Source organism: Bos indicus x Bos taurus, chromosome 6 (assembly GCF_003369695.1).
Source record: "Bos indicus x Bos taurus breed Angus x Brahman F1 hybrid chromosome 6, Bos_hybrid_MaternalHap_v2.0, whole genome shotgun sequence".
NCBI classification, from domain to species: Eukaryota; Metazoa; Chordata; class Mammalia; order Artiodactyla; family Bovidae; genus Bos; species Bos indicus x Bos taurus.
Window position 1 is genome coordinate 90,268,674 of NC_040081.1, and position 454,244 is coordinate 90,722,917.

A 454,244-nucleotide genomic window follows, 5' to 3' on the forward strand; every position below is an offset into this window, starting at 1 on the left:
GTAGCCTACCAGGCTCCTCCATCCATGGGATTTTCCAGGCAAGAGTACTGGAGTGGGTTGTCATTTCCTTCTCTTTCACAAGATAAAGAAAGTGAAGTTGGTCAGTTGTGTCTGACTCTTTGTGACCCCATGGACTGTAGCCTACCAGGCTCCTCCATCCATGGGATTTTCCAGGCAAGAGTACTGGAGTGGGTTGTCATTTCCTTCTCTTTCACAAGATAAAGAAAGTGAAGTTGGTCAGTTGTGTCTGACTCTTTGTGACCCCATGGACTGCAGCCTACCAGGCTCCTCCATCCATGGGATTCTCCAGGCAAGACTACTAGAGTGGGTTGCCATTTCCTTCTCCAGGGGATCTTCCCAACCCAGGGATCGAACCCAGGTCTCCCACATTGCAGGCAGATGCTTTAACCTCTGAACCACCAGGGGGTCAGATATAAATGTGAATTCATTAGTATGCTTGGTCTCTCAGTTAGTGAAACAGGCAAGGCAAACACATGGGTCATAGGTATTCACTTAAAATATTTGAACTCTTCTCCAGATTGTACTCACTGATGGAAATCCAAACTCTTCTGGAGTGATGGAATAAGAAAATAAAAAGTTTCCCAGGAAGCACACTGTGTTGCTTCCCTATGCTCAGAAACTAACCACAAACAGTCGATTAAAACCACACACGTTTATTATCTCAAAGTTTCTTTGGGTCAAGAATTCAGGCACAGCTTTACTGGGTCCTCAGCTCAGGGTCTTACAAGTCTGCAGTCAAGGTGTTAACCAGGCTGACTTCTCACCAGGAGGTTCAACTACCTCTGGAAGAATCTGCTTCCAAGTTAAGTCAGGTTGTTCGCAAAATTTATTTCCTTGTATGAGGGAAGGTCCTGGCTTTTTGTACCCATCAGCTGAAAACCATGTTTTGGAACCAACGTGGAACCACACCATCAACTCTGAAGTCTCCAGCTTGCTGACTGAAGATTTTGGGACTTCTTGGCTTCCATAATCATGTGAGCCCTACAGTAAACCTTCTTATAGACTAATCCAACACCTGACAAAATAATCTCTTGCCTGGGAATCTAGCCTAAGAGGATGTATAATTTGAACGATTTTTATGAAACAAGCCATTGCATAAAGTTTTGAACCAGTGTTATTTATAATAATGAAAACCTGGAAATACATGTTTAACAATTGGAGAATGGCTAAATAGATTAATTACATCTATGTGAAATTATGCAGCCATTAATAAATAATCATGAAGACTATGTAGCAACACAGATGTGAATTTATAAAACAAGCAGAACATTAAGTTACATAAACATTATAGTTATAACAAGAAAAAGTAAATAAGGAAAAGGATACATATGTTTTGGTCATGGATTATACAATTTCTTATACCTTTACCAATAAGACATTATAAAAACAATAAATAAAAGGTATACAATGAAAACAATGAAGGGGTTGAATTATAAGTAGTTCTTAACTAGGATAGACCTCAGAATTTCAGAATACTTAACACCTGGGTGCTACCTTATAAAAATTCTGAGATGGGGCTGGGGACCTATTAAAAATAATCTCATCCTCCATACCCAATACACAGGTGATACTTTTTTCAATTGAAGCAGAGTTGAGTTACAATGTTGTGTTCATTTCTGCTCGGTTGTATACATACATTCTTTTCACTATTCTTTTCCCTTATGGTTTATTACAGGATATTGAATATAATTCCCTGTGCTATACAGTAGGACCTTGTTGTGTATCCATTCTCTATGTCATAGTTTGCATCTACTAACTCCAAATTCCCAGTCCATCACTCCCCCGTCTACCCACCTTCACAACAAGTCTGTTCTCTATATCTGTGAGTCTACTTCGGTCTTTAGGTTCATTTAGATTCTACATATAAGTGATAGCACATGGTATTTGTCTTTCTCTTTCTGACTTATTTACTTAGTGTGATCATCTCTAGGTCCACCATGTTGCTGCAAATGGCATTCTTTTGTTCTTTTTTATGACTGTAGCATTCCACTGGGAGTGGACTTGATGGGTGTCGTATTCCACTGTGCATACACCCTGCATCTTCTCTCTCGATTCGTCTGTTGGTGGGCATTTACCTTGTTTCCATGTGTTGGCTATTGTAAATAGGGCTCCTGTGAACATAGGGGTGCATGTATCTTTCTGAATTATAGTTTTGTCTGGATATATGCCCAGGAGTAGGATTGCTGGATCATACGGTAATTCTATTTTTAGCTTACTGAGGAACTTCCATACTGTTTTCCAAAGTGGCTGCACCAACTTACATTCCCACCAACAGTGGAGGAGGGTTCCTTTTCTCTACACACTCTCTAGCATTTATTTGTAGACTTTTTAATGATGGTCATTCTGATAGGTGTGAGGGGGGTACCTTTTATAGTTTTGATTTGCATTTCTCCAACAGTTAGCCATGTTGAGCATTTTTTCAGGTGCCTATTGGCCTTCTGTATGTCTTCGTTGGAAAAGTGTCTGTTTAGGTCTTCTGCCCATTTTTGATTGGGTTTGTTTTTTTGTTGTTGAGTTTTATGAGTTCGTATATTTTGGAAAGTAAACCTTTGTGGGTCATATCATTTGCAGATTTTCCTCCCATTTTATACGGTGTCTTTTCATTTTGTTTATGGTTTCCTTTGCTGTACAAAAGCTTGTAAGTTTGATTAGGTCCCATTTGTTTATTTTCATTTTTATTTCTGTTGCCTTGAGAGACTGATCTAAGAAAACACTGGTACAATTTATGTTGGAGAATGCCTATGATTGCTTCTAGGAGTTTTATGGTGTCATTTCTTAGGTTTAAGTCTTTAAGGTATTTTGAGTTTATTTTTGTGCATAGTGTGAGGGTGTGTTCAAACTTCATTGATTTACATGCAATTCTCCAACTTTCCCATCACCACTTATTGAAGAGATTGTCTTTTTCCCATTTTATATTCTTGCTCCTCTATTGATGGTGCGGGTTTGTTTCTGGTCTCTATTCTGTTCCATTGATCTGTGTGTCTGTTTTTGTGCCAACTCCACACTGTTTTGATTATGGTAGCTCTGTAGTATTGTCTGCAGTCTGGGAGAATTACATCTCTTGCTTTGTTCTTTTCCTTTAGGATTGCTTTAGCAATTCTGGGTCTTTTATGGTTCCATATAAATTTTTAGGATTATTTGTTCTAGTCCTATGAAAAATGTCATGGGTAATTTGATAGGGATCACATTAAATCTGTAGATTGCTTTGGGCAGTATTGCCATTTTAACACTATTAATTCTTACAGTCCAAGAGCATGAGATATCTTTCCATTTCTTTGAATCAGCTTTAATTTTCTTTATTAATGTTTTATAGTTCTCAGCATATAAATCTTTCACTGCCTTGGTTAGGTTTATTCCTAAGAATTTTGGGGTTTTTGGTGCAAATTTTAAAGGTATTATTTTTTCTTACATTCCCTTTCTGATATTTCACTGTTAGTATAAAATGCAACTGATTTCTGTACGTTAATCTTGTATCCTGCTACCTCGCCAGATTCATTTATCAGTTCTAGTATTTGTGTGGAATCTTTAGGGTTTTCTCTATATAGTATCATGTTGTCTGCATATAATGACAATTTTACCTCTCCCCTTCCAATAAATAAATAAATTTATAAATAAATAAATTTGAATACCATTTATTTCTTTTTATTGTCTGATTGCTGTTGCTCGGACTTCCAATATGATGTTCAATAGAAGTGGTGAGTGGGTACCCTTGTCTTATTCCAGGTTTTAGCGGGAAGGTGTTCAGCTTTTCACTGTTGAGTATTATATTGGCTGTGGGTTTGTCATAAATGGCTTTTATTATGTTGAAATATGTTCCCCAACCCAATTTTTATCATGAGTGGATACTGAATTGTGAAATGCTTTTCCTGCATCTTTTGAGATGATCATGTGGGTTTTGTCTTTTCTTTTGTTGATGTGGTGTTTCCCATTGATTTTGCTTATGTTGAACCATCCTTGTGAACTTGGGATGAATCCTACTTGGTCATGGTGTATGATCATTTTTGTGTGTTGTTGCATTCAGTTTGATAATATTTTGTTGAAAATTTTTGCATTATAAATACAAATATCTATATTTATCAAAGATATTGGCCTGTAATTTTCTTTTTTGGTGATATCTGTCTGATTTTGGTATCAGGGTGATGGTGGTTTCATAGAATGATCTTTAGGAGGGTTCCCTCTTCAGTCTTTTGGAAAAGTTTGAGAAAGATTGGTAAAAGTTCTTTGGTAGAATTCGCTTGAATACACAGGTGATTCTGTTGCATATTGGTAGGCAAATTCTCAGCATAAAGTTCCATGAATTTATGGAGAATAAGAAAGACATTCCAGCAACGAGCTCGGCATTGCTTCTGAGGCACCTTGGATGATGGGGACAAAGCTGGCCTTAGTGTGCACCTGGGCTGCTGCAGTCCCTGTTACTACTGTTTGTGACTTGTGGGCAATCTGAGACATCACCCCCTGAGCAGGATTGCTCCACAAGGCGGAAGGCCTCCAGGAATTCATTGATGTCAATGTGGCCATCCTTGTTGAAGTCAATGCTCCGGGCAAGGTCACAGATGCAGTCGTCTGTGATGTCAATGTTCATATGAGAGCTGAATAGCTTCCAAGTATGCCTGAACTCGTCCAGTGAGATGGACCCTTACCAGAGAGAGCAAGTCACTTTAGTGAGTCAGTCTGGTTTTCAGTGTTCATTTCCTCTGATATTCTTTCAAGGACGCCTATTCTCTACTATTACAACAAAGACACCCAAGGCCTGCCATCCACTTTAAACTCCCAAGAGGATCACACTAAATCACTTGATTAGTGGTTCTTAGCTGGAAGCAATTTTGCTGCTCTCCTTATAGGGACGATTGGAAATGCTTTGAGACACTTTTGATGGTCATGACTGGAGTGGGGGTAGGGTGTTACTGGTATCTAATAGGTAAAGGCCAGGGATGTTATTAAACATCCTAATATGTACAGGGTGGGCCCCAAAACAAAGGATTACTCAAGCCCAAATGTAAGTAGTGGCATGCTGAGAAACCCTGCATTAAATCATCTCAAACATATGCTAATTTATTCTGCTTATAAAAAGCCTATGGATCTATACATCTATGGTGAGTTAATTTTTTATTAGAGTTTCAAGACCATTCAACAGGGGAAAAATAATTTTTTCAACAGATGGTAGAGGACAATTGGATATCCACATGCAAACAATGAAGTGAGACCCCACCTTGCACTACAAACAAAAACTAACTCAAGTAGATCAAAGACCCCACTGTAAAAGCTAAGACTGTAAGACTCTTGGAGGAATAGATACAAATCTTTGTGACCTTCAGTTACATAACATTTTCTTAGATACAATACCAAAAAAATACAAACAGCAAAAGAAAAAGGATAAATTGGACTTTTAAAAAATTAAAACCTTTGTACACCAAAAGACACTACCAAAAAAGTGAAGAGATAACCCATAAAATCAGAGAACATATTTGCAAATCTTACATCTGATAATGGGCTAATATCCAGAATATATAAAGAACTCTTACAACTCAACAATAAAAAGATAACCCAATTAAAAAATGGGCAAAGGATTTGAATAGACATTTCTCCACAGAAGATATACAAATTTCCAATAAGCACATGAAAAAATGTTCAACATTGTTAGTTATGAAGGAAATGCAAATCAAAATCATAATGAGATATTTCATACCCAGTAGGATGGCTATGAAAAAAATTTTTTTAATGAAAAAAACAAGTGTTGGTGAGGATATAGAGAAATTAGAACCCTCATACATTGTCAGCAGGAATGTAAAATGGAATAGGCACTGTGGAAAAACAGTTTGGCAATTCCCCAAAAAGTTAAACACAGTTTTACCATATGGTCCAACAGTTGCAGTCCTGGGAATACATCCAAGAGAAATGAAAACTATGTTCACACACAAAGTTGTATATGACTGTTCCTAACAACATTATTCATAACAGCCCCAAAGTGGAAACAATCCAAATGTCTATCAACAGATGAATGGATAAACAAAATGTGCTATGTTCATACAATGGAATATTATCCAGGTATAAAAAAAAGAAACTGATACATGCTGCAACATGGGTGATCCTTGAAAACATGCTAAGTGAAAGAAGCTGGACACCAAAGGCCATGTGTCATGAGTCTGTCTATATGGAATGTCTAGAATAGGCAAATGCATACAGAAAGAGAACTAATAATTGCCAGGGAGAAGGAACAGGGAATGGGGAGTGATAATGAGTATGGGTTTCTGTTAATGGGTATGGGTTTCTCTTTAGAATGATGATAGTTACACAAGCTTGTGTATATACTAAAGAAGCACATTGTAAATGAGTAAATTATATGGTATATGAATTATATCTCAAAAAAATAATATTTGAAAAGGCCTTTGAAACAATGAGGAAATAGGGTGAGGGTATATAAGACTTCCTTGTACAGTTTTTTGTAAACTCCTTGTTAACCTGTAATTACTTAAAAATTTAAATGATACTTTAGGAGTGAGTGCCAAAGCTTTGCTGTTCTAGACACTCTTCATTCCTTTGTGGCAATCTCTGATAGACCTATAAAGGATATTACAACTAATATAATTCTTCCTGTAAGATGTTCTCATTCAGTTTGTCTTCATTCTCTTTTTGCCCAACCCTTCATCTATAGGGACAGCTGATGTGGGTCAAATACTATTCTAGTTTCTGTTTTTAGCACTGCCACTAATTTTACTCCAACAGATGCAAGGGTGGGGGTAAAATACTTGCCACGTGTCAGAAGTGACAGGACGGTGAGTGCCTTTACCTGAGTGATCACTGTCTATGATCCTAAAAATGGTCTCCAGGTTGGATCGGTTGCGATACAGTGTTTCCAGCAAACTTGACTGTATGTTCTGCAAGAAAAGAAATCTCAATGTCCTTCTGTCTCTTATGTTTACATTTTTCTTAATACATAGTTACCACACCATCAACCCTGACAACAAGACTCCTGAAAGTTTTATGATCCCTCCACTCTAACCCCCTCCAGCCTACTAAATAATCTGATGGTTTAAGAAGCACCTACCCATGAGAAAAAACATAAAATTCATCATGATGGTGATGTTTGCACATAGTGCAAATATACTAAAAACCACTGAACTCTACACTTTAAATGGATGAGCTGCATGATACATGAATTATATCGCAATAAAGCTTTTTTTTTTTTTAAGTACATAGCCCAAGGCCTCACATACATTACATGTACGTATTTACTGAACAAATAACTTTTTAAATGGGGGATAGACCTGGGTTTAAGTTCCAGTCCTATAGCTTAGAAATTCTGTTCAAAGTTATCCTAGGCAGATTATCTAACCCCAGTGTTCTCTTGGGTATGTTGGTGCTGATTATATCTACCTCTTGGAGATGGTTGTGAGAATAAACTGTGAGGCAACATATATAGGTTGCTTAATACAAAGTCTGACACACAGGAACTCAACAGACAGTTGTTTCCATTCATCTTCCCTTTGGGCTTCTCAATAGTTGGCTGTTACTGATTCAAAGTTCTCCACAAGGGGCTTCATGGTCCACGATATGCTTTCATCAACCATTTTTACACCCTTACCTGTTGGCTCAGTTTTTCTTTGGCCAAGTTCTCCAGCCAGGACTTGTACGCCAGCTTGTTGTCCGTCAAGCTGCTCACCAGCTGTGGCCTCAGCATCCGCCAGGGCAGCCCCAGGTGCAGCACGGACTCCACGGCTGCAGCCCAGTCGCTCAGGGCGATTAGACCTGTAGGAAAGAGCTGACTGGTTGACTCATCACCTATAAATCTTCTATCCCGACATTCTTCTTACTATCTGTAGGTAACAGCAATGGTGAGTACTGTCACTATTCTTGTTGGTTATGGAAGAGCTGGTTGGAAAGTAGGGTTGCCAGATAAAATACAGGGTGCCCAGTAGATCCGATTCTCAGACTACAGACTACAAGTATGTCCCATATATTGCATGGGATATACCTACATTTAAAAACTATTTGTTGTCTATAATTCAAATGTAATTAGGTATTTTGTTTTAATTTGCCAAATCTATTTGGCAATACTGCTGGAAGTCACACAAGACTGTTGTAAATAATATTATATATATACATAAATGTATATATATAATGTCATATATATGCATATACACTCACATACACACATATGTGTGTATACATAGCATTAGTTATTTCTGTGTATATGAAAAGATAGTGCTATGATTTTAGGACTGTTACTACTATTTTTCGAACTGGGCTACATGTAGTCAGAGTCCATGAGACATTCCACTGAGTTGGGAAAAGACAAAATTTCCAGCTTGGGTAATAGAACACAGAACAGGTGATCACACACTTACTGATGAGAAACCAAATTATTGGTCTTTTTGGTCTTGGATCCACTCTTGTAACCTGTCCCCTGTTGCTTTTTGCCTAGTTCTGGCTTTATCACCCTTCCCTTGACTCCATTTCTTTTCACCATCTTTGTTTATATTTAGCCAAGTTTACATTCTGTTAAAAGCTTAGAATCAAAAAATTTAGAAAAGATAGCTAGGACATCAAGTTGAATAAAATGCAGGAAGTAGTCAAAGAGGTCTTCTGGTCATTTAATCCTTAAGCCAAAATTTATTTGCTAATTACTGTGAGACAGGTTTTTTGACCAATTTTCTTCCTCTGAATATTTTATTTGATTAGTCTTACCAGTTTCATCTTTATCATGCTTCTTAAATTCAACAAGAATATCTGAGGAATGGGCAAATAACTTCTCCCGTAGGGCTCTCAGAGCTGACTCCTCCACTCTGCTAATCCTGGTACAGGAGATGACAGGGAACATTAAAAAAAATAATAATAATCAGTATAGAAGAAATCAGTTCAGTCCCTCAGTCGTGTCTGATTCTTTGTGACCCCATGGACTGCAGCACGCCAGGCTTTCCTGCCCTTCACTATCTCCTGGAATTTGCTCAGACTCATGGCCATTGAGTCGGTGATGCCATCCAACCATCTCATCCTCTGTCATCCCTTTCTCCTCCAGCCCCCAATCTTTCCTAGCATCAGGGTATTTTCCAAGAGTTGGCTCTTTGCATCAGGTGGCCAAAGTATTGGAACTTAATTCAGCATCAGTCCTTTCAGTGAATATTCAGGGTTGATTTCCTTTAGGATTGTTAGTCATGGGTTTTTACTACACTGTCCTCTCTTTTTCTTAACATCTCAACCTCCCAAGAGCTCCATGTCTTACTTCTTTCCACTGCTCTCCTGCTTTTCCCTATTGTGCACAAACAGGACTGGTCTGGGGAATGCTGCCGTCCTTCCCAGTGTAGGACAGTGGTTAGGGCAGAAGTCCCATAATGTGTTACGGAAAAATCCAAACAAACTTTTGGGCCCACCCAATACACTGTACCTCATTTTCTCCATCTGCAAAATAGCGACAAAAATGGTACCTAACTCATACGATTATTGTGAAGATTAAATAAGTAAATTCATGTAAAGCACCTAGAAGAAAGCCTGGCATGTAGAAAGCACTCAGCAAATGGTATCTATTATCAAAATCATGTATGTTTTCCTTATATTTATTATTTATATTACACATGGCAGGATTTATGAATAACAAAATATCACTAATTTAGTTTTCTTATACTTATGGAGTCAACACAGTTCTGCTGGGCATGGCACTTGGCCTAAAATAAGTGTTCAAGAAATATCTGTAGTTGAATGAACAAGAATATTACAAGAGATAAAAGGTAAATATAAACTCTGTCCTGTCTCATTGAAGAAGCAGCCATTCTATAAATGGTGACCAGATAATCTATCTTTAGAAGTGCTAAAAAAAAAAAAAAACACCCAAAACATTTTAATTATCTTTGATGAAAGTCTTCCTTGAAGTTTAAGGTACTTCACATAATAATCTCCATAGACCCTCAGAAAAGTGTGAGCTGCCTAAAAAATTCATCTCAGATTTCATGGGTATGTGATTGTATGTACTTTTTCTGGAGAACTTTTTGTTTTATCAGAGGCTAAAAAAAGTATGAGAGCCCCTAAAAGTTTAAGACCATTTAAACTATTTTAAATGCAAAGCATTTAAACTATTTCTGGTAAATCATACTCATTGATGGTTATCATTCAGGGATGGCGTATAGCAATGACCTTGAAGGCTGTCTCGATGCACAAGGCTCTCTGTTCCCTACATCAAGCAGCATATATTGAGCTCTACATGGACCATCTGATTAATCCTCCAACACCCACTGAGGTAGGTACGACTCTTCTGCCCACTACAGTGTAAGTAACTAGCCCAAAGTCACATAGCTAACAAGGTGGGGGGTGGGCAGGAATCAGTCTTGATAGGTGGACTCCATGCTGGCTAAGCTATGAGACATGGATTTAAACCAAAAGTAAATGGATGCTGGTGATTCTCTGGTAGTTCAGCAGCTAAGACGCTGAGCTTCCACTGCAGAGGGTGTGGTTTTGATTCCTGGTCCAGGAACTAAGATCCTGCATGCTGCACAGCACAGCCAAAAAGTTAAAAATTTAATAATAATAATAATAAAGGATTCTGAATGAGGGTTCCCCTAGGAAAAAAATGTTATCTTGAGTTGATGACCACGGAAACATATGGTTGGTCAAAGGCATTTCCTGCCTTACTTCTCAGTTCTCCATTTGTGGTCCAGAGTGTTGAAATTGTTAGGTGACTTCCGTGTAAATTAGGGGACGTTGTACTTGCTTTAATACAATCAATGAATATTTTAAAAAGCTGAGTGTTCTTTAGCTATGGTATTCAGATCAGATCAGATCAGTCGCTCAGTCGTGTCCGACTCTTTGCAACCCCATGAATCGCAGCACGCCAGGCCTCCCTGTCCATCACCAACTCCCGGAGTTCACTCAGACTCACATCCATCGAGTCAGTGATGCCATCCAGCCATCTTATCCTCTGTCGTCCCCTTCTCCTCCTGCCCCCAATCCCTCCCAGCATCAGAGTCTTTTCCAATGAGTCAACTCTTCGCATGAGGTGGCCAAAGTACTGGAGTTTCAGCTTTAGCATCATTCCTTCCAAAGAAATCCCAGGGTTGATCTCCTTCAGAATGGACTAGTTGGATCTCCTTGCAGTCCAAGGGACTCTCAAGAGTCTTCTACAACACCACAGTTCAAAAGCATCAATTCTTCGGCTCTCAGCCTTCTTCACAGTCCAACTCTCACATCCATACATGACCACATGAAAAACCATAGCCTTGACTAGACGAACCTTTGTTAGCAAAGTAATGTCTCTGCTTTTGAATATGCTATCTAGGTTGGTCATAACTTTCCTTCCAAGGAGTAAGAGTCTTTTAATTTCATGGCTGCAGTCACCATCTGTAGTGATTTTGGAGCCCAGAAAAATAAAGTCTGACACTGTTTCCACTGTTTCCCCATCTATTTCCCATGAAGTGGTGGGACCAGATGCCATGATCTTGGTTTTCTGAATGTTGAGCTTTAAGCCAACTTTTTCACTCTCCACTTTCACTTTCATCAAGAGGCTTTTGAGTTCCTCTTCACTTTCTGCCATAAGGGTGGTGTCATCTGCATATCTGAGGTTATTGATATTTCTCCTGGCAATCTTGATTCCAGCTTGTGTTTCTTCCAGTCCAGCGTTTCTCATGATGTACTCTGCATATAAGTTAAATAAACAGGGTGACAATATACAGCCTTGACGAACTCCTTTTCCTATTTGGAACCAGTCTGTTGTTCCATGTCCAGTTCTAACTGTTGCTTCCTGACCTGCATACAAATTTCTCAAGAGGCAGATCAGGTAGTCTGGTATTCCCATCTCTTTCAGAATTTTCCACAGTTTATTGTGATCCACACAGTCAAAGGCTTTGGCATAGTCAAGAAAGCAGAAATAGATGTAGGATTCCTCACAGTGACTCCTTTTGTAGTGGCAACATCTAAATCACTTGGAATTATGGTATTCCAGGTGCTGGGGTCACACCCCCTGGAGATTCTAATTATAGAAGGCTGGGATGAGGCTCCAATAACGACTTTTTAATAAAGCTCCAGAGACCATTCTGCTGCATAGTGGGTTTGACTATCATTTAGTGAGCTAAATTTTCACATCATACTTCTTTTTGAGTGATGCTGGCTCTGATTGTGTAAAACCTGAGTGTTTAATAACTCTTGAGTATTTAATAACTCAAGAGTGACTTATGCCCTTTTATAGCACTCACACAAAGGGCAGATGCTAAATATTCTTGTGTTCTTTTCCCACTAGATTTATGCTGACTTTGATTTCTAACTTAGTTTGTCTGATAATTAAATAAGCTGGTTCAGCAGCATTACAACTGTATCTTTCAGCAGCTTATACACTCCAGGGCCAGCTTCTCAGTGGGCAGCAGCACTGTAGAGCTGTTATGTATGTGGGTTCTGAAATAAGATTGTCTGGGTCAGGGCTTACTTTCACCGCTTACTGGCTGTGTGACCCAAGACCACTGATTTAACCTCTGTTCCTTAATGATCTCATCTATAAAACTGAAATTAGTAACACTGTATTTTATAAGCTCACTGAGAAACAATATGTAAATTCTTTGTAATAACACTTAGTGTATATTCAACAGTAAGCTCTCAACTAATATTAGAACTCAGGATTATCGCAACAGAAGCCATTTAAATAATATTATATGCTCCCTTCCCAGGAAGAAAGAAGCATTGGTAACAAATGTGTGCAGATGGAAGTCCATCTGCCAAACCCCCAGACAGTGAAGGAAGGTTTGTCTGTGGTTGACTGGGTATTGCAAACACTTTAAGAATGAAGGAAAAAGGAAGAGTGATCTTGGAATGATTTAGTGGCCTATCATATAGATTTCACCTAAGACATACCCACGGAGAATAATTTCTACAGGAAATAAACATGTCACTTCCATTAATGATGGGTAGGCAGAGTATACTGGAGGAAAAGAAGAGCCCCCGTTTTAAAGTCTATTCTAGGTCCTAGTGCTGACATAGCTAAATTTTGACTTAGCATCTGGATAAATTTAACAACATTTGCACTTTACATTTTCCACAAACACTGTAATTCTCTTTATGAAAATCATTCATTGAAAAGTCTTGCCTTTGCCTCATGGTAAGCGTGTGGGTTGCCTTGTTAGCTTGAAACTGCATGATGTGTGGGGTCAGGTCTGGCCCCAGTTTGACATAGGCTCCTCTGTTGCTGCCAACTTCGTAGTAGTTGGAGGCAGAAAAGATGGTTAACACCTAAATCAAAACAGAAGAGAGACGGGCATTCAGGTTCACTGAAGAACTGTTCACCCTCAATCCCATAGGGCCCAACCCAATTTTGGAGGTGGTTATTCCTTCTGTTCCTTCTTGATTTCATCTGTGTTGTTGTTGTTCGGGGAAGGTAATGGCACCCTACTCCGATACTCTTGCCTGGAAAATCCCATGGGGTCGCTAAGAATCAGACATGACTGAGCAGCTTCACTTTCACTTTTCACTTTCATGCCTTGGAGAAGGAAATGGCAACCCACTCCAGTGTTCTTGCCTGGAGAATCCCAGAGACGGGGGAGCCTGGTGGGCTGCCATCTATGGGGTCGCACAGAGTCGGACACGACTGAATCGACTTAGCAGCAGCAGTAGCAGTTGTTGTTGAGTTGCTAAGTCATGTCTGACTGTTTTGCAACCCCATGGACTGCAGCCCACCAGGCTCCTCCATCCATGGGATTTCCCAGGCAAGAATACTAGAGTGGGTTGCCGTTTCCTTCTCCAGGGGATCTTCAAAACCCAGGAATCAAACCCGGGCATCTTGTATTGGCAGGCAGATTCTTTACCACTGAGCCACCAGGGAAGCCCCATCTATATATATACATACATATATATATATATATATATATTTTTTTTTTTAATCCTCCATTGCAGGCAAATTCTTTACTGTCTGAGCCACCAGGGAAGCCCAGTTTACTTATGTTAAATCACTAATGCTAGCAGGGCAGGAGTTGTGAGTCATAAACTTGAATTCTGACAGGACATCCACAACATGTTTTCTTCACATTTTTATCCCAATAAAAAACAGCAGTGGTCATAGATAACACTTTATTTGGTCCAACTCAGAGGCAAGCTAGGCCTGATAAACTGGGATGGCCATTACAGCTAGTAGGCACATTGGCTGTTAACACTGGCGTTAAGCCTCAGAGGAGAGTTTTACTGCGGATCGTTGAGCCTCCTGAGATGCCCCGTGAAAAAAAGTTTCTGTTGTTGATACATTGGGAAATGCTGGACCCTGGGGATTCACAGTGAATATAGGAAATTAAAGGCTCTGAGAAGTTCTACAATATAGAAATGTATACAACTATTTAGTTTAGATCAGATAATGAATCCTCTTGGAAGAATTATACTTTGTGTACTCTCTTGCTTTATGTCTCACTTGTAATTGAACATTAAGGGAATGTAGTATTTTAATCATAGGTCTGCCAGTATGTTTATCTAGAGGCCTGTTGCCATTTTTGTCTTTGAAATTTTTTTCACCAAGAAAGGCAAGATGACATTTTTTTTCCTTCCAGATTGAGTTGGTGTAGTGTATTCTTGGTTATCAAAACACTCATAGCTTTGGGACTTTGAAATGGTAAATATTCATTATGTGTGAAACAGGATGATATATAACTGTATGATCTTAATTACGTTAAAATGGATGCCTAGTTGTGAAAACACACAAATGAGACCTAGAAGGACATGTCAAACGGTAAACTGCTTGTGATTATGAATGACTTTGTTTTTTGCTTCTTGTGTTTTCTGGTTTTCTATTATGCACATGTTAACTTTTAAGAAAAATATGTTATTTTAAAACCTTTAAAAAAAAAAAGAAATGTATACAACTGTTTAACATTCCTGTTAAACACTGTTTACATTAGTTGACCTCAAGCTTTGTTTTCTGCATGGAAACATGTAATTCTCCTACAGGATTAGTATTCTCGGGGATAGTCTCATCCTAGTAGCATTAGACCAGCAAATATTGAAGGATTTGGAGATGCTCAGAGATTTAGACAGGATGTTAATTATGCTCCTAAGAAGACAAACAATCCTGAATTCCTGCCTGGGGTGCCGTGCAGAGATCCTGTGACCCTGTCGTGTAGTTGGAGACTTGTGACAGTGGGCAGTGTGACAAAGAATAGCAAGGTGGCTGGGAAAATACCCAGCCATATTTTCATCCATGAAATGGGGCTATATCTGCTCTTTACTTTCCTTTCAGGGTATGTATTGGTCGGTGGTGGCCTCAATCAAACTTTGAGTTTTAAAGAGGCTAAAAATGCCAAGGATAAATGACAGTAAAGGGCCTTGTTGCTTTGAGCAAGTGGGTAACAAATATCAGGCTCAGCTGTTTGTGAGGAGCCAGGGCCTTGGCCCATCCATGCCCTAGAGGGGCAACAGGACTACTCCTGTGCTGTAGGAAACACCCACCCACCTTGCGACTGTGGCAGAATTCATAGCCTTCAGGTTTGCACTCGTGTGAGCGGATCAGGAACTGCAGGTGGTACTTCTGTAGCAACCGCTCTGTCACATTAGGCCCAAAATAACAGCCGCCTCCTCGAACGGTGTTGGCCCTGCAGCCCTCCTGAGCCATGGGGTCACTCCACAGTATATCCACCACCTGGAGAGAAAAAAAGGTATGTTTCGCGAAAGGAGAGACTTGTATTTTAAAGTTTCAATTCTAAGTGGATGTTGAGGTCCCGATCCATAACTCAGTGTAACCCAAACTGACCACCTTTCTTGGAGGTTTCTAGCCTCAGAATCACCTGTGATTCCTCCTCTTTCTCACCACCCTCCATCCAGTCAGCCAACAAGTTCTGCTAATTTTAACTCTTAAGTAATTCTGGATTCTCTCCTTTTCTTTTCTTTATTCAATGAACTATAAGAAGCTGCCATTTTTGTAGATCAAAAATGGTTGGAAAAAACGAGTTCAAGTAATCCTATGAACTACATGAGATCACCAGCAGCAGCATCTCCCACCTAGATTGCAGTCTCCCTGCCACAGTCTTGCCCTGGTGAAATAGTCCATTTGACTGCCAAAGTCATCTGTTTTGGCAAGCACTGTGCGTTCCTCCTCAGTATCTATTCTCCTCCCTCTTCCTTGCTAACAGAACTCTTAGACTGGGGTATTTGGCCTGGCACTGTGCTGGCTAAATACGAGCTTTTCCATTCCCCCTTGCAGCTTGGGGTGGCCATGGGATGCAGTTCTGAAGATTCCGGAACAGGTTTTAGTTGCCTGCAAACACGGAGGACGGAAGCTTCTGATATGATACTTTTGGCCTTGAGCTGCAGCAGTCATCTGATACATATGTCAGCTATGCATAAAACAGCAGCTGATAAATTGTGGCTTACCTTCTCCCCACAGTGATGCTGAGTCACTAAACCAAGCTTACTCAGACAATACAGCCCACCTGGCACAACTTCCATCTTTATAAAACTCCAGACTATAGGCGTCACTAGGCAAATACTGGGCTTCCCAGGTGGCACTAGTGGTAAAGAAACCCGCCTGCCAATACAGGAGACCTAAGAGATACCGGTATGATTCCTGGGTTGGCAAGATCCCCTGGAGGATCCCTGGGTCGGGAAGATCCCCTGGAGGAGGGCATGGCATGGAGGGCCACTCCAGTATTCTTGCCTGGAGAATCCCATAGACAGAGGAGCCTGGCGAACTACATATAGTCCAGTCCGCAGGGTTGCGAAGAGTCAGACACGACTGAAGCGACTTAGCACACCAGCAAATACCAATTTGGGTGCTCTAACCTCAGGGAGAGAGAAATAAGGACGAAAAGAGCCAGGAGGAGATTGGTTGGGTTTTGTGAAATCCTGGCTTTTTTCAGAGAGCGGCGCCGGCCACACCCACCTGCCTCCACTCCTCCGGTGTGGGCTGCGGCTGCTCCTCGGCATCTGAGTCCACTTCTGACTCCGAGGACGAGGGCTCCTCCTTCTCCTTGATCGCCGGGAAGCCCGCTTGCTGCCGGCACCTCTCCAGCTCCAGGTCAACAGAGCGCCGCACCCGGCGGGAGAGCTCCTTGGGGTCCAGGGGGACGCCGCAGGGGACGCTGGAGGAGCGCCCGGCTCTGTGGGCCTTGTGGGTGCTGGGGCGGAGGGGCGATGAGGGCAGAGAGCGGCTTTGGGGGAGAAACCACGGGGAGGGTCTCCCGGCAGAACCCGTCTGGTTGGCGTTTCCCTTCTCCTCCGCCTGTTTCTTATTCTCCTTTCTTGTTTTGTACCTCATGGTGGAAACAATCTAAAAGCAGTCAGAAAAGATACAGATGCTTCAATGCAACTTTCTCCCTTTGACAGCAGCACTTTGGCATCAAGTCAGCTGGGCCCCATGGATTGTCCCGATGGTGACAAGGTCAGCACAGAACTGAGACTAAGCCTTTCCAAGCTTTTATAGCAATTTGATATCGCTGTCATTCAAACACATGATCAGTGGGCTTATACTTTTGGTTTGCATTTCATTTCTCTAGCAATTCACATTTATCATATTTTACAACAGTACTGGTCTGTGACAAATTAAAAATTTATGAAACCTGGTCCTCCACCACAAATAATTGGAGAAATGCTGACCTGTTTCTAGGAACCTAGCGATTTTTAGACAGACCACCTCTCAGAAGGCGAGCCCTTATTGACTCTCTTGTGCCACAGGTGCAAACACAAAGGGGAGGAAACGCAGCCTTGACTGAGGATGGCTGGAATGGGAAAAACCTGACACCTGCTATGACTGGCCATTCACAGGAAGTGCCTGCTGAGGAAGGGCCCGGGAGGGCGCAGGAGCGCCGCATTTCAACCTGGACCTAATCGGGAAGATGCTCTTCTTGCCAAAGGGACCAGGTGTGGTTCCTCTCCCTGCCTCAGAGTCATCATGGTCCTGGGACCAAGCTGACAATGTAGAGAACACACGCAGGAGGAATTCTGATCCTGAGAAAGAGTTGGTTCAGGCCACAGCGCAGACCTGGGGCATCCAGCAAAAGGCAAGAGCAGCCATTCCCAGCATGCCCGAGTGCCACAGCATCCACAGGGATATCAAGAGAAACGTCTGGTTCACAAAGAAAACGCTTCAGGTGTGTGTGTAATCAAGGAGCGAGAACTTCCTGCAAATAGATCTAAGGACTGCAGTACAAGAAAGCCACATCCCGGTGTGGACTGACTGCGGGCGGGAGCAAAGACCGGCACGTGACGTGGCTCGGCAGTACCTGACTGACATTTGAAGAGGGATCCTGATGGAAGAGAAGAGAACAGAGGTTATTCTGTAACACTGGACAAGTGCTAATTACTTCCTAGGCAGTTCTGGCCCTGGGCGAAGACAGTGTGAGTCCACAGAATGTGACCGGACTCCTAACCACCTCCTCCCCTCCCTGTTGCCACCTCACAGTCAGGGCCTGTCCACCAGTCCCGCCCCTTCCGGTCCTCAGGTAACTTTATAAGGATGTGTTATCTGCTTCAAGAGGTGTCCCTGACTTTTATTCTTAAGGATAATAGTGTTAATATGTATCAAGCCTCTTCCAAATAGGTGCTATCCAGGGCCCTTTTATGAATACATTGATTAGCCTGAACACCCCTATGCAATAGCATTCTCACTTAATAGTATGTGGGCTCACTCAGTCATGTCCGACTCTGTGATCCCACAGAGTCTGCAGCCCACCAGGCTCCTTTGTGGGATTCTCCAGGCAAGAATACTCTAGGGGGTTGCCATTTCTTTCTCTAGGGAATCTTCCTGACCCAGGGATCCCACCTGAGCCTCACGTGTCCTGCATTGGCAGGCGGGTTCTTTACCACTGTGCCACCTGGGAAGCCCCACTTACAGTACAAGTAAGAACCCCAAGGCACAGAGATACTAAGACTGCACTGGGATGGAATCTAGACAGCTGACTCTGCTGCTGCTACTGCTGCTAAGTCACTTCATTTGCGTCTGACTCTGTGCGACCCCACAGACAGCAGCCCACCAGGCTCCCCCGTCCCTGGGATCCTCCAGGCAAGAACACTGGAGTGGGTTGCCATTTCCTTCTCCAATGCATGAAAGTGAAAGTGAAGTGGCTCAGTCATGTCCGACCCTCAGTGACCCCATGGACTGCAGCCTATCAGGCTCCTCCGTCCATGGGATTTTCCAGGCAAGAGTATCGGAGTGGGGTGCCATTGCCTTCTCCGAGCTGACTCTAGACCCCCTGCTTCTCTAAGTTTCTGAAACAGTGGGTAAGCGTTAGTGAAATCCATTTCACCTGTAACCTACCTTCACTAATCAAGGCTGTTTTAATTGTCAGTACGGAAGACATGCATGTCCTCCAAGCAGCATGTGGCCTAAATAAGATGTGTGCCCAAGTTGTTTTCTGGGAACTTGGAATCAGCTGTATCTAGTTCCAGCTGAGCTGACTAAGACTGGATGGGACCACTGACCCTTCAACCAGGCATGCTCGAGAGTTCCATTAGTGCCCTTTTGAAGGTGCAGAGCCTGTAGCCTAGTTACGCCTGCTCAGAACCACGATTACTGCAGCTTTTCCTTATCCTTTCCCCACCACTCCTCTCACAGCTCAGATGCCCTGCTTCTTTCTCCCATAAATACCCCAAACCCCCTGCCTTCAGGGAAGAGGATTCGAGATTTGTTCTTCAGCCTCTTCACTTGGCTGCCTTGTGAATAAACCCTCTCTTTGCTGTAAACTTTGGCATCTCAGCATTTTGGCTGCAAAGCTAGGGCAGAGGGAACCTGGTTCGGTAACAAATACGGCACACCAGCCAGGAGATAAATCCAGATGGACCTGCTGCCCATGGTTGGTCAGCCTGTTGCTGGTATTAAAAGCCTGTGGGTGAGTCCAAACAGTCCCCTTGTCCGTCTGTTCCAGGGAGGATCCCCTGGGTTTCCTGGCGAGGTGCAGCCAACATTCAGTGCTTAGTTTTGTAGCTAGGAGGTGATTTGGAGGATTTGGGGTTGGAAGACATCTTGGGGTGAGAAGATGTCTTTTGGATGAGTAACCCTGTTTAAGATATTCACCTGTACCTAGACTGATGGGAAGCTCTGACTCCATACCCAAGTGAAAAGCCCGGGGCCCATCTGGGTTTGGTTTCATTTTTGTCTTGTCCTTGTCCATCTGTATCTGATTAAGTTGTTAATGACTGGCAATTGGGGATTCAACTTTTTGGTGACTGTAACAGGGACCCTTGGAAAAATTTCTTTGCTGCAACCACCTGGAAGTTGAGTCCATTCAAAAGGGGGAAAAATGGATTCAATTCCCCCTGGAAACCCTGGAACATGATTTAATACATCCCTGCTGTCACCTTATAATACTTCAGTTTTACTGTCTGGACACCAGGCCCAGATGAATATAGGTTTGTGCACAACTTAAGGGATGTTAATCAAACTGTAGAAGATATTCATCCAGGAGTCCCTAACTCATACACTCTGCTCAGAACTTTTTCTGGAGATTTGTGTTGGCTTACTGCATTAGACTTGGATTCCCTTTTTTTGTATACTCATGAGTTTTGAATCCTAAGAATCTTTAGATTTGAATAGCAAGATCTAGATACAGAAGTTCGGCAAGAATACCGCTGGATAGTAGTCCCACAGGGATTTTAAAATACTCCCATGATATTTGGAGAAATCCTGGCAAAAGATTTGAGGGACCCTCAGCTAAGCGAGGAGAAGGCAATGGCACCCCACTCCAGTACTCTTGCCTAGAAAATCCCATGGACGGAGGGGCCTGGTAGGCTGCGGTCCGTGGGGTCGCTAAGAGTCGGACACGACTGAGCGACTTCACTTTCACTTTTTACTTTCATGCGTTAGAGAAGGAAATGGCAACCCACTCCAGTGTTCTTGCCTGGAGAATCCCAGGGACGGGGGAGCCTGGTATGAGGCCGTCTATGGGGTCGCACAGAGTCGGACGCAACTGAAACGACTTAGCAGCAGCAGCAGCAGCTAAGCGAGGCAGCCTTGATCCAGCTTGTGGATGATATTCTGATTGCTAGTAAGACAAAGGGCACCTCAGACCAGAACACAGTTTTGACTCTGAACTTTCTGGTTGAACAAGGCTATAAGGTGTTCAAGAAACAGTCACACTTTTCTGCCCTCTGCTAAATATTTGGGTTTTGAACTCACAAGTACAGACTTGCACCCTGACAGGAAGCTCTAGCCAGGATTCCCATCCCTACTACCAAAAGACAAATGCAGGGGGACTTTCCTGGCTGTCCAGTGGTTGAAACTCCACACTTCCACTATAGGGGGCACGAGTTCGATTCCTGGTCAGGGAATTAAGATCCCACATGCCATTCAGCATAGTCAATACATAAATAATAAATAAACTGCAGGGATTCCTAGGAATGGCCAGGTTCTGCCTCATCTGGATCCCCAGTTTTGCACTCACTGCAAAACCCTTTTAGGAAGCTCTTTTAAAGGAGGCTTCCCTGCTGGCTCAGACGGTAAAGAATCTGCCTGCAACGCAGGAGACCCAGGTTCAACCCCTTGGTTGGGAAGATCCCCTGGAGAAGGGAATGGCAACCCACTCCAGTATTCTTGCCTGGAGAATCCCATGGACAGAGGAGCCTGGTGGGCTACAGTCCATGGGGTCACAAAGAGTTGGACACGACTGAGTGACTAACACTTTCACTTTAAAGGAGGAGACATGAATCTCTAGACTCAACTAGGGAAATGCCGTAGGGCATTCCAGGTTATCAAAGGAAAAAAACTAACTGCCGTGGCTTTAGGTTGTCCAGATATCAGAAAGCCTGTTGACTGATTTGTTCATGAGAGACAAGGAATCAGCCTTGGAGTCCTGACGTGGAACCTGGGCAGCATAAGGAGCCTGCTGAGTATTTCTTAAAGCAGTTAGATACAGTTACTAAGGGATGGCCAGTTTGTCTTTGGGCTGTAGCAGTGACCTGTGATCTTTTACCAGAAGTGGAGAAATTTATATTAGGACAACCTGCCACAGTACATACCCCTCACTGTTTATTTTTCCTCCTAGAACAGAGGGGGAGGATATTGGTTAACTTCAGGAAGATGTGGAGAGTATCAGGCTATATTATTGGATAATCCTAATGTCACTCTGAAAACAGCCTCCACCTTGCATCCTGCCAGTGTGCTCCCAAATAGTACTGAAGAGCTTATGCATGATTGTATTCCGATAATTGAACCAGTCTATTCCAGCCATCCCAACCTGATGGACCAGCCACTGGAGAACCCAGACCTTGAGATGTTCACAGATGGAGGCAGCTTTATGGACTAGGAAGAATGCAAAGCTGGGTATGTGGTAGTAACTCACCAAAATACCCTGGAAGCAGAAGCTTTTCCCCCAGGAATCTCTGCACAAAAGGGAGAACTAAGATGAGAGCCCTCCATCTATGTAAGGATAGGAGAGTAACTGTTTTCACTGATTCTAAAGTATGCTTTCTTGGTGGTTCACGTTCATAGGGCCATTTGGAGAGAGGACTGTTAACTGCAGAGAATAAGGAACTTAATCCTGCTGAAGAAATTTTAACCTTATTAGAAACTGTCATGGAGCCAAAAGAATGAATGTCCACTGTTCAGGACATCAGAAAGCAGATTGTGTGACTGCTGGAAGGAATAATCTAGCAGATCAAGCAGCAAAGCCAGCAGCCAGGAGCACCTAGGTCCCAGAGTTGGCTCTGGTCGCCAATGTAGATCTGGTAAGATACTATGTATTTTCTTGAAGATTTAAGCCCAATGAATGGGATCTGATTGGATGGGATCTCCTGGTCATTCTCAGGATGCTGACTCTGGGAAGGCTGGGATTATAATGCATATAGTAAGGTCCTTGTACCTGAACACTTACAGAAGGTGTAACATTATGTACACCCGAGTACCCACTGTGGGAGAGATGGCACCCTCTAGTGGATTCGCAAGCTTATTACAGGACCAAACATGCAAAGGACAATTCAAAAGCTGATACAGAAATGCATGTGTGTGCTAAAAATAATCCTAAGACTGGGACACTGCCTTTAATCAAAGGAGTTCAGACTCCAGGTGCTGGACTGGGAGAAGATCAGTGACTTCACTGTGATGCCAGTAGTCACTGGAAACCTTATGCCCTTATTAGTTATTAGTGAACACTTGTACTGGTTGGATAGAAGCATTTCCTTGCTGGCCTGAAAATGCATGAGGTTGTTAAAGCTCTCCTAAAAAAAAAAAAAATTCCTAGGTTTGGGTTGCTTATGTCCATTTTGAGTGACAATAAAGGGGCCTTTATAGCAAGACTATCTCAAGAAGTATCTGGAGCTTTAAGCCTTCTGTGGAAATTACATGCTTCTTGACGACCCCAATCTACTGGCAAAACGGAAGAGGAATCACACTCTTAAAAAGACTATAGCTAAAAGTTGTCAGGAGATTACTTTAACCTGTGATAAACCCTCACTGGTTGCCCTACTTCCAGTTGAAGGTAGCCCTTAGAAGTGAAAGTTGCTCAATCATGCCTGACTCTTTGTGACCCCCATAGGCTATACAGTCCATGGAATTCTCCAGGCCAGAATACTACAGTGGGTAGCCTGTTCCCTTCTCCCGGGGATCTTCCCAACCTAGGGATTGAACCCAGGTTTCCCACGTTGCGGGCGGATTCTTTACCAGCTGAACCACGAGGGAAGCCCAGGCCTTAGAAGCAGATGCCAGTTGAGCAACTATGAAATGTTGTTCTAGAGACCCTGCCATTGTTTCAGAACTAGTTTGAGATCCAGAAGGAATTCAGTTAAGGAACATAGACACTGTCGGGTATGTAGAATCATCAGAAGCTACTTTCACAGCTCTATGTAAGTTTACTTCTAGCGGTTAACGTTTCCCACAGATGTTTGCCCGTGCCACTGCTGTCCTGGAGGCTGGATCCTGTAGAAATCTTGGGAGAATAAACATCCAGAAAACCAGCCCGTGTTGGCCCTGATCACTGATGTGGATCTCATAAGATGCTATCCAAAGTATTTTCCTGAAGACTTAAGGCCAGTGAATGGGGATCAGATTGGAGTCCTAACCATTCTCAGAATGCCGACCCTAGGAAGTGTGAGTCTGTAATGGACATAGCAAGGTCCTTGTATCTGAACAACTTATGGAAGGTGTTATTTTTCTTTTTTTAGAATTTTATTTTTAATTAAAGAGTAATTAGTGGAAGGTGTTATTATTTTTAGCACATACCATGCATTTCTGTATCATCTTGCTGGACTGGATCTTGTGATACTCATGACCCATTTCCCTGGTGAAATTGAAGGGAATTAAGCCATGGATCCATCACACTGGAGTTAAGATGGTCCCACAGAGATCAAAGGAGCCACCACATCCTGCCTACAGGAATGCACTAAGTTCTGACCAATGGGATGAGAGCAGAAGAGATGTTTGCAACTTCTTCACTATGTCTTTAAAGGGTAGGATATTCTTCTTCCTTTCATTCCTCTACTGTATTGCTTGGAACACAGGTGTGGTGGCAAGCTATCTTGAGCTATGCACATGAGGGCATGGGGATGTCACTCTCAGGGTGGCAGAGTAACAAGACATAAGAAGCCCTGGCGCCTGGACAACCGAGTACACAAAGCTGCCACACCAGCCAAGAAGTGCCTGTTTCCAGATTCTGACTCAGGTCTGTCTGATTTTAAGGCCACACTCTTTCATTTATGTCTCATAGGGGTCACAAAGAGTCGGACACAACTGAGCGACTGAACTGAACAGAAGGAGAAGAGGGTGACAGAGGATGAGATGGTTGGATGGCATCACAGATTCAATGGATGTGAATTTGGGCAAACTCTGGGAGATGGGGAGGGACAGAGAGGCCTGGTGTGGTGCAGTTCATGGGGTTGCAAAGAGTCAGACACCACTTGGCAACTGAACCGCAACAGTATAGACTTTTACAGTAAGTCTTTGCATATATGAACCTATATGAACAGGTTGCAAACTTTCAAAGACATGCCTGCCAGCCCCTGTGTGCCAGCTGTTAAACTGTACTACTGTACTTTTCAAGGTACCGTCCTGTAAGATTTAAAGTGTTTTTTGCATCTGTTTTTTAATGTATGTATTATTTGTGTGAAAAGTGCTATAAACCTAATACAGTACAGTACTGTATAGCTGATTATGTTGGGAACCTAGGGTAATTTGGGACAAACTGGACTTATGAATGTGTTCTTAGAACCAAATTCGTTCATATATACAGAACTTACTCTACATCAATTAGAGTTGCCCAGAGTAGACTGGCTTATGTAAATGAGTTCTCTGTTTTTGGAACTGCTCAAGGATGTCATAGCAGGGATTCATTCCTGTGTGGATGGGCAGTTGGAGGAGAGAGGCTATAATATACGATTCAAGGGTAAGAGTCTATGATTAAAAGAAAACAGAATCATTGCTGCTTTTTTTGGCTGCACTGCACAGCTTGCAGGGTCTCAATCCCTGCAGTTAAACTCAACAACCATGTTTTAAGCACTTACTATATGCAAGGAAAGTGCTAGCAGAAATACAAAATAACCAGAGATGGTATCAATACTTGTCCTAAAGGAACTTAACAAAAACAAGCAGGAGGAGGGGGAATTTAAAAAACAGAATACCTTATACCCCAGTAGTTTCTATTTTTTCTGTTTCATTTTGGAAGTGGAAAATTAGAAAGCAAAGTTCTAGGGAGTTCCCTGGCAGGTCCAGTGGTTAGGACTCGAGGCTTTCGACAGATGGCAGTAGCTCCCATTCCCCACTGTCATCCATGGCAAATGTGAATGGATCACAGCACACCTGCTCCAGCAGTGGATTCCCAATCCTCTGTTCAAAGATTTAATGGATTCTCTTAGCCCTTATCAGTCAGCTGGAGTCAGCATGGAGTCAAGATGACATCTGTTTTACATTCGTTGGCAGCAACGCCTGGCATTATACAGAAATCCACATTAGTTTAGTGCTCAGTCAGTACCTTGTGCCTGTCTAGTTTAGCCAAGAGCTCCAAGTCAGTCCTGTCTGACACTCCACCGTGAAGAATCAGGACTTTCTCATCAACCAGAGTGGCCAGTGGAAGCCAGCAGAACACATCTTGCAGTAGTTTTAGTATTTTCTTGCCGTGTATCTGAAAACATGATACTAAGTTTTAAATAATGCACTTGATTTATCTGCACTGAGAGAAACTTTTGCTTTTAAGAGCTACGTACCTTATATTTATGCATCACTTCCTTGGTAAAACCATATCTAGAGTTAGAAGCAGAAACAGATATTAAATTTAGCGATATTATGTATGGCACAGTTACATTCTTATAAAAATGCAAATTCTATATGTATACCTATGGCTGATTCATGTTGATGTATAGGAGGAACCAACAAAATATAATAAAGCAATTATCCTCCAATCAAAAATAAATTTAAAAAATATATAGAGAAAAAATATTGCAAAATAATTGCCAACTCTTTAAAATTATAATATTATCTGTGGGTAGAAATATGGGATACTTTAATTTTCTTTTGCTTATCTATATTTTGTACTTTTTCTATAGTGAACCCTTACTGTTTGTATGATTAAAGTGTTTGGCCATGTGAAAACAAATGTAATAGTTTTATTAGAACAGTAGGATAATATGTAAACTTTTAAGAAAATCTTTTAAAATGGTATATATTGTGTATTCCACTTTATAAACTTGAAGACTGCTTTAAAAATGCATCTAACAAAGAAGAAGCTCTGGAAAAATAACTTCACAGTCGCAACCAGTAAAGACCAAATCTCCAGGCGTGTTTTGGTTTGTACCGTAAGTTCACAATATGGTCCTCATGGTTTCCTCGGTTAAGATGGAACTCTTTTGGGTAAACCAACATGAAGGCAAACAGAACCATTAGGATCTCGACTGAATCCTTCCCTCGGTCCACAAAGTCGCCATTGAACACATAGGCCCGCTCTGGTGATGGGAGGCCGTTCTTCCAAACGAGAGTCAAGTCCAAGAAGAAACATAGGAAATCGGGTCAAGCCATTGTGCATCTGACAGTCACATCAGGCCTGAAAGCCAGTGCTGTACCTGAACAGGTCTAAATGCCTAGCAAATGATTCCTTCCATCTACATTTCCTCTTAGTGGAATAGTTATCACTATACAGAGCATTTGGTAACTAAAAATAGGTATGTAAATAGCTTTCAGTTGCTTTGATAATAAATAATTTTCTCTATTTAGTACTTGATTTTCTTTTTCCAAATAATGATTTTATTAACCATAGATTTTCTGTTTTTTAAACAGTCTACAAAAATACACTATAATACAATAATCATTTTTACATTCTGCATTTGCTACAAAGTAGCAAATATTACTCTAAAATATTTTAAAATACAAGTAATACTTAAGCATTTTTTAATAGATACTGTATGTGAACTTCTAAATTAAACCTCAGAACAAGACAGGAACATAATTTGAGGGTTCATACCTTATAAAATATAAATATTAAGTCATCCAACTGGCCATGTAAATCTCCTAACAAAGAAAAAATATCAGTTTTGAATGATCTACACCATTGTTTCTAATTTTTACTATAAAAAAAATACTCATTGTATACCTAACACTAATGCAATATTATGTCAGTTGTAACTCAATTTAAATAAAAATACCCAGGAAAACATGATAAACTTATGGTCACTCATTTTTCCATATACAAGACAGGGACAAATAATTAGCTGCTTCCTAGGTGGTTAAGTGGTAAAGAATCCACCTGGCAGTGCAGAAGACGTGGGTTTGATCCATGGGTTGGGAAGATCCCCTGGAGAAGCGAATGGCTACTCACTCAAGTATTCTTGCCCGGAAATTTCATGTACAGAGGATCCTGGTGGGCTATATAGTCCCATGGGTCAGAAAAAGTCAGACATGACTTAATGACTAAACAACAAAATATTAGCTTCCCTGTTGCAAGGTTAGTTAATATTGAAAGCAGAAAGCATGATATTTCTTCTGTATGATTATCACAAACAGTAAATGATATATTTTTACTAAAGCAGAAATGGGACAGAATGGTGTAGGGCTGAAAGCCTGGATGAGAACTGGAGAGATTTCTGCCCCATCTTAAAGTAAGAAGCTGGTACTCACTTATGTGGGTCAGTGTTACAAGATTTTTCAAGAAGTTGGAAATCTAGATTTTAACATGAAATCCTCCCAACTTTCAAACGCTGGAAACTAGAAATTTCAGAACGTTTTGAAGCAGACATCACAGGCTGCATGTGGCCCTGGAAGTGCTGGTTTACAGCCCCTGTGTGATCTAGTCTCCCCTATAATGGGTATTAAAACATCACTGATCATATAAGGAGATGGAGAAAGTTGTCATTAACAGGATTTCTCTCTAAGAGGAAATGTAGACAGAAGGAATCATTTGCTAGGCATTCAGACCTGTTCAGGTACAATAAATAAACTGTCTTCTAACAAGCGAAGGTCTAGTTACTTGCTGGAATTGTGTTCTGAATGGACAGCATGAGTTTGGGGCCAAATCTGAATCTCTTGGAAAAATCAAGAAGAGGCTGGGCCCTCTGGCCTACAGTTCTCCTTCATGGCACCTGCCCTCCCCACCCCCAGTTTAAGTAATTGTGGAATAAATATGTAAATATATTCAGTGTGAAGGCATGAAGCTGGCCTGCCCACGTGGCCATCAGGACCCCTCTAGCCCTCCCTTCTCTCCCCCACAACAGGCAGAATTTTCTGGTTCATGTCCAGCACATAAAGCCACTTCTGACTGGCTCTTACCACACACTGTGATTTCCTCGCTGTAACAAGTGGAGACCTGGTTGATGTTTGGCAGTTGTACCAGGTGTTTCCTGGCTTCATGCAAAAGATTCAAGACATAGCGAGCATGGAGCCTCTACTAGGAAGAAGGGCATGGAGGGGACAAAGCAACACATATTCATGAAGGAAGACGAATTTACCACTGAATGACCCCAAGACCACGTTAAGTGACCCTAGTAAACTGCTCCTGGGACCTATGCACAGATCGTTTCTTTTTCACTCATCCTCTGTCCTTGTTCACGTTTTCATCATCCTTCAAATACTAAACCAATGTCCTCTTCTTTCCTACCCTGTGTAACCCTTCCTTGCCTTTAGCTAGGGAGAAACATATGATTGTTTTATGAAGAAGTGCATATACACTGATGGTATCAGTGATCCTGACATTACTGGGAAAATCATCCCATCTTCTGCAGTGAATTATCTTAATGTGAAATAAGGGGAAGGATTGGAATCTGGCCTAAGAGCTGGAATCTGGCCACTTCTCACTACCTTACCGCCCGGGTTTCAAGCTCGGACTATATTACAGTAGTCTCTTGACCCACCTCCCTGTTTCAGCCCTTGCTCCCTACACTCTGTTCATCAAACAGTATGACTATTTTAAAAAGAAAGCTGGATTATATCATTTCTGTGCTCATGGTTTCCCCATCTCCTTCAGAAGACTGAGTCTACCCTACTTACCCCTCTATCTCCATCTCCTGACACTTGTTTCCTGGTTCCCTCCTCTCCAGCCCCAGTGGCCTTGCTGATGTCCTGGAGCAGTCCAGGCGAGGTCTTGCCCAGGGTCTTTCCATCTATTCCCTCCACCTAGAACTCTTTCCCCAGATGTACACGTGGCACACTCCCTCACCATGTTCGACCCTTGCTCAGAAATCACCTTTTCAGTGATGCCTTCCCAGATCACTCTGTAAAAGTGCCATCTCTCCCACCGGGAACTTAGCTTTTGCTCTGACATAGCTCTATCACCTAATATATTACATATTATATATATATATATATATAATGTATATATGATATATTATACATATATTACTAATTTGTTATTTATTATGTCTCCCCACTAAAATGTTACCCCTCTGCAGGCAGAGATTTGTGTCTGTTTTGTTCACTGTTCAGTGCAGTATCTGCAACAGTGCCTGCCCATGGCAGTGCTCAATATCTGTGAGATGAATGAACAAAGAGATTACATGATTAGGAGGAGGGGTTTTCAATATATAAAACCCGGCTGATCAACCACAAGGTCCTGGCTAAGAAAAGGGCGAGTGGCTCTCTCTGGTGGATCCCTGACATGAACACCCTAAATCCAGGGCCATTCCTTTTGCATTGCGTCTACTCTGCTGCTACACTTTACATGGGATTGCTGGTGACCCAGGACCCTGGCGTGAGCTTACTTGTTTTCGTCTGAAAGCTTCCACCAGGGCAGTTGCATGGTCAGGAAGGAGTGGGAAGGAGAGGCGTGGCCCTGTGTAACTGTCCGGTACCTCGATGGAGTCGTAGTCACGGCAGTTCTGCGTTTCGGAGGCCTGGGGGGATCGCTCCTCAGTGAATATGCGGTTCAGGAAGTCCCCTAGGCACAGAAAGGGTGGACAGGCTTAGAGCAGGCCTTCAGACTCAGGCCGTTCCCTGGACCGTACTGGAGGGGACGTGGCCGGTTGGGCAAGGGCGCCAACGCAGGGGAGGAGAACGTAGAAGGCGAGGTCATGAGAATCTAGGATGGGCAGGAAAAAGGTTATGTTATCATGTCAAAGCCATTTGACTTTTATTTTAAGAGACTGACTTAGAAAGTACAGAGATTTAGGGGCTTAGGTTGGTAAGCAGGAGGAAAGGGGTACTGGGGAAATGAACATATTTTCAATACGTTTCCCATATTTTTCTACATTTGCTTCTTTTTGTCCCCCTTCTCTACAAGGATGGTGTTTAAAAAAAATTAATGCACATTTAATTTTCTTAAAAGAAAATTTTAAGTGGAAGTTCACAGGCATTTCTGGGGTACTTAGTACGGCAGATGCCTCAGACTCTCGGGCAATTGATTTCCAAAGGCCGCCCCAGCACAGCTACCAGAGGGCTTCCCCGGGATCTGCAGACAGGCCGGATGCTCGTGAATGACCCCTCCCATCCGCCCCTCCCAGCAGCTCCCACCAGTGACTCTCAGGAGTTGACACAGACTCCAGTTCCTGCTGCCTTCAGGCTGGAGGCTTCCTGGGCTGTGTTTTGCGTTATTTCCGGGACAAACTGCCGGTTTAGCTCCCTACTCCTTCACTGTGTGCCTCCCCTTTCCTGAGCCCCTCCTCCACCTCCCAGTGCTTCCTGTATTTACCAAATAAACTCCTTGTGCTCAAACTCTTGTCTCCAGGTCTGCTTCCAGGAGAACCTTCTCGCTCATTCCCTGGCCGTCACTAGATTCACATTCTCACTCCCCGTGCACCCCTGGCCTCACCCTGATATCTCTGACCCTCAGACCTGAGGACCCGCCGGGCGGCATTTCATACTCACTCTCATTGTAACTGCTGGGGGTGAAGTGATCCACAAGGTAGCTGAAGAAATTGTGGAGCTGCAGAGAAACCCAAGCAATTATGGCTTTAGAGACAGAAGGGGAACCCAGGAGTGATCCTTCCAGGCCCCTGGGGCTTGCTGCCCGGGGGCTGAGGGGCAGAGCTGGAGGTGGTCCCGTCCCACATTCTGGCACACCTTGACCTGGTCTTGCTGCCCGGCATACTCGATGGACTGGAAGATGCTCCAGGTGCAGCGCCGCCTCATCTCCAGGCGGGCCACGTAGCGTCGGTACCACCTCTGGATCAGGGCTGCTGCCCTGAAGGCTGTGACACAGATGGAAAAGCCAGTTTGTGAGATGGGACTCCTGGGGCCTAGCGGGAAGCTGAGGGTGGCAGGAGGCAAGATGGGGGGAAAGCACTACATTTTGCCATCAAATAGGAAGGATTTACCCCACTGATGGCCAGGGAGCCCGAGTCCCCCTTCCGGCCCCCATCCCTCCTCCAGTCTTACCTGTTATACTCATGTCATGGAGGGTTATTGGAATTCCCACTGTTTAATGAAAACATTTATACATGTAGACGTGGAAAGCTTGGATTCTGAGAAGGACATGTAAACTGGAGAGGCTGCAAGGTTGCGGTATACTTGAAGAGTGGGAAGATGCAGATATTACTCAGCCATTAACAGAGAATGAAGTTTTGCCACATGTATCTGTGTGTGTATGTGTGTGTGTAACTTGGATGGACGTGGGGGGCATTATGCTAAGTGCAATAAGTCAGAGATAGGCAGATACTGTGTGATATCACATATGTGGAATCTAAAGACTACAACAAACTAGGAAGCAAACTAGTATAACAAAAAGGAAGCAAACTCACAGATCTAGAGAACAACTCGCAGATCTAGTGGTTGCCAGTGGGAGACGTAAGTGGGGAGGGGCAATATAGAGGTGGAGATATGAGGTACAAACTATTAGGTATATAATAAGCTACAAGGATATATTGTACAACACAGGGAATATAGCCAATATTCTATAGCAACTGTAAATGGAAATTCACCTTTGAAAACTGTATAAAAAAATAAATACATTCAAATGCAAAAAAAGAAAAAGAAAATGGAGTGGGATGATGCGGGGGTCACAGGGTGGGAAGGATATTTTGATACCAGGTGGCTCAGATGGTAAAGAATCTGCCTGCAATGCCGGAGACCTGGGTTTGATCCTTGGGTTGGGAAGATCCCCTGGAGAAGGGCATGGCCACCCACTCCAGTATTCTTGCCTGGGGAATTCCATGAACAGAGGAGCCTGGTGTGCTACAGTCCATGGGATTGCAAAGAGTCAGACACGACTGAGCGACTAACACAATAGATAGGATGTCAGGAGTCTGGTTCTGAGCCTGGAAATGCCCTGACCAGCTATGTAGCCTCAATCCAGTCAACTTTCTGGGCCTCAGAGTCCTCATCTAGAAAAGGAGATGAACTAGATGATGAGTGGGGAGAATAAACGTGCATCACTACATACTATCATGTCAGGTGGGGGTCAGTGCTTGCTGTCCCCATATTCACTCTATCCCTGTGGCTTGTATCCCCATCACCTCACATCCAGGGTGGTGCTGACTGTCCAATCTGAAGGGCAGTCTGTGGACTTAAGACCTGTGCTGGGTGCTCATGTACTGCAGGATGGCTTGAGGAGGTTTCATTCTTCCTTTGAGCTTTAGGACCTGCAGTCAACTACTGCTGCCAGAGAAGAGGACAGCTGTCCACATGAGTGACTAGACTCTCCTTAAACTCCTGGGCCTGAAAGTGCCCTCGGGGATGAATGGAGCCTTTGTGGATAAAGCTGGATTACAAAGGAAACCCGGCAGGTTCACTCAGGTCAACCTCGTGAAAAGCAGACCGATTGATTTAATATATTTAGCTGGCATTAGAGAGCTCATGGAATTCTTGCTGATATCCCTAAGAGGAGATCCAACAGTGAGTGGGAAAAGAGAACCTTGAGAGGAATTTAAGCAAAGCTGAATTTGATTTTCTGGGAGGAAAAAAAATGTCATACACTAAGTATGTTCCAAAGGCACTCACAAAATAGTAAGTGACAAAGACTAAATTATGTAAATCCCCATTCAGAATAGTGAATGCAACATCCAGAATAAGTGGTCCTTACCTAAAGTAACGCTTTAGGAATTCAGGGCAAACACACAGACATCTGCTCCTCACTATGACTCTGACATGGAACCCAGGAATCTGCAGGTTTAACAAGCTCCATGCATCATCCTCACTTGTGCCGAAGTGTGAGCAACACTGAGGAACATCATGGCCACCAAGTTTCCGTGAAAATGTCGTTTGCTAACTCCTTGCCTCAGGCATTTTAAGGCAAATGCTGCCGACTAGACATAGACTCAGCTCCGCTTCGGCTACTCAGAGCGGGGAAAGCGGGTAGTACCTCTGTGTCCACTCTCCCAAGCCTCCATCTAGAACCTGGGTTAGCTTTCATTGAGATGGCCGCTGTGAGGTACAGCGTAGTCTAAGGACCTCCACTCCATCCTCCGTTCCCTACAGTGCAGTATAAGATGCTTGGGTTTCCCCTCCTCAGCCTTGTGCAGAGCACGTCCTATGGGAAAAGTTACAGACACCTGGCTGTGAAAACTCCACACTGAGGACCAGGCAACCACCTGGGGAGACAGAAGTCCAGGTGAAGAACCATCCCGGAAGCTGAACCTCCAGCTGCAGCTGTCCTGAGGGTCATAGGCAAACCATCAAGCTGGGCCCTTGGCAAATTCCTGATCCACAAAATCACGAGCAGAATAAAATGGTTGTCTTAAGCCACTAAGTTTTGAGGCCGTTTATTATGCAGCACCAGATAATTGGAATGTGAATTGTATACATGTTTTATAAAATTATAAAACAAATTTAAATCAAAACAAAAAAATCAATGTTTAAAAAGCAAATGTTAAATGAGCAAATCTAACCTTGTATGCACTGCTGGCATAACCATGTAGAAAAGAGTTCTTTCAAATGACTTGAAAATTCAGGAATTGTATATGCCTAAGTGGATATACTCAAAGGGCAAAAAGAACTACAAAGAAGTCTTAAGGAGTTTTCAGTAATCATATTGTTGTAATAGTACTGTTATTGTATTTCTGATTTATATACTGTAGGACAAAGTAAATAATACCATACTGGTATCATTATTAATAAAGAGAAAGGAGATAGAATGTCAAAGTTGTTAGGTAAAATTATTGTGATCCTAAGTATAAATTGTCCATTAAAATAATGCATATTTTCCATATCTGTTCATTGAAAAAATATAGGAAGTAATGACCAGCCTGGTCACGAACACCCCAAACCCTGGAGAAATAGTGATTTCTAATCTGGAGACAAAAATATGCAAGATGAGCCTGGGATGTGTTGCCAAACTAGAAAGGAGGCCATGAGTTTATAAAGATACTTAAGTTCATAGTAACAAGTGAAAGTGAAAGTCGCTCAGTCATGTCTGACTCTTTGTGACCCCATGGACTATACAGTCCATGGAATTCCTCAGGCCAGAATACTGGAGTGGGTAGCCATTCCCTTCTCCAGGAGATCTTCCTAACCAAGGGATCGAACCCAGGTCTCCCACATTGCAGGCGGATTTATTACCAGCTGAGCCACCTGGGAAGCCCCATAGAAACAAGGTGCTAGCATCATTTCCCTTGCCTCCTTCTACATCTCTGGTTGCCTCGTCCTCTTCGACCTGATGCTTAAGTACTAGACTCCTTCATTGCTCTGTCTTTACTCTCACTCTAGGCTACTTCAGTGACCCCCATGGCTTCTACAATCACCCATACTCTGATGCCTTCCAAAGGCATGGATCTCCACTGACGTCTCCAAAACCCAGATCTGAGTATGCAACTGTCTACTCAGCACTTCCACCTGCATGTTACGTGGGCACCTCAAACCCAATGTGTATAAATCATCACTTTCATTCTACTTGAACTTGGTTCTTCTCCATTAATTTTACGTCAGAAATTGGCATTATCACCTACCCAGGTATGCTGGATTTCCCAGATAGCTCAATGGTAAAGGATCTGCCTGCCAATGCAGGAGACCCAAGAGAAAGAGATGTGGGTTTGATCCCTGGAGTAGGAAATGGCAACTTACTCCAGTATTCTTGCCTGGGAAATTCCATGGATATGGGAGCCTGGTATGCCACAGTCCATGGTCTGCAAAGAGTTGGACATGACTAAGCACAGAACAGGTATCTAGAAACCTGGACATCAATCTTTTCTTTGTTAATACTTTATTTTGTTGCTCAAATAGATTTTTTTTTTTGCTTGTTTGTTTTTTTGACTGCTGTGCTGGATCTTCATTGCAGTGCACAGGCTTAGTTGCCTTGTAGCATGTGGGATCCTAGTTCCTCAACCAGGGATCAAAGCTGCATCCCCTGCATTGGCAGAAAGAAGAAAAAAGTGTAGTTGCTCAGTCGTGTCCAACTCTTTGTGACCCCACAGACTGTAGCCCTCCAGGCTCCTCTGTCCATGGGATTCTTCAGGCAAGACTACTGGAGTGGGTTGCCATTCCCTTCTCCAGGCTGCATTGGCAGGGGGATTCTTAATCACTGGACCACCAGGAAGTACCCCAGACGTAAATCTTGATTCATCCTTCTCCCCAACCCCATATATGTAATCAGGTGGATCCTGTCCATTCCACCTCCTGAGTATTGTGGGAATTCATCCTCTTCTCTCCCATCTCTATAGCCACCAACTCTGGACCATGGCATTATCATCTCTTGCTTAGATGACTTTTGTTCTTGTTCAGTCACTCAGTTGTGTCCAACTCTTTGTGACCCCTGCAGCATGCCAGGCTTCCCTTTCCTTCACCATATCCTGGAGCTTGCTCAAACTCATGTCCGTTGAGTTGGTGATGCTATCCAACATCTGTCCTTTGTTCTCCCCTTCGCCTCCTGCCTTCTATCTTTCCCAGCATCAGGGTCTTTTCCACTGAGTCAGCTCTTCGCATCAGGTGGCCAATGTATTGGAGCTTCAGTTTCAGCATCAGTCCTTCCAATGAATATTCAGGGTTGATTTCCTTTAGGATTGATTGGCTTGATCTCCTTACTGTCCAAGGGACTCTCAAGAGTCTTCTCTAGCACCACAGTTTGAAAGCATCAATTCTTTGGTGCTCAGCTTTCTTTATGGTTCAACTCTCACATCCATATATGACTATTGGAAAACCCACAGCTTTGACTATATGGACCTTTAGCTTCTAAATTGTTCTTCCTTCTACTCTTACACCACCCACTCCAATCCCTGCCACAATCCCTTCTTCATGGAAGCCAGAAGAGTCTTTTATGTATGTTTTGAATTCTACAATGGTTCTTCAAGCCTTTAGAATGAAGTTTAAATCCTACCTGCTCCTGAGTGATCTGGGCTCTGCACAGCTCTGCAGCCTCATGCCATGCCATTCTCTATCTGATTCACGTCAACCATTCAGTTCCTTGAAAATGCCTCTCTTTTTGCCTGCTTCATGACTTTGTTACCCTCTACTGGAATACCTGGAATGCTATTTCATCCCCTTTTTGCCCAATCTTATTTCTCTCACTTGTAAAGGTGGAGTTTGTGGTAAACTCAATGGACAACACTGACTCCTTGAGTAAATTTTAATTCTATTAAATATAGTTAATCAAGTCCTAAGATATTCAGCTGAGTATCCTGTGGTCATGTCACAAGGAGGAGAAGCTGATTTTCAGGAGTCAGCATGAGGAGCAATATAACGATTTCCTGTCCACCCTGAGAAGCCCCTCCCTGTGCAATGCAGGCTTCCACTGGGGTCCCCACAGTTAGGCTGAAGGTAGGAAGCACATACCTTTCTCTGCATTCTGGAAAGCAAAGTGGTGTTGGGTTGAAGTGCCGCTTCCCATAACTTAAGTGCGATGTTTCTGCAGGACGCAGATAGCAGGTCCAAGGGAGAGTGAATTGTTTGCTGACAAAAGGAAGAGGGAACCTACAACAGGGAGATTTGGGTAGAATATTAGTTCAGGTAGAGCAAACTACCTATGAGCCTTGTCTCCCACATCATGAAAATATATATAAAGTTATCATGTGATAGCACCCTACTCCACACCTCCCCAGCACATGAGATGTCCTTCCCCTGAAAACTCCCTCCATGCGTCATCTCATCTCTCTCCCGTCTTCATCCTTCCTACTAGCTTCTCCTTTTCAGTCTAAAACATGCTGAAGTCTCATCTCAGAGCAGTTCATCATCCCATCCTTTGACCTCCTCTATCCCTCCCACTATAACCTGACCTCTATTTTTTTTTCATCCAGACTTCTCCCGAGCAGACCACTTATCTTCTCCTTAATTCCTCTTAACACCATATTTTTCATCCTCACTATTGATCAAAACATTTTATGCTGATGTCCCCAATGCTTCATCTTGTCAGCCTTGACCTTCATCATCTCATAAGTCGTGCCTTGATTTAAATTTTACTCCATGGGTCTCCATGAGTCTACTCTTTTGTATGTTGACAAAAAATTAATCAGTCACTCTAAGAAAGAATTGGAAAATTTTATTTGAGCCAAATTTGAGGATTATAACTGGGGAAGAGCACCTCAGAAAGCTCTGAGAACTGCTCCACTGGTGAGAAATCAAGGCCCTGTTCTATATGTTTTTTTGAGACAGAGGGCTGTACATCAAATGATGTATTATCGACAGTTTATGCAATCTAGATCATGGTTGGTCATGTGGTCCCTTTCAGATTCAAGAAGGAATATTATCTTTAAGGAGTCGTCTTGTTGGTGCTAGTAGAATGTTGTTCTTTTGGTCAAGCAGGCATTCCTGTTAATGGGGGAGGTCTGGCTGATGCATATTGCAGATATACAATGCATAGTGTTGGGAGAAAGGAGGTCAAGGGCAGAGAAAATTTTTTATGTTGAAATTTTTCTTGTCTTGCCATAAAATATGAATTTTATTTCATTTTATTTATTTTCTCTCCTTCTTGAGCTCATTTTCTTCTATCCATCTCTTGAATGTCACTTTTATTTGTATTCTACTCTCAACTGTCTGCTTTCTCACTCTGTATATGCTTCCTACATAACTGAATCAACTCACATTTTAAACTATTACTCTCTCCCTCTTAAATCTCCATCTCAGCTGCTAAACTTTGGGGTGCCTCAGACTCCATGCAACGCAAATACAACTCATCTTCCCAAAAGCCTTCTCCTTTTCTCCTTTCTTCAAAACAGCTCTTACCTAGAATATTTTTTTTCTTTCTTTCAGGGAGAAGCTTTTTTTTAAGTTGCAGTAAGTGGGTTCTTTAATTCTGACACATGGCATCTAGTTCCCTGAACAGGATCGAATCCAGTCTCCCTGCTTTGAGAGCGCAAAGTCTTAGCCACTGGACCACCAGAGAAGTCCTCCTAGGATGCTGTTGCCTTTACTGAGTATGTTCTTCCTAGCTGACCCTTGACTAACTTTACTCGTTTCTTAAGTAATGAGTAAAGATGCACTTCAGGCATCATCTTCCTTAAGCAAGTTTGACATGCCCCTCCTCTGAACTCCTGCATGTCCTAGTCACATCTCTGATGAAATATAATTTGCATTTTAAGACAGGACAAGAAAAATTGAATACAAACTTCTCTCTGTGTTGGTTTGGGTCTCCTCCTCTCCTCCCTGCTATGGAGTGTGCCTCCACAAGAACCAGACCTCTTTTGGGAGGTGGGAGTGCCCGCTGAACTGTCAAGAGTGATATTTTTTCTGTGCTTGCTTTGCACCACGTGCTTCCCTGGACTATGTATCCTTGTGTTTACCCAGACTATGTATCCTTGCGTTTACCTGGACTATGTATCCTTGTGTTTACCTGGACTATGTATCCTTGCTGAACTGTATGTAAAATACCAATATGTCATTTCGATGTATGATTCTTTGTTTCTAAAATGGATATGACCATGCCTTTGACTTCTAACAAGTGGAGCAAGTCCTTAGAGCTTTTGGAAAAGCTACTTCCTGGTTTATAATCCTCAGTTTGGCTCAAATAAAATGATTTTTTTTCTTTCCTAACTTGATAGCTGAATTTTCCTTGACGTTTTCTTGGGGTAGCCAGCAAGCTTCAGACACCCAGCAGCTGACATCTGGAGTCTACCCTGAACCAGCGCATGGTACCAGCATGGGCCCATTAAGACTGTCCACTTCTTAGTATTCCTCAGGTGTTTTTGATGAGTTCTCCTGATAGCCAGACATCATTGCTTTAAATGATGTCCTGAATTTTATTCAAGCTGTTTCTCTTGGGACTTGGAATCCTAAGGGGATGCCGGTCTATTTCCTAGGCAGGGGCCTAAGTGGAAATTCCTAGGCAGGCATGCACCTAGGAGGAACTTTGGAGTAAACTGGGTTGGCTGCCCTCTTTAAAAATTTGGCTTAAATTGGGAAGAGTGTGTTCACATGGTCTGAACAAATTGTTTGCTGGTGAAGTGAGAGACTGAACCTGCTCAGCTCTTAAGAAAAGGGACTTTGCTCTTTCCTGGCTGGAACCATGGAGGGTGCAGAAGAGAAGAAAAAGAAGGTTCCTGCTGTGCCAGAAACCCTTAAGAAAAAGCGGAAGAATTTTGCAGAGCTTAAGATCAAGCGACTGAGAAAGAAGTTTGACCAAAAGATGCTTCGAAAGGCAAGGAGGAAGCTTATCTATGAAAAAGCTAAGCGTTACCACAAGGAATACAGGCAGATGTACAGAACTGAAATTCAAATGGCTAGGATGGCACGAAAAGCCGGTAACTTCTATGTACCCGCGGAAGCCAAATTGGCGTTTGTCATCAGGATCAGAGGTATCAACAGTGTGAGCCCAAAGGTTCGAAAGGTGCTGGGCTCCTTCGCCTCCGGCAGATATTCAGCGGCACCTTTGTGAAGCTCAACAAGGCATCAGTTAACATGCTGAGAATTGTGGAGCCATACATTGCATGGGGTACCCAAATCTGAAGTCTGTAAATGAACTGATTTACAAGCGTGGTTATGGCAAAATCAACAAAAAGCGAATTGCCCTGACAGACAACGCATTGATTGCTTGATCTCTTGGGAATATGGAATCATCTGCATGGAGGATCTGATTCATGAGATCTATACCGTTGGAAAACGTTTCAAAGAAGCAAACAACTTCCTGTGGCCCTTTAAATTGTCTTCTCCACGAGGTGGAATGAAGAAAAAGACCACCCATTTTGTAGAAGGTGGAGATGCTGGCAACAGGGAAGACCAGATCAACAGGCTTATTAGAAGGATGAACTAAGGTATCTACCAGGATTATTATTGTAATCTGGTTAATAAACAATCGAAACAAATTGAAAAAAAAAAAGAAAGAAAGAAAAGGGACTTGGCTTCTTCTAGCCATAATGTGTCTTCAGGTGACTGAGAAGCTGGCAGAAGTGTCTGAGAATCAATTCTCATGACTCATACTGGTCCTATAGGGCATCCCACTACAATCATCAAGGAAATTCTGCTCACCAAGGGCACAATAAGGCTGATCACCCAGTGCTCTGAGCACCCACGGCAGTTTCAGACTGCAGGAGGGAGAAACCCAGACTTGTAAGAGAGTCGAACGGACCCAAGGGTAACTCCTTAGGGAGTCAGAAGCAGCTCACATTCGATCCATCACATTGCCCTCAGTTCGGATTATATCTGAAATAGGCTACCAAATGAATAATGAGAAACCACGCTTCAGAGGCTGAACAGCTTCAGACGGGCAGTCACTCCTAGAACCCTAGCTGGCTTCCTGCACAATTAGAACAAAGTCACTGCTTACATTTAACTCTTAAATGGCCAGGATGGGACTCTTGACATTCCAAAACTATAGAGAAAGCCTCCTTGATAAAACATCTTTTCAAAATTCTGACTCTAAGAGAACAAAATTATTCCTAGGAGAAAGCTTAAAGTTATAACTCTTATCATGTCCTTGAAATGTAAACACAGCCCATATTGCCTAAAACTACAGCCTTGGCTCAAAAAGTAGAATTTAAAACTAAAAGCGGAAAAAAAGAGGGTGGGAAGCTTTTTAAAAATCAAGCAAAAAAGCTTTCAGACTCTGTCTGTGTCTATCTGGATATACATATGATTGTGTATCAATACATCCCTACCTCTGGATGGTGCTATGAAAATTAATTTGTAAAAGAGCTTTATTTAATTGATTTAGAAGTAAGTGCTTACAAATCAAATATTTCTAAATGTAACTTAGACTCACTCAAAATTTTAAAGGATCGTGTGATCTAGGATTAATCTTTGCTGAAAAAAAAGCAAGTTTAAATTGATAGTTTAATTAATATAGACATGTCTTTAGAGTTGAGTGGGCTTCCCTTGTGGCTAAGCTAATAAAGAATCTGCCTACAATGTGGGAGAATTAGGTTTGATCCCTGGGTTGGGAAGATCCCCTGGAGAAGGAAAAGGCTATCCACTCCAGTATTCTGGCCTGGAGAATTCCATGGACTGTTTAGTCCACCGGGTCGCAAAGAGTCGGACACGACTGAGCGGCTTTCACTGTAAAGTTAGGTATAACAACATTAAATACAATACTTTCATTGTACATAGGTTTACTGAAAGTCAATAAGCTTATTTATCTATGTTATAAAATCTATCAACAAGAAAATTAATGGCCTGATGATATTTTCACAAGTAATGAAAGAGATAAATGAGATGAAAAACTTTTGAGTAAACTATTTAAGAACAATTATGTTTTATGCTATGTCTACCTAAAAACAGTTTCTCCATATTTTTGGCAACTTGAAACTTTAGAGGTCTGATAGGTTAAATGATGAAAATTCAGTGAATGTCTAGATCATTTTTTCTCTAGATTATTTTTAATAGGATAAAACTAGAATTTGTTTCTTCTCTAGGTTTTCTTGAATGTTAATCTGCTTTTAATAACAGATTGTGAAATGTCTTTACCAGTAACTTTCTGCACGTGCCTTTGAAATCTTTTACCGTCATTTTGATTAAGTGAATAAACATTGTTCATAGTAACTTATGATCCTACTTGTCAAACATTTAAAACCTTTTGATATCTTTGACAAACTTTCTCAAATTCCAAAGGAAGTTTTTTTGACCTCTTACTGACTGTGGGATCCTTCAAAGGACCCCCTGAATATCTCAAGGAGAGACATTAAACTAATCAAGTTTATTTGGTCTGCTAAATTACATGGAAAACATTGTCAGATGAGTAACAATAAACCTTCTTAAGTTATATTCTATGGATAAACATTATTAATATAAATGTTCTAGAAATTATAGGAAGTTCCTAAAATTTGAAGTGTCCTGGTATGTTGTCATTCATAATTCTAGTTATTATCTTAAAATGTCAAATGTCACAGAAATAGCCAAATTTCCTTGATGACTGCATTATAATCAGGTCTTTAACGATGCTTTTTAAGCCTTTTGTCACTTACAGATAGCTACTGTCCCACTCTGATACTTTTACAAAAATGCTTGTAGATGACTTGCTTTTACGCTCCAAAACTAACTTGGACTCGGTAGTAAAAGGACATCCGCCTTGTATGTGGGCTATTTCAGCAAGGGCTCTCTTATATAAGGATACTGAAGAAACAGCAATGGGGTCTGCTTTAACGAGTGATGTGCCACACTCAGTTGAGTCTCTTCTAAACTCTCGCCACATTTAGCACCATTCTGTATGCCACCTAACTTCTTATGAAGTATTGTTGTTTTCTGCACCTAATACTATCTTGAGTCTATACAATAACCCTAACCTTACAGTTTGTTTCCAGAACTACAGGAAGAAAACAACCAAACTGCGTTTTGTTAACAGATTATCTTTTTGCTCCCAGAAATGACTTAGAAGATTCTATTGATAGGCTGATCTTGTTGATTTACAAATGGATCCTACTTAAGGGGTGAACAGGACATGACTGAGCTGGTTATGCAATAACGCCCACGATGGACATACCTAAGAGCTCTTATTGACCAGAAAGAAAGTGAGCACAACAAGCTGAACTAATTGCCTTAACCCCAAGCTTAACCCACAATTCCCCCGCAAAAACGGAAAACAGGTCGCAGTGTTGTTCATTCTTATACAGCTGCCAAAACAGTGAGCCATTATGAAAACACCAGGGCATTCTGAATCCGACACTGTGGAAGCTAAAGCAAATCAGTTCGCTGATACTACAGTCAAAGAAGCAACTTTAAACACTGGTTCTGCCCAGCCTCGAGAATGTTCACTGCTCTCCATGAACCCTGCAAAGGAAATAAGATTTTTTTCTACAGGCTCAGGAATCTACCATGAAAGAAAAGAAACAGATACCATATAGCAACAAAAAGGGAAAATTAACTCCATCACACAAATATTGTTTAGACCTGATAAAACGCCCCTCCCCCCACAAACCTTATAGTGTCTATTGAAGCACATTGGCCATTACTCCAATATGTACATTCTTTAACCCACTGGGCATCTGAGAAAATGGTTTTATGGAAAAAACAGTATTTTTGGAAACCTTCACCCACAGCAGTTGAAAAGAAATATTATTACATTATTTACAGAGCCTTATTGAGACACTTAAAAAATGGTAACCAACTCTTTTTTCAGCAAGCTTCTAGGATATGAAAACCTTAAGGATCATGGATTACAACATAAAGGTTTTGTTTATTGGAAAGGACACCAAATTAAAGATTCTTTGTAGCCATGATGGCAAGAACCTTTTCACGTATTATTAACTAATCTATATGCAGCTAGACATTAATGGATTCACAGCTCTCATTTTATTTATTTATTTATTTTTGGTTGTACCGTGTGGCTTGCAGGATCTTAGTCCTCCAACCAGGGATCAAACCCATGCCTCAGCAGTGAAAGCACTGAATCTTAACCACTGGAAGGTCAGGGAATTCCTTCACATCTCTCATTTTAAAAAGGCCCCTCTACCCAAATGGACTTCGAGCCTGTTTCTAGCACCTGACTTCAACTAATTCAAGAATCACCAAGCCTAGATGAGAAGAAGATGATAACAGTAGCAGACAGCTAACCCAAGCATCTGGACCAGGCTTATAAGACCCATCTTACTAGTTCAGTTGCTGCTGCTGCTGCTGCTGCTGCTAAGTCGCTTCAGTCATGTCCGACTCTGTGCGACCCCATAGATGGCAGCCCACCAGGCTCCTCCATCCCTGGGATTCTCCAGGTAAGAACACTGGAGTGGGTTGCCATTTCCTTCTCCAATGCATGAAAGTGAAAAGTGAAAGTGAAGTCGCTCAGTCGTGTCTGACTCTTGGCGACCCCATGGACTGCAGCCCACCAGGCTCCTCCGTCCATAGGATATTCCAGGCAAGAGTACTGGAGTGGGGTGCCATTGCCTTCTAACTCTCTACTAAAAGTTAAAGTTACTTTTATTTCTAGGTATCCTTTTGGAAGGAAAAGATGAGATGGAAGGAAATCCTATCCTTCTTATCCAGATGGAAGGAAAATTCTTTAAAGTTGTTACGAAGTATAGTCACTGGAGACAATTTAACCAATGGTTGGATCTATCATCAAATAAAAGGCTGATATAAATTTTTTTTTTAATTTTTGGCATGCTGCAGTCCATGGGGTTGCAAAGAGTCTGACACAACTTAGTGACCAAACAACAATAACAACAGGCCCCTCATAATTCTTGTCACTGACTTCAGATGTTCCTCTAATCTATAAAATGTTTCCTTGTAGCATATACCACATTTGTTTACTACATTTGATTAATTTACTCAATTCTGAAGTTTCTATAATGGGAAAGTGACGTTGCAAAATCAAATGGCTCTTGATTTTTAAAACTGTTTTGTAATGGGAAACTTGTTCTATAATTCGGACTGAAATTGTGCTTTCATACCAGATTAGTCTGTCAATTTAACTATCTACTGACTCACATATAAAATCAGATTTCTTCACTGAACAATCTCCTTTCTAGTCTAAATGAAATTCTGGGTAAATGAGTAAGCCCTGAGGAGTCACAGCTTAAATCTTTGCTTCTGACTTCGCTATTGTTGTTGGCTATCTATATTGACTGGGCTCTGTGTCATTCATAGAGTAATAACCTCTTGTGCCTCTCAATGTATATTCAAAACTCCAACTAAATCAATGATGTCTAAATGACTTGAAACTATTGATTATAGTTCAGCATTAAACAATGGGCATGCACAATGTACATACAGGGTAAAATTGTCAAAGTCCTATTAGACAACCTAGAATTGACTATCAGTCCTTGCCAAGAATCCAATTAGCCATTTTGATGTATGTATGATCCTTCGGCTCCAAAATATATATGACTGTGCCTTCAAGAGGCAGAACAGTACTCTGAGCTTTCTGAGAATTTGCTTCCTGGGTTGTAATCCTCACTTTGGCTCAAATAAAAAAAAGAATTTTTTTCTTGATAATTAATTGAATTTTTGTCAACATTTGCATCACTGTAACACCATATTATAGTTTTCTATTTTGTGTCTTTATCATTAGACTGTGAGTTCCTTGAGAGCAAAGACTGTATGTTAACAAATTCATCATTTTTATCTCCAGGACTTGGCACAGTACCTGACACAGAGTGGAGGGTCATTAAAAAGTCATTGAATAAATTTTATGCCAGGTTTATTTTTACACCACATAGATGAATCTTTCTCTAGCTCTTCTACAGGAAGCATTGTGAGATGTACTGACTAAATATCAAGAGTGGATTCCACTTCTATATTTTTCCCGTCCCTTACTTTTATCCCATTCAACTTTATTTTTGAAGGTTATTATATCAAGGATGGTCAAAGAGTTTTTATCTTTACCCCTTGCATATCAAAATGAAAGGTTCCCCTAGCTTATGTTGGTTAACAATAAAGAAATAAAGAAAAAAAGCAGTATATCTTTTTAATCTTCAAAATGGTTCCCAGATATAAGGGATGTCATGAAAGCAGATTCTGAGTATGAGGTAAAGTGAGAAGCCATTATGACCAAACCAACCAAAATACACCTAGATACCTGTAGTTCTGGAGCTGGAAGGGACTTCAGTAATGATTGACTCCACCAGTGAGTCACAACTTGCTTTGATCATTGGTAACTTGCCTATAGAGCCATGCTGTATACTAAAATGTTTGGGTTTTGGAAGTGCACAGAATAGAAAGAAGTAAAATAATTCTCAGGGCAAAATCTGAAACAGTGAAAACTGTAAGATCAAAGATGAAAAATGAGCTTGATATGGCCTCAGACTGTTAAAGCAGCATCATTCAGTAAATGACTAAAAGATGCCTCTCTGGTGATTTTCTAGTTGAGCCACCGTCTCAGGTAACTGGCATATTTACACTGCATGGGTGAGAGTCCTTGCCTTCTAGGATCTAACTTAGTATCATCTATAGCTGACATTATCTCTTTTTTTTTGCCACACCATTTGGGATCTTTGTTCCCTGACCAGGGATTGAACCTGTGCCCTCTGCAATGGGAGCGCAAAGTCTTAACCACTGGACCACCAGGGAAGTCCAACATTATCTTTTTTTTTTTTTCCTGAAATGTCGGTGATTGTTTATCTGCCCACTAAGTAAACCCAAGAAATGGAAGATTCATCATCCAGGACTTGAAGACCTCAAAACACACACAGCAAACAAAGGGGCCTGCTCTGACTCTCTCCCCAGGCCAAACCTGCATCTATTTCCCACGTGAAGTGGAAGTTTGTTGCCCTCGTGGTCTCAACCATTTCTGTATATCAGGCTAGAAAGAAAGTTCTTACCTTCTTTGGTATTTTTTACTATGAGTCACAACGAGGCAGAAACCTCTTTAATACAAAGATATGGTCCCCATCTTATCTTCAAAGTTGACTCAGGGATCCCAGGCTGATCAGACTTCTTCCAGATCTAGAGTCCGATAAATCAGGTGCAGGCCTAGTCCGGCACACCTGTCCCCAGAAAGCAAGTGAAAACATTCACAGCCCTGGCCAAGCATCCAGGGCTCCCTGCCTCCTGGCAATATGCAGCCCTTGATCTCAGTCAGATCAGGCCTGGGGGAGGATTTGAAGGAGGAGGCTGCTCAGTTGGGGTGTCTCGCTCACACTCAGGGCCAACCCCTGGAGACTGTTCTCTGCTGCTCACTCCTGCCTCCTCCTCACTTCTAAGTCTTCTTAAATCCTGGATTAGGAGGCTATGTTTCTCAAGCCACATCTGAGAAGGCTGAGCTCCTTAACCTAGAAATAGAAGAGTGCTGACAAGACAGATGGGGCTGGGGGCTCCAGAGCTCAAGGCGTCCCAGCTGGAGCCACGCAGAAGGCCCCGGCTTTCTTCCTTGTAGCTGGCTTTTCTCTGTTTGCAAAACCTGATTGAAATATCCTGTCTTTTTTTGCTTATTCCTACTACAGGCACTTTCCCCAAAGGTTATAACCTAAACTATTCATATGTTAAAATATCAATTGTTATTCCCAGAAAACTTACTTTTTCAATAAATCTAAGATGCTTCTGTGTGTGCTAATAGGCACTAAATATTCCATGGGAATTTGTAAAAGAAAGAAAAATTATACTCTGTTTACTTACCTGTATTTAGTAGGTCAAACTCGTTAATTATGTTGTTCAAATCCTCTTTATCCTTATTTATTCTTCCAGATCTGTGCATCTTTGAAAGAAATATTTTAAAGATTTCTATGATAAGTACAGGTTAAGAAATTTATCTTTGCATTTCTGAATCTTTGCATTATATGTTTTGAAACTCTACAATTAAATATTAGTTTGAACCATATGACATTGACATTGGAAATTATATAATACTAAAGGTTTATGGCTATTTTCTTGGTAGAAGGTAACATCAAAATAAAATATCACTCTACCCTTTCAAATCCTTTCTGCCTTGAATTCTCTTTTCACGTAGGTTCACTTTTCGTTAGTGGTTGACAGTTAAAATATTTTCCCTAAATTGACTAAAAGTTAAAAGATGGGTAAAATCCTATATTATTGAGAGTATGAGAAAAAGAGCCCTGTCCATTACAATACTGGTGGAAATATGAATTGTTTTACTTTTTTGAAATTAAACTAGATTAAATTTTAATTGAGATTTATTAAATTATGTATTTAACTTATTAAATTACAAATTTGTAAACTGTAAACCCTTTGGTCCAGAAATCCCACTTTGAAGTATCTTATAAAGCTGCTGCTAAGTTACTTCAGTCGTGTCCGACTCTGTGTGACCCCACAGACGGCAGCCCACCAGGCTCCCCCATCCCTGGGATTCTCCAGGCAAGAACACTGGAGTGGGTTGCCATTTCCTTCTCCAATGCATGAAAGTGAAAAGTGAAAGTGAAGTAGCTCAGTCGTGTCTGACCCTCAGTGACCCCATGGACTGCAGCCTACCAGGCTCCTCCGTCCATGGGATTTTCCAGGCAGGAGTACTGGAGTGGGGTGCCATTGCCTTCTCCGATAAAGCTGCTGCTGCTGCTGCTAAGTCACTTCAGTCGTGTCCAACTCTGTGTGACCCCATAGACGGCAGTTCATCAGGCTCCCCCGTCCCTGGGATTCTCCAGGCAAGAACACTGGAGTGTTCCTTCTCCAATGCATGAAAGTGAAAAGTGAAAGCCCATATAAAAAGTGATAAGGATTTTTGCTACCATATTGTTCTTGATCATGAAAAACTGGAAACAGTTTACAAGTTCATAAATTGTAGAATGGTTAAAGTTATTGTATATACAGGAGAATACTATGTAGTCATTTAAAAAATGTAGATCAATATCCCCTGTCATGAAAAGATGTTCATATTTCATGTTATATGGAAAACACAACATGCTATACATATATAATCTAACCTCAATTTGGAAGAAGAAAAAATATTGTATATTGAAACATGTTCTAGTTTCTGTAATTGATACTTTGACATCTTGGGGCTTTGCTGACCAGATAGGGATTGTCCCTCCCAGGGTTAGCTGATGCCTAGAGATAGCAATGAACCTGTATATGAATATTATTGTTGATTCCAGATTATGTTTAAGAAAATTTCTGGTCTCCCCATGGATGTTGAGTCCACACATGTGGCCTTTAACTCCAGGTTTATTAATGAACTAAACTGAGACCTCTGTCTTTTGGCAAAGAGAACTAGAATAAAATGAGAAACTATGTTCATACTGGAGTTGGTTAATTTAGTAAATCAGCTAACCTCCCCACACCCTGTATAAAATGAATTACAAAGAAATATTATATAGGGGTTTCCCAGGTGGCGCAGTGGTAAAGAATCCACCTGCCAATGCAGGAGACACCAGAGACACTGGTTTGATTCCTGAGTCCAAAAGATCCTCTGGAGAAGGAAATGACAACCCATTCCAGTATTCTTGCCTAGAAAATTTCATGGACAGAGGAGCCTGGTGGGCTACAGTCCATGGGGTCACAAAGAGTCAGACACGACTGAGCGACGGAGCAGAAACACAAATGTTGTATTAATACAACATGGATAATGTAGCCAATATTTTATAATAACTACAAATAACATATAAATTTTAAAAATTGTGAATCACTACGTTGTACACCTAAAACTCATATAATGTTGTAAATCAACTATACTTAAAAAATAAAATAAAGGGATGACTAAAAAAATCCAAATGGATTCCTCAAAGCCTCACCCCAGAATTAATCGATACCCTACAAATAAAGAGGGCTTCCCTAGTGGCTTAGACGGTAAAGCATCTGCCTGCAATGTGGGAGACCCAGGTTTGATTCCTGGGTCGGTGAGATCCCCTGGAGAAGGAAATGGCAATCCACTCCAGCACTCTTGCCTGGAAATCCCATGGACGGAGGAGCCTGATAGGCCACAGTCCATGGGGTCACAAAGAGTCGGACACAACTGAGTAACTTCACTTACAGGGAATCAGACCAACCACAGTGGATTATAAAGCCCAGGGGGTTATAATCCCTTGTATTATTAGTCCTGCAATCAGTTACCCATTGGGAAACCCAGTGGCCATGGACAGAGATATGTGCAAGACCTCCACACTGTAAACAATATTGATATCCCTCTTCACCTTGTTGTTCCCAGCCCTTACACCTTATCAGCTCCCATTCCTACTGAAAGCAAGCTTTTCACTGTGAGTGATTTTTGTTATCGTTTGTTGTTCAGTTGCTGCTGTGTCTGACTCTTTGCAACCCCATGGACTACAGCACACCAGGCTTGCCTGTCCTTTATTATCTCTCAGAGTTTGCTCAAACTCATGTTCATTGAGTTGATGATGCCATCCAGCCATCTCATCCTCTGTCACCCCCTTCTCCTCCTGCCCTCAATCTTTCCCCGCATCAGGGTCTTTTCCAATGAGTCAACTTCTCAAATCAGGCGGCTAAAGCATTGGATCTTCAGCTTCAGCATCAGTCTTTCTGATCTTTTTTAGCATCCCTAGGGATAAGGCCCATCAATATCTCTTTGCCTTTAACTGGAAATGACAACAATACATCTGAACAGTAATTTAAGGCTTAACTAAAAGTCCTGATTTCTCACAAATCCTAAAGGCTTATTTTTATTTAGATGATGTGATGTTCTCTAGAGGCTCTAACCTACTGTAACATGTACATGACTTGCTTCGCTGCTCCCCTCACAGGACTCCTCACAGAAAGACAGCATTCACCTGTCAAAGCCTCTAGCCTCAAAGAGACACAGGGTCTCCAAGGAGAAGTTGAAGTTTGTTCTAACTCAAGCTTGCTTTTTTAGGGGACTTCCCTGGTGGCCCAGTGGTTAAGAACTCACCTTGCAATGCTGGGGATGTAGGTTTGATCCCTGGTGGGAGAACTAAGATGCCGCAGAGCAACTAAGCCCACACATCTCAACTACTGAGACTGCACACTCTGGAGCCCTTGTGGCACAATTAGTGAGCCCACATGATGCAACTACTGAAGCCTGTGAGCACAACTAGAGAGTCTATGCACTGCAACAAAAGATCCCATGTGCTGCAGCTAAGACCTGATGCAGCCAAATAAATAAATAATTTTTCTTAAACATTTGCTTTTCAGACATCTGATTTCAGAACAAGGACTACACAAAGATCCAGAAAAACTCCATGGCATCCTGAATCTCCCAAATCCCCAAACTAAATCTCAGTTGTGAAGCTTTCTTGGGTTAGCTGGCTACTGTCATAACAGGGTTCCAAATTTTTCTCTCATGGTTCAGCCTATCTATCTATCTATATAAATCTTGTTGAAAAACACTACAGTTCAATTGCTCAGTTGTGTCCGACTCTTTGTGACCCCATGGACTGCAGCACGCCAGGCTTCCCTGTCCATCACCATTTCCCAGCTGCTGCTGCTGCTGCTGCTAAGTCACTTAAGTCGTATCCGACTCCGTGGGACCCCATAGACAGCAGCCCACCAGGCTCCCCCGTCCCTGGGATTCTCCAGGCAAGAACACTGGAGTGGGTTGCCATTTCCTTCTCCAATGCATGAAAGAGAAAAGTGAAAGTGAAGTTGCTCAGTCGTGTCCGACTTTTAGCGACCCCATGGACTGCAGCCTACCAGGCTCCTCTGTCCATGGGATTTTCCAGGCAAGAGTACTGGAGTGGGTTGTCATTGCCTTCTCCACACCATCTACCGGAGCTTGCTCAAACTCATGTTCATTGAGTTGGAGATGCCATCCAACCATTTCATCCTCTTTTGTCCCCATCTCCTCCTGCCTTCAATCTTTCCCAGCATCAGGGTCTTTTCCAATAAGTCAGTTCTTTGCATTAGGTGGCCAAAGTATTGGGGCTTCAGCATCAGTCCTTGCAATGAATATTCAGGGCTGATTTCCTTTAGGATTGACTGGTTTGATCTCCTTGCTGTCCAAGGGACTCTCAAGAGTCTTCTCCAGCACCACACTTTAAAGGCATCAGTTCTTTGGTGCTCAGCCTTTTTTTATTGTCTAACTCTCACATCCATAAATGACTACTGGATAAACCATAGCTTTAACTATATGGGCCTTTGTAGGCAAAGTAATGTCTCAGCTTTTTAATATACTGTCTAGGTTTGTCATTGCTTTTCTTCCCAGAAGCAAGCGTCTTTTAATTTCATGGCTGCAATCGCATTTTGGAGAATGAAGAAAATAAAGTCTGCCAGTCCTTTCATCCTGATCCTATTATTTGGGAAGATCAGGACAAGCTAGGTTTTAAAACATTGATAGAAACCTCAATGAATCTCTCTGACCTTGGACACTTTAATTATCAACTCTCCTTCTTCCTCAGAGTCTATGAAAAGGAAGGAAATGCCCTTAGGGTACTTATTTAGAAACATGGAGATGGCCATCACCAATAAGGTATCACAGTCAACAGCTAGACCCTGTGGTCCTCCTTGCCTCTGAGCCATTCCTTCCACTGCCCTTTGAGTAAAGGCCACCGAGAAAGAGTCCTGAGTTCCTCTCGGACTATCTTTGTTCCTCACACTGTTGAAAGCCCTTCTGAATTCCAACCATACCCAACATCTGTCAGCAAGACATCTTACTCCCTATGAAATTCTCCTGTTGACCTCACCCCATATTACTCTTGCTCACTGTAATAAGCCTAACCTTGCCACCCCTTCTTCATCCTCTATGTACAAAACTCCTCACGACTATTTAACTTCGACAGACCACCTCTCTCTCTCTCTCACTTTTTGGCCATGCCACATGGCGTGTGGGATCTCAGTTGCCTGACCAGGGATCGAACCCACGTCCCCTTCACTGAAGCATGAAGTCTCAACTACTGGAGCACCAGGGGAGTCCTCAAAAGACCATTTCCTGAATCCCCATATGACTTGCAAGAAACCCCCTTAACAAATGTTGATTTGTCATGGCTTACTGATGGTTCTTATTTAAAAGATGAAATGGTAAATATTGTGCTGGGTATGCAATTGTAACCTCTTTTGAAGTTAACAAGACAGTGTCTTTGCCTTTGGTTACCTCAGTACTACAGACTGAATGACATGCTTACTCAATCCTATATTTCAGCCATGGGCAAAACCATATATAATAATATTTATATAGACAGTAGATACTCCTTTGGAGTAGCCCATGACTTTGGAATGTTATGGAAGTAGTGAGATTTCCTTACATCTAATGGGGATAAAAATTTAAATGTCCGATATATTTAAGATTTATTAGATGTTATGCTCCTACCAGCCACTCTGGCTACTACTAAACTTCTGAGCATTTTAAACTTGACTCTCTGGAAGCTAAAGGGAACCACCTCACTGATATCTGCACTAAAAATTCTCTACTCTCACAGAAACCAACAACCAAACCTCTGTCATGGTCCAAAAAGATGTTCCCCCAAATGATAATCTAGACAGATTAGCTAGAGATACCCAACAACTGGCTCCAGAACAGGAAAAACAATATTGGAATTCTAGTTACTGTTGGTTCGGTAAAAAGAAAAAGCTCTGGTTTGGACCAAATGATGATCCAGTCCAGCCAGAGACTATAAAATTCCCATTACTGACTACAGTTGACCCTTGAAAAACACAATCCTTGAACTGCAAGGGTCCACTTATACTGGGATTTTTTTTTCAATAAATACATACTACTGTACTACATGATATGTATTTGGCTGATGTAGAATCTTGAATACAGAGGGCTGACTGTAAGTTATACAGCTGCAGGGGCATCTGTTGCCCTAACCCCTGCATTGCTCAAGGGTCAACCACACTGTATATGCATTGCATCATTCATCTACTGATAAAATTACAAACTTTATGAGCCAATATTGGGAAAATATTCATAAACCCACTAAAAGTATCTACTTTATTGGCCATGCCCACCCAAAACACAAACCTGGAAAACCTATCCGTGCCATCTAGAACATTTTAAATTACCCAGTAGACTGTTTGAGGTTCGGCAAACGGATTTCCTCCAGCTTCCTCAACTCAAGGATATAAATAGGTTTTGGCAACAGTTGTTATGTTTTCTCACTGAACTGAAGCTTTCCCTTGTAGATAGGCCACTATCTCTTCTGGGGCTAAGATTCTATTAGAAAGGGCTTCCCTGGTGGCTCAGGCAGTAAAGAATCTGCCAGCAATGTGGGAGACCTGGGTTTGGTCCTTGGGTCAGGAAGATCCCCTGAAGAAAGGAATGGCTACCCACTCCAGTATTCTTGCCTGGAGCATTCCATGAACAGAGGAGCCTGGTGAGCTACAGTCCATGGGGTCTCATAGAGTTGGACACAACTGAACTACTAACACTTTCACTTTCACCGAGCAAACCCCACCTCAAACATCATAGTGACCAGGGAATTCACTTCAGCCAGGTGCTTGGACAAGTCTGTGCTGGCTGGCCAGTTCTATAATACTTTCACCGTGCTTACCAGCCAAAATCCCCAGGGCCAGTTAAATGCATGAATGGCACCATTAACTCTAAAGGCAAAAATCTGTAGAGACTCTTCAAATATCCCGCCCAAAGTCATTGTCATTGGTCCTTCTAAATCTTAGGTCTATGTATCCCTTTTGCAACCCATAAACTCTCACCCTTTGAGATAATCACAGATGCCCAATGCTCCTAGCTCCTGCTTCTTTTGATCTATAGCTAATAAGAGGATACATACTCAATTATTTTAGGGACTTCCAGATGGTCAGTGGTAAAGAATCTGCCTGCTGGTACAGGAGACACAACAAACTTGGGTTTGATCCTTGTGTTGGGAAGATACTCTGGAATAGGAAATGGCAACCCATTCCAGTATTCTCACTTGGAAAATTCCAAGGACAGAGGAACTTGGCAGGCTACAGTCCATGGGGTTGCAAAGAGTTGGACACAATTGAGCACATAGGAATATACTTTATTATTTTAAAGACCTAATTTTTCCTGTTGAAAATAACTATGATTTAGTAGAACAATCTTTTTCACAGCATGCTCTCTGGAGACAAAGGTCTTCAGTATCATCTCTTACAACCTAGAGATTTCATCTCTTACAACCTAGAGATTTCATCTCTTACAACCTAGAGATTTCATCTCTTACAACCTAGAGATTTCATCTCTTACAACCTAGAGATTTCATCTCTTACAAGAGACATCTTCAAAGACATCCCTTGGGGACTTCCCTGGTGATCCAGTGGTTAAGACAGTGCTTTCAATGCAATGGGTGCAGGTTTGATCCCTGGTTGGGCTTCTCTGATAGCTCAGTTGGTAAAGAATCTGCCTGCAATGTAGGAGACCCCGTTTTGATTCCTGGGTTGGGAAGATCCACTGGAGAAGGTATAGGCTACGCACTCCAGTATCCTTGAGCTTCCCTTGTGGCTCAGCTGGTAAAGAATCCACCTGCAATGCAGGAGACCTGGGTTCAATCACTGGGTTGGAAAGATCCCCTGGTTAAGGGAAAGGCTACCCACTGTAGTTATTTTGGCCTGGAGAATTCCATGTACTGTATAGTTCATGGGGTCGCAAAGAGTCAGATACGACTGAGTGACTTTCACTCTCCCTTCACTTTGATCCCTGGTCAGGGAACTAAGATCCCACATGCTATGTGGCACAGCCAAAAAATAAAATAATTTAAAAAAATTTTAATTTAATTCCAATCTTGCTGGAAGGGCTCTTACCAACTGTTGTTAACCAATCCTCATACTGCTGAGATCCAGGGAACAGACCCTTGGATCCATATATCACATATAAAGAAAGCACCAAACCCTGATTGGACCTGCACAGCAACTGATGACCGGAAGTCAAGATTTCCAGGAATTGAAACAGATGACAGCTGAAGGAGACAGCTTCCCCAAGGTGGCCAGATCAGGCCAGGATACCTTTCCCCACTGTTTCTTGCCTTTTCTCCTTTTCTTGGAAAGACAATGCTCTTATGTGCCCTTCTCAACCTGCTGCTTATGAGAGAAACCTCTGATGGTTGGCTTTGCCATCAGAAACTCCAGTCTGTACATGACAGCAGTGACTCTTTAGTCTGTTCTGTGACCAGTTTTTCATTTATCCTTAACGGCACTAATTTTACTCAACTTCCCCTCAACGTTAGCTACAGAGTGAAACTGCCATCAACATTCCCTCCCCTGCTGTTTCCTCCTGAAGACCACACTGATGACAGTGATGATAGTACCATCCTAGATCAACTTAAAATTATGACACTACAGCAACCGCCCCCCTCAAGCCCCTACTTTTATAATGTTTGTCCAAAAAAACAACTTAAAGTCAAGTACCCTGTGCTGTCATGTTAGAGAATGGTCTTTTTGGCTTGGAGGAATCCTTCCAGAATGCTCTCAAAACATCACTGACCCCTGGTTGACTAATGCCAAGAGCTCCATTTCCACAAATTCACTAATAAACAACGACACTTCAGCTGGAGTCCTTTGTGCTCATCTGGTTTCATCTTTGTTTGTGAAGGATGTTATCATCCCTGGGTTAATAAATGTCAGGACAGTTGGTGAATGGGAGGACAATGCTCACTACGACATCTAGTTGTTCCACTGTCCATTTATAAGTGATCTGAAACTGGACCAACCCCTTAAGCCTACACCAGAGAACCCAAAGTTAACTGGCTGGCAGGGTCCAAGACTCTGGGCTTGCCTCATCCGGAGATCTTTCCTCCTTTCTTGGTTTGGAGTATACATTAGTGAGCACATGATTGGAAATCTATCCATCACCCTAGGTAACATAGCTGACTCTTCACCACCAGAGTAATAGCTGCTCAACAACAGCATTAGATTTCTGTCCACTTTAGTAACAGGAGAGCCAGTTTTTTTGTCAGCAAGAGCAAGTTTATTTGGGAACAGTCACAGGAGTACAATTTGGGATGTGCAAACTATGGCAGACCACAGGCAAATCCAGAGAACAAGAAAGAGGAGTTTGTTTTTAAAGGGAAAAGAAGGGGCTTGGGAGGCAGTGTAATCAGGAAAGAGTTCACTGGAGGAAGCCAGCAGTCTAAAGTATGGAGACTTCTCATTGGTTGGGCAGCTACAGTTTGATTGGCTGGGCTGTCGCCAGAGTTTTCTTCTTCCTGTTGGGTAGTAGAGTAGGCAACACCTTCCTGTCTGAGATGTAGACATAAATCTCTTCCTGTGTGGAGTACAGTCCCCACATACAAACGAGTTCCATTCCAAGAGTGTATTTGTAAGTCCAATTTGTTCGTATGCCCAACAAAGTTAGCCTAGGTACCCAACTAATACAATCAGCTATATTACTGTACTGTAATAGGTTTATAATTCTTTACACGCAAATAATACATAAAAACAAACACACAAAAGAAGTAAAACATTTTAAATCTTACAGCACCTTGAAAAGTACATTAGTACAACAGCTGGCATATAGGGGCTGGCATCAAGTGAACAGACAAGGAAAGTCATTGACTGGAGGAGGGAGAGGAGTTGGGAGATGTTAGGGATGAAGGATGGTCAGCAATAGGAGATGGAGGGCAAGGGGCAATTTCACTAATGTCTGACACTGATGGCACAGGCTCTGGTTCCTTGCTGGAACAAGATGCATGTTTGCTTCTTTGAGGATTGAAGGTTCGTATATAGGGGGCTTACTGTGATCAATGATGCATTGGTTGGGAGCGGTTCCCCTACAGGTCTGTCTCTGCTCCAGTTTTAGCTGAGGTTTCCTTAATTCTGCAATACCTTGGCTAAGGTGCTGTTAGGTAACCAAACTTCCCTTGACTACCTTGCAGAACAAGCACTGCTTGTTGCTCATGGATACATTTCTCTGGGAAAGTAGAAACTCAATTACAAAAAATCAGGGAACAAGAACACTGGTTACAACGTTTCACCTGATTCCCCATGGTCCTTCAATCTTTAGGACAATTATACAAACTGGATTCATCATTCTGCTTTTAATTTTGACTTGCATCACCATTTTAAGACTTTGTACCTGTTGGCTGGCAAATATCTGCAGGAATGATGCACCAAACCGTATGATGTCAGCTCAACACTTTGCTTTCAGATTCCAAGGCTTACAACCTTGACAAGACATAACTTAAGAACGGGAGATGCCTGAGAGCTCCTCTTTACCTTCCTTGTTGCTCAAATGTGGCAAATAGCAAATGCTGTTTGCTCTTTCCGCCAACACAACTCTTAGGAAAGGTCCTTCCTGGCACTGAGGGACGCAGACAAAAATATTTCAGCCAAAACAAACAACATGATGCTGCATCAGTGATGCTTTCAGAGAAAGGTCTTGATCAAAAGGGAGAAATGTGAAAACAGATAAAGCATACTGCTGCTGCTACTGCTGCTAAGTCGCTTCAGTCGTGTCCAACTCTGTATGACCCCATAGACAGCAGCCCACCAGGATCCCCCGTCCCTGGGATTCTCCAGGCAAGAACACTGGAGTGTGTTGCCATTTCCTTCTCCAATGCAGGAAAGTGAAAAGTGAAAGTGAAGTGGCTCAGTCCTGTTCGACTCTTAGCGACCCCATGGACTGCAGCCTACCAGGCTCCTCCGTCCATAGGATTTTCCAGGCAAGAAAATCCTATGGAGTGGGGTGCCATTACCTTCTCCGATAAAGCATGTGAGCATGCTAAGGTCACTTCAGTCATGTCTGACTCTTCACAACCCCATGGACTGTAGCCTGCAAGGCTCCTCTGTCCTTAGGATTCTCCAGGCAAAGATCCTGGAATGGGTTGCCACTTCCTCCTCCATGGGACCTTCCCAACCCAGGATCAAATCCGCATCTCTTATGTCTCTTGCATTGGCAGGCAGGTTCTTTACCACCAGTGTCACTTGGGAAGCCCAGATAAAGACTCTACACATGGACATCACCAGATGGTCAACACCTGAAATCAGATGGATTATGTTCTTTGCAGGCCAAAGATGGAGAAGCTCTATACAGTCAACAAAAACAAGACCGGGAGCTGACTGTGGCTCAGATCATGAACTCCTTATTACCAAATTCAGACTTAAATTGAAGAAAGTAGGGAAAACCACTAGATCATTCAGGTATGACCTAAATCAAATCCCTTATGATTATACAGTGGAAGTGAGAAATAGATTTAAGGGCCTAGATCTGATAGATAGAGTGCCTGATGAACTATGGAATGAGGTTCGTGACATTGTACAGGAGACAGGGATTAAGACCATCGCCATGGAAAAGAAATGCAAAAAAGCAAAATGACTGTCTGGGGAGGCTTTACAAATAGCTGTGAAAAGAAGAGAAGCGAAAAGCAAAGGAGAAAAGGAAAGATATAAGCATCTGAATGCAGAGTTCCAAAGAATAGCAAGAAGAGATAAGAAAGCCTTCCTCAGTGATCAGTGCAAAGAAATAGAGGAAAACAACAGAATGAGAAAGACTAGAGATCTCTTCAAGAAAATTAAAGATACCAAAGGAACATTCCATGCAAAGATAGACTCAATAAAGGACAGAAATGGTATGGACCTAACAGAAGCAGAAGATATTAAGAAGAGGTGGCAAGAATATACAGAAGAACTGTACAAAAAAGATCTTCATGACCCAGATAATTACGATGATGTGATCACTCACCTAGAGTCAGACATCCTGGAATGTGAAGTCAAGTGGGCCTTAGAAAGCATCACTACGAACAAAGCTAGTGGAGGTGATGGAATTCCAGTTGAGCTATTTCAAATCCTGAAAGATGATGCTGTGAAAGTGCTGCACTCAATATGCCAGCAAATTTGGAAAACTCAGCAGTGGCCACAAGACTGGAAAAGGTCAGTTTTCATTCCAATCCCAAAGAAAGGCAATGCCAAAGACTGCTCAAACTACTGCACAATTGCACTCATCTCACACGCTAGTAAGGTAATGCTCAAAATTCTCCAAGCCAGGCTTCAGCAATACATGAACCGTAAACTTCCTGATGTTCAAGCTGGTTTTAGAATAGGCAGAGGAACCAGAGATAAAGCATACTTGATTTTAAATGGAGTGGGGAAGCCATGAAAAGAAAGTTGTTATCTATGGTTATACAGCCAGGAGGAAGAAAGATTTTTTGCGTTTCTCAGCAACAGCAAACTAACCATCGCTTGCAACCAATGTGAAACTGCAACAACCTTGAACTCTCATTTTCTTCTAATGAACTTTTGTTCAAAACAGTGCTCCCCAATTTCCTCCCACATTCCAATAAAAGCTAACATCCCCTTTGTTTTTTAGACTTGCCTATGGTTTGCCATTGTTTGCTTGTCTTGAATTGTTAAATCCTCTGCTATTCCCTAATAAACTTCTCTCTGCTTAAAAATAATTGCTGTTAATTTTATTTAAGGCTGGCAGATACTTCCAGAAGCACTTCCTAATGAATAAGGAGGTCTTACCTGCTCATTTCTTTATAAGCTGAGATATGACCACATAGGTATAAATAATGGTGAGAAGCTGGGAATAAAGCCTGAGGATATAGCTTGCCCTCTGAGATCAAAAAAATTATCTTTGAGTTGTTCAAGCTGGCATAGAAGAAGCTCAGAGAAGGTCAAGGCAAACCTTGAAGAAAGGACGCCCACTACCCACTTTACCATGACAAGCTCCAGACGGATCCTCCTGCTCCCACTGCACAAGGTTGAAAAGTTTAATGAGGAAGAAGCCTGTATTGGTCATAAAATATAATCTTTTCACTTTATTTTTTAAAGTGCAGCTCTTCAAAAATTTCATTTAAAAAATCATCTGTAAGGGAAAAAAAATAGGCTTAATTTAAACTGATTTTAATATCCTCATAAGTGAATGACCAAACATCAGGCTAGGTTTATAAACTTCACAAGATCCTTGCAATCAGAAAAGGTGTTCTGTCCATCAGTGGCTGCCAAGATGGTTCGATTTTAGGGGCAGCAGAAAGGACTCCTGCTTCTTCCTTACATCTTTCCTCTCACCTACAGACTCACTGATGCCTACAACAAATTCTGAGTGTCCTTGGTCCTTCAGGGTCTGTCTGCAAAGGAACTGGGCTTGCCTCCCTGTTACTTGGGACACACAGAAGTCTTACAGATATTTGCCCCTCTGCCGTAAGTGAAGAGGTAACACTTTGCCCTGAAAGCAGGTTTTAATAAAGGGCAAAGGTCACTGGGCATCAGATGATTAGCTTTCAATCAAACAATTAAAAATAAATACCTAATTGTGACAATGAGTACATGCTGTCACCTCAGTCATGTCCAACTCTTTGCAACCCCACAGACCGTAGCCCACCAGGCTCCTCTGTCCATGGGATTTTCCAGGCAAGAATACTGGAGTGGCTTGCCATTCCCTTCTCCAGGGGATCTTCCCGACCCAGCGATCGAACCCAAGTCTCCTGCATTACAGGCAGATTCTTTACCAGCTGAGTCACCAGGAAAGCCCAATTGTAACAATAACCTGACACAAATGACAACCATACACCAGATACCTGTCAGAAAATATTATGTATGTATTAATGTTGAGGATGCCACTGTCTTCCAGGAGAAATACCAACACACATCTACCTGCCCCTAGCCCCACCCCTTGGGGAAAACACACAAAACAACAACTTTAGCAAACCTTCATAGAATAGGTGAACTCTCTCTTCTGCTTTTAACTCAGATTCCTGATCCTAGTCATGTACTTGTCTGGGTTGGCAGCACTCATTACGGTAGTATAGATTGTATAGCTGAAAATAAAGAGAGGAATTTTAATATACACATCATTTTCTCTAATATCCAAAGAGGAAAAAACAATCCCAAGCCTTCCCCCTAACACTTGGGATCATGGACAAGAATACAAATAGAGATCTACGTATGTCAGAATAATTAAAAGTTATAATTCAAGCAACCACACAAAGTCTTCTTTCCTATTCTGAAAACACTGTGGGAGGCTGAGTTTAAATTTAAAATTCTCAGATCCCTCTGAGTTCCTCCGTGGCAGGAGGGAGAGCTGGCTTTGGCCTTCAGCCTCGTTCTGCCTTGCCCACAGGTGGCACATGTGTGGACGCTCCACTGTTACATCCAGGCTTCAGCTGCGACACCCAGCCATCCCCCACCAGACACAGGACATCCACAATGGCCGCACACTGCCCCCAAGAGACCACCAGCAGGAAGCAGACCGCACAGGCCCTGGAAATGGCTTTGGTGCTGTTCAGGCTAAGAATTCCAGGGTCCTAGGTACTTAGGTCAGACTCTGAGTGGATTCCTTATATCATGGGAGAGTCAGAGGAAGGCCAGAGTGGGGCCCCTAGAGCTCAAGAATCAAGACCAGGGGCCCACTTGCCTAGATCTAAGGATGAAAAGTACAATGTCACTCATTCAACATTCTGCAGAGTAAGAGATCCCAATAACTTGCATGTGTGCGCGCACACACACTCAGGTACTTCACTTCATTTCTTTCATCTACCTCTTGCCCCAGACACTATCTGGGATTCATGCTCAAAGCATCTGGAGCCAGGCTATTTAGGGATAGGTGCTGGCACCCTGCAGCTGAATCGTACACCGGACTGAAGACAGCACTATGAGCACATGCAGAGCTCATCCAAGGGTAATGAAGGTTCCCAGAACAGGATCTCAGTTACTTATTTGGTCACAATTCTATTCTCCATCACTGCTGCAATATTTCCTCTGCTGATAGCCACAGCAGAGGATGGTGTTCTACTGCAGGGGCATGTAATTTTGTAGCACAGCACAAGGGGGAAGCATAGAGATAACTGCTTCTGTTCAGACATTTCTATTAACCTCACACATAAAATAGACTTTAGTTCAGTTCAGTTCAGTCACTCAGTCGTGTCCGACTCTGCGACCCCATGAATCGCAGCACGCCAGGCCTCCCTGTCCATCACCTACTCCCGGAGTTCACTCAAACTCATGTCCATTGAGTTGGTGATGCCATCCAGTCATCTCATCCTCTGTCATCCCCTTCTCCTCCTACCCCCAATCCCTGCCAGCATCAGGGTCTTTTCCAATGAGTCAACTCTTTGCATGAGGTGGTCAAAGTATTGGAGTTTCAGCTTTAGCATCAGTCTTTCCAATGAACACCCAGGACTGATCTTTAGGATGGACTGGTTGGACCGTCCTTGCAGTCCAAGGGATTCTGAAGAGTCTTCTCCAACACCACAGTTCAAAAGCATCAATTCTTTGGCGCTCAGCTTTCTTCACAGTCCAACTCTCACATCCATACATGACTACTGGAAAAACCATAGCCTTGACTAGATGGACCTTTGTTGGCAAAGTAATGTCTCTGCTTTCGAATATGCTATCTAGGTTGGTCATAACTTTCCTTCCAAGGAGTAAGCGTCTTTTAATTTCATGGCTGCAATCATCATCTGCAGTGATTTTGGAGCCCCCCAAAAATAAAGTCTGACACTGTTTCCACTGTTTCGCCATCTATTTTCCATGAAGTGATGGGACCAGATGCCATGATCTTAGTTTTTTGAATGTTGAGCTTTAAACCAACTTTTTCACTCTCTTCTTTCACTTTCATCAAGACGCTTTTTAGTTCCTCTTCACTTTCTGCCATAAAGGTGGTGTCATCTGCATATCTGAGGTTATTGATATTTCTCCCAGCAATCTTGAATCCTTAGTTGATAGTAATCATTACATGTAAAGGGCCTGAGAGTCAGGGATCTGTGTTATTTCTGGTTCAGGGATCATTATCATTTAAAGGTCGTTCCTTTTGGGTTTTCAATTAGACAGTAGAGAAAAATGCTTCTTGGTAAACTTTAGAATTTCTGACAAATCTCTTTTGACAAAGCATTTCAGATGCCATTTAAACATTTGTAGTCTTTTAACTCAGTAATCCTACTTCTGGGAATTAGGCCAAAGAAAATAATAAAAAGCAGGGATGGGAGGGGAATAATGTACTAATAATATTAATTTCAGAGTTTTAATGAGAGAAAACTAACAACTGAATAATTTTTAACTCAATTATACTACATTTGATTATCTATGATGAAACCATTTAAAGTTATATGGGCTGTTTACAGTATGGAAACTGCTTTATTACGATAAATATTGATTATACTACTAATCTTTAAAAAACGTCATTTATATAACTTTTAAAAACTATAAGAACACAAAAATAGGTTTTCATATATATTTTTTAAATGAATATTGAAAGGGCAATATTGTGCCCTAGTGGAAGTGGGTTGGAGCTGACTCCGGGAGGCTAGTGAGAACCAATGGTTAAATATTCAGGAAGGTTATGAGCCAACTGTAATCCTGAAGTAGGTCAGGGTAGGTGTTTACACCATGGAAGTCAATACATGCTACAAATCAGGAGAATCTTTTGTTTTTGCTCTCCCTGCCCTCAACGAGCTAGTTCACTAATACAGTACTGGGTCATTTGTGACCCAAATAACTCATTTGTTAGAGTGGGAAAATACTAATTTGTTTTTTCTGTTTCTGGCTGTTAGAATATGTTTACAGGGAATTTTTAACAATTATCTTTTTATCTGCTGCTGCTGCTGCTGCTAAATTGCTTCAGTCATGTCCGACTCTGTGCGACCCCATAGACGGCAACCCACCAGGCTCCCCCGTCCCTGGGATTCTCCAGGTCTGGACGTACTTAAAAACAATTCCAAAGACATGTATTCCTGTTGTGGTGCAAAGTGAGAAGAGTAACACCAGTTTTTAAAATGTCATTGTAAACATATAGCTGATTCACTTTGCTGTACAGTAGAGACTAACACAACACTGTTAAGCAATTATACTCTAACAATTTTTTTTTTTTTTAAAGAAAGTGTCATTGTACCTAAGGAATCTTAGAACACCCAAATACTACAAAAGTTCTTCCAGAGGCTGTCAGGAAAACTGCTGTTTTACAGTTGTGTAAAAGAGGATCCTTTAAAGAAAAAAATCAATTGGGTATTTGAAACTAAAACTCACTTTACAAATTTTATCTGTACTAGACTCTTTCATGCATTGGAGAAGGAAATGGCAACCCACTCCAGTGTTCTTGCCTGGAGAATCCCAGGGATGGGGGAACCTGGTGGGCTGCCGTCTATGGGGTCGCAGAGTCGGACACGACTGAAGCGACTTACTAGACTATTTCTTGAAGAATACCATTTTAATATTCTTGCCTTGGAGAAAGAAGCAAGGATAATGAGAAAGTAGGAAATGCTGGGCTTGGGAATTTATGGAAGTATAAGAAGGAGACAGGACTCTTTATTGACTTGCTTCCTCTTTTATATTAGTAAATTAAGCCCTGCCTCACTGATTGTTGATAAGGCAATCAGGCATCACTGGGAGGGGGAGGGGGCCCTGAGGAGTGGGCTACTGGCCCATTTAGCCTTGCTAAGATGGTGACAGTGGACCTTCAGAGAGTCCTGTGCAAGTTTGGCGGGGGCTACACTTCAAGTTTAACTAAGAGCCTCCTGTGGCAGCGGCAAGACAGCCCAGCGATTCACCTCAGAAAAGGAGGTGGGTGAAATCCCAGCCTGTAGATCCGAGAAGCCATAGCTCACAGAATGCTATTGTCAAGGGCACAGGCTAAAAGAGAATCATTCACTTAGGCACTGAATCATCTGTGAAATGAGGATAAGGGTAGCAGAAACTCCCCGGGGAGATAAAGGAAAGCCAAAGGTGGCTACAGTTTAGTCCTCAGAGTGATGAACACGTCATGCCCTCTTCTTCCAGATCACCCTACCTCCTTAGCTCTGGTTTTCTCCATGGACTTGCCACTTGACATGGTACATGAGTTTATCTTCCCCTCCCTGCCTCCTCCTGCTCCTGCCAGTAGAATGCTGGTCCCAGGAGAACAGAGACTTTGTCACTGTTGTGTTCACAGCACCTAGACAACCTGCTCTGTGGGAGCCCTCAGGTCCCTGCTGAGCCAAAAAGTACATGAGAGAGTCTACCGTGCTGGGGTGATGCATGACGCATGCTTAACACGTCACTTACTTGTTACAAACTGGAAACACTGATAAGACCTGCATGGGAAAAATCATATTAAAAGACATTTACAAATACATAAATTTAATTTTAAAAAAGACTACTAAAAATTTAAAAAGATACATGCACTCCAATGTTCAAGGCAGCATTATTTACAATTACCATGATATAGAAGCAACATAAGTGTCCATCAACAAATGAATAAAGAAGATGTGATAAATATATGTGTACTCAGTCATGTCCAATTCTTTGCAACCCCCTGGACCTCTCCTCTGTCCATGGGATTTTCCGGGAAAAAATACTGGAGTGGGTTGCCGTGTGAATATATATATACACACAAACACACACTATATATATATATATATATATATATATATACACATACATACACACACACACACACACACAGTGGAATACTGCTGCTGCTGCTGCTAAGTCACTTCAGTCGTGTCCGACTCTGTGCGACCCCATAGACGGCAGCCCACTCTGTGCGACCCCATAGACGGCAGCCCGCCAGGCTCCCGTCCCTGGGATTCTCCAGGCAAGAACACTGGAGTGGGTTGCCATTTCCTTCTCCAATGCATGAAAGTGAAAAAGGAAAGTGAAGTCGCTCAGTCGTGTCCGACTCTTTTCGACCCCATGGACTGTAGCCTGCCAGGCTCCTCTGTCCATGGGATTTTCCTGGCAAGAACACTGGAGTCAGTTGCCATGCCCTCCTTCAAGAGATTGTTCAGACCGTGGGATCAAACCAGTGTCTCCTGTGGCTCTTGCATTTGCAGGCAGATTCTTTACCACTGAGTCACCTGATGCTGCTGCTGCTAAGTTGCTTCAGTCGTGTCCGACCCTGTGCGACCCCATAGACGGCAGCCCACCAGGCTCCCATCCCTGGGATTCTCCAGGCAAGAACACTGGAGTGGGTTGCCATTTCCTTCTCCAATGCATGAAAGTGAAAAGGGAAAGTGAAGTCGCTCAGTAGTGTCCGACTCTTAGCGACCATACTAGTTAACCATAAAAAAGAATGAAATATTGCCATTTGCAATAACATGGGTGGACTTGGAGGGGACTATGCTAAGTGAAATAAGGCAGAGAAAGAAACATATTCTATGATATCACTAATATATTGAATGTAAAAATTAAAAATGAATGTATATAGCAAAACAGAAACAGACTTATAGACAAGAGAACAGACTAGTGGGGAGAAGGAAGGAATGCAAGCAAATTAAGGGTATGGAATTCAGACATACAAACTAGTATATAAAATAAGATTCAAGGATATATTACAAAACAGGAAATAGAGCCAATATGTTATAATGACTAGAAACAGACTATAACCTTTAAACACTGTGTTGTGTGCTGCGCTGTGCTGTGCTTAGTTGCTCAGCCGTGTCCAGTTCTTTGCAGCCCCAGGGAGTGTAGCCCACCAGGCACCTCTCTCCATGGGGATTCTCCAGGCGAGAATACTATGTTGTACACCTGAAGCTTATATAGTATTTTATAGCAAGTATACTTCAATAAAATAATACTACCAATAAATCAAAGACTATTAAAAAGTAGGAGAAATACATGCAGACTATCTACAGGAAAAAAATAACTTTGGTTTATCTTGGGGTGATAGTTTTGAAACCTTTCTCTTATTTTTTCTTTTAAACAAATGAACATATGTTATGACTATACCTTTTTTTTATTTTAACATGCAGAAAGGTTAAGATGGACACGTTAATCTACATGTTTACAAGCTCAGAAAATGTCATCTGGCTTTTCTTCTATATGTTTTCAACCAGGTAAAACTTTAACAATGTTCAATTTCAGAGAATTTTTTTTAATCACTATTGAGAAAGACACCAAACATCCTGGGTGAAAACTGGACACTGTGACACAAGTTACCTGGAAGAGCGTCTCCAGGCTGAGGTTGGCCTGGCCGGTGGCATTCAGGGCTTTGATGGCGGGTGTCCTGTAAGGACAATGATCAAAGGTCATCTGGCACTTCAGGAAACCCTGAGTCCCTCCAGCTTTCATCTGGGGAGGCTCAATACAAAGCCTAGCCTCAGTATCGCCCTTTCCTCTGAACAGACGCTGGCCCCCACGTATGTGTGTTGCCTTGCCTCAGACCACCATGGTAAAGGCATTCAAGAGCCAGGCCCAGTGGCCCCATCTGCTCAAGGAAGCAAGATGGGGAAAACGTTTGCTGTGACCTGAACCGTTGCCATCCGACATGTGGGCCAGTAAAATCAAGGAAAAGTATATGACTACTTGCTCTTTGGAGACACACTGAATTATAATTAAAGAGTTTTTCAAAATTAGAAGGAACATTAAGGCACCCAGTTTTATTTATTTATTGTCGTTGTTTGTATGTTTGTGTTTTTGGCCATGTGCAGAATCTTAGTTTCCCAAACAGGGATCAAATCCAGGCTCCCACACAGGATTTCAGAATAGGCTTTCAGCACAAAGTTCTAAACACTGGACCCCCAGGGAATTCCTCAGTTTATTTAAGTTAGAAAATATTTTCCTTCCCAAAATAGTCTTACATAGGAAACCATGAATCTTGTTCCATCATTTCCTTTTAAAGATGAATCAACAACAGAGAGACTCACAGACTTAGAGAACAAACTTATGGTTGCCAGGGAGGAAGGGATAGTTAGGGAGTTTGGGACGGACATGTACACACTGCTATATTTAAATGAGTAGCCAGCAAAGACCTACTGTATAGCATAAGGAACTCTGCTTAATGTTATGTGGCAGCCTGGATAGGAGTGAGCTTGGGAGAGAATGGATACATGTGTACATTCAGCTGAGTCCCTTTGCTGTTCACCTGAAGCTATCACAACATTGTTAATCAGCTATACCCCAATACAAAATAAAAAGTTTTAAAATAAAAAATAAAAAAGGGGGGGTGGGGAAGATAGGTCAACAGAGGCTCAAGAGGCCACCCAGTGAGTCATCAGCAGAGCTAGTGGTGAAATCTAGGGTTCCTGCCCCCGAGGCCAGAATCAACCTTGTCCTCCCAACTCCCAACCAGCTTCCTGTCATGCTGTCTACCACATACTACACTCTCCCATCCTGGCTGAGGCACTGGCCGGGGGCCCAGGTACATCTTCTGGGAGGGGACAGCATCTGTAGTCCTTTCCATTTCCTGGAGTAGGAGGGGCACGTTCTCCTGACCACAAGAAAACACTGCAAACCAGGCAGTGTGCAGAGCCTACCTTCGGTCATCTGCTTTAGGCACTGGCTTCCAGTGGTCATAATTTGTCTCAACTCGGAACCACCTGCAACAAAGCACATCATCTTGTCTTACCTGAGGTCAACTGGGACACAGCTAAAGAAAAAAAAGCACATATAAAAATAAACAGTATCTCTAGGCTCATCAATTTAAAAAAAAGATTATTGATACAAAATGACCAGAGCCTTTAATTCTACTCACGCTCCATTTAAAGGATCTAGAGGCCATATGTCTGCAGGGCCACCTCTGTTCCTTGTGATGACCACTCCCTCCTTGGGGGATGTGCCGCCAACAATGTAATAAACATCAGCAATAAGCGGTGTCTTGGCCAGTTTGTAAACAGCTGCTTCAAAGTTTTCCGATTCACTCAGAGTCTGAAGAGAAAGACAAACCTGCATTAGCATCATCATAGTTGTCACTTACCCACACCAGGTGATGGACAATTGGTCCAAAACACATACTCCTGCTCTATGAACCCATGGCTATAATCTTGAACTGTTCTGACCTCATTCCCTTGTCATCAGGGCTCCTGAGACGGAGGAAGCTCCAGTGGAAAGGCAACAGCAGGAGGGTTCTTCTCACAAAAGAAGAGAACTTTGACTTGTTATTTTGGGTGAGAGGGCTTCCCTTGTGGCTCAGCTGGTAAAGAATCCGCCCGCAATGCAGGAGACCTGGGTTTGATCCCTGGGTTGGGAAGATCCCCTGGAGAAGGGAAAGGCTACCCACACCAGTATTCTGATGACCTGGAGAATTCCATCAACTGTACAGTCCATGGGGTTGCAAACAGTTGGACACGACTGAGTGACTTTCACTTCACTTCACTTGGGTGAGAGACCCTGCTCACCAAAACAAAGGCTGTATGATTTCAAGGCAGATCACCCTTGCAAAGGTCTCCCCATGTTCTTCACTGATTTGTTCTCTCTGCAGGCACTTCTTGAATACCTATACTATGTGTCAGGCACTGTGCTGCTGTGGCAACAGAGCTGTCAATATGATGGGCCCAGTCCTTATTCTCCCCAGACTTCCATAGATGAAAGTAAAGTCAACAGACAATAGCGACACAACGTAATGAGTGTCACCACCAGAGAAGGAGATGCTGCGGAAGTCACAGCAGGGGACTGGTCCTTACCCAGGCCATTGAGTAGACCTCCAAGGGAGGTGTCACATGAGCTGAGGTCAGAGAGACAAACAGAAGTCGGACCAGAGAAAGCAGTGATTGTGAGGGGTTGGGAGTGGGGGTGGGGAAGAGCTTCAGCTCAATGAACAGATTGGCAAAGGGCTGGAGAGGAAAGACAGCGTGCTGGGTTAGAGTGGCAAGCTGAACTGGACTTCCTGATCACTTCCACAGGTCCACAGCACGGATAGTTAAGGGGATCACTTTCCAAATCTTCTGCTTCCACGTGTACTCTTTTCTCAAGCTGATCTTGCTGGAGAATGTCCTGGCTAGAGGGCCAGTCCCTCCCACCTACACCTTCACCAACACTATTTCATCACTTTTAGAGGGTACAGCCATCTTACCCTCCTGAATAGTGTCAAAGTCCAGTGTCAAGGGTAGGGAGAGGGGCAAACAAAAGAACGATTCAAAACACTGGGGTCTGCAAAGGTGCCATCATTCAGCATCATAAACCATTAACCACGGCAAGCTTTGTGGACTTTTCCCAGCCTTATGTATATCGCTTGCTGTCAGGGTAGGGTAGTGAGACTTGAGCTGGTTTGTTCTGAACTCAGCAAAATTATATGTGAGGCAATAGATGATATTGTGATGGAATACGTGATGGAATATTTTTTGGATTATATTACCTATAGCATCCTCTAAGTGCTAGCGAAGAATTCCTTGCCTCTAACAGAATTCTGTAAGAACAAAGCAAAAGAACATCAGTAAGAAATACTGAAAGTAGCTGGACTTTCCTGGTGGTCCAGTGGTTATGACTCCGTGCTTCCAATTCAGAGGCCATGGGCTTGATCCCTGGTTAGGGAACTAAGATCCCACATGCCACATGGTGCAGTCAAAACAAAAAAAAAGAAAGAAATACTGAAGGCAGTGGTGACTGCTATTATTCACCCTAGTGGCACACTGAGGGGGAGATAGGAAGCTCATCTATCTCAGGGAACAGAGGAAATGGAGTGACTGCTAATGGGTGCAGGTTTCTCTTCAGGGGAATGAAGATGTTCTAAAACTGACCATAGTGATGGTTGCATAACTGTGACTTATACTAAAAACTAGTGAGTTGTATACTTTAAAATGGATGAATAGTATGGCATATGAATTGTATGGCATTACTTCAATTAAATACACATCAACCTTATGACCCAATAATCCCACTCTTAAGTACTTATGTAACCAACTAAACTGGATATAAGTTTACAAAAAGACTGGTACAAGAATTAATACAGCAGCCTGATTCATAGGCACTGGCCACCAGGAAAGTCCAGCTACTTTCGGTATTTCTTACTGATGTTCTTTCACTTTGTTCTTACAGAATTCTGTTAGAGGCAATGAATTCTTCGCTAGCACTTGGGGGATGCTATAGGTAACATAATCTAAAACATATTCCATCATGTATTCCATCGCAATATCACCTCTTATTGCCTCACATATAATTTTGCTGAGTTCAGAACAAACCAACTCAACAGCCCCAAACTGGAAATGACCCAATGTCCATTTATTAACAATAAAATGGATAAGTTGTGGCATACTCATACAATCTTCTTCGATAATAAAAAGGAATGAACTCGTGATACCAATAAGGATGAGTCTGAAAAACATGCTGAGTGAAAGAAAAAGAGTCTATGTACTACAATTTGGGGTACATGAATTCTACAACAGGCAAAACTTTTTATACTGATAGAAGTCAGAGTGGTGCCTGGCAAGGAGGTGGGGAGTCAGAGAAGGTTGGAAGTTGACCAGAAAGGAGCACTAGGGAAAATTTCCAGGGACATTTGGAATCATCTGCCAACTAAAACCTGTCACCCACTGTGTGCCTCTACAAAGATCAGGTCACTAGCCACTGCAGTCGCTGACCTTCAACATACCCTGAAAGGAGTTCAAGGTGGAGAGATGAGGAATGAGGCATTTTGTGCTTTGGAAAAAGCCGGCAGAACAGGGCCTTCAAATAGTTACTTTCAGGAGAAGATTTTATGAGCCCAATTCTTTGATTTCCTCATACCTAGAAAAGCATTAAAATAATCAATGATGACATCTGGTCCTTATGACTAGCGGCAAGCCTCTGCCAAAAGAAGTGCTTGACAGCCCGTTCCCCCTTCACTGAAATCATATATTATACTGATCTTCCCCCCATCTCTTGGAGCAGTTTCTCAGAGATATCTGAAATGATGACTCCCTGGCTATACTCCTCATTTTGCTGCAAATAAAACTTAACTGACAACTCTTACGTTGTACATTTTATTTTAGTTGTTAGGGTCTATATTTTGTGTATGTTTGGTGGTTACATGGATGGATAAATGAGTGTGTAAAATTGCCAAAACACACTGAATAAAACCCTTAATATTTCTGCATTTTATTATATGTAAATTATAAAATGAAAAAAAAAAAACTCTTGGTATTTAGATTCCCCTGAAAAGATTTAAATTATAGTTTTATTTTTAAACATCAATGCATCCAATACACTGGATTTTTGCAGCTTTTTAATCTTAAGATGAAATACTTTAGAAGTCATCTTAAAATATAACCCGGTGTACGAGACAGCAAAAGAGACACTGATGTATAGAACAGTCTTATGGATTCTGTGGGAGAGGGAGAGGGTGGGAAGATTTGGGAGAATGACATTGAAACATGTAAAATATCATGTAAGAAACGAGTTGCCAGTCCAGGTTTGATGCACGATACTGGATGCTTGGGGCTGGTGCACTGGGATGACCCAGAGGGATGGTATGGGGAGGGAGGAGGAAGGAGGGTTCAGGATGGGGAACACATGTATACCTGTGGTGGATTCATTTTGATATTTGGCAAAACTAATACAATTATGTAAAGTTTAAAAATAAAATAAAATTTAAAAAAATATGTGAGGGGTGCAGTGTTTATTAACGTATTTAGGGAATATTCAAGTAAAAAGTTTAGGAAAATTTCAAGCCTAGAGAGTCTTGATTATTTACAGCAGGACAAGGAAAGGCCCAAAAGGCTAAAAGGGAGGCAGGGCCAGCTCCTTTCACCAGAAGTGTGCTTCAAAAAAATGTGCTTTCTGTGGTCAGACCACAATTTATACGTGGCTTGGAACTCTGCTGACTAATAGGTAATGTAAAGCCAGATGTTCCTTTTGTTGTACATAGAGTTATCTTCTAACACATTTGTTTTGCTCATTAAGATACTTGCTGATGAAGATGAACGCATTTGCAGTTGGAGATTCTAAAAGAAGGGTACATCTACATCCTTAGAAAAGCTTGATCTCTTATCGCAATCAGCTATTGTGGAAAACCGGAGCCTATGACAAAGATGCTCCTTCTTGACCAAACTCTCGCCAGGCACCTTGGAGTGCAGCCTCTTCATGCTCTGTGCATGCTATGTGCTCAGTTGCTCAGTCATGTCCAACTCTTGCAACCTCATGGACTGTAGCCCTCCAGGCTCCTCGGTCCATGGGATTCTCCAGGCAAGAACACTGGAGTGTGTTGCCATTTCCTTCTCTAGGGGATCTTCCCAACCCAGGAATGGAACTCGCATCTCCTCCATTGGCAGGTGGGATTCTTTACCACTGAACCACCAGGGAAGCTTTGAGGGTGAGATGAGCTTGACAGTAAAAATACTCACAGTGCGGATAAGCCAGCTGACCGGTGAGTGTCTCTGAAAAAGGGCCGCGATCATATTCTCCCACCACCAGCCTTTATCTGCCAAGGAAGGAATCATAATGTTGACACACACTAGAATTGCTGCCCCAGAGGCAATTGTTCAGGCATTTTAACTCAATCTTAGCAGGCTAATGATAGAACTAGTTTTCATTAAATAAAAGAGGTTTGTTTTTTACTTTTTAATCTGCTCATACCATAACTATCAGTTAAACAATCTGAGCCACAAAATGATGGAAGCAAAGCCCCTTTTGTTCATTCTCTGTAAAACTTCAGTAACCGTCATGCGGTGGTTTGGGTACCACTGGTTGAGAATTAGTCTCATTCACAGCTGACACTTAAGGAAATGAAGAAATATAAGAGGATAAAGAACTATTATGGACATAGATACATCCTCAACCAGCATCTTCCGGTCAGGCTTATATAAAAAGGTAAGAATACATCAATGGAAATGAGACTCCTGGTACATGTCTTTCTCCTTTATTCAGCTGCAAATTCCTGAGGACAGAGACCAAGGACAGAGCCGAGTTTTCTCAGGGTTTCCCACATGTTGGGTAACTGAGTGATGTCCCCTGAGCCTTGGGGCATGGGAGTGGGCTGTATAATAGAGCAACGAGGCAAGGACCCAGGAGATCAATTTGAGAACCATCTCTCCCATCTACTAGCTGTCTTCACCTTGTAGCTTCAGTTTCCTCTTTTGCATAATAGATCCAGTTAATAAAATCAGCCCAGCCTAACTAACAGGACTGCTGGGAGGGTCTAAGGAGAGAACTTAGAGAAAATGCACAGAAAATGGTAAAGTGCTTTACAGATGTTGTTTGTGTAATGCCATCGCTATATCCTCTAATGACTGCAATCGTTTCCAGTCTTCTGTATCCATCTTAACCCAGCATGATCTAGCCTCTATAGAGCAACCAAATGAAAGTTAAGAATGTAAAAGCAAAACAGATCTGTTCACCCTGGCCTAAAATCTTCCTGTGAAAGTCGCTCAGTTGTGTCTGACTCTTTGCGACCCCATGGACTACTGGAGCGGGTAGCCGTTCCCTTCTCCAGGGGATCTTCCCAACTCAGGGATCGAACCAGGGTCTCCTGCATTGCAGGTGGATTCTTTACCAACTGAGCTACCAGGGAAGCCCCAGAATCTTCCTAGGGCTTCCATTTTGCTTAGAACCCAAACTCCTCCTCACAACCCTGCACCTGGCCTCAGCCTCCTTCTCCATCTCTAATATACTCCCCCTTACTCCATCCTGTAGCCACATTACAGTCCTGTTTCTGGAATTCCTCACCCAGGTTCTGTAGACCTGGGTCATGTAAGTCAAGCCTTCCCTGACCCTATCCCTGTAGTACTTGCTCATGCCCGACTTCATTCTCTACCACATCTTCCTGTTTTACTTTCTTGGGAGCACTTATCAGTAGCTGAAATCACGTTCATTGCTCACACGCACACTGCCCACCTTCCCCCACTGAACGGAAGCACGGGACACGGAAGGTGTTCCGTGTGCTCTGTTGGCTGAGTGAATGACGTGCTTGGATAAAACTGAACAGGGATAGGGCTAAAAATGCTTGGGAGTTTGAGTACCTCGTTCGTCACCAGAAACTGTAAACTTGTGTGGACTCTGACCCGTCCATAATCCTACATAGCCAACAAAGGTGGTTCCTGTGTAGGCAATCTGAAATCAAGAGATAAGACATCATCTTATTACGCCAATCAAAAGTACTTTGAAATACCTGTTTTGCCCCCAAATTTCATGGATTTCTTTTTTTAAGTTCCATCCTAATACACTGAAATAGCCTTCTAGATTTAACTTTGAGGGCCCAGGGACAGAAGTCAGTGGATCTGTGACCTTTGATGAGGAAAAAAAAAGATACATCTTTATTTTCACTAACTTCTAACTGAAATTTTACTCCCTCTGTAATGAATAAATGCAAGAACTTGTGTAGTTATAGAGTGCCTATGGTTTCATCACCAGGAGAAATTGCAGGTATTTTCACTTACATAATGGCATCATACATACATATCTTGAAATATCATTCATACTTATCACTATTCTGCATTTATGGTGGAGTTATTAGACCCATTGTTAAATTTTACTAGCTAATGTGTTAAGAAAAGTATAATATAGAAATAGCTGTATTTCAACATAACTGGTTTCTTCACAATGTTTTACATTTCATGTATTTATAAAACATTATTTTAAGACGGGATCAATAAGCTTCATCAAACTGCTCCATACAGAAAAAAAGAAGCTCATCCTAGAAGTAGCAAATGGGCTTCCATTTAGAAACTTGGCTTGACTCAATTATAAGAAATTAATATCATGCTCTTATAAACTCTACAAAGTAAAGGGAAACAAGTAAAACCGTTTAGTAATAATCAAATTTAAATTTTAATTATGAAGAAAATTTTTACATACATCTTTCACTTAATCCCCTGATTATTCCATGAGTTGTAGGGATTACTCCCACTTTATTTATTGTTTCTTTTTTTTTTTTTTTTGCTTTGCTCCCACTTTAAATTAAAGAAATGAACTTCAATGACTGCAAGACATTACTATATCCCTGAGAAAAAAACAGACACTCTACTAGCTATTTCAGACACCAGATTTCATTTTTCTTTTTTGGGGGGGCCACATCACACAGCATATGGGATCTTAGTTCCCAGACCAGGGACTGAACTCACACTCCTTAAACTGAAGGCAGAGAGTCTTAACCACTGGAACCACTAGGGAAGTCCCCAGATTTCAATTTTCAAAGAGGTACTTAGAAGAGTGCCCAGCTCATATGGTTCAATAAAAGTGAACTAATATTTTTATATTTTGAGAAATGAATGGACATAGCTTCATTTTTTCCTAAAAAGCTGAATTTTATGCCAGTAACTTTTCATTTAGCTGTATATTTCCACCTTGTTCGATTATAAGACAATTTAAAGTGGCTAAATTACAAGAGAAAAGCAGTGGCCTCAATTTTCTAAATGACCTCTTACCCAAGACACACTGAGGGCCTTCCATGAATTCTCCCCATTTCCACTCATGGAGGTAAAATGGTAACAAGTCTACTCATTATTAAAGCCTTTGCAAAATGTTAACTATAGGAAGAAAAAAGTAATCATATGGTCACTTCATTTTCATGATATACTCACATTCATGTCACTTTTGAAGAGTTCAGAAAATTAAAGTTATAAAAATCAAAATCAGTTGCAGTTTCCCAGATATTTTAGAATATGTAATTATAAGATAGAATTTGTAAGATATTGTATCTTGTAGCTCTGAAAAATTGCTTTTATTTCTAAATTTCTACACTTTCAATTGGGCTTCCCAGGTGGCCCAGTGGTAAAGAATCTACCTATCAATGCAGGAGATGCAGGTTCAATCCCTGGGTCAGGAAGATCCCTTGGAGGAAGAAATGGCAACTCACTCCAATATTCTTGACTGGGAAATCCCATAGACAGGGTAGCCTGGCAGGCTGCAGTCCATGGGGCTGCAAAGAGTCAGGGATGACTTAGTGACTGAGCATGCATGAATGCTTTCAATTGTCTGTGACAGGTCATTTTGCATAGACTCTTAGCTGGGGCAGGAGACTAATTTACAGTCTGAGTTTTGTGGAGAAAACAGCTTGAAGGTTGAAGGCCTGGGTTTGGTCCCACCTCTGCCTCATCTCCTCCTGTTGCCTGGAGCAAGTCACTGTCTAAGGCCCAGCCCTTTCATCTGGCGGATAAAAATGGAAGTACTGATTTGAGTCTGCTTCACAGGGCTGCTATGCAAATCAAAAGAAGCCCTGTATCTGAAAATACTTTCAAAACTATGACTACTAGATAAGAATAAGAGCTTAATTCAGTTCAGTTCAGTCGCTCAGTTGTGTCCGACTCTTTGCGACCCCATGAACCGCAGCACACCAGGCCTCCCTGTCCATCACCAACTCCCAGAGTCCACCCAAACCATGTCCATTGAGTTGGTGATGCCATCCAACCATCTCATCCTCTGTCGTCCCCTTCTCCTCCTGCCCTCAATCTTTCCCAGCATCAGGGTCTTTTCAAATGGGTCAGCTCTTTGCATGAGGTGGCCAAAGTATTGGAGTTTTAGCTTCAACATCAGTCCTTCCAATGAATAGCCAGGACTGATCTCCTTTAGGATGGAGTGGTTGGATCTCCTTGCAGTCCAAGGGACTCTCAAGAGTCTTCTCCAACACCACAGCTCAAAAGCATCAATTCTAATTTCATGGCTGCAATCACCATCTGCAGTGATTTTGGAGCCCCCAAAAATAAAGTCAGCCACTGTTTCCACTGTTTCCCCATCTATTTGCCATGAAGTGATGGGATTGGATGCCATGAAGTGATGGGACTAGATGCCATGATCTTAGTTTTCTGAATGTTGAGCTTGAAGCCAACTTTTTTACTCTCCTCTTTCACTTTCATCAAGAGGCTTTTTAGTTCTCTGCCATAAGGGTGGTGTCATCTGCGTATCTGAGGTTATTGATATTTCTCCCAGCAATCTTGATTCCAGCTTGTGCTTCTTCTAGCCCAGTGTTTCTCATGATGTACTCTGCATAGAAGTTAAATAAGCAGGGTGACAATTTACAGCCTTGACGTACTCCTTTCCTGATTTGGAACCAGTCTGTTGTTCCATGTCCAGTTCTAACTGTTGCTTCCTGACCTGCATATAGGTTTCTCAAGAGGCAGGTCAGGTGGTCTGGTATTCCCATCTCTTTCAGAATTTTCCACAGCTTATTGTGGTCCACACAGTCAAAGGCTTTGGCATAGTCAATAAAGTGGAAATAGATGTTTTTCTGGAACTCTCTTGCTTTTTCGATGATCCAGTGGATGCTGGCAATTTGATCTCTGGTTCCTCTGCCTTTTCTAAAACCAGCTTGAACATCTGGAAGTTCACGTATTGCTGAAGCCTGGCTTGGAGAATTTTGAGCATTACTAGCGTGTGCAATTGTGCAGTAATTTGAGCACTCTTTGGCATTGCCTTTTTTTGGGATTGGAATGAAAACAGACCTTTCCCAGTCCTGTGGCCACTGCTGAGTTTTCCAAATTTGCTGGCATGTTGACTGCAGCACTTTCACAGCATCATCTTTTCAGGATTTGAAATAGCTCAACTGGAATTCCATCACCTCCACTAGCTTTGTTCATAGTGATGCTTTCTAAGGCCCACTTGACTTCACATTCCAGGATGTCTGGCTCTAGGTCAATGATCACACCATCGTGATTATCTGGGTTGTGAGGATCTTTTTTGTATAGTTCTTCTGTGTATTCTTGCCACCTCTTCTTAATATCTTCTGCTTCTGTTAGGTCCATACCATTTCTGTCCTTTATCGAGCCCATCTTTGCATGAAATGTTCCCTTGGTATCTCTAATTTTCTTGAAGAGATCTCTAGTCTTTTCCATTCTATTGTTTTCCTCTATTTCTTTGCATTGATAGCTGAGGAAGGCTTTCTTATCTCTCCTTGCTATTCTTCAGAACTCTGCATTCAAATAGGTGTATCTTTCCTTTTCTCCTTTGCTTTTCACAGCTATTTGTAAGGCCTCCTCAGGCAGCCATTTTGCTTTTTTGCATTTCTTTTTCTTGGGGATGGTCTTGATTCCTGCCTCCTGTACAATGTCACGAACCTCCGTCCATAGTTTATTAGGCACCCTGTCTATCAGATCTAGTCCCTTAAATCTATTTCTTACTTCCACTGTATAGTCATAAAGGATTTAAAAGCTTAATTATTCAATGGATAACTTGTTATTGGGCAGATAACCTGTTCTTTTAGTTTTTAATATTTATTTATTTGGCTGTGCCAGGTCTTTGTTCCAGTATGCAGGATCTTTGGTTGTGTCATTTTTTTTTTTTTTTTTTCAGTTGCAGCATCTGACCAGAGATGGAACCTGGACCCCTGCATTGGGAGCATTGAGTCTTAGCCACTGGACTCCCAGGCAAGTCCCAGGAAAACCAGATAACCTATTCTTAATTTAGCAAAACAATTTATTGGTCATGAGCCCTCATCAGAAAGACAACACGCAAGTGTAAACAGTTAAATTTGATAATAATAGCCTGAGCACTGAGAAAGTGAAGTGAAGTCACTCAGTCGTGTCAGACTCTTTGCAACCCTGTGGACTGTAGCCTACCAGGCTCCTCCGTCCATGGGTTGTACTTTTAAAGAAAATAAAAAGATTTAAGTATAATTTCTTAAATATTAAAGAGAGTAGTTTGGGTCAATTATAGTTGTAAAGAACTATTTATTATTTGGCCACTATTTATCAAGCATCTGCCTTATGCTTTGCATAGATCACTTCATTGAACCTTTATAACTATCTCCATAAAGTAGTTATTAACCTCTCTGAGCTGTAATCTGCAAAATGGGTATAAGTAATTTCTCAGGTTCACAAAGGGAGTAACAGAAGTATGATTCAAACCCAGCCCTGTTAGATCCCCAAAGTAGGTGTTCCTAGCCACTGTGCTATCCAGCCCCTCCCTATTCTAGCAGCAGCCTGAACATGGAAAAGCAGAGAGCTGACTTAGTATTGTAAGTAGACGATTGGGACTTCCCTAGCCATCCAGTAGTTAAAATTCTGCCTTCCAGTGCTGGGGGTGCGGGTTCCATCCCTGCTAGGGAACTAAGATTCTGCATGCTGAATGGTCCAACAAAAAAAAAAAAAAAGAAAGAAACCAAGTAGATGATTGATCATATTTCCATAGAGATTTCCCTAGGGAAAAGTGATTGAGCTCTGTAAGTAGGTGCTCAGTAATAATAAATGACTCTCATTTCTACAGGCATACTTGATGTAAATCTCTCCATAGTTTTGTTTTTCCAGGAGGTTGATGTTTTTTGTATCTTAAATTGATAACACACTTAAGCTGCAGACCATCTAAGTGATGGCCAACTGGTTAGCAAGTCTCTGATTTCTGAATCTCACACTGTACGGACTATACCTGCCCATTCTTTATGAACTGTACATCCAAAGTCAAGTTGCGTAAGAAACTTCCAAAAACATAATCCAGATTCCGGCCGTGGTAAATGTGGCCTTTGGAGTCCTGAGCCACAATACTGGTGCAGAATCTGGGAAAAGGGAAAAGTTTAACATGAGTGAACAACAAAAACAAGAAAAAGGAAACGAACTTTTTATTTAAAAAATAAGTCCTCAAAGTGTTTTTTTTTTTTCCCTTTTATAAAGAACACATATGCTATGTAATCCTATGGATTCATAATTCAAGATGAGAAAGACAACTGGACACAGCTCTAGTGCTTCTTCAGTGTTACTAGACCTTTGCTCTCAGCACACATGACATTGAAAACATACTGAGAGAGAATTTCATCCTAAATCTAAATCTGAAATGGACCTATTCTGGGCTCAGTGAGATCACTTAAATTTGCCTGCTCCTCTGCTTGGAAGCATATATCTATTTAACATGCTATTCAAAGCTGGTTGAAGCTCATCTCTCTTCCAAATTTCTCAGAACAAGTACAGTGGCATCAAACTATTCTGCCTCATAAATTGCTGCACTTTCTCTTCTTGAGAAAGGGGTGAACAATTTACGGGTTTAGCACTTTTCCAGTCCTCCTTAGGGCTCCCTGCACAGAGCTAACAAAAGAATCTTTTAAGAACTACCAGCCGGAGAGATGTATTTTGAGGAAAAGAGGAAGAGGTTTGTTAAGATGTCTAAATGTCCATATTCCCTAAAATATGTAATATTACATAAAAATATTTAAATATATCATGTTCAATTCTAGGGCAGGGGAAAGATACACACACACATACACACACACACAAACTGAGAGTAAATATATTGAAGGATGGATGGTCATTTCTGAGTAACAAGATTGTGGTTAATTTTCTTTATTCTTTTCTTTATTAATTTTCCATAAAGGTTATATAGTACTTTTATAATTAAGAGGAAACAAATTTTACTTTTTTGTCGTTTTAAAAAAGGAAGCTTGGTCAGGTTTTAATTTTTTCCAAGGTTTCTGGTGGCACCTTCTTGGCAGTGGTGCCAAGAAGGAGACAAAAGAGACGGAGGTTTGATCCCTGGGTTGGGAAGATCCCCTGGAGAAGGGGATGGCTACTGACTCCAGTATTCTTGCCGAAAGAATCTCGTGGACAGAGGAGCCTGGCAGGCTACAGTCTGTGGGGTCATAAAGAGTCGGACAAGACCGAACGACTAAACCACCACCACCACCATCAAGGTTTCTGATCTTCAAAGAGTTCATGTCAAGAAAGGAACTGACAGAACACCAGAAGTAGATAAAGTTTGTAGACTTTCTGTCCAAGGTGATTTTTCAACATTGGGGGGGCAACAGTTCTTCTGTGTCATGCCAAATGTTTTTTCATGAGAGGCCCCCAAGCACAGGTGACAAGCAGAGAGCTGGGCTCTGCTCTGGGAGACGCGCCGCAGCGCACGGGGTCATGTGCTTTTAGCAGCAGCTCTGATGACTCAACATGCACCTGACTTTCAGCAAATTGTCCCCTTTGAGGCTTGGTTTCCACATTACAAAATGTAATACCATCTCCAGGGCCTCGTACCTAGGAGGCTCAATAAAGGGTAGCTAGTCTTACTTAAGTCTGAGCAAACTCCAGGATAGTGGAGGACAAAGGAGTCTGGCATGCTACAGTTCATGGGGTCACAAAGAGTCAGACATGACTTAGCAACTGAACAACAGCAACCACAGTCTTGCTTAATCTTATTCAAAAAGTCTTATACCAGAAATGAGGACAAAACATTTCCTTTGTTAATGCTAGTGGAATCTGGTGGTGCTTTTCCTTGTCAGGCAATTCAGTATATACCTTAAAATCAAATCCAAAAGTTAGAATTTCTTTACTAGAACTTTTGCTTTAGTTGGTTTGAATACAGTGACTCCAACAAAAGAAGAGGAAAATGAAAATAACTGATTTTTTCACTGAGAAAGTCACGTCAGAATAGGAAAAAGACAGGGGTAGGAGACGAAGAATGACAAAATTAACTTAGGTCAATTGAAAAGCACTTTAACATATTTGTGTCTATTTGTGTCTTAAAACATTTCCCCGAAGAGAATGGCAGTCACAGTGCTTCTTAACCTATCCTGCCTAGGTATTCTAGGAGATGCCAAGAAGCAGTAAAGTTTCATTATCCAAAGGGGAAAAAAAAAATGTTTTTTTAAATATCTTTTGCGGGCAGAAGTTATAAGTATCTAAAAGATGTTACTAGATGAAGCTGGTCTGGTGGCAAAACAGTAAGTCCTGAAGACAGAAATCAAGTCAAATCTCTCTTACTTCCAAGACCTGTTACTGAGCCCACAGACTTGAGGCTCCCCCCTCACTCTGCCTGGGATCCACCACACACTCCGATTGCTTTCCCCGGTGTGCACCACAGCCGATCATACCCACTGCAGGTATCAAACACTGGCTAGCCCTACAAGCCAGAACAGTGTACTGTGCTCCCACCCGCGGAGGAAATGGGCTGAGAAAGAGGAGTCCTGATTACTAGCCATGATGAACATGGAGGGATAAAGTCAGAGAAACAAATGAATGCTGGGACAACCCCCTGACTATAAAGTTGGACCGTCACTGGGTTAACTTAAGTGGGAGATTATTTCAAAACTTTCCTGGGAGACTACGTGTTAACAGAGTTTTGAAAGTGGGAGGCTACCCGGATTGGAGAAGGGAAAAAAGGAGGCTTCAGATCCAAGAACAGTTCAGTGTTGAGGTCAGAGAAGGTGCTTTTCTTCTTGAAGCTCATAATCTGCTGCTCAGACTCACCCAGAGAAGAAAAGAGGAAGCACTGTAGGTTTCTGGAGAGCCCGGTCAGCACCCTCTTTTTATCACACTGAAAGCACATCTCCTCCCACTCAAATGTCGCTGGCTGCTGCTGCTGCTGCTAAGTCCCTTCAGTCGTGTCCGACTCTATGGGACCCCAGAGACGGCAGCCCACCAGGCTCCCCCGTCCCTGGGATTCTCCAGGCAAGAACACTGGAGTGGGTTGCCATTTCCTTCTCCAATCCCCGCTAAATCGCAAATTAATCCGTGCTAGCGCTGCGCACTCACGCGCTGAACTCGTAGGCCAGGTTGAGAAGAATGCAGTCAACCAGGTTGAAGTCCAGGGCGTCGCACATGCCGCGTATCTCGTCGGCGAAGGGCTGCGGCAGGAGGAGTTCCAGCTCCGGGACGACTTTTCTGATCAATGCAAGGACCCACTGCGGGACATAATCTCTAGAAAGGAAAAACCACGAGGGTGTCTGATCTGCTCGGAGGTCGGTACTATGCGTGTGTAGTGGGGGTGCTGGGGGGGCTACCTAAAGCTTTCGTTCTCGGGGTGAGTTCTAGATGCCTCCCTTACCCAAAGAGCTGACAATCCAGGTCCAGCCAGCACCACCCGAACGCGGAGTCCATGAGAGAAAAGAACATCCAAGAGCGGGAAAGAGGGCGACGGAGAGTGGATCCCAAAGGGGTGAGCCTGGGGTCCCTCGAGGCCTGCTAGGAGTGCGTGGGGGTGCGTTCCCTACTCTGTAGCTGAGCAGCCGGGGCGACAGCCCAGTTGACAATACGCGCGCCACCTTGATCCAGAATGGCTGGTCGACGAGGATGCCATTGGTGACACCTGACTTGAAAGTTAAACCAGCTGCGCCGGGTCACCCCCAACCCCGACGCTGCCGGCCTGGAGCAGTGGCCAATGCCAGTTCTGGGCGCCCCTACCCGCTGCCACTCCAGACGCCCGGGGACTGGAGAGTGTTTGGGCAGCACGTGTCTGGGCTTTCCCACACTCCCACCGGCGCCCGCGCCCCCTCGCCCGCGCTCACCCGATGATGTGGGCCATGGCGGAGTGCAAGAAGTCCCGGTCGTAGTGCTGCAGCACTGGCAGCCAGCGCAGCTGGGGAGCCGCGTCCAGGCTCACGTTGAAGAGCGGCGGGGCAAGGGGCGCGGCGGCAGCGGCCAACATCCCGGCTCCGGCCAGCAGCAGCAGCAGCGCCAGCGCCGGGCGCGCACTTGGGCCGGCGGCTCTCATTGCTCGGGCGGCCACTATTGGGACCCTGCGGCCACCCGCTGCGCCCCGGAGGAGATCTGAAGGAGGAGAAGGCGGAGCCTGGGGGCTGGAGGGGGAGCCTGCGCGCCGATCGGCCCGCTTGATCTACAGGACCCGGAACTGGGAGTAGAGCTGCCTCTCTAGCCTAGCCTGTGGGCTCCCGCCCGGTTGCCTCCTTACCACGCCCCCGTCCCCGCCCCCGGCCAAGTGTGCGGCAGAGTTCCAGGTCCCGGGATGCTAAATGCGGCCGCGGGTTTCTCACTCCCGCTCCCCGCCCCATCCCACCCAGGTGGGCCGAGAGCGTGTAATCGGCGGCGTAGAGGGTATTTGAGAAAATTATTTCAGCGGTGAAGCGGGACAGTCCCATTGGGGTAGGAAGAGTCCTCCTACCCCCACCTCATTCGCTTTTATTTAAATTCTTCAAAGGTTTATATGGATTTTATAAGGGGAAGGAGAGCTTTTTGAGTTCAACAATCTCACGTCTCAGGTTCTTTTAAAAAGCTAAAAACTTAGCTAACATCTATGTGCCAAGTGCTTTTGCCCTTTTTGTCTCATCTAACCATCAAAACAAGCCAGAACACTGTATCACAATCTACAAGGGGTGGAATGGGGTGGGGGTGGGGATGACGGAGGCAGAGGGACGTTCACGAGGGAGGAGGTACATATAGTTATGACTGACGTTGATGTACGGCAGAGACCACAACAGCATTGTAAAGCAATTCAGCTCAGTTCAGTAGCTCAGCCGTGTCCGACTTTTTGCGACCTCGTGACTGCAGCACGCCAGGCTTCCCTGTCCATCACGAACTCCCGGAGTATGCTCAAACTCATGTCCATCGAGTAGGTGATGCCATCCAACCATCTCATCCTCTGTCATCCCCTTCTCCTCCTGCCTTGAATCTTTACCAGCATCAGGGTCTTTCCCAATGAGTCAGTTATTCGAATCAGGTGCCAAAGTATTGGAGTTTCTCTTCATCATCAGTCCTTCCAATGAATACTCAGGACTGATTTCCTTTAGGGTGGGCTGGTTGGATCTCCTTGCAGTCCAAAGAACTCTCAGGCGTCTTCTCCAACGCCACAGTTCAAAAGCATCAATTCTTCAATGCTCAGCTTTCTTTATAGTCCAACTCTCACATTCATACATGACTACTGGAAAAACCACAGCTCTGACTAGATGGACTTCTGTTGGCAAAGTAATGTCTCTGCTTTTTAATATGCTGTCTAGGTTGGGCATAGCTTTTCTTCCAAGGAGCAAGCATCTTTTAATTTCATGGCTGCAGTCACCATCTGCAGTGATTCTGGAGCCCAAGAAAATAAAGTCAGCCACTGTTTCCATTGTCTATTTGCCACGAAATGACAGGACCAGATGCCATGATCTTAGTTTTCTGAATGTTGAGTTTTAAGCTAGATTTTTCACTCTCCTCTCTTTCATCAAGAGGCTCTTTAGTTCCTCTTCACTTTCTGCCATAAGGGTGGTGTCATTGCATATCTGAGGTTATTGATATTTCTCCCAGCAATCTTGATTCCAGCTTGTGCTTCATCCAGCCTGGCATTTTTCATGATGTACTCTGCATAGAAGTTAAATAAGTAGGGTGACAATATACAGCCTTGATGTACTCCTTTCTTGACTTGGAACCAGTCTGTTGTTCCATGTCTAGTTCTAACTATTGCTTCTTGATCTGCATACAGATTTCTCAGGAGGCAGGTCAGGTAATCTGGCATTCCCATCTCTTTAAGAATTTTCCAGTTTGTTGTGATCCACACAATCAAAGGCTTTGGCATAGTCAATAAAACAGAAGTAGATGTTTTTCTGGAACTCTCTTGCTTTTTTGATGATCCAGCGGATGTTGACAATTTGATTTCTGGTTCCCCTGCCTTTTCTAAATCCAGCTTGAACATCTGGAATTTCTTGGTTCACGTACTGTTGAAACCTGAGTTGGATAATTTTGAGCATTACTTTGCTATCATGTGAGATGAGTGCAATTGTGCTGTAGTTTGAGCATTGTTTGGCATTGCCTTTCTTTGGGATTGGAATGAAAACTGACCTTTTCCAGTCCTGTGGCCACTGGTGAGTTTTCCAAATTTGCTGGCATATTGAGTGCAGCACTTTAATAGAATCATCTTTTAGGGAAGCAATTACCCTTCAGTAAAAAATAAATGGGGGTGGGGGGTAGCCAGAAGATGGGTTCTACTGACTTAACCCCTTTTTCTTGATAAAAAAATGTTACGTAATTTGCCCGAGGTCTCATCACTGGTGAACTAGCCTCAAAGCCAGACTGTCAGAATCCAAATTCCACCTCATAATCAGTAACTTGAAGCATCTTTACCTTTTTGTGTTCCCAGTAAAGGAGACAAAACGTGTTAGTCTTAGGAAAAATCACCAGACTTAAGAAGACAGAAACATTCCTTAATGGTTAGCACTGTTTGTGAAGTGTGTAGAGAGAATTTGGAAAGTTTGCTTTTTTTCCGTAAGGTTTACTTTTTTTCAGCCACCCCTCTCCCAACTAGAGTACACCATCACTACTCCTGATTTTTATAGTGCTGTGTTAATTTCTGCTATACAGCAAAGTGACTCCACTATACATATTTTTTTCCATTATGGTTTATCACAGGATATTGAATATAGCTCCCTGTGCTAAACAGTAGGACCTTGCTGTTTATCCATTCTATATAAAATAGCAGTTTGCATCTGCTAACCCCAAACTCCTGATCCACTCCTCCCCCTGCCCCCTTTGGTGACCACATATCTGTTCTCTATTTCTGTTTGGTAGGTAGGTTCGTTTTATGTCATATGTTCATGGATTTCCTCCATTTTTATGGCTTCCGTATCACTGGGCTGAAGTTTCAAGCCTCTGTTCCTGTTTCTTCCTAGTCTTTCTATAAAATTTAAGCGAGGACCCAGATGTTAATTTGCTCATTTACAAAGCCTGAGTAACAGCAGTTGCCCTTTTTAGCCAAAGGTGCATTGAGAAAAAAGTCAAGGAGCCAACAGGTTAGCTGGATTCAAAGAAATGCACTTGCATTTTAAAAAAAAAAGTGATTTCCTGTCACTTCAGGAGTGATATTAAAAAAAATGAAAATTAAAAACAAATACAAATTTTAAAACAACCATAAATGTATTGAATGAATAGATCTATAGTGTGGTAAAATAGGTATTGTTTACAATTAAACAATTTCATATAATCTATTCCTCTTCTATTAAACAGCTTTACATAGGTTTATGGGACAGTTAAAAACAAAGATTAAAAGGGATATCTGGAGTTAAAAAACTATCAGCTCTCTGTTTTCTGTTGCTTCTCTGCTCTGCCGATTTCAGAGATGTTATATGCTAATTTCATGGCTTATCTATGCCAGAATCTACAGTTTAAAAATTACTTCTGTGGAGAATTCAAAAAAGTAGATGATACATAGGAAACACGGAATATAATGCTTTTATAGCTGTCATCTCATTTTGTTCAGCTGACAAATAGTGTGGCAGTCTTAAACTGGATCTACGTGTTCTTCAATACTCCTCTCTTCCAATGGTGGAGCTTAATTCCCTTCCTCTTGACTGTGGGTTATATTTAGTGACTTGCTTCTCATATATAGAATAGAGCCAAAGAAATCATGGTGTCTGACTTCCTAAACTGGATCACAAGACATTTTGAATTCCTTGCACTCTCTCTTGGATTGCTCACTCTGAAAGAAGCCAGTTGTCATGATCTGAGGATACTAAAGAAATCTCATGAAAAAGTCCCTAACCTAAGGAACTGAGACCTTCTACCAAGAGCCAGGGAGGAACTGAGACTTCTTGCTAACAGCTATATGAAGAAGCCATTTGGGAAGTAGATCCTCTAGCCCGATGGAGAGAAACAGAGAGACCACAGGTTATAACCTGCTCCATGTGCTCAGTCATGACTGACTCTTTGCAACCCCATGGACTGTAGCCGCCAGGCTCCTCTGTCCATGTAATTTTCCAGGCAAGAATATGGAGTGGGTTGCCATTTCCTACTCCAAGGGTCTTCCCAATCCAGGGATTGAACCTGAGTCTTTCATGTCTCCTGCATTGGCAGGCAGGTTCTTTACCACTAGAGCCACCTGGGAAGACCCAGCTAAGCCACCCAAAATTCCTGACCCACAGAAAATGTGAAATGATGTTCATTGCTTTAAGCCACTAAATTTTGTGGTAATTTGTTATACACCAATAGATAACTGATACAGATCTGGTTAATGCAAGTGGAGTAATATTGAATACCTAAAACCGTGGGTGTGGCTTTGGAACTGAGTAAGTGGAAGCTAGAAGGAAGATAGTTTGATGATTTCTTACAAAACTAAACATATTCTTACCATATAATCCAGCAATCACTCTCTGATATTTACCCAAGGAGTGGAAAACTTAGGTCCATAAAAAAAAAAAGCACATGGCTATTAATCTCAGCTTTAATCATAACTGCCAGAACTTGTAAGTAATCAGGATGTTCTTCAATAGATGATTGGGTAAACTATAGCACATCCAAGCAATGAAATATTGCTTACACTAAAAAGTGATGAACTAGAAAACTATAAAAAGACGTGGAGGAAACATAATATATAGTACCAGGTGAAAGAAGCTAATCTGAAAAAGCTAAATGCCATTATAATTCCAATTCTAGGATATTCTGGAAAAGGCAAAGCTAGTGAAAAGACCAGGGATTATCAAGGGTTAGGGGGAAGAGAGAGTTAAATAGAACAGAGATGATTTTTAGGGTGGTGAAACTACCCTGTATGATATTATTAATAGTGGATACATGTCATACATTTGTCCAAACCCAGGGAGTGTACAACATCAAGAGTGAACCCTTATATAAGCAAGATACTTGTGACAATGCGTCAATGTGGGAACATGAGTTGTAACAAATGCATCACTCTGGTGGAGGGTATTGATAATGGCGGAAGCTATGGGTGGGGCGGGGGTGGGGAAAGCAGAAGTATTGGGAGCTCTGTATATTCTGCTCATTTTTGCTGTGAACCTAAAACTGCTCTTAAAAAGTAGTGTATTAAAAAAAAAAGAATCCAGGACTTTTTTTTTTTAATTCCCATATCCAAAGTATATAGGGAACTTAGTTTATTACTGAGATGCCATTTCCTATCTGTAGAGTTACTTGCAACATAAGCAATTGACAAAGAATTTGTATCCAGAATATATAAAGATCAATAAGAAAAAACAAAAATAAAAGGCTGTAGAAAGAGGAAAATCAAATGGCAAAATCCACATGAAGCAATCTCAGCTTTATAGGTAATCACTGAAATGCAAATTAAAAGAATATGATTTTATCAGCAACAGATTATCTAAAATTTTAGAGTCTAATAACACCAAGTGTTGATGTGGATGTACTAAAATAGAAATGCATATGAGCTCTTGCTAGGAATGTGCAACTCAGCATTGCCTAGTAAAGTTGAAAGCTCATGGGAAAAAAAAATCGGAAGACTCATGAGCTCCATAACACAGGAGGAATTCCCTTTCTAGGCTTCTATGTAAGCTTTGGATAAAAACAAAACTAAGTCATATGCCAGGGAGACGTACAAAAACACTAATTGGGGCAGGATTTTTAAATAGTGGAAAAGTGAGAAAAAACTAACTGCTCTTCAGTTCAGTTCAGTTGCTCAATCATGTCCGACTCTTTTCGACCCCATGAACTGCAGCACGCCAGGCCTCCCTGTCCATCACCATCTCCTGGTGTTCACTCAAACTCACGTCCATTGAGTCAGTGATGCCATCCAGCCATCTCATCCTCTATCGTCCCCTTCTCCTCCTGCCCCCAATCCCTCCCAGCATCAGAGTCTTTTCCAATGAGTCAACTCTTCACATGAGGTGGCCAAAGTACTGGAGTTTCAGCTTTAGCATCATTCCTTCCAAAGAACACCCAGGACTTATCTCCTTTAGGATGGACTGGTTGGATCTCCTTGCAGTCCTAGGGACTCTCAAGAGTCTTCTCCAACACCACAGTTCAAAAGCATCAATTCTTTGGTGCTCTTCAGTAGGGTAATGATAAAATTTTGGATTTATGGGCAAATAATGGAAAACTATTGCATCTGTTAAAATGATAGAATCTTTATTTATCCAGAATTTAATGTTGAGTTACATAGTCAGCAAAAGTATATATACAATGATAGTATTTATGTAAAATTTTAAGAGACTAAATAATACTTTTATTACATACACATATATATAGTAATGGCTCCCCACTCCAGTACTCTTGCCTGGAAAATCCCATGGACGGAAGAGCCTGGTGGGCTGCAGTCCTTGGGGTCGCTAGAGTCGGACACGACTGAGCGACTTCACTTTCACTTTTCACTTTCATGCACTGGAGAAGGAAATGGCAACCCACTCCAGTGTTCTTGCCTGGAGAATCCCAGGGACCAGGGAGCCTGGTGGGCTGCCGTCTCTGGGGTCGCACAGAGTCGGACACAACTGAAGCGACTTAGCAGCAGTAGCAGCAGCATATATATCAATACATGTGTGTGTGTTAGTCACTCAGTCGTGTCTGACTCTCTGTGACCCCATGAACTTTCCAGGTTCCACTGTCCATGGAATTCTCCAGGTAAGAATACTGGAGTGGGTTGCCATTCCCTTCTCCAGGAGATCTTTCTGACTCACGGATCGAACCTGAGTCTCCCATGTTGCAGGCAGATTCTTTACCATCTGAGCCACCATGGAAGCCCTATCAATACACACACATGCACAAATGTAGTAAAAGATAAAATACTTGAAAGAATAATAGGCATCAGCTACAAAATAGTGGTTATCCCTGAGGAAGGGAGAAAATTGAATAGGGCTTTAGCTATACTCTTAACAATTCTATTTCTTTAAAACAAAAATATATGGTAAAAATTAATATTGAATAATTTAGAAGATGGAAATGTTTCATTATTTTATATATGTTTAAAAATATTATAGTTAAAATGGTAAAATGTTTCTAAAATTTTTAAAAAGAGGAAGATTCAAGTATTCTTAAAATAAGAAGTTGTGAAATATCACATTTTTAGTTTCCATTTAATTCTTTTATGCTTCCCCTTTTTAACACTTTCTAGAGTTAGGTTCCCATGTTGTCTCAATTTTTCTTTACCCCTTGGCCAAATGCCCTCTTAAAGCACTCCTGGATCTGATCTTAGTATCTAAATAACAGGAATACTAGGTACACCAAAACTGGATCTTGGTATAAGAATGGAACTAGAGGGGTTTTATACTAAAAAGGGGCCGGGGGTAGAGGGGAAAGAGGCCATTGGCACTCCTGATTCTCAGGACTTCAGACTTGAACTGAATTACACCACCAGCTTCCCCAGTTCTCCCCTTGCAGACAGCAGATTGCAGGATTTTTCGGTCTCCATAATTGCCTAAGACAATTCTGATAATAAGTCTCCTCATTTACATAGTATGTATAAAATATATATAAAGATAAATCCTATGTGAAAGTTCAGTGGTAAATAATCTGCCTACAATGTAGGAGACCCAGGAGATGCGGGATCAATCCCTGGGTCAGGAAGATCCCCTGGAAAAGGAAATGGCAACCCACTCTAGTATTCCTGCCTGGGAAATCTCATGGACAGAGGAACCTAGCAGGCTACAGTCCATCAGGTCACCAAGAGTCTGATGTGACTGAGGGACTGAGTATCCACACATGCATACATACATACTTAATATGTAGAGAAAAAGAAAATCCAACCAGCTATATTTGAACCACACTGTTTACTTTTTTTTTTTTTTTTAAATTTTGGTCACATTCCATGGCAAGTGGAACCTCAGTTCCCTGACCAAGGATCGAACCCACGCCCTGCACCCACACATTGGAAAGCATAGTCTCTTTCTCGGACAGACAATAGTATTGAAGCAGGATCTTACTTCCCTTTCCAGGGATTAAGCCTAGCCACCAGTCCACCAGGGGCTAGAGGCTAGAAGTGAAGTTCCCTGATTCTTACCCGGTCTGACACCAAGAATGTTTCAAGGAGGCAAAAACTGCAAAACAGGTACAAAGTTTATTACTAGAGAGACACAGTACGGTGTATAGGAGAGCACATAGAGAAACAGTTTATTTATTTATGGCAGAGGAAAGGCAGAGATACACACCCGGAGAGGAGTGTGGGGGTCCTAAGTGAGGAGTACAGTAAAGAGGTGGTTTACATCACTTTATAGGATCTGGGTCTTTGTTTCAGTCAGTTCAGTTCAGTCGCTCAGTCGTGTCCGACTCTTTGTGACCCCATGAATCGCAGCATGCCAGGCCTCCCTGTCCATCACCAACTCCCAGAGTTCACTCAGACTCACGTCCATCGAGTCAGTGATGCCATCCAGCCATCTCATCCTCTGTCGTCCCCTTCTCCTCTTGCCCCTAATCCCTCCCAGCATCAGGGTCTTTTCCAATGAGTCAACTATTCGCATCAGGTGGCCAAAGTATTGGAGTTTCAGCTTCAACATCATTCCTTCCAATGAACACCCAGCACTGATCTCCTTTAGGATAGACTGGCTGGATCTGCTTGCAGTCCAAGGGACTCTCAAGAGTCTTCTCCAACACCACAGTTCAAAAGCATCAATTCTGCGCTCAGCTTTCTTTATAGTCCAACTCTTACTTTGTTTACATATGGCCAATTAACTTCTTTCTTTCTCCACACCTGACTGGTCCTAGGATCCTCCCCAAGATGCATGTGCAACTTTTTTCTAAGATGGATCCCACCCTAGAGCCTGGTGGGTGCATGTCCAGACTTATTATGGGGTGGGGCCCCCTCCTTTTTTGACCCCTAGAGGCCTTCCTGTGAAAGTGCAGAAGGGGAAGTCTTCCTTGACCTCAGGAGTGGGCCGGCCCTTTATCTCTCTACTCCAGCAGATCTCAGCTTTTGCCACTAGCTTTGTCCCTGGAGTGTCTGGGTGAGAACAAAGCTTGAATTTTACTCCACTTGACAAACACCAGGTGTCCGGCCCAGGTGCCCGCCTATCTCTGACCTCAGTTTCAATAAGCCCCCAGACAACAGTATTTTATTTTTTAAAAAATCTGTATATTTATTTATTTGGCTGTGCCAAGTCTTGATTATGGCATGTAGGATCTTTAGGTTATGGCATATGGGGTCGAGTTCCCTGACCAGGGATGGAACTGGAGCCCTCTGCATTCAGAGTGTGGAGGCTCAGCCACTGGACTTCCAGGAAGTCCCCACACTATTTTCATGTGTATATTACACTTATAAAATTGTAAGTTGTAAGAAGCAGCATTATTTTATATATCTTAAAGAGGAACTTGCTAACATTTAAACTACAACACGATGCTTTCTCATTAGATAAAAATGTGTATGTGTTGTAAGAGTTGTGTCTTGTCACAGACATTTAAACATCAAATACCTACATGTTTGAAAAAGTGAAGCAAATTGATTAACGTATTGCATAAGCTTCTTTGCATTCAAATCAGACTCTGGAGAATCTCCCTTTGAGTCGGCATCCTAGATGCCCATATTTTTCCACATGACACTTGTGCCAGTAAGGACTTTGGTGGTGCAGCATTTCTTGAGCTCTCCACTCAAAAAGCGGGCTTCCTAGGTGTTGGTAATATTGTTTCTTGATTTCGGTGCTGATATCCAGGAACGTATTCCATTTGTGTAAATTCATTGAGCTTGTTGTTGTTCAGTTTCTTAGTTGTGTCCGACTCTTTGTGACCCCAGGGACTGCAGCATGCCAGGCCTCCCTATCCTTCATCATCTCCTGGAGTTTGTCAAACTCATGTCGGTTGAGCCTGTGATCCATTCAACCATCATCGTCTGTCATCCCTTCTCCTCCTGCCTTCAATCTTTCCCAGCATCAGGGTCTTTCCCAATCAGTTGGTTCTTCACATCAGGTGGGCGAAGTATTGGAGCTTCAGCTTCAGCTTAATTCCTTCAAATGAATATTCAGGACTGAATTCCTTTAGGATGGACTGGTTGGATCTCCTTGCAGTCCAAGGAACTCTCAAGAGTCTTCTCCAACACATAGTTCAAGAGCATCAATTCTTCGGTGCTCAGCTTTCTTCACAGTCCAACTCTCACATCCATACATGACCAATGGAAAAACCATAGCTTTGACTAGACGGACCTTTGTTGGCAAAGTAATGTCTCTGCTTTGTAATATGCTGTCTAGGTTGGGCATAACTTTCCTTCCAAGGAGTAAGCGTCTTTTAATTTCATGGCTGCAGTCACCATCTGCAGTGATTTTGGAGCCCAAGAAAATAGTCAGCCACTGTTTCCACTGTTTCCCCATCTATTTGCCATGAAATGATGGGAGCAGATGCCATGATCTTAGTTTTCTGAATGTTGAGTTTTAAGCCAGCTTTTTCACTCTCCTCTCTTTCATCAAGAGTCTTTTTAGTTCCTCTTCGCTTTCTGCCATAAGGGTGGTTGCCGAGGACCAGCCCCGGCTGATCCAGGGTATTCGAAGGGGAGACGGCATCGGCGACCTATTCAAATGGTAATTAGAGATATAAAGAGTAATAGAATGAGGATAGCTCAGTAGGAAAATTCAGTGGAGAAAAGAGGCTGAGTAGCTTGGTTTACGCGGAAAATCAATATAACCCGTGACACCAGGTTAGCTCTGACCATGGAGGCCGCAGGCGCCCTCTCAAATAGCGGAAGGGGCCCCACCTTAGACACCTTCTCGAGTGGGTCTTAGAAGCCCAGGCAAATAAGTGGTCGCAGAGGATATCCACGTTCCAGATGGAGACTTCAGCCGGAAGTTAAAGGAAAGAATGACATGGGGAGACCAAGCATTGGTGAGCAAGGCCCATAGCTTTATTTTTAACAGGGGCTTTTATACCCTAAGTTACACATAGAGGATAATAGGGGATGCAAAGTCAGCAGTTTTTGATCCTTATCAAAAACCAGGGTTTCTTTCCTGCAAACTTATCGTATACAAATGGTTTAGGTGATTTACATCATCTTCTGGCCAGAAGGCCTACTAACATTTTATGACTCTTGACAAGGACTTATCAACAAAGACTTATTTTCTCTAAGAGTAATTATTTTAAGGTTTGGCGCCATCTTCCAAAGATAAAATTGCATTCCTATAGGGTGGATGTGTAATGGGTTTACAACAAAGGAAAGAATTTATTACCTTAAGGGTCTAAAGTTACTAACACCAAGGCCACTACTTATTTTTTCTACATACCAACTATTAATTAATACATATTCAAGGATACAATTCAGGGGATGTGAAAACTTGGCAACAAACATTGACTCATCAATGAAATCCTTTACTAGTCTTATTCTGACAGTTTCTAACTCTCTGAGAGGCTCTAAGCTATTTGAATATCTTAAGCTTCCCGTGCCTCTGGAGGCTGGGAGACTGTAAACAATCGTATGCATAGCTGTAGGGGTCAGGGTAAACTTGTCAGGCGAGTTAGAGAGCCATCTGAGGGGTTTGGATTTAAACACTCCTAATTGCCCAGGAACTTTATTAATTGGAGCTGTAAGTTAACTCTTTGACAGAGAGAGCGAGATGGTGGTAGGGGACAGCCCCCAGTAAAGTCAGAGGTGAGAGCACAAAGCAATAAAGTAGACAGACTCTGGTTTTTTGGGGGGCAGATGCTCGAGAATATCCGGGCGGACTCCTGAGGCTCGATCCCGCCTTTGCGTATGCTGAGCCTCCTTCCTCATGACCTTTGTCACGAGTGGAATGCCTCACCGGCTCCCGGCAGGTGGTATCATCTGCATATCTGAGGTTATTGATATTTCTCCCGGCAATCTTGATTCCAGCTTGTGCTTCATCCAGCCTGGCATTTTTCATGATGTACTCTGCATAGAAGTTAAATTAGCAGGGTGACAATATACAGCCTTGATGTAGTCCTTTCTTGACATGGAACCAGTCTGTTGTTCCATGTCCAGTTCTAACTGTTGCTTCTTGACCTGCATACAGATTTCTCAGGAGGCAGGTCAGGTGATCTGGCATTCCCATATCTTTAAGAATTTTCCACAGTTTATTGTGATCCACACAGTCAAAGGCTTTGGCATAGTCAATAAAGCAGAAATAGATGCTTTTCTGGAACTCTCTTGCTTTTTCCATGAGCCAGCGGATGTTGGCAATTTGATCTCTGGTTCCTCTGCCTTTTCTAAAACCAGCTTGAACATCAGGAAGTTCACGGTTCACATATTGCTGAAGCCTGGCTTGGAGAAGTTTGAGCATTACTTTACTAGCGTGTGAGATGAGTGCAATCGTGCGGTAGTTTGAGCATTCTTTGGCATTGCCTTTCTTTGGGATTGGAATGAAAACTGACCTTTTCCAGTCCTGTGGCCACTGCTGAGTTTTCCAAATTTGCTGGCATATTGAGTGCAGCACTTTCACAGCATCATCCTTCAGGATTTGAAATAGCTCAACTGGAATTCCATCACCTCCACTAGCTTTGTTCGTAGTGATGCTTTCTAAGGCCCACTTGACTTCACATTCCAGGATGTCTGGTTCTAGGTGAGTGATCAGACCATTGTGATTATCTGGGTCATGAAGATCTTTTTTGTATAGTTCTGTGTATTCTTGCCACCTCTTTTTAATATCTTGTTTCTGTTAGGTCCATACCATTTCTGTCCTTTATTGTGCCCATCTTTGCATGAAATGTTCCCTTGGTATCTCTAATTTTCTTGAATCAATCTCTAGTCTTCCCCATTCCATTGTTTTCCTGTCTTATCTCTCCTTGCCATTATTTGGAACTCTGCATTCAAATGGGTATCTCTTTCCTTTTCTCCTTTGCCTTTTGCTTCTCTTCTTTTCACAGCTACTTGGAAGGCGTCCTCAGGCAACCATTTTGCTCTTTTGCATTTCTTTTTCTTGGGGATGGTCTTGCTCCCTGTCTCCTGTACAATGTCATGAACCTCTGTCCATAATTCTTCAGGCACTCTATCAGATCTAATCCCTTGAATCTATATTTGTCACTTCCACTGTATAATCATAAAGGATTTGATTTAGGTCATACCTGAATGGTCTAGTGGTTTTCCCTACTTTCTTCAATTTAAGTCTGAATTTGGCAATAAGGAGTTCATGTTCTGAGCCATAGTCAGCTCCCAGTCTTGTTTTTGCTGACTGTATAGACCTTCTCCATCTTTGGCTGCAAAGAATATAATCAGTCTGATTTCAGTATTGACCATCTGGTGATGTAGAGTCTTGTGTTGTTGGAAGAGGGTGAAGAACAGAACATTCTGACTGATTGAACACTGTGCTCAGCACTGAGTTGCCATGTAACACGATATAGATTACACATTTTCAAAGAATTAGGATGTGTGATAACAAAACCAAAATTTATATTAATCAAAATCTTCAAAAAATTATACCAACTTCTAAACCCTAAACTTTTATGATTTGTGAGTTCGTCTCCTACTGCTGTTCTGTTCCTAAGTATCAGTGTATTAGCGATCAGGCATTCTACCTTTCTGCCAGTTTAACTGTTCCTCTCTAGGCTGTCCCTAGCCCTGTGATGTGCCTTTTTTATATAGTCACTTTGTAAGTCTATTTCCTTCAAAGGATTAAAAGTTTCTACATGGCAGGAACATTGTGTTTGTACAGCTTCTAGCTTCTAGCACCCCACACAGCTTCTAGCACATGCTTGGCCCACAGAGAGCATTCAATATACATTCAAAAATATTGTTTTGGCCACACCATGTGGCTTGTAGGATCTTAGCTCCCTGAACAGGGACTGAACCTGGGCTGCTAGCAGTGAGAGCATCGAGCCTCAACCACTGGACTGCGAGGTAACCCCCAAGATAAATTTTTATGTTTCAAACTAGTTCCCCCTAAATAGATAAGGGGTAAAACAAATATTTATAGCAACATCAATGATGCTAAAGCTGAAACTCCAGTACTTTGGCCACCTCATGCGAAGAGTTGACTCATTGATGCTGGGAGGGATTGGGGGCAGGAGGAGAAGGGGACGACAAGAGGATGAGATGGCTGGATGGCATCACTGACTCGATGGACCTGAGTCTGAGTGAACTCCGGGAGCTGGTGATGGACAGGGAGGCCTGGCGTGCCGTGATTCATGGGGTCACAAAGAGTCGGACACAACTGAGCGACTGAACTGAACTGAACAACTATTGTTTCAAGTAAATTAAGCAAAAAACCCAAAACTAAAACAAAAAAACTTAATAGGTATATAATCTTTGATGAGAAATTTACTGAATGCTTTCTTGGTGGTAAATACCATGCTAAGTGCTTAGTTCTCAAAACAATCAATGAAGTAGGTGGTATTTTATTTACAGAGAGAAGACTGACAGATAGGGGTTTTTATCAAGTATTCAAGTATTTGTTGAGCATCTACTTACTGGGCACTGAACTAGCACAGAACAGACTCACTGCCTTCTGTGGAGCCTATTTTCTAGTAGAAGTTGCTAAGATCACATATATGTATCAGTATTCTAGATTTATACTTTATATATAGAGTTTGGACAGTTGAATGTTCATCTCTGAAATGGCCCTATTCTCACTGTTGACAAAAATTTGAGACTCAAGAGCTGAAGTTCAAGCCCTGGTGACTTCTTCAAGGTAAAAGTCACCTTGAAGGTCACTCTACCCTTGTTGACAGCATCCAACCTTGTGAGGATCTGACCTCCTGACTTAAACAGAAAATATTCTCAATAATAATAAAAGGAATTATATGCTGTGAGAGTCCGTTGAACAGCAAGAAGATCAAGCCAATTCTAAAGGAAATCAGTCCTGAATATTCACTGGAACGACTGATGCTGAAGCTCCAACTTTGGCCACCTGATGCAAAGAACTAACTAATTGGAAAAGACACTCACGATGGGAAAGATTGAAGGCAGGAGAAGGGGACGACAGAGGGTAAGATGGTTGGATGGCATCACCAACTTGATGGACAGGAGTTTGAGCAAGCTCCAGGAGTTGGTGATGGACAGGGAAGCCTGGCGTGCTGCAGTCCAGCGGGTTGCAAAGAGTTGGACACAAATGAACTGATACTATGGGATTAAAGAAATAAAAGTTAAAGATATAGCTTTTAAAGCCAGAAATTTAGCTGCCATACAGATTTCAGTTAAGAGTAGTAGAACAGAGAGAAGACTACAGAATGGACTCTGGCCTCTTGGCAGCTCAGAGGGTGGAAAAATCCAGGGGAAGGATAAAAGTACCCAGCATCATCACAATTTCAAAAAGCAAAGCTACAGACCCTGGGCGATTTTGAGTTTTATTTACTTTTTTCTGGAGCTAGACACATACACAGGGAGACAGCTGAAAAATGCAAAGAGGAAAGAGCAGTTTCAGGTCTGAAACATTCAAACATGCACTTCCTGTGAAACATGGAAGCTGCTGGGGGTTGATGGAGGGCTCCTTCTGCCAGGCCACTGCAAAATAATCATTAATCATTGAGGTCTTCGTAACCAATCCCTAGTGGTATGGGGTGTCTTAGGAAAAGTCGCAAAGTTTCACTTTAGTAACACTGAAGTTGAACTTGGAAAGCAGACAGAAGATGCTAGAAAATGAATAAAAGAAGTGGTTTTACAAGCTGCTGAGCGGGCAGAAAACTGCCTTTTTCTCTAGTTTGAAGCAATTTTTCCGACTATCACAATATTATCTAGGAAATTTGAGACAGAGGGCACCAAACTATTTCCAAATGCAGAGAAACTTGCCAACAGCTGACCATGGCTCTCATGGCCCTTGGGATCTACTCAAGTATGCCTAGGGGAGGGAGAAAACACACACGACGCAGCACACAGAGGACCTATTTGACATTAGAAACCTTTTATTGAGACAAGGCCAACAGAGGGCTGGACTATTACAGGGTCAAGGAAGACTGAAGAAACTAATCTGATTTCTTTTTCTTCTGTGGAAGAGTGGGCAGCCCAAATAATGAACAGAAGCCACTCTGAGATTACTATTTATACTTAAGGCAATTTAAAAAATGAGATCTCAGCCAAAAAGCCTATACCTGGCATAAAAAAAAAAAAATAAATTACATCTTTTGGATGGATGGACTAAAAAGGCTAAATTGTCTACTCAAAATCTGTACAGCAGGAACCTGTTTTCAGCAGGTAAGCCTATTTACAAGTAAGATCCTCTTACTCTTGTAACATTGTCCTGTTTTAAGAAAATATATAATACCCATCCTCTGCAGAGTTGGTCTGTAAGGCCTCTGTGACTCCACAGAAGTATAAAACTGTCTCTACTACAGAACTATTTATACAGCAGTGTAAATACATATAAACACACTTGCCCCTCGCCCCATCCTACAAACAGGTTATCTTGAATGAGAAGTTATGGCTCATTCATTTTTATATCTTCAGTGACAATTAATAGGCACTCTCTCTCACTCTTTCTTTATACATGTGTATATAATTATTTTCTTGCATGAATACTAAATGAAAATGATTTTATACCATGACTGTTTACATTTCAAACATTCCCACCATTAGCCATCTCTAAAATAAGAACACCAAAAGCTACCAAGTTTACTGTGGTTTCCACAACATAGTGCTTCTGGACTTTTTAATGTAAACAAATATTCTTAATTTGCAAGTTTTCAGAGAAATGTACAAATTTAGCATTCTCCTTGGAACGGAAGACTTGCTTGGAAGTTACTTCATTCTTTTTCTCTTTTTCAAGAGTGCATCTCGTAGCGCCAGCTGGAAGATAAAGAAAAAATGATGTAAACATCATCTAGAGAAGAAGACCACTGGACCAGTGTATAAAGTGAACCTGTAAATATCCTCAGAAAGTTTCACAGTCCCCAAAAGAAAATAAATGGAATATTAAGTAAAAGATTGTGAAGAATAAACCTAAATATAAAAAGAAGATAACCAAGGCCAATGTGTACCTTTTAAGTTTGTGATGAATATTATTCCATTAATTCCCTAAGCACCCATCACCTTTTGAGTCCTAGAAACTTTAAAGCATTTTGGGGGGGTGGAAGTTGCCTGGCTCTACATCTACATATTCAAACTTTTTGAATTTTATGATTTTAAGTTATTGATTTCTTGCCTTTAACTCAGGTCTGGGTCTTAGTATGTCTGTGTAGACAGGCAGAATAACTGGGACACTTATGGTAGAAAAAAATTAACAAGTTTCTTTCAACCTAAGTTGCATAGCTAAGAAGGTATTTCTGAGTTAGCCATATATGTATTATTTTCATATCTGTAAAGTCAGTTTAATTATAGTATCCGTTCATATTGTTTTATATTGATTCAGTTCAGTTCAGTCAGTCATGTCCAACTCTTTGCGACCCCATGAATTGCACACCAGCACAACAGGCCTCCCTGTCCATCACCAACTCCTGGAGTTCACTCAAACTCATGTCCATCGAGTCGGTGATGCCATCCAACCATCTCATCCTCTGTCATCCCCTTCTCTTCCTGCCCCCAATCCCTCCCAGAATCAGTCTTTTCCAATGAGTCAACTCTTCGCATGAAGTGGCCAAAGTTTTTGAGTTTCAGCCTCAGCATGAGTCCTTCCAATGAACTCCCAGGACTGGTCTCCCTTAGGATGGACTGGTTGGATCTCCTTGCAGTCCAAGGGACTCTGAAGAGTCTTCTCTAATACCACAGTTCAAAAGCATCAATTCTTCGGCACTCAGCTTTCTTCACAGTCCAACTCTCACGTCCATACATGACCAGTGGAAAAACCGCAGCCTTGACTAGATGGACCTTTGTTGGCAAAGTAATGTCTCTGCTTTTGAATATGCTATCTAGGTTGGTCATAACTTTCCTTCCAAGGAGTAAGCGTCTTTTAATTTCATGGCTGCAATCACCATCTGCAGTAAATAAGTTAAAAACTGGAAAGCTGTGGAATAGTCATATATATGGTTAAGAATGATATATTAGCTAATAATATGTCACCAATGCAATGGACATGAACTTGGGCAAACTTCAGGAGATGGTGAGGGACAGAGAAGCCTGGAGTACTGCAGTCCATGGAGTCGTAAAGAGTTGGACACGACTGGGCAACCGAACGACAATCAGCTAATAATGTTGTAACTCAGGTTACATGGATTTAATTCCACTCATTAAACTTTGTGACAAAGCACAGGCCACTCTCACACATATATCAGGCCCCTTCCTCGTTCACACCATCTGAACACACTGCTAGGTCCTCTTCTTTTTCTCTTCTCATGTGCTTTACCTTCCTTCTCTAGTCTCACCTCTTTTTGGAGATGCTCTATAACTGCACCATCCAATACAGTAGCCACTAGCTAAACATGGCTGTTGGGCAACGAAACATGGCTAGTCCAAATATTCCCAACTGAGGCTGTAGCTCAGTTGGTAAAGAATCCACCTTCAGTGCAGGAGACCCTGGTTCGATTCCTGGGTCAGGAAGATCCCCTGAAGAAGTGATAGGCTACCCACTCCAGTATTCATGGGCTTCCCTGATGGCTCAGACAGTAAAGAATCCACCTGCAATGCAGGAGACCTGAGTTTGATCCCTGGGTTGGGAAGATCCCCTGGAGGAGGGCATGCAACCCACTCTAGAATTCTTGCCTGGAGAATCCCCATGGACAGAGAAGCCTGGCAGGCTACAGTCCATGGGGTCACAAAGAGGCAGACACGACTGAGCAACTGAGCACAGCACAGAGCACAAGTGTAAAACACACTGGGTTTCAATTAGCTCAAAAACAAGAATGTAAAATATCTCATTTAATAATTTTCATATTGATTACTCTGCTGGCCTAGAGGGAAGGACAGAATAGAGAAAATTAGGAACCCAGAGTCAAGCTTCATAATGAAGAGACCCTGAAGAAAATATAGGACAAGGAAACAAACACAGAAGTTCTGATCATGGCAAGAAAACCGGAGGAGGAAAAAGCATTCTTGAACCAACGTGTGAGCGTGTCCAGTGAACTCTTAACTTCGTCTTAAAAAATTCTTTAAGACAAATATTTGATACTTCCAGAGGTGCTGATGGGAACAAAGCGGGGCTTCTCTATCATGTGAAAAAAAAGCTGCTAAAAACAGAGAAGTAGGGAAGGGAACACTCCTAGCTAAGTGTAGCAAGATTACAAATATCTCAAAATAAGGCAAGGCTTGCTAACTGCCAACTATTTCCTCAACTGTAAAATCGTACAAAAGGCAGGGAAAGATAAACTAATAGATTTAATCAATTCAACCATGAATTTAAATTGAACTGGGAAAATTCAATTTAAAGTCTTTTAAAATAAGTTAATTTCTGGCTGCACCGGGCCTTCGTCGCTGGTCTTCTCTCGTTGCTGTGAGCAGGACCACTGCCTAGTTGTGGTGCACGGGCTTCTCACCGCGGTGGCTTCTCTTGTTGTGGAGCGCATCGCATAGCACATGGGCTCAGTAGTTGTGGCACACGGGCTTAGCTGCCCCTCAGCAAGTGTGATCTTCCTGGACCAGGGATTGAACCCCCGTCCCCAGCACTGGCAGGTGGATTCTTAACCACTGGACCACCAGGGAAGTCTGAGACTATTTAAAATCTTTAATGGCATCTTTCACTTCAGCTTTCAACAACTTCTATTCAGAATATTGTCATTTTATTACTTATACAATGCTGCTAAACAGTTGCGGAGAAGGCAAGGGCACCCCACTCCAGTACTCTTGCCTGGAAAATCCCGATGGACGGAGGTGCTTGGTAGGCTACAGTCCATGGGGTTGCGAAGAGTCAGACACGACTGAGTGACTTCACTTTCACTTTCATGCATTGGAGAAGGAATGCATGAAGGAAGGCACCCCACTCCAGTATTCTTGCCCGGAGAATCCCAGGGACAGAGGAGCCTGGGGGGCTGCCGTCTATGGGGTCGCACAGAGTCGGACACGACTGATGTGACTTAGCAGCAGCAGCAGCAGCTAAACAGTTGAGAACTAGCAAGTTTAAATAGATAGCGAGGCCTTAAGGGGTACCTTAATTTAGTTCATTCTGACTTGGTTCCCACACAGACGGAGCCCTGCCCTGGAGAGCTGGCTCTCACATTTGGAACCGGGAGGTTCATAACTGGCTTGCAATTTAGGAACGCTGGTTCAGGATGTGGCACTAATTTACTTTACCTGATTTACTTGATTTACTTACCTGATTTCCTAGAGATTCTCCTGGGTACAATTAGATATATACTCTGGTACATGCCCAGTAGACAAGGATATACAAACAAAAATCTGTTTTACTACAATAACAGGACTACTCGCCCAAGACAGAAAATGGATAAAATAAAATGCCAAAGTCCTGTAAGGGCACACAGAGGAAGGACCATGCCAGGGACAGACTGTTTAGTCTGTACTGCTCTCCTGAAGCTGTTTCTAAGACACTGTTGTTGCTTAGTCACTCAGTCTTGTTCCACTCTTTGTGACCCTGTGGACTGTAGTCTGCCAGGCTTCTCTGTTCACGGAATTTCCCAGGCAAGGATACTGGAGTGCGTTGTCATTTCCTTCTGCCGGGGATCTTCTTGACCCAGAGATTGAACATGCGTCTCCTGTGTTGGCAGGCAGGTTCTTTACCACTGAGCCATCTAGGAAGCCCTTTCTGAGATACTACCACACATGATAATGTTTTTTGGAGAAAAGCACCAGGCATATAACAAACACTCAAAAATTATTCTTCAGTTGAGTTTTATATTGTACTTCACGGATGCAACACCAAGAGACTCTTAGCATAGGAATGGACCTTAGCAATCATTTAGCCTAAACTCATTTACACAGGAGAAAAAAAACCAAAAGTCACACAGCTGAATCTCAACCAAGTTAGGTATAGGATTTACATTTCTGACTGCTCTCCATGCTAAGAATACAGCCCATTAATCCTGAGACACACATTACACCAGGTCTTAGAGGGCACAATTCCACTCACACATAGAGAAGTCTCAGAACACCACCACCACTCTGCCTAGTCAAGCTTCAGGTTGAACTCACCTGCTTTTCTCGGAAGGAACGCTTATTTTTTGACCGGACATTATGACTATACCGCATCATCATGAAGTTCTTCTGCTTTTTCTTCTCTTTATTGGTGGAACTGGAAAATGGATTCATTTTCGTTTTCTTCCTCACAAATTCTTTTCGGTCTGTTTTTCCAGCCTATTAGCACACATGCACAAAAAATACCATGGCAGGAGTTAACACATCAACACACACATCTCCTCTGTGGTGGCTCTACTGGAAGTCAAGGATACGAAGGTGGATGGAACCCAGTCCTTGCTCCTTGGTGACAGTTCAGTCCAGGGGAGACATGACTGTGATGCGCTGTAATGCGGCTGGGGAGCACAGTGGAACAAAGGGCGTTCAAGAGGTCAGAGGAGCCTCTGAGAAAGGGAGACCTCATGAGCTGCTCATTGCAGGGTGAAGGCCTTTCTGGTGAGGAAAGGTGGGAAGGGTAGAGCATTTCAGGAAGTAGGAATAGTTTATCCACAGGTGTGGGGAAGAAACAAGGGTTTTCAAACTTGTCTAAAGAGATGTCAGTACCAATGCAACAGAGGGTGACGTAGGGAGTGTTTGGAATGGTGTCTGGAATAAAGGCAGAGAAAATGAAGCTGGGAAGGCAGGCAGGCTCCAACTGTCTCTGCTTTTCTTTAATGACTATAAACATTCCACTGCTTTTCTCATAGCTTTGATAAATGGACTGTGAACTGTGCACCTCCTTTAAACTGGGAAAATGTTATGGTGCCTTTCTGCGCTCCAGTTTGTCTTGGACAGTGGTTACATGGCTGTCAAGTTGCTAAAACTCATCTAACTTCCCATCTATGCCTTCTATTCTATGTTAATTATAGCTTTTCTGTGCCTATACAAGTTTTGAGTCGTATTTCACTTCACTGTATCTGCTGTCTTTAAAGAACCAGGCAATGACATGCCTCACTCACCATTGCAGTTGCTAGTCTTGTCTCCTTGTCAGACTTTGGCTTTTTATGAAGGCGTTCAATGTCCCGAAGAGAAAGTAACTCACCCCTGGGGTAAAGAAAAAAACCATAATATCAGACAAGGAGAGAATTCCTTTTCCTACGACGTTCATAGTCACGTGAGCTGACTGAGGGCCTGGTGCGTGTGCCGTCTTACCTGCACTCCTCATCACTGTCTATTTCAATGTATTTCCTCTTTTGGGCTTTCCCAGGGGCAGCGTCGAGCTCTTTCCTCATTTGGGCCATTCGGATTTTCTGGAAGTCTTCCTGACTTAACACTCGGCTAGTGCTGACGGCTGCCGCTTTGGCCTTCCGCTCCTCCAGGGGCATGCTGTTCAGTTTCTCAGACTTGAGAGAACACAACACAGGCTTAAACGGCCATTAGCCCTACTGAGAGCGTAGCCCCTCAACACTTGGGACAGGAACTTTTAGGACTTACGATCTCTTTCTGTTCTTCATCGGAAGAATGGTGCACGTCAACCCATTCACCATCGGAATCTGCCTCGTCACTGAGACTGGCACTCTCCCAGCCATCTGCATGAAAAAGAGCGTGTCAGCACCCCTGCCTTCTGCTCAGCGCTCATGGTACACTGAGGCAAATCAAGCAAAAGAAAGCTTATATAATGAACCTCAAGTAGGGGCTCACCAAAAGTTGAGCAGTAGTATTGTTAAATAAGTCACATCAATTTAACTAAGACAAAGAATGGAGAATAAGCACTGATTAAGTATCCACCATGAGCCAAAATTTGACAATCTTTCTCTGATCGTCGTGACTCAACAAAAGAGGAGTAGATTCTCAAGTTCATAACCTGCCCCAGGCCAAAAAACAGCTAGAAATGCAGGCTATGCTGAAATTAGGAAAATCACGTATGATTCCAGAGCCTGTGTTCTTTCCACCAAACCAATCATGTCCATTAAAACTGTACCTGTATATTTACAGTGACTGCATATGAGTTATTTAACTTTTCTAAGCACACTTAAATGTTTGAGAAATTAGCTAGAAATAAATCATTCAGGGAACCAAGGCAGAGAATTCTGGTTGTGCAAGAACCTTGTAGACATCTCATTAAAAAGGCATCAGAGTTCCTAATGGAGCTACCACAGAGAGTTTTCAGAGTCAAGGACACCTGCAGCTCTCTCAGTGGACACCCACATTCTGTGACAGTGTCCCAGCTCCTAGGCATGGCACACCACCACTCATGAGAAGGCCCCAACTCCATCTCCAGTCTCACAGCTTTCTGTGCATCGCCTTGTATCCTACATTCTAAAAGTTTCCTAAATCCTTTGCCTGGAAAAGTCTCCACTATTCTACAATTGCTCATTCAGCATTCAAAGTATGACTCATGGCTCACCATTTCCTTGAAGATTTTATTGAAACTCTGAGGCGTACCTGACCTCTCTCCTGCCCTTATACCTGACTGTAATCATAAATCCTGTTAATGCTTTATTAGCTGTGTATGAAAAATTCTCAAAGATAGGAACCAAGTCATTCATCTTTGCTTTGACAGTGGCTGGCTCATAGCTAATGTTTACGAAAGTTTTGTTGAAATAATGAACAAACAGGAAGAAGATAGGACTCTAGTAACCAATGCAATAAATGCTAGCCTTGGAAATCAGAACGGGGTTCCTTGAGCATTCCTCGACAAGTTCAACAAGTATTCTCCTTCAATGGGAGGACTGCTAGAGACTGTAATCCTCGCCTTCAATGGGAGGACTACTAGAGACTGTAATCCTCTCTATTTTTTCTAGGCAATAACAACAACAAAAACCCGTTATCTTTCCCAAGTATCAAACAGCATGCCCTTGATAAGGGGCAGCCAATCTGAAGGACACAAAAAGGCATTTCCTACAGTAGAATGTCAGTTCCCTCAGAGCAGGAACCACGCCCATCAACGCCCATCAATACCTACAATGCCCGCATCAGCAGTCATTACTCAGTTAACTTCAGCTGAATGAATGTCCAAACAGTATAAAGATTTCAAGGTCAATACAGATATAGCAGGAGTGATTCTGTCCTGAATAATGGTGCAAGAAAAACAAACCTTCATCGCCTTCAGCATTTTCTTCTTCGTTTTCAACTTCCAGAATTTCTGCTCCTGGAATGTAATCTTTAGCATCTAGTTCTCCATATTCTTGCACTCTTGCTTCTATGGAGGCTTCTGTAGGTTTACCCTAAAGGAAAGGAATTAGTTTTTTGCTTAGACAGCAAAACATTATTCATGAAAAGGATTCTTTAGGATTATGAATTCAAAAGAATCACAAAAAATGGAAGCAAATGAATGACAAAAACAGTTCACCAATGTCTTGGGTCAAAGTAAATTCCCTCTCAAAACTTTGCCCACTCTTTTCTTGCTTTCTTCTGAACTACCCCAGGAAACTTTGATTCTTAGGTCTTGAGATCTCTGCTTCCGTGACATACATACATCTCATTTCCTCCCACCTCAGTAGAGGTACTATCTGGTTAAGGAATAGCCTGTTCAATGCTGTCATCAGCTACAGATCTGAAAAGGTCTATAAGACTCATTCAGTATCAAAGAGCATATACCAACTATAAAATAGTTAAGGAATAGTATTCAACTTTATTCTGAGTTTAAAGAATAAAACTACATTTATCACTAACACTCTAAATGGAAGCATCAGAAATGTGCTTAGTTGTGCCCGACTCTTTGCAACCCCATCTAGTCCAGCCCTGACGGCCTGACTGTAACCCCCCCAGGCTCTCTCTGTCCGTGGGATTTCCCAGGCAAGAATACTGAAGTAGGCTGCCATTTCCTACTCCAAGCACCAGAAATACTCAAACTCAAATTGGAGGAAATGACTCTCACTTTCTGAGACCAAATCCTTGATCAATACATGTATGCTTCACCTACCCGGAATTTTTTTTGTAACATCTGAGGATTCAGTGTTCGGAAAAGCTGAATCAAAGTTCTAGCAGACATCATCACATCTGGAAAATAACAGCTTTAACTAGAAACTTCAGAGCAAAGAGTCTACTGAGACAAAAATGAGATACTCTATACTCCTTCATCTACTGAGAATAACACAGCACTTACTCTTATCTTTGTGTGTTTTATACTGAGCCAGGTCTTGCAGAAGTTCCTCAGTCATGGCTAAAGGACATCGAGCTGTTATCTCTTTTATAGCATTGATTCTAAAAAAGGAAAAAATGAAATAAAAAAAAACAGCAGTTTCATGTGGTTCGACCTCAGAAGATTTTCTAAAAAGACTAAATCACAAGGAATATAAGGTTGGTTTTATAGCACTGAGGTCTCTGGTGGGATGTGGGAGTGGGCAGCCTCAGAAGGGTTTGTTTCCACGAAGTTTACTGCTATTTCCTCTATTAGAAGAATAAGCAACATTGTCACCTCTAAAATACAGGCATGCTTTGGACATAGTGCCGATCTGGTTCCAGAACAATGCAATAAAGCAAGTCACACGTGTTTTCTGGTTTCCCAGTGTATATAAAAGTTATGTTTCAACTATATTGTAGTTCATAAAACGTGCAACAGCATTATGTCTAAGAAAAAAATGTACATACCCTTAATTAAGGCTTCCCTGGTGGTTCAGATGGTAAAGTATCTGCCTACAATGCGGGAGACCTGGGTTTGATCCCTGGGTCGGGAAGATCCTCTGGAGAAGGAAATGGCAACCCACTCCAGTATTCTTGCCTGGAAAATCCCATGGACAGAGGAACGTGGTAGGCTATAGTCCATGGGGTCACAAAGAGTCGGACACGACTGAGCTACTTCACTTTCACCCTTAATTCAAACATACTTTACTGCTAAAAGTGCTAACCTTCATCTGAGCCTTCAGTGAGGCATAATCTTTACGCTGGTGGATTACCAAAACGTTACACAGAGACATGGAGTGAGCAAATGCTATTGGAAAGATGTCTCCATTAGGCTTGCCCCACACAAAGTTAACACAGACCTTCAGTGTGTAAAGCAAAGGGCAATAAAGGGAGGTGGGCTCGTATATGTTGGCAGCATTTATTTGCCAACTCTAGGGGAAACTGTATTAGGTCAAGTCAAAGTCTTTTTTTTTTTTTTTTAAATTGGAGGATAACTGCTTTACAATGTTTTGTTGGTTTCTACCGTACATCAACACGAATCAGTCATAATTACATATACATCCCCTCCCCTCCCCCATTCCACCCAAAAAGTTAGTTTTTAGGGCTGTTATCTCCCAGCAATGTTTTCCAAGTGAGATAAAAAGCAGCTGTTCAGCATACTGCTTAGTTATCAGGACGGACCGGACTTCCTAAACCAGTGCTCACACTCACTAAGTGTTTTTGTATTAATCAAAAAGGTCACTGAACTGCTTTGGGATTAAAGAATCATTTAATAATGAATCATTTGTTCCAGGGAAGACAGGAATTCAGGGTAGCAGGGAGGGGAAAAATATTTAGATTGCACACAAGCATTCATTTAAAAGAGTAAAAAGCTAGTTAAAAAACAAAATGTTGACTAGAAGGACAGAAATCTTTTCTCTGGCTCAAAATTCTAACCAATAAATTAAAAAATTACCAAGAGAAGAAGAAAAATACTGAGAAGGCGGAAGTCTATTTTAAGTTTTTCTCAGAGGGCACCATTTTAGCTGAAATTTCACATCTTGGTAACGGAAAGCAAAGCCAGCAGGTGAAAACCACAGCCACCGCCTCCAGCCACATTCTACATACCCTACTGTCATGACTTCTCCAGAGTTCTTGTCAGTAACGAAATTGTTGGCCACAGTCATGAGCAATGATTGGATGATCTGAATGGGATGGGAAGAAAGGATATGAGTATTGGTAACATGTCTCCACCTACTTAAACGCTTGACGATGAAGGGATGATACACTATCACAGTGGAAAAACAGCCCTCCACCTTCAGTCTGGGAGGTGGAAGGAGCAAGACTGAGGAAGACAGAGAAGTACTCTACTTTGGGTGTCGCTGTCTTCTTGCCTATTCTGAAACTAAATCTGGCTCTCCTTTAATCACTATATAAATTCACTGATATTCTTGCCTTTTCCAGGATAAAATTTGGCCACTCAACAAAACAAGAATTCTCAACCACTGGTTCAAAACAAACTTTATTTTCTATAGTAAAATGTTTTTATTTCTAAAAGTAAACTTCTCTATATAAGTGTCCTTAAGAGCTAGTGTCTCTTCTACTCAGTTTAAGAAGGTGGGGAGGACAGTAATCTCTGTGGGAAAAGCCACCATGTATACTCAGTGGCACTGCTATGTACTCACTAGATCCTGACAGAAGTAAAGTTTAAGAGTTCTCACCTCTGGGGGTACTAAGTGATGAGACGCTTGTGCGGCAAACAGAAGGATCTTCGTTACTTCTAACAGTGTAAGAGATCAGAAAGGCACGGTCAGTCAGTTTACAGCCCCGTCTCAGGACCACAGCAAACATGGGGAGCACACACACCGGCCTTAGCGCTCCTGCTGAGTACTCTGCCTGGAACACCCAACTCTCGGACGTCTGCATGGCTCACTGCCTTGCTTCCTGCTCAGCTGCTGCCTCATCAAAATGTCTTTCCTGACCACATAATCCAAACAGAACCCACCCTGGCACTTTCTATTCCCCTTACCTGCTTCCTTTTTTCTCAGAATACTTATCTTCACCTGGACATATTATATACAACACTCTGTGGATCTCCTTCTAGGATGTAAGCTCCATGAAGGTAAGAGCAATACTTTATGTTCACTGATGTCTAATGCAGTGCTCACTAGGAATCACTAAATAAATAAAAAAATATAAACATACACATATACATACTCTCTCCCTTTAAAGAAGCAGTATATATAAAGAATCTGCCTGCAATGCAGGGGACCTGGGTTTGATTCCTGGGTCAGGAAGATCCCCTGAAGAAGGAAATGGCAATCTACTCCAGTATTCTTGCCTGGAGAACCCCATGGACAGATGGCTACAGTCCATGGGGTCGCAAGAGTCGGACATGACTTAGCAACTAAACCATACATATATAAAGAACGAGGCCTTTGGCAAACGAAGGGAGGGATCTTGGTCTTTCTTCTTTCTATACCTCATAGGACTGAAGTGAGGATGAAACAAGATGACTACATGTGAATCACTTAGCACAGCATTTGGCTCATGCTAAATGTTCAATAAATGTTTACTTCTTTCCTACTTTGGTTCAAGTTCAAAGGCAAAGACAACCATTACTTTCTTCTTGCTTTTATTTATTTATTTTTCCCCCCAAACTTTAAACTTTTTATTTTGTATTGAGGTATAGCCTATTAACAATGTTGATGTTTTTAATTAAGAATACAAATAAGGGCAATGAAAGGAGTAAGGCAAACCCTCGTATCTATTACCAAGTTACAGTAAATAGTCAAAAGTCTTTTTAAGACTTTTCCATATGAGTATGGTATTACAAACAGCCTTGCTTTGAGAAACCAAATATTTTACAGTCCCCCCCGCCCCCTGCCCCCAGTAACTGTAATTCCAGAACAAAAGACTCTGAATGGTTATTCTAATCCCAAGGCCACGAAAGGAACACAGCAAGCGGAAGTCTTACCTCTTTGGTGAGGCTGTAGAAACCTTTGCACAAAGGGGTAGAAGTTGAAGAGAAAAAGCTGTGGAGAAAAGAATGCACGAACTTAATATATAAACTCTGCTGAGCTGCAGAGTTTCAGTGCTCCACGATGTAATTATATCACCACGCTTAGCTAACTGGGAGTCATTTTTCCCCTCTCAACAGGTATGAGTGATCCAGGATGATTCAATGCACTGTATTAATCAAGGAAAGGAAGGCTATATTCCTATCCTCATTATGTCAAGGCAGAACGTGTACACAGAATAAACCAAGGGAGGAAAGGCAGTCAAAATGCAACCTTCTACTTTTAAATTGGTGTGGCTACAGAAGCAATTTTTTAGTCTTCAAAGGTAACAGTAATTCAAACCTGAATAGCACCTAGTGTAATCTGATCACCAAAAAACCCACAGTCTAGTTTTCTTATTGTGTACCAATCAAACCACACTGGAGAAATTACTCTGAGCTCCACCTAGATGTGGGCTCCAAAATCACTGCAGATGGTAACTGCAGCCATGAAATTAAAAGACGCTTACTCCTTGGAAGCAAAGTTATGATCAACCTAGACAGCATATTGAAAAGCAGAGACATTACTTTGCCAACAAAGGTCCATCTAGCCAAGACTATGATTTTTCCAGTAGTTATGTATGCACGTGAGAGCTGGACTATAAAGAAAGCTGAGTGCTGAAGAATTGATGGTTTTGAACTGTGGTGTTGGAGAAGACTCTTGAGAGTCCCTTGGACAGCAAGGAGATCCAACCAGTCCATCCTAAAGGAGATCAGTCCTGAATATTCACTGGAAGGACTGATGTTGAAGTTGAAACTCATTTGAAAAGACCCTGATGCTGGGAAAGATTGAAGGCAGGAGAAGGGGACGACAGAGGATGAGATGGTTGGATGGCATCACCGACTCAATGGACATGAGCTTGAGTAGACTCTGGGAGTTGGTGATGGACAGGGAGGCCTGGCGTGCTGCAGTCCATGGGGTCATAGAGTTGGACACAACTGAGTGACTGAATTGAACTGAACTACCTAGATGAAAGTGATGAGGATCCAGTTATTAAAGCAACTGTAATCTTTAACTTCAAGAAGAAAAACTTTGGAGATGGCCTAGGCTTTTTCAAAGCTCTCATCATGTGAGAATAAATTTTTTTTCTATTTTAGTCACAGAGCAAAAGTAGGACCAGAAAACGAAATGGCAAGACTTGTGTTTGATATAGAGATGGATGTTTAACTGCAGTCAGTTGTGAAGCTCCAGTTTTCATTTCTATCAAATCAGACTTCAATTACAAATCACATTTGCTTTTCTATTGAGCTCAAATTCAGCTGTGACTTGAAATTACTGCACAAAGGTAACAAGAATTGACTGGATGATCCTGCTTTAGAACTGCATCCCATGGAGGAAAAGCAATTTATTCTTAACATGTTAAATTTTTCTTTTAGAAATGGAATAAGTATATTCGCTCATGTCTACTTTCATTTTTATCTTGGTATTTATCTATACCACATGATATTCAATAAAGAAGCCTGTTTTACTTTTTGTTTTTTGAAGAAAGCAACATATTCAATGACAATCAGATCAGAACTAGTCACAAGAGCAAAATGACAGGAACAACCTCACGGTCATTTCTTCATGGCCTGAATTTTTGGGAATTCCTCCTTTTCTATAAAGGCAGATAGTCTGAGTATGTTTGAAGTTTCCATATGTATATACAATTACATACATTATACCACCAAAGAGTTCTTGCAATCTAATTTAATATTAAATGAATAATCAGAGAATTCAGCTTTGTTAAGTGAGTAAGCCAGAAGTCAGGAAAGCTATGAAGGGGTAAATGGTGAAACATAGTAACAGTTGATAAAAATATGTGGGCTGTGTTGGCTCAGAAAAAAGTATAAGTGAAACAAAGGTAAATAAAAGGAAGTAAAAAAAAAAAAAGAACAAAACAGTCTGTCTATAAACTGAATACATGTACAATTCAACGTTCATACTTACTGATAAGGAAAAGTGACAAAAACAGCTGTTTTCTAGTGAAAGATTTTATCCTTTTGTAAACTATATGGGTTGAAATGGTATGCGAGGATAAAATTAAGCCACTGCTCTACCTTAGTCAAAGGTGTCCTCTTACCAAGAATAATTCTACTTCCAATATTCATCAAGAGAAACACAATGCAATTCAAACCTCGTGAATTCCCACCAATCTGGAGATGAGGTTCATGAGCATCATCTTCACTTCAAATCTCTCCTTGGAGCTCTCCAGCTGCTTCAGTAGCTTTTCTGCAAAATCTGGAAAGAAGAAAATAATCAGAGATGTATACTGTGGGCCCATGGTCTGCACACTATTATTCAACAAGTGTAGAGAAAAGCGGTGGTTTGATTGTTGACTCTAGTGTGACTGTGCCTGAAGTCACTGCAGAACCAGGATGGCGAAAACTGACAGGACAGGTGGACAGACTTACACAGAAGCAAATACACCTTTGATGGTGCCCAAAGTTAAGTCTTAAGGATTCCCAAGATTTTCAGCATCAACATCGAGTGACTGTTTGACAAACACTCTAAGACCGTGCTTCTTAAAGTGTGGTCTGCAGACCACCCGCAGCTGTCCACCGTGTAGCTTATTACAAATACTGAAACGCAGGACCTACCCCCAGACCTACTGAAAATCAGAATCTGTACTTTAATAGGATCCCACAGTGGTCTGTATATGCTTTAAAGTTTGAGGAACACTGACCGAGAGGAAGGGTCAGTAAACTGGAGTACAGAAAGCATTTAAAAGCCCCATTGCCAGGGGAGGGATAGATTCAGAGTTTGGGATTGACATGTAAAACACACCGCTATGTTTAAAATAGATAACCAACAGGGATCTACCCTAAAACAAACAAACAAAACAACAACCCCATTGCCCAATCATACCCCATATTAACTAATCAGTCTCTGGGAATAACAGGACCTAAGTACCACTATAGTTTCATAAAATTCCCCAACTGATTCCACATGCAATCTAGTTTGAGAACTAGTGTTCTAAAACAGGTTTCCCAAATTTTAGGTTTCCACCCGCCAGTTTTAAAACAAAACAAAAAAAAACGGGAATAACAAGAGATTGTTAATTTTTCATTTGGTCAAGTAGAATGTCCTACTATTACTGCATTATGAAAGACATGAACTGCAAAGAGAGCCGTTCCCCACATTTTTCTTATTTTGCTGTGGGCTGGGAATCACTGCTTTAGAACATAATTCTCTAGGCCACAACCAACAGGCAACAATTCAGCATTTATTGTCTATTAAGTGCCAGGGATTTTATATTCTCTGATAACCTGGAAGTTGGGAAGCTAAACAGGCAGATAAAGCCAACAAGGAACTTGGGAGGTCATAATTATAGTACCTTGGGGATCATGAATCAAGTGAATAGCTGAAAAGTTAAACACCTCTGGTTTTTTCTTCTTTTTATGTTTCTGAAAGAAAGGGAGAGGAAAATATTTACATTCTGAATTATAGTGAAGAGGCCCTAGGCTGTTATCAAGTCTATCCCACTATTTAAAAAGAAAAAAAAAAAATCTTTGTTCCAAAAACCTTTCTTTCAACTGGAAGAACTAAAGGTGCTTTAAGTCTTCTAAGAGTCAGCTTGGGAATGTTCCATCTATTAGCACCTGTGAGATTTATAGGGATTTGGAAATATAAACATTAAAAAACAAACTAGGGGCAAATTAATGACTTCAAATAATCACTACAAAATATAAGATTTACTTCATTTGTGTTCTCTTCTGAGAAGACATGATCAAAACAAATAAAAATGAATTTAATCAAATTAATTTATTCAAGTCACAGACTTTGCTAGAGCTGAGAACAATTATTCATCTAAAAAATCAGGGCTTAAAAATTCATCACACATTTCTAAGTCTTTAACAAAAATGCTACTTTATTTCAAATGCCTAAAAGCTTTTCCTAAAGACCACATATTCTGCGTTTTAATGAATCCCATCTCCTTTCCTAGGTATGAGTCTCACCGTGAGGACTTTCATAGCCTTTTCCAACTTTTTCTTGTTTTTAGAGCTTTTCTTCCCGGTGGCATACTGCACAAGCAGGTCTCTTGCTGTTGGTCCTTCATCCTGAAGAAAAAACTACTTTGTAAAACCATCAACAAGGAAAATCTGCATAAGAGCAGAGAATAACCCTTTCAGTCACTTCTTTGTATTTGTACTCTTTGCATGAAGCTATTAAAAATAAACACAACTTTAAAAATTCAATAAAATATTTGCCCATCTATAGAAACAGGCACATATGAAGATTTCCACTACAGCACTAACCTGTTTTTCTGCTTTGAGTTTTCATTGAAGTATAATATATAGACAGAAGGCAAGTATGTTTTTATTTGAAGGAAAAAAACAAACCTGGAAACAAGTCTTTATCAATAGGGAAATGTTTAATCTACACTACGTTCATTTCATATTCTGAAACGTTATGTGGAGGTTAAAATACTGAGATAGATCTCTATGTACAAGTAGAAGACTATCCAAAGGCACTGATACATCTATCAATCTATATATATGTCATCACAAAGAAAACACAGTGCAAAATAAAATATATTGTTTATATGTATTTTAAAAACAGACTACACACATAAGACAATATGTATATGTGTCCACATACATATGCATGAGAAACGAAATGGTTATCTATGAAAACGGAGGTGAGAAAGAAGTAAGAAAGGATTGAGAAAACTTTTATTTTATTATATCTATAATATCTGAAATTTTTTACAGTAGGAACGTATTGTTCATACATTATTTAATAAAATAATAACAAAACAAATTAGAAGATGTTATTTCATATTCCAGTATTATTACCAAAATGCAAAAATGAGAAGGGACATTTTTTTAGAATTTCTTTTTCATCTTAATAAAAGTATTTTTAACGAAGAAAATTTCATGACATCATAAATCCTGATTCTTCCTTTTAAAGATGCTATACCACAGAATTCTCCCACTCCAGTACTCTTGCCTGGAGACTTCCGTGGACAGAGGACCCTGGTGGGCTGCTGTCCATGGGGTTGCACAGAGTCGAACACGACTGAAGCGATTTAGCATGCATGCATGCGTTGGAGAAGGAAATGGCAACCCACTCCAGTATTCTTGCCTGGAGAATCCCAGGGACAGAGGAGCCTGTGGGCTGCCTCTTATGGAGTCGGACATGACTGAAGCGACTTAGCAGCATACCGCCCAGGGCTTCCCAGGTAGCACTAATGGTAAAGAACCTGCTTGCCAATGCAGGAGATATAAGAGATGCGAGCTGGATCCCTGCATTGGGAAGATCCACTGATGGAGGGCATGGCAACCCACTCCAGTATTCTTGCCTGGAGAATCCCATGGACAGAGGAGCCTGGCAGGCTATAGTCTTTAGGGTCACAGAGTCGGACATGACTGAAGAGACTTAGAACACACACACACATACAACTTCCTTTCTCCACTCTATAAACTTCCATGATATTTAACCTCAAAAATATATTGGCAGTAATTTTTAGATTTAATTATTAGTAAAATAATAAAATAAAATAATAAAATAAAATAGTAAAATTAGTAATTTTCTAGATTTAAACAGTGAGATATAGGTATAGCTCTAGAAAGAACAAGACTGAATGAATCTAAGTTTTATTAGTTATTTAACTAATCTTACTGAATGGGACAAAATCTAAATAGAACAAAATCTCAGCATGGCAGAACTCAATAAAGGATAAAGGTAGCATAGAAATTTCTAACTTTAACAATCTACTCTGAGAACAATAATAAAATCTGATTAACTGTGAAGTTCAAAAGTATCTGTGGGTTTTAAACTAACCTCGGACTCTGAGTCACTGTCTTGTTTCTCCTCTTCATCTTTCCCAAGGAAGAATGTCAAAGCAGCAACTAATATCTAAAGACGAGTTCAGACAAAGTCAATTACTCATCCCAGCTTACAACAAAGAATAAATACTTCTGTCTATATTTTATACATGCATATGAACTAGGATCTGAAGGGGAAAAAAAAAGAAAAGAGTGGTAGGATTTGGGCTCATCTTTCTTAGCCAGGTTCTACAGAGTTGTTATCCTTCAAGCAGCAAGTTAAGAATTTCTACATCCCCCATAAGAAAAGTGACATTATAGCCCTTCTAACAGAAAGTCAAACATGGCCTTAAATTTCTCTCAGCTTTGTCCAAGCCCAGTCAAGAATTATAGGGGAAAACATAAAATAAATGCTAAGGCTATTGTTTAATAGACAGCATTTTAAAAACTTTAATTTTGGTTGACTGTTCTAGAGCACAGATAAACCAGGGCAGCAGCCCAAGCACAGTCTGGACAGTGTGTCTGCACACCAGCGCTTCCTTGCACACCCACTCCTCTCCTTCACCTTTCAGCCAGAAAAGCGACTACCCGCCTATGGCGCCTTCACACAGCCCTGCAGGAGCTCACCTTGGTGACCTTAGAGAAACAGGCCGTTGTGATCACATTGACAGTTTTGGCATCGTTCCTGGGGGAAGACAGTTGAGTGTTTTAAAGTAAATTTTCATTCTACTGTACTTGACAGCATAGACAATGGTACAAAATAAATAATAAATACTTCTGACACATTAAAATTTATAGTTTGTACTATTTCAAAAAGTCATGGGTTGCTAAATAGCCAACTGCAGGTGAACATTTCTAGCTCAGTTCAATTCTAGCCCAGTTGTGTGTCAGAAAGCTATGCAGACATTAAAAAGTGGCTTTTTTGAAGGATTTTAAATGACATATAAACCCTATTCAAGATAAACTGGGGGGATAAATAAGAAAAACTACAATACAACAAATTCCAACCATATTTCAACATTCATATTAAAGACAAGAGGAAATATCATATTAACTGTGATCATCTCCTTGTGACACTATGGACCTTAGCCCACCAAGCTCTTCTGTCCATTGAATTTCCCAAGCAAGAATACTGGAATGGGTTGCCATTTCCTTTTCCAGGGGATCTTCCCAACCGAAGGATCGAACCCGTGTCTCTTTGTCTCCGGCACTGGCAGGTGGGGGTTCTTTATACTAGCGCCACATGGAAAGCATATAGGTGGTAGGACTACCGATGAATTAAAAAAACAAAAACCCCCCAAACCCCAGCTTTCCAGCTTTTCCGCTGCAACAAATATTACTTTTATACTTTTAAAAAAATTAGTAAATAAGAAAAGCAAAAGACATGAATTGGGGGCACTGTACCAACAAGCTGAAGTTTATAAGACATGATAATTGAAGTATAGAGGATAAATCGACTTGAAAATCTTCACAGAGTCAGACTAGGAAGAGCCTAGACTTCAGAGTTAGACAGATAAGGGTTTGAATTTCAACTCTACCTTTTATTAGCTACTACACTTAAGCTTGTGAACCTACAGGTCTCATTACTTGTAAGATGGGAATAATCCCAGATAAGCTACATTACACTGTTCTGCAGGTTAAACAGGGTAAAGCATAGTGCAGGTGCTCAAGAAATGGTAGCCAGTGTTATTATTAGTCATCTGGATTGCCTCTGTATTTTTACTTCCAACTTAATCTGTATCAGTGATATATTAAAGAGCTCAAAATCAAGAAATATATTTGTGTATATGTTCTGTGGTAATTACAGATGTATACAAGCCTATTTGTCAAGAGATAAATACATATATATTACCAGATGTTTCTTCTGTAGAGTTCAATCATGACATCCAAAGATATTTTGGCTGCAGTTGCATTGCTATCTCTTAACATGGTATACATGAAATTCTGCAATACCTGAAGGAAAAGTGGAGAAAGAAGGCTTAATATATTGCACAATACTGCTGCTGCTGCTAAGTCGCTTCAGTCGTGTCCGACTCTGTGCGACCCCATGGACTGCAGCCTACCAGGCTTTTCCATCCATGGGATTCTACAGGCAAGAACACTGGAGTGGGTTGCCATTTCCTTCTCCACAATACTGCAGTACAACGCTGCAAACATGGAAAACAAAAGGGTACTTACTATATTCACTTTATTGTTCTTATGTTTTGCATTTATATTCTTGATATCAGTCACAATATGAGTGTATAAAGTCTGTGGAAAAGAAACAAAAACATGCACATTAACTGACATTTCTAATCTCACTTTATTTGGAGAGAAATACAAATGTACAAGAGGGTTTAGCTTACCCGTTTTTCATTCTATCACAAAAGAGACCAAAACCAAACAAAACAAAAAAAGCAGCTAAAGGAAAGTTACCCTCAAAAGGTTAAATATAGAGTTACATGACCAACAAATCCATTCCTGGTTAAATTCCCAAGAGATATGAAAATATATTTCCAATGTTCACACAAATATTCACAGTAGCATTATTCCTAATAGCCAGAAAGTGAAAACTAAATGTTCATTAACTGATAAGTAAATAAACAGAAAGTGGTATAACCAGACAATGAAACACTGTTTGGCAACAAAAAGGAATGAGGTGCTGACTCAAGCTACTTGAGTACAAAGTACTCAAAGTGCATGCAGGTACTTTGAAACATGCTAAGTGAAAGAAGCCAGTCACAAAAGCGCACATTATATGATTCCATTTATAAGAAACATGCAGGGTAGGCAAATCTATAGAGACCAAAAGTACACTGCTGGTTGCCTAGGGCTGGGATAGATGGGAGGATAGATGGGAGGATGGGAATGGTTGCTAATGGGAATGAGGTTTCTTTTAAGGAGGCTATGATGTTCCAAAATTGACTGTGGTGATGGTTGCAAAACTCTGTGAATGGACTAAACACCAATGAATTGTACACTTTAAATGGATGAACTGTATGTGAATTATATAATTATCTCAATAAAATCGTTATTTTTTTTTTAACGGGCAAGTTACTCCCCTCAGTTCAGTCGCTCAGTCGTGTCAGACTCTTTGCGACCCCATGAATCACAGCACGCCAGGCCTCTCTGTCCATCACCAACTCCCAGAGTTCACCCAAACTCATGTACATCGAGTCAGTGATGCCATCCAGCCATCTCATCCTCTGTCGTCCCCTTCTCCTCCTGCCCCCAATCCCTCCCAGCATCAGAGTCTTTTCCAATGAGTCAACTCTTCGCATGAGGTAGCCAAAGTATTGGAGTTTCAGCTTCAGCATCGTCCTTCCAATGAACACCCAGGACTGGCCTCCTTTAGGATGGACTGGTTGGATCTCCTTGCAGTCCAAGGGACTCTCAAGAGTCTTCTCTAACACCACAGTTCAAAAGCATCAATTCTTTGGCGCTCAGCTTTCTTCACAGTCCAACTCTCACATCCGTACATGACCACTGGAAAAACCATAGACTTGACTAGAAGGGCCTTTGTTGGCAAAGTAATGTCTCTGCTTTTGAATGTGCTATTTAGGTTGGTCATAACTTTCCTTCCAAGGAGTAAGTGTCTTTAATTTCATGACTGCAATCACCATCTGCAGTGATTTTGGAGTCCCCCAAAATAAAGTTACTCCCCTAAACGCATGCAAATATTGGTACCTAAAATATGTTCTACTTTTATTCCACAAGTTAGATCAAGAAGTATAACTGCTAAAATCAAATGAATACAGTCTCTTAACACTCTGAAAAACAATTTAAGTTAATGAATGTAAACTTTAGTTTCTCTTTCTGAAAATTCTTTCACAAACCTTCAGCTTCTGGTCTTACTTATATAAAAAGTCATATAGAGTGACTTTATATAAAGCAAACATAAAGTCACAGTGAAATATAAATAACAAAAAAGGTCAGTTTTAGCTGGTCAGTACCGTGCAGTGGAAAAGGGACTGGGTTCTAGAGCTAGGCTGCCTGGCTTTATGCTCCTGCAGGAGCTGTATGACACTGGGCACGTTATTCTCTCTCTCTGTGCCTCAAATTTTTCATCTGTGAAATAATAATAATAAGCCCTATCTCATAGCACTTTGTGAGTAAAAAAACATGTAAAATGCTCTGAAAATGGTAATTCAGCAAAAAGTAAACAATGAACATTAGCTATTACCTCTATATTGCCCTGTACACAATGCTCAATTGTTTCCTATTAAAATTATTTCTTAGCTGTTTCCAGTGATACAAAGCCTCAAGAATTCAAGAGACTCCAAACTCTGTAAGTTTTATGTCACTGCAAGGAAAACTGACATATGGGGGTAGGGAGTGGTTTTGTTCTTTACCTTTCGGAGAAGCTTATCATGGCAACGTAGAAGTTCAAAGAAGAGTTCCAGCAAACTTGATGGATTGATGAGATTCTTATTTCTCAGCAAGATCAAAGCTTTGCAAAATGTCTTAGGAAGGGAAAAAAAACATACTATAAGACAATGATAAAGATGACAAAATGGAGGAGGAACATCCCCAAACTGCTTAATATCTTCTACTAACTAGGTGTTATTCCAGGCATTGAGACAAGAATCTCTGCCCTTGTGGATCTTATACTGGGGGTGGAGCAGAAGAGGGGACAGACAAGCAAGTAAGCATATAAACAGGTGAATCTCAGGAAGGAAATAAAACAGGGAGGTATAATTACTACATAGTGACTGAGGGAGGGCTCCTTTACACAGGAGGTCAAGGAAGTATCAACATAAAATGCTAGTGATCAGTGAATCCACAGACATAAGAAAGGTGGGTAAAAACGACGTAACACTAAACTGGAATAATCAATCTGAAATTGTGACTTTACAAGGCATTTTTTTTTTTTGAAGTACCGTTAGCAGTAAGAACAGCCCAATGGCAGTTGCAGCACTCTCACCACCAACTTCCATGAGTACCCTTAACCCCCCGAATTCTGGCCTCTAATACAATTCTCCATTAGATGGAATAAGCGATCCTTGGCGAATGGTTGATTTCAAGTCTTGGGGCAGACAAAACAGTAAGAAAGGATTTGGAACTATTTCTGCCAGAATGCAAGGATGCTTTCAAACACATCATGGGGATTGTTAAAAGAACTGGCCAGGTTGTGACAATTTGAACTTAAATAATAGGTACCTATGATGTCAAAGATAGAGAAATATAAATTTTATTAAATATGTAAATGTTATTTAAAAATGACATAATAAATAATAAACCATGATTTTTTAAAGTAAGTAAATGTTAATATACATGAGTATTTTGTTTTTTCCACTAAAAAACACAGTTGTTTATACCTATATAAGCAGGAAAGAGTGAACAAAAATTTGGGAATGATTCAAAAAGTCCCGGAAAAATAGCAAATAGGCTAGGAAGAAAAAGTCCAAGAGTTGAAAAGGATTGGTGGTTATCACTACAGCTACTTAAAAACAGGATTCACCACTGTGTTCTAATGATTCAGAGGAATGCTAATTATACTGATTCAATCCCTTGTTTCCTAACAATCTCCTAATTATTTTAAAAAACCTACTAATCATCGTAAACACTACAAAGAAATAACACACACATTTATTTAATAATGCCTGCACATCAATTTGGTTGGATACTGTTAGCACACAAAACAAAGAAAACCTAATTACTTGGAAAGACAGTAAGTCTCTACACTCAAAATCTGTATGGCCCACAGGGACTTGAAAAATCCATGACATGAGTAAAAGTCTTCCATAATGGTTCAAGTCTGAAGCCTCTCAGGCTTTGCTGGGATGGTATTCTTTTTCTTTGGGGCCTAACCAAATTAAGATAATCCTGGAAAAGTATAAAAATAGAATTGCAGAAAGCACAGGAAAATGAAAGAATAAGAAACAAAGTTGAATCTACAGACTTAGCATTTTTATAAGGTTTGGTAAAGGATATGTTTTGTGACCATAATTCTTGTGTAAGTTCTACCAGCTGTTAAGATGTTTGAAAAGTTGATGTATGATTATTTAAATAATGCTTCTGACTGGGTTCCCTAGATAAGAGTGCAATTCATTACAGAGGCTTGTCCAGTGTGTGCTCTTTTCTAGAAGGGAAGGAAAGAAGCAGGAGAAGGCAGAGAAAAGCTGGGCAAGGATGTATCCGTGGCTGGAGACAAGCTGTAGTTTGATCACAGAAAAGCCCTGGAGTTGGATCCACCCTGTGGGAAGGGTTGGGCTTTTGAACCTCCGGGTTAGTCAGATATCACCTATGGGCTGGAAGGGCCACCCCTCAGGGGCTGCTGCTGCTGCTGCTAAGTCACTTCAGTCGTGTCTGACACTGTGCGACCCCATAGACGGCAGCCCACCAGGCTCCCCCGTCCTTGGGATTCTCCAGGCAAGAACACTGGAGTGGGTCGCCATTTCCTTCTCCAATGCATGAAAGTGAAAAGTGAAAGTGAAGTCGCTCAGTCGTGTCCGACTCCTAGCGACCCCATGGACTGCAGCCTACCAGGCTTCTCTGTCCATGGGATTTTCCAGGCAAGAGTACTGGAGTGGGGTGCCATTGCCTTCTCCACCTCAGGGGCTAAGGCTCCTATTTAGCTGAAGACAGTGCTCTAAAGGGCAGCTGGGTGCCTTTACACCTGACATTCTCCGCAGGTGGGAGCACTGGCCAGGTAAAAGGGACCCAATGCCAGTCACCCAGGTAAGAGTGTTTAAAAATGCACAGACTTAATGGATAAATGTCTCAATTCAGCTTTATAAAAACTATAAGTTGTAATTAGGGTTCTTCATGCATAGAAGATTTGAATGACTAAGAGGAACCACTTACTCAAAACGGGGAAAAGAACATCCTGGCAGGGTTAGCAGGCTGGCAGAACAGAGAGATCAGAGGGGAATGTAGCAGAAAAGGAGATGAGGTCAGAAACACAGGCAGAAAGCAGATCATGAAAGGATTTACAGGCTAAGTTAGTAAGTTTGAGTTGTTTTCTGTGTAGATGAGAAGCACAGAAGAATTTTAATGAACGGGTGACACACTGATCAACGGTTTAGAAAGATGTTTCGATGACAGACGGTTCTCATTTAAATATCCATACATATTACACACACGACCACAGCACAATTTATCAACCCAAGTACTGGTCCTACCATTCGGAGATCTGGATCCAAGACAGTGTGGTTGTAGGAGAGAAGATCTTTCAGCTCTTGAGGAAAGTTACTTAAATGTTCCGGATAACAGTGACTAATCTGTAACAAAGCAAAAGCTCTTCTGAAGTTTTCCTTTCTCTCCTATAATTCATATGCACAGATTAAGGATGTTCTGCAACAGGAGAGTAAAAGGCTATGTTTCATAGAAGTAGATGCTCCAAGTCATCTCTTTCTCTTCTACACACTAGTCTCTCTCTCATATTTCTTCTAGTCTTAGTAAATTATATGACATGATTCAGAATCTGCTTTCATGATGAATGTGAAGAAAACAAATAGTTTGAAAGCTTTTTTTGCTCTGGTTGGTTCTGTGAAAAGTTCTAGTGAAATCCTCCAACTTAACGTAGGAGAAAAATAAAATTTGAAAAAAGGGAAAGTAAAAAAAAAATTTTTTTTAATTAGGCTTCCACTTACAAATGGAATGAGATTGGGTATAAGTGGGAAAATATTCTGCAAACTGTGTGTAACAGCTGGTCTGTGATTTACTCCCCACCCCTGAAAAAAAATCTTCTTACCTGAGCCATAAACATCACCAGCTCTGCCAGTTCTTTGCTGGGTTTATTTGGTTGTAATTTGAAAATCTCCACATTGGATTTGTAGTGATTATATTGCTGTAGAAACTGTAAAAAAAATAAAATTTAAACTGGTCACCTTCTATTACAAGACTTTCTCAGTACAGAATAAGTTACTTAGAAATCGTTGATAGTGGCATTGAGAAAAAGATGTAGTAGAGGTATGTAAAAACACTGTTTTCCTTTATCACTATTCTTCAAAACAAGTTTTGAAAAATCTGTGCACATCAAAGGTAATTTAAAGGCCCTTTCCCTTACCATTAGAAATCTAGGTGTAAAGGTATGAAGAACAGTGAAACAAGAGTCAAAGACTCGGATCTGGCTCTATACTGCCATTTACTATCTAAACGATCCTCTACTCTATTGTCTATGATATGGAGCCCCGAAACTTGCAAAAATATATGAATCAGAAAATGGGCAAAAAATGTACAATTATACCTCAAGTACACAAAGCTCTCCAGTCAAAATTTCCTTCTTCCTTTAAAAAATAATTATGATTTTACCCTGGAGTTCACGCAGAAATAATACTGATAATAGTTCTCCTTTATTCAGTGCTTGCTATGTGCCAAACTCATGTACATTACTTCATTTAATTATGTTTAATCCTAATAACAAACCAATAATCTAATGCTGGAACTCCCGAACTGTCAGTTCTATGCCCTACACCCGCTTTTCATGCCTAGGTCAAGGCTTCAAACCATGTGTGTTTCTGTGAGATAGAGAAGGGGAGAGAATGGAGAAGAGGGGGAAGGGAAGTGGAGGGGAGAGAGAGGGACACCTAGAAACAGAATGAATATTTCTTTATATTACCACTCCTGACTGGTTCAGTGAACTCCAAATTCACGTATCCAATTGCCAGCTGAGCTGTCTAACAGACATCTTAAACTTAGCTTGGCCAAAAAACATGACCCCTGATTTCCCTCCAAAACTGCTAGGCCTCCAGTTTTCTCCAAGAGTAGGAATCAAAGAGGGAGGCCTGCAGTCCCTACGTGCTTCAGTTAAGACCCTACTTCTCTTGACTCCACAATACCACTGACAAGTGAAGAGAGGGCCCCATTACTCAGAGTGCTCCTGGCAAGATCCTTATCCCACTTCTTCCCCTAGATGACTAGAAAATAATTTAATTAAAAAGGTATTTTTATCTGTATAGCTCACTACCATAGTCCCAGTACCTAGTACACAATAGGTACTAAATAGTATTTGTCAAATACCCAGACACAGAAATAAAAACACCTGAATCACTCTTCCTTCCTTTTTCCTTATCCCCCATGTACACTCCACCTGGAAGTTCTACTAGCTCCATTTCTCCATTTCCATGAGACCTAGTCTCAATCTGTTCACTTCTCTCCACTTCTGTTGATAATTCCAGTGGTACCACCAACCCTCACCTAGGCCATTCTGACAGCTATTACATTAGTTACCCTGCTTGCAATCTTTCTGCTCCACAACCTATAACCTCCAGAGTAAATTTTTAATAATATAAATCAGATCATGTCACACCTCTGCTTAACACTCTTCAATGGCTCCCTAACACACCAAGAGTAAACTCTTAACTCTTTACCCCCAAATGACCCAATCTCTGTCTGCCTGCATTTTCCAGGTCATATTACACTACCCTTATCTGTGTTCACTACATGTTAGCCACACTGGCCGCCTCTCTACCTTTTCTCCACTGAGAGCTTCTACACTTCCTATTCTCCCTATCTAGAATGCTCTTGATCTGCCTCAATATCATAGGAGAAAAGCCTTCCCTGTTTACGGCAGCCAAATCAACAGCCTCCAATCCTAACATATTCATATCCAGTTTTACTTTCTTCATAACTCTTACCACTCTATGTCTTCCATCATCAGAATATAAATCCAAGAGAAGAAGGCTCTCATATCTTTATCATTGCATCCTGAGTGCTTGGTGGTGACTGAGTTGGTAAGTCGTGTCTGACTTTTTGCAACCCCATGGCTTGCAGTGTGCCAGGCTCCTGGAAATTAGAATTTTCCAGGCAAGAATACTGAAGTGGGTTGCCATTTCCTTTTCCAGGGGATATTCCCAACCCAGGGATCAAACCTGTGTCTCCTGCATCTCCTGCTTGGCAGGTGGATTCTTTACCACTGAGCCACCTGGGAAGCCCAGTACCCTGAGTGCTTAGAACTATAAATACTAACACACAGGAGACACAGTACGTGTGAATTTGTATAAGAATTTCTTAAGGGAATGGATGGATAATCCTCTGAGGTAGGGATTATCTCTTTGCACATTAAAATACACATAGGCTCAGGTGGTTAAATCTCTGATTATACAATTGGTCAATAGTAGGCCCAGAGTCGGAGAAGGCAATGGCAACCCACTCCAGTACTCTTGCCTGGAAAATCCCATGGATGGAGGAGCATGGTAGGCTTCAGTCCATAGGGTTGCTAAGAGTCGGACACGACTGAGCGACTTCACTTTCACTTTTCTCATTCATGCATTGGAGAAGGAAATGGCAACCCACTCCAGTGTTCTTGCCTGGAGAATCCCAAGGACGGGGGAGCCTGGTGGGCTGCTGTCTCTGGGGTCCACAGAGTCAGACACGACTGAAGCAACTTAGCAGCAGCAGGCCCAGAGTACAAAGTTAGTGCTGAAACCAGTGCTTTTAAATACAGCATTGTATAGACTCTCAACTATGCTTTGTCTGATGGTTTATGCTGGGCTGTGCTTAGTCGCTCAGTCATGTCCGATTCTTTGCAACCCTATGTACTGTAACCCGCCAGGCTCTTCCCACATGGGGATTTTCCAGGCAAGAATACTGAGTGGGTTGCCACGCCCTCTTCCAGGGGATCTTCCCAACACAGGGATCCAACCCAGGTCTACCGCATTATAGGTGGATTCTTTACAGTCTGAACCAGCAGGGAAGCCCCAAAATACTGGAGTGGGTAGCCTATCCCTTCTCCAGGGAAACTTCCCCACCCAGAAATCAAGTAAGGATCTCTTGCATTGCAGGCAGATTCTTTACCAGCTGAGCTACTGTGGAAGCCCCTAAGGTTTACACTGCTTTACACACCTCAAATCCTCACCTACATTACTTAACTTGTTGTATTTGTTCCTAACTCTTTTATTTCCACTTCCTTGAATCTTTCAAAAGGCTCTCTCTGCTGGTGATCTAAACCACTGAGACCGCTATATGTGCTGCAGTCCACGGCATCACAAAGTTGGATTCGACTTAACTACTGAACAACAACAGTTCACATAAATACTTCCATGTGAAAACCTGGAGGAGGAGGGGAAATGAGAAGGGCAATCAAAAGATGAATAATTATGTTAGCCATTTGCACAAATAATTGTAGCAGATACCTGTTTAATGCCTGTCCGATAAATGGGTGTCTGAAGAAAGCACTTTCCAAATTAATACCAAAACCATCACTTTCATTTTGTCATTTCTCAGCGCGTAATGTTCACAGTTTGTATGAGGTCAGTATACAAAGCCCCTCACAGTCTGGATCTAATTCCTAATTTTCAACTTTGTCTTTTCCTGACTTCAATTCTGACATCCAGGTCATGCCAGCTTCTGATGAGACTGAATCTGGTTTTAAATATATATACCAAGCTAGAAAAGACCCTGATGCTGGGAAAGACTGAAAGCAGGAGGAGAAGGGGACAACAGTATGAGATGGTTGGATGGCATCACCGACTCAATGGACATGAGTTTGAGCAAGCTCCGGGAGATGGTGAAGGAAAGGGAAGCCTGGCATGTTGGAGTACATGGGTTCGCAAAGACTGGACACGGCTGAACGACTGAACACCACCACCACCACTAAGCAAGCTACTTGAGAATCCGCCCCCTTCCCAACACAGTCCCTGGCATAGAACGCCGGCTCCCGTAAACAGACTTAGATAGAAAGTATTCTAACAAAAGTTTCATCAAGTGTTAATGACTAATTCAATTTAGGGGTTTCAGAAAACAAAAGGCTTGAGAAAGTTGTCTGGAAGTCGGAGGTTAAGGGGCGGAACATTTGTCTCTCCACCTCAATAAGGTCCGGAGATAAAGCAAAATGAGGTCTTTTAAAAGGTGTTTCTGTGGCAGCGGGGTCTGCGAAGCAAGCAGAAAATGCAAACAGGCAGCAGATTTCAAGAGGTGGGAAAAGAACCCTGAGTCATGTCTCTCCCTTAACCTCTTTTCTCCTCGCGGGGAACCCCTGAACTTAAAGAGACGAACACGCGGCGAGCCAGAATCCCAGCTACATACTACGCCTCGCTATAGCCAGGATATCAACCCGGGTTTCCAGCGTCAACGCGCCGCATTCCTACCTCCTCCACATAAGCCGGCGGGTCCCGCTTGATCAGATTCTGTAACTGCGGAAGGTTGCTGGGCAGCTTGTTATTGTTTCTGCTAGACATGTTGGCTGCTGACTGGCTCCGCGACGAGCAGTTTCAAGAAAACCCACAACGCTGGCAACTTCCAACCGTCTCGGGCGGTTCGGAGTCGTGCTTCCGTGTATGACCGGAAACAGCACATGGGTAGCTCTGCGAGCAGCGCCATCTTGGTTCTTACAGCGAGCTTAACTACGGGAACCTCAAAGTGTCAAACTTACTCTCGCGGTTTACTGATTTCCCCGCCCCTCATTCCCCCCCACCCCCACCCCCCGCCTCGGCCAACCCTGCTACTACCTAGCGTTGCTGAAATAATCTGAAATGCAAAAACTCCCCCCACCACACACACAATAGTTTATTTCACTATCCCGACACTCTCATGAAACAGACAAATGAAAATTGTTACCAAAACAAACAAACAAACCCTCACAGCCTAAAGTTTTAAAGAAGGCTAAGCGCCGAAGAATTGATGTTCTTCAACAAAGCTGTTGGAGAAGACTGTTGAGAGTCCCTTGGACTGAAAGGAGATCAAACCAGTCCATCCTAAAGGAAATCAGCCCTGAATATTCATTGGAAGGACTGATGCTGAAGCTGAAACTCCAAAACTTTGGCCACCTGATGCGAAGTGAGTCATTGGAAAAGACCCTGATGCTGGGAAAGATTGAAGGCAGGAGAAGAAGGGGATGACAGAGGATGGAGATGGTTGGATGGCATCACCCACTCGATGGACATGAGTTTGAGTAAACTCTGGGAATTGGTGATGGATAGGGAAGCCTGCGGAGAAGGCAATGGCACCCCACTCCAGTACTCTTGCCTGGAAAATCCCATGGATGGAGGAACCTGGTAGGCTGCAGTCCATGGGGTCGCTGAGGGTCGGACACGACTGAGCGACTTCACTTTCACTTTTCACTTTCATGCATTGGAGAAGGAAATGGCAACCCACTCCAGTGTTCTTGCCTGGAGAATCCCAGGGACGGAGGAGCCTGGTGGGCTGCCGTCTATGGGGTTGCACGGAGTCGGACACGACTGAAGCGACTTAGCAGCAGCAGGGAAGCCTGGCGTGCAGAAGTCCATGGGGTCGCAAAGAGTCGGGCAAGACTGAACGACTGAACTGAACTGAACTGAAAGTTAGAAGCGAAGTGTCGATGGGGCGTAGATGGGTGGATGCGAGCTAAGTCGCTTCAGTCGTGTTCGACTCTGCGACCCTATGGACCGTAGCCCGTCAGGCTCCTCTGTCCATGGGATTTTCCAGGCAAGAATACTGGAATGGGTTGCCATTTCCTTCTCCAGGGCTCTTTTCTACCCAGGGCTTTTCTCTACCCAGGGATCTAACCCGCATTAATTGCATCTCTTGCATTGGCAGGCAGATTCTTTACCACTGGAGCCCCCTGGGAAGCCCCTGGGCAGTAGATAGCACTATCCTATTTTAGAGAGGGTGAAAAAGATCAATGAGGGGCATCAATTAGTTTTTCTGTATAATTTAAAATACCCGTTCTTGTGTTGTTTTTAATTGTTTCAACCCAAGTGGCACAGTGGTAAAGAATTTGCCTGCCAATGCAGGAGACACAGGAGATGCAGGTTGGATCCCTGGGTTGAGAAGATCCCCTGGAGAAGGAAATGGCAACCCTCCAGTATTCTTGCCTGGAGAATCCCATGGACAGAGGCCTGGAGGGCCACAGTACACAGGGCCGCAGAGTCTGACAGGGCTGAAGGGACTTAACAAGCACTCAACATGACTCAGGAAAAGAGTGGATAAAATATAGTCATGTTGATGGATTTAAAATGAATTTGTATTTAAAACACCACTCTTGTTATAACCTTTGTAAGTACTGTTCTCCAAGAGTTTTAAATTCAGATTCTGTTCATTCAAAGAGAGTACATTTCCACAATTTCAAAGTGTACAGAAATAAATATGTGGAGAATAAATTAATCCCGCACCCTGTTCCAAGCACTTCACTTGTATTGAATCCCGAGAAGAACCCTCTAAAATAGGTGCTAAAATTACCCGTACTTTGCAGATGAAGAAACAGGCTTGGACAAGTTGACTGCCTAAGTTCATAGCAGGTGAGGAAGCTGGGATTTCAGTCCAGGCAGTCGTGATCATAACTAGATGAGAAAGAAAAATGTAGCCTGATACTTGTCAGCTGATTAGCTAGTCTGGCATCAAAATTTGGACAGTAGTATTCCCCTGCTTAATATAAGCAGTTTCACAGAACACCAGCTTCAGTCCAGGTCATCTGTGGCCATGTCTGAATGAGCCAAAAAACAAGACAACTCTGTAATCACATCTAGGCACAAGCAAGTTCAAGAACTCTGTGCAAACCACTTGCAGTTTTTCAGCTACACTTGGAGGACTATCCTACCTATCATTGAACCAGGTACTTGTGAAATTATTAAGAAGTAAATGTAAACAATAATTTTTTTTAAAGCCCTTTCACAGATTTAAATTAAAAACATTGTTTTTGGTTGGTTGGATTAGCGAGGGGAAAAAAGCATTCTCAAAACAAAATATATTGAAATAATTTAATTCCTATCAAAATTAAAAGCTTATGTACTATGAATATTTAAGTCACAAAAATGTGACTTATGAGTTAAACACTTAGGCCATGTCATCAGCTTCTATTCATATTCTACATCAGGCACTAGGGTGAGTGTTTGTCTGTTTTTGTTTTGTTTTTGGACATGCCTCTTGGCTTTCAGAATTTTAGTTTCCCAAACAGGGATCAAACCCAGGCCAGTGGTGAAAGAGTCCTAACCACTGGGCCACAGGGAATTCCCTAGGGTAAGTGTTTTGAATACAAAAATAAGTGTTTTGAATACAAAAATAAATAAATTTCACCCTCAGGATATTCAGAGACTAATGAGAGAAAAATGGAAAATACATTCTTATAATGAATGACAGAGCAATGGAAGCAATAGAGAAGACAATCTAGCCCAGAAGAATTAGCATGTTTCACTGGATCATGGAAAAAGGAAGAGAGTTCCAGAAAAACATCTATTTCTGCTTTCTTGACTATGCCAAAGCCTTTGACTGTGTGGATCACAATAAACTGTGGAAAATTCTGAAAGAGATGGGAATACCAGACCACCTGACCTGCCTCTTGAGAAACCTATATGCAGTTCAGGAAGCAACAGTTAGAACTGGACATGGAACAACAGACTGGTTCCAAATAGGAAATGGAGTATGTCAAGGCTGTCTATTGTCACCCTGCTTAATTAACTTACATGCAGAGTACATCATGAGAAACGCTGGGCTGGAAAAAGCACAAGCTGGAATCAAGATTGCCGGGAAAAATATCACTAACCTCAGATATGCAGATGACACCACCCTTATGGCAGAAAGTGAAGAGGAACTAAAAAGCTCTTGATGAAAGTGAAAGTGGAGAGTGAAAAAGTTGGTTTAAAGCTCAACATTCAGAAAACGAAGATCATGGCATCTGGTCCCATCACTTCATGGGAAATAGATGGGGAAACAGTGGAAACAGTGTCAGACTTTATTTTTTTGGGCTCCAAAATCACTGCAGATGGTGACTGCAGCCATGAAATTAAAAGACACTTACTCCTTGGAAGGAAAGTTATGACCAACCTAGATAGCATATTCAAAAGCAGAGACATTACTTTGCCAACAAAGGTCCGTCTAGTCAAGGCTATCGTTTTTCCTGTGGTCATGTATGGATGTGAGAGTTGGATGTGAAGAAAGCTGAGCACCGAAGAATTGATGCTTTTGAACTGTGGTGTTGGAGAAGACTCTTGAGAGTCCCTTGGACTGCAAGGAGATTCAACCAGTGCATTCTGAAGGAGATCAGCCCTGGGATTTCTTCGGAAGGAATGATGCTAAAGCTGAAGCTCCAGTACTTTGGCCACCTCATGCGAAGAGTTAACTCATTGGAAAAGACTCTGATGCTGGGAGGGATTGGGGGTGGGAGGAGAAGGGGACGACAGAGGATAAGATGGCTGGATGGCATCACTGACTCAATGGACTTGAGTTTGGGTGAACTCCGGGAGTTAGTGATGGACAGGGAGGCCTGGCGTGTTGTGATTCATGGGGTCGCAAAGAGTTGGACATGACTGAGCAACTGAACTGGCTGACAGCTGTGAAATTAGTTTCACACTATTTGATTGAAATTTTTGATGATGAGGAGTTGTTTTTTTTTTTTTTTTTCGGAGAAGGGAAAGAATGATTTTCTACATAAAGAAAATGACCAGTATAAAGGTGTGACGGCTTGGAAAACTCTGGTGGAATTAAAGGATGACCAGAAGTCTGGATGTGACTCATGGTTGGGAGGAGGTGTGCAGCAGGGAAGGAGCTGAGGAAAATGAGTCAGGTGAGGTTATGCAGTCCTGATGATGAAAGGCTTTACATGCCCATCAGGAGGGCACATGAGTCTGCTCATTTTACCCCAAACACCCTGAAGCTGGACTTTTTGTTGTTATTGTTGTTAGATGAGAAGACTAAGACTGAGAGTGTTTAATTGAATATGTATTTTCTTCTTCTTTTTTTGTCTACACCTTGAGGCATGTGGAATCTCATTACCCAACCAGGGATCTGAACCCACATCCTTTGCCTTGCAAATTGGACTCTTTACCACTGGACTACCAGGTAAGTCTGAATATGTATTTTGAATGGCTAACTAAATATGTATTTTTTAAATGTTAAATACTGGCTGCTTGCAAAGTTGCTTCAGTTGTATCTGACTCTTTTCAACCCTATGGACTGTAGCCTGCCAGACTCCACTGTCCATGGGATCCTTTAGGCAAGAATCTTGAAGTGGGTTGCTATGCCCTTCTCCAGGGGATCTTCCTGGTCCAGGGATCAAACCCAGGTCTCCTGTGTCTCCTGCATTGCAGGCAGATTCTTTACTGCTGAGCCACCAGGAAAGCCCCAGATAATAGCTTAAACACAAGTAATTTAAGAGTAATACAGTGTACATATGTTTAGTATATATTAGCCAGATCAACACTGAAAAAACTCCATATTCACTTCTGAACTTAATCTTGAATTGGCAAAGGAATGTTCCATTTTTTATGATCCCCAAATGATTTTTAACCTAAAGTGAATTATTCTAGAAGAGAAAATCTTTATATCTTTGTAAAAAGAGACTATTATAAAACGGATCATAATATGTGGATTCAACCGGCTTTAAAAATGTCTTATTTGAAGGAGACTAGACTCAGTTCAGTTCAGTTGCTCAGTCGTGTCCAACTCTTTGTGACTGCATGGACTGCAACACACCAGGCTTCCCTGTCCATCACCAACTCCCAGAGTTTACTCAAACCCATGTCCACTGAGTCGGTGATGCCACCCAACCATCTCATCCTCTGTCGTCCCCTTCTCCTCTTGCCTTCAATCTTTACCAGCATCAGGGTCTCTTCAAATAAGTCAGTTCTTCACATTAGGTGGCCAAAGTATTGGAATTTCAGCTTCGACATCAGTCCTTCCAGTGAATATTCAGGACTGATTTCCTTTAGGATGGACTGGTTGGATCTCCTTGCAGTCCAAGGGACTCTCAAGAGTCTTCTCCAACACCACAGTTCAAAAGCATCAGTTCTTTGGTGCTCAGCTTTCTTTATGGTCCAACTCTCACACCCATACATGACTACTGGAAAAACCATAGCTTTGACTAGATGGACCTTTGTTGGCCAAGTAATGTCTCTGCTTTGTAATATGCTGTCTAGGTTGGTCATAACTTTCCTTCCAAGGAGCAAGCGTCTTTTAATTTCATGGCTGCAATCACCATCTTCAGTGATTTTGGAGCCCCCTAAAACAAAGTCTCTCACTGTTTCCACTGTTTCCCCATCTATTTGCCATGAAGTGATGGGACCAGATGCCATGATCTTAGTTTTCTGAATGTTGAGTTTTAAGCCAACTTTTCACTCTCCTTTCACTTTCATCAAGAGGCTCTTCAATTCCTCTTTACTTTCTGCCATAAGGGTGGTATTATCTGCATATCTGAGGTTATTGATATTTCTCCTGGCATTCTTGATTCCAGCTTGTGCTTCTTCCAGCCCAGCATTTCTCATGATGTACTCTGCATCTAAGTTAAATAAGCAGGGTGACAATATATAGCCTTGATGTACTCGTTTCCTGATTTGGGACTAGAGGGACTAGACTAGAGGGCTATTTTAAATTTTTTTCCAAAAGAAACACACTTTTGACTTATATCTCTTTTTGGGGTGCCTTTTTGGCGATAGTCCAGACAGCAGTTTGAGCACCATTCTTGAGCCATTAAATCTCTATTACAAGGACATTAATAGGAAGGAGGGAGGTGGGAGAGGGCAAAATGGTCACCTCCCAGCTGAATTAGTCCTACTTAGGAAAGTTCCAAACAGTATAATGCTTTTTTAAAAAATCTGTCACACAGTTTGTCTTGATTGCTTTGCTCAGGTTTTCTCTAGTTGCCGAGAGCAGGGGCTGCTCATTGTTGCAGTGCATGGGCTTCTCAATGAGGTGGCTTCTCTTGTTGAGGATCACAGACTCTAGGACGTGCGGACTTCAGTTGTTGCAGCTACTGGGCTCGAGAGCACAGACTCAATAGATGTGGCACGCACGCTTAGTTCCTCCACGGCATGTGGAATCTTCCCAGACCAGGGATTGAACCTGTGCCCCTTGCATTGGCAGGCGGATTCTTTACCACTACTGCCACCTGGGAAGTCCTGTATCCTTTCAAATCAAAACCCTATGCATCCTTCAAGACTTCTCTCAAATACGTCGTCCATCCTCATGAAGCCTTTCTTCAGTCATCAAAATAAACATGACCTTCCTTTAGTTACAGCCTCATTGTATAAGAAACAGGCTACAAAGTATACAATGTGGTAAGTTTTGATATATGTTTACACCCATGAACCCATCATTACAATCAGGATAATGAGGATATTCATTATCCAAGTTTTCTTTTGCTGCACCATCCCAGACAAGCACGCATCCGCTTTCTGTCACCATAAATAAGTTTGCACTTGCAGAAATTGTATACAAATGGAATCATACAGTATCTGTTCTTTTGTGTCAGACTTCCTTTCACTTTTAAGTATTTAAAAATGTGTCCATGTTGTGTATATGAATAGTTCACCCCTTTTATTTTTAGGTAGCCTTCCATGGTATGGATATACTGTAATTTGTTTATCTGTAATTTGTTTATTGAATATTTGGGTTGTGTCCAGTTTGGCGTTATCAATATTTGTGTTCAGCTCTTTATATAGATATGTGTTTTCTTTTCTCTTGGTGAGTGCCTGAGAATGGAATGCTAGACCATGACAGGTTTGTATTTAACTTAAATACCAGTTAGTCTTTTGTTTCCACCATTCCACCAAAACTGTTTTTATTAAGGTCACTGATCACTTTCATGTTGCAAGTCCAAAGGTCAGTTTTCGTCCAATGTCTTACCCGCAGCACTGGGTGTACAGTTGGTCTCGCCCTCCTTCTGGAAACATATTTGGTAATTAATTGTCCTTTACACGGTCTCTCTGCTTCTTCCCTTGCCTCACTATCATGTATTGGTATTGGTATCATGTATCTTGTGTTGGTGACCAGAGGGATCCTTAAATAGATTCAGTTACTCTTCTAGCTCCCCTTCTCTCTCAGATTTAAAGTTAAAGCAAGTCCTTCAAGAACACAGAAGATGGTGTATAACCTGACCCCACCTTACCTTTCTGGGCTCCCCTCCCCATCATGCTCCTCTTTGTCTACTCTGCCCTGGCCTTGTAGCTGCCTTCATGGTGTCCAGCCTCAGGGCTTCACGTTTCTTGTTTGCCCTCTCGTAAGCACCACACGTCTGGCTCCCTTATTTTCCTCAGTTCTCTGCTCAAGTGACATCTTTTTAGGGAGGCTTTCCCTGACCTCCCATCCTGCCTCCCCTCCCCACACTCCTTTCTCCTGCTTTATTTTCCTCTTTTACCCTTAAAAGCCTCTGGCATAATATGTATTCGCTAGCTTAATTGTTTGTTTTTTTTTTTTGGCTTTCTGCATAGATGAGTTTAATAAGGACCCTGTCTTGTTCACTGCTCTGTCCTCCACACTCGGAGCCATGCATGGGCCATAGTAGGTAATCAGCTAATATTTGTTGAAGGAATGAATAAATCATTTCTAGTCTTCCAGTGCAATGGTACCCCACTCCAGTACTCTTGCCTGGAAAATCCCATGGACGGAGGAGCCTGGTAGGCTACAGTCCATGGGGTTGCCAGAGTCGGACATGACTGAGCGACGTCACTTTCACTTTTCACTTTCATGCGTTGGAGAAGGAAATGGCAACCCACTCCAGTGTTCTTGCCTGGAGAATCCCAGGGACGGAGAAGCCTGGTGGGCTGCTGTCTATGGGGTCACATAGAGTCGGACACGATTGAAGTGACTTAGCAGCAGTCTTCCAGTTCTTTGTTTGTGTGATTTATTAACGTAAGAACTGAGCAAAGTTTTCCTCAAAATCAGTGAGTGACTAACATGCAAATTCTACTTATTGTTTCTCTCATTAAAAACCAGTGATGGTGACTATGTTCAGAAAAGCCAGGTAGGTGCCTGTCAGTCCTTTTCTAATTAAAATATTTTTAATTGTTAGATTGGCCACTGGAGGGAGCTCTTGCATTTCTTTTTAACAATAAAAGTATACTATTTGACTAAATACATAACTGGCAACCCACTCCAGTACTCTTGCCTGGAGAATCCTATGGATGGAGGAACCTGGTAGCTTACAGTCCATGGGGTCGCAAAGAGTCGGACACAACTGGGCAATTTCACTTTCACTTTATACACAATAGGAAACTGGTATTGGAAGAAATTTTATTTTTCCTATTTTCATCAGTTCTTTTAATTTTTTATTGATTTTCCTTTTCCCTCCTCTCTTTCCAGATTTGTTGTTGCTGTTGTTCAGTCGCTAGGTCGTGTTTGACTTTTTGTGACCCCATGGACTGCAGCATGCCAGGCGCTTCTGTTTCCCACTGTCTCCCAGAGTTTGCTCAAATTCTTTCCAGCTTTATTGTGAGTTTTATCCACAATCCCATCTATCCTCTCCTCTTTGTTGGGTTGGCCTTCAGGCGTATCTATCAATCCCAGGCTCAACATGGACTAGTTCCACCATCTTTCTTGAATTTTTTTGTCTTAAACCACAGTAGCCAAGTTCAGAAAGTCAAAGTATTTCTCAGAAACCAGCTAATGGTTTTTATGTTCTATGTGGTTAAACCTAAAACCTCAAAGCAAGGTAACATTTCAGCTTTCTTGGAGTGAATGATTTTGCATATAGAGAAGAGAGTAACCAGTTCCTTTGCAGATAGACCACTGCATATTGTATCATCTTTTAATGTGGTCCAGTGGTTAAGATTCTGCACTTCCACTGAAGGGGACCCAAGTTCCATTATTGGTCAGTGAGCTAAGATCTTACATGCCACACGGTCAAAAATAAATGTATAAAAATGTAATACTAAAAATAGCAAATAAATAACAAATAAACTAATCTCATTATGGGTAACTGAAACAAAGATTTGTTTTTATGCTTTTGCCAGATTTCTTGAGTGTGCCAGCTAAACCTGATGTTATTCACTGCCTAATTCTGTAAAAATCTACTGTTACTGCTGGATTAATTTAGTCTGTGTAAGACTGTTTATCTGACTGAATTTGGATGATCCAGATTTTCACAGTTATTGGACTCCATTAGGAAATTTTTCCTTTTGGGTCTCCAAATCTCCTATTACCACTACATAATTTTTTCATTTTATGGGAAATAGGGTAGGCTGTGGATAGTATTTTTAAAGTGCTTAAGCAAGGTATAAGATTTTGGGGTCCTTTTTCAGAAGATGAGTTATAGTAAGGAGAGAAAACATGTGATATATATAAATTCCCTATTTCTTTCTTTGCTTATAAATTACGCTTGCTTGCTTTTTAAAAACTTTCCATAAATTTTTAGGGAGAAAAATGTTCCTCTATGACCCAAATGATATAACCGTTGTGGAGAGATGTCCTTGAGCATCCACAACATCAAGGATTCTATTTTTTTGGGTGGAAATAAATGAAATTGATGAGAACACTTTTCACTACTCCCCTGAAATGTTCTCCTGATTATATCCTCATAGACTCAGTCCCTCTTTTGTCTGTCCCCAACCTGGGGGACCCACAGGGATAACCATACAATTGGAAAATTCCACTTTAAAGTTGAAAGATGGAGTAATGTGAGAACTACCTGGACATTACTTGGCATCAGACTTGCTGGAGAAGAAAGAATGAAACTTTTTGAAGTCTTCCAATTTCCAGCTCATGTTATCAAAATTATCTAAGATTAGAGAAATGGGCTTCTCATATTTCAGCAGTCCTAAACTATTTCCGCAGTTTATCTTAAAATACAACTAAATTTTTTAAAGCAGTACAGGGGGCATCAATGTAAAAGGTGACCAGTTTAAGGTGTCCATTAAGCAAAAACTGTGGTGTACCAGGCAGAAAGCTAAAAAGGGATAGTGTTTGGTGTGTGTTAGTCACTCAGTCATGTCTGACTCTTTGGGACCCCATGGACCGTATGGACTGTAGCTTTCCAGGTTCCTTTGTCCATGGAATTCTCCAGGCAAGACTACTGGAGTGGGTTGCCATTTCCTTCTTCAGGGGATCTTCCTGACCCAGAACTCGAACCTGGCTCTCCTGCATTGTAAGCAGATTCTTTACTGTCTGAGCCACCAGGGAAGTCCTGGTGTTTGGGGAGCCCTTAGAGAAATCTTAGAGATTATAATCTCTTGTGCTTTGGCAGTTAAAGAAGCAGCCATGAGACTTAGCTCCACGGTCCATGAGTGGCAGGACCAGAAATTTCTTCTAGTCTCTTGATTTTGAGGCTCTTGGTTGTTCTTCCATCTGAAAGTTTTCTCTCAGTGTCAAAAGTCTGTGTTGGGGGATATAGGAGATACTCATAAAGATAATAGCAGCTAATACTTATTGATTCAAATTTTAAAAAGTGTATGTAACTTGCATCATTTGGGTTCTCTGGCAGGCACTGAGACAGAATCAGATATGCAAGAGGTGTATTGTTGGTGACCTTTGTAAGAATAAAAGTGGGAGGAAGCAGAATTGGGCAGAGACTGTCTCAGACTAGGATGCAGACCTGCCAAAGTTTTAGTCAATCCAGTGGGGAGCTCCTGATGAAAGCTGCCCATCTGGTGGAAATGATAGGGTTCTAGTATTTCTTCTATACTCAGTCATCGGCTGGAGGGTACCCAGTGAGAGCATGGTCTCAGCTCAAAATCTGGGGTAAGTCCATGGTTCTGCAGCTGGAGGTGGTCAGTTAACCACCCTTACTGGGGCTAAATAGCAAGTTCTTCATTGTTGTTGGTTCTTTTCCTTGGCTGTACTGCTTAGCATGTGGGATTGTAGTTCCCCAATCAGGGATCAAACCTGTGCCCCCTGCATTGGAAGCATGGAGTCTTAACCCTTGGGCCACCAGGGAAGTCCTACAAGTTCTCTGTTGAAGGGTAACCCAAGCAGCACATCTCCAAGGCTGCCATATAACCCAAGTGGCCCCAAAGATCTGTTTTTCTGGAGTTACCTTCAATATCCAAATAAAGTGACCTAAGCCCTGGTTCCCTCAATTATGAAAAGTTTAAAATCTTTCTTAATATTTTTAGAGTCCCAGGCAGGCTGGCATTTAAAACTAAATGTTACACACCAGTGGTTTAAAGCTGACTATCCCACTATAGGAGATTTCTCACTGATACTCCATACCTTTATTATTGCAACCTGCTGTCTTTTTTTTTTTTTTTTTAAGATTTTCTTTTTTGAAGTGGACCGTGGTGACTGCAGCCATGAAATTAAAAGACGCTTACTCCTTGGAAGGAAAGTTATGACCAACCTAGATAGCATATTCAAAAGCAGAGACATTACTTTGCCAACAAAGGTTCGTCTAGTCAAGGCTATGGTTTTTCCTGTGGTCATGTATGGATGTGAGAGTTGGACTGTGAACAAGGCTGAGTGCCGAAGAACTGATGCTTTTGAACTGTGGTGTTGGAGAAGACTCTTGAGAGTCCCTTGGACTGCAAGGAGATCCAACCAGTCCATTCTGAAGGAGATCAGCCCTGGGATTTCTTTGGAAGGAATGATGCTAAAGCTGAAACTCCAATACTTTGGCCACCTCATGCGAAGAGTTGACTCATTGGAAAAGACTCTGATGCTGGGAGGGATTGGGGGCAGGAGGAGAAGGGGACAACAGAGGATGAGATGGCTGGATGGCATCACTGACTCCATGGATGTGAGTCTCAGTGAACTCCGGGATTTGGTGATGGACAGGGAGGCCTGGTGTGCTGCGATTCATGGGGTCGCATAGAGTCGGACACGACTGAGCGACTGATCTGATCTGATCTGATTTCCTAAAAGTCTTTATTGAATTTGTTACAATATTGCTTCTGCTTTATGTTTGTTTGTTTGTTTTGGCTGCAAGGTATGTGGGATCGTGGCTCCCTAACCAAGGATTGAATCCGCACCCCCTGCATTGGAAAGCAAAATCTTAACCACTGGACTGCCAAGGAATTCCCCCTGCTGTTATTTTTACAGTAGGCTTTGACTCCCATCTCCTTTGGCCTCTCTTTTTGCTGTTCTAGGATTCCCAGCACCCTCCCTGCCTGTCAGAGGTTAATTTCTGTTTCCTTATTATTTGGGGGAAATTTAGCTGACTTTCACTTTAACTTCCATTCCATAAAAACCCCTAGCTAGTCTTGCCCTAATCAAAAGCCCCATACCAGAGACATCTGCTTTGAGATATGTTCTGACGGTTTTAATATGGTAGAAGTGATTGCTGGCATCTCTCTTTTTAAGTAACATGTTTTTTCCTGTTAATGATTTCCCTTGACATTTCTCCTCTCACATGAATAGATTGTGATACTAGTTCCCTTTTCTGGAGGAAGTTCAGGTTGTCTACTCAGACAGTGAAGGGAAGCTGATGGTAGGTGGTTGGGCCTACTTGGTCCCACACGCTACACAGAAGGCCTCATTCCCTGGAGATAGAAGTACCAGCAAATTTTCCTTTTTGTTGTTGCTTTTTTTTTTTGTAAAACAAATTCCTTATGAAAACAGTCTGCTTGAAGCAGTAAAGTGAAATAGCATATTTAAAGGATGAGATTTTTTAAATTATATAGCAAATTTTATAGTATTACAAATTTTGTATAGTATTATCTGACACCTTTCCCTCTAATCCTTTACCAGTTTGTCTCAGTTCACAATCTCATTCACAGATCTTGACTTGATTACTCATTTGTGATTCACTTACCTCCCTAAAATACAGGGTCAAACCCCAGCCTGGAAACTTGGTGCAAAATGCCTCAGGTGATCTTTTAGCCGGGTAACTGCCTAGGAGCTCATTAACTCCTTGTAAGGAAGCTTGCCAGAAAAGGCAATGGCAACCCACTCCAGTACTCGCCTGGAAAATCCCATGGACAGGGATGGAGGAGCCTGGTGGGCTGCAGTCCATGGGGTCACGAAGAGTCAGACACGACTGAGTGACTTCACTTTCACTTTTCACTTTCATGCATTGGAGAAGGAAATGGCAACCCACTCCAGTGTTCTTGCCTGGGATTCCCCAGGGACAGTGGAGCCTGGTGGCCTGCCATCTATGGGGTCGCACAGAGTTGGACATGACTGAAGTGACTTAGCAGCAGCAGCAGCAAGGAAGCTTGCTTGTTTTCCCTCTCACCTAATTTCATCCTCTCTATACCAGCAAAAAAAGCCCAAAAAACAAATTGACCATATTATCCCCTGGAGGAGAAAATGGAAACCAACTCCAGTATTCATGTCCCGGAAATCCCAAGGATAGAGGAGCCTGTTAGGCTACAGTACATGGGGTCACCAGTCAGATATGACTGAGCAACCAAACAATAACAACGTAGAGGACTGTCCCCACATAAGTGGTGACCAACTGTTGCAGAAAGTGACTGACTGAAAGAGGGCACATGTCCATCCCTCCCCGGTGAGGAAGTCTCATTTTTTCCACAGGAAATCGGGATGTGACACAGGGTGACCTGACAAACGCATTGAGTGAAGCTGACTGTATCAATCGCTGACTTCGGGTTTATAGTACACCTTCAGTTCTTTCTTATTTTTCAGATGAAATATGTTATAAACACTCTCATTACATCTACCCCATAGGATGCACACATCCCACTTTAGAAAGCATTGCAACAGAGAGCCTGGGGAGAGGATGTCATTTCACTAAGGGTAGGTAGTAAGGGAAATGACAGGGTATTAAGTAAGGTGGTGGTCTTCTGTGACTTATGCTTTGAAAGGATCATTCTGGCTGTCATGAATGGTAAAGAATCAAGAGAAAAGTTGAGAAAAAGAAGCAGAAGAGAAAAGAGGACGCTACTGAGGTGGCCTATGAAGGAGACAATGATGGCCCAGACTATGGAATTAAAGTACAGATAAAGAAAACTGGTTAGTTGGACTTTTGGTTTCATTTCTCCAACCTGTTTCTTCAGTCCTGGAAACATCTCTCTGCATGCATGAGATGTGAAACACATTCTGTTGTGAAGAAAGTGAGCAGAGGTAAATGGTGGGGGGAGGTTGGGGCTGGCAGTGGGGACTTTCTATGCATCAAGATCTATGCTGGGTCTGTTTCTCAAACACTCAAACACCAGGAGGAGGAACCTGGTGTACAGGGAGGTCAAAAGTGCACTTGAACCATGGTCATACATTTAATAAATGGTGGGCTTCTGATCTTAACCCAGATAGCTCAGAAGCCACAATCTTATCTCTTTTCACAGTAGCCTTTGAGGGCTTTGTCATATCACCATCAGCAGCTGTTAGCTGCCCAAATATCATACCTGTTTGGTCTATCAAGTGGACCTCAAATATACAAAGCTGATAGTCTCTATCCACTCCCAACTTCTAAAGACTCCACACTGCCCAAGTTTCCTGAACTCTAGAATAACTTATCCTATATCTGGGTCTCTGTAACTTCTTGAGGCTTTATAAAATTTAAACATATATAGTTTTAGGGTATGGAAAAGAGTTGGGACATTTATGGTCCCTTGGATATATGTCTTATTGGAATGGTATTGCCCTTGAGGATTAGGAAATAAATTGCATTGCATATAACTCTTGTAAGTCAGTGTTGTTATAAGGTATGTTGTCAAATTTTCTGTGAAGTTATTTTTAGTCTCCAAAGAGCCCTTTAAAGAGCTTCCATGTATTTATCTCAATTACACCTTGTTTGAGATGAAAGCAAATGAATAAGGATACATGAGAATTACTGTTAAACATGTAATAGTTGAGGCACATATTCATGACATTAAAAAAAAATCAAGACTTTTTTCTGATCAATGGTCCATTTATTGATAGCATTGTCTTTTTAAAAATTTTTTAAAATTAATTCTTATGGAGTATAGCTGCTGATAGCATTGTCTTAACAAAGAAAATATTTCAAAGTACAGAGTATAGATGTCAATACTGCTTTGAATTAATATTTGCTTAGAGCATATATGTATATATATAAATGATAATATATATGTCATAGCTAACTTAGTCAAAACATGTAGTCTTTGGGTATTAGTGATACACTGACCACTTTAGCAGTAAGATGCAAGGGAACTGGGTCAAACACTTAGATTATGGAACATTTAGATTTTTCGGGGGAGTTACATGAAAGGAGCTAAGAGTCTTACGACTAGTTAAGACGCTGTTTGGGATCGCCACTGGGCAGCACTTAAAATCATCTGCAATGTAAGGAGTGACAACATTTGAGAAACTAGACAGGGGTTAAATTCTGGCCTGACATCCTCTCTTATACAGTGCTTGAAACGTCCTCTTTAAGAGGGTTTCCAAGCCCTGCAGAGGCTCACTGGGCACTATCCATGCCTCCACTAACAGGATTCACTGCTCCCTCTAGCACTTGGTGACTTAATACACTCTTCATGAGAGCTGGTGTGGTGATTGATAATCACAATATTCACAAACTTGGAAACAAGTTAAACTGACAGTGAAATTCACATTTATCTAAAATGGGTTTTCAGAAGGATCTTGGTGACTTTCTTGTCAGATCTTGGAAAACTGAGGCTTGTTAAGAACGGTACTGAAGGAATTTTTATATTCTGTGGGAAAAGTTTAGACACTGGTTGGTCTCCAAAGTGCCTTTCCATTGTTAAGATTCTATGATTCCAGGTATCCTGTATATTTAATTAAAAACAGTTTAGAATATCCACAAATGATTTAAATGTTTCCTTCTTATCCGTTGGAGAGGCCAAGTTAACATCCTGTCACAATAAAACAAGGATACATCCCCAGAACAAAACATGTTGATCATGTGCAATATTTCTTACTGTGCTGAGAAGCTGCAGTGACCAAGATTAAAGCTGTATAACACACACTCAAAAAAGAAAAAAGAAAAAAAACAAGGATGTTGCATCACCCTCAGTCCTTGAAGTGATAACGGCCTGAAGATAATGAATAAAAGATGTTACCAGGGTTAGACTACATGGAGTAGCCAATTAACTCCTCCTGCTTTGAGGAGGTCTATTGTCCTCCTACCTGTAACAACTGCAATTAGGAAATGATTCAAAACCTAGTTCCACAGTATATTAGGCATGGTGGCAGATTCAGGGAAATAAACTGTGCCCCCTGCCCTCAAGGAGCTGACAATCTTGTTGGAGAATTAAAATGAACAAGTGAAAAAATAGTTAGAAAGCAATGAAGTGCTCACCTGTATGGTGTTGAACACCAGTGAAATAGGAGTCTTAAAAAAATCCAAGTGGAAAGATTCTGTTGCCGAGGCAGGATGAAAATGACCCTTGAAGACTGGATCAACTGAGTATGTGTGAGGGGAAGGAGATATTTCCATGGGCTGTTGGGGGAAGAGTGAGAAAGCTGTAGACCCAGGTGAGGCAGGATGTGACCTGTGTGGTAGAGGGGGTGGACACTGAACCGTGGGAGGATGGTGAGGAGCTGGCTTGACTGAAGCAAAGGGAACAGGAAGGAATGAAGCGGTCAGCGTGGGCAGGCGAGATGGAGTCACACGGCCTCAACACCAGATGGAAGGTTCTGAAAGCCAAGTGCTAGGGGTCTTCAGTGGTGACGCATCCCCACCCCCAAGAGAAATAACTGGCATGAATCTCTCAGATACACTGTATATGAGGCCCACAGGCTGATGCAAATACAGCAGCTTGGCAAGGCCCAGCTCGACTCCAAACTGCTTTGCTTGCCAGCACGCTGCCAGGCTGGGGACCTGCTGACCTGGGCCTCAGGATATTCTCTGGAGGCCTGGGAAGCCTGCAGCTGCTCTCCCGGGCAGCTGCTGTGTGTGGGCCGTAGCTGTGAGGACATTTGTCCAGATGTGGGTGTTGCTAAGACTGTGGGCTTAAGTATGAGGAAATTCAGAGGTCGGAGGTGGAAGAACAAAGACAAACTATAGCCTCTAACAACTGTTCACATTTGGATTTTGAAAAGCGATTTTCTAGATTTAATTACAATTACACAATAATGTTTTAAATTTTCTAGTCAGATCAACAAGCTTTTGTATTAAGATGCCATCCCTTTCAGGAATTATTTCAGTTAGTTAAAAAGAACCTGTTTTAACACAAGATAGTGGTTGGTGAAGTGGGAGCTCATGTAGTCTTCTTTTGAGAAGGACGTTGAGATCTTTTAACTTTTGGAACTTTCTTGGTTTTTTTATATTTTTTCCCTTTCCTTTGCTTTTTCTTTTGGTTGACCTGTGAGGAGACAGCAAAAACAAACAAACAAACAAACAAACCGGGGGGTTAGTGTTTCTCTATCTTACCATTTTTCCTTCCTTATATTATATTTGGACTCTCCAGGCTGTGGTCTTTATTCATCCTCATAACCAGTTTAAAGTTGCATCACTCTCAGAGAGGCTCCTTTTGATTCTATTTCAGTTATTTCGATGAAGAAGCAATAGCCTTCTAACTGGTTTTCTTTTGCCCATTTTCTTGGCTACCCCCACTCCAACCTTGCTTATGACCAACCTCTACCAACTGTGGGGCTTCCCAGGTGGCACAGTGGTAAAGAATCTGCCTGCCAATGCAGGAGATGCAAGAGACCTGGGTTCAGTCTCTGGGTTGGGAAGATCCCCTGGAGTAGGAAGTGGCAACCCACTCCAGTATTCTTGCCTGAAAAATTCCATGGACAGAGGCGCCTGGTGGGCTACAGTCCATGGGGTTGCAAAGAGTCAGACACGACTGAATGACTATTGTTTTCTGAGAGGTTGGATTATCATCCAATTTTTACAGACAAGGAGATGGAGGCTTGGAGTGGGTGACTTGGCCAAAGTTGCACAGCTGGTATGTGCCAGAACTGCTCCTCTGTCAGAGTCCAGAAACAAGTTCCTATCTACATATGCTGTGGCCCTCTTCGAACTTAAGCCCTCAACATTTCAAACAGGATTCCTCTGGCTTTGTCCTGGTCTACTTTTCTACCTCAGTCCCTTCACTCCCTCCACACAAACTCAAGCCATATTAATTAAGGTTCCCTGAGCACAGTGAGCTCTCTCATGATTCTAGTCTTTTTTTTACATGCTGTCCTTACCCTCCCAGTGAACTACTTATCCTTCAAGATCCAAATCAAATCACCTGATATGAAAAGTCTTCCTTAACACCTTCTTGTCCCCACTCCTTTGGCAAAGTTAATTACTCTTTTCTCTATTATCTTCAAGATTCTTGTACATACCTTTATTTTATATTTTCCATGTTGTACTATAATTAATTGTCAGAGAATCTGCTACAGCAGGAAGGGACTTTATCTCATTACCTTTTTTTTGTTGTTGTTTTTTGGCTATGCTATGAGATAGTTCCCTGACCAGGGATTGAACCTGGGCCCTGGCAGTGAAAGTGTTGAGTCCTAACCACTGGACCACCAGGGAATTCCCTATCCTCGCGATCTACCATTCAATATGTATGTACTATATTGGATAAGAAAGACAAGCTCCCTACCCACATGGAACACACATTCTAGTGGAAGAGACAGACAAGTGATACCATAAGCAGGAATACAATTCCACATTGTAGGGGAAAAAAATGGTAGCACAATAACATGAATGAAAAATGTAACCTTAAAGGCACTCCATAATTCTTTGACTTCCAAAGTTAATTTCTAAAAGAAAGAAAATTTTGTTTCTTTTTCACCCACCTGTTTCTCCCACTCTTTAATCAGTTCTTTTACTTCTGGTAAATCTGGGTTTAGGCAGGCTTCATTCCCATTCTTCATTGTAGCACTACCAAAGAAACAGCAACAAGTTTTTTTTTTTTTTTACTTTTAATGATTCAAATGCTTTCTCTTATCCACAGAATTCAATTCCCCAATTAAAATATATTTGTAGCATCTGGGACTTCGGTCTTTTTCCTGCCTTTTCATTTTTTTAAGTGACTGGGGGGACTTAGATACATTTCTAGGATAGCACATAACCCTAAATTTAAAAAATCCAACAGATGTATGCAATGGGAGAACTTATATCTAAAGATAATGTTGGTTCTGTTATGCTGGAAAAAGCTATTTATGTTTAAATGAAAACATAAAATAGAAAAGTTGTGAATATATCTACTTTCCTCCCAAACAAGGAAAATTAGCATGAATTTTACTAAATTTTCTAGTAAAACAACTTAAAACATAATAAAATGTTTTCCTAAGACAAGATTAATGGACGGGTTGAATTTTTAAAATTCCATCAGACTCCCCAGGAATAATTTAACGACTTTTTTCTTTAATTTCTGACTAATCTAAGAATAAAAGGAGTCATTCTATACATCATCCTTGATTTAGGCTTCAAAAAAATTTAAAATATGCATATCTTTAACCTAGCCTGGAATTCTAGGCTCCCTGTATCTCAGATGGTAAAGAATTCTCCTGCAATGCGGCAGCCCAAGTCAGGAAGATCCCTAGTTCTCCAGTATTCTTGCCTGGAGAATTTCATGGGCAGAGGAGCCTAGTGGGGTACTGTCCATGGGGTCACAAAGACTCAGACACGACTGAGTGAATAACACACACATCTTTAACCTACCAATTCTAATCTCTAGAAAAATATTAATATAGGAGAGAATTAAATAATATTGATACAGTAACTATTTTTAATAGCAAAAAAATTGACCTACATTTAGGTTTGGTCATATACATTATGGTACGTGCATATAACAGAATAAAATTTGGTTATTAAAAATGACATTATTAGCAAAAATGATGTTATTACACAAGACTTAATGACATGAAGAAAAGTTCATGATATAGAGCCAATGAAAAAAGCAGCTTACAAAAATGTATATGGTATATGATTTTGTTTTTGTGTACATATATTGTGTATATAAATATATGTATATGTACATATATGTTTTGTATCTATATATGTACACACAAAGCAAAAGTGTGTATATATACCAAGAGAATAACTGGATGGTAGAATTTAGAGAATTTTTAATTTCTTCTTTTGGGTAATTTACATTAAACATTTTCTTCAATGAACACATAATACTTTGGTTATATATCATCCTTGGTTCCTTATCTCTACCAGAAATTGCTTTTTTTTTTTTTTTTTGCTTATTTTTTTAAGAAGAAAAGAAAGAAGTATACCAGATTTACGGAGGGGCAACCATCTGCATTTTAAGTGTCTGAATGGGCAAGTATTCCCAGGGTAGTACTCACATTAAATTTAATGCTGGATATGTGTTGAATGAGTTTTTACTTACATGATTTCAGTTTTCTCACAAGAAGGGCTTGGAGCAAATTGTTTAAGGTCCTTTAAGGATTTTGGATGGATCATCCCTTGGCTGGTGTTGATGCAGGAACAGCGTCCATTCCTTATTGCTGGGACTCCTAAGGGAGAAACAGAGGGTAGAAAACATCAATTGAAATATATGTCTTCATTTTGGTGATCCACCAAAATGATACATTTGACTTAGTAATGATTATTACTATCATCTACTGAGTGTCTTTCAATCATTACCACAAGATTTTGAAGTAGGTGTTATCTCCTTGGTGTTATATCCATGGGATTCTCCAGGCAAGAATACTGAAGTGGGTAGCCATTCCCTTCTCCAAGGGTTCTTCTTACTGGGAGAATCCCATGGACAGAAGAGCCTGGTGGGCTACAGTCCATCGGGTCTCAAAGAGTTGGACATGACTGAGGGACTAACACTTCCACTTGATATCATATTTTACAACCTTAGGAAAAGTGATTTTAAAAATATTCAATAAATGCCTATCATAGGTCAGATACATGTATACCTAATTCATGTGTGCTATGCAGATCATAGCTTCTCAAACACCTCCCAAAGCCATTTTTAATCTGACCTTAGTGTAATGAAGTTGGTGTTAGTTTCAATAAAAAGGTCTATTTATAGTAACTAATTACCACTAATCCTAATCTTCCCTACTGCCTTGGTTTTCAGTAGTGCTTTAAACTTTCAAAAACTCTTTACACTATTTTCATTCCTTAATTTTTTCATTTAGTAGTAGGTAGAAAAAGCATAGTTATACAATCTCCATTTTACAGCTGAGGGAACTGAGGTCTAGAAAAGCTCATTAGAAAGAAAGGAAGGAAGGAAGGAAGGAAGAAAGAAAGAGTGAAGTTGCAAAAGAGTTGTAAAGTCCGACTCTTTGCAACCCCATGGACTGTAGCCTACCAGGCTCCTCCGTCCATGGGATTTTCCAGGCAAGAATACTGGAGTGGGTTGCCGTTTCCTTCTCCAGGGGATCTTCCCCACCCAATGATCGAACCCAGGTCTCCTGCATTTCAGGCAGACGCTTTACCCTCTGAGCCACATTAGAAGCAGAAAAGCTCATTAATTTGCCACAAATAACAAAGGTAGTAAAGGTTGTTCCTGAGGAACAACCTCTCTGATTATCAGATACTTAATTGGTTAATCACAGATATATTTATCAACAAACTGTCAGGGTGGCAAAAATTATTGAGGAGACAAAGTCTCCCATCTCATTACCAAACAGTTCAACAAACATTTACTGAACACCTACTGCATGCCAGGAATTCACACATGTAGACTGAGAAGATTTGTATTTGACCTGGCAGGTCTATGCAAGATATGAACTTTGGATAACTGCCCACAAGTGACTCACATCACTTTCTGATGCATGCAAAGCAATGCAAGTCAAAAGGCTTTTATAGCAATTTACATCTCTGACTTTACCAACTTAATATAATTTATAATCCCTTACCTTGAACTCCAGTCAGAGTCAGGAAGATGATACCCAAAAAGAGAGGAGCACTTTTCTTCATATTGGTAGGGTGAAATCACTCCTGTGTTTGTTCTAGTGAGTCACTCTTTTATTAGATTTTAAGCCCGAGCAAGTCTTTAGAGAACATGCTCTTTGAAATCATATTTATTTAGGAATCCATTTCCCTCCTAAAATCTGATTGGCTGGTGGTCTTAGCTGATCCAGCTAAACTGGCCACAAACTTAATTGTGCTAGGGGAAACCCTACTCTCCTATCCAAGGGAATTTCTGCATATTTTATTTCTTTCCATTTCACATAAATGGGTAGTTTATAGTAAGAGATGTGAAACCATCAGCATTAGCAGCCTTCAGCACACACAGCGGCTCACCTGGATGAGGGACAAGTTATATAATGAATACAATAAAATTATACAAGAAGGGTTGGAAATGTTTCCAGATGGAAAACATGAAAGTCCAGATAAGTAAAACACTCTTCAAATTTTCTTGCTATTTGTAGAATATCTTTATGTATAATATATGGCCATATTTTTTTTTTCTAATAATGCCTACCCAACAATCTTAAACTATCAAAATACATTAAAGGCATCTTAACTCAGGGACTAGGTAATTGTCTACTTTGGTAAGTTCATTTTGTTTTTATGTGATTTCTGCTAGGTATTATTATTATTTTTTAATGGTTAGATTAATTAGAATAATGGATTATTTGAAAACAGACAATTGGTACTACATTGAACTTAAAAACCTCTGTGTATCAAAGAAAATAATCAACAGGGTGAAAAAACAACCTATGGAATGGGAGCAAATAACTGCAAATCATACACCTGATAAGGAGTTTATATATATAACAACTTCTACAACAAAATCCAAATAGCCTGACTGAAAAATGTGCAGACTTGAATAAACATTTCTCTAAAGAAGATAAAAAATGGCCAATAAACACATGTATAAAGCTCGACATTACTAATTGAAAGTGAAAGTGCTAGTTGCTCAGTCCTGTCCGGCTCATTGTGACTCCACGGACTGTAGCCCGCCAGACTCCTCTGTCCATGGAATTCTCCAGGTGAGAATACTGGAGTGGGTAGCTATTCCCTTCTCGGGGGGGTTCTTCCTTATCCAGGAATCGAAACCTGGGTCTCCTGCATTTCAGGCAGATTCTTTATCAGGCCACGAGTTATTGTAATATCTAGGAATTTTTAGCACCCCAAGAACCGATTATTGTCCCCTTGAGGGCAACCCTTCCTCCCCCACATTGAGAATGCATGCTGCAGAGTGTGAGGGGAACAGATACCAGCATTTTCTGTTACATGATGCACATGTTGGAACTGGTTTCTAGACGGATTATTATGCTTAAATACAATGTTAAGAATTCTTTTTGAAGAAAACTTGTCGTGAACTTTGACACAGCTTATTCATTTGGTTTTGCTTAATTTTGGTAACAACTGTGACATGGGTAGGGTGGAGCTGGGTTCTGGTCCCAGCTTTGCTACTTGAGTATATGTGACAAAGTCTGTGAGCTTCACTTCCCTCAGCTGAGAAAACTGTTACTGATCTCACAGGCTGGTGAAATGAATGGCAACAAGGAATTTCAACTGCAAAATATCACAGAGACAGTGACCATTTTTTTTCTAGCAAAGAAAGTTATGTGGAAACTTCTTAGAATAAAGATCAAGGCCCAGAATGGTCTGCCCATGCCCACCTTCAAGTCTCTGCTTGCATCACTCTCTACTCCATCAGCTCTCCTTTTCTTCCTTCATTTCCTCAGAGGGGCGATGCTCCTTTCCTATCACACGGCTTTTACTCATGCTGTTCCCTGCCTGGCATGTGTACCTAACCTACCTCCCTACCCTACTGCTTACCTACCTTAGATTCTCAGGTTGGCATTTCCCCCGGGGAGACTTCCCTGATCTCCAGACTTGGTCGGGTCCCCCACCATGCCATTTCATGGCACTACGTGCCTCTTCTCATTCAAATGCCATGCAAGGCAATGTTATTAATACGTTATCAGCCATCTTATGCTTAACATCTCTCTTCCCACATGGCATTAGTGGTAAAGAACCGGCTTGCCAATGCAGGAGACTAAAAGAGGCGGGTTCAAATCCTGGGTCAGGAAGATCCCCTGGAGGAAGGCATAGCAACCCACTCCAGTATTCTTGACAGGAGAATCTCACGGACAGATGAGCCTGGACTCCAGTCCATAGCGTCTCAAAGAGTCAGACACCACTGAAGCGATTTAACATGCACCACCACTAGAACAAGGAAGGCTTGCGAGGGCCCACACCTGAGTGCGGTGTCGAGCACAGTGCCCGTAGGCATTCAGTTAACCAGCGCGCAGCTGCGAAGGAACCTGAGAGCAAACTGAGGCTCTGGCCCCGGCTGCGTCCTGCGCCTGCCTGCGAGGTGCAGCCGGGCTCTACAAGCGTGAGCGCACTGCGCATGCCCAGCCATTCAGCTTCCAGAACCTTCTGTGGGGAAGCATCTTGCGCCGCTCGTGGCCGTGTTGGGTGTTTCTGCTACCTCCGCTGCTCCCTGCCGAGAGGCCCGTCGAGAGGAAAGGTAGTGGTCGTGCGCCTCGGATCTCTGCCCTGTCCCCGATTGTGTCCCCCTCTTCCAACCCGAGGGGGCCGCGCTTCCCCGGCGGACGCCGGGAGTGGGGTCGGGTTTGCAGCTTCAGCGCGTGGCTTCGGCTGAGGCCGCAGGGAACGTTGGCCTCGGAGGGGCCTGGTCATGGGGCGAAAGCCTAGGAGGGTCGTTCGGCCTTGGGCCTTGGTGACTGGGACAGAAGACTTCTGAACAAGAGGAGGGGGCGTTGGGGTCAGTGAGGAGTCACTCGATGCCATGTCGTATTTTTTTATCCGGAGGTGATAAACTTTCTCCGGGGCTTTAACGTGTTTGGCCTGAGGGCTGGACTCCCCGCCCTCAGAGTAGGCCCGTACCTCCCTTGTTTCCCAGGCCTCCTGTGGGAAATTGTCCCGAAAATTTTGTAAGAAAACATGTTTCTGACCGAAAAACCCCAGCGAAGCGGCATTTATGGCTCGATGGGGTATTTAGGAGAAACAGAAACCCAGAAGAGGACCTTTCTGGCAGTTCTCACAGCCTTGGGAAGGGAGCCAAGGATTTTCAAAGCCTTCGAAACCAATAGATAATTCCCAGTTTCCCTTTGGATAGAGTTTTAACCTCTTTTGAGTCGGAAAAAACCTCCAGTTCCTGTCCCCGGGGGGAGGAGGGTGCAGGGGGAACCAAGTGCTGTGTCAGCCTCCCGAGCAGAGCAGCGTTTTGTCTTCACATGTGCTTGCCCGCCTCCCACTTCCGCCTGTTTGGTTATGGGGTCAGTGTGGTCTGTTTAATTATATGCCCAGTGTGACCGTGCCGGAGTGAAAATCTGAGTCTTCCCTTTTACTTTGAAAGCAGAAGCAGGTTTCTCTCATAGTGAAACTCCCCAGGCCTTTTTGAATTTCTCTCAGTGTGGACTTCCCCTCCTCTCAGCAGCTATTAAAGGATGCTTACTTGAAAAGAGTTTATTTCTTGAAAGTCTCTGCAGCCCCTACTTAGCGTTCTGATTTTTCCTTTCCTCCCTATGCAGGGAGTCATTCCTTTTAAAATATTATAGTATGCCTGCAAGCACATCATAGTCGGTGGGGGCTGTGGTGGGATTCAAGTCCTGTCTGCATTCTCAGGTTAACAGAAAGGAACACGTTCTTCCTTTAATGATCTTAACATCTGGCCTCCTGTTTATATGTTTTATCTAAAGTTTACGGACTGGATTAAATATGTGAATAAATTGTCTTGAGATGGAATGTAAGTGCATCATTTAAAGGACAGCTGCAGATGAATGCTGGCAATAACATAACATTTTTGCTCTATGACTTTTGGCAAGTCAGCTTATAGTCTGCTGAAACATAACCACAGTGGTTGAAGCTGCTGTGTGACTTGAAAAAAAGTTATCCTGAAAAGGAAGAAAATATCTTTGTTTAAAATAACCATATTTCTTTGAAGTGATTGACATTAAGATTGCTTATCTAAGTAACTTTAGAAGAGGAAAACAGTCCGTGTTCTTGGAAACCCTTCGTTTGCTGTTCATCGTTTATTTCATCAAGCTTTTATGATTATTCTAGGACATAAATATGAACAATAATCTCTGCCCTTAAAGAACTCAGTTTAGTGAAAGAAAGCAGCATATAAACTAGCAATTACTGCAGAAGTGGTACGATAAAGCGTTGTACACAAGTTATTGGAAGTGCAGAGAAGGTCACAACTTTGGCTCATGGCTTCAAATCACAGTTGTTTAAATTAGGTCTGGAAGAGAGCTTTGGTTGGAATTAGTTACTCAGAGAAGGTGGGAGGCATGAAAAAGTATGCTAAGTTTTAGAAACTGGAAAAACTTCAAGAACTTTGATAAGGGTGAAGGGTAGAGTGATAACAGGGGAGTGGCGAGCAATGAGGCTAGAAATGTAGCAGGATCTAGAGGATGAAGGCCCTTGTAAATCCTTGTGGTGAGGACAAGTTGAAGGATTTTACCAAGGAAGTGACATGAGAACATTCACAAACACATGCACACACACATACACCTATGTCTACATCTGACTCTTGTCACTAAACAATATCATTTTACGTAAACATTTCCCAGTATCTATGTAGTTTATACGATTTAAAATGCTTCCTTTTATTTGTAGTCTGTTTATTCTCCGTGCTGGACTGAGCAGTTTCTGTTGTTTCTGTAATCAGTTCAGTCACGTCCAACTCTTTGCGACCTCATGGACTGCAGCACGCCAGGGTCCCCTGTCGATCACCAACTCCTGGAGCTTGCTCAAACTCATGTCCATTAAGTCGGTGATGCCATCCAACCATCTCATCCTCTGTCATCCCCTTCTCCTGCCTTCAATCTTTCCCACCATCAGGGTCTTTTCCAATGAGTTAATTCTTTGCATCAGGTGGCCAAAGTATTGGAGTTTCAGCGTCAGTCCTTCCAATGAATATTCAGGACTGATTTCCTTTAGGGTTGACTGGCTTGATCTCCTTGTTGTCCAAGGGACTCTCAAGAATCTTCTCCAGCACCACAGTTCAAAGGCATCAATTCTTCAGCATTCAGCTTTCTTTATGGTCCAACTCTCACATCCATACATGGCTAGTGGAAAAACCTTTTGACTGTACAGACTTTTGTCAGCAAAGTAATGTCTCTGCTTTTTAATATGCTGTCTAGGTTGGTCATAGCTTTTCTTCCAAGGAGCAAGCGTCTTTTAATTTCATGGCTGCAGTCACCATCTGCAGTGGTTTTGGAGTCCAAGAAAATAAAGTCGGTCACTGTTTGCATTGTTTCCCCATCTATTTGCCATAAAGTGATGGGACCAGATGCCATGATCTTAGTTTTCTGAATGTTGAGTTTTAAACCAGCTTTTTTACTCTCTTCTTTCACCTTCAGCAAGAGGCTGTTCAATTCCTCTTTGCTTTCTGCCATAAGGGTGGTATCATCTGCATATCTGAGGTAATTGCTATTTCTCCCTCTAGTCTTGATTCCAGCTTGTGCTTCTTCCAGCTCAGCATTTTGCATGATATACTCTGCATGTAAGTTAAATAAGCAGGGTGACAATATACAGCCTTGACATACTTCTTTCCCAATTTGGAACCAGTCTGTTATGCCATGTCTGGTTCTAACTGTTGCTTCTTGACCTGCATACAGATTTCTCAGGAGGCAGGTAAAGTGGTCTGGTATTCCCATCTCTTGAAGAATTTTCAAGAGATGTTTGTTGTGATCCACACAGTCAAAGGCTTTAGCGTAGTCAGTAAAGTGGAAGAAGATATAATAGGGGTACTCTTATTTTTTTCAGAGATTTTACTTTCTTGGGATATTTTCTTTCTTTAGAAGCTTAGACACAAAGATTAAAAACATTTTTATATCTTTTGAAACAATCTGACAGTAAGACTGGACTGATTTTGTAATATCTTCATCAGTGTGTAGATATACCAGTTTCCCAATTCCCTTGTCATTTCATTTGCTTTTGTTAGTTTAATGTATGAAACTCAAGATCAGAGCTTATTTCAGTTTTTTTTTTTTTTTTTTTTTTTTTTTACTTATTGACATTTTAGTTTGTATTGGCTTAATTTCTGCATCATCTATATTGTGAGGAACAGTTGTCAAGTGGAGTCAGGATATTAACATTATAAATGTATGTCATTTCTTTACAGACTTTGAATAGGAAGATCTAATCCATTTGTAGTTAAAATACTTGCTTTTTATATTTTGTTGCCTTCATTTCTTGCATAATTTTTTCAAAGTGTGACATGTTATATGAGCTGAATTGTGTCCCTGAAAATTCATATGTTGAAGTTCTAACTGCCAGTACCTCAGAATGTGACTTTATTTAGAGATAGGATCTTTAAAGAGATAATTAATTTAAAATGGGATCATTAGGATGGTTCCTAAACCATTATGACTAGTGTCCTTATTAGAAGAGATGAGGATGCAGAGAGGTACAGGAAAGACCACGTGAAGAAGACACGAGGAGGAGATGGCCATCAGCAAGCTAAGGAGAGAAATTTCAGAAGAAGCCAACCCTACGACTCCTTGGTCTTGGACTTCCAGTATCCAGATTTGTGAGAAAATAAATTTCTATTGCTTAAGCTGCTCAGTGTGTGATCTTTTGTTATGACAGCTTTGGCTGAATAATACAACATACATACTGGAGGAAAAAAAAAAAAAATATATATATATATAGAAGAGTGTACCGGTATGGCTCAGTGACTTTTAACAGAGTGTCAGTAGTATGACAGTACCCTTCCCAGCTTCCCCAAAGGTAACTTGTATCTTAGGTGAGTTTTGTCTATTTTTGAACTATATAAATGGCATTATATGATATGTTTTTAGTGCCTTATTTCTTTCTCTAAATATTATATTTTTGAGATTCATTCATGTTATGTGTGGAGGAGTTTGTTCATTTTATTTTTTATAATATTCTGTTGTATGACTTACAATGGGGTATACATCCAGTTGACGGACATTTTGATTGTTTCCCATTTGGTGTTATGAGCATTCTTGTGTGCATCTTTTGGTCCACACGTATATGCATTTCTCTTGAGTGCATCATTGGGAGTGGAATTGCTAGTTCATAGTGTGTATATATATTCAGTTTAAGAAGTCATACCAATTTATGCTTCCACTGTTAGTGAGTGAATGAGAGTTTCATTGACCCTCCATCCTCATATATATTTCATCAGGCTCAATGTTTTTTTCTTAGTTTTTATGCTTTTAATGATTTAGAAGTGTTTCATTATTATAAAATACTGATTTTTATTTCTATAAAATAGAGATTGTCCATAATTGATTGTTTCAAACTATGAATTATTGCCTGATATAGTGTGAATTTAAGTTACTTGATCTCTAAATTAATACCTAACTTTCCCACTGAAGTTTGTTAGTGATTTTTCTCTGTTGCAATCAGCGACTGGGGCTAGAGTCATCTGAAGGCTTTACTGGACTGGATGTCCAAAATGACATCACAGGTCTTATCCGTGTAACTTCTTTCTTCAGCGGTATAGTCCTGGCTGTTAAATGGCTCCTGAAGACTCCTCCATGTGGCTTGCCTCTCCAGCACTATAGTTTAGGTGGTGGTGACTCCACTGCTCCTCTTCTCTCTTCTTCGCTATGTAATCACTTTTGCCAGTGTTCTCTGTTTTGTCATAGTTTCAGTTCATTGTCTAGTGTCCTTTCTCTTTGGTCTGAAGGACTCCCTTTAGCATTTCTTGTCAGGCGAGTCTAATAGCAGTGAACTCCCGTAGTTTCTGTTATCTGGAAATGCTTTTATTTCTCCTTCATTCTTAAAAGATAGTTTTGCCAGATTTAGAATTTTTGATTGACAGAATTTTTTTTCTTTCAGAATTTAAAATACGTCACCTCTCAGCATTCTGGTCTCCATGGCTTTTGATGAGAAGTTGACTATTAATCTTATTAATGATACTTTGTATATGATGAATCACTTCTCAGTGCTTTCAAGATTCTCTCTCATTGGTGAGAATTTGATTATTATCTATCTCTTTCAGTTTATCCTGCTTGAAGTGCACTGAACTTCTTGGATGTGTAGACTCATGTGTTCTGCTAGATTTGGGAAATTTTTGGTCATTATTTCTACAAATACTCTTTCTATCCCTTTCTCTTTTCTCCTTCTGGGACTTGCGTTGTATTACTTTATTTTATGGTATTCCATAGGTCCTTTAGGCTCTGTTCACTTTTTTCCATTCTTTTTTTTTTCTTGCTCCTCAGATGCAGTAATTTCAATTGACTTACTTTCAAATTTGCTAAGTCTTTCTTCTGCTGGCTCAAAAATGCTGATAAACCCCTCTAGTGAATTTTTCATTTCAGTTTTTTACTTTTCAGCTCCAGAATTTGTATTTGGCTCCTTTTTGTAATTTCTGTCTCTATTGATACACTCATTTTCTTCACACAGCATTTTTCCCAGTTTCCTTTTATTCTTTGTACATGATTTCCTTTAGCTCTTTGAGCATATTTTAAGGTGGTTGATTTAAAATCTTTGTCTAGTAAGTCCCATGAATGTCTGGGTTTCTTCAGGAATGGTTTTTCGTCAGTTCTTCCTTTTTGAAAGGGCTGTATTTTGTGTTTTGTGTTTCTTTGTATGCCTTTCTTGTTGAAAACTAGACATTCTGAGTATAGTAGGAACTCTGAAAATCTAATTCTCTCACTTGATGACTGAAACCATCCATTTGTTTCTTTACCAAGTATTTTTGCAAAGTGGGTATTCTTTGTTACATGTAGTCACTGAAATTTGTTTACTTGTGTTGTGGTCAACTAGTGACCTGACATGACTTTATAAATGTAGGTCAAGACAAGTAGAATGACATACAAAGTGTGCTCATGTATGTTAGGATAAATTTTATCCAAAATGAATTTCAGGAAGTTATCTTAGAGATCTGAATTAAAGTTGAATTCCAGATATTACTTTTGAATTTCTTTTCTCAAAATGAGATTAGATTGCATCCTTTGCAATATATACTAAATTTATATGGGAAATAAGTGAATATTTTCTTTTGCATGTCAGTGCCCATAACCACGGAGAAGGCAATGGCACCCCACTCCAGTACTCTTGCCTGAAAAATCCCATGGACGGAGGAGCCTGGTAGGCTGTGGTCCATGGGGTCGCTAAGAGTCGGACACGACTGAGCAGCTTCACTTTCACTTTTCACTTTCATGCATTGGAGAAGGAAATGGCGACCCACTCCAGTGTTCTTGCCTGGAGAATCCCAGGGGTGGGGGATCCTGGTGGGCTGACATCTCTGGGGTCGCACAGAGTTGGATACTACTGAAGTGACTTAGCAGCAGCCCATAACCTAAAACCATTCCCTTTTAATTCCATCACTTGTTGGTACCTCAAGTCAGAATCTAAGTGGTATAATTTTGAAAATGTTCTTGGTTTACACCTTGCAGGCTCAAGAGGATCTGGAAGTCTTGAAATAGAGGAAGTAGCAGATGTGACAGAAGTTAGCTTTGGGGAACTAAGAGCACCTTTTGTATTGTACTATAGTACCCAAAATTTCAAACTTGATTTTAAAATAAAACATATACTCTCTTGAAACAAACAATGCCTGTTATGTTAGTAGGAAGCAAATATTAATATATAGCATTTATGCTAAGGCTTACTCTGAAAACTTCCTTATCCTATCTTTGAGAATTTCTACAGCAAGCCAAGATGATTGTATAAACTTTGTTTTTTTTTTTGTAGTTTTTATTAAAAAAGTAATGTTGCTGATTTCCAGATTACAAAATTGGGTGTTTCAAACTGTATTTGCTACTCATTCCAAGATTCAAATATATTTCTCCTGGTATGTGCTCCCAGTTGAAAATTATGATCTAACATTTCAACTAATGTTATAGTGTCTGTCACTGTGAATATATCTTGTCTGTCTTTTCTCCTCTGGTATTTGTGGTATTTGTTAGTCAGGCTTTGTGGTTGCTGATGTGTAATTTGTGAAAATTCATTTATTACTTTAATTGTGAATTTTTTAAATTGGAGTATAGTTACTTTACAATTTTGTTAGGTGAATTTTTATTTTGAGTCATTTAGTTAGATGTAATGCATTGTGTTATTACTCATAATTCTGTTTCTACCAAAATGTATAATTCCAATTTAATTAGGTTCTGTTTTTATGTTCTAAAACACAGATGAGATACTTCAGTAAATGATGGTCTTTGACTTGGAATTTTATTTTCTATCTCAATCCATTCTTTCCCTGCAAGCTAAATAATTGTTTTACTTAGTCCTAAAGTATGGTGAGCTATTTACAGAGGTCTTTGTGTGTATATGAATGGTGGCTGTCTACAGTGCTAATGCTGTGATTCTTGCTTCTTGACCAGGCTGAACTTCAGCAAGCTCCTCAATAAGAATTTCACTTAGAATTCTGTTTTCTTTGTCAAATCTTCCCTGAACACACCACAGCCCTAGGTCGTCTTTCCTTTTCCTCAGTAGCTCTTAAACTTAGTTTAGAATTTATTATGTTGACTGTCTTATCCTGCTCCCTTTAGAATTCCTTCTGAGTGATGATGAGCATCAGTTAGAGTGAGACAATGTAGATCCACATGCATTTCATTTTTTTGTACCTATTAGTCATCAGGAGGTATAATTGATCTGCATGATCTAAATTCAATAGCATAAATACTTACTCTTATGACTGTAATCAAAATTTTTAAAATGAATTGTTAAGGTAATTAAACAAGGAGGCCGTTAGATTGAGGTGGCTTTAGTGCCTTGGTAGCCTAAACCAGCAAACTAAAACCAGAGTCAGTACACTTGAATCTGAAAAAATGAAAACCAGTCAACTAGGTTTTCCCAAGTAAGGCAGCTGTTTAAGCTGTGGTCAATCGAATACTTTCCTTGCTTTGCTTCTGCATCTTCTCTGTAAAAACCTCAGCCCTAGCTCCTGTCAATGGAGTGTTTCTAACCAGCTTTGGTTTGGTGCTGCTTGATTTGAATTAATGTTTGCTCAAATAGACTTTTGAAAAATATGAATGTGTGTGCCTCAGTTTCCCTTTTAACAAGACTCTCTTTGTTTGTTGTATAGAAGCTTCCCAAACGCCTTCCAGGTACCACTATAAGGTGGATCTGGCTAGGTTAGGCTTCCCAGGTGGCTGAGTGGTAAAGAATCCACTTGTCATTGCAGGAGATGTGGGTTTGATCCCTTGGTCAGGAAGATCCCCTGAAGAAGGAAATGGCAACCCACTCCAGTGTTCTTGCCTGGCAACCCACTCCAGAATTCCATAGACAGAGGAGCCTGACAGGCTACTGTCCATAGAGTCACAAATGAGTCTGACATGACTTAGCAAATAAACAACAACCAAGCTAGACTACATATTGTTCTGCCTCTGTTTATGGTTGACTTCGTTACTATGTGGGCTTTTCTTAATAAAACAAAATTAACAAGATGAGAAGTCCAGTTACCTACACAATTTAGAATGGCACATTCATGATTTAGTCTCAATTTTACCCTTATTCATATAGGCCGAATATGACTTTGATCTCTTTATATCTCCTGTGATTGTAATAATATAAGCATTCTTTTATCCTGAGGAAAGTTAATATGTATCCCTGTAGTGTTTTAGTGATAACTTACATGTTCCTTTGAATTTAACACAAGATATTTCTACTAACTGTATGTAAGATGTTTATCACTTCCAACATAATAGATTTCTTTTTTCATCAGCATTATTTATAATACCAGTTATCTAAACATTAGTGTTTCCTACCTTTGATTGCTGGTGATATTTGGTTTATATATGTGCTTTTTTCCCACTGGAGTATAAAAATTTTAAGGTCAGATATCATGTTGTCTTTGTTGCCTCATTGGATCTTGAAGATAGTAGGTGCACAGTTCGTTAAGTTGAATTTGATTGAGTTGAGAATATGCCAGGAATCCATTTAGTCTCATATAGTAATCTGAAGGATGTCTTTAATTTCTAACAGCAAGTTTGTGCCCTCAGTGGTTCTAGAAGTTTTTTAAAAAGGTGGTATTATGGTTAATAGTTCAGATAGTCTTGAAATTCTAGGAATACCTTGGAAATAATGACTATTTATATCTCCTTTAGGGCCAGATCTTGAAGTCAGCTCAGGTTTCTAAATCCCTAGACTGCCAAATATGTCCAGAGTCATTTGCATGTAAGATTACCCAGATTGAAGTGTGTATATTGATGTCCCTGTGGCCTGAAGTGAATGTTCTGCAAACTGAAATGGTCTGTTCAAGGTCTTGAATGAATTAGTACACTCATGGATTTTAGCCATTTGGAGGTTGTTGAGCTCTCTGACAGTCTGGTAAAGGCTCCCTATATGTGTGCATTTGTATGTTTTGCTTATAATTTTAGGAAACTGTTGAGCCTTGAAAACCACACATACCAAGGTAAAAGTCTTCTGGGAATGATGGAGTTGGACAGACTCTTTAACTCTCCTTAAGATGAGATTGATGTTAAACTTTCTTCAATTTCTCCTTTTGTCCTCTTTTCCTATTCTGTAGTAACTGAAGTCGCCAGTACTCTTGCCTGGTGGGCTGCAGTCCACGGGGTCGCTAAGAGTTGGACATGACTGAGCGACTTCACTTTCACTTTTCACTTGCATGCATTGGAGAAGGAAATGGCAACCCACTCCAGTGTTCTTGCCTGGAGAATCCCAGGGACGGGGGAGCCTGGTGGGCTGCCGTCTCTGGGGTTGCACAGAGTCGGACACGACTGAAGCAACTAGCAGCAGCAGCAGCAGTAACTAAAGTAAAAGTAAGGGAATTTTTCTCTTGCATCTGAGCCTAGGAAATGAGATGGCCATGTTGTTCTGGCTCTAATTAAATTTGAACAAACTGGGAAAATGTTGCATTATATGTAAACAACATGCTTGTCTCTATCACAAGTGAAAATAAGACAAGTTATTTTTGGTTTTGAAATAAGTGTCTTTCAGAATGAAACCCTGTGAGGAGCATGGATTTCCCCTACTCTTAACAGCTTTTGGTGCTGTTAGAGCATTAAATTTAGTTTTAAAGCACACTTATTTTTGAAAGTCATGTAAGCCACTGCTTAAAACCTAACCCTAATTCTGTTTCCAGTTGGGGCCTCTCATAGTTTAGTAAACAGTTTGCCAGTACACATAGTGGATATTGTAATGGGAGAAGGTTGTCATGCCTTCTGTGCCTGTGATGATTCAACAAAACTAGTAAGCTTCTCTTTATTTCTAAGTTGACTTTCTCCTAAGGTTTAAGAGTGTCCCACCCAGGGATGCTCCTGTATTTGGGGCTTCCCAGGTTGAAATTAAAAGATGCTTACTCCTTGGAAAGAAAGTTATGACCAACCTAGATAGCATATTCAAAAGCAGAGACATTACTTTGCCAACAAAGGTCCATCTAGTCAAGGCTATAGTTTTTCCTGTGGTCATGTATGGATGTGAGGGTTGGACTGTGAAGAAGGCTGAGTGCCAAAGAAGTGATGCTTTTGAACTGTGGTGTTGGAGAAGACTCTTGAGAGTCCCTTGGACTGCAAGGAGATCCAACCAGTCCATTCTGAAGGAGATCAGCCCTGGGATTTCTTTGGAAGGAATGATGCTGAAGCTGAAACTCCAATACTTTGGCCACCTCGTGCGAAGAGTTGACTCATTGGAAAAGACTCTGATGCTGGGAGGGATTGAGGGCAGGAGGAGAAGGGGATGACAGAGGATGAGATGGCTGGATGGCATCACTGACTGGATGGACGTGAGTCTGAGTGAACTCCAGGAGTTGGTGATGGACAGGGAGGCCTGGCGTGCTGCGATTCGTGGGGTCGCAAAGAGTCGGACACGACTGAGCAACTGAACTGAACTGAACTGAACTGAGGTGGCACTAGTGATAAAGAATCTGCCTGCAGTGCAGGAGACCTGGGTTTAATCCCTGGGTTGGGAAGATCCCCAGCAGGAGGGCATGGCAACCCACTCCAGTGTTCTTGTGGAATGCTTGTGGAATGCTGTGGAAGTGATGGGAATATGCTTGCTGTATTTGAGAAGTATAGGAGGCTGGTATGGCTGAAGTAGAAAGGTAGAGGTGGAAAGTGGCAGGAATGAGGCAGGAGAGTTATGCAGAGCCTTACAGACCATGATGAATTTTGGATTTCATGTCAAGTGTGGTGGAATGGTATTGGAAGGATGAAACCAGGGGAGAAATATAATTATATTAATTTTTTATAAATATGGCAATGATTTGTATAGTGAATAACCTGTAGCAGGCAAGAGGTTAAGCAAGGAGACTGATAACAAATACATTTGGATCACCATACATTATTATATGATGATCCAAAATACATTCACTAATAGGTTGGTGATTTTTAACACGAGCTGTTAAGTTTTAGTCTAGCATGGAGAAAGAAATTCTGGTATCTATATGACTCTGTTTTCAGTTCAGATCTTTTTTCAGAGATGATTAGTTTCATAAAGGTCTCTGACAGCATAAATCTTAGTCCTTTAAGACTGATGCTTAAAATTCAGTGTCTTTGAAAATTGCTTAACTTTTCCCCTCCTATTATAATTAAATAAAAACAGTAAACATGTTCTTATAGGAAACTTGGAAAATAAAATTTAAAAAAATCATATATAATCCTATCATGTCATTCAGTCATTCAGTTGTGCCTGATTCTTTGTGACCCCATAGACTGCAGCATGCCAGGCTTCCCTGTCCTTCACCATCTCCCGGAGCTTGCTCAAACTCATGTCCCTCGAGTCAGTGATGCCATCCAACCATCTCATCCTCTGTTGTCCCTTCTCCTCCTGCCTTCAATCTTTCCCAGCATCAGGGTCTTTTCGAAGGAGTCAGTTCTTTGCATCAGGTGACTATGGTATTGGAGCTTCAACATCAGTTGTTCCAATGAATATTCAGGACTGATTTCTTTTAGGATTAACTGGTTTGATCTCCTTTCAGTCCAAGAGTTTTCTCCAACACCACAGTTCAAAAGCATCAGTTCTTCAGTGTTCAGCTTTCTTTATGGTCCAACTCTCACATCCATACCTGACTACTGGAAAAACCGTAGCTTTGACTAGACAGACTTTTGTCAGCAAAGTAATGTAGAAATAGTATTTTAATTAGCTCTTGATAGTTTGTTGTCTTAGCAACATTTATGGAGGATTTCTACTGCTCTTTTATTTGAGAAAACAGAGGTCCATACAAGCTGTAATGACTTACTAAATATTATATTCTTACTGCTTTATTGAGGTTTCAGCCAGGCTCTGAATGGAGGGAGAACAGTGTTAATCAGTTATCAAGGTCTAGATATGGGACATGAATTAACCAAATATGGTTTGACAAAGAAAATTAAGAGGCAAAATTACAATTACTTTTCCCTTTCCCATTTTCCCTTCTTTATAGGAAGCCAGTGTTCTTAAATCAGGTTGCAATATATTGGTCATTGTAGGCCATATATTCCCTCCCCCTGCCAAAAAAAGAGATTCTCTCCCTGAGATTTACAACGTGACTGTAATACGGTAGATACGTCCATTTTGTTCACTGTGTACATCAAATTTTACTTACATCAGCTTTCTGCTTAGAAAAGACGTTCTTTTTTCACCTCTTAACTTCCCTAAGAATAGAGACTTATTTTTTAAAATATCTTCATAGATTTCTCTTCCTGAACTAGAGTTCTGCATGAGCCTTGTTTTCTGGCTTATAATTTTTAAAAATCTCATTAAATTTTTTTCTATTTGTGTAAGAGACAAGTACACATTCCCTTCCAAATTTATATCCCTCATGGCAATTAAGTAAGGGAGTCCCTTGTTCTGGACAAGGCGGTGTAGACTGTATAGCATTTAAGAGCCAAGATGTCACTTCCATCCTTCTCTTCCTGTCATCGCGACTCTCAACTGAGATTGAGGGAGACTGTTCTTGAGTTGGTGTAGAGGCCCTGCCCAACTGCATGGAACTTGGTTTGAACAAGAAATAAATTTTTATTGCGGTGCGTATTTAATATTTTGAGAGCTTTGTTACTACAACATAGTCTAGCAGTCTTGAACATTTTTTCATGTATGTTTTATAATATGTATATAGTTTATAAATATGTACTGATAATGATGGCATACTTAGAAAGAATTTTTCATGATCTAATTCCTGTCTGTCTCCTCAAAATCATTTCTCACAATATCCATTTAAACTTCCATTCTTCCAGACTGAATACACTATGCTGTTTCACACCTGTGTCTTTGTACATGCTGTTTCCTTTACTAGAATTCACTTTTATTTTTCTACCTATCAGATACATACATGTCTTTCAAATTTCAGATTGCCATCACTTTCCCAGGAAAGGCTTCCCTGATTTCCTCTATTTTCTTTGTACATTTGGGGTTTTTTCAGTTCAGATTTATTTACCTTTGTTTCTGTCATTAATAGTAAATTATAAACTTCACAGAGTAGTAATTTCTTTTAACCTGGGTATATAATGGGGATAAATGTTTGTTAAACGAATGCCCTGCCTTTGAACAGAGAACAATTTAAAGCTCTGTTGGTTAATACCTTCCTGAAAAGTAGTTGGCAGTTGGTTGAGAATAAAATAGGTGATCTTTTGTGTAAATTCATGGGGTCAGGAAGAAAAAGAAAATGAGAGGGCAGGAAGGAGAAATTCTGCCACTTCGATTTTGCTGTGATCCCCTAAGGTTTTCATACTAAGGGCCATGTAATATGGTGTTAGTGTTTGTGCTTTCTCTGCATTAGATTTTTATCTATCTTTTAAGTTTCCTTCATTGGGTACAGTTGACATACTGAACTGGTACTATCATATTAGTTTCAGGTTTAGAACCAAATGGTTCAGTATTTGTATATATTGTGGAATGATCGATCGTCATGTCACCTCAATAAGTCTAGTTAGTAACTGTCACATGGTTACAGTTTTTTTCCTTGTGATGAGAACCTTTACCATTTACTCTCTTGCATAACTTTCACATATGCAGTACAGCATTATTAACTACAGTCGTTCTGCTGTACATTACATCCCCAGCGATAGCTCTCTTATTCTGTCATTTTTGCTATGTGAAGTTGCTTGATGTTCGTGAAGACATCTCAGAGTTGGTAATATTCTGAAGTTCTTTGTTTCTTTGCTAGTTTGTTTTGGTTTATTAAGTGTAAAATAGAGCATGTATTTAAAAATTAAATGTGTAGGTACAGATTAAAGAACAAATTCTCATGTACCCATTATTTAGGTGAAAAATAAAACTTTACTATAGTCCAGAAGCCCCTTATGTGCTATTCCCTGGTTTCATTTCCTTCTCACCTCCTGAAATAATCACCATCCTGAACTTTATGGAAATCATTCCTTTGTATTTGTCTTCATCGTATATGTCTCTACAGTTGACCCTTGCACAACATAGGGATTGGGGTGCTGACCCTTGCACAGCATAAGGATGGGGGCGCTGACCCTCTTCCCCACCCAAGTCAAAAATCCATATGTAACTTTATAGTTGACTCTTCATATCTGTTGGAGAAGGAAATGGCAACTCACTCCAGTATTCTTTCCTGGAGAATCCCATGGACAGAGGAGCCTGGCATGGGGTTGCAAGAGTCAGACACGACTTAGCGACTAAACCACCACCACCACCACCTCCATATCTGTGGTTCCACATCTGGGGATTTACCCAACTGCAAATCATGTAGTACTGTAGTACGTATTGAAAGAAATTTCGATGTAAGTGGAACCACGTAGTTGGAACTTGTGTGTTCAGGAGTCTTTGTCAGTGTTTACTTTCCCTGTTTTAAAACTTTATATAGTAAATGGAACCATGCTGCATGTACTTTTCTGTGGCAAGCTTCTTTTGTGCAAGATTGTTTTTGAAATTCATCCATGTTTATGTGTATAGTTGTACTTCATTTATTTTCACACTGTATAATATTCCATTGAATTAAAATACTCTAGTTTACTTATCCATTCTATTTATGAACATGTGGCTTTATATACAGAGTTTTACTATTGTAAACAGTGTTGCTAGAACATTCTCTCTGTATATCCTATATAAGAATTTATCGGCGGTGTCTACATAGTAGTTGAATTGGTAGAGCATAGAGTGTGCACATGTTAAATTGTATGAAATAATAACAAACTGGTTTTCAGGGTAGTCATAGCTGTTTTCTCTTTCATCAAAAGTGGAGTTATCTCTTTACTCTAGATACCTTCCTGATACTTGATATTACCCAACATAAAGTTTTTTTCTAATTTGGTGGCATGAAATGGTATACCATAATAATTTGAATGTATGTGTCCCTGATTACTAATGAAATTGAGCATCTTTTCATATGTTAAGGGATTGTGTTTTTTTCTTTTCTGGAATCCTGTTCATTTGTTTCCTGTTTTTCAGCTAGTTGTCTGTCCTTTCCTTTTCAGATACTAATAATGTGCCAACTAAATGCTTTGCAAATACCTTCTCAGTGACTGATTGGATATGGGAGGTGAGGGAGAAGCAGTGTAGAAGTACTCAGAAAAGTCTGGTTTTGGGAGCTGAATGGATGCTGCTGCTGTTCATCTAGGGTGTAAAATAGAGGAGGAGAAATAGATCTGGGCGCAGGGGAAAGAGGCATTAATTTAAGATATTTTGGAGTTTGATGTTATCAGGTTGCAAATGTCTCATAGAAAGTTCACTCTTAAGGATCTGAAGCTTAGGCCAAGCTCTGCTTTGCCACATAAGCCCTGGAAGAATCCTGTATGATGGGCCTTCCAATCCTGTATGATGAGACTATAGTTGGAAGGAATGTGGTAATCCTCAAACTAATTTGTCCTCCACCCACCCCTGCTTCTTTGGCTGTGGATTCTCCGATGTATGCTTTTTATGAAATAAATGTCCCAGTCAAATGATCCACCAGACACTTCATCTTAGTTATAATTATTTATTATGTTTTTGGTTTCTAAACAATTGCATAATCTTTCTTAGTTTTTCTAGGAGAGAGCATTACTTTTATTTTGGAAATCATTTAGCATATTTGTCTTACATAGCATGCAGAACATGTATCTAAATTTAAAAATTTATTCCATTGCAATAATTACACAAGTTAATAGTTGTATACAAGTTATTCCATGAACACTGAAAATCGTATAAAAAACATATATCCTTAAGAATTCTACTTTGTATAGTTTTTGACTAAGTACTACAGTTTTCACCTACATTTCCAAATATTTCTGGCTGCTTCTATATATTTGGAACTATGTACATAACACCTGAAAGAATATGGGCCCCTTGGAGGGGTGGCAGTGGAAGCCCCTGCAGTAAAGATCTTTCTTTAAAAAGCAGATTGTGTTATTGGTTTGAATATCTCTTAGTTATTTGAGATCCTAAGGTCTCTAATAAGCCCAGAGCTGGAAAGATCCCTTAATTACCTAGAAAGATTGGAAAGGGGAGGAAACTGTCAGTAGCAAGGCTGGGACTTAGCACATTGACTGAGAACGTAGTGCCTCGGTGTAGCTTACAGTTATAGTGCCAGGGCAGAGTTACTACTGAACAGCTCAGGGTGATGAGCCACCCTCTCCCTTGCAGGAGTAGTAGCAGCTGATATGGTGACTGGCTTGGTCACCTTTTAGGAAAACCGAAGTCCACGGACAATTAGGGCTTGACATATACTGTACACAGGGAAACAGTTGTAGAGGTAGCTTCTCTCTGGTCCATCCTTATCAGTAGTGCAGTGATTATGCCTCTTTCCGTGTTCGAGGAGATCTTTTAGTCCTGTAAGAAGAGAAAGAGGGTGTAAGAGACTCTAATGAGTCCAGTCTAAATTCTGCTAGGAACATACTGAGTTCATAGGTAATCCTAGGTCCTTAGATGAAATGTGGTGAGACAATCATTGTGGGTTACACAGGATGCTTTTTTAAGGCCAGGAAAAGCTTATGGGAAATTTATCTTTGCTTGCATTGTTATAGCTCCGCTTCAAGGTTGAAGTGGCCTAATGACACTTCCAGACAGGTAATTAGAGTAACTTTTGATACCAAACAAGATGACACCTGAAGTATAGAAGCAGATGGAGGTAGTGGAAGCATGGTGGTAACACCGTTTTAAGCCAAGAATTCCACCAGAAAGCCCAATGCAAATATTTCTAACTTCCCAAAATTGAAATTTCTTAAAAAGCAGTTCTTCTGAAAGCAATAGTAAACCTACCTTTGCTTGTTAATTGCTTTCAGTAAATTCTTGATGGTCTTAGATTCTGGATTCAGACATCTTTTCTCCCCATTCTTTTTCATTGTGGCACTGTAGGAGTAAAAAAGAGTGAAAATATTTAAAACAATGTTGGGCCAATAAAACAGATGGAATATATAGTTTTAAAGTCAGGCATTTAGGTTTCACTTTAGATGTTTCTCTTTGCTCTATGGAAGTCTTAGGATCAACATAAACCCTTTACTGATGTTTGGAATAATCATCACATATTTATTGTTTGATTACAGCCAGGGAGATGATCATTAGGTTTTACTCACATAATCTCGACACGTGGGCAGGATTGACTTGCAGGAATGACTTCAAGTTTTTCTAAGGACCTTGGATTAACAGATCCATTACTGATCTCGATGCAGGAACAGCGTGTATTCCTAGAGAGAGGTACACCTGCAGGAAAAGAGACAGATGTATAGCAGAGGACATTAGCACAGTTTTCATTTTAGGCATTTAATGTGGATTTGGTAGTACTTAGCAGAACCTCTGCCTCCATGTGTAATCACATAGTCAATCTGTGATCATACAGCTCTGTTTGATTTAATTAGTTGATTCCCTGAAAGAATGGAATTGTAACTTGTTGATTGTAAGATACATTGAGCCCCAGTCATATAGTTAATTACACTTAAGTTAACTAAGGAGATACCTGTCTCTTTCTCTTTCTCTTCCTTCCCTCATATTTTCTCTGAATATCCCTCTTTCTTTTCCACTCCCACCTTCCTCCTCCTCTCTTCTTTTATTCCACTTGCTTCTCTGATAATAAGCTCTGATCAGAAGCAATCTCTGTTCATTTACCCTTCATTTTTAGGCAGGCTGTAAAACTTTTGCAAATACATTATTTCTGTACTTCAAAAATCTATACCCTAGTCCTATTTCTGTTCTTATAAATTAAGTATCCCTTGATGTTCCTTACCTTGACTCAGAGTCAGAAGGATAAGGAAGAAAATAAGAAAACCGCTTTTGTTCATGGTGCTGCAACTGAAGGTACTTCTGCAGTAGGCTCAGACTGCCTGAACAGTTGAGGAGTGTCTCAGAAAACATCGATCTCAGATGCAGTATATATTTGCAAAGGCACTTTCCCTCTCTAACTCTGATTGGATGACAGTACAGTTGACTTGGCAAAACCTGCAATCTGTTCTTTGGGGAAGTCCCACACTGCAGAATCGAAGATATTGTTTATATTTATTGTGGCTTCTGAGGTACGGAATTTCCCTCTCCCTCCTTTGTTTCAATAAGAGTGAGTTAGGTTTCACTTTCTAAAAGATGAACAGTTTCTCGAAAAAGATAACTTTATTGCAAGTAGAATTACTTTAAAAAAAGGAACTTATATTCTTGCACTTCCTGCAAAATGTCAACTTAAACTCAAATCAGAGTCCTAAATACATTTTTGTTTTTTTTTTAAACTATGTGTTGCACAGATCCATCTCTCCTTTATTTTATTGTTCTTACAAATATATCTATACATTTGTGTCCATTAAAATTAATTTATATTAATGTTTTATGCCTAAATACAGTTTTAAAATGAGTAAGCCTTAATATTTGTTTCAAATCCATTTAAATTTGCATCAGTAAGGCATAAATAGGAAATCTTACTTTTATTCACTTTTTACACTTTTTATGGGTTTCAGCGATGTCATATATGTTCTCATTTTATTTCTATAATCTGTAAGAAGATAGGAAATTATTTTATATGTGGAAGAGTAATTTTAAAGATTAAATAATAGTGTTAGGTTTTCATCCATTTATTTTAACTATGTTGCTTTTCTCTTAACATTTTAAATTTTGGTAATACTTTCAGAGGCTCAGCAATTTAAAAAATGTCCTTAGTAATAGCAATTTCTCCTCCTTTGGAGGTAAATTTAATTTTTGGAAACAATAATTTCGCCAAGCACTGCAGTATTTGATCAAATAGCGGAGTGTTTGATCAAATAGTACCAAGTAATAGGTTTGGTCTTCTGGAGAAGGTCAAAGACATGGAACTGGCAAGTTTCAAGGAATTCTAGAAGTGCTCCAATTATTCATTAACATCACTAAAATAAGTGAATAACCTCCAACATAATTATTTCTAGGTTAAACACTATGTATTTGAATATCTGATTTCTTGTATGTTAGTAAACAAGTTTCATGTACTACAGTCCATCCCTGAATGAAAACATCATAGGATCGAGAATGGAGTAAGAAAAGGATTTGTAGCTATAGTAGGGTTAAAAGCTTTTTGAGGAAATAAATTTAAAATAGGGGCATAAGTAAAGACAGACCTTAGGAGAACAGAATGGAAACAGAGATTGGTTTAAGATGGGTACAGCTCTAAGAGAATGTCACATGCAAAGCAGAGGCAAAAATGTGATAGCCTTAGAGCTGGTAACATTGATAACTAAAATAAGCACACTTTCAGCTGGGCAAATAGGGTCAAAACTTGGTTTCTTATTTTAGCATTCAGTAATGCTTGGCTGATTATTCACAGCAGACATTATTAGTAAGAAATAGGTAATACCCTTTTATATAACATGTGTTAGAAATTCACCAGTATTCAAAAGACAAATAGTCTGGTTGTATTCTTGGCAAGTGATTGACAACAGGAGATACAAAATTAAATACTATTCTAAATGCAGGCATCCAGATGCAGGTGGTACTTGGGACCTAGGAAAATATCTGGGGGGGTCTTTTCATAGTCAGCCTGGCTGCAGCAATGTAGGAATGGTCCAGGGAAAGGTAGGGCTTCCACACTAGGGTTAGACTAGTGTACCTGGCAGGAACTGGCCTAAAAGTTGGCATAGAGGCCAAGATAAAAGCCCATATTTGTAAACTGAACACATGTAAAACTTGGAACCTCGTATGCAGGGGCTCCGTCATCAGAACAGTGTATGAGTTTTGCTTCGGGATGCAGAAATTTCTGGATTGTTGAATCTCAGGTTGGTCTGTTCTAAGGACTGGGGTAGAGCTAAGCTTGCAAGTGGGTAAGTCAGTAGACTTAGCTGTGGGGAAACTGGAAAGTCAAAAGGAGAGTGAAGTGAGGCAGAGACTGATAGAACTGGGAAGACTTTCATCCAGCAAAAAGGCCTTCTTCTGATGAAGGAAAGGGGTGTGAGAGACAATGACATGGAGGAGCCCTTCCATAGCTGTTTGTGTAGAATAAAAATTGGACTGTGAGTAAAAATGCCAAACATTTTTGGGGAAATGTCTTGACATCATGGATGGAAGAGGCACTGGACAGTTCAACATTAAACAATAAACAGATACATGGTGATAATTTTATTTTTGTTAGTATCTAATTTCACAAATAAGATGCTATCTATATAGCACAGTAGGAGAGTTGAGGTAGAGATGCCCATTAATGGACTGTTAGTAAGAAAATATTTATTACTCATTTAATTGATTTTTAGTTAAATATTCAGTTCAGTTCAGTCACTCAGTCGTGTCTGACTCTTTGCGACCCCATGAATTGCAGCACGCCAGACCTCCCTGTCCATCACCAACTCCCGGAGTTCACTCAGACTCACGTCCATCGAGTCAGTGATGCCATCCAGCCATCTCATCCTCTGTCGTCCCCTTCTCTTCCTGCCCCCAATCCCTCCCAGCATCACAGTCCTTTCCAATGAGTCAACTCTTCGCACGAAGTGGCCAAAGTACTGGGGTTTCAGCTTGAGCATCATTCCTTCCAAAGAACACCCAGGGCTGATCTTCAGAATGTACTGGTTGGATCTCCTTACAGTCCAAGGGACTCTCAAGAGTCTTCTCCAACACCACAGTTCAAAAGCATCAATTCTTCGGTGCTCAGCCCTCTCACAGTTAAATATTACATAGCATTAACTATATGCCAGGCATTGTTTGAAGTGCTTTATGAATACTGACTTAATCCTTAGTTCTGGGGTCCATTTTCTTGACAACTTTGTTGTGTTGTCTTTCCGGAGAGAACATTTTCCTTGATTTGGATTTCTGATTTTTGTTCTCTCTGTCTTAATTAGCTGAAGACATCATTGAGGTTATTTTGGTGCCTCAATAATTAAACACCTAGGGTTTAAGATGGGTCTGTTTTACACTGAATCCCATACTGAAATGAAAAATACGGTATTGTATAGGTATGTTACACACATATATTCAGATAAACACGTGTTAGCCAGTAAACAATCACACAGATACACATTTATTTACTTATACTATTTTATATGGTAGTTTCCTTTCCTGAAACAGATCATGTTCTATTGGATTTGTGTTAGAATATATTGAACATTGTATATCCTGGGATTTTTGTGATGGGGAAAAAGACATTTATTTCTTCCTAGTTCTGATACTTGCATTTTAATTCTGTTAAAATATGTAAATTTTATATGAGTTGAGTTTTATTGTGGTTTTAAAAATACTGCAGATAGATTTTATCATTCAGCATCTTGTCATTTATTCAGCTAGATAATTCCTCAGCTATATTCATGAGCCTGCTCAACGTCTCTTTCATCAGAAATATAGACACCTCCCAAAGTTTTTTGTATTCTTGTGTTTAACTGTTACGACTTAATGAATCATTATAAATTATCTTTCTTTGCCTGTACTAACAGTGTTTTGTTTGGTCTGTTAAGTGTAGCTACAACTATTCAGCTCTCTTTTGGTTACTGTTAACATGAAATATCTTTTTCTGTTACTTAACTTTTAACATGTTTATGTCATTGAATATAAATTACATCGTTTGTAAAAACTGTACAGTTAGATCATGTTTTAAAAAAATCCATTCTGGAGGATAGTGGCCAAGATGGTGGAGTAGACAGATCCTGAGCTCACCTCCGTTTATGAGCACACTAAAATCACAACTATCTGCGGAACAACCATCAGTGAAAAAGACTGGAACTGCCAGAAAATATCTTCTACAGCAAGGACGTAAAGATGGAAACATAACAAGATAAGTAGGAAGGGCAGACTTGTGATAAAAATCAAATCCCATTGCCCTGGGAATGCAACCCACAAACCAGAGAATAATTATATTGTAGAGATTCTCCCTTAAATGTGAGAGTTCTGAGCTCCAACACAAAAGATTTCAAATAGCCAAAGCAATCTTGAAAAGGAAAAACAGAGCTGTAGGAATCAGGTTCCCTGACTTCAGACTATACTACAATGGTACAGTAATCAAAACAGTATGTTAACCATCACAAAAACAGAAATACAAATCTATGGAACAGGACAGAAAGCCCAGAAATAAACTTACTCACTTGTGGTCAATTAATCTACAGTAAAGGAGGCAAGATTATACAGTAGAGGAAAGACAGTCTCTTCAAACAAATGATGTTGGGAAAACTGGACAGCTACATGTAAAAATATAAATTAGAGCATTCTTTAACACCACACACAAAAATAAACTCAAAATGGCTTAAAGACCTAAATTTAAGACTGGATACTATAAAACTCTTAGAGAAAAACATAAGCCAAAACACTCTGACATAAATTACAGCAATATCTTTTTCACACCATCTCCTAGAGTGATTGAAATAAAAACAAAAAATAAATGGGACATAATTAAACTTAAAAACTTCAGCACATCAAAGGAAGCCATATATGAAACAAAAAGACAACCCATAGAATGAGAGAAAATATTAGCAAACAAAGAAACTGACAAGGAATTAACTCCAAAATATGCAAACATCTCATGTAGCTCAATAGCCAACAAAAAAAAGAAAAACCCAATCCACAGATGGGCAGAAGTCCTAAATTTCTCCAAAGAAGACATGCAAATGGGCAAGAGGCACATGAATAGATGTTTAACTTTGCTAATTATTAGAGAAATGCAAATGAAAACTGCAGTGAGATATCAGCTTACACCAGTCCGAAGGGCCATTATCAAAAAATCTACAAACAATAAATGGTGGAGAGAGTGGAGAGAAGGGAACCCTCCTACATTGTTGGTGGGAATGTAAACTGGGATAGCCACTATGGAGAACAATATGGAGGTTCCTTAGAAAACTAAAAGAGAACTACCATATGACCCAACAGTCCCATTCCTGGGCATGTATCTGGAGAAAACTCTAATTTGGAAAGATACATGTACCCACAATGTTCACTGTAGCGCTGTTTACAATAGCCAAAACAAGGAAGCAACTTAAATGTCCATTGACAGATGAATGGATAAAGATGTGGTATATACATAACAATGGAGTATTGCTCAGCCACAAAAAAGAATGAAATAATGCTGTTTGCTGTAACATGGATAGACCTGGAGATAATCATACTAAGTGAAGTACATCAGACAAAGACAAATATATGATATTGCTTATATGCAGAATCTTAAAAAAAAAAGATGCAAGTGAACTTACTTACCAGACAGAAACAGACTCAGAGACTTAGAGAAGAGAACAAACTTATGGTAACTTATGGTTACCAGGGGAAAGGGATAGATTCAAAGTTCAGGATTGACATGTACACACTGCTGTCTATGTCAAACCTGTGTCCCCTGCAGTAGGACTGCAGTTTTAACCACTGAACCACCAGGGAAGTCTCCAGCCACTATATGTAAAACAGATAATCAACAAGGACCTACAGTATAGCACGGGGAACAGGGCTCAATATTCTGTAATAATCTAACTAGGAAAATAATTTGAATCACATCACTGTACACTTGAAACTAACACAATATTGTTAATCAACTATGCTCCAATATAAAATTTAAAAAAAATCCATAAGTTGTCATGTCATTCTTCTGCATAGGACCTTTCAATAACTTAGTTATATTTAGAATTAAATCCAATTCTGTATCTTGTTTTACTAAGTTCTCTGTAATCTGGTTGCTACTGATTTCTCCACCCTTATCTCACATTTTCCCTCTCAGCCACTATACTCCAGTCATGGAGGCTTTTATACTAGCAATTTTCTTTATTTGGAATGTTTTTCCCCTTGTTCTTTGCATTGGTGCTTCCTTCTGGACGTTTGGGTTTTATCTAAATAGTCCCTTCTCTTACCAAACAATCTAGAACATCCATGACCTTATTTTAATTCTCTGGCATTTCTCACGCTCTGATACTTTCTTAGCTTACTTTTTAATGTCTGTTTTGTCTCATTCAATTATAAGCCCTCAAAGAACAGGGACCTTATCAGTCTTTTTCAGAGCTCATACCTTTCACCTAGCATGTCACCTGGCATATGGAAGGTACTCAATAAATACTGGATGGATGGATAGATGTATACATCTTTCCAGACTTTAAGCAATGATGCAAATAAGAATTATACATCATCAAAAAGAATTTCCATTGACTCATCACATGTCTACATTAAGACATGAATAAATACTACTGTTTCCTAGTTTTAGAAATCATGTTTAACCTAAGAAAGCTATAATTTCCCCAGAAGTTAGCATAGATTCAGATAAGTGGAATAAATACAGGTATTCTCAGCTAGCTATAGGTCAGAATCTTTATTTCTAGACAGTGGAGTAAATAAGTAAAAGGTGGTACACTAAAACTTTTAAATTATTCGTTGGAGGTTCTCTGCAATTATGTACTGAATGAATGAAAGAATGCAGGTCTTTTCAGTGCATATTGCTTATGTGTTCATTGATGGTTTTGGAAGCAGAAGAACAAGGAGGATTGTACTTCTTCTCATTATTGTCTCTCTACTTTATGAAGGGAACCAAGCTAGTCTCATGGGATACTAGGATAAGATCCAGTGTCTGTCCTTGATGGATTTGCATTCTAACTAGAAAAGCCACAAATATGAAACAGTAAATATCAATTTAAAAAACTGTGTGATCGATGACAAATGAGTGGTATAGGTAATATATGATATGGGGGGTTATAGGTGATTATATTTACTAAGACCAGTAATAGATGAACCTTAAAGTGTGGATTGTATTTAGACAAGTGGCCAGGAAGGGAAGCATACGCAGTTAGACAAGTGTCACCAAAAATGCACTAGAGAGATGCCAGCCAGCCAATCAGGCAGATTGCTTCAGTCTCATAGGGTTGGTAATATCTTGTTAGGATTCTGTAGGATCTGGTCCTGAGGTTTACAGGTCTGTAAACTCATTTTTTTCTAATAATTCAGGGTAAACATGTTCTTAGAGTTAATTCTGCAAACCAGATACACAAGAACGTGAGATGAAAATTAAAGACAGTTTATTCATTTATATGAAGACCTTCCAGTGACTGGAATGATTGAGTCTGATAACCAATTCACTCTTTTCTAGTATCAGAGTACCTGAGAAGTTGAATTAGTTATCGGGTTGTTTTCTTGTGAAAACAGAATGAAAACAAAGGATTGTTTTCTCCTTGTTTTTAGTGGGGCTCTGCTCAGGAGAGAAACCTTTATAAGTGTGATCAATGTGGAGGAGAATTCTGAAAAACAAACCTTTAGAGACAATAGTAAGCCAGCTATTGTTATATCCACTGGCAGCCTTACATGAATCATGTGAATAAAAATCTAAATAACTTTTAAATTTTAAATTTTGCATGACTTTTTATATATTCACTTTCTTAGTATTCACTGATCTGAGTCTAGTTTTTAAAAGAAAGAATTAAGGGGAAAAGTACATCTGTAGTTTCAGTTTCATTTGCTTTTGATTTAAGACTATGGCATCAGGCCAAAAGAAAGTGTCTGCCCTAACAGACTTGTTACAGACCCAGAAAAAAAATGCTTTCCGAGAAACTAATGTGCTTAGAAGAAATTTCCTAAAAAGTGAGCAGGAGCAATTCAGTGATTTCCATAGGCTGAGAATGCCCTCAGCTGATTTATAGTACATTTTGGAAAGTCTGGGAGAGGAGGGTAAAGCTTTGCCTTTCAAAGTTTTGACTGAGTTGTCAAAAGATCCTCCTAGCTAACGGTGGCTGGTAATACTGGTTATATACTTTTGAGTTACCAGGGCGTCTCATCATTCACAGCTAGGGCAAAGTTGGTGATGTATACTTAAAATGAGCATGCTTGGGAAGGCCTGCAAATAAATAACTTCTGTTTGTATGCATACTGAAACCATGCCGTGCTTTGCTTTTCTCACACTTAATGGGATGATGAGATGGTCTGGGTCTCTACAGATAGCAGTGTATAGTTTGGTCTCTTACCTGCTCTGTGAACCTGGACAAACTGTTAGGTAGGTCTGTGCTTCAGTTTTCTTATTTTCAAATATGCATTATAATACATATCTTTCACATTGTTCTAAAGATGACAGATTATTAAAAATGTATTTTAAGAAGTCTAAATGAAGTTTTAACTGGCCAGCATTTTAAAAATATAGCCAAGTCTTTCTCCAAGTTTCAGCTTATCTCCTAAGTGCAACAGGTAGTATTTTCTTTCTAGATGATGTAGTAATTCGTATGATCAGATGTGTCTATTAGTCTACAGCATTGACCAGCCATAGCATGCCTCTTCTGGTGGAATTTAGTCTTAGGAAAGGGCTTATTTAGGTAACTTGTTTTACCTTCAGTGCATAAGAGTATACCATGAATTTACTAAACAAGACACAGATGCTCATTTTTTACTTTTCTTCTTTGTGCTATAGGTCATAGCCTGAAAAATTTAAAAAAAAGAAATTCAAGCCAGAAGTATTGATAAGGAAGAAATAAAATTTTGCATAGAAGATATTTTTGCATAGGAACCACCCCTTCAAATTTAGAAATGATCGAATTTATCAAAGTAGGTGGCTACAAGATCAGTGTACTACGCTTTCTCCATCAGAAACAAAATAATTTTAATGTTATTTTATAAAAATTTACAGAAGAAACAAATTCTTAAAAACATGAATATTAGGAGTGAAACTAACAAAAGGCAAGCAAGACTTGTTTGCAGAAAATGTAGGTGAATTTTTCTAAAATAATGTTGAGATTAAATACAGAAAGATTACCCTTTTGATAAAGTTAAGCAAAACTAAAATTTAATAATATTTTAACTGTGTGTTTATAAATAAAAACTAATTTTAAAAAGGCTTCCCAGGTGGTTCAGTGGTAAAGACTCTTCCTGCTAATGCCGGAGATGCAAGAGACATCGGTTCGATCTTTGGGTTGGGAAGATCCCCTGGAGGAGCAAATGACAAATTGCTCCAGTATTCTTGCCTGGAGAATGCCATGGCCAGAGAAGCCTAGTAGGCTACAGTCATAAAGAGTTAGACATGACTGAGCGCAGAACACACACAATTTTAAAAAGCAAGGGAGTGATGGTTGCACAATAACATGAATGTACTTAATATTGCTGAACTGAACACTTAAAAATGTTTCAGTTCAGTTCTGTTCAGTCGCTCAGTTGTGTCCAACTCTTTGCGACCCCATGAACTGCAGCACACCAGGCTTCCCTGTCCATCACCAACTCCTGGAGTTCACCCAAACTCACGTCCATCGAGTCGGTGATGCCATCCAGCCATCTCATCCTCTGTCGTCCCCTTCTCTTCCTGCCCCCAGTCCCTCCCAGCATCAGAGTCTTTTCCAATGAGTCAGCTCTTCGCAGCAGGTGGCCACAGTACTGGAGTTTCAGCTTTAGCATCATTCCTTCCAAAGAACACCCAGGACTGATCTCCTTTAGAATGGACTGGTTGGATCTCCTTGCACTCCAAGGGACTCTCAAGAGTCTTCTCCAACACCACAGTTCAAAAGCATCGATTCTTCAGCGCTCAGCTTTCTTCACAGTCCACCTCTCACATCCATACATGACCACTGGAAAAACCATAGCCTTGACTAGATGGACCTTTGTTGGCAAAGTAATGTCTCTGCTTTTGAATATGCTATCTAGGTTGGTCATAACTTTCCTTCCAAGGAGTAAGCGTCTTTTAATTTCATGGCTGAAATCACCATCTGCAGTGATTTTGGAGCCCCCCAAAATAAAGTCTGACACTGTTTCCACTGTTTCCCCATCTATTTCCCATGAAGTGATGGGACCAAATGCCATGATCTTAGTTTTCTGAATGTTGAGCTTTAAGCCAACTTTTTCACTCTCCTCTTTCACTTTCATCAAGAGGCTTTTTAGTTCCTCTTCACTTTCTGCCATAAGGGTGGTGTCATCTGCATATCTGAGGTTATTGATATTTCTCCCGGCAATCTTGATTCCAGCTTGTGCTTCTTCTAGCCCAGCGTTTCTCATGATGTACTCTGCATAGAAGTTAAATAAGCAGGGTGCCAATATACAGGCTTGATGTACTCCTTTTCCTATTTGGAACCAGTCTGTTTTTCCATGTCCAGTTCTAACTGTTGCTTCCTGACCTGCATACAGGTTTCTCAAGAGGCAGGTCAGGTGGTCTGGTATTCCCATCTCTTTCAGAATTTTCCACAGTTTATTGTGATCCACACAGTCAAAGGCTTTGGCATAGTCAATAAAGTGGAAATAGATGTTTTTCTGGAACTCTTTTGCTTTTTCCATGATCCAGAGGATGTTGGCAATTTGATCTCTGGTTCCTCTGCCTTTTCTAAAACCAGCTTGAACACCTGGAAGTTCACGGTTCACATATTGCTGAAGCCTGGCTTGGAGAATTTTGAGCATTACTTTACTAGTGTGTGATATGTTAGGTTATGTGTATTTTACCACAGTTTTTAAAAAAGCAAGGGAAGAAACAGTTCAGAATAGTGATTGTCTTGGGGTTGGCAAAGGCAAGGGAATAGGATAGGGAAGAAACACATAGTTACATTAAGTTATTAATGTTCTAGTTCTTGATTTGGGTGGTGTGTTCATGGGTCTTCATTTTATTATATATATATATATATATATATGCCTCAGAGGTGACAATGTATGTATCATCAACTACAGTGATTAATCCAAGTCTGTATACCAGTGGTCCACTGAAAAATTAATTGACTATAAAGTTCTCATTTCAGAGAAAGTGTGAGAGTAAGTTTTTATTCCTGGTTCCTCCTTTTGAGAGGACCAGAAGAAATGTGGCATAATTATGCCGCTGCTTTTCTGAGTCATTTCATATATTAAAAATTGGAAGTTTCCAAGATCTCAATTAAATTGTAGCCATGTTTTGACTTAACAGAGTGACTGATGGATTTAAATCATTGTGCTATTCAGAAAGGGACTTGTTCAGTCACTAAGTAGTATCTGACTCTGTGAATCTTATCCAGTGAACTGGCTCTTCACTTTGGGTGGCCAAAGTATTAGAGCTTCCACTTCAGCATCAGTCCTTCCAATGAATATTCAGGGTTGATTTCCTTTAGGATTGACTGGTTTGATCTCCTTGCTGTCCAAGGGATTCTCAAGAGTCTTCTCCAGCATCACAGTTTGAAAGCATCAATTCTTCCAGGGAAGCCCCAAATCACATCTTTATCCATTCATCTGTTGATGGTCATTTAGGTTGCTTCCATGTCTTGGCTATTGAAAATAGTACTGCTGTGAACACTGGGGAGTGTGTATCTTTTTGAATTAGAGTTTTCTCTGGATATATGCCCAGGGGTGGGATTGCTGGACCATGTGGCAGTTCTGTTTTTAGTTTCTTAAGGAACCTCCATATGTTTCTCTGGAGTGATTGTACCAGTTTACTTTCCCAGCAAGAGTGTAAGAGGATTCCCTTTTCTCCATTCTCTCCAGCATTTAGTCTTTGTAGATTTTTTTGATGATGACCATTCTGACTGGTGTGAGGTGATACCTCTTTGTAGTTTTCACCTGCATTCTAATAATTAGCAGTCTTGAACGTCTTTTCATGTGCTTTTTGGCTGTTTGTTTGTTTTCTTTGGAGAAATATCTTTTCTCCAAAGGTTTTTCTTTGGAGGAAGGTTTTCTGTCTTTGGATTGAATTGTTTTTCTTTCTTTTTTTTAATATGTTGAGCTGCATGAACTGTGTATTTTGGAGACTAATCCCTTGTCAGTTGCTTTGTTTACAAATATTTTCTCTGATTATGTGGGGTGACTTTTTGTTTTGTTTGTTTCCTTTGCTATGCAAAAAGCTTTTATGTTTAATTAGGTCTCATTTGTTTACTATTGCCTTTATTTTTTATTACTCTAGGAGGTAGATCCAAAAAGATACTGCTGTAACTTATGTCAAAGTGTGTTCTATGTTTTCTTCTATGAGTTTTATAGTCTGGTCTTACATGTAGGTCTTTAATCCATTTTGAATTTATTTTTGTATATAGTATTAGAGAATATTCTAATTTCATTTTTTAATGTGTAGCTGTCCAGTTTTCTCAGAACCACTTATTGAAGAGACTATCTTTTCTCCATTGTATAGTCTTGCTTCCTTTGCATAAATTGTCCATAGGTATGTGACTGTATTCTGGACTTTCTATCCTACCCTGTTGATCTGCATTTCGTTTTTTTTTTTTTTTTTTGACTGAAATGTCTTTGTTTCACCATCATTCTTTTAAAATTTTTTTAATTATTATATATATATTTTTACTTTACAGTATTGTATTGGTTTTACCATACATCAACATGCATTCACCATGGGTGTACAGTGTTCCCCATCCTGAACCCTCCTCCCCCCTCCCTCCCCATACCATCCCTCTGGGTCATCCCAGTGCACCAGCCCCAAGCTTCCTGTATCCTGCATCGAACTTGGACTGGCGTTTCATTTCTTATATGATATTTTACATGTTTTAATGCTATTCTCCCAAATCATCCACCCCCCTGCCTCTCCCACAGAGTCAAAAAGACTGTTCTATACACCTGTGTCTCTTTTGCTGTCTCGTATACAGGGTTGTTGTTACCATCTTTCTAAATTCCATATATATGCGTTAGTATACTGTATTGGTGTTTTTCTTTCTGGCTTACTTCACTCTGTATAATAGGCTCCAGTTTCATCCACCTCATTAGAACTGATTCAAGTGTATTCTTTTTAATGGCTGAGTAATACTCCATTGTGTATATGTACCACTGCTTTCTTATCCATTCATCTGCTGATGGACATCTAGGTTGCTTCCATGTCCTGGCTATTATAAACAGTGCTGTGATGAACATTGGGGTACACATGTCTCTTTCAATTCTGGTTTCCTCGGTGTGTATGCCCAGCAGTGGGATTGCTGAGTCATATGGCAGTTCTATTTCCAGTTTTTGAAGGAATCTCCACACTGTTCTCCATCATGGCTGTACTAGTTTGCATTCCCACCAACAGTGTAAGAGGGTTCCCTTTTCTCCACATCCTCTCCTGCATTTATTGCTTGTAGACTTTTGGATCGCAGCCATTCTGACTGGCGTGAAATGGTACCTCATTGTGGTTTTGATTTGCATTTCTCTGATAAAGAGTGATGTTGAGCATCTTTTCATGTGTTTGTTAGCCATTTGTATATCTTCTTCGGAGAAATGTCTATTTAGTTCTTTGGCCCATTTTTTGATTGGGTCGTTTATTTTTCTTGAATTGAGCTGCAGGAGTTGCTTGTATATTTTTGAGATTAGTTGTTTGTCAGTTGCTTCATTTGCTATTATTTTCTCCCATTCTGAAGGCTGTCTTTTCACCATGTTTATAGTTTCTTTTGTTGTGCAGAAGCTTTTAATTTTAATTAGATCCCATTTGTTTGTTTGTTTGTTTTTTTTGCTTTTATTTCCAGTATTCTTGGAGGTGGGTCATAGAGGATCCTGCTGTGATGTGTGTGGGAGAGTGTTTTGCCTATGTTCTCCTCTAAGAGTTTTATAGTTTCTGGTCTTATGTTTAGATCTTTAATCCATTTTGAGTTTATTTTGGTGTATGGTGTTAGAAAGTGTTCTAGTTTCATTCTTTTACAAGTGGTTGACCAGTTTTATATTTCTTTTATATTTCTTTTATGGTTTATGGTACCATAGTGTTTTGATTACTATAGCTTTATAGTATAGTCTGAAGTCAGACTATATTTATATTTCTTTTATATTTCTTTTATGGTTTATGGTACCATAGTGTTTTGATTACTATAGCTTTATAGTATAGTCTGAAGTCAGGGAGCCTGATTCCTCCAGCTCCATTTTCTTTCTCAAGATTGCTTTGTCTATTCAGAGTCTTTAGTGTTTCCATATAGATTTAAAAATTCTTTGAAAAATGTCACTGGTGTTTTGTTAGGGATTGCATTGAATCTGTAAATTGCCTTGGGTAGTGTAGTCATTTTGATAATACTGATTCTTCAGTCCAGAAACATGGTATGTCTTTCCATCTGTTTGTGTCATTTTCAGTTTCTATAGTTTTTGGAGTAAAGGTCTTTTGCCCTCTTTGGTAGGTTTATTCATAGATATTTTATCCTTTTTGATATGATGGTAAATAGGACTGTTTCCTTAATTTCTCTTTGTGATCTTTTGTTGTTAGTGTATAGATATGCAACAGACTTACGTATATTAATTTTGTATCCTGCAACTTTATTGAATTCATTGATGAGCTCTAGTAGTTTTCTAGTAGCATCTTTAAGGTTATTTTTGTATAGTATCATGTCATCTGCAAATAGTGACAGTTTACTTCTTCTTTCCAATTTGATTCCTTTTATTTCTTTTTCTTCTCTGATTTCTGTGGCTAGGACTTCTAAAACTATGTTGAACAGAAGTGGTGAGAGAGGACATCCTCTTCTTCCTGATCTTGAGGAAAGGCTTTCCGCTTTTTACCATTGAGTGTGATTTTAGCTGTGGATTTGTCATATATGGCCTTTATTATGATGAGGTAGTTTCCACTCTGTGCCCACTTTCTGGAGAATTTTTATCATAAATGGGTGTTGAATTTTGTCACAATGATTTTTCTACATCTATTGAGATGATCGTATAGTTTTTATTCACCAGTTTTTTCCAGTGTTGTGTGTCATACTGATTTGTGGATATTGAAAAATCCTTGCATCCCTGGCATAAATTCCACTTGATTGTGGTGTCTGATCCTTTTATTGTCTTGTTGGATTCTGTTTGCTATTACTGTGTTGAGGAGTTTTGTGTCTGTGTTCATCAGTGATACTGGCCTGAGCTGCTGCTGCTGCTAAGTCACTTCAGTCATGTGCGACTCTGTGCGACCCCAGAGATGGCAGCCCACCACGCTCCCTCGTCCCTGGGATTCTCCAGGCAAGAACACTGGAGTGGGTTGCCATTTCCTTCTCCAATGCATGAAAGTGAAAAGTGAAAGTAAAGTCACTCAGTCGTGTCCGACTCTTAGCGACCCCATGGACTGCAGCCCACCAGGCTCCTCTGTCCATGGGATTTTCTGGACAAGAGTACTGGAGTGGGGTGCCATTGCCTTCTCTGCATACTGGCCTGTAGTTTTCTTTTTTGTGGTATCTCTGTCTGGTTTTGATATTAAGATAATGGCAGCCTCATAGCATGAGTTTGGAAATGTTCCTTTGCAGGTTTTTGGAATAGTTTCAGATGGATAGGTGTTACCTCTTCTCTAAATGTTTGATAGAAATTGCTGTGAAGTCATCAGGTCCTAGACTTTTGTTTGTTGGGAGTTTTTAAATCACAGTTTAAACTTCAGTTCTTGTTATTGGTCTGTTCATATTTTCTATTTTCTCCTGGTTCAGTCTTGGGAGGTAGTACCTTTCTAAAAATTTGTCTTGTTTCCTTTTATTGTTACATTTTATTTCTATAGGAAGTGATGTTGATTTCATATGTACAGTAGTGAAAATTTGCTTTTTATGAACATGAAAGCAAAATAAAAGTGTTAAGAAGTTGCTGAGAATAATGAAGATTGATCAGAAATATGATAAAAGAAAATTTGTGATGATGGTATGAGAATAACTTGAAGTTTGGGAAATACAGACCTGAGCTGTGGCAACATACTCCTTTTCCCAAGCTTTCCTAGTTCCAGTCAATCTTCTAAGCCATCCCCAGAATTATTTAGAATAACTAGGAAATAACTTAATTAGGGTCCTTATCTTATTCATGAACATTTAATGAATCCCCATTTTATAGATAGTAAAATTCAAGGTTGTTCAGTTAGACATTTGATATCCTTCATCCTCACTTCAACCAAACTAATTTAATTATTATTTTTAAAACTCAACTTATACTTTTCTACCATTATGCATTCCTTCATAATATTCCTTGATGTAAGTTCCTTTCCTTTAGTTTCTATTGCCATTTAGTTATTCCATTCTTAAATATTTATCAAGAATCTGATATCTGCTGGACAGTATACTATGGGCTAGGATTATAGTAACTTTCTTACTGAGGTTGCACTTGTGGAAGAGCATATATTAAGCACAGAAATACTTCTTTATTTGCAACAAATAGTGTCATGAAAAAGTGCAGTGTTCTGAAGACAAATAGGGAAGAAAATGTCATTTAAGCTGAGATGTAAGTGACAAGTAGGAATTAGTTTAATGAAGAAACGGGCTAAGGGACTGGTATGTGTAAAAGTACTAGGACTTCCCTGGTGGCTCAGATGGTAAAGCGTCTGTCTACAAAGCGGGAGACCCGGAGATCCGGGTTTGATCCCTGGGTCTGGAAGATCCCCTGGAGAAGGAAATGGCAATCCAGTACTATAGCCTGGAAAATCCCATGGATGGAGGAGCCTGGTAGGCTACAGTCCATGGGGTCGCTAGGAGTCAGACACGACTGAGTGACTTCACTTTCACTTTTCACTTTCATGCATTGGAGAAGGAAATGGCAACCCACTCCAGTGTTCTTGCCTGGAGAATCCCAGGGATGGGGGAGCCTGGTGGGCTGCTGTCAATGGGGTGGCACAGAGTCGGACACAACTGAAGTGACTTAGCAGCAGCAGCAGCAGCAGCAGCAGCAGCATTTTAATTATGATGATGAGAAAGATTGAGGGCAGGAGGAGATGGAGGTGACAGAGGATGAAATGGTTGGGATGACATCACAGACTCAGTGAGCATGAGTTTGAGCAAACTCTGGTAGGTAGTTAAGGATAGGGAGGTGTGGTGTGCTGTAGTCCATGGGGTCACAAAGAGTCGGACACAACTTAGCGACAGAACAATAACAGCATTAATTCTTTTATGTCTTATTTTGCTGTGAACAAATTTAAGTATTATATTGTTTCCCAATGATAACGTACTGATCCATGCTGCTACTGCTAAGTCGCGTCAGTCGTGTCCGACTCTGTGCGACCCCATAGACGGCAGCCCACCAGGCTCCCCTGTCCCTGGGATTCTTCAGGCAAGAACATTGGAGTGGGTTGCCATTTCCTTCTCCAATGCATGAAAGTAAAAAGTGAAAGTGAATTCACTCAGTTGTGTCTGACTCTTCGCAATCCCACGGACTGAAGCCCACCAGGGTCCTCTGTCCATGTCCATGGGATTTTCCAGGCAAGAGTACTGGAGTGGGGTGCCATTGCCTTCCCCAACTGATCTATGCTACTTTACTTTAAAAAAAATCAAATTTATAATGTAGCTCTTACTCAGTTTTTTTATTTTCAAAGATATTCTTTAAAAAAAAATCACTGTAAATAGTCAAATGTTAGATCCAAGTTTTAAAACTATCCAGGGAATTCTTATAGAAGTCCTCTATCTGTATAGAAATCTATGTAGATTTATGATATATACACACATAATATTTATGCTGTATATCTATACAGTATACCATAGAATAAATATATGATTCAGCTATTTATTTATTTATATACAGATATTCTGGATAACATTTTTGCTTCTCATTATTGCTTGTAGGCACAGTCAAAAGTTAGTCAGTAGGACTATTGGGTTCTAGGCACCCTACTGTGCTCTTTACTTTTCTGTTCATTCTCTGATCTGTTTTATGGTTGGCTCTTTGATATTGATAAGAAGGATACACAAAAGATGCATTTAAATTGTTCTTTTGTTTTCAAATAAACAAACATAACATGATTTTTGGTAATTCTATAAATATTTTAGTTTTCCCAGTGTATGGATGTCTATCTAAAGAGTGCTGTAACAGCTAAGGTTTTTGGATCCACACAGAGAAACCAACTCTGGCTCACTTCAGCGGAAAGAAATTTAATTGGTCGTTGAAAAATTCACAAAAAGACTGAAGAATTGGATTTGGAAAATGTACAAAACCTAAGGGTGCTAGGTGGCAGGAAGGATTATAGCCACAGTCATGCTACAGGGACACGTTAAGGAGTCACCACTCTGACTTATGCTGTTACTACTGCTGCTTTAAATATATCTTACTGATAGCATCTTTGTGGTGCCTGCTGGAGTTCAAAGTCTAGGGTAGGAATGGTCTTGCTGAGACCTTGTTCTGGCCTCCAGGGAACGCCTTCCTTTGGCTTTTTCCTTTTGGCCTCCCGCCAAAGCTCAAATAAGAAGAAATTTGCCCTGAGTAAGAAAGCAGTTTGAGTGCAGGAAGATCCTTTAAAAAAAAGAAAAGAGATAGCTGTCCTTCACAACTACTCATTAAAATATATTTCAAAACAATTCTTTGTGATGACAGGTAGCGATGTACCTCTTGAATTACAAGATAAACTTGTTTATGGTATCTTATGTTTCTGGAAAACATGTATTTGTTTCTGTTTTAAGGAGGGTTGTGGTAGCTTATTAGAGAAAAATTATTTGATTACTTTCAAAGTGAAACTACCTTAGATATCTCTAAATTTTATAGTACAGGCATGACTAAAAAATAGATATTTTTCTAAGAAAAAGAATCACAGAAAGTAAATGTGGTTGCGAGATATGCACATATTATTTATTTTTCAGTATTTTTCTTTGGTAGACAAAAATATGTCATTTAAAATGTGTCCAACGTATTAAAGAATGGATAAAACCAAAATTCATGGTTAACACATACATCCTAATTGCTTCAAATATCTCAATGAAAAAACGGTTATTTAAAAAATTCAAAACACCAAAGCTACTCATTTTCTTATGAAATATTTGCACTCTTAACCAGTTACCATTAGTTTATAATTGTTTTCATAGTACATTTCATGAATTACAGCCTTCTTTATAAAATAAGATGATGTTTAAGGACTTTCTCCATAAATATATATATATATATATATATAAAAACTTCTGGGAAAAGGAATATGAATTGACATAAAAATTATCTAAGGAATGATTATTATACACATGGATGCTTTGACTTATGTGTCATGGTGTTAATTCTAGTAATAATAATATATTGTAATATGAAATACAGGTCAGGTATAGACAGATAATTTCTAGAGACAGAAGTGCATTCATAGCCATAGCAAAATAGTTAAAAGTATCAAATCTCCTGGAGAGTTTCCTAACCTAGAAATGTGTGAATGTTCATTGCAGCCGGCAGGAGAAAGTCAGTTTCCTTACTGCAGAGTTCTTATCTTTTCAGTAGTCACAGTTACACTTGTTCTAGGTTTTCAGATCCTCTTTTCCAGGATTTCATATATTTTTATATTTTTCAGAATTCTTTCTTTGAACTTTCTGTAATGAGAAAATGAGAATTTTACAGACTTGGACGTTCTTGTTTCCTAGTGATTTAAGAGTTGATATGCAAAAATGTGTAGCAGGAAAGGAAAGTCAATCATAACCAGAGATCTCTTATCAGAACACTTCACACAGGATCATAACAAAACCATTCTGCAGTTGTCAATTTTTTTTCCCAAAAGATTTGTCTTGGATAAAGCAGATTATAAAATAGAAGTAATCTGGTAACCTACCTTGATAATAGCTTTCGCTTGCTTTGCCTTGGGATTTAAGCATCTTTGTCCTTTATGTGTTTTCAGGGTGATACTGTTAAGGGAAGGTCCAAAACAGTCTTAAATTTTCAATGGAAAAACATAACAAAAACAACACAAAAAAGCTCCCCCCGCCACTATTATCTTCACCACATCCATTACTTACATCACTTCTGTTTTGTCACAGTTATTAGTTGGGTAAATTATAGAGACTTTCTCAATATCTGCCACTTTGACTGCTTTTACTCCAGGGCCTATGCAAAGACACCGTCCGCCTTTGAACATAGGGAAACCTAGAACAGATCACAGCATCAGTTACTAATACATTTGATTGCAGCAGTGGGCTCTGTTTTATAATCTTGATGAAGAATGTGAGCCAGGTTTTTAGTGAGACTAGAATAGTAATTTGACAAATAGCACTCAACACTGCTGTTACTAGGGAAGAACTTAAGAAGTGACAGTTTTCTCTTTGAATTTGTAAGCAAACTATTAAAAAATAAAGAGAAAAATAAAAGAAGTTTATTAGAGATCAAGCTTATTTGCCTATTGCTTTTATGCTCAAGAACTTTTCCAGAAAGCAAATAACATTATCTCTTAAAATCTTCTTGGCAGACGTTTAAAACTGTTCCTAAAGGCTCTTGCCAGATTTTGTAGCTAAATAAATTCTGTTAAACGTATCATTTCTAGTTTCAGTTAAACATTTCCAATATTCTCTGCCAAAGCTGTAGCAACTGCTAATGTTTGAGGGTAAATAAAAATTCACTGTATACTTTGAGATAAAAGTGAACGAAAAGACATTTGAACCATTAGAAAAGACATTTGAAGCATTAGAAAAGACATTTATAGGTTGAGAAATAAAAGGTACCATATACCTTGAACAATTGCAGCACATAATATCACAGTCAGGACTATAGCCATGCCCTTCACACTCATGCTTGTTGCTGCTGCTTTGGCTTTGATATTCTTCTTGGAGGGAGGAGAAAAGCAGATCGTGTAAGAGAATTCTTTCTGGCATATATAAGGCACTTTATACACCAGCAGTCCTCTCTTTTGGCAAGAGGAATTTCCCTCCTTGAGTCATGTTCCTTTCTTCCAAGAGATTCTATTTTGTTCATCTGCCGTTCCTTCCTTTTGTTACAGTATTGAAAGTAATATGAATGTGAAAGCACTTTGTAGACAGTAAAGAGCTATATAGAGTATTCCCAGATGGGAACCAGCCTTCCAGTAGCATTTCCTAGAAATGTATTTGTTTATTGGACTACCCTGGGCAGTGAATTCTGATTGCCATTCATTCTTCCATTTAGGAAGATTGTCTTCTGATTTTCAGTCCTTTCACCTCCATCCTTCTCAGAACTATATAAAAGAACATTCTTTAAAACAAATTATACTTTTGCTTTTAAGTCCAAACTTTTGAATGGGAGGCCTATTTTTGTTTGACATCAAATGACATTTTATTTCAACTTATTTTTTTTTTACTATAATTTATAATTTATTTATTTATAATTTTTGACTATATGTCTGAAGAAGTCTTCTAAAGACTTGTACTTCTGAATTTATATCCATTTATTTTTGCATGTTTAACAGTTTTTGCATATATGTATTTCTCAAGCATTATTGTTTAGTACATCAAGTTGTGTGAATTGTGGATTTTTAAAAAACGGTTCTTTATTTATTTTTTTCAAAAAAAAAGTCACCTATTTTATTTTAAATTATAGTTATGAACATACAGAGAAATTTTGTAATCTATGGATGACTTTTTAAAAAACCTAAAGCACTGAGAAGAATATAAAGCTTCCCCATACACTCCTCTAATATTCATCAGTGAAATAACTACCTATTTTTAAGGTAACATAACAACCAATTACTCTTGACAAATCATTTATACAGAACACCTGAACACCTGTGCTAAGACATTCACTAGCAAATCATTATTCAAAGGTTATGATTTTTAAAAATCTAAATAAATACACCTTGCTGTTGTAAAAGTACTCTTTAATTGCAGGGCTTTTTTTCCCTTCAAGTTCTGAAACAGTTTTATGGCACACCACTCCCTTCTCCACACCCCCCAACTCCCCTGAATAATTGCTATGTTCACTGCCAACATTATAACCATTTTTTTGAGTCTAAAGTACCCATATTTAAGTGGCAGTAAAGAACAAATACTCAGCCTTTCTAAACTTGCTTTTGCAATCAAGGCTGAAAGAAAAATATTAAGTTTTCCACATTTTTCCTCTGTAATCTTCCTGGAATAAAATTAAAAGCTTCTGCACAACAAAAGAAACTATAGGCAAGGTGAAAAGACAGCCTTCAGAATGGGAGAAAAATAATAGCAAATGAAGCAACTGACAAACAACTAATCTCAAAAATATACAAACAACTCCTGCAGCTCAATTCCAGAAAAATAAATGACCCAATCAAATATGGGCCAAAGAACTAAATAGGCATTTCTCCGAAGAAGACATACAAATGGCTAACAAACATGAAAAAAATCTCAACATCACTCATTATCAGAGAAATGCAAATCAAAACCACAATGAGGTACCATTTCACGCCAGTCAGAATGGCTGCGATCCAAAAGTCTACAAGCAATAAATGCAGGAGAGGATGTGGAGAAAAGGGAACCCTCTTACACTGTTGGTGGGAATGCAAACTAGTACAGCCATGATGGAGAACAGTGTGGAGATTCCTTCAAAAACTGGAAATAGAACTGCCATATGACTCAGCAATCCGACTGCTGGGCATACACACCAAGGAAACCAGAATTGAAAGAGACATGTGTACCCCAATGTTCATCACAGCACTGTTTATAATAGCCAGGACATGGAAGCAACCTAGATGTCCATCAGCAGATGAATGGATAAGAAAGCAGTGGTACATATACACAATGGAGTATTACTCAGCCATTAAAAAGAATACATTTGAATCAGTTCTAATGAGGTGGATGAAACTGGAGCCTATTATACAGAGTGAAGTAAGCCAGAAAGAAAAACACCAATACAGTATACTAACGCATATATATGGAATTTAGAAAGATGGTAACGACAACCCTGTATGCGAGGCAGCAAAAGAGACACAGATGTATAGAACAGTCTTTTGGACTCTGTGGGGGGCGGGGGGAATGATTTGGGAGAATGGCATTAAAACATGTATAATATTATAAAAAAGTAAAGATATAGTATCAACATTATTTTATAAATCAAGGCAGATTAAAGAACAGCTAGAGAAGTCAACTTCTCTAAATTATTTGGTTAGAAATATGCTTTCATTTTCTTGTGTGCACAGTTTTATAGAATACTAGTGATACTACTATTTTTAAATGAGTTGGGAAAAAAAAAACTACAAGCAACTGAAATGGGGATATGGTATTTTTTTCAGCTCTTCTGTGGAGTAAATTAGTTTTGATTATACTCCTAACTTGTTTGCCATGATTGATACCCATGTGGTCTATTATTTCCTTCAAAATTATCTATTTATAAACAGTTGTTTTTAAAAAACGGTTCTTTCTCATGCTGTGTTTGTATTTCTTAGATTCTACTTTGATATAACCCTGTTTTCTTTTTATCTTTACTGTTTCCTCCTAAGGGGCTTCCCTGGTAGCTCAGCAGGTAAAGAATCCACCTGCAATTCAGGAGTCCCTGGTTCAATTCCTGGGTTGGGAAGATCCCCTGGAGAAGGGGTAGGCTACCCACTCCAGTATTCTTGGGCTTCTCTGGTGGCTTAGCTGGTAAATAATCCACCTCCAAAGTGGGAGACCGGGGTTCCATCCCTGGGTTGGGAAGATCCCCCGGAGAAGGGAACAGCTACCTACTCTAGTATTCTGGCCTGGAGAATTGCATGGACTGTGTAGTCCATGTGGTAGTAAAGAATCGACCAGACTGAGTGACCGTCACTTTCACTTCACTTTCCTCTTAAGCTTTCTAAATCTATTTGTTTTAAATGTCTTTTGCAAAAACTTAAAATATCATATCAAAGGGATTTTTAATAGGTGAATGTAATTATTTACTATGTAATTGGTAGAAGGCAATGGCAACCCACTCCAGTACTCTTGCCTGGAAAATCCCATGGACGGAGGAGCTTGGTAGGCTGCAGTCCATGGGGTCGTGAAGAGTTGGACACAACTGAGTGACTTCACTTTTCAGTTTCATGCATTGGAGAAGGAAATGGCAACCCACTCCAGTGTTCTTGCCTGGAGAATCCCAGGGATGGGGGAGCCTGGTGGGCTGCCGTCTCTGGGGTCGCACAGAGTTGGACACGACTGAAGTGACTTAGCAACAGTAGCAGCAGCAAGCTTTATAAAATGCTTCCTTGATGTTTCTTTTCTTTCTTTATGTTTCCTGTGATTTCTTTCTAACTTTAAATATATATTTTTTTAACATTTTCTTATGTGATTTGGACAGAGTGTTTTGTGTTCTGCTAGTAATCCTAATTTTTTTTTAACCTGACTTTTTCTGGTAATTTACATCAACCGTAAATAGAATCTTCTGGTTCCTATGTTTGTAAGATGAGAAAAATCACTGTAATTTTCAAACCTTTCTTCCTATTTCCTAGTTTTGTATTTTCAGATGGTTATTTCACATTATTCAACTTCTTTTTTGGGAATTATCGTTACATTTTATTCTGAAATCACATACTTATTTAGATGTGTGTGTCTTAGTCACTCAGTCATGTCCGACTCTTTGTGACCCCATGGACTGGAGCCTACGAGGCTCCTGTGTCCATGGACTTCTCCAAGCAAGAATACTGGAGTGGGTTGTCATTCCCTTCTCCAAGGGATCTTCCCAACCCAGGGGTCGAACCCAGTTAGTTCTCCTGCATTGCAGGCAGATTCTTTACCATCTCAGCCAACAGGTCCTACATTTATCAATCATTCAAGTCTTTAAAACCTCTTAGTCTTTATTTTAATTAATCTCAGAATGGTTGGAATATTATTTCTCTTTCTCATTCATTCATTTAACATTTTTCTCACAGGAAAACAAAGTAAAAGGAATATGTTCTTGGATTTCATAAATCCTTATCGATTATTTTTTCTTCAAGTTCTTAGGTAATACGTAGAACCAAAATTATGCAGAGTTGGTTTCGTGCTCTAACCTTTTCACTTCTTTTTTTGAGCTATACAAAAAAAGTAAACTTAATTAGACTCTGGCAGGTACTAATATGGATGCTTTCTCCTTCCTTCACACTCTTTCCCTTTTTACTGCCTTTTCCTCCCAGGGTCCCTGCCTTAAAGATTACTGGAAAGCACCACCCCATTCTATAGTATCAATAGTTCATTGTTCATTCATTCATTGGACAAATATTTATTTTATTACATGCCTAGCACTCTTGAGTATTGAAGATGGAGCAGTGGACAAAACCAAGTTCCTTCTTGTGTCTTTAAAGTTTTGCAGTGTTCTAATTTATTGTAGAAGGCAGTCTGCCTAATTTCAAATGTGTTCTTTAAATGTGTCTTTAACCCTATGACTTTTTATGACCTAAACACTTTCTATTATCACATGAGGAGGATTAATTCTTTGAGAACATCCCCTTCTCTAGTGAGTTTGAGAGATCCCTCTTATTTCTGTCATATAATATAGTTCCTTTAAGATGGAATGTACTTTCCTCAGCTTTCCTGAATCCTTTCCTTAAGTTTTGATATCTTCATAAAGTTTTCTTTAATACCTTGATTTCTTCTGGCTTTATAGCATTTACTGTCTTGTCTAGCTTTATCTAGAAGTATAATGATTAACCACATACTTAATTTTAAATATTCTAGTAGCCACATTTTTTTCTCTTTATTTTTTTGGCCTTGTTGTGCAGCTTATGTGGTCCTAGTACTCTGACCAGGGATTGAACTCAGGTCTCTTCCAGTGGAAGTACAGAGTCCTAACCACTGGTGCCGTGCTCAGTTGCTTCTGTCGTGTCCGACTCGTTGTGAGCCATGGACTGTAGCCCGCCAGGCTCCCCTGTCCATGGGATTCTCCAGGCAAGAATACCGAAGTGGGTTGCCGTGCCCTCCTCCAGGGGAAGTTCCCGACTCAGGATTGAACCCATATCTCTGGTGTCTCCTGCATTGCAGTCAGGTTCTTTACTCACTGAACCACAGGACTGCCAGATTATTATCTTTAGTAGCTACATTTAAGGAGTAAAAGGAAATAGGTGACATTAATTTTAATAATATTTTTATTTTAAAACATGAAAGATTATCATTTCAAGGTGTAACCATTATAAAATCATTAAGATTTTAATTTTTTTAGTACTATTATTTATTTTTAAATATAAATTTATTTATTTTAACTGGAGGCTAATTACTTTACAATATTGTATTGGTTTTGCCATACATCAATATGCATCTGCCATGGGTGTACACGTGTTCCCCATCCTGAACCCCACTCCCACCTCCCTCCGCATACCATCCCTCTGGGTCATCCCAGTGCACCAGCCCCAAGCATCCAGTATCATGCATCGAACCTGGACTGGTGATTTGTTTCATATATGATATTCTACATGTTTCAATGCTGTTCTCCCAAATCATCCCACCCTCTCCCTCTCCCACAGAGTCCAAAAGACTGTTCTATACATGTGTCTCTTTTTCTGTCTCTCATACAGGGTTATCGTTATCATCTTTCTAAATTCCATATATAGGTGTTAGTATACTGTATTGGTGTTTTTCTTTCTGGCTTCACTCTGTATAATAGGCTCCAGTTTCATCCACCTCATTAGAACTGATTCAAATGTATTCTTTTTAATGGCTGAGTAATACTCTATTGTGTACTACACTTTTAAATTGGACTAACCACATTTCAGATGCTTAGTAGCCACATGTGTTTCAGTTCAGTTCAGTTGCTCAGTCGTGTCCGAGTCTTTGTGACCCCATGAATCGCAGCACGCCAGGCCTCCCTGTCCATCACCAACTCCTGGAGTTCACTCAAACTCATGTCCATCGAGTCGGTGATGCCATCCAGTCCTCTCATCCTCTGTCGTCCCCTTCTCCTCCTGCCCCCAATCCCTTCCAGCATCAGAATCTTTTCCAATGAGTCAACTCTTCGCATGAGGTGGCCAAAGTACTGGAGTTTCAGCTTCAGCATCAATTCCTTTCAAAGAACACCTAGGATTGATCTCCTTTAGAATGGACAGGTTGGATCTCCTTGCAGTCCAAGGAACTCTCAAGAATCTTCTCCAACGCCACAGTTCAAAAGCATCAATTCTTCGGCACTCAGCTTTCTTCACAGAAACTCTCACATCCATACATGACCACTGGTAAAACCCTAGCCTTGACTAGACGAACCTTTGTTGACAAAGCAATTTCTCTGCTTTTGAATGTGCTAGCTAGGTTGGTCATAACTTTCCTTCCAAGGAGTAGCGTCTTTTAATTTCATGGCTGCAATCACCATCTCCAGTGATCTGGGAGCCCCCAAAAATAAAGTCTGACACTGTTTCCACTGTTCCCCATCTATTTCCCATGAAGTGATGGGACCAGAAGCCATGATCTTAGTTTTCTGAATGTTGAGCTTTAAGCCAACTTTTTCACTCTCCTCTTTCACTTTCATCAAGAGGCTTTTTAGTTCCTCTTCACTTTCTGCCATAAGGGTGGTGTCATCTGCATATCTGAGGTTATTGATATTTCTCCCGGCAATCTTGATTCCAGCTTGTGCTTCTTCCAGCCCAGCGTTTCTCATGATGTACTCTCATATAAGTTAAATAAGCAGGGTGACAATATACAGCCTTTACATACTCGTTTTCCTATTTGGAACCAGTCTGTTTTTTCATGTCCGGTTCTAACTGTTGCTTCCTGACCTGCATACAGGTTTCTCAAGAGGCAGGTCAGGTGGTCTGGTATTCCCATCTCTTTCAGAATTTTCCACAATTTATTGTGATCCACATAGTCAAAGGCTTTGGCATAGTCAATAAAGCAGAAATAGATGTTTTTCTGGAACTCTCTTGCTTTTTCCTTGATCCAGCAGATGTTGGCAATTTGATCTCTGGTTCCTCTGCCTTTTCTAAAACCAGCTTGAACATCTGGAAGTTCACGATTCACATATTGCTGAAGCCTGGCTTGGAGAATTTTGAGCATTACTTTACTAGCGTGTGAGATGAGTGCAATTGTGTGGTAGTTTGAGCATTCTTTGGCATTGCCTTTCTTTGGGATTGGAATGAAAACTGACCTTTTCCAGTCCTGTGGCCACTGGTGAGTTTTCCAAATTTGCTGGCATATTGAGTGCAGCACCTTCACAGCATCATCTTTCAGGATTTGAAATAGCTCAACTGGAATTCCATCACCTCCACTAGCTTTGTTCGTAGTGATGCTTTCTAAGGCCCACTTGACTTCACATTCCAGGATGTCTGGCTCTAGGTAAGTGATCACACCATCGTGATTATCTAGATCATGAAGATCTTTTTTGTACAGTTCTTCTGTGTATTCTTGCCACCTCCTCTTAATATCTTCTGCTTCTGTGGGTCCATTCCATTTCTGTCCTTTATTGAGTCTATCTTTGCATGAAATGTTCCCTTGGTATCTCTAATTTTCTTGAAGAGATCTCCAGTCTTTTCCATTCTATTGTTTTCCTCTATTTCTTTGCATTGATCACTGAGAAAGGCTTTCTTATCTCTCCTTGCTATTCTTCAGAACTCTGCATTTAAATGGGAATATCTTTCCTTTTCTCCTTTGCTTTATGCTTCTCTTCATTTCATAGCTATTTGTAAGGCCTCCTCAGACAGCCATTTTGCTTTTTCACATTTCTTTTCCATGGGGATGGTCTTGATCCCTGTCTCCTGTACAGTGTCACGAACCTCCGTCCATAGTTCATCAGGCACTCTATCTATCAGATCTAGTCCCTTAAATCTATTTCTCACTTCCACTGTATAATCATAAGGGATTTGATTTAGGTCATACCTGAATGGTCTAGTGGTTTTCCCTACTTTCTTCAATTTAAGTCTGAATTTGGCAACAAGGAGTTCATGATCTGAGCCACAGTCAGCTCCCAGTCTTGTTTTTGCTGACTGTATAGAGCTTCTCCATCTTTGGCTGCAAAGAATATAATCAGTCTGATTTCGGTGTTGACCATCTGGTGATGTCTATGTGTAGAGTCTTCTCTTGTGTTGTTGGAAGAGGGTGTTTGCTATGACCAGTGGGTTCTCTTGGCAAAACTCTATTAGTCTTTGCCCTGCTTCATTCCGTATTCCAAGGCCAAATTTGCCTGTTACTCCAGGTGTTTCTTGACTTCCTACTTTTGCATTCCAGTCCCCTATAATGAAAAGGACACCTTTTTTGGGTGTTAGTTCTAAAAGGTCTTGTAGGTCTTCATGGAACCATTCAACTTCAGCTTCTTCAGTGTTACTGGTTGGGGCATAGACTTGGATTACTGTGATATTGAATGGTTTGCCTTAGAAAAGAACAGAGATCATTCTGTCGTTTTTGAGATTGCATCCAAGTACTGCATTTTGGACTCTCTTGTTGACCATGATGGCTACTCCATTATTTCTAACAGATTCCTGCCTGCAGTAGTAGATACAATGGTCATCTTGAGTTAAATTCACCCATTGCAGTCCATTTTAGTTTGCTGATTCCTAGAATGTCAACGTTCACTCTTGCCATCTCTTGTTTGACCACTTCCAATTTGTCTTGATTCATGGACCTAACATTCCAGGTTCCTATGCAATATTGCTCTTTACAGCATCGGACCTTGCTTCTATCACCAGTCACATCCACAACTGGGTGTTGTTTTTGCTTTGGCTCCATCCATTCATTCTTTCTGGAGTTATTTCTCCATTGATCTCCAGTAACATATTGGACACCTACCGACCAGGGGAGTTCCTCTTTCAGTATCCTATCATTTTGCCTTTCATACTGTTCATGGGGTTCTCATGGCAAGAATACTGAAGTGGTTTGCCATTCCCTTCTCCAGTGGACCACATTCTGACAGACCTCTCTACCATGACCCATCTGTCTTGGGTGGCTCCACATGGCATGGCTTAGTTTCATTGAGTTAGACCAGGCTGTGGTCCATGTGATCATATTGGCTAGTTTTCTGTGATTATGGTTTCCATGTGTCTGCCCTCTGATGTCCTCTTGCAACACCTACTGTCTTACTTGGGTTTCTCTTACCTTGGACGTGGGATATCTCTTCATGGCTGCTCTAGCAAAGCGCAGCCGCTGCTCCTTACCTTGGACGAGGGATATCTCCTCACAGCCGCCCCTCCTGACCTTGAATGTGGACAGTACTTGTCTAGTTATTCATTTAGCATATTATACTACCTTGATATTATATTTTAAATAAAGATGGGGATAGAGCTAAGAAGAGATACTATGCTTTTTAAAATTTTTTTAGTTTGTTTTAGAAACTTCTCTAAATCTTCCTGGTCCTTTTGTTCTTTCTCTCTTCACTAAGTGGTTATATCTCATTGTGTCTTCTCTTTGATTAAGCAAGACAAAGATTAAACTTCATTCTCTCTGTTTGTAGTAGTGTTTGCCATTTTGTTGTTGTTGTTGTTTCTGGAATTGAACTATTTTAAGTTCATCCATTCAAACAAGTTTCCATTTGAATTTGAAGGAGAATCCCTGAATGTAGTTCTTACGATTAATTTCCAAAAAACTTTGCAGCATAACAGTTCTATAATCTGTGATTCATATGAAGTTTTAATTATGATTATCAATTATGCAATTAATATAGAGTTTTAAAGTGTTTTCAAATGGGGAGAGATTAGTGCAAGGCAGTTAAAAATAATTCCCAACTCAGCATTCATTAAGTCTTTGAATAACATATTGTTTGCAGAAAAAATTAAGACTGTTTTGCTAGTTAAATTAATGAAAAGTGGGTTAGAAATAGAACAGTTCTCATTTATTATAAAGCAGTATAATGTAACAGAGGGCTTCCCAGGTGGTGCTAGTGGTAAAGGACCCACCTGCCAATGCAGGTTAGGCTCAGGTTCCATCCCTGGATCAAAAAGATCCCTGGAGAATGCCACAGCAACCCACTCCAGTATTCTTGCCTGAGAATCCCACTCACAGTGGAGCCTGTGCAGTCCATAGGGTCGCACAGAGTCAGACATGACTGAAATGACTTACCATGCATGCATTATGTAACAGAATCCTGTTGTTTTGAGTTTATAGAAAGATGACTCACTCCTAGGGTAGAGGTTGCCACACATGTGATAGGCACCTAAAATAATGTGAATAGGTTGAACAGATTGATGTAGAGTCCTTAACTCTTAAAAGTACAGTAGTACAAAACCTGATGCTCTTTCATAGAGGGATTAAGGGGAATGGATGATGGACAGGGAGGCCTGGCGTGCTGTGATTCATGGGGTTGCAAAGAGTCGGACACGACTGAGCGACTGAACTGAACTGAACTGAAGGCATTTAGGGAGCTGCCAGTGGATTTTTTCAGAAACCCTTAATGGAATTCTACTTCTGTGACTTTCCTTTAACATTAATAAATACCTTTTCCAGAAATCAGAAGATCCTGCTGCTATTAGGCACTGGGCAAGACTGTATTTTTTCCAAATTAAATTTTGGGAAAAATGGTATAGACAATAAAAAAATCATTATGGCATTAAGGAGTAGTGTATATTTTATTGCTATTTGAAAGCATTCCACAGAAATAATGAATTTTGAAAAGGATTTTTCTGAGCTTATACTTAGTCTCCTTCTGGGACTTTGACATAAGACATTTTCAAAATGTAGTGTAATGTAATCTGGTATTTGTGAGTGAGATGTACAAGAACTCACATTTCATAAGGATGATTTCATCTGTGATATGCACTGCCCCAAACATTGCAGTCTCAAATACACGCACAAAAGAAGGGCCAGTTTTCAGTGGCCTCCATCTCCATACTGACCCAGCTGACCCACCGCTAGCCATCTACTTTTCCTCTCCTTTTCAGAATGATAGAAGGAATCAGAACCTGATGCACCTTGTGTGAAAGATGACTGAATTCTACCAAATTTCTGATGTTAAAGGAGAGACAGTTATTGGTACTCTAAAAGATGAGCACAAAAAGAAAAAAAAAAAAAGAGCTTTTAGCTTTCAGAGATTGAAGATTTCAAAGTTACTGTCAGTTCAGTTTATTTTGCTTTTTATCTGTGTCTATTTGTGCTGGTCAGACACAGGCTACCTGTATCTTGTTCCTGGAGTTGGATGGCTTCCCATTATCTTAATTAGATTTATTGCAAAGGAAAGGGTTTCCTGGAACAGCTAAGCTGCAGGTGATTTATTAAACTGTAACTCTTTCATTTTCTTGGAAATAAGTTAAGATTTCAATCTACCATTCTTCTGAAAAGGAAATTTAATGTTTTACCTTTGAGGAAGGAAGAGTTATGAAATAACAACCATTATTCACTTTTTTCAACCTGTTTGTTTTATGTAGAACCAAATTTACTTGCCTTGAAATGTTACTTTTTGCCAAGTTGATTTTATTAAAGTATAGTTACTGCTACTGCTACTGCTAAGTCACTTCAGTCGTGTCCGACTCTGTGTGACCCCATAGATGGCAGCCCACCAGGCTCCCCCGTCCCTGGGATTCTCCAGGCAAGAACACTGGAGTGGGTTGCCATTTCCTTCTCCAATGCATGAAAGTGAAAAGTGAAAGTGAAGTTGCTCAGTCATGTCCGACCCTCAGCGACCCCATGGATTGCAGCCTACCAGGCTCCTCCATCCATGGGATTTTCCAGGCAGGAGTACTGGAGTGGGGTGCCATTGCCTTCTCCAAAGTTTAGTTAAGTGTCAGATAATTCAGAAGGAAACAAAGAACATGGGTTTGAAAGTGAATTGCTTTCCTTTAGTATTTTAGGTATGATTTTAAGACCTCATATGTTGAAATTTAGAAGACAGAGAAATTCTGTTATCTCACTGAACAGATTATCAACCCTCTTTTCCATGTCCTCTGTACTCCTCACAGAATGTTTGCTGCTATTTGAGCCAGGACCAGTGGGTTGTATAAAGCAGCTTCAGCATCGCCATAAACTTCAAAGAAATCATTTTTCTCACAACAAAGGCATCTCTATTCATGGCCTTAAATTGGCCGCCTGGAAAATGACTGCAATCTACAACTGCCAGGTCAATGTGGACGTTCATGTTAATTTTCCAAGTTGGAAAACAACATGCTTATTGTTAGGGGATAGAAACATGTGAGAGATTAGCGATGAGCAACTTTACAAACAACTAACTGAAAGAAGCTTGATTCAATAAGAGGAAGAAAAATTGTGCAGTAGTCTCCCTTATTATCATTAGTTCAGGTTTTCTGCTACTCAGAAAAGCTGAAGGAGAGGAAAGAACAGATCTGGCAGATATTATTTCAGAGCTAGTTGGAAAGAGTGTGCACGAAAAGATCTTGCCTGGAGAAATGAGTCCTGCATGTGAATGTTAGAGGAGCTATGTATGTAAGGTATGAAGTTGCACTGCATTTGTTTGTGTTGTTTAGAAATAGGATATCTAAAATGGTGATTTGTAGGAAGTATTTCAGTACACATGGCTTGCCAATTTAAACTTTAAATGTAATGTTTTAAATAGGAGATAAAATGAGGAATGTGAAAAAAGAATTGGAAGGACCTTTTTTAGTGCAGATATTTTATTTCTTATATTATCTTGATACTTAGAATAAATGAATGTCTTGGAGTCAAAACAAGAACAACACTTAAAAATATTTAGATAGGCTGTGTATTGTCTGTATTTTATAGATTATGCTGAATGCTATTTCCCTTTTTAATAAAAACCCAACAAAAGTAATCTAGCTTACTTTCCATGCTTCTTGCTTCTGTAGTCTTTTAATATGTGGGTAGGTGAGCAGTAAGAGGTGTGGTGAGGGAAACAGCTCGCTCCTCAGCTCTGGCCTCCTCCCTCTCAACCTCGCACCCGTGCCAGCTGGAGGTAGCGGGGCGGTGATGGAGACCGTGTAATTGTCGTCACTTGTCGGGTGCCTGCCACGTGCCAGGTGTCGCACCTAGTGTCTCACTAGTCCTTGCAGTAATTCTGTAAGAGCACCAGTGTCTTCTTTTTAAAGGTAGTTTAGAAGAGTTACATCCCACAAATTATGTAACTCTTCCTAGTCATTTAACACATTTAATAAGTACTAGAGTCAAGGGACAGCAGCAGTGCAAAAGCCTACTCGAATTCTTTCTTCTGTGATGAAACAGGGAAGTGAAAGGCAACCTCTGAGGTTTGACTGTGTAACTCCAGATCCAGACCTCCCTAGACAATAGAAAGTTCAAGAGTATTGGAGTAGAGGACTAAGTATGGAACAATTCAGGATATAAATAGAATCTGAGGTTTCTGGTGAGAGAAATCAGGAAACCTTGAGAAAGTCTAGAACCCCATTTAATTTATATTTCATTGAATACCAGGAGAATGATTATTGTGACTTCTTAAAACTTAACCTTTGTTAGTAATGTTTTTACTCTTATTTTCCCATCATGACTAGTAGTAGTAACCATTAGAAAACTTGGCTTATTCCAAGAAAAGAGAAAAAGGGAAGAAGCCTGTATTCTTTTTTTAATTAATTAATTATTTTTAATTGGAGACTAATTGCTTTACAGTATTGTGGTGGCTTTTGCCATACATTGACATGAATCAACCACGGGTGTACATGTGTCCCCTATCCCAAACCCCACTCCCCCCCTCCCTCCCCATCCCGTCCCTCTGGGCTGTCCCAGTGCATCAGCTTTGAGTGCCCTGTTTCATGCATCAAACTTGGACTGGTGATCTGTTTCACATATGGTAATATACATGTTTCAGTGCTGTTCTCTCAAATCATGCCACCCTCACCTTCTCCCACGGAGTCCAAAAGTCTGTTCTTTATATCTGTGTCTCTTTTGCTGTCTCACATATAGGGCTGTTGTTACAATCTTTCTAAATTCCATATATATATGAGTTAATATACTGTATTGGTGTTTTTCTTTCTGGCTTACTTCACTCTCTATAATAGGCTCCAGTTTCATCCACCTCAATAGAACTGATTCAAATGTGTTCTTATTAATAGCTGGGTAATATTCCATTATGTATAAATACCACAACTTTCTTATCCATTCGTCTGCCAATAGGCATCTAGGTTGCTTCCATTTCATAGCTATTGTTAACAGTGCTGTGATGAACACTGGGGTACACGTGTCTCTTTCAGTTCTGATTTCCTCAGTGTGTATGCCCAGCAGTGGGATTGCTGGGTCGTGTGGCCGTTCTATTTTCAGTTTTTTAAGGAATCTCCACACTGTTCTCCATAGTGGCTGTACTAGTTTGCATTCCTACCAACAGGGTAAGAGGATTCCCTTTTCTCCACACCCTCTCCAGCATTTATTGTTTATAGACTTTTTGATAGCAGCCATTCTGACAGTTGTGAGATGTTACCTCATTGTGGTTTTGCTTTGCATTTGTCTGATAATGAGTGATGTTGAGATTTTTTTCATGTTTGTTATCCATCTGTATGTCTTCTTTGGAGAAATGTCTGTTTAGTTCTTTGGCCCATATTTGATTGGGTCATTTATTTTTCTGGTATTGAGCTGCATGAACTGTTTGTATATTTTTGAGACTAATTCTTTGTCGGTTGCTTCATTTGCTATTATTTTCTCCCACCCTGAAGGCTGTCTTTTCACCTTGCTTATAGTTTCCTTTGTTATGCAAAAGCTTTTAAGTTTAATTATGTCCCATTTGTTTATTTTTGCTTTTATTTCCATTACTCTGGGAGGTGGATCATAGAGGATCATGCTGTGATTTATGTCAGAGAGTATTTTGCCTATGTTTTCCTCTAGGAGTTTTATAGTTTCTGGTCTTACATTTAGGGCTTTAATCCATTTTATTTATATATATGGTGTTAGAAAGTATTCTAGTTTCATTCTTTAATAGGTGGTTGATGAGTTTTCCCAGCACCACTTGTTAAAGAGATTGTCTTTTCTCCATTATATATTTTGTCAACGATAAGGTGTCCATGGAGAAGGCAATGGCAACCCACCCCAGTACTCTTGCCTGGAAAATCCCATGGATGGAGGAGCCTGGTGCACTGCAGTCCATGGGGTCGCGAAGAGTCAGACACAACTGAGCGACTTCAGTTTCACTTTTCACTTTCATTCATTGGAGAAGGAAATGGCAACCCACTCCAGTGTTCTTGCCTGGAGAATCCCAGGGACGGGAGCCTGGTGGGCTGCCGTCTATGGGGTCGCACAGAGTCGGACCTCTGGGCTTTCTGTTTTGTTCCATTGATCTATATTTCTGTCTTTGTGCCAGTACCATACTGTGTTGATGACTATAGCTTTGTAGTAGAGCCTGAAGTCAGGCAGGTTGATTCCTCCAGTTCCATTCTTCTTTCTCAAGATTGCTTTGGCTATTCAAAGTTTTTTGTATTTCCATAAAAATTGTGAAATTATTTGTTCTAGTTCTGTGAAAAATACCATTGGTAGCTTGATAGGGATTGCACTGAATCTATAGATTGCTTTGGGTAGTATACTCATTTTCACTAAGTTGATTCTTCTGATCCATGAACATGGTATATTTCTCCATCTATTTGTATCATTTTTATTTCTTTCACCAGTGTTTTATAGTTTTCTATATATAGGTCTTTTGTTTCTTTAGGTAGATTTATTCCTAATTATTTTATTCTTTTCGTTGCAATGGTGAATGGGATTGTTTCCTTCATTTCTCTTTATATTTTCTCATTGTTGGTGTACAGGAAGGCAAGGGATTCCTCTGTATTAATTTTATATCCTGAAAGTTTACTATAAGTATTCACTGATTAGCTCTAGTAATTTTCTGGTGGTGTCTTTAGGGTTTTCTATATAGAGGATCATATCATCTGCAAACAGTGATAGTTTTATTTCTTTTCAAATCTGGATTCCTTTTATTTCTTTTTCTTCTCTGATTGCTCTGGCTAAAACTTCCAAAACTTTGTTGAATAGTAGTGGTGAGAGTGGGCATCCTTGTCTTGTTCCTGACTTTAGGGGAAATGCTTTCAGTTTTTCACCATTGAGGATAATGTTTGCTGTGGGTTTATCATTTATAGCTTTTATTATGTTGAGGTATGTTCCTTCTATGCCTGCTTTCTGGAGAGTTTTTATCATAAATGGATGTTGAATTTTGTCAAAGGCTTTCTCTGCATCTATTGAGGTAATCGTATGGTTTTATCCTTCAATTTGTTGATGTGGTATATCCCATTGATTGATTTGCAAATACGAATCCTTGCATCCCTGGGATAAAGCCCACTTGGTCATGATGTATGATCTTTTTAATATGTTGTTGGATTCTGTTTACTAGAATTTTGTTGAGGATTTTTGCATCTGTGTTCATCAGTGATATTGGCCTGTAATTTTCTTTTTTTGTGGCATCTTTGTCTGGTTTTGGTATTAGGGTGATCGTGGGCTCATAGAATGAGTTTGGCAGTTTACTTTCCTTTGCAATTTTCTGGAAGAGTTTGAATAGAATAGGTGTTAGCTTCTCTAAATTTTTGGTAGAATTCAGCCGTGAAGCCATCTGGTCCTGGGCTTTTGTTTGTTGGAAGATTTTTGATTATAGTTTCAATTTCTGTACTTGTGATGGGTCTGTTAAGATTTTCTGTTGCTTCCTGGTTCAGTTTTGTAAGGTTATGCTCTTCTAAGAATTCATTCATTTCTTCCAACTTGTCCATTTTATTGGCATATAGTTGCTGATAGTGGAGAAGGCAATGGCACCCCACTCCAGTTCTCTTGCCTGGAAAATCCCATGGACGGAGGAGCCTGGAAGGCTGCAGTCCATGGCGTCACTAAGAGTCAGACATGACTGAACGACTTCACTTTCACTTTTCAGTTTCATGCATTGGAGAAGGAAATGGCAACCCACTCCAGTGTTCTTGCCTGAAGAATCCCAGGGACAGAGGAACCTGGTGGGCTGCCGTCTATGGGGTCACACAAAGTCGGACACGACTGAAGTGACTTAGCAGCAGTTGCTGATAGTAGTCTCTTATGATCCTTTGTATTTCTGTATTGTCTGTTTTGATTTCTCCATTTTCATTTCTAATTTTGTTGGATTTTTTTCCCCATTTTTTCTTGATGAGTCTGGCTAATGGTTTGTTTCTTTTATTTATCTTCTCAAAGAACCAGCTTTTAGTTTTGTTGATATATGCTATGGTCTCCTTTGTTTCTTTTTCATTTATTTCTGCCTAATTTTTATGATTTTTTTCCTTCTACTAACCCTGGGGTTCTTCATTTCTTCTTTTTCTAGTTGCTTTAGGTGTAAAGTTAGGTTATTTATTTGATTTTTCTCTTGTTTCTTGAGGTAAGCTTGTAATGCTGTAAACCTTCCTCTTAGCATTGCTTTTTAGTGAATCCCATAGGTTTTGGGTTGTCATGTTTTCATTTTCATTTGTTTCTAGGCATATTTTGATTTCCTTTTTGATTTCTTTCATGCTTTGTTGGTTATTCAGAAGCGTGTTATTTAGCCTCCATATATTTGTATTTTTAATAGTTTTTTTCCTGTAGTTGACATCTAATCTTACCGCATTGTGATCAGAAAAGATGCTTGAAATGATTTCAGTTTTTTTTAATTTACTAAGGCTAGATTTATGGCCCAGGATGTGATCTATCCTGGAAAATGTTCTGTGTGCACTTGTGAAATTCATTGTTTTGGGGTGAAATGTCCTATGGATATCAGTTAGGTCTAACTGGGCCATTGTATCATTTAAAGTTTGTGTTTCCTTGCTAATTTTCTATTTGGTTGATCTATCCATAGGTATGAGTGGGGTATTAAAGTCTCCCACTATTATTGTGTTACTGTTAATTTCCCCTTTCATACTGTTTGCATTTGCCTTACATAGTGAGGTGCTCCTATGTTGGGTGCATATTTATTTATAATTGTTATGTATTCTTCTTGGATTGATCCTTTGATCATTAAGTAGTGTCCTTCTTTGTCTCTTTTCTTGGCCTTTATTTCAAAGTATTTTATCTGAAAAGAGTATTGCTATTCCTGCTTTATTTTGGTCTCCATTTGCATGAAATATCTTTTTCCATCCCTTCATTTTCAGTCTATATGTGTCCCTTGGTTTGAGGTAGGTCTCTTGTAGACAGCATATATAGGGGTCTTGTTTTTGTATCCATTCAGTCTGTCTTTGTCTTTTGGTTGGGACATTCAACCCATTTACATTTAAGGTAATTATTGATAAGTATGATCCCGTTGCCATTTACTTTGTTGTTTTGGGTTCAAGTTTATAAACCTTTTATGTGTTCCCTGTCTAGAGATGATCCTTTAGCATTTGTTAAAGAGCTGGTTTGGTGGTGCTGAATTCTCTCAGGTTTTGCTTGTCTGTAAAGCTTTTGATTTCTCCTTCATATTTGAATGAGATCCTTGCTGGGTATAGTAATCTGGGTTGTAGCTTTTTCTGTTTCATCACTTTAAGTATGTCCTGCCATTCCCTTCTGGCCTGAAGAGTTTCTTGAAAGATCAGCTATTATCCTTATGGGGATCCCCTTGTGTGTTACTTGTTGCTTTTCCCTTTCTGCTTTTCATATTTGCTCTTTGTGTTTGATCTTTGTTAGTTTTATTAATATGTGTCTTGGGGTGTTTCACCTTGGGTTTATCCTGTTTGGGACTCTCTGGGTTTCTTGGACTGGGATGGCTATTTCCTTCCCCCATTTTAAAGAAGTTTTCATCTGTTATCTCCTCAAGTATTTTTTCATGCCCTTTCTTTTTGTCTTCTTCTTCTGGGACCCCTATGATTTGAATGTTGGGGCATTTAACATTGTCCCAGAGGTCTTTGAGGTTGTCCTCATTTCTTTTAATTCTTTTTTCTTTCTTCCTCTCTGCTTCATTTATTTCCAGCATTCTATCTTCCACCTCACTTATCTTCCTCCCTCGGTTATTCTATTGTTGGCTCCCTCCAGAGTGCTTTTGATCTCAGTTATTGTATTATTTGTTATTGATTGACTTCTTTATTTCTTCTAGGTCCTTGTTAAACATTTCTTGCATCTTCTCAATCCTTGTCTCTAATCTATTTATCTGTAACTCCATTTTGTTTTCAAGATTTTGCATCATCTTTACTATCATTATTCTGAATTCTTTTTCAGGTAGACTCCCTATCTCCTCCTCTTTTGTTTGGTTTGGTGGGCATTTATCATGTTCCTTTACCTGCTGAAAATTTCTCTGCCTTTTCATTTTGTTTAGATTGCTCTGTTTGGGGTGCCCTTTCTGTAAGCTGGAAGTTTGTGGTTCCTCCTTATCGTGGAGCCTGCTCTCTGTGGGTGGGGTTGGACGAGTGGCTTGTCAAGGTTTCCTGGTTAGGGGAGCTTGCGTTGGTGTTCTGGTGGGTGGAGCTGGATCTCTTCTCTCTGGAGTGCAATGAAGTGTCCAGTAGTGAGTTTTGGGTGTCTGTGGGTTTGGTATGGCTTTGGGCAGCCTGTCTTTTAATGCTCAGGGCTGTGTTCCTGCTTTACTAGAGAATTAGTGTGGTATGTCTTGCTCTGGAACTTGTTGGCTCTTGGGTGGAGGTTGGTTTCAGGTTGGGTGGAGGATTTTGGATGAGCTCTTGTCTATTAATGTTCCCTGGAGTTCCCAGGAGTTCTCTGATGTTTTCAAGTTTTGGAGTTACGCTTCCTGCTTCTGAGAAGTCTGTATTCTTTTTTACAATTAGCTGATATGGACAGAAACTCTGGTTGGAGACAATAGTCGATGTCAGTGCACTAGGCAGCCAGCAGTCCCTGTCCCTGGGAATTTGTACCATATGAAGACCTTACAGCCTTCTGGGAAAAACAGGGAAGGATGGAATAGGGCAAGGAAACTATTTTATGACACTGGTACTATTACATCCCTGCTCTCTTGTTCCCATCCCTCCATTCCACTAACAGTTTTTTTCTAGCCTACATTCTTAACCCTTTCTAGAGTACTAGTTAGTACCTCCCCTCATCCCACGTCCCTTCTGGAATCTCTAAGTCTGAATTTACATATTTGGGAGAATACCAAGGATCAGCCCAGCTAGTAGATGGAGCTCTGTAAGAGTTAAACTAGTGGAGGCACTAGTAAGTTTAACTTATACCTGTGGCATCTTCTCAAAATCTGAGGAATGTGTAGAGTCCAGGCCTGAGTCTGGATAGCCTCAGAAGAGAAGCATGTGAACATATTGCCAAACCTGAGGGCTCCAGAAATGTCTTAAATTGCCAGAAGTCCAAGAATTAGGGAAAGGGAAAAGAGAAGCAGTTTTAGAGTAAAAGGGGAGTGGTCCTGGGAATTGCCAAGAGCCAGCATTGTTGTTTAGTAGTGGTAGAGTAAAGAGAAATCCCATGGACAGAGGAGCCTGGTGGGCTACAGTCCTTGGGGTCGCAAGAGTCAGTCCTGACTGAGCAACTAAATCAGCACCACCAAGGGTGTGCTGGATGTATTCAGATAGACCAGGAAAGAGGCAGAGTTCCTGTTGCCCATCATGTTGGGGACAGAGTGAATAAGGGAAAGAGATGTATTCCTGACATTTCTAATTGAGACCTATAATACATTTCTCCCTAGAAAAATGATATATATTAGGTTAGTTAGGTTTATAAGGTAGCCTGCTAAAGTAGAGTTACCTCTTAATGAACTTGAAATACAGGCTCTGTCATGAAGAAAATCATCTTGGTGGAAAATAATGGGTCTTCAGATGAATTAGGTTCCGTAGATAAGTGGGGAACTACCTGCAAATTAGAATTAAAGAAAAGTTACCCAGACTTTGGGATGTTATCATGACTTATAGATATTGATTTAAAAAGATAATTTACTTTTAATTTTTAAAAAGTTAAATAATAGTGATACTTGTGAAGCATGCTTATCAGTTATTTTATAGAATGTTTCTCAGTTTTGGCTTGTCTTCTATTTTCTCATAACTGGAATGAAGTTATGCATTTTTGGCAAGAAAACAAACAAATGCTATTATGTCCTGTTTAGTGTATCATATCAAGGAGCTTATATTGTTGATATGTTTTATGACTAGTAAAGAGTCATAAACATAAGACTTTTACTACTAGTAAAGTAGTGATATTTACTTTGATCATGGGTTAAGTTTGTGTCTGCAAGGAGAAGCTGTCCCATTTGGAAACTAAGTAGAAATAACTGACTTAGTATGGGTCCTGGACAGGATCTTAGAAAAAGAATATTAGTGGAAGAATTGGTGGAATTTAAAATCTGTCATTTTGTTAACAAAATTGTACCAATGTCTGTTTCCTGTTCTTGAAAATTCTGGTATGGTAATATAAGATGTTAGCATTAGGGGAAGGGAAGTGATGAGATAAGGATACCTTTCCTTATCCTTATCCTAAGAATATTTTTGCAACTTTCTATAAGTCTAAAATTAACTCCAAAAGTTAAAAATAGTGATATCTAATATTTACATGGTGCCTACTGTGCACCAGACTCTATCTTTTAGCTCATTAATTCTTCTCAACCCAGTGAGGGGAACTATTATTATCACCATTTGACAAGTGATGAAATTGGATACAGAGAAGTAAGAAACACATCCAGTGTCACATGGTTAGTAAGTGATCACATAGCTAGGTGGTGGATGAGATGGGATTTGAACTGAGGTATTCTGGATCCAGAAATCCATTGTGTAATATACTAGCTTTCATTGTGGTATATATGCATGTGTATATATACACACGTGGTTTAAAAATAATTCAAACATGCAAAAAAAAGGCCACAGTATCTTCCCCTGAGGCAGTCTCTGCTGCTAAGGGTTTTTTTGTTAGTTTTAAACCTTCAGAAAAGAGTTTCTTCTTAAACAGTGATAACAGCCCATTTTGGTTTTTATCCATAATATTCAAAGCTGTTCTGTGGCAGTGTTCTTTTCTCTCTTCAGAAGCTTCTTGTGGTATGCTGACAATTATGGATAACAGCTGTGTTGGAAACTTAGGGAATCCCTTCTGAGATAGTTGGACAGGACACCTTTATGAACAGGATGCTAATTGCTCATAAGAACAAGGTACATTCTGTACCATAAGATTAAGTAGAACCAAATTTCATTTAGAATTTAGCCAAGAGCTTCTGCTGTGGCTCTCATGAATGCTTTAATTAGTATAAATGCCTTTTCGTCTTAGAGTTGAGATTATTTATATTTTAAAAACCCCAACTTGTAATAACAATGGCGTTGTTTGTATTCTGTTTTTTTAGTTGAAGGATTAAAATTACAGAATGTTGTGGTTTTCTGTCATACATCAACAAGAATCAGCCATAGGTACACCCATGTCCCCTCCCTCCCGAACCTCCCTCCCATCCCACCCTTCTAGATTGTCACAGAGCCCCTGTTTGAGTTTCCTGCTGCTGCTAAGTCGCTTCAGTCGTGTCCGACTCTGTGCGACCCCATAAACGGCAGCCCACCAGGCTCCCCCGTCCCTGGGATTCTCCAGGCAAGAACACTGGAGTGGGTTGCCATTTCCTTCCTGAGTCATACAACAAATTCCCATTCGCTATCTATTTTACATATGGTATTGTAAATTTCTGTTTGTTTTCTTAAAAAAGAAAGATTATGACATGTGGAGTACTGTAGATAGGACCTTTAATGAATTAATTACTTGAGTCTGGTTACCAGATAAGGTAGAGACTGAACTAGAGCTTCCTGTAACTGCTAGAGGTGGAGGTTTCCACAGGAACATACTGCTTTGAAGAAAAGATTTTATCTTTGAGTGAAATTGAAAGTTGGTAAAATATATATGTTAATACTTACAGTTTCACTGAGTTTCATTATTCTAAGAATTAATCATTGCTGATGTGTATGTTTAAAGAAATTCATTTCTGTCTTTCACCCTGGGCCAAGAGAAACTATTTAAAAGGTGAAAAAAGAGAGTAGGAATTTTCTGCCTATTAATATACACACACAAATGCAGCAGGCACATAGTCTTTGCTGCAGAAGTAACTTTCCCCCTATGTTTTGAATTAAAATTTGTAAACAGCACAATAGTGACTTTTTCCTGTTAGCTTTGTGCTCATGGTGCAAGGAAAGAACCTCATAGCAGATATTTGCTTTGGAAAGTCCAAAGTTCTTTTAATTTTTGAACTATCTTCCCTTCTCTTTCTCTTGCTTTTATTTCAGAATTTGTTCATCTCTCCATCTTTCTCATCCTTTTTAATTGATTGTAATATGGAATTGAATTTTTTAAAATATTTGTAAAATTTGTTTTGAAAAAGTTACTTCTTGAAAAAAGACATTTCTTGATTTTAAATTTAAAGATTGTGAGTTGCACCTTTCTTGTTTCTCTAAAAACTTAGTATTAAGTGGCTTTTTGCTTATATTCTCAATTGTTCTCAATTGACTTTTTTCCCCTTTTAGGGAAAAAGAAATGTCTTTTATTTGCCACTCAGTATGCTCCTTACATATTCAGGGCATTCCAGATTGTGTGGATAACTTAACTACTCAGTGACTGTGGCAATTTAGAGAAATAGATTAGTGTGAAGTTCAGTAGCATTAAGGGCAGAGGGATATACTTAAGAAAATAAACAAGTAAACTATATAAATACGAAGTGGAGAACTACTGTGTTTGTGCATGTCTGACAGAGAGGGATGAGGGACGCAGAATAAACTGATAGCTAAATATGAGTTAAGTGTGTATCACTAACATTTATAAAATTAGCAAAAGGATTGTTGATGGCACATTGGTTAGGAAATCAGAACCTACTTTCCTATAGATGTTAAAATGATGGTGGTGATTGTTAAATTTGAGAGGTTTTATCTGGGAAAAGAACCTTGTCTGACTTATCTTTTATATCCTATTTATTTCCCTTGCATAAAGTGTATGTATGAGAATAAGTCGAGATTTGAAGTATAAGACATAATGATTTGGTATTTGTATACATTGCAAAATGATCACCAAAATAAGTCTAGTAAATATCGCCATAATATATCGTTTTTTTTCCTTGCAATGAAAACTTTTAAGATATACTCTTGTTCATTCCCTAAGTTGTGTCCAACTCTTTGCGACCCCATGGACTGCAGGCATGCCAGGCTTCCCCATCCTTCACTATCTCCCAGAGTTTGCTCAAATTCATGTCCTTTGAGTCAGTGATGCCATCCAACCATCTCACCCTCTGTCGTCCCCTTCTCCACGTGCCCTCAATCTTTTCCAGCATCAGGGTCTTTACCAATGAATCAGTTCTTCGTATCAGGTGGCCAAAGTATTGGAGCTTCCACTTCAGTCCTTCCAATAAATATTCAGGGTTGATTTCCTTTAGGATTGACTAGTTTTATCTCCTTGCTGTCTGAGGGACTGTCAAGAGCCTTCTCCAGCACCACAGTTTGAAAGCATCAATTCTTCAGCTTTCAGGCTTCTTTATGGTCCAGCTCTCACATCAATACATGACTACTGGAAAACCCATAGCTTTGACTATATGGACCTTGGTCGGCAAAGTGATGTCTTTGCTTTTTAATACATTGTCTTGATTTGTTATAGCTTTCCTTCCAAGAAGCAAGCGTCTTAATTTCATGACTGCAGTCACTACAGTGATTTTGGAGCCCAAGAAAATAAAATGTGTCACTTTCCATTTTTTCCCCATTTATTTGCCGTGAAGTGATGAGACTGGGTGTCATGATCTTTGTTTTTTAATGTTGAGTTTCAAGTTAGCTTTTTCATCTCTTTTCGCCCTCATGATGGGCTCTTTAGTTCCTTTTCACTTTCTGCCATTAGAGTGGTATCATCTGTGTATCTGAGGTTGTTGATGTTTCTCCCAGCAATCTTGATTCCAGCTTGTGAGTCATCCAGCCTGGCATTTTGCATGATGTACTCTGCATATACACCATGTATGTATACATCATACATATGTATACATATACCCTGTTAAATAAGCGGGGTGACAATATATAGCCTTGACATATTCCTTTCTCAGTTTTGAACCAGTCCATTGTTCTATGTCTGGTTCTGACTGTTGCTTCTTGACCTGTGTACAAGTTACTCAGGAGGAGGTAGTGTGGCTTGTTATTCCCATCTTGTTAAGAATTTTTCAGTTTGTTGTGGTCTACAGGGTCAAAGGCTTTGGTGTAGTCAATGAAGCTGAAGTAGATGTTTTTCTGGAATTCTCTTACTTTTTCTGTGATCCAGTGGATGTCAGCAATTTGATCTCTGGTTCCTCTGCCTTTTCTAAATCCAGCTTGTGCATATGGAAGTTCTTGGTTCATGTACTATTGAATCCTAGCTTGAAGATTTTGAGCAGTTACATTGCTAGCATGTGAAATTGTACAGTAGTTTGAACATTCTTTGGCATTGCCCTTCTTTAGGATTGGAATGAAACTTTTCCAGTCCTGTGGCCACTGCTGAGTTTTCCAAATTTGCTGGCATATTGAGTGCAGCACTTTCACAGCATCATCTTTTAGGATTTGAAATAGCTCAACTGGAATTCCATCACCTCCATTAGCTTTGTTTGTTCGTAGTGATGCTTCCTAAGGCCCACTTGACTTCACATTCCAGGATTTCTGTCTCTAGGTGAGTGATCATATCATCGTGGTTATCTGAGTCACTAAGACCTTTTTTGTACAGTTCTGTGTATTCTTGCCACCTCTTTTTAATATCTTCTGCTTCTGTTAGGTCCATATCATTTCTGTCCTTTATTGTGCCCATCGTTGCATGAAACATTCCATTGGTATGTGTAGTTTTCTTGAAGAGATCTCTAGTCTTTCCCATTCTATTGTTTTCCTCTATTTCTTTGCATTGATCACTGAGGAAGGCTTTTTTATATGTCCATGTTATTCTTTGGAACTCTGCATTCAAACGGGTATATCTTTCCTTTTCTCCTTTGTCTTTACCTTCTCTTCTTTTCTCAGCTATTTGTAGGGCCTCCTCAGACAACCATTTTGCCTTGTTTCATTTCTTTTTAGGGGGTATGGTTTTGGTTACCACATCCTGTACAATGTCACAATCCTCTGTCCATAGTTTTTCCAGGCACTCTATCAGATCTAGTCTCTTGAATCTATTTGTCACTTCCACTGTATAATCAATCATAAGGGATTTGATTTAGGGTCATAACTGAATGGTCTACTGGTTTCCCCTACTTTCTTCAATTTAAGTCTGAATTTGGCAACAAGGAGTTCATGATCTGAGCCATGGTCAGCTCCTGGTCTTGTTTTTGCTGACTCTATAGAGCTTTTCCATCTTCGGCGGCAAAGAATATAATCAGTCTGATTTCGGTATTGACCATCTGGTGTTGTCCGTGTGTAGAGTTGTCTCATGTGTTGTTGGAAAGGGTGTTTGCTATGACCAGTGTGTTCTTTTAGCAAAACTCTGTTAGCCTTTGTCATGCTTCCTTTTGTACTCCAAGTCCTAACTTTCCGGTTGCTCCAGGTATCTCTTGACTTCCTACTTTTGCATTCCAGTCCTCTATCATGAAAAGGACATCTTTTTTTTGGTGTTAGTTCTAGAAGGTGTTGGGAGTCTTCATAGAACCATTGTACTTCAGCTGCGTCAGCATTGGTGGTTGGGGCATAGACTTGGACTACTGTGATGTTGACTGGTTTGCCTTGGAAATAAACTGAAATCATACTGTTGTTTTTGAGATTGCACCAAAGTACTGCATTTTGGACTCTTTTGTTGACTGTGAGGACTACTCCATTTCTTAGATTCTAAGGGATTCTTGCCCACAGTAGTAGATATAATGGTCTTCTGAATTAAATTCACCTTTTCACTGATATCTCAAATGTCGATGTTCATTCTTGCCATCTCCTGCTTGACTTCATCCAGTTTACCTTGATTCATGGACCTAACATTCCAGGTTCCTATACAGTATTGTCAGTATTGGACTTTATTTTCACTACCAGACATGTCCACAACTGGCTGTTGGTTCTGTTTTGGCTCAACCTCTTCATTCTTTCTGGAGCTGTTTCTCTACTCTTCCCAAGTAGCATATTGGACACCTAGTGTCCTGGGGGCTCATCTTCCAGTGCCATATCTTTTTGCCTTTTCATACTGTTCATGGGGTTCTCAAGGAAAGAATACTGAGGTGGTTTGCCGTTTCCTTCTCCAGCAGGCTACATTTTGTCAGAACTCTCCAGCATGACCTGTCAGTCTTGCATGTCCATGTACGGTATGGCTCATAGTTTCATTGAGTTACATAACGCTGGGATCCATGGTATCATTTTGGTTAGTTTTCTGTCATTGTGGTTTTTGTTCTGGAGGCCATAGGACTGTAGTTCTTGCTTCTTCTGTCTGCCCTCTGATAAATGAGGATAAGAAGCTTGTGCAAGCTTCCTGATGAGAGGGACTGGCTGTGGGAAAAACTGGGTCTTACTCTGGTGGGCAGGGCCATGCTCAATAAGTCTTTAATCCAATTTTCTTTTTTTTTTAATTTTTTTTCCTTTTTAAAAATTATTATTATCATTTTTTACTTTACAATATTGTATTGGTTTTGCCATACATCAATATGCATTCACCATGGGTGTACACGTGTTCCCCATCCTGAACCCCTCTCCCTCCTCCCTCCCCATACCATCCCTCTGGGTCATCCCAGTGCACCAGCCTCAAGCTTCCTGTATCCTGCATCGAACCTGGACTGGCAATTCATTTCTTATATGATATTATACATGTTTTAATGCCATTCTTCCAAATCATCCCCCGCCTCCCTCTCCCACAGAGTCCAAAAGACTGTTCTGTACATCTGTGTCTCTTTTGCTGTCTCGCATACAGGGTTGTCGTTACCATCTTTCTAAATTCCATATATATGCGTTAGTATACTGTATTGGTGTTTTTCTTTCTGGCTTATTTCACTCTGCATAATAGGCTCCAGTTTCATCCACCTCATTAGAACTGATTCAAATGTATTCTTTTTAATGGCCGAGTAATACTCCATTGTGTACATGTACCACTGCTTTCTTATCCATTCATCTGCTGACGGACATCTAGGTTGCTTCCATGTCCTGGCTATTGTAAACAGTGCTGTGTTGAACACTGGGGTACATGTGTCTCTTTCAATTCTGGTTTCCTTGGTGTGTATGCCCAGCAGTGGGATTGCTGAGTCATATGGCAGTTCTATTTCCAGGTTTTGAAGCCATCTCCACACTGTTCTCCATAGTGGCTGTACTAGTTTGCATTCCCACCAACAGTGTAAGAGGGTTCCCTTTTCTCCACATCCTCTCCTGCATTTATTGCTTGTAGACTTTTGGATCGCAGCCATTCTGACTGGCATGAAATGCTACCTCAAAGTGGTTTTGATTTGCATTTCTCTGATAAAGAGTGATGTTGAGCATCTTTTCATGTTTGTTAGCCATCTGTATGTCTTCTTTGGAGAAATGTCTACTTAGTTCTTTGGCCCATTTTTTGATTGGGTCGTTTATTTTCTGCTGATGGGTGGAGCTGTGCTCCCTCCCTATTAGTTGTTTGGCCTACTCACTTAGCAGCTTTCTTAGCAACTTGCAAATATGCAAAACAGTATTATTATTGTTTTGCACCCCTTCCTTCCTTTTTTTTCCCCTTCCTTTCATTTCTCTGGGGATGAAGCTTTCATTTTACCTGGACAAGAGAGGGTGACTGAGTATGCCAACTTGATAGTCAAAGCGTTAGGTTCCAGTTCTCTCCTCCAGTAGTTTCCCCAGTTAATCAGTCTTTGCTTTGAATGCAAAGAGTGTAGGATGCTGTGCTGAGACACTGGTGTGACAGCTTTAGTAGGGGCAGCAGGAGTGGGTGAATGGGGGAGGAGTGAAGGAGTGGGTGGCGACTTATTTTCTGGCTGCAGAGCCAGATCGATCGACGTTCTAATTTAATGTTTAGTGAAGGCTTATTTTAGAATGGATTATTATTTGTTAACTTAGAGAAGCTTCAGAAGTAGACAGAGGTTTGGTGAACGATGAAAGTAGTAGAGGTGATTTAATTTAAAAAGAAAAGCTGAGTCAAGTAATGGTCATCAGGCAAATAAGTGTATGAAAAGAGTATTGGCCTATGCATTAGGAATTACGGGTTTAATCTAGATTCTACTGGTTAACTAGCATATTACCTGAATCTTAATTCCATAATTTGGAAGATAATGGGGCACTGGACGATTTCTACGTTCCCTTTCCACTCTGGTAGTTTGTGAATTGGTGTCTATCAGCAGCATTTCATACTTTTGAACCCCTCCTCCTTGATACTGTCTTCCTTTGGTTTCTGTGATCTTGTACTCAGGATTTTCTTCCTGTCTGTCTTGCTATTCCTTCTTTGCAGGCTCATCATCTTCTCCCTGTTAATTAAATGTTGTATATATTTTCAAGATTAAGACCTAGGCAGTCTTTTATCACTTTCTATCCTGTGTCTTCTGTATCACTAGCTATATCTTAGGCATTGTAGTCAATGGTCATGCTTCAGTAATTATGCATATATACATCAGTTGTTCCCCAATTATGCTTCTAATCTAGACCTCTCAGTTTTGACCTGTATATAAACTGCCTATTCCAACCACCTGTATTTGAGTAATTAAGAGGCACTTCAAACTAAATGTATCCAAAACCAAACTCCTAAAATCTTTCCTTCTACAGCATACCTAATCTGAGTGTATGGCACCATCAGTCATCAGTTAACAACCAACTCTGCGAGCTAGAAACATGGGAGTCTGCAGTAGTCTCTTAATTGATCAACCTGCATCCAATTCTCTATTCCTCCTAATCTATTTTGTACAGTGGAGCCAGAGGGACTTTTTAAAGGCAGATCTAATCTTGAGTCTCTGTGATACTCTTAAAATATTCCAGCAGCCTTTAAGATTAAGACCAAATTCGTTATTATAGCCCTGCCTGCCTTCCCAGCTTCATCTTCCGCTATTCTGCTCTTTGTTAGTTCAACACCAGCTGTGCTAAACTCCTTTCAGTTCCTCAAGTATGCCATAGTCCTCCCACACATCTCTCAGGGCCTTTGCCTTGCTCTTCCCTGTGCCCAGAATATTACCCGTCCTCTTCCCCATTGCACATATTACTCATCCTTTTGCTTTGAGCCCAGTATTAACTCTCTTTTTAGAGTAGCCTTTAGTAGTACACCCTCTGTCATCTATAACAGGTTCTTTTATTATGTGTTCCCTTAGAAGTATGCTTTTTTCACTCATAGCACTTATCTCAGTTTATTACTATATAATCTTTTCTGATTATTTGATTAGTACTACTTACTCCACTAGACTGTAAGTATTATAAGGATAAGGACAATTTCTAGATTTTGCTCACTATTAACGAAATTCTTGTACAGTGCCTGTCACATGATAGGTAGTTAAGAATACTTGTAGAGAGAATGATTTAACTAGCTGTGCAATATAAGTTTTATTTTTCAGTTTTTATCAGGATCAGGGCAGAAGCTAAAAGTGGAAGATTCTGTCTTCAACTGCTGCCTTTTTCTCTGGACTTTTTTCTATTTAGTATATTACCTTGTTTTTCAAGCTACTCTTAGCTTTGGGCTAGTAAAAAGAAGACAAAAGCAAAGGAAAAAACAAAAACCTTCCTCATTTTCATATTCTCACCTGGACGCTGTCTTATTTTTTTCCTTTCCATTACAGCTATATAAAAAGTAGAGATAGCATCATGTTTGAAAACATGGGTTTAAGCTGAAAGACTAAGGTTCAAGTTTAAGCTCTGCCCCTTGTATGATTTTGCTTCAGCTTTTCACATGATAAAATGAAAGAAATAATGGCCCTTTATAGGGTTTCTTTGAGAATCAAATGACAATACATGTGAAGTGTTTAGTACTATAGCTGGCATACAGTTAGCACTTCATAAATGTCAGCAGCAATCATTGTCGTCATCATTGTCACCTTCATAGTTACAAGCTGAGTTGCATCCCCTCATAATTTATATAAATAGCTTGAAGCCCTAAACCCCATTGTGACTGTATTTGGATATCAGGCCTTTAAGGAGATAACTGAGGTTAAATGAGGTTATAAGAGTAGAGGCCCTAATCCAATGGGAACAGTGTCCTTGCAAGAGGAAGAGACACCAGCAGCAAGTGCACAAAGAAGAAGGCCCCATGAGGATGCAGAGAAAAAAATGGCCATCTGCAAGCCAAGGTGAGAGGCCTCAAAAGAAAACCTGTTGACACCTTGATCTTGAACTTCCAGCCTCCAGGACTGTGAGAAAATGAATTTCTGTTGTTTAGGCCACCCAGTGTGTACTGTCTGTTATGGCAGCACTAGTGGGCTAACCACCACCACCATCACCATCATCGTCATTTTGTCCCTTTAGTAAGGATCCCATCCTTTTTCCCATTTTCTCTTTAACCTGCTGATGTCAAGTTCTTTCTCTTGTGGAGCTGTCATAAGGTATTGGTTATTCTTATATAACTAAGTTCAAAAGACTCTTTTTATGTCTTATATAGCTTGACATTTTTGTGGTCCTTGAAAGTCAACTGTTTTCTCTTTCATAAAAATCTCTCTCTCTTTTTTTTTTAATTGAAGTATGGCTCAGTTGTAAAGAATCCTCCTGCCAATGCAGGAGATGTGGGTTTGATCCCCGAGTTAGGAAGATCTCCTGGAGAAGGAAATGGCAACCCACTCCTGTATTCTTGCCTGGGTAATCCCATAGACAGAGGAGCCTGGCCTGCGACTGTTCATGGAGTCCTAAAAGAGTCCAACATGATTTAGAGACTAATCAACAGCAACATAGTTGCATTACAATATTTTGTTAGTTTCAGATATACAGAAGAGTGAGTCAATTATGTATATGTATTTTCAGATTATTTTCCATTATAAGTTGTTACAAATAATGAATATTGTTCCCCGTGTTACATAGTAAATCCGTATTGCTTATATATTTTATATATAGTAATGTATATCTCTTAATCCCATATTCCTAATTTGTCCCTCCTCCTCCTTCCTTTTCCTTTTGTTAACCATAAGTTTGTGTTCTATGTCTGTGAGTCTGTTTCTGTTTTATAAATAGATTCATTTGTATTACTTTTTAGATTCCACATGTAAGTGATATATATTTGTCTTTCACTGACTTAGTATTGTATTGTCTAGGTCATCCATGTTGCTGCAAATGACACTATTTCATTCATTTGTATAACTGAGTAATACTCCATTGCACATCTTTATCCATTTGTTGATGAACGCTTACGTTGCTTTCATGTGTTGGTTATTGTAAATAGTGATGTTATCAACATTGGGCTGTGTGTATCTTTTTGAGTTAGAGTTTTTATCTTTTCCTGATATTTGCTCAGAAGTGGGATTGCTGAATCATATGGTAACGCTAAAAAATCTCTTTTCTTGAAACTTTCTGCTTAGTTTCCTACTAGATTTCCATCTTGAACCTTGTCTCCAGCTGCATCTAAAAACCAGTGTTTTCCAGGGCACTCTCCCCTGCATTCAAGTCTGCCACACCATTTGGCTAATATGGTAAGCAGAATAATACCCCATGCACTCCACGAATGTCCATGCTCTAAACTTTTGAATCTGTGAATATTTTACATTACTTCGCAAAAGGAAAGTTGCAATTGGAATTAAGGTTATGGACCTTAAAATATATACAGGCATTCATTAAGTGGAACCAATGTAATCATATGGGTGCTTAAGAATAAAAGAGGAAGACAGAACAGTCAGAAAGATACAAAAAAAGATGAGGAAGTGAGGACTCAAGTGTGTGAGGGACTTCATCTCCTGTTGTTGGCTTTGAAGATGGAGGAAGGGGGCCACCAACCAAGGAGTGTGACATCCTCTAGAAACTGGGACTAGCTCTCAACTGACGACCATGGAAATAGGGATTTCAGTCCTGCATCAGCAAGGAATAGAAATCTGCCAACAATCTGAATGAGAAAAGAAATGGATTCTCCCCTGGAGCCCTTAAAAAGGATGATGAGTCACATAGAAGAAAGCTACCAGACCTATTCATGTAATCATTAACTCTCTTGTCTTCCTAAGGGAATACCCCTTTTAGTTTTGATTCCCTTTTTAAAAAAAAAAAAAAAATTTCTCTTCCAGAAGAGAGGAAGCTTAAATTAAATAGTGGTAAGTTATCTTCAGTTTTCTTTTAAGTAAATGATGTTTCAATAGTAGTTGCTTTATGGGAGTTTCCAGCTTTGAGAAAAAAAGTTATTAACTAAACTCTTGATTACAACATTAGCCATGCCTAGGGACAGAATTTTTCTGTGTTCTTTGTGTTATGTAAAATGTTCATCTTTTAAAATAGTGTTCTTCTATGCATTTAAAAAAGGTACAGGACTGAAAGTAAAAATTATTATTCCTTTTACCCCTTCTTATTTAGGAATGTATAACTTCCACAGGGTTTTCCAATCAGTAAATCAGATCTTATTTACCTTGTTTGTGTCCTGAATCCACAAGGCCCCATGCTGTTTTGGACATCGTACAGCTGATAAGTGAATGAAAACAGCTTTTTTTCCCATCCAATTTAAAAGCTTTTTTCTTTCTAAATCTTTAATCAATTTTGGATTGTATGGAGAAAAATGCAGATGGAAAATATAGCTACTGCTTCAGCTTCTCAAAAATTTTAAAATTTCAGTTCACTTCAGTTGCTCAGTTGTGTCTCTTTGTGATCCCACGTACTGAAGCACACCAGGTTTCCCTGTCCATCACCAACTCCCAGAGCTTGCTTAAACTCATGTCCTTTGAGACGGTGATCATCCAACCATCTCATCCTCTGTTGTCCCCTTCTCCTCCTGCCTTCAGTCTTCCCCAGCATCTTGGTCTTTTCCAGTGAGACAGTTCTTCACGTCAGGTAGCCAAAGAATTGGAACTTCAGCTTCAGCATCAGTCCTTTCAATGAATATTCAGGACTGATTTCCTTTAGAATTGACATATTTGATCTCCTTGCTGTCCAAGAGACTCTCAAGAGTCTTCTCCAGCACCACAGTTCAGAAGCACCAATTCTTTGGCACTCAACTTTCTTTATGGTCCAGCAGGAAAAACCATAGCTTTGACTAGACGGACCTTTGTAGGCAAAGTAATGTCTCTGCTTTTTAATATGCTGTCTAGGTTGGTCATAGCTTTTCTTCCAAGGAGCAAGCATCTTTTAATTTCATGGCTGCACTCACCATCTGCAGTGATTTTGGAGTCCAAAAAAAAAAAAAAAATCTGTCACTGTTTCCATTGATTCCCCATCTGTTTGCCATGAAGAGATAGGACTAGATGCCATGATCTTAGTTTTCTGAATGTTGACTTTTAAGCCAGCTTTTTCACTCTCTTCTCACTTTCTTCAAGAGGCTCTTTAGTTCCTCTTCACTTTCTGCCATAAGAGTGGTATCATCTGCATATCTGTGGTTATTGATATTTCTCCTGGCAATCTTGAGTCCAGCTTGTGCTTCATCCAGTCTGGCATTTTGCATGATGTACTCTGCATGTAAATTAAATAAACATGGTGACAATATACAGCCTTGACATACTTCTTTCCCAATTTTGAACCAGTCTGTTGTTTCATGTCTGGTTCTAACTGTTGCTTCTTGACCTGCATACAGATTTCTCAGGAGGCAGGTAAAGTGGTCTGGTATTCCCATCTCTTTAAGAATTTTCCACAGTTTGTTGTGATCCACACAGTCAAAGGCTTTAGCATAGTCAATGAAGCAGATGTTTTTCTGAAATTCTCTTGCTTTTTCGATGATCCAATGGATATTGGCAATTTGATCTCTGGTGCATCTGCCTTTTCTAAATCCAGCTTGTACATCTGGAAGTTCACAGTTCATGTAGTGTTGAAACCTCACTTGGAAAGTTTTCAGTATTACTTTGCTAGCATTTGAGACGAGTGCAATTGTGTGGTAGTTTGAACATTCTTTGGCATTGCTGTTCTTTGGGATTGGAATGAAAAGTGACCTTTTCCAGTCCTGTGGCCACTGGTGAGTTTTCCAAAGTTGCTGGCATACTGAGTGCAGCACTTTCACAGCATCATATTTTAGGATTTGAAATAGCTCAACTGGAATTCCATCACCTCCACTAGCTTTGTTCGTAGTAATGCTTCCTAAGGCCCAGTTGACTTCACACTCCAGGATGTCTGTCTCTAGGTGAGTGATCGCAGCATCGTGATTATCTGGGTCATTAAGATCTTGGATCATAGCCTTATCTAACTCAATGAAACTATGAGCCATGCCGTGTAGGCTGAAGACGTGTATGACCCAAGGTGGATGGGTCATAGTGGCGAGTTCTGACAAAATGTGGTCCACTGGAGAAGGCAATGGCAAACCACTCAGAACCCCATGAACAGTATGAAAAGACAAAAAGATATGACACTGAAAGATGAGCTTCCCAGGTTGATATGTACCCAATATGCTATTGGAGAAGAGTAGAGAAATAGCTCCAGAAAGAATGAAGAGCCTGAGCCAAAATGAAAACAGCGCCTAGTTGTAAATGTGACTGGTGATGGAAATAAAGTCCGATGCTGCAGTTTCACTCACACCTGACACTGATGCACAGGTGTGGTTCCCTGCTGGATTCAATTCTCTCTACCCTCTTGAATGGTCTTCTCTGTAGCTTAAATGGTAAAGAGTTTGCCTGCAATGCAGGAGACCAGGGTTTGATCCCTGGGTTGGGAAGATCCTCTGGAGAAGGAAATGGCAATCCGCTCCACTATTCTTGCCTGGAGAATCCCATGGACACAGGAGACTGGCAGGCTACAGTCCATGGGGTCGCAAAGAGTCGGACACGACTGAACAACTAACACTACTACCCTCTTGAATAAACAGTCCAGCGATGTCTGGGGAGTAGCTCTTTTTCCTCATCATAGATGACATGATCGCACTGGATTGCATTCTGAACAGCTCCTGCAACTTTCCCGTACTGTTCTGTGTTCAGGTCCCATGCCTCAAAAACTAACAGTGCCTCCTCAGATACAGAACATCCTCTGGCTGTTTCCTGTGTCATGCATATTTTCAGTTTCTCAGTTACTACTTCTTCCTCTTGTCTCTCTTCGTCCTTTCTCTGGGCCTCCAATCCCATCAGGTCTTCATTAGCAAACTCCTCGTGTTGCACAGCAGGGCATTCGGTGACGCTCTCCTTTGGCAGATCTAGCTCCAGCTGAGGATCACTAAATTGATAAAGACCTCTTCAGACTCCTCATTGTCTTCTCAAATCCACAAAAATTGGGAACAGACTGTGAGCACAGATTCTTCCAAACCCCATTGCAGTGATGGCCATAACCTCATGCCAAGCAAAGTCAGTGTTTTTTATGGGTTTGTAGATGTCATAGTCCTCTCAGAATTGGCATAGGATTGTTCCTGTCATTTACCACTTCCACACTAGCCTTAAACTGATAAAACCAGCCATGCATGCATGCTAAATCACTTCAGTTGTGTCTGACTCTTTGTGACCCTATGGACTATACCTGCCAGTTTCCTTTGTCCGTGGGATTCTCCAGGCAAGAATACTGGAGTCGGTTGCCATGCACTCCTCCAAGGGATCTTCCCAACCCAGGGATTGAGCCCACATTCTCTTTTATCTCCTGCATTGGCAAGTGGGTTTTGTTTTTTTTTTTTTTTTTACCACTAGTGCCACCTGGGCCATGGCTAGCATTAAAAGATGCACCTTCTGATTCCTTACCATGTTTCTTCTTCAGGTCTTCAAAAAGGCTTTTAGCTTTCTCTCGAATCAGCATTAAGCTGAGCAGGACTCAATGCTGATGCTGATCCTGCGTCCACACACTGAAAAGTTTCTCCATTTCTTCCATCACTTTTGTATGCTTTGATATTATTGTTGACATCATCAGCACAGCTGACTTCATATGTTCATGATCTTGTCCTGTTCTTTAGACTCATGCTGATGGTTGGATAATTCATGTAGATGGTAGAGTGACATCTACCATCTTTTTTCACTCTCTCAGTTATTTTCACTTTTGTTTCCATTTTTATCTCTTGGTGTGTGTGTGTGTGTGTGTGTGTGTGTGTGTGTGTGTGTGTGTGTGTGTTTAGCAATTCCAGCTGTATCACTGCTGCCTTTACCTTTGCTTCTGGACATTCTGGGCTTAAAATAAAAATACTGTACTTTATGCAATACTGTGCATGCATGCTTAGTCATTCAGTAATGTCTGACTCTTGGCGAATCCATTGACTGTAGCCTTCTAGGCTCCTCTGTCCATGGAATTTTCCAGGCAAGAATTCTGGAGTGAGTTGCCATTTCCTACACCAGGGGCTCTTCCTGACCCAGGGATTGAACCTGAGTCTTCTGCATCGGCAGGCAGATTCTTTACCACTGCCCCACTTGGGAAACCCCACAGAGTACTGTAAAGTCACAGAGTCCCCCCCCCCCCCGTTTGTGGAGGATGCATGCACTTGACAGTGTATGCCAAAAACATGAGCTGATTTACGTGACTGCTCATGCAAATGCATGTTCACATCTTTGAGAGTTCACAACTTAAAAGTCTGTGTGTACTGTACTTTGGAGTTAATACACCAGTAGTATAGAAGTGGTATGTGAAAGTCACTCAGTCGTGTCCGACTCTTTGCAACCCCATGACTACAGTCCATGGAATTCTCCAGGCCAGAATACTGGAGTGGGTAGCCTTTCCCTTCTCCAGGGGATCTTCCCAACCCAGGGATTGACTCCAGATCTCCCACATTGCAGGTGGTTTCTTTACCAGCTGAGCCACAAGAGAAGCCCAAGAATACTAGAGTGGGTAGCCTATCCCTTCTCCAGCGGATCTTCCTGACTCAGGAATTGAACTGGGGTCTCCTGCACTGCAGGCAGATCCTTCACCAACTGAGCTATCAGGGAAGCCCATGGAAGTGGTATAGGCAAATGCTAATAGTATAAACAGAAGAACTGGATACGGAAGTGTCTCTGCTTCAGGTGGCCAAAGTGTAGTAAGAAAAGTTCCTTGGGTGAAAACTAGTACTGCAAAAGAGATTTGTAAAACTATAACAGGTTAAAAGACTCTTGCTCCTTGGAAGAAAAGGTATTATCAAACTAGACAGCATATTAAGAAGCAGAGACATTACTTTGCCTACAAAGGTCCGTCCAGTCAAAGCTATGGTTTTTCCAGTAGTCATGTATGGATGTGAGAATTGGACTATAAAGAAAACTGAGGTCACAGAATTGATGCTTTTAAACTGTGGTGTTGGAGAAGACTCTTGAGAGTCCCTTGGACAGCAAGGAGATCAAACCTGTCAATCCTGAAGGAAATCAGTCCTGAATATTCATTGGAAGGACTGATGCTGAAACTGAAGCTCCAATATTTTGGCCACCTGAAGCAGAGAAGTGACTCACTGGAAAAGACCCCGATGCTGGGAAAGATTGAAGGCGGGAGAAGGGGACGACAGAGGATGAGATGGTTGGATGGCATCACTGACTCAATGGACATGAGTTTGAGCAAGCTCAGGAGTTGTTGATGGACAGGGAAGCCTGGTGTGCTGCAGTCCATGGGGTGGCAAAGAGATGGACATGACTGAGTGACTGAACTGATAACAGGTTAATTAACGACAGTCACAATGTCACTTGGCTGTAGCCTTCTTCTAGCTTATAGGAAAATGCTCACCATATAGCTTAGTGTTTCCAACTTGGAAGTGCTCCTATCATAACAGTGAAGAAAATAAAGTTAATTTTACTATTATTAGAGCATGACATTGAACTCTATGGTCTGGAACATAGTGTTGTCTGTGAACTTGTGACTGAGTTTGTCTGTGTAACAGGTATAGATAAATAGTACAAAACTACTGAAGTATAGAGCCAGACATCCTGGAATGCAAAGTCAAGTGGGCCTTAGGGAAACATTACCATGAACAAAGCTAGTTGAGGTAATGGAATTCCAGTTGAGCTATTTCAAATCCTGAAAGATGATGCTGTGAAAGTGCTGCACTCAATATGCCAGCAAATTTGGAAAACTCACCAGTGGCCACAGGACTGGAAAAGGTCAGTTTTCATTCCAGTGCCAAAGAAGGGCAATGCCAAAGAAAGCTCAGACTACTGCACAATCTAACTCATCTCACATGCTAGCAAAAAATGCTCAATATTTTCCAAGTGAGGCTTCAGTAGTACATGAACCGTGAACTTCCAGATGTTCAAGCTGGATTTAGAAAAGGCAGAGGAACCGGAGATCAAATTGCCAGCATGTGTTGGATCATTAAAAAAGCAAGAGAATTTCAGAAAAACATCTACTTTTGCTTTATTGACTATGCCAAAGTCTTTGACTGTGTGGATCACAACAAACTGTGGAAAATTCTTAAAGAGATGGGAATACCAGACCACTTTACCTGCCTGCTGAGAAATCTGTATGCAGGTCAAGAAGCAACAGTTAGAACCGGACATGGAACAACAGACTGGTTCCAAATTGGGAAAGGAGTACGTCAAGGCTGTATATTGTCACCCTGCTTGTTTAATTTATATGCGGAGTACATCATGAGACATGCTGGACTGGATGAAGCACAAGCTGGACTCAAATTTGCCAGGAGAAATATCAATAACCTCAGATACGCAGATAACACTACACTTACGGCAGAAAGCAAAGAAGAACTGAAGAACCTCTTGATAAAAGTGAAAGTGGAGAGTGAAAAAGCTGGTTTAAATCTCAACATTCAGAAAACTAAGATCATGGCAGCTGGTCCCATAACTTCATAGCAAATAGATGTGGAAACAGTGGAATCAGTGACAGACTTTATTTTGGGGGGCTCCAGAATCACTGCAGATGGTGACTGCAGCCATGAAATTAAAAGATGCTTGCTCCTTGGAAGAAAAGTTATGACCCACCTAGACAATGTATTAAAAAGCAGAGAGATTACTTTGCTAACAAAGGTCCATCTAGTCAAAGCTATGGTTTTTCTAGTAGTCATGTATGGATGTGAGAGTTGGACTATAAAGACCAACTCATTTGAAAAGACCCTGATGCTGGGAAGGATTGAAAGCAGGAGGAGAAGGGAATGACAGAGGATGAGATGGTTGGAGGGCATCACTGACTCAAAGGACATGAGTTTGAGTAAACTCCAGGAGTTGGTGATGGATAGGGAGGCCTGGCATGCTACGGTTCATGGGGTCACAAAGTTGGACACGACTGAGAGACTGAACTGAACTGATGAAGTATATGGTTTCAAGTCATAGTTCATCTAAATGTTCATTGAAGCTGAAATTGAAAGCCCAGCTTACCAAAACCAAGACATCTTAACACTTTTACTGGAAAGTCCCAATGAGTAAAACTTCTTCCCCAAGGAAGTGGGCACCTTAAATTTTGTTGCAGAAGCTAAATTGTTGCCCTTAGCATCTGTAGATGGTAATACTGTTCCTACTAATATTTATCCTCAAATCTTAAGCTCAGTAAGGCCACTGACTCTTTCTTCCCTCTTTTTCCTTATTTCATAAACACTTTGAAATACTCGTAGTGTAAAAGATGTATACTAGAAGCATGCTAAGAGATTCAAAGATAAGTTACAGCATCATGAGGGACATGTGAAAGTATTCTGAAGGCATTTGAAAAAATGTAATTAAACGTACTCCACCCATACATACAAACACTTTGAGATCATTGTCATAGAAATCCATTTTCCTTGATAAGAATGGGTCTCATTGCAGTAGGAAAAAAAGTTGAGAATTAAAGCGTAGAGGCTTAAAATGTACCAACAGAGACATGTCTACAAATAGAATAATGTATTTTAATCATTTAATAGTGAATGTTATGGGGTAATGTTTTGGATTGTTTTGAAAATACTAAATATGCTTTCATTCCCTCTATAAGTTATGTTCTGTCTGTTCTCCAAACACCTTTAAGATTAAGTCATTAATAGTCCAAGGGAAGGAAAAGGCAGAAAACGCCAGAACAGAGAGGTTCATAGGATAAAGGAGGAAGAAATAGCATGTAGAAAGTACCCCTAATAGGAATTGGGAGTAGAAGAGTAAAACAGAAAAGAAGGGGGAAAGATCAGACTCCCGTGTCCTGGCTCCTCTGACTGAAACTCTGGAAAAGGCTGGTGTAGGAGTTTAGAAACAAGTTTCTGGGATCCTAACACAGTAGTGATTGTTTTCTTTTGCCTCTCCTTGGGCAAACTGGGCTGTTTTCAAGGTCTTTTAGAAAAGCATCATGTATAACATGAGACCACCCAAGCAATAAGTTGGTAATAGCAAAGTAATAGGATGGGTAGGGAGCAGGCAAAGGTTCCTTCTCTCCAGTTTTCTACAAAAGGTTGTGATAGAATTCCTAGGTTTCCCTTGGGGCCTATAAAGGTAACTGAGGCACAAACCAGCTCTCATCTTTTATAAGAAGATGCCCAGCAAGGCCAAGGAAGCTTATCTAGAGTTTGTGGTAGGAACATTCAGTACAGGTGAGAGGACATATTTAGAATCCCCAGTGCCAGGAGACTGTACTGGGAGGGATATACTGTACTGATGGGGGGATTTGCCAACAGGGCACCCAACAATCTGTAGAAAATACTAACTCATTAAGCCAGCAGTTAAATGTCATCATTTCTGGAGACCATACCAACCGCTTGAGCTAGCAGAGAACAGGCTAAAGTGTTCCCCAGTAGCAGGGTGCCACAATGTAGGTGGGAACCATATGCAAAAAGGAAACTAATTTATCTGTATTGGAAATACATGTAATTTACAAACTCTTATGTCCATTGGGGCATCCCTGGTGACTCAGACGGGAAAGAATCCACCTACAATTTGAGAGACCTGGGTTCAGTCCCTGGGTTGGGAAGATCTCCTCGAGAAGGGAATGGCTACCCTTTCCAGTATTCTTGACAACTCAGTGACTTTCACTTTCATGTCCATTAATAATAGAACATTAATCCTGCCAGTTAAAATTTAGTTACTTGTGAGTTGAAGCAGTATTCTTTAAGTAAAAAAATTAGTTAAATTCAGAATTCTTTTTTTCTCTTTTTCCCTTCTGTCTTTCTCATGCCTTGTTAAGTCATTTCAGTCATGTCAGACTCTTTGTGACTCTATGGACTGTAGCCTGCCAAGCCCCTCTGTCCTTGGGATTCTCCAGGTAAGAATACTGGAGTGGATTGCCATGTCCTCTTACAGAGAATCTTCCGGATGGACCCCATGTCTCTTATGTCCCCTGCATTGACAGGTGGGTTCTTTACCACTAGCACCACCTGGGAAACTGTCCTTCCCAAGAGCGAGCTAAGTCCTGCCAGTGTAGGTCGAGGTCACTTGTTCTGTTGCTGCCCTCTAGTGGTCTTTGACCTTTCCTGAAGTGTCTTATCCTGCTGGTCTTTGGATGGTGATAATTTCCATTCTCTGCTGTAAAATCTTGCGTTGGCCTCCAGTTTCTAAGATACATGTACTTTGCATTATCTGGTCACAATCCTGAGCTCCTTTGGATTTCCTAGCTCTCTTTCAAGCCTCTTCCTTTGACCATTGCATCATTTAGGTGCTTTCCGGTAGTAGTCTTCAATTGGGATACATACAACTCTGGAGGTACATGAAGACATTCCAAGGAGTATGTGGGTGAGGTTGTTGCTATTTTTAAAAATCAACTGTTTATGTATGATTTTTTAAATAAAATTCATCAACTTTAAATGTACAATTCTATGACCCGCAACAAATGTATATATTATCATGTAACCATCAATACTATCATGATATAAAACGTTTCATCACCCCAAAAAGTTTGTAGTCAGTCTCCTTGTCCAAGGCTCTTGTCCAAGGAATCACTGCTTCCTGTCACTACGTTTCTATGTTTTCTAGAATGTCATCTAAACGTTATTATACAGTATGTAGCTTTCTGTGAATAACTTCTTAGTACAATGCTATTGAGATTCATCCATGTTGTATGTATCAGTAGGTCATTCCTCTTTTAAAGAACAGCTTTACTGAGATTCACTTCAGATACCATATATTAATAACATCATGCATTTGAAGTATATGATTCAGGGAGTTCCCTGGTGGGTCAGTGGTTAGGACTCTGCACTCTCACTGCTGGGGGCCCAGATTCAGTCCCTGGTTGAGGAACTAATGCCCCAGTGATGCATAGTGCAGCCAAAATAATAATAATAAAATAAAAAATACAATAAAGTAGCTAATTCAGTGGTCTTTGGTTTATTCACAGAATTGTGGAATCATCACTGTAGTATTTTAGAGCTGTTGATGTGTGCAACAACATGGATGGATTTCAAAGCATTATGCTAAGAATCCAGTCACAACCTCACCACCTTTACTCCTACTGGCTTGGTTCAAGCCACCATAGTCTCTGCTTTCATTGTCATAATAACCTGTAAAGTGCTTGGCTTTCACCCTACAGACTATTCTTAGCAGAACAGCCAGGGGGTCATCATCTTAAAAAATAAGTCAAATCTTGTCATACTTGCATTCAAACCTTGTGATTTACTCCCTTTCTCTTAGAATAAAATCTGAGATTCTTATAATAGCCTACAAACTCTTATCTTCCCACTACCACCCTTACCTTGCTGATCTCATCTCCACAGCTCTTCCTTACCTACGACTCTTCTATTCCAGCCATAGCAGCCTCTTGTATTTCTTCCTCCTGACCACTCTTCCACCATAGTCTTTGTGACTGATCTCCCTCATCTCCTTCAGGTCTTTGCTCATATATCATATTTTCATCCTCCAAACCATCCGATTTAAATGGCAGACTCCCCATGGAAACCAGTCTCTTCTGTATTACTTTTTTAAAAAATAACAGTTACTATATTCTAACATACTTTCATAATTATTTGTTTTAGTTGTTGTTTGTCACCTTCCACAAGAATATGAATTTGACAAGGGCACGATGTCTGTTTTGTTCACTGATATACCTGCAGTACTTAAACCAGTGCCTGGCACATTTTGAAGACTCATATATTTGTTGAATGAATGGATGGATGAATGAAATAGAGTCAAAAATTGGAGATTCTGGTTCACGATGGCGATATAAGAAGATCCTGAACTCACCTCCTCCCAGGGGCATGCCAAATCTACAGCCATGTATGGAATAGTTGCTTCTAGGGAAAAACTAAAAACTGGTGGAACAATTCTTCACATCAGACAAATGTGAAGGAAGCCACTTCTAAATGGGTAGGAAAGACCATTGCACAATCTTGCCATAAACTCCCAACTCTGGTGCTGCAGCCCACAATTGGAAGGTAGCTCATAACTTGGAATTTTGTCCTGGGGAGTAAAGGGTTCTTACTTCAAATTGGGCACCCTAACTTTAAAGACAGTCACCTGAGAGACAAGCCCTCAAAACACTTGGGTTTAAAGACTAGCAGGGCTCACATACAAGACTGGTGGGGCTGTGACAAACTGAGGTACAGTCTTAAAGGGCCTGTGTGCAGACTCATCTGCTCTAGGGAGTAGTGCAGAAGGAGCCCTTTGAAAAGCATCCAGATTTATGTATAAAAGACTTGTTTGTTAATTTTAGAGCAATTGGTCTGAGCGGCAAAGGCCTGCTGAAGTATTCTTCTGGGAAGGAGGCTAATGGGTGCTTTCATCATGCCCTCGCTCTGCCTTGCTAAAACCCACAGGTGCCACTATTTCTTTATTTTCCTGCTCCCAATGGGTGTCATCTTTATGCTGTAGTCACTGGGTACCATTTTTCACAATCCATTTTTGCCTTACTAAAACCAGTGGGTACCATCTCCCCCAAATCTTTTTTCTTTAAAGATTTTCTTATATGGACCATTGTTTTTAAAGTCTTTTTTTTTTTTAATTTGTTACAGTATTGTTTCTGTTTTGGGTTTTTGACTGCAAAGAATGTGGGATCTTAGCTCCCTGATCAGGAATCAAACCCATACCTCCTGCATTGGAAGGTGAAGTCTTAACCACTGGACTCCTAGGACTTCCTTCCCCAACTCTTAAAAAAAACATGTATTTGTTTTTTTCTCTTTGGTATGTTCCATTCTTGTACTCTGCTTCACTGTAGCTGGGCTTTCCTGGTGTTCAATGGTAAAGAAACGGCCTGCCAATGCAGGAGACTTAAGTTCGATCCCTGGGTTGGGAAAATCCCCTGGAGAAGGACGTGCAGCCCACTTCAATATTCTTGCCTAGAAAATCCCATGGACAGAGGAGCCTGGTGGGTTACAGTCCATGGGGTCACAAAGAGCTGGACGTGACTTAGTGACTAAACAACAGCAATTGCTCTAGCCAGTGGGTGCCATCTTTGTGCTCTTGCTTTGCTGCAGTCCAGAGCACCAGTATTTCTCAGGAGGTTATGTACACATCTGCTGCTCCATTTTTATATCCGGTGACCCAGTTTTTGCAGCTGCCACTTGGGAGATCACCTGGCTTTGGAGGCCAAGAAAACTTGTGTTCCTGGGTTTCATTAGACTGTAACAATTGGAGATTTATTTCTTGAAAGACTACCACTCCTATGGCACTACACGGAGAGTAGACTGAAACACACTTCTAGTCCTGAGAAAGAGATCTATTTGCTTGTCCAGGAGCTTTGGCTGGAGGGACAGACTTCTGATTTGGCATACTTTATAGGGGCTTATAGAGCTGTTTGCAGGGTATGGAGGCAGGTGGACTACATCTTTGCACCTTCCCTCTACCTTGTTCCAGCTTGCTGGTATCTTTCAGAAAGAAGCTTATATCCTTCTCTGGTGCCCTAATTGTTTCAGATGCTTCCAGGGGATACCTCTAATCACTTGGTTCCAGTGGCCAGCCAGGCTTAGTTTGTAGGCTCCATGGGACTGTAACCAATCACCCCCAGGGCACAGCAGGAGGTAGCAGACTTAGGAACTCAATTTTTCTGTGAAAAGGGCCAATATTAGCTTATTATTGCTGCAACCCGAGGGACAGGTTTCTAATTAAACATACATAAGCTAACTGTAAACCTGAGACCTTGAAGGAGAGGCATTGTCTTTCCCTTCTCCTACTAGACTCCTGAATGTCAGCATCTCTTGAAAGGGAGTGCTTATAAATATCTGGTATACCAGTTTTTGCATCTGGTACTCTGATTTTTATATCTGCTGCCCAGGGAATATCCTTTAATTGTCTGGGAGCCAGGGACGTTCCTGGGTCCCCCAGGACTGTGACTGTCAGAGATACAGTTCTTGGAAGGCTACCACTCCAAGGTCACTGCACAGATAGTGGACTAAAACATTCCCCTAGTCTTTCTGTGAAAGAGTCCTGCTTGCCAGTCCAGGAGCTTTGGCTATAGGACAAGTCTCAGGTACAAAACACTTCCAGAGGCTACAGAGGTGCTCTCAGGTGATGTGGGCTGAGGAATACTATCTTTCTTCCCTCCCTTTACCATGCCACAGCTTAACTCGTTTCTCACCGAAAGGAGCTTACATACTCATCTGGAGCCCTGATCTTTATGACAGCTGCCTAGGGGATACCTCCTAGGCACTAGATCACTTGGCTCTGGGGGCCAGCAGGGCTTGTACTTGTGGTCTGACAAAACTGTTTATTTGTATTTATAAAAGCTGCTGCGTGGGGGTCTGGCTTCTAATCAGGCTAAACTTAGATGCTGAGTGAGATCTTTCCCTTTGGAACACTAATTGATCTTGGTTCTTCCTCAACTATTAAAAATAAAATAGGCTGCTTGGATAATCACAATGGTGTTGAGAAGCAACCAAGAGTGCCAGGGCAGAGCTGAATGATAAGGTTTGTCTCCTGTACAGGGCCAACCCTGCAGGACTGGCAGAGGCAGCTGTTCATCTAATGCATAGAAACCGAAAGAAAGTCAAACAAAGTGAAGAAACAGAGAAGCATGTTCCAAATTAACAAGATGAAACTGCAAAAAAAACTTAATAGAGATAAGTAGTTAACCTGATAAAAATTTCAAAGTGATAATCATAAAAATGCTCCCTGAACTCAGAAGAGGAATGGATGAACACAGTGAGAACTTTATCAAAGAGATTAGAAAATATTTTTAAAATTCCAAACAGAAGTCACAGAGCTGAAGAGTACAGTAACTGAACTGGAAAATACATTAGTGGGATTCAACAGAAGATGAGGTGAAACAGAAGAAAGGACAAGTGAACTCAAAGACACGGTAGAAGAACTCACCAAATCAAAATAGTAAAAAGGTGAAGATAGCATAAAGAACTTTGGGGCAACATCAAGTGCCTACCATTTGTATTATAAGAGCGCCAAAAGGACAGGAGAGAGAAAAAGGGGAGAAAAATTACTTGGATAAATGATGATTGAAACTTCCCTAACCTGGGGAAGGACGCAGACATCTAGATCCAGGAAACTAAAAGAGTTCCAAATAAGATGAACCTAAAGAGACCCACAAGACTCATTATAATTAAAATGTCAAAAGTTAAAGACAAGGAGAGAATCTTAAAAGCAGCAAGAGCAAAACAACTTTTTATGTATAAGGGAACCTCCATAAGACCAACAGATTTTCTTCAGCAGTGACTTTGCAGACCAGAAAGGAGTGGCAAGGAAAGGAAGAAAAACTACAACCCAGAATACCTGCCTGCAAAGTTATCATTCAGAACTGAAGGAGAGAAAGAGTTTTCCAGACAAGCAAAAGCCAAAGGAGTGCATCACTCACTAAACCAGCGTTACAAGAAATGTTAAAGGGACTTACTTAAGCTGAAAAGAAAGGATGCTAATTAATAACAGCAAAACATATGAAAGTATAAAACTCACTGCTAAAGGTAAATATATGGGCATACCTCAGAGATACTGTTGACTTGATTCCAAGCTACCACAATAAAGCAAGTCACATGAATTTTTGATTTCCCAGTGCACATAAAAGTTTTATTTATTTTATGCTTTAGACTGTTAAGTATGCCATGGCATTAAGACTAAAAAAACAGTGTGCATACCTTAATTTAAAAATACTTTAATTCTAAAAAATGCTAATCATTATTTGAGCCTTAAGCAAGCAGTATAGTAGTAACATCAAAGATCACTAATCACAGATCACCATGATGTAATACAAAGTTAGAAAATTTTCAAGAATTAGCCAAAATGTGACACAGAGACATGAAGTTAGCAAATGCTGTTTGGAAAAATAGCACCTACAGACTTGGTCTGGGCAAGGTTGCCACAAACCTTTGATTTGTAAAACATGCAGCACAGTGTGAAGCACAATAAACCGAAGTTCAGTGAGGTGAGGTACGGCTGTATGGTAAAGGTAGTAGATTAGTCACTGTTAAACTTGTATGAAGGTTAAAAGACAAAAGTAGTAAAAATAACTGTAACTACTATAATTAGTTAAAGAATACACACAATTAAAAGATATAAAATGTAACATCAAAACCATAAAATGTGGAGAGTGAAAGAATAAAAATGTAGAACTTTGAATGCATTCAAAAGTTGTTATCAGCTTAAAATGGACTGTTATAAGTTGTTATATGTAAGCTTCCTGATACCACAAATCAAAAACCTATACTAGATACATAAAAGGAAGTGAGAAATGAATATAAGATAACCACTAAAGAAAATCATCAACCACAAAGGAAGAGAGCAAGAGAAGGAAGAGAGGAACTACAGAACAGTCAGAAAACATTTAACAAAATGACAATAAGGACATGTCTTTCAATAATTACTTTAAATGTAAAATGAACTAAATTTTCCAATCAAAAGATACAGAGTGGTTGAATGGATACAAAAACAAGACCCATCTATATGCTACCTACAAAAGACTCACTTAATACCTAAAGACACACACAAACTCAAAGTAGGATGGAAAAAAGATATTCCATGCAAATAGAAGCCAAAAGAAAGCTGGAAGAACTATACTTATGTTACTGGATGCAAGTCTGTGTGTCCAATGCGCAGGGAGGTGAAACAACACCAAAATGTTGGAACTTGGAGCAGAGAAAGGTTTATTGCAGAGCCATGCACAGAAATGAGTAGCTTATGCCTTGAAAAAAATCCTGAGCTCCCCAAAACTTTTGGCAAAAACCTTTTATAGGAAAGGTGAGGGAGGGGGTATCAAGTTGTTTCAGACTTCTTGGTGTCAGATCCTTTGTTCTAGAGGTCACGTTACCATGTTCTTGTAAATCTCCAAAGAAGAAAATGGTATTCTTTGTTCTGGAAAGAAAGGGTGAGGTCCCAGTGCTCAACTTCTGCCCTCCAAGGTCCAGGTCCTGGCTAAAAGGAGGGGGTCCCTATGTGGGACCTGTCTGGAGCATTCATCCAACACCCAGCCTGGGTCCTTTTGCCAGTCTCTGGTCTGGCTGAAGAGGCAGATCTCAGCTGGCAGAATCCTCAGGGCCAGGTTCCCAGACCCTGCTCAGTCACTATCACTTAGGGGCCAAGGCATCTGGGACCCAGCCAGCTCTCAGGCTTTTCATTTAAGCTGGAGAGGATCTGAGGCCTTCACGGCTTATGACCTGTGGAAATTGCTACCACCGTTAGGTTGTAGAGGTGAGGATTGGGGAGAGATTCACTGCTGCTTCAAGGCCTGGTCCAGCCAGTTGGTGGCTGTTGTGAGGGCTCTGGAGCTCTGCAGGACACAGCCCTCAACCTGTCTCTCGGCCTTCCCAGCTTACCTGCTGACCCCAAGGGTCTGGGAGAAGGCTGCAGTTCGCCTCTCCCCGCAGTCTCTATCCCAGAATCACTGTTGGCTGACTGTTGGTGGAATGGGTCCTCTAACCACCACGTCTTATCTCTTGCATGCTAACAGCCGTGTGCTGCTTCACCCCTATTCAGTGGCAGGCATACCTGCAGGTCAGGGTCTCATTGGCCAAGTGGGCGCGGGGGCATGCCACCTCCTTGCCTTCTCCCCACTGCCTGCTTCACCTTCCTGTCATAGCTGTCCTTGCAGAGAGCCCAGTAGGAGTCAGGGACTGCTTGGCCAGGCCAGTCTGGGGGGCAGCAGTGGTAGCACAGGGTGGGTGGCACTGGGCAAGCTGACTCTATTAAATGTGGTACCCAAGGCTGTGGCTCATGTCCAGCTGCCTACCAGGCTTGCAGCAGAGCCCTGGCCTGGGACCTGGCACTGCTCCCACCTGAAGCCCCTATGCATCTGATGTTCTGATATCACTTGGCCTCACTGTGCATAGGGCATGCAAACTTGTGTTCAGTAACACTTATATCAGACAAAATATACAAAACAGACTGTAAAAAGAGACAAGGAGATTATGTAGTGATAAAGTGGTCAGTTGAACAAGAGGACATAACATTTGTAAATGTTTATGCACCCAGTATGCTGTGTGCTTAGTTGCTCGGTTGTGTACAACTCTTTGCGATCCCATGGACTGTAGCCCACCAGGCTTCTCTGTCCATGGGGATTCTCCAGGAAGGAGAACTGGAGTGGGTTACCATGCCCTCCTCCAGGGGATCTTCCCAGCCCAGGAATCAAATCCAGGTCTCCCACATTGTAGGCGGATTCTTTACCATCTGAACCACCAGAGAAGCAGCCAATATAGGAGCACCTAAATATATAAAGCAAATATTAACAGGCCTAAAGGAAGAATAGATAGCAGTACAATAATAGTAGGGGACTTTAATATCCCACTTATATCAGTGGATAGATCATTCAGACAGATAATGAATAAGGGAACAATGGCCTTAAATGACATAGACTTAACAGAAATATACAGGACATGCCACCTGAAAGCAGTAGAATACTCATTTTTCTCAAGTGTATATGGAGCATTCTCTAAGGTAGATTATATGTTAGGCCACAAAATTTAAAAATTTAATAAAATCAAAATCATATTAAGCATCTTTTCTAATCACAATGGCATGAAACTAGAAATTAGTTATAAGAAGAAAACTAGGAAATTTATAAATATGTAAAGATTAAGTCCTTATGGCAGAAAGTTAAGAGGAACTGAAGACCCTCTTGATGAAAGTGAAAGACTGAAAAATCTGGCTTAAAACTCAACATTCAAAAAACTAAGATCATGGCATCCAGTCCCATCACTTCATGGCAAATAGATGGGGAAACAATAGAAACAGTGACAGACTTTCTTGGGCTCCAAAATCACTGCAGATGGTAATTGCAGCCATGAAATTGAAAGATGCATGCTCCTTGGAAGAAAAGCTATGACCAACCTAAACACCATATTAAAAAGCCAAGACATTACTTTGCTAACAAAGGCTCATCTAGTCAAAGCTATGGTTTTTTCAGTAGTCTTGTTATGGATGTGAGAGTTGGACCATAAAGAAGGCTGAGCACCACATTGATAACTTTTGAACTGCGGTGTTGGAGAAGACTCTTGAGAGTCCCTTGGACTGCAAGGAGATCAAACCAGTCCAATCCTAAAGGAAATCAGTCCTGAATATTCATTTTAAGGACTCATGCTGAAGCTGAAACTGCAATACTTTGGCTACCTGATGTGAAGATCTGACTCATTGGGAAAGACCCTGATGCTGGGAAAGATTGAAGGTAGGAGGGGAAGGGGACAGAGGATGAGATGGTTGGATGGCATCACTGACTCAATGGACATGAGTTAGAGGAAGCTCCGGGAGTTGGTGATGGACAGGGAAGCCTGGCGTGCTGCAGTTCATGGGGTTTCAAAGAGGTGGACCCAACTGAGTAACTGAACTGAACTGAAAGATTAAACAGCATATGCCTATATAGTCAGTAGGTCAAAGAAAAAGTTGAAAGCAAAATAAAAAAAATACCTTGAGACAAACAAAAATGGCAATATACCAAAATTTGTGGGATTCAGTAAAAGCAGTTCGAGAGTTCATAGTGATAAATCCCTACTGCAAGAAGCAAGGAAAATTTCAAGCAACCTAACTTTACATCTCAAGGAACTAGAAATAGAATAAATAGAGCCCAAAGTTAGAAGGAAGGAAATAGCAAAATTCATACTAGAAATAAATGAAAAGAAACAAAGACAATAGAGAAGATGAATGAAATCAAAAGCTGTTTTGTTAAATAAGCAAAATGGATAAATCTTTAGCTAGACTCACTGAAAAGAGAGAACTCAAAACCAGAAACAAAAGAGAAGACATTACAGATGATATCACAGAAATATAAAGTATCGTAAGAGACTTGTAAGAAAAGCTTTTCCCTGGAAGAAAAGCTATGACCAAACTAGACAGCATATTAAAAAACAGAGACATTATTTTGCCGACAATGGTCCGTTTAGTCAAAGCTGTGGTTTTTCCAGTAGTTGTGTATGGATGTGAGAGTCGGACCATAAGGAAAGCTAAACACTGAAGAATTGATGCTTTTGAACTGTGGTGTTAGAGAAGACTCTAGAGAGTCCCTTGGACTGCAGGGAGATCAACCAGTCAATCCTAAAGGACATCAGTCCTGAATATTTTTTTGGAAGGACTGATGCTGAAGCTGAAACTCCAAATACTTTGGCCACCTGATGCGAAGAACTGACTCATTGGAAAAGACGCTGATGCTGGGAAAAATTGAAGGCAGAGAGAGAAGGGGATGACAGAGGATGAGATGGTTGGATGGCATCACCGATTTGATGGACTTGAGTTTGAGTAAGCTCCAGGAGTTGGTGATGGACAGGGAAGCCTGGCATGCTACAGTCCATGGGGTTTCAAAGAGTCGGACACGACTGAATGACTGAACTGAATTGTGAGAGACTGCTTCAAATAAAGTATATGCTATTAACCTGGGCAACCTAGAAGAAATGGATAAATTCCTAATAACAACCTTCCAGCAGTGAATCAGGAAGAAATAAAAAATCAGAACAGACTGATTATTAGTAAGCAGACTGAATCAGTAATTAAAAACTTGTCCCAAATAAAAGTCCAGATGGTTTCAATGACAAATTCTACCAAGTATTTGAAAAAGAATTAACACCACTCCTTTTCAGACTTTTCCAAGAAATAGAAGAGGAGGAAATACATCTGAGTTCATAACTCATTTTATAAGGGCATTCTTAGCCTGATACTAAATCCAGACAAAGACACAACAAAAAATGAAAATTTCAGGCTAATATCCCTGATGAACATAGATGTAAAAATCCTTAACAAATTATTAGCAAACTGAGTTCAACAATGCATTAAAAGTATTATACACTATTATCAAGTGGAATTTATTCCAGGGATGCAGGGATAGTTCAGAGTCATAAATCAGTCAGTGAAATACTGCAGATTAAAAAAGTGAAAGATAAAAATCATGTGAGCATCACAACAGATGTAGGGAAAGCACTTAACAAAATTTAACACCCATTTTGATTAAAAAAAAAAAAGTTCTCAACAAAGTATAAAGGGAATGTACCTCCATGTAGTAAGGGTTGTCTGTGATGGATCTACAGCTAATATGCTCAGTGATGAAAACCTGAAAGCTTTTCAGCTTTTCATCTAAAATCAGGTGCAAGACCAGGATGGCCACTCTAGACACTTACTTAGCATTGTATTGGGAGTCCTAATCAGAGCAGTCCAGCAAGAAAAAGAAATTAAATCGTGTGAATTGGAAAGGAAGAAGTAAAACTGTCTCTGTTTGCAGATGACATGATACTATATACAGAAAGTCCTAAAGATTCCTCCAAAAACTAGAACTAATAAATTCAGTGAAGTTGCAGGATACAGAATCAATACACAGAAATTTCTTATATTTCAATGCACCGATAACTATCATCAGAAAGAGAAACAAATAAAAATAATCTCATTTATAGTTCACCAAAAATAATAAAGTGTGAATAAATTTAATCAAGGCGATGAGAGAAGGTGAAGAAGACTCAGATGAATAGAAAGATATTCCATGCTCAGGGACTAGAAGAATCCATATTGTTAAAATGTCTATACTACCCAAAGCAATCTATAGATTCAGTGCAGTCTGTTTGAAAATTCCAATGGCATTTTCCACAAAATAGGACCAAAAAAAAATTCTAAAACTTGTTTAGTAAGTAAGCATTAGTTGCTCAGTCTTGTCCAACTCTGTGACTCCATGGACTGTATATCCTGCCAGCCTCCTCTGTCCATGGAATACTGGAGTGGGTTGCCATACCCTTCTCCAGAGGATCTTCCTGACTCAGGGATTAAATCCGGGTCTCTTGCATTGCAAGTGGACTCGTTACTATCTGAGCCACCAGTGAAGCCCAAAACTTGTTTCAGTTCAGTTCAGTCGCTCAGTAGTGTCCGACTTTTTGCAACCCCATGAATTGCAGCACGCCAGGCCTCCCTGTCCATCACCAACTCAGACTCACGTCCATCGAGTCAGTGATGCCATCCAGCCATCTCATCTTCTGTCGTCCCCTTTTCCTCCTGCCCCCCAATCCCTCCCAGCATCAGAGTCTTTTCCAATGGTCAACTCTTTGCATGAGGTGGCCAAAGTACTGGAGTCTCAGCTTTAGCATCATTCCTTCCAAAGAAATCCCAAGGCTGATCTCCTTCAGAATGGACTGGCTGGATCTCCTTGCAGTCCAAGGGACTCTCAAGAATCTTCTCCAACACCACAGTTCAAAAGCATCAATTCTTTGGCACTCAGCCTTCTTCACAGTCCAACTCTCACATCCATACATGACCACAGGAAAAACCATAGCCTTGACTAGACAGACCTTTGTTGGCAAAGTAATGTCTCTGCTTTTGAATATGCTATCTAGGTTGGTCATAACTTTCCTTCCAAGCAGTAAGCGTCTTTTAATTTCATGGCCGCAGTCACTTGTTTGGGACCACATAAACCTCCAAACAGCCAAAGCAATCTTGAGAAAGAACAAAGCTGAAAGTATTGTGTGCCATGATTTCAAACTTTATTGTAAAGCTGTAGTAATCAAATGGAGAAGGGAATGGCAACCCATTCCAGTATACTTGTCTGGAGAATCCCATGGACAGAGGAGCCTGGTGGGCTGCAGTCCATGGGGTCGCAAAGAGTTGGGCATAACTGAGCAACTAACACACATGCGTAGTAATCAAAACAGTGTGATATTGGAATGAAAACAGACACATAGATCAGTGAACTAGAATGGCAAGCCCAGAAATAAACCCATGCATATATGGTCAATTAACTTACAACAAAGGAGCCAATATACAATGGGGAAAGGAATCTCTTCAGTAAATGGTGTTGGGAATGGTATTCAGTAATGGTGTTGGGAAAGCTGAACAGGCACATGCAAAAGAATGAAACCAGACCACTTTCTCACATCATACACAAAAATTAACTCAAAATATATTAAAGACATGAATGTAAGACCTGAACCATAAAACTCCTAGAGGAAACATAAGTGGTAAGCTCCTTGGCATTGGTCTGAGCAGTGATTTTTTTTAATTTGACCCCAAAAGCAAAGGCAGTAAAAGCAAAAATCAAAAAATGGTACTCAGCTAAACTAAGGAGTTTCTGCTCAGTAAAAGAAACCATCTAAAAATGAAAATACAACCTGAATGGTGGAAAATATTTGCAAATCATACATATGATAAAGGGTTAGTATCCAAACTTTGTAAAGAACTCATAACAACTCAATCAGAAATAATGCACATAAAAATAACAGAAGACCTGAAGAGATATTTTTTCAAATAATATACACAGATGGCCAGCAGACACGTGGAAAGATCAGTATCACTAATCATCAGGGAAATGCACATCAAAACCACAATGAAATATCACCTCACACCTGTTAGAATGGCTGTTATTTAAAAAGACGACAAATATTGGAGAATGTGAAGAAAAAGAAATACTTATGCACTCTTGGTGGGAATCCAAGTTGGTGCATTCGCTATGAGAAATATGGGGAGTTCTTCAAAAATTTAAAACCAGAACTGTGTTTTCTTGGGCTCCAAAATCACTGTGGAGGGTGACTGCAGCTGTGAAATTCAAAGACGCTTGCTCCTTGGAAGGAAAGCTATGATAAACCTACATAGCATATTAAAAAACAGAAATATCACTTTGCTGACAAAGGTCTATATAGTTAAAGCTATGGTTTTTCCAATAGTCATATATGGATATGAGAGTTGGACCATAAAGGAGACTGAACACCAGAACTGATGCTTTTGAATTGTGGTGCTGGATAAGATTCTTGAGAGTCCCTTGGACAGCAAGGAGATCAAACCAGTCAATCCTAAAGGAAATCAACCCTGAGTATTCACTGGAAGGACTGATGCTGAAGCTGAAACCCTGGTAGTTTGGCCACCTGATGCCAAAGCCAGCTCATTGGAAATGACCCTGATGCTGGGAAAGACTGAAAGCAAAAAGGGAAGAGAGTGACAGAGGATGAGATGGTTAGATAGCATCATCGACTCAGTGGACATGAGTTTGAGCAAACTCTGGGAGATATTGGAGGACAGAGGAGCTTGGTGTGCTGTAATCCATGGGGTCACAAAGAGTTGAACATGACTTAGTAACTGAACAGCAACAGTAACAACAAATGATCTAACAATTCCACTTCTGAGTATTAACCCAAAGAAAATGAAAACAGTTGAAAAGATTTCTGTACTTTCATGTTCTTAAAAGCATTATTTACATGCTGGGAAAAATTGAAGGCAGGAAGAGAGGGAGACAACAGAGGACAAGATGGTTGGATGGCATCACCAACTCAATGGGCGTGAGTTTGAGCAAACTCTCAGAGATGGTGAAGGACGGGGAAGCCTGGTGTGCTGCAGTTCATGGGATCTCAAAGAGTTGGACAGGACTGAGCGACTGAACAAGAAGAAGATACAGAAGCAACTTAAGTGTCCATGGACAGTTAGGTGGATAAAGAAGATGTGGTACATATATAATGTAATATTACTCAGCCATAAAAAGAATGAAATAATGCCATTTGTAACAACGTGGATGGCTCTTGAGGGCATTATGCCAAGAAATAAGTCAGGGAGAGAAAAACAAATAACATATGGTCTTCAGCATTGCAGGCAATGTATTTACTAGGTGTACTTGACTCAAATGAGAGCTATAGTTGCAGATGCTGCCCAATCCTTCCCTTCTTAGTGCTCTCACTGGGCTTTGTACTTAAGATTCTTAACATGTATTCTGGATAAGTTTCACATTTTCTGTTAGTCTGAGTGCTTTTCAGATTTGTCTTCCTTGTGCATCCCAGCACCTGGCACAGTACCTAAAATACAGTAAGCCGGTTGAGTGAACGGTGATAGCCATCACCGTTGCCGGTGATTAACACAGGAAGTCCTCTGAGTTATGTGAACCATCTGGCAAGGGTAAAATCCTTGCTTTAGCTTGACATCTCAGAATCAAAGGGTCAAAAGGTTAGGAATGGGAAGTGTGATCACTCTCTGAGAAGCCCAGATCTGAGGGCTCAGACTGAACGTGCTGTGTGGTTGGAGGGAATTGCTGTGGCTTTACAAGCCTCTTGGAGATTTCATGTGTTAACTGTGGTGATTCCAAGGGATAGTGTGGGGGCCAGATATAAATAGCAGAACACAAATGAGGTAATGTGCCACTGCCAAGCTACTGCTGGGGATGTTTATAAAAAGAAAAGCATTCCCTTTTCAGCTCTCAGTGTCAACAACCTCCTATCCTGAAGACACCCTCACCACAACTGAGAGAGTGGGGGAAACAGACCTAGCATCATTTAAAACTCCACAGGGAGAAAAGCCAGGTAAACATTTTGACTTATTTACGTTCAGACTATGGAAGTGAAGATTTTTCAAGAAAATCCTCATTCAGAGCTTGTCTTGTGACAGTTATCTGTCAAGTGTTATTTTCAAAATCGCTTTTCTAAAGGGATGATTAACACAGAAGTGGCATTTTTGTGCTATCTTTTAATATCTTTAATGAAAGAAACTGCTTGTGAATAAAGATGGCGATCTGGGGCCAAAGGGAAGACTATCTTCTTTCCCCTGTGCTGTTCATCCCCACTTTGAGGTGCCAGAATATGGTGATTGGTAGGATGAAAAAGAGATTTCAGTTCAGTTCCAGTCATGTCAACTTTGTTTTAGGTGTGTGGAAAAAGCTGAAAAGCAGTCTTTAATTAATTGAATCAGTTAGTGATTCTGGGACATCTTCAGCCCTTGATGGCCTCTTACCCTCCTGTTTACCTACTTATGTCTCATGAATGTTGGGATGAATATTGGGCACACAGCCAGTAGAGTTATATAATCTTACCAGAGTTGCTTCCTGTTCACCTCCTTTTTATTCTCATTCCTGTTTTCAGCACATTATTCAGGATGCTTGTTTTATCCTTAGCTTCTCTTAAATGTGAATATTTGGGAGGAAGAGAACACCCCGGATAACTTTCTGGTTTTTACCACTACCTGTCTCCATCCTACCAAATGGGCGTCACTTGGTTTGCAGGGAGGATGAAGAATGGATGATGTGTGTGGATACTAACTCCTGGAGAATTCTTGGAGACTGGGAGCTAGGAGACCAATCTGCAATGGTGTTGTGTTTTTCTTTCTTTCTTTTTTTTTTTTTTCAGTTTGTGTTTTCGTGTGTATGATGAGGGGAGATTGAGAGGGAGGAAGAATAATTGACTCTCAGTGACTGTTGGTGGGAGAGACAACATGTCTAAGGAGAATGGAAATTGACAGATTTAATCCTGAGCAAATATCTAAAGTTTTCTGAGCTTTTGTTTCCTCATGTGTAGAATGAAGGTGTTAGATCACCAGACAAAATCTAATGACCCTTTCAGCCATTGGAAATTTATTCATAATCACTTCCTAACTATCATGATACCGCTTTTACCCAGAATGAAAAAATGTGTATCGTGTGTGTCATCCTGTTCTACTTCTCTAAACTTCTACTAAATTGGAATTCCTTCATTTTAATTTAGAAGAGAAAAATGAAGACAGGACATTTTGAAATGGTCACCCTGCTGTTGGCACCTATGATTCTAATGGACATCCTCCAGGTAATGTTAGGAATGGGAAGCACGTGGTCATTGGAACGGGAACTCTTGGTATAAGGTTGCCTGAGGCATTTGTGTGTGTTGATGATAGAAATGAAGACAGATAGAATAATAATAAGTTAGTGTTTTTAAATGTAGATCTTACCTTTTACACACTGATACATGTTAACTGTAGAAAATTAAAAATTAAAAGTAGACAAAGGGAGGAAAGTAAAAATCATCCACAATTTTCCACCCAGAGGGAGTGAGGCTTAATCTGTTGGTGTGTAGGCTTCTCAGCTTTTTTCTATGTATTTGTGTTTGTAATTTACAAGATAGATTCACACTACATATAGTATTTTGTTTTTACTTTTTTAAGTTAATACTATGCTACAGGTGTCTGTCCATGGCATCGGATATTCTAAAAACTTGTATTTTTCTTCATATACGTTGACAATGCAATGTCTACTTGTTTCCCGTGTTTTATATAGTGGCTCTTTTCTCCTGTTCAGTATTCTTTTTATTCTGATAGAACTTTGATGATTTTATTTTTTACAACTGAATCTTTAAACATTCTGTAACATGTTTTATGTAACATATGAGCCAGGTATCTCACTTGGTTTTTTTCTCCCACATTGTTAGCTCTCACATCACTACTGAGTATTGTCCACTGATTTGAAGCACCTTCTTTAAAATGTGTTAAATTCTTAAAAACTTAATCCATTTTGAAATCTGAAATATTGTTTATAGAATCATTGTATATTCTGTTACCTGTTTTGCAGTGTGACTTTTAAAAAATTGAAGTGTAATTCCCATATAAAATGATACCATTTTAAAGTGTATAGTTGAGTGATTGTCATATATTCACTATGTTGTGCAACCATCATCACTTTATCTCATTATAGGATTCCTGTCACCCCAAAAGAAGCCCTGTAGCTGTTAGTAGTCAATTCCAATTCCCTCTTCCCTGTATCCCCTGAGACCACTAATCTGCTTTGTCTCTATGAATTTGCAGATTCTGGACATTTCATCTGAATGGAATCATAACAATATCTGGCCTTCTTGGTGGCTTCTTTTAGCATAACATTTTCAAGCTTCATACATGTTGCAGTGTATATTAGTACTTTGTTCTTTTTTGTAGTATAGTAATATTACATTTCTTGGTTATGTCACATTTTGTTTATCCATTCATTAATTGTTGGGCATTTGAGTTGGCCCCACTTTTTGGTTCTTATGAATGAATGTGAGCATGCATGCTCAGTCATGTCCAACTCTTTGTGACCCCATAGACTGGAGCTCCCAGGCTCCTCTGTCCATGGGATTTTCTAGGCAAGACTGCTGGAGTGAGTTGCCATTTCCTCATTCAGGACTTATGAATGAATAGTCCTGCCACAAATTTTGTGTACAGATTTTTGTTTGTGTGAACATATTTTCAGTTCTCTTGGGTTTATACCAAAAGTATATAATTGCTGGGTCATATGGTGGCTCAATGTTTAACATTGTGAGGAACTGCCAAATTGTCTTCCACATTTTGTATTACTTACACAGCAGTGTATGAGGATTCAGTTTCTCTATATCATTGCCTACATTTGCTATTTTCCCTTTTTTCCTTATCTTTATATCCATCCTAATGGATATGAGGTGGTATCTCACTGTGATTTTGATTTGCCTTTTTAATATTTTTCTGCAACATAATTTTGATGTGTTTATTTATGAATGTTTCATAATTTAACTGATACCTTTTTAAATCATTTTTACATTTTTGTAATAAATTTTTGGTAATTAAGCTTCATCCATATAGCCTTGTTTCAGTGGATAACTGAGGAAGAAAATATAATTAGTGGGTTCACCTAGCCTTTGTACCTGTTCCTTAATATCCATTCAGTTTTCCCTGAATGGTGGTGGCATTTGTGGGCTTTTTCATTGCTCAAGGTACTCACTGTTCAGAACACACAATCAGCTGTGGCCTTGGGCCAGAAAGACTTGAAGTCTAAAATTAGACATGTGGAGACTGGTTAGAGGCACAGGGGAAAGACAGGAACATAGTGGATCAACTCTTGGATATGATGTGAGGAATGTGGGAGGTGGTTTCAGGGCATGATGTCTTATAATATGTTGAAGTCTTGAAAATAAATTAGACATTGGTGTCCAGGATGCACTCTGGTACATTCTGTGCTGTGGAGGAAAGTGCATTTCTTGGCTAGGAGATGGCAATGATTTGGTCTAGTACAGCTCAAATTCCCACTTCAAGAAACTGACCCATGGACCTAGAATTTCAGGGGTCTCAGTGACTTTCCCAACAGAATATTTTGTGGCTGCTAATCAGACAGTTTCTGATGCCAGTACAGTTCCTACTAGCACTACTTGTAAGATGGTGTAGTGAGTTTTATTCCAGACCTTTCATAAGTGTTGTTATAAAGACAAAGTTAAACTCTTTTTTTTCTAAGTACTATATAAATGTCAGTGGTCTTTATCATCAGAAACATATTTTGGTTAAGAAACAGACTCTGGAGCCAGGTTGCCTGGGTTCAAATCTGAATTCCATACAAGTTAATCTCCTTGCCTTAGTTTGCTCATTTTAAAAGAGGGGCTAATAATAGTACCTACCTACCTATGGATGTGAAGTTGGACTATGAAGAAAACTGAGTGCCAAAGAATTGATGCTTTTGATTGTGGTGTTGGAGAAGACTCTTGAGAGTCCCTTGGACTGCAAGAAGAGCCAACCAGTCTATCTTAAAGGAAATCAGTCCTGAATCATTGAAAGGACTGATGCTGAAGCTGAAACGCCAATACTTTGGCCACCTGATGTGAAGAACTAACTCACTGGAAAAGCCCCTGATGCTGGGAAAGATCGAAGGCAGGAGGAGAAGGGGACAACAGAGGATAAAATGGTTGGATGGCATCACTGACTCAATGGACATGAGTTTGAGTAAACTCCAGGAGTTGGTGATGGACAGGGAAGCTTGGTGTGCTGCAGTCCACGGGGTTCTGCAGTTGGACACGGCTGAGTGACTGAACTGAACCTACCTCACAGGGTTACCACGAAGATTAAATGAGTTAATATATATGAACACTTAGTGCTGCACACACAGAAAGCACTCTGGAGAAGTTTTTTAGGCCTTAGGAGTGCAGGGCATGAGTGAGAAGGAGAAATCTAAGAAAATTTCACAAATGAATGGATGTTTTTATATAAGGACTAGGTTGATGCCAGCTGTAGACAGTAGGGTTGTAAGTTTGGCCTTGCTCTTAGATTGTTTTGTTTGAAGGATCTTTGAGCACCTCAAGTGAAATTATTAAGTAGGCAGTTGATATACAGAAGTCAAATGGAGTTATTAATTATGTATTTGATATGTAGATCTTACACTTACACAACAGGTCAGAGATATTAAGATGATCATTGAAACTGTGGTTCTTACATCATTGCCTAAGGGTAGACTTGAGATTTGGAAAATAAATAGCCTTGAGAAACTGACCTTTAATGGCCAATTGGAATATGCTGGACGTGCAAAGGAGTCTAAGAAGTATTCCCTTAGTGAGAGCTGTTGAAGCTCAGAAATGTCAAGTCCCGTAAGTAATTAGTACCTAGTTAGTAACAGAAATGGAATTAGAACCCAGATCTATCTGGCTCAAAGCTAGTGTTAGTTATACTACACTACCCTGCTGCTTATGTTCTGCGTATCATTTAAAGATGCTTAGTCCTTTTCCGGTTGAATAGAATATAAAGCCCAGATGAATAGGGAATTTACTGTTTCGAACAGCTGAAGCAAAATACAGGTTTCAGGTAATGCTAGACTCAGGCCTTAAGTAATGTTATCAGGACCTCATCTCTCTTCACCTCTAAGCTCTACAAACCTTTCTTTGTTGGCTTCATTTGCAGACAGGATTCTTCAAGGGACTAAAAGGATAACTATTGGCTTCCCCAAGCCAATATTATGCTTAGAGCTTATGGTTGAAGGAAAAGAAAGCCTTTTGTTTATCTGGGAGTGCTCTGGTTTTTAAGCCCGCATCATTACTTATAATAGGGGCTGAAGATGCAGAATTAGTCCTAGCCAAACCATACAGAAAAGGGAGGGGTGTCCTCAAAGAAAAAGGGGTAATATTTACCTTCATGTATTTATCCATCTAGTAAAGTATTTCATACAAGGTATTTCAGATTCACTCAATAGTCTTGAGTGGTTGAGGAAATCTAGCTAAGAATATCATTCAGAGCCAGGACTGCCACCCATTTCTTTTGTTTCACACTCATTTTCTTTCCTCTACTACAGGGTTCAGATGAATGACTTACAGGTGTGGTCATGCTCATACTTCCCATTTACTCTTTTCATATAAATATGTCACAGCTGGGAGAAGCTATGACTAACAGTGGAATATAGTTCCTATATAAAAAGATATCAGAAGTTCATTGTGAGCAAGGAAGAGAGTCTTGGCAGGGTTTGAGAGGATGCAGGATTCTTTGCAGAAAATTGAAAGAAAATGATATACACTAAATATTTTTATTTCAAGAGTACTAATTTCCTTTTCCTTTGCAGGTAAAAGCTGAAATGTTAGATATGGCAGATAATGCATTTGATGATGAATACCTGAAATGTGCTAACCGGATGGAAATCAAATATGTTCCTCAACTGTTCAAGGAGGAAAAAGCAAGCCTCCAGCTCTTAGAAGACGTGTGGGAAAATGCAGAAGCCAAGTGGGAAGCTCGGAAGCCTCAGCTCTTTCTCCCTGTGAATTTCAAGGATAACTATGGTATTGCCCTGATGGCCTATATTTCTGAAGCTCAAGAGCAGTCTTCCTTTTACCATCTGTTCAATGAAGCTATGGAGATGGCTGGCCAGTCTCGAAAAGATTATGTCTATGGCTTCCAGTTCAAAGCTTTCCATTTTTACCTGACAAAAGCTCTGCAGCTGCTGAGAAGATCTTGTGAGAACAGTTACAAAAACGTGGTGTACAGCGTAAGGCTGAATACTTCATTTACATTTGGAGGGGTGAACCAGGCCCGACTTGGCCATTTCACCTTAGCGTATTCATCCAAACCTCAAGCTACTGATGACCAACATGTTCTGTTAACCATCAAAACATGTTTTGGAGTTGCCGTTGAAAAATTTTTTGATAAAGAAAGTGAAGGAATTGTTTTAATACCTCTGAATGAGGTTTTTCATGTGTCACAGGATGAGGCTGGCAATAACCTTATCCTTCAGAGCACAAACAAGACCTGCAGCCACTATGAGTGTGCGTTTCTAGGTGGTAAGTGTCTCTGTTCTGTCTGTCTGTGTCTGGGAGGGGAGCAGGGAGTCTCTTAGGCCCAGGGAGAAGTCAGAAAGGAAGGTGGGAGTCTTGAAGGGAGAAGAGTCATTGGTGGTCTCCTGTCTAGCTCTCTTCATACCATTAGTTTCTTTTTCTATAATTTAGTTTTATCAAAATCATACAGTATTATTGAAAATTTAAAAAATAAAATAGTAATATAAGGTAATAGTTCTCAACCAGGAGCAGTTTTGTCTGGTAGGATAAGTTGGCCATAGTTGGAAACATTTTTAATTGTTACACCATCTCCCTGTGCTAGTACCATCTAGTGAGTATAGGCCAAAGAACACTGCCAAACTATTCACAGACAGCCCCCGCAACAAAGAAGTGTCTGGTTCAGAACCCTTCATATAAGGCTACAGTGAAAAATAGCCCTACTCTTGCCCTACCCATTTCTGTCCCCAATTCCCACTCCTCAGTGGCATCCTTTTTGTTTTTTAACTATTTTTTAGATACTTACTGCATGTTTCTAAGTAAATAACATGCTTCAGCATGTTTTTCTTGATTTAAAAATGTTAGACATTATTTATTGACTTCCCAATACTGATAGAGAATAAGTATTTAGCTCTAATATACCCTACATTAATTAGGAGTTCTTTATTGCATTCAGTTGTAACAGAAAACCTGCCTGGTGGCTCTCATTTAATCAAAAAACTACAGGTGGGCTGTCCAGAGTTGGTACAGGAACTCAGCTACATCATGAGTGACTCAGACTCTTTGTTTCTTGCCCACCAACTTTAGCATATTGAGTTTGTTGATTCGTGTTTTCAGTGTGACTGTTGGCAGATTTAGGCATCAGTCCATGTCCAAGATGAAGGGAAAGGAGGATGGCAGCCAAATCTGCCTGTTTAACCAAGAGGGTAAAGCTTCCCAGAAACTCCAGGTAGACTTCACCAGATTGTGTGTTATTGACTGGAACAGCTACTTGGTCATCTGCTGACTCATTTGAAAAGACCCTGATGCCGGGAAAGATTGAGGGCAGGAGGAGAAGGGGACGACAGAGGATGAGACGGCTGGATAGCATCACCGACATGAGTTTGGGTGAACTCCAGGAGTTGGTGATGGACAGGGAGGCCTGGTGTGCTGCGATTCATGGGGTTGCAAAGAGTCCCGGACACGACTGAGCAACTGAACTGAACTCAACTGCAAGAAAATCTTGCCAAGAGGGTAATTAGCTTTTCCAGCCTCTGTCGTGTAAGGAGGCAGGGGAGAAGGGAATAAGAAATAGCTGTTAGGTTAGTAAATTAAAAGTATCTGATAAACACCACCCTCCTCAGTATTTGTGCATTTTCCCTTCCCATTCTCCCAGTGTAGTCAAGACTGCTACTTTTTCTTTTTAAGTACTTCTTTTACTCCAGAGTTATTAGTTGTATGATTTTTTTGTTTCCTTAGTTTTTTATATGCCATCAGTAATTCACCCCCTGAACTGTTAGAAATGCACATCTTCTCTTAATAAAATTTAGGTGTATCAGATACTCTCCCCCGCGCCCCACCCTCCTTGTACTCCATCATCCTGCTTTGTGAAAATATCCTGAAATCTCTCGTCACTGCTGTTCTGAGACTTTCTTTTGTTTCTGCCCTATGAGGAATCTTGAATTTGTTCCTCTTTCTTGAATTACTCCTTACTTTGGAAGGAGTAGAGATTCTTAAGCTTTCTGAGGAAAGAGACAGGCAAATTTTCTAAGACTTTGTACATCTGAAAAATCTACCTTTAAAGACTTGAATTTGTATTTTTTGTAGATTTGTATTTCTGTTTGGGGAATTATTTTTCTTGGAATTTTGGAGATATTCCTCCACTATCTTACTTTCTGATGTTGCTGTTAAAGAATGTGAAGCAATTTTCATCACTGAAACTTTAAGTGAGACCCATTTTTTCCTCTGGGAGGTTCTAGATATTTTCCTATCCCCAGCATTCTGAAATTTTATGATACTGTGCCTTGTTGTATGAGAGTAAAGGGTTAACAAAACCCTTTCTCCTTCGTCCTATGAAAATAGCCCCTTGTTGATCTTCTAGCACTGTTTCTCTGTAATCTACTACAGAGGGAACGACAACTGTGTAACCATGCAACACTGCCTAATGGTAAACGCAACCCTTGATTGCTAGAGTGCATGAGCTGAGAGATTGTGAATGAAGTATAAATAACTGGAGGGAAGCCATAGCTTTGGGCATTCCTGAATGTGGTGTGATGTACTGAAGTATTCTTCTTGCTGAGTGCTGGAGTGTACTCATGGACTGATTGATGTAAGAGATGTTGTCTTCTGTATGTGGCACGAGGATACTAAGCTAGGATGGGTCCTGTACCCACCTGTGTAATCTTGTTGTCTTGTACCTGAGATGTCATTCTGGGGCCTGAAGAATAGCCCTGGGCTGTTGTGAGGACTTGTGTTGAAGGTTTATATCCCGTGTCACTCTGAAGTAGTATGCTCTGTTCTCTGACTACAAAACCAAGTAAACTCGTGAGGGGATGCCTTTGGGGTCTCGTGAATGTGATTGTCTAGCTGAACCCAAAACCATGGCTGCTTATCAAGCAGAGAAAGTACTGAAGTAGGGCCTTGGAAGTGGGATAGAAGTTTAGACTGAAACTCAAATGTGCCAGCACATTATGAGATAAAAAAAGAACAGATGGAGAAGCGCTGATGAGACGTTATACCTGGAGGATGGAGTGGGGAGGGGAGCTGGTCCACTTTTGACTTAATGGCAGAAGCTGTGTAACCATTGAGATCCCTGGGGCACAAAAGGAAGACTTTAAGAAAGTCTTCATGTTTAGAGTCATATACATGCACCATTTGCACCTGCATGATCCAGAGAATGAGTGCTTCCTTAAATTTTGCACTTTACATAGCTTTTTTGCCTCACTCTAGTCCTGACCCTGAGTTGGAAATAAGACTAACTGTTCTCCTTGAGGGACAGATGAAGGCTGGAGTGAGCAAGTTTAGGTTGAGAGGAACAGTGCCCATTTCCTTCACCGAACATACATTGGACCTGACCAAAACCAAGCCCCTCAAAGCAGCTCATGGTCGCTAACTGTGGGCATTTCTCTCTTCCCAGTTCCTCAGTACATCACAGTGGCTTGAAATTGGCCATGGTTGAGAGTTATACCATGGACATTAGCAAAAACTACAAATCGGGACCTGCGTTCTCCACCCCAGAACCTATTCAATTTTACCAGCATGTTATGGCCAGAAACCCAGTTGCAGCTGGGCTGACTAAGTGATGCCACTTTCAGTGGTGCATTCAGCCAAAGGCCCTTTGGGGAGGCATTGCTTACACAGAAGCCATGGCTACAATAGCTGCTGCTGCTGTTGCTAAGTCGCTTCAGTCGTCTCTGACTCTGTGCAACCCCATAGACGGCAGCCCACCAGGCTCCCCCGCCCCTGGGATTCTCCAGGCAAGAACACTGGAGTCGGTTGCCATTTCCTTCTCCAATGCATGAAAGTGAAAAGTGAAAGTGAAGTGGCTCAGTCATGTCCGACTTAGGGACCCCACAGACGGCAGCCCACCAGGCTCCTCCGCCCATGGGATTTTCCAGGCGAGACTACTGGAGTCGGGTGCCATTGTCTTCTCCGGCTACAATAGCTACAGTAGGCCAAATCTGGTATCTGGTTGAAGCACAGAGGTGGCAGTGGAGCGCACAGAGTTCACATTTGTGAGTATGATTACGATAAAAGGGGTGGAGCCATCGGGTTGATCCAGAATGAGCCAGGACTCAGACGTACGTGGGCTAGTGTGTTACTAGCCCAGTGTGAGGAAAGGGGAAGAGAATGGGCAAACTTCTGAGGCCCTGCCCAGAAAGTTAGCCAGAGGCTGCACAGCAGGTTAATCTTCAAACCAGCTACAAGGGAAAAACTTTTTTGGAGACTCACGTGTATCCTGTTTGGAGAGCTCTGACAAAGTCAGGCCCCTGCATTTGATTGTGTTGCTTTACCTTCCCTGGTGGCCCAGATGATACAGAATCTACCTGCAATGTGGGAGACCTGGGTTCAATCCTTAGATAGGGAAGATCCCCTGGAGGAGGGCATGGCCACCCACTCCAGTATTCCTGCATGGAGAATCCCCATGGACAGAGGAGCCTGGAGAGCTACAGTCTCTCTCTATGGTGTCGCAAGGAGTCAGACACAACTGAGTAACTTCATTTTTACCTCTAAACTGGAGTCTCAACTGATGTCCTCTGCTGCCATCTGGAGATAACTAATGGTAACTCAGGATCGAAAACAGCCTGAAGTGATCATTAAAGCTAGGCTGTTTGAAACACTGTTTAGGATGATAACCAGGGGTTTTAAAAGCTCACGGGGGAGGATGTGGTCAGAACCTTGTTCTACTGTGACTGAAGATAACTCTGGATGGAAAAAGGCAACATTTCTAAAAGTGATTTAAAAATTGTGCTGTGCTAAATTTAGTGTGCTGACACAGTCCTGTGCTATTACTTTAAACTTGTTTGTGATTTCCAAGATAAAACGTTTGTGGGCCTTACAAAAACTAGCTAGCTAAAGAAAATAGTTCAGTTGGTTGGGAATGGAGAAAATAATTCCTGGTAGTCAAAGAGATACTCGTATTAATCCAAGAATATAGGAGTAAGTGGTAACAAACACTAGATTTATCCTTATGGGAAAATCGCCACAGGTTAAACCTCTTTTGTACTGTTTTCTTAGAAGACCTGATAAAAGTAGAATGTCAGCTGTGTAATCAGGTTACATTCATCGTTTAAAATGACCCCATTTGAAAAGTTGGATTGAGAGGACTGTAGATGAATTATAAATATGTGGGGTGTGTGTGTTCAGTTGCTCAGTCGTGTCTGACTTTTTTCAACTCCATGGACTGTAGCCCACCAGGCTCCTCTGTCCATGGGATTTTCCAGGCACAAATACTGGAGTGGGTTGCCAGTTCCTTCTCCAGGGATAAATATGTGGTAGGCTCCCCCAGTTTTGTGGGTACCATAACTGAAAACAGGATGATATAATTCTTAAAAATGGAACAATCTAGGATTCAGCTCAGTTTTAAACTGAATTCTTGGTATGGGCCAGGTACTGAAGATAGGGTCTGTGCCCTTGCAGAACTCCATACCAGAGGAGAGGCAGAATTTCCCAACAAATGACGAAAGGAGTAAAGAGGGGAGAAATGAGAGGAGGCCAAATTGAGGATAACTTCCTACAGGAGGGGAGATAGTTTACGCTTAGCTGTGGATCACAGTACAAATTAGACCATTGATAAGAGGAACTTGGCAATAAAATTACTATTTAAGAATAAATATTACTTAAGAATGTGCATGAGATATAAATTAAATGCTTGAAGAGACACAAAAAGTAAGATTTAAAACTGTATTATTTAAGCTTGTACAAAGTGCTTTCATTCATGTTTTATACTTAGAGATACTGAGAGAAACCTAAAGCAAGCCTAGGATAGCCTGTAATTACCATTTACCAATGGGAAGTCTAGGAATCGAGAGGTTAGATCCCTTGCCTGAGGTTACACTAACAAAGTCAGCCTCAACATTGGAACACATTTTTCTGGATTTCTTGCCTATGATGCTATCAACCCACTCAGCATTTGTCCAAAGCTGAGCTCTGAAACACTGGTTCTGTAGAACGTTAGCAAATTTCTGTTTTATGGTGAAGTAAGTGTCGGACATGTGGAGTGAACAGAGTTAAACGGTTTATTACTGCGAGATTTCTCAGAGCCTTAAAAGTGATGATGTTTTAGGTTGATGCAAAAGTAATTGCGGTTTTACATTGTTGAACATTTGACGTTCAACATTCCATGTGATGTTGGAATATGTGAACAAATGTGGTTATGTTATACATCATTTTAATGCACATTTCTCACTTTATGTTTTTTGCTAATGACTTATTTGCTGCTTGTTTTATATTTATTTTAGAGTAGGGAAATGATGTTAGACAAAAAGCAAATTTGAGTGATTTTTTTATTCAAGTTCAAAATGGGTCATAAAGCATCAGAGACAATTTGCCACCTCAACAATACATTTGGCCCAGGAACTGTTAACAAACGTATAGTGCAGTGGTGGTTCAAGAAGTTTTGCAAAGGAGAGCCTTGAAGATGAGTGTAGTGGCCAGCCATCGGAAGTTGACAACAACCAGTTGAGAGCAATCATTGAAGCTGATCCTTTTAACAGCTGCATGAGAAGTTGCAGAAGAATTCAATGACCATCTTACAGTCATTTGGCATTTGAAGCAAACTGGAAAGGTGAAAAAGCTTGATAAGTGGTTGAGTCATGAGTGAGTGAGCAAAGTCACTCAGTTGTGTCTGACTCTGCAACCCCATGGACTGTAGCCTACCAGGCTTCTCAGTCCATGGGATTTTCCAGGCAAGAGTACTGGAGTGGGTTGCCATTTCCTTCTCCAGGGGATCTTCCTGACCCAGGGATCGAACCTGGGTCTCCCGCATTGCAGGCAGATGCTTTACCCTCCGAGCCACCACTGCAAATCAAAATATTGTCATTTTGAGGTGTTGTCTTCTCTTATTCTATACAACAATGAACCGTTTCTCAATCGGATTGTGACGTGTGATGTAAAGTAGATTTTATATGACAACCGGTGACAACCAACTCAGTGGTTGGACTAAGAAGCTCCAAAACACTTCCCAAAGCCAAACTTGCACCAAAAAAAGGTCATGGTCACTGTTCATGGTCTGCTGCCAGTCTGACCCACTACCACTTTCTGAATCCCGGCAAAACCACTACATCTGAGAAGTATACTCAGCAAATTGATGAGATGCACTGAAAACCAACGCCTGCAGCCAGAATTGGTCAACAGAAAGGGCCCAGTTCTTCTCCGTGACAGTGCCTGACCACATGTCGCACAGTCGGTGCTTCAAAAGTTGAATGAGTTGCGCTATGTAGTCTTGCCTCATCCGCCATATTCACCTGCCCTCTCGCCAACTGACCAACCACTTCTTCAAGCATCTCGACAACTTTTTGCAGGCAAAGCACTTCCATAACCAAAAAGAGGCAGAAAATGCTTTCTAAGAGTTTATTGAATCCCAAAGCATGGATTTTTATGCTGCAGTAATAGACAAACTTATTTCTCATTGGCAAAAATATTATTGTAATGGTTGCTGTTTTGATGAATAAAGATGTGTTTGAGCCTAGTAATAATGATTTAAAATTCACAGTCCAAAACTGCAGTTACTTTTGTACCAACGTAATCCAATGTGAATTTCTAAGTAGGTGATGTAGAATGTGACTTTTCTTAAACTATTTGATCACAGAATACTTTTCTCGTGGTCTGTCTCTTAGACTTAGACTAATGAGGAACAGACTGGAAAATGCTGCACCAGTGTGGACTGATGTGAGCAAGAAGCTAAACATGTTTTGAGTGTGAGCAGAGAAATGTAAATTTGATGTAGAATAGTTATGAAAAGATGACTCCGGAATAAATTATCTACTTGGAAGAACTTAACCATTAAGCAGAAAGAAGCTGGTACCCCTAAACTAGACCATTACACATCCATAAATACCTCAGCAATGCTAAATCTGAATGAGTGTGCGTGTATGCATTTCATGATAGAGAATTCAGATATAAATAAAGTTTAGAGATAGCAATTGGTACGAATTGTGTGGCCAAAAGAGCCTGCTTGTTGCATTTGAACAGGACTGAGGAAAAAAATGCAGCTTGGAAGAAAGTATCATCAGAGACGACAGAAAAGATTGTGGTCCAGCACCTTTGGAAGCAGACTGACAGCTGACAAGGGGAGTGAGGCAGTAGCAGCAGATTCGCCTATGGATTATATATGATACTTAGGTGTTTATTGTTATCTTCCTCTACTTGAATGAAAACATCTAAAGAGCAGTTTTTGTTTTGTTTTGTTTTGTTTTTTACTTTTTCCTCCACTGACCTATGACCTACCCCAAGAGTCTAGAAAGGTGTCTGGCCCTGGAACCCATTCAGAGATAAATAAGCAGTGAATAAATGAATAAAAGAAACTTTTAATAAATAAATTCCTGGTAGGAAGTCATAGCTTTGAGATTTCGTGTACCTTACAGTGTAGGTATAGTATGATTTACTGGAAGAAAACTAATAAGAGAAATAGTAGTGCATACATCATCCTCTGAACTCTCATTATTTTACTGAACAGGCTGGTCATAGATCATCTGGCATTTTGGACAGTGTTTCTATAGCAAGGGACCAGACTATATATATGTAAATACACTCTACCTGTTAATAGAGTGATCGGGGCAAGGAATGTCAACATTCTCTGACTCGAAAAGTAACCTTGTTAGAAAGGAAGAGCCCCTGGACTCCAGTGGCTGGGGTTAGTCTGTTTTGTTGAGCTTTCTCGGACTTGTTGAGCCATCTCTCTGCTAAGCCATCCAAAGGGGGAAGGAGCTATCCAGATTTATTTTTTATAAATTCACCCCTAGCACTTGAGGGCTCCTCAAATATAAGTACCTTCCTTGGTTCTGATAGACTCTTTTTTAGCCTTCTCTGGAAGTAGCACAGTTTCTGTGCTCTTGTCTGGGATTGGGGATTCAGTAAGATTCTGTATAGATAGACCAGATAGGAAGCGATATATCACGTTCATCACCATGAAATTCACGTTGTGAATCAAATGCCTAGAACATTTGGAAGGTTGTTCAGACTATTTATTTCATATTTATAGGAAAAGGGAGACCTCTTTTATTATCAACCCCTTCCAGACTTTCACCCACCAGACTTGTTCATGCTGTTGTATCAGTCAAGGCTCAACCAGAGAAACAAAATCAGTTGTAAGGAGTTGGCTTACGTGATTGTATTGGCTAGCAAGACAAGTCTGAAATCCATAGGTCAGGCTGTCATGAGCTGAAGCTGTGTCCATAGGCAGAATTTCTTCTCATAGCTTCTGTGGGTCTGGAATCTGGGTTCACTGTAGCTGGGTCTTTTGACTCAGGATCTCTCTAAAAAGACTTTTGAGAGATCAGTCTTCATAATACATGGCTGGGGAAGATTTACCTCCGACCTCACTTACATGGTTGATGGCAGGATTCAGTTTCCTGTGGGTTGTTGTATATGTGCATGCTAAGTTGCTTCAGTTGGGTTGTTGACTAAGGCCTTAGTTCGTCATGAGCTATTGACTGGAGGCCTCCCTTGTTCCTTAGGCCTCTCCATAGACTGTCTCACAGCATGGCACCTTTCTTTATCAAAATGCCAGTAAGCCAGAGAGAGCCAACGAGTCATAGTCTCTTGCAGTCTAACCACAGGAGTGACATTGCATCACTTTTGCTATATTCCTTTTGCTAGAAGTAGGTTACTACGTTCAGTCCACACTTGAGAGGATTACTAGAGTGTGAATATTAGGCAGCAAGATCATTGGGAAACATGTCAGAAGCTGCCTGCTATCATCCCAACCCATTATAGTCTGTCACTTCCTATTGGGGATGACTCACATTGACTGTCTTCTTTCCATAATGATGAATTCTGTGGTAACCTCTACAGTCAGGATAGCAGCCCCAGAATCACTGGGGAAGCAAAGTTAGCATCTTGTTTCATATACAGGTGATTTTGATCTAATCAGAATTATCTTTTTGCCAAGGTCATATGAAATATATGTTCATTTACTGAAGTAAGAACAGATGCTATATGAATGTTCATATGTCCACTGAGGTCAGAACAAGTACACCCACACAAGCATATCCTTGGCGCTTGGGAACTTGGCCGAGGCAGAAATTAACATGATTGTTTGCAGCTTATAAAAAGCTGAAGACAGCCATCCAGTCAGCCCTACAGAAATCTTCACTGGGGAGGCTGTTAGAATTTTTAATTTGTAGTCCTTATCCTTTACAAGTGATTTCCTTAGTGTAGTAGTTTTGTGTATATAGCCAGAAGCTGTAATAGAGACAGTGACCACACATGCTTGATTTCCTTTGTTGGTTTCCAGATGCTTTTCTTTAGATGCAGTCACTTAATATGAGCCTGTATGTGATTAACATAAAGACTGAGCTTATGAGTTGTATTTGCTGCATTTTTTTCCATAGTGAGAAATTGTGTAGAAGTTTATTAACCCAGTTCTGAGTGTCTAAATGACCCAATCATACAGCTATGGCATTAGTATTGGCAGATTTCAGTTAGTACCCCAGTAGGTGTGCTCCCTACCAGGATCACCATTTGAAGTTCAGCTTCTCACACAGAGCACCCAAGACAGTGAACAAGTCATTAATCATCATCTTTGTTGCTAAGTGGTTTTCAGCTCTTTGTTACCCCATGGACTACAGCATGCTAGGCTCTTCTTTTCTCCATTATCTCCCAGAGTTTTCTGAAATTATGTCCATTGAGTTGGTGATGCTATCTAACCATCTCATCCTCTGTCACCCCTTCTCCTCCAGCCCTCAGTCCTTCTCAGCATCAGGTGGCCAAAGTATTGGAGCTTCAGCTTCAGCATCAGTCCTTCCAATGAATATCCAGGACTTATTTCCTTTAGAATGGACTGGTTTGATCTCCTTGCAGTCCAAGGGACTCTCAAGAGTCTTCTCCATTACCACAGTTCGAAAGCATCAATTCTTCGGCGTTCAGCCTTCTTTGTGGTCCAACTCTCACATCCATACATGACTACTGGAAAAACCATGGCTTTGACTGGATGGATGCTTACAAACCATGGATCTTTGTAAGAAGCAAAGTAATGTCTCTGCTTTTTAATATGCTGTCTAGGTTTGTCATAGCTTTTCTTCCAAGGAGCAAGTGTCTTTTAATTTCATGGCTGCAGTCACCATCTGCAGTGAGTTTGGAGCCCAAGAAAATAAAATCTCACTGTTCGCACTTTCCCCCTTTCTATTAGCCATGAAGTTATGGGACCAGATGCCATAATCTTAGTTTTTTTAATGTTGAGTTTCAAGTTAGCTTTTTCACTCTCCTCTTTCACCCTCATGCAGGGCTCTTTAGTTCTTCTTCACTTTCTGCCATTAGAATGGTATCTTCTGCTTATCTGAGGTTGTTGATATTTCTCCCGGCAGTGTCGATTCTGGCTTGTGATTTGTCCAACTTGTGCTTCATCCAGTCCAGCATTTCACATGGTGTACTCTGCATATAAGTTAATTAAGAAGGTTGACAATATACAGCCTTGACTTACTCCTTTCACAGTTTTGACCCAGTCCATTGTTCCATGTCTGGTTCTAACTCTTGTTTCTTGACCTGCATATAGGTTTCTCAGGAGGCAGGTAAGGTGGTCTGGTATTCCCATCTCTTTAAGAATTTTTCACAGTTTGTTGTGAGCCACACAGTCAAAGGCTTTAGTGTAGTCAGTGAAGCAGAAGTAGATGTATTTCTGGAATTTCCTTGCTTTCTCTGTGACCCAGTATATGTTGGCAATTTGATCTCTGGTTTCTCTGCCTTTTCTAAACCCAGCTTGTACATCTGGAAGTTCTTGGTTTAAGTACTGTTGAATTCTAGCTTGAAGTATTTTGAGCATAACCTTGCTAGCATATGCAGTGAGCGAAATTGTATGGTAGTTTGAACATTCTTTGGCATTACCCTTTGGGATTGGAATGAAAACTGACCTTTTCCAGTCCTGTGGCCACTGCTTATTTTCCAAAATTGCTGACATTGAATGCAGCACTTTAACAGCATCATCATTTAGGATTTGAAATAGTTCAGCTGGAATTCTGTTACCTCCACTAGCTTTGTTCCTAGTAATGCTTTCTAAGACCCACTTGACTTCATACTCCAGCATATCTGGCTCTATGTGAGTGACCACACTACTACAGTTATCCAGGTCATTAAAATCTTTTTTTGTGCAGCTGTTCTGTGTACTCTTGCCACTTAATCTCTTCTGCTTCTGTTAGGTCTTTACGATTTCGGTCCTTTTATTGTGTCCATCCTTACAATGGATGAATGCAGCATTTCATTGGATTTGCCCAACGTTGCAATAGGCTGTTTTGTTCTGTGCTATCTTTTCAGGTGTAATGTCTTACAGGTAAGGACCCCATTGAGTGTAGTTTGGATAAAGTAGTAGGTAAGACTTTGTATTGTCTAATGCAGAGGTTCTCAGATTTTCTCGGTTCATGGTGTTCTTAGTGATGTCATAATTTTTCACAGTGTCTCTAATCTGAAATAAATACGTAAAAGGTCTGTTTATTAAGTAAAATCAAATCAAACATCTCAGTATTTGTCTTAACATCTTAGTAGATGTTTTAAGTTATATATATAAATTTCAAGTGCTGTTATTTCGTTCTTTACCATAGTGACTTGCTAATGTGATTTCTGTGCCTGTTGGACACTGACTGCATAGCTTCTCAGACTTTGGTATCAGAGTAGATACTGCCTTATTTCCTGATCATTGATTTTCACATGTATTTGCTTTTTATCACAATTGCTAAAAACCTAGCTTTGCAAATATATGATGTTATTGAACTGTATGTAATGTAGTGTAACTTTGAAACTGTTCTACCTAAAGCTGATAGTTCATGCACTATCTGAATGATATCAAATATGGCTCTGTTTGTCTTGAAATTTTTAAAATATCCTTTGGTGTCCCTGTAAATTTGCTAGAGCATTCAGGGACACCTCTACCACTGTTTGGGAACTGCAGGTCTAGTGGATGGGCAGCCATTTATTTATGAAAGTGGCTGAGGCTTTAGCAGCCAGGTTTAGCTGTTAAATTTCTACGTGACAGTGAAACTTTTGGGAGTTTGTCCTACTTCATGGAAATGTGGTTCAAAGAGAACCCTTTGCACAATGAAATATTGGGCTGGGGAGTCATGGCTTCTTTTTCTGTGAGATAGTCTACATCATTAGGCCCAGTAACAGGCTAGTAGTGGTAGCCCTACAAAGGGAAGAAGTCCTTGTGTCCAAAAGCCCAGTGGCTTTACTGTTGTGCCAGAAATTCCAGTCAGCTGGGAGTTTGGTCAGAAACATCTGTAATTGTTTGAGATCTGAAGGAGATGGAAACCCAAGGGAGGGTTTTATTTACGATTGTCTGAACTGCTTCTGAGAAACGCTGGGCTGGAAGAAGCACAAGCTGGAATCAAATTGCCGGGAGAAATATCAATAATCTCAGATATGCAGATGACACCACCCTTATGGCAGAAAGTGAAGAGGAACTAAAAAGCCTCTTGATGAAAGTGAAAGAGGAGAGTGAAAAAGTTGCCTTAAAGCTCAACATTCAGAAAACTAAGATCATGGCATCTGGTCCCATCACTTCATGGTGGATAGATGGGGAAACAGTGGAAACAGTGGCAGACTTTATTTTTGGGGGCTCCAAAATCACTGCAGATGGTGACTGCAGTCATGTAATTAAAAGACGCTTACTCCTTGGAAGGAAAGTTGTGACCAACCTAGATAGCATATTCAAAAGCAGAGATATTACTTTGCCAACAAAGGTCCATCTAGTCAAGGCTATGGTTTTTCCTGTGTTCATGTATGGATGTGAGAGTTGGACTGTGAAGAAGGCTGAGCATGGAAGAATTGATGCTTTTGAACTGTGGTGTTGGAGAAGACTCTTGAGAGTCCCTTGGACTGCAAGGAGATCCAACGAGTCCATTCTGAAGGAGATCAGCCCTGGGATTTCTTTGGAAGGACTGATGCTGAAGCTGAAACTCTAGTACTTTGGCCACCTGATGCGAAGAGCTGACTCATTGGAAAAGACCCTGATACTGGGAGGGATTGGGGGCAGGAGGAGAAGGGGACGATAGAGGATGAGATGGCTGGATGGCATCACTGACTCGGTGGACGTGAGTCTTGAGTGAACTCCGGGAGTTGGTGATGGACAGGGAGGCCTGGCGTGCTGCAATTCATGGGGTCGCAAAGAGTTGGACACGACTGAGCAACTGAACTGAACTGCTTCTAAGTCTTCTTACCATAGAGCTTCTTGCTAAAATGACAGCTTACAAGGTTTCCAGTGTGACAGGTAGGAATAGGCACTATTCTTCATCCTCTGAGTTCTTTCACTGTCCTTGGGTAGAGTCCTTACACAAGTAAACTGATCAGTACTTTGGTGAGTCCTGGAAACCCTAAAGATATCTGGGGTTCTCTATGCAGCTCCTTTCTCTTTAGTATTCTGTAAAAACCAGACTATCCTGATATTTTTTCTTTGTGCAAAAAGTTTAAACTGCTTAAAATAGTTAAAATACCATTTGAGTTTTCTATTTATTTTTGAGTTATTTTTGATAAGCTACATTTTCCTAGAAACTGTCCATTTGCCTTAGATTTCAAATTTATTGGCATAAAGCTAATCATAATAACCTCATGTCTTTTTACACCTGTTGAATCTGTAGTTATATTCCCTTTTTCAGTCTCTATATATGTGTCTTATCCTGTTTATTTCTGAATCAATCTCTTACCCACTTTTAACCCTGCTACTTTTTTATTCAAGTATAGTTGACTTACAATATTGTCTTAGTTTCAAGTGTACAGAATGATTCAGTTTTATGTATTTTTTCAGGTTATTTTCCATTATAGGTTATACTGGACATTATGTATATAGCTTATGGTGTTATATGGTAAATCCTTATTGTTTAGACTTTACTTCATTTAGTGTGATATTCTCTAGGTCCTTCTGTGTTGCAGTGTCATTATTTCATTCCTTCTTGTGGCTGAGTAATATTCCATTGTGTGTGTGTGTGTGTGTGTGTAGTGTATGTGTGTGTATACACACACACCCCCCACACACACATCTTCTTAAGGCAGTCAGTTGGTGGACGCTTAGATTGTTTCCATGTCTTGCTCATTCTATGTAGTGCTGCTGTGAACATTTGGGTGCATGTATTTTTCAAATTAGAATTTTATCCAGATATTTGCCCAGGAGTGGGATTGCTGGATTGTATGGTAGTTCAGTTTTTATTTTCTTCAAGAGCCTCAATACTGTTTTCCATAGTGGGTGTACGAATTTACATTGTATAAGAGAGTTTCCTTTTCTCCACATTTCTCTCCAGTATTTATTATTTGCAGACTTTTTGATAATAGCTGTTCTGTTCAGGTTGTGAGGTGATACCTCATTGTCGTTTTGATTTGCCTTTCTTTAATAATTATGATATTGAGCATCTTTTCATGTGCCTGTTGGCTATATGAATGTTGTCTTTGGAAAAATTTCTATTGAAGTCTTCTTTACATTTCTTTTTTTTTTTTTGCTATTGAGTTGCTTGGGCTTCCCTTGTGGCTCAGTTGGTAAAGAATCCACCTGCAATGTGGGAGACCCTGGTTTTATCCCTGGGTTGGGAAAATCCCCTGGAAAGGGGAAAGGCTACCCACTCCAGTGTTCTGGCCTGGAGAATTCCATGGACAGTAAAGTCCATGAGGTTGCAAAGAGTTGGACACGACTGAGCAACTTGCACATGAACATGAACATTGAGTTGTATGAGCTATTTGTGTATTTTTGATAGTAACTTGTCAGTTACTTTCTTCAGGCTGTCTTTTCATTTTGTTGATGGTTTCCTTTGCTGTGCAAAAGCTTTTAACTTTGATTAGGTCCCATTTGTCTATTTTTGCCTTTATTTCATTTGCCCTGGGAGACTGATCTAACAACATTTTGCTGCAATTTATGCCAGAGAATGTTTTGCTTATGTTCTTTTCTAGGAGTTTTATGGTTCAAGTCAGTTCAGTTGCTCAGTCATGTCCAACTCTGTGACCCCATGGATTGCAGCACACCAGGCTTCCCTGTCATGAACAACTCTGGGAGCTTGCTCAGACTCATGTCCATCAAGTCAGTGATGCCATCCAACCATCTCATCTTCTGTCATTCCCTTCTCCTCCTGCCTTCAATCTTTCCCAGCATCAAGATCTTTTCCAGTTCACATCAGGTGGCCAAAGTGCTGAAGCTGAAGCTTCAGCATCAGTCCTTCCAGTAAATATTCAGGACTGATTTCCTTTAGGATGAACTGGTTGGATCTCCTTGCAGTTCAAGGGACCCTCAAGAGTCTTTTCCAACACCACAGTTCAAAAGCATCAGTCCTTCAGTGCTCAGCTTTCTTTATAGTCCAGCTCTCACACCCATACATGACCACTGGAAAAACCATAGTTTTGACTAGATGGACATTTGTCGGTGAAGTAATGTCTCTGCTTTTTAATATGCTGTTTAGATTGGTCGTAGCTCTTCTGCCAAGGAGCAAGCATCTTTTAATTTCATGGCTGCAGTCACCATCTGCAGTGATTTTGCAGTCCAATAAAATAAAATCTGTCACTATTTCCATTGTTTCCCCATCAGTTTGCCATGAAGTGATGGGACCGGATGCCATGATCTTAGTTTTTTGAATGTTGACTTTTAAAGTAACTTTTCACTCTCCTCTTACTCATCAAGAGGCTCTTCGATTCCTTTTCACTTTCTGTCATAAGGGTGGTGTCATCTGCAGCTTGTGCTTCATCCAGCCTGGCATTTCGCATGATGTACTCTCCATATAAGTTAAATAAGCAGGGTGACAATATATAGCCTGGAAGTACTCCTTTCCCAATTTGGAACCAGTCTGTTGTTCCATGTTCAGTTCTAACTGTAGCTTCTTGACCTGCATACAGATTTCTCCAGAGGCAGGTAAGGTGATCTGGTATTCCCATCTCTTTAAGAATTTTTCACTGTTTGTCGTGATCCACACAGTTAAAGGCTTTGGCGTAATCAGTAGAGCAGAAGTAGGTGTTTTTCTGGAATTCTCACTTTTTCTATGATCCAACGGATGTTGACAATTTGATCTCTGGTTCCTCTGCCTTTTCTATACCCAGTTCGAACATCTGGAAGTTCTTGGTTCACATACTGTTGAAGCCTGGCTTGGAGAATTTTGAGCATTACTTTGCTAGTGTGTGAGATGAGGGCAATTGTGTGGTAGTTTGAACATTCTTTGGCATCGTCTTTCTTTGGGATTGGAATGAAAACTGACCTTTTCCAGTCTTGTGGCGCCTGGTGAGTTTTCCAAATTTGCTGGCATATTGAGTGCAGTGCTTTCACAGCATCATTTTTTAGGATTTGAAGTAGCTCAACTGGAATTCATCACCTCCACTAGCTTTGTTTGTAGTGATGCTTCCTAAGGCCCTCTTCACTTTGGACTCCAGGATGTCTGGCTCTAGTTGAGTGATCACACCATAGTGGTTATCTGGGTCATTAACATCTTTTTTATGTAGTTCTTCTGTGTATTCTTGGCACCTTTTCTTAATATCTTCTGTTTCTGTTAGGTCCATACCGTTTTGTCCTTTATTTGCCCATCTTTGCATGAAATGTTCCTTTGGTATCTCTAATTTTCTTGAACAGATCTATAGTCTTTCCAATTCTGTTGTTTTTCTCTATTTCTTTACATTAATCACTGAGGATCAATGATAGCTCAGTTGGTAAAGAGTCTGCCTGCAATGCAGGAGACACCAGTTCAATTCCTGGGTTGAGAAAATCCACTGGAGAAGGGATAGGTTACCCACTCCAATATTATTGGGCTTTCCTTGTGGCTCAGCTGAAGAGTCCACCTGCAGTTTAGGAGACCTGGGTTAGATCCCTGGGTTCCCTTCTCCCCTGGAGAAGGAAAAGGCTGCCCACTCCAGTATTCTGGCCTGGAAAATTCCATGGACTATATAGTCCATGGGGTCACAAAGAGTTGGACAGAACTAAGCAGCTTTCTTACTTTTGCATTCCAGTCCCCTGTAATGAAAAGGACATCTTTTTTGGGTGTTAGTTCTAAAAGGTCTTGTAGGTCTTCATAGAACCGTTCAACTTCAGCTTCTTCAGCGTTACTGGTTGGGGCATAGACTTGGATTACTGTGATACTGAATGGTTTGCCTTGGAAACGAACAGAGATCATTCTGTCGTTTTTGAGATTGCATCCAAGTACTGCATTTCAGACTCTTTGGTTGACCATGATGGCTACTCCATTTCTTCTGAGGGATTCCTGCCCGCAGAAGTAGATATAATGGTCATCTGAGTTAAATTCACCCATTTCAGTCCATTTCAGTTCGCTGATTCCTAGAATGTCGACATTCACTCTTGCCATCTCTTGTTTGACCACTTCCAGTTTGCCTTGATACATGGACCTGACATTCCAGGTTCCTATGCAATATTGCTCTTTACAGCATTGGTCCTTGCTTCTATCACCAGTCACATCCACAGCTGGGTATTGTTTTTGCTTTGGCTCCATCCCTTCATTCTTTCTGGAGTTATTTCTCCACTGATCTCCAGTAGCATATTGGGCACCTACTGACCTGGGGAGTTTCTCTTTCAGTATCCTATCATTTTGCCTTTTCATACTGTTCATGGGTTTCTTAAGGCAAGAATACTGAAGTGGTTTGCCATTCCCTTCTCCAGTGGACCACATTCTGTCAGATCTCTCCACCATGACCCGCCCATCCTGGGTCAAGCTGGAATCAAGATTGCCGGGAGAAATATCAATAACCTCAGATATGCAGATGATACCACCCTTATGGCAGAAAATGAAGAGGGACTAAAAAGCCTCTTGATGAAGGTGAAAGTGGAGAGTGAAAAAGTTGGCTTAAAGCTCAACATTCAGAAAACTAAGATCATGGTATCCAGTCCCATCACTTCATGGGAAAGAGATGGGGAAACAGTGGAAACAGTGTCAGACTTTATTTTTCTGGGCTCCCAAATCACTGCAGATGGTGACTGCAGCCATGAAATTAAAAGACACTTGCCGCAGCACTGTTTATAATAGCCAGGACATGGAAGCAACCTAGATGTCCATAAGCAGATGAATGGATAAGAAAGCTGTGGTACATATACACAATGGAGTATTACTCAGCCATTAAAAAGAATTCATTTGAATCAGTTCTAATGAGGTGGATGAAACTGGAGCCTATTATACAGAGTGAAGTAAGCCAGAAGGAAAAACACCAATACAGTATACTAATGCATATATATGGAATTTAGAAAGATGATAACAATAACCCTGTGTACGAGACAGCAAAAGAGACACTGATGTATGGAACAGTCTTATGGACTCTGTGGGAGAGGGAGAGGGTGGGAAGATTTGGGAGAATGGCATTGAAACATGTAAAATATCATGTATGAAACGAGATGCCAGTCCAGGTTCAATGCACGATACTGGATGCTTGGGGCTAGTGCCCTGGGACGACCCAGAGGGATGGTATGGGGAGGGAGGAGGGAGGAGGGTTCAGGATGGGGAGCACATGTATACCTGTGATGGATTCATTTTGATATTTGGCAAAACTAATACAATTATGTAAAGTTTAAAAATAAAATAAAATTTAAAAAAATTAAAAAAAAAATAAATAAAAGACACTTGCTCCTTGGAAGGAAAGTTATGACCAATCTACATAGCATATTCAAAAGCAGAGACATTACTTTGCCAACAAAGGTTCGTCTAGTCAAGGCTATGGTTTTTCCTGTGGTCATGTATGGATGTGAGAGTTGGACTGTGAAGAAGGCTGAGCGCCGAAGAATTGATGCTTTTGAACTGTGGTGTTGGAGAAGACTCTTGAGAGTCCCTTGGACTGCAAGGAGATCCAACCAGTCCATTCTAAAGGAGATTGGTCCTGGATGTTCTTTGGAAGGACTGATGCTAAAGCTGAAACTCCAGTACTTTGGCCACCTGATGTGAAGAGTTGACTCACTGGAAAAGACTCTGATGCTGGGAGGGATTGGGGGCAGGAGGAGAAGGGGACAACAGAGGATGAGATGGCTGGATGGCATCACCGACTCGATGGATGTGAGTATGAGTGAACTCCGGGAGTTGGTGATGGACAGGGAGGCCTGGCGTGCTGCGATTCATGGGGTCACAAAGAGTCGGACACGACTGAGCGACTGAACTGAACTGAAGTGAATAAAGAGCATTGCTTTTTTACTTTCTGATATTCTGTTGTTAGCATAAAGAAATGCAGCAGATTTCTGTATATTAATCTTATATCCTACTAACTTGTTGAAATCATTTATTAGTTCTAATAGTTTTTGTGTGAAGTCTGTAGGGCCCTCTGTATCGAATATCATGTCATCTGCAAATAGTGACAGTTTTACCTCTTCCCCTCAAATTTGGATACCTTTGTTTTTCTAATCTGATTCCTTTGCTGGGATTTCTAATACTATATTAGATAGTAGTGGTGAGAGTTGGCTTGTCTTATTCCTAAATGAGCAGGAAGGCTTTCAGCTTCTCACTGTTGAGTATGATGTTGACTATGGGTTTATTGTAAATGGCTTTTATTGTGTTGAGCTGTGCCACCTTGGTGAAAGTTTTTGTCATGAATGGATATTGAATTTTATCAGATGCTTTTTCTGCATCTTTTGAGATGGTCGTGTGATTTTGTCTTTCCTTTTGTTAATGTGGAATATCACATTGATTTACTTAGTGTTGAACCATTATCATTATATAGTTTTTGTCTTTGTCTTTCTTTATGGACTTTGTTTTAAAGTTTGTGTTGCCTAATGTGAATATTGCTACCCCTGCTTTCTTGCTGTTTTCATTTGAATGAAATACCCTTTTCCATCCCCTCACTTTCAATCTGTGTATCTCTTTTGCCCTAATGTGAGTCTCTTGTTAACAACATACTATTGTTTGTTTGTTTTTTAAACTGCCATTCTGTTCTGTTGATTGGAGCATTTAGTGTGTCAACATTTAAACTAATTATTGACAAGTATATGTTTATTGCCATTTTAAAACCTTGTTTTCCAGATGATTTTGTAATTCTTGCTTGTTCATTTCTTCTTTTTGTTGTTTGATGGTTTTCTTTTGTGCTTGAGTTGCTTTCTTTTTGTTTTTGTGACTGTTGTATGATTTTGATTTGTGGTTACCTTGGTTATACTTGCATTAGATTGGTAGTTATGTAAGTTCAGACACATTCTAAAAGATATACATTTTTTTCCTGCCTTCCCTTATATTTTTTATTTTGATGACCTGTTTTACATCATAATGTTTATCTTTTTGCTATTAATTGTAGTTATCACTTCTACGAAATTTTTTGATCATTTTTTAATCTGTGACCTGGCTTATTTAGTTTAGTTCAGTTCAGTCGCTCAGTCATGTCGCTTATTTAAGTGATCTTCAATTCTTTTATGTATTTGCCTTTCCTATTATGATTTTCCCTTTTCTGTAGATTCTTGATTCTTTCCTAGTTAGATAAGACCTTTCAATATTTCTTTTAGGTTGGGTTTGGTACTGCTGTATTCTGGTTTTTGCTTGTTTAAGAAATCCTTTATCTCTCCTTTTAGTCTAAAGGATAACCTTGCTGGGTAGAGTAACCTAGGTTGCGGACCTTTCCCTTTCATGACTTTGAATATATCATGCCACTTCCTTCTGGCTGCAAAGTTTCTGCAGAGAAATTAGCTAATAGCCTTTTGGGGGTTCCTTTGTAACTGACTCTTTGTTTCTCTTTTGCTGCCTTTACATTCCTCTCTTGAACTTTGTCCATTTTAATCACAGTATGTCATGGTATTGGTCTGTTTAGGTGCATCTTACTTGGGACCCTCTGTGCTTTCTGTACCTAGGTATCTGTTTCCTTTGTTAGATTTGGTAAATTTTCAGCCATAATTTCTTCAAATCCTTTTTTTTTTTTTTTTTTTGGCTACACCGTGCAACTTGTGGGATCTTGGTTCCCTGACCAAGGATTGAACCCAGGCCCATGGCAGTGCAAGCGCTGAGTCTTAACCATTGGACCACCAGAGAATTCCCTGAAATGCACTTTTAATACCCTTCTTTCTTTTCTTCTGGAACCCCTATTATGTGTAGATTGGCATACTTTTATCTCATAGACCTTCTTTAATGCTATCATTTTTTAAAATTTGTGTCTTTTGTTCTGATTGGAGGATTTCCATTATTCTGGAAATTCCAGTATTCCATTATTCAGATCACTTATCCATTCTGCATTATTTAGTCTCCTATTCTTTACTTCTAGATTGATTTTTATCTTGGCAATTGAGTTGTTTAATTTTGATTGGATCTTCTTTATAGTTTCTAGTTCCTTGTTACAATGATTCTGCATTTCTGTCAATAATCTTTATTCCTTTAACATTTTTTTTTTAACCTCCATTTTGAACTTAGAGTCAGGTAGACTGGAGAGGTCTGTTTCATTATTTGTTCTTTCAGAGGATTTCTCTTGTTCTTTTAACTGGGAGTGGTTCCTGTGCTTTTTAAATTTTACTTACATTTACCTGTCTCTTTAAATTTAGGAGAAACAGTTGTCTTCTGTGGTTTTGAAGGGCTGGCTTTCATGTGGAAGCATCCCTGAATAGACTGTGGGTCCAGTAATTTTGGTGTGAGGGCTTCTTTTGGCATGGCATCTTTTCTTTCAAAGTGCTCTGACTGTTATCCTCTTGATAAGGGGTGACTGGAAGTGTGGTGACTAGAGCCTGCACCGGATGTTGGGCAGGGCCTCCTTTTCCCTCCTCTTGTGGGGTGGGATCTGCTCCCCAGTGGAAATCCTGAGGGTCAGTTCTATAAGGCTCCATTGCCCTTAAGTATGTGATCTGTCCCCAAGGAGGTGAGCACTTAATCAGGTGAGGCCCATGTGGTCATAGTGAATCTGTGCCCAAGCAGGCCCCCACAGTTCTGCCCAGAAGCAGTCCAAGGTCTCATGCGTTTCTTGCCCAGTGTTCAGCTGGTGCTGGAGGCTGGGGCATTGTGGCTGCAGGAATCAAGGTGGTTGTGTTGCCGCCTGGCATTGGGGCTGCCTCTGTGATAGGGTTCTCCCCAGAACCTGTCTACCCCAGATCCAGCTGTAAGTTGCTATGTGAGGTGGGCAGAACTGGAACACCCCAGCTGAGTACTCCTCCCAAGGGGACTATCTACCTTGCCTGCTACCCACTGTGAACACCAACAAAGTCCACTGCTGGAGCCCAGCCCCTCCATGAATTCTGGCAGTCGGCTCTGGTTTGGCCCAGACCATGTGAATGCAGAGTTCCAAAGAATAGCAAGGAGAGATAAGAATGCCTTCCTCAATGATGAATGCAAAGAAATAGAGGAAAATAATAGAATGGGAAAGACTAGAGATCTCTTCAAGAAAATTAAAGATACAAAGGGAACATTTCCTGCAAAGATGCACACAATAAAGGACAGAAATAGTATGGACCTAACAGAAGCAGAAGATATTAAGAAGACGTGGCAAGAATACACAGAAGAACCACGCAAAAAAGATCTTCATGACCCAGATAACCATGATGGTGTGATCACTCACCTAGAGCCAGACATCCTGGAATGCAAAGTCAAGTGGGCCTTAGAAAGCATCACTACGAACAAAGCTAGTAGGGGTGATGGAATTCCAGTTGAGCTATTTCAAATCCTGAAAGATGATGCCGTGAAAGTGCTGCACTCAGTATGTCAGCAAATTTGGAAAACTCAGCAGTGGCCACAGGACTGGAAAAGGCAATGCCAAAGAATGCTCAAACTACCGCACAATCTCATTCATCTCACACGCTAGTAAAGTAATGCTCAAAATTCTCCAAGCCAGGCTTCAGCAATACCTGAACCGTGAACTTCCAGATGTTCAGGCTGGATTTAGAAAAGGCAGGGGAACCAGAGATCAAATTGTCAACGTCCGCTGAATTATTGAAAAAGCAAGAGAGTTCCAGAAAAACGTCTACTTTTGCTTTATTGACTATGCCAAAGCCTTTGACTGTGTGGATCACAGCAAACTGGAAGATTCTGAAAGAGATGGGAATACCAGACCACCTTACCTGCCTCCTGAGAAATCTGTAGGCAAGTCAAGAAGCAACAGTTAGAACTGGACATGGAACAACAGACTGGTTCCAAATTGGGAAAGGAGTACTCCAAGGCTGTATATTGTCACCCTGCTTATTTAACTTATATGGAGAGTACATCATGCGAAATGCCAGGCTGGATGAAGCACAAGCTGGAATCAAGATTGCTGGGAGAAATACCAATAACCTCAGATATGCAGATAACACCACCTTTATGGCAGAAAGTGAAGAAGAACCAAAGAGCCTGTTGATGAAAGTGAAAGAGGAGAGTGAAAAATTTGGGTTAAAACGCAGCATTCAGAAAACTAAGGTCATGGCATCCGGTCCCATCACTTCATGGCAAACAGATGTTGAAACAGTGTCAGACTTTATTTTTTGGGGCTCCAAAATCACTGCAAATGGTGATTGCAGCCATGAAATTAAAAGATACTTGCTCCTTGGAAGAAAAACTATGACCAACCTAGACAGCATATTAAAAATCAGAGACATTGTCGACAAAGGTCCGTCTAGTCAAGACTATGATTTTTCCAGTAGTCATGTATGGATGTGAGAATTGGACCATAAAGAAAGCTTAGCACTGAAGAACTGATGCTTTTGAACTGTGGTGTTGGAGAAGACTCTTGAGAGTCCCTTGGACTGCAAGGAGATCAAACCCATCCATCCTAAAGGAGATCAGTCCTGAATATTCATTGGAAGGACTGATGCTGAAGCTGAAACCCTAATAGTTTGGCTGCCTGATGAAAAGAACTAACTCCTTGGAAAATACCCTGATGCTGGGAAAGATTGAAGGCAGGAGGATAAAGGGACAACAGGATGAGATGGTTGGATAGCATCACCGACGTGATGGACATGAGTTTGAGTAAGCTCCAGGAGTTGTTGATGGACAGGGAGGCCTGGTGTGCTGCAGTCCATGGGGTCGCAAAGAGTCAGATGTGACTGAGCAACTGAACTGAACTAACACCACGGGCCCTTCGGGCTGTCTCCCCTTGGCTTGACAGAGTCCTCCCTCAGGGTCCACCTCCTGGAGTTTCACCACCTAGCTACTCTACATACTAGCGGCCCACCCAGCATGTCTTTCAGTCTCAGAAGGGCTGTGAGGTGGAAGCTGTTGGCGTATCTCTGTCCACCTTGAGGCCTAGCAGGCCAGTAGGTTTGCACACCTCACAATCAAAGTCCAAGCCCTGCATCTCCTCTGACCTCCCAGCAGACAGAGGGCCTTCGCAGAGTGAGGGCCTGCCTTTGCAGACCCTCCCTGCTTCACAGATCTCTCCGCAGGGTGCCTGTCCCATCCTGATGCCTTTTTTCATTCCATCCGTGGGAATCTTTTTCACCGCTTTGGTTGTGTAAGAGCTCTTCAGACAGCTTCCAGTTGGTTTTCTGTGAGAATTGTTCTATGTGTAGATGTATTTTTGATGCATTCATTGGTATGAGGTGAGCTCCATGTTCTCCAGCACATCGTCTTGATCTCTCCCCCAACCCTGCTACTTCTTTCAGTTCAGTTCAGTCGCTCAGTTGTGTCCGACTCTTTGCGACCCCATGAATCACAGCACGCCAGGCCTCCTTGTCTATCACCATCTCCTGGAGTTCACTCAAACTCAGGTCCATCGAGTTGGTGATGCCATCCAACCATCTCATCCTCTGTCGTCCCCTTCTCCTCCTGCCCCCAACCCCTCCCAGCATCAGAGTCTTTTCCAGTGAGTCAACTCTTCGCATGAGGTGACCAAAGTACCGGAGTTTCAGCTTTAGCATCATTCCTTCCAAAGAAATCCCAGGGCTGATCTCCTTTAGAATGGTATGGTTGGATCTCCTTGCAGTCCAAGGGACTCTCAAGAGTCTTCTCCAACACCACAGTTCAAAAGCATCAATTCTTCGGCGCTCAGCCTTCTTCACAGTCCAACTCTCACATCCATACATGACCACAGGAAAAACCATAGACTTGACTAGACGAACCTTTGTTGACAAGGTAATGTCTCTGCTTTTGAATATTCTATCTAGGTTGGTCATAACTTTCCTTCCAAGGGGTAAGCGTCTTTTAATTTCATGGCTGCAGTCACCATCTGCTGTGATTTTTGAGCCCCCCAAAATAAAGTCTGACACTGTTTCCACTGTTTTCCCCATCTATTTCCCATGAAGTGATGGGACCAGATGCCATGATCTTTGTTTTCTGAACGTTGAGCTTTAACCCAAAATAGTTTGATTCCTGCTGCTGAAAACCCTAATGGGAACGTAAACCTAGGCTCAAAACGGGAGGAGAAATGCAGTCTCATATAAATGGATCTGTGTTAAACATTAAGAGATATCTGTCTTCTACTATGGGATTCCCAGGTGGCTCAGTGGTGAAGAATCCACCTGCCAGTGCATGAGATGGGGGTTTGATCCCTGGGTCAGAAAGATCCCCTGGAGAAGAAAATGGCATCCCACTTCAGTATTCTTGCCTGGGAAATCGCATGGACAGAGGAGCCTAGCAGACTACAGTCAGTGGGGTCTCTGACTTAGGTAAACAACAGCAATCTACTAAGGATAAGCTTTCAAATTTTTTTGCCTAACACTTAGAGTGCTTGTTTAAAATGTAGATTTTAATGCAATAAAGTTATCTTTCCCAGAAATTATGTATCAGTAGCCCCGGCTAGAGTCTTAGAATTTACAATTTTAATAAGTGCCTGGGTGATCCTGAGGTGTATGATTGGAAGACTTATGTTTTGAGAATGTGAAAGTGTTAGTCACTCAGTCGTGTCTGACTCTGTGACCCCATGAACTGTAGCCTGCCAGGCTCCTCTGTCCATGGGATTCACCAGGCAGAAATACTGGAGTGGACTGCCATTTCCTTCTCCAGGGGATCTTCCCGATACTTTGAGAAACGTGCTCTTAATTTGTGCTACAGAAAAAAGATGAAGGCGTTTAAAATTCCCCAGTGCTTGTCCCCAGGCTGAATCTATCATGTTGGTAGCTTTTTCATCCACAGCTCCCCTCACCCTCACCTTTCCCTCAACTAAAACTTCTGGGTAAGGCTTGCACCCACTCATCACCTGCTGAGACAGCATTTTCTAATAGTCTCTAGAACTTTCAAAAAAATGTCTTGTATAGCCAAACACCAAGGTTGGCCTCAGGGTACCATCCAGATTCTTACAGATTTCCTGGGCCAGTAGAAACTGGACCAAGTCACCTGGATTCTTGTTGAAACTCCATAAATGGAACAGGATCTGAGGGCAGTTGTCAGTGAGCATGTCTCATAATGAAGCCAGGTGTTTCATATCTGCATCTTAGATTGAGAGGTTCATTCTCAGGGAGTTGAAGTTCCAGATGAGGTGTGTGAGCTAACCAGACTAAGAGAAGAAAACAGAAGAGAACATATGACATCTAGACCTTCCTGTGGTGTCTGGGAAGCCCTCCATGACTCATGCTGGCACTAAAACTAAACACCCTTTCATTGAATTTCTTGGCTTAGCCTTTGTTGGGCAAGCTGGCAGATTCCCCTTTATGTCAAGTCTCAGAGGAGTCACTGCAGCACTCATTGGTGATTCTTTCTAGGGCATCACGAGCAAGAGGCTCGCGGGCCTATCCACACGTGCCATTCGATTTCATGTTCCTGCTCTCCAGAAGATGGCGCATTTCCTTACGCGTGGATCAGTGTTCTGGGGCACATCAACTGCATCTCTCTATGTGAATGCAAAGGATGCTGTTCATATATTCCAGGATCTTGAAGCTCTGATTGAGATTCTTTTTCTCCAATGGGTACAAATTGTCATAGTAAAGGGATAGGTTAACTGTTGAGGATATTTAGTATCTGAAGAGAGGGTTAGTTAAACAGATAAATTTTCTGCTAATTTTTTCAGACTAATCAGTGTTATTGTTACCTTTGGATGGGATTCTGGAGGTTATTTGAAGCAATCTCCCAAAAAAGACATAAATGAGGAAACTGAATTCCAGAAAAGATAAGTGTTGTATCTAGATCTACTGCTCTTTAGTGACTATACTATGAAACAAAAATGTAATTTACTTCCCACTAAGTTATAAGTCTCAGAGCTGACAGATTACAGTAGCAACAGACCAATTTGAAGTTTTTAATAGGGTAGATTATGTCTAACTAATAAAACTTTCTCTTTGTGTTTCAGGACTAAAAACTGAAAGTTGTGTTGAGAACATGGGTAAGATATGCTTTAAAGTATTATCTCTGTAATGGGAATTTTGTCAGTGTTATTTCTCCCTGGAATAGGTCAGAGTCACCCCACTATACTGTCACACTGTCAGCCCTTGCTTTCCTAAGGAAGAGTTGTGCTGCCTCTCTTACCTTCTCAGGGGGAGGGTGCAGGGATCCACCTTAACCCTACCCCAGCTTTGCCTGTGGCTGTTCTCTCAAACACTGCATTTGCCTTATACATGCTGGGACTCTGCCAGCTCTGACCCTAGTCCATCATTACAGGAACTTAAGGGCTCCTGAAAACCCCTACATGACTGCTATGCACAGAGTAAGACTCATATTCCTATGTTTTGGCATCTTGGGAAGTAATATTTGGGAGACTGAAGAAGGAATGGAGTGAATATAGCTCAGGGGGAAAGACTTGGGGGGACAAAATGGTAACTTGGTCTGCTTTCTCAGAGGAAAATAGGAGAATATAACAAAAATAATCTTTCTTAGAGGGCCATGGGAAAGAATTGGAAAGGTAAATAGGAATTCTAAGAATGTTCAGGAACATTTGATGATATTCCTGACATCATCAAATTAGACTCAACAGATTTTAACTGAAGTTGCGAGAAAATGCCTTGGGCTGGTACATACTTTGGATGGATCCTATTTGAAGATTTCTTTGTTTAAAAAGTTTGAAAAATAAGGGTCCATTTCTACCTGTTTTCCTGGCTAGTTTTTCTGTGGATTCTTCTTCACATAATTAAAATGAATCTGTAACCATTTGTTTTCAAGATTGAAATTTTATTTCTCATATTGCCATATTTTGTTTGTATCTTGGATGTAAGCCAACTCAAATCTTTATAATTAATAAGCATGTAAAAATAGACTGAACCTGACATTCACTTCTGAGTATAGTACTATGTAATGAAAGCATGTTTGTATTTTAGACTATTTTCAACCTGTCTACAACCCTGGTAAGTATGCTCTAATTTTTAAAAATAACCTGTACATGGGTGTTTAATAGCTCTTTCCTGTTCAGCAAATTCAGTTCTTAGCTGAAGAAAAGAAGTTCTTTGCACCTATGAAGGAGTAACTTGGCAGATAGGAAGTGGGGAAAAGAATCTATTCTGGGGAAATTTACCTCCCTTCAAATGAGAGGGTGGGCTCTCTGGACATCTGAACAATGTGGGAGTAAGGTTGGTGGGACCCAAAGAGCTAGGCACTCTTGACAGGTCCAAGGTCTTTTAATAGGAGAGCTCTATATTAAGTCGTTGAGGTTAGCCTGTGTGACACCAGACATCCAGATGAAAGTGTAAAAAGTTAATATTTTTGCCTTTCTTAAATAAGCTGGTGTTTGATATCATTTGACTAAAACGTCTGGATGTAGACGTGCCACTCCCCACCCCCGCCCCCGCCGCCCCCCCCCCCCCCGCCCCCGCCCCCCGCTGAGTTTCCATATGGTGATATGGCTCAGGTCACTTCTTTGTATCTAAGTTCCTTGATGACATGTTTGGCCCATGTGGCTACAGTGTGAAGAGAGAAAAGTTTCTAGTCTTTGCTTAAGTATGCAGGTTACTTGATGTTTAGAAGGTATTTCCTGTCCTTGTGTGAAGCATTTCATGCATCTGAGGACTTGGTTAGTAACACTTCTTATTGGCTCAGGCAGCCACAAGTTTTACTGGTCTCTTCACAGGGACTTCAGCTACCTCTTCAAGACAGACGTTTTTCTAGCTTGTGGAGATTACTAGAAGACTTGCTATATGTAACAGTTTTTCTTGGTAGAAGGGGCCAGAGGACTGTTCAGCCCTATTAGCCAACTGTGTTTAGTTTGTAGCTGACACTTAAATTTAGTAGCATTAGTTTACTGGATATCAAGTGGATCTTTATGGCCATTTTACTTTAAAGTAGTTGTACTGTAACTATGATAACTCCCAGTTACTTTGGTCTGTTTTTGAAACTGATGAGTTTCTTTTTGTAACTTAGGTGAGGAAAACCAGAAGCTGGAAAACCCTGGTAAGACATTTTCATAAACTCTGGGAGCTTAGATTTGTAGGGCAACTTCCTTAGGGGTGGGAGCAGGTGGGCATAGAATGGTAAGGAAAAGTGGGAAGAGGCAGAACCCACCTGTAGCTTACGAGTTTGATGTATCAGAGGCCCTCCTGAGTTCCAGGTACCCTTCTTAATAAGGATGATACAGCAGCTCTCTCTGTCTCTTAGCTAACAATCCATAGGTCATCCCAGCAGAACAGTTAGAGACATCACATGTGGAACTAGTTCTAGAAAACCTATTATTTTTTGCTTTATACTAGCTGTTACATGGATAGAGGAAGGTGTGATTAATTGTTTCACAAACTCTTATAACCTAGGGTGTTCATCAGGGGCATAAAAATGACATTGTTTCCTAAATTAAAATGATTATATATATACACACACACATATTTAAATATATGCCAATATATATATATGTGTATATATGTGTGTGTATATAATTATTTCTATATATATGTATAGTTGCTATTAGCTGTATTCATTTGATATTTAGTAAATTCTAAAGTATGACTCATTCCCAAGTTTTTTGGTCTTTTTAAAAATAATATTTTTCAAGGGTGCTGGGACACAAACATGCTCATAAATTACTGATGAGATTATAAATTCAAACTTCTCTGGAGGACAATTCCAATAATTTGTAACACTAGTCTTAAAATGTCCATACGTTTTAACCTAGCTGTAACACTTTTAGATATTTGTCCTAAGGAAATAAACATAAAAGTTTGTGTACAAAATATGTATAGACATGTTTGTACAGTGTTATAGTAGCGAAAATTTATAAATAAACTTAGTATCCAACAGTTGGACATTGTTAAATAAGTTACATTCTTATTATGAAACACTAACCAATTTAAAAATCATGTTTTCAAAAAATATCTGAAGATATGTTACTGTTTTTTAATCACTGATTGTGTCTGATTCTTTGTCAGTCCGTGGACTGCAGCCCACCATTCTCCTCTGTCCATGGGATTTCTCAAGCAAGAATACCTGGAGTGGGTTGTCATTTCTTTTTCCAGGGGATCTTCCCTACCCATGGATAGAACTCATGTCTTCTGCCTTAGCAGGCAGATTCTTTACCACTGTGCCACCAGGGAAGCCCAAAGATAAGAGAAAGTACTTACAATACAGTGACAGTAAAAATCACAGGATAAAAACAAACTCTGCTCAATACTGTGTAATGGCCTTAATGGGAAAATAATCTAAGAAAGAGTGGACATATGTGTATGTATAACAAATTCACTTCACTGTACTTCTGAAACTAATACATTGTAAGTCAGTTATACTCCAATAAAAATTTTAAAAAAGGATAAAAATAGCATATGGAATATAATGTCAAATTTATTTTACAGTGTTGAACAAACTTCCATTTATAAGATAAATAAGTACAAGGAATATAATGTACAACATGACTATAGTTAACAGCTGTGTAGTGTATTTGAAAATTGTTAAAAGAGTAGATCCTAAGAGTTCTCATCACAAGGGAAAAAAAATTTCTTTTTTGGTATTTATATGAGATGCTGGATGTTAAACTAAACTTATTGTGGTAATCATGCCACAATATATGTAACTCAGGCCATTATGTTGCACACCTTAAACTTATACAGTGTTTTATGTCAGTTATATCTCAGTAAAGTTGAAAAAGTAATGACAATGTATGTAGCATATACTCATATACATATATTATAGCATATATTTCCTTCTTGTACCAGGAAATGTACCAGTATTAAGAATGAATAGCTCTGATATCTGGGATTATGAGTAATTTTTAACAAATTCCTATATTTTTCTAAATTGTCTATAATTATATTACTTATATAATCAAGAAATTTTATTAAAAAAATAAATCATGACAAGTATAGGTCAGAGTCTAAAAAATATAAATCAATAGAGATATTTCGCTTTATCTAAAAAGTGCCTGGATCACTGGCCATAGTTCTCTCTGTAATTTAGGCACCAGTGTGCTAAATCTCCTTCCTTTTTACTGAAAACTCTAAAAACTTTGGGAATGGGTCATCTCTCACTTGTAAATAGTTATATAAGGTTAATTTTCAAGCTTACTGCATTTATCATTACATAGTTCCTATTCTTATCTTTAGAAATGAAAAGCCAGGAACCCACTGTCTTTCCTGGTAAGTGATCCTTTATTTACTCTCTGAGACTAGCTTCAGGGTTAGAAGGAGATGTGAGGACTCCTAGAACCAAGGACATTACTGGACATGTAGAGTTTGAGGAATAAGTTAAGCCAAAACAGAGGAACTCTAGTTACTGAGAGCTGCTTATGTTCCATGTAATAATGTATTTAGCACTTTTATAATCATCACTTACTACAAACCTGCAAGGTTTTTCTTTTGCATAAATAAGGAAATAAAGGTCAGGGATTTATTAAGCCTGCCCAGTCAGAGAGCTAATAACTGTAATGACAACAGAACTAAACCAAGCAGAGTCTTAGACCCAGTACTGTTTCATTCAAAAACTGGTGTACTCAGATTGCCTTACGAAGATAAGGTTGGCTAGATCATGAAGTCCTTGAAGTCCAGCATCAGGAGTTTAGGCTTTGTCCAGTCTGAGAATGAAGAGCAATTAGAAGGTGTTTTTATTGTTACTGTTCCCCACCCCCACTCCCCCCTTTTTAAGTCTTGGAGATGGGGGCTGGTATACACAAAAGGGAGCATTAACAATGCAAGATAGTTGATTAAAATTAACCAGTATTCATTTCTGTCTTCAGGTATGAAAAGCCAGGAAGCCACCCAGATACCTGGTAAGACAGCTTTATTTACACTCTTGGTCCAAATATGAGAAAGAAGGCTTTCTCCGGGTATTAAAGAGAATATTGTCATGAGACAACTAGTCATTAATATTTCCTTTACAGCCTCCTTCCTGCCTGTCTTTCTACAGAATTTTAGCTGGAGAAGAGAGTAGGAAAGTGCCGTTCCTCCCTAGTGTGTGTGCATTCTTGGAGCAGGACAGTTAGCTCTGTTGGGGGCAGGCAGAAGGCAGGCTGCTGCAACCTGGATGCATGCAGCCCAGCCTTAGATTCCACAGTTAAAGGTATTTAGTAGAAACTTCTGACTTTATGTAAAAGCTGATTGTTAGCTTTAGCTATTAATAAAAGCATCTCGGCATCTAGGATCTGCAGGTAACTAAGCATAGTATTCTCCTGGCATAGAGGCAGACTTAGTGAGGCGCCATGACAGAAGGCTTTTCTGAGTCTGGCATAGATTTGCACAGTGAGGGTTCATGTAGCCAGAACTTTGTAAGTAAAAGCCAGAAACTGCAGTGCAGGTGGGCTCTCCGGTGCTTGTATCACTTGAGTTCATGAGACAAGAAGCAGTTTGAAAATTGTACTTATTGGAACAATCTGCAAGTCACTGAAAATTTCTTTCTCATTTAGGAATGAAAATTCCAGAATCTTTTTCACTACCTGGTAAGTAATGTTAGGCATGCTGGAGAGGAGACTGCCAGTCTGGGAAGTATAGATATAATTGTCACCATTACATATGCAGGGAGGCTAAGTACTTTGCGCAAGATCACATGAGTGGAAGATCTAGGTTCTTATAACCAAATTGTTGTTCAGTTGCTAAGTCATGTCCTACTCTTCGTGGCCCTGTGAACTACAGTATGCCAGGCTGCTCTGTCGCTATTTCCTGGAGTTTGCTCAAACTCACAGCCATCAGGTTGGTGATGCTGTCACCCCCTCCTCCTCCTGCCCTTAATCTTTCCCAGCATCAGGGTCTTTTCCAGTGAGTTGGCTCTGTATCAGGTGGCCAAAGTATTGGAGCTTCAGCATCAGTCCTTCCAAGTTCCGGGTTGATTTCCTTTTGGATTGACTGGTTTGATTTCCTTGCAGTCCATGGGAGTTTCAAGTGGGTAGCCATTCCCTTCTCCAGGGAATCTTTCTGGCCCAGGGATCGAACCCCGGTCTCCTGCATTACAGGCAGATTCTTTACTGTCTGAGCCACTAGGAAAGCTGCTATGACCAAGAACCAGTTTCTTAAAATTTATGGCTCCTCAAGTGTTTTTCCAGTATATTTATCATGCATATTTAACCTACCTTTAAGATATAACTATGAAAACAAGTATTTTAAAAAGTGTGAGGCTATTGCTGAATGCAAGGCTTGTGAGGGGCCTTGAGTTTCTATGGCCGGAGAAACTGAACAGTGTGACTCCCGTTAAGTCAAAAGGACCTCAGAACTTATGCTAATAGGGGAGGAAAAAAAATTAAAAGGCCCTCAAACTTAATTTTTATCTCTGAGACAAGGAGAAGACAAGGAGAAGGTTAAAAAAAAAAAAAAAGACATGATCTACTATTTTACCAGAGAGCTATGGACAGTAATAAAACTTCTCTATGCCTAAGAATTGTCATCTTTCAAATGTGGCTAACACACATATGTTGCCTTATGGAGATACCTGTAAGGCCTATGAAAACACAAAATCTCAGGGTGCAAGCCCCTATCCAGTGCTTATAAATACTTCCTTTTGAATTCATAAGGTGTTTTGAAAATAATTTTTGGTAGGTTTTGTTATTATGGAATGATAATCTGTTAAGGAAATAGATTTCTGGCATCTGCTAAATGGCATCCATCCACACAGCACTGAGCTTTGCTTAACATTGCTGCCTTTGGGTACTGCGTGCTGTGGGCAGGAACCAGCCGTTCACAGTTCACTGTGACCAAGAGAGAGAGGTTCCAGCAACACTTTTATATTCACCCAGATTTGAATGATTGAACTTACTTGGCCACAACTTTGGAAGTGAACCTCTAGTGACCTTGATGGCACACTTTGTCTACATCTCTTCAGCTCGCTGGACCCGAGTGTACATAGTACTCTCATTGGCACCGTACTAGGCACACTGGGTTTTGAAAGGCAGTTGCTTAGCAAGGTATGGGGGATGCACATGGTCTGTGTAGACAGATCCAACTTCATGAAGTCTCTCCTCTGCCATTTTCCTCTTGGTAACTTTGTATAAATTATTTCACTTTTCTGGACCTCTACCTCTGCATCTGTAAAACAAGGAAAGCTTCTGTCTTGCAGAACTAAAGTCCTAATTTAGGATTAAAGCCCTAACGAGATAAAGCCCTGACAAAACAAATGGTGGGTTAAAATAGTAAATGGTAGTTGCCTTTACTATTATCTGAATAATAAATCTTTTTCTCATTTAGGAATAAAAATGTTACAACCGGATGAAAAACCTGGTAAATTCTTTTTAGAAAATTCTTTTATGTATGTAGCGGTGGAGGCACCATGGGGTCTGAGTCCTTTACTGTAATCGCTCACTGAGCTCCATATTAAGGGGTCTGGACACTTGGGCTGTATAGCTTGACATCCAGTCTGCAAGCCACAGGGGAGGGCTGAGGACTCCTTTCAGTGTGAGCAGCGGACTGCTCTTAGGGCTCCCTGGGTCAGGCAGAGACAAAGGCAGTTGACCTGAAGCTGGGACAGTTGACCTGAAGCTGGGACAGTTGACCTCCAGCTGCGCCTGTCTATTCCAGAAGGGGCAGGTTTCTCCAGGTGAGCAGGCTACTGAGGGAATCTGTAGTCACAGGAATGGCAGCATCAAGGAGGGGTGTGTGAGCCCTGCACAGCGTGGGACATGCTTTCTGCACTCCTTACTGCACGCTCCATGTCCTCCAGCAATAAGCCGCTCAGTTTTGCTGGGACTGTTTTGTATGTATTGTGCCCTTTCTTAGAAAACTGTTATAGTGCAGGCTTTTTTAAAGGTGATGTCAAAACATTTACACAGAATCTCATATAATCCAATGAGAGAAGTACTGCTACCATTTCAGAGATGAAAACATGGAATATAGGGAAGTTAAGGAACCTGTAAAAGGCTAGAACGAGACAATCAAGACCCAAACTTATCAAGTTTTGTTCATTTTCTGTTGCATGACACTTGTCTACCAGCTGGATGTAGTTACAGAAAATACACCTCTAATCTGGGCTTCTAGAATTGGCATTTGGCTTCAGAGCCATCAAAATATGGAAATATTGCAATATTTTAATTTTAACACACTTGGAGTTGGAATAGCATAGTAATTAAGAGCAGAGGCTTTGAAAGCAGGTATTGCTCCCACTGATTACCAAGCATAAAAGTTGTGATTTTATGCAACTTTTGGGGAAATCTGTATTAATATGGATAACTCTACTACCTAGTAGGGCTATAAGAAGTAAAAGTGTTAATGTACATTAAGTATTTGGTCAATGTGTGACACAGTAAGCATTCAGTAAATGGTAGGTGCTGTAGTTGCACTTGGGAATCTGAGGTTAATATGTAAAAAAGACTTCTCTATAAACAAAATTTTAACTTTTTAAAATGGAAACACACATACATTGTAAAAAAAAATTTCAAAGCATGCAAATAAGTAAACTTAGACCCTCCCCCCAATACCTGTAAGTCTAATATCCTGACCTTCAGTCCCACACCCAGAGATAACCAAGTTTGCTTAATCATTTAATGAGATTTTTTTCTCTTTGGTGTACAATGCAATTAACTGAACATCTGTTTCTATTTTAGAAGACAAAAGCCAAGATATCAAACAGCCTAGTAAGAAATATTTCTTTTCCTTAGTTGATAATGTCTGTTTCTGCAATATACAAAAACTGAGAAAGTTTTTTTTAAAAAAAGACATCAATCTCGAGTTTAAAGCATCCTAACAGAATATAATGTCACATCCAAATACTTGTATGTGTGAATGGTGGGGGCAACTTGATTTTGTTTCTTAAGCAGTGATTTTCAACTGTATATAGAGACTACTTTTTCAGGCAATGGTTCTCAACTCTATCAACCCAATTCTTTTAGAACAAATATTTTATAAAGGTATTCTGAAATAAAATTCTTAGTTAAGACCCACTTGCACCCATAAAAAAATCAAGTAATGTCCTAATGATATAACAAAATTATAAACATTTCAGTATGTAAATAAATGCCTACATTATTCTACATAATGAAGTAGTCAGATGATTCTATTTAATTACACAAATAAATTTGGATTTAAGAGAAACCTGGAAGCTATTCTATATAAGAAAAATGAAAGTGGAGAAATACTGTGGGCTTATTAGGTAGAAACTAATTAGATACTAAACTAATAATCTAAACTTATTATATAGAAACTAATGTTTATTAAAACTATCCAAATATATTTTGCCTATATGTAAAACAGGTTCTGGATATAAATACATTTTTAATTTACATATATGTCTACCAGTGCATTTGAAATTTATGTGGAAGTGGGTCCGTTTTTCATTGTGCAAGACTGTCCACAGCATGGTACTGGTCTTCTACTTCTATACCCCACTGCTGTGATAATCAAAAAATATCCTGACAAGTTTGCAAACTGCCTCTTAGTAGGCCCTTGAGAACCCCTTGAGAATCACTGCTCTCTAGTAGCAAACTAATGCAGGAGTGCATCCGCCTGTCCATTTTCCCATAACTGCATGTTTATGATTATGGCAAGCAAATACATTTATGATTTGAAGGTTTTATAATATTGCCATGGTTTCACTTATGAAATGTGAATGGTGAGCCCATCTGGGTCTTTCCAGTCAGTCTTCCCTGGTAGTCTAAACCAGAACACAGTCAAAAGTCAGACATCTACATTAAGGGCAGTGTGAATCACACCATCCTGGATGGCTGGACTCTACTGAACCTCTCTCTGCTAGTTCAGATGGAAGGGAAGTGGTTTTCTCCAGAGTAGTGGTTTTTTTTTTTTTTTTTAACTTTACAATATTGTATTAGTTTTGCCAAATATCGAAATGAATCCGCCACAGGTATACCTGTGTTCCCCATCCTGAACCCTCCTCCCTCCTCCCTCCCCATACCCTCCCTCTGGGTCGTCCCAGTGCACCAGCCCCAAACATCCAGTATCGTGCATCGTTTTATGTATAAAGGGAAAATTTTTTTCTTTTTTTTTTTTTAAATCAGCTTGCAGGGCTTAGTGTTTTAAAAAATGCAGCTATATTCCATTGTATACTGGTAGAATATACATATGAAATATACCATTGTACTCAAAATAGATAAGACACAGCATTAAACTTTATCTTTTATATACAGAAAATGAAAATTTTCAGTTGCCAAGAAATTCTAGTGAACTTGAACAATGAGAAATTACTTTTGTCTACTTAAATACTAAAAAGGCTGTGGAAACCTGGATAAAACCTAGATCAACACACCTTGATGATACATATGAAAATATAGCCCCCAGCCTGTAATGAACTGTGTTTATTTTAAAGTTGTCCTGGTTCGAAGTACTTGATATATGTTTCAAATCTAACTTGTCTGTTCATATATTCAGGAAATATGCTGTCAGTAGATGAAATGTGATACTCAGAATGACATGTGTCAGTGACTGTGTGTTCTCATTAACAGCTCCAGCTCCAGCAGTTCCAGTTCCAGGTCCCAAAAGCCATCCCTCTGCATCTTCTGGCAAAATGCTCCTTCCCCAGTGTGGGACATTCATCATTTTAATCAGTGTTTCTGCTATAAATCTTGGTCGCTCTGTAGTCTGATACATTCTTTACTTGTACTTTACATTGTACTTGAAATACAACTACAGGCATCCCACAGAAATCATTGAAGGGAATGATGTATTTTTCACTTGTTGGTCAACATTCAGTTGATAAAACGTGAATTTGTTATTCACTTAGCAAATCTGGTAGTAAACCCAGATATCATAGAATTTGTTTTTCACTTATTTCTATATTAATTTTATGATTGTAAAAAAAACTGTATACTTTTAATTCAATAAAAGACCTTTAATTTCAGTAGAATTGCCAGATACTGAAAGGCTGTTGCTAAACCATGAAAAGATGCCAGGATTCTTGGCCTCCGGAGGAGAAGAATTCAATCCAGGGCCAGAGACAAGGCTTGCTCAGAGCTTTTGTGTAATAAAGTTTTATTAAAGTTAAAGGAGATAGAGAAAGCTTCTGACATAGGCATCAGAAGGGGGCAGAAAGAGTACCTGCTTGCTAGTGTTAGCAATGGAGATATATACTCTCCAGTGAATCAAAAGAATGTCTGGAGGTTGTAAAGACCTCACCAGACCTACTCCCATAATTTACATTTTAAGATAACAGGATTAGCCAGAAGGTTTAATCCAGAGACTGTCCTCAGGCAGGATACATTATTGTTATATAATCCTAAAGAATGTAGAGGGGAAAAAAGTTTGTCCTTTCTTCCTCCTTGAGAATTCCAGACCCCTCTCTCCTTGGGGACCCCTAGGCTTCTTATCAACCTGCCTAGGAAATGACTCTCAATACTAAAATACCAATAATGCTAGTGGTTAACATGAATTTAATTCCTGAATTAAAATTTTAAAGGTGTTTTACTCATCTTTAAAGGATCAGACTTTGACTTCAAATAGTATATTCTTTCAGTCTCTTCATTTTCCTTCTATATAGGAACACTTTGTATTTTTACAAACACAAGAGTTTACTAAGTATTACACATACACAGTCCCTAACTTGAACCTCATATTAACCTAGGAAGGCAGACAGTACTAAATGAGTATGTGGGCTCAGTAAGAAAGGAGAATGAGGGAAGTACAGTAAGGTGCTCTTTTCCCCAAGAAAAAGAGTGGTTGAATGGTAACTGATTTAGGCATGGGCTTTGATAAGTGACACTTGTTTGCCAACGTTTCAAAAAGAACTTAGGCCATTTTCAGAGATACAGAAAAACTTCCTGAAGTCTAAACTAGGTGTTAAGTGTTCAGTGTGCTTTAATTCTACCATTTACCTCTCTTCATGTTGAGAATTTTGAGTGAACTATCCACAAGAACCATTATGTAGTTCACAGAACGTGTATAAATTGTGCTAGAGAGCACAACTTAGTCCTGAGGCCAAAGTTAGTCTGATTTACATCCAAATCTAGAACTTGGTTATCATTTGCTTGGAGCACAAGTCAGGTACACACCAGGGCTGCTTAGCTATCTAACCAGCTGCATGAACAAGGCCTGTAGCCTGCCTTACACATGTAGTCACCAGCAGAATTGAAACTTAGGAGGCTAACTGGACCTGTCTTTAAAAGGCAGACCCTGAGCCCTGTTTAGGGCTTGTGAAATTAGAAATTAAGAATATGACAGCACAAAAAATTAAAGGCTAGAGAGGTGAGCATGGTTAGCCATCTGTCCAACAGGATGTTGCTCACCGAGGAGCAATTCTCATTTGTTAAATCACTAGTTCTTCCCACAGTAAGAGGGTGTGCAGAGGGGCAAACTCCTTTCACCTTTGGCTACAAGGATGAGAAAGAGGTGTTAGAAGAAACAGCCCACGAGCCTTGTTTGTGGCTCCTACACAACTGTTAGCTAGTCTGCATCTGGACACATTCCTCCAGTGGTATCTCAGAGGGGGCCTCTGGATACACAGCACACCACACTCCTCGCCATCCTCATAGTAACACAGTGGCAGGGTTCACAGGCTGTTTATGATACCTCTCATCATAAGCCAAAGCATGACGCAGAAATGCAGAGTGAAAGCATTCCAAGAGGGGCTAACATGATGCAGTGAGATGTACCGTGTGTAGTCAGAGAAATTGCTTAAATTATCTGGTTTTAAAGAATGACTATTGCACATTACCATGTCTAATTTAGATTTTCCAGTGTTTTCAGATGCTAATGATGTATTAGAGAATTCTTATATATGAAGTAATTTCTATTTGCTGTACCCTGGTCAAAATACATCAGTACTGAGGGTGAAGTGAAAGTCTCTTAGTCATGTCCAACTCTTTGCAACCCCATGGACTGTAGTCCTTGGAATTCTCCAGGCCAGAATACTGGAGTGGGTAGCCTTTCCCTTCTCCATGGGACCTTCCCAACCCAGGGATCAAACCCAGGTCTCCCGCATTGCAGGCAGATTCTTTACCAGCTGAGCCACAAGGGAAGCCCTTCACTTTGAGGGTGAAGTCAGACTTAAAACCAGGTTAAAATTGAAATACTTGAGTTGTGATTATGATTTAATACTTGTATGAACATCAGTCATCTTTCTCCCAGAACCAAATAAAGCACCAGACAGAATTATATAAAAAGTAATTATAATCAAGAGTTTATTTATGTTTTCATATTTTTTAGAAATAAAGAGGTTTAAAAAACAAAAAACGGTGCAAAAATGATAAAATGTAATTCTTCTGTTATATCCTAATTGCTTACGTGTGTTCTGTAAATTCCAAATAAGTAAAATAATATAAAAATATATATTCAAATCTTTATAGAATGAAAAGAAAACCACATTAATCATTAAATACTCTTGGATTTTCTTTACTCCTCCCACAGATGAATTCACAAATATAAAAACTGACATTTACATTCTGAAGTACAAATCTCCAGCAGCCAAGTAATTATACAGTTTATTTTGTTATGTGCAAAGTAGACATTTCATATTTACTTGCTATGGAAAGCAGAGTACAGGCTCAATGGAGAATAATCATTAAACATTGATTATTTTTAAGAACACTGCTGTTGTAAAAATGTAGAATAGTAAATATTTTTTGGTAATTATGTATTTCTCTTTTAAAGTAATTACAGCTTTTAGATATAAATCTTTAAAAGGCTATCTCTGAAGTGAGGTGACTGTTATTTCAGATTTGATGAATAATAATTTTTCAGTAACCTTCTCAAAAACCAAGTCAGGAGAGAGGATTGTTTTTTCCCCCCTTCCACGTGGTCAGTTTCATTTTTAAAGAAGGCCTGTTGTAACACGAAGATGTATTTCACAAACCTTTAACATAAGTTTGTGAGCTGTCAACTGAAGACACCACCTCTGATGTGGATGGTTTCATTCAATCCATGTTCTACCAACTTGATATCTTCTAAGTCATCTTTTATGATGCTAATCAAGTGGCTAAGGCCTTCCTGTTGTTGCTTCAAATGCTAGAAGGAATCAAAAAAAAATCAATGTATTTCTCTATTAAACTGCAAGCTACTTACAAGAAAAAGGCTTATTTTTCATTATTTTACTAGCAACACAGGACTCAGTTGCTCTCATATGCATATTTTAAAAATTTGCATTGTATCTTTTGCTAACACTTTTAAATACAGTTAAATACTGTGAAAAGCAAAATCAAATATGTAATAAACATAACAGATTTTACAAAAGATGCAGATCTTTACAGATTCCTTTTATCAACCTGTGATAAAAAACCAGTTATATTAAAACAATGTAAGAAGGTACTCAAATATAGATTAACAAAATAATCATTCTGAGAATTTCCATGTTTTCAAGTACAAAGTATAAACTGATAACGGTGGTAACTACTATTGCTAACATTTCAGGTGTTTATATTATTCCCAATTTTACTGCATATATACTCATTCTAATATGTTGGAATTGTTCTCATTTAATTATAAATATGAATATAATCAGGTATATGTATAAATTAAAAGATGCTTACTCCTTGGAAGGAAAGTTATGACCAACCTAGATAGCATATTCAAAAGCAGAGACATTACTTTGCCAACAAAGGTTTGTCTAGTCAAGGCTATGGTTTTTCCAGTGGTCATGTATGGATGTGAGAGTTGGGACTATAAAGAAAGCTGAGCACCAAAGAATTGATGCTTTTGAACTGGGGTGTTGGAGAAGACTCTCGAGAGTCCCTTGGACTGCAAGGAGATCCATCCAGTCCATCCTGAAAGAGATCAGTCCTGAGTGTTCATTGGGAAGACTGATGTTGAAGCTGAAACTCCAATACTTTGGCCACCTGATGCAAAGAGCTGACTCACTTGAAAAGACCCTGATGTTGGGAAAGACTGAGGGCAGGAGGAGAAGGGGGTGAGAGAGGATGAGATGGTTGGATAGCATCACTGACTCAATGGACATGAGTTTGGGTAAACTCCGGGAGTTGGTGATGGACAGGGAGGCCTGGCATGCTGCAGTCCATGGGTCACAAAGAATTGGACACAACTGAGCGACTGAACTGAACTGATAACTTTTTGAGAACCCAAGAGCCAAACTAGTTTTTAGTTGCATAAAACAGCAATATTCATTCTAAAGCACATAATAAAATTAGATAAATAAGGACATTTATAACTACCTAAAATCCTCAGGCCATGCCAATTAGTCCTATCTAATATGTTCCACAAAGTTTGCCATCTTAATATTTTTAGACAGTTGCTGAATGGATGAACAGCTTTCATTAAACCAATCTGTATTTATACTAATGAAAGTAAGCTAGAGTAGTACTTCGTAATGTTTTCATAGAAGTGAGCCTTAGACAAGTGGTCTGAGGTCTTGGCTCCTGTAGCCTCCACCCAGGTACCCTGAGGGCTGATGGGATCAGTAACCCTCCCTTCAGCAACTACCATTCTACTCTTGGGTACACCATATGAATGGAATCCTACAACTTTTGTCCTTTCAAATAACCGGCTTATTTCACGTAATGTCTTCAAAGTTCATCCATGATGTGTGTGTGTGTATTAACTGCCTGCCTTTTTAAGGCTAATACTCCATTGTATACATATACCATATTTTGTCTACTTATCCATCTGTTGACACCTGGATTGCTTCCACTTTGGCTACTGTGAATGATGCTTCTATGAACATGGGCATGCAAATATCTGAGTCACTACGTTCAATTCTTACAGGTACATTCCCAGAAGTAGGATTGAGGGACTGTACTACAATTCTGTATTTAATATTTTAAGGAAGCATTTTTCACAGTGCCTGTGTATATCATTTTACATTGCCACTAGCAATGCACGACAGTTCCATTTTCTTTACATCCTCTAAACGTGTTATTTTCTGGAGGGTGTTTTGTTTTGGATAATAGCCATCCTTATGGACGTGAATTCACCTTTTAAAAAGTGCACTCCAGTGGAAAACTTACCTGCTTGATTTCTCGTAACAGATCTGCATCTATGTAATATCTTTCTTCAGATCTGACTGCTCCAAAGTGATTCTGCATCCTGATTTGGGACATCAGTTCATTTAGTCGGCCCTTAAAAATAATACTGAGTTGAATTTTAACTGCTCACAACAGCAACCATTTCTAAGAGAATGTTTTAAAAGGATGGATACTACTATAATTAAAGGCATTTCAATTCTCCTTTTGTACTTCATTTGAAACATTAATACAATCATACAATTAATACATGCCCAGTATATCATGATTAAGAGTCTACTTTAGAAAGCAAGTTTTAATTAAAAAGAACATGTACTTAATAAAGAACATGTACTTGGTCTTTTTGAAGACCAAGTAACATTTCTGAGCCACCTGAAACAAATTCTAGCTTTATGGTCTTACCTTAAACTGAGTAGGGGCATTTAGTTCACCCTGAATTGTATCTAGCTGAACTCGCAACTGCTCTTCATCAGCTTGGATGGCATACCCACTCTTCCTCTGAATTTCCTGTTTGATTAGGACCTACACAAAGAAAGCCCAACAATAACAATAGAATTATCTCTCTTCATTTATGCAGGTAATTTTATTACACATCAACTGTTGAAAGAAATTAGCTAAATACAATAGATAGAATCATAACAGTTCAAGATTTGAATTGTTTGCCCATTCTTATTAGGCAAGTTACATGAATTTTAATGACCACATGATTTTCATGATTAGCCAATAATTAAGCATTCTTATATCGAGGGGGATATACAGTTTCTAGTTTTGACACTCTGAACAATGCTATAATAGTTTTGTGTGTGTATATAATATCTTTATTTACTGGTATAGACTGCCATGAATTCAAGATTGCTGGGTTTAAAGGTAAGTGTGTTCAGTCTTCAGAAGCTGCTAAATTGCTTTCCCAAATATCCTAGCAACTTATGTATTCATAAGACACACATAAGACTACCTTTTCCACACATTTCTGTCAGCAATAGGTAATGACGTTTAAAGTTTTTCCAATCTGATGAGTACTAAAGCATCACACGATTTTTCTTTTTTAAAAATCTGCATCCTCTTGATTGTTTTTTCTTTCTTGGCCACTTGGCTTCTGGGATCAGTTCAGTTCTTAGTTCCTTGACCAGGGATTGAACCCAGACTCCCTGCAGTGGAATTGGGGAGCTTTAACCACTGGACCACCAGGGGATTCCACCCCTACCTTGAATGTTGAAGGACCATCTTCCACCAGGTAAGAACTACTCCACATCTGCCCTTCTGTGAATTGCCTTTACACATTTGCCTGTATTTCAGCTGGGGTTTTAGGGGTCAAAATGTAGCACTTCTTTGTAAGATAGAAATATTTACAACGAAAATCAGTGCTGTTTCCAAATTCACAATTTTCTTTTTCTAAAATCACTTGACTACTAACAAATGGCTTCTGTTTTCTTTTGCTATACAAAATTTTTGTTAGTCAATTTTGTTTTACAGTTTCTGGTTTTCTGGCTACATGTCTCTTCAATCCCTAGGTTGTTCATGTAGCTTCATAAATTTCTTAAAGTAAGTCTTTAATACCCCTTGTTTTTGTATATGGGCTTCCCTGGTGGCTCAGATGGTAAAGAATCTGCCTGCAGTGCGGGAGACCGGGGTTTGATCCCTGGGTTGGGAAGATCCCTTGGAGGACAGCATGGCAATCCACTCCAGTATTCTTACCTGGAGAATCCCCGAGGACAGAAGAACCTGGAGCTAACTGGTACATGGTGTAATACAGTGGTCAAATTTTCCAGATGGATAGACAATTACTAGCATTATTAACTAAACCCAATGAATTGAAATATCACCTTTTTCATATTAAGATACAATGTGCATCTATTTCTGGATTCTCTATTCTGTTCTGTGGATCTTTATGTCTAATCTTACACCAAGCCCATGTTAATTTGATTACAAGAACTTTAAATAGTTTCTAAAATTTGATAAAGCAACTCCGCTACACTATTTCTTGTTTGTTTTCCTGAATCTATTCTCAAAAGTTATCCTTACTTATGTACTGAAAGATTTTAATCAGTTTGTTTAAAGCTGTAATTCACTCTTAAAATTTATAAAGTAGATATTTTCTTATCTAAGAATATGGTTTAATCTATCTGTGAAAACTTTAATTCAGATTGTATATTTTCCTCACAAATTTATTCCTAAGTATTTTACAATTTTTTCATGATAATGAATGGAATACTCTTATTTCCTTTAATAGTATAAAGAAACACTGATTTCTAAAACACTGATTTTAAAACACTTAACACTGATTTAGTATAAAGAAACACTAAAAATCTCATATTTAGCCATCTTACCACATTAATTCTATTATTTATTTCCTTGGGTTTTCTAGATACAGTCGTATCATCAGCAAAGAGATAATCTCTTTTCATTGTTTTATACTAGTTTAATTACCCTGCTTATTTACAAAAACTTACATATTTTCCTTCCATGTGTTGCTAGGATAAATTATGTTCATAGATCCTGTTATAGAACCAACCGTCCATTCCTGAAATTAACCTTAGTCAAAGTATATTCCTTTAAGAAAAAAATTACATTCCTTTAGAATTTGATAATAGCTGGATTCTCTTATATTTCACTTAGGTTTTCTGCACTTGTTTTCTTTGGTCAGATTTACTGAGTTATAATCCACATACAACAAAATTCACCCTTTTTAGGAGTACAGTTCTATGTATTTAGATGAACACAGGTTACCCATCACCACAATCAAGATATAGAACATTTCTATCACCCAAAAAGTTCCCTCCTGCTCCTTGTAGTCTCCTCTCCTTTACTGCCGCTCCTAGCAACTACTGATCTATTACATACCTGTTGCTGTGCCTTTTTCATGATATCATATAAATGGAATTATATATAGCCTTTCAGTCTGGTTTATCTTACTTAGCATAATCTGCACCTCTATTAGAATTATCTGTTTATAAATTTTTATTTGGGGGTACTAAAAGCTGATGTAAAATGCTGCAGCTGCTCTGGAAAAATAATTTGGTTATTGAAAAGGTTGAACACAGAGGTACACATTACCAAGCAATTGCCAACCTTGGTTTATGTATCCCAAGAGAAACAAAAGCATATATCCACATAAACACTTGTACACAAGTGTTAATAGTAACATTCAGAATAGCCAAAAAAGTTTAAACAACCAAAATGTTCATAGATTGATGAAGAGATAAAATCTGTTAATCATACAATGAAATATTTATTCAGCAATAAAAAGGAAGTACTGTTACATGCTACAACATGAATGAACACTGAAAATATTCTGAGAAAGCCAGTCAAAAAATACCACATATTTTATGATTTCATTTATAAGAAGTGTTCAAAAATAGGCAAATCCATAAAAATGCAAAGTTGTTGCCTACAGCTAGGGGGTTTAGGATGAAATGGGGAGTTGCTGCTTATGGGTATGGTGTTTTTTTAAATTTAGAGTGATGCAAATGTTGTAAAACTTGATTGTGATGATGGTTGTACAAAGTTGTGAATATACTAAAAATAAAATAGGTGAATTGTATGGTATATGAATTATATCTTAAACTGTTAAAAAAAACAGCTATATTTTTCTTTTTGTCTGAAATAAAGTAACTTTAGAATTAGCTCATTAATGTTTAGACAAATGAATCTACTTGACCTTTGTGCTTTTTCCGCTGTTGGATCTTTAATAACTTTCCCAATTGCTTCTACGGTGTTTGTCTATTTAAGATGTTTTTTCTGTAGGTCAATTTAAATAATTTCCATTTTGCTAGAAAATAATCTAACATCTAAATTTATTGCCCTGAATTCCACTGTAGTATTTTCTTATTTTCTTGTGTATGTATGTGGTATTATCTCCTTTCTTACTTCTAATTTTTCTTTTCTGTCTTTAGGCTCATGAGATGAGTCTTTTTTTCCTTCTTCAGATTCATATTTAGCCATTTTAATGGTCTTTTTAAAGAAACAGCTCTTCAACTTATTCTGCTATGATTGTTTTCTGCTTCAATCATTCCACATCATCTTTATTTCCCTCTTACTGGTTCCTTTTGGCTTATCTTGATAATATTTTTCCTTGAGTACTAAGTTCTCTATTTTTTGCATCTTGTATCTTTAAAAAATGAAGTTTTTTAAGGCTATAAATTTTCATCCAAATTTCTGCTATATAATGTTTGTTTTCATGATAATTTCAATTTCATGATAAATTTCAAGTTGGTATTCATTCTTTTATTTCCTTGTTAATTTGCAAGTTCTTTTGTTGCTTTTCATTCATTAATGGTTATACCCGCTATTTTTATGAAAACTAGATATTAATGATCTGATGCATATTTTTGCTATATCATAAAAGATGATTCATTTTCTCACTGCTTTCCTCCTACCCTCTCAATAAAATGCAAGTTTTAGAATATTTTCACTTTCTTCACCCAATCCTCTCCAGAGATCTAACCTCAGAGTTCTAAGTTTTAATGAGAAAGTTTGGTACTTTCAGACTATTATTATTTCCTTTTAGTATTTTTTTTTCTATCGCAAAAATCCATATTTAGCACTTCCATCATGTATATAGTCTTATAAATGTTGAAAAAAAAAATCCAAATCACTACCTGTAAAGTTCTGTGGGAAAGGTCCATAAGTTTCCTCTTGTATTGTGCAATTTTGGCCATGGTTGTAGTTTGATTCTTCTGTAATTCACCAATATCTTCAGATATTATCTGTTTAAAACAATTTTTTAAGGTAAATAAAGTATCACAACTATTAAGTTTACTACACTCAAAAGATGAGCCTGAGATTCATCTCTCAAAATATAAACTCCTTTAAATCTACTTTTGTATTTCTTCCACTTTTGTACATCCAGAAGTTAAAACGTACCATTCAAAAATTTCTTTAGAGCTCCAGGAACTTCAGTGATGAGGCAAAGTGTATAGAATAATAAAACATATTCTTCCGAAGTAACTAAGGAATTTGAATACTATGGAACAGAGCCAACAACCAGGCCATGAAAGTATAAAAGTTAAGATCTATAAAGTGACATGCAGGAGCCTTAAGAGACAATTAAATCTAACTACTTGAAGAAAGTATAGTATACACTATGCTTAGTCGCTCAGTCGTGTCCGACTGTTTGCGACCCTATGGACTGTAGCCCGCCAGGCACCTCTGTCCATGGGGATTCTCCAGGCAAGCATACTGGAGTGGGTTGCCATGCCCTCCTCCAGGGCATCTTCCCAACCCAGGGACCAAACCCAAGTTTCCTGCATTGCAGGTGGCTTCTTTACCGTCTGAGCCACCAAGGAAGCCCTGTATAGTATGTGGTCCAATAGCAATTTTAACAGAATACTATGGAGAGATAGGCTCAGAGTGGAGGGAGAAAGGAAGGATATTAATTACACAACTGAGACATTTTTATGTCTCTGCAGATATTTAATTTGTTCTTTGCTTGGCCTAAAATCCTACTGTTCTACCTTATCTTAACCTTACAGAATTAGTTAAAATCCTAGTTCATTAAAGATTCCTGATCAAAATTAACCCCATTATGATTGTTCCTATCATAATTAATCATTCTGTGACACTGGCTTATACTGAGATGTTATAAGTAAGAGTGTAAGAAGATTGTACAAGACATATTTTAGCATGTTTACCTACACGTGTCACCTTTTAAGGAAACTTCAATGCCAGGCCATGTTGAAGGGACACAATTAGGTGACCAAATTTTATGTAACCCAGGCACCCTCTCCATCCCAATTCTGAAAAGTTTGCAGGGCTTCTAGACAACAAGAGTAATTATTATTCTATAGCAGCAATAGTAAGAAAAAATAGAAATGTTACCACTCACAGTATTTATTGACAAACACTAAAACAATCTAGAAATTAACCAAGAAAAAATGCCTACGATTTTTAAAATTTATTTTAAAACTATTAACAAAAGACACAGGAGACTTCAATGAGAAAAGGAACATGTTCATGATGGAATAACTTAATATTACTAAGATTCAATTACATATTTAATGCAATTCCAACTAAAATTCTAGCATTCTGACAAACTCAATTCTAAAACTGTTATAGAGGATGAAGATCCATAAAGAGCTTTAAAAGTGTGAAAAGAACAAAGGCTGGAGATTCACTCTACCACATATCTTTAAAATATACTGCAAAGCTGTAAGAGTAAAAAAAATGTGAAACTGATTTAAGAACAGACTATATCACATATATATGGAAACTTGGTTTGGTAAATGCTTTGATAAATCATTGAGGAAAGTATCTGTGTTTTGTGGATAACACTGGAAAAAATAAGCTACTATTTAGAGAAAGTTCATATCATATAGTATATATAAAGTGAATTCCATGAGGACAGAAGACTCAACTGTGAAAGGTTAAACTCTACAATAATAGAAAAAAACCTGCAGACTCTAAAGACCTTGGATGAGGAATGATTTCTTAAGAAAATTCCCCCAAAATAAGATACAAGGCCAAAAAAAACAATGGCTATCATTACATTAAAATTAAGATTTTCATAAACAAGACCCTACTTATCACACAGGGAACTATATTTAATATCCTGCAATACACCAAAATGGAAAAGAATATGAAAAAGAATATATATATAAATATATATTAAAAAAACTGAATCACTTTGCTGTACAGGAGAAATTAACACAGCATTGTAAATAACAACAAAATAAAAGTCTTCAACTATGGACACTACAGACAGAATTAGCAGAGAAATAAGAAGAGTAGAGATTTTCAAATGTTAGACGATGGGATTAAAATCTGGAATAAAAGATGAACTCCTGAAATTCAAAAAAGATATGCAGTCCATCAGAAAAACAGACAAACAATATGAACAATTTTGATCTAGACCAAATGACTAGATACATGCCGCTCTCTCTTTCCTGTTGAAGATAGATGTAAAATGAACAGAATGCATGGGCAACCATCTGAGGACTCTGAATTTGAAGTACCACTGAACTAGCGGTGAGTTTACCGTAATTTTGCCCTCAGTTTGGTTTCAACACAGCCCAAAACCTAGAAGTAGGCATCATGCTGATAACTCCAAGAAAACCTATTACCTCTGGTGCAAGGAGATACATTATGGTATACAGAGAAGAGTTTCTCACTGTTAACACTAGTAATTTGGGCCAGATAATTCAGTGGTACTGTTCTGTACACTGTAGGATGTTTATCAGAATCCTGGCTTCTACCTGCTAGATAACTGTAGCACACACCACCATCACGACCACAACCACCACCCTCGCCCAGCTGTAACAACCGAACAAGTGTCTGGATACTGCCAAATCTGTCCCGGGGGACAAAATCATCACCACACACCCCAATAAGATCTACACTCAACCAATTACTAAAACAAATGATAGGTGAAATGACAATAAATTAAAAACAGAATACTAAAAAATGTCCAAATAACCCAGAAGAAAACAAAAAAGAGGAAAGAGAGGAAAGAAAAACAGAGCGAACAGTTAACAGTAAGATTGCAGGCCTAAATCTAAATTTTATGCTACCTACAAAAAACTTACTTCAAACATGATAAAGGTAAGTTAAAAGGATGGAAAAGATACAAAATCACTAGTCAAAAGAAAGCTAGAGTGGCTTTATGTGATATCAGAGAAAGCTGACTTCCAAGCAAAGATAATTGCTAAGCATAAAGAGGAACATTATGGTGTATGCCAAGAAAATATAACAATCCTAGATACATATGTACCTAACAGCAAACCTGAAAGGAGAAAAAGACAAATCCATAAGTACAGCCAGAGACTTCAACTGTCCTCTTAAAATAGAACTTCTGGGCTTCCCTGGTGGTTCAGTGGTTAAGAATCCACTTGCCAATGCAGGAGACATGGGTTTGATCCCTGATCTGAAAAGATCCCACATTCCACGGAGTGACCATGACTGTGCCCACAACTGTTAAGCCTGTGCACCACAAACGAAGCCACTGCAATGAGAAGCCCACATACTGCAAAGCTAGAGCAGCCCTCGCTCTCTGCAACTGGAAAAGGCCATGTAGCAGTGAAGACTCGGCACAACCAAAAATAAACAAATTAATTAAAAAAAATAAACAATCAGTAGAAAAATCAACAAGAACTTAGAAGAACTGAGCAATCAAACGGATCTCACTGACACCAACAGAAGACTCCAAGAACAGCAGAACACACATTCTTTTCATAGGCCTATGGATTAAAACCTTTACAAAGTTAAAAGAACTGAAATCATAACAAAAGTTCTCTGACCATAACAGAGTTAGACTAGATAACAACAGAATAAAAGGAAAATCTCCAAACACTTAAACCACAATAGTCAAATAGAACCATCAAAGGAAATAAAAAATATGGCACCTCCCTGGTGGTCCAATGGTTAAGACTCCGAGCTCCCAATGCAGGGGGCCTGGGTTCGATCCCTGGTCAGGGAACTAGGTCCCACGTGATGCAACTAAGAGTTCACATGCCACAACTAAAGATCACACGCGCCTCAAGGAAGATGAACGATCCCGTGTGCCGCAACTGGGGCCCGACACAGACAAATTTTAAAAAAATTTTAATGAATCAAAGATGACAAATACAACATTATCAAAATTTGGGGGATTCAGGTAAAGCAGTACTTAGAAGAAAATTAATAGCATCAAATGCCTTTATTAGAAGTCTCAATACCCTAAGCTGCTACCTTAAGAGACTAGAAAAAGAAGAGAAAAATAAACCCAAAGCAAGTAGAATAAAGGAAATGGTTAAGAGCCAAAATTTATAAAACTGTAAATAGAAAACTAGAAAAAAAGTAAAACCAAGAACTTGCTCTTCGAAAAGATCAATAAAATTGACAAACTTCTAGTAAAACTGACAAAAATAAGCACAAATAATAGCTTCTTTGTCCTTACTTTCAAGAACTTTGGTCACACCCCATTTATAGTACTATGCACAACTCATTTTAAAAGTGATGCCAATAAATTCAGTGTACCTAGTCTAAGATAATCAGTCTGATTTCTGGTGTTGACCATAGGGTGATGTCCATGTGTAGAGTCTTCTCTTGTGTTGTTGGAAGAGGGTGTTTGCTATGACCAGTGCGTTCTGGCAACTCTATTTTCATTCCATATTCCAAGGCCAAATTTGCCTGTTACTCCAGGTGTTTCTTGACTTCCTACTTTTGCATTCCAGTCCCCTATAATGAAAAGGACATCTTTTTTGGCTGTTAGTTCTAATAGGTCTTGTAGGTCTTCATAGAACTGTTCAGCTTCTTCAGAGTTACTGGTTGGGGCATAGACTTGGATCACCGTGATAACTGAATGGTTTGCCTTGGAAACGAACCGAGATCATTCTGTTGTTTTTGAGATTGCATCCAAGTACTGCATTTCGGACTCTTTTGTTGACCATGATGGCTACTCCATTTCTTCTAAGGGATTTCTACCCACAGTAGTAGATATAATGGTCATCTGAGTTAAATTCACCCATTCCAGTCCATTTGAGTTCGCTGATTTCTAGTATGTCAACGTTCACTCTTGCCATCTCCTGTTTGACCACTTCCAATTTGCCTTGATTCATGGACCTAACATTCCAGGTTCCTATGCAATATTGCTCTTTACAGCATCGGACCTTGCTTCTATCACCAGTCACATCCACAACTGGATATGTTTTTGCTTTGGCTCCATCCATTCATTCTTTCTGGAGTTATTTCTCCACTGATCTCCAGTAGTATATTGGGCACCTACTGACCTGGAGTTCCTCTTTCAGTATACTATCATTTTGCCTTTTCATACTGTTCATGGGGTTCTCAAGGCAATGAATACTAAAGTGGTTTGCCATTCCCTTCTCCAGCCAAAGATGGAGAAGCTCTATACAGTCAGCAAAAACAAGACTGGGAGCTGACTGTGGCTCAGATCATGAACTCCTTGTCGCCAAATTCAGACTTAAATTGAAGAAAGTAGGGAAAACCACTAGACCATTCAGGTATGACCTAAATCAAATCCCTTATGATTATACAGTGGAAGTGAGAAATAGATTTAAGGCACTAGATCTGATACAGAGTGCCTGATGAACTGTGGATGGAGGTTCGTGACACTGTACAGGAGACAGGGACCAAGACCATCTCCATGGAAAAGAAATGCGAAAAAGCAAAATGGCTGTCTGAGGAGGCCTTACAAATAGCTATGAAATGAAGAGAAGCAGAAAGCAAAGGAGAAAAGGAAAGATATTCCCATTTGAATGCAGAGTTCCAAAGGATAGCAAGGAGAGAGAAGAAAGCCTTCCTCAGGGATCAATCCAAAGATATAGAGGAAAACAACAGAATGGGAAAGACTAGAGATCTCTTCAAGAAAATCAGAGATACCAAGGGAACATTTCATGCAAAGATGGGCTCGATAAAGGACAGAAATGGTATGGGCCTAACAGAAGCAGAAGATATTAAGAAGAGGTGGCAAGAATACACAGAAGAACTGTACAAAAAAGATCTTCACGGCCCAGATAATCACGACGGTATGATCATTCACCTGGAGCCAGATATCCTGGAATGTGAAGTCAAGTGGGCCTTAGAAAGCATCACTACGAGCAAAGCTGGTGGAGGTGATGGAATTCTAGTTAAGCTATTTCAAATCCTGAAAGATGATGCTGTGAAAGTGCTGCACTCAATATGCCAGCAAATTTGGAAAACTCACCAGTGGCCACAGGACTGGAAAAGGTCACTTTTCATTCCAATCCCAAAGAAAGGCAATGCCAAAGAATGCTCAAACCACCGCACAATTGCTCTCATCTCACACACTAGTCAAGTAATGCTCAAAATTCTCCAAGCCAGGCTTCAGCAATACGTGAACCGTGAACTTCCAGATGTTCGAGCTGGTTTTAGAAAAGGCAGAGAACCAGAGATCAAATTGCCAACATCTGCTGGATCATGGAAAAAGCAAGAGAGTTCCAGATAAACATCTATTTCTGCTTTATTGACTACGCCAAAGCCTTTGTGTGGATCACAATAAACTGTGGAAAATTCTGAAAGAGATGGGAATACCAGACCACCTGACCTGCCTCTTGAGAAATTTGTATGCCGGTCAGGAAGCAACAGTTACAACTGGACATGGAACAACAGACTGGTTCCAAATAGGAAAAGGAGTACGTTAAGGCTGTATATTGTCACCCTGCTTATTTAACTTATACGCAGAGTACATCATGAGAAACGCTGGACTGGAAGAAGCACAAGCTGGAATCAAGATTGCCGGGAGAAATATCAATAACCTCAGATATGCAGATGACACCACCCTTATGGCAGAAAGTGAAGAGGAACTAAAAAGCCTCTTGATGAAAGTGAAAGTGGAGAGTGAAAAAGTTGGCTTAAACTCAACATTCAGAAAACTAAGATTATGGCATCTGGTCCCATCACTATATGGGAAATAGATGGGCAAACAGTGGAAACAGTGTCAGACTTTATTTTTCTGGGCTCCCAAATCACTGCAGATGGTGACTGCAGCCATGAAATTAAAAGATGCTTACTCCTTGGAAGGAAAGTTATGACCAACCTAGATAGCATATTCAAAAGCAGAGACATTACTTTGCCAACAAATGTCCGTCTAGTCAAGGCTATGGTTTTTCCAGTGGTCATGTATGGATCTAAGAGTTGGACTGTGAAGAAAGCTGAGCGCCGAAGAATTGATGCTTTTGAACTGTGGTGTTGGAGAAGACTCTTGAGAGTCCCTTGGACTGCAAGGAGATCCAACCAGTCCATCCTAAAGGAGACCAGTCCTGGGTGTTCATTAGAAGGACTGATGCTGAGGCTGAAACTCCAATACTTTGGCCACCTCATGCGAAGAGTGGCCTCATTGGAAAAGACCCTGATGCTGGGAGGGATTGGGGGCAGGAGGAAAAGGGGACGACAGAGGATGAGATGGCTGGATGCTATCACCGACCTGATGTACCTGAGTTTGGGTGAACTCCAGGAGTTGGGATGGACAGGGAGGCCTGGCGTGCTGCAATTCATGGGGTTGCGAAGAGTTGGACACGACTGAGCAACTGAACTGAACTGACGGAGTCTAAGATAAGGCCTGGGTATCATGTAACATTCAAAAACCATGTTGGAATTTTTAGCCAGAGAAAATACTAAGAAGAAAAAAATGATCATGATGTTCAAATATCTATAGGGATGTCATAGAAACATAGTGGTTACCTACAAAGCATGCCTGAGAAAATGGATATAAATTATAGTAAGACAGATTTTGAGTCAATGTAAGAAAGAGAACCAGCATCAATCAGTGAGCTGACAAAGAAATGGGTTGCTTCATAAAACAGAAGTGCTTCATTACTCAAATAGAGTCTGAATGAATATCTAATTAGGAGTTTCACATAAGAGGACTTGGAGGTGACCTCTAGAACCTTTAAGCATTTGATTACAAAAGTCTACTTTAAAAATGTTAAGATTTAAGCATTCAGTAATTTAAAATTTGCTTCGTTAACCTATGATTATAATGTACTATGACAACACAATCATAATTGTAGCCCTCATTTTTATAAGGCCCCATAAATAAAAGTTTTTAATAAAATAATCTTTTCAATTCCAGCCAAAGAATCAATAAGTCTATTTGCTAAAGTCAACAATTCTAAACTCATTGTTAAATCAGATTTACATGATTTTTGGAGGCTCTGTAAATAAGTTGTGTAAAAGTATAATTGTTAATTTGTAGTATACACTATACTGTTTCTCGTAAGACAAAACAGTAACTAAAACACATGGTAAGAACCAAGGTCTGTAACCCCACTACTACTCCTAGGCCCAGAGAACGAAGCTAGATCCTTACATCTAATCTGGTCTGATGCTGCTTAGTCATCTGATCTTGAACCTTCAGTCTTCGAAGAAGTTCTTTGAAACCCACCATTGGTACAGGAATTAACCTGAAGAAACACAAATAGTCAATTTTCAGACCAAAGCCTATATTATTACAAAATACAAGGTAAGGTTTTCATAATAACATTCCTGTAATTTACATTTCTAGGGTTAAAAGGCAGATCTATGACTATGAAATCAAGTGTTACACCACAGAGATTTCATCCAATCTGATTTTATGAGTGAGGAAATACAGTGTGGTCAAAATCTGCAGTATTAAGTGCACATATATAATTAGGGCACTATGACTCAGATTTTAATCTTTTCACCACACGATGCGGCCTGATTATAATCAGCATTCTTTAAAAAAGAATGAAAAGGAAGATAAACTCACTTTAAATGTAAGAATTATAGTTAACAGCTTGCATCTGCTTCCCTGGTAGTAAATATTAGTCTGTATATAAAAACAAGATGAAGATACACTTACTTTTCAGAATCAGGGTTATCCACCTTGGCTTGTTCCCAGATAATAGGATCAACACCTACCATAAAAAAGAAATATTTTTTCTAAAAGGAACTATTTCCCATTTTTATAATATTTGTATGGGAAAGGCCCTCCTAAAGTGAGACACAAAACCTAAAATCTATAATGAAAAATGATTGTCAAATATGACCATAACAAGAACAAAAAATTGTTTTGTAGGATACAGCTTAAAAAAAAAAAAAGTACCTCAAAAGCAAGTATCTATAATAGGATAATAGATTAATCTCCAGAATATAGGAAGAGCTCCTCTAAATCACAAAGACAAAAAATTAAATAGAAAATGGGCAAAGAACATGATTAGGTAATTCACAAATATTATAAATGTGGCTAATATACAAAAAGCTGGTCAACTTTAGTAATAGGGAAATGCAAATGAAAGTAAGTATTAACTTTTTGCCAAAAGAGTGGAAAAATTAAAGAGACTGATTATCTCCATTGTTGGCAAAAATAGAGCAGAATGAGAAAACATTAGAAAAATAAAAAATGTGAGGAAAAGTAACACATTCCTATTATGAATGTAAATGGCTGAACTTGCTCTGGAGGGCAATTTGGCAGTACCTAAGAACAATACATAAAGTACTGCCGACCCTCTGATATCTGCAGAGGGTGGGGTTCAGGACCCACCCCACTCCCTGCAGATGCTCAAGTCCCTTGTAAGAAAGGGTATAGTATTAATAATATTTGCATATAACCTACACCCATCCTACCATACACTTTAAATCACTTGTGCGTTACTTATAATACCTAATACAATGAAATGCTATGAAAATAGCTGCCAAGGTACAGCAATTCAAGTTTTGTTTTTTTGGAACTTCCTAAAATTTATTTCCTGTTTTGGACCTGTGGTTAGTTGAAGGTGCAGATGTGGAGCCCCGGATACAGAGGGCTGACTGTATACATAATCTGGACTTGAAAATTTCACTACCAGGAATCTATTCTTAAAAAAAATACATTGCTGTGCATTTTAAGACAAGTTTACAAGGAGGTTAACCGTTACATAGTTTATAATAGTGCAAAGGTAGAAATAGCCTAGAGGTTAAATCCAGTAAGGTACATCCACAGTATTCCACGCAGTTTTTTAAAAAGAGTAAGATTTATCTTTATGTACTGACATGGAAAGCATTAAGGAATACTATAAGCAGAAAGGCAGGTTGTAGTAAATGTGTAGTTCAGAATTCCTTTTTCAAGGACTTTATATATAAATATAGACAGAAATGCTTACATTAAAATCACAGATAAAGGATTGATAAAGTTCAATAAGTTATTAATAGTAGTTACTTCTGAGGAAGAGGTAAAGATCTGTCACTCAGTCAGTTGAGATATGCCATCTGGAATCTTTTACAGTGAGAACACATTCAGGTTTTACCTGAATACTCAGTTAAAATAAGACATAAGCTAAACAAAAATAAAATATTAAGACTGAATTATCTTTGGGTAGATGGATTATGGGCTATTTTCCTTTAGTTCATCACTGCCCAACAAAATTTCTAACAAACATAATTAGCTATATAATACAAAAAATTAAATAAATGAATAAGTACAATAAGAACATTCAAACCTACGTCCCAAATAAGCAGACGTGATAGGCTGACACTGGTTTCATTAACATTAATAACCAAGCAACAGCTCCCCAAATAGAGGAAGCATGTATTTCCAAACTTTTCATTTCCTCAACCCCATGACTCTGGAGACATACCAGCAGGAGGATTCTGTAAAAGCTGTTTGATCTGTGCAGGAGAAAGCTCTGTTCTAGTCATAGAAAGGGTTACACCAAGTTGCTGCAATTGTGTTTTAATATTGGTTTGTTCAAAATGGGCATACAATGTTGTAGCTGGAACTCTTCTCGAAGTACCATTTGGAGAACGTTCAACAACATAAATGACAACTTCTGTCCTGGGGGAAAGATAACCAAGTTATAAAATACGGAGCATATAACTCACAGCCACAAATATTAACGCAGTATGTGACTTTAGAAGGGAGCTAGCTGAATTCAGAAATGAGACAGACAAATAAGATGTTATCTGTAAAGGTATGTTTAGCTGCAAGTCCTATTTTAATTTTTTTTCCCCACCAGAATCAAGAAATACTTTGGAGATTCTGTTGAAACTTAATGGTTGCTTCATTGCAGTTTATAGAACAAAAAGTAAAATCTGATTTCAGTTCCTATATCTCACTAATAATTCTTCTAACCCAAAATATTCTAAAGCAAATGTCTTGCCACTAAGTATGACAATTATACACAGGACAAGGGAAGTTAGTATTTATCCATGAATGAACATGAACAGTCATCAGTTAAAACACTGCAGTAACATCTTTGTGGCCCCTAATTTGCACACAGCCACGATTATGTTTCCTCCTGTTTCTAAAGGAAAAATCAAAGAAATTATTAGCATCTAATAAGTTAAGAAACCCAAGATTAAGAAAAAGACTTTTAAATAAATGTTTCTATAAATACTGAAGAATCACTAGCTAAGAAATAACATTCTGCTTTGAGATTTAATGTGTGCTTTAACAACAAAAACACTGTTTTTGTTGTGTTGATCACTCTTTTTGAGCCAAGGTACACAGAAACAAATAGAACATTTAATGTATACTTACTGATCATCTGGCAATGTTTTAATACCCTCTACGTTTACAGTAAGGGTCTGGTTTCCTCCCAAAACTTTATGCAATGATTCTACCAATTGCTGTTGCTGGCTTCGAATATCTGTTTCTTTTTTGTTGAAAACTAAAACCACTAGCCCATCTTCATCTTTATTATTGGGCATGCAACTATAACCTACAGCCTGTGGAATGACAAAACAATATCAAAAACATGTACAGATCTCAAATCAAGTGTTTAATATTAACAGCTTACTATCTGCTAAAATGGGAAAAACAGCTTAATGTCTGGTAACGAAGGAACTATGTAATGATTCGTTCCGCCACTCTGTGCCCTAGGAGGTCACAAGATTACAAAGAGAAACTTTCTTACCCAAGAATAACATAGAGAGTGAAATTAAAATTTTCTCTCCTACAGAGTAACTAAATAGCTTTCTCCTCTGAAAACTGATACCCATTGTTGGGTGTTTCTGAACACTGTGGAAACAACTCTGCATGCCATAAATACGACTGCCAAAGTCATGGATCAAATGTAACTTACTTTTTACTATCTATCTGACTCATGGAATTTAAGCAAAGTTTAAAGACATATAAAGAAATGATTTACTAAATACTTTTAAAGTACCATAATAATACCATCAACTTATAAATGCTACAAAGAATGTCTACATTATTTTATGGTTTCATGTAATATAGAACATGTTAGCTGTTTACATAATTTATTAAATATGACAAACTATACTTTTTTAGAATTATTCTTTTAGACATAAGTCTTTTTTCTCTTTTGTCATCATTTATAATGCAATTTTTAAAAAAGAATCTAAACTCACTTTAGACTACTTCACTATGCATTTTACCATATGTATATTAATATAGCAATTATAAAAAAATTAAATTGTTATATTCAACCTATGTCTACTACATATCTCTTAATATTAAATTTTCAACTATATACACTCAAAAGACATACTTTCTTTTTGCAGAGAGATGAGATAGAGATATTCTCTAACAAGATAGGTTGGTCCCTTTTTGTTGTTTAGCCATGTTCAAAGGTCTAATTTTCAGCCTTGCAATTCCAAACACCGACTTATATACACAATGATTAGGTTTAAGAGGCTGACATAGGCCAACAAAACTTGAAGAATATGGGAATATGTAATGATTCTTTCCACCAATCTGTGCTCTAAGATCACATAATTACAAAGAGAAACTTTCTTTGTAATTATTTAAAATGTAATATTTTAAATTTAAAAATTTAAAAATGTATTTAAAAATGTAAAAAATTTAAAAATGTAATCCTGTTTCCCAGGAACAACATTAACCTAGGGAGCGAAATTAAACTTTCCTTGGATTGCCATGTAAACTGAACTGTAATACGCTAATTTTTTATGAAAAATACATCACCAAGCTGACCTAAGTACTCTCACTGACTGACGAGCAGAATGTCTAAGAAGTTAAATTCAAACAAGAAAGTTGTTTGGTAGGCATGGAATCAGAACAAAGAAAATGGACCATATTGTTGTAATGGCTTTCACATCCAGCTAAATTCTAGTTTTGGGTCTCCCCTTTACAGGTGCCAAGTAGACCATTTAACATTTTTTTCCTGTTAAAAACGACACTCTAGTCACACTTTTCTTCAGTCATATCCTAGCCATCTCAATCACACATACATAAGAAATTACTCAATTTTATCTCAATTTCGTATTTCTGTACTTTTAAAACCAAAGTGGTGTTACTGTACCATGTTCAACAAGTACTAAAAAAAAAACACCAAGCAATTGTTTCCTTAGTATTATTTTAACCCAAATATCACATTCTCTCATACACTCTTCAAGTGATGATCAAAAGCAGTATCAATACCTTAAACCGGCAAAAGGGATTTTCTAGTGTGAATTCCACGGGTGGAATGTTATTGTTGAAATATCCTTTTCCTGTTCCCCAGAAGGCTTGTAGTTGATTCCATTTTGCCAAAATAGCATCTCTCTCATCTCCCAGTAGTGTTGGAGCAGAAAGGGCACTTGCAGTATTTATCAGCTGGTTGGACTGGGCAGGAGCTTGTGTAGGCTGACTGAAGAGACCACCTAATGCTAAAAATTTACCCCCCAATTAGTTAGTTTTTTTTTTTTTAATCAATCAATTCAGATGCTAGATACAGTTAGCAGAATAAACCCCACCACCTCACCCCAAAAGATCCACATCTTAATCCCCAGAACCTGTAAATATGTTACCTTGCACAGAGAAAGGGACTTTGCAGACATGATTCAATTAATTAAGCTGAGACCATCCTGGATTATCAGAGTGAGTTCAACATAATATAAGCATCCTTAAAAGGGAAGAGGAAGGTCAGAGTCAAAGTGAGATTTGCAGATGCTATGCTGCTAGCTTTGAAGATGGGGAAAGGAGCTATAAGCCAAGAAATGTGGACTCCAGAAGCTGGACAAGGCAAGGGAATGGATTCTCTCCCAGAGCCTCCAGAAGTAATGCAGTCTTCTCAGTGCCTTGATTTTAGCTCAGTGAAACTTTTTTCTGGTTTTCTGATCTCCAGAACTGTAAGGTAGTATGTTTTAAGTTATAAAGCTTGTGACATTTAGCTATGGCAATAACAGAAAACTAATATGCTAGGACAATCTTTATAATGTCAAAGTGGCATGTCTAATATCATCTTAATGCAACCAGTTCCATTAGACACAAATTAGATTCATGAATTAATACTAGACCCACACCAAAAAAAGGTTAAAGTCTGTGAAGTTGCAGAATTATTTTTTAAAACAACATTTACTACTGTTATATTTATATAATATATACAAATTGGAGGACACAAAATAAGCAAAAAGAATAATTATATCAATGTCATGTAATATCAGCTTAATAAACAATTTCATTTTCTTAGTGCAAAGAAATATATAGTGAAAAAAAATCAACAAATGGACAAATCCTAAGCTAAAGCTTTAGCTGGCTGTGTAACTTTAGACAAGTCACTTACCCCGTGTTACAATTTAAAGAAGGGCTGAGTTGTTAGATCAGTATTTCCAGAGTGCTAGATAAGGAAATAACCTTGGTACATGAAACTATAGATGTCAAGCAATAGTGGAATCACTAAATGAAGTAAATCATATAACAAAAACTTCTTTTAATTAATTATATATATAATTGTCATCTCATGTCATCTGCTTATCTCACTTTGTAACAAAGGGGTGAACAAATCTAAGATTCAAGAGCTTAAGCAAAGGTATCAAGCTAGAATTCACACTATTATATTTTCTGTGGACTTAAGTTCAATTATTGTTTCTTTATAGCAAGTGATACTGGTTTTCCATTTGTAGCAGTAGTATTAACTTTTCTTTCAAAATAAACACATTTAATGTTTAAAAGTAAATTGATTTAAAGAAAATTATTTAACAAGAATACAAATAGTATGTAGATAAAAGAAAAATCATGAATACCAAAATGACCCAAGTTTTAGGACCACTACATTGGATGACATTTAAGTTTTCCTTCAGCTCTAAAGATTCTAAGTACCACAAGGCCAGTGGGCCTTCTACAGGGCTAAAGAGAGGCTGCTGTTACCCTCCACACGAGTATTATTAATTCCCAAATGGGCATTTATGAAAATGGAAAAGAAGTGGACGAGAAGCCAGAAGACTTGAATACTGATTTATTATAAGCTCTCTGTAGCCTCTAACAAAAAATCCCTAGGCTTTATCATCCTCAGTTTTTAAGTAAGATTAGCAAACTATCATCTGTACTAATCTACACTTTACATTGGATTCCAACCACACTAGTCTACTCAGAGTGCACTAGCGAGTAGGCATTTGAGAAACACAAATAACAAAATCTAATAGATTCTTTGAAAGCCTTACCATATTAGACTTCTCACACCATTCTATCTTTTCAGGGCAGGGCCCTCATGCTATTGAAAATCTTCAGCTTTCATGGAATACATATCCTCCTTGAAAAACTATTCTCCCTTAGATTTCCTGACAATATAGTCTCCTGGTCTTATATATCATACATATATGTTAATACATACTTTCATTTATTCTTGCACCATGTATTCATTCAACAAGTATTTACTGAATACTTCCTAAGTGTCAGACAGAGAGGCAAAAACTAAGGATATGGTGGTAAACAAGACTGGTTCTTTAAACAAACTGAACATATCAAACAAATACTCACGGTTGTGATAAGTGCCTCGTGAGTATTTGTTTGATATGTTCAGTTTGTTTAAAGAACCAGTCTTGTTTACCACCATATCCTTAGTTTTTGCCTCTCTGTCTGACACTTAGGAAGTATTCAGTAAATACTTGTTGAATGAATACATGGTGCAAGAATAAATGAAAGTATGTATTAACATATATGTATGATATATAAGACCAGGAGACTATATTGTCAGGAAATCTAAGGGAGAATAGTTTTTCAAGGAGGATATGTATTCCATGAAAGCTGAAGATTTTCAATAGCATGAGGGCCCTGCCCTGAAAAGATAGAATGGTGCAGGAGACCTGGGTTCAATCCCTGGGTTGGGAAGATCCCCTGGAGGAGGGCATGGCGGCCCACTCCAGTGTTCTGGCCTGGAGAATCCCCATGGACGGGGGAGCCTGGCGGGCTACAGTCCATGGGGTCACAAGGAGTCGGACATGACCGAGCAACTAAGCATAGCACAGAACAGTGTGTTAAAAAAAAAAAAAAAAGAAGTAGAGGCCCTGAGAGTCCTAAATGAGGGAGCTAATCAAGCCTGGGGCAGGAGGGTCAAGAGAAGGCTACTCCATTAGAACTTCAGCTAAGGTCTAAAAGAAGTAGTCAGCCAGGCCAGGGGTAGCAGCAAAGAATAACAGCATATGCAAATCTATGTGTCAAAGAAGAGGGGAAGATGAGCTGGCAAAAGGAATATGGACTACTAAACAAGAGGGTAGGAGAAAAAAAAGATCAGACTATAACTGAAGCTGAGGGCTCACACAGGCCAAAAATGTGACAATCTCAGCATCAAAAAGAATAATGAATGTAACCAACTCAAACATATCCAATTTATTAATCTCATGCATTCAAAATGATAATTTTTAAAAGTAAAAGTAAAAAATTTAGAAAACTCTCAACTCCTTGGATACCACTGGAAATAATCAAGAACCAAAAACTTCTTACAAATACTATCAATTAAAAAGAAAGAATTTATTATGCCTTTCCTATACAAATTCTATTTCAGGGTGACCAAGCAGTCTTGTGGGGAAAAGGGATAAAGAAAAACTCCTTTTACAGAAGAATTTCAGTGTGGAAGACAGGGCAGAATTAAAGTCACCATTCTGCAACTCCTAATAAAGTAAACGATTGAGGCGATGACCATCAATTAATGAGCGCATTACGTTAAGAATGATGGGGAACTTTATAGATCAGCTCTCACCACCTGAACCAACTGGTCAATCTTAGCATCTCTAAAGGAGACAGCCTCTTAACGGGAAGCACACAGCACCACCTGCAGAGTATTCATGCTAAAAAGTCAAACTTAATTCTTTATTACCTAAAAGCTAACTTCATTCACCAGAAATATGGGGCATAAAGTTAAATGATTCTACAAGGAAACAAAGAAATGTAGAATAGGGGATATTTCACAGCACAAATGGTTCAATTTCTTCAACAATTCATGAGCCAGGTTAAAAAAAAAAAAAGAAACCTTAAGTAAGAAACTATCTATACTAAAAAGAATTCTCTATACTAACAGACATAACAAGAAAGTAAATGTGTGACTTTGGATCATGATTTCAACAAGCCAACTGAAGAAAACTTTACTGAGACATAAGGGGAAATCTGATTAAGACCTGGGTATTAGATGATACCAAGGAGTTGTGAGTTGGAATGACTCCATGGTTTTAAAGAGAAAAGTACAGTAAAGCAGTAAAATAAGTGTATGTTAGACTTTTTCACAATTTAAGAACAGTGGATGTTCAGTGGATTTGAGAGATTAATGACCTTAATTACTTGATTGGGCTTCCCTGACAGCTCAGATGGCAAAGAATCTGCCTGCAATGTGGGAGACCAGGGTTCGATCGCTGGGTCAGGAAGATCCCCTGGAGAAGGGGATATAATAGCCACTCCAGTATTATTGCCTGAAGAATTCCGTGGACAGAGGAACCTGGTGGGTTACAGTCCAGGAGGTTGCAAAGAGTCAGACACAACTGATCAACTAACACACACACTTGAATGGGTAAAGAAAGAATTTAGAAACCAAACAGTGTAGTCTAAGAGGTAACAGAAGATAGCAGCGGGGGATCCCATTCTTTTACATCTGTTCCAAGTAGATTATGAAGGGGAGAAGAGAGTGATAGGCAGCAATAGCTGAAGTGAGATGTGAAATAAAAGTTGTTTTGTTTTCACTGTTAAAAGAAAAAAAAGAAATTTCAGACTGTTTAAATGTGGATGAGAATAATCCTTGGATAGAGAAGCTGAAGACTTTTTTTTGGTGGGGAGTAAGAGGTGGAATGGGGCAAGGGGTTGCTGGGAAAAATAATCCACAGCACAAGGGGCCGCAGAAGGTGGGAGGATATGAGATCCAAAGCACAGGTGCAAAGAGAAAAGAATGGATACAGAGGGAGATAAACTAGATTTGGCAATGGGCAGCTATTACAATGAGAGCTTCTGTTTTCTCTCTGAAGTAGAGGTCGAGGCCATCTGCTAAAAGTGAGAACAGAGAATTTGAGATTTGAAGAGAATAAAGGTTGAAAATAACTTATAGAAAGCAAGAGAATAATCTGAAAATAGAAACCTCACAGGATTACCAAGCAATGTTGAGGGCCCAACTTGGGTTGGTGATTAACAATTTGGAGGTACTATTCAATCTCCTGTACTGTATGATTTTTTCAAGCAGTATCTAAATAGATACCGGGCTTACACAGGCTTCATCTTGTTCTTTCAGGGAAACGTGATACAAGGATAAGAAAGTTCAGCATCTTGGTAAGAGTGACTGAAATGGAAGGACAAGGACTCTTAAGCTAGTAAGAAAGAACAGTGAAGGAGGTGATTAAGTGTAGAAAGTGTCAGTGGTCTAAACATCAAAACAAGGTCTAAAAACAGCTATGTTGAAAGTACCTGACAAGGTAGGCTTAAAGAGCAAATGTTGTGGGATGTTTACATTAGTGAATTATGGAATTAGAACAGTTTCAGATGTTGCCAAAGTCCAAGGTAAGAATTGTGGCTAAAGTGAAATGGAGGTCTTCGGGCTAAAATGCTGGTATGACTGTCTGAGTACATACGTACGTGAATGCTAAAATAACTCAGACTGACAGCACAAGTCGAAAAGCAAAACTCAGAAGAAGAAGATAGCGCTAAGTGGTGTCCACCTCTTGCGATCCCATAAATTATAGCCTGCCCGGTTCCCCTGTCCATGGGATTCTCCAGGCAAGAATACTGAGTGGGTTGCCATTTCTTTCTTCAGGGGAACTTCCTGATCCAGGAATTGAACCCAGGTCTCCTGCACTGCAAGCAGATGCTTTACTGACTGAGCCACTCAGCAAAACTCAGAGCCAGCTGCCAAAGTGTTCAATGAATAAGTACTGTCCAGGAACTCAGCAGATAACCGAGATTAGGCATATCAGAGGCAGTGTAATCAGACAGCAAGCACCTTGTACAAACACGAGTTTTTAAAAAATGATGCAAAGTTTCACAATCTTTACAGAGTAAACTCAAACTCCTTACAACAGCAGGTCCCAAATTCACCACACTGTGCCAGGCATTCATGCCTTTGTCAATGTTAGTCCCTCTGCCTAGAATACCCTTTTCTGACTTGATCCAGCCATCTAAGTCCCTTAAGAGTCGCCTTTTCCTCTACATTCCAAAGCACTTTGTATGGTGTATTTTAGTGCTTTCACACACATATTTTTTATAACTGAATGTTTATTAGACAATCTAATTGAAAGTTTGTTACTCTATCTCCTTATAGACTATGAGTAACCTTATAAACCCAGTATATATACCCTATATACCCAGAGTCTTGACCTAACAACACACACTTAGAGGAGAATGAGCCCTTTCCATTCTGAAAATGAATAGCACCAGATTCAAACTCCTGTTTTTCCAAAGACAAATAAGTGTAACTATAATAACATAGTTGAAGAGACTTCATGCCAAGAAACAAAGAAAAAACTTCATTTTTCCTTTCTTCTTCTTAACTATTTGGATTTCCACCTAACTTCCTATTGTTGCAGGAGGAGAGTAAGAAAGATATATTACTTTATTGTAACACAAGAATGAAAAATTCTATTTTCTTCATTTTATTGGTTAATAATTCTTGAAATTCATATTTAATAAGTTACTAAGCTTCAATGACTGAATAGAGTGAATTCTAGCCAATCAATCAAGTCACCTAAGAAAAATGAAACAGAAGTGATTTTAGGAGGTAGCGAACTGCAGAAAAGCAAACGGAGCATTACAGACGAAGTCAAGGAACCTGTATCTGTTTTCCGGTACAACATCTCAGAAGACGTATGGACAAGGCACAATTCTCTCAGTTATCTCTCTCCATCTATAAAATGGAGGTAATAAGAGTTCTATTTCATAGAGTTCTTGTGATAATTAAATATACTAATCCATACAAGATAAAGGGCTTCCCTGGTGGCTCAGTTGTAAAGAATCTGCCTACAATGCAGGAGACCCACGTTCAATCCCTGGGTCAGGAAGATTTCCCGGAGAAAGGAATGGCTACCCACTCCAGTATCCTTGCTTGGAGAATTTCATGGACAGAGGAGCCTGGTGGGCCACAGTCCATGGGGTCACAAAGAGTCGGACACAACTGAGTGACTAAGCATATAAGCATACATACATACATACAAGATAACCCTGGAACATACTGCCACACCAGCTAGTAAGGAAGTTATCAAAGACTAATTCTACACATGTACCAACATGACTTGGGAACCAACCTGAAGAGGCTTACACTGGCTAAAGATGGAACAATTTAAATATCAATATGGAAAATAGCAATGGACTGAAAAATATCAAATAATTTAAATACTTCAGTTCCTGATATTTAAAAAAAAGGTTACCTTTGGAGAAGAATAGGGAACCAAATCTTTATTTTGAAAGTTAGGAATAAAGGGAAATACTTATTCAAATAGTAGATGAGGAGAAGTTTCTCTTTACAGAAGTATTTCAACAAATAAAGGGAAAAGGAAGCACACAGTTGGAATGCCATTTGGCAACCCCTAATGAATTAATGGATCTTGGTAATCATCACCAATGGCCACTGGTAACATCACAAAAAATAGAGACAATCAGACATTATATGCCTCTTGATAAAAAAAATATAACACTATTTATAAAGTAGGCTTGCAAACAAAAAACTTAATGATCAATATAAATAACCCCTTACATCCAACCCAATTTACAAGAAATACAGAGGACAAAGGTATGTTAACTATACAAAAGGAATGCAATCATAAAGTCCTGACTGTCAACTTCTATAGGACAAATGATCTGATTTCATCAACAAATTGAAAAATAAAAAAGAAAACTAAAAAGGGGGACTTACAGAGATTTAAGACAAATCAAAGTGAACAATACTGTTCACACACTTGAGTAACAAAACCATAAAGAAAAGTAAGGAAGTGATCAACATAAAAAGCAAAACTATTTCCTCTGATGGGGAAACGACTAGGAGAATGTGGAGGGTTTCTGAAGTGGCTGGTTAGGGTCCACCTCCTGACATGGGCAGTGGTTACAAAGGGCATTCATCTTATAAACAATCCGTGAAGCTGTATTTCTGTACAGCTTTACATACCTGTGTCATGTTTACGAACAACAAAAACTTTAATAGAATGACACTAAACACAGAGGTCTTATAATCATGCCAATCTGTCTTCTCCCCAGTTGCTATCATTATATTTGAACATGAGAAGTAGCTTTTGGAATCCTATGGAATATGATATTTATAACTCCTCCCCCCAAAAAGGTATCTACTCAAATGTTTTGAACAGTGACTAAATAATATTATCTACGTTGTTATGGTTTCATATCTGAAAATGAAAACCTCTTGTACTTACTAGTCTGTTGCTGCTGTTGCTGCTGCTGCGTATTAAATCCTCCAAATCCAAGTCCGGTCCCCAGACCAGTACCTAAGCCAGTACTAGTTCCAGTTGTCGTGCCAAAACCAGTCCCAAATCCAAAACCTTTGTTCTGAGTACTACCAAAGAATCCTTTGAATGAAAAATTAGCAATTTTAAGTTAAAAAAGATATCTGATCTGTAGCTCATTTTCTTCTACAAATGATATAAGATATCTTCTTACCAGTAGTGCCTGTGTTAGCTGGAGTAGAAAAGCTGAATGCAGAACTCGCTGTGGTAGACGTTGTCCCAAATCCTCCAAACCCACCTAATTAAAAAAGCATAAATAAAATAGAAATGAAGAATTTTTGAATACATACGAGGTAATTTCTTTTCCAAATTATGTAAGTATTTGCCACAATGCAATATATACCTTTCAACTAAAGAGGTGATTAAGTTATGGCTAAGAAAACATGTTAATAAGCCTATTTAGTCAGTGTTTGTGTACACTAAAATGACTATGTACTTTTAGAGCAGGGGTTGCAAATTCAAATGTCTACAAGACACAGGCTGTTAATATTAATGAAATAGGCTAGGTGTTTACTGATTGGTGGAACTGATCAATGTGGACAGTTTTTTTAAAAGGCAGCAGTTCCTAAATTCCAACAGATGACTGCTACAGGAGAATGGTAGTTGAGTAGTGTTTTATGTTCCCATTTTCCCCAAGAGAAATAGAAAAATTTAGATTTTTTAAATGTGAAATTTACATAATTTTAAACCCGAATTCAACTAATTTTTTGCAACTAATTCAAATATTTTTAAGACAGTGTGATAAACATCGTATCAGCAGACTGTGTTGCCAGTTTGCAACCTTGGTTTTGGTGAATTAATTTATATTCTAACTTACATTTCTACTTGGTCTCCATCAAGACTAAGCAACTTTTCAAATTAAACATACCAATATAATGACTTTTATACAACAAGAATGTTACCTCTTGAAGAGATACAGAAAAAAAAAAAAAAAAAATCAAAGGCGGTAGTGGCCTCAAAGGAGAGCAGAGCCATCACCAGACCCTGCACCACAGTTTGGGAACTGACAGATACACAAATTTCATTTTCAGATAAATCTAAAGACAAAATTAATCTTTACCGATGCAACTTGACATATGAGTGGAGTGGAATGCTAGCCAATCTAAAATTGCTTTTTCTCCCCTTACTGTCAGAATTTGATTACCAATGAGATTGCCAAAAAAGACTTTTAAGACAGATGTTTGAACCATTAGTCCTCTCTGAGTTATACTACAGACTTTCTGGGATTCTAATTTTCAATCTCATATATTTCTGGCATAAGAGACAGAGATTCATTAATACTGTAATATAAGAGATACAAAAAGGAAAAAACTCACAGCCCATGATAGTCATCATATGATTCTGACTGGGAAAATTATTCAAGAGTAGACTACATGTTGCATCCAGGTACAACCAAATACTCTATTTATTTGCAGATTCTACTGTGGTACTGCAAACTGCAAACATTTTGATAAAAATCACCTAAAATACTAAATATTGTTCCTAATCTTTTTCATTACTTCTAAGTGTCACAGAAAAACTAAGATATAGTCTGAATTGGCTATACGATAAAAGCACTGGTATCTTAACATGCTCCACAATATGAAAAATACTTATTAATAATAATGGATCTGCCAGGATATAAAATTTAAAAAGTAAACAAGAATTTCAATCAATCCTTTGCTGAAGACTAAGTTAATGAACGTACGTAGAAGTAGTTAAAACAGTTATCACAACTCAAAACTTAACAGTGACAACTCCAAATGAACATGAAATCAAGCAAATACCAACTGGTTTATTTATTGTTGTTGAGTTACAAGCTGGGTGGGTTTGTTTGGAAACACAAATTTCAGAATAATGTTTCTGTTTTACCCAGTGCCAATTTTAAGCAAAGAAGGAAAAGTAAACATACCAAACAACAGTGATATGTGATCACTTTAAATATACCTTAATGATAACTGATTGTTTAATCTTTGGAATACTCAAGTATTCTTCAAAAATGTTTTCAAATCAAATGCCAAGGTCATATTCACATTGCAGTAACAAGTGACTGCACAAAATGCCAGACTTCCAAATAGGTCTTAGGGAATAAATCATGATTACCAAATGCATATAATTGGCATGGGCATAAGTGGCATATGTTAGAGAATATGAACAATAAATTCATATACGAGCAGCTGAAGAACAAGACTTTTCTATAGGGTCATTGTATGCAAGGTACAGAGACCTACTTAAAATTTTTTCATATATATATATAGACACATATTATAGGTTGTGTTTTGCAGAATTTTCAATGAGCTTCAAATGATCTATATAGATACAAAATCTTCAAAATTATCTTTTTTAGTGCAAAGATGTCTAGCCTACATTTTAGAAGTCAGTGCTACCTGAAAATACATTAAACTGCTCTGGTCATTTCTCAAAAAATCCAGTAAAGAACTGGGGATTCTTACTATAATTACATTATCTTACAGAAATGTATCCTAATCTGCTCAGTTTATTAAAGAAAGACATTATTATTATTATACAGATTCAAAAACAAGACAGGTTGCTGCTGTTCGTATAAGATTTGTTTCTCTCAGGAAAGACAAAGACAATCAAATGAAATTCCAATGAAAGATGCAGGAAAAATGGGGGAAAAAAATGACTGCAGGAGTCCAAGAATTCCAGGAAAACGGGCCTGACTGTTGAACTTATATTTTGAAGAGATATTTAATAATTTGGAAGACGTATTCCACTCAAAATAAAAATCCACTCCAATTTCATATCACTCGGAAGGTATATTCTACTCAAATGCAAATTTAACAAAGGAATATTATATAATAACTTGCAAGACTTCCCCAAACCAAATCTTTTAAGAGTCAAAACCTAATACAAATGTTTTTGATTCGACGTTAGGAAATGATTTTCCTTTCCTTATTAAACAAGTCTCTGTTCTTTCTCAAACTCTGGAACCACAAAATATTCTTGGACTCCAGCTCCCAACATTCGTTACACAGACGACCCGCATATCTACCTGCACTTGCCAGACTGTTACCAAAATTGAACGGAGTCGCCGAGGTGGTAGAAACACCGAAATTCCCAATATTAAAGTTCACTGCAGGATTAGCAGTTAATCCGAAACCCCCAAAATTAAACCCACTGGCGGTGGAGTTGGCAGTCTCAAGCCCACCAAATCCTGATAGGCGTGCAGGCAAAGAAACAAACAATTTTAAAAGGGGAGAGAGGGAAGAAAAAAGAAAAAGAAAGCAAGATAAGGATTAGAAGAGTCTGCAGGAGGTTTCATAGAAGTGAACAAAGACAAACCCTGACTTTGCTCCAACATGAGTTAAGAAAGCCTAGGAGGCGGGGACAGGAGGAAGGGGCAGGAGTCTGCAGTCCCGCAGCGAGAAGCTAAAGGGCCAGGGCCAAGGGAGCCGCAGGGCAGCGCCTCAGGCTCCCCAGCCGGATCCTCGCCGAACCCAGCAGCGGGAAACCCTCGACGAGTTCGCCCAAGTCCCGGAGGCTGCGGCGGGGAGGGGAGGGAGGACGGGTCTCTGGCACAGAGTGAGAGAAGCCTCCTCGGGTCTCTCCGAGCCCGACTCCCGGATGGCGGGAAACGAACCCTAGGAGGAGAGGGGCCTGCGGGGCCCCACCCGCGCGCGCGAGCACCGGGGTTGGGCCCCCATTCCTCCCGTGGCCTCCTCAGGAGCCGCCGTCGCCCGCTCGGCTGCCGCCCGCCCTTTTCCGAAGCCCCCAAAGTCTCCGCGCGGGCAGAAGACCCCAGGATCCCCAAGCCGAAGAGTCTCGGACGGAACGGCCGGACCGAAGACCTCCCTCCTCGCCGGGAGAAGATCCGGGGCAGTCACTCACCCGCGGGAGCCGCGGTGGCTGCAGCGGTACCTGAAGTGCCAGACGGAGTACCAAAGTTGAAGGCCATGTCGCGGGAGCAGGGGACCAAGGTGCTGCTCCCGCGACACTCGGTGCACTCCGCTTTTCAATCCGGCGAAGAAACCGCCTCCAGACCAGGGAGTTCCGCCTCTTTTCTGGCCTAGCCGTAGAGGCCGGAACGCTGGAAAGGCGTAGCGGCTGGAGGGTGGAGAGGGAACGCCCCCGGCCCGGCTAGCTTCCGGGAGCCTTGTGGCTTCACCCGGCGTGGAGCTTCACAGCCTAAGTGAGATACCGGGAAGCTTGCTGTGACCTGCCGCCCGAGAGCCTTTAAAAACGGCTTTTGGGAGGCCCCCTTGGGAAAGATGTGCAAGCAGGCTGAATGCCAGTGTCTAATGAAGACAGGGTAGGAAAGAAAGCTAAATCCTCCTCCGTAGTGGAAAGTCAATGTGAAAGTCGCATCCGACTCTGCGACCCCATGGACTGTAGCCCGGTAGGCTCCTCGTGGAATTCTCCAGGCAAGAAGCTGGAGTGAGTTGCCATGCCCTTCTCCAGGGGATTCCCGACCCAGGGATCGGACCCACTTCTGCGGCATTGCAGGCAGATTCTTTACCATTTGAGCTACCCGAGGACGCCCTTGGAGAGTCAATGGAACATTCACCAAGCACCAAGTCACTTAAAGTTATGGGGTAATAGTGGGGGTGGGGCGGGGGGAGAAAAAGGGAGAAAGAAGTGCCTTTGGGAATTTAGGTTTTGGTGGGGTTTTTTTGTTTGTTTTGTTTTGTTTTGTTTTTGTAGAATTCTTGGTAGGTAGGGTGGAAGGAAAGTTCAATAGGGAGGGAACATAGCGGTACTTATGACTGATTTATGTTGATGTATGGCAGAAACCACAACATTGTAAAGCAGTTATCCTCCACTTAAAAATAAATTTAAATTAGAAAAAGAGAGTAGAGGGAGAAAAGAATTCTTGGTGGACACTTTGTAGAATTATGTGATTCTTAAATCTATGTGCTTTTGTAACTTTAATACAAGTAAAACCAACAAAAAAGCCATTTGTCTATTAAAATTGTCTTTGGACCTAGCAATGCTACTTCCAGGAATTTATTTTGTAAATTGTTTGGCAAAATTAATGGAATACAGGTTATCTGTTACAACACTGTTTATAATAACACATGATTGGAAACTGTTTTGCCTAAATAGTTGCATTCATACAAAGGAATACTGTTCAGCGATGCAATAGGAACAGTAAAGCTCTGTGTACTGAAAAGAAAGATCTCAAAGATAAATTACATAAACAACACCTTGAATATGGTATGCTACAATTTCGGTGGGGAAAAAAAGAGGGCTAGAATATGTAATTACACATATTTGTATAAAATATACCTGGAAAGTTAACGTTTTTAAAAATGAATAACTTTGGTTTTCTGAGAAGATGAACTGGGTGGCAAGGAGATGGGGTGGAGGAAAACTTTGCAGTATAAAACCCATTACGGGTTTCGAAAATGTAAGTGAGTAAGTAATTCTAAAAGTGGTCATTCCAGGAGTCTCAGTGAGAACACTGGTATATGGATGAGGACAACAGGAATGGAGACTGAAGAGCAGGTAGGCTTAATGTTTGATGGGTGTGGAGAGGCAGGCAAGCAGGAGTCTATCAAGAGTCCCTGGTTCCTGGCTTGTACAGCCAGCTACACTGTGATGACATTGGAACTTGGGAGGAAGATAAGGAAAAGAAAAGTGAGTTCCTTGCTTTACTTACTGGATTTGAGCACAAGCTGGTTGAGGATATCCAGCAGGTGCTTGGATATGTGGGACTGAGGTTAAACAGAGGTCCATGAGGTTTATGTTGTTATTGAAGCCTGGGAGCCAATGGGATTGTCAGGGAGAGAGGATCAAGTGAGAAGAGGTTACAGCTGAGCACCAGTAATATGACCAGAGCAGAGCTCGAGAGAGAGAACCAGCTGAGCCAAATCACAAAAATTATGGATAGAAAGAACAATTTCAGATGGAAAAGAATGGACGAGCATTTCTTCAATACGAAGCCTCCCCTGATTCCACTCCTGTCGCTGGCTATTTTAATATTCTTAGCAGTTACCACCACCAAAGAATCCATCTGCCAATGCAGGAGACAAGAGATACAGGTTCCATCCCTGGCTTGGGAAGATGCCCTAGAGGAGAGCCTGGCAACCCACTCTAGTATTCTTCCCTGGAGAATCCCATAGACAGAGAGCCTGGCAGGCTACAGTCTATGGGGTCGCACAGAGTCAGGACTGAAGTGACATAGCACGTATGGTCTTAATTTTAGCACCATGAGGACAGAAAACTTTGCTTTGTTTCCTGGTGGTGTTCCTAATGCTAACAGAGTGCCCATCCACATGACAGGCTCTTATTCAGTACTGTGGAGTGAGTGAATGGTTTCCTTGATGTGTTTCTCTCCCTTGCCTTTCCCATTTTTATCTCCAAGTCCCATTATTTTGGTGGCAAAGAGTCGGACACGACTTAACAACTGAACAACAACCTATATATTTTATCTTTCAAATATTTCAAAAATACTTCATTTCCACTGCCATCTCCCTGATTCAAATTTCTGTAACCTCTTGCCCAGACCCGGGATCAGCAAATGACAGCCCAGGGGCCAAATGTGGGCTGCTATTTTTGTAAACAGTTTCTTTGGGTGACAGACATATGCATTCACTTACGTGTTGCCTATGACTGCTTTCATGCTCCAAGAACAGAGGTGAGTAGTTGTAACAAAGAGGCTTGCAAAGCCTATTTTCTAAGTGGCTTTTTACAGAAAAAACAATGTTTTCCAGTTCCTGCCTAGACTACTGCAGTAGCCTTGCTGTGCAATGAGCAGGACTGTTGGACTGTGACCTTGGCTGTTCATTCTCGGTTGCCTGATGAATGAACAAGCTGTGACTGGGGTTCCCCCTTCTCCTAGGGGAGGGGAAAGGCTGTACCCAATGATAGGTCCCGTGTAACTGGTGTCTTCTTCACCCCAGCAGTGGAGATTGTAACATTCCATGGGCAGCCCAAGTCCAAACTGCCTGTTTTCACTTGCTTGTGTATTCCTCATCGACAAGACTACTTTTTCATGCTCGTCCTATAAAAAGGTGAATACGCTCTCTGCACTGAGACCAAACAGAGCTCTGACCCTCAGCTTGCCTCTCCATGGGATAACAGGAAGATGGAGGGTCTGTGCTTTCCTTTTTCTATAATTTTTTTTTCCATATTAAACCCATTACTTAACCCATGCTCTGCAGCTTTGCGGAATTCACCCTGCCAGCTGGTTCATGATACCTAGACAAATTCCATCTTAAACGTCAGTGGGGACCCCAAAGAAACCACCTATCACAACAGCCTCGTAACTGACCTCCCTGTATCCAGGTTGACTCTTCCACTTTATTCACCCCGCAGCTAGAGTGAGTTTTTCCTAAACAAACCTGTCACATATCCCATTCTTCTCCCTGTCCTGCACTGGCCAACAGCCCAGTTCACAACCCTTGAATGGCTTCCTGTTGGCCTCAGAAATAGTGGTGCTAGTGGTAAAGAATCCACCCGCCGACTCGAGTTGCGAGTTTGAGCCCTGAGTTGGAAAGATCGCTTAGAGGAGAAAACAGCAACCCACGCCAGTTTTCTTGCCTGAGTAATCTCAAGGACAGAGCAGCCTGCTGAACTACAGTCAGTGGGGTCACAAAGAGTTGGACACAACTGGGGTACACAATAACCCCGCTCTCTCAGCCCCCAGTAACCACTCTTTCTACTCTTTGTCTCTATGAATCTATTTTAAGTACCACTTGCAAGTAGAATCATCCAATATGTAACAAAATCTTTAACATGGCACAATAAGGCTGCCTTTCTTTCCAGCCTAATCTCCCACTATTCTTCCTCTGAATTCTAGACAAATGTTATCTCAGTCACATGTAACATGTTCCTTCCTGCTCCCGCGCATCCAGTTACCTTTGTCTGCAATGCTTTGCTTTGCCTGTTCTTCAGTCTCAGTCAAATGTTGCTTCCTTAGTCAAGCCTTCCCTCAGCTCCAAGTCAGGTTCCCAGAACATCTTGAAACTTCATTGAAAGTTTACATTTATGATCCCACAACTTCTCCTATGACTTAAGCCAGTTGAAATCAGCTTTGGGGGTCCCTAGGAAGCACATCGGAGAAGGCAATGGCACCCCACTCCAGTACTCCTGCCTGGAAAATCCCATGGACGGAGGAGCCTGGAAGGCTGCAGTCCATGGGGTCTCTGAGGGTCAGACACAACTGAGCGACTTCACTTTCACTTTTCACTTTCATGCATTGGAGAAGGAAATGGCAACCCACTCCAGTGTTCTTGCCTGGAGAACCCCAGGGATGGGGGAGCCTGGTGGGCTGCCATCTATGGGGTCACACAGAGTTGGACACGACGGAAGTGACTTAGCAGCAGCAGCAGCAGGAAGCACATACACTGAGGTTCTCAAGTATCCTTAATAATATAAAGATGTTTGTAACACTGAGCTAAATATGATTGGTCTGGATTGGCTGTGACTTCAGAAGTAAGTTGCACTATTATTGGCGTGGTAAAGGTTTTAAAGAGAATCTAAACTTTGGGGCTAATAACTTCAGTCCAAATGTCTGCAGACACAAGGTCTAGTATTTCTCCAACAGCTCTCTGACCTTGCTGAACCCTCGGGGTGGATTTGTCTGCATTTCAGTTTATGTTTACCTGGAAACAGACCTGAATAGGGATGTTAAAACAGGTAGATTATTTGGTTGGAAGCAGCTGTGCAGGGATCAGGCGAGGCCGGGGATGAAGGAGTGATAAACAGGAGCAGTTTCTGGTCCCGGCAACCCTAGCTGAGGAACCAAGTAGAGTGAGCCTGCGAACTGGCCCTCTGAGAACTGGAGCCCTTACCAGTTGACTCCTGCCCACTCTGATTGAGCATCAGTTGTTGCTGTTCAGTCACTAAGTCCTGTCCAACTCTTTGCGATGCCAAGGACTTAGTTCATCAGGCTCCTCTGTCCATGGGATTCTCCAGGCAAGAATACTGGAATGGGTTGCCATTTCCTTCTCCAGGGGATCTTCCCGACCCAGGGATCAAACCCTGCGTCTCTTGCATCTCCTGCATTGGCAGGCGGATTCTTTACCACTGAGCCACCTGGGAAGCCCCAGAGCATGAGTAATTGGGAGTATTAACCCCCATGCTCCTGAGGGGCTTCCAGGGCTCTGGAGAAAGACTTGAGGCAAAAAAGTACAACATGGGACCTACTTGAAGTGAGGCTTGGCAGGCTGCCTATAACTGTCCACCACAGTTTGAGCTCAAATTGGAGGTGGCCTAAGGGGTATGACTCAAGCCTGATTCCATCCACAGGCGAAGAGCACCTTTCAAATGAAACTCCATAGACCACTGAACACCTGATGACATAACATACAGTTTCCAGTGCAATTTCATAGAAAGTTTTTTATTAGTGAAATATTCCATTGCATTAAGGGTAGAAATACACATGTCAAGAATCACATGAAAGGAACCAGCAGTATAAACTACAGGAAGAACATTCTGGGCAGCATTCTCTTTAATAGTCACAAGTAATTAATCCCAGTGATAGTGCCCAGAGGGCCGAGGATGGAGGTCACCTTTTACAGAACTCTCATTTCAAGCAACTAAAATAAAGAATTAGTCTCTCTTAAGTAAAAACCCCAATAGAAGTTAGTTGTGTAGTACCTGCCCTGCTTGACCATTAGTGATCTTTCTAGATAAAGTCTAGTGGGATAAGCCTGGAGTGGAAAGTGGCAAAGCCCATTTCCTGTCCTGTGTTCAACTCCCAGTTTTTCTCGAGAGAAGGGAGGTAACCTCTCTCTGTTGGGTTTCTCTGTAAATTGGGCATCATAGTACAGGACATGGTATTCTTTGATTGTGACAGTCACAAAGATTTTGGGAGCCTGTCTAGGATAACAGCTCCACAAAAATGATCATGAGGAACCGTTTGTTATCTTCAACCGAAAACCAAATAGGTACATTCGTTCTTAACCAATCTGTAATCTTAACTGCAGCGTATGGGTTTGCCACAGATTTTTTAGGAGGAAAATATCAAATGTGATTTTTTTTTAAGCCAAGTAACTATTAAGAATCATATGAAAATAATATGTTTTGGGGTCTCTGGCTGTGTGGGATTCAGTCAAAATGTGTACATCTTTAACTGTTATCATACTATTTAAAAATGTCATCTCAGATGATTATATCTTGATAATAGAATGAATCAATGGGTATGCACTGACTTATCAGTTTTATTTGTGTGAATAAGTGGGTGCATAACAATAAGATGTACAAATTATTTAGTTAAATGTTGATGAATTAAAACATCTAGATACTTGGCATTACTAAAGACAAAATAACTTCAATTTAGCATCTCACATTTTGGTGATTTGGGGTATCTATAGGTTCTATCTTAATTTATAGAGAAACTGAGAGTTTAATGAATTGCTCCTTCAAAAAAGGGAAACATTACATATTGCTTTAGTGTAGAGAGTAGGAAAATTGGGGCAAGGAAATGATTTATTGCCTCCATACAGGGATCAGAAGCTATATTTGTGAAATCTGTGGCTTTTTTCCCTCATTTGCTTACACTGAAATCCCATTTTAAACAAAAAAAAATCCTGCAGAATGATTCAATTGTTGAGAAGTTCTCTGTGCGGTCTGCCAGATTAACTGTACAAGTTTCTCAATCCAAAATGAATGGTGAGCATTAAGAATTAGAGAAACTGCCCTTAAATATGCTTGAATTCTGTGACAATGGATGGTTTTCAATCCTGACTCAGGTTACATTGAGAGTCAAGAGGTCTTCTGCAGACAGGTGGCTCTGCTTTTGACACCAAGCAACCTTTCTTAAAAGTACTTCCTGTGCAATATTTTAAAACACCATCACTCTGTCAGCAAAATGATTGTCACAGGAACCGCAGGGCACATTTTTCTCTACTCAGTGAGTGATAGTGAGCCACAAAACATCAGAAGGAACTGAATCTGAGGTGAGAACAACTCAAAAACAATTTCAGAGTTACCAAGAAGACTGCCCCAGAAGAAATGTGTATTTAGTGCAGTAAGACTTCCTGAAATTTAAGTGTAAGTTAGGTTGTGGATAGATGGATTTCCTATATTGATAAATAATTTTACAAATAATCACTCAGTAGTATTGTAGTTAATACAGTCATTTTGGTAAGGGTGGTTCGGGGGGAAAAATCAGTTACTGATTACATTTTCCCAGAAACACCTTTCCACATCAAGATCATTCTGACTATAAAAAAAAGAAACAAACTACCCACAAAAGTCGTAACTAGCACTCTATTCTACATGAAATATCTGTACTTGTCCTCATCAACATTATTTATGCATTCTTTCAATTCACAAAAGTACAAGTCAAAAATCCTCAGGTGCTTGTCACTATCAACTCATGGGGACCACCCAACAACCCCTTCCCCACTTATTCCTATCCTGGGTGAAAGTTGGTCAAAAGACTGAATTATTATCCTGGAGGAATTATGAAATGAAGATTCGCAAGAAAGGCAATATGTACTTTTTCAAAAGAGGAAATTAAATGCATTTGAATACTACTGAATGATGCTTACCATTTTACCCTGCATTCCGAACTCTTATTTACTTCTGTTTGGTGAATGAAATGAATGGAGGAATACAACATAAGTAATATTTATGTATTCTGAGCACAAAGTCTGGTGAATGAAGAGTACTGAATAAGGTTAGACCAAGTAGCATTAACAAGTGATGCAAAGACATTATAACCACGACAGTGGTCACAAAATTCTGGAGCTACCAGCACCCAACAATAACAAAAAATTACAAGCGTTTATTAAATACTTGCTAGACACACGAAAAACAAAACAATCTGTCAGGGACCACAGGATCCTAACGGCCAACTAGGTCAGCCTGTTCCTGAACCTCTGCTGGAAGGTGCTCGTCACACGCCGGCACGGGGTGCCCTCCTCCTGTCTCACCAGGCGACAAAGCCCGTGAGGACACAGACGGTTGCCCCATGTCATCGTGGCCCAGGTCACAACAGTGCGCATGCTTCCTTCCCCAAACACGGCTCACGGTCTGACTAGGTTCGTATGAGGGGCGCTCTTTCATCTGCAGTTCCCTGAGACCAGAAGAGAGAGGACAGTGGGGTTAGGCGGTCACGTCACCAGCTTCTCCCCAGATACGAAAGGTGTGGGAGGGGATGGAGGAAGGTGGAAAGAGGAGAACAGCTAGGAAGGATGTCGTCCCGCTCACCCCTTCTTGGCCTGCTTCCTCCTGTTCCTTCTTTAACTTTCAGCTCTAATCCTCTCCAGGAGGCCTACTCTAACACCCTCACCCTGACACTGGAGCAGTACCCGTCCCTGTGTCAATGTGAAACATAATCCTCATCACACATTATTTAATTTGCCTCCTTCAAGTGGAAGCCCATCAGAGAACAATGTCTTGGAGGTGGTGGGTGCAGTAATTATTTGCTTGTTGAATATGTGAAGCTGGTTAACTGTAGGAGCACTCATGACATTTACGTGGGCTTTCATCTGTGTCTGTGGCAGTAAGATCCATTTTACAGTGACTTTAAGATCCATCGGAGAAGGCAATGGCACCCCACTCCAGTGCTCTTGCCTGGAAAATCCCATGGACAGAGGAGCCTGGTGGGCTGCAGTCCATGGGGTCGCTAAGAGTCAGACATGACTGAGCGACTTCCCTTTCACTTTTCCCTTTCATGCCTTGGAGAAGGAAATGGCAACCCACTCCAGTGTTCTTGCCTGGAGAGTCCCGGGGACGGCAGAGCCAGGTGGGCTGCCATCTATGGGGTCACACAAAGTCGGACACGACTGAAGTGACTTAGCAGTAGCAGTTAAGATCCATAGATAGAAATGAAAAGATTGCTGCCTCACCCCTAATTCATGCTAATGTGATGGGCATGGGTCGAGAGGCATACTGGAAACATGCAGAAGACAGGGAAATCTGAGCTAACATGACTTAGATGGTTTCAGCCTGTTTCATTTCCTCCTTCATATTTGCCTCAGACACTTAATGGAGGTGGTGAAGAGAGAAGGGGAAAAAGCCTTTGTTGCCAACTGGAAAGCTGGTGGGAATTTAAGAAAGGCTCATTGAAGATATTTAGACCCCTGGGTTGGCCCGTTGGTCACTTAGGGAAGCCAAACTGACTGTTTATCCCATCCATTTGGGGATGTTCCCATCCCTCCAGAAAAGGAACCACTCCCCTGTGCCCACCATTTATTGTGCAGTAACGACTCAGTGGTAGGTATCTCCTGATACACTAGGGATTCTTTCCAAGCAGATCCCTGGCTGCCTTGCTCTGTAATCATGGAGCTGTTTTGTCCTATAACTAATAATTATTGAGCTCTTACTAAATGTTTACACTGGGCCAAGTGCCCAGTTTATGTTTAAAGTATCATCAAGTCCTCACAAAAAATTCCTAAGTGAGGCTCAGTTATCCCATTTTACAGATGGAGAAACTAAGGCATGATTTCTAGGATCACATAGCTATTAAGAGTCAAAACTGGAATTTGAACCTGGACACTCTGACACCAAAGTCTGGGTGCTCAGCTGTTATATATTCTTCTTTTCAAAGACATAATCCTTACTCCTAGGGGTTCTAGTCCCAACAAGAGAGTCTGAAACACTGAACAGTATTTTTCTATCACCTCTCCATCTTTGACACACTTCCCTTGCCTCTCCTTTGGCTCAGCTCAGCCTAAGTAACACAACCATGAAATCACTGTGCCCAGCATCAAACCTCAGAGTCCACCCTAATGAGCCCACTGACACCCCTTCAATGAAGCACAGCTGAAGTCCTCAGGGAACATAATCCAGTAAGGCAGACATTCCTCCAGCCACTGCTCACCTCATCTGTGGATCCCTGTCCTCTGCATGCGAGCCAGGTGAAGATCAGACCAAAGAACACACCCAGCGCCATGATAATATAGGGTATGTTGGTGACAATCAGTGTAGTGTTAATCACAGACTTCAGTCGACTTGCAGTCTCTTTATCAATGAGAACACTCTGTGGAGAGGAGCAAGAAAATAGTATTCCCTTGATTACTAATAAATATCCAGGGGGTAAAGCTTTTTGCGCTATCTTTCTTCCAAATCATTAAACACAATTTGGGTATGTCCTCCTGTCAGCAAACCAGAGATACTGAAAATCCATTTATAAGTTAGAATAGCCAGAGGGGTGCACTTAGTCATTAATGTCTCCTCTTTTCTCCTGAGCCATGTTTTACTCTAAATTGGTGGGGGAAAGGAGGGAGAAAATATTCAGATAATACCAGGAAGTATTTCCTCCTCCTGATAAAGGAGGGGGAAATATTGGGACGATACCAGCTTTTCTTTTGTATCAGACTCCAGCTCATCCTTCAAAGTCCAGCTCAGCATAACTTCCTTTCAGAAGTCTTCTCTGGCCACATCAGGCCTCGTTCAAGGCCCCTTTTCTGAGCTGCCATCTCACATTCTAAAATCTTCCATCACTGTCTTCACTTCTGCATTGTAACTGTCTATTTACCTATTTGTCTCCTCTTGACTGTGAAGTATTCCTGAAGACTTTTATTTCAGTCAACTAAAAGCTGGGTATTGAACCCCATACACAGTAGGTGCTCAATTAATGTCAGTTGATTAGATGAATAAATGAATGAAATACTCCCAACAAATGGCATGTGGAAAGCCATCATTTCTCTCTTAGTTAGCTATTATTTATCGGGACCAGAGATCTCAACAGAGAGTGTTCGGAGAAGTCTTCAGGCTAACCAGAATTGCACAGGGTATTGATAAATAAGGAATTGTTTTAGAATAACACTGTCTGGATGAAAGGCAAAGGTATTATCACCTTAAATTGTCATGGCTGAGGTATCTGAAGAGCTTAATACTATAACAATTATTAGCAACAACTGGGAGTTTAGGCTTAATTTAGGCTCAGTTTGCAGGTGAAGGCCCATCAGAGTCTCCTCTGGAAAAAAAGGGGTGAGAGAGCAGTCTCCAAGGTTGCTCCCGGGTCTAACGTTTTACTTTTCTAAAGAAAAGTAAAGTTCTTTCTGGGAGGGAGCAAAAGCACGAGGTTTCACTCCATCACTCCCTGGACGCAATCCAGTCTTTGGCAAAAAGTCAGAGTGAAGGTTCAGGTGGAGGGGACTTCAGATATGCTCCAACTGGACAGACCAGGGCCCTTCCACACTCTCACAAAGCCCTACTTCCAAGGCGCTCCCCACAAACAATAACAGTGATGACCCAGGAGGAACAGCAAATAGGTCCTCTAAATGGTAAATATTGCCTGAATTTTTCCTATGAAACAATAAAAGCCTTGTCTTAGAATTGTAATCACAAACCCTTCAAAAGTTTATCAGTGTGGCTACCAATACAATGCTAAGTGGGAAAAAAAAGGATATCAAGCTCAATCTACTGTATGGTCTCCAGTTTGTAATATCAAAACCAGAAAAATACTGAGGCAAATGTAAGCAGATGTCACGTGCATTTTTCTCTGAGGGATGGGCTTGCTTATTAAGCAGTTCATTTTTATTGTTATTTTTAATTTCTCAAGAGTTCCAGAAAGAGCATGTGTTATTTTTACAAAATGCAGAATATCAAATTATTTTTACAAAGCTGTTTTGGAGAACAATTTCTATAACACATTGTTGAGGAAAATAAAGCAAGTTGAAAACAGTTTATCAGTCTGGCTCAGGTTTTGTGAGAAATCATTGTTAATTTGTCTCTTCTTGCTAAGCTCCGTTACTAAATCTTCTGCAAAGAAAAAATATTTTTATGGAAGACAGAAAAATCACAAAACTTTAAAAAATGTTACTGTTAACACTGGAAGCCAGTCCAGTCAAGAATTTGAGGAGGAAAATCCTGCAACTTTTCTCTCAAAACTGGGTGAAAGAGAGAACGGAAGTTGAGGAGACATCCCTACAGTACGTGTGATATGTGATTCGGAGACGAAGTTATCACAGGTGCTTTACATGGTGGGTAGGTGTTTTCTGAGCCTTCAGAATATGCTTTATTTACAAAACTTCAATTTATGCCTAACAATTGGGGATAGTATTTCTCTGGGTGCACTGTCAAAGAAATTTCTTCAGAGAAACTCCTTTTGTTTGAACCAAGACAGGATCTGTTTCCTATAATTCATGATGTATGCTTGTTTATCACAAAGTAGAAGAGACTTCTATGCTGTGATGAAGGATAAGGCAACCACATATCACTGCAATCAGTGGGCAAGTATCCCATTTTATTTAATCATTTCTCAACCAGCTCACGCTCTTTTTCACTCTATTTTTCAAGTAATGAATGGTAAACTGATCACTTTTACATTTTGGTTCTTACACAACCAGCTTCCAGAAAGGAGCTTCACCCATATAATGTTCTTGACAAGGCAAGTTTCTTTCTGTCATTTTCAAATCTCACAGACAGATTCATGTAAACATATAAACAGAAATTTTCTGAGGACAAACAGGTTTTTAAAAAATCACCTTTGCCCTTTCTCACATCTAAAATTACACATAGCTACAATCACAGACACCATAATGGAAGGTCCCCAAGCTTCCATAGGAGAAATATACCCATGGCTCCCTCCCAGGACTTACCTCATTGATATACATCACTGGGAAAACCAGGGTTTGAATGTTTCCTGTTTCACTATAAAAACAACAAAAAAGATTATTTTATAGACATCCTCATTATGATGGCACACTGGCCTGATGAGATAAGTGTATATGAAAATTCCAGCATGAAAATTAAATTACCCAGAATTTATGCAGCCTTCTTACCTTTGCAAACACATAACAATCAGCAGTTAGATCACAAACATTGTAGCAATTTGAAGTGCTGCACATTTATGGAAAGTGTCTTTACCAAAGCACAAGATGCTGAAAGCAAATTCATCAAAATGAAAACTATACTCCCAAGAGTTATGGGAGGGGAGGCTCCAGCAGAACAACGCTATCATTCCTCAGAATGTTTTATAACCAGAAACTCCAGTACTTTGGCCATGTCATGCAAAGAGTTGACTCATTGGAAGAGACTCTGATGCTGGGAGGGATTGGGGGCAGGAGGAGAAGGGGACGACAGAGGATGAGATGGCTGGATGGCATCACTGACTCGATGGACGTGAGTTTGAGTGAACTCCGGGAGTTGGTGATGGAGAGGGAGGCCTGGCATGATGCAATTCATGTGGTCACAAAGAGTCAAACACAACTGAGCAACTGAACTGAACTGGACTAAGTATTGTCTTTCCAAGAGCCTGGAGCAATCAGCTAGTGAGCACGTACTAAGCACCAGCTCTGCACTGGGCATCTTGGGAACACATCTTAATTCTCACATGCAGAGGTATTACTGCCCCAGGTTTAAGACAAGGAAATTATGGCTCAGAGTAAGCTGCCCAGAACCACCACGAAGAAGTGCTGGAGCCAGGACTGCAGTTCCATTTTGATTCTAAGGCTCTAGATTATATTCCCTCAGAAATACACATACAAAGTACATTCTTACAAACCACACTTGCTTCCTAAAAAGATGCAAAACACCTGGGCTTAAATCTGGCAAATTCGATGGGGGAAACTAACCAAGTCTGATTGACAGGCAGACAGAAAAAATGGATAAATATGATATTATAGATATATACTACAGTTTTGGATCCAGTTTTTTCATTTGCCATTAAATCATAATTAGCATTTTCTCAGTGTCCACTGAAAAGTCTCAGCAGGAGTTTTACTCAGGAATCCTGAATAAGTAGTGGTTTTTAGATGGTGTGTGGGGACACTGAACTCCATAGAGTTTTAAATCACCCACAGGAAAGCTCATGGCTGGCCCTGGGTGGGAGCAGTGGAAAGAAAGGAAGGGAGGAAGGGAACCAGAGTCATGGTGTGGGAAATGTTTGCTGTGTGCTGTGCTTAGTCAATCAGTCATGTCTGACTGTGACCCCATGGACCATAGCCCTCCAGGCACCTCTGTCCATAGGGATTCTCTAGGTGAGAATACTGGAGTGGGTTGCCATGCCCTCCTCCAGGGGATCTTCCCAACCCAGGGATGGAACCCAGGTCTCCTGCATTGCAGGTGGATTCTTTACCTTATCTATATGTTATCTATATAATAGGTAGATATACCATATCTAGCCTTCCCTGAGCCACCAGGGAAGCCCATGAATACTGGAGTGGGTAGCCTATCCCTTTTCCAGAGGATCTTCCTAACCCAGGAATCAAACCAGGGTCTCCTGTGTTGCAGGTAGATTTTTTACCAGCTGAGCTACCAGGGAAGCCCATGGGAAATGCTTAGTGGATGGGTAAGAACAGCCTCTGTGGCTTTACTAGCTGTGTGAGTTCTAGTTCTAGCAGGTTATTAAACCTCTCTGTGCCTCAGTTTTCTTATCTGTAAAATGGGGATGAAGTGAACTGAAGTTAGTCACTCAGTTGTGCCCGACTCTGCGACCCCATGGCCAGGCTCCTCTGTCCATGGGATTATCCAGGCAAGAATACTGGAGTGGGTAGACATTCCCTTCTCCAGGGGATCTTCATTCTTTACTGTCTGAGCTACCAGGGAAGCCCCACAGGGTTATTGTAAGGAATAGATAAGTATGTTAAGAACTTAGAACAATGGCTGATTCATGGAAAGAATTCTATACATGTTTGCTTAAATAAGTAAATTCTAAGACCAAGGCAGCCCATGAAAATGCTGACTGTGCCTCATCCCTGAAGGACAAGGGTGAACAGACTCAGAAGTGCGCTGTACCCCTCCCGACAGCAACCCCACCAGAAAGTCAATGTAGCAAAACCACCCTTTGCCTCTGCAGAAAGAAGCAAAACTTACATGAAGTCATCTAATTTTCTGACATAAACATTGATTTGGAACCTCTTGGCTGCTCTTAGGATAATTCCAGTCAACTGCAAATCAGAAAAGCAGAAAGAAAACATTAGGATTTATTAAAACCACATACAGAGTTTTGTTCAATAGAACACCATTTCTGTGCAGTTCTGATAAACAGGGCAGCCACTGCCATGCTTGCTAGGCAGAGTGGAACAAGGGACAACTGTTCCCCAAGACAGAATGAGAACTGGGGGTTGGGTTAGGAGCCCGGGAGACCAATATTTCTCACACTTACTACGCATGTGAATTCTTGGGGACCTTGTTAAAATGCAGATTCTGATTTGGTAGGTCTGGGTTGGGGCTTGAGATTGGGCAGGATGTTGTCACTTTGGGGTTTTTAAAAATAATTTTTTTTTTATTTACTTATTTCTGATTGTGCTGGGTCTTCATTGCTGCATAGACTTTCTCAAGTTGCAGCAAACTGGGGCTACTCTCTAGCTGCAGTGCATGGGCTTCTCATTGTACTGGCTTCTCTTGTTGTGGAGCATGGGCTCCAGAGTGCATACGGTTCAGTGGCTGCAACCCTCGGGCTGTAGAGCACAGGCTCAATAGTTGTGGCACATGGGCCTAGTTGCTACACAGCACATGGGATCTTCCTGACCCAGGCATGGAACCCACATCTCCTACATTAGCAGGCAGCTTCTTTACCACAGAGCCACGTGGGAAGCCCAGGATGCTGTCACTTTGAATAGCAAAGCACTAGAGGACCTGGGCAGGAAGGAGATTTAACAGATACCCTGTCGGGTCTCAGGCTCCAAACTCACCACAGATGGTGACTGCAGCCCTGAAATTAAAACATGCTTGCTCCTTGGAAGAAAAGCTACAATCAACCTAGACAGCATATTAAAAAGCAGAGACGTTACTTTGCCAACAAAAGTCCTGTATAGTCAAAGCCATGGTTTTTCCAGTAGTCATGTATGGATGTGAGAGTTGGACTATAAAGAAAGCTAGCACAGAAGAATTGATGCTTTTGAACTGTGGTGTTGGAGAAGACTCTTGAGAGTCCCTTGGACTGCAAGGAGATCCAACTAGTCAATCCTAAAGGAAATCAGTCCTGAATATTCATTGGAAGGACTGATGCTGAAGTTGAAGCTCTAATACTTTGGCCACCTGATGTGAAGAACTGACTCCTTGGAAAAGACCCTGATGCTGGTAAAGAGTGAAGGCAGGAGGAGAAGGGGACAACAGAGGATGAGATGGTTGGATGGCATCACCAACTCGATGGACATGAGTTTGAGCAAGCTCTGGGAGCTGGTGATGGACAGGGAGGCCTGGTGTGCTACAGTCCATGGGGTCATAAAGAGTTGGATACGATTGAGCGACTGGACTGAACTGGACTGTTGGGCCTGGGTATGCAGGCAGAGGGTCAGACCACTAAGAGGAGGATGTGGTCACAGCCAGAGAATGGTGCCCATGCACAGCCAGGCCCACCCCACAGAGCCCAGAGGGCAAATGCAGCATCATCCCCCCATGGCCACTCCACCTTTGCACCAAGGGTGTGGGGCTGTGCCTTGCCCTGGTGACAAGCACCCGCAAACAGTTTGGTTGCTGAAAAGGAACTGACTGATGGTTAAGAGAGAAAAGGGAGAAAACCACACCAGATCTTATTCATAAGATGTGCTGTGTGTGCTCAGTAGCTCAGTTGTGTCCAACTCTTTGTGACCCCATGGACTGCAGCCTGCCGGTCTCCCCTGTCCATGGGGATTGTCCAGGCAAGAATACTGGAATGGGTTGCCATTTCCTCTTCCAGGGAATCTTCCCAACCCAGGGATCTAACCCTCATCTCCTTCACTGGCAGGTGGATTCTTTACCACTGAGCCAGCTGGGAAGCCCTCATAAGAAGATAAGGGCACCAATTTCTCAAATGTAAATGCAATGAGTAGTTATGAGCGAAATGCCCGTAAATTGCTGTGCTCAAAGAATGTGTTTGCTCTTGGGTGACTGTTCCATGCATGTGTTCAGAATCCCAAGAAAGACGATATTGCGTTCAGTCCCTACAGTGAGAGGCTCTCATGCTATGAAATGATACTCACATCCTTTTAACATGGTTTTTAGTTTTTCTCCTCTGTGAACATGGGATTACAGTGTATGTATATCTGATGCCCTTTAAATTAATGTTGGCATATAATAACTCTCAAAAACACCTGTATAAAGTGTTTTGCCAAAAGCGACTAAAGCTTATATATATATATATTTAAATTTCAACTAAAACATTCCTGGCAGCAAGTAAGCAGAGGAATATCTTCACCCTGCTGATCTGTGGTGCAGTGGGAGAAACGCATATATATGTTCAGGCCACTCTTTTTGCAACAGAAGAAGATCCGGATTACCTTGTCTGATTCCAGTGGTTTCCAATGATGGAACTTTCATTGTTGCTTTTGTGTTAAAGGGGATTTGCTGTTTTTTTCTGCATATTAGCTTCATAGAGCTTAGCGTTCTAATGGCCGGGTCATGAGACTATGCATCACATTGCACTGAGCCAAGTTCCCTCCACTTGAATATATAAATGAAAGGAAGACAATATATTTCTCAAGAGTGCTCAGGGCTAAACTGGTGAACACCATGTAGACAGAATAAAATGTCTGCTTTTTAACCAGGAAGACGTGTGTACTCACGGGATTGATGTCCACAAACGTCTCATGATATTCCTTATTTGGATGCATGCCTCCAATGGCAGAGACAAACTTTTCATCTGCCTGGTAGAAGTGTGGGAAAGACATAATAATAGGTGCGCCTGCAGTGTGAGGAAAACAGAAATGAGTGATGTGGTTCTTTCAAGTCTAAGCTGAATATACAGTTCCTGACCACAAATCTGGTTTCTCAGTGAGGGGTGGAAAGCTGGATACAGAAAACTTGAGTGGAGGACAGGGTCAGGCTAAAAGTCCTAGCTTGGGATTTATACTTCAATTTCTGACATGTCATTTACCCCTATTTTATACCAAGAATCTGCCTTCAATGCAGGAGACCTGGGTTTGACCCCTGGGCCAGAAAGATCTCCTAGAGAAGGGAATGGCAACCCACTCTAGTATTCTTGCCTGGAAATTTTCATGGACAGAGGATCCTGACAGGCTTAGTCCACAGGGTGGCAGAGAGTCGGATACGACTGAGTAACACTACTACTAGCTGAATTATTATTTTTCAACTTCAAAAGCAGAGACATTACTTTGCCAACAAAGGGTCGTCTAGTCAAGGCTATGGTTTTTCCTGTGGTCACGTATGGATGTGAGAGTTGGACTGTGAAGAAGGCTGAGCGCCGAAGAATTGATGCTTTTGAACTGTGGTGTTGGAGAAGACTCTTGAGAGTCCCTTGGACTGCAAGGAGATCCAACCAGTCCATTCTAAAGGACATCAGCCCTGGGATTTCTTTGGAAGGAATGAGGGTCGGCTCATCTTCAAGCATTTGTTTCACCTGTGATTCTCTATCCGTAAGTGGATTTTCCCCACTGCCCTCCTCACCTGCTTGCTTTTCTGTTTTTGTTTTACCCAAGATAGGCTTTGTTCTCTTGCATGTGTTGATACAGAATACTTTTTTGGGTGGGGTGAGGAGGCTGTGTCTCGTGGGATCTTAGTTCCCCAACCAGGGGTTGAACCTGCACCCTCAGCAGTGAAAGCATGGAGTCCTAACCCACTCTACCACCAGGGAATTCCCTATGCAGAATTTTTTTAAGACTCTGCCTGGTCCTGCCATCAGCCCAGCCTCTGACTAGATCCACGCCTGCCCACAGGAAGACACTAGTTTTCTTTTCTTTCTTTCTTTTTTTAAAAATATTTTCTACTCCTTTTAAGAAATAAATAAAGAACAAATTATTAAAGGAAACCTATTCTAGGTTTTGCTCTTGAAAAGAAGAGTGGGACCCAGTCACTCCTGCCAGGAAAATATATTTGGGGAAAAATTAGCCTGTGTGTTAGCTGCTCAGTTGTGTCTGACTCTTTGCAACCCCATGGACTGTAGCCCACCAGCTTCCTCTGTCCACAGGATTTCCCAGGCAAGAATACTGGAGTGGGTTGCCATTCCCTTTTCCAGGGGATCTTCCCGACTTAGGGAAAAAACCTGAGTCTCTGGCATTGCAGGCAGATTCTTTACCGTCTGAACTACCTAATGGCAAGTAATTGAAGTCTGAGTCTATGGCTCAGACGTCTCTCTCGTGACACACAGAGTTTTGTTCTCTATTGCTACACAGTTTCACAAAGACACGATTTTCTTCTTTAAAGGATGCTGACCTTTAAAATGTATTTTTAAAGATCTGTTGAAGACAATAAGGGCCAGACACTGTCCTGAGTGTTGGGCATACATTTATCTCTCACCTTCACACAGCCTTCCAAGGAAGTTATAATCAGTCCCATTTTACAGATGAGAAAACTGCTGTCCGGAACCCTCCTTCAGCAACAGGGCCAATTTGCTAACGAACAGAATAGGATTCAAACCCAGATTCCTCTGACTCCAGAACCCTCACTCATCCCACTAGCCAACATGTTCCCCTGAGGAATTCAAAACACTGGAGGACAGTCCTGGAGGCTACCATTTTAGTTCACACCTGGGAACACAGAAGAGGCAAGAGGAAAAGGACTAAAGCCAGAAGTTTGTTGCAAAATAGAATCCTTCTGTGGGTTCTGACACCAACTTCTTGAGAAAGCAGAAGGTTACTGATGTGTGCCTTGAACCACAGAACCATGGGCTGATCAGGCACCTGCTGCATCAGGACTACCCCCAGTGAGTCTGCAGGAGAGGTCTAATCTCCGCGCTGGGGTGTGTGCTCCCCAGAACAGTCATTCCCAATCGTGCAGGCACCATCTTCATGAGAATCATATGCAGCCCATTAAAAAATACCGATTCTGGGGCCCTAGTATGTGGGCTCTGGGATAGATGCTTTTAATGATTCTCCAGATCATTTTGATGTATGGCCAGTCTTGCGAGCCATGACCTCAACAGACAAGGAAAGGGAGGATTAGCCCAAAGGGAACTTCCAAACCACATGGACAAGGGAGTGAAAGTCAGCACATTACTCAGAAAAAAAAAAAAATTTTTTTTAATCAAGAGAAAGGGGTTACCAAGTTTCTCAACAGAAACTAAAGAATGGAAGCCCAAGAAACATCACAGTACAGATATGAAAAGACCCTAAATTCTAGCAGGAATTTGCTCAGATAAAGATTTTATAAAAAATCCTATTCCTTCTCTGAGCCTTGGTTTCCACAATTATAAAAAGAGGCCCCTGGTTGTCTATCTAACAAGGCTGTTTTTGCAGCATATGATTGTGAAAACTATCCTTGTGATGCACAAAATGCTTTTGTCAGCTGCACCGCTGGTCATTCTACCTCATTCACGGAAAGGAGCAGGTTAGCTCAGACATTTTTATGAAACATTGGGAACTTTGTGGTCAGGGTTTAAAACTAACTCTGCTTAAAATTAACTCTTAGTTTTAAGAGTAATGAGAATCATTACCAAGGTATGAACTTTCCTATTACCTGAGTCTTTACTTTCTGTTTCAGCCTTGTTTTGAAAATGAAATCAGTTAATTCTTTACATGTATTACACTTACAACAGTGACTGGTACTAGTAAGCTGCTAGTAATATGAACTATTATTTCTATTAAAACTGTAATTGGAAAAGATACATGCACCCCAATGTTAATAGCAGCACTGTTCACAATAATCAGGACATGGAAGCAACTTAAATGGCCACCAACAGATGAATAGATAAAGAAGATGTGGTATATATTTACAATAGAATATCCTCAGCCATTAAAAAAAAAAAAAAAGAATGAAATAACACCATCTGCAGTAACATGGATGGGCCTAGAGATTGTCATACCAAGTGAAGTAAGTCAGAGAAAGGCAACCATCATATGATATCGCTTATATATGGAGTCTTAAAAGATGGCACAAATTAACTTATTCACAAAACAGGAATAGCGTAACATGAAGAAAATGATCTTATGGTTACCAAAGGGGAAAAGGGTAGAAGGAAGGATAAATTAGGAGGCTGGGATTAACATATACACACTGCTATATATAAAATGGATAACTAATAAGGACCTACTGCATAGCACAGGGAACTCTACTCAGTATTCTGTAAAAATGTATAGGGAAAAGAAGCTAAGAGTGTGTGCATATATGTATATGTGTAACTGATTCACTCTGCTATGCAGCAGAAGCTAAGACAACATTGTAAATCAACTCCAACAAAAAAACTAAAAAACAAACAAAAATGTGCTCAGTTGAAGAGCCAAAGGGAAAAAAACGAAGGACGCCTAAGCTACAGCCCCGCCCCCTTTGAAGCTGCGCTGCTCCATGCGCATGTGCAGGAGACCCGGGTGCGGCGGGGTCCAGTTCCCCAGGCCAGCGCCTGGTGCCAAGGAGACCCACACAGCACAGGCGGCCACCAGCCACTCCTAGCCCAGGACCAGCTTGAAAACAAACAAAGCCAAAACCACTCCTGAACTACTGCCCAGAAAAAACACAACATGGCATCCTAGCAATAAAAGCATTACAGGAAAGCCAATGCTTTTTAAAAAAACTATGCTATAGCCATGTTACAGAACTTTTCTTTAAATTGTAGTTAACTTACAATGTTGTGTTCATTTCTGGTGTACAGTGAAGTGATTCAGTTATACATATATATATATATATATATATTCAAGATATTGAATATAGTCCCCTGTGCTGTACAGTAGGACCTTGTTCTTTATTTTATATATAGTAATTTGTACCTGCTGGTCTTAAATTCCTAATTTATACCCTCTGCTTCCTCTTGGTAACCAGAAATCTGTTTTCTACGTCTGTGAGTCTGTCTCTAACAAAACATTATTCCTAAGAGGTTAGGATTGCTCTTTCTATCGGGCCGACAACCTTCTTTGTTGAAGAACATCGATCGTACATCCAGACCCCGGGACCGCCACCCCTCTCTGAATTCTTACCATTCTTGCAGACGCTGACATTCAAAACTCCTGAACCCAGGCAGTTTCCTTTAGGTATACAGAAGCCAGCGTTGTCTGAGGTATTGGCTAATATTTCTGCAGGCACCTTATACCTCAAGGCAGGCAGTCCCTGGACACTCTCAAAGTCACTGAAAGTTATATACACTGACCTGTTGGGAAGTAAGGATAAAAAGTCAGCTTGGGTCCCCATCACATGGTCTGCCTGAATCAGTAAGTCAGCCAACTGTTCTCAGGTGTAATCCAGCTAAACATTTACAGGATACACAGAAGTGAAGAGGCCAAAGAAAGACTGAGAGGAGCTCAAGCCACTCAGTGTATAACAAACTAGGAGATGGACTGCAGTGAAAGATGTTTAAGAGGCAGCAACTGTGCTAACATCCCAATGAGACTGAGAAAAAGACATAATGTGTGGTAGAAAACCAAGAAAATGAGTTAGAATGGATGCTTATGCTAAAAGAAAGAAGAGTCATCCAGACCAGCAAGGGCACATGCCAGTGTGGATGGAGCAGAAGCAAAGGAAAAAAAGCCAGGGAGAAGCCGAGACAAAGCGGAAGCAGAGGAGGTGACAAAGGCGTGGCCCCGCAGATTCCCAAAGGCCTGGACAAGCGCCCCATTAGACAGATACTTGATTAGATATACCATTTCCCCCAAGTAAAAATAGTTTCCATATTTTGCCATGGTTATTTATTTCAACAGAGTAGAACATCAATTCTGCCCTCAGAGATTAGGGTTTCAATCAGTGGTTCCTTCTAACACAAACCAGCCAGCTATCTGCATAGCACCCGAGTGACAGCTGGGCTTCCCTCGTGACTCAGCTCGTAAACAATCCACCTGCAGTGCAGGAGACCTGGGTTCGATCCCTGGGTTGGGAAGATCCCCTGGAGAAGGGAAAGGCTACCCACTCCAGTCTTCTGGCCTGGAGAATTCCATGGACTGTATAGTCCCTGGGACTTTCGCTTTCACTTTGAGTGACAGCCAAGGCACTTTCACATGCCTTGTCTGAGAGCCTTCATCCCTGCATCCGAGGTTGTCTGAAGGCTGAGGGGGGCCTCACGTTTCATCTCTGAACCACAGGTGGGACATGTCTCTCGCTGGGTTGTGACTAATGCAGGAGTTGCCTTCCACTGTACATCTCACCCCTGCAGCATTTCTTAATGAAAATTTTAAGCAAATAGAAAAAGAGAGAAAAATATTATAATAAATACGTTTTATAACAAACACCACTCAAATAAATAAAATATATATTTACGGCTACAACTGAAGTTCTCTAATACTCCTGACTCTGATCTTTCTCTGCATCCCCAGAGGTAACCACTATCCTGAATTTCGGGTTTATCATTCCCATGCAGACCTCTATGCTTTTTAAAAAAAATAATTAATTTGGCTGTGCTGGATCAAAGTTTGCATGTAGGATCTTTGCATTTTTAGTTGTGACATGAACACTTAGTTGTGGCATGTGGGATCTGGTTCCCTGACCAGGGATCAAACCAGAGCCCCCTGCATTGGGAGCACAGCATCTTAGCCACTGACCACAGGGAAGTTCCCAGGCCTTTATACTTTTACCTACATACATACTCATAAACAACATGTGGCACTGTTATTTCTAAATGTTATTATAATAGTATACCATGTTGTCTTTCTGTAATTTGCTTCTTCCTTCAACGTTATATTTTTAAGATTTCTCGCATTAAAGTACATGGCTCTGGTTGCTATATTTTACTTTTTATACGATATTCTGTCATACAAAGATCCCATTTATTTATTTATGTTCTCCTTTTCATAGGCACTCAGATTGCTTTGGATGGAAGAAATTTTTACATATTGAGATATGGGGAAGTGATTTCGGCTTATACATGAATTAACTTAAACTTTATGCTAACGAGAACAGCCTGTCTTATGGCCTGTCGAACATGCATGGTACATCTGCTTTAACCATTAATGAAGAGAATGTATTTAAAAACCAAAATGGAGTAGCTGTGGTTCAGACATCCAGGAGGGAATTGGGTGACCACTGTGGATGTGGTTTCAGACACACTCCTGCATCACTGAAAACTTGAACTTTCTGAACTGCATTAAACTCAAGGACGCCACTAGCTGTTCTCAAAACAGTATCTCCTAGCAGCCGACAGCTGCAACTGCAGGGTCGAGGTCTCCCCTTGCAATTAGGCAAACATTTCAGATCCCAGCCAACCCTCGTTTAACAAGCACCCTTACTTCTCGACAGGTCCAGTTATATTTCTTGATAAACAACTCATGTAACTAACTGTACCCTTGAGGTTTTTGCCTTGTACGCCTCCCACATTTTGTAGTCTGACAAAATACAATTCAAGTCCTCTCTGAATTAGCGTCTCCTGGGCTACAGCCCTCAGTTTGGCTCAAGTAAAACTTTTCTATTCCAATTATAGATCGTTTATTGATTATTTCTGGCAACACTGCCAGTGTTTTCCTAACTACAATCGATGTGTAAGTCTCCCTCACATAGGTATCCAAGTTCTTCAGGCTAGGGAACCCATGTTGGAGAGGCGTGTGAAACCATGGGGTTGGAGGTCTTTGGCGTTACTAAGCGCTGCCAAGTGGCTCTTCACAAGTGGTGGTACCAGACAAGAAAAAGTTGCCTCTGTGGCAAATCTTTAATAAGCCCCTCCTGCCCTCCTAGGTTTCCTTGTCTCACTCATTGCACTCAAACATGTTCTCTTTCTTCGGTCCTTCCACAAATACTGACCAGGTAGAACAGCTTGCTGGAGGGTGACCGATAGTCCGCTCCAGAGCTGGGAAAGGTCTGCACTGTGGCACAGAGACTGGGGACGGAGTGGGGAGTGAAAGAAGAGCTCTTTCTGAGGAGGATGAATAGCACTTGTGGCTAATTTAGTGCAAGAGATGAGGGAGATTTACAGTGATTCTGACAGGGCTGGCTGGGGAGGTGCTCAACTGTGTGAGATATGATAGTCCCTCGGACAGCAAGGAGATCAAACCAGTCCATCCTAAAGGAAATCAACCCTGACTACTCTTTGGAAAGACTGATGATGAAGCTCCAATACTTTGGCCACCTGATACAAAGAGCCAACTCACTGGAAAAGACTCTGATGCTGGGAAAGATTGAGGGCAGAAGGAGAAGGGGGCAACAGAGGATGAGATGGTTGGATGGCATCTCCTATTCGATAGACATGAACTTGGGCAAACTCTGGGAGATGGTGAGGGACAGGGAAGCCTGGCATGCTGCAGTCCACGGGGTCATGGACACGCTTTGGTGACTGAACAACAATAAATGAAAGCCAGAAGAACAGCCATTCTTGAGAATGTAGATGCCATAGAGTCAAAGGTAACTAGGTGACCTCTAACATAGGAGGTCTCATAAAAAGCCTTGCAGGAGGGTGTGGGAGAGGAAAGTGAGGCTGCGTGATCGGCTACTCATCTGGGCAGTATGATGGTGAAGGGCGGAAGGCGAGGTAACGACGGGGAGACGGGAGTCAGGGTGTGGAGTAGGATGCCTTCCTCCCACGGAGGGGACTTCATTGTGGGTGTCTGGAGAGAAACAGCAGGTGGGAGAGAGGGACAGATGCGGGCAAGTGTGAGCAGATATGCTCAACGGGAAGGTTAGTGCTCAGCAAAGACCTATGAACTCTGAAGTAGGGACCACGGCATGATTTCTTTATCTTCTATGTAGCAACTGGAAGAAGACCAGAGCAAATTTTACATCTGATAGAGGATATCATAATAATGAAGAACTAATATTATTTACTGTGTGACAGGCCTTGGGCTAAGTATTTTATTAAAGTAACTCATTTATCCTCAAAACGACTCCCAAAGTAGGCAACTATTTCTGTCCCTACTTTATAAATGAAGACAGTGAGGCAAAGAGTAGTTAAATGTTTCCAAGGTCACACAGCTGTTAAGTGGTGGAGCTCATATTCAAACCAACACAGCTGGTTTGTGAATGGCTACACCTTCTCTTGTTTTTCAATATGCCATTATCGCTGGTCACTCATTAAGCCTAAATATCCTCATTAAATAAGTGCAATTATATACATCCCTCATATTTTTGACGGCCGTGTAGTCAAAGAACTCACATTTCAAGTTCTTACCTGCAAAAATCAGATGGGAAGACATAAAGGACTTCATCTTTGGTGATTAACGGGTGAAAAGTGTCTCCATCTGTTCCATTGATCATATTGCACTCATCTGCTGTCCACCAGTCAAGCGACCTGTCACAGGGAAACAAGAAAGAGTCCAGATAGTCACACTGGATTTTAGGCTATTTTTAAAGATATATTTATCTATTTATGTATTTTTGGCTTTGTCGGGTCTTAGCTGTGGTACAAGGACCCTTTGTTGCGGCATGTTGGCTCTCTAGTGGTGCACGGGCTTAGTAGCTCTGTAGCATGTGGGGTCCTAGTTCCCAGACCAGGAATCAAACACATAGCCCCTGTATTGGAAGGAGGATTCCTAACCACTGGACCACCAGCAAAGTCCCTAGGCTTTTTTTTTTTAATGGTCTGGACTTTTCAAGACCTAACTGGGAGCTGGCTACCCACAGAACCTTGTTCACACGCAGACTAGGGTGATATTGGTTGGAAATTGGATCAAGAGGGGGAAAAGCAGGGCCCTGATTTCCAAATATCAATTCTGACAGAGAAAACAGTCAAACATCCTTCTTCCCTTCCTTCAAAACTGAGGGTCTCCTGTAAAGGTTTAGAGATATCCACGTGCTTTAAGCAGTGATCCAATTTGCCATTCACAACAGCCGTGTTCACAGCCAGCCCACAGTCAGATGAACTCTGGACAGACATGTTCAGGAAGATAATATTCATGATAGATCATTAACTGTCTCCCCTCCAAACAGCTCTCTGATCCAAAATTAACAGAAGACTTCTCTTGGGTCACAAGAAAGTTTAATTTTGAATTGATTTTAGACTCACTAAGAGCACAGTTGAGATAGCAGGTTTTTAAAAATTAATTCCTTGAATAATGGTATAAAATGCAAAAGATAGGAAGGAATGGGCAAAAAACAGGAATTCTTCCAACTTCTGGTCAAGGTGAAATTCTAAATTCATGTATTAAGGGTCTCTTCCAAGTAAAATCACAGAGCAGTGGTTGATAAACCATAAAAGGGAACAGTTAAAAGGTCTATACTCTACTCAAGCACAAACATCTTTTTTGACAATGAAAGGTGACAAATGCCAAGTAGTGAGAAGGCTAAAGCTGCTGGCCTACTGGGCTGCAGGTATGGAAGCCAAGAGAAAGATCTGCAAGTCTGGATTCTGAGGTTGGTGAGGATTAAAGGTGGTCCATCAAGGGCTTGAAATCAGGATCTAGGGCAGGGATTTTTTCTGCTCAGCAAGAAAGGCTGAAGAAAGCAAAGCTGAGTTGCAGGGAGGCAGAAAGCCCCAGGCACCTTATAACCAGAATCTGGGCCAAGATGCCTGCTGATTTTTTGGCGAGATCTGTGATGTTGTTCAGTCACTAAGTCGTGTCTGCCTATTTCCAATCCCATGGACTGCAGCACACCAGGCTTCTCTGTCCTTCACTCTCTCCCAGAGTTTGCTCAAACTCATGTCCAATGAGTCGGTGCTAGTATCTAACTTTTTCATGCTCTGCATAATTGTGAGGTGGAGGTCCACCATGTATACTGGTTTGGGGGGTTACTGGGTGGACTACTGCATACCTGCTACCTAGGGAGAGGTGAGAGGATGGATGGAGAGTTGGATGGATGAGCAGGTGGATAGATAACAGACTTACCAATGAAAATAATTCTGCAAGTTAACATTTTTTTAATGAAAGCAACTTATGCTAAGAAATAGGCAACAAAATCAACAATGATAATATGAATTCACTTTTGAAGAAATTAAATTAATTGAACAATCTGGTTAATAAATAGGCTGTTTAGTATCCTCAAAGAGACAAACGAAAGAACAGCATCCTTCAGAAAGAACAGCATCCTTCAAAAGAACAGCAAACTACTAACAAATAAAAAGGGAAGAATAAAATAAGTCTTCAGTTCAGTTCAGTTGCTCAGTTGTGTCCAACTCTTTGTGACCCCATGAACAGCAGCATACCAGGCCTCCCTTTCCATCACCAACTCCCAGAGTCCACTCAAATCCATGTCCATTAAGTCAGTGATGCCATCCAACCACCTCATCCTCTGTTGTCCCCTTCTCCTCCTGCCCTCAATCTTTCCCAGCATCAGGGTCTTTTCAAATGAGTCAGCTCTTCACATCAGGTGGCCAAAGTACTGGAGTTTCAGTTTCAACATCAGTCCTTCCAATGAACACCCAGGACTGATCTCCTTTAGGATGGACTGGTTGGATCTCCTTGTAGTCCAAGGGACTCTCAAGAGTCTTCTCTAGAGAGACCCAAAGAATAAAAAGTAGAAATCTTCAGAATAGAAACAGTTTCTGAAAGAAAAACTCTCTACTGGGATAAACACTAGACTGTACATAGTTGGAAAGAACAGGCTAAATGAAATATTACTTCAAAGAATTTACACAGATATAATCTTAGGAAGATTAAAAATGAAAGGATCAAGACATAGAGACTATATCAAGAGGCTTCAATAAACATTTAGTGGGAGTTTGGGGGAGGGTAGTAAGAATAGAGTGAATAACAGAGAGGCAATAATTTAAGATATAATTGTTGAAAGTTTTCCAAATTTTAAGAAAGATAGAAGGCCTTAGATTTAAAGTATGCTCCAAGGGCTGAACAGAATAAAATAAATTCAAATTTGGATTATGTTGTAGTAAAACTGTAATAAAGTCAAGGAAAAAGATAATCAAAAGTAAATGGAGTAGTATCTTCATAATTTTGAACTGTCAAACTAGAATTCTATACCAAACTAAAATCATTAAAAACTGAATGTGAAATAAAGATATTTTTAAATATGCACAGTCTAAGAAATTTTACCACCCACAGATCCTTACTGAAACAACTACTAATAGAGGGTTTCCAAACCTAGTATAGTCAAGCTTCGGTTTTTCCAATAGTCATGTATGGATGTGAGAGTTGAACCATAAAGAAGGATGACTGTGGAAGAATTGAGGCTTTTGAGTTGTGGTGATGGAGAAGACTCTTGAGAGTCCCAAGGAGATCAAACCAGTCAATCCTAAAGGAAATCTACCCTGAATATTCACTGGAAAGACTGATGCTGAAGTTGAAGCTCCATTACTTTGGCCAACTGATGTGAAGAGCCAACTCATCAGAAAAGAGCCTGATGCTAGGAAAGATTGAAGGCAGGAGAAGGGGACAACATAGGATGAGATGGTTGGATGGCATCAATGGCTCAATGGACATGAGCTTGAGCAAGCTCTGGGAAATGATGAAGGACAAGGAAACCTGGGGTGCTGCAGTCCATGGAGTTGCAAAAAGTCAGACACAACTTATCAACTCAACAACAACGAACAACCCAGTAACATTTTGAGCCTGATATATGGATGTGAGTGTTGGATTACAGAGAAAGCTGAGTGCCGAAGAATTGACACTTTTGAACTGTGGTGTTGGAGAAGACTCTTAAGAGTCCTTTGGACTGCAAGGAGATCCAACCAGTCCATCCTAAAGGAAATCAGTCCTGGGTGTTCATTGGAAAGACTGATGCTAAAGCTGAAACTCCAATACTTTGGCCACCTCATGCGAAGAGTTGACTCACTGGAAAAGACCCTGATGCTGGGAAAGAGTGAGGGCAGGAGGAGAAGGGGACGACAGAGGATGAGATGGTTGGATGGCATCACCGACTTAATGGACATGGATTTGGGTGGACTCTGGGAGTTGGTGATGGACAGGGAGGCCTGGCGTGCTGTAGTCATGGGGTCGCAAAGAGTTGGACATGACTGAGTGACTCAACTGAACTAAACTGACAGAATTCTCTGTAGGGGACTGTCTTGTACACTGCAGGATGTTTAGCAGCATCCCAGGTCTCTACCCAGTAGATGCCAGTAGCGACCTCCAATTGTGATGATATGTGTCCAGACATCACCCAGTGTCCTCTGGGGAGCAAAACTGCCCTGTTTGAGAACCACTGTACTAATGATCTTCAGCAATTAAAAAAACTAAACCCAAAGGGAAGATGTGAGAAGAAAAATACTAACAAATTAATAAAATATATTGGTATTTTAATTTACTATAAATATAATGAACTTTAAAGTTATATTTGGCTTCCTAAAAAGGTGAAACAAGTTGTAGACAAGAATAACACAGAAGCTGTGCTAAGAAATGGGTAAAGATATTGTTTCATTGGAAGAAGAAAGATAATAGCTAACTTATGATTCTGTTAGGAAAAAAAAAACTATTAAGTATAATCTAAGGGTAGAATCAGAGAAGGTGATGGCACCCCACTCCAGTACTCTTGCCTGGAAACTCCCATGGACAGAGTAGCCTGGTGGGCTGCAGTCCATGGGGTCGCTAAGAGTCGGGCACGACTGAGCAACTTCACTTTCACTTTTCACTTTCCTGCATTGGAGAAGGAAATGGCAACCCACTCCAGTGTTCTTGCCTGGAGAATCCCAGGGATGGCAGAGCCTGGTGGGCTGCCGTCTCTGGGGTTGCACAGAGTTGGACATGACTCAGGCGACTTAGCAGCAGCAGCAGCAGCAAGGATAGAATAGACATAACCAGCTAAGGGTGAAAAAGAATGTCGAAATAAGTGTAAATATATGAAATAATATATCAATATATGGTAATTGTATCAGTAGTTACAACACATATAGGCAAGAATACTGGAGTGGGTTGCCATTTCCTTCTCCAGGGGATCTTCCCAACCCAGGGATCGAACCCAGGCCTCCCACATTGCAGGCAGATGCTTTAACCTCTTGAGCCACCAGGGAAGCCCCCATAGAAGGATTAAACTCTATTAAAAGACTGAAAAGAAAACAACAGATTGGCTTTAAAACAAAATCCAGCTATATTATGCTGCTGCTGCTAAGTCGCTACAGTCGTGTCCGACTCTGTGCGACCCCATAGACGGCAGCCCACCAGGCTCCCCCGTCCCTAGGATTCTCCAGGCAAGAACACTGGAGTGGGTTGCCATTTCCTTCTCCAATGCAGGAAAGTGAAAAGTGAAAGTGAAGTCGTGTCTGACTCTGAGCGACCCCATGGACTGCAGCCCACCAGGCTCCTCCGTCCATGGGATTTTCTAGGCAAGAGTACTGGAGTGGACTGCCATTGCCTTCTCAAGCTATATTATGTTCACAAGTAAATTTCTCTGTTAGCCTAGTACCCAGTCATCTAGTTATGCCTCCAAAGGCAACACTGTTGCCAGTTTCTTATATTCTTTCAGGGTTCTTACATCCTTGGGAATGAGTATGTGTATGCGTATGTAAATATATGTGTATGCACCTGGATATATGTGTTATAACAAATTTAAAAAAATTTTTTAATTTAAAAAGTTTTTGCTTTATAGAAAATTGTAAAGATAATATTCCACACCAGTTTTCTTGCCTGTATTTCTGGGAAGCTTTAAAGTAAATTTAATATTCAAGAAGAAAATTCCTCTTACCACAGTCCCTGAATAATTAGCCTCCTTTTTCTTGAAGATTTCTAATTTCTATGACCTAAAAAAATTATTTTGCTTTATGTGTGACTTAATTGCAAGTTGCCTCAGTTACTTTTTGGAGAAATTTGGTTTTGGAGGTAGTTTGTTTATAAATTATAAATGTGAAATAATTTTGAAATTCTATAGCAATGAACTCAAATGTATTTCACCATAAAAGAAAGATACACAAACAATGCACAATCACTAAATTAAAAAAAGAATCTCTTTCCTTCCCCCAAAACAGGCAGCAATTTGAAAAATATTTGCCCAGCAGCCACACATCACTCAATGTGGGTTCGACCCCCGGGTCAGGAAGATCCCTTGGAGGAGGAAATGGCAACCCACTCCAGTACTATAGCCTGGGAAATCCCATGGACAGAGGACAGCCCATGGGGCTGCAATAGAGTCGGACATGACCGAGCGACTAAACAACAACAAACAGTAACAAGTGGAAGAGTGAACCTTTTCACCGGCTTGTGATTCATGCTTTAACCGTGAGAAACCTACATATCATTCTATGGTAATTGTATACTAATACTAATAATTGTATACTAATACTAATACTTGTATACTAATACTAATACTTTAGTATTTAATCTGTGGAGTACTTAGCCCAATCCTGATTTACAAAATAATAATTTTACATGTTTAGACTATATTATTTATATTATAGGATATTTTGCATAATTATAGATTTTTAATTGCTATATTTTTTACCCAAAAATGATTGTGCTAATTTTTTTAAAAAATAAAGCAGAAGTTGACATTCAATTTAAATGAAAATTGAAAAAATAATTATACTGATAAACCATTAGACTTACGTTTTCCCATTCCATTCCACAATCTTGGAAAAGTTAAGGTAATTGTCTTCTCCAGTTAGAAAAACATAGTCTCCATCATTAGTCCCATTTTTCTGAAAATAAGTGAATATGGTTATTTAAGACAACTGTGATGGTTCATTTTATGTGTTAACTTGGCTAGGCTATGGTGCCTAGTTGTTTGGCCAAACAATACTCCAGATGTTGCAATATATTGTAGATGTGATCAGTTCAGCTTTAGTAAAGGAGATTACTGTTGATAATGTACGTAGGCTCATTTAATCAGCTGAAAGCTTTAAAAGCAAAATCTGAGGTTTCCCGGAGGAAAAAGAATTCTCTCCTCAAGACTACAGCATAGAAATCCTGCCTGAGTTTCCAGCCTGCTAGCCTGTCCCACGGATTTCAGACTTGCCACTTGGCAGCCCCCATAATCATATAAGCCAATTCCTTAATCCTGGGTTTGCTGGAAGTTCATCTGGGTTTTTCCATAATATTCTAGGGGAAAAGCAAAACGAACTTTCTGGCCAACCCAACATAAATCCCTCAATAAATATACAAATCTCTACTGATTCTGTTTTTCTAGAGAACCCTAAATGATACAGTAACTAGCACATTGAATCTTTATGAAACTGCCCTAGTGGAACCTACATGCCTCGTGAGACTGAACCAGAACTAGGGAATAGAGTGACTATTTGTTAAATCCCATATTGGCCATATTATTACTTTATGGTTTTAAAAAGTATGAGCCCAATTAAACAATGGACAGAGAATTGAAGAGACACTTCTCCAGAGAAATCATCCAAATAACCAATAAAAACATGAAAAGATGCTCAATATTATCAGTTATTAGAAAAATGAAATCAAAACCACAATGAGATACAACTTCATATCCATGAGGATGGCAATTTTTAAAAAAAGGAAAAAACCAAGTGTTGGTGAAGATGTGGAGAAACTAGAGCCTTTCTACACTGATGGTGTGAATGTAAAATGTGGCAGTTGCTATGGAAAACAGTTTGTCAGCTAGTCAAAAAGTTATACATAATGTTGCCATAAGACTCCAAAATTCCACTTCTGTAATATACCCAAGAGAATTCTACTCCAAAATCTATATCTAATGGCCATACAAAAACCTGTATACAAATGTTCATAGCAGCATTATTCTTAATTGCCAAAAGTATAAATAAATCAAATATACATCAACTGAAGAATGGATAAACAAAGTGTGGTATATCCATACAACAGAGTATTACTCAGCCATGAAAAAGAATGAAGTGCTGATATATGCTACAACATGGGTGTGAAATCATTTATATGATTTCATATAAATTCCATTCCATTTATATGTATGTCCACAACGAAGTGAAGTCACTCAGTCGTGTCCGACTCTTTGCGACCCAATGGACTGTAGCCCACCAGGCTCCTCCACCCATGGGATTCTCCATGCAAGAGTACTGGAGTGGGTTGCCATTGCTTTCTCCAGGGGATCTTCCCAACCCCGGGATCGAACCCACAATAGGCACATCTATACATAGAGAGAATAGATTCAAGTTACCAGGAACTGGTGGGAATGAGGAATGGAAGAGTCTGTGGGTTTTGGGGCAGGTGATGAAAATGTTCTGGAATTACACAGTGGTGGCAGTTGCACAACTGTGTGAATATAATAAAAGCCACTGAACTGTACACTTTTCAATGCGGAATTTTATGTTAAGTGAATTATATCTCAATTAAAAAATAAAAAAAGCATAAATCCAGGACCAGGACCTGACTATACTTGAATAGAAGAAAGTGACATTAATATAATTCCATTCTTCAACCAAAATTTTCTTGAGTTGTATATTCGTTCCAGGTTACACTTCTTAATGACACAGATACTCTGTACATTCTTACAAATTCTTCACCTGGAATGGAGTTTTGGTTTCCCAGAAATAGCATGCATTACTCTGAAACATTAAATGTTTAACCACTTAGCTTAGACCACATTTGAGTTAAGTGGAGGACTTTAAGAAGCAATATACACTTGTTTATTTTTTAGTATTTTGGTCTGTTTCTTCTTCGTCTTTTTTCTATCGAAAATTTATTTATAGAACTTATACGTACATATATATGTAATATACATATGTATAGCATATGCTACACACAATTTTTATACATATATACAATTTCTTTAGTTATGTGTATAACATATTTCCTGTATTATTAAAAGTTCTTCCTAGGTACAACTTAATGACTTCATATTAGGTGGAAATAATTTAACCACTTTCTTATTACTGAATAGTTTAAAAATTTTTGCTACTATGAATAATGTATGTATATCTTTATGATTAAAAACTTTTCTGTGCTTTTATTTTCTAAATAGACCACTGAAGGTGGTATTGCTAGATAAGAGAACATTACTTTTTTAAAGCTTTTGAAAGTTGCTCAAGATCACTCAGTGGAAAGAGCAAGATACATCAATTTACATTCCTCAGATGCCTTTTGTTAAACTTTGCTTATTGGGTCAACAAAAAAAAGGGTTTCTTATTTCTTTTTGCATTTCTGTATTCAGTGAGGTTGAATTCTTTTTTCATTCAATCATTTGCCTTAAAAAACATTCATACCCTTTGTGAATTCTCTTTTCAAATTTTTTTTTTTTTTTTGCCTACTTGGGTTCTTTTTGTCACAATATTATTTCACCAACTATGTCAATATGTCAACACTGTCCACATACGTAATAGTCACATTGTGTTCCACAAATAAATTTTACATGACTTTAAGATATGAGAAGGGAGCATATCTGTTTGAGAGCAACAATGTGAACATACAATAAACGTAGAAGCATACTCACACAAAAGAATGTTGAACCACCGAGTTTTAAAAAGACACGTGTGTTACTTCTTGCAGTCCTCCACCTAACTCAAATGTAGGCTAAGCGAAGTGATTAGCATTTAAATATTTCAGTCACTCAAAGAGTTCTCCCCAACTGTTAGTGGCCTAAGAGTCAGACACAGAATATCAATGCTTCCTTGTTACTCACTAGAACTTTTCTTGTTTGAAGACAAATAGGAATAAATAGGTTTTGTGTTACTGCAGTAGGGATGTGGGTTGGATACAAGAAACATATTACTGCAGGAGGTGGAGAAATGTTCTGAGAATAAGACATCATTCATACTGCTAGCATAAAACATGCATAATCCATCCATGCAATAGGACCTCTCAAAGATACTTCCCAGCCACCATCATTTTATATAATACATCAAGCACTGGGAGGTGCTTAAACTCTTTTATGCCAAGGAAAACAGAGGTACCTTAAAATCAACAGGTACAGATATCCTGACTGGCTTTCCAGTACGCAACTAAGAGACACCCAGCCAGGTCTCTTGCTCTCAGGAGCTGTCTTGCTCTCACACTGTCTGTATCACCTCTTCCGACTCTCACATTCTGTCCCACCATTTAAAGATGAAACAACCAAATCATTTGATTGTTTCATCATTAGTCTTTGAAGGAAAAAATGTTCGATGGCCTGAACTAAGGTTTTCTTCTTTAGTCACAAGGTGCAGTGGAGCAGGCGGAATGGTCTACGGGATCAGAGGGATATGTGGTAGATATCACTGGGATTAAGGCAAGACTGGAGGCCAGGCTCAGACAGGTGCAGAGCGGTAGGTGCCAGCAAAGTACACAAGCCCACGGTCTGTCCCAGTCTTGAATGAATGGCAGCCTAAGTGTGGACCTCTGTAATGCTGGCGATAGTCAGTATTTGGCTAGAGCAGATAAAAAACTGAGCAAAAAACACCTTTGCCTTTTTAAAAACAACAGTAGAGAGAGTTTATTTGGAAACACATACCTCCAAAATGGAAACATATACCAGCCGTTCATATTATTAGTAATTCAGGGTCTTCTTTTCTGACTGAGTCACAGAAAAGAAAAAACCAGTTCCGGATGTGTGTGTTGCAATTTACAGTTTGCAAAGCACTTCTGTGGACTCTCATTTTGGCTATTTCAAACAAGCTTTGAAGTGTGGATACCTTTAGTCTCAAGTTACAAATGATGAAACCGAGGTTCAGAGAAGTCCCTTGGTTATTAAACAGTCAGGACGTGGATCCAGACCCTCTGAGTCGATGTCTCATGCTCTTTTCCTGAATGTGGGAAATCCTTGCCAGGTACTAATCCAACTGAGCAATGCTAGGGTTTTTCACTAATGAGGTTTTATAGAGTTACAGTGGAGGCAGAGAAAGAAGAAAAAATAAAGTAAATCAACACATTCTTCCTGTGGGAAAGCAAAAGTACCAATTTCTTAAATCAGCCTGTAAATGTGAATTACATTTTTAACAGGTATTTAAGGATATTAGTTGTAAGTCTGAGGCATGCATGCTCAGTTGCCTCAATCATGTCTGCCTCTTTGTGACCCCATGGACTGTAGCCCACCAGGCTCCTCTGTCTCCAGGATTCTCCAGGCAAGAATACTGGAGTGGGTTGCCATGACGTCCTCCAGGGGATCTTCCTGACCCAGGGATCAAACCCACATGTCTTATGTCTCCTGCATTGGCAGGTGGGCTCTTTACCACTAGCGCCACCTGGGAAGCCCCATAAGTCTGATGAGGTCAGTGTAAAAACAAAAAGCAAGCTGTACAACAAAAATTATCAGAGAAATACTGAGGTGTGAGGAATAGAATCTACTTGACAGATGGGTGGTAGCCTTTGTATCTCTCTGTAGGGAGTTTCCCTGAAATTATTTCTAGACAGGAGTTTAGTCACAACTTAACAAGAAATCAGCGCTTCCTCTGGTCCCATGGAAGCTGGGCTCCTGTCAGATGGAACCTTCCAGGGAACATCGACTGAGTCTGCTTGCCCAGAGTGAAGGATTAAGGTTGGTGGGACCCTAGTCCTAGGACCCTCCTCCTCTCGTGACGGTAATGTCTAAAAGTTGTTTACCATTTTGTTTGAATAGTTTTTAAGTGTTATATATCCCTGACAGCACAGGGGCTGTGTTACCACCATTTACCAACTGAAATGCTAAGAGAATACAGGATGAGGTGATATTCTTCAGTAGTTAGAGCCAGAGAATAACCACAAATTTAAAGATGGGGAAATTAATCACAATTACATATCCTGCCCTGAACTCACCCTCTCTTCCTGAGTTTAAGTTTGTCATTTATCAAACTTTCAACTATCCATTTCACTCAAGTGTTTTTTTTTGGGGGGGGGGGCAGGGGGATACAGACTTTAATTGCTTTTAGGTGGCACTAGCAGTAAAGAATCCACTTGCCAATGCAGATGTGAGACACACGGGTTCAATCCCTGGGTGGGGAAGATCCCCAGGAGAACAGAATGGCAACCCACTCCAGTATTCTTGCCTGGAGAATTCCATGGACAGAGGAGCCTGGAGGGCTACAGTCCATGGGGTTGCCATGAGCTGGACAGGACTGAGCAACTAACATTTTCACTTTCAATTTTAGTTTATTTCAAGCTCAAGCAGTTAATAACATATACTTCAAATAATAATTACTTGAATGTTGATATTTTTGGTTTGCTCAGTTGTGTCCGTCTCTTTGCAACTCCATGGACTACACAGTCCATGGGAGTCTCCAGGCCAGAATACTGTTGTGGGTAGCCTTTCCCTTCTCCAGGGGATCTTCCCAACCCAGGGACTGAACCCATTGCAGGCAGATTCTTTACCAGCTGAGCCACCAAGGAAGCCCAAGAATACTGAAGTGGGTAGCCTATCCCTCCTCCAGTGGATCTTCCCGACCCAGGAATTGAACCAGGATCTCCTGCCTTGGAGGTGGATTCTTTACCAGCTGAGCTACCAGGGAAGCCCATTTTTTGGGTTGCAAATCAAAGTAAATAAAATCTGCAAAGAAATGATGCAAAATTCCATGTATAAGCTAAATGAATCATAGGTGAGGGGTACATGGCGTTTCAAATTATCCAACATCTTTCACAAATGAGATGTCTGAAAATATAATAAGTACTTCCCATCCCTAACGTACTATCACATCCCTATTTAGTTTCTCGTTTGCCTTTGTCAGGCTGATCCATGGGTTTAGTCGCTAAGCCGTCGAAACAAGACTTGACATTGATCACTCATATTTACGACACTTTGAAAGATTAATGACACAGCCCCACTTCATACATTTTTTTCACACTCATTCAAAGTCAGTGCTGGTAGCATGTTGAAATTGTGGGAGAAGTTTTTCTTCCCCTACTAAAGCACTTTCTTATTTTTCACATACTCTACAAGAGATCAAGAATGCCAAGCAATTCACCCAAAGTGAAGATACAATCTGGCTTTGGAATGCCCTCCTCTTCAGCTGAACACACAGTTTCTGAAAAGAAAAATCGACTTACCCCATAAAACAGGCCAAAATAGGGAGAGACGTCGTGTTTGAAAGTGTTGATGAGGGATAAGATTTCATCTTTGTAACCCCAGAGCAGTTCATCCACAGTGTGGGTCACAAAGAGCTTCTGCCGGTAGGCCTTCAGCAGGGCCTCGATGATATCCCGAAGTAAGGGCAGCTGGGTCCATTCCATGGCGGTCTGAGGAGCACAGGCAAATTCAGAGAGCTGTGTCTGCACCCCAACCACCTATTGCCCCTTCAGAAAAGGGGGCTGCAGACCTATATGTAAGTATTGAGATCAAACAGCTGAAAAATCAGCCAGTGAGCTCCTCTCTGGCTGAGACTGAAATCTCTTCACTTATTGTCCTTTCTCAGTATTACATTTCGTAAATGTGATCCTCACTTGCAACCCAGGAACCGCAGAAAGGGAACAACTCTTGCAGTGCATTGGCATCGTTGCCACAAGGTGGCACCCATCTTCCTCCTGATCAAGGCTAGAGGCTGGGGGCGCCCCCATAAACTGCCCCATTAGGCAGCTGGGCTGGGCCTGATCTGGCGTCTAATACTTTCCAGGTCCTGGGTCCACCATAATTGTCCAGGTGCATATGTAGTGGTCACCCAGGAGTTAGGATGGGAGCCTCCGAGGGAATGAGTAGAAGTTTCTTGGGTCTCATGTATTTTTATTAGCTATGCTGCTACTGCTGCTAAGTCGCTTCAGTCGTGTCCAACTCTGTACGACCCCAGAGACGGCAGCCCACCAGGCTCTCCCATCCTTGGGATTCTCCAGGCAAGAACACTGGAGTGGCTTGCCATTTCCTTCTCCAATGCATGAAAGTAAAAAGTGAAAGTGAAGTCGCTCAGGTTGTCTACTTGAAAGTTATACAGTCATGTCCGACTCCTAGCGACCCCATGGACTGCAGTCTACCAGGCTCTTCCATCCATGGGATTTTCCAGACAAGAGTACTGGAGTGGGGTGCCATTGCCTTCTCCTTTATTAGCTATAATCGCCGTTAAAAACAGAGCCCAATAAATCATACTAGGTTGGCTTCAACAGCCCAGTCTCTGCTATTTAAAAGGAGGTGGGGGAAAGTCAATACATATTTTGAGGACTAAAAAAAGTCCATCATAGGAAGCTAAATATGTACACACTACTATATTTAAAATGGATAATGAACAAGGACCTATTGGAACTCTGCTCAGTGTTATATTGTGCCAGCCTGGATGGGAGGGGAGTTTGGAGGAGAATGGATACATGTCTGTGTATGGCTGAGTCCCTTAACCAGATATACCTCAATACAAAATAAGAAGCTAAAGAAAAAAAAGTAGCAAGCAAATTCTATTGCTAGAGTTTCTGAACAAAAACAAGAGGGAAAATAAACACTTTAAATATGATCAGCTACCCTCCAAAATCCTAGAGACACGCTTATTTGCACAAGTCTGATCCTGAATACACAGGAAGAAACTGAAAAAAAAAAATCTTAAAATTTGCACTTTGTCACCATTTGAAGAGACCACATTTGAAAGACCTCAAAAAGAGTCTAAAATGAACTTTAAAGAATGGAATTGCTAAGTCACTTTAGTCGTTTCCGACTCTGTGCGACCCCATAGATGGCAGCCCACCAGGCTCCCGTCCCAGGGATTCTCCAGGCAAGAACACTGGAGTGGGTTGCCATTTCCTTCTCCAATGCATGAAAGTGAAAAGTGAAAGTGAAGTCGCTCAGTCGTGTCCAACCCTCAGCGATCCCATGGACTGCAGCCTTCCAGGCTCCTCCATCCATGGGATTTTCTAGGCAAGAGTACTGGAGTGGGGTGCCATTGCCTTCTCCAAAGAATGGAAGGGGAAATATATATATATATATACACACACACACATACATACATATACACACACACATATTAAAAAATTAAAATATATACATATTAAATATATATATACACACACACACACACACACACACACACACACACCCCTACATATATAACTTAATAGCTCCTAAAAGCCCCATGGACTGCAAAGAGATCCAAGCAGTCCATCCTAAAGGAGATCAGTCCTGGGTGTTCACTGGAAGGACTGATGCTGAAGCTGAAACTCCAGTACTTTGGCCACCTCATGCGAAGAGTTGACTCATTGGAAAAGACCCTGATGCTGGGAGGGATTGGAGGCAGGAAGAGAAGGGGACGACAGAGGATGAGATGGCTGGATGGCATCACTGACTTGATGGACATGAGTTTGGGTAAACTTCGGGAGTTGGTGATGGACAGGGAGGCCTGGTGTGCTGCGATTCATGGGGTCACAAAACGTTGAACACGACTGAGCGACTGAACTGAATTGAACTGCAAAGTAAAACTGTAATAGACTTAGCTTTTTCCTTTCTTCTAAAATCCACAATAATGAGATTTAAAATGCCTACTTACCAATGCAGGAATATTTAATGTTCTAAGTAAGTCAATTTTTGGGTCTCCAACAGATTTGTCTCGTTCAAAAACATAGGCCTTGTTGCTCACAGCAGATATTGTTGTTCCATTATCTCCAAATTGAATATCGTCCTTGTTTCTGAGTTCCCTAAAAGAAAGAAAAGGATCTTGTTTGAAAATAGGCAACACTTTGTTAAGTAATACACTTTTCATTTTTTTCATCATCAAAGTTATTTTCAATATAACATTCTCAGTATACTGGGAGAAACTGCAGATACTGACCCCCCTAAACACTGGAGATTCCAGCTATAATGTGGGAAGGAAATAAGACCCCAGAGAGAGTAAAAAACCTGTTGCTTTCCTTCTATTCCCCCATAATTTGGAAAAGCAATATGGGGTTACTTTGACTAGGCAATCAAAGCCAATAACTCTCTCCGAGGTTATAGTTTGGTTCCAAAACATTTTCAGATTTTTCAGTTCATAGATTCAGTTTCCATTTCAATATGTCTACCAGTGTCTTTTTATTTCTAAGTTGAATTCAATTGAAAATTAATTTAACAAAATAAATGTCCAAGGCTTAGTCAATTAGAGGAGTTCACTCAGTGTTTTGATATCCAGTTCAGCCTGGTTCAGGAGAGTGCCCCCAAATGAGGTATTGGCAAAGTTGGTAGGAAGTGCCTAATGCCAGGCCTGGGATTAGGGTGAGGGAAATGATGCACCTGTCTTGGGTACTAAATGTAAGAGGGGCCCAAACACTCCGTAATCAAAATAAATAATATTTTAATGCAATTTAAAAAATCAAAATTAATTCCAAAAATTCATGATGAACAAAATATCAGAATTTTACATAAAAACAAGACCGATGTTTTGTTCATTAAATGCCTCATGCCAGTTGTGAACCTGCCTGGTCCACAGTAGATGGTCATTAAATTCCCATGTTTTTCCTTCTCTCCCATGGCTGCGTACTATTCTTCCTGTTCCATCTAGGGCTGTGCTGTCTTACCTGGTAGGCCTGTGTCTGCTGAATGTTTGAACTGGGGCTAATTGGAACTGAAATGTGTTGTAAGGGTGAGATACACACCAGATTTCAAAAACGGTACCAAAAAAAAAAGAATATAAAATATCTCAATGTTTTAATGTCAATTACATGTTAAAAAGATACTATTTTATTCTGTGTATTTTTAAATTGAAGTATAGTTGCTGTGCAATATAAGTTACAGGTTTACAATATCAGTTCAGTTCAGTCACTCAGTCGTGTCCAGCTCTTCGTGACCCCATGAATCGCAGCACGCCAGGCCTCTCTGTCCATCACAAACTCCCGGAGTTCACTCAAACTTATGTCCATCTAGTCGGTGATGCCATCCAGCCATCTCATCCTCTGTCGTCCCCTTCTCCTCCTGCCCCCAATCCCTCCCAGCATCAGAGTCTCTTCCAATGAGTCAGCTCTTCACATGAGGTGGCCAAAGTATTGGAGTTTAAGCTTTAGCATCAGTCCTTCCAATGAACACCCAGGACTGATCTCCTTTAGGGTGGACTGGTTGGATCTCCTTGCAGTCCAAGGGACTCTCAAGAGTCTTCTCCAACACCACAGTTCAAAAGCATCAATTCTTCGGCACTCAGCTTTTTTCTCAGTCCAACTCTCACATCCATACATGACCACTGGAAGAACCATAGCCTTGACTAGACGGCCCTTTGTTGGCAAAGTAATGTCTCTGCTTTTGAATATGCTATCTAGGTTGGTCATAACTTTCCTTCCAAGGAGTAAGTGTCTTTTAATTTCATGGCTGCAGTCACCATCTGCGGTGATTTTGGACCCCCCCCCAAAATATAGTGATTCACAATTAAAAAAATTAATTTATAGTTATTATAAAGTATTGGCTACATTCCCTGTTTTGTACAATATAATCTTGTAGCTTATTTTATACCTAATAGTGTGTACCTGTTACTCCCCTACCCTTAGACTGGCCCTTGTTCCCTCCCCACTGGTAACCACTAGTTTGTTCTCTATATCTGTGCGTCTACTTCTTTTTTGTTATATTCACTAATTTGCTGTATTTTTCAGATTGCACATAGAAGTGATATCATACAGTAATTTACCCTGCTGTGACTTATTTCACTTAGCATAATGCCCTTTAAGTACATCTAAGTTATTGCAAATGACAAAATTTTATTCTTTTTTTATAGCTGAAGAGTACTCAATTGTATATGTGTATATTTGTGTGTGTGTATACATACCACATCTTTATCCATTCAGAAATGATACTATTTTAGAATGAGTAAAATAAACATATATTATTTAAATTAATTGCTTGTTTCTTTTTACTTTTTTGAATGTGGTTACTAGAAAAATCTGAAATTCATATGTGATTCACATTATATTTCCACTGAATAGAGCTAATTTAGAGTTTATAATTCTGACACAGGCATTGGGCAACAGGGTTACTCACCATCTCCTCCAGAGGCCTTTCCTGACCACAGTCACAAGTTGGGTTTCTCATCCCTATACCACACCTCTGGCACTCAGTCATAAACCCCTTAATGACATAATTTAGATTGTAAATGAATAACCTTAACATCTCAGGTAAATTGTAAGTAAGTCTTTTTTTCCCTTGGAAAAGGGTATCTGGATAATTTTAAGGCTTTAATATAAATTTGAAAACTGTTTTGAAGACTCTCAAATATAATCATTTCATCACTTAATATAGTCATTGATCAAAAACAGCTCTGTGGGGTTTCTCTGGTGGCTCAGTTGGTAAAAATCCGCTTACCAGTGCAGGAGATGCGGGCTTGATCCCTGATCCATAAGGAAGATCCAGAAGTTGCTCCCTGCCTTGGAGCAACTAAGCCCGTGCCCCACAGCTAGTGACCCTGTGCTCTAGTGGCCAGGAGTAACAACTACTGAAGCCTAGCAGGCCTAGAGCCTGTTCTTGGAAACAAGAGAAGCCATCGCAATGAGAAGCCAGCATACCATGGCTAGAGAGCAGCCCCTGCTTACTGCAATCAGAGAAAAGCCCTCATAGCAATGAAGACCCAGCACAACCGAAATAAATAAATAAAATTAAAAAACAAAAAACCAGCTCTGTGATGACCTAGAGGGGTGGGATGAGAGGTTCAAAGGGAAGGGATCTATGTATACATACAGCTGATACACATAGTTGTACAGCAGAAATGAACACAACATTGTAATGCAATTCTACTACAATTTTAAAAAAAGAGGCAGGTGGGAAGGAAAAGAAATCAGTATGCCCCTTAAACCTGTTCTAGATTTTAAAATAAAGAGACAAGCAAACAAGAAACAAATGCTTACCTACACATGTATGAAAGTAGACGAGTCTCTGTTCTTCTCTAGTACTAAACAGCAAGTTATGCACAGTAATATAAATATCTGAGACTGCACAGCTCTTCCAAAGGTTTGACCACACAATGCTTTTTGATTTCACAGAGGACTCCTGAGAGTCCCTTGGACAGCAAGGAGATCAAACCAGTCAACCCAAAAGGAAATCAACCATGAACATTCACTGGAAGGACTGATGCTGAAGCTGAAGCTCCAATACTTTGGCCACCTGATGGGAAGAGCCAACTCACTGGAAAAAACCCTGATGCTGGGAAAGATTGAAGGCAGGGAGAGAACGGGACAACAGAGGATGAGATGGTTGGATGGGATCATTGACTCAATGGACATGAGTTGGAGCAAACTCGGGGAGATAGTGAAGGACAGGGAAGCCTGGCGCGCTGCAGTCTGTGGGGTTGCAAAGCGTCGGACACGACTGAGCGACTGTACAATAACAACTTAAAACTACCTGGTATGGTCCCTGCTGCTTAGAAGCTGAAAATAAATCCTACTGATGTCAAAGGCCCAGGACAGCACAGGCTCAGAATACAGTTTAGTATCTGCTAATCACAATGATGGTCCCGGTCACTCAGAAAAGGTTGAGTTATGCCCCATGAATTATTTTAATATGGCAGGAAAATAAATGATTGATTTGAGATTACTTCATTTAAAACCATTTTTTAGGAAGTTTTTACTTTTTAAAACAAACAAAAAAAAATTTTTTTTTAACTCCTGAAGGTTCAGGCAAAAACCTCACCACACAGAAGGCAAACAATATGCCTGAGATCAGGAAATCAAAAGGAAAAATTTTAATCAGTTGAAAAACTAACATCTCTGCTGTATCTAATTTCTCAGAGGTGTTGGATAAATTAGATACATTCAATATCACCACATAATCCTATCTCCCTTGTCATTTTTGTTCTCCATTCACCCAAGGCTCTCTGTTGAGGATTCCTGTAAGAAGTGGCTAAGCACACTGAGTAGAGTGCAGGTTGAGATCTGACTGCCAGGCTTCGCATTTAATCCTGGCTTCATCTGTTACTAGCTTCATGCCTTGGTTTCCTCATTTATCAAATGGAAATAATAGCACTGCTTCCTTGTAAGGCAGGCTTCCCTGATGGCTCAGATGGTAAAGAATCCGCCTGCAATGCAGGAGACCTGGATTTGATCCCTGGGTTGGGAAGATCCTCTGGAGAAGGGAATGGCTACCCACTCCAGAATTTTTGCCTGGAGAATTCCATGAACAGAGGAGCGGGGCGGGGGGAGGGAGGGGGCGGGGCACAGTCCATGGCATCTCTAAGAGTTGGACATGACTGAGAGACTAACACTCTCGTTTTCCTTGTAGGGCTGCCATGAGAATTAAATCCACAGAAGCTTGTCATCCAGTCAGAATACTACTGAGCACATACTAAGTGCTTTAGGAAACTTTAGCTTCTAGTACCCAATGGGAAAAGCAAAGGAGAAAAGGAAAGATATAAGCATCTGAATGCAGAGTTCCAAAGAGTAGCAAGGAGAGATAAGAAAGCCTTCCTCAACGATCAATGTAAAGAAATAGAGGAAAACTACAGAATGGGAAAGACTAGAGATCTCTTCAAGAAAATCAGAGATACCAAGGGAACATTTCATGCAAAGATGGGCTCGATAAAGGATAGAAATGGTATGGACCTAACAGAAGCAGAAGATATTAAGAAGAGGGGGCAAGAATACACAGAAGAACTGTACAAAAAAGAGCTTCATGACGCAGATAATCACAATGGTGTGATCACTGACCTAGAGCCAGACATCCTGGAATGTGAAGTCAAGTGGGCCTTAGAAAGCATCACTACAAACAAAGCTAGTGGAGGTGATGGAATTCCAGATGAGCTATTTCAAATCCTGAAAGATGATGCTGTGAAAGTGCTGCACTCAGTAGGCCAGCAAACTTGGAAAATTCAGCAGTGGCCACAGGACTGGAAAAGGTCAGTTTTCATTCCAATCCCAAAGAAAGGCAGTGCCAAAGAATGCTCAAACTACCGCACAATTGCACTCATCTCACACACTAGTAAAGTAATGCTCAAAATTCTCCAAGCCAGGCTTCAGCAATATGTGAACCGTGAACTTCCTGATGTTCAAGCTGGTTTTAGAAAAGGCAGAGGAACCAGAGATCAAATTGCCAACATCTGCTGGATCATGGAAAAAGCAAAAGAGTTCCAGAAAAACATCTATTTCTGCTTTCTTGACTATGCCAAAGCCTTTGACTGTGTGGATCACAAAGTGTGGAAAATTCTGAAAGAGATGGGAATACTAGACCACCTGACCTGCCTCTTGAGAAACCTATATGCAGGTCAGGAAGCAACAGTTAGAACTGGACATGGAACAACAGACTGGTTCCAAATAGGAAAAGGAGCACGTCAAGGCTGTATATTGTCACACTGCTTATTTAACTTCTATGCAGAGTACATCATGAGAAATGCTGGGCTGGAAGAAGCATAAGCTGGAATCAAGATTGCCGGGAGAAATATCAATAACCTCAGATATGCAGATGACACTACCCTTATGGCAGAAAGTGAAGAGGAACTAAAAAGCCTCTTGATGAAAGTGAAAGAGGAGAGTGGAAAAAATTGGCTTAAAGCTCAACACTCAGAAAATGAAGATCATGGCATCTGGTCCCATCACTTCATAGGAAGTAGATGGTGAAACAGTGGAAAGTGGCAGATTTTATTTTTTGGGCTCCAAAATCACTGCAGATGGTGACTGCAGCCATGAAATTAAAAGACACTTACTCCTTGGAAGGAAAGTTATGACCAACCTAGATAGCATATTCAAAAGCAGAGACATTACTTTGCCAACAAAGGGCCGTCTAGTCAAGGCTATGGTTCTTCCAGTGGTCATGTATGGATGTGAGAGTTGGACTGAGAAAAAAGCTGAGGCCCGAAGAATTGATGCTTTTGAACTGTGGTGTTGGAGAAGACTCTTGAGAGTCCCTTGGACTGCAAGGAGATCCAACCAGTCCACCCTAAAGGAGATCAGTCCTGGGTGTTCATTGGAAGGACTGATGCTAAAGCTGAAACTCCAGTACTTTGGCCACCTCATGTGAAGAGCTGACTCATTGGAAAAGACCCTGATGCTGGGAGGGATTGGGGGCAGGAGGAGAAGGGGACGACAGAGGATGAGATGGCTGGATGGCATCACCAACTAGATGGACATGAGTTTGAGTGAACTCCAGGAGTTTGTGATGGACAGAGAGGCCTGGCGTGCTGCGATTCACGGGGTCCCAAAGAGTCGGTCACGACTGAGCGACTGAACTGAACCCAATGGGAGGGGGGCTTGTGTTAAGTTCTCCAGATGCAGAGATTTTAAGACCTGGGTCCTGTCCTCAGAGAATCCAAGGCAGAGCACAGCAGGCTGCTGTTTACAGGGCTACCTCACAGGTAGAAAGAGCTCTGAAGCTGACCCCAAGGTGTCAGGTCAGAGGAGGGGCAGCGACTGGAAAGGGCGCCCCGAGGCAACGCGGGGCTTGAGCGCACTTAGTTCTGGAAGGAGTCAGCTCCCCCAAGGTGGGAGGGTGAAGGGGCTTCCGAACAGAAGCAGAGTGAGAACAAGGTAGGCGGAACCACAAAACCGCACAGGATGTTTCTTAAGTGAAGGGTGAGAAAACTGCAGAGGGGCGGAAGGTTACACACTGCGGAGGGAAGGCAGTTCAAAAAGAGCAGCCCGCAGCTTGGGGCGTGGCTGGGAAGGGAGGTGCAGCCAGGGTCGATGGGAGGGCCCGGGAGACAGGGCGGAGCGGAGAGGCGGGCCAAAGACCTGGTCTGAGCCGCGAGGTCCGGAACCTTCTGTCCCCACTGCCTTGGTCAGCTGGGTTAAAGACTGAAAACCAGAGCCCAGAGCAGGACAAAGAGAAAAAGCACTGGATCCAGGGAGGGAGTAGCCCATGTTTGTTAGAGATGTACAAGAAACAGCTTTTCTCTTGAAAATGGAAATAGTTCCTCCATCCTCCAATTGCTACCCTGACTCCGCTGGCTCACCAGGACTGCACGTGCATTTAAAGCCCACCTGGTCACTTCCTTTTTGTACAGGATAAAAAGGCAGATATTTTTCTTACTTTTGACTTAAAAAAAAAACTGATTTAGCTGCTACCCTGACTCCGCTGGCTCACCAGGACTGCACGTGCATTTAAAGCCCACCTGGTCACTTCCTTTTTGTACAGGATAAAAAGGCAGATATTTTTCTTACTTTTGACTTAAAAAAAAAACTGATTTAGCTAAAGCTATTTCTATTTCTATTTTGAGGGGAAAAAAGGATATCAGAAAAGAGTAAGTCGGGTTTATAAAAAAGAGATAAGCATTCTGTTAAAATAATGGAAACAATAACCATGGCATTTAAGATTTTTCTATCATCTCTTTGGCATTTATATAGTTTGGCTCTAGAGTTGAGGTAAGGACCAAAGGAATCACAGAACAGCATTTGAAACTTTAAATAGAATTTCTACCTTGGCTAAATTGAAAGGAAATAAATCCATAAGAAATTAAATGTGGGGGAGGGGGTGGAAAGAATACAAGAAAATAGACTCAAACCTTTGGAGGAAGTATGACTTTTCAAGCTCAGAAATGATAGAAATGTTCATTAAAGAGATTGGTTACATGTAAATTTTAAAAAGGCAGTTGCCACAATTATAACGAAGGATTAATATCATTATTATATAAAAAGTTTATAAGTGCCATGAACACACCCAGTTTCCCAGATAGGAAAACTGGGAAAGGACAAGAACTAACATAACAGAGTGGAAACACAACTGTTTGGCAAACATTCAATCCACGTGGTGATCAAAGGATGGAACAAGAACTGACCAACATGTCTAAGAAGTGAGTGGGGAAGTAATATATTCCTCCATCTCTTGAATATTATCACAAAAATGTATTTGTATAAACAAGACAAAGACATACATGGGGAAATACCTATCACGTAATATTAAGTGAGTAGAATATACATGTATGTATGTGGACATGCTTCCCGGGTGGTGCAGTGGTAAAGAACCTGCCTGCCAATGCAGATAGATGCAGGCAACTTAGGTTTGATCCCTGGGTTAGGAAGGTTCCCTGGAACAGGAAATGGCAACCCACTCCAGTATTCTTGCCTGGGAAATTCCATGGTCAGAAAAGCCTGATGGGCTACAGTCCATGAGGTCACAAAGAGCAGGACACAACTGAGTGACCGAGCATGCACACACACACGTGAACATAAAGAAGTATATACAGTATAACCATGCAAAAGTGAAACCCATTCATGCAAAACGAGAATATATCCATTAGCACTGGTTATCTTAGAGACAGTGAAACCATGGAGGGTAGCAGTAGTTTTTAAATTTACTGTGCTTTCAAATTTATCTTTGCTGCTTATATATATTATTTTTATAATATAAAATATAGTTTACACTTTTAAAGATAATGCTGTATATGACATTGTACATGTTGATTACTTCATAATTCAGTATAACTTAATGGTCAGTGAATTAAAAAAAAAAAACACTTATGAAATACTTATCCCTCACATCTTTTTCCTTACTATCAAAGCAGTAATACGAACTTATAAAAGAAATTAACAATCCAAACAGCAAAGCTCATAAAGTAAAAAAGAAGATACTTACCGGGATGTTGTAAATTTAGCAACTACATCTTAGAAACATGAAAATGACTTGAGAGGGCCTTTGGACACATTAATTTTTAAAATGCGTGAAATGTCAAAGAGTAGGGAAAATAGAAACAGAAACCTGACAAAATGAAAAACCTCAGAAAGGATGCAAAAGTCACTGAATACACAAATTTAGGCAAATAGGTCACCAAGCAATAGGATCACAAGGCAAATTAACTTTGTGTCAACAGACCTGTCCCAGGACTGCTCAATCCACAGCTTAATAAAAATGTAAAAAACATGTACATTCCTTAAACCAGACTGACCGTTTTTGTCTTTTTTTTATCTACATGTGGAACTTCCACCATATTTTCCCACAAACATTAATATTCTGGACTCATGACTATGTGACAACTTTGGGAAACATAACACCGTAAACTGTGTCCGATCAGTCAAGCCCAGCACTGCCCAGCGTGGTCTCTCCCACCGCACAGACTCCCACCCCCAGACCAGTCCACACTGACCAGTGGGGGACCACAAGGCCTCCCCTTCTCTGCAGACACACAGCTGACTCAGTCAGGAGGGAACCGTGAGACTATCAAATGGCTGGGGGGCAGAGCTTCCAGAATGTTCTGTCTTTCCTGTGTAGGGAAACAATGGCAAATTCACAAGCGACAGAAATCAGATCCACTAAATGATAACAAAAGCCCATTAGAGGGGCTGAAGGCGCAGACTTTGCACTCTTCTGGGGGCGGCGGTTGTGTGTTAGGACTTCCCAGGAGGTGCTAGTTGTAAAGAACCTGCCTGCCAATGCAGGAGACATAAGAGATTTGGGTTCAATCCCTTGGTGGGGAAGATTCCCTGTAGGAGAACCCACAGCAACCCCCTCCAGTATTCTTGCCTGGAGAATCCCACAGGCAGAGGAACCTGGCGGGTGACAGTCCATGGGGTCGCAAAGAGTCGGACTGAAGCCACAGAGCACCGTTGTGTCTTATTCGTTCGTTAGATACTGCTTATCAGTGCCAGACAATGGTCCTTTAAATTGAAGAAACTTCTAAATTGGTAAATTCTTAGGGAGCTCGTATTATAAACGGCTGTTTTCTTGGTGCCCATGAAAAGAGCAAATTAAAAGGCAGATACAAAAAATATAACTTAAGAATTCCCGCATTTTAAAACAAAACTATTTGGAAAGCCTAATTTGTGGTCATGGCTTTCCCTTGATGGGTCTTTAGGGTACTACCAAAAACATTAGGTTAATTAACATTAACCAGGTTAATTAACAAGGGAATAGGAAACGCTGAGGAGAAAGTCAAGAGACTGCTTCCCAACAAGGTGGCAATTTTATAGGGACTCACCCCAACAGAATAGAAATCACCCCAACAGGATAGAAATCCTTAGATGGTCATTTAAAAACGGGATTTTTTAAAAAATGGACATTGATGAGATTAAAACCAAGGCTTTAGGGAATTCCCTGGTGGTCTAACAGGTCTCTAGGCTTTCACTGCCAGTGTCCTGGATTCAATTCTGATCAGGGAACTAAGATCTCATAAACCACATGGCACAGCCAAACAAACAAACAAAAAAAGCAAAGGCTCTGAACCAACACCACCTAAAGTTAAATGGGCCAAAGAGGCCTCTATTGGCCCCCTAACATTAAAGGGGCCCCAAACAAGTCTGATTTATTTACCCCAGTTAAAAATTAAAAAAAAAAAATGTTGGAAGAAAATTACACCAAGATACCTGACTAGCAGTTGCTTGGGTTAACATTTGGGACAGTTAATCAAGTTGGGGCTTCCCAGATGGCGAAGTGGTAAAGAATCTGCCTGCCAACACAGAAGCCGTAGAAGACTCAGGTTCGATCCCGGGATTGGGAAGATTCCCTGGAGGAGGAAATGGCAACCACTCCAGTATTCTTGGCTGGAGAATCCCGTGGACAGAGGAGCCTGGAAGACTACAGTCCATGGGGCCCAAAGACTTGGACATGACTGGGCAAGCATGCACAAACAAGGATTGACAAGAGGGTTCAGTTCAGTTCAGTCGCTCAGTCGTGTCCGACTCTTTGCGACCCCATGAATCACAGCACGCCAGGCCTCCCTGTCCATCACCAACTCCCGGAGTTCACCCAAACTCACATCCATTGAGTCAGTGATGCCATCCAATCATCTCATCCTCTGTCGTCCCCTTCTCCTCCTGCCCCCAATCCCTTCCAGCATCAGGGTCTTTTCCAGTGAGTCAACTCTTCACATGAAGTGGCCAAAGTACTGGAGTTTCAGCTTTAGCATCATTCCTTCCAAAGAACACCCAGGGCTGATCTCCTTCAGAATGGACTGGTTGGATCTCCTTACAGTCCAAGGGACTCTCAAGAGTCTTCTCCAACACCACAGTTCAAAAGCATCAATTCTTCAGCGCTCAGCTTTCTTCACAGTCCAACTCTCACATCCATACATGACCACAGGAAAAACCATAGCCTTGACTAGGCAGATCTTTGTTGGCAAAGTAATGTCCCTGCTTTTGAATATGCTATTTAGGTTGGTCATAACTTTCCTTCCAAGGAGTAAGCGTCTTTTAATTTCATGGCTGCAATCACCATGTGCAGTGATTTTGGAGACCAAAAAATAAAGTCTGACACTGTTTCCCATGAAGTGATGGGACCGGATGCCATGATCTTCGTTTTCTGGATGTTGAGCTTTAAGCCAACTTTTTCACTCTCCTCTTGCACTTTCATCAAGAGGCTTTTTAGTTCCTTTCACTTTCTGCCATAAGGGTGGTGTCATCTGCATATCTGAGGTTATTGATATTTCTCCCGGCAATCTTGATTCCGAAAGCTTGTGCTTCTTCCAGCCCAGTGTTTCTCATGATGTACTCTGCATATAAGTTAAATAAGCAGGGTGACAATATACAGCCTTGATGTGCTCCTTTTCCTATTTGGAACCATCCGTTGTTGCATGTCCAGTTCTAACTGTTGCTTCCTGACCTGCATATATATATGTTTCTCAAGAGGCAGGTCAGGTGGTGTAGTATCCCCATCTCTTTCAGAATTTTCCACAGTTTATTGTGATCCACACAGTCAAACGGGTATCCCTTGGCTAAAGTTAAAGGTATAACAATTGCTAAAAATGAGATAAAAATTTATTTTTTAAAAGTTGGCCTATTTGAATGGGCTTTATATGAGACGGTTACACCTCTTTTGCCTGATTATATTGTGAGATAAACATTATGTCTCACTAGGGAAAGCTTTCCCTGCCTGGCATTATATCACAGAGCATATATATCTGCCCCTAAGGTAAGACTAGTTAAACATATTAAAGGAAACCAATAGAGTTTACCTGAGTCCACACAACATGAAAGAAAACTGGGGCTAATATTCAGGGCTTAGTTAATAAAGGAATAGTGGAGATTTTCCCTTTTTTTCCGCTATGGAAAATTGCTCTGGGTTTGACTTGTGCCTTCAGAAAGAGGACTTTTGTGAAATGCTTTGTGCAAACTTTTGTAGGCAAGATAAAATGAACCCTAGAGTTCTAGAACACAGAACTCCTGATTTCCAGTAGTTGGAAATCTTCCCACTGATTAAACAAAGAAGCAAATTAAAGAAAATGTGGTTGGATGAATGAATCATTTGATACCATTTAGGCAGTAGAACCGGAGAAGGCAATGGCACCCTACTCCAGTACTCTTGCCTGGAAAATCCCACGGATGGAGGAGCCTGGTAGGCCGCAGTCCATGGGGTCACTAAAGAGTCAGACACAACTGAGCGACCTCCCTTTCACTTTTCACTTTCATGCATTGGAGAAGGAAATGGCAACCCACTCCAGTGTTCTTGCCTGGATAATCCCAGGGACGGGCAAGCCTGGTGGGCTGCCGTCTATGGGGTCGCACAGAGTCAGACACGACTGAAGTGACTTAGCAGCAGCAGCAGCAGCAAGCAGTAGAACAGTTCTCTGGGGAATTGAAAACAACTGTCCCTGTAAAAAGTCATCTGAGCAAATAAATGTAACTTATTCCAACTGTTCTTTATAAACTTATATTGTAATACCTGATTTATGACTAAGTTATAAAAAGAAGTTATGAGATCTCTGATTATGTCTGTTACATGTCTGTGTGTACATTATAGATATGTCTCTACCTCCAGACAGTGTCATCAATATTAATTTATAAAGGAGCTCTGGTTAATTGACTTAAAAGTAAGCACTTAGAAATTAAGTATTTCTAACTGTATTAGAAATAAACCAAATGAATTTCAGGTTCATGTGATCTGGGAAATATTCAACATTAATACTTGGTTTAACGTTTAAGTTTGTTGGTTTAAATACTACAGATGGACAGGGAGGGCTGGCGTGCTGCGATTCATGGGGTCGCAAAGAGTCGGACACGACTGAGCAACTGATCTGATCTGATCTGACTTACTTTTATTGCACCTAGTCAAATATGTTCATATTATTTCTCTTATAAAATTTATCAGCAAGAAAAATAGCTTGGAATGATGGCTAATTTGATCTGATGTCTCCTGAAGTTTTCACAGGTAAAATATGATTGTTGAGAATAAACGAATTCAATAGATGCAAATGGGATAAGAGCCTTTAGTGAACTCTTTCAGAATTATTATGTTTTACGGTATATCTACTTAAATAAGTTTCTCCAGATTTTTGGTAACCTAAAACTTTTAGAGTTTTGCTAAGTTAAGTTAAATGATGGAAATGTACTAAATATCTAGATCATTCCCAAATAAAGTAAGATATTAAAACAGTACTTACTAAAATTAGGTTTCCTTTTACAGAGAAATTTAAGATTTTAGAAAGTGAAAGTTGCTCAGTTGTGTCCGACCCTTTGCAACCCCATGGACCGTAGAGTCCATGGAACTCTTTAGGCCAGAATACTGGAGTGGGTAGCTTTTCCCTTCTCCAGGGGATCTTCTCAACCCAGGGATCGAATCCAGGTCTCCCGCATTGTGGGCGGATGCTTTACCAGCTGAGCCACCAGGGAATCCCATAAAGATATTTAGGACCATTAATAAATATGTTTTGTGCCACCCTGAAAACTTTTCCATAAAAAGGGCACATGTTTTTAAAAAGTATAAGTGGTGTTTTATGTTTGTCAATATACAGAATGCTAATGCAAAAGTTCATAATTGCTTACTTCTTAGTTTTCACTAGAAATAAGGTTTTAAAATTTTGTACTGAGGTGTACTTGATTCACAATACTGTGTTAGTTTCAGGTGTATGGCAAAGTGATTTAGATAGATAAAAATATACATGTATACATGTAGATATATGTGGATATAAATATCCTTTTTCAGATTCTTATCCTTTATAGGTTATTACAAGATACTGAATATAATTTCCTATGCTATACAGTAAGTCCTTATTGTTTATCTATTTTAAATACAGTAGTGTGTATCTGTTAATCTCATACTCCTAATTTATTCCTCCCTACCCCCTTCCCCCTTTGGTAATCATAGTTTGTTTTCTATGTCTGTGAGTTTCTGTTTCAAAAATAAGTTAATTTGTATTTTTTTTAGATACTATATTTATGCGGTATCATATAATATTTGACTTTGACTTACTTCAGTTAGTATGATAATCTCTAGGTTCATCCATGTTGCTGCAAATGGTAACAGTTCATTCCTTTTTTATGGATGAGTAGTATTCTACTACACACACACACACACACACACACACACACACACACACACACATTATCTTTATCCATTCATCTGTCAATGGATCTTTAGGTTGCTTCCATGACTTAACTATTTACAATAGTGCTACTATGAACACTGGGGTACATGTATCTTTTTGAATTAGATTTTTCATCTTTTTTTGGATACATGCCCAGGAGTGGGATTGCTGGATCATACAGTAGTTCTATTTTTAGCTTTTTAAGGAACTTCCATATGATTCTCCATAGTTGCTGTACCAATTTACTTTCTCACCAACAGTGAAAGTAGGTACCCTCTTCTTTACACCCTCTCTAGCATTTATTATTTATAGACTTTTTGATGGTAGACACTCTGATCTCATTGTAGTTTTGATGTGCATTTCTCTAATAATTAGCAATGTTGAGCATCTTTTCATGTGCCTGTTGGCCATCTGTATATATTCTTTGGAGAAAGAAATTAAAGTTTTAAAGGTTAAGAATTCTAATTAGAAAGATGGTAATGATAACCCTGTATGCGAGACAGCAAGAGAGACACAGATGTATAGAACAGTCTTTTGGACTCTGTGGGAGAGGGAGAGGGTGGGATGATTTGGGAGAATGGCACTGAAACATGTATAATATCATATAAGAAACGAATTGCCAGTCCAGGTACAATGCAGGATATAGGATGCTCGGAGCTGGTGCACTGGGATGACCTAGAAGGATGGTACGGGGAGGGAGGTGGGAAGGGGGTTCAGGATGGGGAGCACATGTACACCCGCAGCGGATTCATGTTGATGTATGGTAAAACCAATACAATATTGTAAAGTAAAAAATAAATAAATTTTTAAAAATTAAAAAAAAAAGCTATTCTAAGAAGGCAAGTAGAATTAACCCAAAACACTTTAAGAGGGAGCCTATCAAAGGGCAAGAGTAATAGAAGTGGGAAATTATGACAAATGGGAATTCAAAAATTAAAGTAAGAAATGAGATGGTTCATCTCTTTCATGAACTAATGAGGACAAAATACTATAAAAGAATAGAGTGCTTCATATATGGCATTTCAAAAGTGAGGTATACTATTTGTATGGTAGCAATAGAGATGCAGGCATAAAGAACAGACTTGCAGACACTGTGGGGGAAGGAGAGGGTGGGCTGAGTTGAAAAAGTAGCCGTGAAACATATACATTACCATATATAAAATAAATAACCAGTTGGAATTTGTTGTGTGATGCAGGGAGCTCAACCTGGTGCTCTGTGACAACCTGGGGTGGGGGTGGGGAGGTAGGAGGAAAGTTCAAGAGGGAGGGAACATATGTATACCTATGGCTGATTCATGTTGATGTATGGCAGAAACCAACACAACATTGCAAAGCAATTATCCTCCAATTAAATTTAAAAAAAAGAATTCTAATTAATATATGTAATTAAAACTACACAAATTAATAAGGAAAACATCTTTGTATGAAAGGGAAAACAATATAAGGAATGGAAATGCATTTCGTTAAAGGAAAAGAAGGTATTTTGTCCTGGAGAGAGAGAAAGAAAAAGAAAGCATAGGACAAAATCTGAAGACAAGAAAGTTTTAGAAGCATCGTGGGAAAGAAACCCTGAAAAGAGTTTCATACATGGTCAGGACTGGCTAAGATTAAAATAAAATTTAACTGAGTAAACAAATTTCAACATTAAAAGTAAGTTAGTACAAAATCAAAATTTGTTTTTTTCTCTGTGTTAAGAGAACAAAGTTTTCTTGGAATATTGATTTGCTTTTGATAACAGTTTAAAAAAAGTTTCTCTACCTTTTAAGTGATGTGTTGTAACAGTCTGTATTTGCCTTTAAAATCTGTCATTTTGGTTAAGTAAATAAGAGTTTTTCACAGTGACCTATTTGACCAAGTGTTGTAAACCTTTCGATATCTTTGGCAAACTTCCCCAAGTCAATTCTAAATGAAATTCTTTTGACCTCTAGCTAACATTCAAATGCCTTAGAGTGAAGGAGGACACAGACAGAACAGGCTCCCTCTTGAACGCAGGACTCCATCTTGGGCCGGACTGTGGACTTTGAGCTATATGCCCAGTATCTATGGAAACGACATACCAACTGGAAAACCAGGCCCCAGAAGGAAGAGCCCCAGGGCTCATACCTAGACTCCCTTTTGCCTAAAAGAATACCCTAATTATCCGTGTAACTGAATAGAATCAAACATTCTATTATGCTTATTGTGGTATGACCACGGGCCTATTGATAATTGTCCCCTGTTAACTACCTAGGCTTAGGGCATATGAATCACCGGTTAACTTTAATTGTATCTTTCTTTTTCCTTTGTTCAGACTAGTTTCAGGGAATTTGGGGAGGTGGGTTTGGGCACTTACACTTAGGGTATATAAGGTTTTCACAAAAAACTGGTTCAGGTCCTTGGCTAAGAGGAGACTCTGCCTTGGGCCCACTGGTGTAATAAACTGCACTCCACTATCTGCATTGTCCGAGTGAGTTTGTTTCTTGACTACAACAAGAGGAACCCTAAAACATCTTCAAAGGAGGTATGAAACTAATTAGGTCTATCTGATATGTTAAATTACATGGGAAACATTGTCAAATAAGTGGCTATAATGCATGGGTAAATGTCATTAACATAGTCTAGAAAATCAATGGAATTCTTAAAAATCTAGTATGTCCTGTATGTCCTGGTATAATTTTTCAGTTATGATTCTACTTACTTCTTAAAATGTACTGTCGCAGAAATAACCAAGTTTGTCAACTGCACGGTAATCAAATCATGTAATTTAAGTCTTTTGTCATTTATAGACAGCTACTGTTGTACTCTTTGATGCTTTTACAAAAATTAAAATCTTCAAGAAGATTCATAAAAATGAACCATAGGATGCCAGGAAAGTCCCAATGTGGGATTCTTTATTGACACTTTAAACAAGATGTAGCAGCAGGTCTAACAAGCACTATAATATTGAAATATTTATGATCATGGATGATATTTTGAGCAAGAGCTACCATGAGACATAACAGTATCTGTGTTTCCTTAATGGTGAAGCCATGGTACTGTAACACTTCTGGGATTTGCCAGGGAGGCCTGGCGTGCTGCGATTCATGGGGTCGCAAAGAGTCGGACATGACTGAGCGACTGATCTGATCTGATCTGATCTGACACTTATTGGGGCTTCCCTTGTGGCTCAGACAGTAAAGCGTCTGCCTACAACGCGGGAGACCCAGGTTCGATCTCTGGGTTGGGAAGTTCCCCTGGAGAAGGAAATGGCAACCCACTCCAGTATTCTTGCCTGGAAAATCCCATGGACGGAGGAGCCCGGTAGGCTACAGTCCATGGGGTCGCAGAGAGTCAGACACGACTGAGCGACTGAACTGAACTGAAGATGGGAACATTGGGGAGTATGGTGACAGTTGGGCAGTATTTCACTTCTAGGATTTATTTACCCCCATAACCACATCTACAACAGCACATGAAGGCAGCAGACGCCATGGCCCACAACATGACTTCATGAAATATTGGATTTCGTTGGGTTATGACTAGAACCTACATCTTTTTTTCAGACGAGGATAACAATGACAGGAACAGGCCCAGAAGACCCAGAGGGAAGACCGTAGGGGTTTTCCTTTAGTTCTTGGGTGAGTTTATTCTTGCAGGGAATCAGTCATCATCCCCACTCGAAGGAATTCAGTTAAACACAGCAAAAGACAAATACTGTATGATTCCACTTATATGAGGTGTCTACAGTGGTCAAATTCATAGAAACAAAGCAGACTGGTGGTTCCTAGGGGCTGAGGGGAGAGGAGGAAGGGGTGTGATATAATGGCTATAACAGCTTCATATCAGCAAGAGGAAAAAGTTCTGCAGGTCTGTTTTTACAACAATATGAATATATTTAAAACTACTGAATTGCACTTCAAAATGGTAAAGATGGTATATTTTCTATTATTTTTTTTAAATCACCATTAAAAATGGTTAAAACTGCAAAACAAACAGGACACTCAAAAATCTTAATTCTGGCTCAACTTAAGTCCCCTGGCTGTACACCCTCAAATGCAGGCCTGGCTTAACCTAGTCCATGGAGTTTCTTGAGGCATTAAATGTACAAAAATGCTTTTTAAAATGAGGACCCAAGTGTTGTCTTTTTTTTTTCCCCAAATTCTACTATACAATGATAATATAGGCTTTCCCTCCTGGCTCAGCTGGTAAAGAATCTGCCTGCAATGCAGAAGACCTGGGTTGGATCCCTGGGTTGGGAAGATCCCCTGGAGAAGGGAAAGGCTACCCACTCCAGTATTCTGGCCTGGAGAATTCCATGGACTGTATGGTCCATGGAGTTGCAAAAAGTCAGACACGACTGAGCGACTTACACTTCACTTCATGATGATAAAGCTGATCTTTACGATTCTGGGCATTGATTTACACAGACTAAGACAATCCACTAAGACTAATAATAACATGAAACACTTAACTAGCACTAATTCCATGCCAGACACTAGTCTAAATACTTTATAAATACTGACCCATTGACTTGGTCTTCATAACAATCTCATGGTGGAAGTCCTATTTTTATCCCCACTTTATAGATAAGGAAACAGAAGCACAGAGAACTGGTAAGTGGCCGAGGGGAGATTGACAACCGGCCATTCGACTCCAGAGTCAGACCTTTAGCACCTGAGGCAGGGACAGGGAACTTTTATCTCTGAGTTCCAGCACCGAGACAGTCCTGACTCAGAACGATTGAATCAGTCAGCAACCATTTATTAAGCAATCGGTTACGACGGAATCTCGTCCTATTTTTACCACACAGCAGTTCTGAAGAAAGATCTGCTTCCTCTAATATTATTTTTTTTAACTTGGTAAAGAGAAACTTTGTTGAAAAGATGTTTGCAAAGGTTGTGGGGGAGGTTACTGTCTTGGAGGTGTGGGAGATACTGCAACAGTGGGGAAAATACTCTGACCATAAGATCCCCAAGCACCTCCCTCTACTAATCTTTCTAAAAAATGATTAAAGAAATTCTAACTCCCCAATGCTTACAATCAGTGGTCACTGCCAACGACTCTAACCCACTCTGCCACCTGGTTATCTTTTGTGCTCAGGAGAGGAGGAGAAAGAAGTAAATAAGAAGAGATAGAAAAACAAGCTCCTACTATATAACACAGGGAACTATATTCAATATCCCATGATAAACCACAACGGAAAGGAATATAAAAAAAAGAATGTACACATATACATTCAGTATAACTGAACTGCTTTGCCATACAGCAGAAATTAGTCATGATAAATCAACTATCATCTCATCTGTGCTTGCTCAGTCGTGTCTGACTCTTTCACAACCCCATGGACTGTAACCCACCAGGCTCCTCTGTCCGTGGAATTTTCCAGACAAGAATACTAGAGTGGGTTGCCATTTCCTTCTCCAGGGGATCTTCCCTACCCAGGGATTAAACCTGGGTCTCCTGCATTGGCAGGCGGATTCTTTACCACTGAGCCATCAGGGAAGCTATAAACCAACTATATTTCAATTAAAAAAGAAAAAGAAGAGACAGAAAGGCCTGTCTTCAGACTAACAATGAATTCTGGGAGCTGGCGTAAGACTAGGTATGTGGGGAGAGAACAAGGGAAAGACCCTAAAGGTCACTATAGAAAATCACATGCATGTGTTTAGTCCCTTCAGTCGTGTCCAGCTCTTTGTGACCCTATGGACAGTAGCCCGCCAGGCTCCTCTGTCCATGGGATTCTCCTGGCAAGAATATTGGAGTGGGTTGCCACGTCCTCCTCCAGGGGACCTTCCAGACCTGGAGATCGAACTCATGTCCGCCTGCATCTCCTGAATTGCAGGTGGATTCTTTACCCATTGAGCCACCCGGGAAGCCATAGAAAATCAGGGGCCACCTTAAAAGGGTAGGGAGTGGAAGCAGCTATTCATGGCTTAGTAACCACATTCTCCAGCTCAGGAAGAAGCAGCTGCATTTCTAAACACAACAGGCTGGGACTGGCCCATCCACAAAGCCATTCATTCACAGCTATGTGCCCACCACCAGCAGCGCTTCAGACAGATGTAGTCAGAATCTGTGCTTCCCGTGCAGCACACTGAGGAGGCCCGTGGGAAGAGACGGGGGCTCAGGCCACAGGGGGTGCTGCTGCGTTTTCTGGTTGGCAGGGCAGGCAGGTGCTGAGGACTCACCTGTAAGTGTATGGCCCCACTTCTTCCAACCGAGGGGTCTCCCCGTTGAGAATCTCCTCTGGATTGGTGACATTGAAGAAATAGAACTGGGTGTACACAGGCAGAGGGGGCTTCTTCCAGGAATCAAAGGTCTCGGAACCATTCCTTAACACGATATTCTAGAGGAGGACAAAGAGATTTATACAGCATAAGGCTTTGAACACACAGGTGGAGCGAGGGACACCTTCTCATTTGACCTCCCAGCTCACTTATTTTTTTCACAGCCTGCAGTCTCTTGAGAGCAGGGCCACGCCTTGTGGTAGTATGGAGCCCATAACACTTATAAACCATAACAGGTGTTCAATAAATATGTGTGGTAAAGAAAAGCTGCAAGCTAGAGCCACAGCTCATGGATGGAGACATGGCTAAGGCCACAGTTGGAGTACCAACAGGCCTTATTTGCTTTGTTACCAAGAGTCTAGTGGTCAGACAGCTTCCATGGAAGTCAGGCCACTCTGAGAAGCTGCATGCATTCCCAGCTCACCCAGCTCGCCCAGGGAACAGGGCCAGAGGGCCAGAAAGCTGGTCCTCCCATTTGAGGTAGAACCATACCCACCCCTGGGGTTTCCCTGGCAGTGCAGACATTAAAGAATCTGCCTGTAATGCCAGAGACCCAGGTTTGATCCCCTGGGTCAGGAAGATCCTCTGGAGAGGAAAATGACAACCCACTCCAGTATCCTTGCCTGAAAATTTTCATGGACAGAGGAGCCTGGCGGGTTATGGTCCATGCGGTCACAAAGAGTTGGACGACTGAGTGACTGACACACACCCACTCCTACCACTTCCACCACCAGGGGCTTTAAATGCATTTTCTCATCCAGTGCCCAGCAGACCCCTAGCATAGATTCGCCTATCCCTGATTTAAAAATGAGAAAGCTAAGCTACACTAGTGCTTAGGGTATTCTTTGTCTACAATCTTTCCTTTGTTTCCCACCCTTACTATGTATTATGGTCTAATCTGTGTGTGCCCCCCACCAAACAAACTTGTATATTGAAGTCCTAACGCCTAGTAGCTCAGAATGTGACTGTATTTGGAGACAGGGTCTTTTATTTTTAAAAATATTTATTTATTTGGCTGTGTCGGGTCATTGTTGTGTTGCCCAGACCTCTCTCTAGTTGTGGCACCCAGGCTCTGGAGTGTGGGGCTCAGCTGCCCCAGAGCATATGGGATCTTAGTTCCCCAACCAAGGATCGAACCCACATCCCCTGCACTGGAAGCTGGGTTCTTAACCTCTGGACCACCAGAGATTCCCTGGATACAGGGTCTTTAAAGAGAAATTAAAGGTTAAAGAAGTCATTAGGGTGGGCTGTGATCCAATATAAAGGATGTCCTTATAAGAAGAAGAGATTAGGATATGCTAAGTCGCTTCAGTAGTGTACGACTCTGTGCGACCCCATAGATGGCAGCCCACCAGGCTCCCCCGTCCCTGGGATTCTCCAGGCAAGAACACTGGAGTGGGTTGCCATTTCCTTGTCCAATGCATGAAAGTAAAAAGTGAAAGGGAAGTCACTCAGTCATGTCTGACTCTTAGCGACCCCATGGACTGCAGCCTACCAGGCTCCTCCATCCATGGGAATTTCCAGGCAAAGAGTACTGGAGTGGGGTGCCATTGCCTTCTCCGATTAGGATATAAGTACGCACAAAATAAGGATCATGTGAAGACACAGGAAGAAGATAGCCACATACAAGCCAAGGAGAGAGGCAGAAGAAATCAACCTTGCTGACACCTTGATCTTAGACTTCTAGTATCGAAGACTCTGAGACAATATATTTCTGTTGCTTTAGTCACCCAGTCTGTTTTAACTGTTATGACACCCCTCACAAACAAATAGAGCACAGTCCCAAACTAAAACACCTTGGCCCTTCTAGGCAAGGAGTGACCTTGCCACCCTGCAGACTTCAGGTGTGGCCAAGTGACTTGACTTGATTAACTGAATGTGGATGGAATGGGAATGCCCCAGCTTCAAGCTGAGGCCTTAAAGGCATGGCAAGTTTCCACCAGTCACCCTCTGCTACCCTGTCCCAGGCAGTTGGTGACCCTTCAGCCAAGGCCCTAAAATGGTCATGTGTAAACCAGCCATGGTGCCAGGAGTCCAGCCTAAGTCAGCTGACATAGCTCAGCTCAAATTGCAGCCAACCTGGCCATAAGGAGTAGTAGGAAGTACATGTTACTTACTAACATGTATAAGCTGCTGAGTTTGGGGGGTTGTTTGTTATCCAGCATTACAAGAGAAGCCTGATTAATACTGCACCCAAGGTTAATACACATAAACCTAATATCTAGTAGCTAACTTGTTATTAAAGAAAAACTGCATTTTTTTTAAGATTTAGCTAATTAAGTTTAATATCGAGCTAAGACAAGAGATGGTTGAATGGCATCACCAAATCAATGGACATGAGTTTTAGCCAACACTGGAAGATAGTGAAGAACAGGGAAGCCTACCATGCTGCAGTCCACGGGATCTCAAAGAGCTGGACACAGCTTAGTGAGTGAACAACAGAGATAAGGCATAGTTAAAGTTGAGAAGGAAGTACTGTTAAATTGAAGTGAATTAAATAACTACTGCTTTGGAATTGGACTTGATCTGGGTATTGTCCTGGTATTTTTAGGAAAAACTGCTTTTTTAAAGTTAAGATCATTGAGGGGACATATGTATACTTATGGTTGATTTATGTTGATGTTTGGCAGAAACCAACACAATTCTGTACAGCAATTATCCCTCAATTAAAAATAAATTCATTTTTTAAAAAGTTAAGATCATTGAGGTGCTTAAGAAAGAAAAGATCAGAGACTGAGAATACATAAACCAGAATGCAAACAGTGACTAACTCTGTATGTTGGGATCTGAAAGTGAAAGTTGCTCAGTCCTGTCCGACTCTTTGAGACCCCATGGACTACACAGTCCTTGGAATTTTCCAGGCCAGAATACTGGAGTGGGTACCCGTTCCCTTCTCCAGGGTATCTTCCCAACCCAGGGATCGAACCCAGCCCCCACCATTGCAGGTGGATTCTTTACCAGCTGAGCCACAAGGGAAGCCCAAGAGTACTAGAGTGGGTAGCCTACGCCTTCTCCAGCAGATCTTAACCCAGGAATTGAACCAGGGTCCTCCTGCATTGCAGGCAGATTCTTTACCAACTGAACTATCAGGGATCTGATAGCTGTTATTTTGATCTGATAGCTGTTGGGATCTGCTAAGTTGCTTCAGTCATGTCTGACTCTGTGTGACCCCATAGACGGCAGCCCACCAGGCTCCCCTGTCCCTGGGATTCTCCAGGCAAGAACACTGGAGTGGGTTGCCATTTCCTTCTCCAATGCATGAAAGGGAAAAGTGAAAAGGAAGTCGCTCAGTCGTGTCCGACTCTTTATTTTCTCCTTGATGAGATCATGTATTTTCCAAGTTTTTATAATGAGTAAAAAAAAAAAACCCTTAACATTGAGAAAAAAAAAATTGGGGGGTGGTGTGCCACACGGCATGTGGGATCTTACTTCCCCAACCAGGGATTGAACCTGTGCCCACGGCAGTGGACATGTGGAGTCCCAACCACTGGACAGCTAGGGAACTCCCAACGCTGAGAAAAAATTTAAAAAGAAGAGAGGAAAAGGAGATCTACGGATAAAGAGAGTATAAGTCCACTAGTGAAACAATAACTAGATTGCATAAGAAGCAGCTAATGACATCACCTGAAACCCCTCTAGTGGTGAGGATCTGAATCATGATGAACAGAGACACTGGCCTCAAAACAGGATGGAAACCATGCCCTGTGACACAGCACACCACAGGATGCCAAGGTTTTAGTAGTCCAGGCCTCCAATTTAACAGAAGCGGAGCTGTAAGGGAACTTAATGATATGACTCTAGTATTCAGTGGAAAATATCTCAAGACTCTGCAGCGAAAAACAAAGTGGTGCTGAAATAAAATGCATGCAGAAAACCCAAGCTTGTCAGAACAAGCACAGTCGTCTGGAGGGCTGGAAATCAATTCCTATCCATGAGTCGGCCAGGTCACAGGACTGGGGGCTCCTTGTGGTTTGGTGCCAGCTGGAACATCTAATCATCTGATTTTTATCCAAACAGCACATTAGTGAAATATTCTTGGCCTTTACTATCAGTACTGATTTAACAATTTGAGGTCAGATTGGTAAGATGGAAAAATTTAAAGAGAAACCACAAAAACCCTTTCCTTCCAAGCTTGGGATCCAGCTCAGACTCACTTGTTGGGGAAACACCCCCCTTCCCTTCCCCCCACCCCTGCCACACATACATTAATCTCTCCCCACCCCAGCCATAGAGCAGCCTAATTGATCATTTTAGGCAGGTTTTTTTTTTAAGAGCTTTGTGGTGTTTTATCTTATCTTCTAAATGGGAGTCTTAGCTATCTGAGAGGAGCAAGGGAGAGAGTCAGGCCCAGAAAGACAGAGAGAGAGAGGGGATAACAGCTGACAGAGGCTGACCAGATAGAACCCAGAGGCCATGGAAGGACAAGGAAGGGTCTGTGTCTCTTCGTGTCAGAGCCAGGCTCTATACAGTAACTCTATGCAATAGAGATATACCAGAGTTTCTCTGGTATAAAGTGCACACACAGCCCCTAGAAACAGCTCAGTTAACACTGAACAAAACCTACCTAAAACTGATATGTTAACTATGAAAAGTGTAACACGGAAATAATAATTGTCTCCTAGAGGATTTTGAATTGGAGGCCTGGACTACTAAAAACTTGGCATCCTGTGGTGTGTCTCCCATAGATACCTTTCAAGTTATCTGCTTCCATTCAAATAAAAACCTCTTTTTCTTATCCAGAAATTTCCAGAAAAATGCAGGGCAATAATTTCTCCTCCTTTGTGAAGTCCTTGGCAATCCCCCTTAACTAGATGGGTCATCCATTTTTTTTGAATCTCATAACACATTATATAGGAATTTCTTAGGGAAAAAAGTGCTCAGGATGGAAAACATCTTCTAAAAAACTGAGGTTAATCAGAAGCAACATGACGCAGGTGATATTAGCAGCCAAAAACGAGAAGTGCAGCTACTCAATACTGGAACATATTAGGTTACCTGTTGGTGCTGACCTACAGAAAAAGAATAGGGTTTTGTTTTTTTTTTTAATCCTCACCACTCCTCCAGGACAATGCAGGTTTTGGAGAAATATTGGTTCAGTCAACAAAACATAGTAGAAGAAAACTATATTTTCCATCAGCTTTGCTTATAAGATGCTGGGAGAGAAGACCATGATGTGGGGCAACCAGAGAGCAGAAGAGAGGCATGAACAGTCACAGCCAAAGCCACAGTCAAGCTCCTGTGACAGCAGCTCGACAGCTACAAGTCCAAGGAGCCCTTAAAGGGTACCCAGAGGAAGCGCTTGTCCCCTGCCATTTCAGCCACATTCAGAAAAGAAAGAAAGAAAGTGAAGTCACTCAGTCATGTCCAACCCTTTGTGACTCCATGGATTGTAGCCTACCAGGCTTCTCCATCCATAGGATTTTTCAGGCAAGAGTACTAGAGTGGGTTGCCATTTCCTTCTCCAGGGGATCTTCCCGACCCAGGGATCGAACCCTGGTCTCCTGCATTGTAGGCAGACGCTTTTATCATCTGAGCCACCAGGGCAGATATGAGAAGCCACCACATTCAGATACGAGAAAGCAATTCAGACAGATACATTAGAATCAGAAACACACAGATCGAGCACCTATTAGTTTCTGTATCTTATTGGTAATCCAGCACCCTACGTGGCTCAGACGGTAAAGCGTCTACCTGCAATGTGGGAGACCCAGGTTCGATCCCTAGGTTGGGAAGATTCCCTGGAGAAGGAAATGGCAACCCACTCCAGTACTCTTGCCTGGAAAATTCCATGGATGGAGGAGCCTGCTAGGCTACAGTCCATGGGGTCACAAAAAGTCGGACACAACTGAGCAACTTCACTTTCACTTTCTTCAGCACCCTAAAGAGCTAAGGGGCTTCCCAGGTTGCACTAGTGGTAAAGAACCTGCCTGCCAAGGCAGGAGATATAAGATATAAGTTCAATTCCTGGGTCGGGAAGATCCTCTGGAGGAGGGCACGGCAACCCACTCCAATATTCTTGCCTGGAGAATCCCATCAACAGAGGAGCCTGGTGGACTACAGTTCATAGACTCACAAAGAGTCGGACAAGACTGAAGTGACTTAGCACACACACACAAAGAGCTAAACGCAGCCAGTTCCTTTTGTGGGTGGGCAAAAAAAACCTGTGTCCCTCTGTGATCTCTTTTCAGAACAATTATTAAAAGCAATGCTATAACCATGGTTTTCTTGCAAAGTATAGAACTATGCATTCAATGCATCCAAACACAGTATGTGTGTGTGCCAGGCGTTGCAGGTTGGGGATCCCTAGCAACCAGATCCCTGGTTTCTGTGTTCCAGGAGTTTACCTTCTATTTGGGTGATGGTGATATACACATGCAAGATAATTAACAATGTAAAGTAGCAGGTAATAAATGGCCAATGAGCACACCAAACAGTGGTCTCTGTAGTGTTCAGACAATGAATTCTACAAACTGAGACGGAGAAGGGTAGGGCTTAATGTGAGCCAGGAAGAAGGAATAAAAATTTGGCAAGCAGAGAAGTTCATGGGGGGTGGATGCCTTCTGGACAGCTGGGGTTGATTCCACTATCCTGTCTGGCTGGCAGAGTGAGCCCTTCCTCGGTGCTTGATCTATGTCCATCTCTCCTGGAGCCCTCCATTTAATCAGAAAGAGTGGATATGGAGAATGAGACAGTAAAAGATCCAGAGGAGTGATGGTATTAGGTCTGACTGGGCGTGGGTTTTATAGGGAGCAGGGAGAGTCATTCAGAGAGGTACGTTGGGGTCACAGAAGTCTAGATTTTATCTGATGTATAAGGAAGGAGTATGGAAGGTTTCTGAGCTGCAGAATACTATCAAGAGCCAAGGGTTGTGTTGTCACTTTATCTCATCCAATCCTCTTAATGGAAGTGGTGGAGAAGACTCTTGAGAGTCCCTTGGACAGCAAGGAGATCAAACCAGTCAATCCTGAAGGAAATCAACCCTGAATATTCATTAGAAGGACTGATGTTGAAGCTGAAGCTCCGATACTTTGGCCACCTGATGTGAAGAGCCAACTCACTGGGAAAGACTCTGGGAAAGATTGAAGGCAAGGAGGAGAAGGGGGTGACAGAGGAGGAGATGGTTGGATGGCATTATCAACTCAATGGGTCGAGTTTAAGCAAACTCAGGGAGATAGTGAGGGACAGGGAAGCCTGGTGTGTTGTAGCCCATGGGGTCACAAAGCCCATGGGGACACGACTTAGTGACTGAACAACAACAATCCTCTTAGTAGTCTTCAAAAGGAAAATCATCTTCCCTGTTTTACATCTCAGGAAACCAAAGCTCAAAGAGGTTAGGTGAATGCATGACATCTACTGTACTGGTAGAGGGTGCAGCCTGCCTCCCAGGCCAGGACTCACTGCAAACCTGTGCTCCTGGCAATGCTGAATTTTACCAGAGCCTTGTACTCCTGGAAAACAGCAATGGTTCTAGAATCCTTGCTTCTGTGTTCTGGGAAATAGCTGGCTTCAAAGAAACACCCTTCCCTGTATGACTTAGAATCACAGATGTCTCTCTTGTTTACCTAAGACAAGGCCAGACGCTGACCCTCCAGATTCCCATTTTTTGCCTCATAATCAATTAGCTGGACAGCCTGACCCCACTGATCAGTGGTAGCCAAATGCCTGCATGGTGACTACAGTTAATAACACTGTGCTGTACACTTGGGGCTTTCCTGGTGGCTCAGTGGTAAAGAATCTGCCTGCAAATGCCAGAGGCCTGGGTTTGATCCCTGGGTCATGAAGATCCCCTGGAGAAGGGAATGGCAACCCACTGCAGTGTTCTTGCCTGGAAAATCCTATGGACAGAGGAGCCTGGTGGGCTATAATCCATGGGATCGCAAAGAGTCAGACACAACTGAGCACGCACATGCACAGGCCTCAATAAAGCTGGGTAAAAAGAATGCTTGTTAATCAAACTTCAGGTTTCTCTCCTTTCCAGCCGCAAGAATGCCTCATAAAAGGAAAAGCCTTCTGTTTAACTCTCAGGGCCCTGAAGATCATACAGTCAGATGTACTCCCAAATGCAAGATCCTCTCCCCCTACCACCAGGTCCTTTCTCCTTTACAATAATCCTTCTAAACAGCCTCTCCTTATCAAAGTCAGATTTGTTTTTTATCTGACACTCCTAACTATTGTGCCAGGCTGCCTATCTTGCATTGACACAGGCGAGAGGTATTTTGGAAGCCTACACTGGCACTTGACGGCAAATAGATGGGGAAACAATGGACACAGTGACAGACTTTATTTTGGGGGGCTCCAAAATCACCGCAGATGGTGACTGCAGCCATGAAATTAAAAGACGCTTACTCCTTGGAAGGAAAGCTATGAGCAGCCTAGACAGCATATTAAAAAGCAGAGACATTGCTTTGCCGACAAAGGTCCATCTAGTCAAAGCCATGGTTTTTCCAGTGGTCATGTATAGATGTGAGAGTTGGACCATAAAGAAAGCTGAGCACTGAAGAATTGATGGTTTTGAACTATGGTATTGGAGAAGACTCTTGAGAGTCCCTTGGACTGCAAGGAGATCAAACCAGTCAATCCTAAAGGAAATCAGTCCTGAATATTCATTGGAAGGACTGATGCTGAAGCTGAAGCTCCAATACTTTGGCCACCTGATGCAAAGAACTGACTCATTTGAAAAGACCCTGATGCTGGGAAAGATTGAAGGCAGGAGAAGAAGTGGGTGACAGAGGATGAGATGGTTGGATGGCATCACCGACTTGATGGACATGAGTTTGAGCAAGCTCCGGGAGTTGGTGATGGACAGGGAAGCCTGGTGTGCTGCAGTCCATGGGGTTGCAAAGGGTTGGACATGACCGAGCAACTGAACTAACACTGGCACACGTGGGAAGGAGGGCTTGGCTAAGATTGTTATAAGGATTAAATGAGGCTTAAGCAGAGTGCTTATCTCCAGTCACACTCAAAGTACTCAATAAATGGTGACTGTGATGTTGACTATCACCATCTTCAGATTGCAGATGAGAGGGTTCCAGGTTTTGTCTGCAGAAAGAAAGGAATCGTGTCACTTCCATGAGTCTCCTCAAATATAGACAACCGAACAAATGTTAAACAAAAGAGAAAAGAAAAAAGTTTTTAGTCACTATCTTCATAAAATATCCTACATAAGATTCAGTTAAAGTTGAAATAAGGAATTAGCATAAAATTGGAAACTAAAATGTTGAACAGGACAAGAATGACTTTGTAAATTATAATAATTCACAGACTAGAAAGCAATCATTAGGATTATAAAAACCACTACATAGAAATAAGAAACATGCTCATGATGTATGCTAACTGGTAAAAGCAGACAATGCAAAATATGTATAAATGTGGACAAAACCAGCAGATAAAATGCAAACATGAAAACATTAGGGGGGTGCTGTATAGATATTGTTACAATTTCAATTCTTTAGCTATCTTCAAAATCATCAAGCCTTCACTAGATGTCTAATAGCATTCATCTCTACAGCACAGGGTTAGGCGGGGTCTTCCAGTCTCTCTGTGATGTTTCTCTGCACTGTTTGGATTTTTTTTTTTTTAACAACAAAAATAAACTACTGCATAAGCAGAAAAAATAACTGTTCCCTTATACATATTTTTTTACAGTGAAAAAATCTAAGGAACTCAATTCTATAAAATATATTAATTAGACCGCCAAGGGAAGGCAGAAGTGGATACAGAGGACAATTTCATCTAGCTTTGCCTCTGTCCTTGCAAAACAAAGGCGAGGCTGATGCCTCATCAGCTGTGGTCAGCTCTCCCTCACCAGGGCCAAGGGCCTCCATCCCCCACACTGGGCTTTGCAGTATTGCTCCTCCTACTATTGTCAGGATAGTTGATGTAACACTCTGTATTCCTGGCCAGCTTTTTCTGACAAGATATGGATGCTCGCTCATTTCAGAGTGAGAAAGGACTCGCTGCGGCAACATGGACAGACCTAGAGATTATCACACTAAGCGGAGTAAGTCAGAGAAAGATAAACACTATATGATTTCACTTACACATGGAATATAAAAAGCAATACAAATGAACTTATTTACAAAACAGAAGCAGACACATAGAAATAGAAATTTATGGTTAGCAAAGAGCGGGGCGGGAATGGAGAGGGATAAACTGGAAGTATGGGATTAACAGATGTACGCTTGTCTATATAAAAAACATAAACAAGGAGGACTAACTGCATAGCACAGGAACTATATGCAATATTTTGTAATAAGCTATAATGGAAAAGAACTGAAAAAAGAATATGTATATGTATATACACACATACTGAATCACTGCTGTACACCTGAAACTAACACAATACTATAAATCAACTACACTTCAATAGAAAACGAAGAAAGGATTTGCAGCCTCATTTATTTATTAAAGAAAATCATCTCAGAATTATCCATCCCCAAAGAGCCAGTCAGTGTGAGTGAACAGATGGTAAACGGCCTGAGTTTATCTTGTCTGGTTTGTATCCAGTTTCAGTAAAAAAAAAAAACAAAAAACAGTCCGAAGACAAGAGGAAGAGTTCGCAGAAAGAAGAAAGGCAAAATCGTTCCCAGAAGGGAGGGTAAAACTGGCTGTTCTCATGACAATCTGACTTGAACTTACTTCTCCAAGTTTCAAGTTGACGACAAAGTTTCAGGGCGGAAATAAACATCTGGTCGACTGGAGTCCTAAGCTAAGCAAACCAAATAAAAACCTAACAACAACAACAAAAACACCAATGCTGACAGCTTGCCAGAGCCACATGGACAGCAGGTGCTGTTACAATCGGGCCTTCTCCTCACTGCAGGCCTGCACCCCTACCCCCGGTCACTCCTAGCTGAGTCAACATCCTTACAAGCCTCACACCATCTTTGACTTTGAATCCACTCAAATTTTGCTCTTAAGAGTACCGGTTTTTCCTGTACATTTTTTTTTTTTTTTGGCCATGCCCTCAGCAGTGAAAGTGGAGAGTCCTAACCACTGGACCTCCAAGGAATTCCCTCCTGCACCTTTAATGCATCCCTTGGCGCCCGATCTCCCCACTCACAATGGCCCTCAAGGAACCTAGTGTACACTGTAAATCCCAGAGTAGATGGTGTGGGGTGTGTGCGTGTACACACTAAGTAGAGAGGAGGAATGAGAGAACAGAAGGCAGTTTATAAATACAGCTGCCAACGTTTCTAAAACAGTTGCTTCTTTATTTTTATCTTCTTCCCTGATGTTCAATTCAGAGAAGGACAATTATCATTACTACCAGGCTGCTACTGACTCAAAGTCTCCAGGAGGCAGGTGCTCTGCTGAGCATTATGGACACTTTAAGCCTTCCATTGGCCCCACAAGGTAAGAAGTCCCATTTTGCGGGTAAGGAAATGGGAGTACCAGCTTTCCCAGACTCACAGAGCCAGTTGAGTCAAGTCAAATCCCACCAAGTCTAGGTCTGTGGGTTTGCAAAGTCCATGCTTGACCACTCTAGGAGCTGCTACCCCATCACACTTCCAGAGTACAGCTTCCAGATTTAGTGAATAAAAACACAGGATGTCCAAGGATATCCCAAATATTGCATGCATGCGTGCCAAGCTTCAGTTGTGTCCAACTCTGTGCAACACTATGGATTGTAACCTGCCAGGCTCCTCTGTCCACGGGATATCCCAGGCAGGAATACTGGAGTGGGCTGCCATGCCTTCCTCCAGGGCATCATCCTGACCCATGGATAGAATCCACATCTCTTATGGTTCCTTCTTTGGCAGGCGGGTTCTTTACCACTAGTGCCACCTGGAAAGCCCAAAATATTGCACAGGCTATGTCAAAAATGCTTTAATTCTTAGGATGCAATGCTGAAGGATTCAGGGGCAAAGTGTTGTAATACCTGCAACTTGCATTCAAAAAATTCAAGAAAGAATATATAAGAGAAAGATGAAGTCAGCACAGCAGGATGCTAACAACTGAAACTGAAGAGAATCAAAACATTGCATAGACATACTCACTAAAATATTATTTGAAGTTTATCTGAAATTCAAATTTAACTAGGCATCCTGAATTTTATCTGGCAACCTACCCCAGAAAGACCATGAAACTATGGAGAAACCATCACTTGGGCTCCAAGACCTCCCTGGGCCACGAGATAACCCTGCAACCAGCAGAGTCTTCCACTTATGCTAAATTAAAAATCAGCATAAGGTCCCAAATCAGTTTTACCATGTGACTTTGGATAGTGCAGAGCATGATGAATTTTTCCAGGTGTAATGTGGTAATACTACCCTCAGAAGAAATACTGGAGGGACTTCCCTGGTGGGCCAGTGGTTAAGAATCCAATTGCCATTGAAACATGTATAATATCCTATAAGAAACAAATCACCAGTCCAGGTTCGATGCAGGATACAGGATGCTTGGGGCTGGTGCACTGGGATGACCCAGAGGGATGGTACAGGGAGGGAGGTGGGAGTGGGGTTCAGGATGGGGAACACATGTACACCCGTGGCAGATTCATGTTGATGTATGGCAAAACCAAGACAATATTGTAAAGTAATTAGCCTCCAATTAAAATAAATTTAAATTAAAAAAAAAAAAAGAATCCACTTGCCAATGCAGGGGACATGGGTTTTATCCCTGGTCTGGGAATTAAGATGCCTCAGAGCAACTAAGCCTGTGCACCACAACTACTGAGCCCACGAGCCCACGAGCCCGTGTTCTGCAACAAGAGAAGCCGCTACAGTGGGAAGCCTACACACCGCAACTAGAGAGTAGCCCCACTCACGGCACCTAGAGAATGCCAGCATGCAGCAACAAAAACCCACAGCAGCCAACAAGAAAATACATAAATAAGTATTCAAAAAAGAGAAATATTGTAAATATGATTGAGTTATGTGGTCAATCTGCCACGTCAAAGCCAGGTCAATCATGTGGACTGAAAAACCTTTCGGTTAATTTGCCAATATGTATATACTGAGAGCTTTCTCTGTGCCCAGCAAGCATAAGCCCTGTTTCAAGAAGACATTCAGCTAAGGACGTAACACTGACATGCGCGTAACAGTGAACCTTCATGTGCAAGGCCCAAAGGAGGGCTATGCCTGAAATTATCGGGATAATATCAATTGTTTGGATCCATGGGCTTCCCTGATGGCTCAGACAGTCAAGAATCTGCCTGCAATGCAGGAGACCTGGATTTGATCCCTGAGTTGGGAAGATCCCCTGGAGGAGGACATGGCAACCCACTCCAGTATTCTTGCCTGGAAAATGCCACGGACAGAGGAGCCTGGCAGGCTAAGTCCATGGGGTCACAAAGAGCTGGACATGACTGAGGGACCTACACTTTCATCCTAAAATTCCCATCTGGATACCTTGCAGGCTGCTCAACATCAACGTGACCAAAAAAGGGGCTCATAATTTCTCCCCAAATCACTCTGTCCTACTGATGAGAGGAGTTCTACCTCGTCCTCTTCTCCATTTCTTTTCCTGTCCCTATCTCATCACTGGGCTTCCCTCGTGGCTCAGACAGTAAAGAATCTGCCTGTAATGCAGGAGACCTGGGTTCGATCCCTGGGTCAGGCAGTTTCCGTGGAGAAGCAAATGGCAACCCACTCCAGTATTCTGGCCTGGAGGAATTTCATGGACACAGGAGCCTGGCGGGCTACAGTCCATTGGGTTGCAAAGAGTTGGACATGATGGAGCGACTAACACTCTCACTTTCATCTCATTACTGGCAAGGACTGCGGCGATACGGTTCAGTTTTAGGTAGTCTCCCAACTGGTACCCTTTTCTCCAGCTTTGCCCCTTTCAAAGGTATTATCTATATCAGCTTCCAGAGAGTTCCATAAAAAGTGCCTATCAGGCCAGACACTCTCCCCACTGCTAACAGGATAAACTCTGAGGTCCTGATGCAGCCCAAGACGTCAGTCCATGGGACCTGACTCAGCCCATCACCTGCCATCCCAACAGGCCCTTTAAGAACGAGCAACATGGAGTGTTCCACCTTCTCCCAGGTATGACTGGATTAGCTGCTTCTGCTGAGAGGTGTTGCTCAGTCATGTCTGACTCTTTGTGACTCCATGGACTGTAGCCCGCCAGGCTCCTCTGTCCATGGAATTCTCCAAGCAAGAATACTGGAGTGGGTTGCCATTTCCTTCTCCAGGCAATCTTCCCAACCCAGGGATTGAACCTGGGTCCCCTGCATTGCAGGCAGATTATTTACTGTCTGAGCCACCAGGGAAGCCCATGACTTGGTACAGCCACAAGACACAACACATCCACAGCAGCCTGATGGAGATCTTTCGGGAAAGCAGCAGAAGGATGGCTGAGGGACCAGCTGTCCCGATAAAAGCCACATGGAGATGATAAGAATAAGCCTTTATGGAACTGCATTGGGCTTTAATGCAAGTAAGTTAATATTTTCAGAAACTTTCAGGCCTCAAGAGCACTGCTGCTTGTACTTTTAGTTCAACAAAGTGCTACTTAATAATTAAACACAAACTCAGCATCCACATTGCCATCTACAGAGTCTAAATTTACCCAGAGATAATGCAGACCAACTTTGAGAAAACCTGATCTAATAGTGTGTGGAAGATTCTCATTGGATTCCACATTAATAAAATCCACCAAATATCAAAACACCAGTTGGTTGGCATTATTTTAAAAATTTCTCCCTGAAATCAAGCAAACCCAGTGCTGATTCTTGGAGTAATGTAAATACTTTGTACTATTTACCTTTCTAAATACTCTATTGAGGTAAAAGAAATAGGCTGCCATTAACATTTTACCCTTATTCTCTGACCTTATTTTAGGAACAAAAGCACTGGTTTTCTTTTTTTTTTCTTTTATGTCATTGTTTAAACTCATTTTGCTTTAATTGCAAATCCAATAATTTCAGCTAATGAGATCTGACAGTTGAGGCTCCAATGTCAGTTTATGTGTCAGCTGCTGCTGTGTCTATAAGTCACAATGAGGACAAGAGGGTAGAACAGTTATTGTGAAAAAGCTCCTGCTACAAAACTCCCAGTAGAATACTTTCTAAATACTTCCAGGTAATTTCAAATGTGAACCCAAGGTCGAGAACTGCCAGCCTAAAGGGAGAAAAATCAGCCACCAGATAGAAACTTAATCAAAAGGACCAGGTGAAGAGTGGGGAGATATATGTGGATGCTGGCAGGGGATGGGGGTGGGGAGATGTAGGAACAGTTGAATGAGTGGATGAAAAACAGGATTTTAAGATGTGAATAAATAAGAAGTGTGGCCATGGCAATAATGCCAGGTTCTCTGTATAACTTGTAGAGCCAGTCTTATTATTTTACAACCTGTTTGGTTGTGACTATATCTCTCAAAGATGAAATACGGGATGTTTCCCTCACCTGTTTATATCTACATCTCCTATTCCTTCCATTACTGTGGATTATCAGAAGAATCATATTAGAAGCAATAGCCTTAAAATGGGACTTGCAAGAGTAATGATGACATTCCTGTAACCAGGAAGCAAGGTATTCTGTCTTGCTTTCTTTAGAAAGAATGTAAAATTCTGAAGCTAAAGAAGCCACATGGGGAAGGTCAAGGAATGAAGCAGGTACAGGTCTGTGCATGTTTGCATGCCAAACCCTAGCATTAATTCAGTTCTCCACAGAAATATGCCCTCTCCCGTTTTTGTTAAATGCATGTTAAATTCTTCAATACTAAAAGAATCAACCCTGAATATTTATTGGAAGGACTGATGCTGAAGCGGAAGCTCCAATACTTTGGCCACCTGCTGCAAAGAGCTGACTTATTAGAAAAGACCCTGATGCTGGGGAAGATTGAAGGCAGGAGGGGAAGGGGGTGACAGAGGATGAGCTGGTTGGATAGCATCACTGACTAAATGGACATGAGTTTGAGTAAACTCCAGGAAATGGTGAAGGACAGGGAAGTCTGGTGTGCTGCAGTCCATGGGATCACAAAGAGTCAGATACAACTGAGTAGCTGAACAACGAATGACCTCTTCAGGCTATCTTTTCATCTTCCTTCTCGTGGTAAAGAGCATCAGATACAAACAGATATTTCTCCACTCTATGAAAGACAGCAGAGCAAACCCCATGACAAAGGGCACCTTCCCTGGACCCTGGGGTCGGACGTGTGACGGCGGTGGGGACAGGGACGGAGGTCCTGTCCAAAGGGCAGCCTCCATTCTGCCCCAGCTGCTGTCACCCAGACTGTGATGGGGCCAGTACTGCAAAAGAGCCACATTCGGGAAATCCAAAAATGAGGGGATAGATGTGTATGTACAGTGGATTCACTTTGCTGCACAGTAGAAACTAGCTCAACATTGTAAAGCAGCTATGTTTGCTGTTGTTTAGTCACTAAGTCGTGTGTGACTGTCTGTGACCCATGGACTGTAGCCCTCCAGGCTCCTCTGTCCATGGGATTTTCCAGGCAAGAATACTGGAGTGGTTGCCATTTCCTTCTCCAGGGGATCTTTCTGACTCAGGGATCAAACTTCTATCTCCTGCATTGCAGGCAGATTCTTTATTGCTGAGCCACCAGGGAATCCCACAAAAGCAACTACACTCCAATAAAAATTAATCAAAACAAACAACAAAAAAAACCCAAACGGTCACATGTTCCCAGAGAACCTGGAAAGCTGGATTATTCAGCGAAATTTCCAGATTTTAAAGGTACAAACTATTAGTGTGGCAAACGTGACCACTGAACAACAATGTGTAGCAGAATAACAATATATAACCAAAATCATCCTGAAGATGTTAAGCTCTCATCTCTCCATTCATCCACATGATGTTTAATAACTATTTCGTATGACATTCCTTTAACAGGTTGAGAAAATGATACAAAGCTACATATGGCCGGATCCCTACCTTCAAAGAGAACTTTGGGGCTAGCTTTAAATACTGAATTATGTCCTGTGGATAGAGAATCTTTAGCAGGGCTGAGGCTAGAGGGGAATTATTGAAGAATTCAATTATGGAGCTACTAATGTTCTGGTCTGGTTTGATTAACACACAGGAAAAGACAGGAGATTCCCTGAACCTGATTCACTGATGGCCCAAACCCACTGTTCTTCACGCTGGACTCATGAGGACACCAAACAAACATATAAATATATAACAAAGTAAACAAGACCCTGGTGGTCTGAAAACATTAAAAACATAGTTCCCAAAGTAGCCTTATAGAAATAAGGCAAGTATGTTATGTCATTTTAAAAATTCTAAAAGTCAACAAATTTAAATGAAAACCAGATCAGTAGTTCTCAAAGGGTGGTCTGAGGTCCCCTGAGGGGCCCCAAGACCCTCTCAGGGGATTCCTCATGGTCAAAACTATTTCTGTAATAACATTAACTATCTGCCCTTTTCACTCTCATTTTTTCAGGAGCGTATAGTGGAACTTTGTAAAGGTTACACAGGTTGTAATGATGTCATTGCTCTGACAGCTAATGAAATACGTGCTCATGTATACTTGTATTTTAGCTTCCCAGGTGGCGCTAGTGGTAAAGAACCCACCTGTCAATGCAGGAGATGAAAGAGATGGGGATTCGAGCCCTGGGTCAGGAAGATCCCCTGGAGGAGGGCATGACATCCCACTCCAGTGTTCTCGCCTGGAGAATCCCATGGACAGAGGAGCCTGGTGGGCTACAGTCCATGGGGTCACAGAGTTGGATACAACCAAAGTGACTTAGCATGCACATACTTGTGTTTTAAAAATGTATCAGTTTTAATTTCTAATATTATAAATATTTATAGATGTAACCAATAGAAACATAAGTTCTTTGGTGTCTTCAATAATCCTTAAGAAAACAAAGGCATCTGAGTCCCAGATTTCTGAATTAGATTATAAATTCCATAAGGGTAGAGACTCTGTCTCATTTACTATCGTACCCATAGGTCTCAGCACACTGCCTCACCAATGATTCATACTCAGTAAATATTTCCTAAATAAATGGATGACTGCCAAAGAATATACCTAAAAGTGCTTTTGGATATAGAGAGCAAACACTGAAAGTAGCCTTTATTTTTCTCAGTTGCTTTTGACTAGCTACCAGCTTTGATAAAAAATGGTTGCTTCATGTAATATATCATGGATATAGACTAAGTATCTTGATGATATAGACCATAAATGCCTAGTCACTTGGCCAATATCATGTGTTTTCATTAATGATTTTATAATCCCACCTGCTGATTCGTCCCTGGGAAACAAGCAAGTGTCTGGCAGAACAGATGGCCCCTTCATTGTGGCTTGACAGTGAAACAAGAAAGCAAAAAACAGTTCTCATAAGCAAAGACCTTCCCCTCCCTCCCAAAAGATATTTTCTTTGATGTAAACCTGCAGAATAGTAGTAATTACTAAGAATAATAGCCCCAACTAGAATTATCAACTCTTTTGTATGCTAGTTATACCAGTTGGAATTAAAAATAAATACAGGGTGGGAACAGAAGCACCCCATTTCTGTAAAGTCTATGTGCTACTATAATGCACAAAGAAAAAATGTGGATTAATCAACAGTATATTTAACAGTGGTTTCTGTTTCTCTTGTTTTTCTTTGTTGTCTCTGACTTTTTACAATGGCATATATATCTCTTTACCAGAAAAACAGGCAAAAATAAAGAATAAAATACAGGGATGTCCCTGGGGGTCCAGTGGTTAAGAACCTGCCTTGTAACGCCGGAGACACGGGTTCCATCCCTGGTCCAGGAGGATTCCACACGCTGTGGACCAACTAAACCCATGTGCCATAACTATCAAGCCCACGTGCTCTAGAGCCCGTGCTCCGCAATAAGAGAAGACACTGTAATGAGAAGCCTGCACACCACACAATGAAGAGGAGCCTCCCACACACCACAACTAGAGAAAGCCCACACATAGCAACGAAGACCCAGTGCAGCCAAAAATAAGTAAATAATTTCTTTTTAAACAATAAAACACAAAGAAAAAAAGAATTGCCACCTCAAGGAGTGAAGACATAGGTTAACAGAACCAGTCTCGGTTTTGACCTGGGTGCTAGTCCCAAGGACTCTGATTCAGGATGGCTGATGGGGTCTGGGTTTTTTCCATTAGTGATTCTGATGTGGTTCCCTAGAGTCCAGGAAAAACACCAAGAACTGCTGACTTACTCCCTTGTCTTAACCTTTGGTACTGCATACGCCCACAGTCACCAGGAATTAGTAAGATGCTGAAAGAAACATCATAAGATTTTGATATCACCAGATCACATTTCCAAAAGCCAGGGAGAAGTTGGATGATTTTGTTGAGGAGTTAAAGACTCCGGCAAGGATATGGCCTCTGTTTATAGAGCTATGGTTTCTGCTGGTGGTGGGCCAATCACATGACTTTGTCACGAATTTGGAAGGAAGAAACTGAGAGATGAAGCGTGTTCATGGGAGGCTCAGCAGCTGGAGCATCACAGAAGGTCAGGGCTAGGGAAGCCCCAGATGAGGAACCAGCCTGGGCCCGAGGACACAGAGGAAGCTGGTGGGGAAGGCAGAGGAAAAGGAGAGAGACACACTGGGCCTGGATCCTGCTGACCGTCCAGTTTCTACTGGATTTGCAGGAGGCCTTACTGTGCTGTGGTTCTCACCCTTTGATTTCTACCAGCTTCCTCTTCCAATCTTAGAGAAAAAAAAAAAAAATCCTCTTTCTTGAGCTAGCGTAAGGGTGCCTCATTTCCTCCGAGAGCACTGCTCCTCTTTAATGCCGAGAAGTGGAGGACAATGTGATGTGTGAGGGTAGAATTTACGGTCACCAGGAATCTTTTGAAAGGGAAGAAGGTGCTAGTAATTGCTCTAGGATAACAGGTGTAAATAAGCCAGAACTGTCACAGGCAATGGGATGTATGATCACCTTCAGGATGGGAAAAGTGAACTAGAAGACCCAGTGTGTGCACCTAACTTCATCATGTGGTCTTTGATAAGTCACTTCTCTACGTTTCCAGGGTCATATAGGCGTAAAGGTAACTCAATACCCTAATATGTGCATGCGTTCTAAGTCGCTTCAGTGATGTCCAATTCTTTGTGACTCTAGGCTACAGCCCACCAGGCTCCTCGGTCCATGGGATTCTCCTGGCAAATACTGGAATGGGCTGCCATGCTGTCCTCCAGGGGATCATCCTGACCCAGGGAGCGAAACTGTATCTCTTAGATTACTTCATTGCAGGCAGATTCTTTACCACTAGCGCCTCCTGGAAGCTCCTAATTTGATACCCACCACTATCCATATTTGAATTTACAGTCTCAGTTTCCTTCACTAGAAAATAACAGATTAAGCGATGCCTACTCTAGGATTCTATGTCTTTATAACCCTGAAGAGAAGCAAATCAGGAAATGGGGTTGCTAGGCAAGAAAGAGCCCTTGAAGATTATATATAGTTGACTGTCTTTATATAAACAAAAATGAAGATGTTTTACTCACTGGACTCTAAAAATATCACATAGCTTCACCAATCAGTGTTATTTGCTTAAACTGTCAGGGATTATATCTTATCTCTTCGAGCTCCAAGGCTGCTCTCACTCCCTGCGCAGGCCAGCTGGTATTTGCCCAGGGCCTCAGGTTTCCAGTGAAGGGTAGGTGACTCTGTCATGTTCGTCTCATCCGTGAGCCCTCATGCTGCCGTCCTTCCTTGGTAGCAAAGTGTCAACAGTCTCTTGCCCTCTCACTGATTCCCCTGCCAGCCCACCTCTTATTAGCCAACTTTGCCCTTGGCCAGCTTGCGCCCTCATTTCTGGGAGATATTCAAACTTTCAGCAAGCCGAAAGGCAAATTTAATATCCTGTGCTGCAGAGTTGCTCTCAAGCACAGGTCACGTACCTGTGTCATAGAATCTCAGGATTTTGGAGCTAGAAGGACCTTTATCTACTCTTTAGTTCCTGTCTGTGAAAAGAACAGCTGGAAACAATAAATGTTTATTGTCGGCTGTGCAAATATGTTGCCAATACAAATAACAATAACAAGTTCAGGCACCAGGAAAGGACTGTACTATATGCTTTACATCAATCCTTTTATTTCATTCTTGCAACAACTCAAAGGTAGGTATTCTTATGACCCCCATTTTCAAGATGAGGAACCTGAGGTTTTGAGGGGTTCAATAATTTGCTACTTGGCTTGTCCCATTTAATCCAAGTATTTGTTAGTGACTGAAAAAGGGGTTTTCACCAAGCTCTGCTGATTCTTAGGACACTGTTCTTTCAACTAAAACAATTAGAAGTGAGGCAGCAGGCAGTTAGCTTACCCACCACCAGTACCAGGCACTGCCCTAGTTGCCAGGATGAAATGTAACATAAAACCCTGCCCTTCCAGGTTCTAAACAGAAAAAGAGATTGCTGGGTCCCTGCAAAGCTCTGTCTTCAGGGAGATCAAAATGCTCAACAAAGAGGGCCTGGCCCATGCTCCAGGATGTGGGTGTGAGCAGCCAAGAAGGGAAAAGTTCTTCTGCCTCTTCTGTAATTTAGAAAAGTCAACAGAAACAGTTGGGCTTCCCTGGAGGCTCAGTGGTAAGCAATCTACCTGCCAATGCAGTACATGCAGGTTTGATTCCTAGGTTGGGAAGATCCCCTGGAGAAAGAAATGGAAACCCACTCCAGTATTCTTGCCTGTAAAATCCCACGGACAGAGGAGGCTGGTTGGTTAAGTCCATGGGGGTCACAAAATAGTCAGACACGACTGAGTGATTAAACAACAAAGAGAAAGAGTTACAGGGCTTTCTCAATGTAAGGCATACTATAACAGGCCAAGGATGGAACCAGACTGTCTTGGTTCTTTCCACTCTACTCAATAGCCGAGATCAAAATCTCCCTCCAGTCATCTCTGGCTGTTGTGGGCCTCAAAGACAATTATCAAATGAGACAGAGTCTTCTAATAGGAATTATGTTACTAAGCTTCTCACAATTAGCCCAACCTACTCATTTGATTTTCATTCTTTTTCTCTCTCCTCTTTTTTGATGTAGACAAAGCAGGACATGGACAATCTTCAAAGGAAAAAAATTAAGAACTAGGAATATCAGATTGTATTATAAGTATATTAAAGTAAGTTATGAATGAATTTTCCATAACAACGTTAATGGAAATGATGATGGAAGCTGTCCTTGGGCACCTGTTCCAAGCCTGACACCATGCTTAGTGCTTTACACAGGTGACCTCACTCAGCTTCACAACAGCACACACACAGGCACATCCCAGGTCTGTGTGAAGCTCATGCAGTGTATGGAGGCTGTCCCTAAGAAAAGCAAACGCTGCATACAGAATTAGGTAGAGGGCCTTGGAAGCGCCCGTGCAAGTGCGGGACCCAAAGTGTAAGCTTTGTGAGTTTCATGGTGAATGCACCCCCTAGATGGCTAACATCCTCATTGCCCTCAGGAATGAAACTGAGGTTCAGAGAAGTTACGTAACTGGCCCAAAGGCCAAGAGCCTAGAAATGTCAGGGCTAAGATTTGAATATAGGGTGTCTAACCTCCAATCTCATGTATTTTTTATTTGCTTCTAACAAAAATAAAACTGCTATCATTTACAAATAACTATGGTGCTGGTGGTGGTTTAGTCGCTAAGCCATGTCTGACTCTTTCAACCTCCAGGCTCCAGTGCATGGGATTTCCTAGGCAAGAATACTGGAGTGGGTTGCCATTCCTTTCTCCAGGGGATCTTGTCCACCCAGGGATTGAATCCATGTCTCCCGCATTGCAGGTGGATTCTTTACTGCTGAGTCACCAGGGAAGCCCTACAAATAACTATACATACTACTGTATCCCATGAAAAGTACACCCATTTTCTCTAGTAATTCTTATAATTCTTCTATTTACATGAATAGTTGTTATCCTTATTTACAGATAGAAAAGCCTAGAATTAAGAAAGGTTAAGTACTAGCCTAAGGTTACCCAGCTAGTACACAGTAGAGCCAGATTCATGCCTGCAAATCAACCTGCGAAGTCCTTACTCTTTCCACCATCTCATGCTACCCGCCTACAGGCGACCCAGGAAAGCGGAGTGGTAATGATGGTAAGGCGTGACCTCTGGTTGCCTTACCATATTTCCACATCTGTCCACACCTAGCCCTGTCATGAGTCTCACACACCACGTGGTGCAGTGTTCCTTAACAGGGTGAGGCAGTTCTGAAAGTTCACTTCTCCTATACTTTCATTTACAGTCAGATCAGAGTCCATTCTTCATGGAGAAAACCACCTTTAAAAGCCAATCACCAAACATCAGTGCAAACTTAAGCCCCAGCCCAGCTGCCTTACAACTACCCTCCACCCCCACCACCTCCCTACCCACTGCCCATGAATGTAGACCCACAGAGCATCCAAAGGCTGACAATACCTGAGGCACAAGGTGGGGAGATCACCCATCTCACAGACCTCTCCTGAAACAGCCTTTCAAAGCCACACAAGAAAATCCAATTGACTATCATTGGATTGCTTAACTCTAGACACCCAAGCAAGAGGTTACACCCTTAAAGAGGTTACATCCTTAAACTACCTAGCCATGGATTTGCAGGTGGACAAGGGTGGAGAGATTCAATTTAGTTTTTTCTTTGAACATGCTTTGAACAATGGCCTTTGAGAAGCTCAGACAGTGGGTCCTGTCACCCCCTTGACAATGAAAACTTTTAAAAATTAAACTATGCTTTGCCATGGCATTTTTTTTAAAGTGGCTTCAGATTTCAAGTAATTGATGACTTCTAGAAACCTCTATTTAAAAAATAGGTCTGTTGCCACCTGGAATGAAACAATTTTGCTAATTGGGAGCGCAGTGACCAATTTTGGAGGAGGCCCCAGCTTTTATTATCTGGCCAACAGCAAGTGTAAACGAGTAGGAGAAATCAGGCAGTGATGGGTGCTAACAAGAAAGGCTTCTCCGATAACTTTTTTAAAAGGAAAAAGTGACCCCAGTAACTCTCTCTGGTTCCTCTTTCCACACGGATTGGTGGATGTGGGTGAAAGGGCAGGAGAAATGACCACTGAGTGAAATCATAGGATGGAGAGGTCTGAAGTGACCAGCTCTCCAGCCCACTCATCTGAGAGGAAGAGATGGGCTCAGATTAAGAATTTAAATGCAGCTTTGCCTAAGCTTAGGGTTGTTTGCGGAGAAGGTGATGGCACCCCACTCCAGTCCTCTTGCGACTTAGCAGCAGCAGCAGCAGCAGCAGCAGGGTTGAGAAGAGCAAGAAATCCATGGTGAGACAAAGCAGCAAGCTGCTAAGTCAGCACAGGCTCTGATGAACTGAAATGTCACCCAGCCCAGAGGCCTGGCCTGGCTACCCAGTGCGGGGCTCAGCCCAGGAAGGCAGGAACACAACAGACTAGGCACCAGCCTCCCATCCCCACATCACACCACTTCAAAGGCCAGGGCAAGCAGCCAACACACTTGCGGGGTGGCGGTGTCTTTCATTTAGTTTGTTTCCTCATGAAGTGGGAGGGAAATGAGTTTGGGCCCAACAGAGATTGGGGCGCGGGGAGGGCCCAGAAAACAAATGACAGAATTTAAGTGAAAGCCTTCTTTCAAAATCTAGACCACAGTCTTGTTTATTACTCTAAAAGGAACAGAATTATTCCTCTCCAGCCTTCTTTAACTCTTACCCACCCAGCCCAAGAAAACATGGAAGAAAGGAGGGCCCTAGCCTCCGGACTAGGGTTATAAGGGGTGCAGATCCACCCTGCACAAGGTTCAGCAGTGGGAGGGTGGGCTGCAAGTGTCCCCCCAATCCCGCTCGACGCGCGCGCGCGCGCACACACACACACACACACACACACACAGCCCGCCACGCCTCACCTTCTCGATCGTCTGGTCCACGGCCTTCTGGAAGACTCGGGCCACCAGCAGCGTGATGCTGGTCACCAGCAACAGCAGGGACAGCGTCCCCACCGCGTAGAAGCAGCACCTGCCCATTCCGCGCACCGCTCCGGGGCCGGGCGGCGGGAGACCGGATGAGAAGCAAGGAGGGAGAGACGGAGGGGCGCCGGCGGAGCGGCCGGAAGACCCGGGACCCTCGGGCGCCCGCGGCCCAGCAGAGGGGCCCGGCTCCCTGCTCCGCGACTGGGCGAGAGCGGCCCCGCTTGCACCCGGCCGGCCGGAGGGGAGTAGGAGTCTCGCTTTGGTTTCGGTTTCTACGGCCGCGGCCGCCGCGGCGCCCGCCTGGCGCAGCTCGCGAGGCAGAGGGAGCGCGCAGCGCGGAGACGCTCGCCGGCCTGGCACGCCGCAACCCCGGGAGGCGACAGGCGGCAGCTGCGCGGGGAAGCGGGCGGGGCGGAGGCTGAGCCCGCAGTCATGTGCCCGGCGGCAGCGGCCGCGATTCGGCCGGAGCGCCCCGCGGCCGGTCCCGGGAGCCGCCCAGCACCGGCGGCTCCCTGACCCTTGCGCAGCGACGCCCCCGCCCTCTCGCCGCAGGCCCCGCGGTTACCGCGAGAAAATCGCCTGCTCTCCCAGTCTCTACTGTCTCCCCAAGATACGAGCTGCGGGCTGCCGAGCGCCAGGGATTCAGCATGGATACACGCTGCCCCTGCTATCTACATGAGCTCACAAGTTAGCGCGACACTGTTACAGCAATTAAAGCACAATGTAACTAGTGCTTTTAGAGGTGGATGAGGAGGCCTGTGCCAGCAAGCACCTCTACCGGGGTGATCTAGCACCCCCACGACTGAACTGGTCGTGGGGGATGTGTAAGGGTTTGTCATGTGAAGGGTGTGTACAAAGGAGGGGGGAAGCTTTTGGAGAAGAAAAAGCTGTGTTAAGATATCGGGGGTGGAAAAAAAGAATTGTATTGATCAACCATGCTAGAGGTCTCTCCGTTATTTCTATAGAAAAAATTGTTTGTATAGACATAATTATTCTATAGAATAATTAAGCTTTTATAATTAAGAATATGCTTTTAAAAACTACACACACAAAAAAAAGATATTGGGGTTGAAAAACCCGAGGTTGCCAGAGGAACGTCTTTTTTGACTCTAGGCTCTGGTGTGCAGTGTGGGGTAGGGGTATGGAGGCCCCTTGGGGTCAGACTTTGAAGAACTCTTGTGTCCTGTAGGAGAGTTGGGACTTTATCCCTCCGCATTGGGGTCAACAAGAAGCTTCAAGCAGGGGGCCCTCATGTTCTCATCTGCTTTGCTCACCAATGTGTTTCAGTCACCCCAGCTAAAGTCCTCACTCAGCAGAGACTCAATAAATATCAGTGGAATGAACATCAACTATACCCCAGGCCTTGATTAGGTGCTCACACACCTATTTAATACCGGCAGCAGCCTGGTGGCTCTTTGTCCCGGTCCCCCCCAAAGCATCTGGAGGGGAGCACTGCTCTAGAGATTTATGAGGGAACAGGGTTGGGTAGCTAGACCTGGGGTGCAGGTGTGCCCTTGGTGAAGGAGAGAGATGAGGAAGGAAGGCTGAGTTGAAAGAAGCATCTTATGCTACAGTGAAGTTCTAAGAAAGTTCAGCAAGGCCTTGGGGGAGTCTTCAAGCCAAGCTGCCCTGTCCCAGGAGCCCAGCGCCTCCCAGGAATAGGCTTCTTGTATTTAGTCATGGGCTGGGAGCAGCACTAGGAAACTGGCCTCTACACCAAGCTGGGGATGAGAACCAGATGACAGATTTTAGGGCTCAGCAGCTGGGGCCATTGGTCATTTGTGCACAATCTGAGAAGTCCATTTTCTTGGCCGCTATGGTAGTATTAGCCCTCTTTTACACACAAGGAAACCACACGGCTCTTAGGGGCGAGTAACCTAACAAGTTCAACTGGTTGCTGAGTGGTAGATCCTGCCTGAACCAGAATGCAGGCCAGGTGGCTTCCAAAGCCCTTCCCTTTTCTACCTTGTGCATTGCTGCCTCCCAGCTGCCGTCAGTGAGAATCTGGGACCCGGAGGTTCAGTTAGGAGACTTTGCTGACCACTTGGTAAGATGCTATGATGCATTAAAAATGGTGGCAAAAACTTTGATATTTCTTCTACTGAGTATTCTTGCCTGGAGAATCCCATGGACAGAGGAGCCTAGCAGGCTACAATCCATGGGGTTGCAAAGAGTCGCACATGACTGAAGCAACTTAGGGCAGCACACAGCACTATTGAGAGGAGGGTCTATATGGTTTGCCTCGAACTTGGGCTGGATTTAGGGATGGAAAGCACTAAATCGCCATGTCCTAGGATTTCTGAAGATAGATCATAAACACTTGCAGTTTCTTCCTGGGCCTCTGAAAATAGTAGCTTTTGGTGCCCTGAGCCATCACTAAGCCCAGCTACCCTGAGGCCTCCAATCTGGAGTGAACACAGGAAAGACTATGGGGTGTTGCCCTGCCAGCCTCTTGCTGCCCCCAGTCTCCTGCTGCTGCTGCTAAGTCGCTTCAGTCGTGTCCAACTCTGTGTGACCCCATAGACGGCAGCCCACCAGGCTCCCCCGTCCCTGGGATTCTCCAGGGAAGAATACTGTAGTGGGTTGCCATTTCCTTCTCCAATGCATGAAAGTGATATCGCTCAGTCGTGTCCGACTCCTAGCGACCCCATGGACTGCAGCCCACCAGGCTCCTCTGTCCATGGGATTTTCCAGGCAAGAGTACTGGAGTGGGGTGCCATCGCCTTCTCCAAGTCTCCTGCTACCCCCAGCCATTTGAGTCTTGGGCCCCCAGACATATGGAGCAGAGTGGTCCCTACCTTGCCCTGCCCTGCTAGAAATGCAAAATAAACCACTGTTGTTTGAAGCCATGAGGTTTGGGCATGTTACTAGGTTTTAGATAACTGGAGCAGATTGTGAGGGCAGGTCTGAGCCTAGACTCTGGCAATGACAGTGGCCGCCCCTGTTCCCAGGTCTACCCATCCATAGCTACCAAAGGTCAGCAGCAGCTGCCCTAGAGAACCAGGCCTGGGTGGGGTCTGGAATGATTCAGCTCCTCCAAACCTCATGGCCAGGATGTCTGGGTGGTCCCTAGTAATCCTGACACCACCAGCAGCCTTTCCCTACCTCCAGTCCTGGCATGCTAACAGCCTGTTCTTTCCTCATCTCTGCTTTGGATTCTAGCTATCTCCCTGGGTTCTGTCCTGTGCCCCAGTTTGCTCCAGGGGCTGTGCCAGCCTAGTAGTCCTCACTTATCCCTTTCCTCAGCAGCCTGAGCCTGTGTGTGTCCTCTCCTGCATTAACTAGAAAAAAGTTTCGGTAACCTGCTTGCTTGAGTATTCGGCACCCAGTGGTCCAAGTTCACATTGAATCCCCCTCCTCCGTCTTCAGACTAAGACCAGTTTTCTGTTTGCAGGTTCCGTTAACTAGGCAAATGCCATAGTTACCCACCTACTCAGCCTTGGCCCACCAACCTCAGGACACAGCTCCTTCTCATTGTTCAATGAGGTCCCTTCTTGCCTCTTGTCTGGGCCACTAACAGTGGGGATGGAGAGATGGCTCCAGATTTGATAAACACATCTTGGGAAGAGGGAAGCATCTGAACCAGGGTTTCCAACTCAGTTACTCTCGGTTCACCTTCCCTTTGAGGTGCTTTCACTGGACAAGAGCATTCCACCTTGTCAGGCGGCTGGTAAGCTGCTTCCCCTTTAAAACTCTGGTCCAAACTGGACAAAAACCTCTTTCTTGGTTCCTCTTAGCACAGCTGACCAGACTAGCATTTTAAAAATGTACTAAACACTAAGAGAGAACAAAAAGGACCTAAATTACAGAAAATATAAACAGCTTAAAAAAAATTCATATTCCCAGAATAGCCATCTGTGATCCCACAGCAATTTCTTTCCTATTATAAAGAGCTGAGGACTTCTGAGCTCCTGGCCTGGCTGTCTTTCTGTTCAGTTTCCTCTTCTCCATCCCATGGTAACTACTGATGGAGACTTTGCCCACAACCTCCCAAATTCTCATACAAGCTTCCAAAGCCCCTTGGGAGATCCTCTTCATTTCTGATCTGTAGGATGGGTCACCTTCTCTGTTCACTGGTTAGTTTTCTTTGAGCTGTTGAATCATCTTCCCCTCCAGATGAGCCTCCATCTCTGCTTACAAGGAGTGGGTGCTGCATGGCAGGTACACAGACTATTAAGCTGCTCCCACACTCTGGAGGGTCAGATGGTGGAGGAGGGTTACTGCTGCAACTGGTTGAGTCGGGAGACTGATGCTCTGTTAGGGAGATAGTCAGAAAATTTCCCAGAGACCCCTATATACCTAAAATCAGAACAGGAACTTGAGAACAAGCACTCTTGTGAATGAATGATTATTGGTGCCTGCTACAAATTACACAATTACTCAGGACTCAGAAGGAAAAAGAACTTCCTGCAAAGAGTGTAAGACAGGCTCCAGAACAACAGACTCTGAGTCAGGAAGCAATACTCTTTGGGCCCCACCTTAAATTTAAAATATTGTTATTATACTCGAAACAGGTTAATTATATAGTCAACTGTATATGGTTGTGTGAAAAGTGTTGATGTGCTTAATGTAAGCATTTAAAATGCACTGCAGTTTTTACAATCTTGTGTGGAAGATAGTCTCTAAATGTGACTGTCAACAACTCTTCCTTTCTTTGTAGGCTCCTGAAGCTCCTCCAGTTAAAAGTGGTGTTAGTTCCCCTCCCTTTAAATCTGGGCTGGCCTGCTCTGACCAGTAGAATGGGTGGTGGGATTGATAGGAGTGTCCATCCCAGGTCTAGGTAGCTCCTTCCTTTACATTTTTGGGTCTAACTGCCATCTGGTTTTTGTTCATTTTGTGTTTTAATTTATTTGGCTGTACCGGGTCTTAGTTGTGGCACACACAGGATCTTCAATCTTTGTTGTGGCATGTGGGATCTTTAGTTGTAGCATGAGCACGCTTAGCTGCAGCACATGGGATCTAGTTCCCTGACCAGGGATTAAACCAAGGCCCCCTGAATTGGGAGCTCAGAGTCTTAGCCATTAGACCACCAGGGAAGTCCCCCAACTCTCATGTGAGAAGCTCAGATTTCACCTCTGGGTGATGAGAAGCCACATGGAGAGAGACCCTGGAGAAGAAGAGAGGATTCACAGTCCATCTAAGCTCCCAGATGACCACAGCATATGCCACATGGAACAGAGATGATACACCGTCCCTGTGAGCCCCGCCCACATTGCAGAATTGGGATGTGGCCAAATGCGTGGCTGTGTATTAAGCAACTACATTTTGCTTGGGGTGGTTTGTTATGCCATAATGGATAACTGAAACACCGTATTTTGTTATTTATTAATTATTCTAGGAGCTTGAAAAAGAACGGAAGTGGCCCTAGGCCTTGCTTGCTTTGTGACTGGCCAGCTCTAAGAGGTTTCTAAAACTGTTACCTTTCTTACTGCAATTTGAAGGTGATCTAGAAAATGTACCTTCACACCCTAGTGATCTGATATTTTTATTTTTAAATGTTTGTGGAGCATCCTTAACCCAGAGCAATGTGGGATCCATAATTAAGAATTTCTGTCTCCTCCCTTTCCCCTTACCAGATCCCAAACCTCTCACATTTACACAACTTCTTTTAAGACAAGGTACAGGCTCGTGGATTAGAGCATCTTTGTCATTTTTACGCTATCACACTCGTAGCAAACCAGGGCAGGGGGAAGCCGGGACGTTGTCCGTGGTCTGTCTGTTGCCTCCTCCAGCCCGGAAACCCTATGGCTTCTCTGTTATCATCTTTGTGCCCCAAGTGAGGGGAATCTTTTCTAGTTTGTTTGGTTTGGGTTTTGGTTTTATTCTTTTGGGGTTTATGGGAAAATGAGATTCTCCCCCTTCAAATGTTTCTTTTTTCCATGTTTCCTTTCTTTGTTCCTCTAAAGTTGCAGAGTATTTGAAACCCAACAACTAGGAAAAGGAAACATTTTTGTCTTATTCCCTTCCTTCCCCTGAAGCCACAAGCAGAGTCTCTTCTAACTGAGACTGGGGTGGGGGGTGGGCAGTAAGTGAAAGCAGAGGAGTGAAAGAGGGAAAAAGAAATACTGGGGAAAAAATGGTTACCCTGGGGCTTCTCTGGTGGCTCAGTGGTAAAGAATCCACCTGCCAATGTAGGAGACATGGGTTTGATCCCTAATCTGGGATGATTCCTACATGCCGTTGAGCAACTAAGCCCACAGAGCAACTAAGCTCCCATGGGCAAAACTATTGAGCCTGTGCTCTAGAGCTCGGAAGCCACAACTGCTGAGCCCACATGCTGCCAACTATCATACCTGAGCATGCTGGAGCCCATGCTCTGCCGCAAGAGAAGACACTGCAACGAGCAGCCCAAGCACCGCAACTGGAAGGTGGTTCCTACTGGCCGCAAGAGAAAGCCTGTGCAACCACGAAGACCCAGCACAGCCAAAAATAAATAACTTAAAAAAAGAAAGAAAATCTATGGATTCTTTGGGGAAAAAATGATTACTATGTCAACAATTCTATCTGCTGCTTGGACATATACCAAGCACTGTTAGATCCTGGACTTACATTATTTCATTTAGCCCTTATAAAGTCCCATGAAGTAGATACTTTATCTCTTTTTTTTAAGAATGTGGGAGCTGAGGCAGAGAGGTTGACAAAGTGGTCCAAAGTCACATGGCTTGTAAGAAGCAAACGAGTTTTGAAAGCTGAATCTGTCAGACACTTAAACTCTTAGCCCCATAACCATTGCTTGGAACTTGTGGCTTCGCATTTATTGAGAGCTAAACAGAAACAGTGAAATTGGTGGAAAAGCTGTGGCAGTACCAACATTCTCAGTCACATGGGCAACCAGGAGGGGCAGTGAGATCAAAATTCATTGTTTGAGAGACAGAGTCCTTCTGCTTGCCTGGACTTGATGGACTAGAATTACAGGCCAGGAATGAGCTCCAGGTTCCCCTCAACTACAGGCTGGCTAAAAACACAATCCTCAATGCATGTGGTCATGTGAAAAGCATTCTAGTCTGATGTCATGAGGTAGTCTGGAGGTATCTTCTAGAAGCAAATGAGAGTTGGGGTGTGTGTTTAGATAGCTGTTCAACTCTCGGTGTGGCAAAGCCAGAATATTATGAAATATCAGGGCTGTCTGATTCCTGCACATTATGAAATCAGCACTAAGTAAACCACTGAAGAGTTTACAGTTATTCCTTAATGATGTATTCCATGACTGGAAGTTGTTTTAAATGAGAAAGTCAAGTATACTCAGTATCTGTCTCTGGGTGGGAGTAGGATGGGCAGTAAAGAGGGGGCCTCGTGAGTGTCAGAGAGGACGTGTTTGGCTGGGTACAGAGTGTGCTAAAGGTAGGGGTGGGGGCCAAGGTATTAACCTATAGAAAGGATAAATATAAGAGCTGTATTTCACCTCTAGCCTAGTGCCTGCAGGACTTCTGGCCACCACACTGACCACATTTCCTGAGTCTCTGACATTATCAATCAGAAGCCTCCTGTAAAGGTCCAACTTCAAAGAAGATTGTTAGCTATCAGTTTAGAAACATCTCCAATTCTCTGCTAAACAGCAAACACACTCTCTTTTTAGCCTCAGTGAAGAATGTTTCAGAATATTCATAAGGGATTACCTCAACTGCATTACAAGCTATCTTGAGCAGCATTGTTTTTCTGCATTTCTAATTAAACCAGAGGAGACAGAGATCTCACCACCATTCTCCAAAAAGTTGAACACCGACAGACCATATGTTGCAGAAACTCCATGCCTAGCTATGTACCCAAAAGGACTGAAACTTGGTACTGAAACTTATCTTTGTATGCAAATGTTCATAGCAACACTATGCAGAATTGCCAAGGGTGGAAACAAGCCAAATGTCTATCAGCCAGTAAATGGATAAACAAAAATATAGGAATATGTACAATGGGCCATTATTCCAGCACAGCAAGGAATGAAGTAGACACATGCTACAACAAGGGTGAATGTTATAAACAATATGTCAGGTAAAAGTTGACAGATGCTTAAGGTCACATATTGTATGATTCCATTTATGTGGAATATCCAGAGTAAGTAAATCCTTACAGACAGAGAATAGATCAGTGGTTGCCAGGGAAAGGGCAGGAGGGAATAAGGAATTAAATGCATAACATGAGGTTTTCTTTGGGGCTGATAAAATGTTTTGGAGCTGGAGATGGTAGTTATACAACAAGGCAATTATACAACTGTCACTGAATTGTGCGCTTTAAAATAGATTCATGGTATGTGGATTTCACTTCAATAAAAGTGCAAATCACAGGGGAATTTTATAAGGAGAGGCAGAGTACAAGAAGGAGATATGAACTACTACTTCCAAGGACTTTTTTTTCTTCCTCATATCCCTTGGATTATCCCTTGGATAATCACCCTTGGAATATGATCTTTGGAAAATTCAGTGATGGTAGGGAATTCTAGAAAGGTCTAGCATCTTTTTCTTCAGGAAGAAAACAAAAAGGAGCTCCCTCATTCTCTCAGCAGGGAGATGGCACTCAACACTCTAGTTTCCATGGGACTGTGACTTGCTCTAAGCCTTCCTTACTTCCTCATGGGACTCTGTGTATCTGCATATCCCCATGGGACTCTGCGTATTTGCATATCCCACAGGCATGTACATCCCAAAGTCCCCAGGTGCAGGATGGATATGTGCTATGTGCTGTGCTTAGTTGCTCAGTCATGTCTGACTCTTTGTGACCCTATGAACATTAGCCTGCCAGATTCCTCTGTCCATGGGGATTCTCCAGGCAAGAATACTGAAGTGGGTTGCCATACCCTCCTGCAGGGGATCTTCCCAATCCAGGGATCAAACCCAGGTCTCCTGAATTGCAAGCAGATTCTTTACCATCTGAGCCACCAGGGAATACTGGAGTGGGTAGCCTATCCCTGAGCCACCAGGGAAGCCCAAGAATACCGGAGTGGGTAGCCTATCCCTTGGGTAGCCTATCCCTTCTCCAGGGGATCTTTCTGACCCAGGAATGAATTTGTGGTCTCCTGCATTGCAGGTGGTTTCTTTACCAGCTGGGCTACCTGGGAAGCCTGCAGGATGACTGGCATTCCTAATCAACTCAAGTAGAGAGCCAGTGCCCTAAACCCTGCCTGCCTGACACTGAGCAATCCATTTATTCCCTTACAGGGAATAAAGGTCACTTTCTCACACTTGCCCTACTGGAAGGGAGATATCCATTGTGGGGAGGGGGTATATGAGAGAGGGTGGTAGGGAGAAGCTACCCAGCAGCTTTGGCCCTGGTATTGTGAGTTTTCCTTTTCATCAACAAAGCCTACTCCTTAACCTACGCTGGGTGATACTGTGGAATTAGTTCCAGACTCTTTAACAATAGACGACAGCCTGAAGGGATCTACCTGGCATGCTAATATCTAAAAGAAACCATAAAAAGAAACTGCTCATTTAACAATGAGAGTCCTTGGGAATTCCCTGGAGGCCCAGTGATTAGGATTTGGTGCTTTCACTGCCAGGGCCCAGGTTCAATCCTTGATCAGGAAACGGAGATTCCACAAGCCACTGTGGTATAGGAACAATACCAAACCAAATCAATGAAGGTCCTCAACACAAGGATGCTCTCTGTCACCACTTCTATTCAACACAGTACTGGAAATTGTAGCCACAGCAATCAGGCAAGGAAAAAAAATAAAAGTACCCAAATTCTATGGTATATAGAAAACTCTGAAGATGCCACACAAAAACTACTAGAACTTCACCATTAGTGCAAAGACATGCAACCGATTTCTGTATGTTAATCTTGTATCGGTTGCATGTCTTTACACTAATGGTGAAGTATAAAGGGAATGTAAAAAAACAATACATTTTAAAATTCCATTAAAAAAATACTTAGGAATAAACCTGACCAAGAAGGTAAAAAACTTAAATGCTTGGAGACAATTCAAAGAAATGGAAAGATATCCCAAGCTCTTAGATGGAAGAATTAACATTGTTAAAATGGCCATATTATCCAAAGCAATATACAGATTTAATAAAATCCCTATCAAATTATCCATAGATCTTACCTATAGCTCAAACAGTGAAGAATCTGCCTGCAATTCAGGAGACCCTGAGTTGGGAAGATCCTCTGGAGAAGGGAATGGCAATCCACTCCAGTATTCTTGGCTGGAGAATTCTATGGACAGAGGAGGCTGGTAATCTTACAGTCTGTGGGTTTGCAAAGAGTCAGATACAACTGAGTGACTAATGCTACACTACTATCAAATTATCCATGGCATTTTCCACAAAACTGGGACAAATAATCTTAAAATTTATATGAAACCTTAAAGGACCCAGAATTACCAAAGCAATCCTGAGGGAAAAGAACAAAGCAGGAGGCATAATGTTCCCAGACTTCAGACTATCTACAAAGCTACAGCAATCAAAACAGTGTGGTAGTGACACAAAACAGACATGTGGATCAATGGAAGAGACTACAGAGCCCAGAAATAAACCCACACACCTACAGTCAATTAATCTTGGCAAGAATATACAATGGGGAAAAGACAGTCTTTTCAGCAAGTGGTATTGGGAAAGTTGAACAGCTGCATGTAAATCAATGAAGTTGGAATACATCCTCACACCATACACAAACATAAACTCAAAATGACTTAAAGACACAAATAGAAGACATAACATCATAAAATTCCTAAGAGAGAACATAGGCAAAATGTTGTCTGATATAAATTGTACCAATGTTTTTTTTGGGTCAATCTCCCAAGGCAATAGAAATAAAACCAAAACATAAAAGATAAAAACAAAAACAAATGGGACCTAATCAAACTCATAAGCTTTTGCATAGCAAAAGAAACCATAAACAAAATGAAAAGACAACCCTCTGAATGGGAGAAAATATTTGCAAATGATGTGAATGACAAGGACTTGATTTCCAAAATATACAAATAGCTCATACAACTCAAAAGCAAAATAAACAAACAACCCAATCCACAAATGGACAGAAGACCTAAACAGACATTTCTCCAAAGAAGATGCCTAATTATTAGAGCATCTGGTCATCGCTAATTATTAGAGAAATGAAAATCAAAACTACAGTGAAGTACCACCTCACACTGGTCAAAATGGCCATCATCAAAAAGTCTACAAATAATAAATGCTGGAGAGTATGTGGAGAAAAGGGATGCCTCCTACACTGATGGTGGGAATGCAAATTGGTGCAGCCACTAAGGTAAACAGTATAGATATTACTCAAAATATTAAAATTAGAACTACTGTATGATCCAAGATTCACACCTCTGGGTTATAAATGAAAGAATTGAAATCGGGATCTCAAAGAGGTATCTGGACTCCCATGTTTACTGTAGCACTATTCACAATAGCCAAGACATGAAAACAACCCAAGAGTCCATGGATGGCTGGATAGATAAGCAAATGTGGTATGCACATATCATTGTCTTTCAAAAAGGACATTTGAGACAACATGGATGAACCTGGAGGGTACTGGGGTACTTGAAATATGCCAGTCACAGAAGGACAAACACTATGTGATACTACTTGTATGAAGAATCTAATATTGTTAAGCTTATAGAACCAGGAAGTAGAATAGTGGTTACTAGGAGCTGTGGGATGGGAAACAGGGAGGTATTCACACAAGGGTACAAAGTGTCAGCTATGTAAGATAAATAAGTCCTAGATATTTACCGTAGAGCATAGAGCCTATAGTTAACATTGAAGGCAGATCTTATGTTATCATACACAGAAAATAAAATAATAAAGAGGGTGGGAGGAAACTTCTGGAGAAGATGGATATGTTTGTGGCACAGATCATACTAATTGTGGGTGTATACTTATCTCCACGCTCATCAAGTTGTATGCATTGAATACGTACAGCTTTTCATAGGTTGATTATACCTCAATAAAGTGGTTTTTAAAAGAGGAATGAGGGTCCTAACCAAATATAATGCCTTCAGGGGACTGAGAAGGCCTAATCCTTTACCTGAAATAAAGTCTTAATATTAGATGGTCCAAAATATCACTTTTTAAATTGAGCCTCCAGTCCTTTCAAACAGCATCCAGCTTGTTGACGTCAGGGGATATTTCTCTGATCATCTCCTTAGCTTTCCTCTTTTCCCCTTCCCTGCACCCCAGCTTTGTCAAGGATGCTCCTATATAAGCACCAGAATCTCGAGGGGGTCAACAGCATAAACCCAGACTTTTTGTGCTAATGTTGAACGCCTCTCAAATTCTCTATTTACTGTCACCAAAAGTTAAATATTACCTGCTATTACATTTATAACAATGCTGAGTGTAGCTAAAGCCCTTGCTAAGAAATGACATGTGTCCTGTTAATGGGCCATAATTTCTGTAATAAAGGAGAAACAGCAGTGCCCCAAACCTAGATAACAGTTGTCGATGACATAACTATGCTGATGAATGACCCTACAATATCTGTTCCCCTCTAGACATTTCCCCAATTTATCTTAACTAAGAGCTTTATTACATTGCCCCACTTGTGTGTGTGTGTATTGGTCATTCAGTCGTGTCCGACTCTTCGTGACCCCATGGACTATAGTCCACCAGGCTCCTCCGTCCATGGGATTTCCCAGGCAAGAATACTGGAGTGGGTTGCCATTCCCTTCTCCAGGGGATCTTCCTGACCCAGGGATCAAACCTGGGTCCCCTGCATTGCAGGTGGATTCTTTATTGCCTGAGCCAAGATTGCCCCACTTAATTAAACTTAAAAACCTTTGCATAGCAAAGGAAACAACAAACAAAATTAAAAGACAACCCTCAGAGTGGGAGAAAATAATTGCAAATGAAACAACTGACATAGGATTAATCTCCAAAAGCTTATGCAGCTAACAGAAAAACAAACAACCCGATCACAAAATGGATGGAAGACCTAAACAGACATTTCTCCAAAGAAGACATACAGGTGGCCAACAAACACATGAAAAGATGCTCAACAGTGTTCATTTTTGCAGAAATGCAAATCAAAACTACAATGAGGTATCACATCACACCTGTCAGAATGGCCATCATTAAAAAGTCTACAAACAATAAATGCTAGGAAGGATGTGGAGAAAAGGGAACATTCTTGCACTGTTGGTGGAAATGTAAACTGATACAGCCACCATGGAGAACAGTATGGAGATTCCTTTAAAAATTAGGAATAGGACTACCATTTGACCCCAAAATCCCACTGTTACTGCTGCTACTGCTAAGTCACTTCAGTCGTGTCCGACTCGGTGCGACCCCATAGATGGCAGCCCACCAGGCTCCCCCATCCCTGGGATTCTCCAGGCAAGAACACCAGAGTGGGTTGCCATCTCCTTCTCCAATGCATGAAAGTGAAAAGTGAAAGTGAAAAGTGAAAGTGAAGTCGCTCAGTCGTGTCCAACTCTTAGCGACCCCATGGACTGCTGGGATTTTCCAGGCAAGAGTACTGGAGTGGGGTGCCATTGCCTTCTCCGCAAAATCCCACTACTGGGCATATACCCTGAGAAAACCTTAAGTTAAAAAGATGCATTTACCCCAGTGTTCATTGCAACACTTTTTTCAATAGTAGGACATGGAAGCAACCTAGATGTTCAACAGATGAATGGATACAGAAATCATGGTACATATGTACAGTGGAATATCACTCAGCTATAAAAATGAATGTATTTGAGTCAGTCCTAATGAGGTGGATGAACCTAGAGTCTATTATACACAGTGGAAGTAAGTCAGAAAAAGAAAGACAAGTATTGTATACTAACACATACATATGGAATCTAGAAAGATAGTACTGATGAACCTGTTTGCAGGGCAGCAATGGACACACAGCCATAGAGAACAGACTTACGGACACAGTAGGGGAAGGAGAAGGTGGAATGAATTGAGAGAATAGCATGGAAACATATACATTATCATATGTAAAATAGATAGCAAGTGGGAATTTGCTGTGTGACACAGGGAGCTCAACTCAGTAATCTGTGACAAGCTAGAAGGGTGGGATGGGGTGGGAGGTGGGAGAGGGGATCAGGAGGGAGGGGACATATATATACCTATGGCCGATTCATGCTGATGTATAGCAGAAGCCAACACACCATTATAAAGTAATTATCCTTCAATTAAAAAAAAAAAGAAAAAAACTTAAAAAAAAAGAAGAGAGCAATGATAAACTAAATTGAAAAAAAAAAAAGATTGTCCCAAAGAATATTGTAAAAAATAATTTTTTTTTGTTTTTTTGTTTACCACCTACGGTAATATTAGAAGAGAAAGGAAAGTTTTTTTTTCTGGATCTTGAGGAAGTAACAAAGTATAACAGTACCAGATATGATAGACCTCTGGGAATGAGATCGAGGTCTTTGCTGTACATCCTGAAGTTTTCCCTCCTGGAAATTGAAAGCAAATGTTATGTGGAAGAGGAGATAGGACTTTTCATTGTGTTATACATGTGGCTTACTCTTGACATGGTATAAGAATGGAGAAACCGATGCACAGAAAGTTTCAACCCTGTGATTATTTCTGCAGTGCCCGGAAAGGTTCCGGAACATAGAAGTTCTTAATATCTGTTGAAAGTTTAATGTCAAACTTTTGACTAAGGTGGGAGGAATCTCAGGGTTCTAGTTTAGGGAAAATGAAAACTTCTTTTGTCTCAGTCATCTCTGTACTTGGTATTATTCATTATTCTAAAGCACTCCCTCTCTAGCTGTCCTCATCCAATGTGTTTTCAATAATCAATCCTATAGAGAGAGCTTTAGAATGGAATATACCCAAATTGAGACTCTATTTCTTTTCTTTCTTCAAAATACTTTTTAGCCACATCACATGGCATGTGGGGTCTTAGCTCCCCGACCAGGGATCAAATCTGTACCTCTTGCATTGGGACCACGGAGTCTTGAACACAGGACCATCAGAGAAGTCCCCCTGGAACTCTATTTCTGTGTGAACTCTATGAGAGCAAGATTTTACTTATTTCTGCACCCTAGAATGTAGTGAAAGTGAAAGAAAGTGAAATCGCTCAGTCGTGTCCAACTCTTTGCGATTCCGTGGACGGTAGCCCACCAGGCTCCTCTGTCCATGGGATTCTCCAGGCAAGAGTCCTGGAGTGGGTTGCCATTTCCTTCTCCAGGGGATCTTCCCAACCCGGGGACCGAACCCGGGTCTCTCACAGTGGAGGCAGACGTTTTAACCTCTGAGCCACCAAGGAAGAATGTAGTACGGTGATACATAATGGATGCTAGTAAATGCTGCTCAAGAATTTTACTAAAGCTTTCTATTGAGAACTTTTGCATTTGGGTGACATTTTGGAAGGGAGAAAAGCAGCGGGGCGGGGATGGGGGGTGTGGAGAGAAAGTGATTTGGGGAAAGGAGATCTGATTTCAAAACCTCAAATCTGTTTATACTCACAACAGCAGACAACTTAAGCAGTCTTCGTTTTCTATAAAGTAAGTTTACCTCCCATCTTCCCAGGGATTTGTCTTCTCTTCCCTTTGGTAAAGAATTCTGAATTGATTATGACAGGTTGGATGAAATGTGTGTGGGCCACTTTGCCAGAAAAGGCATTACCTACCTGACTGTGGTTGAAGACTCTCCAAACTGGATTTTATTTTCTCAGGTATTGGGGGTCTTGTCCTGAGTGGGTAGATTTGTGATGTGAAGACAAAACACACTGGAAAAGTAAATATATCATCTTCTTTAGGCTATTGTAAGGGGGAAAATGCTCATTAAGGACAGATTAATGTCTCAAAAAAAGAAAGAAGGTCTGGAGTTTTGTAGAGACAGGTAAACAAGAGAGTCCTGAGGAAGGGTGATGATGAATCTTATTTCCCATAGGCAGGGTGGTACTTTGATATTAGCTGGAATGCAGAAAGGCCAGGAGATATCTCAACTGCTTTTTTAGAGCACAGGGCTCAGATAAAGTTCAACATGGTCAGTAGACACTGAAGGCCATTTATGTTTGAATTCTACTTTCACTGTCTAGTAGCCCCATAACCTTAAGCAAATTACTTACCCTCTCTGTGTGCCATCTATAAAATGGAATAATATATAGTACTTACCTGATGGAGATGTTTTAAGGATTAAATGAGATGAAGCATATAAAGTTCCTGGTCCTATGTAAGTATTCAGTAAATGTTACCACCATTCTAAAGTATTCTATATAGGATAGAAATTAGATTTATAAGGAGGGATAAAACTTGCTGATGCTCTCATCTGAAACTTTACAAAAGTCAAGAAGCTTCACTTAGATAAGACAAATTGTTTTTTCTGTTTGTTTTGGTTTGGTTTTTTGGGCCATGCCAGGCAGTACTGTTGTTGTCGTTGTTGTTGAGTCGCTGAGTTGTGTCCAACTCTTTGTGACCTCAAGGACTGTAGCATGCCAGGCTCCTGTGTCCTCCACAATCTCCTGGAGTTTTCTCAGATTCACATCCTCTGCCTCCTCTTTCTTCTTTTGCCTTCACTCTTTCCCAGCATGAAGATCTTTTCCAATGAGTTGGCCCTTCTCATCAGGCAGCCAAGGTATTGGAGCTTCAGCAACAGTCCTTCCAATGAATATTCAGGACTGATTTCCTTTAAGATTAACTGGTTGGATCTCCTTGCTGTCCAAGGGACTCTTCAGAGTCTTCTCCAACACCACAGTTCAAAGGCAGCACTTCTTTGGCACTCAGCCTTCTTTATGGTCCAACTCTCACATTGATACATGACTACTGGGAAAAACATAGCTTTGACTATATGGATCTTTGTTGGCAAAGTGATGTCTCTGCTTTTTAATATGCTGTCTAGGTTTGTCATAGCTTTTCTTCCAAGGAGAAAATGTCTTTTAATTTCATGGCTACTGTCCACTGTGATTTTGGAGCCCAAGAAAATAGTCTGTCATTGTTTCCACTTTTTCCCCTTCCATTCACCATGAAGTGATGGGATCAGATGCCATGATCACACAGCACATGGGATCCTAATTCCCCTACAGGGGAAGTGTGGAGTCTTAACCACTGGCCCACCAAGAAGTCCCAGAAAAATGGTTTTTGTGCCTCCTTAAAAAGTTAACACACAGAAATGCTGAATAGGTACAAATGAAATAACTTAGATACTTTCTTTTAAAAGGTTAAATTAATAGCCAGGACATGGAAGCAACCTAGATGTCCATCAGCAGATGAATGGATAAGAAAGCAGTGGTACATAGACACAATGGAGTATAACTCAGCCATTAAAAAGAATGCATTTGAGTCAATTCTAATGAGGTGGATGAAACTGGAGCCTATTATACAGAGTGAAGTAAGCCAGAAAGAAAAACACCAATACAGTATACTAACGTATATATATGGAATTTAGAAAGATGGTAACGACAACCCTGTATGCGAGACAGCAAAAGAGACACAGATGTATAGAACAGTCTTTTGGACTCTGTGGGAGAGGGAGAGGGGGGATGATTTGGGAGAATGGCATTAAAACATGTATAATATCATATAAGAAACGAATCACCAGTCCAGGTTCGATGCAGGATAAAGGAAGCATGGGGCTGGTGCACTGGGATGACCTAGAGGGATGGTATGGGGAGGGAAGTGGGAGGGGGGGTTCAGGATGGGGAACACCTGTGGCGGATGCATGTTGATGTACTGCAAAACCAATACTATATTGTAAAGTAAAATAATAATAATAAATTTTAAAAAAATAAATAAAATAAGAATTTCACAGTAAAAAAATAAATAAATAAAAGGTTAAATTATAAAGTCAATTAAACAATAGTTCAAATCTTTGTGTGTGGGTATCTGTATGAATAGTTTTCACATGGTGAAAACTCCCATGAACCACTGGAATTTGTTTAAATTACTATTTAATTAATTACTATTATTATTATATATTATTATAATTATTATTATACTTACTAACAATTACTAAATTATTATTCAAAACCACTGGAAATTGTTTAAATGATTCCCCATCATTATTTCATTTGGCCTAATGTTAGTCTTTCTTTAGAATTGTCTTGTGGCTGATTCAAACAGTAAAATTAAATGAAGAACAATTTCATTTTGGGGAAATCGTTTTAAAATATAATTTCAAGCTGTCGATCCTGGATAAGCTTAAGGCGGTCATGAGGAGGACCAGGCCTCCACTGTGTGCCGGGGACAGTGGGCGGCAGTCTCCACAGTCTCCTTTCCTTTTCAGTACTCCCATGAGGGAGCGATTATATCCCAATTTTAAATTTGAAAAAAGGCCAGGGAAATCTCAGAGAGTTCAAAGAATCTGCCCAAGACTATGAAGCTAGTCACTGGGCACAGCTATGGATTCTCAGTGCAGGGCTCAAGAGAGCCCGTCAGCCTCCTGAGGGAAAAGAAAGCGGTTTTGAGTCTCATGTCACCCTCTTTGTTACCGTGTCCTGCTGTTTAATAAAGCTGCTCTGGGGCTCTCCAGATTCACAGATCACTGCAATTCACTGGTTAGTTCTATTTAAAGTCCTTGTTTCAGTAATCCTCTGAATTACAGCCCTAATATTTACTGGAAGCTTAATTACATGCTAGGCACTGTTTCAGGCAATTAAAAAATATTAATGAATTAATTTTTGGCTGCACTGTGCCAGGAGCCATCACGGGAGTTCCCACCCATGACAAAGGTCATGCGGAGAGGACCTGACATGCAAAGGCGAATCAGGACTCGAGGGGCCCCCTGGATCTGCTCGAGCATCTACCCCCAAACCAGAATCTGTCTGTTTTACTATTTTACGACTTTCACCAACTCCTCTGACATTGACGGGGGGCTATCCCCGACCACCTTTCTCTGAAGGAAATCAACTTAGAGCTCTAGTTAATAAGCCTCCTGGGCATAATAGGAGTGTTTCAATCCAAACCCCTCAGATGGCTCTCTAACTTGCCTGACAGGTTTATCTGGACTCCTATAGCTACGCATATGATTGTTTACAGTCTCCCAACTGCGAGAGGCATGGGAAGCTTAAGATATTCAAATAGTATAGAGCCTCTTGGGGAGTTAGAAATTATTAGAATAGAACTAGTAGAAGATTTCATTGTTGAGCTAATGCTTGCTGCCAAGTTTCCATATCCCTTACCCACTGTGTCCCTGGGAGTATATTAATTAATATAGTTGGTATATAGAAAAAATAAGTAGTGGCCTTGGTGTTAACAACTTTAGACCCTTGAGGTAGTAAATTCTTTCCTTGCTACAGCCCACTGCACCTTTGCCCTATAGGAATGCAACTTTATCTAGTGCTTTCAGAGAGTGCCGCCAAACTTTAGAAAAATTACTTTTAGAGAAAATAAGTTTTCTGGTTAACTAACCTTTATCAGAACAAAGAGTCATAAAATGTTAACAGGCCTCCTGGCCAGAAGATGATGTAAATCACCTAAAGCCTTTGTATACGATAAGTTTGCAGAAAAGAAAGCCTGGTTTCAATAACGGTCAAGGACTGCTGACTTTGCATAACTCTGCACCCTCTATTATCCTCTATGTACAACTTAGGGTATATAAGCTCCCTTTGAAAATAAATTTGCAGGCCTTGCTCATCAGGCTTGGTCTCCCCGTGTCGTTCTTGTTTCCTTTTCTCTCCTTTTCTTCTCTGTTCTTGCTTCAGGATGACTAATTTGGAGCATGGGGGCCCTCTGAGACCACTTACCTGCCTGGGCTTCTAAGATCCACTCGAGAAGGTGCCTAAGGCGGGGCACCTTCAGCTATTCGAAAGGGCATCTGTGGCCTCTGTGGTCAGAACAAGTTCTGTGTCATGAATTTTATTGGCTTTCCACGTAAACCAGTTAGATCAAGCCTCTTTCTCTCCCCTTTTGCTATTCTTTCGCCAATGCCGTCCTCCTGAGGGAATCCCTGGATCCAACTGGGGCTGGACCCCGGTAGCGCTGGGTCTTCACTGCTATGTGCGGGCTTTCTCTAGTTTCGGCAATCCAGGCTGCTGCTCTCTAGTTGCGGTGCCGGGGCTTCTCTTGCTGCGGAACTTGGGGTCTAGAGCATGGGCTCAGCAGTTGTGGTGCTCAGGTTTAGTCACCGCGTGGCATGTGGGATCTTCCTGGGCCAGGGATCGAACCTGTGTCCCCTGCACTGGCAGGTGGATTTTTAACCAATGCACCACCAGGGAAGTCGTCGGGCATTTTATACATAATAACTCCTTTAATCGTCAAAAAATCCAATGAGGTCAGTGCTGGTACTGGTCTCATTTTTACAGATGACAACACTGAGGTATAGAGAGTTTAGATAACTTTCCTGAAATTGTACAGCTAGGAAACAGTTGTTGCTGCTGCTGCTGCTAAGTCGCTTCAGTCCTGTCTGACTCTGTGCAACCCCATAGACGGCAGCCCACCAGGCTCCCCCGTCCCTGGGATTCTCCAGGCAAGAACACTGGAGTGGGTTGCCATTTCCTTCTCCAGTGCATGAAAGTAAAAAGTGAAAGTGAAGTCGCTCAGTCGTGTCCGACCCTCAGCGACCCCATGGACTGCAGCCTACCAGGCTCCTCTGTCCATGAGATTTTCCAGGCAAGAGTACTGGAGTGAGGTGCCATCGCCTTCTCCAGGAAAACAGTAGAGCCTGGCACTAGTGTTCATGCTCTCAGCACTCTTCTATATAAGCTCTGACACTGAGACAAAGTGGAATATTCAGTTTGAATTTTGTATAAAGTGGCACACTGACAGAAACCTGTCAGGCTGGTTATTCAGATGAAGTCACTTTCTAGCTTTCACAAGAATTGTAAAGGAAAATAGTGATAACAAACAGAACTTAGATGATTCACCCCAGTGTAAACACAATTATAAATACTCCTTATTTTCTGTAGCAATCTAGATGTATTGGGACCTTGAGCTGACCAAGTCTGGACCTTTGCTCCATTATCTTTATTTCAAGTAATTAGATGATCAAAGGTGAAGTGAGAACACAGAAACTGCTACAGCCTGGTAGAGTCCACATTTAGTTAAAAGCTGGCTTGACCTAGTATGAAGAACAGCGAAGGTGTGTATGACTCAGGGTTAATTTTAGTCCTTTAGATGCCTCTCTGTCTCAGTCTTGTTTCATATACTGTCAGTATCACAGAAAGTAAAGTCCAGTCATTCTAAGGATAGAAATTATAAAGAGATAAGCAGCAAAGATTTACTATATATATAATGCAATGAATAATATTCAGTATCTTGTAATAATCTACAATGGAAAATAATCTGAAAAAAAAAACTGAATCACTTTGATACACATCTGAAACTAATACAATATTGTAAGTCAACTATACTTCTATAAAAAATTATAATGATAAATACCATTGAGGGTGTGAGAAAAGTCTTTTTTTCCCCCAGCCATTGAATTTACATCAAATACTGGATCAAGCTGAACCAGACCCCGATGGAATGCCACGCACAGGTGGACTTGGGCTGGGTAGCTGTCTATACCTGAACCAGTCATAGGTCAAATTCAATTACAGTAGTTCCTAGCAATTTATCTTAATTAAAATTCAATTAATGTAGTTTCTAGCAACCTATCAATCATTAGAGCTGGGTGCAGTCATTCTCTGTACCTGAGTGACTGCTACATAATGGGGAAGGGGTGGTGTGTGCAGTGTCCAATAAAAATGCTAAGTCTTTATTCTCAATAGAAGGGAGTATCAAGGGAGCTCTATTGGAGGTAAAAGTAGGAAGGAAAGATTCTGTCTCTGGAAATATGTATGGTTAGAGTTGGGATTTCAAAGATAGAGGTGGAGACCAACTACTGAGGGATTTTTAGGTAAAGGGTACCATAAGAACAGGGGCCTCCCAAGTGGCACAGTTGGTAAAGAATTCTCCTGCCAATGCAGGAGACACGAGTTTGATCCCTGGGTCGGGAAGATCCTCTGGAGTAGGAAATGGCAACGCACTCCAGTATTCTTGCCTGGAGAATTCCATGGACAAAGGCGCCTGGAGGGCTGCAGTCCATGGGGTCAAAAAAAGTCGGACACGATTGAGCAACTGAGCATGGACGCGTGCACAAAATGAGCAACATAAGAAAGAGAGAAGGTGGAAGGGAAAAATAGAAAGTATAACGATGTAATTGGAGGGAGAAGGAGTGGGACGTAAGGGAATGGTGTGAGCAGGCTGGATTTGGAAGGTTCTGACTGTCAACCTGAGAAGCCTGAAGGAAGGTTATGGCATTATTAGTCTGCGCTTGCCAAGACTGAAGATTTTTCTATATCCAGGTTGACCTAGCTCAGGCTGAGTGTCTCCAGGTCACCCTGGCTTAGGCTCATGTTTCCAAGCCTGACTCATCCTTAAGGGACTAGGGACAGAGTTTCCTTTGCTGTCTCATTTTGATCTTGCCTGGGGAATCTGTTTCTACCATTCTACAAATATAAATGCTGTCTTTCTAAGACAGCTGAATACTGCCTTGTGGGCTTTCTAAGAGATCTGTCCAGGGCTATGGGGAGTCTGGCTCCTCATTCCACATTTATCTTTGGGCTAGCCACTAGCAGAAGGGAGGGTTCCTAGCTCAGCCTACTGATCACCAGGCGGTGAAGGCATTCAGCAGGTGAAGGCAACAATGATACCATGTGCTGAGTTGTTTCAATTGTGTGTGACTTTGTGCAATTCTATGGACTGTAACTTGCCAGGCTCCTCTGTTGATGAGAGCTGGGGGCTCCTCTCCAGGCAAGAATAGTGGAGTGCGTTGCCATGCCCTCCTCTTTAAATGACACCATAAGCAGACATAAAAGAGGCATTTCAGATGAATTAATTGTAGCTTTGGGGGCCAGATTACCAAGAGAGTCTAGGAGAAATGTAATGAGAAGGATAAAAGGAAGGTGTTTACCCATGTCAGGTTCAAAGAAATAAATTTTATAATATAATTTTGACTCCAGGCATATACCAGTGGTAATAAAAGCATGTTAAATATCTACCCAGCTGAACGCAGTTTGTTTAATAGGACAAAGTCCTGTGAAATCCTTTATGGAGGCTACACTCTTCCTCTTGGTTCTCAGGGAAAGTCCCTAATCTGAAAACGCTAACAGAGCTAACCACCCTCTGCTCACATCAGAAGGAAGAAAAGGAAACATTCCCTGGAGTAAACAGTACAAGTATAACGGAAATGGAGGAAGTACATGATTTCAGGCTTATGTGACTAAGAAATATTTTCTATGCTTATAATAGAGTAAGGAATGCAACCAATCTGTGGATAAGCCCGGGGAATGTTTCTGAGTCAGTACTCTGAGTGCTGCCTTTGTGCCGGGAACTTGGCTACATACTCAATATTTGTCTTGGGCTTTCCTGGTGGCTCAGATGGTAAAGAACCCACATGCAATGCAGGAGACCCAGGTTCGATCCCTGGGTCGGGAAGATCCCCTGGAGAAGGGAATGACTATCCACTTCAGTATTCTTGCCTGGAGAATTCCCATGGACAGAGAAACCTGGAGGGCTATAGTCCATAGGATCACAAAGAATAGGACATGACTGAGCGACTGACACTACTTTAACGTTTGTCTTGCCCAATAGGATAGCCACCAGCCACATGTGGCTCCTGAGCAATTGAAATGTGGCTGGTCCAAACTGAGATGTGCTTAAATTTAAAAGACAGTATGAAAAAAAAATGTAAAATATCTCATTAATATTTTTACACTGGTTGCCTTTTAAAATAATATTTTGATACACTGGAATAAATAAGATATGTTATTCAAGTTAATTTTATCTGTTTTTTTTTTTTTACTTTAAAACATGACTGCTAGAAAATTTAGTTACATAAATGGCTCACATTTGTGGCTTGCATTGTATTTCTATTGGAGAACACAGCTTTAGATCATTTCCATTCTGCATCCCCACAACAGCCTTACAACATAGACTATTACTACATCTATTTATCGAAGAAGAAACTGCTGAGGCATAGAAACTGCAAGAGACTTGCCGAACATGGTTAAGTGATGGAGTTGTGATTCAAACCTGGGTTGGTCTTAGTCACTATATTAAATTGCTTCTTCAGCTTGCTTTATGAGTCAATATTTTTCTGGGTGTCTCAAGTGTAGAACTCTGGGTCAGGATGTGATTGCCCCCACTAATTGCTTGCATGAGCTTGAGTGATTATCTTCATCTCTTCATGTCATTAGCCATGAGCCTAATAAATCTAATAAGTCCATAATGCCTTATTGTTTTATTTGAATCACTTCTTTGGCTTCACAGTCTATAGAAACAAAGATTCAGTTCAGCTTAACAAACATCTCCTTAGCATAGCTATGCGCAATTGTGTAAAAGCCCAAATAAACACCATCAAATATGTTAATTCCTGAGAGGGAGTTAATCATATTTGGAGTAACACCAGAATGAATGAGCAAAATACAATTTAACTTTTCCAGTTACTTATTTGCAAAGCAGAAACAAAGACCTAAAGAACAAATGTCTGGAGCCTAAGAGGCCAAGGGGGCATGCTGGGATGATTTGGGAGATTGGGATTGACCCTACTGTAGAGCTCAGGGAACTCTACTCAGTGCTTTGTGGTGACCTAAATGGGGAGGAAATCCAGAAAGGAGGGGACTGGTGCGTGCCGAATCACTTCAGTTGTGGTCGACTCTGTGATCCCGTGGACTGTGGTCCCCTGGAGTCCTCTGTCCATGGGATTTCCCAGGCAAAAATATTGGAGTGAGTTGCCATTTCTACCTCCAAGGAATCTTTCCCACCCAGGGATCAGACCTGTATCTCCTGCATTGGCAGGCAGATTCTTTACCACTGAGCTACCTGGGAAATCCCAGATTTTAATTACATTGGTGAGATTTCATGTCCTCTGTAAGACACTCCAAATGTTTCTTGTTTCCAATTTTTTAGTGCATAGATCATAATCTGAGCCCATTTGAGAAAGCAGCTCACTCTTCAAGGCCATAGTTGATCCTTAAAAGCTGTCAGAGAGGGACTTCCTTGGTGATCCAGTGGCTAAGACTACATGCTCCCAATTCAGGGTGCCTGGGTTTGCTCCCTGGTCAGGGAACTAGATCCCACATGCTACAAGTAAGACTTCATATGCCACAACTAAAAGATCCAGTGTGCTGCAATGAAAATCTTGTGTGCCACAACTAAGATAAATCACAGCCAAATAAATAAATAAAGATTTTTAAAAAGCATGAAGGAGAAATTTTTGGTATCGTTTATATTTAGCTGTGAGACTCCAAATCATAATCTCTGCTTATGCTTGAGTACAACTGACAAAAATTTCAGACCTAGAATTCTCTTCGAGCTAGCCTTGCATAAATTTATTGTGGAATTTTGACAGCGCCCCCACTTTCTCCAGTACTTGTCACTATCTCTTTGCTTCACCATCTGTCTCGTGCTGTTCTTATTACTGAAGCTAACTTGGCTTTCGGAGAAAGCAATGGCAACCCACTCCAGTCCTCTTGCCTGGAAAATCCCATGGATGGAGGGGCCTGGTGGGCTACAGTTCATGAGGTTGCTAAGGGTCGGACACGATTGAGCGACTTCACTTTCGCTTTTCACTTTCATGCATTGGAGAAGGAAATGGCAACCCACTCCAGTGTTCTTGCCTGGAGAATCCCAGGGACAGGGGAGTCTATGAGCTCCCGTGTATGGGGTCGCACAGAGTCGGACACGACTGAAAAGACTTAACAGCAGCAGCAGCAGCAGCAACTTGGCTTTGGAGCGGATTTTGTTTCAGCATTCCACAAGTCACAGTGTGTTCTTGGAAATTATGTCTCAGTGTCATCTAGTAACTACTTTCTGGCAACTTTTTTCAGCTTCAGGTACAGCACACTGGTTAATCTTTAATTCATCGTGTTCTATTAGCAGTTGGGTGTACAAGGCCCTCTCTTAATCATTCATTCATATACTCCTTTTCTTCTCCATTTTCCACTATTCCTCTGCCCTCTCCATAAGCAATCATTTTTGAGTATTTAAAGTATATCCTGCTCACTATGTGCGTTCTGTAAAATGTCTACTTTGTTTTGTATGCATACATTTTTTGTACTAACTCTAATTTTTAAATTTATTTGTTTATTTTTAGTTGCACTGGGTCTTCATTGCTGCTCTCGGGCTTTCTCTAGTCGCGGCAAGCTGTGGCTGCTCTTTGTTGCAGTGTACGGGCTTCTCACAGCAGAGGCTTCTCTTTTTGTGAGCACAGGCCCTAGGCAAACAGGCTTCAGTCGTTGCAGCACTCAGCTGATTAGTCGTGGCTCCTGGGCTCTCGTGCTCACGGGTTCAGTAGCTGTGGCACAGGGGCTTTAGCTGCCCTGTGGCATGTGGAATCCTCCCAGACCAGGGATCAAATCCATGTTCCCTGCATGGTAGGCATGTTCTCATCCACTGTACCACCAGGGAAGTCCTGTATGCATACATTTTTAATTTATATAAATCATCTTGTAGTTAAAAAAAAAACAACTCTCTTTCTTTCTTTACCCAGTATTGCATTTTTTAGAAATCTAACCATGTAGTTGAGTAAATCTATACTGTTGCATCTGGGACCTAGTTATCCATCCATTTTACCCATCCATATCACAGAAATGGGCATGCACATTGCCCTCAACTCACTGATACTGCTAATAATGCTGTGACAAATGTCCTCACACATCTTCCCTTACAGGTGAGAATCTCTGGATTCCTACAGAATAGTAATACCTGGCAGCAGAAATGCTAGAGTGTAGGTAATATATGTATCAGTCTGGGTCCGACCAGGAAAACAAGCCACTCTAAGCATGCAAAACCAAGGGACTTTATTGCAAAGAACATGTCACAGAGATGATGAGGTAACTGAGACATTAGCAAAAGCAGGAAGGCTCCTGCCACATCCAAACTGCAAGAATTACTTGCATAGGAACCTGAGTTTGAAGGAAGCTGGAATCATATCAGGGCTGACCAGTGGAAGCTGAAAGAGGAGGAAAAATATATATAGATACTATACCTTCTTGGAGACAGAGGGAAAGAAAAATAGCTGAACTTTTCCCTTCCCCCGTTCCTATTAGCGCTATCTGCTACATTCCCAAATGCATCTTGCAGCTTTCAGGGCAGAGCAGGGACAGGTGAGCAATAATAGGCAGAGGGTTGTAAGCACACCATACATTTGACTTGACTAAGTTGTGCCAGACTGCTCTCCGTAATAACTAGTACCAGTTACATCCTCCAGCAGCACGTCCCCAAGTACCATCTGCCCTTTATGGTCTGCTGCTACTGCTGCTGAGTTGCTAAGTTTTGTCCGACTCCTTTGCGGCCCCGTGGACTCTAACCCACAAGACTCCTCTGTCCATGGGATTTCCCAGGCAAGAATACTGGAATGAGTTACCATTTTCTTCTCCATACTCCAAAAAGTAGACATCTCTTCAATCTTCCTTAGAATGTGTCTAGCCTATTGTAGATGCCTCAGGTATCTCCTTAAATCTAGCAGCCTCCTGGAGCTCGGGAGGCCATCCATCCATCTGGCCATAGTCTCTTTTTCACTTTATTTTTGAGCCATAGCCTCTTGAGGGCAGCAACCTCATCTGTTTTATTTGTAAGCCCCTGCTTGTCATTATACTCAACGCCACTGACCAAGTGATAAAGTGGTTTAGTCACGCCTTACTCCTTTTCATTATGATTTGGCTTGCAGACTCAATTGGTGGAAGTTTTTAAGAAACCACTTGTGAAATTGTGGAGGGAAATCTCTAGAGAGATCCTGTGGGTGAAGGAGAGAGTTGATATCCAGCCAGCAAACACAGTTTAAGACTGTGATGGTTGTCAAAGCGCTGAGTTGGTTGGTCAATAGTTTCTGCTCTGAGCCGTCCCTAGTAACTGCTGTGCCCTGACTGCCTCAGCCACTTCCTAGGAGCCATCCCTCCATCCGAAATCAACAACTAAAGGGATATATATGCCTGGCCTGGCCAGGAACTCTAGAACCCTGCTGTTGCAACCTGGCTGCCACTTTCCCGATAGGTTCTTTTGTGTTTCTTTCTTTCCTTTTTTTTTTTTTTGATGTGGACCATTAAAAAAAGTCTTTATTGAATTTGTCACAATTTTGCTTCTGTTTTATGTTTTAATTTTTGGCCAGGAGGCATGTGGGATCTTAGCTCCCAGACCAGGGATTGAACCCACAGCCCCTGGACTGGAAGGCAAAGTCTTTACTGCCAGGGAAGTCCCCTGATTGGTTCTTGCATATACCTTGCGTGTGTGTGCATGTGTGCACTGTCATGGGTTGCGATCCCATGGGTTGCAGCCTGCCAGGCTCCTCTGTCCATGGGGATTCTCCAGGCAAGAATACTGGAGTGGGGTGCCATGCCCTCCTCCAGGGGATCTTCCTGACCCAGGGATTGAACCCCCATCTCTTATGTCCCTGCATTGGCAGGTGGGTTCTTTACCTCTAGTGCCACCTGGGAAGCCTTACTGGTTGTTAAATATTTAAAATACCCTTCCCCCAAAGGATTATCACAGAAGAAGTGCAGGGGAAAGTCTGCAGACTTTTGTGTTCTATGACTCCCAAGATCCTGGCTTCTATGTGTGATGATGGCAGAGAGAATTCTCCAGGATTATATTCTTGATAGAAAACACTCCATCTTTTTTGCTTTTCTAGTCATTTACAGCATGCACAATAAAGTACACATGGCTGCAGGGTACAGCTCATTGAATTTTCACATATGTGCACTCATGTATCTTCCACCAGATCAAGACACAGAACATTTTCAACCTCCCAGCGGGCTCCCTTCTGTCTCCTTTCCATCAATTACCCCAAATAACCACAATACCAATATCTATCACTGTAACTTAATTCTGCCTGTCATAACACTTCCTGTAAATGGAAGCAAAGAGTACATACTCTTTTGAGTCTGATTTCTTTTTCTCAGTGTGAAAAATGTACTACTTTTATAGTTTATTTGGCTATTTCCCCGAATTGTTAAATTGGAATCTTAGCTCACTAATTTCAACCTTTCTTCTCTTTTTTTGCATTTTTTAAAACAATTTTGAAAAATTGTGGCAAAATACATACAACATAAAATTTATCATTTTAACCATTCTAAACTGTATGATTTAAACTGTATGACAGTGCTAAATGTGCTGGTCACAGCCATTCACATCCGAGGTCAGGGGCGGAGGCTGGGAGGACCTACCCCCGCCCAAGGCCAGGGGCTGGGCGGGGAGGAGCAACCCCACCTCCAAGGAGCGGTGGCTGTGCGGGCGCAGGAGGGCCTAGAGGAGCTATTCCACATTCAAGGTCAGGAGGGGCAGCGGTGAGGAGATACCCCTCGTCCAAGGTAAGGAGCAGTGGCTGCGCTTTGCTGGCGAAGCCGTGAAGAGATACCCCACGTCCAAGGTAAGAGAAACCCAAGTAAGATGGTAGGTGTTGCAAGAGGGCATCAGAGGGCAGACACACTGAAACCATACTCACAGAAAACTAGTCAATCTAATCACACTAGGACCACAGCCTTGTCTAACTCAGTGAAACTAAGCCATGCCTGTGGGGCCACCCAAGACAGGCGGGTCATGGTGGAGAGGTCTGACAGAATGTGGTCCACTGGAGAAGGGAATGGCAAACCACTTCGGTATTCTTGCCTTGAGAACCCCATGAACAGTATGAAAAGGCAAAATGATAGGATACTGAAAGAGGAACTCCCCAGGTCAGTAGGTGCCCAATATGCTACTGGAGATCAGTGGAGAAATAACTCCAGAAAGAATGAAGGGATGGAGCCAAAGCAAAAACAATACCCAGCTGTGGATGTGACTGGTGATAGAAGCAAGGTCCGATGCTGTAAAGAGCAATATTGCATAGGAACCTGGAATGTCAGGTCCATGAATCAAGGCAAATTGGAAGTGGTCAAACAAGAGATGGCAAGAGTGAATGTCGACATTCTAGGAATCAGCAAACTCAAATGGACTGGAATGGGTGAATTTAACTCAGATGACCATTATATCTACTACTGCAGGCAGGAATCCCTCAGAAGAAATGGAGTAGCCATCATGGTCAACAAAAGAGTCTGAAATGCAGTACTTGGATGCAATCTCAAAAACGACAGAATGATCTCTGTTCGTTTCCAAGGCAAACCATTCAGTATCACAGTAATCCAAGTCTATGCCCCAACCAGTAACGCTGAAGAAGCTGCAGTTGAACGGTTCTATGAAGACCTACAAGACCTTTTAGAACTAACACCCAAAAAAGATGTCCTTTTCATTATAGGGGACTGGAATGCAAAAGTAGGAAGTCAAGAAACACCTGGAGTAACAGGCAAATTTGGCCTTGGAATACGGAATGAAGCAGGGCAAAGACTAATAGAGTTTTGCCAAGAAAATGCACTGGTCATAGCAAACACCCTCTTCCAACAACACAAGAGAAGACTCTACACATGGACATCACCCAATGGTCAACACCAAAATCAGATTGATTATATTCTTTGCAGCCAAAGATGGAGAAGCTCTATACAGTCAACAAAAACAAGACCAGGAGCTGACTGTGGCTCAGATCATGAACTCCTTATTGCCAAATTCAGACTGAAATTGAAGAAAGTAGGGAAAACCACTAGACCATTCAGGTATGACCTAAGTCAAATCCCTTATGATTATACAGTGGAAGTGAGAAATAGATTTAAGGGACTAGATCTGATAGATAGAGTGCCTGATGAACTGTGGACTGAGGTTCGTGACATTGTACAGGAGACAGGGATCAAGACCATTCCCAGGGAAAAGAAATGCAAAAAAGCAAAATGGCTGTCTGGGGAGGACTTACAAATAGCTGTGAAAAGAAGAGAAGTGAAAAGCAAAGGAGAAAAGGAAAGATATAAGCATCTGAATGCAGAGTTCCAAAGAATAGCAAGAAGAGATAAGAAAGCCTTCCTCAGCGATCAGTGCAAAGAAATAGAGGAAAACAACAGAATGGGAAAGACTAGAAATCTCTTCAAGAAAATTAGAGATACCAAGGGAACATTTCATGCAAAGATGGGCTCGATAAAGGTCAGAAATGGTATGGACCTAACAGAAGCAGAAGATATTAAGAAGAGGTGGCAAGAATACACAGAAGAACTGTACAAAAAAGATCTTCATGACCCAGATAATCATGATGGTGTGATCACTCACCTAGAGCCAGATATCCTGGAATATGAAGTCAAGTGGGCCTTAGAAAGCATCACTATGAACAAAGCTAGTGGAGGTGATGGAATTCCAGTTGAGCTATTTCAAATCCTGAAAGATGATGCTGTGATAGTGCTGCACTCAATATGCCAGCAAATTTGGAAAACTCAGCAGTGGCCACAGGACTGGAAAAGGTCAGTTTTCATCCCAATCCCAAAGAAAGGCAATGCCAAGAATGCTCAAACTACTGCACAATTGCACTCATCTCACACACTAGTAAAGTAATGCTCAAAATTCTCCAAGCCAGGCTTCAGCAATACGTGAACCGTGAACTTCCAGTTGTTTAAGCTGGTTTTAGAAAAGGCAGAGGAAACAGAGACCAAATTGCCAACATCCACTGGATCATGGAAAAAGCAAGAGAGTTCCAGAAAAACATCTATTTCTGCTTTATTGACTATGCCAAAGCCTTTGAGGATGTGGATCACAATAAACTGTGGGAAATTCTTCAAGAGATGGGAATACCAGACCACCTGACCTGCCTCTTGAGAAATCTGTATGCAGGTCAGGAAGCAACAGTTAGAACTGGACATGGAACAATAGACTGGTTCCAAATAGGAAAAGGAGCACGTCAAGGCTGTATATTGTCACCCTGCTTATTTAACTTCTATGCAGAGTACATCATGAGAAACGCTGAACTGGAAGAAACACAAGCTGGAATCAAGATTGCCGGGAGAAATATCGATAACCTCAGATATGCAGATGACACCACCCTTATAGCAGAAAGTGAAGAGGAACTAAAAAGCCTCTTGATGAAGGTGAAAGAGGAGAGTGAAAAAGTTGGCTTAAAGCTCAACATTCAGAAAACGAAGATCATGGCATCTGGTCCCATCACTTTATGGGAAATAGATGGGGAAATAGTGGAAACAGTGGCAGACTTTATTTTTTTGGGCTCCATAATCACTGCAGATGGTGACTGCAGCCATGAAATTAAAAGACGCTAACTCCTTGGAAGGAAAGTTATGACCAACCTAGATAGCATATTCAAAAGCAGAGACATTACTTTGCCAACAAAGGTCCATCTAGTCAAGGCTATGGTTTCTCCTGTGGTCATGTATGGATGTGAGAGTTGGACTGTGAAGAAAGCTGAGGGCCAAAGAATTGATGCTTTTGAATTGTAGTGTTGGGGAAGACTCTTGAGAGTCCCTTGGACTGCAAGGAGATCCAACCAGTCCATTCTGAAGGAGATCAGCCCTGGGTGTTCTTTGGAAGGAATGATGCTAAAGCTGAAACTCCAGTACTTTGGCCACCTCATGTGAAGAGTTGACTCATTGGAAAAGACTCTGATGCTGGGAGGGATTGGGGGCAGGAGGAGAAGGGGACGACAGAGGATGAGATGGCTGGATGGCATCACTGACTCGATGGACGTGAGTCTGAGTGAACTCCGGGAGTTGGTGATGGACAGGGAGGCCTGGCGATCTGCAGTTCATGGGGTTGCAAAGAGTTGGACACGACTGAGTGACTGAACTGAACTGAAACTGTATGATTCAGTGGCATTAATTACATTCATAATGTTATACAACCATCAAGATTATTTCCAAAATTTTTCCTCACCCTAAACAGAAATTTCATATTCATTAAGGGATAGCTCCCCATTCCTCTTCTCCTTGAGTTCTTGTAACCTCTAACTTAAATCCTGTCTCAGGGAATTTACTTACTCCATATATTTCATATAAGTGGTGTTATACAATATGTATCCTTTTGCACTTGGCTTATTTCATGTAACATAATGTTTTCAAGGTTCATACATGTTGTAGCAGTATCAGAATTTCCTTCTTTTTGTGGCTTTATAGTATCCCATTGCATGTATATATCATATTTTATTTATCCATTACTTGTCGATGGACACTTGAGATGTTTCTATCTTTTGGTTACTGTGAATAATGGTGCTATAAACATTTTGCACAAATATCTGAGTCCCTGTTTTTAACTCTTTTGGATATATACCCAGGTGTGGAGTTTCTGGGTCATATGGTCAGTCTTATGGGTGGTGAATGCTCAGTCACTCCAGTTGTGTCTCACTCTTTGTGACCCCACAGACTGTATGTAGCCCATCAGGCTACGTTGTCCATGAAATTTTCTAGGCCAGAATACTGGAGTAGATTGCCATTTCCTGCTCCAGGATATTCCTGACCCAGGGATCAAACCAGCATCTCTTGAGCCTCAGGCATTGGCAGGTGGATTCTTTACCACTGCACCCCCTGGGAAGCCCATGGTAAGTCCATGTTAGAACTGTCCAACTGTTTTCAAATTGGCTGCATCATTTTACATTCCTAGCAGTAATCACAAATGTTCCAATTTCTCCACATCATTGCTAATCTATGTAATTTTCTTTGTTTTTATAGCCATCCTAGTTGGCATGAAGTAGTATCTCATTGTAGCTTTGATTTATATTTCACCAATGACTAATGATTTTGAGCATCTTTTAATGTACTTACTGGCCATTTGTGTATCTTTGGGAAAATATCTATTCACGTCCTTTGCCAAAATTTTTTAATTTGTCTTTTTGTTATTGAGTGGTAGGAGTTTTTCTGAAAAAATATTCTGGATGTTATACTCTTATCAGATATATAATTTGTAAATATTTTCTCCCATTCTGTGGATTGTTTTCTCTCTTGATTACCTACACATGCTGCAATGAAGATCTGGTGCAGCCAAATTAAAAAAAAAGTAAGGATGATGGTGTTTTTTTCTTGCCTTATTGGCAGAGAGTGTGATCATTTTATTTCCAAATACCCACTTTAAACTATTGTTTAGAATTTAATTTATTTGTTTGTGTTTGTATATATTGTAGCTGCACTGGGTCTTTGTTGCTGTGCGTGGGCTTTCTCTAGTTGCGACAAGTGGGGGCTATTCTCTCGTTGTGGTGCGTGGACTCCTCATTGCCATGGCTTCTTGTTGCAAGCCCAGGCTCTAGGCTTACAAGCCTCAGTAGTTGCCGTGGGTGTGGGGGCTCTCGAGTGCAGACTCAGTAGCTGTGGATCGTGGGCTAAGTTGTCCCATAGCAAGTGGCATCCTCCTGGACCAGGGATGGAACCTGGGTCCCTTGCATTGGCAGGAGGATTCTTAACCACTGGACCACCAGGGAAGTCCAGGCAGGATCTTAAGTTGTGGCATGGGGATCTAGTTCTCTGACCAGAGAACTTGGCCCCCCTGCACTGAGACCAAGGAGTCCTGACCATTGGACCACCAGGGAAGTCTCCATCCTTCCTCTTAAAAAACATCTACTTGTTAGATTACTATATGTAACACATGTTTCCTTTGTGGTGCAAAAGGGAAAGAAGGGAAGAGAATGAATGAGAGATTCCCTGAGCAATGACTTTAATTAAGGCATGGGATGTGGTGAAATAAAAAAAAACTTAGTGCATCCAGTCCCATCACTTCATGGCAAATAGATGGGGAAACAGTGGAAACAGTGAGAGACTTTGTTTTCTTGGGCTCCAAAAATCACTGCAGATGTGACTACAGCCATGAAATTAAAAGATGGTTGCTCCTTGGAAGAAAAGCTATGACCAATCTAGATAGCATATTAAAAAGCAGAGACATTACTTTGCCTACAAAGGTCCGTCTAGTCAAAGCTATGGTTTTTCCAGTAGTCATGTATGGATGTGAGAGTTGGACCGTAAAGAAAGCTTAGTGCCAAAGAACCGATGCTTTTGGACTGTGGTGTTGGAGAGCCCCTTGGACAGTAAGGAGATCCAACCAGTCAATCCTAAAGGAAATCAGTCCTGAATATTCATTGGAAGGACTGATGCTGAAGCTGAAGCTCCAATCCTTTGGCCACCTGATATGAAGAACTGATTCATTGGAAAAGACCCTGATGCTGGGAAAGACTGAAGGCAGGAAGAGAAGGCGACAGCAGAGGATAAGATGGTTGGATGACATCACCAACTTGATGAACATGAGTTTGAGCAAGCTCTGGGAGTTGGTGATGGACAGGAAAGCCTCGTGTGCTACAGTCCACGCATGGGGTTGAAAAGAGTCAGACACAACTCAGCAACTGGACTGAACTAAGCAGATATGAAATCAAAATTACTACATGAAGCAAATATCAACTTGTGAGAATGCAAGAGTCATGAAAAACAAGTGGTTTCTTATTCACACAACACTACAAACTAAGTAACAGGATGACAAACACCAAGTCTGTTTTATTCCCCATTGCATCCCCAGTGCCTAGGAAGGCCATAACAGACAATATTTGTTGAATGATGACCTACCGTGTGCCATGCACAGTACAAAAGGCAAGGTGGGCATGACTCTAATCCTCAGTCCTAGGGAGAAATCCTATTTCCTCAAAGTAGTAAACGTTTGAATTTGCAATCCAACAATATTAAAGGTATTTTCACAGATAATAAAAACAACTAAGAGGACCCCTTATCATGATTACATTTGTAGCTTTCTACATTAAGTCTTATAACAACCCTGTGAAGTAGCTGGGCAAATATTATTATCCCCAGTTCACACCATCTGAGCCACCACGGAAGCCCGGAGATAATCATATTCAGTAATTCTTGAGTGATTCCTACTTGCCAGCACTACATTAAATGCTTTACATTCATCATCTCACTGAATTTCCCAATAACCCTATAAGTTATTACTTCTTATATCCTTTTATTTCCCCCGTTTTCAGGCTAGAAAATCAATGTGCCAGGGAGTGGTGTATGTGTGTGCATAATTTTTTAAAGAACTCATTAAAAAATATTCATTTATTTATTTGGCTGCACTGGATCTTAGTTGCAGCATGCGGGATCTAGTTCCCTGACCAGGGATGCAAACTGGGCCCCCTGTGTTGGGTATGCAGAGTCTTAGCCATTGGGGTGGGGAGTCCCTGTGTGCTTAATTATTAAACAGCAGAGTTATGGGTTATCTCAAGTGGTGGGACTCCAAGGCATTCACTGTGCCCAGAAAAGACAGCTGAACACACATGGCAGGTGAAGATGCTGAAATTAGAGACAGCTGGGGCACCTTTACTACCATCCAGATATTTAACAGGTGCCCAGATGTGACGCTAATTTATTCCCGGAGAGTCTGAAGAGAAGACTCATCTTTAAATGGCCGCAAAAAGTAATTTTGGAAGAG

At 40.9% G+C, this 454,244-nt stretch overlaps 9 protein-coding genes, 1 long non-coding RNA gene, 2 other non-coding genes and 1 pseudogene across 21 annotated transcripts; 3 read left to right on the forward strand and 10 right to left on the reverse strand.

The window, feature by feature from the left end:
• Positions 1–4,096: 4,096 nt before the first annotated feature.
• On the reverse strand, positions 4,097–37,087 carry PPEF2 (protein phosphatase with EF-hand domain 2). Its single transcript, XM_027544777.1, has 16 exons — positions 37,001–37,087; positions 31,364–31,491; positions 31,169–31,226; positions 30,067–30,242; positions 28,640–28,754; positions 27,339–27,385; positions 26,676–26,842; positions 26,089–26,125; positions 25,857–26,006; positions 16,847–17,233; positions 15,422–15,607; positions 13,079–13,221; positions 8,707–8,813; positions 7,604–7,767; positions 6,809–6,896; positions 4,097–4,656 (listed from the first exon to the last, which is right to left on the reverse strand). The coding sequence occupies exons 1-16, from the start codon at positions 37,053–37,055 to the stop codon at positions 4,403–4,405; spliced, it is 2,262 nt and encodes a 753-aa protein (XP_027400578.1). The 5' UTR covers positions 37,056–37,087; the 3' UTR covers positions 4,097–4,402.
• Positions 37,088–39,645: 2,558 nt separating this feature from the next.
• LOC113894403 lies at positions 39,646–40,461 on the forward strand (annotated as a pseudogene).
• Positions 40,462–46,515: 6,054 nt separating this feature from the next.
• Positions 46,516–46,588, reverse strand: TRNAG-CCC. Its single transcript has one exon. It is a non-coding gene; the product is annotated as a tRNA-Gly (tRNA).
• Positions 46,589–59,766: 13,178 nt separating this feature from the next.
• NAAA (N-acylethanolamine acid amidase) lies at positions 59,767–84,855 on the reverse strand. 2 transcript variants are annotated; one of them, XM_027544776.1, is made up of 11 exons: positions 84,516–84,851; positions 83,764–83,928; positions 80,678–80,804; positions 75,343–75,433; positions 73,729–73,805; positions 69,168–69,340; positions 68,950–69,012; positions 67,634–67,700; positions 65,759–65,787; positions 61,434–61,542; positions 60,517–60,590 (listed from the first exon to the last, which is right to left on the reverse strand). In XM_027544776.1, the coding sequence occupies exons 1-10, from the start codon at positions 84,719–84,721 to the stop codon at positions 61,467–61,469; spliced, it is 1,074 nt and encodes a 357-aa protein (XP_027400577.1). In that variant the 5' UTR covers positions 84,722–84,851; the 3' UTR covers positions 60,517–60,590; positions 61,434–61,466. The 2 variants fall into 2 exon arrangements, 1 of the variants encoding a protein (XP_027400577.1); XR_003511569.1 differs by lacking the exon at positions 65,759–65,787 and having other exon boundaries at positions 59,767–60,590; positions 84,516–84,855.
• Positions 84,856–100,414: 15,559 nt separating this feature from the next.
• SDAD1 (SDA1 domain containing 1) lies at positions 100,415–131,115 on the reverse strand. 2 transcript variants are annotated; one of them, XM_027544778.1, is made up of 22 exons: positions 130,889–131,115; positions 126,553–126,657; positions 125,981–126,079; positions 123,209–123,319; positions 121,056–121,127; positions 120,730–120,830; positions 119,505–119,562; positions 118,894–118,968; positions 117,066–117,167; positions 116,444–116,513; positions 115,244–115,347; positions 113,046–113,103; positions 111,790–111,848; positions 111,197–111,273; positions 109,572–109,669; positions 109,389–109,465; positions 108,561–108,690; positions 106,958–107,052; positions 106,676–106,866; positions 106,483–106,567; positions 105,542–105,703; positions 100,415–101,314 (listed from the first exon to the last, which is right to left on the reverse strand). In XM_027544778.1, exons 1-22 carry the CDS (start codon positions 130,976–130,978, stop codon positions 101,267–101,269), a joined length of 2,067 nt encoding a protein of 688 aa, XP_027400579.1. In that variant the 5' UTR covers positions 130,979–131,115; the 3' UTR covers positions 100,415–101,266. The 2 variants fall into 2 exon arrangements, with proteins under 2 accessions (XP_027400579.1, XP_027400580.1); XM_027544779.1 differs by having other exon boundaries at positions 100,519–101,314; positions 121,056–122,342; positions 130,889–131,072.
• A 4,008-nt stretch (positions 131,116–135,123) lies between these two features.
• Positions 135,124–137,758, forward strand: LOC113894733. The gene is made up of 3 exons (XR_003511647.1): positions 135,124–135,276; positions 135,467–135,551; positions 137,571–137,758. It is a non-coding gene; the product is annotated as an uncharacterized LOC113894733 (long non-coding RNA).
• A 10,549-nt stretch (positions 137,759–148,307) lies between these two features.
• Positions 148,308–153,213, reverse strand: CXCL9 (C-X-C motif chemokine ligand 9). The gene is made up of 4 exons (XM_027544780.1): positions 153,063–153,213; positions 151,577–151,703; positions 150,030–150,114; positions 148,308–148,597 (listed from the first exon to the last, which is right to left on the reverse strand). Exons 1-4 carry the CDS (start codon positions 153,121–153,123, stop codon positions 148,493–148,495), a joined length of 378 nt encoding a protein of 125 aa, XP_027400581.1. The 5' UTR covers positions 153,124–153,213; the 3' UTR covers positions 148,308–148,492.
• On the reverse strand, positions 149,692–149,763 carry TRNAE-UUC. Its single transcript has one exon. It is a non-coding gene; the product is annotated as a tRNA-Glu (tRNA).
• A 2,029-nt stretch (positions 153,214–155,242) lies between the features above and the next one.
• On the forward strand, positions 155,243–296,692 carry ART3 (ADP-ribosyltransferase 3). Of its 7 annotated transcripts, none has more exons than XM_027544781.1 (12): positions 155,244–155,635; positions 252,861–252,938; positions 257,444–258,155; positions 285,867–285,899; positions 286,828–286,854; positions 287,864–287,893; positions 290,026–290,058; positions 290,655–290,687; positions 291,321–291,353; positions 293,089–293,121; positions 294,441–294,470; positions 296,292–296,686. In XM_027544781.1, exons 1-12 carry the CDS (start codon positions 155,516–155,518, stop codon positions 296,429–296,431), a joined length of 1,302 nt encoding a protein of 433 aa, XP_027400582.1. In that variant the 5' UTR covers positions 155,244–155,515; the 3' UTR covers positions 296,432–296,686. The 7 variants fall into 7 exon arrangements, with proteins under 7 accessions (XP_027400583.1, XP_027400582.1, XP_027400584.1 ...); XM_027544787.1 differs by lacking the exon at positions 155,244–155,635 and adding an exon at positions 206,828–207,007 and having other exon boundaries at positions 296,292–296,692; XM_027544786.1 differs by lacking the exon at positions 155,244–155,635 and adding an exon at positions 251,565–251,687 and having other exon boundaries at positions 296,292–296,692.
• CXCL10 (C-X-C motif chemokine ligand 10) lies at positions 171,921–174,390 on the reverse strand. Its single transcript, XM_027544788.1, has 4 exons — positions 174,155–174,390; positions 173,508–173,634; positions 173,194–173,283; positions 171,921–172,764 (listed from the first exon to the last, which is right to left on the reverse strand). The coding sequence occupies exons 1-4, from the start codon at positions 174,207–174,209 to the stop codon at positions 172,728–172,730; spliced, it is 309 nt and encodes a 102-aa protein (XP_027400589.1). The 5' UTR covers positions 174,210–174,390; the 3' UTR covers positions 171,921–172,727.
• CXCL11 (C-X-C motif chemokine ligand 11) lies at positions 192,654–194,797 on the reverse strand. 2 transcript variants are annotated; one of them, XM_027544790.1, is made up of 4 exons: positions 194,521–194,797; positions 193,815–193,941; positions 193,631–193,703; positions 192,654–193,390 (listed from the first exon to the last, which is right to left on the reverse strand). In XM_027544790.1, the coding sequence occupies exons 1-4, from the start codon at positions 194,579–194,581 to the stop codon at positions 193,331–193,333; spliced, it is 321 nt and encodes a 106-aa protein (XP_027400591.1). In that variant the 5' UTR covers positions 194,582–194,797; the 3' UTR covers positions 192,654–193,330. The 2 variants fall into 2 exon arrangements, with proteins under 2 accessions (XP_027400591.1, XP_027400590.1); XM_027544789.1 differs by having other exon boundaries at positions 192,654–193,394; positions 194,521–194,794.
• A 2,245-nt stretch (positions 296,693–298,937) lies between the features above and the next one.
• On the reverse strand, positions 298,938–331,969 carry NUP54 (nucleoporin 54). Its single transcript, XM_027544791.1, has 12 exons — positions 331,632–331,969; positions 327,955–328,038; positions 327,711–327,863; positions 319,546–319,772; positions 317,683–317,870; positions 316,781–316,977; positions 315,028–315,082; positions 314,515–314,608; positions 306,350–306,457; positions 302,154–302,273; positions 301,737–301,847; positions 298,938–299,784 (listed from the first exon to the last, which is right to left on the reverse strand). Exons 1-12 carry the CDS (start codon positions 331,696–331,698, stop codon positions 299,656–299,658), a joined length of 1,533 nt encoding a protein of 510 aa, XP_027400592.1. The 5' UTR covers positions 331,699–331,969; the 3' UTR covers positions 298,938–299,655.
• A 5,096-nt stretch (positions 331,970–337,065) lies between these two features.
• SCARB2 (scavenger receptor class B member 2) lies at positions 337,066–418,721 on the reverse strand. The gene is made up of 12 exons (XM_027544792.1): positions 418,115–418,721; positions 393,279–393,436; positions 372,517–372,664; positions 370,112–370,300; positions 363,791–363,882; positions 357,535–357,654; positions 353,432–353,601; positions 349,133–349,251; positions 346,461–346,534; positions 344,246–344,297; positions 341,521–341,679; positions 337,066–339,771 (listed from the first exon to the last, which is right to left on the reverse strand). The coding sequence occupies exons 1-12, from the start codon at positions 418,229–418,231 to the stop codon at positions 339,733–339,735; spliced, it is 1,437 nt and encodes a 478-aa protein (XP_027400593.1). The 5' UTR covers positions 418,232–418,721; the 3' UTR covers positions 337,066–339,732.
• Positions 418,722–454,244: the final 35,523 nt, after the last annotated feature.

Coding starts and splice junctions, on each gene's coding strand:
- PPEF2 (XM_027544777.1), bottom strand. CDS start 37,055: ATGGGAAGCGGCACTTCAACCCAACACCACTTTGCTTTCCAGAATGCA. Junction 13,222..15,421: donor AATTCTGCCACAGTCGCAAG/GTGGGTGGGTGT, acceptor GTTTTGATTTAG/GTGTTAACCATCTTTTCTGC. Junction 8,814..13,078: donor ACGCTTACCATGAGGCAAAG/GCAAGACTTTTC, acceptor CTCCTGTACCAG/GATTAGCAGAGTGGAGGAGT.
- NAAA (XM_027544776.1), bottom strand. CDS start 84,721: ATGAGAGCCGCCGGCCCAAGTGCGCGCCCGGCGCTGGCGCTGCTGCTG. Junction 83,929..84,515: donor GCCATGGCCCACATCATCGG/GTGAGCGCGGGC, acceptor TTTCCTTTCTAG/AGATTATGTCCCGCAGTGGG. Junction 61,543..65,758: donor GTGTTTCCAGTTTGTAACAA/GTAAGTGACGTG, acceptor CTTTATTTTCAG/CTATACAATCTATACTACCG.
- SDAD1 (XM_027544778.1), bottom strand. CDS start 130,978: ATGTCTAGCAGAAACAATAACAAGCTGCCCAGCAACCTTCCGCAGTTA. Junction 123,320..125,980: donor TGGATCCAGATCTCCGAATG/GTAGGACCAGTA, acceptor TCCCTTCCTAAG/ACATTTTGCAAAGCTTTGAT. Junction 105,704..106,482: donor CAAGACTAGCAACTGCAATG/GTGAGTGAGGCA, acceptor GTGTGCTAATAG/GCTGGAAAAACAGACCGAAA.
- CXCL9 (XM_027544780.1), bottom strand. CDS start 153,123: ATGAAGAAAAGTGCTCCTCTCTTTTTGGGTATCATCTTCCTGACTCTG. Junction 151,704..153,062: donor GACTCTGACTGGAGTTCAAG/GTAAGGGATTAT, acceptor TTTCTCCCTTAG/GAGTCCCAGCAATAAGGAAT. Junction 148,598..150,029: donor TTAAAGAGTGGGAGAAACAG/GTGGGTGAAAAA, acceptor GTCTCCTCACAG/GTCAACCAAAAGAAAAAGCA.
- ART3 (XM_027544781.1), top strand. CDS start 155,516: ATGCCCAGCCATTCAGCTTCCAGAACCTTCTGTGGGGAAGCATCTTGC. Junction 291,354..293,088: donor AGAATCTTTTTCACTACCTG/GTAAGTAATGTT, acceptor TTTCTCATTTAG/GAATAAAAATGTTACAACCG. Junction 294,471..296,291: donor CCAAGATATCAAACAGCCTA/GTAAGAAATATT, acceptor TCTCATTAACAG/CTCCAGCTCCAGCAGTTCCA.
- CXCL10 (XM_027544788.1), bottom strand. CDS start 174,209: ATGAACAAAAGCGGTTTTCTTATTTTCTTCCTTATCCTTCTGACTCTG. Junction 173,284..173,507: donor TGCCCACGTGTCGAGATTAT/GTGAGTAAAACC, acceptor TTACTCCTACAG/TGCCACAATGAAAAAGAATG. Junction 172,765..173,193: donor AAAGCAATTAACAAGCAAAG/GTAGGTTTACTA, acceptor CTCTTCTTACAG/GACTAAAAGATCTCCTCGAA.
- CXCL11 (XM_027544790.1), bottom strand. CDS start 194,581: ATGAGTGTGAAGGGCATGGCTATAGTCCTGACTGTGATATTATGTGCT. Junction 193,942..194,520: donor ATGTGCTGCAATTGTTCAAG/GTATATGGTACC, acceptor GATCTGTTCTAG/GTTTCCCTATGTTCAAAGGC. Junction 193,391..193,630: donor AAGCGAAAGCTATTATCAAG/GTAGGTTACCAG, acceptor CATTACAGAAAG/TTCAAAGAAAGAATTCTGAA.
- NUP54 (XM_027544791.1), bottom strand. CDS start 331,698: ATGGCCTTCAACTTTGGTACTCCGTCTGGCACTTCAGGTACCGCTGCA. Junction 316,978..317,682: donor AAAACATTGCCAGATGATCA/GTAAGTATACAT, acceptor TCTTTCCCCCAG/GACAGAAGTTGTCATTTATG. Junction 301,848..302,153: donor ATGCCCCTACTCAGTTTAAG/GTAAGACCATAA, acceptor ATTATTTTTAAG/GGCCGACTAAATGAACTGAT.
- SCARB2 (XM_027544792.1), bottom strand. CDS start 418,231: ATGGGCAGGTGCTGCTTCTACGCGGTGGGGACGCTGTCCCTGCTGTTG. Junction 353,602..357,534: donor TTCCCATCTGATTTTTGCAG/GTAAGAACTTGA, acceptor ACTTCCCAACAG/GTCAGTGTATATAACTTTCA. Junction 346,535..349,132: donor CGTTTGTGGACATCAATCCC/GTGAGTACACAC, acceptor TCTGATTTGCAG/TTGACTGGAATTATCCTAAG.